The sequence below is a fragment of the Rhea pennata genome, chromosome 1 (assembly GCF_028389875.1).
Source record: "Rhea pennata isolate bPtePen1 chromosome 1, bPtePen1.pri, whole genome shotgun sequence".
NCBI lineage: Eukaryota > Metazoa > Chordata > Aves > Rheiformes > Rheidae > Rhea > Rhea pennata.
In genome coordinates this window covers 40,432,789-41,009,504 of record NC_084663.1, presented here as the reverse complement: position 1 = coordinate 41,009,504, position 576,716 = coordinate 40,432,789, and the positions used below count along the sequence as shown (strand labels likewise).

At 38.0% G+C, this 576,716-nt stretch overlaps 2 protein-coding genes and 1 long non-coding RNA gene across 3 annotated transcripts; 1 reads left to right on the top strand and 2 right to left on the bottom strand.

Annotated features, from left to right (window-relative positions):
* Window positions 1-238,698: 238,698 nt before the first annotated feature.
* Window positions 238,699-453,313, bottom strand: TRHDE (thyrotropin releasing hormone degrading enzyme). Its single transcript, XM_062584629.1, has 19 exons — window positions 452,484-453,313; window positions 447,009-447,282; window positions 409,561-409,687; window positions 363,872-364,026; window positions 358,479-358,592; window positions 346,304-346,441; window positions 328,094-328,159; window positions 315,517-315,582; window positions 313,028-313,212; window positions 295,184-295,272; window positions 283,953-284,086; window positions 283,799-283,854; window positions 267,382-267,529; window positions 265,243-265,340; window positions 264,650-264,757; window positions 250,289-250,456; window positions 249,495-249,635; window positions 244,643-244,724; window positions 238,699-242,419 (listed from the first exon to the last, which is right to left on the bottom strand). The coding sequence occupies exons 1-19, from the start codon at window positions 453,311-453,313 to the stop codon at window positions 242,276-242,278; spliced, it is 3,123 nt and encodes a 1,040-aa protein (XP_062440613.1). The 3' UTR covers window positions 238,699-242,275.
* Window positions 453,314-454,081: 768 nt separating this feature from the next.
* LOC134136112 (uncharacterized) lies at window positions 454,082-479,479 on the top strand. Its single transcript, XR_009957438.1, has 3 exons — window positions 454,082-454,158; window positions 474,774-474,867; window positions 479,296-479,479. It is a non-coding gene; the product is annotated as an uncharacterized LOC134136112 (long non-coding RNA).
* A 44,882-nt stretch (window positions 479,480-524,361) lies between these two features.
* Window positions 524,362-575,147, bottom strand: TPH2 (tryptophan hydroxylase 2). Its single transcript, XM_062567822.1, has 11 exons — window positions 575,052-575,147; window positions 572,783-572,935; window positions 570,038-570,221; window positions 569,834-569,934; window positions 566,415-566,482; window positions 560,004-560,200; window positions 558,087-558,222; window positions 552,497-552,623; window positions 532,066-532,161; window positions 524,676-524,809; window positions 524,362-524,591 (listed from the first exon to the last, which is right to left on the bottom strand). The coding sequence occupies exons 1-11, from the start codon at window positions 575,145-575,147 to the stop codon at window positions 524,417-524,419; spliced, it is 1,467 nt and encodes a 488-aa protein (XP_062423806.1). The 3' UTR covers window positions 524,362-524,416.
* Between the last annotated feature and the right edge of the window lie 1,569 nt (window positions 575,148-576,716).

Genomic DNA, 576,716 nt, shown 5'->3' with positions numbered 1-576,716 from the left:
GTCAAATATAACACTCCAATAACAGTCAGGTGCATGTGGTGGGAAATGCAGAAAATATAATAATTTTTAACTGACTGTTTTATGAGGGAGCCTGTATAATAATACCTGTAACACTAACCCACTAGACTCAGTGATCCTGGATTTCATCCCAGTTCTGTACGCTAAGAAACTCAAACCTCCTAACCATACCCCTGACTTTTTTTCCATCTTTCGGCCCTGCTCCTGTCTTCCCAGAGCTTGCCTGTTTTTCTGGTGATCCCCTGAGACTTTTGGGTTTTTGGCCAACCTAAACTACTAGCTGTTCCACACACAATATTTTCACAGGCAAGACAATAAAGCTTTTCAAGAAAGAGCAATTTACTTAAAACAGAACTTGAAATTGTGTCTATTTTCATAATGGTAACAAGAGAAGTGGATAAAAGAACATAGGGATATTTCTATTTTCTTAATGAGAAAAATTACTGAAATAACTTCTTTGTATTTCAGATCAGGAGGAATTGATGGCTACCAAATCACAAAAATGAGTGTGAAGTCTCATGGTTTGGAATTATCATGGCAATAATTACTTTTGCTGCCTTTCATCTCAGTTTAGGGTTTTTTAGTATGAAAATCAAAGTACTATTACTAAAAAGCTCTCATATTTACTTCTTTAGATAAACTATTTCGTTAATCAGTAAAGCTGGCAGTTCAACATAATCTGCTTGGCTGATTAATGAAATGGTTTATCTATGGATATAAATACGAGAAGCTTTTTAATAAGTGTGCTTTGAATCTGGGAAACATGCAGACCAAACTGGGATAGAATGAAACAAAGTTTAAGTTAAACACACTGGTGATTCTTCCAGCTGATTTCATAAGACCCACTAGTCTCCATTTTTGTTTGGGTGAGCATTTTACTAGTATGCTGCAACAAAATTGAAGACGATTAACTGAAAATGTTCGTATCAAATTATTATATTCTGATATGGATCTGAATTAGGAATAGGAAATTGCCATCTGTGATTGACTTTCCTTTTACTTTTATAGCTGTTTGCAAAAGCACGGACATATTTAGATTTTCCAGAATAAATGATCCTTTCAAAAGGCTTTCCAGTTCCTGAGCCTTTCTTATGTGTCAGTTTAGGGAACTTCTCAAAAGAAAAGGAGGCAGAATTCTCCCCTTTGTTTTATAGAGCATTTCTCTGCATATCTCTCAGAAATAGAGCAAATTGAGAAAGAAGAATGTGTGAATGCAGACAGGGCTTAAAATAGGAAAACTGTGGAAAGCAAATAGTGCTTTTGATTTTACAAGGTTCCCTTTATTAAATCCCAGTTCTGTGAGGCCCCATACCAATGTGTTGCCTTGAGAGATTTGTTCACTTCGAATACACAAACTAACAGTTCTGAAAGTTAAATAATGGATGGCACAGGGCATTTTCTATGAATGACTTTGAAGCCAATGGAAGCAAAAATAAAATCATGTGCTATACATGTGAGAAGAATCTTTGAAATTGCTCTGGATTCTTTTTCTGTTCAGTTTGTATGTTTTCTTTGTTCTACATGCAGTTTTGAATTGAATAGCTATACATAATCCTTATCTAAGATAGCATTTAGAACACTGCTCCTCATTACATAATTATATCTCTAGAGAAAAATACGAATTCCATACTTCCATTTTTAACCTTGACTATAATCTCCTGGCTCATGTGTCTAGTTTTTCATAAACTTCAAGCTGAACTTACTTCATCCTTGAAATCAAGCAGCAGGTAATATACTACCTGAAAAAAATGACCATATTACCTAAGATAAGTGAACAAAGGAAAAAAAGCAGTGAGAAACAAACAAAGACTCTCTTATTTCTTGAGGATTTTGTGAACTAATTCACAAGAAATAATTCTAGGGACATAAGCAGTTATGATATTGTGGTTCTCTGTGTAAAACGTTGATGTATGTGAGAAAAATCATTAAAGGGATCTAATGTATCAGAGGACTTCTGTTTTATTGATTCCAATTCATTGTACATAATCCACTCCAGTTTGAAATAGCAACTTGGACTCTAACATGCACAGGTCAAAGTACTTAAGAACTGTATCCTAGCACAAAAACAACTTCTACAATAGACTTTTAATGAAGGATATGTTCTATACTTTATTTATCTAATTAACTTACATTCCCTTGACCCTGAAGATCATTGGGTGCATAGACTGAACAGGTTTTACTTCTTCTTTAATTCTCACTGCATGGAAAATAGAAGGCAGACAATCTTTTGTTCAGTTTTGCCTGTAAGGCCTTTTTTTTTCCTTTAACCTCCATTACTGCACATTACAAAATCAACAAGAGCACTATTTGAAAAGATATTAAAACAGGACCAGAAAAAGTTGTAATAGAACCACTGTAACTTTCTTTGAGACCAGACCACGCTCCTCATTTGATAGTTCTTTACACACCAGCTCCCTGGCCCAGCAGGCTACTGGGTTCCTCTTCCTCTTCCCATTCTACTCCTGTCAGTTTATCCCAAAAGTCTGCAGTATTAGATGCAACCTGAGCAACAGTCCCATACTGAGCAACCTGTTCAAAGCAGGAACAGGGGCATGAAAATGGTGGAGGAGAAGAGGATGGATGTTATGGTTGGCCTGAAGTCAGGTAAAAGGGGAGTCCAAATGCTATTTGCTTTAATAAATCCTAAGTACAGCAAAAAAATAGTTTGTATTTTAATGAAGTAAATTATACCTTTCCTGTTAAAATACCTTGAAAGGAGTTAACAAAATACTGCACAACAGCAAGTGGGGGGATATGAAATTTTTATCAGGCTTTTAAGAAGTTTTCCATAAAATTCTGGTCAAAGAAATCTGGTTATTGTGACTTACGTTAAAAATTGGTTAGAGAGAAGAAATGGGAATAAATGGCTAATTCTCAGGAAAGAAAATTGTTTATAGGAAGTGCCTTGGGATTAATATTATGTACATTTTACACACGTACACACATATATATATTTTACACACGTACACACATATATATATTAGAACCAGAGTTATATCTATTTAAGGCATTCACATAAGAGATATTGACATATGTGACCTATTCAGTTCAAACCGCAAAGGACTTTGAAATTTGCTTGAGCTCATGCTCTGACTACATTCATGAAATAAATATTGTTTTGATCAGATGCCCTTGCTTTATGAATGAGGTTTGTGAATTTCCTTTAGATTCCAACACACACTTTCAGGTTGCTATTTCCTGGCCATTCCAAGGTCAAGTGTGACATGACCTATCGCCATGAAACAAGAACACATCAAAAGTCATATAACATACGCCTTATATCTCTTTAAACTCTGAAGAATGTCATCATAGTCAAAATCACTTTACCTTTAAAAATAATTTAATTCTACTGAAAATAATTTCCTGCAGGAAACAAGAAATCACGGTGGAGATTTATAATTTTTCCCTTTGTGCTCTGAGACATGATTTGATGGGCAACGGCATCTTGCATTGTTAAAAAAAAAATAGCATTACAATACCCCGAAGGGATAATCCAGAGGGGCAAGCAATAGTGAAGAAAAAAAATACCTAATCCTTTCTCCTCAACAGTAAAAAACAAAAAAACAAAACAAAAAAACAAACAAAAAAAAGTATTAGGAAACACTTTAAAAGCATCTGTTCCATGATGGTACCTATCTCTTAGAATCAAGTAGTAAGACAGGATAGGAATCTGAGCATGGAGACAAAGACTGATCTGGAGAAGAAAACTTAGCTTTCAGATAAAAAAACGAAAGGAGCTCTCTGGAACATAAAGACAGTGACAAGCCGGGATCCACTACATACAACAAGTTGCTGTTGGCAAGCTGCCCTTATCAGGTGAGAAGGAGGTCTGAGAAAAGATTATCTGAGCAGGATCATCCTGTTCAAAGCATGGTCATGAAACTTGCAAATGTTTAAGTGGTGCACGCACACAGAAAGGTAGCAAGAAATATTTTTTTTTCCTGTATCCTAATAATAAAGTGCTCCATACGTACTGTTATTAGACTTTGACTTTCTAGTTAGGATTAGGAGATGATTAGGAATGTACTGATGGAAAAAAATTGATTTTGCATTCATAAATACAATCATTTACAAATTAGGGCTTGCAGTTCATGGATAGCTGGGTAAATGATGACTTGGGTTTGGCATTATATTAAGATATAATAAAATTTGCATTAATGTAATTATTATCACTAATCAGTGGTAAAATGTGCATCTGTAATTTGAATGGCACAGGTGAATTAATTCTAGAGGATTCATGCAGACTTTATGGAAGACTGACATAATTCAGAACCCTGATAGCAGATTAAATTCTTCATAGCTAAAAGAAAATCCATGCATATTCATTGAGAGTGACAAATTAAAATCCTTTAACAATCCTACGTTTGCTGAAGCAGTTGTAAGATCTTGGAAAAATACAGTAAACAACACCTCAGAAAACACAAAGACCTTGTGTAGACCAGTGATAAGAAAGTGAAGATGTTCTTACAGAATATTAAGAAAAATACAAAGCAAAATTGGAAACTTGATGATACAATTATTGATAGAATCCTGCATTTATATACTTCATTTCTTGTCTTAAAGACCTAGCACCTTTTGTTTGTTTATTGTTTTTTCTTCTTTCTCAAAATATCTAATGTTATTGTAGACTAGATAATGCACCTTATCTACAGAATCCAGAATCTGTAAGAGTAGATTCTAATGAGATTATTTTTACTCCTCTTCTAATGAAAGCTGAAATTAGTACCTCTTAGTAAAGGAATAGACTCAAACTGGATTCTGTTGGTATTTCTGCCAATACTGGGAACAGCTCTGTCAAAGTGCACCTCAAGACCATTTCAGTTCAGCCTGCCCACAGTAGACTGAGAGCAGTCAGAAAGAGGAAGTGAGGTAGTAAGAAATTTCAGTTAATTAAATGTCTGCAGTGGCACAGGAGAACTGTCAAAATTACCATGTGAAGAAGACTGTTTTAATTATCTATACCGGCATATGGTAGCTATTTTTTTCCTAAATTGCACTGTGGATAGTTTTCTTCTAGTTTTCCTTGGTGGATACAGAAAGGTGGTGTTTATGGGGAGTAACTATCATTTATTAAGGAAATTAATTCCTTATTTTAAGAGTAACTTAAAAAATCTTAACTGTCAGTTTCAAGAGATTACTATCCGAGTCTGCTTATTTTGCCTTTGATATTATCTGGCAGATAGTTAGCTTTTAAAGCTAGCTGGAATTAACAGTCTTTATTTTGCAGATGCAAGTCAACCAGAAGTTGTGGTCACAAAAATTTCTAATGACTATTTAGATAGACTCATTATGGCAACATATATGCTTCATTGAAATGCCTAACTGTGTAACTCTTGGTGACCAATATCAGATTATAGAGGACATTCACATTGGATGTGAATCAGCAATATTCACATTCCTCAGGGGATGAAGTGCAGTGCCTGTGTATGTGCAGGACGACAAGCAAAAGATATCACTAGAGAACAAATCTCATTTTTCCTCCCAGAGTAGTGCGTAGACCAGAGCAATACAGTACTTCCCCTCTCCTTCACCAGCCTCAATCTAAGCTTCTTATAAAACTATGGAATTTACAGATTTATTTTAATGAAAACTCTATTAATCTTTAAAAGAATGTTATGAAAGGATTTTTATGGTGATTCCAATATGTGGTGATTTCCACCTAAGGTTAGACACAGGTATCCAACTGAGTACCATATATTATGAGTCTGTAATATAAGTCTGTATAATTTATTTAATTTAGTGGGAGAGTTTTTAGTGTAATATTTGACAAAGGATATGTTCAAAGTTTGCCAAAAACTTTTAATCTACTAAGGATGTGCTGCACTCATCTTTGCACCTTTTTCTCTTTATATAAACTAAAATATTGAAGATTAAATTGCTTTGACACCATTGATTTTGAGATTAAAACTCTGCTTCTTTTTCATTACAGAAAAAGGAAAAAAATATAATCAAAGAGATGAAGAGAACTGTTTTATCTTGCTTCTTTAAAAATGCAAGGGTAATATGTCCTAGCTATTGTATTTGCCAAGGGACCATTTCTGACACCCCACAAAATAAAATGAACTCGAACTTTGGTTTAAAGAATACACCCAGACTATAGAGCCAGAGCAGTCTGGTATGTGCTCTGGCACTTGACTAAAGACCTTGTCTGGGCAGGCCAGATTCATTCTCCCATATTGTCAGATTTCCTTCCTATGGAAGATGCCCGAGATCCTACAGTTTTGACAGAGCCAGTATCTGCTTTATTTTTTTATGAAAGAATTTATTCCCAGTACAAACTGTGATCAGATTTTGCCTCAGATGGAATATGAATACCATAAACAGCTGTGACTTTAATTAAGGTTTGAGGATTTAGATTGAAACAACACCTAGGCTTTCTGTGAAACATAAAGTTGAGTTCTGCATATTTATTTGAATCTTTCACATTCAATTATATGTTCTAGAAAAATATGAATTTATGCATGTGTATGTATGAGTTTATACATGTTTATGTTTATACATATGCTTATATATGTACATATATAAACATTGACTAAATTACTTGCTATTATTAAGTATCTCTTAATTAAGACTCTTTCTTTCTCCTTATAAATATTGCTGAATGTTTATTTATGTTCACTGAGAATTTTTGAGTTCACTGCATGGAAACTATAAATGTGTTGCTAAGAGGTAAGACACAGTAAATACGAACCATGGTATAAAGAAAAAGGGGTTGCTCTGGGATCAAAAGAAAAGCATGACAAATTTTCTAGAAGTATTAAGAAATTTTTTGATGAACACTTTTTTGTGGTCAGTATGAGATAATAAAAATTTAACTGGAGAGGACAAAAAAAATACCAGCTTTGCAGCAAGATTTACAGCCTAGATGTTGTTATAGACTCCTTTATCTATTTTAAGACATTCTTATGAGAGATCATGGCTCCTTCTTTACAAGGAGACTACTTAGCCCTGCTCAAGAAAGCAACTATCACCATGCTACGGATTATTCAAAATTAACGACTATTCAATTATTATTAAATACAGATTATTCAGATATCTGCTGCTGAAATGATTCAATTTACTTTTAAACAGCTGTCTTCATTTAAGTTAGATGTCCCAAATGGCTGTCCTAGGTAAGGTTGTAGCCCACTTATTCCCTCTCTCTTTGTAGAAAAAAAAAATGGCATGTTATCATAAAGGGAAGGAAATGACATTCTGTAGACTTGAATTAAACTCATTTACTTTTTCTTTACATTCACTGACCCCTCCCCCTCAAAAAAAACCCAATTATTCAGTCAGCTCTGTTTTCAACAATGGTATAGGTATGTGTGAATGTTCAATAAATAGTAGTTTTGCTTCACTTTTTACGTGTTCAATTAATTGGCAAGTGCTGCCAAGAATTTTAGATTAAGACAAACAACCTGCAGTTACCAAGTCCAAGCAGGCAATATCACTTCTTTGACAACTGGCTTATTATTATGGAGCTTTAGTGACTCCTCACTACATTAGGTTTGTTGTTACGAGGAAACTGAAAACTCTCTATTTCACAGATTCTGAGTCTGAATCTAGCATCCAAATTTAACACGACAACCCCTCCCGGGCCAATTAATTTTTCAAAGTTATTTATTTAAGTGAATATTTACTAAGTTGGCATAAGAAACACTTTAAATGGACATTTTTGTCCACAGAATCTTAGCTATTCCAGATTGTTCTACCTAAAGAACCATAAACTTCAAGTCTCCTCCTTTACACAGGTACACAAGATAATTTAAAAACGAGTTAGCTATTTGTAACAAAAGACTCCTCAGTTATCTAAAAATCAGGTGCTTATATTTGGGTGCCTAGATATATCTTTAAAAACAAGTGCCCAAAATGGGCTAAATCAAGGTTTTGCCAAACTTAGGATTCTTTAAGAAGTATTCAGGTGCCAAAGTAAAAAAGACAATGTGATCCAGAAAAACACTCATCTGACTGCTGCTAAGCTCAAGGTTTACAAACTGTATATAGGTGTATCTGGTTATAGCTAAATGCTCTCAAGATGTCTGGATTTGAAACTTTGTGTAATGCCATCCATCACTGCCTCCGTGCTTAGTTTGCATCTAAGCCTGAACAGGATTTTCTCCACTTTTGAGAGAAGGGGAATGTTGTCTATCTTCACATTATGGGGATGTGACAGTGAGAACATCAAGCTGGGAATGGGAAAATGACTTACATGCCCTGGCATACCTACAGACAATTCTCAAATTTATCCTTTTCAAGAGAATGTCCCACTTACAAGTTTCTCCTTTTGAAGCTATTTTACTTTTCTTTAAACATTTCAGGAGTCACTGAGCTACCTACAGAGTGTGAGAGTGTACTGAAGGTGGCTAAATAGGTACTGAACCTTCAGTTCTTCTGATAGATGGCTTGAGTGTCTGCTTTAGACATTTTGCTCCTACCATAAATGTAAATCTCAAACTCTACTTATTTCAGCAATTAAGACATTCAATTAGGAGCTGAAAGACACGTGTCTTGGCCTCTTTACCCAAAAGTATTTTTAAATTACCATCTAAATATGATAATCCAGCATAAAATCCATAAACAGTCCTAGGGGAACAAGAATCCCGAACCGCATCCTTCCATTAAAACATCTTAGCTGGTAGATTACAGAGTCCTCCTTATTTTTCTCTTTCTCTCAGTATAAAAGATCATTCTTCTGCGCCATGACATAGCAGCTTCACTAGAAGGTGTGGGGTGCACCCCCTGCCTTATACCAACCTGTATCCCAGGGGTGAGGGCCCTTGCTGACTAGGTAGGAAAATGCACAAGCCTTGGTCTATTCGTAGACTGAAACTAGACTTAGATCTCTTTGCTTAAATGTTTTTCCTGGCTATGTATAAAAAAAAATTCTCCTGTGCTCATTTCAGGGAGTAATCTGTATCCATAGGCAGCCAAAATCGATTGAGGTGCTCCCTGCATCCCTGAAAGTAGGGAAGCTTTAACGCATTGCTTTTTGCTCAGTATTTCCAATTGGCTACCTCACTTGGCTGTGAACATGCTGGTTTTACATGCCACTCAGTTTTTTGACTAGTTCTGAATTTCATTTTGAGTTATTTATCCCTCCCTACATACAATGTATACTGCCCAGTTATTCATGTGCCTCTTTCAAAAAAAGTTGGGATTCTACTCAAGAGTATGGAGCAGACACCTAAAAAATATCTAAAAACTTTAGTTCAACTTTGGATCTGACTTTAGCTGTTAATGTCAGGAATATAACTTGTAGCCTGTCCTTTTCCTTTCCTCATTTGCTCTGATTAATGTTAATGGGACCTTAATGACCTTTACAATAGAGATTGTTCTCTCCAGACAAATTCTAATGCCTTTGGTAGTTCCTGACTCCTTTGGATCAGGCACTAAGACTGCAGGCCTACACTGGTGACAAAGAAGTGAAAATTTTGATGGTGTAATAGCTACACTCTTCACTTTTGCTTTTCAATTTCATTTATGCTGAAGGTTGTGGAGGATTTGTTTTACCTACACTTAGAGAAATCTAAGGATGACTATCATGGTATAGAAGTAATCTGTGTTCTGCAGAATCCTTCTGCTTGTAGAAATGGAAAAGATATGCATAGGTAAAAAATTAAACAGAGATGGTGAAGAGGTTTGTTTCAAGTTTTACCCCACCATCTGAACAGTGACATGACCTTTTTACTCTGTTACAAGCTCATTAAACAAGAATATTTCTTGAAAAAATGTACTTTCTCCAGCAAGCTGCTGCTGTACTCTGATGAAAAGTGATAACAAATGAAAAGAAATATTCATTATCTAACACAATAAGAAATTATATGTCTCTGAATAAATTAGTATTCATAAAATATGGCAAATTATTCAGTGAGCAGCTTTTTTTCAGCTTTAGAGTTGTTGGCAGATCATAAAGAACTAAATAACTTATTCAGCAAATAACAGCAATACTAATATAGAATATGACAAATAGTCTAAATGTGACTAACAGAAATTATGGCAATATTAACTGAATAATATATTTAATCAGGTTTTATTGTCTATATTATTCAATTAATTTTGCCATAATTTCCATATTAGCTTTTCTGTATAAGATTTTACAAATTGATATGACTTTGGATTTGTATCTCATCCTCCTGCTTCAGGTAAGATGTGACATAGTGCTTAATTCAAGCCTTCAGCATGCAGATGAGAAGTGACGGTAGTATTCTAAGGGCAAAGGTGGTGGCATTTCTATCGCACTGCCTTCAGGAAGGGTTTTTGTGGGTCTAAACAGACAGCCTATTCAAAGGGCAATAAATACCTCAGTACTAAGGAACTATTCATGCAAAAATTCCCTTTTAGGTTGTGCACACTCAGATTCACTTCATATTTCTTGTAACAAACCTCTTATTTTTCCATAGCTGTAGATACTAATGCTGTGGGGAATCTCAGCTTAATTTGCATGGATAAATGAACACACCTTTAAAGCAATACCAGAATAGAAAATCATTACTAGGTATTTCTGCCCAGACAGATACAAAGAGGTGCAGTTTCCTCCATCTGTGGTTTGAGTCAGCTAGATAGGGTCAGGTGAAACTTTGGCAAAGTCATAGCTACATTAGTAAATCCTCTTGGCTTGGTTGACTTTTCTACGTGTTCTAATATTCCATACTAACTGCTTTGCCCTGAAATTTGGTATCTTCAATAGGAGTGCCTGAAAGGTTTACAGTTCCAAATCTGAGATCATTTAAATAAGCTTCCCCTGATATAAAATTCTCCATATAAATGTCTTAAAAACAATAGATGCTGCAACCTATGTATGAGAATGTGCATAACCATGGGTCAAAATAAAGCTTTGTTCATAGCCCAAAAGCATCTGGAAGGTCTTCACTTCTGCTGGTATCTGAGGCTCCTTTCTTCTGAGAAATGCCGCCTCCAGAAGCCCTTCCTAGGGGAGATTAGCATATTTTCAGGCACTGGCACGCTGGCTAGAAGATAGCATCCACAATGACAAAAACAGCATATTTTTTGTGTCCAGGTTAGCATCTAGTATCCAGAGGAAATGTGTGAAATGAGAAACTGGTTAGAAATGAGTCTCAGGGATAGGATAGTATGTTATAGCAAGACTGTAGCTCAGCAGGGAAGCTCAAAGCTGGAGAGGCCTGGCTGAAGCAAGGCAGCAAATCCCTCTTGCCATGAAAGGAGACAATAAAGGCAGGGTGACTCAGGTCATATAACCAGAATTGGTGCCTAACAGTGCACCTAGCCAGTGTTATATTATATACATTTGAAGCAATAGAGGTTGTCAAACAACAACAAAAATATTTTAACGTGCAAATGACTTTTAAAACACTAACTGATGACTGAAAGCGTGTACAGATAACATTAGCAAGATGGAGGCACAAAAATATTTTGTGATTCCAAGAAGCCAAAAGATGAAATAATGTTCCCACATATATTTCAGGTTACTGTATTCCCTATACAATGCGTCAGGTTTGTTGACGCTATATCTGTGAATTCCTTTGGTAGCCTAATAACTTCAGAAAGCATTCTTTATTTGGCCACAGCAATGTCCCTGCTGAAACCTGCATCAATATTATAATTTAGAAAATATCAGTAACTAATAATACAGTAGAAATATCATTTTAGTGCTGCTCTTGTTCTCCGTAGGACAAAGAGGGACACCAAACTGCTCTGATCATTTTTGTGGCTCTTTCTTTTGGTCACCCATTTGGAGATCTGACAGACAAGATCAGCCCCTAGTTATTCAAGAGCAGTTCATCCTACTGGCTTCAGTTGAAAACCACATCTTTGCAGAGCAGCTCCACTGGATCTCTCCGTCACCCCGACCAGGAATGAGGACCGTATTTCAATCCTTACAAAGAGATCTTGGGTTTGAACAATTTTATAGAAGACAGGTTGGTCTTTTGAAGAAGTGAATTCCACCAGGGAACAATAAGACCATAGTAGAAAGACTCATTGTGCAAATATTTACTGTGGTGATTTTTTTAAACAATAAATGAACTTACTTTAGCTATTTTCCTTCCATTTTGCATAGAGGTTCCACAAAGTCTCTGCTTTATTTGCAGAAAGGTACATCGTAAACAATTTTCAGAATAACACCTCTAAGGAATCACTGAAATCAAGCCTCAGCTTTGCACTTAGAAGTCTTCGTATCATGCTGTGCTAATATAGCACGCACCACCTTGGTTATCAAATGGGAACGTCTGGAGTTACAGGTATGAACCTCAGCAATTTGTGCTGCAGCCATCTGTCTGAATTACAGCACACCCGAGTTCCCTGTACATCAGGTGCCAGCAAGGAAATGTAGCTTTATGGAAAAGTGAACTTGCTTATTAAGGAAAGGAAATGGAATGACCTCGTGTGGCTACTTTGGGGCAAGCAGCACTGCTCAAATTTTCAGAATCATCAATCTACAGAATATAGTGTTTGACGTGTTATTTGTTAAATAAATGTGAGGAAAAAGAGAATGAGCCTATTGACTAGATTATTTGTTGTGATTCATTTATTTACATCTACTGTGCAGTGCCTGAAAAGCAGCTGTCTTGGGGATGATGTATGTTCTTAAGGGTGTTTGCATAGTTACCCTTAAGGTCTGACCAGCTGAGCTTTCCTAAATTAAAGGAAACCAGAGAAATAAAAAAGATTGAAGTAAATATCAATAGAAAAGCAGTTCATAAATAATCTAATATGTCATATAAAATATAGGAAATGAAGAAGATGGCAGAAAATTAATAGATGTGCTAAAAGCAAACTCATAGCCTATTACCTAGTGCTGCAAAATTTACTCTCATACAGATACTATAAATTTGTGACAAAATACTGGAAGGAAAACAAATGGGAGGAAAACCAGCAAAGGCAGTGCTCAAATGCGTGCAATATTGGAAAATATTTCCACTAACCAGACTGCTATGATAGCTGGGAAAATTCTGGTGAATTCTACTGAAGCATATGAACTTGATTTAAGCCCAGCAGAGAAAAATATGTTGACAGATATAGCTATATTTGTACAGATAGATATAATAGCTTTTAAATTTTGGAACTTAAAGACCTAACTGCAATGTATATGATTAATTTTGTTTTAGTTTAAGGTAAAAAAAAACAACCTTCTCCTAGAGACTTAAAGAATTGATTAGGAAAGATACTGAGAATTTCTGTCCATTTGAAAATATAGTAAGGACTCCACGAGTCCTAAGTCCTGGTTATGAATTCATGTAGGTACCAATTTATGGCAAATGCAAGTTAATATTCTATTTCTAGGAGTTGAAATTGGGCGGTTAAATCAAAAACTGTTTCCTTTAGCTCTTAGGAAGATCAGGATGCTCTTCCCATGGGAAATTAAGTTTTTTCTGTCTGTCCATATAAAGGATACACTATTGTGTAATTCTTATTTCTGGCAATACAGAAGTGTAGTTCTGTAGCAAATTTCATGGATAAAATGCAGGACATAGTGTCTCCTGTCACAATGCTACTAGCCCCTACTAGAAAGGGGGGTAAAAGCACTCTATAGTATTAAGTTTATCCACAACTGAGTCCGTTCGGATGCCAGTATGGCATGCCAGTGTCAGGGTGTTGCATATGCACAGATCAGAAAAGAAAAGAGGGATTCCAGAGGATATTGCTCACCAGTGATATTGACCAAAAGAAGAAGTCAAGAAATGGAAGTTTCCCACGCTTTTATCTCCCATGCTACAGTTCTTCTGTGCAGCAGCTCCTTTAGTATTTAAATTATTTCCTCTAACACCTGAAATGCGTAAATAAAAGAATAAATAATATCCCAACAGGTAACAGCAATAAATATGCAGTATTTCCCAACACTGGGAGAAGAGACTTTCCTAATTCTGGAATTTGACTTGTCAGTCATCTTTTTTCCTCACTAAGTGGTAACGACAACAGTTCGTGTCTACTGCCTGTGCTCAGGGGTAGGTTCCATTGTTCGAAATATATGGAAGGTGACAGGTGTGCTCATCACTGTGGTATTAAATTTGTCAGAAAGTAGCTTGACAGCTTAAGAAGAAACTCAGGTGGGATTCAACTCACCTAACTTTAAATCTCTACGATGCAGATTTTGAATTCAGGCGACTCACCTTCTCCTTTTATAATCAGTGGAAATAAAAAAGTGATTCATCTGGCATATTTTAGACACTAACTTTATGCTGAGATCAATCACGCCACACCAGTGCCTGTGTCCCTTCATTAATTATAAAGGAAGCTGAGATTACTGGCTCAGATCAAGACACGTACAGTGAATCTTACCTGAAGTTTCTTCTCTCTTGTTTGAGCATTTCTCCTTGTAGGGAACTCAGAGTCTTGATACATGGTAGAGTTGAGGGAATACATCAGAACAAAAAGGGTTCTTTTATGGCCAGTATTTCCTGTATTGCCTAATCTCTGGGTACTCCATATGGTACTACAGGGTACCATATTGTGGGAATACATCCCTGTGCATCCATCAGATTTGTAAGTGTTGTGTTCTGGTCCAGCAGTCTCTAACACAGATGGTTTAGACTGATTCCTATTCCAGCTTAGATCATCATTCCAGCCCTAAAATGTCTATCGATGAGCTGGAATGCCTGAGTAAATTTCTATGAAACAATCAGGCTGGATAATCACAGTGGCACATGATAGTTTGAAAACTGGAAATCTGTGTGAAAAGGAAAGGCACAAAGTCATTGTCTCCTAGAAGTGAATCTGCTCTGTGACAGTGACTTTTCAGGAGCCTTTACCTCCTTCTATGTGCCTCCTCATATGGGTTTGAGGGGATATTTGTTACGTATATAGATATAACTGAAAGTGTGTTAATCCACCTTGAACCAGCAGCTGTGGGAGTGAAAATGTAAAGGCATTCTTGACTTTCTCAGTGGCTTCTCTTGCCTGAGAAGGAGCTCTGGGATCCACTCTCCACTCTAGCCTGCATAGAAAGATGAGCTGACACATCTTTTCTGGTCCCGTCTAAGAATATAGAGATTCCCTGAATTTGTATTTCTCTGTCTGTAGAATGGTTATAAGCTATCAGCCTCAGAGGAGTTTTCTGAGGTTAATTTATGTTTATAAAACAATAAAAGATATTTTGAAATGAGAAAATTACAGAAAAGACAGGTAAGAAATATTAATGTTTTTTCTTCAATATACGAGAAATTAGAGACAGCAATACATGTAGTTACTACACCTGAAAAAACAAATTTAAAAAAAATTGCTTCTGTATACTGAATGCTTCCCAACCCAGGAAAGAATGTATAAAAACAACAATAAAATGAACCAGCTGAGAGTAGTTAGAGCAGGTAAGCTGTACAAAGTAAAATTACTTCGAATTTCACACCTATGTGAGCATACTTCAACCATTTTAATCACAATGAATTGCTGTCTGACTGTGTATATGTCCTCATAAATTTCCCAATCTCCCTCTCACAAAAGGAATATGTGACACTTACACTTTAAGGTGCTCCTTGTAAAAGCAGTACAAGAAGGGGATCAAAATAAGAAACCTCCACTGATTTAAATGTCACAGTCTTGGAGCAGGTTAAACACTCATAAAAATTTACAGTCAAGTTGAAGAGATGAGACTTCAGAGAGTATCCAAGAAAATGACCTGTTGGTACTTAAGAATGTGAACTAGCTCATAAATGGGATAATACCCATTTCTGGAGCAGTGGATTTTCTCACCCAATAAATGAGTCTTTTGGTTCTATATGATTTTTATTTTTTTTGTCGTTGTCATTTTTATCTCTGTTTGACTCTCTGTAAGCCTGAACTGAGAGAAGAAAAACACTTTATATATATATATATATAGAGAGAGAGAGAGAGAGAGAGAGATAGTAGCTATAGTATATATATAGAGAGAGATATAATAGATAAGTACAAGGAATGCAAATAAAACTGATGTATGTCAACTAGGGTGTGGTTTGTAGCAGTAGCCTTTAGGGAAGTCCAAGGAATCTTTTAGAACAATAATATTTTCAGATTTGTGAACAACTAGAATCCTAGAACTAGAATTTACTGAAGAATTTATCTGCTTGGAGTAGAGAAACAGTTCTTTTGATAAGAGTATCTTCTCATCACCTTTTGTTCTTTGATTTTTATGAGTCAAAGACAAGTCTCTTCTTCACACACTAACCTGGTGGTCAACAGGAACACTGATTATCATCAGGTATTAAAAACTGTAAGAAATGTAGCAAACTGAGATACTACGACTTTCTTGGATCAGATTCTATCTAGCTACTTACTTGTCTCATGTATATTGATGCAAATTCCAGAGTTGTTTAGAATAAGAATTTTAAAAAAGGAAATTTAGAAGTTTTCCCTGGTATGAAAATTGGAAAAATAAAAACATTGAGAACAAAATGTTCTAATTTTTAAATAAATGTTTTCAATGGTGAATTTCTGTTATTTTCATATCATCTCTTTATTAAATTTATTTTAAAATTATTAACAGCAGCTATTCTAGTTATAATCAAATAAAAACATCACTTTACATCCTGTTTTCTCCTACTCTAAGTATGCTGATAGGAAGAGTAGTTCTGACAGAGGCTTGCAGATGACTTTGACAGTAGTTCCCCGCCATTGCATGGTAGCATGGAGCTGGGCTAAGTATGCAGATGGTCCTAGGGAAACTTGGAAGCTAACAATGACTTCTGGAGTTACTTTGCTGGCTCAGTTCCTCCTGCAGTAAGGGCTGTAGCATATGCAGCAGTCTGTGCCAGTACAGCCTGCTGCAGTTGCATGATACAATTCCAGTATATTACCCGTATTTCAGCTGCTTCAGAGCCATACAAATTCCATAGCCGCAGATTGGCTACTTCTGCCTTGGACATAGAAGTCAACTGTAATTAAATACACACTATTTCCAAAGGTAAAATTTAGTCCAGAGCAATTATCAAAAACTGCATTTGAATGACTTTTGGCTGAGGCCAGGCAACTGATTTTGACTTTTAGTGCCATTAGCATCACCTCCAAAGACCTTAATCCATAGTATAAGAAAATCAACCTCTAATCTTCCACCTTTTACATCAGTGCAGTGCCTGAAAAACTACACTTAGCTATATGTAAAGCCAGCAGCCTGGATATTATTCTTACTTGTGGGCAAACCATAACATCATTCTGGTCATATCTCTTTTTGTACTGAGTATAATCAATCTTTTTCTGTCTCTGAATATCCATTAAAGTGATAGTATTTACACTGGACAATAGGATAGAAATTGTTTCTTTTCCTAGAACAGCATTCCTGTAGCTCATTCAAGAGACTGGCAACAGATGCTGAAATGTAGTGTGCGCTGCATTTTCGCCTCCCCAAAATATTGATTATGTTCCGTATCTTGAATCTGCACTATAATATATGGTAGTAAGCATAATGCTTCAGTATCCCTGTGTAAATACTTTTTGTTTTGAGAGACGAGCTGCTATGTGTAACAGAATTGCTAGTTATTCACTGAATATTTAATTCTCTGCCTTAGGAAGCAGAGAAGAAGTTAAAAGGAAGTTTTGACAATTTTGGACACATTTCTTTGCCTTTATCCTCTATTTCTGATACCTTATTTTATCAGTATTGATGAAATATTTCATTGAGTTGCTGGTTCTGGCTATCATTTTTATAATGCAGTGACAGAGTAAAGGGGTTTTAAAGTACATGTGAAATGAGAAGGCTGTAAAGAACTTGGAATAAGTAGGTATGATGAGTGTCATTCATCTCACTTTAAAGTCAGTGAGGAGATAAAGGGATATTTAAGGAACCTAATTCATTTTATCCTATGCTATACACCTAAAATAGGCCAGAAGAACTGTGCCCTAAATGTACCTACTTCTTTCCATTGCCTGAAGATGAAAATTTGATGACTAATTCAGATTTTATTGTCTATTCTGTAGGTCTTCAGAGCTACATAAGGCTAGTTCATCTGACTTGACTATCTGGAAAGCAACATGTAACTAACAGGAACAGATATACCAGAATCTGTTTCTGATTAGAACAGGATACTTACGTTCACTTTAGAAATACAGTTCTAATTCTAAGGGGAGAAGGATTTTCACTAGCCTTTAACACATATAAAAGGCTAATTTACATTTTTAGCTGCCTTTCTTGTACTAGTTATTCCACATTTCAGCCATGTGACTCCTTGACGTAGTACTAAGCTTATGTTATTTAAATTGCATATTTGTTTTGATAGATAAGTTTTCTTTTGTAAGAAAATCCACTTCTAATCCTAATAGCAGTCATTTAAAGATGTATTTAATTGCTTAAAACACTTCATGACTTAGCCCTTACTAGTTTATTGTTCTGTCAGCTGAGACAATATAGGCAATGGCAACAACTGCTAGTACTCACATTATCTGGAGGATGAAGGACCTACTGAATTAGACCTGGCTTTCAGGGAATAATTAAGGCTATATCTTGTCTTGAGCCAAACCTAAAAATGTTGTTCTCCTAACCTAAAAATGTTGTTCTCCTAACCTATTTTACTTATTTTCAAGAAGCAAAATTCTCATTCCTGACATGAGGCTGCACAGAGATATCAAATGAACGTAGTTCGTTCTGTTCATAAAATGAACAACACTGAGAGGCTGAGTCTCTTCTGTTTTCACTAAGTCAGTAGACTGTGCTCAGTGAAAAGAGAGTGTGGTACCATGGATGCAAGTGAGGATGTTTTCAGGCACAGAGTTTCCAGGAGAAAAAGACAGTCATTCAGCAGGCCTACTGACACACACAGCTGAACCACATCCGAAGGGAGGAGAATCATGTTTCTCTTTCTCTTGACACGGGATGTTGAGTACCAGGCTGCAGCTCAATGCAACACTGCTGGTAAATGCCCCTGCCCAAGAAAAGCTCAGGGTCAATGCAGGATTGAGGTTGCAGCTCACTGATCCTGGAACAAAATAAGCATTTGGTGGCTAGATCTTGTTTATGTCAGAAGTGAAAAAATTCCTTTGGATGCAGAAAGTTCACTACTAACCGTGGTTAGCATTAAGGAGCAGAAGATTGACTATCATGGTATTAAAAAGTGGTCAGAAAGGAATTGAAGGAAATTCCATGAAAAGGAATTTTACATGGAAATATAAACTTGGAGGCCATAGACTGCCATCCACAACACAAGCTCTTTGAAATATAATGGGAGTAAAATAAGAGTATCTCAGAACAGAGTTGGTTTCAATTGGTTTGGACATCATGTATACTGTTTCAATGGAGACACACTAGAACACATGCAGCATGTTCTAGTGCTTTATTCTGAGGGGAATAAGCACATGTGAAGAAGAAGAAAAATCTGCCACTTAGTCAAATTCCATCTGAAAGGAACTATCTTAAAGAAATGTTTTCTATGATAGTCCTTCACACAAAACAATTTCTCCCTTTTGAAAAACTGCTCCATTCTTAGCAGGGCCAGTCTGGCATGATCAATACCCTGAGCTCAGTTCCTAAAGTTATGCATGAAATTCTGTAGGTCAGCGTAAGAGATATATACCATATGGTCCAGCGTCATACTATATGTTTAAAATGAAGCTTCTCAAATGAGCACTGTACACGACAAGAAAGAATACACACATTTTCCTCTCAGCCTAAGCCACTTGTACTTGCTTCCTTTCTCTATTCAGACACAATCAATGGTGTACATGGAATACATTGCAATCTGTCAACCTTCTATGACTTCTAAGAAAAGTCATATCCAAGTGTCAAGAGAGAACTTGTTAATGTCTTCATTAACTATCTTGGCAACAAAACTTGAGTATGCTCTTGAAATTATTTACTGATAGCATAAAGTCAAGAGGCATCATCAGGACAACAGAGAACCCAGCTATGATGCAGTAAGACATGACTGACATTAGGGACAATACTAATGGAAATGACATGAAATCCGAGAGTGCAGGACTGTGTTCTAATGGACCAAAGAAAGATATCTGCTACAGATTCAGAGATCATTCACTGAAAATGACAAAAAAGGGCAAAGACTTAGGAATCCAATTAGGCCCAAGATAATTATTAGACACGTTATAATAAATGTTTTAAAATAAAACAAAAATAAGCAGAACAGATAATTACAGTGTATGATGTAAATCAATATACTTTCAGTAAACCTAAGAAAATGTTAATGTCATTAGCGCACGGTACTATTATAAGCTCATTTGGAACATCATGTACAATTTCACCTTAGCCAAAGGTGAAAGGTACCTTAAATGACTGGATGATCTGGCATGCCATAGATCTGATGCCTATAAAAAGCTTAGCTTCTTTGGTCTAGCAAAATGAAGTGTGAAAGGCATAATAATTGCTGCTAATGGAAAATGCTAACACAAGACTAAATATTCATGTAAAGGATACCTCAAATCAGAGAGGTGAGCATATGGAACACTTGATTTATTCCAAAAGAAATAAATCAAAGCTAAAAGTAAAACCTGAATGGTTTTAGGATGGAATTTTACCCATTTATCAAAGGTATCCCTGTAGAAGATTGTTACCTCTAAAGTATCCTTCCAATTTTATGCTCCAGCAGAACAGGGGCTGAAACAGGCAAAGCTGTGATCACTTACAAGGCTATGTTGAGTTCTACTTTGAGTTCTTAGAGTGACTTTTTTATTTTTTACTATTTATACTGGACCCTTCTGTTCAGACACATACTAAAAAGACACTCTACCCAGAAGATTTAACAGTCTAAAATAATAACCAATGAACTCAGTTTTATTTCAGTAATGGGGACAGAAAAAAAAATACCTTCCTATCTAGGGCACGCCTACAAAATTTCAGTACTTAGTATTTTGAATAGACACAAAAATAGCTATTATAGAAAAATTACTGCCTTTAAAAATATTTATTTAAAACAATTCTGTATTTTTCTTACTTAATTTAAAAATGTATTTGAGACACTGATGTTAGAGAAGCAATAAGCAATGGATTATGGAATCCACTGTGTAAGTCTGCCTGAAATGCCAATATTGGCCATGTGGTCAACACTGCCATCCTTTATAAATGTGACTTATATTTGCAATCCTAGTATGACATAGCCTGGGATTTTAGCCTGGAGAAGAGAGGACTATGGGGAGATCTCATCAATGTCTATAGGTATCTGAAGGGAGGGTGTCAAGGGGATGGGGATAAACTCTTTTCAGTTGTCCCATGTGACAGGACAAGATGCAATGGGCAGAAATTGAAGCACAGGAAGTTCCACCTGAACGTGAAGGGGAATTTCTTCACTGAGAGAGTGACAGAGCACTGGCATAGGTTGCCCAGAGAGGTTGTGGAGTCTCCTTCTCTGGAGATATTCAAGGCCCGCCTGTATGTAATCCTGTCTAACATGCCTTAGGTGACCCTGCTTGAGCTGGGCGGTTGGACTAGATGATCTTCAGAGGTCCCTTCCAACCTTACCGATTCTAGGATTCTAGGATTCTAGAATTCTAGGATTCTATGACAATATGATTTACAGACTTAGCATTAAACATGCTTGAGGTTTGTTAAACACAAAAATACAATTTCTGATTCAGGAAGTCCCACAGCTTTGGATTGTAGGAAAGCATACTGGATCATTACTGCTACATGCTTGCCCTGTCTTGTTATTTTTTTCTAGGCATTTGTTACTGACCATTCTCAGAGACAGACTTTGAGGTTACACAGACCTTTGGTCTGACCCAGGAGAGATTACAAGAAGCTTACTTCTCATTTCCTCTTTTGCAGGGAAGTTTTCACATTCCATGCTCCGTCAAGCCCAGAAGAGAGACCTGCATTGTGAACTTTCCTTTTATCTGTTGCTTTGCAATAGCTGGGAAGATAAGAATACCAGGAATGACCATATATATCAGTTGTGTTGTTTAGGAAGCTATAGCAGAATTTATGAGAAGAGAAGATATTTGTAAAAAAAGTAATCTAGGAATTGTTAAGGGAGAGCCAATGTACTTCAGATGCATACCATGCAGTTCCGGGGCTGAAATTCTGAGAAACGGATAGATACTGTTTTTCTTACAAATCCTTAAAAATCATATAGTGCCCACATCCTCCAGACCACAGTACTTTACATAATCACTATAGCCTAATTGAAGTATTTAAATCAGTTAGTCTTTTGAAAACACTCTTGATTTTTTCTGAAGAACCATCACTAGCAAATAACAATAAACTACAAACTTTTTCCCCAGGCAGTTGAAATTCAATATTTGCTCATTAAGTTACACAGTCACGAGAATTTTTGATGATATAGTAATCAAAATTCATCATATTTGGTAATGTGAGACAGACCAGTCACAGAACAATACTAATTGTAAATTTGTCTATTTAACTTGTGATGATGTCCAGACAGATTTGTTATGTAACCATATTTGAGCAAATAGCTCACAAATAGCATTGAGATGTCCAGGAAAAGAAAATATTTCAATGTAGCGCTCTTGAGAGTTTCTTTGATATAAAGATAATAGTCCTAGCCACTACGTGCCACTGGAAAGAACTGATAGCAGATTTCTTTCAGCACACTTTTCTGAGAGCTGATAGTCTTAAAAGATTTCCTTATCTTTTTTGGTTTGATGGGGCTTGTAGTTTACCATAAAGCTCCATTAACTTATTTTCTTCTGCTTTTCTTATGGTCTGTGTCAAATAAGATAAGGCTTAGTGTAAACTTCATAACTATTCTTTCCTTTGGCAGACATATTGTTTGATACATATGTATTTGTATGTGCCAAATTATTCTTCTGGAAGTTCTGGAATTCTTACACACATATTGTGCTTAACACCTTAGCTATGAAATAAGGTACATTGCCTTCTACCTATCCTGCAATAAACATAGTTAATAAAAAGAGACAATGCTCGCTTGCTATTTAGCTAAGAACAGTGTTCATCTGAGCAAGAATACGCTGTATGCAAGCCTTTAATGTTATGACAAAAGGCTATTAGTTCAAAATAGAGCCGGAAAAAAAAGCACTCTGCATACAATGAATACTGTGACAGGTAAATACACCTGAGCTACTTTGTACATACAGCTCTAAATGGAAGACAAAGACTTGGGTGCCTTGATCAGACTTCCTATGTTCTTATGTTTGTTTTCAGGGTTCACGATTCAAAAAGACTCATAGAATGATGGAATCGGTAAGGTTGGAAGGGACCTCTGGAGATCATCTAGTCCAACTTCCCCAATCAGCAGGGTCACCTAGAACATGTGAGAGAGGGCTGCATCCAGGCGGGCCTTGAAGATCTTAAGACAAGGAGACTCCACAACCTCTCTGGGCAACCTGTGCCAGTGCTCTGTCACTCTCACAGTCAAGAAATTCTCCCTCACGGTCAGGCAGAACTTCCTGTGCTTCAATTTCTGCCCATTGCGTCTTGTCCTGTCACACGGGACAACTGAAAAGAGTCTGTCCCCGTCCCCTTGACACCTTCCCTTCAGGTACTTGCACACATTGATAAGATCCCCCCTCAGTCTTCTCTTCCCCGGGCTAAACAGACCCAGATCTCGCAGCCTTTCCTCATAGGGCAGATGCTCCAGCCCTCTGACCATCTTTGTAGCCCTACGCTGGACTCTCTTCGGTAGCTCCATGTGTGTCTTGTCCTGGGGAGCCCCGAACTGGACACAGTACTTGAGATGAGGCCTCAGCAGGGCTGAGTGGAGGGGCAGGATCACCTCCCTCGACCTGCTGGCAACAGTCTTGCCAATGCAGCCCAGGAGACCATTGGCCTTCTTGGCCACAAGGGCACATTGCTGGCTCATGGTCAACTTGTCATCCACCATCACTCCCAGGTCTTTCTCTGCAGAGCTGCTCTCCAGCAGGTCAGCCCCTACCTTGTCCTGGTGCCTAGGGTTATTTTTCCCTAGGTGCAGGACTCTGCACTTGCCCTTGTTGAACCTCATGAGGTTCCTCTCCACCCAGCTCTCCAGCCTGGCCAGGTCTCTCTGAATGGCAGCACAGCCCTCAGGTGTGTCAGCCACTCCTCCCAGCTTGGTATCATCAGCAAACTTGCTGAGGATGCACTCTGTCCCCTCATCCAGGTCATTGATGAAGAAATTGAACAGGATGGGACCCAGGACTGAGCCCTGGGGGATGCCAATAGCCACAGGCCTCCAACTAGACTCCACACCACTGATGACAATCCTCTGAGCTCTGCCTTTCAGACAGTTCTCAATCTACCTCACTGTCCACTCGTCTAACCCACACTTCCTGAGCTTGCCTCGGAGGATGTTATGGGAGACAGTGTCAAAAGCCTTGCTGAAGTCAAGGTACATAATGTCCACTGCTCTGCCCTTATCTACCCAGCCAGTCACTCCATCATAGAAGGCTATCAGATTGGTTAAGCATGATTTCCCCTTGGTGAATCCATGCTGGCTACTCCTGATCACCTTCTTTTCCTCCATATGTCTGGAGATGACATCTAGAATGACTCAGCTACACGTAGCCCCAGAAATTCCTAAACTTCATATTGGCTTCATTTTTGACTTTCAAAATACCTTAGTTGCCAAGAAATGCACTTCTGTTGTGCATGCCTAGCTGTACCTCAGTCATGACAAATAACACCAGCTCAATACCTTCATCACACCTACAAGTGATCCAGAAAGTAAAGAGATATAATTTAGTTGACTAAACATAGGTGATGAGCAGCTACCACAATGGGGTGTCATCTAGCATCTCACTGCTGCTCTGGAAGGGCATGGGCCTCCCAGAAGTCCTGTAAGAACCCTGCTGGGGTTAGAGTGAGCCTAATGACATTAGGCACCTACATTTAGACAACTGAATCACATACTATGGATAAATTTTGTTCCAGGTGAAGCTACATACAATTGGGAGCCATTATATAGAATGAGCAATTATACTGAATTATATTCAAGATCAAAAGTACACATCTCCTGGGAGTCAGCTGACTGGGTTTTAAGCCAGGTTGTCTAAACAAAGATGATATCTGAGTCTGTAGAATAGCAGAGGATCAGCATACTGCTGGCAGATGAGAGGCAGGGCCCATCGGAGGCCGTGTCACCCTGGAGTAGCAGTTCAAAGTGAGGTTGGAAACTCTAGGTCAGCTCAAAGAGGATTAAACACATGCAGGAAACTGAATCAAGTCCCAGATATCCACTGACCTTTCTGATTTTCTTTCATATTCTTCCTGACCTCACCACTTGCTCCTGAAAGCCAAGAAATCAAGTTTTGCTTCCTGCTGTGACTGCAACTGAGCTGGATAAAAAGATTAATGCCTCTGTCTGCATGTTACTTCCTCCCATCTGCCTTTGAAATGGCTGTTAAATATCCCCTGTTGGATCTGCCTGTAACTGCCTGTACAGCTGCTCCCTGACCTCTCTCTGCAACGAAGATCAGAGATAGCTCAAATACTGTGTATAAACTACTGTCTAACCTGGATCGTATTGACAATATCTACTACAGTGACAACTAAAGAGACCATTATGCTGGCAGATTTGTGGGGGCATTAACTTCCAGTGGTAAAGAAAAAGAGAGAAAAAGAGGGAAAGGTGGTAATGACCAAACACAAGCCAAAGATAGAGCTGGGACTGCAGGCTCTGCTCCAACTTCCATCTCAAGAACTAGAAAGAGTATTGATCAGTCCTGCTCAGACCCCCAGCTTCTCTTGGACTGATTTTTCACTCAGGTCAGAGTGTTGCTGGCTTTTCTCAAAATTCACTTTATCACACAAAAGTCATGTTTTTATCATACCTTAACTCCTGAAATATGATAAGGTTTTCATCACAATTCCATTAGCTTTAATAAACAGTAAAATATAATTCTTCATATATCTGTAGGGAATCCTGCTAAGAAGAAGAAGAACGAAGTAGGAAGCTGTCTATGGAGAGAAGGGAAGAAGTATACTTGTTGGAACGGTAACTGCTTTAGAGAGATACAGGTTCCCCTTTCCGGAGATATCAGCTTCCATAGCTCACTGGAGAGTGTGCACTTTCTAAGCAGCTCATTTAGAAATCAATGTTAACTGTACATGCTCTTAGCGCTTCTTTTGCTTTTTGCACATGGAAGCCAGTGACTACACTCAATTTCCATTTTCAGTACATGCTCAAAAACTGACTACAGTCTTCTCCCATTTTTCTACAGATGTAAGCCCATGTCTGTTTTCAAATATGTATGTGATCCTCTAAAATGCAATGGATTCTCTTCATGTATCAGCATCAGAATTGATGAATGAGCCCCAAAACCCCAAGATCCACACTTCTGAATCCAATCTGTGCCTCATTTTTGCTATTTAGTTGTTCCAGATTTGATGAAAACATTGTCTTCTCTCTTTGTCATGTCACTACACACCAGTCCCCTGGACCCGTCTTTGACATACATTCTTTGCCATATTAACTGAAAGTCCTGATACTGACCATCAGTCTTCCAGAAGCCCTGTCTTCTGTCTCTCGAACCGTTTACACAGGTTTACTGAATTGATCATATGTAACTCATCCAGCCTCAGCATAACTTTGCTTCCTTTCTCACTGCAGTGCTACTTTGTTAAATTTTTATTTATTATTTCTAAATGTATGTGTGGGTCTGAATAATAGAAGAAGAATAGTGAAGGAAATCTAATTTATACTGCATGCTGTCTTTTAGGATAACCAGGATTAAACAAAGAAAAAAGTAAAAACAACAACATCCCATTTTTTCATTAAAAATTGTTGTGAGCCTTGAAAATGGCATAGCGTAGTAATGATTACCAGCAAAATGATAAATGGTATTAATTTTACCCATCTTCACTCTATAGATTTTAATTGTGTGGTTTCCTCTGCTTTTCAGTGAAGAAAAGAGTCTACAATTCTACATAATTATTTATTAGTACCTGATCCAAATTAATTTCACATAATCATGACATACTAAGAATGAAAATATATCTTTTACAGTTTAAAACACAAACACATATACACATTCAAATACAAAACATTGACACCAGAAGATAATGAGTATTTTTGTACAATTCTTAACATGAGTTCATATTATTCCCACGCTATGTCATCATTATGTCATGATAGAATGAAACATAATACATCAAATTATTTTCTATTATGTTAAATCATGACAAAGCACCAAATGTAGTGCTACAGCAAAGAGTTTGTCAGTTAATGGGTTGTGTCTTGATGTGATCTAGCTGTGCTTTAAACAATTGCTTATCTGTTCAAAAAAAAATCTAAATCTAGCAGTATCTGTTAATTACAGTAATAGTTGTTTTAAACTGGCTGTATTTTATGAAATAGCAAATATTAACAGGGATAGAAGAAGGGAGGACAACTGTACATGTTGTATAGGAGTCATCATTCTTCAGAATAAATCATTTTCCAATGGTTCCACACTAAACTGTTCTGCACATCCACAAACTCTTTGTTTGCATATATTCTAGTATGACTTTTGCCTAAATCATTGAGCATTATACAAATGGATATTTTCCTTAAGCTACTCAGTTTCCTTGTTTCTCAGCACTATAAACCATTTGTAGATATCAATGATCTCTCAAATTCATTGATCTGTTAATCAATAAGGATGCCACCTACATTTTCATCTGAATTTCAGGTGAGCTGATCTGTCACCTCCAATATACCCAATAAGCTCAGAGGTATCATATATATTTTTAAGGTAATTCCAGCTTCTGAGGAGAGACAAGTTCACTAATGAATAATGCTACTGAGGGATTGGAATAAGTACTGGAAACTCTATATATATTGGTGATAGGAATACCTTGTGTTCAAAAGCTAAGTTCTACTGCCTGACTCCAGATCTAGAGTATTCCCTTCCACATCTTGCATTTCCTGGTCAAGATATATCATGCAATGAGATTTGGAGTATTCACAGGAAACTCAGATTCCTACACAAATCCTACAGAGAAGATATCTCATATTTTAAAGTAATGTTTTGATGACATTTAGTTCTCAGCAACAGAAGAACCCACCTTCACTCTATAGGTGCTTTAGAGGCATAGAGTTACTATTTGGAAGAGTGGAGGCTAGCTGTTACACTGGACCTCTGGAAATCTGTTCCTCCTGCACGCTGAAAACTTACAGGCTACCATAAGCTGCTGTGCTAGAAGAAAATAGAGGGGCACAACTCTTGGTTTCAGACAGATGTTTGGGACAAATAACTATGCTGGTTGTGAGTTTCATCATCCTCACTTGTGAATTACCATGTCCCACAATATGAGAGTGGTCAGTGAGGACAGCCTCTTTCAGAGCATGAAGCTCCAATTTTTGCTCTCCATATATGAGCCAGTGATGCTTACACAAATGATTAAGACCTCACTTAGCTTTCAAAAACACAAAATTTGCACAGGTAGATGGGTTTTAACCCTTATTTTACAGCATGGTATCTCACGAACTCTCTGTCCTTAGGTCAAATACTCCATGTTGCTGCAGTTCAGACACCTAGACTTTTATCTACCAGGCAGATGCTCTATAAATGCTACTCAGCTGGCTCTTTGAGAATTTGCTTATACCCTTATGTCTCCATAGCTGCACAAAAGATAGAACAGAAGCATGCTCTGAATTTGGCCCTCCATGAACCTATATCTGTATTTTCTATTTCATTGTTGCTTCATTTTCAGCCTTTCATGAGGATTACAAAATAACTGGGTTAAAGAACTGAACCAGAATAAAATGTTCAATGTATAATTCCCCTCGGAAATGTAAGACAAATCTAAGGTTTGAAGAAAGGTTTCCCTTTTTTTTTCAATTTAGTAAATAAAAAGAAAAAAAAAATCACTACAGAAGAGCTAGCTTATTTCCAGAAGATGTTTTGATGAAGGGGAAGGATTTACACAAAAGTACTTATGACTGTGTACATTTAAAGATATAAGCAGCTACAAAAATAAGGTTAACATTTAACACAGTGCACAATAGTCAGTTGTACTTGCAAATCAGCCAGAAGTTAGAAGCTCTGGTAAGAATTCAGTCTTAAACAATGTTTCTAAGGGGCTTTTAACTTACCTCTTTAAAAAAAAAATCACTCTGATATGAGAGTTGGTATATATAAAGTTCGCAACCTGGGAGCAATTTTTTAAACAAAGTAATACACCTTCATTTTTAAAAATGAAATTGTACAGGCTGTTAACCTATAATCTTAAGTATAGTTATGACATTTTCTCTACATGTATCAAAGGAGTGTTTAATTACACATGGAAAATGTCGAGCTAGTTAGGAAAATGCATATTTCTGAATTTTAAAAGACCAAGAAATGAATTTTATCTGGAAAAGTATGTGAGAAAGTGAGTTGCTTAATTGATATCCAAGTTTAAGTGCCAGACCCAAAAAGGGATTTTTTTTTCTGAGTCCTTTCCCAAGTTCCTAACCTGATGAGCTATATATTCTTTCCTACAGATAGCATTGTAGAAGTAAAAAAAAGTAAAAAGTGTCAGCTGGCTATAGCAAATGATAAATGACATCCTCCAAATTCTTCATAATAGCCTTTACTTGCTCTCCAAAATTAATGAACCCCGTGGAATTACACATACATACTATTAAGTTTTAGCCTGTAGCACCTTTAGGACTTGGGCTACTTCTTTTCTCCTGTTTAGAGCTCTGAAGGCCTAGATGCTCTAACTTGGTTCACTAATAGTGCTACAAAATCACAATAGCATTAAAGTAGTCATTTTACTAGAAACAAAGTTAGAAGGGAATTTATTTCCATCACAGCACCACCAGGATCCAATGTGCCTTCAGCCTTTTTCAAAGGATCGAGAGCTGTGAGATGACCTACATACATTTGTAAAAAATAATTCAACCTCTCTGCATGCTTTTGAAAATCAGTTTATTTGTGCTTCACTTCATCCATTTAGTAGAAATTATTTGGTATAATTGAAGAAGAATTACTGAGTATCTCAGAGAAAAGGGCAAACATGCATTATGTAGCAGAAACCTACAATAGGCAAACTCACCAACATCAGAGAAAAGAGTTGAAACAGGTCTGCCATTGTCGGGCAGCAAAGATGACTTCTTCACCTGCCACTCTATACGTGGGTATCCTGAGGTGAACATTGCATTTCAGTGCAAGCATCTTAGTGGGACAATCACCCTTACCTTGAGGGGCAAGGAGAGTAACAGAATGTCACAGCCAGAGTTTCTGCTTCTCAGAAATATGGCTTACTGTCATCTGCTCTGTTTCCATCACACCAAGCCATTCTGTAGGGGAAAAACATTCTGTAAAGTCCCATTCAGTTACAATAACAACATCCCAAAGGGAGTGATGGTTCAGCCCAACTGCCAGCAGAACTCAAGAATTGTCTGTCTGCAGCACCACAGGGCTGGATAATCTGCTTGCACACATTATCTTGCAAGCTTGTGCTTACATAGTACAACAGAATATCCACCTTTAGAACTGAGGACTGCATGTAGAGATTTTTAGAATTTTTGTGCTTTTACTCAATAGAACTTTAAAGTTTGGCTTTACTGAAACCCAACCGGCTGTTTACACTAGAAAACCTCAGATCTGCCAAGACTCCAGCACATACTCAACTCTGTGGGTAGTGGGTAGTACTATTCAGATCAAATAAACAACCCACAGTGAGCACATTTTTAAGTATGGACACAGATCTTCGCAGACTCAAAGGGGACCTATTCAGTGGCAGAGTCTAACCATAATAAACATTGCTTCAAGTCTCAAGTCTGTTCTTTTAATCAGATTGATGTATTTATTCCTTTTCCTAAACCTGTTTCATCTGTTTGAACTACCCTTTGTTCCTCTGTTTCCTTATTCTGCATTGTTAAGACATTGTTAAATCTCCTTTTGTAGACTGAAATTCATAATACCTCTTGGGCATGTAATTTTTTTTTCTAAAGAACATCATGAAATCTACTCCAAAGAGTTTATGGTAGTTAAAAGTTAGAAAACAGTTTCTGTACCTTCATCAGTGTCTGTTCAGCAGCATTTTTGGTCTCAACGAGTTATTAGTGGGTTATTAGTACTGAAACAGCTTTGCATAAATACCAGCTATCACCACAACAAATGTATGGGATATGGATTAGAGGAAATAGTTTCTTCCAGATAACCACAGCCACAAAAGTTCTGATCATCCTGTTGTCAGCTGATATACTGTGAGAAGTTTTTCAGTTAGTATTTTTATTATTTTTTTGTTTTAAAATAGATTTAGGGATTACAAGCTTCTTTCAATGGATTTGCTATAAAGAGTTAAAAAAATAGGCAAAAATTGTCTAGTATCACCTTATTCTGTCACAATATTCATATAAACAATGAGAAGGAGGACATGAGGTTAAAATCATTCCTTCCATTCATTCTGTAGGTCAGAGATTGTTTTAAATATGTTAAATTCTGACTTTTTTTCATTGGGTAGAATTACTAAAAAAAAAAACTATATTTCTGGATTTTTTTTCTTTCTTTAAACTTGATCTTTCTAATGAAAGCGAGCTTAAAACTGCCCTTCCATCTCCACTCCCTGAACTGTAATATTAACCATAAATCTGGTACAGCCAGTTACAATTAAAAAGTAAAGTGTTCCGGAGAACTGGCTGACAACAAGGTCAGATAAATGGAGACCTTTCAAACACATGACCTACTCATAATTTCAAAGTTCTCTTAAACATTTACCTTCTGTATGTGCAGGTCTGTGGCTTCCTCAGGCTGCTCCATTTTTTTCTAACTAAAATCTCCAAGTGTTTTTTTCCTGATATCGTTGAGATAGTGCTGGTTCTATCCTTGGAAATAATTAATGCATTTTTGTGTGTTTTGGGTCATGTTAGACATGGTGAACACTACAGTCTGTTCTGCTATGTAGGTATAAAAATTTTGATGAATTCAAAAATAATAAAAAAAAGAAATTTATTTTAGATTACATATTTCATCTCAGAGATTCTGCTGAGATCATTGGTCAGGCCCTCATTTGGAAAGTGCTGACCGACTGAGCCTGAAATGTTTCATTCAAAAAAATTTAGGCAAATCTAAAGCTTGGGTTTCTGGCAGGTCTACCTGGAGGCTGGGAACACCAGGAGAGTCCAGCCTGAGGCCAGAGGTCCAGGCTGAGCCATCCCACAGCTGGAAACTTGCAAGTCCCAGGCAGCTGCGCAGGGAAACATCTGGCAAGAGCAACGGCGGACCTGTTTCACTGAGCCGCTTCAGGGCCTAGGGAACTTTTCCTTTGCTGGATATTTCAAGCAAATTCAGGAACCAAATGTAGAATACACTCTCCTGGAAATCCTGGATTTCTGGATTAGAATGAAAAACAGTCTTTTGAGCCTATAGTATCACCTGGAAAGAAGTCACATGTTACTGGAGTTAGAGGAGATGCTGGAGATGAAATCACCTTACAGACAGTTTTTCTCTCTCTTAGAGTAATAAGAAATAATGGCATTTGCTGTAATAAAAAGGCAGGGATGTTATCGAGGATGTCCTGGGTCTGCTGCTGAAAATCACAAAATCTGTGGCTTGAGATAAGGATGAACACAACTTCTAGAAATTAAAAAATAAAGAGGACAATTCCCACAAATATTAAGCAAAAAATCAACTGCTATTTTCCCTTTCTGTCCCTGATAGACTATCCTCTACCAATGCCAGGATATGCTAACCATGTAATATAAATGTCAATTTCATTTATCTTTTTCCTTTCCCTTTATCTCTTTCAGAAGCAGGCTTGCCACAAACTTAAAATGTACATTGTTCGTGATGGAAGGGGTTCTTTTACCTTTCTTTATGATTTAGTCCTTCTTTTGGAAGAGAGAATAATGGACACAGGAATAATAATCTGAATGATGTTATGTACTGAAAATCTGAATTAGCCGGTAGCTTTCTTGCAGTTAAGATATTTCAGAATTCTTCGAATATTTTTTCTCTGTGGTGATGTGCTGATAGTATGACCACAAACATGATGCTACAATTCAGCAATGAAAATAGTCTGGAAGAAAAGTAGGGAGACAAAGGATTGAAAAAGTACTAATAAAATGAATAAGCTACACTACTTGCTTTCTTGAGGAAGAAACCAATAATGCAGCAAAGTCCCCCATAGCCTTCGCTGTTCTTTTTGGAACTAAATCAATTAAAAAAGACGTGCAAGGAATATTATAATCGTTTAGAGGAACATTTGAGGAGAGAAAATTAGATTTACTTGGCATAGAGTTCCCTTGTTAATGTACTATGGAGAACAAAGGACCTCAAGGGGACTGAAAGAATACAGAAATGATCCACCTTTGGCTTTTAAAAAAGATTTTTAAACAGAGGTGGGAATACATTTTAAATAAATGATCTCTGGATTTGATGTTACTCATTAATGATGAAACAAGGAAACCAGTAGTAATAAGCATGTTTCAATTTTCAGTGAAAAGATAGCAGATTAGAAATCTGTGTTGATTCAATTAATAAAATTTTGAGCAAGATCCTCAGAAGAATCAAAAACACGAAATAGTGTCAAAGATTAAAAAGAGGAACACTGGACAGCATCAGAAAACGGGTGTCTGGATTCAGACTTCATTCACAACACCTATTTAGGAGAAGAATGGTCAAAATCATTCAAATGTATCTATAACTAGGCACCTTTAAGAATATGGTAGACAAACATCTATTTAAAAAAAAAAGTCGTGAGGTAGTTTATCTTTTCTTGGAGTGGCTAAATGCGGTATTTACTGAGTGGTAGATCATTTGCAGCTGCTGTTCACTTTGCCTCATTAGAATAAAATAAAAAAGAAATGTTGGAAGGAAGAAGTTATAAATTAAAAAGATCATTTGTTTGAGAATGTAATCACTAGAATTATGTGGTAGCTTGGTTACAAGAACTAACTCAATAAACACCTTTAGATTATGTGTAGATATCCTTTATATATAATTTTGAACTGATAATAAAGAATTACCTTGACTTCACTGAAAAAGTCTGGGTCAATCCTATAATCTGTCTACTTTAATCCTCACAAAATGACTTGTGTGACACAGATTCTCAGCTATGCTGGCAGAATCACAGAATCACAGAATCACAGAATGGTTGAGGCAGGAAGGGACCTCTGGAGATCATCTAGTCCAACCTCCCAGCTCAAGCAGGGTCACCTAGAGCATATTAGACAGGATTTTGTCCAAGTGGGTTTTGAATATCTCCAGAGAAGGAGACTCCACAACCTCTCTGGGCAACCTGTTCCAGTGCTCCATCGCTCTCACAGTCAAGAAATTCTCCCTCACAGTCAGGCAGCACTTCCTGTGCTTCAGTTTTTGCCTGTTGCGTCTTGTCCTGTCACACGGGACAACTGAAAAGAGTTTGTCCCCGTCCCCTTGACACCCTCCCTTCAGGTACTTGTACACATTGATAAGATCCCCCCTCAGTCTTCTCTTCCCCGGGCTAAACAGACCCAGATCTCGCAGCCTTTCCTCATAGGGCAGATGCTCCAGCCCTCTGACCATCTTTGTAGCCCTACGCTGGACTCTCTCCAGTAGCTCCATGTGTGTCTTGGACTGGGGAGCCCAGAACCGGACACAGTACTCGAGATGAGGCCTCAGCAGGGCTGAGTAGAGGGGCAGGATCACCTCCCTCGACCTGCTGGCAACAGTCTTCCCAATGCAGCCCAGGAGACCATTGGCCTTCTTGGCCACAAGGGCACATTGCTGGCTCATGGTCGCCCACCATCACTCCCAGGTCTTTCTCTGCAGAGCTGCTCTCCAGCAGGTCAGCCCCCAGCTTGTTCTGGTGCCTAGGGTTATTTTTCCCTAGGTGCAGGACTCTGCACTTGCCCTTGCGGAACTTCATGATGTTCCTCTCTGTGAAGTTTACCTTTCAGATTAAGCAACTGCAGGTATCTTCAAAGGGATAACGCTTTTCTCATTTGAGACCATCAGTGATGGAGGATGACTTCTAGTCAGCCAACTGACTGACTAATCAATAAACCAAAGTAATAAAAAAGAAACAAAGGAGAAATCAGGAGAAATCTTAGTGAAGAGGATTCAAGAACAAGACACATAAGGATTCACCTCGCCTGATGTTAGGTATCTGTTATTTAATCCAATTTAGCCACTCCCTCATTGGAGAATCAGAAATATCTATACAAGCATTTATAGATGCTTTTCCATCTCTATGTCTCTTTCTACTTTCACTTCTGACAGTGGGAGCTCAGAAAACTAACTTGGATTTGATAAAATTAAATGAAGTTAGTTGAATTTTGAAAGTTTACCTTAATAGCCAGTAGGTCAGAAATACCTTTCTGGAGTCCTATTCAATTCCTAGCAAAAAACACAAGTCCAAATGTTTTTTTTAAAACAACAACAACAACAACAAAAACTTCTGTATTGTAATTTTTGAGATTTCAGCTTCTTTGGTGGTTAAATAATTAATTGCAATTTCATAGTTTTAGTGTTTCTTTGAAGAAATGGAATTACAAAATCTCTTGTGGTTGTTGTCCATTTGTTGCAGTATGTGATTTATGGTTTGAGGGCTTATTTTGTAATGCACTTCTTTCATTTGTTGTATTGCTGCTTTAGAACCCTTTCATTTTAAACAGGTTTAAAAGCACTTCATGTTAAAAGTACTTATTTCTATGTTAGTAAACACTATCTCAAGCATCTTTTTATCTTACGTGTTTCTCTTTTTGAGGTGCTTGTACACTAATGCACACAGCATAGTGAAAAATGTGAGTCTATGCAGTTACTGGGTTACAACCTCATTGGAATTACAGAGATGTGGTGAGACAGTTCACATGTCTGGAGTGTTGTGATGGTTGGATACAGGCTGCTTGTATTGGACAGTGCATGACAGCGAGGAGAGGGAGTTACCCTTTATGTGAGAGAGCAGCAGGAATGCATGAAGGGGATGGGTGAAGTGTTATCTGAGAGTTTATGGGTCAGGATTGGGGTCAGACCTGCATGGGTGAAATTGTAGTGGATGTCTGCTATAGACTACCTGATCAGGAAGAAGGAATAGAAGAGATCTTCAGGCACCTGGAAGAAGCCTTATGTTCGCAGGCCCTGGTCCTCCTGGGGGACTTTAACCACCTCAATATTTCCTGGAAGGACAATGCAGCAGGGCACAAGCAACCCAGGAGGTTTCTGGAGTGCATCAATGACAACTTCCTAACAAAGGTGACTAAGTAGGCGATGAGAAGAGGCATTCTGCTGGACCTCATTCTGACAGACAAGGAAGCTTTGGAAGTTGTTGGACAGCCTTTCTTGCAGTGACTACAGGGTAGCAGAGTTCAGGATCCTGTGGAGAGGAAGAAGAAAAATGACAAGCAGGATCACAACTCCGGACATCAGGAGAGCTTTGGCCTGTTTAGAGACCTACTTGAAGAGGCCCATGGGATAGCATCCCAGAGGAATGAGAAGTGTAAGGGGGATAGAGGATATTAAAGATCCTTCCTCCAAGCTCAGGAATGGTCCATCACAGCAAGCAGGAAATCAAACACAGGTGGCAAGAAGACTGCAGAGTGTGAGAAGGGCAACAAGAAAGGCTTCTACAAGTATATAAGCAGCAAAAAGAAGGCTAGGAAAAATGCAGGCTTTCTACTAAATGGGCCCTTGTGAGGAAGGACACAGAAAAGGCTGAGGTACTGAATGCCTTCTTTGCCTCTTTACTGGTAAGATTTGCCTTCAGGAAAACCAGACCCTGAGATTGGAAGGCAGTCTGGAACAAGGAAGACTTACCCATGGTAAAGGAGGATCAAGTTTTCAAGCTGTAAGATCCAATATCTTTAAAAGACAATTACAATATTTCTATGCCATATGAGGCCTGTGTGTTTTAATCTCTACTCTGCGAAAAAAACTCTGCTGATCATTGTTATGCCTATATCATTTGACTGAGTGTTACAAATTTCTTATTTTCTCTGGCAGTATTTTAAAAGGCCACAGGCTTTAACCAGAGAATCCTGAATATTAAACAAAGCTTGTTTAACTCAGTCCTACAGAGTTGTGCTGACAGCATTTATATCTGTGTGCCACAACAGCTATAAGCCCAGCCCTGGGACATCTGGTGGTTAAGAGCTGCTGACAGAGCCTCTAAAAAGCTTTCAAGTCTGCATTATGTACTTTCTGGAAGAGGTCAAATGAGTTGGCCAGGAGTTCTGATGAGGTAAATCAACGTAGCACCATTGACTTTGGCAGATCTTTTGTCAATTTACAGCACCTGAGGATCTCAGTCATTGCATACAGTTCTTAAAGACAAAAGGACGGCAAGAAGAAAAAGAAAATTAAGACAAACTAAATCTGTAATTCACTGAATTTTCACATTAGCAGAAACACATAGCCTCTAAAATGGTATATATTAAAAAGTCAGAGTTAATATTCCTGGACCATTATTGTCATTTTTTCTCATATAGTGCACGAACATTTTCAATTTACAGATTAGACACTTTCAAATGTAGCAGCAGTCTACATGCTCCACTTTTTTCCTATGAGAAACTGCCAGTAGGGAAACCTACATGATAGAAGCTCAAAAACTGCCAATCAAAACAGAATATGAATGACAGGTTCAAAATTACACCAGCACTACCTCTTCCTCAAAGCTAAATTAGTACATTTCATTCATACTGACCAAATACAGGCAGCAAAACCACTTTTCCTTTTACATCAGTCAGTGTGAAATGACTTCCCCTTCCTTCCTCCTTAGAAATAGGATCAGCGCTGTGTTTTGTTCACTCTCCTGATATAGCTGTGACCTACAAAGAAATCCTAAATAAAACAGCCTCCTAAGCAGCACTCCCCCTAAACAAACCAGTAGGAAAGCAGTTTCTTATCTCAAAGCGCTTAATCAGGTTAAGGAATCAACCAGATCACTGCACTGTGAGCACACACCTGAGAGCGAGTTTAGAAAACGTGCAACGCTTTACGGAAGTTGCAAGGTTTGACAAACACAATGAAATTCAGATTATCCCTGTTAGACAAGGCAGCTGAAACTGTTTCTTTTGGCATTTTAACGGACTTGGGAGAAAAGCAGTGGTGATAAAAAGGGGAAAAATGCAAATGGGTGAACAGTCACTGTGTGTTTGAAAAACTAATCACCAGGAAGCTAAGACCTGAGGTGAATTTTTCGATGCTGTTTGTCTATTGAGGATAAGCTGCAACTGTTGTTCTTTTTGTTCTTCCTATTTATAGAGTGTCCTTGGAATGTGAACCTCCTGCAATGTTTTCTCCTGCAATTCCAGAGACATTAGAGTAACATAAAAATCTTCTAAATACAGTACTTTGATTTTGTGGGCTGCCTCTCCATTGAGAAATTTTGTGCTAGAAGCACCCTGTAGTGACATTAGTAGCTACCTGGAGAAAAAAGAAAAAAAAAAGAAAAAAAAAACTTAGTGTTTAGGATTTCCCAGTTTCTTTTTTGAAACTACTCTAAACTGCTATTTGCAACCCAGCTTTATTTGGATTCTTCCAACTCAGGAAAAGAAAATACCTTGTGACTGAATGCCTTGAAGTTCCTTTTAAATATTATAAAAGCAGAACAGCATGCTTGTTAAAAAATGATGAGTAGTATTCTGCTTAATTGCATGGTCATGATCTTTACTGCAAATGTGGAAAGGCAGTTCTAAGAATGCACACACAGAACATATAACATAGCCTATTGTCATTATAGACATCACCGTCTTTCATCCTACTGTGTCTTCTTTCTAGGCATCTCTTGATTGAAGAGGTTGAGCAATGCACTAAACAGTACTCTCTAAATATAGTTTTATATTTTAGATTACAGGATCTACATTCAGGGTCATGTTCCAAAGAAGAGCAATGTGTGGGGTTACCAGTGACTGCAAATGAATACGAAGACTAGCATTGGGGAACCTGTACCTTTCCTACCTTCCTGACAATTAATTTACCGAAATTTACTATTTTGTGGGTTTGAATATTTGTATCAGGTTAAACTGTAGGGTTGCATGTGTTTGCATCTTTTGAAAGCAACAGTTCTTCAGTTTGTTGATCTCCTGCACCAGGCTCATATTGTATTTGGGAAGTCAAACAAACCATAGTTTCATCTGACTCCTCGCTTTCTCAGATGATGTGTCCTGCACTGTGAAATTTTTTCCATGATTTCAAAATGCATGACTTGCATATGATAAAAACTATTACTTATGCAACGTATATGGAGTTACAGTATCATCTCCCTATGCTGTCTTTCTATAGAGATGGCATGTGACAGCCTAATAATCCTGATTAATACCTTGACATTTCTGGCTCAAATCTATATTTTCTTACCTCTCATCTTTCAGCTTTGTCATTCCAAAATGTTCTTTATTGCTTAATATCCTTCTCCCAGAAACACCTCCCAGGACATGCAGCACCCAAGACACCTTGGGTAAAGTTGGAATCTGCAGCTGCCAAAGAATCAGAGAAGTCATATTTCATGGGATATTTCACTTGAAACCTTTCATATGGGATTCTTTTTTCTCTCCTCAGGATAATAAAAATGACGAATATTTTTTGAATTTCATTCTTGATTGTCATCATTAAAAAGGCAGATCTCCCTTTCATATGACTTCCTTTCCACTCTTCTAATAATGTTCACCATCAAGAAGACATATACCGAATTGTATTATGAAAGGAACCGGCACATCTAATGTGGTTGGCTGGCTAAACTGAGCGTGTGTTGTTACACAAAGTTACACACAGAGGACTCTGCTGTCAGAGCTGCTTTTACTTTTCCTCCCACACACCCAACCCCTGTTTTTGTGGTAATGCTATCTGCACATAAATAATTAAAATAGACTGTCTAATGAATTCTTATAGGTCATTGTTCTCATCTGAGTTATTCAGATCTTTTTGGATCTTCCTGCTAACTTGTTATAGCAGCTTCTCTTGGTGAATACGCCAAGCTCAGTCTGTTTACTATAATGCTGGTATATAGCACTTAAGAAAGTTTAATTTCTATTTTTAGGACATTGCATTCATCACACACTCAGAAATATAATGTGGATTGTGAGCATGCAGAGAATACAAAATCCAATCTCTAGATGGTAGCTCCAAAATCCCTTTCTCTTTTTCTTGGCCAAGTCCTGGAGGCTGGGTTCTACTCCCAGTTACACCTCTGTGATTTGCAGTGGGAGAAAATGAGCAGAGAATGTGACCTTGCAACAGGTTTTCATGCCTGTGTATGCCACAGACACAAAAGCATTTTTAGTCTACCTCAGCTTGGTTAATTTGAGTACCTAGTTTCCAGTGCATAAACTTCAGGCTGAAATTCTGTTTAAAAATTGAAGCTCTTGAATCATGTTTAAGTATCCAGAAGTACATTAGTCATAAGTTTTTGTGTATATGCGTGCACTCCTTGGTGCCAGTAGAACTTTAAAAAAATATACATTTAAGAATAAATACTTCATTTTGTATATATTTTATATATATTTTATATATAGCATAAAGCTCATAGTAACCTTTAAGTTCATAGCATTTCTATCTGTATGAAATGATAAAATACATTTTCAATATGGAATAAATTTTTACATGTGTTGTAAACCCTTGGAAATAGAGACTATCACAGAAATGCTGACACAACTTAAGATGTAGCAGTATTAGTAAGGTACATAAAACAGTAGAATGTTCCAGAATTTAGTCTTTTGGAGACAAGAAAGGTTGTCCTACAGCGTACAACAGACAAAGGGGCACTATATATAATGATATATATATATATATATAAAAAAATCAAAAAAAATTTTAACTTATACTTTCTTTTAATTATTTTCTGTAAACTAATAATATTTATGACGGATTTGGTGATGCATGTTGAAAATATTTTTCAGCAATTTTTAGTTATTCTTTCGATTAAGTTCTATAAGTTCTGTAAGTACCAGGAACACAACTTTTTTTTAAAAAAAATAGCTTTAAATAATATAGATTAAAAATAACTCCATTTATGATAACAGCCAGTTCTTAGTGCTATCCCTAGGCTATCTCACCTTCAAGACTGTTAACAGGATTTTTTCTATAAATTTTTAAAGAAAAATTCTATGTACAGCTTAGTTTTATTTTTTCAAGGCAGGCAGCATTATATACATCTGAGTGCAGTTCATGTTACAACAATTATCCTTTGATTTCTCGAAACAGAGAAAGTGTCCAGGTTTATGTTGTCTCCTTTAATGTACCGTTTAAAGATTTCATTTAGGATTAGCAACTTTAGACTTGCTTTTCCATAGGATTGGACGTCAGCCATTAGGTGTAATCCCAAGAAATCACAGAATAATTTAAAGCAAAACTCTATTACAGGAGGACTCAGATGTCTCTTATTTTCAAATGCTGCTTGTGTAAGGCACCACAACTAGGGTGAAGAACACATGAAAATTGTTGAAAATTCAGCTCTGGGAGCAGGACTCAGATAAAACAGACTTTCCCAGCTGTGCCACGGAGCAGCAGAGTGGTCTTGCACGCACCTCTCTGTCCTTTTTTATCTGTGCTGTGTATTTAGACCTTCAAACATCTTAGAAAAGAAAATGTCTTCACATGCCCCTAGAAGCACAGCGGAAGACCCAACTATGGTTGATAGAATATAAATAAAAACTTTGTCAAACAAGGCTAATGACCAAAATCAAAAATGAATAGCACTTACAAAGATGTGAGTGCAGCACAGCTATCGTGTGTCAAAGCTGAGATCTGATTGATCTTTATATTTATAGCACATGCAGAGCTTGTGAACAGCTTTTACTTTCACCATTTTCCTGATCATTCGGTTTGAAATGTAATGTCACCAAGCAAAATAAATATCGAAAACTAAGAATTCAAAGAGGGACAATGTTCAACATTGATATTTCAATGTACAGTCATGCTTTTTGCAGGAAAATCAGGCAACTAACAGCTGCAAATCTGCATTGTACTGAAAGTATATGTCTACCTGGTATAACCCAGATGGTAAACTGGGGTAGATATTCACATTTAAACATCCACAGGTAGGTATCTACATGTGAGCAAGATGTCTAAACTCTCACAAGTCACTGAAAATCTACAGAACGATCCAGTAGCCAAATGCAGTAGCCTATTTTATCATGAGCTGAGCAGCTCTATAAACTTCATCAATAGATTTCTGGAGAACCAGCCAGACGGCCAGACACCTGAGGCTGGATTCATTTGCCCAAAGAGGAGAATCCTATGCTACCTGAGACACCATAGAGTATCTGAGACATCTGCAATCAACCAGCAGCTCACAGCAGGACTTAGAGAAAACCCATACCTTTTTAGACGTGCAGCTAGAGGCCGAGTAGGATAATTCATAGTCCCTAAAATTACTGTAGATGCCTAAGTTTAGGCAACTGAATCACACTCATAGTGTCTATCTCAAGGCAAACTGAGTATCTTATTGTTTTTTATGACTAGATGCATGACACAGTTGCCCACATGTGGCCACTATGTTAGCTTACCTAGGACATACACCTGGATTCCAGCTGCCATTCCAGAAGGACCTGGGTTTCTTGTAGAACATGTGTTTTCCCTTCTAGGCCATTGTGAAAGTTACAAATACCTTAGTTGTCCTAAATGACACTAGAGACAACAGGCTCCTATGCTGAAGTTCTAGATCTTCATTAAGTATAACGAAGTTTATCATCTAAGAAACAGACAGGGCAATCTGAGTCCTATTGTATTTGTCAGCTCCTAAAATAACTTATGAAATAAGTCAGACCATGGAATTTGGTGCAATTTTTTTGTATGGAAATCAAGCTACTAACTCTTGTAATTGAGAATTGCATCGTTTGCATGGATCTACTCAAAAAAATCTGTATAAATGCCTGTGGGTGGATTTTGGTCAAATATAGGTGTGTCAAACTTAGTTATACATAAATTTTCTTAAAGGTTTGCAGAATAATTTTACAGAGTCCTTTTACTACATTGACAAGTATTGTCTCCACTCAGATGTCTACAGGCAGCTCCTACTGCTATCTCTAGATTATCTCACCTGGCCTTCAGCTGCAAATCCACAAGTGCATGTACCATGGTGTACTACCACATACCTTCCGCTGGCATATCTGTCAGCCCTATGCAGGCCTGATCACTCAGATAGCTCAGGGCATCAGATGGCTAGACACTAGACACCTATGCGTCAGCAGCTAAATCAAGCCCCAGCTCTTCAGTGACTATAAAGAAAGCCTAGGCACCTAGTCTACGTCTAGACATCTAAATTTAGATACCTCAGTCTGGAATTTCATCCCACTCTAGTTTTATTCACTGTTCATAAAATCATCTCAATGTTATTTCTGGGCTGAAATCAAAACGCCAAAATGCCAGAGAAATACTGAATCCAGGTTTTATACGAGATACTTTACCATGGATCTCAAAGACTGAAATTAAGAAGATAACTGGAGAAACTGTTTGTATGAAGAGAAAGTTCTTAGGATAATAGCTTTTCTTAAGAAAGTGGACATCTCTAGTTTTTGTTGATGGCCCTATACAAAAGGCTATTAGAAAAATCCATTTTCCACCACCCCTGTCTGAGGCCATTTTGAATGAAATACCTAGCTGGAGCAATCAGAACAAATAATCAACCTACAACATCATTACACCAGATTTCTGTTTGACCTACAGGGTCAGATTACCGATAATTGTCCTCCTTTGTCAAGGATACAGTTTCCAACACAATTAAATCACAGCCACAGTTGGAATAAGCAGTTTAACTGTAGGTAGGAATGCAACAATTTCTGCTTCAAAGAGGTTTGCTTCTACCAACAGGTAGACCATAGCTGCTTTTCAAACCAATGTGCTATTTTTTAAGTCATGTGTAAGAAAGATGATCTAAGGACTAAGAAGGTAATGTCAGGAAGCCATGAGGGCCAGTGGCTTCCCAGGGCTGGGGGCCAGTGGCAGTAGGGGCTACCAGTGGCAGCAGAGGTGGGTCTCACCATCCCACAATCCCATGAGGGAGCAGAGCAGGCTCATATGTGGTGGCCAGGTGCAACCAAGAGTCCAGACCATCAGAACCTCCTGGATTTCTTTGTCTTGGAAGTCCCTTCCAATTCTCTGGTACTAAGAGTTAAATTGTAGTTACAAATGTTTTATTACATGTGGGTAAATCTGGCTTTACAGACCAAAGTGATATTTCATAAAGAGTTGTAAATATGTTCCCTGCACTGGCAGTCTAACTTTACCTGTTAGCACCACAGACTATAATCGTTGCTACAATTCACCAACTCTGTAAGGGGAAGGGGATTCTCTCTCATCCTGCGTAAGTACTTATCCACCTCTTCTTTTCTGTTGCTGTATTTAAGGGCACAGATGATTCACAGGGAGGAAGGTAAAGATAATTGAGAGATGCAACCACAGTCAGACAGAAGAAATGACACCTTTTTGCATAACAACAGTTTCTTTGGTCTTTCAGACTTGCATATTTCTGAATTATTTTACTTCTAGAGATGTGCACTATGCTATCTACCTTAACGGGAATTGTACTCAAAAGAGTCTCTCTGTAAACTTCAGTAAGTTCTTAAATAGGCAAAACTCCTATTAAAAGCAATAAGAATTTGGCCCCATGGATTGAGCAAGTTCCTTGAAATGGTGTTGCAGATAAAACAAAAGATCTATTTCCTATCCAGACTTTCAAAGGTAGATATTTCACATTAGATATGCAGAATTGCTCCGTATTGTGCTGATTTTCTTATAAAAGTCTTAATAATGATGGTTTTTCATCCATCAAATTCAGCAACAATATGAATTTGAATCGTTATAACGTGACATGAAAATGTTTGTTTCTATCCCTTTTAAAAGAGAACTATTCCTTTCTCAATTTTTATTAATCTAAAGAAAAGAAAAATATATACTTAGAGATTAAATACATAATTTTACACACCATTACAGCTTGAAAGGCTAAAAGTCTAGTTTCATCACTGATGTGTTCTTTAACATAATTTACTGAGTTCAATTAATTAAAGATATCATTTTCTTCAATCAGTGGTAAGGGTGAATTCTCACACATTTGCATAAAGAAATTTGGAGCTTCTTTGACTCACACTAAAAAAATATATATGCAAAAGAAATTCTTAGTATTTCCAAAGGAATGTATTTATATGTACTTTGCTCTATTGAAGGATTTTGCAAAGTGTCTTCACATTAAAATAAGTCTCAAAATCCAAATACTTACGATATAAGGAATTTGGGGGCATTTAAACTAAGCGATAAAAGAAATTCAAACATCAAAGCAAGGAGCTTTTATAAAGTGCTGCTGCTTTATTTTCTTTGTTGTCTTTGTGCGACTATTTTAATTTAATAGTTACGATACATGATCAAAGTTTCAGATAGTCCAAAAAGACATCATGTATGTTCATTTTATAACTAGATTTTATGAAAAACATTTTTACAGCCTGACCTAATATACAAGCCTCTATTTCAATGCAACTGTATCAGAACACAGCTCATTCCCTTGCGTATGAGTTTTCACTAGATTTGCTAGTGGCTTTGCACCTCTCTTGGCTTTTTAAACCTGTTAGGGATGGTTGATCTGGACATGGTTATAACAGAAGTATAGAACAGGAGACATTCTGGAAGAGAAATGAGTCTTTGCTCTCTTCATGGGGATTATTGTACACAAGATCCATGGATATAATAGGCTATGAAAGCAGAGATGTATAATTTCTCTGTAGCAGGAATTATAACATCATCAATAATTAATAATTCTGATGAATAACTTTCCAAGTCCAGAATATGGTGTTCAGGACCAGACTGTTCATCATTACTTGATGTGCAGCACACACCTGTACAGTAAGAGGTGAATATTGCTTCAGTGACCTTCCAGTATACAAGATTATTAAAAAAAAAGAGAGAGAGAGAGAAGAAGGCAGAAATAAAATAAAGCAAATATTCAGCCCCAGCAACCTGCTTAGTAGCATAGCCCTATCCTTCCAGGAGAAGAGCTCTGCATTCCCATTGTCAGATAACGATCTCGTGTCAGTTTTTCTGGTAAGAGATTCTCCTTTGCCATCTCTTTTGTGAGCGTTATGGCACAGGTTTATATTCCCAGATCCACTGTATGAATTTTTCCCAGCTTCCAGCAGTGAAAATGGATAGACACGTCAGGGAATTCATAGTGCTAAAACCCTTTAACCCATTAAGCTTAAACCCATAATAGTATAAAGAGTACAAGAAAGCTTTTATTTGAATTGCAAATTGTGAGTGTTTCTGCCTGTTTGGGAGGCCCTCAATACAAGTATTAGGTAGATGAGAAGCCGAACATAGTTGGAAATGGTTTTTCTCGTTTCTTGGACATTTAGATATTTTTTTTCCTATTCTACCTTGAAATGAAGACAAGTCTCTCTTTTTTCTCTCTCTCTGTCTCATTAAAAAGAAAATAAAAGGTATATTCCCAGACTACAGTCAGTCTTTCTGCTATACTGTAGAGATTTCCCAAACACTATGCTATAAACTCTACCTTGTTGTTTCTGTCTCAATAATAGTTTGTACAAAAATAATTATTTATTATAGGGGGGAATTAAAGAAACACAGCACAGAAAGTTAGGGACTTTTACCTGGAAAATGAGAAACCTGTAGTATAGTGCACATCAAACTGGATGACTCTAAAGGATGTCTCCTTTTCAGCTGGCCTTTTTTCACTCAGAAATCCCATCCTGATTTAAGAAACCACCTCAGTGAGAGCTTTCACAAACATTTTTTTTTCCCAAAGATATTTTAACATTTTGTTGGGTGGCTCTGGCGATAAAATATAGTAAATATGCTTATAGTGCAAAGTGAGGTGCTTAGGTGATTCCTCTATGGGTTTGTAGCTAAAATAACTCTCTTGTTTCACTCTTTCAAGTGAAATACCAGCAAGATATTTAGCTTTTAGCTTTTTAGCATGATGACCTTAACTTGTTTATTTGCATTGCATAGACAAGAACACAACATAAACTTTGCACCTTATTCACAAGTCCTGTGTAAGCTACTGAAGAGGAAGGCTAATAAAAATTTTCATATAAGAACTTTCAACAAATAAACCAGAATAACTTCAGGAAAACAATCAAGGGATGTTTACCTTAAAAAAAAAAAAAAAAAAACATCAATTACATTGACTTTGCTCAGAGTTAGTCTAGATTCAGGCTCCAGATAACAACTTTTATTACATTATAGGATGTAACTACTGCCATAATATTGTTCTCCAGGTAAATATCTGTGGACAATGATCAAGTCACCTATTAGCCTTCTCTGGAATAAAAAAAGGTATACCAAGTTGAGGCATTCATTTTATGACATGTTTCCCAGAACTTCTTGGAAAGTCGTCTTTATCCCATCATACATTTTGAATGTGGGGCACACAGTATAGTAAATGAACTTATTTTTTTTTACTGGATATTCACTTATTTTTACATCTCAATATTTTTAATTTTTTTTATATGCTGTTTTTCAGCTGAGGTTTTCAAACTGTTTTTATAAAAGAAATAAAGAGCTTGTTCTCCCTCTTAACTGTAGAAGTCAGTGTTAAACTAGTTATCCCCCACCACCTTTAGATGCTTTTTAGAACTGCTGAATTTGTTTGACTTCTTACTGCTCCTGAACTGGAAAGCTATTTCAGCCTTCAAACTCAGGAACAAATTGAAAGTAGAAGTATATGTATATATGTATATATATGTTGTTCAAAATCTTCCATTTAATATTTATCAGAAGAAGAATAGAGAGGTAAAATATCATTTGTGTTGTATTTCTTTTACCGCTGATTCTCATATACGGTGCTGACTATTTAAATTTTCTCTTGCCCTGAAGGAAACCAATGACTTTCTTCAAGCAGTATTTTTTAAAAAAACTCAGGCTGCATTGCAAGAAGATTCATAAAGACAGTGTTAAAGAAAGCTAGAGCGTTACCATATCTCAGAAAGTAGATACAGACTGCAGTCCGTTGGCCATGTAGGTCTAGTCTGCATGAAGGGAGGAGTCTGCACCCCGACTGCCACAAGCTGTGCTGGACACCCCAGCTGCGCCTGCCCCCAAGGATGTCCTCGGGAACGGGGGCAGCCGGGGCCACGGGCTGGGCAGCCGTGCCAGCAACAGGGTGACACTCAGGGGACGGTCAGGGATCCAGAGGCCACATCCTTTGCTTGGAGACAGAGAGGAAAAAAAGTACTTAGGGAGGGTGATGTTGGAGCTGCAGTATTACAGCTATGGAGAGTGGTGGTGCGCTAGAAATTCCTCATACAGAAGGATGAAGAAGATACACAGATATGCCTATTATATATCAGAATATACCAGAAAGAAAAAGAAGCCGTGTAGCAGTACTGTAATCTTGAAGCATGCTCTCCTCCAAAACCTATAGGTGAACCTATTTCTAACAACAGTTTAATAGCAATGCTCAGTAATAAATAGATTATTTCTTATGTAATCAATTCTTGCATCTGGCTTTTCTTTCTAAATTTGCTTAACAGGTAGAGCTTTTGGTACTTCTCCACTTCCAGAATAAGATATTCCTTCCCTTCTTCCTCTCCAGCATGGTTTCCCAGTGGAACAATACTAAAGAAATATTAACTCATGGGATATGAGCTAGATGAGCACGGTCAATGTTTTGCCACTCCACTGATTATGCTATTGTGTTACAAAAGTGTATGTGCGGACAAGGTTTTAGGGATAAGTTATTTATTTAAGAGAAAATCATTGCAATTTCTCCTAAAATTACTAACTTAAAATAGCTTTTATGCATTTATCCTTTTTATCATTATTATTTAACCAATCTATTTACAAGATAACAATTGAAAAATACTGTAATTGAAATTTATAGGAGGGGAAAGACAGTAACATTGGTGTATCCAATACAATAGGTGCATGGAAAACAGTCTACTTAAACAGTTTTGTTTGAGTTCCCTGTGGGGTATCCATAGTTTTCTGGTTAGTAGCAGTAATCTACCCTTTCTGGTATTTCTGTCACATAGTTAAAATTTGAAGGCTTGTAGTAATACTGGAAGAGGATTACAAAGTATTTGTAAATGTATTTGTAATTGAAGCATTTTATCTAAAGGGATAAATGAATTATCATAAAATACCTGTTTATTCTACACCTGCCTCTTTTATTTACGTGCTGGCAGTGCTTAAATATAGTTTTTAAAGAACAGAAAAGAAATTGGTGTTATATAACAGTTTATAAAGTAACACCATGGTTATATAGCAACTGCGTAAGCAAATTGGAAACAACTATGCACTCATGTTCTATCTTGGACATGAAAGGTCAACACATTTAATATGGTGTCTAGAACGAATGCCTACAATTTTTGTTCATAGAAATAATATGATTTCTCTTTAACTGGGATATAAATGTCACCTCATGCACAAACTAGAAAATTTCATTATGTTGAAAGTTCTGCCACTTCCTCTGACAAATGATTGCCTGGGCAGAAAGTAGGGAATGCAAATTCAGAAGTCATCTTTCAGGCTCTGAAAGAGAAAAATGTTGGTAAGGGAACAGGCCTTTCTTCTCATTTTTATATGAACATTATGAAAATATTTCCTTCCTCTGGAGAGCTTTCCTGAGGTCAAGAGTTCCTTTGCCCCCTTTAAAACCTATTCTTTCATAAATAACATTTCAGTACTTGGAAGTTAAAATCCGATCTTAACTTCTTAAAATGTTCTGACATTTTCCCATGGGTAAGTAGTAGGAAACTTAATATTTAAGGTATCAAGTATGCCTCAGAGAAATGTGTGGGTAAGGCTGATCAAAATCAATAATATAATAATGACAAGAAAAAATGGGAATGAGCCTCATGCAGGCTCATTCACACTGCAGAAATCACATAAACTTTGATACATATGGACTTGGCTGATAAACATTTCTAATTACAGTAAAGTGTCTCTTGGTGGAGGCTCTGTTACCACCTCTTTTTGGACAAGATTGTCATTCTCTGATGTGAATTATGACCAAGCACTGTACCGTGCCTAATGCTTTGGATAGTCTCCTGTTGAAGGAATACTTTGATCTCTGGTATGCAATGATGTTCTGAATAGTACATACAGTATTTGCTGTGATGCAAGTTTCCCTTATCAAAAGTGAACCCTAGTGGGCACCTGTAAAGATTATGTGGGTAATGACTGCTGGGTGAGATTATTGGACTTAGTGAAAAGTCTACATCTGAGCTAGTCACTTCCTTTCTAATCAGTGGCGATCATCTAGTGAATATAATCAGTGGAGTCAACATATTCACCTCTTCTCAAAGTAATCATCAGAAACGGTTCGGTTGCATCATAAGAGTGCCTTTTTCTCTTCATGAGGTGTGAAAGGAACCTAAATTAATTCAGATACTGGCATCTGCAATAAAGAGGTCCAAAGCAATGTGAGATAAATTCCCCAAAGAAGAGCAAAGTATCAGCAACTTGACTTGCTGAGAAATTCACTCAGCAAAATGGGCAAGGCAGCTCTGAGAAGATTTGTCATGCATGGTGCCTCCTTTCCCCAGTGACCTACTTCATTACCACCACTCTCTTACAGTTTCCTGCTGAATCACAGAATTGGTAAGGTTGGGAGGGACCTCTGGAGATCATCTAGTCCAACCTTCCTGCTCAAGTAGAGTCACCTAAAGCATGTCAGACAGGATTGCACCAAAGATCCACCCTCCCTTTTCTTGTTTCCTGCACCCTCATCAAAAATCATGCAATTGGGTGGTCATGCTTGTGGGCAAAGGGCCTCCTGAGACAGCTCTAGAGGACTGGGAGGGGTGAACAAAGCCGAACTCAGTTTGGTCTTGTCTAAGCCTACAGGAAACAGGTCCCCACGGAAAGTATGCACAGACCCAAACATGTGTTTTACCTCAGAAGACAGCAGAGCCTGAGAGACAGCCAACACCTGTACTATGTGGATAACACACAGGACATTGCATAAATTTATTTTGGGAAGTAAGTTACTTGACAATTTAGGCACACCATTTGTTCACTGACATCAAAGACTCTTTCCTAAGAATACAGGGGAAATCACTCTGGTAACTTTCCTGGTTTTACTACTTTTAGGATTTGATCCAGATACTACTACACCGAATTAGAGATGGCTCTTACCGAAATAATACCAGTCACTGCTTTGTAGAATAGAAAAGCAGCTTTTATTCTCAGATGTCTTTGGAATGTTTCTTTCTTTTTTTTTTCTTTTGTAAGGCAGTAATTCATCCAATATTTATTGGAAGATATAGGTAAGAAGGTGATAGAATAGACAACTAAACAAAAGACAAGACAAACATGATGTCTGAGATGAACAAAGCTGCTAAATGTTGCAACAAAGCATAGATTAACCTTCCTAGAAGGAAAGTGTATTTGCTCTTCTGTAGCAGAGAATCCCATCCTGAGAGTCCCAGCCTTGAAAAAGAATCTCCTTTTTTTCATCTTCTTCTAGATAAAAAGGCCAGAATACAGCATGACAGACTGACACTAATATCTAACTTCTTGTTTTCTCAAGCATTTGCAAGCACTTATGAACTATCAGCCCTTGTACATACTACAAATGAATGATTTGGTGCTTTCTGTTAGCTTAGTCTTAGGATGTGGCATATGACCACTATAAAAGGAAACTAAGGTAAATTTCCGATACATCTTCCTAAATGCTGTGTTACAGTATGAATGCTTTAATTGGACCCATTTCCTGACTGCATCCACAAATGATTTGCAGAAATTGTATTATATCTGTGGATGAATCAGATATATAATATCTTATGACAAAATATGACTAACATTCCTAAAATGTCAGATGCATTCATAGTGAACAGTTGATGCAAATAAATTCTATTACCCTTGTTTTGTCCACAGACAAGTGCATGATTATTTATAAAAATGGAAGATTCATGAGAAAAGTCATCATACACACACAAATAACATTTAATCCACAGATTATAACTGCTTGCTGAAATGATTCATTGTCAAAAAGTCAAGCTGTGTTCTAGATTTCATTGAACATGTAATTCAGATTGCAATGGCTAACAAGGATATGAATAACCCCTGAATTTGGAGAAAACTCAAGTGGCTTGAAGTCACATTTTGCTTCTTCCGTGCTGACTCTAACATAGTTGATTTGCCATTCAAGATCTGGCTCCTAATTTAGATTTTTGCAAATAGCTGTAATTACATTGATAAAGGGAATACCGGTTGTTGTCTACCATTGCCATTTATAGTTCGTTCAAACCTATTAGGTCCTGCTGTACACTGGAGATAAAGTCAAGTCACACTACATGAGTCACTGAATATTGTCTGTGGTTTCATAGGGAGCAAGGAGAGCCCAATTACTTCTGCTCCTCCTTTGGGAGTGCAGGACACCCAAAAGTCCTCACCAGCTGCAGCTACTTTTCATAACAAAGAGATAATAACAGGACACAACGAACATATAGGATGGCCATGCAGACAGTGTTTCTATACTTATTGCCTTCAAAGAACATTACCCCTGCTTAATATTTTCCACATTGCTATGTAAATATTAGCACATTGTGACATTAGCTAGAATATTAGGAACAGTTGCTACTGTGCATGTGGAAATGATATTTCAAATTATTCTAATGTGTGCACTTTATTGTCATGTTTTCAAAAAAAATAAGTGATACACATCAGGAGATTTTATGTAAAATTCAATAAGCAAAGAAGACTGCATATGAATTTGATCCCAAAATTGAAATCAAAACTGTTACCCTCCCCACAGAAAGCTTGAAAAAATGCAATTTGTGAGGAATAGCCAATCTTAAAATGAGTTTATATTGTATGTTTTTCCAACACACACACTTACTCTCTCCCAAAACAGCTTAATAGTTTCTGCCTAAAAATTCATTGGCAATGTCTCCACATCGAAAAGTATGAGGCCACGCATAGAAAATATTAGCCAAAAAGAGATTTGGGACATTTTTAGAACATAATGAACATAGGAAGACAGATGATAAGAGGAAAACCCTTGTCCAGCTTATAAAACCATTTATATCTTTTTTGGTTTGTATTGGCTGCTATATGAATTGTAATAAAAGTAACAATATCATTAACGATGTTAGAACAAAATTCTAATATTTATAGTAACTGGTGTAACAAGAGCACGGTACTTGCTATCTCTTTGTTAAGTACTTTGGTGAAAAGTTACCTCAGGCAACACCTGTTAAAATGTGAAGCATACATTCATATACCAAGTAATTAAGGCACTTTGTCTTTATGAGAGCTCTAGAGCGTATTTTATCTAATATTAATTTTAAAAATCCATCATCACACACACTGTTTCTCAAGGGCTTCATTCTAGACCCATAAAGAGGAACCAAAAGAGAGAAACGGAAATATCAGCATTGCCCCTTGGAGCAAACTTCAGGTCCCACTACTCCAGACTCTAAAGGTGGCCTGTGATTAGATGTTTCAAAGTGTGAAAACCTCCAGGTAAGCAAATTTGAGGTTAATTTTCTGCCACACAAGCCTCTCCTGATCTTAAATAATTACAAGTGGGCTTCATACCTTAAAAATGGAATTTAATAACACGCTTAATTTTAGTTAGCATTGGGGAGAATAATGGCATATTCTTCCTGTCCACAAACCTGCCAAATCCCTTTTGGAATCTTGTGAATTCCTATCTTCATTTACTTCCTCAGCCATAATTTCTACAGTGTAAATACATGTTATATATGCAAAAGATTCTGACTGATTTTAAAAGAATAGTCTTCCTTGAATTTTCTTGTCTCCTAAGTTCAACAAACACTAGCATCACCTACATCTATATTGTCATTCCTTATTAATCTCTCTAACTGCTCCCTTCATCTCCTCTGTTTATTGGATTAGTAATTCATTCTTAATATCCCTTCATTACTTACTGAAGTAGGCTCCTTCTGGACACATTTCAATCAATTGATAATTCTGTATTGCAAGATGGTTTTTAGCTGTCAACAACTGCTTCATAAGCTATTTAAAATCTCAGTCACCTATTTTGACAGCACAACATGGAAACTTGTTTCTTGTGTATCTCATTTTCTCTCATAGCGTAACTGTAACTTTCAAAGAAGCTAAGATATTAGACATGGTATTCATTATCACATGATAATTACAGGCTAATTATATTGTTTGAATGATTTGTTTCCTTATAATGACATGTTGGAAAATATTGATTGCAGTTTTCCTCAGCATGCAGGGACAGCAGCCTGAAAAAAGTTTTGATCTTCATCACCTAGACATGGCACATAATTGAAAGAAAAGCTCAGTATTGATACTGAGCAGGGGGGTTGGACTAGATGATCTCTAGAAGTCTCTTCCAACCTCAAACATTCTGTGATTCCATGATACCTGTTCTGCATACACATCTTTTTTAATCCTTTTTCTGTTTAATTTTATAGATAGGTGGCTCTGAGATACTAAGCTGACACAAGAAAATCATGAGAATTTCTCAGAGGAAAAAAAATAGCACATTTTATACAGTACCACAAGACAAAAAAAATATTTTTCTCTGATGAATATACATCTGACATACATAGGGAACTATACTGAACTTTTTTGTCCAAAGCTGCAGACTTCCCAGAGCTACAACTTTCTTCTCGTCGTTGGGTAAAGATGAAGACCTTCACTTTTATCGTAGCTTCTCTTCACATTGACTAATCCTGAAATGCTCATAACTGTTCAAACACCAGTGTGTATGAGGCATGACATTGGAAGACTCCTCACCAGGCTTAGCCCATCAGGCAAGGCCAACAGGAGAGCTGCAATTTGTTTAGCCCAAATCCCTTTTTACAGTAACCCTGATGGAACTCGAAGCATACTGTTGAGTTATACTGCTGCTTAAAATACCAATTCCCTTTGTTTTTATAGAAGAGCAGACTGTTACAGCAGTGTCTCTGGATATTCTGCATCAGGTTTTTAGTTCAGACCAAGACTGCTCATTGGAGTGAATCTTTTACTCAATGCCACTTCCCTCCTGCTGGCTTGTCCAATGTTTGGAGGGTCTTATTAATGAGGAAAACTGTTGTAGTCCCAATATTATAATATAATTAAGCTTTGAACAGTGGAGAATTTGAAAGGGGCCCTTTTAGGATCCTCTAGGGTCATTGCAGATTGATTTCAATAGTATCCCTAAAGGGGCAAAGAAGGTAATTCTTTCTTGCTTTTTAATTTCCTTTTTTCTAGACTAACCTTTTGAAATGATTCATTGTGGTCAATCCAGAGCAGGCTGCTAGTTTAATACTGAGTAGATTTGAGAGGCACATTTTCTGATCTTAGTTATAAAATCTATATATACAAAGAGCCATAAGTAAAGATAATGAGGATGGCCTGGTTCATTAGTTTCTCTCTTTCTTCTTTTCTTTTTTCTTTTTTTCCTATATAGCAAAATTAAATTGCTAAAGAAGATATCTGCTTCGTATTTATCTAATATTTACTTATCAGATGAAATGTCACATTTTGTATTTTATCCTCTGCTCCTCACTTGTAATTATCTGGGCTCTAACTCTTGCGTACCGAATTATAATAATGAAATACATTCCAATAGAAAGACCTGAAAAAATCACAGACATAGCTAGCAATAATATCAGCATTAGTTAAATGCTGCAATCTGTTTCCAAGAATTGATATATAATTTTGAAAAATTTACGTTTAATTAATTTGTATTAAATGAAGGATAAATGAGTTAAGTGTACATGACTAACTGGAGCAATGCGGGAACACTTCCTGAAGGTGTTAATAACACTGTCTAAAAGCGTGTATTTCCATTATTTATGCCAAAGTATGTCTACCTCTTCGATGAATTAGCTAAAGGAAGTTGTTTCTGGTACTGTTTGCAGTGTTATTTATAATTTAATCCTCTAAAAAAGGTTCCTGGTGAACAGAATAATAACAGTAGTCAAATTTCCCTATATTCACAAATGAGAGGTCAATAGAAAAACTCTTTTAAAATTTTTTTCTTGGCCACCACATACCACGTGAAGCAAAATATTGCTAGTTTAGTTTTGAAAAAAAGTATAAAAGAAGTCTTTGTTTTTTAAGCACAGACCTAGAGTATAACATTCATTGTGCAAAATAAAATTAAACCAGAGAGCAGTAGAAAACCCCTATCCTCCCTGTCACTCCTTTAGTTCTTTATATCTTTTGTCATTGCATATACAAGTGTGTGGTAAAGACAATCCTGTATTTTCACAAAATAAAAAAAAATGTCTAAAACTGAGGATCAAAAGAGGAAGTGCTGGAACAAATTGCAAAATTAAATGCTGACTAGTCACTAGGACTGGAAAATTTTAAATTAAGAGTTCTGAAGAAATTTAAGAATGAAATGGATGAGCTGCTGGCAAAAGTGTAAAATCTCCCAAAGTCCACTACTGTATGTAATGTCTGCAAGTTAACAGATACTTTGCCCAGCTTTAATACAGCTAGGACAGTTGTATTTGGCATTTGCTATCTCCACAACCAAGCTTCAGTTCCAGAGAGAAAACTGTGTGAAATAAAAATAAAATACACACTTAAGAAATGCCTAAAGGAGTAAAAAAATATACAGATGACTGCAGTGGCTTCTGTGAGGAAGAAAAAAGCTGGTGCTTCACTGATCTATTAACATTTTTGAGTGTGTCAACAATTTCAATGATGAAGGAGAAACAATTAATATGGTTTGCTAGGATATTCTAAAAGCTTTTGACAGATTCTCTCAAAAGATACTATTAAGGAAATCAAGCTGCAAAGTACTGTCAAGGATCAAAAATGGCTAAGACAATACTAAACATTTACAAATAAATGATCGTTTTCAAATTAACAATCTCTGAGACAGCTGGAATAGCTTGGGCTATATTTGTAAAGATCTGGAAAATGGCTGAACAATAAATGGCACATGATCTGCAATATTTCGGTTCGTTTAAAATGGAATTCATGTAGTTTTCAAGCATTATACGGGATTTACTTGAATTAGCAGAATATTTCTTCAGCTTCTTTTTCCTCCCTGTTTTCTTCCTTGAGTCACCTCCTCACAGGCATTAGGGTGTAAGGTGGAACATGCCAGAGCCCTGCCATGTGCTGGTACACTTCCATTATTTTGCTTCATTGCTTGACAGAATTTAATCCAGAGTGAGACTAATCCAAATATATAAAATACCATATAGGAAACTTAGGGGCTAATCCAAAACTGCTGGAGAACAAGGGAAAGCAAAAAGTCAAAACTTTTTCGCAAATTGCTAGGTAAATGTTCAGATGCCATAAGAAAATTCATGCATATGATAATTCATTTCTAAGAATATTGATCCATGTTTAAATCTATCAGAGCTAAAAGTTCTAACTACAGCTAGTATATATGACTGCATGTTCCCTTTTCTGACATCCATCTCTTCTTTCCATGTTTTTTAGTTACCTCTACTTGCTAAAAGCCTATTCTTGATTTAAACTTAGTCTTGCATATTCGTGTTCAACAGGAAACTTCATTTTCCATGTGGCTATGCTTGGCAGAGGGTTTGATTTCAATAAAATTCAGTCTGTAAGTTCTCTGTAGCAGTCTCTCTCTTATCATAGGTTTATAAAGTAACTAGAGCAATAGAAATTACTGTGGTATATGTACAATGTGCATAAAGGAAAATATACTCTTTAATTGTAATCTAAAAAGAAAAGCTTCTACTAGTCACTTTCTATAATTATTCACATTGCAATATCTTTTTTTTTTTGCCTTTGACTATGCCATTGTGAAGCTGCAAGTACAGTACTTTGCACCTTTGGCAAAGGAGCTAAAATTCAAGGGCTAGCGCTGGATTTACATTTCTGCTCCTGGAGCTGAATAGCACTGCTACCATTGCCACAAAGAATTCAGTCTCACATAGAGCACTTTCAAGAATGCATGGACTGTTTTACAGTAACTGCTATAATATGCTTTGCCAGAATTGGTAAGCAAGTTCGGGGCGGGGGGGAGGTTATTTTTATTTTTATTTTTCATTTTTACTTAGTGGGCTTCTAAGATCCAAATATCTTTCTGGCACTCCTTTAATACTAAGAACTGAGCCAAAGATATTAACTGTTCTTTGTGACAGACAAAGCAAGTTGGATGAAGCTCTTCCAGTGATAACATCACTATGCTTTAGCTCTTATGTTTTTTCCCTTTAAGGTACCTTTTCCTAATTTTCCTCATGTTTTTCTTACATTTTACTTTTCCTCATTTTTTTCCTCACTTTTTACTTTACTTTATTTACTTTTTCTTTACTTTTCTGACTTTACTTTTTTTCCCTCATAAATAAAGGGTTCAGGTGTTCATATTTCTTAAAATACTCTTATAGAAACAGAACAAATACTTAAAGCATAGAACAAAGGTTGTATCCAAACACTAAAACTCCCCCAAAACAGTCTGGACATCTACCTTCTATTTAGGTGTCTAATTTGTAACTTCAAACCTCATGCTTGACTTTTCAATGAGCACAGAAATGTTTCCAGAACATTGCAGCTTATACCAGATGCTTACACCTACGCTACAGCAGGGTTGCCCACGAGGCGAGGTGCTCGGTATCCTAATCACCATGCTTGATATCATCACTCTTTTGTTGTTTCATTTAATCCTTAAGTAGCTGATTCAGGGAGAAATAGAGTCAACTACACTCTGCCCACCTCTCTGAAATGTTCTGTAAAGGAATTCTTAGAGTATTCTCCTGGAAAACTAGATGTCTGAATTAAAACTCCTACTCAAAATGAGTGTGAATCTTCTCCCACTTCTTTTCTCTAACTTCGTGCATTCCTCCTTTGCGCAAGTTTCCTGCCTACCACCAGTAAACGGTATACATCTGTGAATTTTAAGCAAAGTCCTGGGAGTTAGAAATCTTAAGCCTCACAGAGTCTCCTGAATCCCTTCAGTATTTCTTTTCCGTGTCAATGCATTTGGTACTCCAGTGTGAGGTGCCCAGCTCTTGATATGTAATGGTTGGGTATGGAGTTGCTTAACTCCAGGCCATGGAGTCTCTTAAAACCCCCTCATAGGACACAGTCAGGTTTAGGGGAGGTGGTTACGCTAAATCTGCAGGGCTATACTTGCTACCGCCTTTCCAGCTGGCCAAATCCAGCTGTCTACCCGGGCTGCCTGGGGCTGCTTTCTATCTGGCCCACTCCTGCCTGTGAGCACAAGCAGACCACTGCACGTGTGCACCCCAGGTTCATCCCCCGTCAGGGGGCTGCCAGGGTGTGAGCTTGGCACTGGGACCTAAACGATGCTCCTGCGTCCCACATCACAGACATACTCTACAATGCTAAGACCCATCACCTTTCTACTTAAGCTTCTCCCACCAATTCCCATCACCTTTCTACTTAAGCTTCTCATTTTTGCAGCATCATATTTTTTCCCTATAATTTAGCAACAACTTAAAACATGTCCTTCGTTGACTCTGCCTGGATTTTATTTAACTCTCACTGATAGGAAATCTTAGTAGCTGGATTGTCAGACTGACAAAACTGCTCTGAAGCCAGGAAAAATCATTCAATTTTCACCTGCAGAGGAAGTGACTTTTGATCTGTAGTCCCTCCATTGCCCATGAGAATACAAGGTAAGGTAGTTATGCATTTTGTGCCTAACAGCTCCATGTTATTTATAACAAGGTTTTCCAAGAAGAAAAAAAAATCCATCTTTCATAACTCTGGGAAGCTCTGCTCAGTGTTGGAGTGGGAAAGCCTATTTCATTTTCTCTCTCTGGCCTAATTTTATGTATTTTACTAATCCTTCTTAATTTAAATTTTATTCAGTCTAACAAAGGAAATTTTGTTAATTTGCTTTTTTAGTTGCATGTTCATCTGCTTTTCTTTTTTGTATTTCATTTTTCACAGACATCTTAAAAAACACTTCTCTTAAAGGACGCTTCAGATGCTAGAATAAATTCACATAAGAACTGAGGGTCTCAGTTCAAATCTGTATTACACACACCCTTTCTGCATGATTTAGTATAGATGGCAAATTAAATATCACGAATGCAGTAGGATTTTTGAATACACGGAGACTCTACAGCTGGGGTGGTGATGACTGTGGACTAATTCCCTATAGTTAATTCACTCTCTAGTGAATTAACCCTTTCCTTGCACTCACAGAGATGTTCACACGAGCCTTTTAAAATATATACACAATCCCTCTTTTTATCCTTCTAATGTTAGAGCATGCCATGAACAGGCTAGGGACAAATAGCAGGAGTGACAGGTGAGTAAAATGAACAAGGATGTTTCTTTGTATAGCAGGGACAAAGGTGTGGATGTCCAAAGCATCTGAGGCAGGTTTTGTGTATATGTTAAAGACAGTATAGAAGAAAAATATATACAGACAAAAGGAAGGTTGTAAAGAAATTGTGCAACGAAAAATGAGAGGAGCAGGAGTAGGGTGAATGTCCCAACTCTCGTATTTTACTGCAGCTCTGTAAATCCTCACTGAGGCAATAGATGAAAACAGTTGGTGTTTTCCATTCCCTAACAATGAATTCTTCACCCCCTGCTCCTAAGGGATGGCACCCTACCGGTGTAGGAGATGTAATTTTTACCAACAGAGGTAAATTGGTCCCTGCAGCATGTCCTTTATATACTATATGTGATTTAGTTAGGTTTTATTAACTAGAATAGCAGTTATTACAGCTTGATAATGTTCACTGCCAAAAACAGACCATCTCACAGCAGTGGAGCAGTTGAAACACAGATCTACAATCATTTCATCTCTTAAACTTTTACTCTACTGTTAATATTTGAACAAGAGAGACTATTTCTCTAAAATCTGGAGAAGGGCTGATGGACACAGTAATCAAACTACAATGGTGTGTGAAGCAACAAAGTAGGTACTTTTTCCCTGTGATTTCTAGGCTGCAGGTGGCATTGTACATTTCGAAAGACAACCAGGAATTGATATTTTTCACAAAGTTCATTTCTATTCCAATCTGTGCCACCCTAACTCCACAGTTTTAATTGGCTTTCCATCTGCAGAATATAGACTTTTCTTCCCATCCTGCCAAGCCTGGACTTTGAACAACCTCCTTCATTAACGTCAGTTGCCATTCAGGGCTACGGGGGACATTGATTAATTGTCTAATTAGTTTAATTATCAGGAAGGAAAGATGTGCAAGGCAACAAATGTATCAGGAATGTTTAATATAAAGTAGTCATCTAACCAAATAAGAACTTAAAAGAGTTTTTCAAACCAATAATAGCCGAGAAGATGTTATTTTTTTCCTTTACTGCTCTTGACTCAGAAACTACAAGAGGTCACCAAAGATCTCTGAAGCCACTTCTTCAGAAGAGTTTTGATAAGAATGGTAAGTATTGATCATTGTGAGAAATCTCATCACAACAAAACAAGGAGTATCTTTCAAATTTATTTTGAAGTTAAAAGCTGTCATGGAGATATCTAATTTTGGTGCCTTCATAATTTTTTTCTCTGAATTTCAATGATCTTTTATATTCTTTAAAAGATTGTGATGTTTCTTTAGTAACACTGCAGGAAATAAAGAATCTGTGATTTTCTCTGTTTTGTTGATAATTATAAACAGGAGGTAGTCACAGCTCAGATACTTGTTTGTGTCTTGTGCTAGATATTTTTTTAAACTTTGATGGAAAAAGCAAAGCTATTATCCATGGTAAGAAAATGCCACCTAAGATAAATCTAAAATTCTTCCAATTAACTCAAGTAATTACAAATTGGAAAATCTCCAGTGAACTTCTTATATTCAGTCTAAACTGAAAAAATAAGCACAGAAGCCAGTGGGGCTCAGAAAGGTGTAAAGAAACAGAACAGACATTGCTCAGTGAAGATGAGATCATACAGATGTGTACCTGGCAGTACTGCTAAGTAGAGAAGAGAGTTCTACACAGCCCCATATGGCACTGTAATAACTCCAGAACCATATGTTTACACTGCTAAATACTCAACACACCATGTTTTTAAAGCAACACACTGTGCGCATCATCAGAGTTCAGCCTGGTGTAACTTATGCATATCACACTGCTCAATGGTGAATACAAAATAATAATCACATGGGCAGTGCTGCATGCAAGGGTTTGTACAGGACAAACTTCTGGCAGCTGCAGTGAGCATGGACGTGGACGAGCTGTTAAAAGGGCAGCTAAGCCTCACTTCAGGTCAAGACCATACTGATGGGTGATTTCACAGTACTTAGCACCCACATCAGAAGTCCACTTCTTCCTGAAGTTCAGTTGAGGGGCACCAGGTGATTTACTGACCTTGTCTAGAGTAAAGAACAAATCTCTAAACAAGCACATCAACCTGACCTCAGAGTCAGAAAAAGTAACTATTTCCCACTGAGGCATCCTGCTTTTATTCGATCTGAATCAGTATCAGAACAGAATCCATACCAGAACTGCTTCTGATAGCACCAAGGAGCCAGGCTCTCACCCGTGGACTTCAGCGGCATTGGCTCTAATCCCCAAGTTATGTTTCCACTCTCCCTACGGATATCTGTGTAGAGCTCAGTCCTGTGCAATGCAAACTGTCCCTCTCCCTGAGACTTCTGGGGCTCAACAAGCTCAGCACTTCCAAGGATATGTTACTAAAAGAGTTATATTGCCCAGCTGCTGCGCTTGTAACTATAAAATATATGGGCTGTGCTTAAAATCAGCACAGTCACAGTGACAAATTATTTAACAGGAAGAGTCTGAAATTGTTTGAATGTACTAAGTTTACCTTAGAATGAGTAAAGTGGCTAGTGAAATAATTGGAGAGAGAATTGCTTGTCTTTCGAATATGCTGTCCATTTGATTCAAAACTATTAAAATTGCAAATAAAATGATGTATTGAATATGGAAGAGTAACATTAAAACAGTAACAATAAAATAGAAAAGGAAGTATACGAAAGAACTGAGAAGATTCACTGCTCTTTCCATGATCTTGTATTGTTTTTATGTAGGCTTTGTAAGTCTTTGTATCAGATTTAAAAATCAAAAATATATTTTGACATATAATTGAGTCTTCAGTATATTTGTTTATTTTGTTTCTACATATTCACCCAGAATACTTAAATGTATTTGTTTCTGGAAAAGGTTGTTCAAAACATTATCTAATTCTCTTTGTAGACACAGAAGTGTTATATCAGGTTCAAAATAGCCATTGTAGAATGATATTTGATCATAACCATAACTATTCCCATAGAATATTTTTATGCCAAAAAAGCTTTTTTTGCTAAGATTCATAAGCATCTGAGATTAAATTTCCTAAAATCTGAATGTTTGATAAGTCTATTTATCTTAAAAATGCAATCTTACATACAAACATAAGGTATTTGTTGGACATACAGATTCTCAATAAAAAAACTTAGATATCCAAGAATGGGACTCAAAAATTCACCTGTGGGTTTGGTGCTTTGAGACTGTACACACTTGAATATATATGAAATTCTGCCTGTAAATCACCTTATTCTAGAATAAAAAGAAGAGCTTTTCTTGTATTCACAGGCTTCAATCTTCTTAAGTACGTAGGTTCTTCTGTTCTTTCATATAATGATTTGGGCAGAGTCTACTTTTTTCTTTAAAATATCAATGCTGGAAGTTGACATGATAGTAGACTTGTCCCTTTTATATCATAACCTGTTTAGTATGCTATTTTTCCACCTCTGCCAGAAGATGATGAAGCACATCTTTCTGAAAAGTATCCAGTCCCTGAGCTGTAGACCAAATTTGGGGTAGACCAATTTTATTACTGTACTGGAAATTATGTCAAAGTGACAAGAAACTCAAAAATCACTGGGCTGGTGGGAAGGAGGAAGACAGACATGACTGTTTAGTGATAAGGCCATCACACAAAGGAAACGAGGTTTCTTTGATCTTGGATTTCAGATGCCTTTTTCCAGGTGATGTTCCAGGATCTTGGTCAGCAGTGACGTAAGCACAGGGAAGGGTAACAAATTTATTCCACTCACTAGCTAAATTTTATTTTAAGACACTGCACAAAATAAAAGCAAGCATAAACAGGTCAAGTCAGAGCTTCTGGGAGACACAATGCCTCTAGGCAAGAGTCTAGTAATGGTAACGACCAGCACCTATTCCATAGTCATTTACATCAATAAAAATACTTTAAATACTAAAACATGGAGTCTGAGAAGCCAGGTAGATTATACCTGTGTATCTACATGCATATGTATATGTATACACACATACATACATATACATATATATATGTATGTATATATGTACATATATATGTATATATACACACATGCATGCATACACACACAAACACATGCAGAGAAAAATAGATAAACATACACATATATGTTTGGAAGTAAATTCAAAACAGGTCACATGCTCAGAGGCATACAGAGTAGTTTAATGTGGGGCAGAAATGGTCTCCATGTTTTAAGAGAACTTTCATTAAATAACGTTTTGGGGAAATCACTCCAAGATTTACATATTTTAAGCAGTGCTTTTAAAGTTCTATTCTACACAGGCAAACCAATTATGAAAACTCAAACATCAAGCGAAATGATCTTACGTGCCCTTTCTGTCCTTATATATTGCACTTCAATCCTAATTATAAGAAAATATTACTAAATATAGTATACTAGAACCTAACGGAAATATTTAAGTAAAGATCGGATATATCTATAGATGGACATTGTGTTATAGTCCATTGCACCTAGCCAGTCACAGAAATAAGAGAAGAACCTAATTTAGCATCCCAGCCAAATATATCCTGCAGAAAAAAATAAGATATTTAAAGTGAAGAGGAGTGATCCTGCACCATATGTCAATCCTTTCTGCCCATTCCCATATACTCTCCAAATACAAGGTAGAATTGCCTCAGGGAGGAAAAAGCAGAATAAAATAGCTAGAACTAATGAGGAGAGAAGGTGACAGAAGCCATAAACGAAAATGAAATTATGTAAGTGTTGTATCTAGATCACCTAGTAACTGAGACAATACCACTGCTTAACAGCAGTACCGGAATAATGTAGCTGCAGTGCTCAGACTGTCCCTCCAGAAATGTTCACGCAACACAATTTCCCAGAACTGAATAATTAGAACTTAGAAAACATGTAACGACAGCCAAGCGACATTGGTTCATCTTTACCTTTCAGTGCCTGGGATTAAGATGGAGATAAAGATCAGGAACACAGGAGGTTATCAGGTATGCTGACAGGAAAAAAAGCAGCAGCTTTTACCATTCTTTCTTTTTTCTTTCTGAATCTCTGGCCATCCAGAAGTTAAAATTGCTCTCTATTCCAGACTAGGTTTGAGAGGGAAGGAGAAAAAAAACCACCTGTCCCTATAGCTTTTCACACATCTTAAAACTCTCTATTCTCTATCCTTTCCAGAAACCTGGCTGTACATGGCCATGTACATGTATTTTTACTAGTGACCTATGAAGCAAATAAACAAATATGAAATCCTCCTGCTAAAGTTCCCAGATGGTAAGGGTTGGGGGGAGACATGGTCAATAGTGATCAGGCAAAATCACTTTGAGTTGATTTACTTGAAAGATCTCTGGTTAACAGTAAGTGCCCATGCAGTGACTAGAAATTTGATAGTTGAGGTCTTTAGATGAAGCAAACAAAGGAATACAATAATCCTCTAGGTGAATGTTAAAATCAGATGAAATCAGACCGAAATGGTAGCATATTCTAATTTCCAGCATTATGAGACAAAGAAAGTGTGTGTCGCATAAGCGGCCGGTGGAAGCGATCACAGCAGTCTCCTCTGGCCAGTCTGGATTTCTGATGGGCCTCTCCTCAGCATGCGGAGCAAATATAGCACTTCAGTCAATGAAAGATAAAGCCTCCTGTCATGAATCCACAGAGGAACTTCACAGTGTGCAATTAAAAGCATGCAAATTAAAAATAGCTCTTAGAGTTCGTTAAAAATCACTTATATTAACATCTAAGCCTGAATGTGGTCAAATATCCTCTGACTTCTAAGCTGTTTAAAACTAACTGACTTTGTTCTCAGCTTCCTTACTTGTAATGTTTTGTAAAGCTTGATAAGAAGTGTGAGGATCAGCTTTCTGTCACTTCACCTCCGAGTCCTCGTGCCAGGCTGTTGCAGTGGGCGCCTGATAAAATACTGTTCCCACCAGTTGTCAGGTTGTCTGCTCCACACACCATACAATCAATTTACTCCGTTGTAGCATTGTTGCAGCTAACTCATTTAGCAGCTGCAGTGCTTCTATACTACACTGCTGCAGTGAGTAATACAGAAACTTTCTGTTTGTTAGAGCTCTCTAAAGAACTATATGAATTGTAGGCAGTTTGTTACCTTTATACTTGTTGGCTGACATTTTGCTTTTAGTTATTCCTTGGGGTAATGTGCTTGATTAAATACAGGCTGAGATCCTCAAATGCTTTAAATCAGTGGTGCTAAAGTGATGCAGTTCAGGATTTCTGGCCAGAAAACCCAGTCCCTAAGTTGTACTTGTTCAGATGTATTACACTGATGTAGCCACTGACTTCAGTTACCTCTTGTCTATAGAAATGTAAGACCAGAATTTTCTCTATTATTTACAAAAATGTTTCATAATGTCCAGGCCCATAAGTGAGGAAATGCTCGTTTTTCATCTAAGGGAAAACAAAAGACAAGTAAAGAATACTTGCATGGAAGAAATGTAGCTGAATGCAATATACTAGCTATTAAAAAAGCTTTTCAGTTGGTCAATGAATTCTACTATTAACTAATTAAATAGAAAAAAGAATAAATACACTGCAAGGACATATTCTTAATAAATATAATCTCTATAATGTAAATAATTTGGAATGATAATGGATTTCATGCAATGTTGGGTTTTTTTCCAGTGTGTTAATGAACTCCTTGAATTATTACCTTTTGCTTTTCCACCAGCCTTTAAGTACACTGAGTCATTAATGAATCAGAACTATCATGTTAATAGAAAATTCACATATTTTAAACAAACCAGATACTAAACAAATGTAAATGTTGCCACGCTTGAAGCTGATATTCCTCCAATAAGAAAACACCACACAGTTTTCACCTGAGGCACTGAAAGTATTGCAGGCTATAGCTGTTCCTGACAGCCATAACTGTCAAATATCTCCATCATTGCCACATGTTCGAGATGCCTGAGGAAAGCTGGCATCTTCAGCCTGGTGATGAGGTCCCACCGCTCTGAGGAAGGACACCTGACCTCCAACACCTACTCTTGTCACAGCAGGAGCTAACATGAAAGAGCCTCTGGGCTTCCAATCTTATTCATGAGACTCTACTTTTCTGCCCAAATATTTCCTGTCCCATTTGAGAATCCTAAATCAGCCCCAAAAAATCTGTAGTCTTGCATTTCTAGGTGGTCTGTGGTTCAACTTCAATTTAAATGTAATCCAGCCATCATTCCCCTGGACCCACAGCCCAGCCTGTACCAGCCAGTGAGACACAGGGGCATATTCTTCCTCAAGGTGAGAAGTCCTCCTAGGCTGTTAGGCAAACAGCATGTTACCACCTCCTCAATTTGAGCAGGAGTGAGATTTTCCCTGCATCCTCAAAGGGATGATTTCTTACAACAAGAAAGTGTTCCTCTTTTTCTCTCTGTCAACTCCAGGGATCAAAGTGACGTCTCAGAGGTGTGAATTCTCCTTCTAAGCCAGCCAGCTAATACTAGGTTGCTAGGTATGAAGAGACATCAAATAGCATCATGCCTTTGTAGATGTGGGTCTAAGAGAAGCACAATGTTTTGGCATTCAGCTCCTATTAAATATCTGCTATGTGTAGCTGATGAGAGTGGAAATAAGATGCATTATGACTTCTGAAATAACTGCTTACATACTTGACTGTAAAACCTACAGTTATCTGCCTCCATTACTGCATTCCCATTTTTTATCACCTACCATATATGCCAGTCTGCCTCTTCTGTTATGAAAACTGCCCCTTGCTTATAAAAACAGGTTACATTGGTGAAACAGTCAGAATTTTTAACAACAATGACTTCTGGGTATAAAATTTAAGTTCTTCAGAAAGCTACCTTCTGACATACTATTTTTACCTGGCCTATGTTCTGGCCAATATATTGCAGATTGGTGTAGCTACTTAATGTCAAAACTGAGTTGATGCTTGAGCTACGACCAGGAAAAACAAAAAAAGGATCTGATGAGAATAAGAATTGGAATAAAACTCTATTGTTTCCACTTAAGCTAAACTCAATTTGCTGTGAGAAGTAGTCAGTTTTTTGTACATAGAGAAGAAAGAAAATGAAAAAGCTCTGGGGAAGATTTTGAGAGAACTTCACCATAAGTGAAGTTTGTCTGATTCTGATTTCTTTGAAGGAAGCATTCAAACACGAAATGGCAGCTGACTCAGAATCGATCTCTCTAAGAATAGAAAACTGTGTGCAATATTAGTTCTGAGTAAGAGGTATGAGGTATTTGTTGAGAGATAGCATTTAAAATTAATAACCAGAAGTGATTATTTTTCTTAATTGAAAAAGTGCTGTGAAGCTTATTACTACCAAATGGTACAAGATTAACTGATCCAAATAATCTAGAGGTAATCACACAGAAGATAAGTGACATATAAGAATATAATTTTAATTGTGGTCTGCTCTTCTTGAGTTAGCTAATAGTAAATGAAGATTTGATATGTTCATTTTGTGTACATTTTCCAAATTTTCTTATGTACCTTTTCCAAATTTTCTCTCATTGGGTGTTGGTGCCTACTGGTCTAAATTTTTTTTTCATTACTTCTCCAAAGAATATAATTGATGAACAAAATCTTTCATGTTATTTAGTCAAAATAGGAAGACAGTATTTAAAGATATATCTTAAAAACTCATTTAGCCTGAACTTCCATCATTCCTTCCATCACTTTCCTATCTACATTCCCATTACTGCACATTCCCATTTTTTATCACCTACCGTATATGACAGTCTGCCTGGTATGAAAGATTTTTTCCTGCTATTTTCCTCATTTCCAAGTCTCAATGACAGATAATACAATTGTAAGACAATATTCTGCTTTAGTAGTTTGTTTTGTAAACCATGATCTTCAGCTCCAGGTCAGCTAAAACCAACCAGCTGTGGATGCTGAGCTCAGGTGAGAATAATAACAAGAATAACAGCCTCTTCATAACATCCCAAGGATTAGGCAAAAAATATGAGCACACCAGAGTCCTGCCCTCATATGCCACAGATTGGGCTTCGTGGTGACTCCATCACCTTGGGTCAAGTCAGGACAGCACTGGCAGAAGGGGAACCAAATCTATGTTTGCTCACCTCTAATATCTTCAGTGCCCACTGCAACTATTGCAGGAGAGCTGGGCATGTTCCCTTAGCCAAGAATTTAATGTAAGATATAGACAGTTTGGATTCTCCTCAGCATATTTACCCTGCAAGTAAATATCTTTGCTCCAAGCTGTGCTGATGCAGTTCCACCATAAGAGCAGCAAGTGCACAAGCTACAGCCCTGGAGAAGGGCAAATGTCACCTTGCATCTTGGGTTTCCTTTACACTACTGTGAATCAGGCATGAATTTCAACATTTATGCAAATGTTACTATAACATTAACAGGCTGCACTGACTTCAATCTGGAGTAGTGATGCTGTAAATGAGCACGAATAGACAAGAAAATACAGATACTAGTTCAGGATTATTGAAGGGAGGGGGCCAGGACAAGCAAAAGAAGCAGGAAAAAATGGGGGAAAAACCTTATTCAGCTCTGTTGAGTCTGAGCTGTCAGACTCAACAGACTACTGGAAATAGCCACATAAACATCAAAGACGTATAAGATTTGTAGTCTTACTCAATCAATATCTCACAATTACAAGGTTTAGTCTAACTAGCTAGGCTGCCTGAATGTTAGTTATGATTTATTTTGCTTACGTTAAGTTACTTTGATTTCCTTTCCAGTTTCCATTACTTGTGTCAAACAAACTCTGTTTCATTTAATCTAATTGCAATTGGTGTCTGTTATTAGGCAGAATGATGACGGGCAGAATGTGCTTGAGAGAGGAAAGCTGCACCTCGGGCTCGTGCAAAGGCCGGCTGTAGAAGCCAGGTAGCTGGCAGCCAGGCACAGCTTTGTGCCCCATTCCCATGGCTGTGCAGTCAGGGAGCCGGGATTGATGAGGAGGGAGAAAGGAAAACCGTAGGGATCAGGAAAACACGCAGATCTGACTGACTCCAATTAGAGGCAGACCCTGACACAAACCACGAACAGAAGCAAACATACCTTTGACATTGCATAAAAAAAGGAACTGAATTTACTCACCTGCTTTGAGTACTCCCTCTCAAGCGAAATGTAGAAATGGCTCACATGATGCTGTTGCTCTTAGGTCTGCAGCAAACTGTTACTAAGATATTAGACAGATGAAAAAGAAGCACAGGCATTACAGGCATTGATTACAGGCATTATGTCCTGTGCTTTCCCAGAACAAGGGTTTTGAAAAGTGTTTCGCTTAAACACTGATTTTGCAGCATATTTCTTCTTCTCTCATTTTACTCATCTGTTCTGGAGTGGCTTTACAATCATCAAGAATGTAGCAGTAGAACCTTACAGAAATAGGAGCCCTTGTTCCAGATTTAGGCTTCAGCGTGCTTCACTGAGTAAATGAGGCCCTGACCGTATTAATTACTTTCACTGGGAAGCTCAACATGCTACCAGTGTCTCTGTAAATATTCAGTATGCTGAGTGTTATCATAGCAGCCATGTGGATCCATTATCATTTTGCTCCTCTAAATGCTGCTGATCTAACGGTTAGCATAGCTGCAACTCAGGCTCCCAAGGAATAAGAGAAATAATAGAGTTTAATTCCTTGTCTCTTTTTCAATTTTTCATGCTCCTTATCCATAGGCTGTTTCTCTCATAATCATTTACTAGCTTCTGCATGAGTCTCCATGCCTAAGTTAATTCTTATGGTTTGTACATGATGTGTATAAAAAGTTAAAACCCCATATATAGGAAAAAGACAGCCAAATTGCTTTGCAAATATCACTTCTTTGCAAAAAGATCTCCTCCATTTGTGAATCATTTGCAAAGTAGTCCTAATATTAATTCAGTGGTTTAAAGAGATTCTACAGTGAGGCAGAGAAACAAACCCAGACAAAGGGAAACAAGGCAGGGAGAAAAAAAGGTTGGGCAGAAATATTTAATATATGGATACCTTGCTCATTTTGTTTCCTCCTTGTTCACAATGCTTGATTAGTCCCCTGATTCACATGATTTAGTCTCAGTTACTGACAGCTGCAATGACTGACATTTCTCTACCAGGAGATTAATGAATAGCAAAAAAATGAATACTCTTTTGCATGTTATGGTCATCCTTGTTAGCATGCTTGTAGCAGGACCTAAACAAAAGTCACACATCCCAGGAATATTAAAGCAAAATCAAAAATTTACCTGTCTAAGTGTTCAAAAATAAGTGAATAACAATCAAACATAAAAGTTAAAGTAATCGGTGTGTTCACAAATGTTGCTTTGCAGTATTCAAGCAATTCTGTTCAGAATCAATTGCTTTGCCCAAAATCACTGTGTAGCTGCATTTTTAATGTGAGTTTTATGCGTGATTTTTTTTTCAGTGTTTCAGTTGATTTTACTAGTTACTCTAAGAAGTAATTTAAAATGATTCCCGCCCAATCATATCATCATATAAACACCAAAGACATAAATCCAAAACCTGTTTGCTCTAATATTAAATTGCCTGCATAGATTTGCCCAAAAAATCCCTTTTATCACTCACTAGTAAGACACAACTACAAAAATAATCAGAACTAAGAATTAATGATGGTCCTCCTTTCCACTTGATTAAAGATTTTGTAGTTTGAGGGCCAAATTTTCTGCTGATGAAAACAGATGCAAATCATTGATTTGACTTTGATGATTACTGTCAAACTAAATTATCCAGTTCCAGCAGCTAAAATACCAAAATACACAAAAATAAAGTCACTCATATATAAAACTGCAAGGAGAAGTGATCTTTTCATTGAAATTCTAATTTTTATTTGTGAAATCCAATGAGGCTATACATAGTGCTATACATATACAGAAAGAGTGAATATACAGGTATTACAATGTACCTTCTATCTGCACTTGCATTCTTCCCTTATTTTGTAAAAATTAACTTTTTTTTTTATTTTTCCCAGTAATGTTTTTCAAAAAAAAAAAAAAAAAATAAAAAAACAGTTATTTTTTGAATTAAAATTACAGAGAATTAAGATGCACTTAAGAAATTAATAGCACAAGTAAATTTATATTAAAAATATCATTCTTGACTGGCAGCTATTTCATACTTGCCATTCTTCATACTTAAGAGTTGATTTGTAACTAGCTTTTCTTTTAAGGTAACAACACAGTAGTTAAGTAGCCTCACTGCAGAAAGCATTTTTCTTCTTCTGTCTTGAGAAATACTGAAAAAGAAACCTCAATAGGACATTCATCCTATTCATCCTATCATCATCTGTCTTATTTTATACATAATTATGTGATGAACCTCATAGATCAGATCTAATTCTGGTAGTACTGTGAGTACAATATTTCCAGTTTTAATTAAAGCTCAGCTAAGCCTCCTGCCTGGAGAATACATGATACTTAAAGCATTGCTAATTTTATTGTCTCTTTGGGAATATTGAGTTTTAAGGCCACTAACCATTTCACTTCAACCCAGAATCTTCATAGCCTGTTTTTCTACCAGGTAAATTATGTTGAAGATATTTTAATTTCTGCCAGAAATCCAAATTTTGTATGTATATATATACATATATATATATATACAAATGCATATATTTACATGCTTATACAAGCACTCACAAGCGCACGCACACACACATACACACACACACACTATAATATGTTTATTTATCCTGTCTTTAAAGGCAATTAACTACACAGATTTTGGAATTAAAGAAAAATTACAATGAATACACAAAAGAAATCTTTAGAAACGACCTCATAATTTTTTTTCCAGATACAGTACTTTGATTAGAGCCTGAAAATAAGGAAGGAAGAATTCCCAAAGTTTCTCTCTCTATAACTTGATTCAACTTCCTTGATTCAACTCTGTGATTCACTTTGACTTCCTAGAAGTTGTATGAAACTTCTAAGTTGCCTATGACTAGTCCTGAAAGGTTGTAAAATATTAGTCTGCTACTAGTCCTGCACTTCTTACTACCTGTCTTAGGATCTAAGCCATCAAAATTAGGGGAGAGGGAAATTTTATTACTCAGAGAAAGATAAAGCAGTAATTCTTTGTGAATCCTGATGCTTTCTGACTATTTGTTCACATTTCTTTTGTGCATTTAAGAATTTCACGGGTCTGTAACACAAAGAGCAGTCCCACTGCCCTCAGAGCAGAATATTGTTTTCTTGTGTTCAGAAGAAATTTCCTGTGTTTCAATTTTCAACTGTGTGTCCATTGCCCCTTGTCCTGCCACTGGCCACTGCTGAGAAACCCTCCCATCAGATATTTATAAACACTGCTAAGAACCCCCCGAGCCTTGATTTCCTGCTCATTGGGATAGATCATTCTTGAGTTTTGAGGAGGTGATCCTTGAAAATCAGGCAGCTGTCCTGGACCCCTCTTCCCTCCAAGACCATATCCTATGGGATTCTACCAATACCCCAAAACACCAAATTCAACTCTCCTGAAGCCTAGTATTGTGATCAGCTAATCCTGGATACCATTTCCAGACATGTGAAAAACAAAAAGGTAATCAAGTGGAGCCAGCATTACAAAGATGAAATCCTGCTTAACCAATCTGATAGCCTTCCATGATAAGATGACTGGCTCAGTGAATGAGGAGAAAGCAGTGGATGTTGTTTATTTCTACTTTAGTAAGGCTTTTGACATTATCTCTCACAACATCTTCATAAACGAGCTGATGCAGTACAACCTAGATAAGCAATCAGTGAGGTGGACTGAAAACTGGCTAAACTGCTGGGATCAGAAGGCTGTGATCAGTAGCACAAAGTCTAGTTGGAGGCCAGTCACTAGAGGGGTTGGGGTACCCCAGGGATTGATACTGGGTCCAATACTATTCAACATCTTCATTAATGACCTGGATGATGAATCAGAATGTGCCCTAAGCAAGTTTTCTGAAAAAAGCAAAATGGGGAGGATTGGCTGATACAGCAGGTGGTTGCACTGCCAGTCGGAGAGACCTTGACAGGGTGGAGAAATGGGCAAAGAGCAACCTCATGAAGTTCAACAAAAGGAATTGCAAAGTCCTGCACATGTAGAAATATAACCCCATGCACCAGCAGACATGGGAGCTACCCAGCTGGAAAGCATTATTGCTGAAAAGGACTTGGGGATCTGGGTGGACAGATAGTTAGACATGAACCTGTAATGTGCCCTCATGGCAGAGGCGGCCACTGGGCTGCATCCTGTACTGCACTAGGAAGAGCATTGCCAGCAGGTCAGGGGAGGTATTTCTCTCTCTTGGGAGGGCTGTGTCAAATTCTGGGCTCCCCATTACAAGAGAGACATGGACATATAGGAGTGAGTCCAGTGAAGGATCACAAAGATGAATAAGAGATTGGAGTATCTGACTTATGAGGAGAGGCAGCAAGAGCTAGGATTGTTTAGCATGGAGAAGAGAGGGCTCAGGAGGGATCTTACCAATGTTTGTAAATACCTGATGATTTTTAAATATCTGATGTTTGTAAAACACTTGATGGGAGGAGATAAAGACCACTCTTTTCAGTGGTGCCCAGTGAAAGGACAAGAGGCAATGGGCAGAAACTGAAGCACGGGAGATTGCATCTGAACATAATAAAGAACTTTTTCGTTCTGAAGTTGGTCAGACTCTGGAACAGGTTGTCCAGGGAGGTTGTGGAGTATTCATCCTTGGACACATTCAAAACCCAGCTGGACATGGTCCAGAGCAACAAACAGTTGACCCTGTGCTGAGCAGGAGGGTTGGGCTGGATGATCTCCAGCCTGAACTATGTGTCGTTCTGTGGGTTGCTGTCCCTCTGCACAAGTAATGGGGAAATTGTCTGTGTATCTGTTATCTGTGTCTAGCAAAATCATCTAGGCTCATTCAATCTTGTGTTTACTGAATGTCTTTTTCATTCAGACCTGGACTCTGACAGCATGGGTAATGGTAAAGAGCTAGAGGCAGTAAACTCAGTCCAGCTGTTCACAAAATAAACACTTGCTAGCAGTTTAAATGTCAAAGGGAAGAAAACCTACTTGAACAGGAGATGATTGGAGCTGCTAGAGAGTCACTTGTCTTTCTCCAGTAATACTGCAGAGGAACTAAGATACTTCAGGGGTGCTTAACCAAATGGAGTGGAAATCAGAAGGCTAGCAGAATGAACTGCATTAAGCAAGCAAGTTGATTCTAACTTTATGCAGCATCCCAAAATCATATTATAATTATACTATAGGGAATAATCCTGTTTTTAGAGAGAGATGAGCTTTATGATCTGACAGGACTTTTTCCATCATTAGCTTTCTTGATTCTTGGTTAGATGATGCACTGATTGTACAAAACTAGTCAAGACTGGTCAGGCAAAAATGTAGAAAACAATGCATTTGCATTTTCAAATGCTGTCTTTGAGCTTTATTAAAAGTAAATAAATAAATATCTTAAAATATCTTTTTGAGCAAAGCCTGTATGACACATTTGCCTCAGGCTATGTTTATCTGATAGTGGCTAAATTGCCTTCTTTCTCATTTAGGTGGTACAAAAATAAGAGCAGAAATGATTATTCAATACAAAAGTAGAAGAAGCAGTGATTTAAACATGCTTCAGCACACCTCATGCCCAATTTCTACAGATGTGCAAGTGGTCTTGAACTGATGAGAAAGAACATGACTGCTACATTAATCATTTGGAGACATACACTAATTTATAAATGTTTCTCTCCCCTTCAGCTTTCTGCCGAGTTTTGGTTTTGCAAATAGAATGCAAAATGGAACTAAGTGTAACGAGCAGCTACAGGGGATGTTTTTATTAAATGAATTTTAAAAGAAATATTCCCACACCATAGCTTTTCTTTTACACTTCTTCTGTCTTTTTTCTTATATTTTTAAAAGTGTATTTTAAAAATTATTTGTCATCTTGGTAGTTAAGCTTCTTTCCTTTCAATGCCCTCTTACTTGTCACTAAAACTTACAGTCTTGATGATATTTTCTGCAGATGGATCAGAGATCAGACAGTTTCTTTCTTTTCCTCATTCAGTTTCTTTCTTTTCCTGATATCATCTCAGAAACAGGGAAATAAGGGCAAGGGCTGCTCCTCCTTTTCACTGTTCCATGATCTTTTACATCCAGGTAGATGTGAGATTAGAAAGCTATTGGTTCATTACATCAACTTTATGAGTTGAGATAGAAAGGTATAGTTGAGATGTTCTTCATGCATTTATGTATTTCTTTAATAGCAACCATGGTGACTGGCATAAATGCACTGAAAGTGTCCTAGAGTCATAGACCAGAATCACATAAGTGTATTCTTGACACCTCCATATTGATCCACCTGGAGACTGGACTTCTAATTTAGTGTCCTGTTTTCCCCCTTGCTGAAGGTGGGTCCACATTACAGTGTCTCCACTGTGTCAGACTGTCTGCTGACATTGCGTTCACACTGTGCAGCTTTGCTGTTTTTAGTTGAATCTCTCGACTCACAACAATCCCTGTGAGATCACATTGTGAAATTTTATCTTAACCCCCAGTAGTCAAAAGAGAAAAAATACATGTCATTTGCACAATGAATTTGTACCCTGATTCCCAGGAAAGAGGCTAGCAGTTTAGCTACAAAAGTCTTACAGAATTGTGAGGCAGAAATTTGGAAGCTTTGAAGGAGAAAGAGAGAAAAAAAGCCATAGAGAGATATGAAGAGATATAAAGGGAATATATATATATAAAGGGAAGGAAATTTCAATCCTTTCAAGATGTCCAGAAGAGAGGAAGTGCTGAAAGCACCTTTATATGTTTTGAAGAATTGTCTATTACCTTGTTTTTCCTTTGTCTCTTTTCTTTCTAAGAAGACAACAGTCCATAGTGAATACCACATAGAATTCCTTTGATCCTCTTCAGTCTCTTAAACTAAAGAAGGATTTTTCTGTCAAAATATTTCACATATTTTTAGGTAAGTTTGAAGTTTCATCGAAGAACTTAAAGAAAATGCCAGAATATGGGGGAGTCTGAGTTCAATCACCTTGCATTGGTAGCAGTCAAGAAACTTCAGTGAAATTAGTGGAGTTAGAACCGTGCAAGCAGAGTCCTACTAAAATATCTAAAGGACTACAGCAGTTTTTGAGGTTAAATAAAGTTCTCAGTCCAGAGTCCTGACTCTAAATAAATTTTACTGACCACAGAAGAATGAGTTTTGATTTATTCTGAAAGAGAAGAAAAAAAAAGGAGAGGAGAGGAGAGGAGAGGAGAGGAGAGGAGAGGAGAGGAGAGGAGAGGAGAGGAGAGGAGAGGAGAGGAGAGGAGAGGAGAGGAGAGGAGAGGAGAGGAGAGGGGAGGGGAGGGGAAGGGAGGGGAGGGGAGGGGAGGGGAGGGGAAAGGGGGGGAGGAGAGGGGAGGGGGGGAGGGGAGGGGAGGGGAGAGGGGGGGGAAAGGGGGGGAGGAGAGGGGAGGGGGGGGAGGGGAGGGGAGGGGAGAGGGGGGGAGGAGGGGGGGGGAAGGAAAGACTTTCCAAAATCCATACTGTGTCTCCACTCTGAACTGCACTTTAGTTCTGAATGTTCCCATATGGTTTCAACAATTGCCTTGGAGCCAAAGCCCGGTGTATTGCAAATTCCCCATGTGACTGGTTGCATGATTTCCCACCTAGGAATGTCATTTGTTGATGTACAATGTCATTAACAGGAGGAGTGGCATGAATCAACACTATTATAATGAACCTTGTGAGCTGAGCTCCAGAGAGGCTTGTTTCTCAGAAGCAAAATTCCCCAAAAAAAATCACTGACTGAATCTCTAGTACATATCAATCAGTACAAAGATAAGAATAATAAAGAAATGTTTGGATATTTTAAGTTTAGTAGAACCACATTAAAAATACATTGAATAGAGCTATTTATTCTAAAAAGCAAGTGATAGATGGCATCAGGTTTTCTCATTTACATTCATTTTTATGGAAAATGTTAGCAATTTTCCTGTTGCATAGTGTTTCTATTATTAAGTCAAAGAGCCATGATTGGCTTATTACTGTGGGAAAAGCCAGCATTTGTCTGTATGATTGCAGTTACACTGAGATATGTCAAAGATGTATGAACATAATACTACCACTTACTAATGTCCAGCTCAGACATTCATTGTGTGACTGCAATTTCTTTCATCTTGTAGTTCTTGAAATTACAAGTGTGAAAACCACCAAGTAAATCAAATAAGAAGGAACAATAACTGTGAAAATCAGTTTGTTGATTTAGCTATCCTTTTGCAGCAGATACTGGAAATGGAAAAATCTGTAGTGTAAGTGCTATATAAGTCTCAACTACAAGAAACATAAAATTACCAAAATCTTTTTTTGGTGGGAGGAGGGCTTTTTTTAGATTATGTTTGTAGCTACATTGCTAATGTAGAACATTAGCAATCATTTCTGCAAATCCTACTTGTGATTTTGGTCATGTATCATACTGGCAACGCTCAGACATATGTAGTATTTGGTACATTTTGCATTAAGCACTTCATATTTTTAAGTCATTCATGTGATAAGCATGCTGTAACCTAATCTCCTTAACTCAATTTCTTTTCTTAGATTTTTCTTTAATTTAGTGTTTGCGTAGCGCCTCAGAGGGAGCAACAATGAAATCCAGTAATACTCGCGTGCAGAACCATAGTGCAGGCTAGATATAGGGACAGCAAGGTAGATTGAGAACAGGCTGAAAGGTAGAGCTCAGAAGGTTGTGATCAGTGGCGGAAAGCATAGTTGGAGGCCTGTAGCCAGCAGTGTCTCCCAGAAGTCAGTACTGGGTCCAGTATTGTTCAAGTTAGTCATCAGTGGCCTGGATGAAGGGGCAGAGAGCATTCTCAGCAAGTTTGCTGATGATACCAAGCTGGGAGGAGTGGCTGATAGACCAGAAGGCTGTGCTGCCATTCAGAGAAACCTGGACAGGCTGGAGACATGGGCAGAGGGGAACTCAGGAAGCTCAACAAAGGGAAGTACAGAGTCCTGCATGTAGGGAGGAATAACCCCATGCACTGCTACAGGCTGGGGGCCGACCTGCTGGAAAGCAGCTCTGCAGAGAAGGACCTGGAGTGACAACGAGTTGACCTCAAGACAGCAATGTGCCCTTGTGGCCAAGAAGGCCAATGGTCTCCTGCAGGGGGTGCATTAGGAAGACTGTTGCCAGCAGGTCGAGGGAGGCAATCCTCCCCCTCTACTCAGCACTAGGGAGGCCTCATCTCGAGTATTGTGTCCAGTTCTGGGCTCCTCAGCACAACAGAGAAATGGAGCTACTGGAGGGAGTCCAGCATAGGGCTACAAAGATGATGAAGGGACAGGAGAATCTCTTCTGTGAGGAAAGGCTACGAGAGATGGGACTCTTCAGCCTAGAGAAGAGAAGACTGAGGGGAGATCTTATCAGCGTGCATAAGTATATGAAGAGAGGGTGCCAAGAGGATGGAACTAGACTTTTTTCACCGACGCCCAGCAACAGGACAAGAGACAACAGACACAGACTGAAAAATAGTTCTTCATGAGGAAGAATTTCTTTCCTGTGAGAGTGACAGAGCACTGAAACAGGTTGCCCAGAGAGGATGTGGAGTCTCCATCCTTGGAGATATTCGAAAGCTTTCCAGATGGGGTCCTGGGCAACATGTTCTAGATGACCCTGCTTGAACAGGGAGGCTGGAGTAGGTCCATTCCAACCTCAACCATTCTGTATAGACAGTATCACTCTTATAACAACATTTGGCTTTAACTTCTGTTCCCCCTCCTTTGAAGTCCATACTCACCTGCATCCCAGGACAATGAGGTGAGGACTACCATGACTGCTACAGTCCTGCAGGTGATCACTGCAAGAGAGTATTGACTATAGTCTCAAGACCACGTATATACATGTTTTACATCACAAAATGCCAAGGAACAGTCATCGTTGTTTTAACTCTAATCAAGAAACACTAGTGTATTTCCATAATTTGACACAGTGCAACTTCTTTTCAAAATATTCCAATTTCCAGTGCTGTTTGAATCTCCTGTGCTGACAGACTAATACTTAATATGGCAGATTTCTTTGTTTATTTGTTTTACACTCTTATGCACATCTTAAAATGTCTCCCATTAGTTTTGTATTTGTTGGGAAGTTATGGTGCCATTTTAATGCATTTTGCATCCCTGCTTTTTTGTTGATATATTTACTCAGATTAATATAGTTGGTGTTTCCTTTGTTTTCACGTGCTTAATATTCTAAGTACAGATATCAGTGGTGGAATCTGTGCTGATTAAGCATTGCAGTGGGGAATATAGACAGATGCCAGTCATTTATATTGAGTTTTTATCTATAAAATACTCTCCTTGATATCAGATATTTAGAATGAATTTGGAGAGAAACAAGTGAAGAACATAAATGGAACAGATACCCCAAAAATTGAAAACAGAAATACTAACTTAAGGTTAAGGATTTAAATGATGAAAGATAAGTTGTGAGGTTAAAAAAATAGAAAAAAAGAAGACCATATGTGTCTGTATATCCACCTATGTTTCTTTTACACATATGCATATATATGACATTAAAAAGGAGAGAATAATATTCCTGGATTACACAGAAAAGTTTATATTTCTGCATAAAAACAAAGTGGAATAAAAACATCACTATATCTGGATGGGTTAGACTCTATTGCTGAAATGCAGGTAGGCTTAAGAACAACACTATTGATACAGGCAATGTATTTTATGTTGTAGTCTGGTTACTTCAGAGACTGCTTCCTATAGTGGTTATTAATTGAAAGAAAGATAAAGATTCCTGTTTTTTAAATGTTTTGGTGAAAAAAAGGATTCCAGCTTTACTGAAGAAAGTGCCAAATTCTGCAAGAAACGGTGAGAGAAAACTTCCTTTTCAATAGAAATTACTCAGATTTTGGAGAGGAAGAGAAAGCATGGAGCTACTGGAGAGAGTTCAGTGCAGGGCTACAAGGATGATCAGAGGGCTGGAGCATCTGCTTTCTGGATATGTCTTCCATAGTCAGTTCCTAGTCCGCACAGAAAAACAAAAGATTAAGCTTTCCAAAGCAGCTGTTTGCCTTAAATCTGCATTGGTTTGGGAGGATCCACAAAAATAAAGTGATCTCCATGCCTCTTTCCTATCTCCCTCCCTCCTGGTGAAAACACCAAAAGCAAAATTCAATAGATCTAGTTATCAGATACTTCTCAGCCCAGCTACAAGAAGAACACTATATTAAAGATAGCTCTTGCAGTGAGAATTCAGTGGTAAATTTCCACTATGGGGCTGAGTTGTTTGGCCTTTTCATTATATTTCTGCTCTGCCCTTCTCACATACTCATCTCTGAACCCAGAAAGCACTTTCTACAGGACTAAAAGCAGAGAGGGATGCAAGCTGAAGAGCCACATGCAGATCTGTGGGCAGATCAATGCCACAAGATCAGGGATAAGCTTAAGTAAACCACTTCCAGGAAAGAAATCTTTGGGGGTCTGTCTCCAGTTCATGTTATTTAAAGCAAAGCTGGCTTATTCGAAAGCCTTAATTGTAAGAACAAGTGAAAAGAGCAGTAGATGAATCAATACAAACCCTACTCTGTATTCCATGCAAAAATTGTCTTTTATTAGTTTGAGGAGTATGGAAGGAAGCAGTCTTCAGCCAGTAAGTAATTATTGTGACAGCTCTTGTTTACTATTTTCATTTCTCAACTTTTTATTCAAACTCATTTTATAGCCATATAAAGTTTGATAAAACTGTATTTGGTGCTTTATCTAAATATTGATCAGCATGTTTATGGGGAAATTACTATGCCTTCAGCTTGAACAGCAAGAAGTAATAAATTAAGCATTAAAGAAAACTTTACGTGGTGAAAGTCCCATTTTATTTCATAATCCATAATCCATTACTTTTCTACAATTAAATTGCCTAAATGGGCCCAATATTTTTATCATTTATCTACAATTCTTCTAGTGTTTGATTCCAGTTATACATATTTTAGTGAATAGGCAAAATAACAGTAGCAATTACTATATATTGGTCAGATTGGAAACAGAAATGAGGAGAGTTCTGCCTAGTGAGGTGAAATTCAAGCCTGATATAACTCAGAAAAATGCGACTCGATGTTTTTAGTCTAGTAACTAATGTCAAGATTGACTTCATTTTGTCACTGTCTTATTCCTGTTAATCTCTGTTCCACAGCTTTGTTCTTAGATTCTTATTCGTGACTGAGGTTCATTAAGAAAAAAACATTCATCTACAAAAATATTTGAGAACTGTTGACCTAGACATGTTTTCTGGCTTCCTTAACAAGATATGAGTGAGAAATGGTATTCAGGATCATTGGAATGACATCAGTGCTTTTTCACCGAGTATATGTGGCTTAATTGTACACTATGCGATGTTGCTGCAGTTGCCCCGTAGTTGAATAAGCTTCTTTCACAAATCTGAGTAAGAGAGGGTTTGGACTCTTCAATACAAACAAATAAATTTAACCAATATTTTCTTCAGTTGAAGCAGTTTTTCAATTTTGGCTTTTATTAGAAACTCCAAAGAAGAAATGTGTGAATTACTCATCTGCAACATGACTGCTGCATATAGAAGTCCCTGGAGAATTCCATGTGTAGCTCTGAGTAACCTTTTTCTCGTTACTTTTGTGCATCCTTTAATTCTGAACTTTTAGTGTAAATATACACCACTGGAAAGGTCAGTGCTTTATTAAATAGTTCAGTGACGTGATTTGGGCTTTCACACGATCCAAGGCTAACTGTGTGAAGAATGTGGTAAGATCTCCTCTGCACATAAATTGGACTTTTGAAACATCCGTGATATCGATTGCTTGAAGCCATAAGCCAGCACTCATATAAGTACCAAGAGCAGTGGACAGGAAGGAGTCTCCTGGAAGATTTCAACTCCAGATTTGTTTAAACATAAAAATAAAAAATCCTCTTAGGGAGGCTGATGCAAACTGTCCTACTAACCTGACTGTAAACCATTTCAATTTAGGATTTGATTACACTTCTAGGTCTTTTCTTTCATATATAAAAATCATATCAGTTGGTTCATTTGCACTTTACAAAGCTTCCTCCACTCTAGTAATAGATGCTGTAGATAATTTAGAGCAACAACTGGTGTTTTGGCTTGTTCTGTGTTTTCCCCATTGAGACTAATAAGCTGTTTTTCTTATTTTACTCTCTCCTCATTGCAGATATGTTGGTTATATTATGCAGCCAATATTCCATCTCAAAATCAGAAAGAAAGTTACCCAGCAATTTTAAATATGTAAGCAAAACTGCAGGGTCTATCATTTGTCTTTCCATCCATGGATTGGACAAATCATTTAAATGGATCTAGCATCTTCATCTCTGAAGTCCTCATAACATTGTTACGCAAGTGCCAAATTTTTGAAGACTCATAATGCTAGGAGGGATCAGAGGAAATTTGGACTGATTTCTTACATACTAGTAGTCATTACATTCTAGTGGAGTCTAGTAAGGCATGGCCTGTGCTTGGTAACACATATAATTCTGAGCAGCATTTTTGTCTTGATACCACAAGACAGCAGCTCTTCATCTCTCCTTCACTTTGTCACACTAGTAACTGGTAACTGTTATGGCCTCACTGCTAAAAATGTGTAGCTTGTTTCTAATATGAATTTGTCTTTTAACTACTGGCCATCATTTCTTATGTCTACCTTTCTCTACTAGATTGAAGAGTCCTTTTACATATTATTCCACTGAAGGGACCCATAGCTTTGTTGTCTCTTGGTTTTCTTCTCAGTTATTAACGAAGCAGACTGAGTTCTCCTAGGCATCATCTCTAATTTCTGAGCTATTCTTCTGACTTGCTCCTACATGTCTTGAATTTTTCAGGAAACTCAGAAAAGTATTTTCCTGTGTGGATTTAATTCAGTAAAGCAGAAAGTGGTCATCAAACCAAAAGATAGTCTTCAATCCCAAAGACCTTCTGTCCTAATATCATCCAAGAGAGGGATGCAGAGACAGAGAGGACACCTGAGCCAGCATGGTAAGCAGTTATCTCAGTATACCCACAGATTAACTGTTGACAAGCTTTTTGTAGGCATCGTGGCAAATGCTAATGATGTAGCTTCACATATGTTTACAGGGAGCTTTGCACAAACATAAATAATTAGCCTTCATAATATTTACTATCTTTGATAGGAATTAAAGGGTATCTGAGTGAGCTAGCTTGGACATCCCTGGCAGTAGACAGACAGCAGTGTGATAGTGTACTACAGCAAACATGCCCAGCTTCTACAAACAGTTAATAAGCCAAGTTAAACTATCACATTATACTGTTTCCCATACTTGACAATGTTATTTGGAGGTAGCTGAGCTACCTCTCCCTACAGCACTGCACTGGTGCTGTGTGGACATTCCCTGAATGCCTGTAGGTTACAGATAGTGAAATACAGTAGGATCATTTTATTTATTTTCCTCTGCATCCAAAGTTTCTTCATAATACATTGCCTTTTCTGGGTCATATTTAAGAATGGGAAATAGCATATTGATTTTGGCATGCCAGTGAAGAAATGTGAACCTGTCAAAATCTATGCTCACTCCATCCAGCAGGCTGATCCTCCATCTCTCTGGCAACCATAATGTGCTGAAAAAATAGTTTCGTTGGAGGGACAAAAAAAAATGTCTTGGACAATTAATCAACATTTTGTCTGACTGTAACTGTTCAACAGTATATAGTAAAATTACTTTTCCTTTTTATAATAGATACTCCTTTCTATTCAGAAATTAAACCATTTTGGCAGCAAGCTCTAAGTAGCTACATAGCCACAATTAGTTCAAGCCAGTATCAATATCTTAACCAGACATGACTTTAAATTATCTTGTGGGAATTTCATTTTGGAAGAAATGTTCTGCATTTTGGATATGACCTGTTTGTATCCAGTCTATGTTTTTAGGTCCAGATGTCATGGTTCATCACTGTTTCTGTCTGCTGATTGTGAACTATATCAAAATTTAGCCACTACAAACCACAGACATTCAGCAAATTTCACATAAAGGTACAGATCTCTTGCTGCAGCTTGGTGCCATCTGTGATTTAAGCATAGGAATATGGTATTTCAAAAATGTCTGTTGTCCTTGCTGTGTTTGAATAGCATTTTCAAGACACTGAGCTATCACTGTCAACAAGAAGAGAGCTGAGGTTTTAACCCTAGGGAGTTACTCTTTGTATTCATATTACCGTCAAATCAGAGCTCAGAGTCTCCTGAAAGCTTCTCAGTCTTGTTACCCCAAAAATAAAGGGCTGAGCCTAAGTCCACACTAGGAAGAGAAGAGGGAAGACTCCTACAAAGTCTCGTATGCTGCGTTTGTGCCGCAAAGAACAATGGAGAAATATGATCTGAAAATGTTGCTTCTTAGATATGCCTTTCCTTCCCTTGCAGCTGTAGGGCTATTTCTGACAATATCTGCAAGACATATCATTTCCAGGGATCCAGCATGAGTGATCAAGAAATAGGCTATGGGCATGCTGCTATTCCCATGCAGGATATAGGCTGACTGTCCTGGGCAGACAGTTACCTGTTCTGCTTACACCTACAACCAGGCCAGCCTACATTTATAGGGTATGAGAATACCATATTTTACTGCACCACTGAATCCTTTATCAGGGCCAAATCTTAATGTGGTACGAGAGACGGAAATATCAGCAGTCCCATATGTGAAAGAAACATTCACTATTAAGCCTAAAGTGGAGTTAAGAATTATTGGAAATCAAGAACTGAACTGTCAGAAGGCGTCTTCCATAATTTTGCAGTTATAGATTTATGGAATTAAGAATTATGGAATTATGGATAGGATTTCCCTCTAGCCTTAAGTCCTTGGTCTGCTCACTCAGAAAGAACACCTTGCCTTTTACTGAATATTTTTGACTCTTGGACCTCTTCAGCCTATACAACTTTTGTGTGATGGTGAACTCTAACCAACACAGGCAGCAAAAGGCAACCACACACAGCTTTTTGAAGAGAACAGTGGCATAGACCAGTGAACTACTCCAGTCTTAATACAAATAGTTTTAAAGCAAGACTGACACTTTGAACTTAGGAACAAAGAAGAGAAATGATTTTACCCAACTTAACTTTTCTAGCTATGAAGATTAGAGGCTTTCTTTTTGACTATATCCTCCCCCCTTAGTCAGAAATAACCACTGTAACACATTATTCTGTCCTTATCTTCTGAGATGCAGAGACTGATAGGAAATAATGTAAATAATCTAACTGGCCAAGGCATAGTCTGAATTCTCTTAGAATAATTAGAGCAAGATTTTAAAATATAAAGAATAGTAATCATTAATAAGGATGATACAGTAATAGTCTGTCTCTCTGCATGACTGTGATACTAATCTAATCACAGATTGATTTTTAGGGGAAAAAACCACCCCTTTGCAATATCTTAGGCCATCAGCTGCTTCTAACTTATATTTTGCCCTTGGGGAGTGTCTTCTTGTGTGGTATTGCTTAATTACCCTTCAAATTTTTGCCTTTTAGCTGATTGTTGCCTATTTAAATCGAAATCTATTGTCTGTTAAAATCAAAGGTCATTTTGCCATCTTTGCTGGTAGAAGGAAGCAATAAGAAAAAGCTCTGAATTCCCCCCCTAAACTAACAAAGAGACTCAAGAGGATTCACTTAGAATGTGGCTTTAATCAGTCGAACCTCAGCCCAACTGACACAAAACTGCCTTTTTTTTCAGTGTGAATACTGCTGATTAAGGGGAGAATCTGTCTACCAATCCATTTAATAACTTCCAGATCCTATCCTCTGTCCCTTAATCCATCATTTTTTTGAAGTGACAACACTATTCACCGTTTCATCCATTACACATAGTACCAATTGGAACTTCCCACAAATCAGATTGATCTTGAAGAACATGGATATTGATGAAACGAAAATATATAGAAAAGTCTCAAACTGAGAGCTGAGCTAGTGAATTGTAACTCACTAGTTTTAACCAGCTCAGAGGTCTGCTTTCTTTCACTTACTTTTTAAAAGCATTTAACATTGCCTTCTACTTTGTTTTCCAGCTGTCAGATCTAGGAACAAATCTAGTTTATCCCTATGTTTTTCTACTTTTATTCAAAACCACTTTATATTAGACATTTTTAAATCTAAAACATTTTTTTTTTAACATTCAAACTGAATTTGGAAAGCTGAATGAAAACATTACAATGCGTTCTGTCTATGCAAAGTTAATTGACTACAAATATATAAACTGTAATAAGTTTTAAAAAATCTTTTTCTAAATCAAATTCACTTTCCTCAAAAGTGTATTTGAAAATGAAAGCAAAATGCCTATTCCTTGACACTTTAAATTGTGCTGGTCTGATCAACCAGTTATGACTTTCTCTGAAGTAAAAGTCCCAGTTTACACTGAATGTAATACTTCAGATTTCTGAACCTCTGATACTAGCACGAATTGAAGAGTAAAGTAGGCAGGAATTGTTTCCATTCTGGAGATTAACTTGCAAGAAGAGTTTTGCCATGCACCCTCTTTCTGCTGCACCAAGAGGAGGGAGCCTTCTTCAGGTCTATTTTTCCTCAAGAAACAAAGATCCTTGAAATTCCAAGTAAGGAAAATGAAGGTAACAAGAGACAAAAAAGTCAGAATAGAGTAGGAAAGCTGTGTTTTAATTTTCTACATCATTCCTCCAGGAAACAAAAGCAAACAATAGTGAAGCCTTATGCTTTACTACCTTTCACAGAAGATTAAGTCCAAACAGTAAGATTACTTTTCCTGTGATCAGTTCCCTAATTTTCATAGACAGTCAGGCTGGGGTGTAATCTAAATCACTTGGAGGAAATGCAAGTAACTACAGCTAAAATCTAATTTCCCCCAATGGAGAATCTCCGTTTCCCTGCAGAGAATATCTTGTTTGTTAAGCAGATGATGATGGCACTGCAGAGTTTGTGTGCTGACCTCCTCCTAGTTCTTCTCAAGAGAAGAAGGGTTAGAATTGCTACTAGCACTCCTAATTTATGTAACATTACAAAGCTTTTTCTTGGCTGGGTTATTTCGGAAGGATATAATTTGAGCAAATGTTATAAAGAGATGGAACTTTACAAACTTATATTCACAAAAACACAGTCCTAATGTCCTCTCTGGTGTAGGCTTGTATGAGGAATAGAATTGTCCTATTTAATTTGGAGATGGAAAAAATCTATTAATTCATTTAGTTCTTCCATACAACACTTAAAATTGTTGCCTGCAGTAAGGACAAATTTAATTTTTAAATGTAGTACATGCTCCCTAGAGAAAAAATTGCACAGCCTAATAGAGCTTACTCTATTCAGTTCTCATATTTTTATTTCTATATCAGTAAGACAATACGTATATATTTTGTTGTTTCCTAATGTGGCAGGACTGGCTTGTTATTTTAGAGTTCTTTCCACTTATATTTCAAAACTTTCAGAAGATGAATTCTTAATAAAAATATTTTTAAAAGCCAATATAAAAGTTCTGCTTAAGTTTTCAAAAGCCATTTTTACCCTTCAAGATTATTATATAATTTTCTACTTTTCAAAAATATATATTATTTTGTATTTTATATGCTGGCAGTTCACTAACTATATAAATTTGTGAGGTAACTGTAGAATAAATTGCATGCAATATCACTCTAGATTCTGTATAGGCATCTGTGGCTAAAATTTACATAATTACATACCCATAAATGTTTAGTTATCTACTAGTTATAGCATAATTGTTACACCTTTTCTCATGAAACTGATTTTTGGAAGAAATGTTTGTTATTTTCAGCACCAGGAATCTGGCTATATGTGAATTATCTTTGTTTGGAAATTTTGAATTCAAAAAGATGACAGTCATTTAACCCACATTGATCATTTGTTTTAAAATTATTCCTAACATTCAAATTGAAATGTAAAAATAGATTCTTTTTAAGCACATAGTTGAAAAGACTTAGCTCCAAAGCAGGATGTAAAAGGATAAAAGTTTTCGTTTAGAGTCGTTTTTATCAGACTGAATTTGTTCCAAAGAATAGAAAAATATTTGTAGAACCACTCCCACTGAAGACCAGTTGCCTGGTCAACATGAACAAGAACTTCTTATCATAAGAGGCTGCAAATATCCAATTCCTCCTATTGTTCCTTTTTTGTTGATATCTTTTTCTGCTAATGTTACTAGGTGTATTGAATATGTCCTGTATCATCAGTTTGTTTTGATATTAGCCCACAGAGTGTATGTATGTTTGCAAAGAAAGGCGACTATGATTTTTGCCATCTTTCTAACTGTACTCCAAACTGCTCTGTTACTATGATTCTGAGGCAAAAATAATGTAGCTGCTCTTGTCAGCATTCTCCTCAGAATCAGAAGACTAAAGTCTAAAATCCTCAGATGAGGAAGTGATTGAAACAAAGTCTCCGCAGAGCTGGGTGGCTGCTTTTCCCAGTGGTCTTAAACGGAGTTTGATTAAAGGGAGGTAGCTGTACCACTGCCTGCAGATACGACGTTAAAAGAAAATGATGAGACGTATTATCAGCTCCAATCAATTTACTGTAACTGCATTAGACATTTATTCGATTTGGTTAGTAAATAGTATAAATAATTTTAAGAGGTTGTGGCAAAACTATAAAATTTATTCTGGTTTATTAAATCAGGTCTCAGTCCTGGGGAAATCTTTGGTAGTTTTGGGACACTTGATATTTGACCCAAATCCATGAAATATAATGATTACATTAGAAACTCATCGGAGAACGATTTCTGAGACAGAGTTCTCTCCAGCCACTGTCTATAATTACAGTACAATAAAAAGAGTGAAGGTAGAAAAAGAAGAGTGAGTTGAGAAACAGTGGAATAGAAGAGGAATAATTGGACAAGTGAAACATGAATTTAAAAATCTAAAAAGGCCAGAGCTCTCTGGAGTACAGCAGATGACTGAAAAGGTTCAGGCAAGATAATTATATCATTGTGAAGCCAAGGAGAAATTCTGAAAAGTAAAACATTAAAAAAAAAAGAGAGAGAGAGAGAGAGAGAGAGAGAAGCAGATTTCCTTATTTTAATACTGCAGAGTATGAGATTAATTTAATAAACTACAGTTAAAGGAGAGAAAGCAAGCTAGTTAATAGATTGTGTTACTGAAGTTTAACAAGCACTGCCATCCAAGAAGTGAATTAATTCAGTACATATTTGAGTATAGAGACAAGCATGCTGTTTCAGATCCTTTCACAAATCTTTAACCTGAGATCAGATTGTAATGCGTATCAGAAATCTGTGAGAACCCCGTATGAAATCCACATTAGATTTACATCCTGAATTAGACTTAGCATAATTAGCTTAGAAAAAGCATATGAAGGTGCCAAGTTGCATAAAAAACAGACTAGACTGTGATGTTGGAGGTAGAAAATATCTTGCAGGTGTTCCTCAGATCCTTAGAAATGGCCAGAACAGGACAGAAAAATAAAAGGATGACAGAGCAAAACCTAATCAGAGTAAGATAGTAGGAAGGATCATAAATGAAAATACAGAGTTTAGTAGTGCTCAGCCTTTCAGCAGAGCCACCATATTCATGGGAAGCTAAACTGTTCTGCAATATTTAATAGCAAAAGATTGAAATTACCTAAGAAAGTTAAAAACAAAAGAACTATTTGTGAGAATAATTCGTGGTTCAGCAACTCCCTTTGGTTATTTTGAACAGTAAAGAATTTCTCATTTCATATACATCCATTGCTTATGGGCAAATTCATGTGAAATCTAAAAACACACAAAGGAGTTTAAAGGTAAAATGGTCTTATTTATAGCTGTAAATAGGTAATGTTCAGATAATTCACAAGAGGAATTCCTTCTATTGAGGGAATATAAGGTAAAACAAAATTTTGAAAAGATTAAGCTTGAATTGTTGCAGGAAAGGGAGCACATACTATAGGGCTGAGAACGTATCAGACCCCAAATCTCATTGAGAGGGGTTATAATGTAGAGATAGATGGCTGAGAAGACAGAAAGTAAAAACGACCTGAAAAACTTAGGACTAAGTGAAACAACAGAAAAGCAAAGATGTCACAGTGGAATTTAGGTGTAGGGTAGCCACAAGAAGAGAGCCACACTGCTCAGTGATATAAATTCAAAATTTATTAATTAACCTGGAGGGGCTTAGCAGGTGGATAGCAATTCCTATTCCACAACACACACACACACCAGCATGCACACGTGCAGTACGGGTACACTCACAGCAGCCAAAGCCTTCAGTCCAGCTGTGACCAGCACTGTGGCCTCAGAGCAGCAGGACACACGCTCCAGCTGGTCAAAGTACCCACGTTCTGGCTGGTGGACCAGCTTTTGCACATCGCGTTTTCGGTTTAGTCTCAGTCATGTGCAACATGTTCAGCATGTGTGGATGTGTTCCTACCAAGGAGCTATCACTTTCACTATTTGTTGCGTACTTAGATGGTTGGCATAAGCTGCCAATATTCTCACTGGTCACATCACCACAGGCCAAATATCTTTGACTTTCTCTATATTTAAAACCAACTAACTGTTTCTGCCTGGGTTACTGTCATCTTCTGGTGTCTACCCTAAATGTGTTACAAGGATGTACAGTTGTTAAGACTGCCTCTGTGTTTCTTTGTCTTTCCACCTGTACCTAAATCAGTAAAGAAAGGCAGATATAGTTCAGAGATTCTGGTAAGGCTCCTCTGTGACATTTGTCTGTGCTTGATTTGTTTTCTCAGCACATAATCATCTGATGAGTTAGAGCTGGGAAATGTAGTCACGGTCTCACTTACCTAATCTGTGTTTTCAGGCAAGCTTCAACCATGACTTGAAGAGAAAACCAAACCCCTAACAAGTCAACAAACGATACGAATAAAATGCTATCATAAAAAGTATTTCCACTATTTAAGAAGAGACAATCAATCACATCAGATTGACAATCAAAATTGTTATACGTATTGTATATATGAACAAGGAAACTTTATAAATGGTCCACAATTCACTTAGATGTATTTGTATGTGCTAGACAATACATATTGATTTTGGATTATGATTGCCACTTAGTAGAAGGATCAAGAATAGAAAATACAACCATTACAAATTTGATTTCATGTACAAATCAATATTTGTAAGACACAACACATAAGCTGTGATAAGGACATAAACAACAAGTTTTAATATTTTGCAAAGGTTTATTATTTTAGATGTATTTCTTTAGAACCAAGATAGACACAGTCAAATGGGAAAAAACTACCCAAATTATTTAAAGAGTTCTTAACAACTTGCTGTACTAGCTCACATCTGCACTCAGCCCCGTTAAGTTTCAGGACAGTATCTTTCGAGTCTAGATTCTCGCTTGCTCCCTGTTATTCAAAAAAGGAAAGGAAAAATTTTGACCAGACCTTGTTATACAACCAGTTTTGTTAAAAGTAGGATTATTGTGACTTCCTTTCAAATATAATGAAAACAACAAAGAGAATGATCATATAAGTTAGATGTGTCAAGACACAGCCATCTGAAAATGTGCATAAATATAGCTAAAACATGGATTTTTCCCCCCATGAGGCCTCCCATTTTTTTAAATGATTAATAATCAGTGCCTGATCTATCAGCAAAACAGGAAGAAGTGAAGAAGTTCAGGCAGCAGAGCAGCAACTGGACTTAGTGTTAGAGAGGGAGAGGTCTAGGCAGCACAATGAAGGACTGAGCACAGCTCTGTGGAGACTCAAGTCCATGCAGCAAGCCTGACAGGTTGGGACAACATGATCTCTCCTTATCTCACAAAGGTTACTCTCACTTATATGTAAATTTACTTATCAAAACTGTAAGCTTGGACTTAGAGATCTCAGTTATCATCCCCTGAGAATCTTATTCTGACCCCATCATTTTCTTATGTGATGTTGGTTATAGTAATGTATAGTTTGATGATGTCCTGATGGGTGATATGACCTTGTGCAGAACTTCTAATCTGCATCTTCTTTGTTCACCATATCAGAAACAGGAAGATCAGATTTATGCCTCTGAACAGAGAGCAGAACTGCTTTTTATTTTCTTCCTAAATTCCTGTCTCTTAAAAGATATTTACATGAAAATTATTTTTGTAAAAATAAAACAACATAGAAATCTAATAATTTTTTTTGGAACTATCTGCAAATTAGGCATTTTTAATGACAAATATAAAATTAAAAAGACCTTAAAAATGAATTATAATTATTTTATTGTAAGTGTAGTAAAAAATTGAAGAGACTTGAAAAATATGTGAACTTTACATGAAGTAGAAATGAAGATCCTTGACATAATTCATACAATCATTGAATGGTAAGGTTGGAAGGGAGCTCTGGAGATCATCTAGTCCAACCCTCAGTGCAGCCCATACAGGGACTGAACCCATGACCTTCGCATTAGCAGAACCACGCTCTAACCAACTGAGCTAAACCTGCCCCACTGATCGTCAGGCTACATCAAAATAGAACTGGAGGGATGCATTAAAAGTATAAAATCATGCCAACACCTGATGACAAGCAACAGACATTCCCAAGAATTTCATGTTCACAGTACACCATCTCCTGCAAATGAGGGCGAGGTGTGAGCAGAAAAAAGGCAACATTCAAATAAACATTCTTCAGCTCCTTCTTGGTTGCAAAACTCAAAATGACTTGTGTTAGCACACAAGTAAATATAAATCTGAGTCAGGAGAGTGAATGGAGAAGAGGGAAAGAAAGGCTGCCAGAGGAGCAAATGTGAATTTTTTTTATTTACTCAGTCACTGTGGCCAAAGTCCTGCACTTTTAACTCTAAGCACTTAGTTTGGACCTTCTGCTAATGCTTGTTAACTTCGGTATTTAAAGTCACTCTCCAGAGAAGCCTGTCTTTCCCCAGCATATATAGAAGGTGCTGTAGACTGAAGTTTCTAAAGCTAAAAGTTAAGCACAGAGTAAACCGTGCATCATGCCCTTGCCTACTGAATTATTTCTGAGTAGTATTGAACTCAGAGTTCAAGAGGTCAAGGTTTAGGAAGCTCCAAGTAACTTAAATTTTGTGCTGACAAGCTCAGTTTTATTAAAAGTGCTAGCAAGGGTACGATATATAACTCAATAGCTGTGCTGGGTCTTCAACTTTTATATATGGCATAATTTTCTGAAAGTCAGAACCATTCAAAAATACGTATACAATGTGGAGATTTTTAATCTTTTAAAAAGTTCCATTGTTAGACCTAAAATTGTTCAGAAATGTTTTTCTTTTAAGCAAGTTCTAATGGCTGTCAGTATGATTTAAAGCCTTCTACAGAATCTCTCACATAAGGTATGGCTGCCTAAATTGCTTTGGACCTAATTTTAGATAAACTGCTATAGCAAGCGTTGAATAAATGCATGAGTAAGCAAAGAAAAGCAAAACAGATATTTAACATTTGTGACTGGTGTTATCTTTCCAGAGTATTTGAGTAGAACTAGTTTAGGTTTGTTAATTAGGTTCCAGACAAAAAATTCATGTTCAAAGACACTATATTACATTCATCATCTCTCTAAAAGGCTTGTCATTGCATTACCACTGGCTAAAAAACAACTTAACATAGATCAATGCCAGATGCATTTCTCCATAAGACACCTCCTCGTCCCTTGGCACTATAATGGTAAGAATGAGGTGAGCTCTCAGGATGAACATGCATTCAAGCCAAGAGTATTTTGCTGAAAAGAAAGAAATTAAGCACTCTGGCATAAAAAGTGCTGTCTTAGTAAAATTGGATTATTCTATAGTGATATATATTGAAATCATACCTGTGAATTATTCTTCTGTGCTGGCCTTTTTGTTAATAAAACTAGTTGTACTGACATCTGGATGTCTTAGCTTGTTCTATTAACTTTAATAGCAATATAATGCAGCAATAATAAAATATTCTGGTTTTTAAATTCTTGATTTGAGAAAGGAGAGGGAGAATCAAGTGAGTTCAATGAAGCATTGAACTCTGAGGGCACACTTGCAGGTTCCCTGAACTGTCATCCCGAGCTAGGGTATCAGGCACTCAGCTTAAGGCTCCTGCTGCATAATAAATTATGTGCCTAGGTCAAACATATATATCATAACACGTGACTATAAAGAGTTTTATGTTCAGTCACAGAATCACAGATAGATATTTTTACGCCTAGTGTTATTGTCAGTTTAATTTTACCCTTTATTTTATCCAGTCAGAATCAAAAGAATCAAATCATTTGTACTGGAAATCACACAACATCCAACTTTATCCAACTTTCACCAAGCACTGAAAATTGTTTATTAGAGCTGTCATTCTGCATGGTGAAATTCTTTGGAAATCAATGGAATTTTGAGAGCAGAATGACTGACAGATTGGACGCCTAATCAACAGGGAGGGCAAATTTTGAATACAGGTTAAAGGTACAAATGTCAAAAGTCACAAGATGAATGGTATTAAATTCTCTGCTTTACATCAGGCTTTGTTTTCTTGCACTAAGTGTACCTAAAAATCAATTAAAAGGAAAATCTGTCTTCTACAAATAAGCAACAGCTGGATTTACAGTCTAGCTAGTCTCTCGTTTGGCTGAACTGTGCACATCACACAAACATGGATGGGTTACTGGAGTGAAACATACCTCCCCTTGTAACTCCTTGTCATGAACCAGTTTCTGCTAGTTATCAGTTTAAGCTTAGCAATAGCCAATGCAGAACTCACAAGGAGAATGCCATGCCCCAAAACCCACTTGTGGATATCTTAGGACTATTAGAATCATACCCAAACTCACCAGACCCTAGTCAAGGGTCATCTGAGGTGAACGGCCTTCTGGAGTCTCTCAGCTTGAAAGCCTACCACTGTTTTTGCGTATATTGTCCGGTGATCCCACCAGAGATGCTAATGATGTGTATCCATAATGTCATAGCCTTCAGAGGTGTGGACGCAGAGGCAGTACCCCCTCTCATTCAGCCAAGCCCTGGGAATTTCGAAGAGCACCTCATCTCACACTGCAGTTGATGCATCAACAGGCACCACATAGGCAAGCGTGGGACTGCAGATAGTGCAGCCCATAGAAGATGAGTTTGCTCTGGGGTGCTCCCCAAGAGTTAACAAACTCCAGGAGCACTATGGCCAAGGACTGCCACATTGTGAGGTTGCTCTAGCCTGAGGGCATACCTGCTAACAACCCCGTGATTGACAAGTCCAGATAAAGGAGAAATAACACTGGAGACCCAAACCATACACATCTTGGCCCTGTGAAGCCATTCCCCACAGAATGACTTGTTAACGGGCACAGTGCTACCCACTGAGCAGGGCCATGGGTTGAGCACAAGGTCGCCTGCTGATATGAGCACTGTTATTCACTAGAGATATGCAGCCTTGGTATGGCAGTACACTGACGTTCTGGCTGGGTGTAGAAGGGAGTAAGCCACATACACCCGTGTGGACTTGGATTCATGATCAGCTGGCCTTAGACTCAAAAACTGACCAGTCAGCAGGGACATCACTGATGTCAGCAGCACGATGAGGAGAAACCAGAGAAAACTCTACCAGAGCAGTAGCCCATGAGGGGTGAGAGTGGTTGCTGTACCGTGCACTAATTGCTGGAGAATCTGGGGAAAACTATACAGGAGGGATGGCCCTTGAAGAAAGAGCAAGAGCGGACATTGTACCATGCACTCATGACTGAACTGTAGAGCTCTGATATGTATATATATATGTGTGTGTGTGTGTGTGTGTATTTCCAGTTCTACTATATTTCTAGCTTTGTTATAACCTCCTAGGTCTAGCAAATTCTCACACGTGACAAATGACAGTTTCTCAAGTTCAGTACAATTAACCCTGGAATCTGAAAGAATCCTGGACACCCCTTTAGTGGCATGTCCCATGCATCTCCTCCAGCTCAGCCCTCAGGCGGAAGCCAGTCATCTGGTATTTTCACTTTGCCTGAGTTTTGGAGTATAGAAGCAGTGGAGACAGGTGGCAGATCCCTTGTATGGAGTGGTATGGTAGGTATACACAAGGACTGCATGTGGAATTTACAAGCAGGGTGAAAGATAAGTGCTGTGGAAAGGCTTGTGGTTAGGAGACATCCTTGAGGGTACTGCTACAATTCGACACGACTTAAGCTTCTCAGAAGCAAACTGGTATTCTGCAAGGTTGGGGAATTTCCACATACGGGGCACTCAGAGAGGAAGCCTAGAGGGATGGCATAGCACAGCACTGTTGATGGGGCCAGTTCCACCTGCAGGAGAGCGATACTCCAATAGATTAAGCTGCTTTATGATCACAGTGTACTGGTGTCACAGAACAATTCACTCTCAGCATCTCCAAGGAAAGATGCCATATTGAGTGCTGATATACAGAAAGACTTTCCCTAACAAGCTGATCAGAACCCCCTAGGGTGGTCGGGGCCTGATTCATCACTCTGTTGCTCTACCTTTGTACCAGAGTAGCTTTAATTTAAAACAATTTAATTCCACACAGAAAACCAGTGCAATGTAGAAATAAATCAAGTTCTCTGTATTTACATAAAAACCAATATCCTCAGCCTGGGAAAACTGGAGTGGTTCCACTGAAGTCAATGAAGTTGTACTGATTTACACTAGCTGAAGCCCTACTCTAATATTTTAGAAATAATAGACCAAAACCTCAAATAACGTATGCCAGAACAACTTTGTCAAATTCATTCATTAACTTAGGATCTGACCTATTATTGATATGAGTATGCTAGGATTTTCCTTTGGTTTGTTTAAAACATTGAAAACAGCAATCAAGTAGCTGACTGGTATGCTACTAACCTAGATGCAAAATAATTCAGAAGCTGCATGCTATGTGGCTGTAGTTTGTACTCAGCAACACCGTAGAAGTATTTCAGAGAAGTCATTGAATAGGTAGTAAGTTAGTCTGCCCTATGGCCATCCTTCACCATGCATCTCTCACTCTGCCAAATTTCAGAGTAAATCTTGCATATGGATTTCGCCCTCCAGAGAATGAGGTCCCACTTTTTTCTTGAGGTTTTTTTTTTTTTTTTTTTTTTTTTTTTTTTTTTTTTTAGCCTCAATAAGTATTTCTTACGGCTCAGGTGCTTAACAAGAGAGAGGGAAAAAGAAATGTGCAAATATGAAATTGAAGGTTCAGTGAATTTCAGAAGGTTTTGGCCTTTTGGGATGTTCCTTGGTTTAGCTTAGTTTCTGAGGAGATGATACTTTAAGTAATCAACAGATGTACATGCACTTTTGTAAACTCTTAGGTGAGCTGCATTTGCACAAAGACAGGAAAACTAAATATCAACTATCCAGATCATTTTTTCTCCACTCTGTACTCCTTAAATCTCTATACATTATGATGATTGTTATTACTGCATCCTCTTTCTGCATAATACAGAATACATTGCATTAGACACTTTACAGAAATTAGAGCCACACTCAGAAATAACATACAGTCTCAGGCATACTGCCTGCAAATACTCGTGTATGAGGATAAATTCAGATGGCTGAGTTCAGTTCCACTGACCTCAATGGAATTACTTGTGTGAGTAAATTAACTCATAAATTAGAGATGTTTGCAATGTTAAATTTTAAGTTTAATAATAAAAGGGAAATACTGATCTCTTAAAGCAAAAGAACAGATTTTTTTTAATTGATTTTGGTGGTGATTTTACCTAAGGAAGGATGGATGGGCAGGTTCAGGTAACAGAAATCTTAAAAAGAGTAAATGAAGACAACAAGACAGTAAGTTCAGTTGTTCAGCTGTGACATAATTTTCATGATGATCTGGTTAACATAAGTTAAATGTTGCTTTCTTTTTTGTTACTTTTTTATTCTTTAGAGAGCATAGATTGCTGTGACATATTGGGAGATGATAAAGAAGTCAAAAAGAGTTCATTGTGGGCACCAGGTAATGTAGGGATTTCTAAGAGCAACTGCAATAAGTGAGAAGTCAATGTCAATCAAACTAGCACAGGGAAGCTTTTCTAGGGATAAGGAGGCATCACCACAACAGCATTATCGTGAGTTTGATGAGTTACATCAATGATGTTGCACAAATATATCAGGGAAATCTGAGTCACTCTACCGACTTCACTCAAATGGTACTGATTAACTACCGAAAGATTAACTTCAATAGGTGAAAAACATTCAATTTGTTCATGTATTTATGCAATATATTTGAATGATTTCTTTGCATAGCTAAAAACTTCCATGATTTTGAAACCTGAGTAGGTAAAACAGAGCAGGAAGATGTTTTTTGAAGAATTAGTAGCATTGACTATATTTTGATCCCATAAAATTTGAGAAGCTTAAAAATCAGACCTAGTAACTTCTTTTGTTCTCGGGAGAAGAAATAATGAGGCATTAAAATATTTGAAACTGGCAAATGTCTCTGTTGTTTCTCACCATCAGACTCAACTTGGCATATCTACAATTCATGCTCGAGTGAAAACTGTTAGAAATTTTATCTATATTGTACTTGTATAATGTAAAATTATGACCGTTGTAAGTTGCACTCGAATTTACCTTGATTCCATAAGACACAATATACAACCGTATTATACATTATTATACATTAGCCGGTGAAAAGTGATACTGCTGGGAAGGTACATTGCATGGAAAATGTCTGCCCTCACAGAGATCAAGTTTGCCACAAACCATATCAAATCGCTTATGCCTGATGTTTTAACATGCTGATGGATTCTCGTAGCAGCTTGGAATCTATCTACTAATCAAGGCATAATAGCACCAAGAGGTGTTTGTAATAGGCTCTGCTGGGTACTAGAGAGGGTCACAAAAGCAGGAATAAAAAGAGAAGAGGCATCTTCAGAAAGACGAGCTAGGACCAGCCAACAAAGCTGCTGTGATATGCACATTTTTGTTTAATTCCATTCTCTTTGCCTTTTTTTTTTTGTCATGTAAGTGTTTGTGTCTTTGTTTTTCTTTCTGCTCTTTCTCTGATTGCTGTCACACAGTTTTAATCTGATTGTTTCTCTCCGACCCTTGCAGCTCTCCCAAAAAGAATGTAAATCAAAAGAAGTCCATGATGAACTATTTAACTGTTTAAACCTACTAGACACTAAATACAGGTCTGAAATTACGTATTCTTTGGGATAGTCCAATCTTGAGTCCAGTCCTGCTCTGACTACTTTTGTCAGCAAAAATTTATTATTAAGAACAGAAGTATACTCCTAAAGGCATTCTGGGAGCATGCTGTTGACACCAGTGGGTCCACGATCTAGAGAGATTATTCCAAAGCATTTCCTAAGCATCGATGGAAGGCTTGATCCTGAAAGAATATGATTATTCCCTAGTTAAACAGCTACAAGAGACAGTCCTGTGAGCCGTGCCTTAACATAGCTGTACTTTGCTGTCGGGCCTTGTGCTGTGGGCAGGTTATAGATGGGGGAAAAATACTATTCTTCCTCCTGCCGCCTCAAATAAAAAGCAATGAATAAACTAATCCTGAGCAAAACCTGCAGTTCTAATGAAGGAAGGAAGGAAAACAGAAGAAAAAAAAAGTCAATCAATAAACTGAAATCAAAAAGTAAACAGCTCCCTTTGCTCTCTGTTCTGTGGGTGCGGGTGTACCTATTAGAAGATAATCCCCAGTTGTTCTCTTCTTTGACAGGCTGTTATGTGGGAGGATTTAGACTGTACAGAATGAAAATGTCACACACACCTTTAGGCTTTTTCTGTAGAGCAGAGTTTGATCTGATTTGATGGCTCGCAAGGCTGGTTTAGAATTACCGTAGTCATGTTCGATACCCAACCTTCCCAGGACTTACTGGCGGCCAAAAAGCACAAAGCATTCTGCATGTTCTCTCTAGTGCTGTCATCTGTCACCTTGGCACTTGTGGAAAAAGAATACTTGAAGACATTTAAAAAAATACTTTTGCATATGATTTTGATAGGATATTTATAAACTACCAACAAGCACTTAAAAACAAAAGAATTAGAACTTATTTTAGCAAGTAAAAAAAAAAAAAAAAGCAAATGTCTTATTGATGCTCAGTCTAGATGGCTGGTTTATATCGGTATGCAGATTTATGGTAAATTTTTGTTCTTTATGAGCATGGCCTGCAATTAACTTCAAGTTAGGAAAATATTCTTCCTAAGACAAAAAATAAATAAATAAATAAATAAAAAGAATGATCATTGCTTATTTCCCAGTTCCAGTTTACTAGACTCTAAAAATGCCTCACACATTTGGCTAGTAGAAAAATATATCCTTAAACCTTAATAAACCGTTGCTTTGTATTTGAGTGCAATTATAGTTGGCCAGATTTTGAATCTTATTCATATCATGCCTCTAGCAAAATCAGAGCCCCAGTTCTGCAAACATATGCCCATGCCTCACTTTACATAACTTCACATATGTCTAAATTTATGCAACCAATCTGTGTCACTAGGATTCTGAGAAAAAAAAATAAACATATTCATCAGTATTTGGGAGACCAGGGATTACCAAGAATCTGTCCAAGAATGATTTCTAAAGCAAATGTAAAAAGTAGAATGGTCTTTTTAGAGAAAACATGCCTTAACTATTGTGCAAAAGGCAGGCTCAGAGAATGTTATCTCACAAAGCACTGCTGACAAAGATCATCCAACAACATTCGGTGGAAGAGTCTGCAGGGATAAAGTGCTGTGATTACAAAAAGAAGAAGAGAGAGGAAAAAAGAAGATGGGACAAATCAAATGTGTTATGTTTGGCAAATTGTTTGGAAGCAAGCCATCTTTTTCTTACTGTCACCACCAGAATAAATGCAAGATGCTTTCGTCTGTAACGGTGTTTTCAAGTCTGCAAAAAAACATTTCCCCATACTGTTGCCAAAATTATTACTTACGAAGGAAATTGAGGGAACAGCAATAACACAATTATAACTGCTCACTCCGCACTGACAAATAACAGCTACGTCATTGCCATCACTGAATTTGAGCAGAGCAGAGGCTTTTAAACAAAGAGGATCAGCTTTGCCACTGGTGAATGCTGGCCTTGAAAGCCTCCTTGCCACTCCTCAGTCCTCTCCCTAGGGCCATAGCCAGATGATATATTTATGTACAGCTTGTTTGCACAATTGCAGATGCTAAGTTGTGAAAAATTACATATAAACATTTTGGTGTTTAAATAAGAGACAGCTCCTCTAAGGTACCTTAGACATAGTGAACTTCACAAAAGTGATTTTCAATGCTACTGAGCTTCTGCAGAAAGTTCAGGGTAGCTGGGCACTTTCTTCCTATTTTTGCTTTCAAATTTTTTCCTGTCTGGGACAATATGTACCTGGAATGACATGTCCTTCTCCAAATTTTTTATCTCCCCTTAGGTAATCAGTCTCCAAATGTTTTTAGCATCCAATGGTTATTTGGAGATTAGTATGAAGCAATTCTACATTTCTGATCATATCCTAAGTAACAGTTATTCACAAAATAAAAGTCAACATTTCTGAATATTCTTTAAGAGCTGATGTATACACCTCACTAAAAAAAAAAAAAAAAAAAAAAAAAGAAAAATCTGCCTTTTCCAGTACTTATTGTACTGCTATGGTCATTGCTTTCAAGTACTCCCACCTTTACAAAATAAAAGGTAAAGAAATGTGCTAAATATCTCTCAGTCATTCTGAGAGAAAATAGTAAAATATTTTTGTGGACTGGTTCTCATCTAATCACTTCTAGTCATTACATGTTTTAGAGTCTATTCATAATCTCTGATTTCTTTTTCATTCAAGTTGAGAAGTGATTCTGAGAATTCTTCGAAAAATTAATGTTAACTAAAATGCTTGAAATTTCCTCAGGAAGAACATAAAAGTTCATGATGTCTATGGGGTAACTTTGATATGAATACTTACTCATGAATCAGGTCATTAAGTTAGAGGTATTTGTCTTTAAATGGGACTTGGATTCCATTTATTTTGACAGTAGTCACTTTTCCCTCTGTATTCTCTTAGATCATGCGATGTTTCACACTGAACAGTGAAAATTGTACTGCACAGCACATTAAGTTGCTTATTTTCTGTTATGTTGTAATGCTTCCCTTTCAGCTATAAAACGTTACACATTGTTTCTTCACATGGACCGATCAGATGCAACTGGGAAGAAAATACTGACTTTCACTGCAAAAATATCTCAAAATACTGTCTTTGACATGCATATAAATGACCTAAATTAATGTTTCTGAATGAGAAATTAGTAGCTATAGTCTCAATGGTGCAAATATTTACTAAAAGGAGAAGTTTTACATCAAAGAACACATGAACATGATATGCACTATAAAATGGTTGCAAAACTGGGCCTAAAAGCTTATGAGGTTGGAAAGATTGTGCTGAATATCTACCATTACTCATGTTCTTCCAACATTGTGCATAAGGGTAAGAATAGGCAAATTTATAGGTAGTTTGCTAAAATACTGAGGAAAGTCTCATGAGAAAGCCATGAGAAAGAAACTACTTTACTACTGGATGTAGTGTGACTTGTATGGCTAAGTAGAAAAAAAATCCACAGCCAATAGTTTAACATATTTCCTGGAAATTAAATCTGATGGTACTAAACTAATTCAGTCCTTAGTTTTTTAAACATGTCAGTCAGAAGTAGTACCAGAAAGAAATCATACTTACGGCTGTTGCTTCCTACCTGATTGTGTAATACCACAACTGGAAGTAGTAGACTTCGGGAATGTAATCAAAATTTGGTCTTGCCAAGTATCTGCAGTCTGTTTGGCATCTCTGAAATACCTGGTGGCCTCTACATGGCTTGAATAAGACAATCTGCACCAATGACTGGTATTAAAATAGTGCCACTCTAATCACCTTCCTGATTCTGATACTTTTTTTTAACCTAACGATTTATGTAAAAATGATTTCTTGTGGAAACTGCTGAGCATTAGCTTCTACAAGTTATTTCAAATATCCTGTGAAGACTGGCACTAAATGTAAAAGACAATTACTAGAAATTCTGACTTAATAATAACCTGTCTGTAAAGTAGAAACAAAGCAGGATTTGTATGGGTGGTTCTCTCTTACAATTATTTACACTGACAATTTTTTGATATATTTACATGGAGCAATGAAAATACAACTTGACTTGCTGCAATGTTCAATTTTGATTAAAGAGCTGGTGATTGTCATGAAATAGGAGTAACCTCAAATTAGAGTAACCCTTTCAATAAACTATGACTCTTCAGATAAAGACAGTTTTTGTTTGCAGCGGTACATTTCTCTCTAAATCTGAATAGTTATTGCTGGTCTACATAAAGATGCCTCTTTTGAGTAAAGCAATGCCCATAATTACTTATGGAAGGTTTGTAATCATGGAGCTTTTTCACAGATTCTTTTTTCAATAGTAGGACAGACTAGAAAATGAAAATTCCATTTCACAACAGATTTTGAGGTTTTGACACTTGTTTTCTTTCCAGATGCTAATAAAAATTGGTGCTACAAACACCATCAGAAAAATTGAATTATTCACTGTCATCTTGACTCAGTGCTTGAAAGTCCTCTGTTTCTTTTTCTCTAGCCTTTTACCTTGAATAAAAATCCTATAAAATCTTCAGATAAAATCCTCCTTAAAATAACTCTGCAACACCATATTACAATTCTTCCTCCATAGCCAACTCTAAGGAAAAGTTTAAGTGCTAGCCAGAATTTTTGGATGAAGTGTTTAATTCTGGTAAAATGCTGAGTACTAAATACCAAACTTTTGACGTGGAGCAAGATAGAAATTCTTTTGTATAATCTCACAGCATTTTATGAGACAAATCCCAGTATATAGGTCAATTTAATTGAAGATTCTCCAGTTTTTAAGTTGATTTTCTTTCCATAAAATGTATCCCAGGTGTTGGTACTAGGGCCAGTATTGTTTAACATCTTCATTAATAACTTGAGGGACAGGTGGGACAGAACCAACCCTCAGTAAGTTTTCAGACAATAAAACTGGGAGGACACACCAGATGGCTGTACTGCCAGCCAGAGGGATGTCAAAAGTCTGTAGAAATGGATAAGCAGCAATTTCCTGAAGTTCAATGAAAGGGAAATGCAAAATCCTGCACCTGGAGTGGTATAATCCCATGAACCAGAATGTGCTGGGGCCTAAACAGCTGCAGGATAGCCTTTCAGAAAAGAATCTGAGGGTCCTAGTGGAAAATAAATTGACCTCAAGCCAGCAGTATGCCCACATGACAAAAAAGACCAACAGCATCCTGGGTTGCATTAGGAAGAATGTTGCCAGTGAGTGGAAGGAGATGATCCTTCCCCTTTACTCAGCCCTAGTGAGGCCACAGCAGAAGGATTGTGTCCAGTTCTGGGCTCTCCAGTACAAGAGAGACATGGACTTACTGGAGTGAGTCCAGTGTAGGGCCATAAAGACAGTTAAGAGACTAGAGCATCTGACACAAGAGAAGAGGCAGAAAGAGCTCGGACTGTTCAGCCTGGGCAAGAGAAGGCTTGAGGGGATCCTACCAATGTATATAAGCAGGACGTAAACAGGATGGGGCCAGACTGTTCTCAGTGATGCCCAATGAAAGGACAAGAGTCAATGGGCACGTGTTGAAACACAGGAAATTCCACTTGAACACAAGAAAACATTTATTTTGGGGGTGGTTGAACACTGGAGCAGATTGCCCAAAGAGAAACTGTGGAGTCTCCATCCTTGGAGCTACTTAGTACCCAACTGGACAAGGTCCTGAGCAATCTATTCTAATTGACTTTGATCAGAGGGTTTGGCTAGATGGTTTGCAGAGCTCCTTTCCAATCTCGGTGATTCTGTAATTCAGTGGAAATGAACCAGCTTGTGTGTCAAATGCAAATTCAATTCACTCCTGTGCAAATGTCTCCTAAAAATAGTAAAGCATGCAAAAACAATACCTCTTTATTTTAATGTGTGACTTTATCTTTATTTCCCTGGCTAATCTTCAGAATTGTATTCTTTATTGGAGATTCAGTCCATGAGTGTGACCTTACTGTGAATTAAGAGGATGTGCTTTCCAACAGTGACAGGCTTTTATTTAGACTTTCTCAGTTAGCTGACCAGTTGCTTCTAACTCCGCAATATCTGCAAATGGAGAAAATTTAGAGAGTAGGCAAGGGGCAGGAAGCTAGACCTTTTGATTATCTCAGTTGTAGGCAATCAGTTCACCCAGGACCTCTCATGTGAAGTCAATCCACTGGCTTTGCAAAATGCATGCAATCTTAGAATTGTTTCCCCAGAGGATGTTGCATCTAGCAAACAAATTGGAATGAAGCTTGTTCACCTGTGGGCCATTATAACAACAGGGGTAGCTCAGTAGGGCAAGAAACATACATCCAATTTAATCTGCAACTAACAAGCAAAATATGTTTGGCATGGGAGAGAAAGAAAGAAAGAAAGAAAAATCCAAGAGCTAAGGATTAAAGACAGAAGGTCTCATAGGAAATGCTTTTTTCCTCTCTCTCTCTCTCTCTAGAACAGGGCCCATTTTTGTCTGTTTTTTTTTTTTTCTCCCCTCAAGTGGTTTTGCTTCTTTGCCCCAGCATGCTTGCTAAAATGATTTCCTGTGTAAAAGCAAAGGCTGAAGAGCATGAACAGTCCTTCTTTATTTGCAGCAAGTCAAGGTGCATGCACATTCCCTCCAGGCTACCTGCAGGGAAAAGGCAGTGGCCTGTGCAATAAGCAGACATCCACAGAAACACCTTAGGCCCTCATGATCCTCATGGGAGGAAGAAAAGCTTCAGGCTTCTGCAGCCTGGAAGAAGAGCAGAGGTAGATAGATTTAAGCCTCAGTAGCTCTCCGCTAAATTCCACATTGGAAGGGAGATGCTCTGAGAAGTGCAGAAGGAAAAACATTGGAAAGAAGAAAAATCAGTAGGAGAACTGCTATTAACTATTGTAATCATATGGCTAGAGATGATAAAATGTTCTTTACCTTCTGATGAAAAAATCTAGACTGACATCTAGCAGTTCTGTGACCAGCATACCTGTAACCAACACCTTCCCCTTTTCAGATGTTAATTGCTTTCATCACATCCTTCAAGGATGGATAAACGAAATATGTTCTAACCCATTTTAAAGATGAGAAGAAGAACACCATGTGATCTGCTATTACACATTTTTCACCTTTTTGCAAAGGAATGACCCCTCTATAATCTCTCATCCATCTGCTAAGACAGGAATTTTTATTTTATTTTATGTTCCATGACTGTCCTTGAACGTACGTATGACAAAATAGAGCATGATATGCATTACTGAATTCTCATTGCTTTACTGACATTCCCTGTCTCATACCAACATCAAAGATTGAACATAGCTACTGTGGGAGACCCAGTGGGAGCTTGATACAGAACAAATCGATCCTAACAGGAGGAGAAATCATGGAAAGCATGCTTGGAGTTAAATCACTCCCTCAGAGACTGATATATGGAAGCCTATAATGAGAAGGGCATGGTTACAGGTGACATTTCTATTTAAGTGGCTCCTAATTGTTTCTGTGCACTCTGGACTACAGCTTTCAAAGTTTTTATTTCCTCTGTGCTTCTTTTCACTGAAGAGGACAAAATGAAACGTCCTGTGATGCATCTCCGTACTATTTCCATTTAAGAAAAAGAGATCACTCTGGAGTGACATAAGACTTCTCCATTTCCATTCCTTCTATCTCTACTTTCTAACGAATTGAACACGTCTCCTCTGAGACTCTGTATGATGTTTTAGGATACAAAATTTAAGGCTTCTCGAAAGCAGATGGTCTCACCTGCATTATCAGCTATTTCTGCCATTTTCCTGTGATTTGCTTTATTCTTCACCGGCTTTGATTTCTTGTAGTATTTCAAAAAGAATTCCAATATTTGTCATATTGAATAACAGCTGTCTTTACTATAACCATTGTGAATTTCTCTCTTTTTCTCTTTTACACTACATTTTTTTATAACCTAGATGTAGCCTGTTTGGGGAATGTTAAGGGAAATATATTTAATTATTCTTTTTTTAGATTCAATTTTGTATCTTGAAAATTGTATCCCAGAGCTCTGGCTAGATAAGTTGATGATATTTTCCTGTGGCAACATGCTTGTATTATGCCTTTTTGTGCTTCTGGAATCTTTTGTGGAAATATTAATGACATAGGAGTGAATCCTTTAAGTTTTAATAGTAAAGGAGTCTCCTGCAAGTCATACTAAATATCTACTCAGTTATGTTCCTCAAAAACTATTGACAGTTTTAAATCAAAAAAAATAATTTAGAAGAAAGGTTGTGCCCGATAATAACAATTCGGAAAATACATAGCTTCTTTTTCACCAATAGATATAAATTACTCATCATTCTCAGCCCGATATTAGTACTAATATTGGTATCACACTACTGAGATGAACTCCCTGCTGATGAAGTGTTATCATGGCAGAAATCTGGCAGATTGGTTGTTAACTTCTAACACAAATGATATGCCTTTTATTATTACAGTATTCTGTTTCAACAAAAGAGTGCCCATCTCCCAGCGACAAACCATTTTAATGATCTTATGCAGCTAATGAAAAATAATGACAAGGGACTTCTGAATTCAGTTCTTCACTCTCCATTCCAGCAGTACTCATTATAGTATCACAGAATTAGGTGTTATGAAAATCACATGCAGGTACACTTCAGTCTCTGTTTCAGGCTTCCTATAAGCAAGAAAAATTCTGCCAATATCAGCAGAATGTCCTACAATGCTCGGACTGTCCAGGAAATAGAAGCATTAGAATTTATTCTTCGTATTATGTTTGGCATATGCATTACCTGAAGTTTAGTCTTTCCTAGTTACTGTTCTGTCTTGATTTGAGCACGTAAATGAGGAAATGAGAGCTCTAACTTAGCCTAAATTTCAAAACCAAACTAATACTACTTCTAGGTTGAGACAATATGCATAAAATACCAGAAATACTACTGAAACCTCTTATTATCACTGTCACTCTATTATATTTCTTTCTTAAGCATCAGCATGTGACAATTCTCAAAAACATAGAGGGAAATATAGTAACACAGGAATTTTCATGCTTGATCAGCTCAGTGGTCTATTTGGCGCAGTATCCTCTCTTTATTAGTAGTCAATGACAGATGTTTCCGAAGACAGTATAAGAATGCTATGATTCTGTAAACTTTTTACCATTTTTCCTTATGTTTTTTCAATTAAAGTGTTGAAATAGATGCTGAAATGTGAATGTTTGTGTCCCTTTTCTATCCTACCATATCTGTCCTACCAAACCCATTCTATCCTACCAAATCCATTCCTGGATTTCAGTCAGGCTTAAGCATAGATGGGCTCATGCATGGTCTGAGTTTGGGCATTCCTACCTGTGCTGAGGTCAGAAAAGCAGAGGAGATCTGAAATCACCATCTGAATTAGTTTACCTGAAAGTACAATCTGAAAAACTCCCGATCAGCAGCAAAATGGGAAGCATTGATTGCAAAAACAAACAAACAAATAAATAAATAAATAAATAAAGTTTTAGGCCTTAGCAAAACCTGAGATGATAACAGACAATGCCTTAAAATTTAAATGTTGAGCACTGACTTACGGTCTTCTTTCTTTAAACTACTTCAGGGCTATACTTTATCTCTTATTATTTAATATAAATATGTTAAATAATAACACCAGTTCATTTCATAGCAGTCACACATACAACTGCAGCACATAGAGGCATACCTGAATATGATTTAATCTAGCAGTAGTAGCCTATGGGAAAACACTGGAATGGCTTTGTGACAATGTGCATCAGTCTGACACTTGCAGGGTAGGTCACCTTAATTTTTCTTAATATCCTTAATGTGTTGAGAGATTTTAAATGCCCAGTTTGTCTTCAATAAATGTATTGACAATCTCAAATAAACAGATTCTCAGATTCATCAGTTTATTTATGGAAGTGCTCCAATTTGAGTCTGCAGGAAAAAGCACTGACTGATTTTTGTTCTATCGGTATCATGTTTTTTCAGCAGGTGGCTGTTAATTAGTCTTTTTTCAGCCAGCTTAACTGATTCCAAAGTGTAATTCGGTGACCTGCTCTATCCTGAATGGCATCCATAGGATTTCAAGATACAGAGACATTTACTGCTTTCCAATTCCATATGATGGTAGCTGATTTTAATGAGCATTTTAAACATTTTCATTATTAGACCAATATTTAGTCCATAGCTTTTTCTAAACCCTGCAGAGTACTCTTGGGAGTGTCCTGGGACACTTGCAACTTACTTTATCAATTTATTCCAGCATCTTCCCCTAGAGACCCTGCAGAACTCTAAACACTGAACAGGGGGGAGAGGGAAAGTGTCTTGCATGATGATAAAGTCCAGCACTTTACTGAATGGGCTTGTAAAAGCAATAAAACCTGAAACAAAGTACTGCTGGAAAATATGCAATTTGTCTGTGCTCTAGGAAGCATGCAATACAGTCTAAGAACAGTGCAAGTGGCTACTGAACTGAAATAATCTAAGAACCTTGGAGCAGTTTGGGGAAGTAGGGATGAAAAAAATATGTTATGAGAGTCTTGAAGGACTCAAAAAGCAAACTGTAGAAAGCCTCATTCACGCAAAAAGGACGGCGCTGAAAAGGACTGAAAATGGCAGTGGAAGAAAGTCAGAAGGAGCAGCTGTGTAAAAGGCTTTGACTGAATGTGTAAAAGGTTTTGACTGAATGGAAATGAAAGTTACCCAGGAGAATTTCCTCCTGGGGCTGAGCCCTGGAACTGCAGATTGCAAACCATGCATGGTCTCAGCTACGACGGTGGTCTCGAGTGGGGTAGCACGCGTAGGGGGAAAAGGGGCCACGCTCCTGCTCCCACACGCACATTCTCTGTGGGAGAGCTCGGAGAAAGGGGGGCCAGTAAAACACAATCCTCACCGAGCTACACAAGGTTCAAGGAGGAGGTTGTAAGAAATTAGTAAAGTAGGAAATGAACAGGAAATAGAACAGGAGAAAAATCTAGTGAAGAATAAAGAGGAATCACAGTGAAGTCTCCTTTGTAAGACACTATATATGGAATACTGATTTGCGGGGCTAGGGAGCTTTTCTTGATTTGGGGTGGCGATCAGCTTGTAAATGTAATTTTTTGACATGTACAGTGCCAAATGCAATTTTATTTAATAGATGACCCCTAAGCAAATATAGGTGTTTTCTTTGTGGAAAGATAATCATAGATTGCTTATTTTCATGTTGGCACTGAACAAATCATCATCTATGTTAAACTCAGTTTTAATAATGCCTTAAGTGTCATTTGATTCTATCAGCAGCAGCAAGAAATCTGTGCTGAAAAATATTAAATCAATTATTTTTCCTTTACTTTGTCAAATTAATTGACAGAATTCTATTTTGAATAATGCAACAATTAGAGTTTAGTTGAGATTTTAATCTAAGGTACAGGGCCACATTAGCATCAAGGCAGTTTTTTGTGCTTGCTGTGACAGAACATAGGACCAACAAAATGAAAGTGTGTACTAAATGCCATCCATTATTCTTTTAATACCTTTGCCCTATTCTGCTGACTAGCAAGTCCACTAACACCAGATCTTAAATCATACGTAAGCTGAAGCAAATACCCTGAAGTCTAACCCATAGCAGCTATATACAATAAATTCTATTAACCTATATCATGTTTCTCTGAGGATAAATATCACTACCATATGAATCTTTTACTAAATAGACATTTCAAAATTGCTAGGAAGGAATCAACATTCTGAATCAGTCAGGACCACATTAGGAATTGTGATACAGTTCATTACTTGTGCGATGTTACACAGCATTAGAGACTTACAGAGGTTTAATTTGACATGAAGCCATCCAACTGAGTAAAATAAATTATAAGAAAACAAACTTCAAATACATTTACCTTCCAAACAGATCTGAATTTTTCACACATATTTTCTTCCTGAGGCTTCAAAGGTGGACTGTGATGGCAGATGGATGTGTTAATACAGCAGAAAGCAATATCAGCGTTAACCCTTATTTCTTCTTTGTCAATTAATTTGCAATTAAATGTGAAGAAAAGAAACACCCCAAAATTTTTAGTATAGCACTTATTGCTACTGAAAAATACCAGCACTCTCAAATCTTTTATTTCTATGACAAGCTTTATACTAAAACAGCATAAATAATGTCCTACAATTTATTTAGACAATTTTATCTTATCTGTTGTCAATAAACTTCCGGTAGTATCATTCACCATTCAGGATATTTCAGTCTTTATGTGAATATATTTTAGCTTTGAATTGCTTGTAAGTTGTGCTTGTGTTTGAAGCATTTTGTCCATTCAAGTCTTCATTCAAGGTTTATTTTCTGAGAATCTTAAAGTGTTAGCGATCCTCTCACTCTGTAGAAAACCACCTTAAAGGAAGTTTTCTAGCTCAAAACATCACATCTTTTTTGATTCCCAAATAAAATTTTTTTAAAAAAAGTGTTGTCTTCAGTATTCACTGAAGACCAAAAGACGAATATGGGTCATATAGGTAGATAAATGCCAGAATCATACTCTGAGGTAGCTCTTTGTAATCTATGAAAAGAGATACAAAGCAGCAAATAAAGCCTGAATTTGACCTAACACCTCAAGCTGGACACAGTTACCATCTCTATGTGTCAAAGTGAGTAAATACTGCTGCTGAACTGCAACAGAAAGGCCACAGACATGTAAAGGAAGCTCTAGTTGTTAACATCTAAAAGGCTGTCGTTATAGAACAAGACATCTGTCCAATTTGTTATCCATAAAATCTTATCAATTCTTTAATGATTGAGTCCTTGTTCTTGTGCCTTGTACTTCTTTCCTTTGTTTTAGGAAACATAAGTGTTATGAACATTTTTGTTCATACCTCTGGTTTGCAAACAAAAACTTACAAAACCTTGTTGAGCGTTGAACATTGTCAGGAGTCTCAGCCACTGCAGAGGTCTCTGCTCCCAGAGGTAAAATACATTTTTGATCTTCACAAGCCTGAAACCGTAAACTCATATAATCTGAGGCAGCAGCTTCATTTATGCTTCAGTCTGAGCATTACCAAACCAAACAAAAAAATAACAAATAATAGTATATGACATCATTTTCAAATGCAACTAGTTTAGATCAAGTTTGTGAGAGATATGTACTTCTGTTGCTAAAGATCAGAAATCCTAAAAGTAGATATGCCTGCCTGTTGGGTTTGCTTAATCGGACGAAATGTGTCTGCTGTCTGTAACACATAGAAGCTGTACGGAGGAGGACAGTTTTGGAGGTCAGCAGAGTCAGGACAGGGCACAGGGCTACTGGCAGCACAGCTCAGGCAACCTGGTTCTGCTGAAACCTACTGCAAATCTCCCTCTGCTTCCAGCAGGCCTAAGATTTCACCTCATAAGTTAAAGGGAATAGAATGAAAAAAACGTGTCCTGACAGGATCCTCCACTCCTTTCTGCACATCTGACTTGCTGTAGTCTGGAAATGAATTAAAGGGGACAATATTTTGAGAGTGTCTGAGAACTACATATCATTCTCAGGTGGAATTATTTGCACATGATTTCTAGCTTCTATTTTTGATGTCATTTGAAGAAAAAAGGACTTATGAAGATGGTCTTCCTATATTTATTAATTCCTCCTTTTTCTTTTCTCCAAGACAGTACTCCTTTAGAATAAAGAGGACCTGCTAGGAAAGACTATTTCTGATAATATTTCTGATTTTACTATATCAAAGGTTATATAGTCTTATTTAATGGAAAAGATAATACCTCTCCTCTTCATGTTCTATGTGCAGTACAGTCGATTAGGCTTCTCTGTGTTCACATGCTGGACTTTCAGAAGGAGAATGCACTGTTCCACCAACAGAATGAGGGGATTTTCCTTGACTTTGTTCCAGGACAGAACAAACCAGGCCAGAATATGGCTTTTCTGTGTAATTTTAGGTGGCAGGCACAATCAGTCTGTGTTGGATGAAGTGAGATTTTGTATTTATGAGTTTTGTGTATGCAGCCCTCTTTCTCTGGACCAGGGACAGCTGCACTTGAAAAGTATGATTCGAGTCCTTAATTTCACACCTAACATTCTGTCAATAATATGAAATTTATTACTTAAAGCAGCTCTTGGGCTAACCATCAAGCACACAGCCTACACCATCTCTACATACTTTAAACTCTTCCTTTCTCTTCCATTCTGCACTAAGCAACTCTGTCAGATTGTTACACTTTATCCATGTTGCAACATTCTGCAAGAAGGAAAAAAGACAGCATTTCTCATTTCTGCTCTCCATTCTATAGTTTTCTAGTAACTCATCACAGCACTGGTGGATAACAGGAATAGATGTATAAATGACATGAAGAAATGAAATGAAAGTCAAGTGTAAGGAGATGCACAAAGTCCATGCTTAGGAAGAACAATCAACCTTGTAAATGCAAGAGTATGAAAAATTGCTAAAGTAGCTGTTCTGCAGAAAAGGATCTGGGTTACTCTGTGAACATTACAGTCAACAGCATCGTGTTGTTGCAAAAAGGTAACAGTCAATCTGTGACACAAGAACAAGAGTATACTCTATACAAAGTGAACTTTCTCTTTCAGTTAGCATTAGATGAACTGTAGCTGAAATCATATTTGGGGCACCATTCCTCCAGGCAGACATGCATTAATTTGAGAGAAGATCCAAGGCAGATCAAGAAGAATGAGTAGTGGTCCAAAAATGCAACTTTTAAAGAAAGTTGAAGGAACTTTTATTATTTTTTCTACAAGAGATAATTGAGAGGACATAAAATGACTTTCATCAAATATGTGAGAATCTGTGGCAAGTAGGGAGTAGTCTGCTCTTTATATCTGTGAGAAAAGAAAAAGTAGTAATTGATGGCAAGAAAGATTTAGATTAGTTTTTAGAAAGATTTTCTACTCAAAAGACAGATTCCCCAAGGAGTTTGTATACTTTCCACTGATGACAGTTTTCAAGAACAAATAACAGGCAGGTGTCCAGCACACCATGACAACAATAGGTGACTTGTTTTGGAAAAAAAAAAAATCAGATTCGATTCCAGCTTTATTTTCTAACAATACTATAAACCTTGAATAAATATTATTAATGAAAAAGTCATAGACTGAAGCCATAGGTCAGCAGAACGGCTTTAAGAAAGCATTTATACTTCCCTTAGTAAAATGCTAAAGTGTTAAGCAGACCTGTATTTGACAAAAGCAGGGCAAAATTAAAGTCAAGTAGTGATAATGCTGCAGCTGAAGGATCAGAAAACAAATATGAACAGCAGTTTTGTTTATGTTATATCAGCAATTACTCAATTATAGTCTTATTACTATCCTTGAATAAATTATTTGTGGAGAACAGAGCCAGAGATAATAATAGGGATCATTGTGTGCGGAGGTGCAGTGCAGCAGTAATTAGGATTCTGTGTTTACTATTTTGTGTTTTGTCTACAGTATTCCATTCCAAATACACTTACAAAGTATTTGGTTCTATATTGCATTTACTATATCATTTTCCTCACAAACAAAATGTTTCTTACTTATACTGAAATGTGGAGACAATGTCATCTTCACTTTGCATTTGAAGAAAATATATCTAGAAGATGTATTCATTGACTTGTGATCAGGAGTAGTTAGCATGGATTCACCAAGGGGAAATCCTGCTTAACCAACCTGATAGCCTTCTCTGCTGGAAGGACTGGCTGGGTAGATGAGGGGAGAGCAGTGGATGTTGTCTACCTTGACTTCAGCAAGGCTTTTGACACTGTCTCCCATAGCATCCTCCTAGGCAAGCTCAGGAAGTGTGGGTTAGACGAGTGGACAGTGAGGTGGATTGAGAACTGGCTGAAAGGTAGAGCTCAGAGGGTCGTCATCAGTGGTGTGGAGTCTAGTTGGAGGCCTGTGGCTATTGGCATCCCCCAGGGCTCAGTCCTGGGTCCCATCCTGTTCAACTTCTTCATCAATGACCTGGATGAGGGGACAGAGTGCCTCCTCAGCAAGTGTGCAGATGATACCAAGCTGGGAGGAGTGGCTGACACACCTGAGGGCTGTGCTGCCATTCAGAGAGACCTGGCCAGGCTGGAGAGCTGGGTGGAGAGGAACCTCATGAGGTTCAACAAGGGAAGTGCAGGATCCTGCACCTAGGGAGGAATAACCCTAGGCACCAGGACAAGGTAGGGGATGACCTGCTGGAGAGCAGCTCTGCAGAGAAGGACCTGGGAGTGCTGGTGGATGACAGGTTGACCATGAGCCAGCAATGTGCCCTTGTGGCCAAAAAGGCCAATGGTCTCCTGGGGTGCATTAGGAAGACTGTTGCCAGCAGGTGGAGGGAGGTGATCCTGCCCCTCTACTCAGCCCTGGCAACGCCTCATCTCAAGTACTGTGTCCAGTTCTGGGCTCCCCAGGACAAGACACACATGGAGCTACTGGAGAGAGTCCAACGTAGGGCTACAAAGATGATCAGAGGGCTGGAGCACCTGCCCTATGAGGAAAGGCTGCGAGAGCTGGGCCTCTTCAGCCTGGGGAAGAGAAGACTGAGGGGGGATCTTATCAGTGTGTACAAGTACCTGAAGGGAGGGTGTCAAGGGGATGGGGACAAACTCTTTTCAGTTGTCCCATGTGACAGGGCAAGAGGCAATGGGCAGAAACTGAAGCACAGGAAGTTCCAGCTGAGCGTGAGGGGGAATTTCTTCACTGTGAGAGTGACAGAGCACTGGAACAGGTTGCCCAGAGAGGTTGCAGAGTCTCCTTCTCTGGAGATCTTCAAGGCCCACCTGGATGTAACCCTGTCTAACATGCTCTAGGTGACGCTGCTGAGCAGGGAGGTTGGACTAGATGATCTTCAGAGGTCCCTTCCAAACTCAACTGTTCTGTGATTTTTTTTAAGACTCCTACAAGCATCTTCTTTAATTTTTAAAGTTTATTTTTGCAAGCAAACTAAAATTGTATAAAAGATACTAATAAAGAGCAACATTGCTTAATGATTATGATAGCTTAGAAATTAGGAAACTTTTTGCAATTATAGTTCAGGCATAAAAACTCTTTGAAGAACCCCAGACATTTTGTATAATTCAATCATTGATGTCTATCACAAATATAAAATCTCTCAAGCCATTTAGTACATTTAATTTTGTCTTGCAAACTGGAAACAAGTTTGAAACACCAGATTTGCAGTCTTTTATCATCATGAGAAAGTCTCTTAGTTTGAAACACCATTGTGAGTTCCTTTGCAAAAATGTAGATTTAAAGTTTGAAAAAGTTTAGAAGCAGCTGAAGATTTATACCTCATAGTTGAGGCTCACCAAATACTGACAGCCGTTTAATAAGAGATAGAAGTAATTCTGCACTAGATAATAGGGATTCCCATTATCCATGTGTTGTGGGATTAATCTGAAAATAAATTAAATTGATAAAAAAATCAAAACAAATAGTATATTAATTCATATACTTTTCTAAAGATCCTATCATGGAATTCTTTCTTTACAATTTTTAATGCAAAGAAGTCCAAAATTCTCAGGATTAACCCACATTATCATCTAATGTATTACTAATAGGATGCTAATGTGCTCTTACCTTTCATTTTCATCTCAATCATTGCAATTTGCATATAATTTAGATAATAATTGGTATAACAATTCGCATTAGAATAATTAATGTGAAAAGGCATAAATAAGTATTTTTGTTTTTTTTTTTTTTTTATTTTGGTAATGATAGGTACTTTGAAGCATTGGGCATATAATGCACATTCTTTTTACTTAATGCTTGATCAAATACATGAAGGTATAGGGTCTGGAAAGGACAGACAGAAATAGTTTTGTATTCAAAATATTCAGCTTGGGAAAAAATGTTTCTTCAGGTGATATTTTTCTTTTTTATCATAGGGAAAAATGGCTCATCTGTGCCCATCAGCTGAAACTCACCATTTGCAGAAATGTTACACCTCTATACCAGAAAAAAATGATTTTGGGGAGGTTTAAAAAAAGAGGCAAAACAAGATATTTTTTGTCTCAGACTCACTGCAGCAGTGGAGTTCCCAAATGTGTGAAGTGTGATACCATGACCAGCTCAAATTATAAAACGTATTTTTGAATGAAGCAAGAGGACTTTTGCCCAGAAGAGCCCATCTTCTGGAATGGTACTGAAGCCAGAAAGAATATTCTGGACTGAGTAACTGTAATCAAGTGCTTTTACCACTACGTACCTAACGCGTACTTGTTCTGCTCTAATAACATAGACAAGAGAGAAAGCATTGATCTTATCTATAGCATAAGCGAAGCAAGGTCAGGCCTCTAGTGCTCCACCCTGGGCTGGAAAGCTAAAAAGGAATTCTCATGCTCTAGTGCCTGGTGTTGTTTTAGATTTTATTCTGTTCAATGTATTTTATGATATATTTAACTTGTGGGCAGACTAAGAAAAGCTATTAAAGGATATAGCCGGAAAGCAGGATTTCTGCTTATACTGTGCAATAGCTCCTGGAGAGTGGAGCAAGGAGCTTGCTCCACAAGCCCAGATGAGCACCTCAGTGCGGAGAAGTTGCCCCAACAAGTGTGGGAGCGCAGCACCCGCAGCAGGCACTGGAGAGCCCCTCTGGCATCAGGAGCAACACACACACCATGGCAAAGAGGAGGAGGAGTTTCTGGAGAAAAAACTGTGAAGAGTATTTGTTTAACGTGTCATCTGACAGATCTGATTTTTCTCTGTTCATAGCACCATTTTATTTTGGGTTATTATTTGTACTGTGACAAAACAGAGCTTAAGAACCATTTTTGGTGCCTTTTTGCAATTCCCATCAAGAAAACATGGGTAACTTCAGCTCAAATGTCTGTGTCAACAGCAGTTTCAGCCATGGCTTGGCTTTCCTGGGAATCCTTCTAATCTCAGCAAAACCTGCCACCTCTCCTGTACTAAAGGAGAGGAGTGCCAGTCCTAAACACTAAAAATCATGAGGCAGTTCCTCAAATTAATAGAACATTTCATGAATCATGCAGTTTAAAAAGAAAAACACTTCTCATTCCCCACCTCCAACCTGAAGTCCCATGGAGTGCACTTATGTTATATTTTTCTGTTTTTCTGTTCAAGTTGAGGAGTGTCAATTTTCTTTTTTAAGACAGCCAACATTATCTTGCATATGCTTTGTTTCAGCAGCTAGGTCTTCAAGAAATATCACAAAGTACACATTAAAATCAACTTGTGAGCATCAGCCCTGGCTAACTGGTTCCAACTGCTCAGGACTCAAAACTCCTCTTAGAGAAATTTTATTCCTTGTGCAAAATAACCACAGGACTTACCAAATGCTGTTTTTTGCCCACTGGGTATTTTAAAGAACAATTCTACTCTAAACAGAATAAAACAACATGTGTTCTCCCCATGTTCATACCAAGTCACTTCACTATTCAGTGAACTAGTCACTGCTCTATTCAGTGAATAAAATAATTGTCTAACACATTTTATTCCTACTAACCCAGTAGAATTAACCCTTCTCAAACAGCTGATGTGTAGCCTGTTACTACCTGGGAAATCAAAAACTATTTCCCTAGTTTTTATTAAGTGACCAAGCAGTCATATGAATATAATTTTATCAAGATAGACAAAAGATTTGAACAAAAAGATACAATCATTCTTTGTGGCTTTTGTTGGGGAAAAGTAATGTTATCTGACTTGACTTTTGACATCAGATTGACTTTGCAGGACTAAAAGCTGAGAAAAAGTATTGTTTTTCTCCCTGTTAAAATGAGCAGTCAATCTGGAACCTATTCAAAGACGATAAATGCAGAACATTATGATGCTATTTCTACAGAGCTGCTTTTCAAGACTGGAACTACACTTTGAAGTCAAATTTGTCAAAATATATCAAGAAAGTGATGAAGTACCAGCAAAGTCAGAAACTGAGACAAGCCACATCCTCCTGTGAAGCCACCCTCAACAGTCACAAGCTCTCCCCTGCTCAGAGTGTGGCAAGAGAGCACTGAGGTCCAGCACTGACAACCTCCTCACCTAGGGAAGCTTCACCTCCCTAGCTTAGTTTATCTTGACCTCCTGCTCAGGAATGCAAACAGTAAAGTGAGAAAAGCCCATGCATGCTGTTCCTCTGACTATGGTAATGTGAAAGGAAAAAGCCATATTTATTACACCATACCATTGATACTATTAAGTATACAAAATGGCCCTTGATTGCATACTTGTTTAGGTTGTTTTTCTGCTATTTCCTAACAAGGTCTGAAGGTCTGTTATAAATAGGTAATGTTCTTGTTGAAATTTTGGGCTCAGGTACAAAATATTACAACTATGATTGGAAAACACTTATTTCTGTTGTAGTGGAAGAATATTGATGTGTTGTGTTAAAGCTAGACTAAACTAGTTTAAAATTCACCACAGGTACGACCAAGAACTACTTAAACAGCTAAGACCGTTTTGTATTTTAAGTAGTCTTTGAAATACACAAAACCATGCATAAGAGATATCCAGCAAAGCTTAGAAATAATAGTTGCTCATTTGAATAAGAAGAAAACTTGTGATGTGATTTTTTTTTTAGTAAAATCCACGGGAGTTTTGTTTTGGTTTTATGAGAACATAACTGAATTGACCTGAATAATGTAGTATTTAATAATTTCTAAGCTTCCTTTGCTCGCTTGTGACAAATCAGAGCTAAAATAAGTCCTATTTACACTTCAGATAGCATGAATCCTACTTTTAGAACAACTGAAAAAAAGGAGAAACCAAATCTAAATATTAGATTCAATATGATTTCTGGAGAGAAGCACACAATGGACCTGTATGACTAAGCTTCATAGAAAAATATGCAAGAAAAGAGTTTTTATTTAAGGCAAGCTTCATAAATATTTACTGCATGTATATGTGAGCTGACTTCTATTTTTTGATATATTCTGGGCATTACTTGAAATAATAAATACTATAGTTTGCTGTAATAGTCACAGCTAGTTATGGGTCACCTCTTCTTTTTCTTTTCGGTAGCAAGAAAAGAAGTGATTTAAAGAGAAGGTAAAGCACTACCCTTCCAATCTTTAGCATTAATAGACAGTCCTAAATCAGTCATCATAACCTCTTGACAAAAGACAGACATGAAAAAGTGAGAGAAGAGGATGAATCCTCTTTCTGGATTCCAAGTTTAGGCAAGGATGGAGAGGCTTTTCTGCAGAAACCCACTGCTTGTATGGAAGCAGCAGGAGGCTGCCCTCCTCACTGCAGCCCACAAAGAGTCATGGAGGTGAGGACAACCCTAGGGGATCCCTGATCTTCCCTGGCTTCTGGCTTCAGTGGGTATCCAGAACCACCTGCAAGGCCCTCAACGGTTCCTTGTTCCCTCCTACTGGCTAAGAAGAGAGAAGGCAACCTGCAGTGGGAGTAAGAAAACCTTCTCTTACACAAACCAGGACCCTGGGTTTAAAAACTCTGTCCTGGAGCTGTTCTTGCCACATTTGTACTGCAGCTGCAAGCAGAGGATGTGCTGCATGTTCTTCCTCCTGCCAAGAGGTCTGCCTTCTGGCCAGCCCGGAGATCACCACTGGCCAAGCACCCTTCCTCGCCAGATTGTCTTGGGTCTGCAAGGCCTGCATTTCTATTCTTCAAGGGAAGGGAGCTCCAGCAACAGTGGAGCCATATGTAGAAGTCTGGAAAACAGAAGGCACAGAAGTCTAGTCTGAAGGACAGTCTTCAGACCACTGCTTTACAGATATTGTAGAGGTAATCATTTATTCCTGGATCCATATCCCATCTACCTCATCCTGCCTTCTTTAAGGGAAGGAGAGCTACATAAATTTGTATTTATTTAAAAATCAAAACCTTGGACAGCTATTACAATATACTAATACTCTACTAACATTGTTTACACAGACATTCAACACTGGATCAGAAAAGAAAGTGTAAAAGATCTGCCAATGCTATTTGTAGGAACAGATTACTGTAGGCAAATATTCATGACTGCTGTTCAGATTTCCTGCACGTAGAGCACTTAAAGAGTGCCTAAAGTGAAATGTTCTTGTTGGACAGCTTCACAGGTGTGGGGGAAAATGAATAACAATACTAATTATTTAAATGGTATATATTTTGAGAAGGTCATCCTAACTGTTATTTTGATTTTTATCCATTGAAATCGAAATTGTTTCAAACATTTCCGTGAGGATAGGAAATGATTATAACATCCCAGAAAAAGTTTATCTATTCTGATTCCTCCCAGACCCAGAATTTCTGGTTATAAACAGAAAAATACTGTTATCATGAGTTTTAAGAAAGATTTTATTTGCTTGAATCAGTCAATTCTTGCTGCCAATTCTATTTAGCAGATGGGATATATATTATGTATTTTGAAGGAAGCTATTTCCAGTTTACTATACTCTGCTTTGGACCTATGATCTTGAAAAACAATTTACAAATTTTAATATCATCTCACCTCATTCTGCACTTGTCTTTGAAGTTATCACACTGTGCAGCTCATACAATTAGCTAGAAGATACTGTACAAGTACGCAAATTTAAATACAAGGTACATCTTACATTACAGCGTATCTAGTTTGAAGGGAAGTTGGAAAGCAAGGGAAAAAATGTGAAGTCTCAGATACTGACTGAATCACATCTGAATACAAAAACATGACACCTCTCTAATATATATGTCATTGTATAGCAAGATGTCCTATCAGTACCCTTTCGTTGTTTGTGATAATAGAAATCATTGCACCTCTTTTATTATTTAAGACTATAACAAAGTTAAAACTTGGGAAAATGCAGTGAGAAAGGGTCTTCTGTATTTGTCAAATTTTAACTCTTTTACAAAATAGCTCAATCACATATCCAAAATAAACTAATTGTCAGTACAACAGAACAGATTTTTAATTTAACCCAGATTTGTAATTGACAAACAGTAAGTGTCTGAGATAAAAAAAAAAAAATACTGAATTATGTTAATAAATGGATCTGAATGAAAATAGAATATTTCTGGTTTTTGAATACATGTCAAAGATAAAATACATGAGAATAAGCATAGGAAATACATGACTGGTTATGCTATCTCAATTTATTTATCATTGCATAAACTGGCAGTTGTGTTTGTGAATATAGCATCATGCATGCAACCATTGCTGTCTGCATCTTTCTGGCTTCAATCAGAGAACAAAGCAGGCTGTGGTCCTACTGGAATAAAGGAAGTAATCCCAAGTACTTCCATAGGGTCATAACCTGCCAACCTTCAGAATGATTTGCTTTGAGCGAGTCTGCTACATTTACATTTCAAACAGGTGTTTCTCGTGGACAGAAAATGAGAGGCAAATATAAGGTTCTGGACTTTGCTCTCAGGCTTTCTTATCCAACAGAAATTTAATGTAAGTGTCTTATCATGCCAGGGAGCTAGATATGAAAGCTCAATTACTACTCTTCCAAGCTCTAAAGCCTTTAAGAGAGGGTTCCTAACTGTCTCCCTCGCTGCAAGGGCACGATTGCATAGGGGCTATGGCTCAAGCAGGGGGGCTCTCAGCTGACCTGCTGGCACTCTTGGGTTGTGAAAAGTGGGTGCTTCCTCTGCTTTGGTGCAATCAAGCTGTAGGTCTGTTTCTTTCCCAAGGACTATCTGAACTATCATAACATTATGCAAAGGTAGGTAGTGCCAACAGAATATGTAGTCTTTGTAAATGCTAGAAGACTGCACCAACAGTTGTTGTCTGTCTGTCTAAATTTACCTCAGAGATGAGTTTTCATGGAGACTCTTGGTAATTCTCCCGGAACAGGCGCTTCAGAAGAAAAATGGATATCTAATACTAGTTACAGAAAAACTTGCAGATGAAGAAAGGAAATATCAATCGAAAATAGGCATTAAAGGGCTTAGTATTTTTGAACATAGTATCTTTCTGAGATATGGGAGGACCTTAAACAGTCTGATTCCCAATATTTCTGAATTTCCAATTTGAAATAATGATACTCATAAAACAAAGTATTGGTTATGCTAACAGGTATCATCTACTTATAATTTGCACTACATCATAATTAAGATTTCTCCCTAAAACATTTTAAAACTTATATAAAGATACCCACAGTGATGGCATTTGATACATACAAGAGTAAACTTTCTGTGGTGTGGGCTTCATGCGATCACTTTCCTAGAAAATACGTGTGAGGCTCAGTTACTGGAATTGGATTTTTGTTAGAAATAAGAAATAAAGATAAGAAATTTGAAAAGACTTATTTCAAATGAAATAAGGATAACAGTTTAAACAGATACATATATCTAAAAGAAATATGCACCGAAATGATTGGCTTTTCCATACTAAATCTTCATATATTGGTTTCTTTCAAACCATTATTCAAATTCTAATGCTGAAAAAAAGTAGAATATGTATGCATTTTCATCTCACGCCCATGAGAATCACCTACCGAAGAGAACTTTTAGTCCTAAAGAGAGATGCATGGAGCCTAATACCCAAATAACAAAGAAATCTTGATGTTGTCTCCTTAATTTATTGAAACATTTCTCTATATAAAGGCAAAACTCCATTAAAAAAACAGTAAAACTCCAATAAAAGGTTATCAAGATCCACTGAAAATTGTAAACTAGATGTGTACTTGTTAATATTCATGCAGTTTCATTGAAAGAAAAGAAATAAATGTACTTCTTCCATGAGTAAGAGATATAATTGTGAGAGATCTGTTGTGTATTTTTCTTTTCCTCTAATAGATTCTGAAAAAAAAGAACCTGATAAGTGCAAAAAGCAAAAAGCATTTGATGGAAACAAATAGCTCCATAAGTGTTAGAACTGACTATGCTGAACTGACTATCCCGAAGCTGTTGCTGGTTACTACCAATATTGCTAGCTCACACTGGAGCCTTAAACTCAAGGAGGTCACTAATGCAAGCCTCATTCCTCCCTCTTCAGATGCATGTTTTTCAGAAACTAAGAATTTTTTCTCTATTTCTCTATAAAATTTTTTTGCAATTGGTCAAGATATTGAAAAATAATATGGATTGGAAGTTACCGTAAAGGCAAACACTACATTCATGTGCTTTATGTCCTTTGGAAGTTAGGCAAAAAATTAAAAGTGATCCATTGCACAAACTTCTGATTTCCTCAGCTGCCTATATTAAATATTACTTTTTGATCAATTTAATAATTTTATAGCAGTCTACTTTCAAAGTTCGTCCTTTAGAAAAGGGCAACAGAAAATTTATGGAAAATAAAGACATGCTGAGTTCAGTTTTCTTTTACCGCAGAGGAATTATTAGTCTTCTATAATATAAATTATAACTAGACTGAGTGTTTAATTAAAAAAAAATGGAAATGGAAAAGGACTCATATTGCTCTGCTCCAGAGATCTTTTGATATAAAGTTTAAAAGATAAAGAAAATTCAATAAAAATCATAACCTTTGACCTGTTTCCACCAAAGGTTTCATTTTTATTACAGTTTTGTTATGCTCTCTGAGTTTGTTTGGTTTTAGCAGTAACAAACAGAACACATTAACCACATGGAAACTTTCATCTCTTTGATGAACTAAACATATTCTCTTTGTTTCCCTTTCTCGCATCATTAACAACAGGCTTTTGTGTCCAACTGTGATAATGTCCTGTGTTCAGAACATACACTTCTCTGTATGAATCTAACAACAGGCAATTGACATCTTGATGCCTTTCTTGTCCTCCATAAGGGGATAAACAAACACATGCGTATGCAGCCCATGCTTAACTAGAGAGAAAAACTTGTTCTGACTAGCAGGGCTTTAATACACCTGTTACATTTAATGCATATGTCAGGCACCATCTGTTAAAAAGATTCTTTTTTTCCTTTCTTGTGCTTTAAACAAGATAGACGAATATAATTCTAAGAGGTTCAACTATTTCAGAGGTAAAGAAACTTGTTCTAATGGATACCCATCAAGGCCTGGGGTTTTAATATAAAAACCCCATTAGAACAGAATGAGATCTAAATCAATGGATTGTTCTGTTTCACAGTTGCTCACATTGTTCATACAAAACTGCAATGAATTTACATTACTTTATTTGTGGTGACCTACAAGTTATGTGACAAAGCACTAATTACTTTTAAAATATTGTGATTAAATATTCAGTTGGGAATTACTGTTGAAATTAACATTTGTTTTAAGGAAGTCTTTGTCCTCATATCTTTTTGATCTCTTGATTGATATGTAGTTATCCTTTAATTGCGGGTAATTTTGTGAGCTATTTTCCTATATTTAAACATTCCTTTTATATTTGTTCAACTACCTTGGTGATTAGATAACCTAAAAAAATGAATGACAATTTTTAAATCTAATAGTCACGGAATTTCTTGCTAGAGTGTAACTTCTTGCAAATGAATCTATTGTGTTCAGGTTTTTTATACTTCGTTTCTTACTGGGAATAAATCTAAATGAATTAAACCCTGATGGTCTTTATCTGAAAAGTATTGTGCTATGTCTAGAGAATATTTTGATAGGGTTTTCTTCACTGCCATCTGATCAGTAAAGCAATCATAAAGATTAACTCTGCGTTTATACACAGCTACTTGATCATGTAGCATTTCCTTTAAGTCACTTTCAGAATTTGGGAATGCTCTATGTAGCAGATCTCAGTTGACTTTCTTACTATGAGATAGGGAGATTTCCAGTTTCCATCTGAGGAAGGTGTGATAGATAGTTCTCATGACATCCTTATCTCTCCCAAGGATCCACTCCCAAGGACTGAGGTTAATGTCAAGAGATTGCCTGAAAGAAGCCTCTATGGAAGGAATCAGAAAGCTGATTCAGACAAGGTTTCAACTGACTCTGTTAATGTATGAAGGTTTCAATGGACTCTTAATGTATAGAGGTATGAAAAGTATTGTGAGACCTGATTTAGTAAAGTATATGAAGAATCATTTTGTCCTAATATAATCTTTCCTGCACTTAAACCTAGACAAAGATGAAACAATTATTCTTTTTAAAGTATTTTCTCTTTATCTCTGGTGTGCTGAGTGGCACGAATGCACCCGCTGATATGCCAAAAGTGATGATACACTCAGCAATATCACTATGCAGAGTTAAGGTCTTCCTGACTGCAAGTGGGTAGAAACATTGGGCTAAAACTTACTCATGGCATATTTCCATTCCTACTAACTAATAACAGGATAATACTTAAAATATAGAAAATTGTTTTATATGCCTTTATGTGATAGAGAATTGACCAAGTAGCATGTTAAATACTTATTTGCTCTAACAGTTGGAAGTAGACAAAACTTTTGAAAGATCAGAACACTCCCTTTTGGCACCTAAAGACTGAGTGTGTGGAGATTAAGCTTTACACATCTATCTTTAGAAGTGTTAGCTCTCCACATCAGCTCCCTGTGCTTCATTGTCCTCTCTAATATAGGTGAGCCTAAGATCCACCTTGATTCCTGGTAGAGACCATCCTTTCTACTTCCAACCTCCGCGAAAATTTTCTGGGCTGCTATGTACAGTACGAAATATCAATTCAAGGATAATACATACTGTATTGTCATCCCCGCTTAGAGCTTTGTTGTGTTTTTACTGCAGGTGGACAACTACCAAGGCTGCTCTGCATGAGCCTGCAGAGTTATGTGAAGTCTAGAGCGCAGTCAACTTCAATGCCTCTTCCATTACTGCACATCCCAGTGAAGTGGTAGACCTTTATTCTGGGCAAACTCAGGCTAGAACAGTTTCGACCCACATTATAGGTCCAGAGCCCTGCACCACAAAGTAATTCAGAATGACTTCTGACATTTTCTGTTGATGCAGACCCATTCTACTGCCAGGAAAGTGAAATTCATGGGACCAAAGAGGTAGCAATAAACAACCTGACTCCACTATAGTGATTGAGTGATGTCCTACACTTCTGGGCTCTGCTCCCAGGACTGTTTCTGTACCATTATTTCTTCTAAAATGTCAAAGACAGCTGTGTTAGTGCTGCATAAAAATGACCTCACAAGACAGCATAGAGAACTTTCTGTTTCTTAAGCAAATACCGAGATCACAAGATTGTTTCGAATGCTGCCACAAGCTTTTTTTGCTTAAAAACAGCAGCCATGTTTAGGCCCTTAGAAACAGATATGTGGGAGGCCCAGATCCTGAAAGGAAGCAGATGTCTAGCATTTCCTGCACAGGTAAACGAGAGCTGACCCTCTGGTTTAGATGTATCAAGTTGACTTCTGGAGGTTTTCTTATGTGCCTTTCCACTGACATTTATTTTAGGAATTTTGCATCTTTCCAGTATTAGGTGACCAAATCTAGACATACTTGTGTCTGAATCATTAAAACTAACACATAATATTGTATAACTATCTAGGTGAAGATTTTCAGGTGAACTAAAACAGGAAGTTGGATTTCTTTTTCTGTGAGGTCTATTTAATACTGTCACTGTGTGAATTTGCTTTTGAATGTAACTGAAAATTGAGTAATGAACTCTACTTCTCAGCAAGTTGCCAATGAAGGCATAAACAATCTTTTTTGCATGAATTCTTTTTGCCTTAGCCAAGCTGAACCTTCAAATCATCTGTGGCAAGCTCTGCATCTAGAACCACATAATTAGAATCACTTAATGCTTTTTTGGGGACCGTATCTCTTGCTTTGCCCTTTTTGTTTGTTTGTTTGTTTGTTTGTTTGTTTGTTAATAGAAGAAGGGCGTGACATCCATTTTTTGGTTATCTCTACAAAACTCTAAACTTCCTAACCTGTAAAACTCCTTCTATTACCTTTCTAACCTTTAAAACTTCTTCTATTAAGTAATAGGCGCAAGCCAAGTATATATGAATATTGACCACACATATATCTAGACATTCAGGCTAGAATGTATCAGTACACAGATACTGTTACTGTTTAGCTTTAAAAGAAGAGTAGATTTATTCAAGGAGCACCACAAAATAAGCCAGTGTGGCGCCAAATAATAAAGCCCTGCTTCTCCCTTGAAAAGAAGTTTCCAGTGGTTTGTATTTAACTATTTATATACTATTTATAACTATTTTGTCTCCTTGCTTGAGACAAAATATCTTTTGAGGATGCAGTTTAAAATGGTTACAGTTAAATATGTCGTGTGTTTGTATGTGCTTAGTTTAATCGGGTGAAACTTGGCGATTACTTTTCTGTTACTACAAGGCTCTAGTTTTAGGTCTAATGAAAATGAGTTTGTATAAAAATGAAAATCATTCTTAGCAGAATGAAAATCATTTATTTCCAACTCCTTGCTTTCTGGCAGTAAGATCATTTCAATGTTGCAAAATCTCTCCAACATCTGATACTCATGCCTCCCTTCTGACTTCTTTCTTAACAAGTATTTTGACAAATATTTTGATTCTAAGAATATTAAAAGTTAAAATTCATTCATCTGAGAACTTAGATATGTATCTTCACAGAAGTGTTTCCTAGGGGTAATCTAAGTGTCCTTTGTATTTTATGAATGCTTAAAACATTATACTGTGTTTTCAAATGTTCAAAAGAGTGAACTTGTATTCTAAAGTTATTACTAAATCTTAAATACATGCTAATTATATATAGTTTTGGTTTGGTTTTGAAGGGGAAAATGGAAGTTGTAAATGACAAATATTTGATACTCATGTTAGCACAGTGATTGAAGACAGCAGTATTTAATTTTGGAATGATTCCTGTCTACACATTCGATCTCTTACTTTAACATGGAGACATCTAGCATCTATGACAAGCTAAATATAGCTTTAGATAAACTAAAGCCTAAACAGATTAGCAATCTCAGAATGAGAAAAGCATTACTTTGACTGAGGCCTGAGCGCTGAATGCAGTGACAGGGAGTCTCTCCATGTTTGTCCCCTATTTGGTTCTTTTGGACTGAAAATGGCCCGCCTATACTGGTTTATAACTTAAGTACCATATTGCTGAAGGCTAGCCTCTGAATGACCTAATTTTGAAGTCATAACTGAATAAGTTAATTTTTGAGCATAGGAAGAGGGCCCACATGTGAAAGGATATATAAACAATTTTAGAGTGGAGAAAGAAAAGCTTGAACTAAAGGCCCAGAGGAATAATGGTGGGATCAGTAAAGGTGGAACAGATAAATAATAAATGAAGACCGTCTCTGCTATCATTCAAGACATATTCCTTACAGATCAAAAGTATCAGTGTCTCCTTAATTCTGTTACTGTAAGAGAGAATTGTCCTGTGCCAGCTTTTCATTCAGTATTGTTTTTTCTGCTACACTTTTCTTGTTCTTCTGCAAGATTTCAAACAAAATGGGAAAGTACCCTCCCCAGTAAATATGAAGTTGTATCACACACTGCTGTTTGTGTGCAATTACAAATGAACAATTTAAGAGAGATACAACCTCCAGTCTTAAGGGTTTCTGTGGCATAAGCATGTTTAACACACTGGCACCATCACTGAGTACCTCTGAGGTAGCCTGGATATTAGAATTACTAGAACATCTCATGCTTTTGCAAAGACTGGACAATCAGTCTGACAGCGAGTGTCCCTCCACAGCTAAAAAGTTACAAAAATATGTCTAGTCTGTCTGTCTGTTGCAAGCTTCTACTTCAGCAAACTTATTAGATGAGGCAGAAATCTGACCCTTCTTAGAGGAAGATGCAAAGGAAACTTTCTTTCTAAGTAATTAAGTACACTGGGAGATCTACTTAGCTAAAAAGCTAAAAGTCAGCTTTTTGCAGGAAAATCATACTGGTCCTTCTTCTAGCTCACTATTCTACTCTAGCCAGTAGTTTGCCCCCAACTACAAGTGACAGAAGTCAATGACACAGAAATACTAAAAAGCAGGGAGCAGCCATGATTTTTTTTCCAGCAAAAGATCTTTGCATAGTTCAGATTTTCAAGTAGCACTATAGCTTCAATTAAACCAAAAGTCATAATTAAACATCTTCCTCTAATTTTTTATTGACTCTCTTATCTATAATCCTATAAAATCTAATCAATATATGAAATTAAGCAGGTACTCTAGGTTTTGCAAAAGAATATAATATATTTATGTCACTAAATATGTGTGCTTGTGCATGTGCATGTCCATGTGTATGTCTATTACTTCCCAGTACTGTTATCAAAAACCACCTGGCAGATCACCATCCTAGGAACAGATACTGAATGACTTACACGGGACAAGCCAAGGAGATAAAGATTAAACCTCTTACTTTTTCTGAAACAGAAATTAATACTGATTTTTTTCTTTTTTTTTTCTTGAGTAGAAAAATAATGCTTCATTCAAATGTTTTCAGATAATACTCCACAGAGGATGTGAGAAAGACAACTAGAGGCTGGAAGAAATGTGAAGGTCCAGAACATCAAGGAAAAACAGTGAAAATGAATGATGATCTGTCACAGAAGGACCTTCTCAGCATATTGAACTGTCTCTAAGAACTGCTGATGGAGGATTATCAGAAACAGTTGCTGAGATAAATGAAGATGGAGATGATAAAGGTGATTGTGTGCTATAATTGTTCTTCCTGGAGAAAACATTAACTGTAAATGACAAAACATGAATAAAGAGAGATGTTCTGGTTAATACTTGACATGATAGTCAGCAGAGAGAAAGAAAAAAAAAAGGAGCAAATATAGAAAGCATCTCTTTCTCAGTGCATTATTTTCCGCAGGCTACCCTTCAAAGTATTACCTTTTGCAGCAATTGCATAGTTTTGGGTGAGCAATAATGCTTGCCAGTAAGGCGCATGGGCAGTCCACAGGTTTCTTCTAAGTGAATTTGGATGGTCAGTTGCAGCTAATGTGACATTATAGTTCCTGAGTTGGCTTTTTATTTACTTGACACATTAGTGCTCATTTTATTTGCTGCCTGTATTGTGATTTATTTGCATCTTCTTAACATTTTACTTGGATCTCCAGCATTGTTGATTTTTCATAAATAATTTTTCAGCTAAATTCCCTGGTGTATGAATACTTGGGCAATAAAGAGAGATAGTAACTTCAAAGCAGAGATTTTAATTGTAAATGAATACATAAAATTGATTATCTCAAGGGGTTATTGATATAGTGCTTTAATGTTGTGCGCCCGTTATCTTACCACCTAAGATCTGAATCACTCTCTGGAGGTGCCTATCTCCCTTGTAAATAAAGGATGCCTGGGGCAAGTAGCCTACAAATGTGAGCCTTTCAGTTGCATACCTAACATTAAACAAACTGAATCCAGGCCTCAGAGTTTCTCTCTTACATCAGAATGACATATCTTTTTCAGATGAGTTATTTTGTCTTCACATAATCTTTGTCCTCTTATCTGTATAATCCATGGGTCAGCTACCTAGGGCTCATATGTCAGTTCATAAAGTTATGATGGATCTGTCTTGGTTCTTGTCCTCATCTACAAAGAAAGAAATTCTCTGAGAATAAAAGATTATCAGAATTCACTAGTAGGAATAACTTTAAAAACTAGTTGATTTTTTTCTTAGTTGCTGTCTGAAATTGATAGGCAGAGTTAATGTAACCATCTCCTGTTAATTCTGTAAGTAGATATGAAAATAGACACAATGTTATCAGGTTCAAGAGAAAAAACTCATTGTATTTTCTACTTTTATAAACTCAAATTAACTGAACTATCACCTCTGAGTTTTTGATAAAAAAATGAAAGTAACAATATAATAAATTTCATAACGGCTTTACTAAGCATTCATTCCAACATGTAGTCCTGATTCTTAAGCTTCATCAGAGAAATCAGTGACAGTAATGGTGGTATTCTCGTTTCAAGACTGATAAAATAAAATATTAGTTATGCTGGGAAATTAGCATAACTGTCTCTGTAGAGAAATGCTTTTGCAGCTCCTATTGATGCAAAGCAATGATATCTGATCATAATTTCATGAAAAGAGATCAAATTAAATTACTAATGTATTTATTAATATAACTGCAACTTTATGCTATAATGTTTTCTAGGTATATGTGATCCAACTAAATCTGGGTCACATACCCAGGAAAGTCTGAGAAAGAACTTTCAAAGAAAAGAACATTCTTTCCTGAAATATTTCTTGGAAAGATTCTTTGCAAGAATCCAAGAAAGAGAATTTGATCCCTCCAAATAAAAAATCTTCATCAGCAAATGGAAAATTATGATTAAACTTTCCACTATTTAAAGGAGTCCTTGTGCGACATCTAGATTTGAGTTCTAAACTAGCATACAGAATATTTCTAATTTACTAGAAAAAGTTCTTACATTTGAGATTATGCCACTAAATGTTTCCAATTAAATCATGGGGCAGTCCTCCTAGATGAGAGTGGCACAGATTCACACATATTAAACTGAGTAGTTTATAGATTTTACAAATTTACAAATTATAAATTTATAAATTTTACAGATTTATGCAAATAGTATAGGTCATAGTGTAGTAAATTTGAGATTCGCAAGTATAAGGATACATTCACTCTTTGGGAATTCTGAATTTGCTGTTAATAAGCAGGAATTAGTCATCTACCGATGAAAGTAACTCTGAACTCAAATGCACAAAGTTTTCCTGAGTCACACACAGCACAGATGCTGTCAGAAGTAGATCAGGCTTTTCATGGTATAATCATAAGAATTCCAAAAGCTTTAAAAAGAAGTGTTCATATCAAAAGTTGAAATTTCTTCATCAGCATAATCCTGAAACAACATTAGATTATTATAGAAAAATTATTTAGGACTCTTTGCAGAGCCTTAATTGTATATTCCTAATTTTAATAAAACATTTGCTGCTGCTGTGTTTCTTCATTAAAAAAAAAATCTGCATTTAAATACTTTTTCCAGCAATGATTTTCTTCTCTCTTCTATTGTTACTCTAACTCGGAGAAATATTTCATAACGACTATTCTGTCAATAAAAGTTTTAATTCATATCTGTCTACTTATAAATATCCCTATTATTTGGATATGTCATGAACATTAGTGAACTTATACAAAAACTACAACTACAGAAGAAAGGAAGCATTATTATCTCAGTTTTCTGCTCCTGGATCTGAGTAAGAATATATGAGAGACCTACCAAATATTATACCAGAGAGGTAAGGTTCAGTGCAACCCAAAGTTAGAAGCCTATACGTAAGTGACTAAACATGCAGCAGGTAGCTCTGGTTATTTATTGTCAATGCAGATCTTGAGCACTGTTCATTTGTTTACATGTCACACCTTGCATCTTTTAAGATGCCCTGTGTATGACCCTGTGTGACCATTTGGTGGATCATGAGTTTCTTATAGTTTGAGTGTTGCACTGGCAGCCCTACGCAAGGTGTCTTGGGGCATCTGAAATAGCATTAAACACCTGTGTTTTTACATGCCTGACTTCAGGTTTCTATTTCAGAGTGAAATGAATCATTCTTTAGGCTCTAGTCTGTGTCAATGGGAGCAGAGTCACTCCTTGAAAGTGGAGCTCAGAGCATGATCCAGTTTGCTCTGAAGGAGAGCACTAAACACAGGTACCTAAACACAGGCATCTAGTGTCAGCCCCAAGCACCCTGGAGTATGTGAGACACACTAGCTTATATGACAGGGAACATGTGGGAGATCAGTACTCTTCTGGAGGGACAGCTGGAGACTTGGCAATATGTGCTTGGCACTGTAGCTCCATGTGTGGACAACTGACCTGAGCTATAGGAGTTCAAAGAGGAGTCTTGAATTGAACCCAGGCTTACTGAATCTCCAGGTCTTCACTTTGCAGTGTTCTGCCATCGCTGTTTTCATTGTAGTGGTGTGAAATGGTCACAAAATGATACCAAATCAGTATGATCATGTTATACCAACACAGACTCATCAGACAAGGGAGGTGCTCAATCTCCTTTTGGCAGTGTCTAATGAGATACTCCCTCCAAGTAACATGATAAGGAAATGAAAACAGCACTATATGACCCTTCCAATAGCACAGCTCCAATGGGATCTACATTCCTGCTTTGTCCTCCTTTGATCACTATATAATGGTGTACAGTATGGGATAATCTGGTCCCCAGTTTAACGTTTCAACTACTCTCACTCTTGATACAATCATCTACTACAGACTCTTTTCAAAGCTTAGAAAAGAGAAGGCTATGCTGTAACACTGACTTACTCAAGAAAACTCGAAACAGCGTAGTGATACGTGCATAGTTGCAGACATCTAATAAAATAAAAGGCATCTAGTAAAGCAAAATCAGACATCCTAGAGTCTTTTTTAGGTATTTCTGTGTTGTCTTTGGCATGCAGGCATGGGCTTGTTTGTCCAGGGTCTGAGTGCGTAAGAAACACCAAAGGGAATATCCATAGTCACGGTTTGCACAGTGTTGTTCTGGCACTAATAAGATCTACTGCACAGGCTTCTGGTTTGGTTTGTCAAGGTTTATATAGCCACACTCTAAAGGTTCTACATGTTGAAAATAAAATCACATGCAAAACCAAGCTCCATGAAGATTTAGTGTCTTGAGAAGTGTTACATTTGATTGAGTTACTTCTAAGAAGAGATGTTGCTGGAATTTGTTTGGCTCATCACAACTAATTGCACAGATTTCACAGAATCACAGAATAAAGAGGGCTGGAATGGACCTCAGGATATCATCTGGTCCAACCCCTCCTGCTCAAGCAGAGTCACCTACAGCAGGATGCCCACAAACATGTCCAGTCATGTTCTGAATATCTTCAAGGAGAGAGATATTCTTCAAGAGACTCCACAACCTCTCTGGGCAGCCTGTTCCAAAGCTCTGTTACTCTCACAGTAAAGAAGCTTTTCCTTATGATCAGATGGAATTTCGTGTGTTTCAATTTGTGCCTGTTACCTCTCGTCCTATCACTGGGCACTATTGAGAAGAGTATTACTCCATCTTTCAAGAAAATATGCTAAAAGTGGAAAACTAACACTTTCAAAACTCGACTCCTGGTTGGTTGTACCCTTTAGGTAGTGAGGAAAAAGGTGGAAATACGTATTTGCAACTATTATAGCTTCTTTCTTACTGGAAGGTAACACTTACAAACTTTGCTGTGAAATTAGTTTATTGAAATAGCTAGTGTTTATTAAGATAAAAAAATATTCACTCTCTTTTCTTAAAAGGCATTAATTCAATAAAGGAAGGACAACTGTAATAGCTGGTTTGAAAGTAGATATTGGAATTTGAAATAACTCTACCACTGAAATCCAATGTCTCTCTCTGGCCTTGGACACAAAATTTAATCTCTATAGCTCAGCTTTTCATTTGTAAAATTAGGGCAGTAATATTTAACTACTTTCCTCAGTGGGGACAGTATAAGGATTCATTAGTTAATAATTGTACGGTACTTTGATTATATAAAATGCTATGTAAATGTCAAGTAGTATTAATATTTTTAATAATAAAAAAGTTTCTATGTATATATATTGTCTTCCACATCTTCAAATAAGTGGGAAAGTATTATACATGGAAAACATACAATATAATTTCACAATGAAATTGAGTGAAGTCCAAAAAGAAAACAAGTAGCATAAATTATGAGAAGTAAATGAGTGTGTTAAGTGGAATAGAATTATCTTAGACTTATTTTATCTATACATATCATCCTAGACAAGACAAGTTGATTGTACAAGCTTACCAACAGTCTGTGTTTTGTGATCTGTTTTCTAACTTCAGGAAGATATATTTAATTTTGGAGAAATCAGCTGAAACTGAAACTAGTTTTCAGCACTGAGCCAAAAAGTTTTGCATTTAGCTAAACTCTTTTTTTAAAAAAAAAAAAAGTGGAATTTTCAAAATATTCAAAATTCAGTATTCAAAATGTTCCAATTCCGTCCATTATAAAATTCCCACTAACTTCAACAGAGGCAAAATTATTGAATAACATTGAGCACATCTGAAAATGTACCCTGTCATATCACTGTATAATAGATTTCCTTCTGTGTTGTCATTTATGCTCTAGCATCTTTGAAATTAGTATAATTGGTTTCTCATAGGGGTTTACATCAATAATCTCCTTCAATATACTGTCTAATGCTGAAGGTGAATAAATATACTTTGTAAGTAATGTGTGCCTCGAGGAGGCTAATGCCAGTCTACTTAGGGCTTTATGGAAAGTAGTCTATACATTGCATGTCTCTAAAGAAAAGGAAGCTCTTAAAGAAATTGAAGCACCAAGGTCATCTGCTTATATCTGTTTAACAAGTAAAACACTGTGTTGTGCATTAACAAAAGATTCTGAACTATCTCTAAGGAAAGACCTGTGCAGACTATGTTACTGTAGATTAACCTGAAGTTAACAACAGCATGTAACAATGTGCATTAGAAAGGAAAACATCACCCTGCAAACCAACTTACCCCAGTTATCTGAAGATCAAAGTTAATAGATCCAGTAAAACTCTGAGCTGTTAAGACATCCAAAGCAATTGCCTCTCCCTACAATCTCCTTACAATAAATGTAATATCAATCAAAGTCCACATCCATCCTTCCAGTATAGTCAAGTAATCCCTATAATAAAAAAATTCTGCATATTTACAGGAAGGCAAAGACAGCTAGCTGACATTCAGCATGCTATCTCAGCTGAGGAAGAAAGGGTAATATCATATCTCTACTTCGGAGACAGGAATCCATAAACCTGTGCATCATAACTATGCAGGTGATATCACAACCACAGAATAGCTCAGGCTTTCTTACCAGCTTATATTTTATTTATACATAGGGACACATATACACACACAAATATTTGGCAGTTGGTTAGAACAGATGGAGTCCTATAGATCTCCAGGGGAAGAGCCTGTGGAAACACATACAAAATACATATTACCATCCTTAAAATCCTCTATGAAAGAAATAAACCACTGAAGAGAACTCATACGCATGTGTCCAAAGTGAGTCATAGCTCCCAAAGAAGCCACCTGTCCCTTAGGGTCAGATAAAGAACAGTGTGGTCATTTAACATGCATTCAGATGCATAGCTAAAAGTGTTACTGTAGCAGAAGAAAGGATATTCCGGAAACTGAAGAGATTGAGATTATTTTTGCACTGGTGCTTTACAAATAGATTCTTAAGCTTTCCTTTGTAAGAGAGGTTTTTATGCAGAATGGGAGCAAAGTATAACACACTCATTTTTTCTCTCATCCAGGAGAAAAAAAAATCTAGCACCTTCCAGAAGGATTGATACTTAGTCAACAGAAATTCATACTAGAAACATTGACATTGCTAATTTTTACTATCCACTTAATTCTTTCCATTCAGTCTTAAAAATTGTATCTCACAGCTTTTTTTCTTTTGCAACTGTATCTCTGTGAATCAAAATTAAAGTGGCTTTAGAGTTCAAGGAAGCCACCAATGTGGATTATAATTTCTGCACAGAAATATTCATTTGCATAACAAAGCACCTATTTTACTATAATCCTGGTTAAGAAGAATTTTTTTTTCTTGTAAGATGGCTCAGAAAGTTATACTTTCAAAATGCAATCAGAGTTTGATTCCTTTTTTCAAGTTTAGAGACTGCCAAGCAAATAGATTTCAGAGAAATTTCCCAGTTGAACAAAAGGCAGTATCACCATGGAAAGACAATCTATAGTAGAGATATAGATCATAGCTTCTAGAAGACTAACTAATGCTAAAGTAAATAGCTTCAAGCTGTCGCTAAATGTACCTTGGAGGATTCTAAAGGATTCTAAAAGGTTTTAAAGACTAGGTATCATAAGTAATTTCTCCCTTTTGTCATTTAGAAAGCGCTATTTATCGATGCCTATTTGTCTACTTTATATAAACCTCTCTTCCAGTTTCTTCTGAGAGATTACATTAGATATGTACATTGGGAACAAGTCGTTTTGTTGGTTTTGTTCAGTTTACTCCAATCTTGAACATTGTTTCAAGTAATTCAATCAAATATTTAATTCTGTGGTCCATTTGCCATATTTAAATATTTTTATGATTGCTTTTTAAACATACAGGACTTGATTCAATTGCTTGCCCAGAGGTCTGTAGTGCCATCTGACTTAACCTGAGGATATCCAGTATCTCTGCACAGAAATGACAAAGGTAACAGGACTTACAGGACACTTGTTCCCTCTGGAATCGCAGCAGCGGGTTGAGCAGGATACTACTGTATCTTGTCCAAACATACCAGGTGAGCATGTGTGGGCAAAGATGTAAATGTGCAGTTATATCAGACATGCCCAGCTCCTTTCATACTCCTCTAATTCAGTCCCTGAACTGGAAATACAGGTTTAATTTCTCTTTCTGTCTACAAAAAATTTCTTGCATGAGCTTGAAAGAAGTTCCTTCCTCCCACTCTTCCTGAATTCCTCATGGGGACAGCAGGGACAAGCTGTGTTTCTTTCTCCTCTGTGCCACATCCACAAAAGCATTTATGCATGAACTCTCCATATATTTCAGTGGGAGGTTAAGTGTCTCAGGAGAAATTAAGCACATGAAATCAGTACTTAGGGCAGCACTGATGATAATGTAGAGAACTGCATACTAACACCAACAGTCCTGTGAATTTACCCTGCACATACACCATGTGGCCTGCTAGTCACAAAAGCAAGAAAAGGCTTCTTCGCTCACTTTTGTACTCCTTTTTCTCCCAGAAATCCATCTTTGCTGATCCAGGCCAGTGTATTTACGTAGTGGCCTTGATCTTGACCAGGGCCCCTGTACACAATGAAAATATAAATCATATTAATTAAGGCTACCTTGCAGCCATAACCTCATGAATTCATTAAATGAGGTTATGAACCTAGCAGAAAGCAAACTGAATGTAGACTTATGCTCAAAAGAGCTCTTTTGGTCTGTCAATTCAGAGCAGCAGAGCTTTTGTATAAAGGATGCAGTCATTAAAGCTTATTGGAAATATTGCTTGTTTTGTGAAGCCAGGGACAGGAAACGTGCACTTTTTGGCTCAGATAGCCCTCACTTATTCTTAGTAAAGCTCCTCCAAGCTGCTGTCTAAATAGTCATCCAAGATAAGTAGGATGCATTATTCCCTAGAGGAGCCCACCCTACTTTGTAAATCCTATAAAGGGAGCCCAGACGACTAGTATAGGCTATACACCTAACATTTTATTGTCTACCTAAAGAAAATATGCATGATTTTTCCATATGATTGCTTTGAAACCTATGGCTTTCTGTCTGGGTTTGAACCATACAGATGCTGTGCCTCAGACAGTAATTCAGATAGTGCTTTTGTCTTCCCAGTATTCTAGTGTTGAATGGTTATGTATCAAAGAATGCATTTTCAATATGTTTGAAACCTGATTTTAAAAACCAATTTAATTAGCCATCTCTCCAATAACAAAGCACAAACACTTGAAAGCAATGAAATGAATAGATATGATTACAAACTGTCCACTGCTATCTCAGAAATTAGTGCATATATTTCATCAAGTGTAATGAAATGTGTATTTCATTACAATACAGTAACCTTAGCATTGACCATGGAAAGGTGGCTATTATTATCTTGATTTCAGTAGTAGAATATTTTCTTTAAAGGTATGTTGCTACATGTGCAATATTAGCAGGTAATTATCTGTTTACAGCAAAATGCCATATTAAGGTACTTGTACTCTGGATATTCTCAAGAAAGGGCAGAAGAAAGGTTCCATTTCACCCAAGATTTATGGCTAGATTCTGCCTTCTGGCTTTAATTGTTTTACAGAGATGCCACAATCAATACCTGAAATTTCCATGCATGGTCCTAGCAACGTGACTCTGATTACCTAAATTAGCTGCCTATTGTGCCTGAACTCCGTGTACAGCCCATGGAAATAAATTAAAAGAGTAGGAAGCCCCAAAGAAAGAATCATAGTGGAATCATCTATTTTCTATTGAAATCAAACTCTGACCAACTAAACTCTGCATTTTGCACAGTTGCCTCCAGCTGGTCCACTAAAGAGATGAGCTGTCACTCATTTTGTTAGCTCTGAGTGAGCTCACAAATTCTTGGTCCAAGGTGGGTCCCCAAAACCCTCCTTTATGGAGGCACCTGGGGTGATCCTAGCAAGCTCTCTCCTCCTCCACCTTCAGGAGAAAAGCTGGAATCAGTTTTATTATTTCTAAGATGTTACCACTTGTATAAGTGATAACTGGGGAGCTGGCAGGTCTAGTTTGGAACATTTATGTAAGACCACGTGAAAATCTTGGGCATCTCCACAGGGCAAATAATGTTGGAAGTGGTAAGAACTAAACTTCTTGAAGCACAAGTACTGTAACATACTATGTATATAATTATGTTTTACATTTTTTGTAAGGCTATGCTGTATTTATAAGATCTATATGTTAAACATAATTTATATTTTACATATGGAATTCATTTTAGTTTACAATTCGAGTGCTGCTTTGCAACTGCCTTTACTCTTGCTAAAAGTAATACAGCTGCATTGTAGCTGGTATAAATACCCGTAGCTTTACTATATTTGTTAATATTGTATCAGTTTACACACACAGAGGACCAGCTCAAATGTGTTTGTTTATTCTTTAGCCAGTACTAATTTTAGATTTTTCCTAACTATTTTTTTATTTACTTTCATTTGCTTTGGATTTCAAAACACATGACAGCTGCTGACATCACTATTTTGCCTAGTAACATCAAGGTACAAAAATGAAGAATTTGTTCTCATAAATTCAAAAGAATATGACAATATCACAATACTTAATCAAATGACAGTACTCTCTCTTTGAACGTGATTTAACAAAGGCCTCACACCTTGCCTGGCATTTAGCCTGAGCATAAATCTCATTAAACTCAAGCACGTACTTAAGGCCTTAAAATGGGCTCTTTTGGCAACAGACGTCTGTAGCTAGTTAGAAACACTTAACCATCCATAACTATCTTTCTGCACTGTGCTCCTGCCTCTGTTGCTGCATTATCAATCTTCATTCCTGTCTCTTTGTGCCTAGACAGAAATTGCTTTGATACTTGAAAATCTAACTCAGTCACATTTATTCTTATCCGCTTTTCTCCTTTCTATATATGCAGAAAGCCTTCCCCTTCTGTTAGCAAACCTCATTGAAAAGCAAACCAAATGTACATCCTCTGTGTGTCACAGTGACTTCTGCTCAGACTTTTGTAACTTTTTGCCCTAGAAATTCTGTGTACCCCTTGTGGGATGTATGGATAGTGCATCATTTTCACCTTTACAATCTCAGGTTATGCAGCAAGATATTCTATGCATCCTCTTAATGACTTAAAACTCCGCAGTACAAGCACTCAAACCATGACATACTTTTGAAACCATGACATACTTTTGAAAATACTTGGACTGCAATACAGTTTTTAGCCTCTGTTTTTGCTGGATTGCTTCCTATCGTAGTCAGTCTGTTTCTCAAATGTTTTATAACCTCTTGGGTAATGTTCTCTCCTTACCAGAATTTTCTTGTAAAGCCTCAAGCTCTGTTTTGTTTCTTTTTTTTTTCTTAAGGTTCGCTGGTTCTCTCAGTAAATTTTATACCAGATCTAGTATCTCAATGCTATCTCCAAAGGGGTTAACTAACAATACTAATTCAGTTTTGCCTTAATCCGTATGAACGATCTAAAATCTATTTACACTAAAGCTACTGATGTATTTTCAATTACCTTTTCTGTTGGAAACATTCCCTCATTTTCTATCACCATCCATAAATGAATTTATGTTAACACACATGTGAATTTCAAGACAGGCACTGTTTACTGCTGGCTTTGTTTTGCTGATTTTCAAAAGGTGACTGACAAGCTGGTTTTGATGAAGAACAGGAGCAAGGCCCAGGAGATGGAGGCATTGGTTCAAGCCTAATGCAACAATTCAATGCCATTGTTTCTTCTCAGATCCTTGAAATTATTTAGCATCCTACCTTTCAGTCAAAAATCAGTGAAATCACTCTATGAAAGCAATGATGTTAGACTTGTAAATACCCTTTAATTCTGGACCCTTGATCTTTTGGAGGACTTTATAATGGCCTTCAGAAATCAGTGAAACTAATGAAAAAAATAACATCAGCCATACTTGAATGAGGCCTGAAACAGAGAACCTACCTTAGTCAAAGAGTTCTTCAGATTTCTGAGTTGCATGAAGCTCAGAAACAAGTGAAATCTTTTCATCTAAATATAGCTTTCCCTCCACCATCTTCATATGTAAAATTCAGAAGCTTAATTCTACCAGTGGTATCACTGAGATCCTCTTCCCAAGCCACTTTCAGAAAAAGCTATCAGAAATTGTTGCTAAGTGTCATTTTCAGTATCAGCATTGCAGCTTCTGTCCACTGAAGATTAAAAGTCTCTTTCAAGCACAACTTTGAATTAAGTAAATCACAGCTACTCCAGCTACCCCATAATCTCTACTGCAACACTTTCCTGGAATATTTAGACTACAAATGTATTCCTGTCAGCACCATGGAAGTCAGGAAACTGTGAAACCTCTTTACTACAACACGACTCCTGAGCAGAATAAAAGGTTTTAATTTTTAGCAATCCCTTTATGATATACAGTACTACTGTGGCACGAATATTTTTCTTTTAGGGCTAGACAAATCCAAGATGGTAATAAAACAAACTTTTATTTATTGTATTATATGTTTGCAATTATTCAGTATTATTTAAAAATCTCTTCCCTGTAGAATATGTTGTTCAAAATGCCTGAAATAGTAATTATTATAATTAATATCATTACAGTATTTCAGTGTACATATCAGTGAAGGAAGAATTGTCCATTATTAGCCATGTCATGTATTAAAAAACAGAAACAGTTTAAGCTGAATTTAGCATATTTCATTGGTTAACATCTATTGGTTTTGCATTCACAACTGTAGAAAATAATTTGCATGGCCTCTTTAATACCTATTTTACTCAGAATTTAATGATACAAATGCTCTATCTAAACTTCAAAGTAGGCACTGCTGCGAAGACATATACACATACAGAAAAGATCAAATGTTATGGCCAGGATTCATGCCTTCCAAGTTCAGGCTGTTACCTTTACTGTTTGATACGCTAAATTCAGGGAATGAAGCAACACATGGAAGATTCATATCTTTGGCAGACTGTGTCACCCTCTGCAGGTGACTAACTTTCTCCATGGGGCAGTTTTATACAGATATTTAATCATTTAAGCCTACATCCTAACAGGCATTTTAGCACCTGCCTTCCATTGCAATAAATTTAACAAAGGCACCTTCATCAGTCAGGCAATGTCTAACAAGGTTTTCAAAAGCACCTGGGTATCTAGGTAGGATTATGCTCAGGTAACTTCAGGTGTCTCCGGTATAGGCATCCAGAGGTGAGCTGGGCATGCAGATTCTGTAGCATCTGTAGCAAACAGATGTCTAATCTGCAAACTCAGTGACAATTACTGTGCGATTCCTCTGATCAAATATAGGCTGGTGTCTACAGCAATGTGTAAGCACCTACAGAGGCAACACTACTAGTCAGGCAGGGCTGAACCCACACCCTCAATTTGCATCAAAGTTCACAGAGAATTTAGCTTCCAATTAGTCAATACTCTACTAGGTGCCTTCTCAGGCATCTGAATACCATCAAGAAATTGGTCCTAGCAATCCAGTCATACTCTCGATGGAAAACCTCTTTACTTTTAGTGAAAGTTGAATCAGATCCTGAACAAACTAAATAGTTATAAGTATCAGTCTGTATGCCTACGCTCACCCGTCATGTAAACCAGGTCATTCATGCATGGCACGTAACATTTGAGGGAAAACTAAGTTAGATCTTAGATGCATTCTCAGATGCAAGGCAGTAAAATAATCTCCGCTTTGGTCTTACTTCTGCTTCTAGACAGGAGTGACTTTATGGCTACCTAGCAGCATTCTCATTAATGCAGACTAGAGTTTCTACATATTACTTGTCTTCTGCATCAATTTTTCATTTGCACTTTATTCACAGAACTCCCTACCTGTGCCCTTGAAGTGTTATCTTCCTCAAATGACTAAACTGACTGCATTACATTAAGTACATCAATAAAATATTTTGGGGAAGTGAAACAACACTTCCATCTTACTCTTTTCAAACTAGTCCTGTTATGCATAATTCTAGATCCTTCAGTGGACAGAAATTCAGTGTGTTAAAAGTATGCTTATGGTCCTGGATATCCCTTTGAAAAAGATATACATCATGAAACATTATGAAAATGGTTAATTGTAGTCAAAATCAGGCCTGCAATACAATATCTACTTTTTACTAGAATTTAATTAACCAGCCCTTCAATTGGGAATACTACAGATTCTGTATCTTTTCAAATTCTTTATTATGAAAATGGCTATCTTTCTTAAAGCTGTGCACTGCTGTGTAAAGAAGTTACAGTCTTGATGTAAAACTGTCTTGGTAAAATTATGTCTTGCATTACGGAAATCAGACTATACGGCCACTGTGGTCCCTTCTGCCCTTATCATCTGAAGCTTTCTCTGATTTAGAACTTGAACCAAAGCCCACTGAATTTGGTTGGAAACTTTCCTTTGATTTCAAAGGAAGCCTCCCTACAAAACAGTCATAATATTCAAACAAACTTTTCAGGATTCTTGGTGGGTGGGACAGAAACACAAGGTTCCTTTTACCCTTCAAAATAGGGTTTACTTAGTGGAACAGAGGCATTCTGTCTGCATTGGCATGAATTTCACACAGACAGCTTTCAGGATTGCTCCCTGTTACACTGAGTAATACAGTACAATGTAGGTTGCATAGTGGGAAATGTGCAAAATAGTGAAGTAAATGCCACAGCAAGACATTTGATTTCTTTATATTCTAGAGTTCTACCCTTAAAGTTAAATGAGTAGGGGCACGTATAGTATGCAATCATGTATGAGGACTAATTCCCTTTTGTCTTAAACCCAGAAATCAGCTTATTGAAGATATGAAGACTACCTTAGAAAAACAAGCAGGATTTGGCCTTTAAATTACTTTGGGTTTATTATTTGGGAGAGAAAGTACAGATGTAGCTAATTATGATTGATTCTCATTATATCACTCATTCAAAATCACTCTTTCCCAAGCTCAGACATCCATTTTGTTGGGAAAGGTCTTACACTGTATTTATATATGAAACATGTTGGTGCATCATTTCAATGTAGTGCACATGGCATTCCTCAAATTTTATTTGCCATATGACCTTCCTTGGTACGTTGAAGATTAATAGGACATTGTCTTTCTGTTAAAAAGCTTTTTAAGAATATACATTTAGTTATTATGAATTATTACATGAATTAATATCATCTGACCTTTTTATTAATAAAGTTAACTAACTGATGTCTGTTTTACTCTGAAATAAGGTCCCAGGACTGGAAAATTTTATATACCTTGTTCTTATAATGATGGAAAGTCAGACCACAGACAGAAGAGCCAAAATTTCAGACAAAAGTCCTCCATTTGGGGGAGCACAATGTACATACATTTATGCATTTGCAACTGAGTTAAGAGCAGTATACAAGAGGCACAAATGCTACTCTGTTTGTAGGCATAGCACTTGCCCACTTAAATGGAGGTGTCGAACTATAGCCTTGCAAATGCTCAGAAAAATACATGTGATTTCTCTGGGCAACCTTCAGAGTTCCCACAAGCAGCTTTCTGTTTTCTCTGAATACAAATGGCCAGGTTCAACTCGCACACAATCAAATGGAGTGTTATTGTGGACAGTCTCTTCAATTTTAATGAGATTAGTCTCCAAGTTAGGTGCTGTTCCATGAAAGTAAAAGTGGCCATATCTGTTCCAAATATATTGCTATAGGCTGCTCCACTATGTTACTCCGCATCAGATTTTCTAACTTTTATGACCTGGGTTTGGATTTTTTTTTTATTTTATTTTACAAGTTTTTTTATATGCAATAGGGTCAGAGGGAATATTTTTACCTTATCTGAAGACACTCAGATTCTCAAAGGCATTGTATTTCCTTCTCTTCTTCTAATTATTACTGGGACAAAGATAATGCTTGCATTTTACTACCAGCTCTAGGATAGATAATATTTGGGGCATACAGTCTTTTTAATTTCATTTCTTTGGGTCTTCTCCTGCTCCTACTGCCACTCGTAACACTGTTATTATTTGTCTCAGTGAAAGCCAGATCTGGTTCAATCTCTGAGTAGATTCCAAAGTATATACAGAATATAGAGTATCAGGTATATTGATATAAATAAAACATACATTTTTCATGTTTATTTTTATTGATACATCTAATAGGGTTTTACTCTGAAGATTAAATGACTTAGCTGTTGTCCGGATGGAATACTTTGAAACTGCACTTGTCGAGGCTAACACAATTTCTGTTTCTTGCTAACATTTCAGTTTGCTCTTTAGTTACTATGCTCCAAAGCGCAGCTACCTAACTACAGGCTGAAATAGCTAGAGTGAAGATTTTCACATAAAGTTCTCTGTGACACCACAAAGTACTTCATAGAAGATGGGTATACAACCAAAGGCACTCACCTGTGCAATCATAGTAATAGACCAATGCTCGATCTCCACTCCATCCAGAAAATACCAACAAGGAGGTCTTATATGTGAATTTTATGTAGCCAAGCCATCATTCAGCACTACAAAAGACCTCTAAAGACTTGGATGCAATAGCACTGTAATCAAGAAACTTGAAGAGACGTAGAACTTTAAAATCTACAATATGTGATGCCTAAGATGTTACATTTGCCACACTTAAATATCTGATACACTGCTAATCACATATCTGTTCCCTATCTATTATATCTTTGTGCTCCTTGGATATCCTTTCCCTCTTCCCTGCATATTACTTTCTCATTTTCCATGCCCTTAACCCAGCGATTTACTTCTCTTTCTATCTTAACATTAACTGTAGTTCTGGTCTCTGAGTAATAGCGTGGTAGTAAAAACAAAACAAAGGCTGACAAGACACAAGCTTTGCTTACGTATCATCCATAAGCATTATCGTGTCGAAATCAGTTTTGTCATTCCAAGCCTCTCCACCTTGAGCACAGCTACAGCGCCAGTTAAATAGCAGGTCTGCAGGTGACAACAGGAGATGTAGGGGTCCTTACCCACACAATACCAAGCTGTTAAGGCACTGTTAACATCAACAGATAATAGAGAATTCATTAGCAATGAATTCTAAGGGGTCTAAATCATTTAGTTTTTAACAGTCTTCTTACCTCTGCCTTTCTGACTACCTTTAAGGCTGTCAGCGCACTGCCTTGGCAGGCAGACATACTAAGAATTACAATAATCCAATCTGAGGAGGTCATGAGAACATGAATCTAATGAATCTAGGCTAATAATTACAGCTCATTTAATTACCTCTGAGATAAAGCAGGAGCTGTAATTTTTTTATAATTGATGTTGCTGACATCTTTGTACCTTTTAAGTTGTATTAGCTGTAAAATCTGTCATGTTAATGTTGAAGTTGATAAAAATGTCACAAAGTAAAGCAAAGATAATGTAACAGGAGAGTCTCTAAATGTCAAATAGGTATAAAGGTATTGATAGATAGATACTTTACTGCCTTTATGCTGCATATGAGCTCTACAATAAATGTACAACATGTGCAAGGAAAGAAATTAGGAACTACTGGCTGAAACAGTGCCAAGATTTTGTTTGGTCAGATTTTCTAAATGTAATTTTAATTTTTTATACTTGCCTTAGGCCATTATCATGAAAGCAGGTGCATTAGATTGGACACTTGATGGAGGAAACCTTATTATTATACAGAAGTCCACATTAAAGTATTGGCTGGCTTCAGGCCCCAAACCTGATAAACTGTATAATTACAAGGCAACTTAATTCACCTAAACTACCTTATTGAAGTTTTGTATCTACCACACAGGAAATTTCAGAAACAGTCCCTTTAACAATTGAAAAAAAAACTCACTCAATACTGTACTTTTTGTCATATAGAACATTGATTATTCTTTCTCCATGGACTGATCCTGCACCACTGCAGCCAATGAGCATTTTACAATCAATGAGTGTTTAACTTCAGCGGGAACAGGAGTAGGTCTTTTGTGCCTAATGGACCTTGAAATTAACACAACTTCTTTATATTTTTGCTTTTGCTCTGGCATCTCCTGTGCCAGCATAGATTTAGAAGTCATGTTTCCAGCTTATTCATTCTCCTCTTACTGGATCTTGAACAGCATGCCACAGAAGTTAATGTAGGTCCTACATAAGGGGAAGAGCTTTTCGTATGTGTTTGGTTCATTGGTTTTTGAAAGTAGTGTTTGCTTTAGTCACTAATTTAGGATTCTGTATTTCCTTAAATCTTAGGTAATACCTCTGTGGTCAGGGATTTGGCCCTCAGCTCCAAAAGACACTGTTTTATAGCCTAGGAGAACTCAGATTTCAGCTCACTGGGGACAGTGGCAGTGGCCTGAGCAGTGTTACGGCTTCTTTTCCGATGTGTGGCATTGAGCTTAGGCCTCATTGAGAAGAAGGACAGAGGGCTCCAGTCCTCTTTGTTCCCTGCTGCCCAGGTCCTCTTCCCCTGATGGAGCTGGCCGAAGACCAGGGAAGGAAGCAAGGCATCATGACAGGCAGAAAATCATGATTCTCTAGAGCTACCCTGAAAAAGTTTTATAGGTCTGTTCACCTGTGGAAGGCAGGTAAGATTGTGTACTTTTTCTGTTTTAATTTATGTTAAAAAAATTCTTTGAAATTATCTCTGTCTATATAAGCTCACCATATAGCACTACCACATTTTTGTGGCCATTTCTAACTGTACTTAGTGATGGCCTGTTATAAAATCAACAAATTACGAATACTTATTATTTGTGGCATCATGTGGCAGGTGATAACTACAGTGAATCACCCTACTTCACTTTTCACCAAAACACAGAACTATACACACACTATCCAATACAAAAATACCCACTCAAAATCAAACCTGATCATATTTTTTCTTAGTAGGACAAAAAATTTTTTTTGTTTGAAACCATTTTAAAATTATAGTATTTGTTTAGAATTCTGAATTCATTGTACTGTTTTTTCTTGAACTCTTTTTTGAATTGCGTTCGTTGTATAAATTTAATTCTTTTGTCAAGAGAAAAGATGAAATTTTTCAGTGTTTATGGTCCAACAGGCAGCTGTTAGTCATTCAGGCTTTTGTAGTTTCACACAAGATTTGCTGCAATGTTCTCTTTACCTAAGCAAAACAAGAAGAACATAGATCCAGAAATTAATGTGGAAATGTAACAACAAAAAGTGAGTAAACAGTATCCTCTGGTATCGCCTCCAGAAAAGCCCTTTTTGAAAACCACAGTAGCCCAAGAGAAAAGAAGCAATAAACTGTTTGCCTTCTACCCCTTTAATCTTGGATTACATAGAAGACAACAATCAATCATGGAAAAAAAAAAAAAAAAGATCATCCTTCAGGGAAAAAACATAAAAAGTAAGAGGACTGTATACCTTCACCCTTCTTAGCAGACCTGTGTAACACTGCATTTTCTGACAATAATAATAGAAAGAAAGAAACCATCCAAATGCCTCAACATACTTTAATAATCTCATGTAACTGATATAAGAAGTGACATTTTAAGTGTTGTTTAGATGCTGCCAGCTAGCTGGTTGCAATATAACACTTTAAAAGATTTTTTATTTTATTATATTGATAAACTAGAGTTACTGTAAGTTCATTTATGGTAATATGATTCCAAAAAAGCAGAGGACTGATAGTTCCCATAAGGCCTTGAACCAAAGCAGCAATAAAGTTCGTCGCTCCTATATGACATCATGATTTTATCTGTATTTCTTTTTTAGAGTTTGCAGTGTGTTAGTTGTCTTTTAACTCCATGCAACAGATCTGATTATTATTACTAATTTAAGACATTTTTAAGCAAAAAAAAACCAGCTACAAAACAAACACATAAACAAGCTTTCCACTTGCATGTGGTTTGTCCCCAAATGTTTGAACACTTCAGCCGGTTCAAATATATCTCAGACCCTGCAAAGTGAACTGATACTAGGACTAGGCAATTCATCACAAAAAGTTAGGAGCATCTTCATAATGTTTCTTAGAAAAGAAAGGAAAATCAAATTAGAGCAGGTTGAGAAAGGAGGTGACTAGGGAGTATGGATGAAATAATCCAAAAGCAGAAGGTAACAGTAATGCTGTGGGCATATTGACAGTGTTGGTCTCTCAAGTCCAGGCTTATCTACTGTCTACACAGTTCAACTGCAGGTGCAGACTTACACTGGTTCCAGAACACATCTAAGTTGGAAAGTTATAAGAGCTCACCTAACTGCAAAGTATGCTTCACCAGCCAGAAAGGTTGGACCTACAGCCCAGTCTGCCAGCAGAGACATCATTCTTGCCAGTTCTTCCTGGTGGGTGACGTATATCTTATTGAGCTCTGGACACCTACAGTGTAGACATCATCTGAGCTAATCACTCTAGTACATGGAGAGGAAAAGGTGCTTTACAAGCATGAATTATCTGACCTAGTTTACACGACCATTTTAGGAGTAAATGAATCATATGCAGGAAACACACCTTTCTCTACATTGGCTTTAGAAGAAAACCTCTAGAGGGAAACCTTTAGAGGGCTTGCAACCTTCTTGTGGGCATCTGCACTGTGCATATCTGCATCTGGTCAAATGAATCCATCCAAGGTATGCACCTGAATCTAAGGTATAACCTGGCCTCTGACCATGGAGACAGAAAATTCATGGTTCAGTGTGTTTAAAATGCTCCCAGTTTGCTCCTCAGTTACTTTCACAAATGTCACATTATGCAGAAAGTGGCCAAGGACTAGCAGCGGGCCATGGACAGTTGGAGTTAACCGTCCAAATGTCCAGCTATGAGATATTTAAGCTTATAATTAATTGAGTATAGAGCTAATGTGAAAAAAAGTAAGTTACTTTACTACTCCTGGAAGCAGCAGGAGGAGAATGGTTGCCTCATACCTAGCAATTGAGCTATTGAGATAGACAGAGGACACAGTAAGGTCAGGACAAGAGCGAACAATTTGGAGACAGACATTAAACGAGGAAGGAAATGTGCCCAAGCCAGGCCTGCTGCAGCAATCTAGAATAGTTTGTACCAAACTATTGCTCTGCTGCTTCACATTCCAGCAGCACCTGGGAAGTGTGAAGAATGTGCACAAGCATATTGTGGAAAAGCTCTTCTTTTCATAATTTCTACAGTTGTTATCTTGATTTAGAAGGCCAAGACTTGGTCTGTCTTCTTTAGTCTATTCAATATTTTTGACACATGCATCATTTCCACTCTTTGATCTTAGCCTAGCAAGGCTGATCTTATCCTAATCTAGATATCTAAAATAGAGTGTTTCAGTCTATTTCCCTTCTGTTATCAAAATGAGTCAAGAATGATACCTCAGATTTTAGGGCCTACTTTGTAAATATATAAAGAAGGGTGGAATGAAGACCAATGAATTTTAACCCTGATTTTTTCAATATAGGAAGAAAATCTTTCCTACCTTAACTTTAACAATTTTAAATGGTTAGTACGATTTAAAGGGAAAATTTTTAAAATATGAGATATTTAACCATTCTATCTCTGTGCCCCTGTATTTATCTTGCTGTCTACAAATGCTTGAAGATAATTAAGTGCACGTTTTCCTGCATAGGAATGCTTTCCTGAATCATGGCCTTAGAAATTGTAAAGTTGAGACCTGCCTATGAGGAGCATTTTGAGGTTTAGTGAAAATATGGCAGCTCTAAAATGGAGAATACAGTAATTCAGCAGGAAGACATCATTATCTAATAGTTCATGGCTGAAGGTGCATAACTTCTTACTCAGATGAAGTTCTGAGAGGCAATTTGAGGTAGATACAACATAGTTTTCTGATATAGAATTTAACAGCTGTACTTGCTTTGCATTTTGATTTGCTTTTATTTCTCTCCCAAAGTGAACAAAATGTGTTGAAAATCCTACACATTAGTGCCACAGAAATGTATTTTTCTTGACATTCCATATCCTGTGTTTTGCCTTCTTTCTTTCCCAAGTTTGCTGTTCTCAGCTTCCCAAACACAGCAATCCCCCAGCTGCATCTGATAATTCTCATCTCAAAAAAAGAGAAAAAAGAAAAACCCTCTGCAAAAATAATATACTCATTTTCATGCCAAATTTAAAAGAAAAATAAGTAAATGAACAGCTGGACTACAGTAAATGGTTTTTGACTAGTTTAAGGAAATTTGGTATACAATCTTCACTAAGTATTTCCTCCACACCTGCAACAACCCCTTTCTCCTCCATCTTCTCTTCCATTCTGACTGAGGATGATGATAACATGGAATCCTGATTCATCAGTTAATCTGGAAAAAATCCTACTATGCAAAAAACACAGTTAATTCTACCTTTTTATTCGCCATCCTCCTCTTCCTTTCTCTGTAAAACAACCTAAGTCTGTAGTGAATCATTATATCAAAATAATCAAGAATTTTGGCATAGGGAAATGGTTTGTTCTTCAAGAGCTCTACAAAACCAACCTTTATTGTAAATTGGGTTATTTTCATTGATTTTAATGGAACTCTGGAAGTTCTTTCCTACATAGAAGTCAAAGATAAGAGGAAGGGTGATCTGTGTAATGAAAATGTGAAATGAAATATAAAGAAGCATTTTTTGAATATTTAAAAGATCAGCCACATGTATGACATTATTTCAGCATATGCATGACTGTGTAGTTCTTATTATTCTTATTAAGAGCTGCAGAATATATTCTGTATCTAAGCCCATTGTTGGATTAAGACACAACATCCACTCTAGTTTTAGAATGAATATTCTAAGGGATAGACAAAAAATGAATCCAGGTCCTTACCTTGTAGGACCAAACAATATTTTTCAAAGAATAGACCAGAACCAGCAGAGGTGTCCTTATCTTCAATGCTGTTTGACTGACTGCACTTCTTCAGGCTTCATTAGTCATGTTTCAGGAAATAAATAAGTGAGTCTTACAGCTATTTTGTTAATTTACTCTAGAGGTCATGAACTAACACTGCCTTCTGGAATATTATAGCAAAGTTTGTATTAGATGATGGTGAAAACCCTCCCCTCTGTTCAGTCTGTAACACTCCAGACACTTCAATTTCTACCATATTTTCCTATTATTTCATAAGATAGAAATTTACTGCAGTATGATAGATATGCAAGTGCATATAAATGTCTATATCATATACCTACATCTTTCACCACATTTTCAGACTTGTCAGGACTGGTGGGATGATTGACAGCAGAACATCTCATGCAGACCTTGCTAAATTCACTGGGTTTATCAAGTGTGCTTGTTTTTAAGGAGGTTCTGCATAACCAGCACCTTGGGCTGTGAAATGTCTGAAAATGGTTGGAAGGCTTAACCATCTTAAGCAGAGGGTGAGAAATTACTGCTGACATCAGTAATCTACTGCCAAGAGTGGAAGTGCTGGTAGTTATATTTAACAGATCAGATGTTCTCGTCTTTGGTTTAGTCATTACTCTTTTGTTTCATCCTCTGTAGCTTTCTTTGCAGGAGAAAGAAGAAAGGGATTCAGCTGCTTTGCATATGAAAGAGGATGGCTGTGGAGGGAGCCATGCAATTCTCTGAGTTGTCTTGTGTTAAAAAGGGCTGCAGGAACTGAGTGGCAGGATTCCCACATATTTCAATGGGTCTGGGGTCCAGCCTGCTCAAAGACAGCCCAGGTTGCTCACAGTTTCTAGCAAATGCTGTTGAAACATGGCTTGAACGCTGCTGAAAACCTGGCAAGTCCTGAAAGGGCCTCCTGACAGTAGCTCAGCACTTGATTTTGTTTACTTCTTTGTTTTCTCAAGGTGTTTTCCAGGACCAGTTTTTTTGTTTCCTCACTTTTGTCCATTGTGGCTTCTTCTATTTGTTTGCCTTATCTTTTGACAGTTTGCTTTTGGAAACAGAGAAATTGCTTTTGGAAAATGGAGGAGGGACTAGAGCTGAAAAGTGCGTTTGAGAGGGGAGAAATCATCTTTTTGTGATGATTCTCTTTCTTTTTTTTCCATGCATATGTTTCCCCGCATCCTTTGGCATGGGCAGGACAGCAACCAGCACTGTTTCCTCTCACCAGTTTTTGTAAATTGTTCTGACTCACAAATGATCTTAGAGAAGGAGTATTGTTTTGGAAAACACTTGAATTTTACAAACTTGAAAAGATACTAGATTTGATTAAATATATGAAAATGTCAATACCATCATTGTTTGTCATCAGAATGAAAGCAAGGCAGGGTTGTTGGGTATTTTTTCCCAGAACACGAGAAATCGTAAAAGATGAAGTTCATCTTGCCATGACTTCAGCCTTTTATTTGAATTATCATTGTATTACTATCAAGTTCTAGCTTTATCCACTACCTGCTGAATCAATTACCTTTCCTACTAAAACAATTTTCCAGTGTTGCAGGTTTCAAAATATGTTTCAAGGCAACAGTCCCTGACTTCATAGCAAGACCATTCTTTGTGTTTGTTTATAAATTACTATACATCCCCCTCGCCTTGTCTATAAAGAAGTGTAATTTAGTACAAATGAGTTTGTTAAATTAAAGTAGTAGGTGCATCAGACACTGGCAGGATTCTTTAAATGCTGTGTTATGAATCAGAGCAAGTGAATGCATAGTGGAGAATTGACTTTAAATTAGGGATAATATAAGCATACAACATGATAATGTTCACTCCATAAGGAAAATTATGATCTGCTTTTCCTAAAAATGTTTCTTTTCCAGTGAAAACAAAGTTTATCTTGCAATACTTAATCAAACTATTTTAATCAGAATAGGGAAACTTAGGTTTATTTTTTAAAAGATTCTTTGTACCTGACATCTCTCCCTCCTATACTCTTCCAAAGTTGAGATTAGAGAGCATTGACAATAATAAGTAACACTAAAAAAAAAGTTTGTAACTGACTTTAATTCTGTCCTAGGATCTTCCCTCTTTCTGTACTCTGTACATACACTTAAACTCCTCTTTCCATTAGCCACTACTTCTGCTTGATGGCCGGGAAAGCAGAATGCCTTTCACATTAGTTCCCTTTTTTAATGCTCTGCAATAATAAGATGCTTCCAACTCTGTGCCTAAGGTCAGCTGCTGTCTGCATGTTCATTTTTTGCAGCTTTCAGATTCAATCTTTCCTAAAGATTATGTTTTATCTTCTATTAGGTAAGAATTTTTCAATACGGTTTCACAGAAAGTCCAGGAACGAAGATGTTCTGGACTTCTGTTTGCCTTCCTTTAGAATATCAAAAAAGGAGCCTAGACCAATTCTTGTAAAATGGACTCTTGTTATGTTAAAAAGGCTTGTTAGAAAAGATTAAGATATTACTAGAGGCAATGGTCATAAAATGATATCAGAAGAGGTTCAGACTGAATATAAGGAGAAACTTCTTCACCATGAGGACAGTCAAGAAGTGGAGCAGGGGCCCAGAGCAGTTGTGCAGTCTCCATCGATGGAGCTTTTCAAGACCACAGTGTGGATACAGCCTGAACAGCCTGGTCTGACCTCACAGCTGATCCTGCCTTGAGAAGGTCATAGTAGAGACCTCCTGAAGTTCCTTCTAGCTCAGATTATTCTATAATTGTATGAGTCTATTGCCTACATTTTTCTCAGATAAGGTTAATTTTTCTAGGATATTAGTGGCTTTCTAAAGAAGATGATAGTCCATCACTTAAAAAATTTTCTTCAGGCAGTTCACAGGTGTTCACCTCACACTCTCACACACTCAAGGTTGAAGATAACTCTTATTTTTAACTGTGCGTGTTATCATAGAGGCTCAGGTTATGCATAACTACACCGTCTAACACAAGAGTCTCCATATCCTTAGCATGCAGATGTAGGAAGCGTAGATAAGGCTTATTCTTCTTGTGAAACCAACAGGAAGTTATGACAGATACAGCCAGGACTCAGTGAAGCTTTAAGCAAAAAGATCATTTGGACCCTATTTGCTTTTTTCCTTTTTGCCACAGCAGATTATTTCCCCTCTTGTCAAAGCGGTTTTCAAATACACTTGAAGATGTTCTTCTATTAGTGTTTTGGTATCCAGGATAATTGAAATAGTGAGAAAATAACCCAGTTTTTCACTGAAAAGTAGATCCCTGATACCTGATGACAACAGAAATTCCGAGACTGTCTAAAGTAGCCCTGCGAGAGATGGGCACCCTGTTGTCCTGCTTGGGGTAGGACACTTCACCAAAGTGAAGTAAAAATAATGTTCACATTCCCATATCTCCTATCACTTCCTGAGCAGGTCTTTTCAGCAAGGCAGAGACTACTCCCTCTGCCAGGCTTGTTACACACGCAGTGAGATCCCTTTTACTTCTCCCCAAATGACATTGCTCTCAGGACATGAGTCAAAGTGACACTGCATACAGCTGGTAGAGAAGTAGCCCCATTTCACTTTTTGGTTCTGTCTGCATTCTCAGGGTTTGTACAGGCAGCCAAAGATTAGTCAAATAGTTATTCAGAATCAGAAGCCATTAAAACAGGGGAAACCTTTGAATCTGTTTGCAAAGTGACTATTCTCTGCATTTGTCTGAGTAGTATGTTGGCAGCCAGCAATGAAATGATACTAGTTTACACCATCAGAAGTGCTGGCTTTGACAGTGTTTTGTCAGCCACTTCATCCCTGAGTGTCAAACCTTGTATCAGAAACAGAGGCACCAAGGAAATAGCTGATGTCTCTATTCCTTTTGCCAACCAGCGATTGCAATGTCAGATGCAACACTTGTTTAATCTCAGGTCTGGAAATATTTTTGACGTCTGCAAAAGAATCTCTAACATACTAGATTTCAAGATGATGTCACTACCCTGTTTCCTCTATATGCTATAATATAAATTGAGATTTGGACTCTGTTGAGAAACAGAGATGTGCTTCCAGTTCAGACAACAACAGATACTGAATCCACAGTGTCTGGATTGGTAATCTGTGTTCAAACAAATCCAGAATATTTTCTTCATTAAATATAATATTCTTTTACTATTTCTTCTCCATGAGACAAATATTACCTAGGTATCTATCTCACTTGAGCACCTACCATCAACATTTTAATCTCAAAAACTATTTTCTACTGCTATGTGAAGGTGTCCAAAGGTCTGTAGGAACTTAGATTTCTGACATAAAACTTTCCCAAGACCTAATTTCTGCTTCCATAGGGTAGATGATAGAGAAAAAAAGATAACTGTTAGCAGTCTCCAATCTGACAAGGCCCAATTTCACTGGGCAGTTTTAGATTCTGGGGAGCTATTTGATGCTAGAAACATTTGTTTCAATATTTTCAAAAATGAGTATTCTCAGAACTTTCAGTCATGAAGGGACAGAGGAAGAAGAAATAGAAGAAGAAGTTACAGTTTAATTTGGGTTGAACCCCGTTTTTCTTGTTTCTTTCTAAGCAGCTTTCTCTGTTTTCTCCCTCTTGGTCATTCTGACATGCCGTAAAGGAAAGCTCAGTAGGCAGAGACATCATTGAACTGAGAGCCATGATGCTTATAAAGCCCACAATCCACTCCAAGGAAAGGTAGGTCAGCTCTCTGAGGAATTTACTAATGCTTGGACAAAATACCAGCCCCAGACAATATTTGGAGTCCCAGGGTGGTTTTCCTGTATCACTAGATAACCTGAGCAAAATAAGCCATCTGGGCGCTCTGTCCTCTGCCACATATAATCTCCATCCAATGCCTAGCCTGCATCTGTACACAATAATCTGTCCACTGAACAAGGAAATGTGCTCTTAACTCATTGAGATCTATCCAATTTAGGTGACAAATACATTCCTTAAATAAAAATATGGTACTCACATCTGAAGTCCACCTCTTCACTATAAATGCAGCTTAGAATAGTTGATTTGCACAAGAACAAAAACCCTCCTTTTGTTGCCAGTCCCCTGCTGTGAACAAACAAAAAATTTATCTAAAATTGTAATGTACTCTGTTCACTGCTAGGAGTCACTCAACTTGGACATTTCCAATTTCATTTCTAATAAGGGCATTTGATTCTCTTTATTTTAGACCTCTGACTCCAGCAGCAGTCACCAGCAATCACTTTCCAGGTAAGTGATATAAGGAAAGGTATTAGTGGGATTTGCACCCAAAACTTTTGCTTATATCATTTTTTTTTACATGATACTATGTAGCATCAGAGGAGTACTCCTTTTGCATTGATCTTAGAGCAACAGGATTTCAGGGTGCACCTATCTTAGCAGTTCAGTTCACAACAGGGAGGTATTTGTAAAGCAAAACTGCTGATCATCTCCGCTTGCTTGCTCACGTGGCAGAGCAGTCTCACAGAATGCAATCCAGCATGAACTGGAAGATACGCTCCTGAAGGAACTTAGCAGCTAATGGGCATCCAGTTTAGGGGACTAGACTAGAGCCTATCAAAATATTGCCCCTGCCTTGTCCCTATTTCCCCAAAAGATGTACAGTGCAGACGTCATGTCCTCAGCACCACGATGTTTTGCTGTAAAGGTCTGTTCTATTGGTCTGTATTACTTACTAAGAGAGATACAGCCCTAGTCAATTTGCCTTTAACATCTGGCAAATGGGAAGATAAGCAAACAAAATAGTGATAAAGTCACCAAAATGCTGTAAAGTAGATTGAAAAGTGAGAAAATGTCATCTCCAAAGTGTCATTTACTATGCTGTTTTTTTCTTTTTTTTCTCTGCATCAGAAGTAGTTTTGCAATTGAGGCATATGCCTTTCTCAGACAATTATACTGGGTGTAGTAAAAATCATTATTGTTGTTGTTGTTGTTAATAATAATTATTGTTCGGGTTGTTGTTAAACTCTTTGAACTGTCTGACAAGCCTATTGGGAAAAAAACTTACAGGCATCCTGAAGGCACTGTTCCTTTGAACTGATCTCTGGAGCTTTGATTCGGTGGTGAACATACCCTCCCATCTGAACTTACTGAAAAATAAGCTCTATTCTGTGCAAAGCATGCTCTTAATGCATAAAGATGCTTACTTTACTGTATCAGTGACCCAGAACAACAACGGACAAGCAAATTAGATGGTCTCATCATGTTTATTGGTCTCACCACATGCTTTATTGGACATGAAAATTTAAGTCTCTGAGGAATCATGAAATTTTACAGCACTTTTACTGTATGTGAAAAAACCCACATACAATTTATGCTTTAACATTGCCAAAAGCGTGTCACATATGTACATAATGTGTCAGTGTAGGGCTTTACTGTAACAGTCATCACTGTTAATTAGGGCTATATTTTTTTTACCAATAAATGAAATATGCATGTGAATGTTTCCCGCCACTGAGGCCAACCAGCATAGAACAGGCTGTATCTATGCCTGTAAGTTCACTTAGATTTAAACCAAGGTGGCTATGTGTGAGTGGCCTACCAGAAATGGCTCCAGAAGCCATTCTGACTCCTAAGCCAGGCCAAGGAAGTGTTTGAGAACAAGTTAACCAGTATAGGCCAAAAGCAGGCCAGGGATGGCAGGATGCATAGCCACATTGCAATACCCAGGATCTGTCCCAAATGCTGTTTAATTTACCAGCATAGACAAAACTAAGAATCCAGTTACCTCTTTGATTAAACCAAAAACTATCTATTGTCTTACAGATTTTACTATATGTGAAGTCCTAAGGGAAAGGCATGAAAAGACATAAGGATGTGAATATACTGGATATATAGAATTTACTGGAGTGGTCAAATCCCAGATTCCAAAGATGTCTAAGAATCATAGAATCACAGAATCAGTAAGGTTGGAAGGGACCTCTGGAGATCATTCTAGGCCAACATCCCTGCTCAAGCAGGGTCACCTGGAGCATGTTACACAGGATTGCATCCAGGCGGGTTTTGAATATCTCCAGAGAAGAAGACTCCACAGCCTTTCTGGGCAACCTGTTCCAGTGCTCTGTCACTCTCACAGTGAAGAAATTCCTCCTCATATTCAGGCAGAACTTCTTGTGGTTCAGTGTTTGCCCATTGCCTCTTGAGAAAACCCCACAGAGGTGCTCAGGAGCCTAACTTAAGCCTGATGGGATCTGGAGGTCTAAATATCTCATGGTTCTCAACCTTATCTCCTGAGTCAGTCGTAAATATGTTTTAAGATCCTTGCCAAAGCATCTACTTAACACAGAGTATGGAATGTGGAATGACAGGCACTAACTGTCTATACGTGTGTAGGTCCCAACATGTATTTAAAAACGTGACCCCCAGTGATGGGAGGACTCATACCTGAAGGCGTGCATTTCTCTATCTACTCTAATGCTATTGTTAAGATCAGGGATGACCCTTTAGCTGGATTCAAGGGGACAGAGCTGGCCTTCTGTGATGATGCTAAGCTCCCAAACCTGCTTCATGCTACAGCCAGAAACAGTCATGATTTCCCAAATGTCAGCTATGTTTATCGAATAGGTGGAGGTTGGTTTCTGATGAGAAAGTAAATTGCTAGGTAAAACCCAGCGTTGCATCCTAGAAGGTGTTTGTTTCATTTAATGCTGTAATTTTTGTCAATAGCTTCTAAATACTTAGATTTATGCCTTCTTTTTACACTCTGTAATAATCCAAAGAAAATAAATCCATAACTAATTAATAGTATATATTTGGCCCTATTTGCCCTATTATTTATGTAGGAAGAAATGGATTTCTGAAGTTTGATTAAAGGTATTGTGAGCTGAATTTCCTAAAACACATGAAGAGAGATTTTTCAGCAAGAAAGAGCTTTAACAGATTAACTTCTTAGGTCTTGAACCAGGATCTTGGCCCCGTGAAAGTGTTACATGCTGATTTGATACTATAAGGAAGGCTCGACTGGTGCAACCAGTCAGCCGTTTCTCTTCTCTACTTACAGCTGGTCTCACATGGTATAACAAAAAACATAATGTAGAAGAAAATGTATTGGTGGAGTATTTCTACTCCCTAGAGATTCCCAGCTTTCTGACCTTGCTGGTGAGGCCATAGGGCACATCTGCAACAAGTCACAACACAGTGCTGAGTCCCCAGGTGGCATGGGGAGGCCTGGGACATCTGTGGGGAGACAGTGTGAGCCCATGCCGAGGTACCAGGGTGGGATCCTCAGCTGGAGCAGCTGCTCAATGCCCTGGGCACAATGCCAGATAGGTCAGCTGCCTCTGGCACTGCCAGCCCAGGGTCTCTGCAGCACCTCCTCACATGGTGAATCTTCCCATACATATGTGTTAGAGAGAAGTAATCACAGTGCTGAAGTTGCTCTAATTTACATCTGAAGTTTGCAAGGTCCGGGAGAATGTCATTGTAAATGATGTCGATATCCTAGACAGCTAGCAGCCTGAGGAATTAACCTGAAAAAGATCCAACATCATTTCTGAGAAATTGTAACTGTTGGATCCTCAGAAAAAGGCAAATAAGATTGAAATGACACCATGTCTCCACAGGTCTTAAGCACGATGAAGTTTGTGGAAAAGCGTGGCCTTAAAGACAAGAACATAAGCCAGATCCTCCTTCAGTATAAATTATTATCTACTGCAACGGAACAATGTTGATTTACTGATTGTATAAAGATAACATTTTCAAATATGGTTGTGAGGTCATATTTTTGATAGAACTGATAGCTGCATGAGAAATAGGCCAAGCCATGCAAACCAGACAAAACATATTTTGAGGAATATAACAGAGGGCCTCGCCTTAGAGATTTGTTTTGAAACTGAGAGCTGTTCTGAATATTTCTGTGAGAAACTATCTGTGAGACTATGTCAGCTTCCACACAAAAAAGAAAAATGCTTCAGCAACAAAAACGCTGCAGTGCTTGATCAGGCTGCTCTTCAGTCCCTGACTGGGGCAAAAAGCTTCAGGAAAAGAAGAGCCAGCCTTATCTGATTCAGTCTCTTCTGAAAAGCTGCTGCTGCTGCTGTTTCAGATGATGAGTCAGTGTCTATGCCTGCTGGTGACAGTGAAGGTGAATGAGGAAGGGCTAAAAATATGAATACCCATGGGAAACATGTTGAGCACTTATTCTACCCATCCCTCCAGGGAAGCTAAAATCAGTACTAATTGATCCAAAAGCTCAGGCTGAAACTGAGTGCCAGCAAGAGCGGGACAGAGCTAGTCAAAAGGCTTGGCCAGATTCTGATGAAAACACCCAGATCTTTTTTTAGGAGGTAAGATATAGATCCAGGTTGAACACAAGAATTGTAATAGAAGTGGAAATATGGGTTGACAAGACAGGAAAGAGGAGTGAAAGGAAGGCTGCAGGCATGGTTCCTCACCAACTAAACCAAGGGACTGTCTCACGGACACAAAGACCCTGCAGCCAGAATGTACACCCAGGAGACCATCATTCATATAGTGATTTCTCCTTCTTGGAGGGTGGGGAGGAGATGTGAGAGTTTCCCTCTCACGGGAGAGGAAGAAGAGACACAGTGTCCTCCCGGGATCCCTCCATAGACTCAAGTGCCCAGCAAAACAAACAGTATGAAAAAGGAGTAGATCTGAAGCAGCATTTCCAGATGAGAGTTGCTAGACCTTAGCCCCCTTACTGAGGAATTATTACAATATAGTTATATAATATACCTCTGCCCCCATCATTGTCACAGAAAATAAACTTGGGACTCCCATCCCAAGATAGGATCATGGCACTCATAACAGATGCTTAACTCCTTTTTAAAAACCTTCACAGAAGGAGATTTCATTTACCTGCACATTCCAATTTCTCACTACATTTAGAGTATATCAGACTTTTCTAATGTCTAATCTGAATCTCTTAACTACTGTTTAAGCCTAGGACTTATCACCCATAAGCAGGAAATAGATTTCTGAATATTTCTTAATAAAATAGATCCCTCCATTCTTCTTTGAAGCGGTCTCTTCCATATTTAGAGTACAGCTGCCTTTGACATGGATTGCAGCACTGATGACTTTGAAAGCCCAGATGGAATATCTTTCATGTAGATATACACAAGAAAAAAAAAAAAAAAAGCAAAAAGAATACATCATTAGAAAGAATGCATGTGATATCTAAATGTACAGTCATCTACTCTCTCTTCCTGGATCTGTTGAAGGGTCAACCTCTAGATATTAAAAAAGCACAGGGCCACTGACTAAGTCCAGTGGAAGATATGTAGAAAACTGCAAAGACTTGATTGAGGTAAGGAGAAAGTGACATAAGCATAGTGTTTGCCACAAAGTCAATCAGCAGGGACATAGCCCACCGGTTTCATCAGGCAGCCAATATTTATATTATTCAGAGTACAGCAATGGAAAAGCTGTAGCCACCCAACCAATTCCAGTGCAGATGGAGGCTTTAGGAACTGAAATTGCCTAACTTTGCGTGCAACTGTGTCTACTGCCTTATTGCAGAATTACAATTTGCTCAAACAAACCTGGTTCAACGTAAGTTCTTACTCTGTGTCAGTATATCCTAGAGTCTCCAAACAACAATGGAAAACAGGTGGAAGACTGTAACTTTCTAAGAGAATGAATAAACCATGGAGTGCTGATACAACAGAAATTCAAGCTGACTGACCCACAGATTTGAGAAATACATCATAGGCAACTGACACTTCTCAGGTGCTTCCAAGACACTGTTGCTTGAAAGGTTTTTCTGAGTCAATGAATTCAAAACTTGTTTTAGAAATAGGTTGTTTTTCCAGCACAGAAATTCATTTTGGGGAAGGGTAGAGGAAAAAAAACCCACAAACTATATTCCATAAAGCAATATAAAATTGAGATGCAGCTGCGTAAGTAATGCATAGAAGATGAATTAGCATCTAATAAATTCCACTGATAAATTCTTCAGGCATCTCATTATAAGATAAGACAGAGCTCTCTGCATATCATTAATGGTGGTCAAAACTTCAAATCAGAGGCTGGCTTCATCAAAGGCATAAAAGGTAGATAGATTTCCATATAATGAATGCATTTCTACTCTTTAAATTCTGTGAGTAGAGAAATAATGAGTAGTGGAAGCACTCATTATCAGATACTGATATTTATAGAAAATCACCACATTGTGAGAAAATAATATAACGCAAATCAATATGTATGAAGGACTGTTTTCCTATAAATAGACAAAAACTTTGCTTTTTTTTATCATGAGTTCTTTGTTTAATTATCCAGTTTTGCATTTTAATCAACACAAATGCACTTATGTTTGTTAGCAGCTAAGAAACAAAACTGCTCTCCTCATTATTCAGTTGAGGAATGCACTCTCTTGCTGGATAACTGTAGTTTCCAGTACAGCACATATACATTCTGTATTGTATTTACTTTTTGCTTTGATGTTCATGAAAATGCTTTTTAGTTCATCCAAAAGAAAGCAATTGTGACATTAATAAGTGGAGCCTAGAGAGAATTATTTTCAGTGAGAAAAAAAGGCTTCACCAGATCGGGCTTGAACTTTATACTCTTCTTGGAAAAAATATGATTGAAAGTGACCTTAAGGTAACTATGATCATGCAAAGTGAAAACAAGATTATTCAATTAATACTTTACCCAGTACAAAAATGTTGGGCCATATCATGGGATTTAAAAGCTTATATTCAATACACACAGATTTTATGTTCATGCAAGTAAATCCTGTGGGTGCAGAGTAAAACATAAACCGTAGTATTTAATGAGATTCCCTATCCGAAAAATGTGGTTATGGCTAAACTGCCTCTCCTTTACAAGAAATCTAATATTTGATTTAGGTTAATGATGCCTTTTCTCAAATTAATCTTGTGTCTTTAATTATTCAAATCTTCAGCATTGCTGAAACCATTCTAATTATTCCCATTGCTCACTGGTATTAGCAAAAATTATGCGTAAATTTAAAATCACTTTAATGGGGGCTATATTATTCTCACACTCATTTGACTATTTAAGATTTCACCTCTGAGACAAAAAAGGTTGACTGCAGCCAACATCTCCATTATTAAAATTATCTTCTTTGAATTTTTACTAGTAACTTAATAAGAAGGAAAGCAGACAACTCAGATTATCTCCCCACTTTTCAACTAGTAAATCCCACCCCTTGTATTATCTCCTCATTTATGCTTTTTAAAGTTTTATGATACTAATACTCTTTTATGATCCGCTAGGTTTATCAGCTGTAAAACAAGGTTTTATGTACCTTTTCCACTGAATTGCCATTGAGAAATGAAGATTACTGTTTATTTCAGGTAAATATAATATCATGTCAAACTGCAGTGTTGGATGATATTCATTTCCACTGTTGTTTGGAGACATGAGGATATACTGCATAAGCATAGGTTCTAAATGCAGTAGAAGGAGCCTTAGAAACAGAAAATAGGTGAATATTTTAGAAAAGTTCCTGCTACTTTATATTTAATGTATTCATTTTTATTGTTTGAAGAGTGCTTGGATTTTAAGATGTGGAATCTGCTTTTAGCATGTTTCATTTTATTTACTATTTTTGTCTCATTTGGAGACCTACTGCTGTTTTCAAAAGTCAGAAGTGCCATTTTGATTTCTTTTGTATTTTGCAAGTTGTAAGTAAGAACTCACAGCACTGAGTCATCCAAGACTTGATTCCGGTTACAATCAGATTGAAGATCTTCCTATGTAGAAGATGACTGCCGGCACTGTGACACTATTCTGTGACTCTGGTGTGAGCACCCATATCCCTACAATTTACCTGCTGAGATAAGGAAGGACTAAACTGTTATACATAAAATATTTTTCAGTAAAATTAAAAAAAAAAAAAAAAAGTGGTTTCTTCATGGGAGCGAAAGGTAAAATACAAGGTCCTCTTCACCAGCACAGAGGTCCAAAATTTCCACTCAAGGTGACAGACTCAAAAGCCAAGCAGGTTTACTGTGGTCAGTCTGGGCTTGCCTACAGATATGATATAGCTTATGTATTACCTATGCTTCTGAGGATATGATACATTAATATGCATTGTTTTAAATATAGGCATGCACGTCTGACCCCTCAGGACACTAGTTAGATATCATCATGGTGGGTATCCGTAAACTAACGTTCTTTCTAATACCTATCCACTGCAAAGCAAGAGTTGGAAAAGGATTATGTCTATGGGTAGGCCATTATTCAGCCGCAGATCCCATTCCACTTTCTCTCCTTCCCATTTCCCCACTGATGGTTCCTTCGACAACATCCATCTTCGGTCTCCCACATACTTAACCAAAGGTCTGAGAAATGTCAGTGAAACCATTTTTAACCCCTCTAATTGTGTGTCCTATTAATGTTAACCTAAATTAAGTTGAACAGAAGGAACACGGAGTTTTCCTTCCCCCGGGGTTACTCCCCAGAGAGGAGCCCTAGTGGGAGTATCAGTTGGCCTCATTATGATTTGATTTTCTGTAATTGCATCATTATGTGCCTTTCCACAGTGTCTGGTGTTCTTCAAATGAATTAGAAACACATCAAGGTTCAACAAAAGGAGCAATACTCTCCTCTACTTGTCTCATTATAGCTTCCTTCTTAACCAGATCAAATCAAGATAATAACTTTCTTGGGGGGCATTGCCTAGAATAATCAGATTCCTTAAGGGAAGATACTGATAATTAAATGTATCAGGACAGGAGCTCTATCTGACCTTCACAGATACCAGTTCTGTAGCTGAATTCCACTGGAACCTGGGTGATTCAGGAGGTTTATCAGCTATATCAATTTATTAAAAAAAAAATATTTCATTTATTTGGACTTTTCTGGGGAGCTGTTTGGTTTTATATTGTTTGTTTGTTGGTTGGTTTTAAAGATAAAACATACTGTGTTGACAAGGAAAAGTTGCCAGGACTGAAGTCCTGTTTACTGATCACACATTAAATAACACCTGGTATTAAAGTGCTTAGAAAACATGTAATTCTGATGAGAATGAGAATAGAGCAGTGGTCAGAGCCCACTCTGGGATATCAAAAAAAAAAAAAAAAAAAAAAAAAAGGAACACCTCAGTACAGTTGAAATAGCAGTGGTACCATAATGTTAGTCATATCAGCTGAGAGCCCCGAGTGTTTGGAAGAATCTGAAAAAACAGGCGGTGGGTGCAGTTCTGGACCCTGGAGCCCTAACAGCTGGCTACAACCTCACTTATTGATCCTCAAAGCTCTAACAACACGGTCATGCCTGAGTTGATACATATTTAAAACTACCTTTCATATGGTACTTAAACATGGATTATTGATTTGATAGACTGTAATAACAGCCCTCCCTGTCTTGTCAATGCATATGTATGGGCTCTTGGGAGTATTATCGATCCCTTAAACTCTAATAGATCTTGCATGCTTATGAACTCTTTCAAATGTACATTATTGACCTATGTGTCTACACTTTGTATATGTGAATTATTCTCAGGAAACCTTTAAAATATAAATTATTGACAGCTGAATACATCACTGTAGAACCTCTGGAGATCTCACAGCCTCTTTTGTCAGAACAGCTGCCTTGAATGCACATCGAGAGGCTCTCGTTTAGGTCTCCTGTTTCAATTTTTCAGCAGAAATCTCAAGTAAAGGTCATCTCCTGTCTACTCAAGATTTGTGTTCTCTCAATATTTTAACGCAATGTCATGTATTTACTGCTCAGTGGAACTCAGCACACTAAAAATATCTTAAATATCGTCACAGGGAATCATACATTACAAGCTTTTTCTTTCCATACTAATAATTAATTTGAATTAAAGATAAAAAAGCGCACAAGTATACTGTTATTGCAGTGTAATAACAGGAGGAAATGACTGTGGCCAGTTATCTATGCACATGAGTTAACAACTGGTTTTCAAACCTACAGTTCTGCTCCCCTAGTAGGGATGTTCAGGTAAGACTTATCTTTTTAGGGCTTCATATGGCCTGGGGTATGTAAGCTGCCTTGGATGCTTATCCTTATAGTTGGTACAACTAGGCCAGCATTTGCAAAATCATTCACCAAAAACACAGGTTTGGGTGCAGAAGGTTTAAAAAAGAGACAATTCTCAAAAAAGTATATTTATGAAAATTACTATTATTTTATAGATTGGAAATATTATATCTTGTTGCCTCTGGTGTTTTCATGCCTTTTGTCCAAACTTTCTTCAACTGAACACAAGTCAACTCACTTCAGCAGCAACCTGCAAACCTATTCTTTATGCATTATTTTTTACATATCCAAATCCAATGTCAGGTTAAAGAAGACTCAGCACTTGACACAAGACCTCTAAGCATTAGGTTCCATTAGAATTCCATTGTCAAATAGATTTTCAATGAAAAGAAAAATGCAGCCTTCCCTGGAATTGGCACATTTTGAAAAAATGTCAAACAAAGCAGCATTTTGTTTAAGGAAAAAAAATCAAAGTAAAACCTTTCAATAATGTCTACATTGGTTAAATGAAATGTTTCACTTTTTGTTTCAAAATGGTTCTGGAAAATTGAATTGTTTCATATAAAAGAACATTAAAATACTAGTGAAGCTGTATGATTAACTTTCAAATTAAACAGTTTTCATTTTTTCTGAAATTTATTGTGTTAAGCCAAAAATTTTTGCAATCTTATTTCACAGGAAAATTAAAATTTGTTTTGTTCTCTTTTTGGGGACATTTGCACTTTCTAATGAAACAGAAATGCTAGCTCTTACTGGCATTTTCATTAAAGACAACATAAATCCATTTAGCAATTTGCAAAATACCCTTTATCCAATGAAGCATACTATAGAAGGGATAGGCCATGCATTTTTCCTCTCAGGCTCACATTCACAAATAGGCTTTTGTTCCCTAATTTTTGCACACGTGATTTTGCATTACAGATTCCCCCTTCATAAATAAGGCCCCTCCATCCACCTGCATGAGTAGAGAGGAATAGTTACATCAGAACAGGATCCCTAAACAGAGCAGGTGAAAAGGAAGTGCAAGTCTGTTTTGAGAGCCTAACTACCTTACGCATAAAAAGAAATCCTCTTTTCTAGGACCTACTCAGCTATACTCTCTGTGCTCATTGCTCAGTCATACCCAGGGGCAAATCCCTGGAATTGTGTGCACTGCCCTGAACTCTCCTTGAGGGCAAAGGACGAAGTTCTTCCCTTCAAAATTTAGCTTTGTGCAAGACATATTGCAAAAGGTAGCAGAGCTCTCTTTGCATAAAGTAGCTGTCAGTGCCCTCACTGACATATGACAGCCCTGTGCTCAGTTCATTTTTCTGCCTGAAGAACTGCAAAGTCTCTGGAGAGAAGGTTGCAAACACCATGCTAACACAGCCTCAGCATTTCTTCAGGGAAGGCCCTGGTCCCTCACAGTTTCCTCCAGCAGCTCCTTCACCTTGCACTGCCCTCAGAAATTCACCAAGTAACCTGTGGTAAGACCTCTCCTTTGGGAGGACTCGTGCCTTCACTCTAGCTAATATTTATTTGCTGAAAACTGCTGTTTTTGGAGCAGGGACTGAAGTCAGGCCCCGTAAGAGATGCCTACTCATTATGCTACTTCAGTAGCTTTGCCTCCTGGTTCAGTGACTCTCTAGGTATCTTGATCCCCCCAAAGTGGACAGACAGACTAGATGTATGTGATCATCTCTAAGTAGTCAGTGAGGTATCCTCCACTGCCAGTTAGCACGCACCCTGGAGAAGTCTACATCCTGTGAGGAGTAGGAACAACTGCCCCTTCTCTCCTAAAACTCTTTGATCTTAGGGAACACACTTAGTATTGTATGAAACACGCTTGTTCTGTATAAAATGGCCTTGCTTTGAAAGAAAGGATTTCATATAGGTTTGAATTTAGAAAGTATATCCTCCATCTGATACGTGTGGGAGACCGTGCTCTCTTGCCTAGATACATGTAAAAACCTTAATGTCAAAAACTAAGGCTTCAGGTGTCTCCATGGCAAGGTAATATTCAAGCAGAACACTTAGGATCACAGTTTTAGGGGCATCCTAATCTCCTCTCTATCCTATTTCAGTTCCTCAGAGTTTGGTATATGCATACCTTTGTTCTCAAAGAAAAAGTCCACATAAGAGAAAAACAGCATAAATAGTTGGGCCCACATTCGTTCTTTACACTGCGAATTTAAGCCACAAATTAATTGTATTCAGTCTTTTGAGACTGGTAACTCCTGTTGTATATGCAAATAATGTAGCAGTTCTTCCTTCCTGTCTAAAGACTTTTAAATTAGTTTCACTTAAAAAAAATCTTACCCTTTTTATCTCTTATTAAATACGGGAGAGCTGAGCTATTTTAGATCTCCCCAGCAAACAGAATCCATTTTGGCTGAATGCCGAAACAATATTATCTTTTAACTATTTGTTGTTATTACATCGTACACATGCACAGTGTGTTATATGGAAAGAGTAAAGAAAAAATCTGAAGTCTAAGAATGTTATTCTCCAGATCTGGTAGGCAGGTGCAATGCCTACCACAATTGGCAGTCTAATATTTATCTCAGATAGTAGGCACCTCTGAGGATGTGCTAATACTGTGGTACAACTAAACGAAGGATGGGTGCCCCCTAGCACTGCGCTGTGCTCTCTCCCAGCTTTTCTGTCCTGTGTGCTCTCACGTGAATAGCCCTTACTGGGATCAAATCGACCTCAGGGAAGAGCAGAAATGAACAGCACAAAATAAAGTTACTTATAGCTGAGAAGCCTTCTTTTCTGTTTGGATATTTTTAATCATTTCTGATTTGGCACTGAATTCCCTTCTGGGTTCTGCAAATAGGGAGCAGGCCCTCTGGAACCGTCTCTAACGCAGAGAATCAAACGGAGGAATTTGTACTGAAAAATTTCCCCAGGCATCTCCTAACTTCCCACCCCTTGTGCAACTGGAAGCATGCCTGAGGCAGGCTCGAGGGCCCCCCTCCCACCTATTATTATAGCACCTGAAGTTTAGATACAAGGAAATGAAATACTGCCTTCTCTTGTGTTTCTAATGCTGGGCACTGAAGGGCTGGGAAGGCACCATGCACCACTGCAAGGGCCAAGCCACCCCTCAAAGAACACATCCCCCCAGGCATGCTGTAACTGCAGCTTTGTGACTCTGCACCGTCCCTTCTGTAGGTGAACTCCTTGTGAGAGCCACAACCCCAAGCACCGAACGCTGCTCAGGAAAAAATGAGGAGTCTAGGTGAGAATTGTCAGAAGGCAGCTCTCTCTAGCAATGCTCTTGCCAGGCCATTCCACAGTATATTCTTATATACTGCTATACCAAGACCTCCCTTTCCTCCTTTATTACACCTTCATCTCACCTCATAGTGTGGAGAAAGTGTCATAGCAAATTTCTGTGCTGGATGGTGTCTCCAAAAGGGATGAAGAGAAGTCAGTCTGTGTTAGAGCCCTTTGTTTGTAACTGGTAGGTGGAGAGGCAAAGCACAAAACCTTTTCTGGAGCACAGGTATTTTTCCCCCACAGAGGAAAAAAAAAGTCTGAGAGAAAGATTCCTGAGGGAAACAGGGCACTTAAAGCTCAGGCACATGGCAGTGCAGCGCTACCCACAGCAGTAGCAAGCTGGTGCCAGCAGCAGCACTGGGGAATCCTGCAGGCAAGTCTAGCCCAATGCACTGGGGACTTGCAGACTCATGGGAAAGAAAAGAGTTATTTTTTCTCTAATCATCCCCACAGGGAATGACATCTGGAAAGAGTTCGATGGGAAAGAGCATGGAGGAAAGGGAAAGCAAGTAGAAACTGAAGAGAGCTTGTAGGAGTCTCCCGCATCGTGTTCACAAAGCACTGAGCAGACATTTACATGTCTTTGTACATGAGATCCCAAGTCTCTAATACAGTTAACTTGCATTTTTTACTCAAATGCTTCAGAACTCCTACTATTTCCTTGTTATTTTTCAGCAGACAGTAGCATACAGAAAAGTCCCTAACTGCATATGTAAGTAATAGCTATCTATCTGTAGGGCATTTCCTGGGGATTAATGGCCAGCTGGAAGAATCTGATGGCCTGGGGTGCAGCCAGAGGCTCTTAAACATACTTGATCGTTTAACCACTTGAATGCTGCTGAATGAATCATGTCCATGGGGTTGCATGTATTATCAGATGCTTCCCTCTGTACTGGACAAATCAGTCGGAGTTAACAGAGAGCTGGGACTGGTACTTCAAAGAAATGCTGCTGCATTTCCCACAGCTGCACTGAAGCTGTGACAGAGCACAATAAAGATCCATTGAAGATGCCCTCCCTGTGCCATAGTCATTACTGCTGTTATAAAATTAAAATGCTGGGTAGGGGAATAGGTATAGAAGGCCACACTCATATTGCAGTAAATTGGGAATAACACTTTAAAGACAATATAGTTACACTATCTGAGATCAGAATCATGCACTGTTGATTTGCTTGGGTGATACTATATATTTGCAATTTGTAGTGTATGTGTTGCCTAAACGTCACAGTCGAAGGCTCTGTAGTTGTGGGATTTTGCATAGAATAAAAACACAATCCTTGCCCCAAAGTTTACAGTACAGTTTGAGCACTCCTTTGCCGAATATCTCTAAATAATTAATTCATTATAATCTATATTAGACATTTCAGGTTACCTGAATTACATGCTATCACTCCACCCAGCTGTTAATCAGCATTAACTTTTAGAGCAAAATGCAGCCAGCAGTAAGGTTGCTTCATGGAGCTTTGAATAGTTAGAATGTTAATGAGTTTATTAAAGAACAAATTGCTAACAGAAAATTGTATTCTTCTCTATTGCCTATCTTCAGAAAAAAACTGACAAAACAGAAATACATAAAAAGGGAAGATTTACTTCCCTGAACTTAGGAAAAAAAAGTCATATGATAAAACTTTTAACATTGCTACTGGAATATTTAGAACTGAAGTTAGAATGCAAGACAACAAGCTAAATTTTGATCTCAACTGACATCAGTTTAAATCTTCAGCATCTCCACTGAAGTCAGAGTAATCACTCTGAATTTACACAGGTAGTAATTGGGTCATAATCTGATCCCTATATGACATTTCAAAAAGCTTATGAAAGCTTTTACTTGGAAAGATTAAAAGTGCCAGGGATACCCCTATTTCACAACCCGTAGCCCAGATTGTTTCTGGACTCAGAAGTTATTTGGCATAAGTTCAGCATTGGAATAAATACCTACAGCCACATTATGAAATTTTATAAATGACAGGGGGGTTAAGGGTGGATTGTGTTGTTGCCATTACAAGCTAAAAGAAGGGCTCTGCTATGGAACTATTTTGATCATTTTTCAAAAAGATACTGCTTTTAACTCCTTACTTTTTAAATTTTAGCACCTATATCTTACAAACAGGTAATAGTTGATTCTAATTTTGTCATTTTTGAGCCTCAGTAGAATTATTATCAATTTTAGGGTCAGGTCTGCCATAACAATTCTGTGTTCATACATCCAGAGGTAAAGTTCCTACCATTTGTAACAGTGCATCCACAGATCCCAGCTCCTTTAATTTCAGCTAGTGATCAAGCTCATAATTGTGAGGGGCTCACCACAGCTGGATGCTTTATAGCTGTCTACAGACCTGTCTACAGCTGTGGCCTGTGATTGCAAATAAGTATGAAAAGGTCAGAAGGGAGGAAAATATGTTTGCATTCTCCCATGTTCCACCCAGGCAGGGACCTGTCAGGTCCATGAATGTTGCTTCACCTCCCCTCTAGCCACGTATGCTGGCCCATGGTGAAGATATACCCATCTCTGCCCTCATCATCTGCATCAGCCAAATGACAGTCCCTCTCTGAAAGACAACAGAGGTCCTGTCATGCAGCAAATATCCTCGGACATCCTGGTTACAGCAGAGTGTCTGCAGCGAAGCAAACTCTCTATGCTGTGTCCACAATACCAGCTATGCCCTATTTGTCGTAGTAAAGCCATTCATTTCCTTGATGTGGGAAAAATAATTCAGTTAGTTGTACAGGAGAAATAAATAAGGCATTACTAATAAACAAGCAACTCCTCTTTCACTAATTGGGATGAATCTATGCCCTCAGAATGGTTCATGTCAGCCATATAAAACACAAAGCAGTGTTATGCCTTGCTTCTACACATAAGGTTAAAAGTAACCCAGTCACCTCTTGCATCTGACCAGCAATTGGAACACATGTACTTTTTAAAGGAAGCTGTGATTTGCAGTGCAATAGATGCATCCACCTGAGCTTCAGTCCAGGTACCCCAAGTAAAGTCATAGTAACAGCTTAATGTCATGGACTTCAGCACAGACTGTGCTAGTGTCATGAGTCGTCTCGTATATTCCTGAGATACTGTTGTGTGTGAGCATCCATGCCATTAGGCTAGGTCTACTAGCTCTCTGTGCTAGAGGGCTTTACTGAGGTGCAGGGATGCTAACAAAGGTTAAGTACACTTCACGTCGTTAGCTGTGCAGCTCAAGATCCTAGTAGCTCAACGCACATGTAAGACTACATGGCCACTTAACTCCTTTAAAATAAGTTTAAAGTAGTCCCTCAAGTTAAGTCAAGCACTCTGAGAGAACTTGCTTTACGGTTGCACACAAACATACTGGGGCTATGGAGTAGATAATATAGCTTTTGATCTTTAGGTCTGTTGATTGGCCTCTTTCATGACATCATAGCACTACTTTTATTATTTCTAAAAATTTATTTAAAATCATATTTAAATTTATTTAAAATTCTAAAGCATAAACCATTAACTTTATAAAAGCTTATAGTGCTATGGAATCTGCAGAACAACTTACTGCAGGACAAGTGCTAACCACAGATTGGCTTTTGGTTTGACTGTGGATGTTCTTATAACCCCGCTGTTTCTTTTATCTCTTTTGGGAGATGTAATAATGCCAATGTATTATTCAATTTCTTTTACTACAAGAGTATCATTTTTATATTTGGGATAAGCTGACGATGATGAGAGACCTATCTTTGACTCTGTGACCTGGTGTCTTTGTTTGATTAGAGTTTTTGTATTCTCAGTCTCTCCTAATGATTTTATCCTATATGCTTCATAAGGTTACTGTTAAAACTTACAAAAATGCAATGGCACTGAAGTGCAATGGAACTGAAAGAGTCAGTAGTCTGTAAAATGGAGGGCAGTTATCTCACCCAAAAAAGAAAGAGAAATATGATGTGGCTTCATTTTGTCAGTTTGTTTTCGGTCTGTCCGTTTTTTTCTTTTTACTTTTCCTAATGAATCTACATCAGCTTTCTGAATACTACAGAGACTCAAATAAATTTGCAATTTCCCTACTATGTAGTGACCTGATACTGTGTTTTAAGTCTAATCAGTGTGAGAAATGGTAATTGAAATCACTATAAATTAATTGCTCTCTTTTCAAGCAATACAGAGAAAAATTAGTATTGGGTATAACAGAATGCAGAACAACCCATGAAAAAGATGCAGATATAGTTACTAAGTGACCTCTTTCTTTCTCTTTTGTTAAAAAAAAATATTCATTAGTGGAGAAAATTTATATTCATAATCAGTGCTCATGGTTATGTTGTGTTTCACCAGCCACCATAGACACAGATTCTGATCTCACAGATACTTACACATATGCTTAGTTTTACTCATGAGAGTTATTCCAAGTGACTTTAATGGAGCCATTCTGGACATATACTTTTTCCATGGAAGAGTATACAACAGCACATCAGAGCTTGCCAGACTGGGTCCACATTTATAATCAGTGACTGAAGCAGAGAAAGCAGGTTCAGTTTACATTGCCTTACCTAGATAACTCCTAATCACCAAAGACGCTTACAGAGGGAAATCATGTGTTGTTTCTATTGCTACCCTCCATATGACTTAAGAACACACAACAAACTTAAATTCTGAGGAAAGTATTCATGAAGAACAAGTATTTGAAGTCCCTTTTTCTGACCCACCACGCATACTCCAGGGTCCGGACTTGCCCGTCTGTTACCTCCTCACCCTCTGCCCCAGGTTCCTCTGGAAGAAAGATGTTCCTATTTTTACTTTCTCAATCTTCTGCTGGTAGATACTACAAACTCGGAGATCTGCCCTGTGATTTCTTCCAATAAAAGTCAGTAGAAATGCAAGATGAATTCAGACACAGAAGTAAGCTACATGTATAAATTGACTTGATTCATCATAATAAGGCTGACAGAGAATTGCTGAAATTGGCCTTCTCAAACCAGCAATTAAAGATTTATTCTGTATGCAAACACATTTACTAATGTATTATGTAAAGTATCCACAATTTCCTGATTATCATGATAGATTATATTACAAATGTTTAGGGTAAAACACCCACCATAGACAGAAAGACTGGATTAGTTAATCATATTGCTGCACTATATAGATTAATCTCCTGCCATGGTTTCATTTGGAATTGAAAGTCTACATTTCCACATAAAAAATTTAATTTCCCAAAGCACAACAATTAGCTTTGACATTTGGACTGCAATCAGATCCCTCACTTTTTCTTTGTTCCATTTTTTTTTCACATTTGTATATGTACAAGGAAGCACATAAATAAGTTAAACCCTTCATCCATTCAGGATAAATCTGTATATTTTCATCAGAAATATTAAATAGATTGGGACAAAAGCTTTAATTAGATGAGATCTGAAATAGGAGATTTCAGATCAAGAGGAAATTGTGAATAAATAAATGGTTGAATGATTCTTAATAATGGAGAGGAGGAAGAAGGAAGAAATTAAATACAAGCGAAAAAGAGGGGGTAGTGTAAAAGATAATCCGTGCTGCAACCATGACTTCACCATCATAAAGGAAATCTCTCTACCTCATACCCAGGACAGCTGGACCGTAGTTATTTTTTATTGGTTTCCCTTCCTGGGACAGTACATGTGGTCCTCCAGGATGGGGACCACTGTGGAGGGGTTGTTACTCTCTTACTGTTCTTCTCACAAACTATCAGAAACTAGTGGATTGTCAATACCATAAGTAAGTGTATCGAATTGTTGGACTGGGCATTTAAAAAAATATGCTTATTTTGCATCCTCTCCAACTACTTCTTCCATTTGTGCTGTTTGGGATGCATAGGAGGAAGCTGCTCTTCCTCATGCCTCGGGCAGCTGAAGAGCTGCAGGGCGATCCTGAAGCCCTCCATACACAATGAGACCTGAAACTATACGTAGAATGGCTAAAGTTAAAAAAAACTCGCATTTTAAATATTCTTGATGCGAAAGTAGTCAAGTGTTTGTTAGGCTGTGTACAAATACGTATATTTGAGTTCAGCTGAATAATACCTCTGGGAGTCTTGGATCTGACTGTGAATGGTGTTTTCTTAGCTTGTGGTCCATCTATTCAACATTTTGTTGTATTTCCTCTGAAATGCCAACAATTAATACCCAGTTGTTGGTGGTTTCTTATTGCTAGCACTTATGGACCTGCAAAATAAATGTAATATGAGCCATGAATTCAGTCAACAAAGGAGAAATGAATGCTGTTTGTTGTTTTATTTAGCACAGGAATCACTTATTAGGATTTAACACAACTGATAATTTGAGGTTACATTTCTTAAGGCAGTAACATTTACACTACAATTTTCAAGCACTTTTTCTGGGAATCTTTCCTTAAAATAGACACTGTGTACATATGCAACAGGGAAAGCTGTTTGTGTCTATATTCTCTCAGATTAACCTTTCTTCTTTAATAGATTTTGCTTTTCCTTCATTGTTGCTTTTACAGCTGCTACTTTCAAGAGTAATAGAGTTCTTATACTTGAATTTTGGCTAGGGCGGAGGGGAGGTTTGCTCCATTTCTAACAGAACATCATTTCTTCCCTGGACAGAAAAAGGTGTGGAGGTTAAAAGGGCTCATTCTGCAGCTTGCAGGTACAAGTCAGTAATTAAAGCATACTTGCTTTAAAGGAGTGTAAATCTGTGAGAGGTAAACACATAAAATAGGAGGGAGAAGACAGGTCTTCCGAAAGAGTTGCACCCCTTTAGGTTCCAAATAAGGGAGAAGATTTGCAGAAAAGGAAACAAAATTGATTCAAATTTCTTCTGAAGACTGTGCCAGAAAAAAATTTTCATGCAGGTTCTTTATTTTTTTTAGAATCAACAAAGCATATGTTGATTTTAGAGTTGTATTTGTTAATATTTCTATTTCATTTGCTGCTAATTAAAAACTATACTCTATATTAAATTTATACTAATAGCATATGGAATAACAATAAAAAGTAACTAAATTTCATCAAGGAAAAAAATGAAAATTTCCACACACTGTATCATATCACAACTTCCAAATTTTACTTTGTATAGATTAAGGAAAACGTTGTTTTGTTTGGTTTTGAAACAGTTGGAGGGTTTTTTTTTTCAAAATGGGCTGATTTCCCCTTGAAATTGAAATTACTTTCAAATTAGCTTACATTTCAGTAGAGTTATATCTTCCGCTGAAAAGCATTTCATACTTTGTACTTTGCAAATCTCTGCTCAAGAGGTTGACACTCAGATGTTACATCTAAAGCCAACCAGCAAGAGACACAGTAAAAAAAATATTGAGTCCCGATGCATGTTCTGAGTTTGTCAGCATGGTTAATTTGCTCAACTGGCAGGTGAACTCGGTCTACATACCCACTAACCCAGCCAAGTGCAAGCCAAGTCTGTCCCAAAAGCTGAGTGTCCACGTTAGTAGAATGCTCTGCTCAAACGAATATGCTCTGCCATGGATCTATGGCCTCAGCACAAAATGGCAGCTAAGTCTATGGGCATCTTGTGATAGATTTATGGTGCTACTAAAATTCAGAAATTTATTATAAAATGAAATAGGAATGATTCATACTACTGTTCAGGGCCTCTATCCCTTCATCAGATTGGTACTTTAGCTTAAAAAGTGCCTAATGAAGGAAAAGATTTGGGAGCTGGTGGGTCATTCCTCCTGCTGTACTGGATAGAGCCTCAGTAAAGAGAAATGCCCTTCGCTGTGCCTTAATAAAGCAAGAGGGTAACAATTTTCAATCTTTCTAAAGCTACTAAGAATATATGTTGGTACTTATATCATTTTTATAGATTTAGCAACACCTAGTGACATTAAAGGTCAGAAGCCAAATGCACTCTGCACTGTAACAAATACAGCATAGGAGAGAGTCGTTTCCTCAAGCAGCAATTTAAGTAGCCTAGGCTAAAAGGGGAAAAGGGAAAAGCAAACCGTTGAAGAGACTCATCCAAGCTCAAAGAAATTATGCAGTTCACAGCAAAGCCAAGAACAGCTCACGTCTCCAGGCCACGAATACTGTACTTCTTTTGAATTCTTCAAATACTGTTTTACGTATTTGTTATAGCCTTGCAGGTTTGCCGCAAGCTTTATAGAAAAAGCCCAGCGAGTAACAGTTAAAACTGACAGAGTCCCACTGTACACTTGGCTCCATCAGCTTCTGCTGTTTCCATGGCCACGTTAGTTAACTTGACTTTTTCTTGACATCAGTCAAGACATCTGTCTTATTAGAAGGTTATTTCAGAGGAAACAAGAATGGGGGTGGAGAGAAAAGTTGATATAAGAGAAGTAGAAGATTCTGTGAAATCCAGAGGAGACTATTAATGTATGGGGTATTTATGGTGATAGATGGCTCCCATGAAAAAGATAGAGTTTTCTTTAGTAGTTCTGAATATTTTCATCATTTACCTTTTATCTTTGTTTTATTCTTTCAAAGTATTTGATATAGCATCTGAGCTCTTAATCAGCTATGCAAAATGAGAGCTTATCTTGTTATCTCATTTTTAATTCCTTTTGAGTCTCTTAATTGCAAGGCAGAAGAAATAGTACCTGAAATAAGCTCCTGGCAGTGGCTACAGCCTTTTATGGCACCTGTTCATGACTACCCAGCCTCTGATTTTTCACTGTCATCATTTACTGCATCAAAGAGACAGTTTGCTCTCTTCTGCTCTGTTAAAAATATCAAAGCAAGTTCATTAAATTATATATTAATGTACTTGACAGGTTGTTTTAGATATCTTACTTTAACACCCATTGGAAAGTGGCTTGCTTTGGTATAATTAGAGCTTATCATGTTCCAAAAAAATGAACAGATATATTTTTATAAAGTTATATTTTGCATCTCAGACTGAATTGTCTTGATCCCCAGAGAAGTAAAGATGTGAACCCTTCATATCACTTTACAAAACAATTAAAGTCACACTAATACCAATTTCATTCCTATGCGACACGAGATGCTTTGTGAAACTCTCAATGAATAGCCTTCCAAATCTCACCATTCACTGGACTACTTTCCAGAGCCTTCAGGACTGAGGGGGAAGTACGTGAACAGTATCCACAGTTAGAAATAAATGGATGTACATTTGCTGAAGGCAAAACAATGCTAAGAGCTCTTACTGAGAGTTTAGCATGAAATGAGTTAAGTAGGTAAAATCTCAGTCTCAGGAAAAACTACAGTCCTGATCCCCATAGGCCTCATGCAAATATAGAAGATGAAAACATGACTCAAGATGTAAATGTCAGACGTTATTCTTTATAGGAAAGTAGGTTGTACCACAGCCACGAACCTGAGCATCTGAACTGAGCTACTTTGATAGTCTATGCTTTAAAATGGACTTCTCCTTATTAAATTACAAATATTCTGGCAAATATGAGCATTCATTCTGATTTCAATGCATATCTGATTTTAAACATTTTGGAAAAAGTAATAATTTACTATTAAATATTATAAAAGGAATATTTCAGATCCTATTACCTTAGCTCTGCAAAGAAATAATTCATGTCCTTGTAGTGGCATCGTAAATGCCTAGCATTTTGCCATCTGGTTTCAAATTTAAAATGACACCTCAGAAAGATTCATCTCTTAGATAAAGTTACTTTTTTCAAGAAGAAAAATACTTACATAAAATTCAGTCTCGAAAATAATTGTCCTAGCACATTAAGATCAGAGATTTTTGATACATTCATATGTTAAGAATATAACAATCATGACATCTGAATTATTTTATGTATTGTAATTTTTTTCTGCTTGGCTGAGGCTTTTCCTTCCTTTATTCTCTCTCAGCCATCCACCACCTGCTGGTATCACCTGCCCATAATATTTGATTCTCATGGCAGTATAAGGCAAAACTTTCAGGGATTCAACCCGACTAGGGCCAGATTTAGCTGCTCACAGGGAAAGAAGAAAGTAAAAGACAAGGATTAGGTTTTGAATATGTGTCTAAGAACCAGGTCAGCTCAGAAATCTAAGAGCATTGGGATTTTATGTATGAATGTCCAAACACCCCAACCTGGAAAAAAAGGAAAAGTATAATAGGAAGTCTAAACTCAATGTATTAAAAAAAGGCTCTAGGAATAAATGATAGGGACTTTTTTGTTATAAAGGTAGATTGCAAGAGGCTGAAGCACTAAATCTTGTGTTAACTAACTGTTTAACATGTGATTTTTTAAGTACTTGAAAATCTACATTCTGATTTACATCATTTTCAGAAATGCTGTGCCTTGTAAGAGACTCAGAGAGGGTTAATGATCCAAACTGAAAGCCTTGAACAGTTTACTCTCAAGGTAGACTCTAAAAAAACTAACTTATTCCAGGCCTCCAGCTGGCAATGCATATCTCATAGCCTATTGATTACTCTGCTCCCTCTCCACTACCCTCCTAATTTCTCTCCATTCATTCTGGCCACGAATTCACATTCTAGTGAACTAAACAGGTCAGGGCATAGTCTCAATCCTTGTCCTGCAATCATTCATGTCATTCAGCAGCTAAGCACACTCCTCGGCACAGCTTTGCCCTACACTTTCAACACTTTTATCCAAACAAACAGTTTGGATGCGGTCACCCCACTTCAGGGGAACAGAAAGAGTTTAACAGTGTGATACTGATTATGTCGATTGCCTTTGTGGCCCAAGAAAAGGTCCTCGACCAATTTATTCAGTTCTTTTCTCAAAGGCCAGAAAGGATGGAGCTGATGATCCTGCATAGTGAGATAAGTGCATCCTGAGCGATGTCTGCGGGCTCCATCCTTTCCCCAAAGACACCCGCTCTCTCTGTTGACTCTTTTCCAAAACCAAGGATGATCACAATACAAAAACTTAGCTTGACCTGTCAAAACAGGCAATGTTTTACAGTATTAGTAGCTGCTGTGCTTCTACTTTATGCATTCATCTGGAATATCATTTGGGTTTTTATCCACCCTGCCTTCCCCTCAGCTCTGTCTCCACAGGTGGATTAGGCTATTTACTCTTCTCCTTGAACAATCTAGGGAATATGAGTCAGTAACCTGTTATTATATTGTTATGTGAGCAGCAGTGAGTTGTTGCAAGCAATCCTGCCGTCCGCCAGCACAGCGGGGGGACAGGAAAGGTAATGCTAGAGGGTATTCCCTTACTGTATTTTTTTGTGTTCAGAGACTTAGGATAGGTCTCAGATGTTTTGGAAAAGCATTCAAAATGCTGAAAGGTTCAGCTCTTCATCAGTCTTAACTCTGATTTAAGACACCTTTAAGGCAATGCATCCCTGCACTGTTCAGGGCTGCAGGGCTCAAGGTCCGTAGCAATGAGTATCTTGATGCCACCACCTCATCAAGCAGTCAACAACAAGGAAGCTCAAGTCTTAACTTTGCTGGGAATCACAGCTGTTGAGACAGGAAAGTTCAGGCAGTGAGATGAGAGGCACTGAGTCAATGAACAAGCACAAAGACACACCAGGTTGGTCACCGCTTCAGCCCCCTCCTTCCTCACACACATGGTTTGGGCACCACTATAGCTCACTCCTCCTAGCACAGAGTTTACACGCAAATGAAGAATGCCTCAGCAGGCTGTGAGCTCTGGGGACCTTGGATAATTAGGATATCCTAAGAAAGCAAGGCAGCTCAATAATTACATGACTCAGCGGAATACTGGCCAAGAAGTATTGACTTTGACTGTTTTTAACACATGTTCAGCTAATCTAGAAACTGTTTCTCAGTGTAGAATGAAACCACGTCTATTTGTCTTGACTGTATAAATATTTGTCAGCAGAAATTTTAAAATGGGTTAAAAGCTCTATTTCATCTCTCTCGTACATTTTTCCCTGAGTCATATCAGCTCAAATACAACATTAAAATCTGAAACAACAAAGAATATGAACAGATACATATGTAAGAGGTTTTGTCTTTTAGTAAATTAGATTGTTTATACTCTTCACATTTTATTACTGGAACTCATTACTAGTAGGAATATTGTCATTTAACAGTGTTGTGTTTAAATAACAGTGGGAACAGTTCTTAAAAAAAGTTGTTTTTTTTCTTTTTCCCAGTTGCTCACTACTGCAGCCACAGTTATTTCACATAATCAATATTGGCCTGTTAAGGAAAAGATTTATTGCATGGTAAATTAACATCCTGAGCACAGTAATAGTATTTTGCCTAGTTACAAAATGCCTTATATCCTTTGGGAAACAGCATTTTATAAATTTACTGTACCTGTTGAATATAGATCAATAAACATTTCAGTAATGTATATGATAGTTGATTGTGACTGATATCATTTTAACCACTGTGATAAATATGAAATATATATAGTCACCATAAGAATAATGAAAATGTAATGAAAGGCAGGCAGACTTGTAATAGATGAAGGGTAGTAAAATGCCAGAAGAGTATTTCTATTAGATGTCAAAAATAGTGTCATATAAAAAAGACAAAGTTAAATGCTTTAGCATTACTGTAATTTCAGTTCAGAAAATGAGATGAGTTTGCTAATGGCAGGTACTGCTGGAGGAGAGAGGACAGTTAATTAATTTAAGCTCACTAACAGTGAGCTCTGAAGTTCACCTGGGGTGCAGGCTTTTTCCCACTGAGGCCAGTGACAGAAAGATCAAGCTTTTGCAAGGTTTCTGATATCGTCATGATGTTTTTTCAGCATTCAGTTCTAAGAAATCAAGTTGTCAAAGCTAGTGAAATGTTAGCAATCTCCACAATCTCCAAAGCCTGTGTTTTACAGCTAGCTAGTCTGATTATGTCTAGTCTAATTATTCACATTACTACATTGTTAGTTACTGCTATGTAAGAAACATTTCCATGAAAACTATATAGTTACTGTAAATTGTTTTTTGACTAATTGAGTTTTCCACAGATAGCACTTTTTCCCTGGAAATGCATTTCTTTAAAACAAAAACCTAGAAGCAGAAAAGCTTTCTCTAACACCCCTTCCTGTCCCAATTCGCTACCAGTCACAGCTTTTGTAGTGCACAATGCAGCTAACCAGCCTCTGGGAAAAGCAGCGTAGAGACCAGCCTGAGTAATAGGCACCTGAGCCACTGGCTCGTTAGTTCCCGGGAGACACTGTAGTGTCATTGACAAAACAAAATCAGTTTTACTTTATTTTCCATTACTTTGCTTTTTTTTGCCCAAAGTATTAATATTTTCTGCAGAAACACAGATCAGAAGGAAAACAAAACAATTTTGTAGTTTTGGCTACAGTATTCCAATTCCTTTTAGTGGAGTATTTATCTAAGGCCATAGCGTAGGTGAATTTGGAGTCTCAGTCACAGGCTTGGGGCCTATGCTATCTCAGGGACCCAGCAAGAAACCCCTCATAATTCAATTAAGCACATTATTAAAAACAGCTATCAACAATCTTCTATTGGAAGACCAACCAGAATGTCTTCTGAATGTGTTCCAAGTGTTAGAACACTTAGGTTATTCTCATTTCCAACTTAAATGTATTAAAAATGATTTGTTCCTATTTTCAAACAGCTTTTCCCCTTCCCTGCTGTTTGCCTTCATCCTAAAGTAATTATAACAGTAACATCCTTTGCTTTTTGGAGTAAATGCACCAAAATCTTTTAGTCTCCTGCTGCAAAGGCTTCTCCATTCCTCTGATCATTCTAGTAGATGTTCTCTGTATTTATCCCATTTTGAGCTTATTCCTTGTATACATTTCCCAGGCAGGACAACGCTAAAAGTTCAATACGTTACTAATTCATAGTTATCTTGAGATCAACTCCCTTTGTTCCTTCTTCTCCTAAGCTTTCTTTGCAACTGATAAGCTTTCTGCTAACTGCCCAGGATTTCCCGTTATGCTCTTGGCAAGAAAACTTGCATTCTTTATATGCGGGTATCATTTCATTCCTGCTAATTCATATGTCATAGTCATTAAGTTCTTCCTATGTGAGATTCCTCTCCTTCTCTGTATGAAAGATGTCTCTGAACTTCCCACGATCCACAAATTTTATCAGCACATTGACACTTCTGGTGGCAAGGGCATTTCTGAGAATATTAAAACTCAGTCCAGCACCAAACTTTTGAACGATTCCATTGGTAATCTCTTATGAACTTGATGTTTATTTCTGCCAATATAGATTGTTCTCATCTTCTTTCAGCCAGTTCATTTAACACATTACAGTTTTCCTACCAGCCTCCATCTTTTCCCTCTTAACCAATAATAATTTCTCATGTGTCATTATGTCAAGTTTTCTTAAAGTCTAAAGAAGATGAGATCTACTGTTTTCTTTGTCTAGACAATCAGCTGTCACGCTAGAAAAATCAAACAAGAAAATCAGGTATATCCTCTCTTTGGTAAACTGCAATCACATCTTTTTCATTTGCAACTATACTTTTTATTCTTTTTCACTTCAAAATGTTTCTGAAAGACTTACTTATCCTTGAGACTAATGAGCCCAGAGTTGCCTAGATTACTTCTTCCTATTTTTTAAATATACATACATTTGTTATCTTCAGTGATACACTCCACCTGCCCTTATTGGACAGCTTTACTAAAAATACTTGATAGAAAATCTGCAAGTTGATTGAAATTTATTATCGAATATTTTCCCACTATCTTTTAGGAATAGATTCAGCCTTTTTTTCCTTTTCCTGTTGAGTTTTTGGGGGAGAACAAGGTAAATCCATTAGTGTGACTTTAGTCAAGATTTTTCTCCTGCAGCAGCTCAACCTTTAATTCTCATTCAATACATATTCAAGAAAGAATTGTTACAAGACTCTGCTAGACAAATTAAAAAAAAAAGTCATATTAAAATGATCTACTTCTGGATCTAATGTAGAACTGGGGTTAAAACTTGGGACTATTTCAGCTGAAATTGAGTGATTTACAAATTCGGATGGGGGAAAAGGTCAAAATTCAGTCTGTTTTTCAGGAGGCTTGCCACTGTGAGATTGCAATTCCTGAAAATATTCCTTGTTTAGATCCATGCCGCTACTCCTCAAGATGATTTCTATCACCTCCTTCAGCAGAATGTCTGGCTTAGTGTAAGATAAGCAGTTGTTCTGAGTAGAGACTTAATGCTGGTATTGGGTGATCTCTATTTTAGAAAAGCGTCATGATTCCTGACAGGTTCAAAAGGTCCCTGGGGCCGTTAGCAGTGCTTCTCTTCTCTGCTCTTTCAGAGGGTTGTTTAGCACGCCTGCCTTTGCTGAGCACGTGAACTCCACAAGTCTGGCCTCTCCACTTTTTGGAGCAGGACTACCAGAAGTAAAGCTGTTTTATAAATTTTGACAATTTGAGTTAGCTAGCTGCAGGTACTTCTGCTGGGAAATACAGATTCAGTCTCTTCACTTTCTGGAAAGAAGAACTGAAATCTGCACCACACTCAGCTCTGCCACTGAAAAGCTGGAGGGCATTTTGCTGTTGTTGTTGAATATATTTTCCCTGTGATATGCATGGCTTTTGTTGTCTGAGATTCTCTTTTTGTAGGTCAGTCTTCAGTCCCAAAAATATGATGGCTTCTTAGGTTGTGGTAACATGTTTTCATCATCTGTGTGAAAACTCATGATTCTGAGTTGATAAAGTGGATCAAAGATGGTCTTTGTAGGGACCATCTCTCCAGAGAAGTAGAATGCTTTCAAAATCCTCCATCCTAAAGCACTAGAGAGATCTGATAAATTTTGTCAGAAATCATTAATTCTGATTTTGTTTTTTTTTTTTTTTTTTTTTTTTTTTTTTTTTGAATCGTTAGCTTTGTGATGCAATAGACCTTTTGCTTGGTATTTCTGCACTGGTTCCTATTTCTGTAGCATTTCATGACACCTTACTCTACATATATTTTCCTCCAGCAACTTTCTTTCTCTTTCTCTGGTACAAACATATTTTCTCCCCTTATATCATAGGCCAGTTTACCAACGAATACATTTTGCTAGAGCCATCTGAAAAGTAAAAACAGACATTTTCAAAATCTCTAAATTCCACTTTCCTTAATGTTTTTGTAATCTAGCTCCTTTACTTTATTTATGGACTCTGTTACCTTTAAGATTAAGATATTGAATTTTAGGCCAATTTCTCAGAAATGAGTAGGTTTATTGTTGAAGCTGTTACTCGCCTTTTTCAGAGTAAGGTCCTCAGCAGTTAGATTTTTAGATGCTGGGCTGAATAGGCACTGTTTCAATGAGCAGAAATAAGAGAATTTGGACCAGCAATTCATGCAGTTGCAAAAAGAAATATTTTTCTAATCTCCAAATTGCTTTTGTCATTAAATACTTTTGAAAAATGAGATCAAAAAAACTGAATAGGCCCAATAACTGACAATACTATTCAAAAGGCATATTCCCTACCATTTCAGAACTGGTGGTGTACTACTGCAGGTAAAATTTCACCAGCCGAGAATTTACTGCTTCTTCATTCCCAAGCAACTTTCTCGAGCACTTTTTTATAGTTCATAATGACTAAGCCCAGCAAATGAGACTTAGACCAGCACTCTTTTTATCTCCACATTATCTGGCCCATGCTCACAGTAAATAAAATTCATTTTCAACTAAATAGAAGTGTGATGATATTATACATATTCCTTCTATTTACACAGAATGTGAAAGAGAGGACAGGCCACTTGGGAGAATTATAGGAACGCAGTCAGAGTACGTAGAGATGCGGCAAGGAAGGCTAAGGCCCAGCTGGAATTGAGTCTGGCAAGGGATGTCAAGGACAACAGGAAGGGCTTCTTCAAATACATCAGCAGTCAGAGGAGGACTAGGGAAAATGTGGGCCCACTGCTGAATGGGGCAGGGGCCCTGGTGACAAGGGATACAGGGAAGGCAGAATTACTGAATGCCTTCTTTGCTTCAGTCTTCACTGCTAAGGGCAGCCCTCATGAATTCTGCAGCCTGGACATGAGGGAGAAAGTCTGGAGAAGGGAAGACTTTCCTTTGGTTGAGGAGGATAGGATTAGAGACCTTCTGGGCGGGCCAGACATCCACAAATCCGTGGGCCCGGATGGGATGCACCCACAGGTACTGGCGAGTGCTGTTGCCAGGCCGGTCTCCATCATCTTTGAAAGGTCCTGGAGAACTGGAGAGGTGCCTGAGGACTGGAAGAAAGTCAATGTCACTCCAGTCTTCAAGAAGGAGGACCTAGGCAACTATAGGCCAGTCAGACTCACCTCCATCCCTGGAAAGGTGATGGAACAGCTCATTCTGGATGTCACCTCCAGACACATGGAGGAGAAGAAGGTGATCAGGAGCAGCCAGCATGGATTCAGCAAGGGGAAATCATGCTTAACCAACCTGATAGCCTTCTCTGATGGAATGACTGGCTGGGTAGATGAGGGCAGAGCAGTGGACGTTGTGTACCTTGACTTCAGCAAGGCTTTTGATGCTGTCCCCCGTAACATCCTCCTAGAGAAGCTCAGGAAGCGTGGGTTAGATGAGTGGACAGTGAAGTGGATTGAGAACTGTCTGAAAGGCAGAGCTCAGAGGGTCGTCCTCAGTGGCGTGGAGTCCAGTTGGAGGCCTGTGGCTATTGGCATCCCCCAGGGCTCAGTACTGGGTCCCATTCTGTTCAACTTCTTCATCAATGACCTGGATGAGGGGACAGAGTGCCTCCTCAGCAAGTGTGCAGATGATACCAAGCTGGGAGGAGTGGCTGACACACCTGAGGGCTGTGCTGCCATTCAAAGAGACCTGGCCAGGCTGGAGAGTTGGGTGGAGAGGAACCTCATGAGGTTCAACAAGGGCAAGTGCAGGGTCCTGCACCTAGGGAAAAATAACCCTAGGCACCAGTACAAGCTGGGGGCTGACCTGCTGGAGAGCAGCCCTGCAGAGAAGGACCTGGGAGTGTTGGTGGATGACAGCTTGACCATCAGCCAGCAATATGCCCCTGTGGCCAAGAAAGCCAATGGTCTCCTGGGCTGCATTGGGAAGACTGTTGTCAGCAGGTGGAGGGAGGTGATCCTGCCCCTCCACTCAGCCCTGGGGAGGCCTCATCTCAAGTACTGTCTCCAGTTCTGGGCTCCCCAGGACAAGACACACATGGAGCTACTGGAGAGAGTCCAGCATAGGGCTACAAAGATGATCAGAGGGGTGGAGCACCTACCCTATGAGGAACGGCTGCGAGAGCTGGGCCTCTTCAGCCTGGGGCTGAGGGGGTGGATCTTATCAATGTGTATAAGTACCTGAAGGGAGGGTGTCAAGGGGATGGGGACAAACTCTTTTCAGTTGACCCATGTGACAGGACAAGAGGCAATGGGCAGAAATTGAAGCACAGGAAGTTCCGCCTGAATATGAGGAGGAATTTCTTCACTGTGAGAGTGACAGAGCACTGGAACAGGTTGCCCAGAGAGGTTGTGGAGTCTCCTTCTCTGGAGATCTTCAAGGCCTGCCTGGATGCAACCCTGTCTAACATGCTCTAGGTGACCCTGCTTGAGCAGGTTTGGGGTTGGACTAGATGATCTCCAGAGGTCCCTTCCAACCTTACTGATTCTATGATTCTATGATTCTTACTAGAAAGGCATTAATTTCACTGAAGTTGGTTCCACAGATCTGTATGAATTGTCATTCCTATTGTGTCCTAACACAGAAATCAAGTGAAGATTTCTACAAAATTGAAGATAAGATTTAGTAATAATTATACCTCTTTGCACAAATGACCGCCCAAAACTAAAGACAATGGTTTTAATACTGAGTACTAGGATTGTAACATAGCAGCAGGAGTACATGGGGTATTTGTCCTATATGTTTTCTGATTTTTAGAGGAAGTTAACTTGTTGATTACTAATTAAAAAGTATGTTTGGAAGCAAAAGTTTAGATGTGTCTACACCCCCCTTCCCAGAAATTTGTGCAGACTAAAGGAACAAGGAAGTTTATTTTGAAATTGTTTCCAAGAAAAATAGGTCAGTATTAGTTCAAAAACCCTAAGGATCTCGATGGTCAGATTGATTTTAGATAGCTTTGCTTTGGTCATACTTGAAAAGGACAGTATAAATATTTAGGAAGAATATTTTAGATGCACTATACAGAGAGCCACTACTTGAGCCAGAAGAAACAAAACAAAACAAAACAAAACAAAACAAGAAGGCAGTCTCCGTCCCTGACATGTTCTGGGAGATAGATGAAACACACTGGATGGATGCACCAAAAATCAATGACTCTTAGCTGTGTCAAAATGAAGTTCAGGAAAACTTCTCAAATACCTCAGATAACATTCTTTTCACATTTAGACCATAGACTGTTATTCTGAATGCTTTTATTGACCAAGATATCAGATAGGAAGCCAAGTTCCTAGTCATTTAGTACTTCACAAGTCAAAAGCACTGTAATAGACAGAATACATAGCTTTAAGCACTGAGATTAGCACAGAATAAGGTAAGATTAAGGATGTCCTATTTTCAATGTTACTGAAAAATTGCTAAGACATATAAATCAAATGGAAATGAGAAGAATATACTGCACATACTCAGTTAGTGAATTCAGTGAACCAGTGATGACACTGATTTCACAATTTCTGCACAACATCCCTCATGAATTACCGTTAATTCTCTTCATACCTTGTCCTATATTTGCATTCTATGATACCTGAAGGAATTATTCAAGGATTTTGCAATAAATCTTAAAGGATGACAAAAATAACTGACATGCTACCTATGAAGGGTGTCACAATGGTAGAAGTTACCAACTTTCTCCGACCTGCAGCAGATAGATGCTGGAGTATTTTATCAAAGAGTATCTCAATAAATAAATATACTTGCAATAAAGATTCTGATAAAGAACGACCATTAAACAAAAAAAGAACATACAAAATACTTTTCGTATATTTTCATATATAATAATATTTGTATTTCCATAAATTCATTTACTATTCATATTTATTGAGTGTATCTCACGGGAGGCAGCCAACCATTCCAGCAGCCATATGCAACCAAAAAAAAGAAAATACTGAGAGAAAAGTAAAAAATATATATGAGCTTACAAAATGACAAGCAGCTTGAAGCATGTCACTATCTAGCAGCTGCCAGCTCACAGCAGGTACATTGCAAAAGTACAGCTCTCACATCTCTATAAAAGGACAACCAGAACTGCATGAGGTTAATTTACAAAACTCACAAATAAGGTCTGTATGAGGCTGATTTACAAACGCAGTGAGAGCTGTGTATTCCAGCACAGTTTCCGTCTATGTCAAGATTTTGAAGTGGTAACATCACTTTAAAACTAAAGTTATTCTCACCCTTCCTCCATGGAGTAAGTCAACCTGATTCATGAAATCAGACTAAAAATATTTTATAAAAATTTCTCCATGCGATCCTTGTCTGGGAACACAGTGATGCCTAGTGTAGAGAGCTACCAACGAAGGCTCCACACTAGAAATCCTTTATTTATGTTTAGAAATCCCTCACAAATTACTGTGTTAATCCCATGACTTGAAATTGCATTTCTTGAATCTCTTCTGGACTTGTTAAAAGCTGAACAACTATAACTAAATGAAATCAGAAGTCAAGCTACCCCCTGACAAATCCTGACAAACATACGAGATATTTTTGTATACTTACTCAAGTTGTGGATTTATGCATTTTACTTCTTGATAAAATATCAAAAAGCAATATTCGGATGTAAAATGATGCTGTAACATCATATGACATTCACTTTTTTAAGTTAGACTCTCAGGCCATGATCTTCCACAATGCACAATGTTTTCTTCCTTCTCCATGTAGAAAGGAGATGCATGAAGCGTGCCTTCAACTCACATACATGTTTGATTGCTTGTTTGATGGGTGTCCAGACCACATAAAGAATGAAAACACAGCTAGTGGAATGTTACATTTTATCAAAAAGCCACGATTTCTCTTTCCAAAAGACAAACAGTCCCTCATGTTAAGTCCCAAACTGGGTTCTATATGGGAAATCTTATAGGTAACTTGATTTCAGCTGCGTATGTGTAATCTACAGTCAAACGCTTTCTAAACATCCTGAGGAGAAATAATTTCTGTTCTTCTAATTTATTATGGCCAAAGAGAAGTAACTTTCTGTCATATGACCATATGAATCACGTAGCTTTGCCTTTTTATTATAGACATCCTCAGACATCCACGAATTATTACAACACAAATTATGTTTTTGATTTTGGCAGCAGAAGTACAGGAAATGCTTTCAAAAACCATGCACAAAACAGGGTAGTTCGGGGAGGGGGGAGGGGAGAGAAATATTTATTTTTGTGTTTGTTATTGAAACCAACAGACTGTTTCAAGTATGAAATAAATCAAAAAAAAAAACAAAAATCAAACAAGAAGAAGGAAATGAGGTGAATATTAAGAGTGAAGTTGGAGGAAAATTATGGATACTGCAGTAAACGGGTTGAAAGAAATGATATTACAGTTACATGTGATTACCTCCGACTACATACATTAAATTACAATTTTTTTCTTACCGTTATGAATCAAGATTTATTATTATGAATTTTAATTATACACTTACACACCTTTAGCTACATATAGATTGTGTATTTCCATTGTACAGATCATCATGATAGATTTTCTATGTGAAGTAGTTTATTGGTCATGAACAAAATAGAAAATAAAAAATAAATCCCTTCTCAATACATCATTCTGCCTCATAATTGGTATTTACAAGGTAGTGATTATTCTCTTACAGTCTAACAAAAGATAACGACAAACATCAGATATTTCATAATTTGTATACACTGCTCCTTACCAATGTATTCTTCTCTAGGACAAAATTTAGAGTCTGAACTGGGTGGCTGATGGTTCAGATTATTTTCCAGTACCTTTTTTTCATAAGCTTTTCTTCTTCAGTCACAAAAAAACTTTTGAATGTATTTCCCCCGTTTAAACAAGTATTAACTTGTCAACTTCAACATAAATTTAACCAAACTTTTTTCTGCTACACCTAATTTTAAAGAAAAGCTTTGATGATTAAAATGTGTCTCCTGGAAAATGAATATTACAAACATAGTGTAATGCATTCCAGCAGTGAATAATGAATAGCTAATGAAAGATATGAAACAAGAAGGATGTCAAAGATGTATTTTAGCTATCAGAAAAAGATCATGCTGTCTTCCCTTCTTCTGTTACATATAGTAGCCTACAGCCAACAGCAAAACTTGATAATAACATCTTTAGACATAAAGAGATTCTGCTATCAATTCCATCTAACACAATAATGAAATCTTAATGCATACTAAAGGTTTCTTTGAGTGGTAGAGTAATAATCTAATGTATCTGTGATTAAAAATAACTTATTCTGTGTTTGCTCGGAGAAGGGAAAAGATTCTGTCTCAAATAAACAATTGTTTTATACATGTATATTGTATATTCCAGGCACCTAAGACTGTTACAGATTGTGAAAGTAGAAAATGGTACCTAGAATATCAAAACTGATCAGTCATAGCAATACAATGTTCATATGTCTTGTTTTTCAGAAGGACAGTGCTATTGAAAGAAATTTTAACTGAGCTCCTGTGCGCTTCCCTTTGGAATGACACTGCCCACATCACTGTGACCTTTTGCACATGCAAAGTTTTGGTTTTCAGTGCCCAATAAAGAGTGTCAAGGGTACACCTTGTATTGCCACGAAAAAGCTCATGAAAGCCAGCATACAGAAGAACTGATGTTACCTTGTTTACTTGCTGGCTCAGAAAACAGTGGTACACTATATAAAGTGTTTTCAGCTTGTCAGAAACTACACTGGATTCATCTCACAGGTTTAGGACTGAGCATTCATCTCTATCAACAGTGTTTCAAAGATATCTGTCAACCTACTAATAATTCAGCTATGTTTTATGAGGGACACTACAGTTGAAGGACTAATTATGGATGCATGCTTTATACCATGACACCATTGTTAGAGCATCCATTGAGATGCAGGGGAACTTGGGCAAAGTTCCCTTCGTCGCCTGATGGGACATAAATCTGTATCTCCAGGAGATATCATAAGCACTGGAATATCAGCTATTCTGAATGAGTTATTGGTACGCTCAGGACTGCCAGACGAAGCTGATCCATTTTGCATGGTGAACATGAAGATTTATTAGGTCAAAGCGAGACACACACAGAGAGAGAACTTTAAAAACATCCCCAAGATTCACCTATTTTTCAAAGTTCGTAAGTATTCATCCAGAGAAGCCAATTAGCTTTTCTGATAGCTTATTGGGACCTTCCTGAGGGTTAGTGTTAAGCCACATTCCCTGTTCTTGTACAGACATCCTTCCAGAAACTACTGTTCGTAAAACTTTGTCTCGAGAGCTACTGCTGCTCTTTCCTACCCTCATTCTTTTTTGAGTCAGAACTTCCCCACTCCACAACCAGCTCCATCTGGGAAGGTCCAGGCTCTTATGATGCCTTAGCTCAGGATTTCTTTGCCACTTGATACAGTGCAGGAAACATTACCAATAATACTAAAGCTAACAATTACTTGTTTCAGTTTGCCGTGCATTTTACAGCTATGAGTTTTAATGAAACTTATAAATAATTAATACTACAGACAAAATAACAGAAATAATTTTAATAAATATTTATACTCCACACCTTTGAATAATTTCAGATACCCTTATTATCATAACAAAGCTGTCAAATTCTTTGACACTTGTAAAAATGCAAGGGAAGGAGTCCTGTGTAAGAACTATAGATTGAGGTCATGCTTTTCAGCTGAACCAAAGCAAATGTACAAATTAGGCCTGTGAATCTTTCATCTTTTTACTTGTTACATAAACATGTTAAAAATCATATAGGAATTACATTTTTACATGGCAGAAACACTGAGGACTGTCTCAGCAATGAAGACCACCACAGCCTCTTTCATTCACATGTGGTTTCATACATCAAACAAACTCCATGATCATTAATGTTTCAGAAGACCAACGAAACTTTAATTCAGCTTGAGATAACTTGTCCATGATTTCTCACACTTACTTCTGACACATCTGGAACTCCTGAAGCATCAAGAAAACATCTTTGACCAATTTTGATATAGTTTTTGAACCTCGGGGAAGCATTTTGTTATTGCACCTCCAGGGCCACAGTAGAGCATCCTCAGAAGCAAAGCTCATGTTCTTTCTGGTTTGTCATTCTGATAAGACCATAATCTAGGGATGAAAATAAGGAAGTCTTCTGCAGATTACCTGTAATTATCATACAAAGATAGAAACTATTGAGAATAATAAGTTAGAATAATTTTTTACAGATCTGGCAGTTTTTGAACATGTATGAAAACTTTGATGTTTGTAACTTGAAAGTTTTCAGAGAGATCTCACTCAAGAAATTTTAATCAAATGTATATATAATTTAAGTTATAACTTTGAAGCTGCCATATCTGCTGAAGTCATTTTAGGATGGGAGTATTTATGAGACAATTGAATTATTCTTACAATGCAAATGGACAACATGAAAACAAGGGAAAAGGTAAAATAGAGGAAGAAGGGAAGGGAATAACCTGATAAATGAGAGTAAAGAGAGTAGTTAGGATATAAAGAATAAAGATAGGTTATTATTTTTATTTAGCATATAATATATATTATGCGTTTGCATCAATATATTAATGTATTGATGTGATAATTTTCTGAGTATAACAACTTATGTAAGAATGTTTTACTGTCACTTTGGTGCTGTTTTCTTATTCCCCATATTTTTATCACTCTGTCTATCTGTTGTAATTTTGCATGATCCCGGTCTTCACATTATCTGAAGCAAAGACTGTCTTTATTCCTTTATTGGGGCTCTGAATAGGAATTCTAAAAAAAATCAATACAGATAGCTCACAGTTAACTAATTAGGGTAGAGATCAGTTAACAAGATTTTGTACAGTACAAAGCTGTAAATATTCTAATAGAGAATCTGATCTGTTGTTCAAAGGTGGCTAACAAAGTAAAAAGAAGAGTTGTAAGTTAACAGCTACTCAAATGAGAAAGTCGAAATAAGAGTATTTTCTGCTGTCCGCCTACAATTACATCAAAGATCAGAAACTAGAAATGAGCAAACAGTGTAGAAAATTGAACATTTTTTTATCTAAACTCAGTTCAAGCTAGTTCACATCGAACATTTTTCTCAAGACAATTAAAATCTCCCTTGTCAAAAAGATCACAAAAAGAGAAAAAATTAAAGTGGTATGAAAGTCATATAATGAAGGGAAATGATGTAAAGGAAACCCATTTTCACTCCGGTGACTACTGGAACGTAGATGTCTGGTAACCAATAATTACCTGAAAATAACTGATGGATTGAATATGTGTTCTGAATATGCAACACCCAGTGGATAAGTCAAGGAAAGAATACTAATTTTTTTTCCAAAGCTGCAGTAGACTGCACAGTCCAATGAATAAAAATATATTCTCCTTGTATTGCGCTTACAGAAGTTCCTTCCTAGAAAAATGTTTCAGTCTTAATTACCAATAGTGTTGCAAAGTACAGCTTACAAACAGCTCAGTTATTTATACAAAAACAGCATCTGCACAGTTTTTCTTTTCTAGCTTTCATTGTTTGATAGCAATATTTTGAGCCGATACAAACTCATCTCCCGTAGTGGAAGAGACATAAAAAACCTTCCTTTGTCTCCTGTTGCACCCCGGAACAGGACTGCTCCCAAGCCAGCTCTATCTGTTGCATTACCATGAGAGTAAAGGAGATCTCTACTTTTACCTAACAGCTGCATGAGATGATAGGAAGCATGGAGAGAATGAAATACTCCCTTGCACCTGTCCACACCATTCATATAGAGAGGAGCATCACAGAGGAAATATTCAGTTAGTCGGGGTGACGAGAAAGAGTTTTTTCATCCTGCAGAGATTTTTGCGATTTCAATATTTCTTCTGTTTCACATTACAAATGCAGTCACCAGTTATTGCAAAGCAGTGAGATTTGCCTACCCCAGAAGACCTGAAACAGCACTCACTTAAGATAGGAAAGAGCCTAAGCTGAGACCCTGGGTTATATCACACAGAACACTGTGTGTGATAAACTGCTTTCATCCATTGCAGTTGAGTCCGTTCATCACCAGGCTATGCAAAAAGGGTTTGCCTAACATGGAAGTCTCAGCCATAGAAGAGATTTTTTTTTGGCAAAAATGTCACTGAAAGCAGTCCATGCTTCTAAAAATTTAGCTATCTATGGGGGATATATTTAATTCTCAGTCAGCTCTACTGGACCAGTAGTCATTCTGTGCCAGAACAGTAACTTAGTGAGGATTTTTAAAGCACTGCGCCAGTGTTTTATACAATTGTGTTTGGAAAAAAAAATAAAATAAAAAAAATAAAGAGGGCTTGCCAAGTATAGCTTGTTTTATTGGAAGAAATGATAGAAATTATAGCACAGAACTTTCCTTTGCTGGCATAAGCTCTTTTTACACAAAGAGCATTTGCAACTGGAACTGTACAAGTTTAACTACATCACCAAACTTACTGTAACATATAGAATCATAGAACGGCAAGGTTGGAAGGGACCTCTGGAGATCATCTAGTCCAGTCCTCAGCGGAGCCCATACAGGGACTGAACGCATGACCTTGGCATTAGCAGCACCGCACTCTAACCAGCTGAGCTAAACCTGTCACAATCATTCTAAGAGCTGCTTCTCCTGCAAAAGTTACCTTCAAGTCGTTAAATTTGAAGTACATTCCTGATTTAATTGCAATTCAGTATTTGTAAAGCATTGTAGTGTGTGGCGCAGATACAGCAGGCTAAATAGGTTAAAAAGTAGTCACATTGTTACAAAATATACAGTAGGTGAATAAAGTAAGTAATCCAGAAATGTGCCATTTTCATTAATATTCTTGTTAAAATTACTGTTGATGCTTGTTACTCCTTTGCTGGCCTTGGCACCTAATTCAGGTTCTGAATATTTCTTCCTCTTCCCCTGCCCATGAAATTTCACCATTTAATCTGCCTACAGATGAAAAGGAATTAGATATTCCACTGGTTTTCTTTTTTCCCTTCAAAGAAAAATCCTAGAAGATCTAATGAAGATTAATAATGAAAATGTAGAGTCTCAGGTATATTCATAACCAAATGGGTTGACTTCATTTCATTGGCAAATGTGATATGAGTGTCATGCAGATCATTAAGTATTCTCTGGTATATGACTAGATATATTTTTTAAGTTTTCATGAAAATGCTTTCAAACAATAAATAAAGGCAGCCAGAGTTATTCATTGCTGTCTACTGATCCTTCTCTATTTATACCTTCTATTTAAAAAGCTATCAGCCAGCAAGTGAGTGGAAACAAAATCAACTGGACTGAGGTGACAAATCATATACCATGAGTAATGAATAGTCAAAATGAACTGCATCTCTTGCTGAAATTATTTAGAGAGTGATTAAGAACTACAAGCCACAAGAAGACGTTGTGTTCTCAAAATCCTGAAGCTGTTCAGGGTCAGTGTGCTCTCCACAAGTAAGACAGAGCAGCCAGTTTTAGTACAGCTTGCTCCTTGGCTGCATATATGTAAATATTTATGGCCAGATCTAATCTGCCTCAGTCAAGACTGGAGTACTGAAATCTGTTTTCATAAAGACCTGCAAAAGACCCAGACTTGCTTATGTCTTCAGAACTTCTCTGATGCACCCAGCTGTGCCCAGAAATGTCTATGATGAAATCATAGTAATTGAAGTTTAGTGCAGTAATCATGGTTGAAGTAATTCAAACTCTGTTTTAAATTTTGTATAATGTTTAAATGTTTAAACATTTTGGGGCTAAACTCAGAATATTAGCTATGGCCCTGAATTACCATCTAGGAGTTGTAACTTCTGCTGGCTTCCCACTGTAGGAAGAAGTGTGAGACTATCTCAGATGTGATATAGATAGGGTCACAATAGCAGCAGCTCTTCTCCCTTAACCATGTTGATATACTATCTCTATGCCTTCCCGAAATATTCTTACTCACTTTTGTGAGACAAACTATCATGATTGTACCATAAAGTGTCAGAATGCACCCCTCAAAATCATTTTGTGAGCCATTAAAAAAAATAAAATCACTAAGACAGTAAATGTAGAGAGATTATATATGAATAAATATATCACAATGCTCTAAATAATCCTCCTCTTCTAAAAACACACTTAGGATTTTTTAATTACGTAAATTATAGCAAAGTATCAAATAAAAGAACTGTTGATGAAAGGTAAATGCTGCCTTAAGTCATAATCTTTAGAGACAATGTCAAAAGTAATAACTGAGCTCAGACACATGACCCTGCACTTAAGGCCAGCTCTATTATCTGTATTGTCTGAGTGTTTCTTTTCCTTCTCTAAAAATTCATGATTCATATCTACATAAACATGCATTTTAGAGAAAAGGAAGAGTATTTCTCTTGTCAGTGTGTCAGATACTGCTCAAGTTTAAATCAAATTGAGTCCACTAAAGCCACAAGAGCAATGTGGATTTATGTTGGCTGAGAACAGGGTCCATACTATTTATTTTGTTATCTAAAGAAAATTGGGAAATGGCTTTAAACAAACATTGAGACTTTCAAGGTTTTAACTGAACCACCAGCTTCAGTGAAAGAAGGAAATGAATGATTTTTACTTGAAAGTTTTCTTTCTTTTTTCTTTGAGAGGGGTCAGAGCTAGTCTATAAGAATGTTGTGAATGGTTCTCTTTGTAATTCGGTATCTACATCTTGAGCTCCTACACTTCAAAGGCTTAGAGAGGAGATGCCTACCATCTTACACTGAGACTCTTGCTCACTGAAGAGACACTGGATGTTTTACAGCAGGAAGAATTCACAAACTTCCATTAGTCAAGTTTAAAACAAAAAAGCAGGAAAAAATCCTTACAATGTTTGAGATGTACCAGTCTGGAGAGGACAGTTTCTCCTCTGCTTTTTAAAAACTTGTATAAGAAAAGTGAAAATGTGGTTGCAAACAAGGCTAAATAATACACCAGTATAAATTAAATCATTCAATAGGTATAGTATCTGGAGGAAAATAAGACTTATTCATCAGTTATTGCTGTGCTTGAGCCTGAAAAATTTCTACAAAACGCACTGAATATCCCAGGTTCTTTTTCCCTTTTAAACATACTTTACTCCTGGCGAAAGCGCAACATAAACCTACCAGCCTGGAGGTAACTCTCCTTATAAAGGTCACTAGAACATAGCGGGGTTAGGAAAACCCTCTGATAACAGAAGAACATAATGTAGCAGTTTCTAGTGAACTGCAGTTATTTAAACTCCAGGGTGAAACCAAAGGCTAAAGCTACAAAAGGATTTCCTATAAGCACTTGAGAAGCTGATGTTGGTATACATACATGTCTGTCTAGTAACTGTTTTCTGTAAAGGATACTGAAAGATGTGGAAAAGGTTCAGAAACGAACTATAGAACTGGTCTCAGGTCTGGAATAAACATACCTTATGCTGACAGAGCACTCGATTTGTTTATTCTGTCAAAAGAAACTGGAGCTGAAATCTGACTATAGCATGAAACTGCCTTGACAAGAGTAAAATAGGTTACAAATGCCTTTATAATCTATAGGAAAAACATGCCAATAAGCAATGTTTAGAGGATTAAGCTAAACAAATTAACATTTAACAATTCAGCACACATTTTTGTTTAGCTTCCAACAGGAATTGTGTTGTGCTCATCTTGTCCATCTGCTTGTCTCTACTTTCTCTTGCTTGAGCCTGCTGGCAAATATCAGCCACATTTGCCACAGAAGTAAATTTATTATCTCAGAAAGACTGTCTCAGAAATAACAGGTTGCCATAAAATAAGCAACTATAAGCTCTAGTTATAAGAAAGGTTTCAACTACAGCAACTACAGCTCATATCTACAAGACATTGGAGAATCCCACTTCAATACTTAAGTCCATAAGAAATCAAGACATTATTTCCACTACTTGAAGAACTAACAGCTAAAAAGTGATTAACCTCTGGAGTGAAATAAGAAGGGAAGCAATGTTGAGAAGAAATGCCTTGGTTTATTGCTATTTCCAGCTAGGACTGGGTAACTTTAGTCTGGGTACTCACACATGCTAAGGGATAGTCTTTCTCCTGGACAGTTTCACACTTATATAAAATAGAATATAAGAACAGGTTTTTGACGGCAGGTTTAGCTCAGTTGGTTAGAGCGTAGTGCTATAATGCCAAGATCATCAGTTCCATCCCCATATGGGCTATGCTGAGGGTTGGACTAGATGATCTTCAGAGGTCCCTTCCAACCTTACCATTCTATGATTCTATGAACAAAAGAAAGAATTGTCATAACTGCCAATCATTATGTCATTAAGAAGGTAGAGTTGTGCTTCTTTGAAAGAGGCCAGGAGGAATGGGACAATAGGCTCATCTCAGTGACAAAGGACATAGCCTGAAAGCCATGAATGCTGTGCTGGTTATATACACCTCAAGGCTGTGGTCAAGCTAAGGCTGCACCATAGCCTCAGCACCCACACATGAACACTTCAGAGGTGTAAGTTTAGGCTGCATTCCTGGGAAAGTGCCAGGGGAGGGCTTTGAGTCTTAACAGCACCACAGTGTAAGCCCTAGCTCCTCCTCAGGGAGTCTCAGTTATCCCACCCCACCAATGACTATCTCAAACTTGACTTTTCCTAAAAACAGTGAAGACATAATGAGCATAATCCACCTGCAAACAATCAAGACAAGGACAGCAAGTGTGAGGCAAAGAAAGCTTGCTTTACTCTGAGGCTTGAGATTTAGCTAGAAATAAAGACAGAGAAAGAAAAGTTACCTCATATACAACTAATAGGTCAGTGACAACAGCTCTCACCTGGAAGGTAAAGGACATATTCCTAAATCTCCACTTTTCCTAATTTAGAACAAAGATCTTTAATCAGCTTTTAACATCCCAAGCAACTGCTCTAGCCAGTAGGTTTTAAACGTAGATTCACACTTCTCTTCTCCTATCTCAGTCCCAAATTATATTCAATTAGTTTAAGCTCCTGAAATAGTGTCATCCAAAAAAAAAAAAAATGCCACTTAGACCAAGTCCTTGGAAATGAGAGATCTGGTCTCCAATCAAGTCTCCTGCTGCTAAGCTAAGTACTCCAGCTACTAGGTTAAATAGGCTACTTGACATAGTGTCCCTCATGCCAAGTCTGATCCAGTTCCAAGATGGCACTTCACACTGCAGTGTGACAGGTGTCTTCAGTAATACAGTGGTGCCTAAACCTCAGACATGGGCCAAGAAGCCCATAGCTGCTGCTGAAGTTATGAATCACATGGCTCCTCCTCACTTTATATATCTCAAGTCATTCCTCAGTTTTTCACTTCATCACTGAAATTGCATGTCGAGTTCAGTCTTCACTTGGAATATTTCAATCGTTTTTGAGACGTGGCATTCCTAGAGGCAGTCTCCCGCTCTGCACTCGTAGATGTGATGTTTAACTTACTTAATATTTGCCTACTCTGAAATGCATCCCACATGAATGAGCCAAATTTACTAAGTAATCCAAGTTGCCTTGGGCAAGCACACCATCCTCATCATTATCTGCCTTTAATGTGTCTCATCTATGCACTTTATCAACTCTGATCAGAAATGTATTTCAAGATCATGGAGGAAAATGTTGAAGAGCATCCAGCCTCAACTGAATCCCATCAGCACCCCTTGAAATCCTTGAGTCCATAATTCCGTCTGATAGTTGCTTTGAGGGATTTTCTAGATAGCTGGTTCTTAATCTATTTAATATGTGCTTGAGTGACAGTGTAAAGTGACCATTTTAATCAACTATCATGCTGTGCTAAGTTAAGGGCCTTATAAAAGTCTCTTACAACTAAACACTACCTCTACCAACCAAACTTACAATTTTCTCAGAGAATGAACTCATCATCCTCATATTCTCAGGCTTTCCAGAGGTGCATTATTCAATATAATCAGAAAGAAATTTTAAACATTATTTTTGGGCAAAGGTGAATTGATCTGGAATGTCTCAAGTGGCTAATAGTCTTCATTCCAAATGCCTACTTGTAGCAAGAGAAAAAGAGGTTTTCATACCTGCTAATCATCAACACTGATGTTTTCTTTACAGTCTACTTTGTTTATCTGTCAGAATGTTTCCCTTGCAGTTTAGCAGGTCATTCACTCACTCACACATCCACACACTAGGGGTATTAGTATTGGAGGAATGTGCATTGCTGGAGTAATAAATCTATGCTCCTATGAGGACATGCACATTTTAAAGTCTAAAGTGTTTTCTGATTTGAAGTACAGCTCATTTAGCATTAATCACTGGCCATTTTCTTGTTGCCCAATATTTTAACAAGCTCCTTTTACAAAGCAGTAGGCTACTAATTGTAAGTTTTCCACCCCTTCTGAAATGTAAAGTGAAAAGAACAAAAGGAATATGCATTTGATGTATTGGGAGGGCTTGAAACAGGTCACTGTAGCAAAGAAGAATCAAGTAAAGAGTCAAGAAGGTTGCCAGTGTGAATTCTTTTACTCTGCTCACCCAGGGACCGACAGTGCCCTCCAGCAAAACTCTTGTTCCACCCAGCGAGGGAGCTGCCTGACAGATGCTATAGGGTGCACTGTTAACTAGTTAGGCTCTAAAGGCTGGAGCCACTCACGGAGGCTCTCATTCTAGCAGAACATAATGGGGATTACCATTAAAACTGAGGAGGCAGTACAGAAAGAAGAAAAGATGGAAATGAAAAGCCCCAGTTAGCAAATATGTATTTTTAGTGTTTTTTTTTTCCAGAAGCTTTCCCAAATTAAGCTACTTGGTTCTCTAAAACAAACTTTTCAAAGCATCAGCTGATGTTAAAACATCAGCACTTTCTGTTCCCCGTTACTAAAGATGTCCAACAAATAATTCCACCGGTATTTCCACAGTCAGCAGCCCCAATCAGAAGCTTCTTGATGAAGCTTTAAGGTATTCACAGAAAGGAAATCAGAAACTATTGTGCAGCATTCACCAGAGGCCAGCAAATCTGAAGCTATTTGGAAAGATCTGATGAGAGTTAGTATTAGACCAGGTCCTACTTGTCACTATGGTGTAACAAAATTCCAACCACAAATTTTGCCACAATCCTTATATAAATGACAGCAGCAATCTAATTCTACCCAGATTTGTATCAAAATTGCAGCCAAAAAAGAGAGAAGGTTTGGGAGTTTCTTCCTCCTCTGACTGGGAAATGACTGTTTGCTTTCACAACCTACTGATTTCTCCACAACAGTAGTTCCTATCTCTTTTCAAAAAGTTGCACCTTCCTCAGCCAGGAACAAAATCAAACACAAAAGGAAATAACACTCAAGGACTGTCTATGTGAATATTTCTCTCTATTTTTTTACCATAACAATGAAGAACTGCAGAATAAATGGTTTCATGCTTTCAGTTTGACATAATATAAACCAAGTGGTTATGAAAGAAATATAGTATTATCTATCCAAGCATGCATTCATCCTAGCATATGCACTCATGTGTACTGGAAAAACACACTTCACAAATGCAAACACAAGTGTTTGAAAATTGGCACTATCTCATGTACACGGATGGGCAATAACATGGAAAAAAGTACATTCAAGGATTCGTTCAGCATTCCTTGCTTCACTCCTCTCTTCAATACTGCCTTCACAGATGTTTATGACCCTCTTAAGCAACTGACGCAAATACTCATAGGAGACGCACTGACTGCAAAAATATTCAAAGAAAGGAGAGTCCTGGTATGCAGCAGTGTGCATCAGACCTTCCAGCTTACAGAAGCATGAATGTAGTGACAGAGACCAAAAGAGAAGGACAAAGAAAATACTTGGGTAGGGAAATTAAGATGCTGTGAGTTTTGTTCTCTGAATGTAAACAGTTTCTCCAATCTCACTTTCGTAACTCTTTATTGAGCATGAAAATTAGCTTCATAGATATAGACGAAGTAATGTTAAATTTATGCTAGAAGGGAGATAGCTTCAGAATGGAAATGGGAGCCAATGGAGAATATCTGTTTATAAGTTTTCTTATGAGCATTTTCTGAGAAATTATTAAAGCTGCTCCTGGATTTGGGAATTGTTCATTCAGGAAAAAGAAACAGCTCACTCCTATTTCTTATTCTTAGTATGTGACAATATTGCAAAAACTCAAATGTCATTGAGCAATAACTGCTAAATAACAATATTCTCATGCATACATCTTCCCCTCCTTCATACAGAAAGTGTCAAATACTTCTGCCATGTCTTGTGGCTTCAGTGTTCATCAAAAGGCAGAGCCAAAGATGGTAGCAAGAGGACTGGCCTGAAGTCACACAAAATTGCTCCCACTCTGCCTCCCTGGAAATTTTCCAGTGGTATAATATTTTGTATTGTCCACCCTAAATATGGCCAAAACTAAAGGCATCCCTGGAAACTTTGTTCCTGCAAGTGGCCAGAAGGTGCCAGAATACAGGCTGATGGTAAGGAACAAGCATTTCTGTCATTGCTTTCCACTGATAAACCTGGAGATCTGCCAAACTTGTTGGCTGCAGAATTCCACAAAATGCTTCTTTTTCCTCCCCTCCTCAGCAGGAAAGACACAAGGAACTATCCTAGGAAAACCTCCTCTTCTTATGGAAAGATATGAGTAGTGATAAAGAATACTTGGCAAGGGTTCTGTGAAAATGTCAGAAACTACTGATAGGAGAATTTTGCACTGTCTTTGCAGGCAATGGCAATAAGTGCAAAGCAATGAAGAATCAGGGCTATTAAATCTGGTGTGGTTGCCTGTTCACATGACTCTCCCTATGGGGCTAGATTTGTGAAGGATTTCTTTTTCTATTTCGGTCTGATGATGTTGATTATCATCTGATGATGTCAATTGTTACCATTGACAAAAATGTTCTAATGGTTTTGTAATTTTTTCAAAATAACAATTTTGACAGTGGTTGCTATTTTTGAAGTTTTCAGAGGAAGAGATATGTTTTGGCAAAACTTAATATTTTTCCCATTGCCTTTCTGCTGGTAGTCAGATAGATAGAGCTGTCTTAGATATTACCCTTCTAGTAAAATTTCTATTAACCTGTGAAGTCATAGTAGAATGCATTATAGACAAGTCTTGCTTGGTTAATTATACTGAAGATAACTGACTCTCTTATGTGATTAAAAAATAAATATTCAGGCACCTTATTCCCAGGATATGTAACTATATTATTAATAGCTCTTGTTTGGTACCTGACCTTATGAAAAGATAGTTGATTTTGTTGTTTCAAATAAGTATAAATAATTCAAGAAAGTGTTCTTCTAAGCAAGTTATTACCTATAAAGATGTAGCTTTTAAGACATCCTTTAGTATAAAATATGTATAACTGCCACATATATTATTAACAGCCACCCAAAATTGTTAGCACAGTACCTTATTACCAGGAAAACGAATTAGAATCGTGATAGGGAATTCTATATCAGAAGAGATGTTTGAAAGTAGACTTTTTTTTTCTTAAGTGTAATCGCTTTTTCCTTCATGGGAAACAAACCTCAGTGTCTGAGGTTCGTGAGGTTTTCTCTTAGTATTATAAGTTTAGAGACAGTAGGAAAAAATAAGAGCTTGTCTCACAGAAAGGGAAAATAAAAGCTTGTCTGACTAGAAGGGAAAATAAACATATTTGCTGTCGAGAGGACAATCTGCTATTTCATTCCTTTGATGCAGTTCATAATATGATGGTCGCAATGTCAGGATTAATTAGACCAGAGGGTGGTGTAAATGCCAAACGAAAAAGTTGCGGTACATCTGTTCTAATTTATCTCATGGATGTTCCTTCAGCGAGTAAGTGAAGAATGTGGCTTGGGCCATCTGTGACCCAGATAAAGAGAACAGGCCGGTATGTTGTCTGGCGGGTGCCAGGACAGGAGTTGTGACAAGAAGGTCAAAGGATCCTCTGGAAAGTGCTGGGGAATTTCCACTCGTATGCAGACCTCTGACTGGAGCGAGGTAGAGGAGGCTCTCAGGTGACTTGAGTGACCTTGAAAGGGAAATGAAAAGCTGGATCCTCTCAGGCAATCCTCTCTGGATAATCCTCCAAGTGTGAACAAAGGCACAGGCAAACTAGTCAGTGTCCATTTGTTGATGCAGAGATAATGTAGGGAAGAAGCAAAGTAGAGTATTGGTGGCAGGAGGAAAATGTTTCCTGTTATATGAGCTTTAAACTGGGCTTAAGAGATTGCAAAAGAGAGAAAGAAAGGTGGCAGGAGATTAATCTTCTTTAGGATTCAACAAAAATTTTATATTGACTTGTACTTTCAATATAAATTTTCAAAAAATAAAACAGGGATGTCTTACAATATGACATAATGAACAATGAGCAAATGCCATGTGTACTTGGCTACCTATAAATTAGAAAGAGCAGGGCAGATAACATGAGCTAGGAGAAATGTCACATACAGTTTTCAAATGTATCGGTCATACAGAATAACTGTGGTGATATACAGAACTTGTGGAAGTGTAGTTAACAGTAAAATTAGAGTTAAGCTGAAAATGTTAAATATATTTTTCATGAGAAGCTGTCTTAAAGGTACCATAATAAGTGAAATGGGACCAGTAAGAATCTGTTTTTTCATGTGGTAATAGTTAATAAAAATACAGACGGTCAACACAACAGAGATTTGGAAAGCAATGAGGTAAAAAAAATGAAAAAATTATTTGAGAGCTGAGAAGGTGCTATATAAACAGCCAACTGGAGATGAGTTTGTAATAAACCATAATGGCCATTAGGAAGTCAGTGCAATTTTGTGTTGAATAAGCTAAGGGATCACATCCTGGGGTTTAGTTCTCCTCCACGTACTAGGAAGGAATTTAGAGAGCTGTAATTAACAATCATGTTTCTATAGGGATTAGCTGAAGAGAAAAAATGGTAACAGGGAGCGAAAGGAATTAGCTGGCAGTGCTGTAATGCCAGAAGAAGCAAGCCTGGTACTCAGCTTTGCCAATCAAGAAAGAGAGGATTTTAATAAGGTATAAATATGAATGGATATGACTATGAAGGAGCAATATTCAAAAATCTGAAAGATTATTAATAAATTGAGGAAAAGAAGAAACTATATGAAGCAGCAGGAAATTTAAGGGTAAGTGTGCAAGAAAGCGTCCCACAAGTGGAGCCTATGGAAGCGAAGAACAGCCTCTTCAGAAACTGCTGAACCATGTTTCTATAAAAAGCTCCAGAGAAAACATTAAAAAGACAGTCTAATGGAATTAACAAGCTTTCATTACAGGTAACTGAGCTAAATAATACATACCTAGAGGTCATTTCCACCCCTAATTTTCTATAGCACTTCAGTTAATTGAATTAATGAAATTTGGAACTTTTATACAACAGCACATTGAAACTGATAGACTTAAAATTGGCCCAGGAAGGTTTTACTTAACTATTAATTTGCTTTACTAATACTATTCTGAGCAAAAGGATTAAGACAAGGTCTCACTCAAAGACAGAATTAGGAATAACCTCTTGGATCTTTAAACAGAGCTGGAAGTACAAAAAAATCCTGACTTTATTTTTCATGAAGCTTCCCCATTCACTTGAACCTCAGTCATTCTGAATTACTATGTTATTGTTTTCTTCCTAATATCTGCTATACATCAATAGTTATAATGGAGAGAGATTGATAGAAAGCTGAGATTTAGTAGTAACCCAGCAATTAAATTGCTCTACTAGTCTTTGTTCTACTGTTCCCTGGTGGATACAGTCCTGTTCATTAATCTGCATGTTGATTATAGCCCTTCTGTAATATTGATCTGTGTTTCACAGTCTTGTGACTGCAAGAACATGCAGTTGCCACAGGCGTCTACAGTGCATCATACACTCTGAATTAATGCTAAAATATTTAAAGCAAAAAAAAAAATCTACTTGCCTTTAAACCATTTTGAGCTTATGTACTTTTGCCACAGCAATGTTTTATTTTTCCTTCCAGTCACTATTACTATAAAGGCAAATTAAACAAATTTAGAAAAATGATAATAACTATTTTAAATTGTGTTTGACTCATAGAATTTCACAAACAGTATTATGTAACTGTTGAATGACTTTTAAGCCTTTACCGTAATTTTTTTGCTCATTTATGCACATACTGCATGCACAAGTACAAGAAAGCCCATTATGTGTCATTTATTCTCTAAGCCATAATAAATGTACTTCTCCTACTCTTAAGCCCTAGTTCCATATTCCAAACCTTCTGTATTTTTATTTGCATTTGCTCTAACTTAAGAAGTGTTTTGTTTATTCTTTGTTTGTTTAAAGAAAGCACACTCAGACGGAATACTCCATCTGTGGATTCATCCATGCTTGAATTGGGTAATTATCCTGTCGGCTGCCTTCTCGTGTATCTACACCACCAGATACAAGGCCAAAGGTAAAAGCTCCTGTCTGGAGGAGGCCCTCACATCCTGCCTAGAGGAAAATTCAAGGTGTGGTAAAGGGGCAAATGTGAAGAAGGGACATTGGTTTTATATATCACTGTAGAAAGTGACAGAGAAGATGGAAGATATGCAAGGGGAAGATGAATCTTAACACTAGAGTTGCCTAGGGGGGAAAAAAAAAAAGAAAAGCATATAAAGTAACAGGAAAAGAAAAGAAAGGCTGGTATAGTCAGATAGGACATGAACCTCAGGAGTCCAAACCAGATCCATGGAGAGATGACCAACTGTGTCACCAGCTGTCCTCTATTGAAGCAGATAAAACACTCCTGAACTATTTTTCTTCCAGATTTCTCTTCTGATGAAAAACATAGTCACTGGAAAGAAGAAATAAATGTTGCTAAGAGAAGAACAGAAAGAGAACATGCTGGGACAGAAGAAAGGCACTGACAGAAAGAAAGAGAAAGGTGAAATGAATAGGATAAGTAAAGTACAAAAAGCAAAGGAGGGAAAAGGGAAAGTAACATCAATCAGAAAATGGATTTTTTTTCTGCAATATCCATCTTTAAGAAAAAAGATGCATAAAATTACAAAATCAATTTGATTATCAGTAGCAAGGCCATCTATAACAAGATACTATTCCAATCATGAGACATTCATGCTTTCACATCCTACGGATTTTTTTTGTGGTTTCAAACAATTTTTTTATTTCATCTTTGCAAAACACCAGTAATACTGGAACAGCCCATAACGACAAATTTACAGTACAGATGTGAAAAAGTTGGGTCTAGGTTCTCGGTCTTACTGGTCCGACGCAGAGACTTGTACTTGACTGTCATATACTAATGTAAGTACCCTACAGAATCTCTGTCAGGATGACTACTTGGAAAGATTATTTGGTATCTACCATTGGTAGATACTGTTCCATTTTATACAGATTTAAATGATTTAAAATAGGCACTGGGTCAAGAACTATGTGGAAGCTCTGAGTTGCTTTCAGTGAAACTAATCACTGCAGTGGTGCAGACCATCTTAGTCTTTGCTTAACTCTACACTCCACCAGGCAATATAAACCAGGCTTGATTAAAGTGAACTCATACCTCAGCCACTGGAGCTCAAAGCTTGATATCTTAATACAAATCCATCTTTATCAGGGGGATTACGTGAAGGACTGTGAAGTGAAGCATACAGTATGTTTGCTTCGTGCTCCTTGCCAGTAGATAGCAGGAGCCATGGGCAGTAGCAACTTAAATTGCTGGATCCATCAGAAATTTTCTGCCAGAGTGTTCATTCTCAAGCACAGTGGCTATGGCATTCAGCTGAGAAGTGACAATTCCAAATCACTTCAATTTCAGAGCCAGGCAGAAAAAATATTTACCCCCTGGATTGCTTAGAAAAGTATCCTGGGTACTACAGCATCTCATTCTAGTTTTTTCACCAGAAGTTCCTGTGGACCATTAGAAATTTTCCCAGAGAGCAGTTTGTCAAAATGGATAAACATCTTTGGTGTGCTTATGCTTTAATGAAGCGGTGCAGCTCATTTTCTGCTTCCTAACCAGCTCCCAAAGCACACAGACACCTTGAGCGCAACAACAGACAGTTCTAAATGAGCCTGAGATTTTCTCTGACAATATTTTTGTTATCAAATGTCTGGCTGCACTTATTTTTCATTCACTGACTGCTTGATTCATTGCCAGTGGTTCTCTGCCAGTGGAAACATTCACCCCAGCGGATGGCTAACAGCAGCATGGCTTTAAACTCCAGCCAGATTTCACAGAGCTCAGCCAGCAGGAACTGCCTGGAAAATGCAGGCAGTCGTACGTCTCCTGGCCAGCCTGGTCTGAGGGCAGTGGATGCAAGCACCGTGCTGTTCAGACCTTGTGAGTGCTCCCTGGTGCAAGGAGCTGCCAGGGCTTCCACCCACCATTAATCAGTATCTTAAATATATGCCCAGTTTTAGATCTCTCCTAAAAACTAACGTATTTTCCTCTATTTCTAGATATGGTTGTTTATATGCCTGAGTTTTCTGCTTCTGTTCTGTGATAGATATAGCCAATTCTTTTTCCTTCTGTTAAATTTCCTCTTTTTATTTTGTCTGTTCAACTTTTTCCTCAGTGGTCATTTCTTCCTAATGTTTTATTTTCTGGCATTCTAATTTGCTGACCTGCTATTTATTTTATGATCCTCTGTTTGTTTTCTTGGCTTTGTCAATTTTGTTGCTATTACCTCTTTCATATGGGCCCACAGATTTTGATTGTTTTTGCCTTTTCCATCAGTCTGACCTTACTCTTTGGATTGCACTCCCTCCCTAGAGCAACACTTCCTCCTGGCTTTGATCCCAAATTACCTCTTTCATGTTAGACTCATTCAAATGGCTCCGAGAACTCAGATTTCTTGAGCTTGATATTGCAAGGCCCAGAGTAGTTCTTAAGAAAGAGAAAGGGCCAACCTCATTTCATTAAAGTCAAAACAGTTGGACAAGCTTTCTGCAAGCCCTCCATTGCTGGATGGATCAGCCCTTCATAGCTGCCTGTGATCCCCCAATTTGGCAGATGTGTCCTGCCATCTCGCTCCTGTTGACAAGCCTCTGATGCAAACTTCCCATGGTTACCTGCAAATTAATATCACACTTGATGTCAGGAAGGAATCTGGCCTTCTATACGCATGAATGTGTGATTTTTTTAACTTGTCTCTTTCCATGCTTCTAACAGATGCAGCATCCACTTCCCTGTATTTAATCTTAGCCATGCTCTGTGCTTTCTTTTGCTTATACAGTCTCTCTGTGATGATGCACTTTATCTTCCCTTTTATTTATTATTTTAAATCCTTTCCAAAAAGCCCAGCCAGCCTTCTGGTTCACTCGCCATCTGTTTAAAATAGAAAACATCAGGGTAAATAAAATTTGTGTAAGGAAGCTCTGAGTATACAGATAGGGCAAATCCTTCAAAAATGCTGGAGGTGACAGAGCATCTTAATCATCTAGTTTTCCATGTATTGAATAATGCTGTTTGCTTTGAAAGTTTTGTCAGTCCTTAATTTTGAACTCTTTCTTTGCTCTCAGTTCTGGCTGTAGCACTAGTGAGAAATGACTGAGAAACTTGAGGATGAGGGAAGGAGAGGTAATGAGTTGAAAGCAGAGACTTTGCATAAAACTTACATATTTTTCCACATCAGAACACAAAAAAATGGGCACTGAAATGACCTAAATATCTTTTTACAAATAGGTGCCTTAGGGCTAGTGGATTTTAATCTCGGATGCACACTGCACATGGTTGTCTATCTCTGAAAATCTGATGCTCTTAATGCTTGCACATGTGAATGGCTAAATATTTTATGCATTTTTACAGGGTACTGAAGTGCCTGGAGATTTGAATCTAGACCTTAATTTGCAGAGTAAAGAAGCCAAATCTTGTTCTACACAGAACCACCTTTTACTTGTTTACATTTTAAAGGGTATTTCAGCCCTAGAATTTAGAAGATTGAGTTCATCCGTCTATTATTGCAAGTGACAGGAATTTATCTTCCAGTTTCTAACATATTGAAAATTATGCAATTTACTTGAGAATTTTAAAAAAAGAAATCAATATGTTCCCATGATAAACATACTATCTATCCTTCCTCACACTAGAGAAGCCAGTCAGGGGAAGTTAATTGCCTAGACCCAGCAGTGCAGGGAACAGCATTAATAAATGGGGTGTGCTGGCTTGTATAAAGGACAGATGTGAGTTTTCTGCTCCACTGTATGATGAATTAATTCTCTCTCTTCTCCACTTTTTCTCAATTTATATATTGCAGTGACCACTGAAGAACAGTGTTTACAGCTGCTTTGGCAAAGTATTCCTGGAGCCGAATCCTGGCCACATCTCATGCTGTATGGCAGTTCTTATAGTCCTGGTTCCTGAGTCAAATCAGTTAGGAAACATGATCAAGCCTGAGATGTAACTGAAGTCTAATTTGCACATGGGAATATCTGCAATGTCTGCAATGATGGGAGAGTCTCGCCGGTGAGATCCTCTCTCAGTCTCCCTGTGCCCACCTGCTGCCATCTAGAGATACTTTCCCCTCCTCTCATCTCTGCACAGCAGTACATGTAACCTGTTCCCAGGGATTACAATTTCCAAATTCTGTTGAGCCCTCACCATAAAAAAGTGCTGCAGTAAAACACAAAAATGGTCAGAATGGTATTTAGCAAGTTGGGTGGTGCTTTGGGCAGGCCAACTTCTGATGATTAGATCACATCATGGTTGGCGGTGCCTGCCAGCAAACTCTGAACTGTTCAGCTCTCCAGGATTTCCACTTGGTGCAGAAAAAGCTGTAAGGCACAAATGACTCTATGGACGCCCTGGTTTCTGCCCACCAGAGCCTGCACTGTCGCTTGTGAGATCAAAATAGGGCAATTGAGCCCTATGTTGGAGGGAGCTGGCATCCCTAACACATTGCAACTACAACTGCAATTGCCACTGCAGAGCAAGGCTGCTGCTGTGGAAAGAGCCAGCAAAGGCATCTCCAGGGACAGCCCTGACTATCCATACAACTTCAGAGAGCTCTCGTCCTTTTAGATGCACCACAGGCCAAGAAAGATGCAAGTTATTGTGAATAAGAAAGGTGTGAACTTGCAACATGCTTGTTATTCTATGCGAATTTTCTGAGTGCCTGCTGTTGGCCAAAGGGGAGTATGAAAGACGGTAAACTTTATCACACTGACCGAGGGAAGCTTATACACAAGGAGTGCCTGTGGAATAGCTATGTCACACTTTCATCCCTTAGATTACTTCACAGTAGCCTCTTTTATGCCCACAGCCAAAGCCATTATCCATTTCAATACCATTTTAGGCTTTTAACTTCTTTTAGAACTTTTTATCATTTTAAAAGAAATGGCTCTGAAATATTACCTTTTCCCTGTTTGTGTCACTGATCTGTGCTTCCTAGCTTCCATGGGAAGTAGTCAGACACTTAAAAATATGCTGTTTCATTAAAATATATTTTTGTCAGAGAAAGAATTTCTCTTAAATTTTAAGAACTCCATCTAAATCTGATGTATAGAGAATTTATGCAGGCTTGGGATTTTCATAAGAGTAAATCATGTATCATGAAAGTCATATATATATATATATATATATATATATATATATATATATACACACACACACATACACACGTACAAATACTCAGAATATATATATAATAAATCTAAAATATATACTTAACTATATACTCCGTAGTTTTTTTTTTTAAAGTCACTTACTTTTTTAAACACTTGCTTTCAACATTTTGACTCAGTGGGGACAAGGTGTACCATTCAGGAGATAATTTCACATTGATTTATTCCTTCTGCTACTCCAATATAGTTTTTCTCACACTTCTGCCTGTGTGATCCTGTGGTACATCTGCAGGCTAGATAAGCAGTATAGAATATGGATTGAGGCATTCACACTGGAGCACTGTTTTGACTTCACTCAGGATCTAATCTGAAGTCCAGCAAAATCACTGGGAATCTTGCCTGTGATTTCAAAGGGGTCTGAATCAGGCAGTTTGTACAGAGATGCCTTAGAAAACACATTTACAAAGAAATTACTGATGAGATCCCTGATAGTCTTTCAAGCAAAAGAAGTGAAAGTATAAAAAGTTATCTGCTTGACAACGTATTTTTTTCCAGAGAAGGAGATGTTGAGTGTTTTGTCTTGCAGGCAGATGATAGACCAGAAATATTTCAGCATATATGGAATATATACAGAATAAATCAGCTATAGAGCTGAAAGTCAATATAATTTTCAGTGAGAGTAAATACTATAAATAAAATGCTTATGCAAAAAGGCGAAATCAATCACATGCAGTGTTGGGTTTTTTTCCATTTAAAATGAGATGGGTTTCATTTTTCTTTTAGCACTTTTACACTCTAGGCCACTTCCCTGATGTACAAACATACACACATACATATACAAGGAGAGAGAAATCAGCTCTGCTATATATTCGTAGAAAATGAGTAAGTATTGACATTATAGCAATTCCCAATGTCCTCAGTGAGGACTGACAAGCTGTTGTGATATGCACTGTACAGAAAAGAAAATTTAATTGCATTATACAGAAAAGAAACAATAGAGCGATCCTCCATCCCCAGACAATATGTGTATTATAACCGGGCAAACAAATCAGTGGGCTGTTTCAGGTTCACTGGCGCACACACATCCCATATTCTTAAAATGTAAACAATTATGGTGCATGTAATCCTCAATATGGTATAAAAAATAGAATAACAAGCACCTCTTGTCAAAACCTGCAGATATGGCAGTCTTCCCCAGAATAAGCAGATGGAGTCTTCATAAAATGAATTTGGATAAGTCTAATGTTATAGAAAAGATCCTGCCTTCTTACTGTGTCATCCTGCTCCTCCCCCCTCAACCAAAAATCCCATTTATCTTACCCTGATGATATTTATTTTGTCATTACTGTTTCTGTTTTATTTCTGAGCCATCTATTTCAATTGTTTTCATAATTATCAGCTTTTTGGTGCATTTTCCCCCTGTGTGGCCTTTTCTGTGTGTACTGTCAGATAATTTAGCTTCCCAATTCATTCCCAGGTCCTGGTCCCTTGACCATACCATACCTATATGTATTAGTTCACTCTTCAGCTCTCTTTGGAAGGACAGCAATGCCAGGATGGGTGCCAGGTTGTTCCACCACCTTCCCTTTGTGAGACCAATCAGGCTTGGATCCCTCAGCCCTCCCATGCCAAAAGGTCATATACCCACAAACTCCTTCACAACTCCTTTTAGAGCATGCAACACACATCCTTGCACCATGACAGAAAAGAAAATGAGAGCCACCTAGCAAGCTATAACACAGCCCACACATTATTCCAGATGCTTTCTCTGAACAGAAGAAAATACACACACAAAAAAAGAGCAATTATTTCTTAGAGTCATATGCATGCAACACAGAGTCCAAAGAAGACGTGAATCAAGTTTACAAGCATGAGCAAAAAGGAACCAACCTTAAGCAATGTGAACAAATACGAAAATGAGTTATGACTTGGCCTGGGAACTAGAGAAGGTTCCCTGGAGCAGATGCCTTTTAGTAGAGCAGATGTAGCCTGTGGGGGAAATACGTCTGTACTGAATCATCCAAGACATGAAGGCTCCTTTGAAACTTAGCTGGGGTCCAGGTTGAACTGTCGCCTGAGTTATGTATCACACTGTTTAAGACGTATCATATCTTAAAACAGCCACAGAGGATTTTTCTGCTGTGATAAAAGCTGGAGATACTCTGCAAGACACTTGCAGATCAGCAGCTTCGGAAACTGAGTCATCAACCTCAGAGATGACACACGTGGAAAACAAAATGGCTAAATGGCTGTTGTGGAAATGCCACATCAGAGCTTGATGTCACTTATTTCTTCACGAATTCTTTGCTGAGACACCTGCAGAAGCTCTGAAGCAGATCAAGGCCTCTTCTCCTTTGTGCTCTTGCCTAGGGAAGTACCAGTCACTGGAGAAGGCACCTAACAGTGAGCAAGACCACCTTTTGGGCCTACAGTGAGTAAAGGAGCTATTGACAGAGTAGATTCTGGAGAGAAATCTGTAATAGCTGCCTTACTTCAGGAAAATACACCTATTTAGATTTTGAGTCACCAATAAATTCACAATGCAGCAGGGAAAGACTGGGGTCTATGTGCTCTGCGGCAAGCAGCACCAGGCTCCTCCTTCCTAAAAACAGAGTACATTTGGGGATCTGTAATAACGCAGGTAAATGAACACATAAATACGTGCAGTGCGGTACACAATTCCCCACACAGTTGCTATCTCATCTCCACCACATAATCAGAACTGATAGTTCATTGCTCTAAAGATTAGAAAGAAACAGCTTTATGAGAGATGATCATCAATAACACTCCCCAGCATGACTGTGCTGGTTAGCCCCTACCAATCAGTGGTTGTGCATGGTACGAGATTGACAGCAGACCACTTGCAAGGGCTGAATCTTCATCTGGTAGGTGCTGGGTGGGTGAGCATCAGGAGGAGATGACACCACTGCCCACAACAAAACAACAGTCTGGCTAGAGGGCACGGAGGAACGATAGGAGAACAAGCAGAGGCATAAAGACTTTAGTGTATTTGAATGAAACATCCACTTCATTAGTGCAAAAAAGCAAGACAGAAGTGGGGTTTCTCACCCTGATTCAGTGATCTATCCTATGGTGGATGCAGTTTTCAAAGAGATTATAGCTTAAATGAGTAAATGTATTATATTAAGGTTAGTGGTTCACAGATGTGCCTTGTGTTACTGAAGAAAGTAAGGTTGCCATGGTAAGTACACACACTTTTACTGTACAATAAACAAACTTCAAGTAATTTTTTGTGCGTACATCAGCGGGTTTTTTTAAAGATTCAGGAACAGAACCAACCTTATCCTTAACTTTTTAAAAATAAAAATGAACAGTAATTATGTTAATACCTGAAATGACCAAAAGTTACCTTCACATTTTTTGTGTGTTGTATCTCATTCCAGGTGCTTACCTGAGAGAAAATGGAGAAATGGGGCATATGGCTTAATTTCAAAACCATGAGTAATTAAGAATTCTGAGTAATTAAATTAACATTAGTTAGGTAATCAACAACACTGCAGTAGTTTAAACATAAGCCCTGCACATTTACTTCATATTGGTTTGATACAACAATTTTGAAAGAGTTTGTGTATACAAACTGCAGCATAGACAGGAAAAGAATGTAGTCCATTATATTTGCATCAAGTAATAGCTATGTAAGACCTATTTATGATGCACAGAGGTAGGATTCAGTAACAATACCTTGTACATTTTAGATGTTAGGATTGACATTCACCCCATCTCACCTGTGGTGAAGAACACATCTGTTCTGCATCCTTCCAGTTATCCAGCCTCTTTAAATTGGCAATGCATGTAATCTAGTACCTGACCACCTGACCTATTTTAGATATTCATGTTACGATGAGATGAACAACACTGTGTTTCCACCCATTAACTATGAAAAGACTGAATGACTAATTAATACACTTTTCTTATTTGTTTCTATTTGTGTAATGGACTCTAAATGCCACAGATAACCTTATAATGCACAGTCAGTTGTAACAAAAATTCAAATCTAAGACACAAGGTTAGGTAGTTAGATTCATATTTAGATTACATTAAAATAATATCAATTTTAAGATTGTTATATGATTGACAGTTTTAGCTTTTTTATGTGATTATCATATGCAGATGTAGGTCTTCACATTTAAAGGGATCTTTAATTTGAATTACTCTTGTTTTACATAAGTATGAATATTATCAGTGTAAGCTAAAACAATAGCTAATTCCTATATGCTTTATAGGACTTTAAATTTTGAAAATATTTTTATCTACAATTAGCCTGAGAGGAAAAAACTTGAAATGATACTCTTGCACCACAAGTGAAAAAAAAGGATAGTTATGTCACAGTGGGAGCCTCTACATCAGTGTTTTAGTTCAGGTCAGGAGCATACTTTTAACAAACATCTCCCATCATTCCCCCAAAACTTACTGCAGTTTGATTCACATCACTGTTGTATACTGGAGAGCTTGCGGTGGTTTCCTCCTGCAGGAAATCAGGACAGCAGATGCAGTCCAGCCACTAACAGGCATGTAATTCATGGGAGGAAACCTGAGATAGTATGAAATAAAAATCCCTGAAAAGTGCATAGGTTGGGCATTGAGTCCTCAACATCAACTGCTTCTCTGTACAGACCTTCCCCTAATATGCACACTACTTGCCAATGTAATCTTAACTGGTGGCTCGTTGTATTACGTTTAACACTATACACATCAGGTGACACAACTCTGAACCTTCCTTCTTCTAGACATATTTATGAGTTCAGCAATTCCTTGTTGATACCTAAAGAGATGGCACTGCAGTATGCATTCACCTTACCATAGGTAATTTTCTACAATGTGGAAGGAACAAAAGACTGCAGCAGCAATTCTTTAATCAGCCAAGATGCCTGGATTCAACCTTTTTTCTCCTTTGATTCAAGTGCTTTGTACTTCTTGCATGCCTAAGTCAGTCATTTCATTATGAAAAAGGGATGATAAATAATTGCAATAGATTCACATTTGTATCTGAATTTCTGAAAAAACTCTGCCTTCTCTCTCTCTCTCTCTCTTTCTATTTTCCTATCAATAATATGATATACTACTACCAATACTTTGCTGCTCTATGCATATACGTGTTCTCTCTATTAGACTCAGATCACTCAAAATGTGACACACTGCAGCACAAGTTCTATAACTCCTTAGAATATTTGACCCCTAAAATCTAATTCTGCCAGCTCACACCTTTTTTTTTCCATGATGTATGTAGTTGATGTATAGTAGATGGAAAATGTGTAGTGCTATATTTTGAAAATATGTAGCTACATTTGTTCTCCAAGTGCCTTCCTTTGACATTCCAGGCTGTAATCTAAGCTCATTTGCTTTCTTCTGCATCAAGTGATGGAAAATATAAAATTTGGTTCTTGAGTTTCAGCATGGTAGCATTTGCAGTTGCAGATAAGCCTGATAAAGGCTTTGTTGTTACTTTTAGCTTAATTAGACTACTACAATGACTTGTGTGCAGTATTTCAATAACTCTTTAATTTGCCTTGTTCTTTTCTTCAATTGATTAAATCTCTTATAGTCAAAAATGTTATATTGTGGGCCTACCGATTATTTTGACTACACTTCACTGTTAGGAGTGATCACTGAATAAATATCGATTGAGCAAGCTGCTCAAAATTCACCAAGTCTAATGTATAAAAATGTACTTGGATGGAAGCAACTTTGCATAATTTTGTTCCCAGAGAATAAATACAAATTTATAGTTAATCTCAGGGGGAAAGAGTTAGGAAGATGCCCACTAAGATCTTTTGAAAATCATGATTGTCTTGTCCATCAGAATACAAACTGAGAAAAAAAAAACTTGGAAAATGGTACTTTTATAGTCCCAGAGTCATATGGCCAAATTAAAAATAGAGAATACTGGATCAAGTGGAAAGCGCTCTGTGGGATGAGCTGGCAATATATAATAGAAATGTGTCCATAGGCTCTGTGAGATCGACATGTTTAATTATACTAATAATAGGAAGTAAGAATATAATGATGAAGTGCTCCAAGGCTCAAGATTTGTTTTCATAAAGGTCCTTCTCCATGGAAGAAGAATCTAATTAAAAACCCTAGTTTTTACAGAAAGTATGGAGATCTAAAGAAAAACAGATGTTTGTAGGAAAGTCATTAGTCTTGATCAAAGTTGTTTGATAGAAAATGACAGCCTTCCTTTGCTAAATGTGTGTGCTTACAAAGTAAGAAAAATGACTATATTAAATTTTACTTTGCCTTTTTTGCCTAAAGGACAATTGTTGTGTGTGTTGTTCATGATTATATATTTTAATATATTTTTTTCAGATAGATAACATTTTTTGGTGAATATCATAATGCCAATTACTGGAAATATTTTAGTGATGGCAGTCCTATACCACCATTATTTAAAGATACAATAAATTATCAGCCATGATTACAACTACTGGCCTTTGGAGGGTTTGAGCTTGATCCCATGGTATTGACTAGATGTTGGCTCAGGCTGTAAACCTCCACTGAGTTCAGTTCATCTGCCAGAAGGAAAATATGGACCAGGGCATTTCTTTATTTCACAAAAAGTATGAATATCTCTTAGCCCCAGGCAAAATATACCTTTCAACCCATCCTGGTGCAGAAATGACACGGATGGAAATGATGACATCTGCATCTGAGGTGGTCGTGAGGAGAGTTGGTTGTTTGTGATTCTTCCCTGGAGGCTCAGGAACAAGAAAGATTCAGCTAAAAACTTGAAAATGACCACAGTATGAAGTTACACTATATTAGACTAGAAGTATTAGCTAAAGATTGTAAACATCAGGTGAGAATTCCCTGTGATCAGTGTGTAAAGCCTTTTGGCTCAGATGGCAGAGGGAGTATGCAGTAAAGTATCAATTTTGTCCTGCTATGAAAGCTACGTTAGCTTAAAGGTACTATAATGACACTTGTGTGGCTGCAGTGCAGGCATACACTTTGATACAAAGCCAGAAAGAGTTTTTAAATGAAGGAATTATGATAATTTTGATAGTGCTTTGAAGTGTTTCTCTGATCAGGCAGTGCTGCTCTTCCCATGAGATCACTAACCACTAAAATTATTGCTGCTTGGTAAAGACTCTCCAACTTGAAGCAGAGCACCGAAAGTTTGGAAGAGGTGCTTTGGAATTGGATTTTTTGGGCCTCAACTTTCTCAAGCAAAAATATGTGCAAAGATTTGGCAGGAATCTTTCCAAATTACTCTGGTCTCTCTCAGACTGGTGTAGGGGCCCAACAATTCCTGGCAATCAGCAGTTCCAAGAAGCAGCTGAGTGCTTCTCAGCTGAGGCTCTCTCCCCCACCCCTGGGTGGTGGGACAGACCCTTGCTCCATTATCCCGCTCAGCTCCCCACTCCCCTTTCATTGAGGAGCAACCAGCCCTCACTGCTCCCTGACCATAGTCTCCCAGTGCATGCCCTAAAATATGCTTGTGAAAATGTTGTCAAGAAAGGTAAGGGCGCACTCAGTCTGATCTGCATTCACAGAGTCTGACAGTTTTCTCCTGCCTCTTAGAAGGTGCTGTTTGGGAGCTCCTCCGCACACACAGCCTCTTTGTAGGCTACAGCCTCCCTCTCCAGCCCTCAGCTAGCAGGAGGGAATCACAGCCACAGTGTTTATTCCTTCCTAGACCACTTTGACTCTTCCGGAGACATTTCTCAGGGTCCTCACCATCTCCTCTGTAAAGCATAACCAAAATCCTTCACTTCAGAAGGTACCCGAGAAGGCTGGCCATCCAAGTTAATTAAACAGCACCACAGTCAGAGTAGTTACACATAGATTTTGTATGTTCCTTTTTTTGCTATACATGCTCAAAGACCAGCAAGTCTACTAGTGATCAAGCATCTAAATTCGTTTCATTTTCTCTAGCGATTTCTTTTGCCTGTTTTCAGAAAATATACTACTCTCATTACAAGCTCTGGTTAGAATGCTATAGATCACAGCTCTTTTATGACAATATTTTGGGATGTTGATGCTAAATACTGAATTATTATAAAAATAAAGATGGAAAATGTAATTACAAACACATTCAGTATCTTGTTGAATTCACTCACCACACACTAGTCAGTCAAAACTCCATCAAGAATAAGAAATCTTCAGGGTATCAGTTTTTCATCTATCCACCAATTTTCACACCGTCTTTTAGCTTTTGAGTTAGAAACAGCAGTACTAGCATCAACTGATAAAGACATCATGACGGTGATGGATGGAGTTCCAGAAACATATGCTGGGGATATGACTGATGTCAGAGATTTGCATAAATTAAGTGAAGAGGTTGTATTCAGTCTGGTGGAGCCAGTGTCTTGATCTCCATCACCAAAGTAATCTCACTAAGCTATGCAGTCATTTATCAGATGATATGGTAATTAAAGTAGTGTCAGCAAGGCATCTTGGCAGTCTCCTCTGAGTATACAGTTCATAAATTTTCGCAGAGCTACTGCTGTTGTAGCCAGGATTGTATGGATGAAGCCAGTACAAAGTTAGTATGCATAGATATATCTTTCATTCAACCTATTAATAGAGTTGGAAAAAATCCCTAAGATTTCAGGCACAGAAGTCCTTTTTTAGTTTTGAAACAGAACAACAATCTACAAATAAGTTCAGACTGCTGTTTAACTTAATTATGTTAACCAGAGTGCTTGGGAGAACAAGGAGTTTGCATCTGTGGAAGAGAAAGGAGTATCAGCAGTTCAGTTGCGTTTGAACAGTGCAGCCCTTAAGCCCTCAGGCTTGATAAAAGGGAAAGTAGTAAAGGCAACTACTCCTGTTCAGGCGGTGAGCTGGACCACAGGGACTACAGTTTGCTCTGTTTTGGGTAGATGTGCTCAGGGTGTCTTGAAAGTCTGTGGGTCCCATGAAAAGCTCCAAGCTCTGTCCCTGATGCACTGTAACTCCATGTTCCTTTTGTAGAGCAACATTAAGAGAAATAGAACAATAATAAAAGAAATAGCTTGGGGAGAAGTTAACCCGCTGTTCCAAGATCAGTATTAATGATAGATTCATAACAACAGCCTCCAGTGACAGTCTTACCATGACACATGCAAATCCTTTAGCAATAGGAGCAGGAAACAAGCTTTAAAAATGATAACTAGAAAGTCACCATCTTTCTGCCCATTATAGCATATAAAAACAAGACAACCTTTTATTCATGGAACAATGTCCACTGAAGGATCTCCCCACTTTTTCCCAGCTTTCAATATTTAGACCACCCCACACCCTGTGGGGAGAAAGTGCTATTATGCAAAGGCTAAATAACTTGCAGTTCCTCTAAGGATGAATGATTTGCCTACAGACACAGAGCAAGTCATTGGCTTTGATTTATAGCTCTGATCTTGCCTGACTATAGGAGCAGACTTTTCTGGAGTCTCATGGACCCTCACTGAAGCATCTAGCACCCACTGGAGAGAGACCTAGTGCCAGGTCAAGGCTGGTAAGATCCAGTGTTCGGAGTCTCAGTTCTCAGTCAAAGAGAACGCATACGCCTTCTCTTCCTTGCCTAAGGAACAGTTTTCAAAGTAATGTCTGTAATGTCTTTGCATTATGCATTTGACAGAAAAAAAATAGAATAGAATAAGAATACTATAATGTGATAATGTATGTTTATATGCATTGCCACTCTTCTTAAAATTGTGTTTGAGCAATCTAGCTCTAATATTTCTTGTTTCTATAGAACTCTTTGCTAGCTAATTTTGTAAGTGTGTCTGATCAGGCTCATTTAATTCATCATTTTTGTTTGACTCATTAATCTCTGCCTCTCCTTTGAAAGATAATCTGCATTTAATGGCTATGTTATGTAATATGCAGCAAGCCAAGAATATCTTGCACACTTTCAGAGGGCAATATTGTAATGTGTCGCTAGATTTATCTATGCATCAAAATCTCATTTTTAAGATGCCCAAAGTGCTTTCAATTACCATTGGAGTGAGTTTCTGAGAGCTGCTATAATTCGGTTCTGGGAGCGTCTGAGGATTAGAAATCAGAGTTGTGTAAGATTTTTTCAAGGTATAGCCATAATCACACAAAAAGAACTAAGATGGGAATAAATTAAACTTAAAGGATACACTTTGTGTTTTCTTATCAATAATTACTTACCTCCAAGCTATCTTTTCTGACAATCGCTATGCTAAGATTTGTCATGGATGAATGTATGATCCAGACCCCAGCAGGTGGGAGGAGGATGCTCCAGTGAGCCCAAACCCTCATGGATGCCCCATGCTCCTTGCAGCTCACTGTAAGTAAAGACAGCAAGGTCTTTGCAGCTCTGCTATCAGCAGGTAGCTATAATCCATTTCCAGTGGCAGATGTCAATCTACACACCTATTAGCTAGTGAGTGAAGGTGTTCAGTGTTCTTCAATATCTTTTAAAGACACAAACTGACAGCATATGGAGAAATTTAAAGACATGTCAGGGCAGTAAATCTGGCCCACTGCTGATTTGGATTCCTTCTTCATAATATGTTTTCCAGACTCGAGCGTCGCAGGCTCAGCTAGTGGAAACACTGGCAGGGCACTTGCAGAGCTGGCTGCTGACCTGGTTCTGACTTTCCAACAACTGATGGCACCCTTGTGAGGATTACTATTCCTGTAACTGTACTATCCAAAATGTACTGTCATTGCCCTCAGAGCCATGTGGCCAGCTAAACAGGAAGGAGGTTGGCTAAAAATACTACAGAAGCTTTGAATCATCATGTAGCATCCCTCTCTTTCCCCACTCCTCAGTATGATAAGAAAAATAAAACCATTTTGAAATTAATTTGAAAATTAATTGCAAATTTGAAAATCTGAAAACTCAGTCGACTGATCTGCCAACATTTCTCTTTTCAAGCTGGTTCCCATTCCAGTATGTTTTATGGCTAGGAAGTTCGGTTTCTGTTTTTTCCCTGATGCTCACTTTACATATCGTTTTCCCATTACTGTTATTGGAGATTTTGTACCATCCATCCCTGGAAACTTGAGATATCTAAGCTGTAGTGCCTCTTCCTTCCCCATTCCTATTTCCCCTGGTGGCATATATTTCCACTGTTGACATAAGGATCCAAATATTAAACACATAAACAATCCGAAGTACTTGATAGATATCTGAATAACCCCAAGCTGACATAAATATGCTTCTTATATGTATTGTAACTCATTCTCTTTCTTCCTGTAATTATAAAGATTGTCTCTCCTTTACTGAGTTTAGATTCCTCAAATACTCTCTTAGTCACCGATCTTCTAAGATTTTTCTCAATTATCTTATATCTATTTGGTACACGTATAAATACATGGATACTTTATTTTCATTATCTCTTTGCTAAGGACTTCATTTTATTGGAAAATTAAGACATCTAAGTCGAGCAATCAGATATCATCTCCCAAGTCCTGTTTGTGTGTCTCTTCTTGAATTCTTTCCAGTTTTTTAAATTCTATCTGAGAGTGGCAAACTGAATGTATTGTTGCAGTCAAACCAGAACTGGTCCAAAAAGATTATAACTCTTTTCTTGGTGACATTGCGCATTAGAGTGTGATCCCAAAATGGTGCTAGTTCATTTTGCAACTATAACTCATTGCAAGCTTGTACTTGCTTTCCTCTACCAAGTTGCCTAGATTGTTGGTACTGTTCAAGTTTCTCCATGCTATGCAGAAACTGAGTTAGTGAATGATTTTCCCCAGGAGAACTAGCCTGCATTTAGAGGAGAATCTTATTTTATTTTCTACCCGTTATTCAATTCTCTAGGCTCTTGTAAATTTTCCCCATCTTTGTTGTTGTTAACATGTTCCTCACACTGTAAATTTCATTAATAGCCTCATTTTTCCTTCCTTTCGGAGAAATCATTAATGAAGACATTAAAACTTGAGTAAACTCAGACATTCATCCAGACCATATGAATTGCCACTTCTCATTATCTTCTGTTAACAGTTCTTCAACCGACTTCAGTCCATGTGAACGTTTGTTCCCTAGATAATTTGTATTAATTTTGAAAGCTGCTGTCAGATGCTTTATTACAATCCAAATAGATGATAGCTACTTCTCTAAATTCATCCAATAATTTTGCAATTCTATCAAAAAAGCAATCAAGTTTGTTTCACAAGATCTGTACTTTGTAAATTCACACTACTTATTGCTATTGCTTTCATTATCCTCCAGAAGTTGAGATGCCTTTTCCCCCAACACTTCTTCCTTAGCATGCTAATGATCAAAGTTAGACTTAATAGATGGCAATACCCTGGTTGCCTAACTACACATAATCATTGTGCCTGGCCACCTTCAATTTTCTGAAGCCCAGTAGTAGATAATGATTGTTTTAATCTATTCTTCCATTGCAATAAATTTGCATGCTATGTTTCAAATAGTAGTTTGAAATGTGTTTGTCTGTACTATGAAGCCTAAAGTTGCTCCTTCCTTTGTCAAAGGAAATACTTTGCCTTTACTTATAATTTCCAGGTTATTGACTCTGTACTGCACCATTTCGATTCCATACTTCTCCCTCAACATCTTCCTTCTCTAAGTATTGAGTTGTCTGGTGCACTTTTCCATTCCCAGATTAAAGTGGCATGTTAATCCACTTATATTTCAATGCCTTTACTCAAGACGGCAAGGGCTTTTCTTTTTCATTTTATATTCCTGTAATCTACTTATTTTTTTTTGGTATAGTAAACTTGTTCATAAATCTTACAGCAATTGCCTTCACTATGAACAAAATTATTGCACCACCTTCTGTTTACCACTACATAGTGCTCAGATGCTATTTCTGTTTTTATAATCACAGAATGACAGAATCAAAGAATGGTTGAGGTTGGAAGGGACCTCTGCAGATCATCTAGTCCAACACCCCTGCTCAAGCAGTGTCATCTAGAGGACATTGAACAGACTCACGTCTAGACAGATTTTGGATATCTCCAGAGAAGGAGACTCCACAACCTCTCTTGACAACCTGTTCCAGTGCTCTGTCACTCTCACAGTAAAGAGTTTTTTCCTCACGTTCAGACAGAACTGCCTGTGTTTCAGTTTGTGCCCGTTGCCTCTTGTCCTGTCACTTGGTACCACTGAGAAGAGTCCAGCCCCATCCTCTTGACACCCTCGTTTAAGGTATTGTATATATTGATAAGATCCCCTCTCAACCTTCTCTTCTCCAGGCTAAACAGGCCCAGCTCTCACAGCTTCTCATCATAGGAGAGATGCTCCAGTTCTCTGATCATCTTTGTAGCCCTAAACTGGACTCTCCAGTAGCTTCATGTCTCTCTCGTACTGGGGAGCCCAGTACTCCAGATGTGGCCTCACCAGGGCTGAGTAGAGGCTTGGCAACACTCTTCCTAATGCACCCCAGGATACCATTGGCCTTCTTGGCCACAAAGGCACATTGCTTGATCATGGTTAAGTTGTTATCCACTAGAACTCCCAAATCCTACTCCACAGAGTTGCTTTCCAACATGTCAACCCCCAGTCTGTACAGGTGCGTGGGGTTATTCCTCCCTAGATACAGGACTCTGACCTTGTCTGTTGAACCTCATGAGGTTCTCCTCTGCCCAACTCTCCAGTTTGTCCAGGTCTCCCTGAATGGCAGCACAGTCTTCTGAGGTATCAGCCACTCCTCCCAGTTTGGTATCATCAGCAAAATTGCTGAAGAGGCACTCTGTCCCTCCATTCAGGTCATTGATGAATAAGTTGAACAAGACTGCACCCAGTACTGACCTGGAGGGGAATACCGCTAGCTACAGGCCTCCAGCTGAATAGTGCTGCTGGTCACAATTGTCTGAGCTCCGTCATTCAGCCAGTTTTCAGTCCACCTCACTGTCCACTCGTCTAACCCACACTTCCTGAGCTTATTGTTCCTATGAGGATGTTATGGGAGACAGTGTCAAAAGCCTTGCTGAAGTCAAGGGAGACAACATCCACTGCTCTCCCCTCATCTACCCAGCCAGTCATGCCATCATAGAAGGCTATTGGGTTGGTTAAGTAGGATTTCTCCTTGGTAAATCCATGATGACTACTCCTGATCACCTTTTCTTCCATATGCTTGGAGATGCCATCCAGGAGGATCTGTTTCATCACCTTTCCAGGGATGGAGGTAAGGCTGACTGGCCTGTAATTTCCTGGGTCCTCCTTCTGGTTCTTTTTGAAGACTGGAGTGACACTGGCTTTCTTCCAGTCCTCAGGCACCTCTCCTGTTCTCCATGACATTTCAAAGATGATGGAGAGTGGCCCAGCAATAACATCTGCCAGCTCCCTCAATACTCATGGGTGCATTCTATCGGGGTGCAGGTGTCAGGTTTCCCTAAATGTTCCCTAACCTGATCCTCTTTGACCAAGGGAAAGATTTCCTTTCTCCAGACTTTCTCTCTTGTCTCCAGGCTCTGGGATTCCTGAGGGCTGCCCTTAGCAGTAAAGACTGAAGCAAGGAAGGCATTCAGTAACACTGCCTTCTCACTATCCTTTATCACCAGGGTGCCCACTCTGCTCAGCAGCAGGCCCGCATTTTCCCTAGTCTTCCTTTGGCTACTGGTGCATTTGAGGAAGCCTTTCTTGTTGTCCTTGACATCCCTTGCCAGATTTAATTCCAAATGGGCTTTAGCCCATTTATAACTGTCTTAATGTAAGAAAGACAGTTACACTTTGAATAGACCTGGACAATGTAAAGAATCTTCTATATCAGTCAAGATCTTACCTACTGTGGCATCAAAGAGTAAGGGAGAATGATATTACTCATGAATCAAACAAACCAGAGCCTTGTTGAGACCATGACTCTACTCCTCGCTGTCCTACGAATGCCTCAGGAACTACTCTGGTTTAAGCATATAGAAAAGAATCAACTTATCAGCTTGCAGCACTGATGGACAATCATCTAATATCAGAGTACAAACAGTGTATATCTATTTTCCTTGTTCTGGATATCCTTGCTATGTCTAGACCAAAAGATATTGCCTCTTCTAACAGAAGGAATAGAGGCCTATGATAGTGCACTGCAATGATGTAGGTCTTTTGAGGGAGGCATGGATCAGGCCTATATCCACAGAAAATAACTCTAGCATTTCATTCTCCAATGCTGAAGACTGACATTTTCAAAACTTATTTTCCATAGTTCTTTTTAAGCCATAAGACGAAAAAGTAACAGGGCCAAGACTTAATATGTAGATTACGTGTTCTGCTGCCATTAAAAATGTTCCTAAGATGCCCTACTGTTTGTAGGGAAAAGCAACTCATTGAAACTGTCTCTCAGCAATGGAACGATGGTTCTTCAGGGCAGAAAAAAGTATGTGGACTAAGGAAGCCTCAGTAACAAGTTCAGACATAAACAACTACCTTGTAGACACCTAAACTTAGCAAGGCTGACACACTGTAGGAAATAGGCTATTTGGAAGAAGTGTATTGCACTGTTTTGTCTCTTTTATTCGAATCTCTCTAGCTCTGCTAAAATAGGACTAGATAGTATATTAACTGAACCATTACTATCGGGGCCAGGGGATACAGTTCATCCATCAGCAATTTTGATACAAATTAGAAGTTGCTAGCACAATGTGTAGAAATTGGGTATATTCACTTGTTAAGAAGACAAATGCTATCTGGCCCAGCTGAAACTGAGTCAACTGTTTATTGGAGTCTGCTCACAGGTATATAGGTACCTCCTGCTACCCTGTTGAAGTCTGTAGAGTTAGTTCTCATGTATGTTTCCCTTAATCCCTTGGTTGTAGTAAATCTCTTTTCTCATTATTTACCTCAGTTTTTCAAATGTAATACGATTAGTATTTTGTACCTTTATGCCCTGTCAGGTTTGTATCTGATCAGCAGAAGTAGCAAGCATAATGTACGCAGGAAGGAAGTAGTAGACTTCTGTCCTTTTATAGTCTAAACAAATCACTTAGACACTTAAAATGTGTAGCACCATTTTACATCCAATTACAAAGCACAATTGCTGAACACAAGTGAAACGCTTTTAAAAATGTAATTGCAGTTGCACACCTAATTTTAAATCTTTGACCTTCATTTTCCCTTTTTTATTGCACATGTGATTTTGAATATTTAGCCTCCACAGAAGAGCCATGCAGCTATATCAATTAAATATATGCCCATTTTAATTTAATGTCAAATATTGTGCACTCAAAAATAGTAAAATGCAAAACATATTGCATGCACTTGAAATCTCATTGCTTGCTGGGTAAGGTCACAGAAGAATCAATTATGTAAAGACAGACGTATAGATAATTTTTATGAACATGATCCTGATATTTTTTCTTTAGTTTTTTGTTCATCTGACTATTTTTGCCAGGCTGAAATATGAGTTAACTGAAAAAATACTCTCAATGATAAGAAGATTTAGACAGAACTAAAAAAATTCCTGAGTCAACCAATTATGAATTCTGTTGATTAATCTTAGTTCAAGTAAGAACTTCCCTAAGCAGTTCATTTTTTTTTAGTATGGTACAAACACTCTCTCTATATAGTACAGCTTCTGGCTTACACTTTTTTAAAAATAAAGGGAAAAGTGTGCAGAATGCACAACAAATATGATGAAATCCTAACCAAGATTCACAGCCTACAAGTCTAGACCAATCAGTAAGGCCCTATTTAAATCATCATATACTGCATCTCAAACCCATCAAATTTAGTGATAACCATCATCCTTTGTTTATCTTAGCCAGATATTAGCTTGTCTAACAGCTACTGGCAACTGAAGGAAGAATATCTTTTAAAACGTGTGTGTGGCCTTAATCATAAAACATTGACCTGTGAAGACTTTTTAATGTAAAAGCGCTCTGCTGTTACAGTTGTTCCACTGGACATTATTATAACTACTTTGCATTAACTAAAATTAATGTGAAACAACCCTTGGTATACATCCTTTCCAGTCGTGTAAGCCTGCATTTAGCCCCAAAACTCCTCTCCATAAGCTTTTCTCAGAGCTACTGTCTCAGCCGGTGGCTCTGAGACACAATGCTTGCTTGTGTCCCTAGCTTTCTTTTCACTTGCTCCAGCTTCTTCTGCTTCTTCTTTACAACTGCATAAAGCTTCAGAAAATGATCATGTAAGAAACACCACTTCCCATATGTGACTCTGCTTTCTATGTTGCCATATGCTCCTTCTTTGGAGCTACTTACTGGCCTTGCTTCTTTGCTTGGCTTTACTTTCTTTGGTAGAGTATGACAAACCAGATCATCAACCATTCAAAACCTTATAGACTTACTGAGAAGGACAGAGTTGCTCTGATTAATTGCATTTGAGGTATCAGTATCCCATTTCAGATATCATTCAGATAGCAGTTATTCCATTTATTCATATGATAAGATGTACTGATTTTGTGCGAAGGCTTCTATTAAGACACAATTACTCTAACCTCCACAGGAATGTATTTGAAACGTGTCAATCTGCTAAACTGAGTGGGGGGGGAAATGAATGGTTTCCACAGGTGATTGTGGAGTGAAAGCAGTTTACAAAAATGCTATTTTTGGTATTAACTACACATAATTTATAGATCTAAACATACATCTCTCAAAATATGAGATGTAATCTCTCATTTATTAGAATCATATTTGTGAGTTATTTCATCTTCTTAAGGGACTGTTTCACATTTGTGCTTGTGCTTACCGCAACCTTTTGACAGTTTTATTGTTGAAAAGTTCAAGGTACATCTCATAATTGCACTAGGAACATGCATTTATCACTGGCAAGAGTTCTTTGCCACATGAAATGAATTGCTGTAATAGACATGTCATGTAATAGCATCTCATTATCCTCCCCCTCTTCCTCCTCTTTCTTTTTCTTAACCTTCTGCAACAAGCAGGTCAAAGATATGGTAAGTGTAACAGGCAAAAAGTGATTTCTGAGCAAATTCAAGAAAAAAAAAGATATTTGTATAAAAGTAACACAGTAAGAGTACAGTGAGTAATTAACATCACGTTCAATATACTGCAAGATGAAAGCATAATGGCAAGGCTGGAGCTCTAAATCTGGTTCTTATGACTTTGAAGTTTAGCAGATAGCAAGGCACATTGGTGGATCAGGGCAGGATGTGTCACACCATGCAATATCAATAAGCCTCTGATTTTTACAGAGACACAAGGCAATACAAAGGCCAAAACCATGCAAAATAAAGCCAGACTCCGCCTGTTGCTTCTAGAGTTGCTGTGGCCTGAGAAGAGCAGTGCAACGATGGTATAAAGGGGAGGAGGTGATATGGGAAATACATCTGAGGATGAAGCCTTCCTGATACAGTTCTCCTCCAGCCTTGCAGGATTACTCCATATTCCAAAAGCCAGTTTACCACAAGCTGACCTAAAAAAAAGTTTCCTTAATTAGATTTTGGACCCAGCGTAAGTGCTGCTAACTCCAAGACTAAACTTCAATGTAATGAGGCTTTAATTTCACAAGCATATACCCATTATGTCACACCCCACATCAATAAAGTTCATTACATCTTTTTGACAAACCTCTTTGTGCTCAGCTTCTCATCGTCTCCAAGAGTCAGCTTCTCTTATCAAAATATGTCTTTCTGAATACTGTTTCTCTAAAATGCTTCTTTTGCACTTCATTCTCAGAAAAGCCAGGATTATCCTTGAATGGTTTGTTTGCTCTCCCAAGGCCTTGGTCCTGAAGAGTTCCAACATATGTGAGTCAGAGTCCCTCTAATAGCAGAGAGATGCTGCACAGTGGCTTCTATCCACAAGGTGCAGCTTAACGAAACTAAGATAATTATTACTATGAATAGGAGAAAGCAGGGAATTACTCATCAAAAACTCACTTTCCATTATTAAAATAGGTCTGAATAAACAAATACTCCTAAGTCAATATGCAAACCAAAGGCTCTAACTACCCTCTCTTCTACTCCCTCCAACTAAGCTGCTGAGCTTTCAAAGCAAGTGAGAACCTTTAAAGTTCTGCTTTTACTGAAGACACTGAGCTGAGAGCAAATAAACAGCTCTTCATTTGGTACTGTATGCAAATGTTCAACTTGAAAGCAGCTCAGCCACCAACAGAAGTGCTGCTGATTGCAGTGGCCACACTGGGGAAGAAATAAGCACGCTCTTTTTGATGTTTGATTAGGAGACACACTGCCATCAGGATTTCAGAGAGAAGTGCCATTTCTTGTTCCGCAAATTCTGTCTCCTCTCCCAGTGATGCTTCCAATGTGGCTGTGCAGTTTATCATCTCCACTGTTTTAATGCTCCCAGAGCATGCTAAAGTACATCCCAGCCTTTCAGAGTTCATACTAGGGTCACCTCTTAATGTGAAACCTCTCTACTGGCTCTGAAGCCACCTCCTCAGGCTTCCTGAATTCCTGCTTCAGACCTGACCACAGGAAGAAGAGGTCTGATGGATTTGTCTCCATATTCCAGTGACAAATGCAAAAATTATATATACACAATTTTGCATATTGTCATAATTCTGCCCCCAAAAGAACACAGTGAACTGCTTAACAGGTAGGACATTATCAACATATTAATTTAGGCCTTAGTTCAGCTTATCTGTGCTCAAATCATCAATGTTCCCTATCATACTTTGAAGAATGTGAATCTGAAAAATCCTCTTCAGTTTTTCATCTGATGAAGATATCCAGTACAGGAGAAATCATCTTCATTGTTTAAAAAAAAAAAGAAGACATTCTGGCATTGAAAGGTATATTTTGAAAAAGACATTGGCTGTTTTACTCCCAGTGATGTCAATGTCAAAGCTCCAACTGACTTCCATGGGAACACGATTGTATCCAAAGGGTAAATAATTACCCATATTTCACATCTCAAAGTTACTGAAAATTATTCTTCAAAAAAAGGGAAATAATAGCCTGAATTCAAGGACTCTATTAAAAAGTTATTTGAACTGCATTCCAGTTGAAATCCTTTTTACCAATGAACAGATCTTTTTACCTATTCAAAATTTACATAATTAGAAAAGCATAAAAGACATACTTTGCTCTCTATCCCAGTCTCAGTGTCCTGTTAGCCATGGAGTGCTTAAGAATATTTCCAAGTCTAAATTTTGATTTTTCTCAGGATCTCTGCTTTGTACTAGTCCCAGCATTTTAATGTGTTTTGAAAAATTCCTCATGTCAAAAAATATTTTTTCTTACATGTTTTTCTCTTTTATAAAACCTCAGTGTTTCTATTCAGCACTATTAAACTGTTATCTCAAATGAAAATGGGAACATCATCAAAGGCTGAGGGTATTATTTATCTTAGCCATGTCTCCACATGTCAGAAAATTAAGACAGTGATGAATTACACATTACTGTACAAAATTTTATTATCAGAGACAAAATTCAAATTTGTTCTGCTTAAAATACAGAAGATAAAGTTTCTCATTTAAAAAAATCCATTTAGTCAGTCTTTAGTTAGATTGGAATAAAAATTTTATGTTGAACATATACTGGTCCCATATTTATGGAATTTTTTTAAAGGTATATCATAGAAAACATTTTTCTGGTAAATTGTAACATAAATTCATATATTTTACTTGATTAATGGTTTCAGTTGGTTAGTAATGTTGTATTTTGTTATTTTGTCATTAATTAACACTACACAAATAGTTCTATTCTTATTTCCAAGTCCTAGAACACTTCAAACCAAAATGAAAAACTTTGTTAAATTTGACATTTTTAAATTTACTGAGAATCAATATCTCCCCTTTATATCCCAAATACATGCTTTTCTATAAAAAAATAAAAGATAGAAGAGCATTCGGCCCAATATAAAGTAATTATGATTTTAAATTCAGCAAAAACGCATCATAGCATTCTGCACTTGAAACAGTTGTCTAAATGTTTCACTTTTGAGAAAAATCTATTTCAGCCAGATAATTAATTTGATACATAATTTAAAGCAGGTGGTTAGACTCACAGAAATCATTTGGACTGCTTACATGCCTAAATATGTGGCTGAGTCCCAGCCAACACAGCCACACATCCAGCATTTGTCTAACTACTTTGCCGAGCTAAAAGCAAATGACCAATGGAAGTTTTGTCAAAGTAAATGGTCCAGAATTACAAGCTATACATGCATGTATATATAGCACATATAAAGAGAACTCTGGTACTACATGATAATTTATATTTCCATTAAGTTAAAATGGCATTCTGTTCTTACAAGCACTAGCTCACATGCAAAACCATTAGTGAACTGTATCTAAACTGAGCCAATTCCACCTCTTACTTGACAACTGAATTCAAGAAGACTACAGATTTTAGAACAGATGGAAAAGTATGCTCACTTAATTACAGTATTTAGGATTAATCTAAGGATGAGACAGAATTAATAGAGGAACTCATCCATTATAACCAGCACTAATAGCTGTAGGACTTTTTCTTTCTTTCTGTGGTGTCGTAAGATGTTATATGTAGAGTCTTTTGGGAAAATAATGCAATTTATTATTAAGCCTTTATTTCAATATCATGATCCATTTATGTCATTGATGTGTATGTAGTGGAACAGATCATTAGTTTTCAGAAAATTTGTTTATGGTATACGTTTATCTTCTGCAAAGCAGAGCAACCAAACACCTTTCAACAAAACATCAGACAGAGAGCTACAATCTCTGTTTTTATAAGGCTATATGTCTCATTCACCAAAGCCAATGTCCCTCAAACATAAAAACAACATAGCAAAATTACATTTACACATATAATAAAGCTGTCTTTGTACAGGGTAGTTATACAGTAATTACAATGATGTTTCCATTAGAAACCTCTCAGAATATTTCTTTCATTAAATTTCTAAGTCCAGGGTACTCAGTCGTAGCTGAAATCTACTATTTGCAGTAAAAAGAGAGGGTAGTAGCCACACACTTCACAGTACAGTATTCTGCAGTTCTCCAAATATATTATAAATCTTTATCACACTGGAGCCTGTTACAAAGTATTATTCTAACAGAAAGCATAAGGAAAGCAACAAACATTTGTCATCAAGTATGTGCTACAGAAGCTTACATAGAAATACACCAAACTTTCTATACACCAGTCTAGCTGTCACCCTAGGTGGGTATTTTGAAAGCAGTGGGCTAGATCCTCAGCTGCAATTCACACCATTCACTTCAACAGATCTACCTCACTGCACGCCAGCTGAGGGTCTGTGGCCATGCACGTCATTGGTTTGGCTACAGCTTACTTTTGGAAATAACAGAAATCGATAAATTACATGGACTGAAAGGTATTGCAGAGAACTGAGAACGCTTCTTGGCTCGTGGCCTTGTCCACATCAATGATACCAGTCTGAGGCAAATCCAAGCAGAGCTGTCAAGGAAATGTCGGGCATTTGAGCTAAAGCATTCTGGCTCATGACTCTGCTGCAGCACAGTCTGCTCAACGCTTACAACGCTGCTGATCTGTATGTCCTCTACCAACATTGCTTTAACATCCTTCGGAAATAGTGCACATCATAAAGTAAACAGAGCATTCAGAAATACTACGTGGCAATTTCGCACTACTTTACTGATTATGAATCAAATACACACGTTGTTTTTTGAGGGAGGACCATGGGCCTGACCCCAAGCACTTGCTCATGTGGGTGATCTTGTTCAACACAAATTCTCATTGAAACCAGCTCCACTATTAAGTAAGTGTTCCATAAAATCCCACCTCAACTGTGTTACAATGTAGGGGCATGCAGAGGCCAAGCTGCCCTCCAGTGTCAGCATGACGAGACAAGACAGAGCTAAGTTCAGACTGCCAACTAGCTTTCTTCAAAGTACATTGGATTTTAAAATCACTTTCCACCTTGACATGTGGTCTTACTTCGGTGAAAAATCTTTACACACACCAGTCCCTTTCTCCTCTTCCTTCTCATCTGAAACTAAATTACTCATGTAAGCAAGGACTACCTGATCAAGACAACGTTTTTTATAGATTTCAGTATTTCTTTTAAGATAGGCAGAAGCTGCCACAGTCACTTAAGAAACAAAGTGGTTAATTTTTTACAATTTTGTATACAAAAAGGGAATTACATGGACAGTAGTGCTATACAGGTTTGCTTGGACATCTGAGATTTTGTTGGTGTTATTATTACAGCAAGTACGACTACCACCATCGTCACACAGCTCTTTAAGATGCTGGTGCCTCCTGACACCCTAACATTCAGTACATGTAATTTACACTCTTTTATATTGGCAAATTCTATGTGAGAAAAATGTCGGAGAAACTCATGGTATATTTTCAACAAAAACAAAAAAACATAAAGGAAATGACTCTCTCCAGGCTTACACAGACTTCAAAATTCAAAATATGTCTGGACATATGAAATGACTTCTGAAAAACAACCATGACAAAATTCTAGGTCTTTACAAGGATTTCTGTCCACATTTTCCATTTTGGGTGACTGCAATGCAAGAAATTAGATTTTTCTGTACAAAGCAGGCTCAGCAGTTAAGACCTTTATTTCCTACGAGCACAAGGCAATGACAGTAACCTCTGAACATCATCCACAGCCTGTAACCAGTAAAGGGACTTTCAGTCCCTCTTGTCTAATTGCAAGAACTTTGGGGTCTCTCTACACTTCAGTAGCTCCCAGCTGCCTTCCTGACCCAGTCAGGCTGATGGTATCGCTGGATGATACAGCCAGCAGTTTTCAGACTGCAATGCTGGAACAGGCAGCTCAGAAGCAGGAAGACTGTCCATTTACTCCCTCAGGCTAATCCTGATACTGTGGCTATAAACTTTGCTTCAGGACAGGCAGCCCAATATGCTGAGTGCTCATTACAGTACATGTATATAATATAAATTTGTGATTTATATTTTCAGAGCTACATCCCTTTTCCTCAAAGAAAGAACTCTAAAATTGACTCTAAGTCTCTTTTAATTGACTTTAATATTGTTAATGACACCTGGGAAACCAAATCCTTATTATGTAGGTAGCTAAATAAGGCACCCTTGTCTGCAAATATTGGCTTCACCTTAATATTACGGCATTCAAATGATCAGATATACTGATATTCTAATGAAAAATTATCTCTACAGAGTGCTTTTCAAAAGAGGACTTAATTGTACGGTTCAGGATCTTTGCAGTGAAAGCACCCCTCTGCATCAGTAGAGACATTTCCTTTGACATTCTAAAGCTCAATGAAATAGCCACAATAGCCTAAAAACTATACAAAATTTATCTTCAGTTTCCAATATAGTAAAGGAATTCTTGCTGTATTCACTGAGAAGATCATCAGAAGTCACATATTTGGATATCCTTAATGATAAATGAAGGTTTTTCATCAAAATCACTCAAAATTGATGTTCAAATATTCTCAATAACAGCAGAAGTGACATTTCATTTCAGAAAAATGTTTTCATATTGTTCTGCTCTAGTCATAGTTAGTAGCTATCATCATTTTAATAGCTATTAATATTGGATATGAGAACAATTCCACCAGCTGCAAAGTAATAGGTTGAGATTTTTTATCGTGGATATTACAAAAATACAATAGGTTACCATTTTGTCATGCTGGTATTGATGTGCATCTTATTCATACGTCTTCCAATATGACTTAGTACGCAATAAGATTTAGTTACAGTAAAGGATCCCAAGCCATACAAAGGCTAATTATAGGCCTTATCAAATCTCTATACTATGACTTGTGGAGTTTGGGTGAGGTCCATCTCCTCCACTAAAAAAGACAAAACTAAATCTCTGTATTTGAAAACGGTGAAAAATTGCAGTACTTGGCCTCTCAATCACAGCCCAAATTATAAAAATGGGGTCTGTCTTTAGATAAGGACAAAGGAAGAAAAAGATTGGCAAAGAGAATAAAAATCAATAAAATAAATAGATTTTTCTAAGCGGACTGTATTAGAGTTTTTCATGAGGTATCACAGCTATGTGGCACTTAAAAAAAATATAAAGACATGTAACTAAATGCAGGGCTTTTCAATATTATAGAAAATAGTCATAGCTTTCTTGGATTTCAGCCATTTAAATTTAATCCTGACTTCATGTGAAACAGAAACATACAAAATATAAAAAATAATAAAAAAAAAAAGTTAATTACAATGGAAAGGTCAACTCAACCTCAACTATAGCAGTAATATCAACATTTTTATAATACAGTTATTATAGCCAATACATCAGCAGGCATGTATAACAGATGCAGCTAGGGCTTGATGTTCATGATAGACCAGTCGCTCAAGGCCACTAAACATTTACATCCATCAGCTAAATGTGCAAAAACTTCAGTTCATACGAGTAACAGTGGAAATATCTGCACACTGTGTAGAATACATAGGCTGAACCAAACCATCAACTTTGGAACACAGTATTCATCTGCCCTTCATCTGTAAAGACTAGAAATTTCTATGCACAGTCTGAAGATTTATGGTTTAATATGCAGGGGGGGGAAAAAGGAACCATCAAAGAGAATCTTGACAGTATTTGAAATGGACAGACCTTTATGTACATTACTTTTCTCTGAAATTCCCAAAGCAATCATGTTGAGGGCTTGGGTTTCTGCCAGCATTGCATAACATAAGTTTGGGCTTCATTAAAGGATAGAGGCTCTCTTAAAGAATATTTGGCTTGCTTTTTATTATAACAAATCTGCATGTGATCTTGTCCAGAAGAAATCAAAAATGTGTACTGGCATTGAGTTTGAGTTTGGTCAATCAAATAACATAATACTTTGCATTTTAAAATGCCTTTCATCAGAGGATATTCAATCATCAGAGGATATTCAAGTGCTTTGCTAACGTTATCAAGTCTCCTAACACCCCTGTGAGGTAGGCAAAATACATAGGAGGAGGAGTTCACTGAGCATGTTCATGTTAATATCTCTGGGTGGAAAGGGTAAGTTCACTAGCATTGCAATCTAATACAGATATTTAGAGCTTACTAAGGCAAAGAGTATAAAGTACAGTAACAAAGCATTCTCTCTTCTTCTGGCTATATGTGGTCAAACTATTATGCACTGCTGCACGCCACCAAGAAGTGGAGAAAATGCCCTCACAAGGATTTCATGCCCCCAACCCACAAAACAGCATCCTCTGTATGGTAGAAGACACAAAATGAGATGTTCAATATGGATGCTTTAGCCCATGATAATGGTAGTTTATTTATAGGATATGTCTATTGGTTCTTGAAGAACAGGGTACCATGGAAATGAGAGGCTAGAAAACAATACACTCTCCATGTTACTCTGATAGTACTTGAAGATGCCAAGTTTTGGTTCTTTTTACACTAACACTTCCACTCTTGAACAACTTACTGGAGATAAGCAACTGCTACTGTGAAGCATTTTCATAATTTCCATGCCCTGTGATGGATGCAACCAAACAAAATGACTATGCTCTGCTTTTGCTGGCCACATGCTCCCTACTGACAGGCGATGTTGTGGTTACGATGGGCTGGTAAATGTATGTTGCAGTACATCTACTTTCCTCACTGAGCTGCTGCAAAGTGCTTCCTGTAAAGTCTCTGTAGTTTTTCCTTCTCCAAGGTGCAGACATGGGAGAGTATTCGGCCCTAAGATAAATCAGTTTTGAAATGTTCAACATAGAGCACCAATGGTGCAGATGATTATTGTACAATAACAGTTCCACTATTGCCAGTCTCTGAGATTGAGGGTTGTGAAAAAATGAACACATAATTTAGAAAAGTATCACTTCCTTAGAAGAATGTACGTGAAATACAATAAAACAGAAAGAAAACAGTTTTCTCAATATTAAGCAACACAAATACAAACACATACATACTCCTTTTTCTCCATATTTCACTTTTCTAAGTTGACATCAGTGGTACATCCCATATTTGCAAAAATATTGTCCACACGGAAAATCTGACTTGTCTATCAGAATAAATCGTTACAGAGGCTGGTCAATCACATGCAAGACAGCTCTCTTGGTTAATTCTATGCATGTATGCATGTAAGACATCCTCCTCTTTTGCTAATTTCCATCTGAATCTGAGGTTTATTTATAATACTTGTGCATTATCAGCTGCATTACTAATTACTGCACAGGTTGGGTGACCCCTCATTAATACCACTTCCTTGTAAAATTGCTCAGAAGAGGTGGTTCATGGATTCTCTCCAATCAACTATGCAAAGTTCTTCTAACAAATGCTGCATATGCTCATGATCAAAACTATATTGTTGCACTGATCAGCAGCAAATAAATCTATATAATTATAGTACATGAATGATATCCCTTTCTCTTACATTCATTTTCTCTCTCTCTTGCTCTCTCTTTCTACATATATGTAGTTTATTTAAACATGGGAATATGGAGACTGCAGCTATAGCAACTGGCAACTCAAAAATGAGCTGACATCTTTATAATCATTAAGAGACAATCTGAGTGCTGGAGGAGCTGGCAGCTAGCAGGGACAGCTGATTTTACATGTCATACTGGCCCTAGTTAGAAGCCATTTCATTCTCCTTCTTTCCTTCCTTTTGATCCTTGCAACACTGATTGTCAGAAATAGTCTTTGTGCTTTGTATAATGCCCACTTTTGATGTAACAGGAATTCACATACAAAATGTGGCTGTTATACTTAAGCATGCTAGAATACAGGCAGGGACAGTACAAGCATGCACAAAACAGTCTTTCAAGGGTTTTTGTTTGTTTTTTCTCTTCAAACTGACAGCAACGTTTACATGCACCACTAAATATCATGTTTGGTTGTGTACACCGAGGAGTGGATTTCACGAGCATTCATGACCTCTTCTGCAAAATTTCTTGACAACTTTGCAAAAGCCCATTGTAAAAGAAGTCCACAATTAAAGAAAAAAGAAAACTCCTCCCTGCAATCTGATTTTGTCTTCATGAGTTTAATGTCAAACATCCCTTAAAATTTCTCCTTCTCCTCTTGCAGAACTTCATGTCCAAAGGTCAGCCGGAAAGACAGATTAGCTTGTCAAAGATTTTCTTAGCCACTGGAATAGTTCTTCCTTATAAAGCCTTTGCCACCGCACATTGGCTTCCACTGTTTCCACAGCCCGAGAGAAAGAGGCAGCAGCTCCCTCTTCGTAAGACTTCAGAAAGTTCTTTAGCTGGAAATACAATTTAATAGGTTAAATTTACAGAAATTGAAGAAAGTAAATATTTCCAGTGCACATAAGAAGCTAGGCATTTAGGACAAACCTCCACAATCACTGTTGAAGTAAATGTAATATCATACAGAGAGATTTAATACAAAATGTAATAAGACAGCAGACTCTGTCAATTATATGTGATGCAATTGCTTCAAATTGCACTTGAAGATATAGACATGTCAGTGCCAGATCACATTATTATCATTTCCTCCTTCTCTACTATCGCCCAGCTGCTACACTTTGCAAACAACTAGGCTGCTCTTAACTTTTCATTTCTATTTAAGAAACTAAACTGGGGGCATTGGAAATTCTCCCAATTCAAGTTTATATGCAAATGTCAGCAGAATGTAGCCCTGATGCCCTTTGGTGTAATCAAAGATCATACCAAAGTTATTTAATTTTGATTTGCAGAACCCTTTTGTTTAGAAAAGGAAGGAATGGATGGTTACAGTGTGAAGAGAATGGCAAGAATAGCAAATGAGCATACACTTGATTTCTGAACTCTTGAAATAGGTTCTTTCCCTTATGAGAAAAGTTGGATCTTTTTTCAGCAAACTGAAAAGGCCTTTGCTCTGCTCTTGTGTCTACTCAAATTATAGCACTATAATTTTGATTATTATAGCTTATGGCCCTGGTGTTTTGAATTACTGTCCACTTTAAGTGAAGAGAACAGCAAGGATGATCTGCAAACTAGGTTGTTTGTTATGTTGACTTGTACAAAATGAGTTGGTTTTAGGTACACTTATTGATGACTAGTAAACTCTTATTTCCTAGTGATACCATATCACCTTGTGCATTTAAACACGACTTCCAACAACTCCTTTTTGTGCACAGACTCAAAACTGAACAGCTAGCCCTGCAACTATTTCATTTCCATCACAGTTAAAAAGGTAGAAGGGACCTATCAAAATCAGACTTGGCCTGATCCCTGTACTTTTTGTACTGAAATGCTTACATGGCCAGGTTCTTTTGGAGGAAGTATAAACACGCAACCTGCCAGCATTTCTACAGAGGCGGAAACTGAGAGTATAGTGGGCCTCCTCCTGTGGCTATGATACTCAAAGCTGGCCAACACTGTCCTTCCCAGCTGGGTAGCCTTCAGGAAACCAGCTGTGGCTCTTCCCTAAGTTCCTGAGTCCATTAGACTTGAGTGCAGAAAAATGGTCAGGCACAAACATGAGACTGCAATCAGTTCAATTAATGGTGATTACCTTCTTCTGTGTAAGAACTACTTGATACATGTGGGGTTATATAGAACAGCTGCTATGCAGGACATAACACAACCTCACAATGCCCTCAGCTGGGGTAGGTGTTAAGCTGAAATGATTCTGGCAATCTAGGTAAGAAGTACTCAGCAATTAAAAAATTATTGTGATGTCAATTGGCCAGAATATCAGAGTTAACAGCTTTTGTTGTCCTGAAATACTGCAGGTAAGAGAAGAACAGAAGAAGCACTGGCAGCTTCTCCTACTTTTACAACAGAGGTTTCTTAGGGCTGTTTATTTTCTCTGCAACATAAACTAACATAAGTAGAAAGAGCTCATGTTTCACTTCTCAGCTAACGGAGTCAGGAGACAGGACTAAGCCTACCTACATATCCAGCCCGGGCCTTTACTCTAGGTTGACCGTAAGACTTGTAACCAGGAGTTTTTGTTCAACATCAGAACACTTAAAAATTAGATTCCTAAGTAAAATACATCATATTTAAGACAATTCCAAAACCCTGTTTCAGGCTGAAAGTTCAATTCATCTTACTGGATGAAAAAGAGAAGAAAGATCCACAGTAGTAAGATCCGGTAAGAAGAGAAAAAGAAATGCAAAATTTTAAAGCACTGAGGGAATTCTTGTACTATCCACCTCCTAATACCCCTTGTATCCACGCAGGTATTTTCACAATCAGCTCCTCATCCTTGTACTGCATAGCTGCAGGGTGGCCCTGTGACTCCAGCTGAGCAAACTATAGTTCTCCAACAACCAGCTGTTGCCAGTCCTTTAGTGCTGCTTCAGATCAAGCATAGAGGAACCCTAAGTGACTTATTGTCCCTCTGGACCTGCTGTCATTCTACAGAGAAATTTTTTTAGCTTCCCTGACCTTAGCAGCTGCTGACATCTTTTGATCCTGCCCTGCTCCATGCTTACAACAAAACCAGCTTCATGTACTGAAAATCATTTAAGAATTACCTCCAATAGTTCTTCTTCAGTATTAAGGAATTCCGTGACCCCACTGATAAGCTTGGAATTCATGAACAATGCTTCTCCATACCTTTAAGAGCAAAAGAAAATACATAGAAAGTTAGTGCAAGAGTGAGGTCATCTGAAGATGAGAAAATACTCTCCTATAAGCAAGCAAGAAGACCTGGGATTGGTTCTGGGCATCCAAGAGAATAGCACTGGAATCAGACAATGTTTCATACTGAAAACCTGGACTGAGGTATTTTTTTAGATCTAAGTATTTGTAATTAACTTTTAGTGGGAACCTAGTAAGCAGAATGAGCTTAACTGCAGTCACAGATGAGAGCTCTAATAAAGGAGAGGACCAAACCACATAAATGTCTTACGTTTACAAAATAGCTTTCCATGTAAGGACACCAAGCAGCTCAAAATACAAGCAGCAAAGAAGGAAAGGAGCAACAACTATAGAGAAGTGTTCTGAGGAACCCTTCTAGCTGCATCACTAAAATAAACTTTCTGAAGTCCTGCGCTCTTCTCTGCATTCTGGACACATCCTTCTCATCTACATTACTAATAGCCCTTAGATAAGTGAACTAAATCAAATTCTCTTGTTCCAGTACCTGATAATTAAAATAGGTAATATTGATAAAAGTAATAGTACTAAAAAAAATTCCCTGGGCTGATATAGCATCTTTAAAGAATCAACCTGTCAACGAAGATGTGAAAGCTTGGGCACAGAATACTTAAAGGCAAATATATAGCTGGATAGGATATTCAGCTGACAGCAGCAGTAACATTCTGCAAATACTTGCTTTGAAACTATTCGTTAAAGTCCTGCCATTCCACTTGCTTGTCCAGCAAAGCATCTACACTTCTCACAAAATAGACCAGACTACCCCTGAGTTTTTGTATTTGTTACATGTTGGAATGAGGCACCTGACAAATAGTTATCCTTACATTTGCACATAAATCTGAAATAGTATCTAGCTAATTCTGAACATGAATGTGTTAAAGATAGAGAATCCAGCTCCCTTGTCAGACTTGCATAAGTAATGTCAATAGACTTCACTGAACTTAGGCTTGTCCATCGGAAGAATTCAGTTTGCAAATTGCTTTTATAACCTGATTTAGAGGATGAATTCAAAATTAAAATAGAAATGAACTAGCACATCTATTGCTTTCTGTTCTGCTTCTTTTAGTCTAGTATTAAGTTAATTACCCTTAAATGCTTAGGTACTGTAAGCCAGACAGTCCTTTAGAAAGAGAAAGGGAAAGAAAGTGAAAGAGAAGAGAAAGAGAAGGGAGGAGAGGGAGATGAAGTGGGAGAGAAAAAAGAAGGATGGTAAGTGCTGTTTTTTGAAAAGTTTCTGTTTTAGGGGAAATGTATACTATGCTGCTTGCTAGCTGGAGGTTTTCTGCACGGAACCACTGCTAGAAGCATTGCAAATCCTTCTCCTTGACCACTAATAACTGAATTATTCATGGGTATTTCAGCAAACACATCTCTTTTTCCAAAACTTCAGCCACACTGACATATACAGACTTCCAGAGGCAAATGCCTCCTATGGGAAGTATGTATTTCATGGTCTTTTAAGCACGTTTAGGCTTTCTAACAAAGTCCTTTACTGTTACATTCTCAGCTTAGCCTCATAATTGACCGCTTGGAAAATTGGAAGCTCCTCTTGATGGGGTCTTTTGAGAAGGTTATCAATCCACTTTATAGAAGCGACCCTATGAAAACCATTGCAAGGATTTTATTTTTCTTGCAGCCTATACCGTATCCACAGTGTGAACAAGAAATAGAAAAATTCTTTCCACTGAAAACTGTGCCTTCATGAATACTTGTGCTGGTTACTACCCATTACACTTATATGGTAAAAAACTAGCCACTAATAGCAATTTCTACATGGGCTCTACTGGTAAAAATTCTGGTAAAGCTATCTCACAAAATGGTATTTTGCAAGGGCTGAAATATAAATAGACACCTGTGAGAAAGTGTCTGCTCTTGCAAATATCAATCTTCCCACTCTTCATAGAAAAGACAACGGCATTGTAGAAACAAACTCTTAAATGCTTTGGCTCCCTGGAAACTTCCTAAAAGTCATGGACTCAGCACTTGCTCCTTCTGTTCTGGCAATCTAAACTAACTTCCAGTGTCTCACGTTGCCAAAGGCTTTGCACTTGTGTGAAGTAAATGAGTAAATCTGGCAGCATATGAGAAGGGAGGAATTCTTACTGGCACCTGCCAATTATACACACACACATGCAGGAGCACACACAATCAGAATGATTTAGGAGCCCAAGTCCTGCATGCTCAGGTAACAGGAATTCAAATATAGCATTTTCCTTTTTTTTTTTTTTTTTTTTTTTTTTCAGGATTTCTTAAATGTTAGCAGTCGTAGTCCCACTGATTTCTAATGAAAAATTTGTTAGACACCTTAGTTTCTAAGTCATTTTTTAAATATGCTGATATGGATATAAGTGATTTTGAAGATTTTATAATTATCCATATCTGCTGAGCACACTGTAATACTGTAAAGTGCTAACAGTATTTTATTGTCATTGCTCTAACTTTTCGACATGCAATATTTTCAAGTAAGAGGAAATAACATTAAAATTTTAATTACTCTCAGCTATTTTGCATTACTGTCTCAAATACCAACATCCTTCAAAATTTTACAAAATATTACATTTTAAACAAAATTAAATGATGATGTATAATTGTAGAAAAAATATACTTGAACCATAATTCTGCAATAAAGTTAGTATTTTAAAAATGTACTAGTGTGACAAGTTTAACAGTGTGACAGAAGCTTAATTTTGTATTCTATCATGTCAGTGTTTCACTGAATATTTTAAGGGGAAATGCATTAGACTAATTGCACCCTCTAACACAGTCCCTCTAACAAGTTTTAATCTGTAATTACAAAAATGAAGTTATTTTCAATATACATCAGTTATCTAAATCTAGTATTAATAAATTCATTCTATTGCATTGAATCTATTGATGATCACTAGGACTCTCCTGGATGTTCCTTTCAAAAAAATACATAAGATAAATACCAACTGCTATAATCCTTTTGATGTCTCTGACTTGTATTGGACAAGGTATAGACAGTATAAATCTTGTGTTGGGTGAAAAGACAGTAATGTTACTATTTTCCCTTAAAAAAAGACAGTAACAGGTACCCCATTTCCATGAAGCCTTGCTGATCATTAGGAAATCAGATAACACAGTGATGTATATGAAGTGAATAAAATAACACCCAAATTTTAAGTGAAGTTAACCCATTTTAAAATAAAACATGCAAAAAAAAAAAGGGATATGATGCAGTTTTCTAAATCTTACTCATTTTTTTACACTGCCTAAACTTGTCCACATCTAAAATCACAGGTGTCATCTAGGTGGTCAGGCACACATACATGTTGAGAAGATAGGACAGTATCTTTTGTGCATGCACCTGTAGCAATACAGATTTTGATGGATTTATACCTAAATTCTGTACAAATCCCCTAAGGAACCTGAAAAATTGCCTGCTATCCTGAACGCAACTGATTTCATTGGGTTGGGTAATGGGTCTGCCAACTACTTTCTGAACAGAAGTCCAGTTCTTAAGATGATCATACCAGAAGCAGAGGATTTTTGGTTTTTAAACTTTTCAGAACTCTTACAGCTTTTTGGAAATTGCTTTTGAAAAGTATGCTCCTGCAATATAAACTTCCAAAACTAAATTTCAGCTCAAACCTATTTTCCTAGCTGAACTTCTTCTAAAACCTAGTAAGCTATAAAGTATTATCCACAGCAGGAATAACAAACTTTTTCAATTTTTAGGGACATTGTGCAGACAGATGCTGAGCTTCCTTGGTTCTTCTTTTGAAGTGGTGACACCAATAGTAAGTTTGTACTTCTGACATGAGGATTTAGTTACTTAGATCTGGCATATTAAATATACTGTTTTAAACATTCTGTGGTATCCTACACAGCCTCCTGTGAATCCAGAAGCGAAGGGATCTCTGATATGTTCTCTGGCATATCTGCCAATGCCGTGAGGGTAGCTTGGCTTCGCTGAGGTGTCCAAAGCTCTTGAACACCAGTGTTTAAGAACCTGAATCTCACCTGAGTCATGGTCCCTTCTCATCTCTCACTATCAGATGACTTGCTGTAAAATCTCTCATACCCTCAGGCTGTCCCTAAAGAACTAAAAAGCTTATCATTCATTGAATTAAAATCAAAATCTTCATCAAAAAGGATTTTAAAAGTGTTCAGTGGGCTTCTCAATACAAGCATGTAACATATTCTAAGAGGACACAGGTAGATATACGAACAACACAATCTCCTTCATGCTCATCTGTATTTGATTCAAAACACTGCCCCTCTGTTATCTGAAACTCAGAAGGAAAAAAGATGACACTATATGAGCACGAGAAATCCTTTTGAAAACTGAGATATTTCAAAAAGTGTTTTTTTAACAGTTCAACTAACATGCTTATAAAGAAGTTTTTTTCTCTCAGATCTATAATTAGCAAAATTCCTTTGGGAACTGCCTTTTTTTTTTTTTAGTTTATGTAAAAGTAGGATTGCAACAATTGACTTGTAGACAGAATTCATTATCCCAAATGCAAACACAATATAATAATACATATACAAATAGATGATGACCAGGAGATAGATGTTTCTATGTATGTATGTATGTGGGAATCTATGAATAAATGTATTTATGATTCATATTTATGTATTTCATGTTTAGAGATGTATCCCTATCTACGGATGAAAAGAATATCCCTTGATGAGATTCAGGAACTGCTGTATAAAATACTTACGAGAACAACATCAAACAAAATTTTTAATTTTTATCATTACCTGGCATTTAATATTTTCCATTTTTCTCTGAAAAACTTCCAAGCAAGATCCCTTCCATGTGGATTTCGAGCTACGTGGATTATCACATCAATTGCATCCTGATCCAGGACCACTTCTGAGTTGAGAGATAAATTCAAAAGCCTGGTGGGAAAACAAGGGCAAAGTATTTATTTTCTCCTGCTTCATCACATACTCTAACAATAGCACATCTAAAGACTCTCAGAAAAAAAAAAAAAAAAAAAAAAAAAAGGAAAGAAAAGAAAATATTGTCAAATGGTGTAAGTCTCTAAGAGAATTTACGGTTTACTTCTATGATTCCTAAGATCAGACCAATTTCCAAATCAGAAGTCTTGAGTTTTGCTATTGAATTCTGGTATTTTTAGAAGACAGTCAGCACAACTGAAGGGATGTAAAAGCTTTTCAATAAAAGCCAGATTGAGACTTCTATGTACATTTTAAAAAATCAATAACAAGACTGGTCTGTTCAATATGTTTATATAAAGGGTATATTAATACAAACAAGTAACAGCAATTATTTAAGGTTTCAAACAAGTAACAGCAATTAAGATTTCAAACATTTCCAATGAACATAGGACAATTAGGAAGTGAAATGACATGAAAATGTGTTCATTTTCATATGTCTTAATGCAAAAATATAAGATAGTTTAAATAGAAAGCAAAGTTGTGTTTTAAAATCAAAATTCTTTCATATAGACCAAAGATTAATCAATAATCTGTAAAAACTGACCTGATTATCAGTAACTGTCATACATAAATAAATAATATTTTTCTACCTGTTAAGCAAATTTCTGTCATCACTGCAAGTTAAGGCTTCTAATAATATTTTCTTCTCAGATACTGCTGTGATAGAATGAAACTTCATCCAAATGAACTCCCATACATCTTCATCCATCAATGAAACTCCTGTACAGTAGACAATGTCTCTCACATTAAGTGGGATTCTAAAAAAGAAATCAGCAGGAACAAGCATTGCATTAAATAAGCATCCTCTTGATACTGGAAATGAAGGAGAAACATCATTACTTTTAGGAGATTACAAAACTAAAGGCAGTGGTAACCACTTTTGGCTGAAATACACTTCAATATATTACCTCTTTACTTGCACCTTCCCAGCCCTCCTGATGGATTTTCTGATAGCATAATACATGTCTGGCATTTCTTTCATAACCCCGTCACAGTGAGTGTCAGAAGAGTGTAAACTGTGGTCTATTTCATCAATACAGAATGTACCACATAACCTGCAGGACACTTTCACAAACTCTCCAAATTAGCATGGGATCCTATCACTCTCCTTCTGGGCTCTAAGCCAAATCTCCTCCTCCTGTCCTTAGTATTGAGGTCTTAGAATGGGAGCTGAACAGCCAGAACTCCTCCTCGCCTGCATTATAAAGCACTATCTTCATACAGTAACCTGCAGGTAAGGAAGAATGTGCTCAGAAAATACTACTTAAAATCAGTATGTTCAGGACTTAGATCTGTTCACTTATTCGACATACAAGTATAAAGTCAGAGATAACTATCGGATTGTTTTGGATGAGGAGCTCAAACAATATAAACTCAGATTACAAATAAATGAACCTCTTGAAGCTGAATTTAGACCTGGTATAGGATATGCATTCCTTTATGAAGAGATCTGAGTTGGGCTTTCAATTTTCTATCCTACTTACATTTCTAATACAAATACTACAAGCTGAAACATCTTCCAGTGAAGAATATTTCTACTGTTAAGCCTAGACATTTCTCAGAGAGAAATATGTTTCTGACTTGCAAAAAAAAAAAAAAAATCCTCCTTTTTGCCAGTAAAAATTGCAGCAAAACAGTTATGAACAGCTGGGTGGAAACACCTCACTTCAAATACAAGATCTGTTTAAAAAATCTGTAAATAGATTCGGCTATTGTCAGTGTCTGGTCAGTAATACAGTGGGACAAAGAATAAAATTGCCTCTAAAATTGAGTATCAAATCTTACACTATACAAAATGAAAAAGTTGCACCAAGATTTTCATTCTAAGACTTCCACCAAAGTCCTATACAAGAGACCAGATTACACCAGTCAAGAACCAAAAAGGCTCTTTTGCGCTCATCTGTTTGCCTTTCACTGAAACATTTTTCTTCCCCTGAAACATTTTTGTTGTTGTTCTCTATTCAGCGGTGAGTGTTTTTGTAAAAAACTTCAGCTGATCCCTTTGGCCATTTTTCAGTCCCTGGGAAATGAAACCAGTATGGCTTTTTAGCATTTCAAAGATTTGGTAATTCATCAGTACTTCAGGAGGAAGCAGGCAAGACAGGAAACTACATATTGATAACTGTGAAGGGATAAAAACTGTTGTTGCCTCTAAGGGGTCCCAACAGCTGTGATGTTTTTATGAGGTGAAGCATAAAAAGCAATTTTCGTAGCTAAACAAAAGCAAAACTGTAAGAAAAAAAATCACCCCTCCTCCTCCTCCTCCTGGCCAAAGACCTTTGGAGGATTCACACCTACTACTTTTTTGTTATACTTTTTCTGAGTACTGAAGTACTAAAATAGTCCTGAGGTTACCTTTATTCATATTCCCTGGCTAGTGTAGTCATCAACTCACAGGTTGTATCTGCAGGTTAGTTGCAGCCACAAGAAATACCTCTGCTTCCTGAAAAATTTACAGCACAGGCCTGTGCTAACCGAACCACACAGGGCAGTCCTGATTTGTGCTGGGATATCTTGCATTTGATGCAGGAAAACACGAACATTTATTCAGGAGTAAACTCTCCAAAGTAGAAATGAAAGGGTAGGCAAGAAACCTATAACCCATTCTGAAACTAGTAGGAACATAAAACTTTTAACAACGCTCAGCCCACACCAGCAATACTGTCTTCGGAAGCAACGCTGTACGTGCAGTGCCACAAACTGCTACCATCTAGCCAGGCTAGACTGGTGCGTGCGATGCAAATCCTAGACTGGTTCAAGATCTTGCTGTTCCTCTCCTCCCAGCACCGAATCACTGTGTGAGCACACCCCCGTCCCTAGCTATGGTACGCAATCAGCTATCACCACAATCACACAACGTATGCAACTTCTACATGTCACTGCCATGTAGCCGCAACCTCCAAAAAGTGCTGGTTCAACACTTCTTTCCTCTTGATTCTTTTTTTCCATTTTCCTGGACTTTTTCCCTTTGATGTTCTGATGTCCTAATAAATTTGGCTTGCACTGAAAGAAGTTAGTAAGTCTCCTAAGACTTATCCAGGAACAACTGGTCTTGGCCTTTGTCTGGTCTATGCAGCTGCTTCTGCGGTCCCTACAAAACAGTTATGCTACGACCAAGGAATCTGGAAAATTCTTAAAGCTGACCAGATTAAAAGAAATTATGTTTAAACATATACAGGTAGTGAAGAAGTAATCACTTTCACCAACCCTTCCAGACTACTGTGTTTTGATTCCCAAAATGTGAGTTATCATTAGTGAAATCTGAAGTTGGGTGACATTTTCAGAACTATCCAAGTGAGTTAGGTGCTGAATTTCCATTTCACCGTAACAGGATTTTCACCTGTTTTTCAAAAAGTGCATGCAAAAGGAAATTGCATACAAGTGAGTCTACTAGAGAAAATTAAGATTACATTTTTAAACACAAGAATTCAAGAAATACTAAAATTGATGGAGCAGATACTTAGCTGTTATGTTTGTGCTGGCATTTATTAGTTGAGAATGAGGCTCTCAGTTTTCTAAATAGCTGCAACTTTATCAAAACCTTGGGTTAGCAGTCTCAGTAATATGCATGTGCAGCCGTACACACATATATTGCATGCAACACAGAAGTGATATTAATTATCATTGTTTCTTGATTTACACTCTCTTGTTTATTTGTTCTTAAAGCACAACTTCTAGGCTGGCTCTACGCAGCTTCTTTGCCGTTTGTTCGCTTTAATTTTGGATTTAATAAACCGACAACGACCATAAGGACGCACACCAAATTACAAGAGGGTAGGGGATACTATCCTGACCATGGGACCAAATGACTGGTTGTCCCAAATCTATTTTATCCTATGATATTTGGGTATGTAGAAGAACTGAACCCATTCAAGCCTTATTTCTGTGACAGAAAGACTCTGTATCGTGACACACAAATACTAAATCATTTTTAAAAGTATATGTAGTTCTTGCTGAGCTTTGCTGGCAGAAATAATTTCTTTGGTTTACTGCAAGAGATGCAACTCAGCCAATAGACACTTCAAGCAACCATAAGGCACCTGGAAAAGGTAATCCTCTGTTGTCTCATTAATTCAAGTAGGAATTGTCTGCTGGAAGGATTGTCACTCCGTGTTTGGGTACAGCAAACAACACAGGTAAACTTGAGGTGTATATCCAATCTCAGCAGAAGACAATATTCCTCACTTGTGAGATAAACATTTTGGAAAGCTACAGTAAAATACATTAATTGAATAGGCTTTCCCAGCTACTCCACCATTTACATTCTGCGTGCCAACACTAGTGGTTTTAGCAGCAGTGCAGTCAGTAATTGCAGGATCATCTGCACACTCTGTGAAGGAAGGAGGACTTAAGAGACTGATGGCATTGATCACATGCCCACAGCCTAGATGTCACTATGCTTTTTGCTAATGAAACTCTATTGCTACCCAATCTGTAACAGTACACTCGCAGTGCTGCAGCAGATCTATTCAAAATCATCCAATCAAGCGCTCTAGGGAAGATTTTAGATCTCTATGTATAAGCTAAGTCATTAGGATAACATGGGGGGGGGGGAATCCACAAACAAAAACATCAAATCAAATATGGACTTTAAAAGCCTTTGCTTCAGAAACTACAAAACCTACGGCTATGAAAAGCTACAAATTACTCCTATGAGAGGCTTGTAATCAGGACTGTAGACACGGGGTTCCTTATTGTGGAAATTAAAATTGTTTATGAAAATGTGAATATCCCCAAAGTCATTTCTCTTTAACTACCGCCTCAACAGAGAACCTTCTAATTGAGTTTTCTCCCTTTGTGGAGATTTTTGCTTTCTCTCCTCTTCAGTTATTATGGACCTGTATTTCATCGTTATCTAAACACGGGAAACCTCTGGTCTATAGATTTTTTAGTTTTACAGCTTCATGGAAAATGTTCTATAACTGTAGTTACATGGCACTAGATCAGCATGTGCAATGTTCACCTCCTACATTAATTGAATCAGGTGGACAAAATTAAGTATTGTTTTCTGTGCTGCTTAGGTAGTAACACTATAGAATGTATTCCCTTGTTACACAAAACCTCATCTGGGCTTCAAGGCTGCTCTTATTTCTAAACTACTAATATGATTGATGGATACTTCAGAAGAATATAGACAAAAATTAACTTTTCAAAGCATCACTTTAAATAGCTTTTATTTGAATACTTATATAATTTATTTAACTTTTTTTTTGCTTAAGAGATATGATGGTGAGGATGAAATATGTGGCCAGCATAGATCATGTTTAAAAATTAAACACTTTGGAAAAAAAGTTAAAAATTAAACAGCTAGAAAAAAATAATTAAAATCATGCTGTGCCTTTACAGAGTTTTTTTTTCCAGCGTGAATAATAAAGCGCTACAATGAGCTAAGAATAATCTTCTAAGTTATAATTAATTGGTACATACTTGCTCCTATTTAAAGTATGTTCTAACAATTGGAGATACATTTATAAAATTGGACCATAATTATTTATCTTCTGGGCAAATTGCGTTCTAATTTTTTTCAGTGTAATTGCACACAGTTTTTTGAGTAAGTGACAAATCTCAATAGCATTTAGGGCAATATTTGACAAATAAAATTAATCAGAAATATTATTCTTTACTTTTGCAACTATTTAATACATAGCTTAGGCCTGTTTTTCTTGATAACTATATTTATATCCTTGTTTAGTAGGTTGCAAAGCTCAGGTAAGAAATAACAATTAAATACTGACTCACGTGGATCAATGAATTGGCATTTTGTTGGCAGATATGTAGTGCAGAGTCTGTTATGAGTAACAGCAAAGCACAGCTTATTTTCTAAGGCAGCAACCCCAAAGCCTGTACTTCCATCTGCATTACAAAATCAAGGAGCTGCACTGCCTGCTCCACTGCTCACACACCACAGGGGAATGTCCTCTCCCACAGAACATGCGTGGCCAGAAGACAGAAAAGTAAAGCAAAGAGCTGTGATGGGCTTGATTATTTAGGTGCCTGTCACCCATTTAATTCATGGGACACTAAGTGAGGATCTGGCTACCCAGAATGTCTGCAACAGGGCTCTGTACAGAACCCACGTCTCCTGATTCCCAGTCCCGTGGTTCGGAGCAGGTATCTTAGGGATCTGACTGAGGCAGATGATAGAGAACGTATCATCCCTCAACTGATGGTTACTGCTCCTGTCCCCCCCTGCAGCAGATATGCTATAACTGAGCATGCAGCTACTCCTAGCACATTGCAGTTCAAACTAAAATAGTTTAAGCCTTTCGCAGCTTAGGTTTTACTTGGCTCTGGAGTAGAAGGCAGCTACCTTCACAAGAAAACACCAACCCATACTTTTTTTAAACTATGTTTGACTCCCTCAAAATAAATTTCCTGCTGAACATTGCTAGCTATTCAACACTGACTTCAGTGTCTCAACAGTGAGTTAAACACTTCTTTGTGAGACTTATCTTTGAGTAGATACTTCTTTTTTTGTCCTTTCTGGAAACTTTTTGCAATAAAAATATGGTCCTCTCTATCCAGTTGTCTGAAAAGTTGTGGAGAGCTTTGCAGAAGCTGAAGAGGAAAAATTGGAGAAGAACCTAGCAAACTTCTAAAGATTTCAAATTAATTACTGTTAAATCTTAGTTGCTAGATATAGGGTCATTTTATCACGATCACTGATAAAAGTCAGAAGGTAAAATGCTACCTTGAACAGTCATCCATAAAGCCCTGCTTTGTTTTTCAGTTACAGGATGAAATCCTCTCTCTTTCAGACATACTTCCCAGATCCTTCTCAGAGCACTAACTCCTTGATTAACTCATGCACTCAATGGTCCTTTCTTTCTCCTTAAACAGTTTTATTGACTTGAGTGCAAGATTCTACTCAAATGTTGTAACAACCTATTAATTAGTTAAATCACTTCAGCAACATTGGCTGACTCTAGCTGGCAAAACTCCAGTAACATTCCAAAACAGATGAATAGCTATGCCTGAATATTTTTCTTTTCAGTAATTAAAACCTATAGGGGCTGAGAACACAGAAGAAGGGATCCATTTGATTGTTTTACATTTACCACACATTCATGTTTGAAAAAAAAATAAAAATAACTCATTTTTTCATGTTTGCTGCTAATACTGCTATTTCCAAAAATAGCTGGTGGGCAAAAACCTCACCAAACAAAACTAGCAAATAACAACAATAATTAACCTGTTGGCCACATTCCCACAAATACTTACGTAGGTGGTTAAACATAAATGCATTTATAAGGTGCTGCAAGACTGTAGCACTAGCGTGCACATGTGAAACAAAACAGCAAAATTTCACAAATCAACAGAGAGAGAGAGAAAAAAAAGGAGAAGGAAAAGGAAAAGAAACCACTTTGTTTGGAAAAGTGTTTGATATTTTATAACTTAAGGCAGACTTAATTGAAATGTATATCAATTAATGACCGGTAACGTGTGTTCTTTACCATTCCCTCAGACCTATGGATAGTTTCATTTATAGACATGTAACAGCCACTCCTGCAGCACAACTTATTCTTCTGGTGGCATTTCCACTGAGTAGTTAAAGGTCTAGCCAAGAATACACACTGACAATTTAGGCAGGTGAAGTAACATGAATCCTTTGTCCCTTGAAGAGTAAATAGTTTTTCTGCACAGCAAGTGTGGGAATTTAATATTCTCAGATTAGGCTTGTTGGTTACTGCTGTCTTTGTTCAAATTACCTGATGGAAGCCTTTTGTCTTCATCGCTTACACCACTCTTATGACTGAAAAAGAATTAACCAGTGTGCCTAGAAGTCACAGCAATGTTTAAAAAAAGCCACTGGAAATGCCCATACCTCCATAATTACACTTAAAAAGATATCAAATGAGATAAGTAAGTCGTAAGATGCTATCTTCCAAGATCTACACTTCAGTTTTTTTAATAATCAAAAGTGCTTCATCTGTAATGCAAAAAGACACACAGATGTGTTCTGACTTGAAACTCACAGATAGAAGAGGCAAATTCAAGGCATATTCTCCTTTCAAAGATCTCTGGCCCCATTTCAGCACTCCAACTGAGCAACTCTAATGACTGGAGACCAGAACAGATTCAAAACATCAGGATTTGCATTCAGGATTGGTTGACAGTCTCACTCACAAAGAGAGAAAAATGCAAACTTCCTCAATGCTCAGGCTACAGTCCATTGCAGTGCTGCAATCTGCACCACACTTTAAACATCATCTACCCTTCTGAACCTTGCTTTGATTGGCAAAGCAAAAAAGAAAGCCCATGCCTTTCTCTCTGTTGGTTCTCGAATGCACTCGGAAAGTGGGCACTGAAAGTACACTCAGAATTGCAAAGCAGAAAAAAAATATTAAATAGAGGCTGAGTACTGAACTCTCCTGTCAAGCAGCAGGGTAAGCTCAGCTCTGTTTATAAAGATTATCAGACTGTTCCCAAAGAGTAGCAGACTGTTACTAACAAAAAAGAAAATGTTACTTCAAAGAGAGTCAGTGTAGCAGACGCAAGGAAAAGAGATTTTCAGGCATGGGAATGAACCCAGAATTTATCCATGTTTATTGTTATAAAATATTGGATCCTCTTGCTTGTCTCCTTCAGAGATAATTGCAACATATTTTAAATAAATGAGACTAACCAGAGCTCTCATGACAGACAAACAATAGTGTAAACAGTAAAATCTACACTAAATCCCTGGTGATGCAAAGCCCAGATCAATCACATGCCTTTACTAGAAGTTTTCTAGGGGTATTAAGGGAATTCCAGGCAATTAATTAAAGTTATCTCTTTATACTTAAAAGACAGCAACCAATAAATAGGCAAGGTTTCCCTTCTAAAAAAGACAAAATAGGAGTGAACTGTAGTGGCTATGAATAGCTAAGGGCCTTCCAACGGGTTCAGTAGCATCTTAGAGAAACATCAACATGTAATCATGCCTGATGCGGTACCATCATTTCCCACTGCTCATTAATGCCCATTAAGTGAAGAATAGCATCAGTGCAGCACTACTAACACAACTAGCATACAAACACTTCTTCATCTGCTGAAGGCAAAATCAGCAGCTCAGCTCAAAACAGTGCTCTCACATGCTCACACAAACCTGTATAACCTTGCCATCAGAAATATGTGGCAACCTGTAGCTGATGGATGGTAACGATAGCTAGAAGAAAATCACACCTGCAACACGCAGAGTACTTTGTAAAACATGCTCGTTGTGTCCATGGCACAAGTTATGCTTTGAGCCATCACAGTGCACATTGACATGTCCATACATTGTTACGACAGCTCATGTCAGGAGTTTCCAGATTGCAGCTCTCCATACATTCAGAACTGAACCTTAGGAATGCACATTTACTCTGCCTATCCAAAGTAAAAACTCTGAAAATGCTAATCCTCTTAAAAATGTGTTCTTCTTTCAGAATAGATACACAGTGAAGGTTAAAGGGGTTAACAAGGCTGATTCTCAAGCTCACGAAGGCATTGTATGGTAATTATGTTAATTTTTTAGGCTGAACCACAATGCTGCTATATCTAAGGAGCGTGAATAATATATTTCTTCACACATGAAAGAGCTTCACAGGGATGAGCCCAGTTAAATGAAGGTAGAAGCAAACATCTTTATTTTCCGCCAACTGTAGCTTCTCTTGTACAGCATTCTGCTGTAGATGAATACCAGTAACTTTATATTTTCAGTTTACAAGGGAAATTTCAATGGGGTTATATGTTATATATTTGTATTCTTCTAAACATAAGCATGGAAGTTTCAAGGGTTTCCACTGCTCCAATACAAAAGTGACAGGTCTCCCAATTTAACAGAGCAAGGAAGTTTGCCTTGATACCAAGTCATAGGTTGAAGCAGACTTCGAAGTAAACTGTGGTTCAACCACTTAAAAACACCAAAATGATTTAAATTCCATGATTAAAAACATAGTAAGCCCTACCTTGAAGGCTGTTTTCAGACTGTCAGTTGAGAGAAATAATATCTATTTTTTTAATAATTACAAGGATTAAAATATGATACCAACTCCTAGACCAGAACAATCAGATGTTTCCTATTCCTAGAACTCATTAGGTGATGTTACTTGTTTGTTTTGTGCCTCATAGACCAAAACTTCTTTTCCAGAGTTATGTTCCTTGTTTTAGTACCATGTTCTGCCCTGAAAAGCAGCAGTGAGCAATATTGCCTTAAAGCCCTTTACATACTAAGTAATCTTGATATTTCAGGCACACATGAAGCTGAAATCTCCCCCTTACCAAGGTAACTTTTCTATGAAATGTCACTTTGCAAAAAAGTGTGAGGGAGAGGAAGACAGAAAGTGACTCTCTGTACCCTGGAGATGAATACAGTCAACTGAACACAGGAGATGGAGGTTTAAAGCCATGCCTCAAGGGTTAATTACGTACATTAGAGAATCATTAAATAAAAACCACAGGCAATCTTAGAAACCAGGGTTTGCACTCAAGCCTCCCTCTCTCAGATGAATGCTCTCATCTTTGAGTTAGACAGTCGTATTCTTTCTCTTGCTAATAAAATAAATCCTAGTGGCAGAGCTTCAAGGAGAGGAGGAAAGTGTATTGCATTGTCTTAATGCTGTCCCAAACATCTTACAGATAGATGGTCAAGGTGGTCTTCTCTGAGATGCCAGATGTGAAGCTGAAGAATTAGACTGAAGATCTAACAGTCTCAGTTACTGCATCAATCACAGAACTATTGTTTAAAAGGGGGTTGAGCAGCAGCTTCACTGCCAGCTGTTTTTCAAAAGAAAAGGAGCAAGCCTTTTTCTGCTTTACTGACACTTTTGAAAGGCATCTTTTGAAAAGACCCCTATCTCTAAGATTGCCATTCATATATTTGCGTGACACAGGTGTCTTCCTAGGTACAGTGCTGGCCAGAATAAACGTCTCACCCTCACTGTCTCCTGTTCAGAGGCCCTTCGCTCAGCTTGCTGGCTGCTCACAGACTCCCAGATCTCCTTGTAGGAAGCCTAACTCCACGCATCTGACTCTGCTCTGTAAGCCAGGCATCTAAAAATGAGGCATTGCAACGTCTAAGTCGCTTTAGAGATTCAAGCCTTTGAGCCTCTTGGGAAAAATAAAAACTTTCCGCTTTACTGCATGAAGGGTAATTTTGCAGATCTGTGTATGTTTCTTTACTAATCTTTACTAATCCCATAAGAAAATCTACGATGATACAGTTGGAAATCTAATGGGATTTTTCAAATACTGCTGGAAAAACAAAGAGGACCTCTGGCTTTGTGCTATGAATGACCACTATTTTGCTTGGTGAGCAGTGGCAAATTATTTGCACAGTAAAGAACATGTAATTACAAAGTACAAACAGTAACTGATTATTATGATTATTTCAATCCCCTGGAGTGAAGAATACATAGTAATTAATTTTTGGACCTATCATACTAAATATAATTACTAGGAACCACAGCAACTGTAGGCATATGCTGGTAAAACAGGGGAGATGTTACTGCATTTGTTTATTATCTAACACTTCATCTCCAATTAAATGCTACAAGTAAAGTACAAAAATAATTCAAAAGAACTTCTAAGGATCCACAGACTTACTAAAAACATGGTTAAAAGTGATGAATTTTAGCATTCCTACAGTATTATTAATTGGCCATTTTGCGCTATGTTCTTTCTAACTTTGAATGCATTAATTGCCAGGGAATCAACAGCCTCCTTTCTATGAGTTACTGCCTGTGCATTTATGTGGTATTATTTTACTAAAATCCTAATTTTGTATTGATTTGGATCTTGGGGCACAAGTCCAACTCCAAAGCCTCATTTTGGTCTCTACTGCTTTGAAGAATTCGTCAGCCTCCCAAAACACACTGTTTATGAATTAGTTCATTGCATGAACCACCTCATCTTCCAGAAAAAAAAGCTTTCTGGGAAAGAGGGGTGGGAAGGTTACAAGTTTGTCTTTATTTTTACTCTCATAGTCAAACTCAAATTGTGCCTGTTTGCAAAAAATATATCATGAACTTGAAAATAGCCTAAGCTTCCTTTTCGCACAAAACTTCACTGAATTTTCTCATCAGAGGCAGTAACACCTAATTCCCAGGAAGAACACTAAGAAGATCATCCACAAACATTGCAGATCTCAGCTATTTCCTGAAGGACTAGAATCACATAAGCAGAGATACTCCTTTTCCTTTGACTGTCTCTGCGTTCTGTGGAACTCTATCTTAATTCTGACTGCTTGAGCCCATCAACCTCAGGCTTTCTGGGACACCCTAGGCAACACCTTTGGTCTGTTTCATAAGAAGGCAAGGCATCTATGAGCACTTTCATGGGTAATTTTCAGCAGCTACAACTTGACTCGTTGACAAGAAGTGGAAGAGTCACAGACACATATATTTTCTGCAACTGTCACCAGCTTTTTCCTCAGCAAGTGTTGTCAGAGAAGGCTGGAAAAAGACCAACAACATGAGTTTTCCCTTGTGATGAAACAAGCATTGAGGGATTCCTGAGGATTCTGTGGTGTTAGTTTGCAGCAAATTCAAGAAAAGCTGTTAAGGGCACCAAACTGAGAAAAAACCCTCTTACTGCTCGATAAGAGTGCAGAGTGGCACCAGTTGGATGTGTTCTCTGCTACCTTGCACTAATCTGCTTGTCCTTTGCACTTGAGTTAGTTATTGTCTCTGAAGTGCTAAATGAGGGAGAAGCAGGGTTCAAACATCAAGTTAATTAAATTCTAATTATAGAATCATCATCGTCATTTTCTTGGTAGAAAAGAAAGGAAAATAGATCCAGCTTTATTTTCAGGTTTCAATGTGAGTTGGTTTAAACTGACTGAAGGCAATACAGGATCCCTTTGACTTAGCAGGAATCTGAAGTTTCATAAATGAGCAAACTGATGGACCCCTGCAATTGCTGCTACTGTGAAACATAGGCTGATTTTATGTCTTCCAAGCTGCTAGAACATTTCTCTGCTATTATTAGTAGCCTTTGCAATATCTTTTCCATACAAGTAGATATGAAGTCAGACTGCTACTATTTTAGTTGCATTCAATATATGAGACTGCTCTGAGAACAGCAATTGGTAATTTCTGGGGTGGAGAACAGAACTAATCCTATAATCTTACAAAATAAATAAAAACACAGCTCTGGCTTCTTTGGAAGCTGTACCCTTATTTATCAGCTTACTGTCAATCTGAACTCTGTAATTACACTATTTGTTGTGGCTATTTTTCAGATCTGTGCAGTTCCTTTGGAGAAATGCACTGCTTTAACTTAGTAGCTGTTCTCTTCCTCTGCCCTGCTGTGAGGCCTTTATCATAATACTCATCATATGCGGCAGCCACAATCTCATGCTCCCTAGAATGGCCCCATAGAAAGGCTAAGATGAATCTTCAGATGGCTCCTTAAATTTATTCCTTCCCTCTCTTGCTATTGTTAGTAAAGTAATAATTTTTTTTTTCCTGATGCCGCCTTCTTCAGTCCTGTCAGAAGGGATGAAGACAAAGGATAGGAGAAAGCTTTGCAGTGACAGCTTTTTAACATTGAATAATCTACCGCTGTGCATGTTAATAGATGATACTAGGTTTGATTAACTAATTTTGCAAATGAATATCTAAGTAAATTACTTTTGCTGATTGTTTCCAACGATTCTTTCTCTGTAATTTCCTCTTTGGATAGTTATATACTGATTGTTGCAGCTGACAATAACAATTCATAAAGAATCATGGGGTGTATATTTACATAGTAAATATATCTGGCATTACTTTACACAGAAAAGCCCCCTCCACCTCCTCCTTTCCCATTTAAAGTCACAGTTTCAGGATTTTTTTTCTTTTTAAGCGACAAAGTCACAGAGGTCTGTAATTTTCAGTGTCATTTCATAGCTGGTTTTGAAAGATAGACGGGTACTCAGTAAGTGAGTTTGTCTTTAAGGGATTTTCAAAGTTTGCAAAGTCAGACATATACTTTAATTGCTACAAAAGCACCTGATTGGCTGACGTATCTTTGAAAAATCCTAAAGTATCTGAACATCTGTAAAGATCTGACACTCTTGCAGACCTAATAAAGAATTGGGCCTAAAAACTTCAATCTTCTCCTCTTTTTTTGTTTTTATGGAAGTCAAATATTTTCCTTTAAACTAAAATATTGGGCGATGTATTTATGCAAATACTTCTATGCTGCCTTCCACAATGATCAGAAGGCACATCATTCTTCTCAAGAGGTTGTGGTCTTAACCTGTAGCGTGTACCTATCATCTACAGACAACTACATACTAAAGTACTTGTATATTTAATAATTTAATTCTTAGTTACCTGCAGTTAGAATTTAAGCTTCATTCACTATCCATAGCCTTTGTTCCTTTGCCTCAATCAAATAACCCTGTGTTTGGACAACTTACTTAACTTATATATCTGGTGTCAAATCACTGCAGTGCCCGCAGTGGTCAACATGTTAGTTACTGCCTTCTCTGAAAGACTATGTTAAATTTCTGAGTCTTCCTGAATCACGTTTTAATTCCAAGGCTTTACCTTCAAGTACTAATAAAATATCCTCCAACTACATTATTTGGTCTCCTTTCTTGCTTCTCAATCCTTCTCTCTCTCTAATCTTTTACTTCTTTTACCATTTAGCACCGTCTGCTGTCTTGCTGAGATGAAGGTTCTGCATTTGTCTACAAATGCAGTGTTTTTTTCTTTTCTTCTTTCTTTTTTAACAGCCCTCTCTAAAACCCAGCTTCATTCCCTTTAGCATATAATTATTTTTCTTCAGTGTGGGCAGAGGCTACATTAGTTTCCCCTCTATCCCCTCATACACACAAACTCAAATAATTAATTCTGAAACTCCACAAACGTTTTTAGAGAGGAGCTGGTAACCTCCGCCATTCTGCAAAACTGGGCTCTAGGAGAGGTGAAGAGGGAAGAGCACTCCAACTCTGTTACCTTTGAGTTGGAGAAAAAAGAAGTGTCCATTATTTTTTCACTTACCGATTTCTATTGCTAGAAATCCAATCCGAGATTAATGTCGCAGCCTGCTGGTGACAGTGTTTGTTACCAAAGCTGCAGGCCAACATGATGACTTCACGACGCAATTCTCTGCCCAAATTAAAGACAGCAATAAGGCTGCATTAATAAATGTGTTTGAATGTTTACAAAAGCCATTTCTTAGAAGATAATGGGAGCAGCTTATAGTTAGACAACGTACATCACAAATAATTCAGCTATATGGATTTCAATGTCAACTAAGTGCCTTCAGCAGCTGCAACATCTCAAAACAAGTCATGGGCCAAAATCAGCCCTCATTTACATTTATGCACACTTCCTGCTTCTGCAGTCACATGCATGCAAGCTCTTAAATATCTAGTGCAGTCAAACATTAAATTAAGGCTTAATAAATCATTTCTTGTTTGTAAAATTCAAGAAAGAGGTCACAGCATCTTGCTGCTTTCGCTCACGCCCAGTCAGGAAAAACAAAAGGAAGACAGCATTGTATCACATGCTGAAGATCACACCAAATTTTAGAAGAATGCTTTATTATAACTAGATCATGCAAAAAAAAAAAGGATGAAATATAACAGTACTCATGTTGGTAGGATGCTTGAACAAGTGATTTGTTTAAATTATTCGTTGGCCATCCAAGCTTCAGATACATTGATGCAACTTGTCTTAAAATATATTCCTGAGGGGGGGAAGAAAAATATATTCAGTGATAATATTAATTTTTGGGTTCTGACTCAAAGTTGAAATAGTATGGACTACTCAGTTTCTTCTTCTTTTCTTCCCCTGAAATAATGTCCCATTTTCCAAAGGTTTTGATTTGCAGTTAGGACAATAATGTGACCATACACAATCCATCCTAATGTACAGTGAGAAGTAGTCCACAGAACAGCTACTTGATTTGACGCCTCGTGTTAGCCAGTTTATTGCTATAAAATCCAGCAAAGAAAAGAAGATTGTTAAGTGCTATTTTGAACTCACTACACATGGTTGAAAACTTTGCTGGAGTGTCAACAGATTAATGTCTACTCTGTGGCAGTCTCAAGTACATTGTGCATGTTCATTGTTAAAAGAATATTGTTTTAATATCCATAGCTATAGCAAACATGTTACGTAAGCACAGTCAATTGATTTAGAAATACTGAACAATGTGGGTTGCAAATGACATTTGGATATGTAATGACACTATATTTCAAGTGTAGGTTCCTGGTATGCTTAAATAACAAAGCCAGCACAAAAATATGTTTTAGCATACTTTTTACTTTCTACATAGTAGACATATTTAAATACTCTGCCAGTTGTGAAGAAAACTGTCACTGTTTCCAGCATAATCTTCTGCCAGTGGAATTCAGAAATTTGAAAATGAGAACTGAAATATTAATGATTTTAAACAAGAACATCTATTTTATTCTTACGGATGCATGGGCAAATGTATGATGCCAGGACAAAAGGAGATTCATAGTGCAGCTTTCTCTAGTAGATACGGTATTCTGTGACTAAAAAGACTTTTTATTTCCTCTACTATCATCTCTGCTTTCAAAGCTCACATCAGTAGTGATAAAACACAATCCAGCCATGAATTTTACTGTTTTTATTTATTAAAATTGCATTTTCTTTATTTCTTTACATAGACATGTTTAAAAGTGAAATAGCAATGCCAGACTCAAATAATTTTTCTCTGCAGTTAACGACAGACTAAAAACGCAAATTATTTCAATGTCATTTTATATTGTCTAGTTTGCACGTACACCTAGACTATTAGTTTATGAAGAAAGAATTTCAATATGTCTATATTAATCCATAACTTATGTGCTACAAAATTAATTTCCTGTGTTAGCAGGTAGCTCTGCGTTTGGAGAGAGAGAAAGATGCATACATACACACATATGCATACACTCACACACCCATTCACACCTAGATCCCTGTTTTGTGGTGGGTGCATATCTGTGCATGCATGTGCACATACATATGTATTTTTAAGAACAACAAAAGATCTTTAAGCATTGCAGGCTTTGGAGAGTTCCTTCATTTCAATGGCTGTATAAAATTATACGTTATGTCGGCCATTCAACATGTGTAGACCACATAAAATTCACTATGAGTAAAAAAGTCAAATCTTGTGTCTTTCATCAGACATGCTCCAACCTAGTTAGGATACGTTTTTTTTTATTTCAGGTAAATGTTAAAATGTTTGCCATGTCTATCTTAATTATCTTCTGTCAGCTGCTATTGCTGTCCCTTTGGACCCAAATATGAATGGGCATTTGATTCAATAGTGATCTAATCGTTGTTAATTAAGGTAACTGCATTGATTTTTTGGGGGATGAAAATAACAACTAGAAATCTTTAATTTGGTTGCAGCATCCTGTTGTACCTGCATTTGGTGTCCTTGATGATTTGGGGGCCTCAATCTAAATACAGCAATTGGGTTCCTCAAAGGAGAAAACTTTCAAACAGATTACTTTTGCTCTTTTAAGTGAAATAGTTTATTTGTCATAATATTTTCTACTAATTATAAATGCCTCAAGCAACAGTTATCACTATTCAAATGCAAATGAACCAAAGCTTGACAAAAGCTATGTTTAAATAAAGAATAATTAGAAAGAAAGTTAATATCCTAGGTCAGTTTCAGTATCTAACTGAGATAGTTCATCTCTTGATGAAAGAAAGAAAGAAAAAAACGAGAGAAAAAGAGAAATAGAGAGAGAATATATATCTCTTACATTGAAGATGTTGTAGTTTTCTGTGCGGTCCAGTAATTTGTCTAGTGGGTAAAGAGCTTGGCTGGCAGCATGCCAAGGCAAAAAATCCTTCTCCTCTGAAAGGTATCTGATGATTTCCAAAGGAATATTCTGAGGCAAATAACCAGCTCTGCTCAAAAAAAGAAGTTAATATTAATTAGAATTTGCAGAAGATACATGATGATGCAAAAATGACTTCTTTATTTCCAAATGAAATGATAAGGCAGAAAGTATGATAAACTCATCACGCTGTAATGACATAAAAGTCCACCTGACAAAAACCACTAACAGTCTCTTGCAACAGGCACACACATGCAACTATACATACTAGAATGAAAGAAGGTATGAACACACATGAAAGAAAAGCACACAAGATATCCCTATTTTTTGGATTCTAGTGGCTATAAAAACCATGAATAATGAACCAACTACATTCATATAAAAAGCAAAAGGGAAGTACAGAATATTTCTGCTGGTCATGGGTAATCGGTAACAATTAATTGTGAAGAAGTATCCTTTAGTTTCACAGTTCTCCTCACCTCCTTCCCTCTTTCAGAACTGCCTTGTTTTGTATCCTTTGTAAGCCATTTTGGAATTATTTTATTAAACTGAAATAGCATACAATACCTATGCTTTGTTTAAGTAGGTTTCAGCACCTTCCTTACAAACTCTATCTTTTTAAGGATTTTAAAAATAATTAATCAGTTAAACATTTTCCCCATTCTTTCACCAACATAAAAGACATCTCCCTGCAAGGGAAACCTTTAGCAAGGTTTCAAGAAGGCTGTTTAAATGAATAGCTATACAAGTAAAGTACAATAAAGATTCAAGCATTTGAAAGCTGCTTTTTAAAATTCAGTACTGGAAACATCAAGCGTTAGGATTTGTACTCATTTTCTTTTTCAGAACAGCATTATTTCTTAACTATCCAGACCACAGAAACAAAGTGTAACCCTGTAGGTGCAAACTTGCCAGAAACACACAAGCCTATTCTTCTCCTGATGCATGTGTTTAACTCCCATGGCAGCTCTGTATGTGCTTAAAGAGGAGATAACGATTTTGTTTTCATTAAACACTTTAAGTCAGGAAGCATCAATTTAACATAGGCTACAGTTTGATATATCCTCATAGACTACCTTTTCTCCTTCTTGAATATAAATGTTCCCTTTAATTTCCATCACTGTCCAGGGAAAAGATGCATACATACACTAAACATACATACAGAAAAATACAGAGATTGTTATGGAAATGAACCAGTATATATACTTGGAGATAAATTCTGGTCCCAGCTGCAACACCATAAATGAAGAACAATTCTACTAAAATCTTTGGAACAGACTGTTCTTTTTGGTACAGTCCAAAACCTGTTTCTTGTAAGCAGCACCATATCCATGTAAGTCACTGGGTGTCACATTCCCTCCTGGAAGAATTCTACTCTGTTTCCTTAATGTTATTGGGAAAGAAGCGAGTTTATGTATCCATCTCCAGAAGGCTCTACCCCATGTCCTTATCATGACCCACTCTCCAGTCTGCTTCATGCCCGCTTTGTCTATAGTTTGTCAGCAAGACTCTGCGCTCTGCTCCTTTTACAGCATATGCTCAAACAAGGAAAATAAGAACACTTAGGGACTGAACAGTTCACTGAGTCACTCAGGAACTGAACAGATGTGAAATTTGAATGGGGCTCCTACAGCAGGGTAGAGGAGAGAATGCAATGCATCTGAAGACACACAAAATAAGGTAACTAGAATTAATTCATTTCTGTAGGTCTTTCTTATTCCAGAAGCAGTAGGATACCACAAAGGTATGTTCTAGAATGTAATATTTTATAAAGATGCAGAACCAGAAGCACGTGGATTAACTGTGGAGTTAAACATCTTGAAGATAATGTTAGCAAAGAGTTAAACTTGTTTGAAATTGCATATGCATAATTGGTTCCTAATGGGGTTTGTGATTATTGTTACTGATAATTTGATTGACATAAGAAAATGTGGCACAAAGAAGAAGAGCAATGGCTCTAGGAAACATGCTGCTTAAGGAATAAACAGATGAATGGTTATTACAGCTGCACTAATGGACATTTAAGATCATGCTCCTGAAATTAAGTCTCTCTATGATAAGTACAAAAGAAATCACCACTGCAAAACAAACAGATTATTTCTTTTTAAGCTTAACTTCTCTAGAAAGAATCATAAGAAGTGAATTCAAAGAGATCATAGAATCATAGAATTAGTAAAGTTGGAAGGGACCTCTGGAGATCATCTACTCCAATCTCCCTGCTCAGCAGGGTCACCTAGAGCATGTTAGACAGGGTTGCATCCAGGCAGGCCTTGAATGTCTCCAGACAAGGAGACTCCACAACCTCTCTGGACAACCTGTGCCATTGCTCTGTCACTCTCACAGGGAAGAAATTACCCCTCACGTTCAGGCAGAACTTCCCATGGTTCAGTTTCTGCCCACCGCCTCCCCTTTATGGGTCTGATTCTTGAAGAGCTTAGGCATAGTACCATCAAAATCAGCTCTCCAGATCCACAGGATCAATCTCAAGAGCAAAGCTTGGGTGAGGACAAGTCCTTATGGACCACATTATTACGTAAGTGCCAAAACATTCATCACCTTAAACCATGATTTTGAAGAAAGTGACTATTGCAGCTAAGATCAATGTCAGATTGTGTCAGCATACGTTTTACCTACTTAAAGCATATGCTTTAAGTACAGCTACTAGGCTTGATCTCTGAAAGAAACTGAGCAGAGATATAGCTCAAATCTGCTTATGATGGCACATAAGATAGGAGTGTTTCCCTGGAAAAAATAGAAGTTCTTCCGGAGCTTTCATCTGACAATGTTCTTTATGTTCTATAAAATTTTATTGTATAGATGCCTATAGAAAGCTATTACAATCCTGTTCTTACACCCTCAGTCACTAATCTGTGTTTATGGGTCTCTTTTTTCCAAGAACACTATCATCTCCCAAACTGTTTGCAGTTAAATAGCCTCCATCAAGAGCTACAGATAAATACATTTTATTTTACTTTTTTGTGTAAAATGTGGCATATAAAGTATATGTTGTAAAATATTAAACACATATAAAAGTTCAAACAGTCTGAAAAGATTTTCATTCACAAAAAAAAGGAAAGAGCTGTTAATGGTCAGGCCAAATTCTAAGGCTACTTATTTGCTGCATTCATAGTAGAGATAACAGGGTGTAAGGAGAAAGTCTCACTCTACACCAGAAAAACATAAATCATGAAAAGCACATATGAATAAGAAGTTTTAAGGACATATCTAAAATCTGGATCACAGGTATGGGTGCTATATGATTGGGAGTTTTCAGGACTACCATGGCAAACAGCTCAGCAAAACACAGAAACCAGCCAAATAAGAGTGGCTACATGGTGCACTATGTTCTAGTACTCTGTACCTTCACCAGACACAGTACCTGATTTTTTAAGCTTCATATTTTAGTAAATAGCATTTTTTCATATTAGTGCTAAAAGTAATTTTAAAAATGCCCTTCTCCTGAAAATACTGAATCCAGCAAGATATATTGGCTCACCTGAACAATGACAAACTCACCTAGCAGCCAAGGGCTCCTGAAAAGCTCATAAGGTTCTCTTTCTCTACCCTGCAAGAACAATGGCAGAATTTGAAGCACAGGAAGTTCTGCCTGAATGTGAGGGGGAATTTCTTCCCTGTGAGAGTGATGGAGCACTGGAACAGGTTGCCCAGAGAGGTTGTGGAGTCTCCTTGTCTGGAGATATTCAAGGTCTGCCTGGATGCAACCCTGTCTAACATGCTCTAGGCGACCCTGCTGAGCAGGAAGGCTGGACTAGATGATCTCCAGAGGTCCCTTCCAACCTTACTGATTCTATGATTCTATGAAGAACTGGTCAATAAAAGCAAAACTTTTTGCATGCAGCAAAGTAGGTCAAAGACTCAGGAGTTCCACTGGTCCTGTGACTAGCAGACACCACCAAGCTGCCTAAGAACCTCTGTTTGAAACCACTCATTGCATTCATGGAGCAGGAAAATATCCAGGATGAGGAAGGAAGGCAGAATAAAGAATTTAGAATGGGTCTGTTCTTGATATCTCTGTAAATTCTGATGGAACAACATAGAGCAGTAGAAATGTTGAAGAGAAATACTGTTCATTACAATAGTAATGAAAGTAGCATTGGCAACTTTCCCATCAATGGAAAAAATGTAAAATTTCCCTGTCATATAATTTTCTGGTAATAGCATTCAAAGGTATTACAGGTACTACAGAATGTCACATGAGTTCTGTACACACTCTACATGTGCAGCTTGATTTATCACTGTCCTTTCCAAAAATGTCACTGGAAGCTCAGTGACAGAAATCTTTATTTTTCTTGTGTCTTTTCAGCCATCAGTCATATTGCTATCCTTAAAGTCCAGCAAAAGTACCATCAGATCATGCCTGCCAAAGTCCAAATGGGCTTTTCCAGCTTAGTCATCTCAGAGGAAAATTGAAACAGTGTCTGTCACTCAGGAAACAACCATTTCTGAGCTATACTAAAAATCGCTAATAAACATAAACACAGCAGAAACACTGTGATGTCCACTGGGAGAACAGGTCTGAAATAGCCACATTGTTTCTGCAGAAATGTCTCCAGCAGCTATTGGAGATATTAGCAATTATGTATCTACAACCCCCAAAAAAACAAAGTCTGCAGAGGAATCTGGGAGAGTAATGACAAGTATTAACCAACCACTGTTGATTTACAAATAGTGGCTGAATGCAAACTAATATTCACATTAAGTATTTCTCAAGTATAGGTTAAACAAAACTTCACATACAGAATCTAGAATGAAAAGGCTGGAAGGGACCTCATCTAGTCCCTACTCTAAACTATCCAAGACAAATTCATACCAATGTTATTCCTGAGAGAAATTTGCCTAATTTGTTTCTACAGGCCTCCAGTGATGGAGATCATAAAATTTCACTGCTCCTCTTGCCAGAAGCATGATAAGAAAAATATTCTAATTTTTGTCTTTCACTCAGTAAATATTTACAGAAGACGGCCAGGAGATCCATGTGCGTGTCCTAAAATTAAATATTATTTATGTAACTTTAGTATAAATGAAAAAAAAAGCAGGGCTCCCTCTTTATTGTCTTCTGCATTAGAGGTTTTTGTTTGGCATCACTGATCACATAGAAAGGAGTCCAAACTTAGAAAAGAGCTTCTGTAAATCTCTTCTAAGCCAGCCATCCCCATACTTAGTCATTAAAAAAATATGGCTGTAAAAACAAAATCTAACCAACAGGATCACATTTGTGTCCTTTGGTTGTTTTGTAAGTTTTATAAAATTCTCCTTATCCACGGTTTATTAGCATGTCAATCATTCTGTAGCCACTGTTTTGCACAAAGAGAACTTCAGCATGTGCTAGAAACACAGCACAAAATGAGGTCCTCATCATCTGTGTTGTTGAGCTTCACAATTGCCTGCAGAACTGAAGTGGAGAACACGAATACAGATTAGCAGAGAGATTTGATGCAGTTATTAGACAAAATATCTGTAAGTAAACATCCTGGACCAGCAGGTTTTTCATGCCTAAAGAGCCTGCCATTCACTGTAGCGAAAAGGTGATACCCCATTTTTATAAGAGCAGAGGTAGATAAAGATCCTTCTGAAGTGATATATCTAAGCGGCTTATGACATTGTGTAACATCACAAGCACCAACTCCTTAACAAGCTGCAACCCTGCTTACACTGAAGAAATTACTAGGGTGGCTATTACTCATTGCTTGAAAGAGGCAATGAATAGGAGGAGAAAGTACTGAACACTGTAATGAAATATCCTTCACGAAGAATTCCCACTAAAAACCTCATACTGGGCAAAATTAATCTTTAAATTACATGAGCTTTTAATGAGTCATATAAAAGCAAGAGATCTAGATTCTACTATGAAACATCAGCTGCATTCTGACCTTGATTTGTTCTTTACACTGAGCCACTGAACTTATGGGCAGATCCCAGGCCATTCATTTTCCCCTTAGGGACGAAGTACCAAATGGTAGTGTAATTGCCGAAGAAAAATTATTACTCTGTTCTGAATTATTTCTATCATAAATCCAGTACCAGTCAAACAGACTCTGTCACAAAAATGACAGGGTTGCTGTACAGTGATGAGAGTTCCACATACGAGTGTACCATAAATCCCTGAGACCCACCACCCAACAAAGTCATTTTAAGTCATGTGTTTAAATCAAAATTAGAAAACCCAAACTGGCACTAAACTGGTTGACACTGTTGAAACGATGGAAATGAGGTGATTTACTTGCCACTAGTTTAAAACTCACCCTCCATCATTTGTTTCATATGAAATGTGTAAAGCATGACTAGCTTTTTGTTTGGATAATGCTGAAGAGAAAAATCTCACCTCTTTGAAACATAGATGAGCAACCCAGATTAAATTCAGTTCCATTTCTGCACATGGGCAATATGTTAAACATTGGACTATATCCATTAATCCATAACAGGATGATTTAAGTTAAGTTAGAATTCTTGTTCATTGACTCACTCTTTTATCTTTAAAGTCTACAGTGTGGATTAGAATAAATTACAGAGAAAGCTGGTGTCACTGTACATGTATGTTTAATTGCATTTGTCTCTTTCTAACACTATATATTTCTTCTGAACATCAAAGACTGTGCCCCTACTGAAGTATTCAGGGAATGTTTTCCCACAGCGCTCCAACAGCAATTCTGTGGTAGATGGGTAGAGAAAGGTATGTTGGACCCAGACATGGAAAAACACTTTGAGTAAGGTGACCAATGCAGTAAGAATTTAAACTCCTATAGTCACAGCCATCACATTCATCTCCTGCAAGCCTGTGTAGCCAAAGATTAAAAACTTAAGATGCTGGGCAACCATATTCAGGAAGGGAAGCTATAAAGGGAATGTTTCCTCATAGAACACTAATGTGCAATCTGTAAAAAAATCTCTGTGATTCTGAGTATCAAATGATCTACCTCATCTTCTACTCCCAGTGTTGGGCTGACCTAAGTATAAATAAGGACCTTGATTTTCTAAGGGAAGAAAGTGACTTAATGTAGGTATTACCATTTATACCAGCTGCAGACTTCTATGTGACCTGAGTACATGAGTGCACATCTGCTCTTTCACAAACATAACAGTACCATTTGGCTTGTAAGCCACCTGCAGAAATTTAATCTATATTCAATTTCTCCAACATCAAAACATTCAGAGAGTATGACAGTTATAAGTGAGGCATGCTTATTATTATGTTTTCTTACATGCAAAGTATTTGAGGACTCTTTAAGTGATGTTCAGCTCCATACAAGAGCATCTGAAGCATCCTACATGGAACAGTTCAAATCCAATGCAATTATCAGAATATCACATGGCTTAAACTATCTTGAATAGATTTAGAGTTGCCACATAAGCAAAGGCTAATGTTAGTTGGAATTAATCACCTTTGCTGAAAACTATAAAGAAAAAAAAAACTTTTAAAAACCCAACACAAAAAATACAACAGAAAATTCCCTCGAATTGGAGTTTGGTATCTCTCCTTTCTTCTCCTTCCCACATAAGAAAAAGAATTGAAAAAGAGGAGTGTAAGATGAAAAGGAATCATCTTGCTGCTGAAAATTAAGACTATGCAGTAAGCTAGGTAATGTCATGTTTTTCATTATCACAAAAGCTTTTTTTTTTATGAGAAGTATGTTACTCATACATTTAAATTAACTGAAAAAATTTGAAGGTATTTCAGGGGCTAATAGAGGTCAATTTCAGATGACTCAATTATTAAAAGTGCTGTTTATTTTATTTCTTGGCAATATTTTGGGAGAGGTAGAATGGAATAGTCCTTGTATCCCTTAAATTGTCAATGGGCAATATCTGTGAGAATATGTTCAAGCAAATTCAAAATTAAGAATTAGTTTGTTATTATGCACAACTCATCTCTCCCTCTTCTTTTCTATTCTAATGTTCATAATTTGCATATCTACCAGCCAGAGTTAAATACGTTTCATACAGAGAGTACAGAAGCTTGATCATGAAAATATACATTTTCATTTAATTTTTATACGCCAAAATATCTACAGAATTAGATATTTTTGGAAAGGCAACTCTATAAACATATTTATAACAGCAGACTCCCTGAAACTCTCATCACCCCCCACTTTTTCTCTTATCTCCATTTTACACACAGAAAACTGAGACGCAAACAGGTTACAAGACTTGACCAAAATCCTAGAGGATCTGCTACAGACCTAGGATGTCTATAGCAGAAACATCATTTAAAGTCTTTCTAGTCCCTGCCCAGTGCATTACGCTTAACACAGTCCTTCCTATTTATTGTTTAATCTCTGGGTAAAGGAAAATACACTTCTAGAATACTAAAATCCAAGTAGGAAGAAGCCAAACTGACATAGTGTTGATTCAAAAGTCTAATCTTAAATATAATCAAGCTAAGGGACTTTCCTATTTTATTCCCAGTAAGCCACAGATATATCTTGACATATGTTTTCACAAACGGCATTATAAACTCACCAAATGAAGACTGAAGAACTTGAAAGTAAAATGTGCACTCGCAGTTCAGAAGTTCATCCTGGCAGCTGGGCAGAGTATTCTCTGCCAAACGAGCCCAGCATACACTGACAAAGATCAGACCTCTTCTAGACACCAATCCGGGCACACAGCAATCAGAAGAGCCCAGAGGCAGGATCACTTCCGAGAAGTCTCGGGTATAGCCAGCTCGAAATAGCAGGCAAAGCAATCGGCAGCCTAAGGTGATACACTAGTCTGTTTATGTTGATGAGGTATCAGCTACTAGGGGGTGTATAGAGTGACTCCTCCAGCCCCATGGGGCAGCTCATTCCTGCAGCAGCTGTTGCTGTCCTACCTCACCTCTGGGAACAACAGGGTCTCCTGCTCTCTGCTCCAGTCCTGCTCAGACAGAAAAGCAGTGGGGTGCTGGGAGAAGGAAAGGGAGAAATTAAGCTGCTTCTTGTGAGAGAAGAGGTAAGGGAGGGGAGGAGAAGAGCTGAATAGGCAGCTGTGGGGAGGCAGAAGGGGTTTGCAGATCACAGGAAAGCGCAGATCCAGGTATGTCTTAGGGATCTGACCTCTGCAGAAAGGTGCATGTTGCGATGATGGACAAAGACTCCCCACTGGCTCTAGCACCTACAGATTTCCAAGGTCACATTTGCACCACTGAATCACCTTCCACCACCCAAAATTGCTCAGAAGCCTTCAGCAAGTTCCACTTATGCTGCCTCTCCTTCTCTCATTCAACTTCAAACACCAAGAGTTGTCTTGATGAGTAACTCAGATCTGTTTTGATTAATGATCCTGAGGCAAATTCCACAGACTGTTCCCCTGCCCTGTCACTACACAGCAGTTCATGGCAGCTGCACTGCAACATGGATACATTCATCCCAAGACACCTTCAAAGACAAGCTTTGACTATAAAAGGCCATGACTGTAGCTAACAACAGTTAGCCAACAATAATGCTTTTGCTCCCTTGAAACCATAGTCATGTTTTCCTGCTAGAATTCATACCAGCCTTTTGCTAAGAATAGAGTTGATGTAGGTTATACGATTAAACAGTTTCAGCTATAATAACTCAGAAGTCCAAGAATGTATTTTGTGGGGGATGTGGATTAACAATAATACCGCTTTCAGAGGATGTATGTGCCCTATGTCAAGATGTATCCACTGCACTAAACACTCTGCAGAGAACTGTTTCTCCTTTGTACACACTGTACATACAGTCTTATCTAAATTCTTCCCTGGCTCTTAGTAGCTTTTTCTACTGACCAGCACGCTCTCCTGGTACAATGCTGACCTGAAATGTATTGTACAATATGTTTCACTGCCCTTAGTCACGTAACAGGACCAGCTACACAAATGATATGTAACTACAATAGTAAAATTGATTTCTGGGTGCTTATTGTCAAGTATCTTTGATTCTTCTTGTATGAACATATGTAAATGAAATGCATAACTCCAAGCAAAGCAGGTATCAAGGCTACGATGTGTCATAGAACATAGGGACTAACATGCAGCATATGGAATGAATGAGGACTACCTTAAAATATTTGTAGCTTCTTATTTTCTCTAGAAAAATGCAGCTGCTATGGCCCAGTGAGAGAACATTTATGTCAAAGAGAAACAAACAACAGCTCTTGTCGAAAGCCATATCTGAATCAATTGGCTTATGCATTTAATGGTCACCAAAATCTGCATGGCTGTGAAAGAGAGCTGCTACGGCATCTGCTGCAATAATTTAGATGAGTCCTCATTTATTAAAATAGTAAATCTATATCACTATCAATCAAGCATGATATAAATTATCAATCTAATACTCACTCCCTTAGCTGGTACTCAGATGCACTAATTAGGAACTTACTTAACATATCTGTTGTTTGCCTTTGTGTTGAATTATCAGCAGATGCTATCAGGAGTAGTAATGAAGGCTGGGGTTAAACTGCACAGTTAAATGGATGTTATGTGACTGTTCATGAACGACCCAAGCAAAACAAGGCCCACAACCCTGGATGTGGCTGTTGAAATTTGGAAAGATTTTGAAGTTCATTAATTGGCTGGATGAGAATTTCTACCATTGTGAAACACTTTATTATCCTCTTAATTCACAGCCCTGTAATATTAAATGGGCCCTCAAATGCCTTGGCTTTTCATGACATTATATTGAACAGAACTTTTAAGTAACAGTCAAGAATAATGTGAAACTAATTACATTAAATATGTTGGAAGACTTCAAATGCTGGAATAAATGCAGTCTTGATCTCTGGAGGAAAAGTGCAATGAAGACAACTTCAGCTCCAGAGTTTAATTTTGTTATGCACATATTTCTAAAAGATAGTTTAAGAAAATATATTTCAAATTTATCAGTAATAATTTTGGATTTTACATAGAAGGGTATAAACTAGAAGCTTAGTTACAGTGACTGCTATAGTCAGGAGTTCCATTGCCCAGCATTTATTTCAGAGTTAATGTTGGTGACATTGTGCTGCTTTTTTGGCACTAGTTTGGTGAAAGGTTCAAATGCAGTTATGATCACCACTACGATCATTTTGCTTCTCAGTATCCAGAAATCAGATCAACAAAAAAGGTGCTGCCTCAGATAGCTGAGTGGACTGATGTTTTTGCCTGAGTGACAATATTTTACAATTGGGAAATTACTTAAGGAATAAAGGGACAGTTGCTTTTGGTTTGTTGCTTTTCTTTTCCTCCCTAAAGTTATAGTTTTCTGGATACCAAAGGCCAAGTGAATGAAGCTCTGCAAGAGAACTTTCAGAAAGGCCGTAAGAAGGAAAGTTCATTAGTTCACAGACAGTTCTGGAGGTATGGCTTATTGTGGTTGCTCATTTCTGACACAGTTCTCTATATTAGTTGAAGTCTACAGAGGCAGGTTCTGCTGGCCTAGAAAATTAGTCCAGAGAGATTATAGCTCCTTGTCCCGCTAATCTGTGAAAGGAAATGGACAGTGCTCCGATATGGCCAGATTGTTACCTATGACATTAGTGTGAACAGTCTTCCCTCGAGGTTTCCTAATTTTTCCATCCACTTCTTCTAACACTGTCACCCTTTGTATTATCCCACATTCATACACACACTAGAGTATTTTTTCCACTGCTCAGATTAAGATGATGACAGATGCAGACTTCCTCCCCTACTTTCTGATGTCCCAAGGAGGCTCACAGAATTGAATGGTAGGAAGAAGCAAAAGAGACTTCTGTGGAACACACAAGCATTCCTGGAGCAGAATAATTATCTAACAGAAACCTTTCATGCTTTATCATGATTAAAAGGAAGTAATTCCATATATCAGTACTAACACCCAGAATCAAGTTAAGGAAAAAATCCTGATAAGCATTGAAGACATGCTGCTGAGAAATATGCCAAAAGTATTCTTAAATTTTATATTTGGATATTAGATGCATACTAGGTTTCAAGAGACAAAACAAATGCATTCTTCCAGAATGGGAAGGAATAAACTATTTTAGAGGAGCAGAGCATGAAAACCTATCCACAGCCACATCTGATAGAACACTATACTATTAACATTGAATGTGAACTAGACATATTTCTTTGATTTAATATTGGATTAAATCAACCAATTTAATGAGGGGAAGTTTCTTTGAAGATTAGAGATCAGCAACAAGAACTAGGGGTGACCAAGGCTCCTGACATCAGAAGGGTAATTTATTCTATGTTAAGGAGCTTCAAAGGGTCACATTTTTCTCCATTAACTGTGAATGGGCCACCAGGTGACCAGCTCAGATATACATGTCAACGTCTGGCATGTCTAAAATAAGGTGAGGGGCATCCCACCTCACATGTTAGCTATCTGATCCTCTCTTTACCCTGAGGAAACAGTTAGAAAGACAAGGAGAGCTGACAACATTATTCACACTCTCAAGAAACAGTACTTATTTCCTATAACAGTACTTATTAGAGCTATCTGAATTACCTTCTGCTCAGTTTAAGCTTACAGAAGGTATACAATTCTATTTGTCTTTTTCTTTCTTTGTATTTTTCTCAGTCTACCTTCAATCCATCAGTTTTACTACAATCCACATCGTTTCAGTTTGTTTTGAAAGTTCATAGTGAACATTCCCCCAAAATAGAGCATCTTCAAGAAGAAGGAAAGAAAGAGCATCTAGGTTCTATTCTTGCTCAAGATTTTGGAAATGTTTTTCAATAAGCTGTGTTACTGTCAAGGCCACAGTTCTCTACAATCTCAGGACACACAAAGGTATTACAGAACAGAATTATGTTTAAAAATCTGAGAAACAAACAAGCTTTTGAAAAGTCAGACTCAAAGTGTGCAAGCTGTAGCTCCCTTTTATTGTTATTAGTCAATTTAGTGCTGCTTGATTAATTTTATGGACCAAAATACACCAAGAAGAAAGAAGGAATATATCTATATGCAAAATGGACAAAATATTAGGAGATTAAAGAGCTTAAAATATTCCTTGGAGTTATCAATTCATTTATGTTGTTTATTTTTGAGAAATCATTAATGCTGGACAGAAACTAAAAGAATAATGAACATTTTGGAGGAATGAAATACATACATTCCCCTTGTGCATTTTGGAGCGTTCCAAAATAAATTAGAGGAGTAATTTTTTCCAGCTTTCTCCAAATCTAAAAGTTATTGAATCATACTAACAATAAGACCTATACCTGTTCCATAAATAAAATCAGTAAGTATTAATAACCTAAAGAAATTTTGTATTAGGGTATTGGAAAAAATTGAGTCAAACCTCTCTGCTGTGAAATGGACATTATCTGTATCAACTTCAACATCAGACTAGGGAATACTTCAGCAGTTTCTAAGAATGATGGAATATTTTGAAGAAACAGTCTCTTTAGTACAGTAAAAAGAACCATTAATGTTGGAAATTCTTTTAGAAAGGAAAATCATGAATTTAAGTAGTTATGCTTGCTTTTACATACTATTTTATCTCTAAAATAATAGATGGGAATTAAAAATAAAAGCATTTATTCCAGTTTTCTGCTATCTTTAAAAATATGCATGTGTATAGTTGATGACAAGACAACATGGCATCAGTGCACCCAGGGACCACAACTGAGGACAGAATTACCTTTAAAAATAGACAGCCTTCTGAGAAGTCAGGTCTAAACTACTGCTATGCCTGATCAATAAGGTTACTCATCTTTTCTCACTCCACATTCAGAGACAATGTGTGGGTTTAATCTCTGCATCACGTAACATCATACAGGCAAAAAGAAACACCCAAACTATGGTACCGCTCAGACAGAAAGTAAGCAGCACACTGCACTATGGCTTGCACTCAAGAAAGGAAAGCTAAGCTGTTTTTAGGTTGACTACGGCTTTCTGAACATGGACTTTTTCAGGAAATTGAAAGGGTCTGTGTGATTTTTATAGCTGTGAGAGCTTGTTTTAGGAACACTGCTGTGTCACATAGGAGCACACAACATAGCAGGTAGCACCGCACTCTACAGCTGCACTAGGGTACAGCTCCACATGCACCAGCTAATCCCTCTGTTTAGTTTTCCAGTAAAGCCATGTGCTTTATTACTCCGAGAATTTCAGGTGCTCTGCAATCAACGCCTGCCCCCAACATACTCCTCTTTCAACAGCCTCTCAGTGCCTCTCTAGTCCTACTCAGCATAAAGGGAATAGACCACAGATTGGGTCTATCTCGGGTCCTTATTTGTCTGAGAAAGATGAAATAAAAACAAATAATACCAAAGAACACAATCTTCTTACAAAGGAGCTATAAAGTTAGCTGGCCAATTAGAATTAAAAAAAAATCATTATAATGATACTTTTTAAAGAAGGATGACAGATCAATGAAGTAAAAGGTTAATAAACTGTATAGACTGCTGAAGAAATATGGCAAGTTTAGTCAAGTCCACCTATCTTACTACTACTCTTTGAATATAGAGTAAAAATCTATTGTTTCCAAATATGCAGACTTCTCCTCCAACCCATTGTATTGCACCCATGCTGGCTTGTAAGGCACATATTAGAGCTAATACTACTGTCAGGAGTCTGTGCAGAGGTTTAAAAGAAAGAGGATTCTATCTATGAATCTTTATTGGAAGAGGATTTCTGAGCAAGCAGTGTCTATGCATCCACATGTGTATGCACTGCAAATATTTAGCTCATCTACTTTTATCCATGCCACACAAATATGACATGCAGCAGCAGCTCACTGCAGCTTATCATTAACAAAAGGAACTCATGTTTTTACTTGCATTCTTGTGACAGAATTCATAGTGCTCTAGTATAGTTACTCTAGAAAAAGCAACAGGACCCAGTATGATCGTAATACAGCTCTGGAAAGCAAGTGAGGAATGCATTACTCATCTAATGTCTAGGCAGTTTTAGGTAGACAAAATGCAATAATTAAAACTTGCAGGTTGGGCCTCTAAATATGAGCAGTCAGGTCCTTGCCTTCATAGCTCATGAATAAGATACCTAAGAGCACTGACTCAGAAGAAAAAACATCCACCTATAAGAATCGAGTTAAGAAACAGCATTTTTCAGTGCCTAGATTTTCAGTGAGGTCTAGGCTCACAATTGCAGAACACTGCGCAATGTTCTGCAGGCCAGCAAGTGCACAACTTGTGGTCCACTGAAGTCTGAAGCGATGACCTACATTCAATCCTGCACTGCTGTCAACGGGAAGAGGCCACAAGGCACAAATGAACGGCAGCACAAAGAGCAAAATCAGACTCCTCCTCCTCTGCATATCATGCCTTCTTCCCCACTATCCTTCTCGACTGTTAAGTAAGGGCTAATCATTAGTTCATGTCATATATTCAGTCTAGTATTGGCAGCAGGAACAGAGTTGTAGGGCACACAACTGTGTTTTATTGCAGTGATGCCGGAACATCACTGAGCCGTAATTTGTGTGTGACATTCTGCCTGAATCTCAAACATTTCTGGCGATCATTTCTAGTGAAATGTACCTCTGTACTGCCAATTCTTACAAGCCACATCTCAAATATGGCTATAAATACACAAGCAAACAGAACAGCCAGTAATATCAGGAATTCTTTTCACACAGCCTTTGACATCACAGTGTTTTACTGACACAATGCTCTTGAAGACTTGAAGAATCTCAAAGTTTTAAAAGTTCCACTACTTTCTTCTCATTTTATACTTTGACTATCGAAGTATTAGATGCCCTGATTTCAAATTAGGAAAAATTCCATTGCCTCAATTTGTAAAGAAGACATTACTTAACCAGCATTTTATATATATATATATGTATATATATATATTTATATATATATACACACACACACACACATATATATATATAAAAATTATATAACTATGATCACAGTAAAACACAAAATGCTATATAAATTCCAGAACTGCTGAACAGAACTCTGATTTTCCATTCTATGTAAAAAGTATCACATACACTTACAAGAGAAAGAAGATACAGGAAAAATGATATGACAGTACAAGTTTGTGCAAAAAAAATTCCTGAAGCTTGAAGGTGTCTTTCAAACACTACATAAGGGTTATATAGGAAAAAAACGAAGGAGGGGGGAGTATCAGGGAAAGAGAAAAGAAAAAAAGAAAAACTTCTTCATTAGAGAAGGAAAGAGATTATTTATCTTCAAAGTGTTAAATTGAACTTGCCGCAAAATTGATCAGACCTCTCCAGACTCGGAAATACCCTAAAGCAATTATTGATCAAAAGCAGTGAATGTGCTACAGACTATACTTATGCACCATATCAAAAAGAAAAGGAAAAGAACTAAACTGTGTTTAAAACATATTTAACTTCAAAACACACTCAACCACTGAGTTAATGACTGCATGAACTGTTGGAGGAAAGTATATGAGGATAGATTATCTTCAGGAAAACATACCTGGCTAGATTGAATGCATCATCGATCAAGCCTGCTCGATTACTGACAGAGATAACCTGTGAGGGGCAACCAGAAAAATGGAACCATTTAGGATGATAAAAGAGTGAAGGTTCACATATCAAAGCAGATTTTAGGGATAAGAAGAGGAGCTTACCTCATGGTTCCTTGTTAGCTGATTAATTAACAGCCTCCAATTCCTAATATCATAATTAACTCTAAAATAGCCAGTCTGGTTGATGTTTGCCAGTAACCAACTTGCTTCTTCTAAAGCAGGAATTCTGTGGTGTTCTGGAAACAAAGAACAATATGGGAAGGGGATTTGGTTTTAAATTTAAAAATTCTAAATAAAATTGTTACTTCTTTCCTTCTTCAAAATATCCAGGAAGATAGTGAAATTCATTCAAAGACTAACAAAAATATTATTAATAATGTGGCTGCTTAATAATTTTCTTTATCTGCTTTAATATAAAGAAACACTAGCTGACATTCCTATGGAGACCTTCTAGCCACATGCAACTCCAAGGGTGTCTTTTTTCTGGCTAATAGTAATTATAACAGAGGTATCCATTTAAGTTTGGCACTCTGATTCTGTTCATGCAAAAATACCTTGATACAACTATAATTCTGATATCTTTAATGAATCTGCTACAAAGAGAAGACTGAAATCTTGATTCAATAAACAAACAAACAAACAAAAAGCTTCTTAAGTGTTTTTGCATATGGTTGATGAAGCTTTTGTTACTGGATTTTAAGGTAAAGTATTTCCAGTTATAGACTGTCTAGCTACTAATTGCTGAGAGGCTCTCTTTCAGAGCTAGGCCAATTAAACTTATATCAGCTCACATGTTCTTCCTCTTTCTCTTCTTTTAAAATAATCACTTAGAGGCCAAAATTATAAATTTATTCTGATATTTGTACGAGCTAGGAGTCAGCCACTGCATAACCAAATGCAGGACTAGGGATTCCAACAACAAAATACCTTGAACTCACATCACATGCTTCTCTCACTATAGAAAAAATCACCATGGAATAAAGTGTCAGGTTTCAATGTCTTGTGTAGAATCCTTCAACTTAGTAGATTATTCTGACATAACTGAGAACCAGAATTCACTAAAAATCAGCAACGCTTCTTTCTATTGTAATAGAATTTGTATACTCTTGCAAAAAGGAATAGCCTTCTCTTATATTTTAAGATTTTAAGAATAAAAATCAATAAGCAAAATTTGTTTTAAACATAATTCCAACAGGAAATTGATTAATCTACTTGATTTACCTAAAAGTAATAAAGAAAAAAAAAGTTAACATATATGGTCTTCACAATTCATATATGCCATCTAGTAGTTAAACATACTAAAGAAATTGATTTGTTTACAGCTTTTCTTGTAAAAAAGTAATTTCTGAGGAAAACAGATGACTAGATCTACAGAAAGAAGTTATGCTGTTCTCTTGACTAAATATCTCTAGCAAACACACTAATAAGCATGATTTTGAGTTGCAAAAATAAAAAGAGCCCAATCCTAAAACCACATAATTATGTCTTTAATTTTATGGAGTTCTGTTATGCACATGAATTCAGATAGAGCTGTAGGATTAAAAAAAAAAAAAAAAAAAAAAAAGGCCTTCTGTCAGTTAGGTAGTTCAGAGATCATTAAAATTACCTAAAAATACAATTCTTAGGAATATTAAGTCTGGAAAAATTCAGTTGTTGCCTATTCAATTAAACTCTGTTGCTGCTCTTTGAGGATTTGTCTAACTGATTTGCACCAACTCAGTTTAATTATTTTATATAAACTGTTGAGAAAAAACAGATTGACCTCTGTATTTAGTTAAAATATTAGTTTGCTTTGATAAAGTGCCAAGTAGACACATCCTTTGTGTGCAAACATATCCTGTAGAAATAATACTACAATGAAAAAAGAGAATTCGGTCCTACAACTCTGTGGGATTCCTGGCCTTGAGAAAGGCATGAAAACAATTAGGTGGAGAGAAATAGGTAATTAAGACTGGAATGTACAGTGCTAACAAACTGCATGAAGACCTGCACCAGCTCATTAATAGCAAATGCCAAACTATGGGGTATGGCCAACCCAGTCTTTCAAAAGTAACCAGGCAGCTAAATCCAGTCTGGACAAAGATGGCTCTCCAACTCAGTATTTATTACCTGTGAACCACCTTGGTGGCCTTCCCCACAGACTCCTATCATCCAGTATTCCTACTGTCCAAGCATCTGAGTTGCTTTTTATACAATCTTACTTGGAACAAGATTTTAAGACCTGGTGTCCTTACTCCCACAAAGGTTTGTTAAGCATTGGGCTATAGCTGTAGCTCAGTCCTAAACAAGCTCTGTGACCGTTCTGCTGAAGTTACTATTCTCTTTAAATACTTTCTTCACCAGATCTGAAGTCAGAATCATCCTGTCACTTGTATCCAGCACACTTACAGAAGATTTGAATTCTGGTTCCTATGTATATTTAATTATTTTATACAAACAAAAGTATTAACTAGAGATGCTGTAAAAGATCACCAAGACAACTTCTAGCATAGTCATAAAGGTACTTTCTTAGAAGAGCTTTGGTTCAAATGCCAGACATAAAACGGAGAAGAGAAGGAAACTGAATCTGGATCTAACACATCGTACATAGTTTACCCAGCCTGGTGCTGTGACCAACCTGTCACCACTAAATCTCAGCGATATTCTGTATCAGCCTAGTGGACTTGTTAAAAGCAACAGTAAAAAAGGGGGGGTGGGGGGGGGGGAGGGAACACTACTTTTAGAATTTCCCTGGGTCTTCAGCGCTATATTGCCTTGGGAGGTCAGAGATAGAGTGCTCATATGGGGCAGAAATTCCTACCGTGTTAATTTAGTACTGTGTTCTCCTTGTGTTTTTCTATTAGAAACTACCCTTCAAAATACCACCATAGCTGAAAATAGCTACCTGTAACTGGTTAATACCTCTATAATACCCCAAAATCCATCAAATGGACTATGAGCACATATTAATCATTAGTTAGGTAAATAAATACATTAAATAGAAATTTTCAAGATTAGATGTTATAAAAGAAATACATACGTTTTTCTTGTTGAAGTATTTTCATTTAATTTTGATCTCTGAAGTGAAGAAATTCCTTACTTTCTATAATACAATACTGAACGATACTTGCCTGTCACATATGACAACTTCAAAATAACCTATTCCATAAATAACAGCTATGGAACACCTCAAACGCCTATTGCTCTAATGGAGAACAGTATCTTTTCAAAGCCTGATGGAATTATTGCTGTTTTGATCAGTTTTAAATGCAGTCATAACCCCTTGCTATTATTTTTCGATAAGGACACTCATGTGTTGGTCTTTTCCTGAAATACAGGACAGGAATCTTTCATGCTTTTCGAGCTCATACAAGCAGGTGGTTATTTTAAGGGACTGTCTGACGCATGTGTTTCACATAGTTCTATATAATTTACTGGAATTCAGTGTTTGAGTCTGTCAATTTTAATGCCTTCCTATGAAAGAAATTCTTTCTTCTGGTAAAGACAGCACTGGAAATTTCTATACACATGGGCAATTTCTCCACTTATCACAAACACTTTTATTAGTTTCCTGTTAAAAGTACCATTGTTAGGAAGAAGGCAGTCATTCAGTGTTAAACCTTATATTAAACCATTCATGACTTTCAAAAACAAAAACAAAAATTTCATTTGGGAAGAAATCTATCGTTGATGGTTTTAGCTCACCTTTTAAAAAATCAATCTAAACTATACATACAGTTATACTTGATATTAGAGAGAATTTCTTTAATCTTGTTCGATCAGAAAGTATTTTTCAGTGGTTATGTTTTGCCTGGATCCCTCAGAAAATAACACTGCTCTGAAAGTTCCAGTTTTGCTGCATACACATAGGAGACCTTTAGGAGGAAACAATTAATTTTTACAACATTTGTTTTGAAGTTAGAAAATCAATTAGGGTCTCATTCCTGTTTTCAGTGCTCCGGAAGTGTGAATCAGTCCTCCAAGCTGGTGTTAATAGTACACTGCTTAAAGGCCGGAGCTATCACCCAGGGCTCTGAGCAGCTTCAACTCTCATCAAAACCAGCAAGAACTCTGGAAGCCTGGTCCTCTGCACAGCACCATGAGCATCATGTGATGGTCTGTGTAAATGGTATCTCTCTGGAAGAAACAACTCTAATGTTAAGAAGAGTCTGGGCTACACACAGTTCTTCTACTAGTTCAAATGTCTGGACTGCTACTTTTTTTTTTAATTCTTCATGTTATAAAACCCATAGTATACTAGGAATTTAATTCATAATGGTAAAATTCTTAATGGTAAAAAATACTGTATTTTCCTGTAAAAATAAATGCATAGGTATAACATATTTCATATTAACAAGCGTAAGTAAAAATTTTCTGAAGAAAAAAAAATGTTCCAAAAGGAATTTCATAGTAATCACAATATTTTAAGGAAATATACTAGCTTTAACTAAATGCTCCAAAACATTTTGCAAGAACTTTTCATACTTGGAAAAGAAAAATCATAATGAAAAGTTCTTTCTTCATCTCACTTGCCACATTGCTTTAATTCCATGTTGAAAAAATACTTTGCGATAGGGAACACTATAGTAAATAGAACATATCAGTAAATACGATTATGCTTTGTATTACATGCTCTTCCCTTGCAATATCCTGCTGTTAACAATCCTAGCCCACAGAACTGTTAATATCTAAGGTGATGTTAGACAGTGTAGGAAGCAGTTTTCTTTTAGGATCTTGGCTCAAATGTGGGGATAAAGGGGCAGTGGTTCTGCTTCACTCAGTTAAAATGGTACCAGGATTGTAGGTGCTGTATCCCTGGTCTTCACTATGGCTGGCTAAAGCTGTAAAGCAGGATCTATTAATTTATTTTACTTCACAGTGCTTCCCTTCCTCCCCCTTTTGAAAGATGAAAGAGGCTAGTGTGAAAGCAACTCATATCAGGCTCAGCAGCTGTCTGATTCTCAGAATGGGGGAAAAAAAAGAGGTATTTTTCTAATACTGCACTAACACCACTCCCCAGTGGAGAGCGAGCAAGCCCCAGCCCAGAAGCAGTTGTCTTCTACAAAACACTTCAGGGAGGAGAATCGAACTGTCAAGGGACTTACAGCTAAAATAGATCAATCATCTATTAGGAAGTGCCATAATATAGTAAATTAGGACTTTTTATCTGGAGCCAGTTGCCCTGCTGAACTTTCTTGCCTCCATCTCATGGTAATCCTGGGGAGGTATTGAGAGGAAGAGTCCAAGTGATCCACTCTACTAGAGGCAGGGAGGTCCATCAGATGAATACTTGCCTGGTACACAACAAATCAGTCTAGGTAAAAGGGACGATGATGGAAATGACAGTGAGGCAGACTGTAAAGCTGATTCAGTCATTTCAGTACCACTTCCTGAACCACACGAAGATGTCTCTTTCCTGGAGCCTGCACTGCAAAACAGTCACATCCAGTATGCCTTTCTCCAAAGCTTTATTATTTGAAATGAGTGCTAGCTACAACTCCTGATTTAAGGTTAAGGTCACTGACTCTACTTCTGCTGGATTTGCAGAAACATGACAAGTAAACTTTCAGCAGCAATCAGCAGCATCTTCCTGTAAGCCCTGCTAAGCAGCTGTCTTGCAAGGACTGACCGAGTTCAAAGTTGATCCCAGGGACAATATCTGTACTTGTCACATGCTACACATTTTGAGCTGATCCCAAAACACTGCGGAAATTATGTATGTATACCATTACAGAGACCTCATAAGAAACAAACTAATCTGCGAGAAACAGAAACACGCCCTGGATCTGTTACAGAGCAGAAGTGCACTAATGATTTCCACCATCTCAGTGGAAAACTTCATTTAGCAAACCAGCAAGACTGTAGCACAAATAGCACTGCAGCCATCTTGGTGTGATGTCTCTGACCTCAGTATGCATAGGAAGGCTAATCATGAGATGATTCCTTTCTTCCTTGTGACTTATTTAGTTTCCAGAGGCCATTCATTCCACCTCCGAGGCCACTCACAGGCTGTCGTTCTCTGAGACAGAATAGCCTTAGTGATGGCTACTGGGAGGTGGACAAGGAAGAAGGTGTGGTGACATACCTGTGCAGTGCTGTGAGAGCGAAAGGGATGGCTCCAGTGCAACACGTCCAGACACACTGAGCCAGTAAAAGGGTCATCTGATCACTGCCATATAAATTGATGAGTAGAAAAAATGGTTATGTGGATGTTACGGCTCACTGAATAAGAAAGACTGGCAGAAGCATCTGCAAAATGAAAACCTTCCAAAGCTAACACAATATACTTCCTGCAAGCAGGTGCAAAAAGCCACATTAAATATGAAATACCTTGAAGATGATGCACTCTGTCAGGCAAGTTGCTAGAGCCCACTGTCCTCCCTATGGAATTTGTTGCAAAAGGCAATGAATTATATCTCAAAAAGAGCATAGTTGTAATTTCCAGTGTGTCCCATTGCCTTACCGTTGTGAAGACTAGATAAAATGAGCTCTCTTGCCAGCAGTTAGGATGATCTGCCATTATATCAACTAATCCTGCTCAGCCTACTGTAGAGCTAGAGATTTCCATGCTACATTGTCTCTAGTATACAACCAGATATTCCCAGACTGAGCATACTGCAACAACTCAACTTCCCTAAATTTAGTAGTTCTCACGAGAGTGGACAGCAACCTTTCATGTGCAGGTCATGAAGACATCAATCTTACAATACTTTCATGAGGTTCCAGACATGGTATCAAAGAGGATGCAGAAATCAGCTAAGTTATTCCCTCATTCCTCCTTCCATATGCACATGGAGAGATTCTTCCATCAGCAGAAACCCAGCCCTCATGAACTCTGGTTCAAGTTGGGGAGTTTATTCCCCCAGAAAATTATTTAAACTATCATGAAGAAGGAATATTTGTTGTTGGCAATGAATGCAACCATTTCAAAAATTCCATGGTTTCATTCCTCTCAGGTAACATACAGACAAGGTTAATTTACTTGAAAAATTACCCAGGGCAGAGAGAGGGGACATTGTGGTTGAAGTCTCTGGCTGTGGCCTTCCAAGACATAAGCAGCACCAAGCTGACTACCAGGTGGCAAGACTATATGAGATACTGCAGCCAGGAATTCCACCACAGATTATCAGTGGAGGAGGCTATTCCCACAGCGCAGACAACCTGAAAGGCAATGACTTTCTCCGTATTTCCTTTTCTCTTTAAGAGGAGTGTGAAGTTGCAGTCCAGAAGACATTTAACAGATAAGCCAAGATATCATAATGGCAGTCATTAATTTGGAATCTTTTCAATATTGGCAGCTGAAGAAAGATATGTGATCAGTATTACAGCTGTCCATCATCTCCTATTCACTTTCCAGGTTACACTGAATGCTTCTTTAGCAAAGCGGCTGCTTTAGCCAGCAATAAGGAAACATCCCCCTGCTTCCTAAAGAGAACGTCAAAGGCCATCCTCATGAATACCATTGCCTTCTCTAGAAATGCAGATCAGTGAAGGATTCCAGAGCAAGTCAGTGACAAATCGTGAGACCACAGCTGAGAAAGATGAATATCTGAGAGGATTTTCTCATGCTATGTTCCTGTAGTGCCTGCCAACTCCTGACATGTCCCTTTTCAAATGCTGCAAGTGACACCCCTTTGTGAGCGTGGAGACAAAATAAAACTTACAACCAAACGCCAGTGCCTGCTCTATCATGTGGACTGAGTGCATCATTTATTTAAGGCATAGAAAGACTGTAGAGAGCAGGACAGACCAGCCTGTCAGCTGTGTACTTCTAGTAGCATGAAAAGAAACAGTAAAATACCTTGGCACGCTGTGGTCATGCAGGATCCAGTGCCTTCCTGTCACTCCCTCCTCAACATAACCTTGTCAGCACAATGTTGACGTACAGCACTCACAGCTCTAGGATGTTCTCCCCAGGACATTTAGTTAATTCCATGATAGGAAAACCCAAACTCTTTCCCCCAGGAAGCCTCTTACCATTTGTCCAGGAGACCTCTTATCATCATGGTTGCAAGCAGCTACATAAGGTCATCCTGCCATGACCAAAACAGACAACGCAGTCTGCTCCCAGACTGCCAAGGATGGACTGGCTGCCTCCTCCACACTCCCATCATTTCCGTTGTCTTTCTCTGATTTCCCACCATACACCTAATTTCATTTCTCTTTATTTTACTCTATATGCCACTTCACTGCTCTCTTCTTGGCCTGGCACTGAGACTTCCCAGTCTATCTCAAAGAAAACTGAAATCCAGACAGCTCTGGACACATATGTTGTCTTTTTCTAGGTCAGTAAGTTGAATTCATTCATTTAGAAAGTGGCACTTCAGCATTTCCAAACAGAAGTGGTTTAGAGTATTTTTTCTCCCAGTTATTTTGACATGTTGGTAATTCTTCTTAATTGTAGAAGAAAAAAAAAACCACCCAAATACTGACTTTTCTGTTAGGACAGCAAATTAATTCCCCAAGCATCTGCACAGCCACTTCTGTGATATCTTTTTAGTTATAGCGGTATATTTTTGTGTACAGGTAAGATATAAAAGATTGCCTGTGCTTTGCCTTAACTTAGATCCTCAAAATAGTTCTTTTCCCTTTACCTCTCTCCTCTGAAGCATGCTTCAGATGATATCATAAAAGATATGTCTCTTCTCTGAAGAACGCTTCAGAGTGTTACCAGAAAAATGGTAAAAGGATTAGCAAGGATAGGAACCTTAACTTGACTTCTAGCTTTCTATCACATTACGTTGGGGAATGACACTTGTAGCGTAACTCCTTTGACCAAATTTAGACAACTTTTATCTAGATAGACTGTAGGCAAAAGAGCATTCACTTCTCATTCTAAAACACCTTCTGTTAAAAGTCAGATGGACTGATGGACAGTGGAAAGATGGACTATGCCCTGGAAACACCTACTCCTATCCATACTTTAGATATTCAAGTATAGCTTTCTATGCTATAGACATCTAAGCTAAGTATGTTACATCTTCAACCTTCTGTACCTTTTATCCCTGTTAAAAATTAGAATCTTGAAGAGAGTCCAATAAATTTGATTTGCGTGTCTGCATTCAAATACAGTGACTTGAAGAGCAGTGTGACTGACCCTAGCCTTCCAAATATCCTCTGAAACAATCTGTTTCATCTCCAGCTTGCAGAATTGTTTTCAGACTACTCTCTAAGACAACACTGAAACATGTCTTCTGCACGGTGGAAACTCTTTGGGACTCTTCCCTCTCACAAAAAGTGATCCTGGAAGCTGCCCCTTCCAGTCTCAGAATGCCTTCCAGATCCCCAGAAAATAAACATACCAGCTGAAAAAAACCCTCCAAGAATATCACAGAATCATCAATAGCAGCCCCAGTACATAACAGTACATATAATGAATCATACATTGAGCACATCCAGGGATATTCTGATCACATCCAGGCATGTTCTCATTGATTTTGTATATTGAGCTAGCTCACCTTCAAGTGAGCTAGAAAACAATAAGTAGAAGCAAGACGACATCCTCACTGTACTCATAAGTTTAGAGTTTCTAAATTTTTAATGAGATGCAGCAAGTGAGTGACTGAGTGAAAAAGAAATGAGGAAGGACAAGGATAAAGAAAACAGATCATAGTGGCATTGATTAGCTACACAGGAAACTAATGACTCAGATCACTGTGAAAGGTTCATCTTTAATTTCTATAGAACAACCACCTCAAAATCATTGCTCAAATTGGCCATCCTTGATTTGTTAATTCCTTGAAGGCATTATGGTAGGAGTAGTTAGCTATCCTAGAAGTGGTTTCATGGACTTGTTCCTCCACAGCAAGTAAAAAGCAATGAGGAAGCAACTCTGAAGATAATGTGAGAGAAAGTGATGTTCTGAACTTTCAAGGCAGAAGTGAAGGGAAGGAGGCATGCATGTACAATCTAACGAGATGAGATGAGATGAGATGAGATCCAGATGAGATGAGATGAGATGAGATGAGATGAGATGATCAACTCTTCCCGAAGTCAATGGGAATCTCACTATTAACTTCAATGAGTTCAATCAAGCCCTAAAACACAAGAGCAGACCAGGTCATTAAGGCAGATTGTGAAAGTGCAAAGAGGTTTTGAAGTACTCCTGAAGTGTTAATATTAAAAAGTATGGCCAGTGCAAAGCTTCTGCAAACCAAGGCAGCACCTGTATACTCTGACTAGAGTGTGTTTTCCAGGCACGAAATATGCCCTGGTCTCAGGCACATTTCTAGACCAGTGCCCAGAATTGCATTTTATCACGAGAGCAGTGTAAAAAATGTTAGAATCTGATAGGCTGCAAATAATCAGAATGAAGAAACGTATACCTTAGACCATTAGAAAGTTGGGATGCTCAGTTTTCCCCTGACTGCATTCACCATCCACTTCTAGTCCTGTTGGCTGCTAAGCTCTATGTGAATACTATCCTTTAGTGACTTAGAGTGAAAAAAAGGGAAAACACAGGCACATACAGGTCTGATTCATTCCCCTTTCTCTATATCCTTTTTACACCACAAGAAGGGGTCAGTTCTCCCTCTACAGTTCATGTGTTGTAGGGCTGCATGTGTCAAGGGGATGAATGGCTCCTTATTTTCCATTCCTTAGAATCATTTTATTCAAGTCTCCACATTTCTTTCCTCATCCACTTCAATTTCAGCCCCAAACTGTCAGCTGATGTAGCAAGGAAACAGAGAAATATTTTATAAAATTTCTATGATGGGCTCCTTTCAGGTGATAGAAGAAAACTGGCAACCAGCCCTAGCTGTTCTCATGACAGTTGCTACCATGACCTTGTAGGAACTGAGGAGGGAGAAAACAAGTGGCAATCAGAATAATGCAGTTTCAAGGTCCAGTATCTATTTATCTAGCAGGGATAACAAATACTTTGTTAGATCATTATGGAGACTTTTTAAAGACAGCAAACATTTCTTAGCCCTGGTTCAGCCTATAGATTAGAATTACAAAATGTCAGAATTCTAAATATTTTGCATTTATTAAGTCAAACTCATCAGATGTTTTGCTAAGAAAGTATTATATTTAACTTTCACCAATCAATAAAGGTAACTGCATTCACCAATAATTTGATACATGTTGCTAAATATAAAATATTTGGTACTTAGGTACACATTTCTTTGTAAAAGCTTTTCATTATACGCCCTAGCTTCTGTGAAAATTACTAATCTTCCTACTTGATGTTTATCCTTCCTTCCTCCTCCCTCCCTCCCCAATTCATTCCAAGAAGCTAAGACTGGGTGCAGAGCAACTGAACAATTATCTAGGATCAATTCCAAAGAAACATTTGAGGAAAACACAAGTATGCGTTATGAGATTCCACGGGGAGGAAAGTTTGTTTTTACCTGATTTGTTAGACACCCATATAATTGCCTCTGATGAGATGTGGCTCGTGTTTCCTACTGCAATTGTTAATGGAATCTGCCACAAGTAGCTGCAAGACAAAGGAGGGGGAATCTAAGAACAAAAATACTGAACTGATTCTTCTCACAGCAATCAGGGATCATGTCAAAGAAATCAAAACATAATTTCAGTAGCAGAGTAAAGATGTGGATTCTAACATGTTACTTTGATTTTGAAATGCATTTGCTATTAGTAATAAAACAATGAAAAAGTCATTCATCTTAAAAAGATACTAAATTATATTTTACAATTTTCATACACTATCATCATGAGGCCTTTTTTTTTTCACAAGCCTTTCCTAATTTAACAAGAGAGGAAATAATGATTTCCCATAGAAAGAACACTTTTCACATTCACTCAGGGAAAAAGAACCTCCAAGTAAAAACATACTTTAGTTTATAAGGACTGCCAAGTTTAAAAAAACCCTGCCACTTTAGCAACATCTTAAAAAGTTATGATGATCTTTCATAACTGCTTGTTTATAAAATAAAATGAATGTGATGGACTGTCTACTTTGCATCACTTGTGATCACTTATATGCATGCAAACTGGACATAAGATGCTACACATGAATTTGGAGATATGCTGGTGCAATCAGACTCCAGCTGCCTTAATAGAGTATCACAAATTGCTTCTCCTTTGAGATATATGTTATAAATCACGTAAGATTTTTATAACCTTCTATCTCAATAAACAGAAACTACCACCTGCAGTCTGGCTTTTGGGGAAGAAGGAAAGGATGGATTCTTGCATGTCCTCATCATTGTCTCTATTCCTAACATCCCCAAAACATCAGCATCTCAACATCTACTGAAAGAACAGACATTTCCCTCGCAGGCCTGCCATGTTATTTTGTATACTGGTCTGAAAGCACTGCATGATGGTGCAAGCGGTGGCTTTATCTAGGGAGTACGTGTGAAACGAGCAAGGCAGCGTGGCATGAGCATGGACCCTAACTCGGGTATCACTGTGCACTCAGGCTGGCTTCTCATTCAAAGATACCAAATAACTGCATCATTTTCGATTGATTCAGTTCAAACAGTGCAAGTATGAGGGTGGGCACGTTCCAATGTCGACATCAGCTCTTATTCTGCTAGTACACTGTATTACAAAATCAGCCTGCGGTGCCAAAAAGCAGCCACTCCTGTAGATTTGCTCAGGTAAAACACAGGTTTCCTTGTAATGGACATCTCCAGAAATCCGTTTTTTTCTACTTGTACTGCTGCTCCTTTCTGTATGTTTATCTGCTTTCTTCTTCCAGCTTTCTTCATTTTAGTGAAATTTTTACATCTACTGCAGCAGAAGCCCCCCCCCTTTTTTTTTTAAAAAAAAAAAAAAAAAAAACTATTATCCTTATGTGGCAGGATGCATCTGTCTCACCTTTCAAGATTATTATTTGGGATGACTTCTCCTACACACCATCTCTGAATGATCTAGTCAGACTGTGCTTTCTAGGTGTGAACAGGAAGAGGCAAACCTTTTTGTCTCCTCTTCTATTGCACTCTTCTATTTAAACATAAAACAGGAAGAGGATTTGCTTCCCTTTTTTCCTCCTGCTTTATTTAGGAGCTGGGCACACCACTTTTATATGCTGGGAGCACTGCTAGTGTACTCTCTGTACACTGTCTGGTTGGGGATAAAAAGAATACTGTCCCATCTGGCTATGCGCTGCCTGCTCAACAAACCAGTTCCAGTAAAAATATGAATTTGATCTTGAAGGCCCAGCGACTAGGACATCAGGACTTAACCCTTTTTGTCCTCCTACCTCCAAGAATATATCTGCAGGAATACAATGCCTGTTAAAGTAGCTCAGCCCCCAGGGTGAAACAGAGCATAATAGCTATCAGACTACGTGTCCTATTGACATATGAAATGAAGTTGATCATCAGACAGGGAATTCAATGCAGACTATTTTAATGCGAGGAATCTCAGAGCTCTTCATGGAATGCAGAGAATCACTTCCGAGGATGAGGAAGAGAGACATGTAAGATTGTGTATGAACTGCACTGTACATAATACTGTTCAGTCATAAACATCTTGAAGAGATGTAGGAAAGGGAGAAGTTGTTAAAAGGTCGTACAAATAAGCCTTCTACTGTTGGTTTGCCAGTGAGAAATTGTTAACTTAAAATGGTTAAATTTAGGTTGCCAGGATAACATTAAAGGGAACACGTTGGTGTGGTTTGGGGGATTTTTTTGTAGCATCACAACAATGCATAAAATCAAAGTACATCAGTATCTCCATTCAGATGACAGAGTAATTCAGAGGGACTTGTTTGATATAGTAATACAATTTTGCAGTTCCTGAGGTGTGTATAATGCCAGAAGCTAGCTAATTATGCCTTGCTTGGATTATTTTTTTTGTCTTGAGCATTACATTATGACTACATAGCCAGTATCAGTGTACTTTATCTCACTCAGAAAATGATAATGTTTATTGTGAGTACTTGCTTATCCCTTGACTTTCAACAAATAAGAACCGAGATCCCTTGGTGGGCAAATTCATAGGCCATAAACTATTAAGCAAACATGATGCTTCACACTTCTCTCTGTGATGAATAGCAATGTTCCAGTAACATTGGATTTTCAATGGAACAATTAGTTGGCTTCTTTGTAAAGAGCTGCACAAAGCCAAAAAAGGGCAGTAGTTTATTTCCTCTGCTGACAAAACAAACATCTTGGGTCATTAAAAAAGAAAAGGCAAGGTTCCTGGAGCTTCAGATTTTGCACACCTCTTCAACTACTTTTGCACATTAATGAATATTTTTGCTGAGGTGTAAATCCATATGTTTTCAACATTCACCTTCCCAGCAACCATAATACACCAAGCTTCCACCCACAGTCTGTAGTGAAAACTGCATTTTTCCAGTGACATTTCTCCTTCCTCTCCTGGATTCAAAACTAATCAAGTAAGTTCACTTATTCCTTGTTACTGCATACAGTACAGTGAAGATATCTGCTCAGTATTCAGAAACATGGTATCCTTGTCTGCATTATAAAGAGCATATAAGTAATATAATCACATCTAGTAGCATATCTATACCTGAAGTACTGCATTAAAACTTAGCTAACCTACCTTTTGAATGGAAGAGAAAGTGAACAACCATATCCCTCTCTTCATCCTTGTCAGACCTGTCTCTGGGTCCTACCTCTGTATTTTTCAAAAACCTCCTAAATTATTTTCAAGATGAGAAAGCGAGACATGCCCTCAGTTTTGAATGCAGGTCTATCACAGATTAAGAATAGTATAATTCTTTTCTACACTATTTGTACTTTTTTACACTTCTTTCTTAATAATTCCCACTGTTCTATTTACTTGACTGCATTTGCATACTGAGCTGACGTTTTCCAAAATTACCTACCAAAACTCCTTGATCTCTTTTCTGAGAGAGAAGAGTTACTTCAGAACCTATCATTGAGCATCTAAGCTAACTTAGCTGTTTCTCCTCAAGTGCATTATCTTTGTGTCTATCAACATTAAGCTTCATCTGTCATTTTATCACCATGTTAAACAGAGTTGAGAGGTCCTTCTGTAAATCTTGGTAACTAACTTTAGTTTTTACTGCACTCACAAAACCCTGTCACCTCACTTTCAATGCCCTTTATCAGAGTACCAAGTAGCACCAATTTTAGCATTGATTTCTCAAGGATTTAATGAGTGACCACCCTCCACTGAGAAATCTAACTATTTGATTTCTTACTCTTTGCTTTTATTTCTTCATAGAGATCTTCTCTATTATCCCAGTTCAGATTACTTTCTTTAAGAATCTTTAGTAAGGGAGCTGGACCTCCTAAACGACAGTTAAAATGACAAGAGACTACGTAAGTTTAGATATATAGGACATCTACTAATAATCTATTACTACTTTACTTAATTAAGAAAATAAAGTAGAAGAACTCTGACAAGACAAAAGAACAGAACAACGTATATATTTCATGGAAAAATTGCTATTTTAGCATGTTTAATAACAGAAGAAGGGACAAAATTAAAATAATATGCACAAAAGGGAACTATATGATACTCTTAACAGAATGTAAGAAGCATAGTTATTTTAAAGAGTAGTGGTAATCACAGCAAGTAAATTCAAAATGTAGACTATTATAAACTGAAAAGTATCTGAAGAGCAATCCTCTGCTCAAATGCACCAACAATAGGAAAGCATGGTTTCAGCGTATCTAGAAGATGAGATCAGAGGAGGATACACAGGCTGCATTTTCAACTGTATCATACAAAGTTAGTAAGATCCAATTTTTCACATGTGGTAAAAAATAAGCCATCTTCTTTCTTTCCCAATCCCTCCTAGTGCAAAATATCTATAGAGTAAGTTTCAAAAAAGCTGTACAGATCTTCAGACAGCTTACTTTACAGAAATTCTGAGTGGTCCAAATTATTCTGGGTTGGAAAAACAGAAATAATTTATCTTATATCAACTGGCACTGATGAAATCTCAGTCATCCCCTTTCTATGCCACAGTTTCTTTAAGATAAAGTCAATTGTGCAAATATTGATGATTACTGTCAGATGAACTGCCACGAGGTACTTGAGACATCTGCCAAGAGCTATTAGATTCTGGCATATAGAAGCATCCATGGAAGTTCCTGCCCACGTAGTGGCAGCAGAAAGTCCAGCAAGATACTCAATGGTGCTAGTCACCTCTATGAGAGCAACTCTATCTGTTCAATGTTGATAACAATACCTACCATAATTAATTTTTAGTTTCCCAAGGAAACTTTTTTATTTGTAATGGAAAAAGGCAAATGTTCAAAAACGAATCTTTCATGAGAAAGAGAAGGTTTCAGCATAGATTTTCAACTATAATGCTTAAAATACACATTGCTGAAACATTTTATATCTACATTTTAAATAAAAACTTCCAGTTCGCTGATTCAAAATAAATTTTGGCTTAAATACAAGTTATTAAAGAGAGAATTTAAAATGTACAAAACTGAAATGAACGGTACTGAAATTACTGAATTGAAATGAATGTTCTAAGTCAATTTTTCCCCAATTTTTGCTTTGATTTTTGTCCTGATTTAGTACGGAGAAATGTTTTGATATGTTGCAAATTTCTGTGGGATGGGAATCCATTTCTTGCTCAACTACAACACTTGCTAATCTTTGTAAAGCATTTTGAGAACATAGCAATCTAAGACTTACTTAATATCACTGAAGGATATGATTAAAGCTATTTAACATAGTGAGAAGTGAGACAAAAATAAGTTAAGAATAAAAGGGATAAAAAGAAAATACAAGAGTAAAACTCAGTGGTTAGGACTTCTGCCACCTTGTTTTAACTACTAGATCTTAACATCCAAAATGCTAACTCTGTCTGTTCAGCTGAAAATAAAAATCTCATATGTCCAGAGTGGTAGAAGCTGAGAAACAGTGATGGAGAATACCCAGATTTTTTTTTTTTTTTTTTTTTTTTTTTTGAAAAGATGTATGCTTGGGTAAGCAGTCTGACTCTGAGGAGCAGACAACTTCTCACTGTGGCTGCCTTTGACAACAGTCATGGTTTCTTGATTAATTATGATGCTGACAGGGTCATTTCTTACGGTGGGAATACCTTGCTATGAGCAGTTTCCATGAACTTACACTGTGGGGATTTCGAAGATAAAAGAACACAAAACCAAAGTAATGAACATACATGAGCTCCTGGAAAGCAAGTAAGGCTTACAAAACTTATAAATGAAAACTAAGAACTAAAGGTTTGTATCTTTATTCCTGTTGCATAGTTGGCTGATCTGCAGAGATACGTTCAGTGGACACTAAAAGAAGAATTTAACTGCACAATTGGAAAAGCTTATGACTTATGAATCAAATATCTTAGAGCCTATTATAAAATAAAGGGCATAGAAAGTTGATAATTCGTGAACTAACTAGTGTAACATTTGGACCTTGAAAGAGTAGAGCAAAAAGAGAGTAGAGATCTCCCATTTGTTCGCCTTGCCAAGATTACTGCAATTACTCTGTTAGTAAGGTAAAAGACCTTAGTTTTTAGTGAATTCAGAAGACTAGAATAATGGAAGGTTCAATGATAAACTGTTTATGGAAAACCTGAAAGTATATTCAACTGTTCTACAATGTTGCAAGCCCTGTTGCTGTGACAGCTGGAGGCTTGTATTCCTAGGCTGAGAGCACAAGTACATGAAGTAGAACTTCTCAGCAGTACCAGGGTAAAATTTCGCAACCCCCACTTTATCCAGAGAGCTAGCATTGGGAAAGGCAATTTAAAAGCATCATTGATATTTTCCTAGGTTACTAACTAGCACAGTATCTCATTCAATAGAGTATTTCAGGTTCCAGGGGAAGCTCATGCTAGTACCACAAGAAATCACATACTTTTATTAAGTGTGATTCTACAGAGTGTTAGTTCTATTTAAAGGATAAGGAGCAGAGGAGATATTTGTGTTGTGAATATCATTCTCACAAGACTGAAGAACAGAGCGATTTCATTAGATTTAATATGTTCCAGTAAAATGATTGTAGGCTGTGCCCAGAGGCACAACACAGTAGACAAAGATTTTATTCCCACTCACCCAAGTATTACACCTCCTACACAAGCCAGAGTGTCAAGGGATTTCAAGTATTTTGTCAGCACAGATGATGGCAGATAAGAAGGAAAAAATTTCACTAACTTTGTAGGAAAGACAAATACAGGGTAAAAAATGGAAAGTACTGGGACTAACTGGGTACAGGTCGGGGTGTATTCACTGGTCATCTAGATACATCCAGTATGATCTTAATCTCTTGTTTCCAGATTGAAAACAGTAAGTTTATTGCAAGCAACAATAAGAAACAGGTAAAAAATACTGGCAAGGTAACCAATTAAGTTGGATTCCCCTACAACTGGCATGAAAAGCCAGGCAACCAATACTGCAGATTCGTTAATCCAAAAGGAAGTTGCCAATAGCCAACCTGAATACCAAAAGGAGAGGACTGGTGCTTTATTCACTGGAGAAGGCCTGCCACTGTCTGAATCAGACAGGACTTTTCACAATTCAAAGGGTCGGCCACTTTCTGTCTTCAGCACTCTCTTCAGGGAGGGGAATGAGGGGAGTAGGACCTGACAAGTGGGCCACATCGCATTAATATCAAGAGTTTGATGAACTTGAGCAAAATGAGGAAAACAAATGGTGCTAACGAGGGGATTTTGGCGTCCAAGATGTTCTGCCCTCACACAACAAATCTGTCAGTAAGAAAAACGTAAATTAAGGCAAAAAGAGGGACCAAAAAAGAGTTAAATCAGGGGCATTAATGACTACATGATCAACTAGATAAAGTCTGCAAGTACTTATGAAGACATTTACTCCAAGATTATCCTGGGCTACACTGGGCAGAGGCATTTCCAACCCCTTGCAAAAGCAAGAGAAGAATTTGGATTTAGGAGATCTCTGTGAATTAAAGACTGAGTTATAGTACAGTCGTTAGGGAGCTCAGATTGACTGAAAGACAGACTAGTTTTTTCATCCACAAGCTCAGACAAAATGGAGTTAGGGTACCATTTTGTATGCACGCAGTATTGTCAAAGAAGATAGCACAACTGCAACCAAGGCACGTGTTATTTGTGTGGTCACCATCTAAACCCGACTGCATCAAAATCTAAGTGAGCTTTTCATAACAGTTTCTTCTTTCTCACTGATGCCTCACCTATGGAGGAATTAAACTTTTTTTTGGCTGAAGAAACCTACCAACCAAAACAAGTGAAAGGCTTTCAGCTCTTGACAGTTTGCTGCAAAGGCAGAGGGTCACTGAACAAGGGAAGGAGCTTATGTGTATATCTGAGAGGCAATCAAACGGACATCGTGTCCATAAAGTCTTTGCATTGATTAGATGATACACAGTGCAGGCTGCAGAGCTCTCTAGACATTTGTAAGCTCTAATCCAAACTCAGGGAACATGGAAAAGTGACTTCTGGCCAGGACTTTCAGCAACTGACTGTTTCCTTGAGAATGCTGTTGAATTTCAAAAGCATGAAACTACTTTTGTGGTGTGAGAAAACGGGACTGAATCACAGATGGAATGACTAAAATCGATGTCTTTTGATATTCTTCTTCAGGATATCAATACAATTAATTACAAGCTTCACAGACTCACCTGAGTTATCCCCATAGCCAACTGACAATTTGAGTTTGTCTGACAACAGACAGTTAAGTAAGTAATGGCTCAGTGCTAAAGTCAAAAGCCAGAACCAGCAAAATTTGATGATGATAGGCAGCCTCCTCTGATGTATTTATAGGACACAAGAAAATGCAAACACAGCAGCTTCTGCTGCATTTACAGGACCCAAATAACCCCTGGTGGATCTGAATGGGCTCCAGCAATATTTGAGCTCAGAAGCATTACAAATCTTAGTTTTTGGAGAATACTACAGGTTTTCAGTTTTAAAAGACATGGACTTAATAGATGCCTCTCAGATCAACAGTAATCAGTTGTTAAAACTATCATCTTGTCTATTAAAAGAGAAATTCCCAAAAGCCTAATTTATCTAACATTCATTAGTCTATTTTCTCTGACCTTTTCAAAGGTTCTCATTAGACATGCAGTAGGATTTACCTAATACATATTTCTGAAAGAAGCAAAACTTTGGGCTTTGGAAGGTCTTTGGAATTGTGGGCCCATTGCCACTTTGTATATGAACTATACTTAGCTACATAACTGGAGAAAAATCACAGATGATCAGTATAGTTTGGAGAAATATTTAGAATTGCATGACAGGGTGAATAGGAAGTTTCTATTTTGGTTTTGAAAGATGCTAGCACTTCTGATGGTAAGCCTCTTCATTTGCAGTTCTGCCTCAATACAGCTGCTTATTTTCTCACTACTGATTTTATATGTTCTTTTATTATGTATGATTTCATTTAGTAAATTCATATTAAAAGAGATAATCAGATTGGTACATTATAAAATAAGACCTGATTGGTTTTTCTACGAAAGACTGTTTCTAGCATCATGGATTGTTTTTTGTTTTCTTGTTTTTTTGTTTTTTTCTGTATCAGGATCTAAATACAAAGGGAAAAGGATTTTCAATGCCAGCACAGTATTACTGGCAGCAGAGAAGAGAGAGCTATGTATTTTGTACTATCATTGACATAACTAATCTGCAGCCAGTGATTAGCATGTTTAATAGTAAGCTATCATCAGAGATGAGGATTTTGTGGTTTTCCTTTACTCCGCCATAGTGCTAATTCTCTTGGATTTTACAAGAATCTTCAGACTAATTTTTAGCAAAACTTAAGTACTTGAGCTGAAATAGGGAAAACAGTTTCTTCTTCATGCAGGACAGCTGAACCCTATCCTTGTCTGAATATACATTAATTAGAAGAGACATTCTACCTCTTTGCATTTAAGTGCTATCTGTCTACCTCCCTCAAAATGCTCGTAGCTAAATTGACAGAGAGGGGGTTTATTTTTATTTTGATTTCAGCTAGTATGATGCAATAATGTAATTATGTAACAGAAAGTGCCCTCTTTTGCCAGCTGAAGGAATACTACCAGCTTCCTGCATAGAGCTTTTTCTTCAGCATGTTCAGACAATGAGAGTAGTCGCTTCTAATCTGGAAGAGTGCTCACGTTCTTAAGGAAATTTTTGGAAAATCTTAATAATATTGAACTGCAGTAGTGACTGTCTAATGCACCCACCTCTGAAAACACAGTTTCTATTACATACAGTGGTAGCTACTCACTTGTGAACCTTACAGGCAAAGGAGTATATAATGGGGACACAGTCAAGAGAAAGTAGCTCTGGTTGACAGTATTGTGATCCTTTCACCCTGCTCTTCTAAAACTTCAGATTTCAAAAATCTTCATGGTCAGACCCACAAACGACTGACATTTTAACTTCTACAGATGCCAGAAGACAATTCATACACCTCCAAAAAGGAAGAAAAACATGCTTGTTTTGTATAGTCTCTTTGTGACAAAGCTGCTGTTTGGCCTGAAGCTGTAGTCCAAGTATTCAGTTGCTAACAATTATTGAAAAAATAAGTTCTGTGAATTGGCAACCGGTTCCCTTGATATCAGAAGGACTATTCACTTTTCAGACAGAAGAGACAGGTAGTGTAAAGTATATTTGACTCTCAGTTACGGTTAATGCTGTCAAGTTCCCACTCGAAAACAAGGACAGAGATAGACAGCATGTGTGCTGCATTTTCAGTTTTCCTGGATGCTATGTGGAGTTTTCTGCCAAATACGATCCCTTACCAATGCAATGAAATGCAATGCATAGAAGAAAGTAGTGGAACTTTTAAAACTTTGAGATTCTTCAAGTCTTCAAGAGCATTGTGTCAGTTAAACACTGTGATGTCAAAGGCTGTGTGAAAAGAATTCCTGATATTACTGGCTGTTCTGTTTGCTTGTGTATTTATAGCCATACTTGAGTGGTGGCTTGTAAGAATTGGCAGTACAGAGGTACATTTCACACTATGATGAAAAAAATTTGCGCACATCACGAACTGAGGGGCTGTCCTGTGATGACAGCATGCCCATTCTATTAGAAAACTGCAGTATGTCTTTGGCCATCCCATATAAGACCTCCCTTCTTTAACCTGATTGCTTTTTTAAGGGTAGACTCAAGGTAATTTAAATGAATTCTTTTAAATTAAGTGACCTGATTTAAAAAGAAAAAAAACATTGTATAAATCTGACTACTAAACCTGATACTCAATACAAATATTCTATGCAATTTTAGCTTACTATTTCAAACCAAAATAAATGATAAATGAGGTGGTTATAAATATTTTGGGGCTCTTCAAAACTGACTCATTTCAATGTCAGTGCTAGCAGAGTATCTTACTGAATTTAGAAACAAGTTGTGGGCAAAGAACAAACACTACAAATTCTTTCTCAGTACATGTCTTTTTTTCCCTACCTACCTTTTCTTTTTTACATTTAAATACAAAAGGCTTCGCTTTCAGAAGTGACAAGCAATTTTGGATGCTGAGTCAGAGACAGGTAGAAAGAAGTTGGTTATAAGCAGCATCAAGTGTCTATTCCAACAGCTGCCTCGTTATTCTCCAGTAACGGTCTTTAATCTCTCAGGCATTCTGTGTTCTGTCTTGCACCAGTGCAAAATGTCCTTGCAGGATTGCACACAAGGTGCTGACCTTGCAAATCCCTGTCTCCATGAGTGCTCTACCCATGAGCAGAGTCCCTTGACTACAGAGTGTAGACCTGAGGTATCTTTGAGCCAAATTAGTCAGGAATGGAGGAATGTGTTATGGGCTGAGGAGGGACTAGTGCTCCCTGTGACCCCATTGGTCACATGTAGGAATAAGAAAGCAATTTAGCTATCCCTACAACTCTCCAGTACATTCTCAAAAACTTACAGCAATGCATTTTGCAGTGTGTTCTATTATTCATTTTTTTTCCTCAGAATATTATGAATTTAACCAAGATTAAAATATAATTCCTATGATAGTTTCTACTTTGTCAGTGAATTTCCCTAAGAGTCCCCCACTACAATATCTTCTCTATAAATTTTGAGATTCTACTACTGACCCTGAAAGCTCAAAAGGAGATAAGGAAAAAAAAATCATTGTTAGAAGCTTAAGTCTGCAAAAGGAGGAAGAATATATAGGCAATTTCATCTTCTGATATATAATTTCTATTGCAAAGCCAATAAAACATGACATTTATCCACCTTCAGCCCTACCATCACCTCTGAAATCTCTGCCAAATGTTGTTTGTTCTTTCCCCAGTTCTGCTCTCCACTTTCACTGAAGCTCCCATCTTGACCACCCCCTCTATCTCCCTGGTCCTCCTCATTTGCCTGTTACAGATGCACAATTTTAATGACCATGTCTGCACCCTGCCACACTCCATTGCCTTCTCCTCTTGCATGTTAGGCAGCTCCTCACTAGCACTGTCACCCTGATTCTCCACTTAGCCTCCACACCTCACTCAAAATCAAAACATATTGCTGTTCTCAAGTACATGCTCCTTCCCTCACCATGAATACATTTTAATTAATGTGAGTTAATTAACTGATTTTGGTATGTGGCAAATTCCAGGAGTTAATACAAGCAAATAACACGAGGAAAATGGTATAGTCTATAGTGATAATAAAATATAGCAGCAGCACTGTCAGCCTAACTTCTGTCAGGATATGAGAGTGCTGCTACCACACAGGAAGCAATGAGACAATACACAAATTCTATCTTCTTTAGCCCTCTGTACATTGTAAGACTGAAAGTTACCAATATCCTGCACACCAGAGCATCCTTGAAGTTTGCCTAGTCAGAAGACTCTCTCACAAACAGAAGCTGTGAAATAGTTTGGGAAATAAAGTGTTAAAACTGGCATTTCTGAGATCTGTGCTAGCAGCAACAATCTTGCTGGAGAGATATCAGCACAGAAATTTGCAGGAACAATTTTTAAGAGCATTTCCTATTCTGATTTGATAATAATACAACAATCAAAAAAGCCTCTAAAAAAGGTGAGACAAAAGACTGAGGATTCTTCAGTGGCACTCACACCAAAAGACATCTTATTGTATCAGGTAGAATGTGCAAGGAATGGGCTAGTAGCATCACCACTCAAGAGCAAAGCTAATCTACCTGCACATGCCTGAGACAGGCTGGTTTCCTGCAGGTCACTCCAAGCTGCAGATCTTCTGTCTGCTAGTTTGCACGAGAAGCACCATGCACAGCACCATCCTCTACCATACAGCTGAAGCTAAGGATTGCCCTGGTACATATTGGAGGACAAGATGTATTGGCGTTATAGAGTGATCTTCTACTCAACATCAGCGTACAAGAAAAGAGAAGGTGCTCCCCACATTTTCTCCGTCTTCTGCAAGAACAAGTAGTTTCAAGTCGCTAGTTGACCAGCGAAGGACCTGCTTAAATCAGTGTCTGGCTTTGTTCACAGATAGCTCTGCTCTTTACTAAGGACTCTTGATTTTTTCATCTTATTCTTGCTAATTCCTTTTCCTTTGTGTCTCATGCACTAGTACCTTCCTCTCTTAAAGCCCATTCCCTTCACCTTTAGTATAGCCAATATAGTTAGACATGGTTAGGTCAGTCAAGATGAACCAGAGTACTGCATCTACTCCCTAGGTAACAGCACAAAAGTTGTTTCTAGTAGAAATGCTGATATAAACTTGATCATTCAGGTATAGTAAAGATGAAAGACAAAATAAGAAAACAGTTTTAAGCTTCACTCAAAGGACATGAGAAAATAGAAGATTAGATGTTTTTTCCCAGAGATAGGAAGGTCCATCTACTCAGACATAATATTTGGTAAACTAATACTGCATTTTTCTGTTTATATTTTGTTAGCCCTATTTCCTCAACTCAAAGATACTAAAGATACTTATTAGCACTCCCCTTTTGCTCCTAACAGTTTATGTTTAACCAGTCCATCAGCTGGTGAGTTCCCCATCTTTGCTCAGGTGATAGCACCATACAAACAAGTAAGAATAAACGTGGCAATATCCAAACATGGCTATGCTTTTCCTAGTCAAATAATTATCAGCAGAGAGACAAGCACAGCCCTTTTTTTGTGCAAAGTCTGAATAAATGTGCTTTGTGTAGGGAATTCAAAAAGATTTGAAGGGAAATAAATTCTGTTAGTAATCATTCAGCTTGAAGTGGAGTGAATGCAGAGCAGCTCTGCTGCCAGCTGTACATCCTTTCAGCTGTAGTGATTACTACATGGTATTAGACTCATGAATCTCTATAGCTCTAGCTTTGTTGGTCGTGTCCTTGCCTTGCAGCATTTCACTAAATTTTCCCTAGTCCAGCCACACAGAGAAAGACACTATGGACTATGGACTATAGCATGTACAAATACACTGTCTATCTCCCAATTTACACCCTTCTCCTTTTTCTTCTTCCTCACAGCTAACTGTCTTCAATGCCTAGCAAGGTATTTCCCTTGAAGGTATTATCACGAAATAGTATACCTTAACTAGTGAAACTGTGTGTATGATAAAAATACTGTACAAGTGAAAAAATACTGCTTCAGCAACATGAACTTCATTACTTCGAAACATTAGAAAAGTTATTTATTTTTGAAGAGATTGGTTCTATATATTTTTAAAAGGCGAAACTTGTATCTATAGCCTGAAAACTTTGGTCTGTTCTTCAATATAGTATATAAATGGTTTAAAGATTTCATCAAAACTGATTAGTTTATTTTCTATACCACAGATTATTTTTCATAAAATTTTTTGTCAAATCTGTGACCCATTCTTGTAATGATGGATGAGTCTAGTGCCTTAAAATCACAATTTTCTCAGTCAGTAGGGAAACCACTGAACCCTGTCAGATGGAATATCACCTCATCCCCTGTAGCCTTATGTTGTAAGAGTATAATGTATCCTCAGACAGGTACACATGAGTCTAGTGCATATGAATGGAATTAAAGGATTGTTACTCAGAAGAAAACTATGAATAATAGAGTATGTGATAGGAGTTACAAATTTTTACTTGGATAATCTCAGCTTGCTGAAACATTATCCCAATCACAGGCTTATAGATCTGAATGGAAACCCAATGATTCTGTCCTTTTCTAGGAATTCCATTCCTCAGAAAGGTGTCTGTCATTGCTAGTTTTGTTCTCTCATAAAATCCATGTTCAATTTGCACAGAAGCATTCTATAATTTTATTCCAAACGTTAGAGCTTAGAATGCCATACAGTCAATGCACACAATGTATATCTGTGGCCCTTGAAACACATCTTTCTACATTTTACTTAGGGAGAGGGAGGTCAGTGTTATACAAGGTAGGAGAAACAACTATATATGCTTGTTATCTTCTGCAGGAAAATTAAAGACACTTATATTTATGGTTTAGACAGAACTAGGAGTAAACTCCTGTCAAAAATATCGACAACTTTTATGGTTTGCCACTTAGAAAAATCTGCTTGTTGCTTATATATTCCTCTATATGATTTTGAAGAAAAATTAAATGCACTTCACATTTCATTTCTAACAGTTAATTGCTGCATAAATATGCAGCATAAAGAGAAGCACAGACATTCTGTAAAACTAAAATGATTGTAAAATATTCATTTGCCTCTTTATTTACAGTTTTTATACAGATACATCTGAAAGACCTACCCTAAATTGTATCTTCCTAAAGGAAAGCAAAGTTAAATTTGCCTAAAGAGGGCCTGAACCAGAAGTTTTAACTTTCCATCACATTGAAGGTAATAGAACTGACATTTATTGCTGTGCCACGTTGAACTAAAGCCCCACCTCTGGATAACTATTAGATATAAATAACTGGATAACTGGGTAACTAAAGACTATTCAGCAGGCGTATGCTTTAGGAACCATCTATTGAGTCTTCTAGTGCATATTATGTCATCTGTTTAGATGATGAACTCCTGGAAAGGCTTGGACTAGCATGTTTTTCTGTGTTTTGTGCAGCTATATTATTTACAATGTTTAAAATGATAATCGTGATTAATCCATAAACTGTACTAAGGAAGCCAATATCATTTGCTCTGCAAGAGTAGTGCCTCGAATGTGGCATAAATACAATTTGTTCCCCACTATTTACAGTACCTATTATGGTTCCCCAGGGAGCCATGCATCCAAGGCTTAATTCACGAGTCGCTCAGAAGAGATGAGCGCTGATTTTATTGGACTGTGAATTAGGCCACTGATACACAACACCCCTAAGCCTGCAGGCTGATGTTACATATGCCTCTGTGCTGCCCACAGTATCTACCTATGCTATCAGGCCCCACTGAACTGGTCAGCAAACCCTTGCAACTTCCTGACCACAATGATCTGCAGAATCAATCAGAGCGCTGCACTTCTCAATAGGACTGAACGTCCATTAACATGTTTTTTTTTAATTCCAGTTGTTGCTCCCATGTGTACTTGCAGAAAAAACTGGCCCCTTATGTCATGTCATGCAAACTCTGGGTCATGTAATATTGCAAATCAACATGGAATAACGTACTATGTATTATCAAATGTTATGACATTAATGCATTTTTCCCAGTCTACAGCTTTCATAAGAATCCACCACTGAAACAATGGTGACATTTTTATTAAAAAAAGAAAAAGATCTAAATCATATAACATTTCTGACACAAATATTAAACTTACTTTCAGAATGTTAATCTTGTTTTTATACCAAATTTGATGATATAAAAGGACTTCTGACAACGCAAAGTCTTTGTTTCAATCAGGGTATGTGTGTCTTTAGGCAGTGCACTAATAAATTATATGATCATTGCTGTAATACTGCAGACACTAATTTATAACAAAGCCTTAAAACTTCAAAATAATCTGGGAGATTATTTTTGAAAGGTGATTGGCATAGGTAAGTGTCATCTTTTGCTAAATATATATGGCTCCTGTTTGGAATTTATACTCACGCAATATGTTTTTCAAATGCTTTTAATGGGAAAGTGGCAAATTCGCTCCACCATTTAACCGTTTAGTGTAAACATTCCATCTGTAAAGCCTTCCCTGGGTAATGAGCTTCCTCCCCATGTGTTCTTAAAAAGATATGCAAGCACAGAGAAAAGCTAATCTGAAGGGAGACAAGAAGGGGAAGGAAGCTTGCCAAGGAGATGCACATAATACACACTATATTGTCTATTTAGACAGTAAACTCTCAGCAGGCCAAAGCTGTTACCTTTTTCTATGCTCTGTAGAGCTCCACTGGTTGTTTCAATGTTTTAGAAATTATAATTGCAATAAAGTTTGTAGATAAAATCTCCTAAGAAATTCAACATAATTTGCTCTGGTGGAGCAGGACACATATCTCAAGATATGGATTAAATTCTGAACATAGGAAAATAAAATTATTAAGAGTCTAATTCTCACCCCTAAGATTCCAGCTGACAAAATATTACATACACAGTAGTCTTTACTCATGAATTATAGAGTAGCATAGTTATTAAAACAGATGCTGAGTAACTGACAAATCTATCTAAGAGAGCCTCCAAAATGCTTAAGGCTTAATATAGCTATATTTACAGATGGAAGGCTTTACAGATGGAATGCTTACACTAAACAGTTAAATGGTGGAGTGAGTTTGCCACTTTTAAGCAATCAAAAAACTAATAAAGTTGTTTATTTATATATATATATATATATATATATACACACACATATATATATACACACACACGTGTATATGCAGCTTTATGTAACAAGATAAGGATTCCCAAGCACCATCCAGCAATGTTAACTTGTCTTTGGGATGAAGGAAGTGTGTGGAGTCAGCTGGGAGCATAAAGAAGACAATCTAGGAGGTGGGTAAAAGATATGAGTTGATTTCAGCCATTATAACAGTCTCTATGGGACCAGTTAACTGGCTTTAAAACTGAAGCACCTTGCCTTGTATAGGGCTCCAGCTCAGCTCTTGGCTGCTTCCCAGGTTAAATCAAATATATATCTGATACATGGTCACATCTGCCAGTCTACTACTTAAATATGAGCATGGAAAGGTCTGGTCTGAGGAATTACTTTATATATATATACATATATATGCACACCAGATCCTTCAATCATGTTCCAGCTTACTTCATGGAGTGTGACAAAAACAAAAGGAGAGGAAACAGATGCATAACATAAGACTGCATAAAAGCCAGAGAGATGCAAATAAGCACATTAAAAGCTTTATCTTGCTGTTCTATTATTCTAATGATTTTGTTCAACTCTATTAACTAGCTTAATCTTTAATAAAATTCAAATGGAAGGACTATCACATGCTCTTGATTCCAGGCAAAGTTCAGAGATTTCTACATAAAATCACACATATGAAGCACTTAACTATAATTTCTTGAATGAATATTCATTGAGAAATGTAAGTACCTGTTGTCTCCAAAGTCAGGATCAGGTTTAGCATCACTGCCATATACAAAACGCTCTTGGGAAATTGTTATGATATTCTCTGTAGTTTCATTTCCCAAGATAGTAATAACAGGATAACCCATCTGCAATGTCCACTGATCCATTACTTCTTGGATATTTACGAATTTTCCAACCTTTTTTAAAGCCTACAAGAAAAAAAAGAACAGTTTTAATATGCTGAAACAATACCACCATCCAATTTGTAAACTTTGTTGTTGTTGTTGCAGAAGATCATCATTAGTTTTAGAGGTTTAAATAACCACTGTGCACACATACACACATCTTTACAATCAGTATCTACACACACTATGTAATCACACCAGTAGTCTTCATATATCATAAAGCACAATATATAGCACAATCAGAAAGTCATATTTTCCATATGATTCAGGCATTTTTGGCATAACAGAAGAAACAACCTGGTTTACAGGTTGTTTGCAAGAGCCACAGAAATATGAGGTTGCTGCTTCCAAAAGGCATTCTTGACCAACAAAGGTTAAAGAAAGGACACATTTTGAACTGTTAATTGTTGTAGGGTACTTAGAACAAGGCATATTCAAAGGGCCTGATTTCTAAAAGTACAGAGTATCTCTGGTCTGAAAATCAAATGTACTTATTTGAAAATACTGTCTATCAAGTCCAGAGTGAGGCCATTTTTACAAGGACATCCCCACCTCCTTCATGCACCTTTCATATCTTATGCAGGATTAATATGTTCATAGTTCATACACTGTCTCAATAAAAATGCTATTATTATAGCATTCATTTCAACTCAGAGATACTACTGCATAATGGGAGAAGAGACTGAGTATGAGGAGAATGACAGACACTGTTTCCTCTTCAGTGAAGGAAATGCCTCTGGCTGCCAAGCAGGCCTGGAAGACAGACTGAACCATCCAATAGATCTGAATACACGGTACAGCCTTGTTGGTTATAGCCCAGAATAGTCTCATTCTTGTGCCTTTATACAATGCTGTGGGTTTTGCTGTTCTCTGAAAAGTATGTTAATCTCTCTGACCTGTAATCACTGAGAACGGTCTCAAATGCTTTACCAGAGGAAGACATCACGTAAGAAGCAAGAAAAATTTTTGCAGTGGCATTCAACTTCCAGTTAAGACTTTTAAGAGCCTCAATGTATGTCACATGCCTAAGCTCTAATTAACAGCACAGACCAAAGGCTCAGTTCAGCTGCCCATACATAGATGGCTAATGTCATTTGACCATGATCTGCCATTCCAGAAAGCACAGATTTCCCCACAAATCTTGTGTCACATCCACTAGCCCTACCTGAATGTCCTGGTCATCCTATAGTGCCTACACTGGCACTAGTTGCCTATATTTGAGCAACTGTCTCAAGTTCCTTATCAAGAGCCAGTGGTTCAGGTCAATCTTCAGGCAATCACCTAGTGGCTAGTGAACTGAATTGCTTTCAATGATCTGCTGACGATATTGAATAGATTTATGGGACTGTAGTTGTTCCTGTTCATCTAGTGTAAACAGAGATGTCCCACAATATTTACCACATCCTCCACTGGTGGAGCTACTGCAGTCATGTGCTTATCTGCAGTGGCAACTGGAAGCCAGGTGGTATAACTTAAGGCAAATGTTAGCTGCCTATTAATGGACAACCGAATCCAGCCCTCATTAACAATAATCAGAGCTTAGATGACTAGCTTATAGGGAAATATCTACACATCTAGATAAATGCAGGTACCTTAACTTCCAGCTGAACCCCAGCTTTGGTGTCAACTAAATCTAATTGGTTAAAACTAGATTCCCATGTTTGCTCATGGCTTGAGTTTGTACTCATGCCTGGACTCCTTGAGTGTCTCCTGTATTGATTTGTACTCTGAGTGTGCACACTAGCTCTCTAGCTCTCTTACGAAAATTAGCTCTGTCCTTACACACCCCTGGACCTGGGACTAGAACCTCAAGTCTGACTTGGTGATAGCAATGGGACCACAGTCATAGCAACTGTGATTCTCTGCAGCATGCCAAGTGTTACAGTAAATAGTTACTTGTTTACACCAAACTTTAAAGCTTTACCAGTTTTGCCCTTCATACAAATTGTAACTCCATATGCAATGACAAACGCACCTGATGCAAATGCATCAGCACAACGCTTTCACACGCTTTACAGCTTCTGGGCCTCAGTCTGCTGCCACTAAAGTCAATGACAGCAGATTCCATGAAATATCTTTTATTGCAGAGTAGTGACATAGTACAAACAAGGAAATATATTCTAACATAGCACAGAATAGAAATACTAAGAAAACATACTTTAATATTGTCACTCTCTAAACTCAAATGGAATTTCTTTGCATCAATTTTTAAATTTGCTCTAGGACCTATGATTTCAATATGCACTATTCACCCCTGACCTCACCAAGAAAAATATCACAGTAAAAAATCCTGCATCTCCCTCAGTACAACAGATTAAAGCACTTTACCTTTGACAATGTGTTCCAGAGATCATTTCTGGCTGCATTGCTATACTTGTGAATGGTTAAATAGTCCTACAGAAATAAAATAAAAACACAAATCAGTATTACTATACACAAGCCAAGTAACTAGAGCTGTGACTCACTGGTATTATAAGTTAAATCACATTAACGTTTGCATTTGTCAGAAATCTAGAAATATACAATATGTTCATCCTAAGGGAGCAAATAAACAGCTTCTTAAGCTAGTCTACAATGCAAAAAATGTTGCTAGGAATTTCATTTAGAGCATTCAGTGTTCTTCCTTTTCTGTGTAAGGCACTCAATAAGCTAAATATTTTGAGCCTGCTTTTAAAATATTTGTGTAATCTCAAAAAGGTTTCCTAGATAATTCTTGAAAATGAAAGGAGATACTTCTGATACCTAGTACTAGTCGCTATTGTAACAGGTCATTCTGTGTCTAGTGTCAAAAATTCGCTTACTTTGATAGCTATATTTGTTACAAAATATTTAACTGAGATATATTAACCTGCTATTGCCTGAACCATAAACACCTATTCAGCTTACATGTCAAAATATGTAATACTGGCAACTCAGGCCATAGCAGATTATCAGAAAGGCTCTCCTCTACAGGAAGCAATGGAATATGCATACAAGAAAATGGGGTGACTGGAACAGGTCTCTGTGCTTTTGCACAAGTACATACATGCGTAGTGTCACTGTATATATGACTCAGGACTGAGAGAGTTATAAAATGAATGCTTTTACTTATTCAGCTACCATTTCAGTGACTGAGTGTTCATTCTTCTCGTACAGAAAGCAGAAAGATAATGCCTGATAAGCTACCATCATATTAAATTAACTTCCCAAATTAATAGTTTAAGCGTATCACCCAGTTAGGTGTGGACCTTCCAGGCACAAAATGCTCTTACTTTTTGATGTCATCTGGTGAGACAAGACTATTAAATTCCTACCTTCCTACGTCCCTCATTCAATTATGGAACTGAAATTCAGCAACAACTATTTGAATAACATACATTTGCAGCATTTTGATTGGAAGAATTAAATAAAAAAAAATCAGAGGTTGTAAATCAATGAGTTCCCCTGTATTTGAATTTCCATCATCTTCACTTTACACAATGGTAGCAGACAAACTCTAATTTACAGCACAATACTGAAATCTGGGACAAATTTGCTGAGTATGTTATCTGTGCTTTGTGTGAAGTAGGATACTTTGGGAATAATTAGTATTTGGAAAGCAAATTTTCTGATATACAAATTGTAGCACCTGCGACAGATTTAGCTTTTTTTCAGTCGACTCATAGTACAACAGGCAGCAACTCCCATTTAATCACAGGCTAGGAAGGCTAAATGAGAACTGTGACTCCGTTAACTGCAGTGCCTAGTCTTAACAATGTCATGAAAATAACTTAGATAAAAGACAACATTAAATAGGCTTCACCTATACTATACTGTGCTTCCATTTTGTCTAAAAATACAGAATCATCTGAGGTACAGTGAAATATTCAATAGCTTTCAAAGCTACAGAAGTTGCATTGCAAATTAAGAAGTTAAAATACGGACAAACAAAAGTAGGACAAGGTAACAAATAACAACAAATATACATATACATATTCTAAGCGGTCCTCGAAAATGATGCATATTAAGTTCTTCTGAGAGTTGTTTTCAGAATCATTGTGAACCATAATAAAAAGAGTGGAAAATTTAAGGATTTACTCCAGACAAGCAATAATCCTGTTTACCAGTCTACCACTATACAACAATTTTGGCTTTTACATTTTAAATTCAGAAAGACTGCAAAGAGATGAAATGCCTCTCTTCTTTTATTTTGATTTTTATCTCCCAATACACAGGTTGGTAGGCTTAATGTGGCTCTTCATTCACAATTAAAAATTTATTACTTTCCAATCTAGCATGTTTATCATATGACAGAAAACAAACAAAAAAAAACATAGCATTTATAAGGAAATAAGAAAATACAGTGATAAAAACAACATAAAAGTACAGTCATGGTACCATACAATTCTATCACACTTTTTCATTATCTCAAAGCTGCTTTGAGACCATAAACACAGCCTCAAGCGAGGAGTGTTACCTCATATATGCTACCCTAAAAGCAGTCCTGAATGACAGTATGAATGAGAACACACTTCCAGTGGTAAATCTATATTGCAATGCAAAATCTGAGTGCAGTTTATACAGGCACAAGAACATAACGTTGCTGTACCAGGTGCCATCAGAAGTCCACATATACCAGTATCCTGTTTTCAACGTAACCATTAACAAACTCCTTGAGAGAGCATAAAACAGGGCAAACATACAATGATACTTCTCCATTATACTCTCCCAGCATCTGGCATTTCATGGCACAAGGAATCCTGAGCAGGTTAGTATCTTGTATTTAATAGTTATCTCTGAATTTGGCCAGTCGGTTTCTGAACTCATTTAAGTGCTTAACCTTTGCAACCCCTTACAGCAAAGCACTCCACACTTCAGCGATCCATTGCGTGAAGATGCCTTTATTTGTTTCAACCGTCTGTCAGTCTACTGGTGTCATCTGCTGCACCTTAGTTTTGACTTTAGAAGAGACAGGGAACTATTGTTCCCTACTCCACTCTCTCCAGGCCCATGCATGCTGTTACGCGTCTCTATTACAGATGCCCTCATATCAGAGCATGCTTTTAGGCTGAGGATACCAATAGGCCTAACCACTCCTCCTTAAGCTACATTTTGTTACCAATATTGCAACTCAGGTAGCCTATTTTGCACTGTTTTTCATGGGCTGGTCCTCTACTTAAAAAAGGAGGAAAGGCTTGTTCATATCAGCATCAAATACAACCTAAGGAGTATTAAAACAGGAGCCAAAGAGCTATTCATAATCCATTTGTCAGTTCTAAGGATGGAACAAGCAGGAACATAATACGTTTTCCCTCCTGAAGACCCACATCTAAATCTAAGCAGCTTGCAAAGGGGCAGAAGAGAAGTTCTTGTTCACTGTTATTCTGCTAGGTCATTACACCAGCCACCCTTTTGGTTTTACACTGAACAGAAAAGAACAAAAGCAAAGAGAAAAGAGAAATAAGCTGCAGAACACAAAAGGAGATGACATGGAAAACACATCTGTCTGGATTTAAGCTGCACTCAGCTCAGCTCCAAAGGAGCTGAAGTGACTTAAAGCAGCTTTCTCATAAATACGTTTGCCTAGAACCATCTGGCTGCAAGGCTGTCTCCCATTATAAAGTTACAAGTCTATCACCCATAAAAGTTGTCCCATCAACTGGAGTATGCTGGTGCATCGAGATATGCCTCAGCCACTTCCCTAACTTTCAGCTATAACCCTGTGATAAGCATTAGGAGTAGAGGCAAAGATGGCATGAAAATCTTTTTAACAGGCTAAGATTCAGGAGGGCTCTTCTACAATTTCCTCTTTCTCTCCTTCATTGTAATGTTGTCTTTAAGCTTGTTTTTTGCCATGGGAACAGTAAGAAAAAAGCTCACAGACTCTGGGCCAAAGTGTTACTCAACATGAAAATTAATGAAACACACAAAAATTATGATCACATGGTTTTAGGTTTTCAGGAAGCCTCTTCCTGTAATTATTCTTCCTAACATCTTGGCATCACAACAGGAAGCCACTCTTTGGCAAAAAGAATAACAGAAAGTGATCTTTTCACCTCTATCAGTAATAAAATGTAATCAGGTAAAGCGTTTTCGTGATATTTGTTTCAATACTGTCTAATAGCAAATACTGAAAAGAAATTTAAAATCCATCATGCCATGAAAATGAAGCCCATTATTGCATGAAAAAACCCTAAGATCTTGAAAAAAAAATGCCCACAGATAGAGACTATAATATAAAGCTTTGTCAAATAATAATCTCAATCTCTGAAGAAAATTAAAAGCCTTAATTCTTTGAATTTGAACTTTATTACTTATTTGAACTTTATTACTTTATTTGAACTTTATTACTTGAATATGGAAGCAGATAGCTTGAACAGTAGTAGAAATAGGAGCATACACAGTGAAAAAGTTCTAAAAGATTTTGAAAGATGTTTTTACTAATACTGTATTGATTAAGCTTGCAGGCCCTTTATTGCACTAGACTTTTTTAAGAAAAGAAGATTACTTATAAAGAAGTCTTTTATCCCATTGCAATCTTAGTTCTCTCAGTACTGCTAGGGATTGAGCCTATTGGTTCTGAAAAATGAACTATTCCGCCATCCAAACGTGATAACATTCATAACTGATAAAAGGTAGTGACTGATAAAAGCAGGGAGGTTAAAAAGTGTAAAGGGGGGGGAAGTCTCCAAATACGTATCTTACTTGGAAGGAAAACTTCAAATCTATAACTAGGAACTGAAATAGCAGTGCTAGGATGAAATTCCTTTCTTAGTTTATCTGTAAAGAGTTGATTGTTTGACTGAAGGAATGGCTCCCAACTTACACGAGTGGTGCTGAGACCAAAATCTGATCAACAGTTTAATAACTTCACTTTCTCTGCTAAAGATAACTGGGAAATTCTGTTACATAAGACGACGGAGAAAAAAGTAGCAAAATATTTCAGCATCGAACTCTGATGGCAACGTTCCTGTGATGCATACCTCTCAGTTCTCAGAGCTCACAGGAACAGCAGTCTTGCCTCTGCCTCACTCTTTTGTCTTTTTCATTCCTAGTCCTTCATATCCTCCTCCCGTCAGCCCAGAATATGTTCATGTCAAACAGTTTTATATGACTGCTGTGTCTGACTGGAGATTTAGAGCAGCCAATAAAAACATTCAAATCAGGTGGAAATCAGGCTCTAGGGCTCCAGCTATTAAACCCAGCAGGTTCATTCTCCCATAAATTTGTATACTTAAGCTTTCACACCGGATACAGTCTAATAGATGCTGATTATAACACGCCAACCTTTTTTTCCCGTTCCCTTCACACTGCCAGCATCAAAGTTGCTATCTTGTATTATCTTGACACCAACTAGCATTCAATTAAAAAACCTGGACAAGAGTCAGAGGGAGAAAGATGCTCTCAAAATGCTTTTGATAGTGAGTGACAATCAAGAGGGAGAGAGAAACAGCGGTAAAGCATTACCAGCAAGGAAATAAGTAAAAATTCTTGTGAGAGGAGGTCAAGACCACTGAAGAGCTGGAATAATCAACTGGGCTTGTAATATTTTTAAATTGTACAAGAGACTAACCCTTGAGAAAGAGTCTGAAGGAAGAGAAGTGATCGTCTTCGTAACAGGGCAGTCAGACAAGCAGCAGAGTACAAAAAAAACCTCAGTAAATTCACCTGCTTGCTCATGGTAAACTTTATTTCAGTAAGTGGATAGCAGTTAACTCTGTGTCAGAACTAATCTCTACCAGTGAGTCAGGCTGCAGAGGTACCGAATTGAAAGAACAGCCGTGATCAGATCACTTATCAAATACTGCAATACTGCAAAGCCAGCAAAGAGAAATCGGGAAAATGTTCTTCCAGGCCCAGCAATCCAAAAAACTTCTTCAACTTTTACATCAGTTTAACTAGGAGCGCCCAAAGCTGTTTGCAGGCACTCTTGTCAGAAACTGACAGTCCTCAGATTACACTGAAGTTATGGAATATATTTTAACTTTCATGAGTGAGTTCTACCCAAGGATTAAAAATGTTGATATCCTTCCTGTATTTTAATCAAGTATTACATTAAAATATTCCTCCAACAAAAAATGAAGTTACTGGTTAGCCACCAAGCCAAAGAGAATCAAACTAATAAACAAAAGTATTTCCACCTATAGTAACAAAAAAATCAGCATCAAAACGATACTGAAATGGCAGGCACATAACAAGTAAATGGCCATAGCTGCAGTTTAAACAGTGCCCAGGATATGAGCTAGGACTGAAACTGTCCCAGACATTTTATATACAGGAATATCATCAACCATGTTCCTGTATCATTTTTGAGCTATAATTTGAAAATACTTTGGTGGTACAGCCAGATTAAATACCACAATTCACTGCTCCTCCTTGTTCAAATTCCCCTATCTGTGAGGCTACTTTGTAAACTAGATCTTTGAAATGATCCAAATAGAAAGTAACATTATCATTCTGCACCAATGGTGCTTTTCTTCCTGTATCCAATTTACCCAAGAGACTACAAAGTCTTCTGCTAGTATCAGCGAAGGGGCACTGGATGGCAATGTGCAGATGGAGGTTGCACTGAGGAAAATACAGAGGGAAACCTTCTTAAGCCAGCATCTTACGAAGCTGTGCGCTGAGTACTGTGGAAGAGACATGACCAAAAGAAACACTTCTGGAAGACAGTTAAGAGAAAGATGATCAATGTATCACAATTGAGGAAGAGAAAAAAATATTCTGAAGTCAGTGCATTTCTCTAAAGAAAATGCTGAAATGCTGTTTTCATTCTAATAGTTGTATGGTACCATCCCTCATCAATAAATTAATTTCTACAATTAAAGTTACCAGTTTCTATAGTTAAACTACATTAAACACTATGAATGGACACTTATTCAGAACTGAGGCAGACTAAACTCAGTGTCTTCTTTCATGCAAAATGTTACAAATTAAAATAAATGAAATAAAGGTAACTTCAGTTTTGAATGTGTGATCACGTGGGGCTATAATATGCTTAAACATTCCAATTATAATTCACACTGTTGGTTAATTTGAATGAACTTTCTTATGCCCCTGTATAGATACAGCCTAAACTTCATTTGATTAGCATTAAAAACAAAACTTGGAATTAACATTTTACAAAACTTTGAATGTGTGGAATATATAGCTGCTACAGATAATTATGGTTTTTCTCCTTATTTCTAATAATTCTACACATATCAGTGGAGTTACCCGTTGAATCTCTTCCAAATAGAAATTTATTTTGCTAACATATTTAAAAATTTGCAGTAATTCTAGCTGTCTCCTTACTTCTTGAAAGTGGCGTACCTATAAGAAATGTGGGCTTGGCACACAGGACTGCTTTGGGTTTTTTTTTTAATCTTCTCCAAATCTTTTTTGTCTTTTTCTTTAAATAATGAAACCAAAGAATTATCTCATCTTTCTTTTCTTTCTACAATCACAGTTTCTCAGCTACTACTTTGTCCAGGTCTGTACTTTTACAGTCAGTTGCACTAAATTAAAAACACTTAACAGCTAGTAATTTCAATGCTCCCAATAATTCAACAGGGCAACCACATGACAGACATTTAAATGTCCAATATACCAGTAATTTCCTAGTAAGCTTATAGATTCAGAAGTACAAAAAGGCAAGAAAAGATTAAACATAGCCTGAGAGGTATGCAACATACTTCAGATGTACCATACAAATATTCACTGCAGCAGCATTTTGCCTTCTCTTTGGACCAGCACTTCAGTAAAAACGTAAGGTCCTAGTGATGGAAGTCAGTGGAATCCCATCAATGTACACTGGCTAAAAATCTAGCCCTTTATTTTCAAAATGTATATTTAGTATTTTTTCACAAACAAGTGTTAAAATGCTCACAATGATAAGCAATTGGAAAGTACTCACTGTTCACATGTCCTATCTGCAGTTAAAACATTATATGCAAACAGCAAGCTGTAACTAGTAATCAGGAAGAGTGATACTCGAACCACATACGGAAATAAATCTTAATTTTCTCTAGAGCCAATGATGCTGAATAGCAATCTGTATATTAGCAATATTACAGTATTTTGCATTGTCCTTTTTCCTTTGTAACGTAAAATATTCCCACGTACCATGGCAATAATAAGATCAGCCATACTGCTATTTTGGCTTTATATGGATCAATGGTATTTTTAGTATTGATTTCAGCGGGAGAATTATTATGGCAATGTTGAGAGTTTTTGAATATCTCATCTATGGTGTTGAAAGTGTAACGCTCAGGTAAAGGATGCAGATAGGACCTGAGCCCTGTTCTACAAAAGAACTTAGCAAGAGAAAGGACAAGGAGAGAAAGAGTAATCATTAAGTCAGTGGGACTGCTTGCTTCACTCTACACACTTCTTGTTCATAAGGAAAAAGAACAGTATTGTAAATCAGAGTAAATCAAATGAGATCAACATGGTCTTGTCATTTTCATTCCAATGTGAGGAAAGAATCAAACCTCTAAACACAGCAAAATATTCATTTTTGCCATTGATACATCTCTCTGAATTGCAACTAAGTAAATCCAATGTGAATGGGACACTTTTAAATAAAATAGATTCAAAATTGGTACTCAGGCAAATCTGCAGTGTCATATATGCTACTTTAAAATACATCCAGCTTTGCTGGGAACTCTTATTAAAAATCAGAATTATTAAATACAGAGTCTTATTTCCCTTATAAAATTCAGCTTCACTATCAGCCACCAATCTGAAGAGAAAGGAGGTTCCATTTTGAAATATGGCAACAGCAAATTGCAGGGAGGTGGCAAAACAATTTGCATTGGAAGTCTACAGGGAACTGTTAGAATTGCAGAGTTACTGGTCATTGCCTAGCAGAGTCTGATGGTGTCTGCTCTGCAGTGAGACATCTGCTAGTATATTAAGCTCTTCTTTAAGGAAAAATGTATTTGATGTATTATTTGGTAGTGACAATAAACTACTGAATTAAGATCAAACCTTACAGAGGTAAAGTACTGCTTGAAATTGAACTGCATGTATTTGACTGAATTTGTGCATTCATTTTAGTTCTGCTTTGTTTGGTTCTATATAATATACTTGAACCTGAACACAGATATTGCTCAAAAAATGTATTTTTAATGCACAGAAAAAAATTATGATTTTTTTTTCCAGAGAGATTTGGATGGCACTTGCTAATTATGACAGGTTGGCTGCTCATTCTTGTGCATTAACTTGCACTATGTCCATGGATTGCTAAGCATGCAAAAAAATCTCTGCTGTACTTTTCTACAATAAATTTTCAACAGAAACCTCAGAATAAGAAACACTGTTTTCATGCTACTTAGTATGAGGAAGTCACTAGGAATCTCTTGAGAAAACTTATTTAAAACATGATTTGCATGTCACTGTTTCTGGATCATAATATTCTGCAACTTTTTACAGTAACAATGAATAGTAGGCAGGAAAAGTTGTAACAGTGAAGCTTCAACTTTGCTTATAAATTATTCGTTTTCTGTGTCAATCTGGCAAATGCTTATTCCTGGAGTAGAAGACCTTCATAAAACAAAGTGACTAAAGCTGCATTTGATACTGCAAAATGTAGCCCCCAAATCAAACTTTCTCATTTACAGTTGTCTGTACTCTACTGCATATACCTAATGCTATTTGTTTTTTTTTTTTTTTTTTTTTTTTTTACTTTTAAAATCAATATATCATTCAATCCACTGGGAATTCTACATTGTTTTAATAGAGGAAAATATAGCAAATATTACTATTGAATTTTATGTCTATGTTTGGTCCTAATAAGATAGTTAAAAGATTTGTCTGTAGATGGAAATCTGTCCAAGGTCCTTCTAAGCCTCAGGGGGGGACCTAAATCCCCATCTCTGCCTCCCAGACAATACTGTAATAGATTCTTCACGCTGCAGGTACAAATTCAAAACACCTTGAAGCTGGAAAGACAGCCAACACAGCGACATTTGATGCTGAAACCTTTCACTTAGGACATGGAGCTGCGAATGAAGACAGCAAGGTTCCAGCCTCTGCTATTCAGATTATCTTGGCTTTTTATTTATAGACTGATCAAATGCAAAATGCAACATATAACAATAAGCTCTTGCAAGAGGATGTATGTAAGCACAGGATAGTACAGGAAATAAAGTGAAGGCATTGAGCAGGCTTCAGACATGGTTTTGAGGTATGTCCTTCATAAATTGCTTTCATTGGCCTGAATGTGGAAATCCCACCTGCAAATCTTCCCTAGAGCCTTCTGTATGTAGCAAAGGAAGTATGATTGCCTAATTGACTATTGAATATATTCAGAGAGAGTTCAAATGACAGTTCAAATGACAGCCTGTTTTATCCAGTAGGGATTCAGCATTTTTCTGAATGTCCTCCACTGGGCTGAACAAAAGTAGCTTTATTTATTTAATTTCTTATATGTATTAAGCATTAACTAGGAGTTCAATCTTGCAGTCTTTGTGCTGGAAATATCCATTGACTTCTAAACAGCTAATGGAAATTTTGATTGCACAAGGATGGCAGAATCACATATAAAATATGTACTTTCCCATGCTGTGTAAATTCCATTGTGCTGCTTCATAGCAACAGAGACAAGGTTGCTACTAAGCTCATATCAAGAAAACAGTATAATTCTATTCAGCAAGAAAACATTTTCTTAAATAGCCGCTCAGCCCACTGACGTTATCTGAGAATGCATACCTATAATTCTTCCTCTTAATAATTCTCATAATAAAAATGAAGGAGAAAATAATCGTAACTGAATTTCACATGCAACAGAACAAGAGGCAAAGGTCACTGAAAGCCCATCAAGTGACTACATATGCATTATATGTAATACAGTTGATTGTAACATTTTCATAAAGAGTGATAATGCTCTGAGAAAAAAAACTTAAGTAAAGTTGTAAGTTTATTAATTCCTTTTCTTTTTGAAAGAAGCTTTAGCATGGAAGAAAATTTTTTAGGCTGACTGAATGACAGCATCACTTCCTCTTAATGAATATTGACTGTAACCTTGCTCTCAAAGTCAGCACTGGGAACATCACCTGCTACTGAGGTTTAGCAGTGCCTTCTGCTACAACTCTCCCTGTTGTTACTTGCCATTTGGCCAAAATGTAATTGTTTGAGGTGAAATCTTTTCTTCAAAATGTGCATCTCACACTGAATGCTTCTCTAAAATTCCAGTCAACACAAGAATGAAAATATGGAAAAATATCTCATTTTACCTATTCTTGGCACTCTTCAAAAAGTTCTACTATCTCCAAGGACTGGAGCAGAGATTTGAAGGTTGGAAGAAAAGTAACCTTGTTTTAGGAACATGCTTTCTTCTAGAACTAGTCATCTTCAGATGATCTAGCAGCTAGACAGACAGTCTCTCTCTCTGTGATGATGGCTCACAGCTGTTTAAGCTCAGGGTGAGGGTAGCATCTAAACAGAAAGTGCAGAGCACTGAGCAACCCTACTGAGAGAAGGCACCCCAACAGCCTGAGAAGAATGCTGTCTGATCCAAATGTCAGGGGACAAAAAGTAACATCAAAGGAGAGAGAGGAGTCCAGAGTGATTTAAAGGAGAAGGATGAGAAACACTGGTGGGATAAAGAAGGCAGAAAATGCTATAGAACTCTTACGACAAGTATTGCACAAAAGTTTCTGGTTGAAATATGGAGTTTGCTGGACTAACAACGGAAGTCTCACTGACTTGCACGAGATGAGGAATTCATCTCTGACTTACACAAGATTGCATGAAAGAAAATTTCAGTGGTAAGAAGAGTAAGTCACTGATCTGACTTGATGTTACACCTAACCAAAAGAGCCAATGGAGTCCCATGAATAAGCTATCCTTAAAAACTTGAATGTCCCATTAGCTCTCCAAAAAGTTGTATTTCCCCATCAGGATTCCTTTCATTGACTATTGCATTGAACATACCTTTCTAGGACATAACTAGTATATTTCCTTAACTTTCATTTTATATTTTATCTTCCAATTCATTTTGGGTAGAGATAGAATTGTTGTGTTAAAATATGACCTGATCCCAGATGTAGTTTATTTAAATTTCAAAATGAAAAGCTTACAAAGAACAGATAAGATTGATTGCTCTTTCCATCTTAGCATAATTGTATTTCAGGTGAACATCAATTTAGTTTAAAGGACACTTCTAAGTAGCAGACTGCATCATACATAATTCATCAATCACAGCTGCCTGTAACATGATTTACTCAAGCGGATTTCAATGGAATCGAGAGTCACATTGTTTTTTATACTTTGGTTTGTTTGTTTTTCAATAGTTTACGAAACATTCATTTGCCCTGAATTATTGCTGAAAAGAACTCAGCCTTGGCAATCAGCATGTTGAACTTTTTTCTCTTCCTACAGAAATGTTACCTCTTCAAATTTCTTTTAAAAGGCAAAATGAGCTTTCAAAACATCATTAAGGCAGAGAGCCCTCCATGCTCATCAAAGGTAAAATAAAGCTCAAGGATTTTAATAGGAGTGAAGGGAAGGTAAAAATATTTATCTGAGGAACCTTACTAGCTTTAGAGCTGTGTATTTTCTAGTTGATTGAGATTTATTATTATTTTCACATCTGCAGGTAAATGTAATTGAAAAGAAGTATCTCTTTCCCCAGCTAGACCTTTCACACAGGCTGCACATGGTTAAAAATGGCTTCTACATTGCAAGGTGCACAAAAAGGAAATAAAACTGCGTGGCACTTAAAGTGCAATCACTGAGAACGATAGATGGAACTTTCATTTATGGACACAATGTTTGTGTTTTACGTTGCTCAGCAATTTCTATCACATTCGGCTTCAGAGACATGCTAGTGTCTCAGATGGTCCTGAAGTCAAGAAACATTCCCACAAATACATGTAAACATTTTTTTTTTTCAATAAGAGAACAAAAGAAAGAGATTATTAGGGATACACACTTACACAAGGACAGAAATGTCCTCACTTACTTGTAAGCCCATTTGAAAAACGGAGTGACCCATAAAATTAGCCAACATTCTAATTAAAGCTGCACCCTGTGGGAAAAAATACAGAAAAAAAGAAGTTACTTGTTTTACGTATCAATATTATACAGTAATAACAATCTGCAGTATGTAATTCCATCCAACATTATCATCTTAGAAACTTACATTTTCTTTAAAAATAAATTTTAGATAAGTAAAAGTTATTAATATGTGAGTGATTAATATAATCTTTAGCTGTGTTGGAAGAAAAAAGAGAGAGAAGATAATTCTCATAATTCCTATATGAAAAACTGATCAGTAAGTAGACTGATATTGTTAATACCTTGCATTATATACTGAATAAGGTGCAAGTCATAAAACATACTCTCCACTGTCAAAGCACAGATACGTCAGCTCCACAGTGGGTTGCCGCTGGCCATTCTATGCACTCAGCAGTAATGCAGAGTTTTAAATGAGGGCAAAAAATAATGTCTATGCTAAGCAGGGCTATAAATTCTACCACAGTGATTATTCACAATATTTTTATTTTAATTATACTACTGTAAAACAGGATGTAGTGATATTACATTCCTTTGCAAAAGCCCTCAAGATCTAATGATCTTGAAGTGGCTCATTTTCTTAAGAATTTTATAAGACATGCATATCAATATTCAACATATTAACAGTCAGCTTATCTTTCACACTGTCATGCAAAGCAGAAAGTACTTGTGTAATATACTTTCTCTACTTGTTTTTTTATCCTTTGTCCCTTCAAGCAGAACAGAGATTTTAAAATTTCTCTTGTTTCACAGGTGATTCTAATTTGCAGTACTCACACCAAGAAACAGATATATACTTGCCAGACTAGCTTACTTTAAGGCACTCCTGTGTTTTTTCTCTCCCTCTCAGTAGGACCACAATTGCTGTGTATTTTCCCTTTGCACAGATGCTTTATTTCAAGCACACATATCTGATTTGATAACTTGGCTACAATATCTCACCTCGCAGTTCAATTTCAGGAAACCTAGATTTCCAATCCCATTACTCAAATATTATACTTAGTACTACTGATCATTGTAGTAGAGGCAGGACATTTTTGATTTAAAAAGAGTGAATCAAAGGACATGAGAAACCAGGATATTAGATTTCAACAGCAATACAGGCTAATGCTCAATTAGAAAAAAAAAAATACAGATTCCAAAATTCACAGGTACTAAAGCCAAAATGACTATTACAATAATGTAATACGACTTCCTGCATTAATAGAGGTCAAACAGTAACTTAGGCAAAAACCCTTGTTTATCTTTATACAAGAGCATCTTTTTTAGATGCTTTCATAGTTAAAATGTACAACCTTTTACTAATTTGAATTTCTCTAGCTTCAGCTTTCAAAACAAGATTTTATTATGTCTTTTTCCTGCTAGACTAAAGTTCAAATTAGTTTGGAGAGTCAACAGTTCTCCAATTTTTAGCCTGTTTAACACACGCTCCACTGATTTTTGTACATTGCCTATTTTCAAAAATTTGAATAATGAAATAATCAAAAAGACTGATTAGTAAAACATTGGTAAATCATAATAAAACATGACAAGTTCTTCATAGAGGTGGTAACAACAAATAATATACAATTAGCAAAATAACTGAAGCAAAGAAAAAAAAAAGGAATGAATTCAGGAGATGTAATTGCTTGTAAGAATTGAACAGTGGATAAACTAAAAGATGGTGTTTGCATTACTAACACTATGCTATGTTTTTTATGGTGGTACCTAATCTTACTGGGAGACCAGACATCTCTGGTATACACAGAGAAGCATAGAAAATAATCTCTGGCCCAAACAGGTTATTATCTGAAACGACAAGACCATAGGTCAGGAAGCATTATTACCTTCATTTTACCAGAGGAACAGAACAACTGAAGTCCTTAGAGATGTTTAAGTATATAAATAGACTATATATAGCTAAAAATATTTCAGGATCTCATAAGTAATGAGGCCAACCCAAAACCAAACCAAAGCATAGCCAAAATGAGACCTACATATAAAAGCTACTGTTCCAAACCTCTACCAGCAAATCCATGTTTCCACTCCTTGCACATCCTTTTTTTCCATTCGCATTAGTGTTCCAGGGTTTCCTCATTTTTGCAGAATCACAACTGACACATATTTATATGTGTATGTTACTCTACTGATTTCCGGGAGAAGCAAGCAAGCAGATACCTTCGTAAGATCTTACCTATAAACTCTGTTTCTATATAGAGACCAGAAAGATTTAGACAGACATAAAATAACTACAAAATTGCTCTCATAGCTAACATTTAGCCACATCTTGAATAGAACTATAGCTGACCTTTATTCAGCAAAGAAAATAAAAAAGCAAATAAAGACTGAATAAGGAATCTAATGCACAAAGTAAGGACTACCCTCTTAGGACCACTCCTTTTCACAGCTACTTTTGAAATACTCTCTACCAATTAATTACTTTCAGGAAATTCATAAATCCTATTAACAGCTTCCAGAACAACAATATGCTTGTCCTAGCTTCGCTATCTTCTCCACACAGTTTACCTGTCTGGATGACTCACCTGCTGGGGGACAATATGAGAAACAAGAAACAGAGAGGGAAGGGAAAGGGGCAAAATAGAAAATGAGAGATGCCTGAGGAGTAAAGTCTTGGGGAGAAGGGAGGAGAAAATGGGAAGCAAATGCAGCCCTTGATGTAGAGGGAAGAAAGGGATACATAACATGAGGGGAAGAAATGGGAGAATACCACTTATTTCATCTTTCTTGCACCTTGATAGCAGAGAGAACAGAGAATAGTGACTCTGCTAAGAAGAGCATAGGCAATCAATACATTCTCATATTTTGGAAGGAAAGAGAAAAACGGGAAACAGTGTAGCTCTGATTAGAGATTAAGAGGAATAGGTTTGCAGGGAGAAGGATTAGAAAGCAAAGGTAGCAGAAAGCAACTGTCATAAGGAAGCGGCACTTACTAAATAGAGCATCTTGGAGGATGACCCTAAATAGAAGGCCCTGGGAGGAAAAGAAGCTGTGTGGAGTAAGTTCAAACAGAGGAATGGAATACATAGCCTTGGGGTTATCTGAATGGCCCAATATCCTAACATTTTCACTGTATCTAGAAAGCAGTGAACCAGACAGAGTCCAGATGACCCACGTTTCCATACCCTCTGAAAACTTCTCCGACCTAGACCTAAACCTGCATACAACAAAAATCACAAATTTGTCCTACTGCAGAGAAAACCCCTTCGAAACTGTCAGCATCATTCCCTGAATGTCCTGACTCACAGCTATCAAGGCGTTCAGGAAATGCTCCCCCACTTCACTTTCAGGGCCACTTCTTCTCTGCAAACCTTTGTCCAGCTGAAGAAGACATGTACAGTCTTGAGAAGTGAAACTAGCTCACTTAGAGGGCAAAATGGTCTTTTATTGATGATTTAAATGTTTCCCTCCAAGCACTGGATGACTCAGTACCCTGCTAAGATGAGAAGTACATTAGTTTAACAGATCTAGTGGAAAGCAATCTTTTCCTGTTCACAAAACATATCTATGTTCTTGACAGTATAAAATCTGAGGAAAAGTACTTGTCCCATTTTGAAAAAAAACTGTTCAGAAAAATATACTAGACATTTAGTCAATGATTAATAGCACTGTCTGGCTACAGTGAAGCACTTTTCACCAGCAAATCTCAAAGTGTGTTGATACCAGCAAGAGGTTGATATCAGTATCCCACATATTACCTAAAAGGAAACTGAGGCTCATAATAGTGAAATGATTTGCAGATCACCCAGCATGCTCATCAAATAGCTTGTGACAAATTCCAAACTTCCTCAGCCTTGGCACTGTGATTCCACTGCTGTAGGAATTGAAGCTAGAACATGAACCAAGAGCCTGTTATCTACTCCATGGAAATTAACTATACACACATTCCTTTTTCTGCAAAGTGCTCTTGGAAAAAACCATGTGTGAGCCAATTAGCTAACAGTGGCTGAAGTACTGTAAATTTGCTATCTTTCTTGCCCTGAAGAAACTTGCTTACACATCCACACCATGGTAAAGAGCATCCATAATTAAAATTAGGAGCAAAATTCCTTTATGTGTGTGCTCAATTTGTCTTTGAAAAGCTAGAAAATGCAGTCACAGTTAACGCATTCAGTCTAATTCTCTCCCTGGCAACATAAAACAACATGACTGCAACCTTGATCCCAGGTTAAACGAAAGAGATTTTTAAAGATTTAGTCCTATGTTTTGTGATCCTGTGGCATCAATACAGGCCACAATTAAACTAAGGTAATTTAATTCTCTGACTTATTAAATGACTCAATTTTACTACATTTGAATTCTTCAACTGATGAATTTTTTCACTTGCAACTTCTTGGAAATGCATTCTGTAATCATTTCTGATACAAAAGAAAGTACTAAATGGAATTGTCTTTAACAGGAAAAAGCTGATCTAACATGAAACTACAAAAGCATGACTCTTGCAAACTACATAGTATAGTTAGACAGTCACACACAGGATGGGATACATCAGACTAAATGTAGATACCTACAGTTTCTATGAGGGAAAAGCAGTGGACATTGAGTACCTTCACTTCAGCAAAGCTTTTGACACTGTCTTCCAGAACATCCTCTTAAAGAAGCTCTGGAGGTGTGGGTTAGACAAGTGGACAGTGAGGTGGATTGAGAACTGGCTGAAAGGCAGAGCTCAGAGGGTCATCATCAGTGGTGTGGAGGCTAGCTGGAGGCCTGTGGCTAGTGGCATCCCCCAGGGCTCAGTCCTGGGTCCCATCCTGTTCAACTTCTTCATCAATGACCTGGATGAGGGGACAGAGTGCCTCCTCAGTAAGTTTGCAGATGATACCAAGCTGGGAGGAGAGGCTGACACACCTGAGGGCTGTACTGCCATTCAGAGAGACCTGGCCAGGCTGGAGAGTTGGGCGGAGAGGAACCTCCTGAGGTTCAACAAGGACAAGTGCAGAGCCCTGCACCTAGGGAAAAATAACCCTAGGCACCAGTACAAGCTGGGGGATGACCTGCTGGAGAGCAGCCCTGCACAGAAGGACCTGGAAGTGCTGGTGGATGACAAATTGACCATGAGCGAGCAAGGTGCCCCTGTGGCCAAGAAGGCCAATGGTCTCCTGGGCCGCCTTGGGAAGAGTGTTGCCAGCAGGTGGAGGGAGGTGATCCTGCCCCTCTACTTAGCCCTGGGGAGGCCTCATCTTGTGTACTGTCTCCAGTTCTGGGCTCCCCCAGGACAAGACACACATGGAGCTACTGGAGAGAATCCAGCGTAGGGCTACAAAGATGATCAGAGGGCTGGAGCACCCGCCCTATGCGGAACGGCTGTGAGAGCTGGGCCTCTTCAGCCTGGGGAAGAGAAGACTGAGGGGGGATCTTATCAATGTGTATAAGTACCTGAAGGGAGGGTGTCAAGGGGATGGGGACAAACTCTTTTCAGTTGACCCGTGTGACAGGACAAGAGGCAATGGGCAGAAATTGAACCACAGGAAGTTCCACCTGAACGTGAGGGGGAATTTCTTCCCTGTGAGAGAGCCAGAGCACTGGAACAGGTTGCCCAGAGAGGTTGCGGAGTCTCCTTCTCTGGAGATCTTCAACGCCCGCCTGGATGCAACCCTGTCTAACATGCTCTAGGTGACCCTGCTGAGCAGGGAGGTTGGACTACATGATCTCCAGAGGTCCCTTCCAACCTTACCAATTCTATGATTCTATGAATTGATTGAGTTGTCTAGACTCCCTTTACAGTCAATGGACAGAAGTAGTCACTTCTAGGTGCACTTTGTCTCATCTTAAAGTAGACATCAAAATAGATCAGATGAATTGCACCATAAAAGCACCTATTTCTTTTAATTCACTAGAAAGAGAGCCTAGGAAGACTAACTCAGATGTAAGTATCTGCACTGCAGACTTCGAGAGTTAGGTGAGATTTATTCAACTGCATTGTTCAAAAAGGCCCTACAGACATTGATTCTCCACTCTTACAAGGGTTCTGTTCTACTAGGAAGCTCTCAAGAATTTCTGTAGTGTTACAATACAAAACTGATGTGACATCATCCTTTTATATATGTACAGACATATAACATAAATCATATCTCAGTTTATCCTGTAAGTGTACTGTCATAATTTCATATAAGAAAAAAAAAAAAAAAAAAAAAAAAAAAGACAGGTTTCTAAGAGAGACCCCTAAAGAGAGGGCAGTGGATTTGTTAGCTGAAAGAGAATTTTCTGTACAGAGCAGAGAGCAAAGAAAAGCACTTTAATTAATTAACTGGTGAAGCAGTTGTAGTGACTAAGACAATGTGTAGAGTGATGAGGATCAGCAAACCAGGATACAGAATTATGCAGAAGCTACAAAGCAAGGTCAGGAGGCCATGTATGAAGAGACACTGATGAGCTGTAAGTAATAATGCATTCAGCATTATTCTTTAAAGGACCAAAAATTCTGTCAGTGTTCCAAAAAGTGGCCATGAGAGAAAAATGTCACCAATACAGAACAGATACCATAAGCTACAGTTGACTCTTGCAAAGGTGAACTACTCTACCATTCTGCAAATGAGCTTGAGTGGGCGGCAGTAAAGAGATGATAAAAGGCCGACAAAAAAAAAAAAAGGCATTAAAAAAGCATATCTTTTTCATCTTCCTTCGCACCAAAAGCTGTCATTTTTTTCCTAAAGCACCAACTTCTTTCCTCTTTTTGCTTCTGCTTCTGCCTTTTGTTTTTTATTTATTGTTTTTAACCATAAAGTTGAAATTCATCTGAATAAATGCAGATGCCTACATTATACATATTTGAAGCTAACTCAGTCGTGTACAGCTGAACCAGCTGCCTAGACTCCCTTTAAAGGCAATGGAGAGAGAAATAAGCACTTTAGATCATCCTGACTCATCTCATCCAAAAAAACGCAACTAAAATAGACCAGATGAATTTCACCCTAAAAGTGCTTGTTTACCTCCACTGATTATACAGGTTGCTTAGAGGACCCATTAATTGCACAAGTCTACACAGTGAACATGCCTTGTTAGGCGACATGAATCCTTCTGAAGATATTTCATTTTATTTTATGACTTTGGGAGAAACCTTGGAAAATGTAACAGTACAAACAGTGCAAAAACATCTGCCTGGCTTTGCAGTCTGAGACAGCATCATGTAGGCTGACCTACACACTCAAGTAAATCCAATTATCGCTAATAATAATTACACAGATCTCAACATATCCTTTCTTCAATGAATGTCCACCTATTCCTGGCTCAGGAATGAAAGCTATTTAGCTTTAGTTCGAAACAATTCCTTTAGTCACATCAAAACTAAACCCAAGAAGCACAGTGCTATAGAAAACACCACCACAATACCACAGGATGTAAATGAGGAATGAGATAGTACGGAGAGAAGTATTAGACTATTAACAGAAATTTCGTAATTGAATTTCTAAATAAATACATCAATTTTCCACAAAACCTCCACACGTAGTAAGAACAAACATTAACAAGGTTATTTTACATTATGCAACCGTGTCTCTGTCTGTTCATATCAGTTACTTTATATGCATAGTTCAGTTACTATATATGCACTCTGAACATCAATGAAAAGAGAGAACCAAGAAAAGTTGCAAAAGCAACAACAGCTCCCTTTTCCGTTCTTTAAAATGTCTGACCACCCTTCCACTTTGCTTTTTATTCTCATCTTTTAAAAAACATTGAAATGCAGGAGATTTATTAACATTCCTCTATTGCACAGTAGTTAGTTCAAAATCAGTCTTGATTAATATGTAATAACACCAGTTCTCTTTTAAATACAATGGAAAAATAAAAGGAGGCCTACATTTTTTATTTTTTTGGGGGGGGTCTTTATGCTGGTATCTCTGTAATTCAAAATTAGGGTCAGTTTCTCTCTATCTAAGGAAAATGTGATTTACATTATCCTCTTATCTCAATTACCCTTGATTTTATTCATATTATTAGAGTTATTATTATCAATAATAATTTATTACAATTACTTCATCTTCATTGTTTATAACAAGGTTTAGACCACATACAGTCACCCACAAAGGTACAACTCTTTCCTAAGATTTAAGATGAGAATCAATATATGGGGTTGGAGGGCTACTAATTAATATATACTAGCCTGCTTTTTTAATGAATCAGAGATGCTAAATGCACATAAATACTTCCCTCCTTATACTCTTTGCTCTGTGCTATGAAAAAGGTTTGAGAACAGAGATTTGAAGGAAGAGTGTGCAAAGGCCCACTACATTTTGAAGAAAGTGTCCTGTGGGCAAGCAGACGGGGAGACAAACAGGTCATAAACCATATGGGTTTGGTACCATTTACTCAGTGGATTTCTAGCCTGTAAGAGGACCTTTGCCCCAGTCCTGTGGCAACATTAGTTGCTCTAAAACTCCCAGTAGGACAGTTAAAAGCCTTTTAAGAGATGCCTTGTCAAAGACTTTTTGAAAATCCAGTGTCTACTGACAACCTCCCCGAACTCCAGCTGATTCATGGAATAGAATTTCCCTTTGCAGAAGCCATGTCAAATCATGAGCAACATACTCTACTTATCCATGTGCTCAATTATCCTACCCTTTATTACAGAGGCCCCGCTTGCTGCAGAAGGACGTTGGACTCAACACTTTGTAGTTCCCAGGACCCCTAAGGTTTCCTCTAGAACTCTTCAGACATACAAGTGAGCAGGAAATTAACTATTTGGCTGAATTAAGGTTACACAGAGCAAATTTCCTGGTACTCAGAAATAAATTATTGCAAAAAAAGGGACATTCATACCTCTAAAAAAGGACAAACACTAACTCCATTTAATAGGAAGGAATTTTAAGGGAATTTTTTTAAGGAAAAAAAAGCTCCACAATTTTATTTACCTGCTTCATTTTTTAAAAAAATACATAATTTCCAACAGATATTTATCAATTGGTACTCTCTCAAGAATAAAACCAAAGTATAGCTTAACACACTAATTTTAACCTACAAATATATTATATTTAAAAGTTTACTTACAGTCTGGTTAAGTCATTAGTTTAAAAATCAACAAATAACCCTGTAAGCTGTAATGTATTGTGCTAAATCATCAAAGACGTATAAACGCATCTTATGTTGTTTTTATAATTTGTAAGGTCATTTATCTGATGCCAAACATTCACTGGAAAAAGTAGTACTATATGCAAGGAGAACTTTTTACAGAGAAATCATTTTCTATTCTGATAAACACAGATATTCTAGGAGTGGATAATACCAAAACAGTCAAATGGTAAGACGAGCTTTGGTGAAATGTTTGTCTTAGACATTAATTCTATTTTGAATTTTAGGAACATGTCATAGTGAACAAAATTCAGTGTTAAATGACCATAAATAAGCATGTTCTTCAGGTGGTCACTGTAGCATCATTTTCCTCAAATAATAAAATGAGTTAGTCACCTAGACAAAATGCTGCTGGCACTCAGTTCTCAGACTTACTTACAACAGTAGTTTTATTTAGTTTTGCCACCAAAATCTCTCTTACATGTTCTGACACCACACCACAAAAGCATGTTATACTTTTTCTTTAAGTGTTTGTATGAGGAAATCTTCAAGTATGGACAAACACATGAGGCTGACAACATTATTTACACAGATGGGCCACCACAGAATTCAAATCAGCAGTATATAAACCATTGAATCTTAAACACCACCATATTAAGAATACATTCTAATAACATAACTGGCTCCCCAACTCCATATTTTCTATTAGAAATAAAGGACAAAGATATTCCCTGTGTAATGGAACACTTACAGAAGTAAGCGTTTAACAGTCACAGATACTTCAATTTAAACAGGAAATACATCATCATTTTACCAACCAGAGAATCCAAAAACAAATTAAATAAAATAAAATTTGGTATTGCTGCAGACAAAGACTTTCCTTTCATATTACAGTAACAGGGAACAGAACACATCACAACATCAGACCTTTTCCTCTCTTAATTTCTATGAATCTAAATTCAGAGGCTGTTAACTAAGTTTGCAGGACTCATCAAAAGAGGGGTGCATCAATACCTTTCCATTGTCACTGTGATTTAATAAAAAGTCATTATTCTTGTTTGCTACTCAAGTCTTTTCTTAAAATAATAAATTTGTGAAAAAACAGCTGTTGGCCATTTCTCTAGTTGGGAGAGACAGGCTACCATCAGTTTAAATACTACAGTCTCAGACCATCAGATTAAATGTTTTCAAATGCTCATTGCGTTCCCAGGAACAGACATCCGCAAGACCTAGCATTTCATTTTATCGCAATAACATAAAGTATAAATGCATTTCAACTCTGGAAAAAAATCAGGAAAATGACACATACTTTTCTTAAAAGGCATGTCTGTGAAAAGCAAGTCCATTTATGATATTCAAAGTTGCCCAAGGTAGTGGCTATAATCAAAATAATTATTTCTATTTTGTCTCTTGGTTCAAATGAACAATGTGTACTTCACTTTAATTCAACAGTAACATACTGAATGATGAGGCACACGTAGTATACAACCTAGTACCTAACTCTCCAAGAAGAAGGATATTAAAACCTTGATTCTGAGAAATGCTTACACATATGCTTCATTTGAAGAGTAGGCAGAGGTCCTTTCATCAGCTGAGAGACCTTCAATGTGGAAGGGATTCATAGGGTGGAACCTCATATACCACAGGCCATTAAATCTCACATGATTATTCAGCTCAGTAGCTTAAACATGTCTAAGTATGATGTGGGTTTTAGCTAAACATATTTCCTAGTGCTTGTATAATTTCTATTGGTTTACAACAGGGGAGGGACTACACACTGTTTTTCTCTCTAATAGTTCTTTCCAGGAATTATCAACCCTTATTGTTACATCTAGCGGCTTATCTCTAAATTGAACACACTTTGTTACAACTTCTAACCTTATTTCTTAAAATGGCCTTCCCACTAGACTGAAGAACCCTTTTCACACATAGGTACCCAGATACTTTGGCAAGTTAGTAGCCGTTCTTTTTAAACAAGCAAACGAACTGAGCTTTTTCAGTCTGCCATTTCAAGGCATTGTCTCCAGCATAAATAATACGCTTCCAAAGGTTTCCAGTATCTCTTTTAAAATGCAGACAGCAAAACTGTACACAGCTTCAGAGCTGAAATGTGGGCGATATGTCATACAGCACACATGTAGCAAGTCTGATACAGTTTGTGTGGGTTACACTAGCTGCACATGAATGTTGATGGTCCAGCACACGTGCACCGGTTCTGCTGTGTCCAGCATGTGTCAGCCCTACCACCTTCAAACTGCAGAGGGTGACAAAACACACAGCCACCCAAGGATTCACCCAGCACAGGCTTTTCAGCTGCTCAGTTACTGTTGTCCCTGACTTCAGGACATCTGTCAGTGCTGTCAGAGCAAGAGTTCCAGCTGGGCTGATGGAAGATGCAAACAAATGACCGAGCTCTTTCCCTGACAGAATGCCCAAGTGTAAAAAGAGGACAAGTACAGGGAAGTAGTGACATGTAGTAGCTCTAAATACAACTAACGGACTATACAATATGAAAACTCTTTTGTATTATTTGCTTCCTCCTGTTTATCCAAACATAACACTGGAGAGCTTGTTGCACAGCATCTTACGGGGCATTCGTGGGCTTCCTGCTTACTATCATGACTTCTGAACCCATTTCTGACTTGACTCATTTCCAGAATACAGTTTCTCATTTTGTAAATATGGCCTGCATTTCTGGTCATTAAATATCACAGAGCTGTCCTCAATATTATTTATAACTTAGCCAGTCTGTCAATCACATATTTTATCAGAAATGATATTCCATTTATCTCCAAAGCACCGATGAAATTCTTGAATAGCTTTGGGTACAGAACCAATCCCTGTGGAAATCCTAACAAGAATAAAAAATTCATAATGATTCCCCATTCATTATTAACTTTGGGACTGGTATGGTCTGATAGTTATCTATTAATCCATTCAAAGTGTTCTGTAGTGATACTGCACAGCACTGTTTTTTTTAACTAGAATATTATGCCATAGTAAAACAAAGATTTTAAAAGTCTAAGTATCTACACAATTTATCTTTACCAGCCACACATTTAATCTCATCAAAGACTAAAATCAGGTCTGTTTGACCAGGTTCGTTTCCACAAAACATGAATATTAATATTCTTTTATTTTCTTAGTTAATTGAATACCATCTAAGCATCTCAAATCATTTGCCTAAAGACTGATTTTCAGCTAACTAAAATTAAGGATGCCTTTCTGTTTGCACTCTTTTAATATCTTTTAAGTTTCAGAATTTATCCAGTATTTCAACACTACTTTAAAAAAACCTCAACAACAACAACAAAACTTCAGCCAGTTCCTTCCTAAATAAAAGGCCTCTAGGCTTCTTAAATGTATAGCAGGCTGAAACTTTGCTGATCATGTTTTTTATATCATTTTTTTTATTTTTACACCAATTCTTTACCTCCAACTTATTTGCCATCCCCTATTCTTATCATTTCTTATAGGTTACTTTTACATTTGTAACTGCTGTTCTTGTTTCCTTACTCTGAACCAGAATGGGTTTCAACAAAAGTTATCTCATCTTTATTATGGAATTGTTGCTTTTTGGCCTCCTTTAGGGAAAAGTCAGAAATGACCTGGAAAGGTTTAAGATATTAACATAATCAGCTTTCTGTTCTTCCTCTTTGCCGAAAATTACCACCACAAAGTACAGCTGGAGAAACCGAGCATATATGTGCATTTCAGGAACTCCAGTGCATAGGCTGGAGTTCAAACCCACCTTTGTCAACATTTTATTTTAAGCTGTGGAAACATCTGATATATGGACACACACCCTTCTGCTCTCTAGACTCCCTGCAGGGGTGAGAAATACAACAAATCATTGCAGGGCATAATGCCCTGAGTCACTGGTGCCATTTCTGCTTCGATCATCCACTCCAAGTCTTAGATTGCCCTTGTGTCTTAAGGAGGAACAGGTAGAAAACTGTCTTTTACTACAAGAGGTTGTGTTTTAATGATTGCTCTTTCTTTTGTTAGTCTCAGTAAGAAATCTTGTCTAATCAGCTCTTCTTTAAAACAGTGTTTTTATTAGTATTTTTGCTCTGTTTTTATTATTTCCACTCAAATCCGTACATATTTTTCCTCAACTTGAGGGAAGTAACTCTCCTGAAGCACTGTAGATGTGTAGCTGTTTATATAGGGCGCACAGTGTTTGCTATGTTTCTTATTTAGAAAATGCTATGTCAGTATATGCTAAGCAGTGTAATAGGCTTACAACGATTTGTTTCCAGTCAGGCAGGTGCTCAAGTACCTTAGTAAGACAGGCATTTTTAATATTTTAAAGTACCTGTCTAATTTTAAGCACTGGCACCCCACCAGCTGGAATGGGATAGTCTCCATACTTGAAGTCAGGCATCCTTGGGATGGCTCTGAACTTGAACTTAAAGGTTTCACTGCCTCCAAGTTTAGATGGCTTTCATACTGGACACAGGAAAGACCTACAATCTTTTTATCTAAATAGAATGAAATTGTTTTCATTACAAGATACTTCCTCTGTTACAATGTATTATGAATAAATAAATGGCTTTTTAAATCACTCTCTGTAATCTGGGCACTGACCTACTGTGCTAGGTAGTCATGGAATAGATACCACCATCATTCAAATGCACACAAAGAATTTAATGGTTTTCACAAATGACATCACTGCTAAATTAGTCAGGAAGAACAAAACGTTCTCCATTTAGACTATGTTAAAAGAACAGGTTGCACAGCCACCCGATTGTATCACAGGACTTTTAAAATAGCTACCTGTCATCTTATCTTACTGATTTAGTTATGCAAATAATAAAAAATAAAATCTGCTTTACTATATTTTACCATGTACTTATTTCTTTTTACCACTAATGAGCTGCTCTCACTATTTTGTATTTCATAGATGCACATCATATACATTTTATTAGACAAAATCACAATTTCATAGCACTCATGAACTGAGTGGATTTCACTCCAATATTAATCATGGTTTTGTTGGGCAGAATAGATGTTTTGTATTATTTTGTTATCCCACTGCCAATATGCTCTGCAGCGCCTAGGGAACATAAGTAAAAAGCACCACATTTTTAAAGAGTCTTTCTACTGACTACACTACTGCTACTACTGCTACTGATTTCCTAACACGGACCATTGCCTTTGAGGGGAGGCAGGGAGGACGGTCACCCTTTACTGCTATTACGAATATACCTTCCTTTCATCATTTTGATGCAGAAAGGGGGAAAAGCACTTTTAAAGAAATGGCAGAGTTGCCTGAAGGAAAAGTAAACTATGCATATAAAGGTTTAGGAAATAACAAATTACTTGGACTGCAAAGCGTGGGCCAGTAACTGATCTCACTCTTGAGGTCATTTGAACTTACAGGGAAGTAAAAAAGGAAAATTCTTCCCTGTTTCAGCCATCCTCCTTGTTTTGGTCATTGTTTGTCACTTGCCCAGATATATTCTATCGAAGATACTTTTACAGTTACACTCCATCCTCTTGGTCTTGCTAGCTCTGATTGCTGCCAGAATCTTAAGCTGGTAACATCAAAACACCTCACATTCATGAGGCTGATGCAAACTACTTCAAATATTACCTGGCTCTCCATAAGGTACTTGGTGTCCTGTCACCCCTTCTATCATCTGGCTGAAACTACTCATCTAGGGCTACGACTTCTTCAGGTCCATCCGGGATACATCTATCTCACGCTGGTTGGTTCTGGCTGTTCCCTTTGTGATGCAGCTGTCTTGTTTTACCACTCTATCACAGCTGGTTGTTCCTTGCTGATTGTTGTTCCTCATGTTATTCTGGCTGCACACTTTCCTCCTCTGTTGATGCAGCTCTCCAGGGCTATCATTCCTGCTGTCAGTTATTTCTGGTGTGGAAAGGCTGTCACGCTTTTTGCTTTGTTTCAACAATTCTCAGATCCACTCTTGTGTTCAACAGGCTATATTTCTTGTTGCACTTGGCATATAACCACTTCTCTCATCATTGTGGGAGGATGCTATCTTACTTCAAGCTGCACTACAAAGACAGATCCACTCTCTCATGTAACTTGAGAGTTTGGAATCTTCTGTCAATACTATTAATTAATGAACTATCAAGACTATTGCTTTTCTCTGCATATTTGTGGCCTTAGTGGAGGACGACATGCTCCTATCTTAAGAATGATTAGTATAACACCTTCGAAGGAGACAAATATCAACAGTTCAAATGGAAACACTATATTCTGGAGGGCTGCAGTATCTTTTTCACTCTGCTTGTGGGATTAAGTGAATATAATTCTTCAGGACTCTATGGCACCAGACATCTTAGTATGTACAATCACTGAGGACAAACAAGTAGAAATGAAAATGATAATCAGCTCTAAGGCACAGTTTCAATTATTATCTCCAAGGTGAAAGAGAAAGAAGAAGAGGCAAATCTTCAAAATGACAGCCGATAATATCTACTAGAGATGGACATTTTAATGGTGCCTAATTGACTTATCCCATATTGATAAAAGAAACTGACGACATTCAATGACTGTAATTTTACTGAAGAAAAATCAGATGAAAGAAAGTTTCATCATTTCGATTTCACACGGAAAATCATAAACAGAGAAAAGAGAACATTTGACAAACCAAGGATCCCATGGAGCAAAAGGCAAAAACTTTTTAAAACAAAGGGAATGCAAAAAAAAATCCATATCAAAATATAGGTGAAAGATACTGCATGTAAGACTAGACCTATTAAAAATAAACATTTTAAGATAGTAGCAAAGTCCTCATTTGATGGTCCTTGTAACAAGGACCATGAAGCACCTGAATATATTTGAGTACACCTCTCACCAGGTAAAAGCTTTACCTATAAAACACATCAAAAAAAAAAAAAGAAAGATGAATAGCAATACCAGTGATAAGAAAGACAGTGCTTTTGGGGTAATTTTACAATCCAGATTCTTTCGATGTACAATTCATCATGGTATTTATATTGGCTGACACCAGAGAGTGAGAAGGATACGCAGAAGTTTTATCAAGAAATGAGTTTGTTTCATTGACAAGCTAGTTGATTTGATGTGCATGCTATGCATATACATATATGTATATAAAGTTATGTAGGAATGAAGAAAGAATGCAGGATCTACAAAATGTTAAATTTACTCTATCAATTTATCCTCAGAAGGAAACAATGTCAGGTGCTTAGAAGAAGGTAGAGAAACTGTAAACAAAAGACCTATGAAGTCAATGGTGAAAGTTTCTTCCTGTTATATTGGATATTATTTGTACTTAAAAGAATGGGATAGATGGACAGAAAAGCAGAGAGACAGACCAACAGATAGCCAAAGGGAGACCATGGGAGGAGGAGCGTGTCTTTTAATCTCCCCTAATAAAGTGTGTAAGCAAATTCATCTATCCAAGTGATTTGAGAGATCTAGTAACTGGATTCCAAATTTTACAGGATCAGGCCCTGATGCGAACACACACAAAGTCATTTACAGTTAAGGGAGAGCTGAGAGGCCATCACAGAAGCTTAGTGGAGAGGCTACAATATCCACTGGGCATAGCAATTGTTACACTAAAAAGGAACCTTTAAATGAACAGACAGATACAATATTGTGCTTTAACATAGTGCTTTAATCCGCACAGAAAACAGAATGATCCTATTGACCTGCATAAAATAGCTAGCAGTATACAGATGTGTCCTAATGTCCTAGTTGTCATTTCAGTGTAAATGAAAATTACTTAATGTTTGTAAAGTATTCATATGATGAAAAGATAAGTGATAAATATTACGCTAATATTACTATTATCATATTAATTAGAAAAAATAATTAGCTTGAAATATTAAGATACTGATCTGAGATAAACCTCTGAACCGACCAATCTTGAGCTATCACCAGCACATACATGATTGAAACATTTAAACAATAAGAATACTTCAGTAGGCTGAAAGCTGCTCGTTATTACAGCTTAATTGACCAAGAGTAATGCTTGCAAAGCCAGCTAAGGGATTTTTGAAAATGTTGCTCTTGAGCAATTCCAGCATTTTAAAATATTGCCCTATGTATTTTTTGTCCGCATATTACATCCTATACCTATTACACACACACACACACACACACACACACACACACACACACAGAAAAGAACCTACTTGAATTTGTTGCTGAATGGGAATAGCTGATAACTGAAAGGGAGGATATACCTCTTTTTAGCCCAGAGTGAGTACAGGACAAACAGACAGTATCATCTACACACAGTCACTCCACATATCTGGAGGCTCAGTAGGCAAGTTACAGCTACGTGCTGCTGCGCTGTTACAATCTGATGTTACACAACTAACGATGCAGAGGGAAAGTATTACCAAACGCAAGGGTGGCAGTCAAAAGACTCTTACTGTTGAATCAACAGAGAGCTCCTATACAGCAGCACGCAGCACGCTCTGCGTCACACAGCAAGCACGCTCAGTCGTGATGTTAAGGTATTTTGTATACTGCAGCATGCAGCAGAAAATATTCATGTGACCTAATGGAAACCACCAGCTTCTGGGTGATTTGTTAAAAGCAAGTTCAGTCATATGATCAAGAAGGTGGAAACGTGCAGCCCTCACTCCTCCACTGAAGCTAGTGTAACAGTCCCAAAGCTGGACAAAAGGTTTCCTATCATTGACATACAATTTGAAATTGCCCGAATTTAATATATATTCCTTCATCACCCATAGGTGTTAGTTTCCCTGGTAAGCAACAACTTGAGAGTTCACTAGCTGGAAGAATAAAAAAAACCATCAGGCATAGGAAAAGCAGAGAAACTATTACATTTAATTTTAGTACCTGACAATTTTTCTACAGAGTTTCTCTAGGAGAAAGACAACCTATTCTACTGCATTTTAAAGCATCTAATACGATTCAGACACAAAATGAATAATAATAAAAAAATCAAATCGTCTTACTGACAGCCTCACATCTTTGTTTATATCCTTCAATAACACTGGAAGTGCTGAACATAATTGGATAAAATCACTGTAATATATTCCAAATTAAAGTCTCCCAACCAATAAGCACTGTGGTGTATGTATTTTTACAATGGTATTTGTTTTACAGGGGGAACATTTTTCGCTAGTAATTACTGACATAACAAAACAAATATAGATAGAGTTTAATCAATCCCACCTTCTTATAGGCGATCCAGTCAAACACCCTGTCAATGTCTGTGGCTTGCTGCACCTCCTGGGATACTGGGTGTGAACTGGCCAAACCATCCAGCAACATCACTTCATGTAGGACATCTGTCAGAAACCTCTGTTTTTCCTGAAATACAGTACGTGCAGTAATATCACAGACAGTAACAATAACAATCCAGAAATGATACAGTTATCAGAGACAGCCTCTGATTAAAATCAGACCTCCTGGTTTGAATGTAACCCACAATGACCTCCTAAAATCTTGAACAGGTTATGAAACAGAGAGAAATTAGTTCTAGTATGAGGGATCCTCCTGATTTGAGAATTTTGCTGGAATGAAAACAAGTTGACTGAAATTAAATTAAAAACCATTAAAAGAATTAAAATCTATTTGAAAGTGCAGATTGCAAATCTGATCACAATTATCCACTTACAGTTATCAGGACTGGGGAGAGAGGAGATGGAATAGTTTTCAATTATAAAAATATAGGATGCTACAGATTAGCACTTGTAGAGTTCATTGTATAAACAGGTACAAACATATTTGACAGAGGTGGATAAATACAATTATTACTGCTTTACAGTGTAAACCTTGAGGCATGGTGAGGTTTAAGTCCCTTGTCTCTTAGTGCCAAGTTCACGAGGTAGGTCAGTGTGGGATCAAAAAAACGAATAGAAGCCATAGCAGTCTCATAGCAAATGGCCACATTACCTTTCCTAATTCAGATAGAGAAACCCTTTCTTCTCAAGAATTTGTGTGCTATATAGACTTCATCTCCTCCATCTGCATAACCTCCATCTGAAGAAAACTATTATCTCTCTTCACAAGTGAGAAAATAGCTGCACACATAAGCTAAATGATATAGCCAAAGCCATGTCTATGTCAGAGGCAGATGCAAAGCCAAACAATATCCAATATACTAATTTGTTTCTACACCGTCTATAAACATGGATTGCAGAGATATGTCAAAACCACTGCATATTTACTCTGGCAGCAACATTAATTAAATGTTCATGCCTACTCTATCAACTGCAGTGCAACTATGGTTATAACTAGACAGATGCCTCTATTCCAAAACATTTTGTCAAAAAAAAGAGGATTTTCATTTGCTTGATTTTTTTTAAGTCACAAGTAATTGCAAAGAATGAATTAAAAATTACGAAAGGTTTAAATAATTTTTTCGTGAAATTATATATCTCAAACTTTAACTAAATTACAACAGATCCTGAACTAATGATAACCTAGTGGTATAATACAAGGAAACTCTCAGGAATGCTGCATTTTTTTCAGAAGCCACCTTGATGTCCACAGATAAAATAACCACACAAATATGTAATAAATTCTATGTTTAATTTCTTGGGTGGCAAGACTTTGGTATCAGTGTGTTAATTTAAATTATATTTATAAGACAGCTGAAAAGCTGTTCCAGTGCTGATCCATCTGGAAATAAACCTTTATGCTAAAATTCATTAGAGCACAAGAAATGTACCTTGAACTGATTGTATATTCAGGCAATTAAAAACACAGGATGCAAGAAAGCCAATTACCCAACACACTCTTAGTGTTCTCAGCTGGCTGCATGAGGTAAGGTTTGTGAAGGGAAAAATAATGTCTTGTTCACATTATTGTTCATTTCTGAATTTTCTCAGGCATACACAGTTAGTAACTGCCCTTTTTATGGAAAACTAAAGGAGTAGGAAAACAATTATTATGACAGTCCCACTCAAGGGAAAACTGCTGAGGTGTAAAGGATTGTAGATGTTTTGGTTACACCTTACTCACATTTTCTGTTAATCAGAAATGGAGCACCAATCTCCTCAAAAGTATGATATGTAACACATGCAGGCACAGACCTATCTTCAAATTCAAGTTTGGGTATCACAATTACCAAATAACTGAAGTCGATTGTTACTATTTGAAATTAATTCATTAAAAGCGGCATGTGATAATTACACAGGAAAACTTAGAACCTCAAATCAAGGAAATGAGCATGTAGGAGATAAAGTGAAGCTGAAAGAAGATAAATACAAAAGACATAAAAAGGACAGGATGCATTTTGGTTTTCTGTTTGCTTCTTAGGTTATGTCTTGGAAGAGAGAAAACATACACTTTAGATTCACGAGAGCTCTTTCAAGTTACCATAGCTGAAAAGTCTTCCTTAAAATTTATGGCACGGCATAACACTGGGATACAACTAGAACAGCTAGGGTGCCTCCAAATATGTCCACCCGCATTTTAGTGAGAATTAAGAAGGTTTCTGACCCCTAAAGCTAAATTTATCGAACTAAAGATTGCCAAAGCATACTACGTTTTCCTTTCAATACAGAGCCTTCGAGAGCGGATTGCAAAAGCAGACTTAAACATATGTAGAATTCACAGGGAGAGAGAAGAGGAGTTTGCTTGTTGACAGGGGAATTGCAGCTCAAAGAGGCAACGGAAAACTGAAATGCAGAAAAAGGTAGAAACTAAAACTACCTTAATTATTATGTTGAAGAAACACTACCTCAGCTATTAAAGTCAAATCAGCACATTAAGGTGAAAAGCCCAACATATATGATCAAATTGCTTATACTGATGGAAAAGGGGCTTTCTATTCTCTAGTTATTACACCCTATGCATTGGGTAGAATTGATTTGTTGTAACATGGTACCTACTGGACTAAGGAAACACCTAGCACAGAACTATGGGGAAAAATCAATCTTGGAATGCATTTAATGAGGTCAGTGAGCTGTGAGCATGGTAGGTGACAAGTTTGCAGCTAGACATGAAACAATTACAAAATGTTGTTCAAGATTTCTCTCCTCCAAGGGAGTTCAGCTGCAACACAAAAACAAAAGACGCACTTTGATCTGCCTGTACAGGGATAGATTGACACACACTGCCAGATCTCAGGAGTTTCACCCATGTTCCTCAATTTTGAAGGACAACATGGCTTCAGGCGAGTCTTTGCATCTTTGCCTGGAAAGTGTCAGTAGCTACATGCAAGTGCAAGACACTGCATAGGGCCAGGGCTCTGAGCAAGGGTATGACAACAGCAGAAGCTTATCCTGAAATAAAGACAGAGCTAGTTCCACTCAAATTTGTGCCTTTCTTTAAAGGCAAACAGGAATGACTGGGTGCTTCTCTGTTCTTTATTTTCCTACTACCTATTTGGCATCCTGAGAGCTTGCCTTGAACTGTACATGGTGAAAATCAGGAAGATCAGGCCCTTTTGTGTTGAGAAAGAAAAAGCTTGATAATATTTCTAGTTGTTTTCCTTCTTACTCTTGCTTCAGCGTGCTTCCAGAGGAGGGACTGAAGTGCCATTATGGAGATGAATACACCCCTCAAAGATTTACATACTGATATTCTTGCACTAACACCTGTGGTCACTGACTTCAAGTAACTGTCTCTTCGTAGGAATTAATTCTTTTACTTCTTGTCAATAAGATCTTCTCTGTTTGGTACAAGGTTGTCCTGAAGGCTTTACCTTTTCTCTGTGCTCTCCCCTCCTTAGCCAACCTTTCAACATTATGAAAATTCAAATTTCACTACTTTGGGTAAAAGCAGCATATCTAGATGTAACAAATACTGTGGATAATACGGTATAAAACTTTTCACCTATAGCAATTCTTCCACATAAGGGACATACCTGGAGATCACTAAATACAGATCTACAGCATAAATATTTTTCCATAGCAACAGGAATCAAGAGTAAGAAACTGGCTAATCATAGGAAAGCTATCTGGAATAAGAAACCGGCTAACCATAGAAAAGCTGTCTGGTTCTGGTTTGTTTTCTAGGGAGGAAAGTTTATGGAAAGAACGTGGTGACTCTTTGTATATTACTCTTCAGCAGGATTACCACTATTCAAGCATTTTACTCCTAAACGGACAGAAAGCAAATGTGAAATAATATTTTTTGGCAGAAAGGACTGTGCCTTCAAAAGCAGTATAAAAAACTATTGTGCATAACAGGAAAAGGATGATCTAATGGAAGGGGAATGCTGCTAGTGATTTGATAACATCATATAGAGATATAATGTAAGAGCACAGGTGCTCATGTAAGAGCATGATAACTATGTAAAGCTTAAATTATTCGCATAAAAATAATTTCTAAAAATTAATAGGAAATAGCAGGGAAAAGAATTAAAACGAAAAAAATGGAATACATCCAACAGTGGAACAAAAGGAATGGCAAGCACAATGAAAGCCTAAACTGATAATTATTACTCATAAGAGATCAAAGGCCTCAGCATTAAAGGTACTGCCTTTGTTCTGGGAGAGCCATTCAGTTTAGGACAGCTATCCAAATCTGTAAATTATTTTCCTGACTAACTTGCTGGAAATATCTTCTCCAAAATACAGAGCTTTACTAGTCATTAGGAGTACAAAAGAGATGCGTGATCTCTCATGCCTGACTAAACAAGTGTTTGCAAAAAATTACACTTGGGTTGATAGGGAAAGTATATACCCTCAAGAGAAAGAAATAGGAGCAAATTCTGAAAGCAATCAAAGGACGCTAGCATATACGATGCCAGAATGTTGCGGTTCTAATACAACAGATTTCAGAGTGAAGCTTAACTAACTACAAAGGAATATGAGGAAACATCTATGAGGAACCCAAGGCTAAAAAAAATAACTCAAGGACAGAAAAGATCTGCAGAGGGACAAAAGCAAGTTCTTTCTGTCTATGTATTTACAAATACTGCATTGTCACAGTGCAGGGTATTTCCTGAGTACTTACAAATAAAAGCAATACTTCTCTCCCTCTCTCTTCACAGGTGTGTTTTTTTTTTTTTTTTTTTTTTTTTGTTTGTTTTGTTTTGTTTTTTTTGGAAATGCAGGTTGAACAACTCAGAACTCTTTTAAAATTTATTTCTCTGTCTCTGTGCCTCAATTATGTGCATAGTTTGTTGAAGGAAAATTGCAATACATTCTGTGTTTACAAACTGTCAAGCATCTCTGTCTATTTTCATAACCTTCTTCTCTGTATTTTTGATCAAAGTTCCTGTGGTGTTTCTGTCCCTGTGTTTGAGAAATGTTCACACTGGATGATAATTTTTGTTGTAATAAAGTGACACAGAAGTTCCAAGAGCTCACAATTAAGGAAGATAGGGACTTAAAGATTTTAATATAAGGAAAGAGAATTTGAAACGTATTCTCTTTTCAACTGAGTGCCAAACCAGACATTCATGAGCCCCTAGATGATGTGCTTGTACTACTCAAGTTGCCAAGAAAACGGGTACTTGTTTGAGAATTTTTGTGCAATCTTGCCAGCTACTGCAATTAGTGTTTCTGCATACCACTCTGTTTTTCACATATAGCTTTGATTGCACAGTAGACCCATTTTGCCAAGTGTGGGCTTGCAGAATGGAAGGATGTAGCATAAAGCAGAGCACTTTCAAAAAAATTAAAAAGTCATATTCACTAGTAATGCTTAAAAAGAAGGGTGGTTCCTTCTTTTTAGTTCTTTGAAAACAGCATCTTCAAGATGCTTGTATGCAGCTGTCTTCACATAGACACTATTCTATCCACATAGAATAGACTCATTATAAGTAAGCAGATGAACATAAATATACCATCTCCTCATACATTTGTTCCCTGAGCAACTTAAAATATTTGGCAACACAGTGCAAAGTTCATCCTTCAATGTAAGCATGATAGGGAGAATCTGCAGAGGAAATCTACCCCCCTTCAATAAATGGTAAATATTAAAAATAGCTTTGAGATGTGTTTAGTTTACTATGGGAATCTCCTGCAATAGCTGCCAGAATATTTTTCAGGTGCTCTATCATTTGCTGGATGGATTTTCTACACCTAGACCTTCTATATCCTGAAAATGATGACATTCAGTAAGCGTAAGTTTTGAAGAAACCAAAAATACTTTGCAGGCACAGCCAAAATTACTGATCAGTAGGTGATCCAAGTAATTGCATACAATTTTAAAATAAAGAGTGGCAGCATGGTAGGACACTTGAAAATCTGAAAAGAAGCATTGTTCAACAAGGACGCCCTCAAATAAATGACTACTTCCTTTTCCACTGAACTTCCCATCTCAAATATAATTCCTAATAACATAGATATTCTTGCTTCAGTAGGGCAGCCCCTACAATGACAAGAAGTTCTTGCCTCAATCTTCTTCCCATGGGGAAAGGCAAAAGTTGCCAAAAAGCTTCTTTCTCATCTTTACTGAAGACACTGTATTTACTAATTCAAAATTATGTGAAATTCAGCAAGTTCATTAGTTTTTTTATGAAACTAAAACTTCACCTCAAGTTCATCATCTGAACTCAGGAGATTTGAACTCACATGATCCAAAAGCTCTCATAATAATGGCATTTTAACTGCTTTCTCAAGATGAGCAGATAATGACAGAAAGAAAGTAGAGACAATGACATTCTCCAAACCTGTACTCAATCTTTTAAATAAATCTTTCACTTAAATGTTGATAACCATTTTTGTTTGACCTCTAAATGTCCAGAGTTTACCTATTTGAAGTTAGGAAACCTACACGTTAACTCTTCTTGCCAAAGCAGAAGGAAAGAAACTATATTAAGAAGGACAATTTGGAGATGGAAATTTATTTTCTTAGTTGTGAGATGATCTAGTTAAAAGGGACTACTAATTAGCAACCAGAAGATCTTGCAGCTTACCCTTCTTTACATGTCTCTTTTTTTCCTACCAAAGTCAATTATGCATAAGATTGTAGTTAATTTTACATAGAAAGCTTCCCCCTTAGCTGAGTTAAAACAGAAAATCATACAAGGATTAACTTTGGTGAACAGTTACTGGGGAGAAAAAACACTCCATGTAGTATTAATTAAAGGCTTACTTCTTACAGGCATTGGGAGTTTTTAACCAAAAAAGGAAAGATGAAAGTAGTTATAAAAAAGGAGAGGCTGAATCTCTCTCAGTGCTGAGCCAGCATGATATTTATGTTGGGTTAGAGGATCAAGCAGGCTACAGCTCAGGTCTGAAATGCCAAAATAATAATGAAATAAATCAAAAAGCCCCATGTCTTAATTCTACTTCAAAACTTCCACTTCAAAAAAAAAAAAAAAAAAAAAAGATTTCCTGTTTTTTCTGAGAGTCAGACAAAGCCTAAAAATTCTTTATAGACAGAGATAAATGATTTAGGAGACAATCTGAGTCAAAACACGTTAAAGAGATGCGTATGTCTAATGGCAGTATTCACTTTTATTATTTATCCTGCCAATGAGAAAGATAGGCAATTAAGATCATTTATCAAGGATTTTGATAGCCTGATGCATAATGGTCAAAATACATAACGTAACAAAGTTTAGCTTAATGATTCTCTATTAAGTTTTTTATGCACAAGTAATTTTTTGCAGCACATTTTTAAAACAGAAATGTTGATCTGCAACCTCATTATTATTTTCAGCTATAATAATGTAAAGATCATCTAGCCTGTTGATCCTGGTAGTGTGAAGGAAGCACAGTTTACTTCAAAAAAGGTAAAAGATGCCCTTCCATGAAGACACAGAAGTTTTATTCCAAATACTTTAATTACAATTATTTAATATTAACAATATCATCCCTCCCTATAAAAGTAGTAAGCACAGAAGAAAGTGGGAGACCTCGTCCCAGAATTTCAATCAATAGTGAAGACAGAAGATTCAAAGCTATCACTGACATACTACACCTTGACTTATCCAATAAAGTTGTCACCAAAGCCAACTTCTATAAAATAAAGAAGGGGGAGAAGGCAGCTGGGCTTTGTGAAATGCTTTCTCAGCATCAAGTAGAGTACTGACTGCTAAAGAATTTGACATTCCTTTGATGGATGAAAGGGAAAATTACATGCCAGTAATTCCTGCTGTCAGTCCTCAACACCTATCCCAATAACAGAGACATTCAAGGACAAACATGATGACTCCTCCAACCAGAAAAAACAAACAAACAAAAAAAAAAGGCAGAAGATCAGTCAACAAATTCATGGATCCGTAAGTCTCAGTTGAATTCCTTCCTTTACAGAGCCAAATACCAAGTGCTTTGAGATAATGAGACAAACAAGCGGAAAGGAAAATGGAATATATATCGGCAAACCTGCCTCTGAAAGGAGATGATGAATCAGATGAGAAAATACAGGACTATGAGAAGAAAGTAACCAGCATACCATTTTCCGTTGTCATATGTTTCTTTTTTCTGATCCTAAAAAAAGCAGTCACCTTCCAAATAGGTGAGATTACCTTGTTATGCCAGTCATAAGATGTTACAGCTAAAGAACTCACATCCAGATGCTGTTGCTTTTGAGGGCATAGACAGAAAACCGAGTGTATCTATCTGGTATGTTATGTGGTATTCTAATATAGAAACCTCATCTCTTTCTCATCATAAAATAGGCAACAGCCAGGACATTCACATGCAAATGGTTTAGCTCAGTCGGTTAGAGCGTGGTGCTAATAATGCCAAAGTCACGGGTTCGATCCCTTTATTGGTCACTCATTTGAGGGTTGGACTAGATGATCTCCAGAGGTCCCTTCCAACCTTACAAATTCTATGATTCTATATGACTCCTCCGAGTACACACGATGAAGCAATATTCTCTGATCTCTGGTGGGAACAGTTTGCAGTCCAGCTTTCCTCTCAACACAGTCTTGACAACACAGAAATAGTTACTAAAACTTCCAAGACCTTGAGGAATGAGATTTAAGAATAGGAATTTGTGACATTTCAGAATAACAATTTTAATGACCACTTAAATCTGAGGGTCAGTGAAGGCTAGAGAAAATGAAAGGAATGGTGGATTCACTCTATTCATTCTGTTCCTCACTGTTCACTAAAAACTACAACGTAAGGACATAAGGAGGGAAGACTTTATTAAAAGACTGGATTTCCTTTGTCATAAAGGCTATGCAAGCCTGAGAACTACGTGAATGTCTTGTGCACAAGATAAGAAATTCTAGACCTGATGGAACCTCAATAAAACATTACAGCCTGTGCTCCATGGCAGTTCAATCACACTGTCTATCCATGTTTCCTGTAATAAAAGAAGAGCTTATGAAAAGATTGAAGAAGAACGGACAAAATCAAGTCTCTCAGAAGAGAATGAAATGCTTAAGCAAGTTAAATAACCTAGAAAAGAAGGCAAAGCTGACAAATAGGTTTCAAATAAAACCCATATTTACAAGTTTACCAAGTGCGACTTGGAGAAGCCTTGCTGACCAGGCAATCTCCACAAAGAAGCAAAAGGAAGATGCTTGGTCCTAGATCTGGGAAGACCAATTCCCTGAAAAAAGACGTACTACAAAAAGCATAGTCTGAGTTGAGAACAAAACTTGAAAATGTCACACTGAAAAAACAACAGAAATGGGAACATAAAGACCTGGGACTTCTGGATGATTCCGTGCTTTAGCAAGAAGGAAATCACGTGGCTGTATCTACCACAGCCCCCGGATGTAACGAGGGAACAGAGCTCTTCTTAACGAAAGTGGGTATGTCTGCGCAGAGCTCAGTGCTGTTGGTCTGCATTGCTATGGTGTTACATGCCTAATGGACAGTTCTCCTCAAGCGTCTCAGGTTTAGCAACACGAAGTCTGTGAATCCCAAATACGACAGACACTGAAATGCTGAGCTCTGATAAGAGAGTAGTATCTTTAGCCATGAAGAAGCAACACTTTAGATGGCTGCATATCTTTAATGGTGAAAGCTTATGTGCATGTTGCCTATATGCATCCAACAAGTTAAGAAGTTGTAGAAAGATAAAACTGACTATCAGTCTTCCGCTTCTACACTTTTCCAAAATAAAATGTGAAAAAAAATAACCTTTAACAAGCTAAAAAGAACCTGAATTTGAATTTTAATCCATGGCCTTCTTGAGGAAAATTACAAAGATAATGTTTTAAAACTAAAAGAGAAAGAAGTTAACTGTCTAACTTCCCTCATTCTTTATAAAGAACTAGGATTTTGGCATATTAGTCTTGGTTTTCTTGATGCAAAGAGACATGTGATCATATACCAAAGCATCATTTATTTTTATTTCACAGGTATGAACTGCTGCTGACAAAGCACCATCCAAAAGACTGGAATGTCACTCTGTTTAATCATCATTATATAAAATAAGGCTTTTAGTTCTTGTTCTTGCAACTGATTCATGAAGCCTGTACTGTATCCTTCACATCTGAAAAAAATAAGCCGTTTGGAACAGCTTTTCTTTTTTATAAATGCTCGCTTTTTATTTGTTTAAGTTTACAAATGTCAGTTTGATCTAAACTGCAAATGCAATTTATACCATTAACAAAAATATCCAGCCAGCCAAATTCCAATAACTGTAGCTTTTGCCTCCTCTTCTTACAATCTGTATAATGAGATTTAAACATTAGTCTTGATTCCTACTGTAATCTGTAAAATATAGCATCATGGTCAAATGCTTAACTTGTCAACTGTTCCGTCTTGCCACCAGTTTTCTAGCTATTGAAGTATGTCAGTGTATTTATTTTGATATCAAAGGCCAGTGATGTCCAAACCCTCATGAAAAGTTTATGTCTACCTCCTTTATAATTTTAAAAATTTGACATATTAATATTTTTTCAGACACAGCAATATTACTGTTGTTAATTGTATCTTATTTCTATGTTTAACTGCCAAACTTTGTTCAACTCCTTTGTTTTGCCTGTATTCTGTTACGATGGCAGGACTTCAGGTGATGGGCATGTCATTTGCTTAACAGTGAACATTATGTTCATTTCCCAGAAATCTAAAGAAATCCAATCTAACATTCTATATTGCAAATGACTTCTACAGCAAAGTTATTCTGGATTTGTTAAACTGATTATGTGGAGAACAACTGACTATGATGATTTGAAGATAAAATTCAGTGTATGAACGTTGTCATCTATGACATTTCACTCTGCTAAAATCATAAAGGGCTGCCAGATTTCATTGCATTTATAATTAGAATGATTACATTGTAATTCAGGATGTGTTTTTCATAAAGATGAAAAGATTTGAGTTTTATTACAGCTAAAGCTAGGTGAACCCAACAAGCCTACCTATACTAGGCAGATGTCAGTTCAGATAAAGATTTATCTTCCTTTTTAACAATGCAATTATAAATGAATAGTTGAAAGAAAAAAGTAAATTATACAGAGAAATCAACTTCAAAATAAGCACACTTTAAAGCAAGTGTACCTGTATACACCTATCTAAAAATTTCTAATTTTAAGTCATTTAACAGTACATAAAAATTAATGGCATAAGAATACTAAATAAATCCCCAAGAACTGACAAAACTATTTCAGAAGTCAGTGTGCAAGAGCACAAAACATCCAAGCCACAACAAATCTTTATCAGACAGTCTGTAGTTACAATAAATATTTTCTCATGTAATTAAACCTGCATAAACACAAAAGGACAGTGAACAGAAAATTTCTGTGAAGGACTATAAAAGCTATATAGCTAGCTTCAACAAGGTCTCATACATTACTTCCTTATCCATTTTTCCAGTGAGCATCATATTCATAGACTACAGCTTTTCATACCTAAAAGTAATCTGAGACATGATTGGAAATGACACAGGGAGTAGATCATGACCGCAGAAAAACTCCAAACGAGTGTCCTCCAAAAGAGTGTCCTCCAAAAGAATTTGCATACAAGGCTCATAAAGCATGCCCAATTGTATGCCCTAAGCAATGACCCTGCAACCTAGATTCTCAGTACATTTAACCCATATTAACTAAGTTTGTACTGCTAGATGGCAAAATAGGAGCAGTAAGATAAAATGAGTACACTTAAGGGAAGGAGAACAAAATATTGTAAGTAAAAATATGTTCAATTTCACAGTATGTTTTAATCAAATACTCCTTTCTTATTTGGGTTGTGTTTATAAATTAAATTCAATATTCCAACCATTTGCAAAAATGGTCCATGTTATATCATAACTGCTTTAATCCAAAATGTTTTTGAGCAGAGAGGCAGCAGTTATTTTAACACCAGGTTATGATAGGCATGACCTTATTTCTTTTGTAATAAATCGCAGATTACACTTTTGGAATGCTGTCAAATTATTTCACACCTAGTGATTTTGCTTTATTGGACATCTGATACATGCATGCATCATTTGATATTTTTCAGTAGTTCCTGTCTATAATAGAAGCAGTAGCGTAATGGGAAAGCACGCTTTCTGAGGAGTTTCCCAATTAAACAAAATAACAAAAGCTTACCATGTTCCATCCTGGGTAGAGGTAGTCAGTCCCAACAAATTCAAAATAGTGAGCAAAACCTTCTTTCAACCACACATCCTCCCACCAAACTGGAGTCACAAGGTCACCAAACCACTGCAAAGAAGGTTCAGATAAACAGCATTTAAGAAAACATGTACACATACATCTCATTTATATGGAAAATATTATTCAAAAGTTTTAGTAAGAACGATATTTTATACCACCTATTTAAAATTCATAAACTATCATATGTTCCTGCTTTACAGGATCTGCATGAGTTACTTACGGAAAATAGCAAAGAACAAGCCGGGGAGGAGAAGCATTGAGAAGAGCATTCATAGTGTCATCTAGGGTAGAAGCTCACCTAGACTGAAAGGACTAACAGAGGCAATAGAGAGACACAGGCTTCTAATTTGGGCAATCGAAGTCACCATTTGGAAACTTCACTGCGTATAATGGGAATCCTGGCAAAACTGGAAACACAGCCTCCATATCTCAGACCTCAATTTTAGCTTTTCTTCCTCTACAAAGTGTGCCCCATATGATTTACAGTATTTCTGACAGATCACTCATTGCCTGTTTTCCTCAGGAAAGCAGTTTTATGCCGTCACGCCATCTCTCTACAGGCAGGATTCAGCTGCCTAGAAGAAGATAGTTGGTGCCACATAGATTGTTCCAGGGCATCTGAGATATCCACACGGGCCTGGAAAATTTAACACAGGACATACAGGGAATCTGCAGCCTTCAGAATAGCAACTGGAGGCACAGGGTATCTAAAATGACACTAGCCATGTTTATGCAAAAGAATCCCATCCTAGCTGACCGTCAGTCCCATTCCCCCTTGTACCTGTTCAGCTTCCTGACTGACTTCAACGAAATTTAGAAAGGACAGACATCTCCAAGATAATTAAGCTATTACAAAACTACACGAAGATTAGTAGCTTAAAAGAGAAGGATCTAAAGCTGACGGCAAGGCAGTAACTCAGCCATTATATATGCTGCTCAGTAGCAGTCAACAGGTCCAGCCATGTAGCTGCAAACCTGCCATGGTACGAGACCTGTGGGTGTCATAGGGATTTTAGAGAAAGATGGGATTGTCATTGGAAAGGGGATGAAGGACAAAAATTCATTGGAAATCAAGCATCATCAACTCCACTGCTCATGGACCCGCTTTGAATTATTAGAATAGCCCTGGGCAGTCTGGATTATTTTAACAGGAAAGGCAAGAATAAAAGAAACAGAAAATATTTTGAAAACATACTTCACAGTCTATATAGCACCTTTTTTTCCTGAACAAATACCAAAACTCTTTTTCAGTAAAATTCTCTGCCAGTTTTTTTTTCTTAAAATGACTATGAAAGAGATTAATTTATCATCGACTGAGAAAATTTTGAGCTTTCACGGAGTCATAAGCTATAAAAATAAACAGAAAAGGAGCAGCAAGCAAGTATTCCAGAGGGAGAGACTCATGTCAGAGCACAAAAGCTGCTGCTGCTGCTGTAAACAGAGTGGGAGTGTATTTGAATGAAAGTAGAGCTGGCCAGGGAGCAAGTTGCAAGCTTGCTTTCATGACTGTCTGTGCATTTGAAAGCTTTGTCCAGGACCTGAATGAAAGGTCTTGCTTCTGCGTGTATCCTTCTGGAGTGAGAAGAGTGCCAAGGAAGGATTAATGCTATGACTAAAGATCCTGAGTCAAGTAAACACAGAAGGTCCAAAAAATACACTAGAAAAACTCTGATTATCAGATTGCCACACAATGCGCAGTAAATAGAATTTGAGTGAAAAATATGAAGTAAAATATTATCAGGTGACTATAAATTTAAGAATTTTTGGAGAAAAGATGGGGTTAACAAAAGTTATAGTCGCTGTAATTTTATGTTAAGTGAAACTGAACTTAATGGATACTCAGAAATCATAATCTACTTGAATGCTATCAGTAAATTCAACTCTCTACAGGATCAATACCAGACAGATCCTGTTCTAAAGAGCATTTACCTGAAAAGACAAATAAACACTAAAAATGCATTTATATACATTATGCACTTTTGAGAACTTGAAAAGTTAGAGTAGTATGTTATAAGAGGTGTATATATACTAGAATGAGTTGATTATATGATTTGTAATGACAAAAAGATTAAACAGAATACCACAAAGATTTTTTCTTAAATTATAAGAAGACTGCTGAACAAATATAAAACCTGTAACATCTGGTATACTATGACTATTCAGAGAGAGGTTTAAAAAATAAAGGATAAAGTTCATCACACACCCTCTTGCAACTCAGAAGTATTAACAAAATTATCTGTTAAAATGAAACAGTGAATTATGTTAAAGTTAGATAAAAGTACATTTGACTTGAGCAAGAACACAGCTGTGACTCCTTAGCAGAAAAGTGGAAATGTTTATTTTAATGCTTTCAGAATTTATGAAGTCTCAAAGGAGCATTTCCTAAGCAGTAATACTACTCTTGGGAATTTTCCATGTTTATTTAGTAACAATAAAAAGTACTCATTTAATTGTTTAACTAAAGGAAGAAACATTTCTACAGGTATTAAAACAGCATATGATACCAATATGAATATGAAGGGAATTGCCTAACTATTCTTGAATTGAACAAACGTCAGAGAAAAAGAAGTCACGGAGGTTGCAATTAGTGAAGCCAAATTTTCAAGCAGAAAGGTGCTACTACCTTCCTATGTCTGAAAAGACAACATTAAGTACAACACTTTGTTTGTGTATCTGAATATGGACACTATTTGGATTGAGTGAAGATCACTATTTCTTTTCATTTTCAAGGAAAAGAGGAATATGTATTGATTGCATAAACTGCTCGTTTCCCACAGATACTATGATCATCCTGACAGCGAGAAAGCACTTATTTTCATTTTAGACACACTGAAAGGACACTCTTTTCTATATACCTTCTTTACAGGTTTTAAAAAGATAGAGGTTTAGGAATTTTTAGTTTTCCTTCCTGCCCATTTAATTCATTCTATCATATCAAGTTTTGCACTCAGGTGGATCATCTATCACAAAAAATCATGGTGCTTAAGTTCAAATGACTTTTTATTCAAATGTTGTGGGTAGGGCTGATCTGTGATATGCAAATGAAATGGATTACTACTTTAACAGAATTGCTTTAATAAATTATGATAATTATCTGGAGTTACCAACTTAAGATGCTACTTATGTGTGCACAGACTAATATCTCATTTGTGCTTTGGAGCTTTTACATTAGTGTTGGAGGAGAAGATTTTATGCTGAAACATTCCTTATTCTTCCACTTATTAAATTTTTTATTAAATACATAAAATGTTCTAAAAGAATGCTCTAGCTGAAATAGCAAGCACTGACAACATGCAAAAGGACAAAACTAAACCTACTCAGGTAAATGAAATACGCCATTCCTAACACATATCTAAAATAATAAAGTTGTCTGTGGAAAACTCAGGCATAAAATTATTTCTTATATGCTTTGCACCTATATTTTGACAAACAGAGAATGTCCTTCTACTGCTGCAATGCTGTCGCTCATTTTCTGTCTACACCTGAACACTGTAGACCACCACCACAAGCACTCAAGCATTAATGCACAGGGGGCTTGTGAATTCAGACACTAAACAGTTACCTCTTAAAGGTAACCATCCCAATTCTTAACTTCTTCCTATTTTTCTTATGTTGGGTATACCATTAGCAAAGTGTTTGCTACATTAGCCTACGTGACAGGACTGTCTACTACTGTAGTCAGATTTGTTCTGTAAGTCTCAAAGTTATGAGATTAAAATTGGAGAGAGAACTCTATGATGAAAGAAGACAAGGAATTGGAAAGATACATTTTTTTGAAAAAGAAAACAAATATATTTTAGGGGAGTGCCCTTTCCAATTACTTGAAATTTTACAAAATTGATAAATAAAGATTAAAACTAAATATAAGACATGTGGATTCTACTTTTGGCTTCACTAGAAGTGATTTTGGTTAATCTCTATCATTCTAAGTGCAAATGTTAAAAGGCTTGTTTCAATAAGACTCAAGCAAATAAACTTGGCAAGCTATTGATGTAATAATTGCCCACATCAGAAGTATAAATTGCTTTGGAAGGAGAAGAAATTATTAAAACTGTTCAAAGAATAACTGGAAGTAATGGAATGACTTCAGAAAAAGGAAGACTTAAGCTGAACACAAGGGAAAAAGTCACTGACCATGAGATTTAATCAACTATAGGGAAGGTTCTAAGGGAAGCAGTGGAAACCCTGTAATTAGGAACACTGAACTCAGCATGAGAAAAATGCACTAAATGGAAGAATCTAACACCAATAGGAGCAGGGATTTGATGACCTAAATATGTGTTTTCCATACCTGATTCCTATGGCATTGTGATTTTTCCAGTTGAATAGTGTGCTACTCTATTGTACTGTACAATAAAGAGCATATTACAAAATAAGATGATCATACTGAGAACAAACCAGCAATAACTTTCAATAAAATTTTCTGCTTTAGTTGAGGAGTTAATATTCATCTACAGATTTAATGTGAAACATGAATCTGAACTAAACACTATTATTTGCAGATTCAGCTACCAGTACAACATTACAAAGGCTCCCCTTTATATGGTACTTTTTATTTGCAGGAAGTGTTAAGAATCTGCATTGCTTTTTAAAGGATCCTGTGTAAAGTCACAGATGTAAGCCATGCTAATTACACAGTAGGATTTCATTCATTTTAACCTGAAGGCTATGATTATGCCTGTTTTCTAGTGCAAAAAAAGTTTCCTGCCCCCGTAGCACATTTCTTCAACAACATTTACATTCACTTCAGTATTACTAAACACTCATAATGTGCTGTTTGAGATAAGATGGAAGATGGGTGAAACAAATTGTAATACGGGTTTATTACAAAGTTTTCTTACTGATACAAAAGTTTCTGTACACATAAAGACTCAGTTATCCAACCCTACTGAACAGAGGGTCAACACCACATTAAAAAAAAAAAAAAGTGTGTATGTATGTGGTGGAAGAAGAACAGGACTACTAAAACAATTTCAGCCAAAGCAAATTTTGACACAAACATGAAACGCAACATTCATCTGCTGTAGTTCTGCAATAAATCAGTTTCTACAGTTATCAGTGTGCTTATTCTACACACAAATACAGGGAATCAAATCATATAGAAGACAGGCAAGCTGTTCATCACTGCTAATTTTCCTCTACTCCCATTTTGATTTCTCCTATTTTCTTCATTGCAATGAAGATCTTACAGATCTCCACATTATTTTGACTACAGTTAGAATGAAAGTTGCAACCATTTGTGTGAAAATGCAAACATTCATTTTCAGCTTTGATAAGGAATGCTTGATTTCTGAGATTGACACCAAATATCCAAACACCTTTAATACCTGATGACATAGTTCATGCACAATGACCATGGTGACATCCAGGAGGTATGATATGGAAGAAATGCTTGGATCTAGCAGTATCCTTTGTTCCACAAAAACACTCAGTCCCCAGTTCTCCATAGCAGCGTACGGATGTTTAGGCACAGCTAACAGATCTAGAAACAGAACAAAATATATGTTAACTGCTTGTGGGAGCTACTATGCTAAAGAGCTACTTGAAAGTAAAAGTCATAAGCCATCATTAATATGTTTAGTATTTCAAATGTCCTTAAAACAAAACTGTTATTTTCAGCTCTCTAGCAGTAACATCTAGAAAACATTAATGAAATAGCCATTTTTGTTCTTACATCTCTGTTAACACATATTTCATTATTATCACCCTACTGTTTACTGTTGTAAAACTTATTATTCTAACTAAAGAAGTTTCATACAGAACGCAGCTTGTTTTAAAATACCTTATTGTTCAGTGGTGCCATATTCAGCTTCAGGGATATTACTTCAGTTCAGTTTGCAATAAGTGACAAAATATTAGGAAAAATTCAGGAAGGTCTCTTAGCATATAAAAAAGAGTGTGGGGGGGAATTGCTATCAGTGGTACGAGGTTCAACAAGATAGTCTTTCAACATCCATTCAAGTGTTAGAGAGATCTTCCTGCAGAAGGCCGAGAAGGAACTATAATTGACCAGCAAGTTGGACATAAATCTAGACTCACAGTAAAATGACAGAGGGAATAAACCAATACACAGTTGTGCTCCATGACAAAACTATTAGAAAAAGCCCAGAACAACTTGTGTGTCTACAAGAAGCCCAGTGCAACTAGTGCAGAAATCAACTAGAAATTTGGAAGCTATACTGTCACATCAGCATGGTGCTCCAGTTGAACTAATTAACCTGGCTTCTTAATTAATTAGCCTGGCTGTCATATGCCACTCTTGGCTAAATAACCTCTGGTTCCAAAGCTAGTTCCTTTGCAATTAACAGTAGTATGTCTAGGTGGTGCTTCGCTACATGGGATAAACGGTCTCTGGTTTGACTTCTTAACCTGAAGAAGAAAAATTCTTATCTGCTTATAAATAGCAATTCTACCTAAGCTGGTCTGTTTTGTCTTGCTGATACATGCGGTAGAATTGGCTTAGAGAACAACGTGACAGCACGAGCCCTACTTTGGGATTCACAGGAAGTTGCCACTGAAATATTTGGTTGCCCCAAGAAGGGCTTGTTGCAAGATGCAAAAAATCATAAAAATCAAGTGGGAGCACAACCAGAGCCTAGTAGCCACTTCCACAAGCTAACCAAAAATATCCAAATTACAAAAAGAGACATTTTACAAACAGTAGCAAATAATTACTTTATATAAAGCCAGACACTAGAACAATAACCTAATTAGAGAAAATAAAGCAAAAATCAAAACCATGGAATTCAAGAGCAGACATGCCAGTAAATTCAAAATTACATGCTTTGCTTTTGTTCTTTAGTCAGGGCTTAAAATACAGTCATCTTTTGGAATAATGCAGTTTGCTATTACTGACATGCAAAATGAAATATTCCTGTCTGTTATATAAAGAAGGGAAAAGGATTAAAAGGGGGGGGCAGAGGGAGGGAGACAACAAAGACTACTGGATAAAATCTTTGAAGTTTATGGCATGAATCTGGGATTTCTCCCATTGTCAACTCTATAAAAAAAGCTGTAACTTTTCCTACAGCAATTAAACTTTCCTCCAGAACATATCTCCAAAAGAAGAATAGATTCAGTCTTAACTTACACTGATTAAGTTTTCAGCAATCCCCCTTAAATCAGCAGAGCAACACCAGAATAAAACTAACATAAAAGAAAACTAGTTCCATACTTTTATCTGATCCTTTCTTTTACTTCCTCTCTTTAAGGTTTATTTGTAGCTTTTGGTCTTTCTCATCAGTCATAATGGACAGCTTTTGTTAGTGTTGGTCAGTAATAAAATGGAATAACACTGTGGAACCAGCAAACTAAGGTGAAGCCTCATAACAGTCAGGAATGGAGTTCTCCCCATCTGAACACCTTTATAGGCTAATTAAAGGCTGCCTTTCAGTATTTACTTCATTGGTATTGGTCTGCTGGTTTAGAGGGATACTCTATACACCTCACATACCAATAAAACCCTGGTCTGATGGAAAGCTGACTGCATTGCCAGTAGATAACAGCAGAGAAATATTCTTCATCACTGTGATCCAACACAGCCCCAATGCTCCGCAAGCCTTGAAACTGCTCTCATGCATAGGTTAATGCTTAAATGCTTTTTTGAACTGACAAAACAGAAAGCAATAGATAACTGTTGGTTTCCAGAATGTTAATCCCCATAGGTGCCATGAGCACACCAACAAAATGCTGAATGAGTTAAGAAGCACGCTACAAGCACACTCTTAACTCTTCCTAACTGAGGGTCAGATGCATTGCACACTGGTGTCAAAGAAGAGACCTCCTTAATCTTTAGGGACTGGTGGATTAAACTCTGCAGGTATTCATTATTTCAGAATCAGAACTCTCTTTCTCGTCATTGTCTACGTCTAAACCTCAGAAATGACATTCTTTAGTGGTTGATCTTGGCTGTGTAGGTATTGCTTTTGCTCCCCAAAAGTCTAAAACCTTTACACAAAATTCCAAACATGTCTAGTTCTTGTGGTAAAAGGCACATGAATCTGTATCTTTATCTGTGGAGTTGTAAATGTTGGATTTCAGGGGCACAATGTTTCTGATTCAGGTCTCAATAGAGTAATTTGTACTTCCCTCTGCTTATCAGACCATTAGAGAACTGAGGAAGGTATCCTGTGTTCCTGGAGCTGACATCCATTAAGACCACAATGTATTTTTTAAGAAGCAAGGTACAAAAGCAGGGGCAATGATGCAAGTTTCATAGAAATATCATTCACACATTGTACTGCTCAGAAGCATTCTGCACTAACTGCAAAAATGTGAACGGCTGAATATATAATAGCTGGTGTGCATGCCACATCCAGTTACTCTGCGTGCACACTATTTAATTAAATTCTTTGTAAAACATTTGTGAATGTTTGCTTATGTGGATATTGCTGGGGAAACAGAAGTGCTTGTTATTACTCACGGAGAATTATATCCTCATACATCATAAAACTGTTACTTGAGATTTCCTGATACAGCAGTGCAGAGAGTCCTATATACCACTGGAATAATAGCGGGCTTCCACCTCTTGGCCTTCACACAGACTAAATTCATGACTGAGAAGTAAAAGCTATACAGCTAAAATAAAATCACCAGAAAAGCTGTAAAGGCAAAAAGATGTTGGAACTTCACACTATCATACTAAACCAGAAAATGCTGAAAGTGCAATTATTCAAATATAGGGATAGCATTCGGACATTTCTGAAATCCATTTATGTGAATCTCATGAAAACATTTCAAGCTACAGAAATTGTACGCAGCAGCCTCTTTTATTTCCAAACATTTAATTAAGGCGACATAATTACATGAGCTCACATCAAAATATAATTGTCTCACATTATAGCAATTATTATCATACTGCAAAATAAAAATCATCAATTTAACACCTAAATTGGTCGTAGAGAGAATCTGCATTCAACCGGATTTTTAACTTTATCTATGAACTTCATATCTGTATAATCAGAACAAATAATACTTTTTTCACCTTCTCCATTCAAGTATAATATTTTCTAGATATTCTTAGAAAATACTAAATTTCCAAATCTACATTACTAGGAACCCTAAATTTAGTACCTTGAATTTGGAGTTCGTTCCCCCCTCCTTTCCCACTTCACAAGCAGTGAAAGAACCTTTTCAACCACTATCACTCTGCCATGTTTCACCATCTCGATTTCAATCCAGTTTACAGTCTGATGAGGATACTAGTATAACAGAAATATGAATATGAGCGCATGTATAAAACATAGACAAACACCCGCACACATTTACTAGTATATATACTGCAATTTTGTTTGCTTTAGTTGCTGGTTAAAATGTGGCCAAGGGATAGATCCTGCAGAATATATGACAGTATTTAATTCCTAATATTCCAAAGGAGGAAAGTAAAAAGCACCTGCTGGAAAAATAAAGAACGAACAACTAAACGTGTGAATAATTTCTGCAAATTTTCTCTGATACACCAAGTCTCCCAAATAAATCTGGGAACACTGAAACACTGCAACTTGTGAAAGAGAATATACAGTGAGAAACAAGAATTTTCTGTCAACCACCTTTACACAAATATTTTCCTTAATAAAATCAGGAGGTATGCAGAGATAAATCGTTCACTCTGTGAACAGTTCATTCATTCTGCGAATGCTCTAAATCACACAGTCATTTTTAGTATTAATCATGTGTCTTTATTCTGCATGTTTTTCCCTTATAATCCATATTTTATTACAAAAATGGCATCACAAAAATACCTTCAACTTATCTACATGCCTTTCATGGCATTATTCTCATTCATTTCTGCAGAGAGTCTTTCTTCAAGACTTTAGGCACAGACAGACTTCTTGATACTAGGTATTTTCACTTTTTTGATAGTGATTTTGAATAACTAAGAGAAAAGATGTCTAACAACAGTTTACTTTTATCTTGACAGATGAAAACCCAAAGAATGGTTTTGCCCCTTCTCAATGTTGCACAATGCAATCAATAACTTGATTGCTGTAGCTCAGGCTCTCCAGAAGTCTTGTGTAATACCCTAAATGAATATTGTTATACAAAAACAGGAACTATTTATCAAAGGGGTTTACATTTCTGCCACTCGAATTCCTTAATCAAAGCATTTTCTTTTATTGATAATTAGTAGAAGATGCTTTCCTGTAACAGAACACCATTTAAAGATTCATGCAAACTTTAAGGAACAAGACAACAAGAAAAAGTGACAGCTCCATTAAAAACCATTATGCCAAACAGTAGTTATTATAAGAAATATATAAACTGGCTGCTAATAAAGAACTACTGATAGCATTAGTTATCAGTAGTTAGATAGATTAAAAATCTAAACTGGTTCCTGAAAAACTTTATTTTCTGTTCTGCTTATTTGGTGTATGACAGAGGAGATTGTGCAGGAAAATCATGTTTTCCTTGTATATAGTTTCATCCCTTTCTTTGAAAGTTCTTCCGAACATCGCAGGCCTAGGTGAAAGCTCACTGAAGTCAATGGATGCTTTCCAACTGCATTCAGTATTAAAACAAAACACCACTAGCAGACCGGAACGGGTACCTTCAGACACTTTGAAAAGCCTGATCTTCAGAAAACACTAAACATACATCTTCCGAAAACTCTGTCACATACAGATATCTCACTCTTGGCAATTAGGAACTAGGTACCCTAATTGTCTATCTTTTTAATTATTATGTTTATTATTATTTACACTACCTTTACAGTATTCTCATATCTTCTCTTGCTATAGGGGAATTATTTAAATACACTAACAGTCACAAAAAAACAGGAGGACAGTCACACCACCAAGAAACTCTTGACTAACATTGCCGTTTACTCAAATGCTTATGCCGGTACCCATCAGTTTTTATCTGTGGGAATACACTGAAAATATCCTGCTATAAGCTTGACACTTACCAACCTACATGGACGTTATTCTGCAGAGTTAATGCAAAGGTCTAAAACTGCTTGCCATTATTTCAGTCAAATCAAATGGCTTGTTGCAGACCCTGAGGAGAAATCACTGACACACAGCAGTTTACTGCTGTTTTTTTTTTTTTTTTATTGCTTCTTATTGCAGTGAAAAGTATTACTTAACACTAACTGACATAAAGAGTGGCTGGATTTCCAGAGTGTTTGATATGAACAGCAGAGGCTTAATGCAATGCAAATATTAAAGGTTCCAAGAGGGAAAAAATGTGGGAGAGAAAGCTATTAGGAAGGGGGGGAAAGAGGGAAGAATAAGCACTAATATAAAAGGAAAAACTTTGCTATTTTTTCAAGCAACTGAGCCTTTTGTTGTTGGCTAGTTTATTGTTTAATAAAACGAAACAAGCTGATGATTTGGACATGTATATTATTAAATTGCTTTCAATCTTCATAACCCCAACCTATAAATCATTGCTTTGTTATTTCAAAGTGTATCAAATGATTCAATGTTGAACTAAAAAATGAACGTAATGCCCCACAGAGGTTGAATTATGTATCACTTTGGTTGTATTGATCATGGCATGAACAATGCCTTTCCTTTAAATAACACCTGCACGGATCATTATGAATCACTGCGTAGTAACAAGCAAAGGAAAAGATCTCTCATGAAGTTTCTAGTAAGTAAAAACATAATACCGGTCTTGCATAAAACTTTTTTCCCACTCCTGAGTCTAATGTTATGTTCTAAAATATCCTTAGCACACTACGTCAAAAAGATACATGGAACAAACCGAGGCACAGGCTGAAACGAAATTAAGTTTCTGCTATGCCAAGGTACAGTGCCAGCACACAATGCGCTTCTCTTACAGAATGTACACCACATATCAACAGAGTAAACACACTCCTTTTCTCAATACTGACATATTTGGAGAGCAGAAAAATGAGAAAGATTTCTGTAGCCTTCATAAGTACTGTTTCTAACGTAAATACTAAAAGCACTGACGTGATGGAGAATTGCCAGCAGCCATTTTCCTAACACGATAGTTAATAGAGCATGAGGACATAGCTGAAAACAACATGCCACTGATTACTGAACACTTCCAGTATGAATAGTGATGTAAAGAAAATGAGCAAGTGCCACTGCCATATTCCTCTTTTTCATTGCAAAACCACAGTGCAGGTAAGCAGAAAACTCCCCAAATCCATTCTATTTATTGTAATAATGTGGTAAAACAAATCTATTCATCTGCCATATATAATACAAAACTGCTTTGCATTACAGTAATAAAGACATCAATGTTTTTGTTAGTAAAACACTATATACTTGAATTTACCTCCTTTGTTTCCTTTGAAGGAAGATTGTATTCACAGGCAATGGGCACATTTAAGAACAGAAAGTACAAACAGGAATTTTGGGAACATGAGCCTGCTCATTACTAATACCAATGTCCCAAAGATACACATCAGAATATCCCACTTGAAGATAAAATTACAATATAGCTAGATATACACATGCACTACATCTGAAGACAATGTTTCTGTGGAGACTATCTAAGTTTTTAGCATCACTTCTCCTCTCTCTTCCAGTGTAAGATGAAGAAATATGAATGGACTATCTTGAAACAAAAAATCATTTAATATCAAGGCATCTCTTGAGATGCCATTTTTAGGTCTTGCTGTTTATTCTAACTCCTAAAGTAAAGTTTCTCTTATATTCTTATGCAAATTCTTTCGATAATATTACATCAGGATAAATTCCTACTATCTTAGTAAAAATATTTGCTCTCTTTGTGCTTATTTTGTTAATTTAAATAAAATAAATTATTAATACTTTGCCAGCAAAAAGCCAACAAAAGCCAGCATGTACCTTTTCACCAGTTCATTTCATACCAAAAGAATCAATAACTTTCTGTAACATATCACATGATACAGCACAGAAAAATTTTATATCCAATTCTAAAGAAACAGATGGCTCAACCATTACATTCTCATTCAGGCGCATACTCACTTGCGCCTACGGATGTAGCCACTTAAATTAAGCCTTGTTACAGAATCCACATTCACCCTTACAAGAGGCTCCCAGGAATACCCAGATGGACCAGTTGGACCAAAAGGTAAAAGTCAAAGTTGAAGTTCTTGGGATATTTAGATATCCTAGAGGGATTTAACTAAGTGAATTTGCTCCTTCACTCGTTCCAGATCAGCATGGATACAGGCTGCCAGCAGTGTACTGTGAACAGTTATCTGTTGCAGGTGAAAAAACACAATGAAAAGCAGGAGTTCATGAATCCGACAGAAGAATCAACCTTCTCTGCATAGTATTCTGGATTTCCCATAGTCTTTGCGGTATCAGGACCCGAACCTTTAAGAAGTTTAGCTCTGCAGACACAGGAAGGTTGAGCAAAGGGCTCCACAGAAGCTCACGTTCTGTTTTGCAGAGGCAAATAGTATTATGTCATTGTATAAAGAGTATTTTTTTTCCTAAGCATCTTGGGCTCAGTTATTACTGAACTCCATATAGCTATCAGCAGGAAAACAAAAAAAAGGGGGGCAAAAAGAAAAGAAATAAGCTTAACAGAAAAGTAGACTAGCTGAAAGCTCCACTAGAGTTGAAATACTCTGGAAGCACAGAAAACTACAGGAAGAGATTTAGATAGTACTTCATTCTGCATCTGAAAGCAATAGGTATTAGTGAAGAGAAAGATAGTAATTAGAGAGTAGCCTTATTTCTGACAGTTGTGGTTTCAGATACACTTGATGTGTTGAATAGTTTCAATTAACTCAGAGAGTAAAACCCAAATACGAAAAGGTATTATAGAAACGGAAGAATACTGCAGTTCACATAAAAATGAAACTCTAGAAAGAAATGTTTTTCCTCTGAAGGTACAAAAGAAGTGAGACACTATAGAGAAGGTGGTAACTGATACAAACTAAACCACATTACTGGAGTTTGTCAAGGAGCTAGTAAGAGCTGAGAGTAGAGCACATTGTGAAAGAACCTGGGAAAATATTTCCAAGTAGACTACTGGAAGATTCAGAATTAAGGAAGAATAAAGTCTAGCAAGCAACAGGAGTCATCCAGTCCAGAATAATGTTTACAGAGATTAGACATTTCTCTGACACATCAAGTAAAACTGATAATCCAATAATCCAGCAGAAAAGAAACCTGAAACAGAAAATCATGCAGAGCTCAAAGTACACATGGGGCTGTACATACAGGGACCATCCAGTGTGTGAGAAGAAATACTGGAATGGTGATGGATTAAACCTTCTTGCTTCATTGATGGAGTGTGCATATGCTGTTGACAGCAACACCAATTCAGATTAGCTGTTGCTGGATACTGTTATGATATACAAATGCCCTACAATATAGAATTGACATGCTTTTGCATAAAATAAGCCTTATAGTTTGCTTAAATCATATTTAAGCCAAGTTTGGGTCAAAATTAGATAGAAGGATTTACAAGTAACTTTCAAAACAGACAACACTGTAACGAATGCTTCTCAAAGTTCCCACCAAATAAAAGGGAGGAAAAAAGCTATGCTTAATATATTTACACTGATATCACATCCCTGTTCAGCTGGCTCTCACAAGGGGGCAATCAGGGTTTTGGTCCTTGTGCATACCTTTTGTTTCAGGTTATCTCTATCATTGAAAAACTATTCAGAAGTTCTTGCCACAGAATTCATCCAAAGGAGAGAACTTCTTCACAGAGCACTTTCAGGTGTGCTCCTCCACTCACTCTTAGATCTTCCCATTCCTGGATGTCCCTTGGTTAAAGCACCACAGATTTTAACCAATCTCACTTTTGAAGTGTTCCTGGGATCTAAACAGACTTAATCTTTCATCCTGACTCATTCTGTTTCCTCTTTATCCCAGAGACAGTCTGGCCATTCTTCTTAATAGTGCCTGTTTACCTCCTTAGATATGCAAATATCTGTTTGTTAGACTAGAAATTATCTTCCATATTAAAATGGCTGATAAACAGTTTCTTATTTCAATGACTTCAATGCGAGGATAAAAAAATATCCCCCTCTGTTTGGTAATTCATTTGCATTTTTCACTGTTATCTGACTTCTACTAAAGCTTGCATTCTGTATCAATCTGTACTACATTATACAAAATCTAAATAAAATACACATGCATCTCATTACTGGCTCGTAACTGAGACTATACACAACATTAATTAACCACTTTGGGATGGCAGTGGGCTTGCAATGACTCATCCCAAACCTTCTTCTCTTAAACACACTGTAAAAGTCTCATTGTTTTAGAAATCAGAGGATCTAACAATTCTGAGCAACGAAGTTAAAAAAGGCACCTCTGCATCAACAAGAACCAATGTAAAATTGAAATATTTTTTATTGCCTACAAGGGGAGATATTTCGAGAGACAATTAATGTCAAAAATGTCTATGTTAGATGAAGAGGCAAAATTCTGGTAGATGCTATTTGGAACAGTTAAACATTTATCTTACAACGGCACAGGTAAGATATTAAGTTTTACATACACAACACTTCATCTAGGAAAAAACAGGAATAGAGAGGCTGATGAGGTTTTGATCAACTTTGGAACAATCATAAAATGCCAAGCTAAAGCTAAACAAAAAAGCATAAAAGACACTCAGTGGAAGTACTGTACAGGAATAGCTGCACAGACAGCAGCTAATGCACAAAGCAGCACAAGTAAACCACAATGAGCTTGTCAGCATTATCATCATACCTAGCCTACAAGGAAGATACTGAGATTCCTTGGAACGATAGATTATGCAACCAAATTTGTGCCAAATGTAGTTTTTTAGATCAGCAACTACTGTGCTACTGTGAGAACCCATTTAAGAACATGAGGAAAAGTTCTTGAAAAGGCAACAAAAAATTTTAAGAGTTAAATAAAGAGATCTCCCACACCATTTCAAAAACAGTATGACAGGAAATACAAAACTAATTGCTGTGTAACTTTAAGGTAGTATCAGTGAAAGCTCCAACCAGCACAGGGTTAAAACTAGAGACCAATGTCATGGGCGCTAACAAAAACTTCGAAGTCAATACTCAAGCAGATAAGGGACTTTAAATTTAGTCCATAGGGTAACATAGACAACCTGCTTCAGAGAGACCCTTTTTTGGTTAAAAAAGGTCACCAGACCTCCCTTTTTCTCCAGAGGATACAGAGACTGTTGCTACAAATGTATGAACTTCAGTTGAAACCTTTGTAGTTTCAGCAAATCAGACAAGCGCTCTGGATTATTTGACAGATACACAGAGAACAAAATCCAGAGCTACACACTGTCCATACCAGTAACAAAAAGGTTGTCAGAGAAAATATGGCCTGTGTTTGCCAGACAACAGAAGCCTTTCAGAAACTGATCAATGCTGTTAGGATAGGATGGCCGAGGCAGCATATTGCTGTCACACTAGATAAATATTTACTGGGGATAAAGAGGCAATACTTTCTCTACTTTCCAAAAAGAATTAAGAAATGAGGAAAATAACTAGGCAACAATTGAAACAAACTTAAGCAATCACTCTTGAGACAACACAAAGAATTAATCACCACTCACAGGTACAATACAAGTATAAATTTATAGTAGACTCATAAATCTGAATAAATCAGAGATTAATTGTACATTGTTCCTAAATTTGGTTAGAGAGTGAGTTTGGTTAATAAACTGTTAAATGACTGGTGAATTTCTGTCATATCAGTGCCAAATTTTAATTGTAAGGGGGTTTTGCTTTCCAGAAAAATTATCACAGGGAGGGCTCTGTCAAAGTCCCTGTTCTGCTCAGAAGTTGTAGAAACATCAGTGAGGAGAAGGCACTTTGGACTTAAGGTGATGAACACAGTATGTATTTCCAACTTAGATCTGTGGGCTAATTGCAGCCTCCAAGGCACTTTTTTGGCTCATCAGTACTGAAAGGCAAAGTATAATGTTCGTCTGGAGGTTATGTGCCTTCTAATTTAAAGCTTACCCATTGAGGAACCACATACTAGCCAGCTAGGAGACTCACATTTTAAACGGCCAGCTCTTTCCACCTCCTCATTCTCCTAAGTGAAACATTTTTTTCGTAATTTTAATCCCTTTGATCTTTAAAAAGGGACGGGGACAAAGGCATGACTGGAGTCAGGAGATTTATCTGACAGATGAAGGAGGAACTGAAGGCAGAGGACATGCAAGTGCCCACATCTTTTTGAAAGCTTCTCTAGACAAATGCATCCCCAGAGCATTAGTTGTTTTAGCTAGCCAGGAGTATATATTAGGAATATATTTAACATACAAAGATATACTGGAGGGACTAAAAGATTGACCCTTGTGTCCATTATCATCACATGGTCAAGTGTGTATATTTTCATGTTTCATTAAGGGGTCATGGAGTACAGGTTACAGAGTCAGGGCTGTTATCTATCCTTAACAATTCCATAGCTTAACATCTACACAGAACACTTTTTTTTTAACACTTAATTACATAAGAAATACTGAATGACATTCCTGATTTACTGGATGACTCACTTTCAATTCTTTTATTTGTGTTTTGCATCAAGTTGCCTTCGAACGGAAATGGGAATTAATCTAAAAATGCAGGGCAACAGTATTTTTTAAATGAGTTTAATAAAACAATGTGGAGTATGCTATAGAGATGAGAAAAATATAATCCTGTGTTCATTTAAAATGAACCGACTGATTATCTAAAGTACTATCAATTAGAGACATGTGATGACATCTCAAAATTCCACCCTACTGATACTTAAAAAAGGATCACAGTTCTGTGAAATCCTTTGGGGAAGCAGACAAGGAGTTTTAAGCAGGCTATGAGTGAAGACAAGGATTTTGTTCTGTTCTGCTCTCTAAATTCTTTCTTCTCAGCAACCACATTTTCCTAGACATGACCCACAGAAACTCTACCGCATGCTAGCAACTTCAGTGCAAGTTGCCCCACAGTCTGCAGATGGGTTTCTCTCCTCAGAACCTCTCTCTTCCAGCACAGTCAACATTCCCACCGGGAAATGACTCCAGACATACAAAAATGGTACTGGTCAGCTCTTGACAGAGAAACAGGCTTGGAGAGAGGTCAAGCCAGGCAGGATAATAAAGACATAACTACAAGACTATTGTGAAAGATAAAGCAATAACAGCAATAACTTCAACATCTAATAATCTGTAATACAGAATTATCTATATCTGGAGTTACAATAAAGCCATTCTGTTGATGTATCACCCATCACTGTTACCTATAGGGTATGAATTAAACAGATTGCTTCAGTCAGTATTTCCTTTATGATTTTTGAAGTAGTAAACCTCAGTCTCTCGTATTTAGTTTTGGATCTAAATTGAAAAAGAACAGTCAGCTTTCTTGTTTTTTCAACTCCATGTTGAACAAGCCATGGAACTGAAGAGAATAAATCAACATTACTTTAAAAACTTAAATCTTCCAACAGCATGAAAAGCTATACCTACCCAAAACTGATAAAGCACTTCAACAATCTCTGTTTTCTGGGGCTTAGCAAATTACATTTCCAGGTTTAATAGTGTGACATTCTTTGAAACTTCAACAGTAATTGTAAACTGTTTGAATATTATTAATTTAAATTGCCATTAAAGAACACAGATCAGTTAGGCCGCAAAAACCCGCTATAACGTGGAATTCAAATTTCAAAAGAGGGTATTTTACATTTAAAAATCTCTAAAATTAAAAAAAAAATGTTAAAATAAACATGGAACCTCTGTAATGTCCAAATGATTTTTTTCTGTATTCAACAAGCATAACAAGTGCAGATAAACAAAAGGGCTATTCCTACCTTCTCTCCAGATATTTTGTGTTTCACAAATTTCAAAACAATAAACAAATAGCTGAGAAGTTAGCATGGAACACCAGAAAAACACAAAAACGAGCTAAAAAAGACTCAATTACTGCTGAGGAAACTAAGATTCACTCCTGAAGGAACTAAAAGGTACTATCTCAGAGTACCAATAAACGTGGCAGGAAAAGCTGAAGGGTATTGCCAGAAGGCTTGAGAGACATGGTTGAAGTGGATGAGAAAAACAGAAAGGCAACCTGAGACACAAGACAAAGAAATGAAAAATTTGGTTGGGACTGTTGATAAGTAATGCCTTAGAAGCTGAGGAAATGTTGTCAAAGAGACTATGAACACAAATGAGGGGATGAAGAAAAGAGAGAGCAAGCGACTGTAGAAAGTGAATATGAGATTAATTTTGAGTACATGATTTAATTACATTTATTTCAAGACACCTTGTTAGGACACACTTGCAACTCTTCAGATTCATTCCAGTAAAGGTTTGGATATCTTCAATGTGTATGATAAAAGGAAACATAAATCCCTTGAAAAATCCCACTATTTCCACTGCTCAAGTACAAAGAGTTGAAGTAACAATGAAAGTGCATGATGAGTTGAAATAACTTACTTTAACAACTTTTGGTTATTAACTAGCGATGTCAACACTACAGACATTCTTGTATTCTACCCCTTTGTAGGACTTTACATGACCAAAAGAGTTGCAGAGTTGTTCTCAGGGACTCTAGAAATCAATATAAGCTTGGGAGAACAGTAGCTTGAGGATTACTGAAGGAAAAGCTTTACAGGGTAAGCAGTATTTGAGAGACAATTATATACAAAAGGGAGTGACAAAGAGAATTCAATGTCTACACAAGCATCAAAGACGTGGAAAGAAAAAAATAGCAGTGAAATAAGCTGGACTAGCAACAGAGACCATATAAAGGAAATGATTGAGCAAAGGTAAAGTGAAGGTAAAATAGACAGAAATTTAGTGCAACCAGTCACACGTACCATGTAACAGAAGTTGAGAATATCCCGACCAGCCCTTTTATTAGCAACAAGAAAGAGAATAGAACAGACATGATATTTTCTTCTCCTTAAAGAACACTGCTTGTCCCCATACTATCTTGTCCATCTTCCATGTTACACTATGGCATTGAGAAGACAAGGAGATAAGTGCCCTCAGACTAGCCCACTGAATACAACTTTTCTAATTACATAGAATCCTTTCCTTGGAATAGAATTCCATTCCCTCCATCATAGATTTAAAAATTAAGCTTAAATTAAAGTTATATTAAAGAATCATAACAGAGTTAGGTTTACAAACTTCATCTAAACTTGATAACCTATGAATAATTTACATTAAAATAATATAGCTTTCATTTTCAAGTGCTGCCTTTGTGAAGATTTTTTTCTTTTAGAATCATAATTTCTCCATATTATCTTGCTTCACTATTACTCACAGAAAAAGCAGTTTTCTATCTTTAAAATAAAAGATTCCAATAAAAGTTTTTGCTGCATCAATCATGTTTGAATTTAGAGTTTGATAGCGTACATGTGCATTCCCTTTAGAAAATGTAAGGAAAACTTGCACAAAATAACTATCACAAAGTCAATCTGAAAACAGAGAATAGTATGCTAGATCTTTGTCAAAATCACGTTAAACAGGTCATTCCTTGCTCATACAGATACTCTAAGTTCTTACATAAGAGTCATAGAGGCAAGTGTTTGAACACAGTATCTGTAATTTGGTATAATCCCTTAGAGGCCATATGCCTTCCTATACAGCCTTTATATTATATAAATATGTAGTGGCAATTTATCCAAATAATATACTGAGCATGGTATGAAGATTACTGCTAAGGCTCTTCTAAAATTACAAGCTTGCCTGTCAGCACAGCAGCAGTCCATTCTGACATAAGATATACAATGTAAGAGTTAAAAAAGCAAAACATAGGAAAATATGCTATTAATAGAAGCCACCGTAGATACGTGAATGAAGTTTATGAATTTTATAAACAAGAGCTAGAGATATTTTTTCTTCCTACCTTACTTGAAGCTACCAGCATATTGACACTACTACTCAAGGATGCTGGTGGGGAGAAATAAGGGAAGCCTGACAGAAGAAGCCAATGTTATTCCTCACCCAGCTCATTAGTTCAAAAACTGAGAATCTCAAAGACATAAAAGAAAGACAAGAAGGCAAATTGAGACGACAGATGTAGGAAAAAGACTCCAACTCACAAGTCTGCTATCATACAGTTTCCTAATCATATTTTCCCATTTTATTCCTACTGTTTCACAAATGCCTGAACACACAGGACTTTCGGCAAACTGATTCTTCAGCAAAGTGTTAGAGATTAATCCAAGAGGTAACTTGGATAACTTTATACCTACAATCTAAATTTGATAAGGACACAAATTCATGGCATAATGACTACAGGAAAGAGTAAAGTATCACATACTCAAGAAACTGATGGCTAATGGTTTGTTTCATATGATGGAAAAATAATTTCAATAATTGATTTTGAATTAAAAAGAGGACAAGGCACAAAACAACAACCAATATAGGATCAGGATTTAATATTCCTTGAATATAAAAACTCTTCTTGTTTTGGCTCCTATGAACACCGTTCAGATTGCACAACTCAATATGCACCATGAAAGAGTTCCTAAAGACTTTAATAATAACAGGTAGAGTACTCTCACAGTCCTGTAGTACAGTTAGTCAGCCACTACCCCAAGTCATCAAATCATCTGCAGTGAAAGTATGTGATATTCATGCTGAGGTCTAGGAACCAAGTTCTCCTTTACGCTGAAAACATCATCTCCTCCTCCCTGAAAATCCTCTATAAAACAGCCTTAATGAAACAGTAGTTTAAATTTGTGTGTGTGTTTCCTAGGCCCTGGAACAATGTATAACAGTGTTGATTCAAATATGAATCAGATCTAATAGGACTAATGACTTGCTTAAAGCAAATGATTAAGTACTTGGCAGATCAAAGCCTAACACTTCACTGTCATCTGAGAATGCAAATGACATACACAGAAAAGGATGAAGAAAAGCAAAAAAGAATTGGGGGATTCTTTCATAGCATAAGCATTAGAAATCTACTGGTTTAAATGAAATAATGATAATGGTATCATTGGAGGAGCCATTCCCATACCTCATGGCTTTACTTGATGAGGGGCACACTACAGTACTTATATAGGAACATGGCTTAGTTTGGTTTGGTTTCCATGCTATTATCTTGGTACCCCCCAAGAAGGTATTTTACTTTTAAGAACAATTTTTTTTCTCTCCCATTTAGCAAACATTTATTTCCTGTCTGCATTTGAAATAGAGCTAAAACAAGCAGGGTTGTTTTTGTTTAACACCTTCAAAGGTGCTGAACCTCCTCTGGCTATCTGGAATAGAAACACAAAGCTGTGACTAGTTCTTTATGGATATTCCAATATTAATTTTAGTTTTCTTCAAGGCTTCAATCACTGTTTAGAAGTACAATGCATCTTTCTTCAAAGATGACAGATAAGGTACTGCACTCGCATTAGCATATGTGATCTCAGCACATTCCTTGCACTCTGCTCTACTTGGGAGTTCAGTTTGATGTCAGCTGGCAAGTATTAACAGTGATGACCAAAGATAGTCATCCCTAAACACAAATTACTAGGGACTTCAAGAAAACCAGCTAGCCTGCCAGCATGATGGAATGAAACACAAATTTATCAAAAGGCAGTTTTGTGTCTTGCCATAGTTATCTGCTATATAATGAATTGCTATTTCATTTACGAGTGGATATTCAATGTTGTAGTGACAAAACAAATTTAAGTGAATGGAGTAATTTGCCTGACAGTGTTGAAGAAACAAGATTATAACTTACCATTTGAAACCTTCCAGCACTTGAAGTAACCAATGAAAAATTTCTAAAGCATCCCATCTCTTTAAGATCCTGAGGAGCACATTAATTCATTTGATATTCAATGTGCTACATACCCTCCTTTTTCCATAGATATTTTCCCTACATTATGTATTAGTTATTGTCTAATAAATATATGGGTTAGCTTCATTTGAAAATGAATATCCGAACACAATGAATCAATTATACACATTTTATAATCCAGAGAAATGCATGGATTATAAAAATACATTCTAGCAATTATTGAAGAAAGGCAAGGAACCTTCTTGATACCCAGTTATCATGATTTGCTACTCGGGCCACACACAAGAAAACCCTCTGACAATGGCGAACGCTGTCATTCCTAGAAATTCCACCTCTCAAAGTGCTTTTTTGGGAATCAAAGAAATGTCTCAGCTTGTGTCAGGATGCATTCTGATCAGAATAATACAGCTGAAATCGTAGTTAAGGGAGTATCTTCAGGAGCCTAGATCTCTCTAATGACTTCTCTCCTTGGCCTGCAGAAAATCCAAGTTTCTCCAGACATTTTGGCCTCACAAGATCTCTGCTGAAACAGATCTTCCCGGTCACCAACAAAGGCTGTCATCTAAGAGGTAGCACTGTACATTCCAGCATCTCTTCCAATTCATCTTACTGTGTGAGTCCTTCTGTTTCCTAGCACTTTAATTATAATTTCTCCCTTGATCAAACCTTTTTATTCCCTTTTTGCTCTTATCAGACTATTGGCTTTCACATCCTTCAGGGTATTTTGCACCGCCTCAATTTATTATGCTTAGATCCTGAAAGGGACTAAACAGAGAGCTAAACAGAGAAATGAACCTTGTGTGCTTCCACAAGGAGGAAGCAGTGGTGTCATCATTCCTCACAAGGTTTTCTCCCAACCAGGTAGGACTTACACCACTTTTTTGTGTTGCCCTGAATCCCTGTCACCTCTTAGATGACAGCTTTTGTTGTTAAGGGAGAGATCTCTTTCAGCAGATATCTGCTCATGAAGTTTTCCCAAATACAAAGGATTATTTTGTAACAAAACACTATGGTATTGTTTCAGTGCACTTGGCATCAATGATGATATAGGATGCATACACTCAGGAATGACTGTTCAGCCTAACCATATATGTGGAGGAGTTTCCCACATGAAAGCTTTATCAGCCTTTCTTGCAGAGCATCCACAACTGCACTCTTTTGCTGCCTTGTTAATATATCATCCTGACATACCAGGAACTCTCGCCTAGGTCACACTGGCACAGCTCACTAATATTTTCCTGATTTAGCTTATAGGAAGAGCTATGATCAGTTTACCAGGTTCACCTGGGAAATTCTGTCTAATACATTCCCAGGTACAATGAAGATTTAGACATCTTGGTGCTTCCCTGCTTTCTTCCCATACATCATACTTCTGAGGCTTTCATTTTTTTCTACTAAGCAAAATAGTACACTATAAGCAGTTGGAAAATATTTTGTGGTTTCTTCCAGATTAAAGGACTACTAAATAGTCATCTGTGACTAAGAGAGACTAGATTCAGTCACTGAGTTCATTTCTTATAGCTCTGATAACTTGCTATGCCTCTCTCTTCTTCCAGCACAGGATATCAGAAAGCTACATAAATCTATGTGGTCAGACTTGAGGTTGAAGGTTACACACTGATGTCAACATAAAACTATAATAACCTGCCACTTCCTTGACTTCATATTCTGTGAAGATCTGCTTTTTTTCAGCATGGTCCTGAATTTGCAGGAGTCTGTGTGATACTGAATAGTTTGAAGCAGGATCACCAATTATTTCTTCCTCCTTGTGACAAAGGGCATAAGGTGTCTAAAAGAGTGGCCTAGTTGCAATGTGCTTTTCCTGTCTCTTTCATGCCAAGATTCTGTATCAGAACGTGCACAAAGCTAGTGCTAGTGAAGCAGAAGGGATTAAGTCAGGGAGCTCAGAAAGACCCCAACTTAGCAATATTTGAAGCAGCATTCGCCTGCTCGGTTCCATGTTACATCAATCTTCCTTTGGCAGTGAAACCACCAGAAGTAGAGCTGCATCTGCTGGCCCACACAGGAAATATGCTGGAAGTGACTGAGTGACTCACCCAAATACACTGAATTGGCAGGCACTGACATCTCATTGCAATTTTGCATCCATAAATCAAAAGTTAAAATGGACATAATGTGAGGTGACTTGAAGTGATTGCCATTAATTACGTCCTATCACTACCACAACAGAATCTTCAATAAAAACTAATCCTAATTATGTTTTGACAAGTTTCCCAAATTACGCTTATAATTTATCTTTTAGCATTACACTTTTGAAAACGGTTGGAGCTGTTCATTTCCTTTTAATATCAAGAAGAAGTATATCCAGATATAAACAAATACATGGTAAGCATCATTTGAACCTACAGTAACTAGCAAAACTAGTGTCACAAGACACTAGCTATCATGAAAATGTTAAAAATTAAATTTTTAGCAACTATGTTCTCAGTTTCTGAAACTAATAAAAAGGATGCAGCATCCTTCTAACCTCATATTGGAGAAATTAATGAAAAATTCTCTTCCATAGCTGAGCTTTGCCCTCTATAACAACCCAACCACAACACAAATACTTCTCAGTGGAAATTTCATTTAGTCTCAAATCTAAAATTTTACTTTACCCTTGGTTATAGTATTTGAGACCTTTTAATAATTCCTTGCCATAAGTACTCCAGGATTCCAGGTTTTCTGATGCAAATTTGCAAGAAATTAATTTTTAATTTTTTAAAAAATAATATCACAAACAAAGCTGATTTTGTATATGAGCTACTTACTACAGTAGCATGATTTTGGTTCTGTTTCCAGAGAAAGAATCAACCAACCTAGACAGACTTGTTGACTGTATGGCTGCAAAAATCACAGTTTCTGGCAGTTTCTACAAGGAAACAAACACAGAACTGTGCAACTCAGTATCAAATAATTATAAACCTCTGTATTAAATAAAGCTTTCACTCCCCATCATTCTGGGCCAGTCACAAACAGTACAAGTACAAATTTTGTTTGAAGCACAGTATGTTCAAGTTTGCTTTGGAATACATAATTAAAAAGGGTGTATATGTATCCCAAGCATACCATAGTTATTATTACATTGCTATTTATTGAGTTAAGGGCCTAATAACACAGATGACCTGGGCCCTACGCTCAAACAACTCACAATTTCATTGTTAATTTTCCTACTTTCACATAATGCTATTTCAGTTTTAGCACTCAAAGCCAACAAACACTTCCTGAAAGGAAGGAGGAAAACACCAATACTAATTTCCTTTGATACAGTGTCAAAGAAGAAAGAAGAAAAGAGATCTATGACTGATAGTGTCTGAAGAGTTCTGTGTAAGAACACAGCTAGAGAAAAAGACAGCATAGAAGTAAGTGAAATGACCTATTGGGCATTTCAGCCCAGTATGCTGCTTCTGACAGTGGCAATAAAGGACACTTTTCAGGGAGATCATGGCAGCCTTGTCACTGCCTGTGTCCATCTCCCTGTTATTACTCCAGCATCTACAATGAACCGATCAGGCATGCTGCAAGGAACATCCCTTTCTAGGTGCATTAGTATCTGTTTCTGGACCCACTGTCAACAGCCTGCTGTGGCAACATAATCCAACAAAATTCACTAGCCACTCTGTAGAAAAGTAGATTGTTTTAAACTAATCTCCTATTACTTTCACTGACTGCCCCAAGTCCTAGCTTGTAGGATTTGATGAATAGTAGTTCTAAATTAACTCATTTACCCTTTTATTTTTTCCCCTTAAAAAACTCCCTTTGAAAAGTCATGTTGATAAAACAGTTTGTACTCTCAGGGTCAAAACAGTTTCTGGATAAAATTAGGAGAGACTTGAAAGAAGACAGAAAGAGAATTAAGGATATTGTCTTAAATTCTATCTTGTAGATATTGCACTTCAGCGGTGCAACATACACTTTCCTTCTTTGTTAGCCATCTTTTCTCCTGAAAACAGGGGAATCTGAAAGGACGTTTGTTTTTATATGTTTAATGTTTTTTATATGGAGATGTTTAGGATGAAATGTTACAATAGGAAAAAAAAATCAGTATTCACTACTGAAAGGTACAGCCATACTTGGAGAGCTCTGCTAATGTAACATAGCTTTATAAACTCTAATAATATGTCTACTAGCTTTCTAAGCTCTTCGAAACAGCATGAGAACCTTCACTCTTCAGAGTAGTTTTCCAGCAAAAAGGCTGTCAGAATGAAATCAAGCCCCTAGATTCATATGTTACAAGAGGAATTTCATAATTACACTTCAAATTCATGAGCATGTAGCTAATGACAGAAGCATCCCACCTCTCACACTCTCTGGTCACCCACACCTGGCACTATTCCTGGGAAAGGCGGAATCCTTGAATTGTTTCACACCTGCTTGCTTGCTGCTTTGCTCTCAGCTGTAGTAAAAAATGGTTCAATAATTGAAGAGGAAAGATTAAATATTCTCTCTGTGTTCAGTCTGAAGTACATGCCACCATTTTCTACATAGTTTCATCTTTAGCCTGATATTAGCCTTACTGTACCATATACTGGAAAAATATTATATAGAGCTAGCTGCCTAAGTTTAACCCTAAGCCTGATTCCTGAGAGGTACGAGCTTCAGAGAACACTAATGCTCTTAATGTCTTGTAAGGAGGTTGCAAGAATTTTGCAGGATCGGGCTTCTTTTTTTTCAGTAAGCTGCTCATACTTGTGCAAAGGCTCTGAGTGACATTCCCTGCTTTGCTGGCGTTGTTCCTCTGCTGCTGCTACCTGATTTGAGGTATTGTAGAGAAGGTCAATTACAGAGCTCTCAGACTCCTGCAAAATTTGCTGAGAAGTTCTTGAGGGATTTCACTCCCAGCACAAGAAGGCTGGCACACCTTGTGATCCACAGTGAAGCAACAGATGGGAAGGAGGGGAGAAGAAACAGAATCAAAGCTGTTCCACGCTGTTTGCTCAGAGGCTGCCAGAACAGGCATTGACAGCAAGTAGCCACAGGGAACTGAGGATAGGTTAAGTTCTACGTTCTCAGCAGGTGCAAATCATGGAAGTAGAATTTAAAAACAGCCTTCTAGAAAACCCTCTGGTTTTCCTCCTCCTTTCTTTTTTCTTCCTTGTTTTTTTCTTAAATAGTTTCATCCCCTAATAAACAAAATTGCCAGTGGCTTTCAACTTACAGCAGTAACCTGGAGACAACTCATTCATACCTTGTCAACAAACCTAATTTATAAGCCTAAGAAAAAGGATTTCTGTTTATAGTTTTAAAAATTACTTATTTTCTTCATGAAACAAGTCTAGAAAATATAAACTGATACAATCAGGTTTCTAAGGCCAATGAGAACTTAAGAGTTCAATTTCTGTTCCAGCACTAAAGATCTTTTTTTATCTTGCTCTCTCCTGCTCTCCTAGATGTAAACTTTTTTATTATATGTCACTTATGCTCAGTAGGTATCTCACAAAATCACAGACAGTGACCGTAACCCCTGGAGTGCAGACATCCCTTTAACACACACTTTAACATATAGCAAATTTTTCCCAGTTATTACTGGTCACTGATGAACACTCCTCCCACATATTGATCAATGAATCACGAACTGAATCAATGAATCAAGAACTACCCAAGCAAATTAATAGGAGAAACATCTTTAGGATGCCCTTGAATTAGGAGCTGGATACTTTATTGAGAGTGTGGTGCAGTACCCCATTATTAAGAATAGTTACAGCAATGAATGACTTGAATGAACCCTCAACATATTATTAACTATGTGGCGTAACACTCCTTCCACTGGAACAAGAACCATTCTAGATTCATAGCTTGACCCTGTGATTCAAAGAAACATGTTAACCCATCACATTTTATAGATACACATGGGATGTGCGTGACCCACACAAAAGGCAACTCTGCCTTCTGATGGAGACCAATTATGATGGTAACAAGTCTCTTGGGGATGATAAGTTTGAGATGAACTGATCTTATTCCTTTCTGTATGATACCCTAAGAAATACAAGCTGACTTTGCACCCAGAACTAGAAACTGCAACCCCTTATCACCTCAGCTGTCTATCTAACTCTCACATCTTGCTTTACCCAGATGCCTCAGCAAGTAGCACCACTGGGAATGAACAGTCATAAAAGACCCACAGCAAAAGCTTCTCCCTTTTTTTTCACTTGCTAGCTCACTTTCCTCTGCCCTTCCATCTCCATCAATCAGTAGCTGGATTATGTGCTGAAGCAGGAGGGTTTCTATCTCTTATGAAGTCTCAGGTAAATGAATGCTTTCATTCATCTGACTCTCTCTACCTTTTCACAATGCCTGCAAGGTTCTGGTCCTGAGGACAACTGGAAGCACTAGGTTTTACAAATGACTCTGCCTCCCACCCACAGTGTGGATTTTCTAAGACCCAGCTCTGAGAAAGAACTGCCTGTAGTAAAACAGGCCATGGCCCATATCAGTATATAAAGAAGAAAGAAACTGAGTGGATTTGGAAAAGATGTGGAACTGACATAGTTTGAAAAGGAGGAAGAATATGGTATCTAGGGAATATACATTTAAAATCTATACTCTAGTTATCCCACAAAATGGAAAAACATCACAGATAGAGTTATTATTGCTTCTAGACCTGAACTGCAAAATCTAATATAATTGCCAGAAATAGAGCATCTGGATTTTGTCTTTAGTGTTTTCTAAATGACTAGAGAGTCTAGGAGGAAATAGGTTGCAGGGCAAGACATAATTGCCAGACTTTCCCTTGATTACCAAGGGCCCTTTTTCCCTCATCCGTTTCTTCTTTCTGTTCCAGGTCTAAAGTATGACAATAAGAAAAAATTTCCAACTAATAACTGAATGCATAAGCTCTATGTTCAGTCTTTTTTATTCTTACACTTTCCTTCCTTCTTACTCCTTAGAGACCAGTATCAGCAATCAGTTCCAAATATTTAATTGTGCTTTGTTCATATACAGTTCACCTATTCCTTTATCAAGTCGTGATACATTTTTTGTGCGGGGGAAAAAAAAAACAAATTGTATAGACAGTGTTTATATAGGATATTTTAAAATAGTTTTTTTAATTTTCCTCAAAAAAGTAATGCTATATTAAAAATTCAAGACCTCGATGAACTTTGAGAAACTACACGTAAAGAAACCTATTAGTGAGTGTGAACAGAATTCAGATACCACAAGATTAATTTCTGATAAGCAATTCTGAATCCATAATATTTTTTGGTAGAATTATCAAAAGCTGAAAACTCTAGTTGTATTTAAAGTGGAGCCTGGTGAATTGTCGAAATATATCTTGTAGTCAATACAAAAACAGGACTGGACTCAACAACCCAGACCGTGTTCCTACATATATTATGCATTGTACCAACCCAGCCCTATCAATCGCTGTACTTTTTCCCATTCAAGGTAGTCCTGCAACAAGGGGGACCATTTCTACTGCTTTAGAAATAAGCCTATTTATTTATACCAGATACGTAAGTTATCCTTCTGGAGTTGCTACCTAACAGCACCACAGAAGAAATCTCAATTTTGGGAAAGAAAAAAGCTAGTGGTACTCAGAGATAAATCTACTTCTGTTTTCCAGTGCTTGCTTCTTGGGTACTGATGTGATGGATGCCAATACCACACACATCTATCTCAAAAAGAATTAACTAAAGTCATTCTTAGCCCCTTGCAAAAACTGGCACCAAAAGAACAGTTCTACATTTTTTGTTTAACATAGAGTACAAAACAGCTTTGATTCTCAAGATTCTGATCTACACATCAACAAGCATACCTAAGTTAGCCACATGTATGCTACAGAAGCATACATGGAAATATTGTCAATAAAACTGTTCCTATATTTGACATTGCACACAATTAAAATGTGGGACATTGTCTCTCATCTTTGACAGATGTCATCTGAGATGCTTACGCAGGCATTGCAGAAGTAAACTCTCTTTTTGTCTTTTTCAATTCCTTTGTTTCTTTAACGCTTTCTAAAAGGACACAAGCCTGAAAGGAGTATGCTCCTTGGGTTCAAAATAAAGGGATAAATGTGAGGAAGCCCTCACTCACTCGGCATTTCCCCAAATAACATAACCACATAACCTCTGACAGAAGAATCTACTTCTGGAAATGCTGATTCACTAGTGAGTAGAATGATAATTTAGCAGCAGCAGCAGCGACATTGACTTTGTCTCCATTGTTTCAAGGGACACAAAGTCACCTAGGGTGCAGGCTGCAGCACGGTAATGTGATCCTTGTCCTTGTTTCCCCAGAGGAAACAGTTCCTGCAGCCAGAACATGTGGGTGCTGTTGTGAAACAGAAAGAATTGGTGCTGATCTATCAGAAACCATAGGAAGCCTTGCTGGGAGACTCCTACAGAATGCCAGGTGCAAAATTCAGCTCCCTTCCCTTGTAGCAGGGAGAACACTCTTACCTGTGTGGCCTGCAACAACCTGACACCGGCACCCGATCAGTAAACAGTCTGTCCTGCAGAAAGATTTCTAGGTATGTACTTTTCAATTCTGCATTCTGTGTCAAAATTTACCAGTGGTTTCTCCAGTCCGGAAGGGAATTCAATGCTATCATGCAAATACTTAAAGCTGGAGTCAGATTTGCAGTAAGATGGGATTCAGTGAACCCTGAAGAGGTTTTTTGTCACATGCCACCTACCTCTCCGTGTCCCAAGATTCTGAGTCTGTCAGTATATAGAAGTACAGTATTGGTCTCTCTCTCATCAGGCCTATCACACACCTCTCTTATTCACTAAAATTCACTAGTTTCATCAGCTGTATTTAATTTGAAGGGTCTAATCAGTTTAGGAGGCCTGGCTGACAGAAGCCCAGAGGTCACCTGCTCACACAGCAGGCTGCATTTTCAGACATTGCGTAGAGGTTCTTCTGGCTTAAGAATCTTGTTCCTTGGTCTAACACAAGAACAATCAATAATATATACAGAGATGGCTTCTTCCTAGGAATTTTTGTAGTGTTTCCCTGCAATGGAAGTTTTCTCCTAGGAAGAGCATACTTCTAGCCATAGAAGAAACCAGGAAAAGTTAGACCACATTCTTTGGTACTGAGCCTAGTATTAAGAGATGAATTAGAGCTTGTGAAGAAATTCTGAATTTAAAAAACTGCTTACCAGAAGCAGACTGTAGCTTTTATCACACACAACTGTTGTAAGAAATCAGTTTGTTTTGTTTGCCAGCTCAAAGCGTTGTGTCAATGGCTGTGGACACCATTTCATTTTTTTTTTCCCTTTACTCCAGTTGGTATAGCATAGATACAGCTTGTATACACAAGCTCTACAGCTCTAATTATCTTGATGTACCTGCAGATTATCCCTTGGGCTTTACTCTGCAATTGTTTACTCCGATTACATTTATTATACCCTAGAAATCATTTAACAAAATAATGTAAATCAGTCACAACACTCTAGAAAAGACAACTTGCTTTCTCAACCAGTAAGAAGTCAATGGCAAATGATTTCTCTTTTTTTACATGGTTTACTTTGCATATAGCACCTTTGATGTGAAAGGGGGAATAGAGTAGTTCTTCAAAGGGGAGCATACCCTTCTCAGCAACCTCTCTGTTACCTTGTCAGCACAAGCTTGAAGAAAGATGTTGCAGACAGTTGAGAGGAGAATCATAGAGAAAGAATATTTCTCTGCTGATCAACAGCTTTGTAGCAACAATCACCATCTGCCTCTTTCCTTCCCTGCTACCTTAATCTAGACACAGCAGAAAGGGGTGACAAGGCTCTGAACACTCCTCCTAGAGCTGACCTATTCTCTCAGAGTAAGAGTAAAGCTGATCAATAAAGACTTCTTTAAGACTTTAGGGACAAAGGGAAACAGCAACTTCAATTACTTATGTTTGTGTATAGAAAATGGCAACTGTCCATGGCAAAAAAGTAAAGCTACTAAAATATCATATGTTGGGGGAGAAAGCAAAAAAAAATCACAGGAAAAATCTGCCTAGCTCTCATTATAACCAATTTTTAGAAAAGGGACTGTCAAAGAACCATACAATCTTTATAAATTTGTTTTACAGAAAGGCTGACATGAGCCCACTGCTTTGGGATTTTAAATAAGTGATTCCAGACATTCCTTTATGAGATATTGCCCCATGTCAATATGGAATATATTGGGGAGTTTAATTACTTGCTGTGAGGCATTTTTTCATCATTTATCTTTAAAAAAGTGATCACATAAGCTTATTTAAAAAAAAAAATCAGAATACCCAAGGGAATCTTTCTTGGCAGGTTGTTTTTTACCTGTGTTTCAGTAAGCTGATTTATAGCAATTTCCAACAAACAGTTTTAATGACCTCTGCATGGGAGTAGCAGAAACAGGCAGTAATGGGCAGAAGAGCTTCTTAAGATAGATTCACTTCTGAAATCTGTATGGTCTGTATGGTACAATCACACCCCAGAATAAAGTCTGAAAGGATCCAATAGGGAAAATTTCCTGAACTGGCAGTCAAAAAGAGATTGTGGATTCAAAACCCCAACTGAAATCCCTCTTAGCCTGGAAACTTAACTGATTTTTAATCAACTTGAATATACGTTTGAGGAACCTAATATTTGATCCTTATGCCAGTAATTTCAATGAAATACAAGTGGTGATGTAAAGACTTACTTGTCTGTTACTTCTGCTGACAAAATCTGTATTTCTATGATGGAAAAAACCATCACAGAGAAAGTGTCATACAGAATTCTGATGTGCAGAAGAAATGCTGTCAAAAAGAGATGAAGCTTCCTCAGGTAGACATTGGCTTAGGAGACATTTTTAGTACATACGACTTAGTGATAAGATTTTCCTTTCATAACCTGTGCTTTATATTCAATAGACAGTATAAGGAATAAATCCTGAACATCCAACAATATAATTTCATTGAAAAGAAAAAAAGGTAAAAATTAAGTTCCGTGTGGACTATACAATTTAGAGTGGTAACAGTGAGTGAGGAAGGATTTTATGGCAACTCACTGCTGACTTACTTCTTTTATTATGTTGAAGCCATTTTGGATTAGTGGCATTTTAGATGTTGAGAATTCATTTGCATACCAGCTCAATTTATATTATGTTGGAATTTGAACAAGATGTAAGCGTTCTTATTTGTTCCTCTCAAGTACACAACTCTTTTAATGAATGATGTGGTGAAGGACTTCCTTGCTTTGTATTTCATTCAATAGCAATAGAGAAATTAAGTTGATCTGAAGCAAAAGCATCACCTATTGAATTAAAACATCATTTTACCAATAGGGCAGCCTCCACATAAACATTTATAAGGCCTCGCCATGTTTGGTAGCTGATAGGATGATAGCCTAATTGAGGCACACCATAATACAAAAATGTGCTATTAGTTGCCATGGTACATTAATCAATGGTGATGACTGGAAAAAAAATTCTAATCTCAATATGTTATGTTTTTGCTTTATTTTATTGCACAGAAATAGGAAATTGAAGCACAAACCCATGTGCATTGATCATACACTACATCTTAAGTGCACATTCAGCAATGCCATTTTTCAGAATGCTGATTCAAAAAGCTCTGTCTGCATATATGAATACTCCCCAATCTCATCTTCCAAAATTGCACATTTTGCCTTCAGATAGCAAATAAAAGAGCATAATAAGAAACTAACTTCTGTTAATTACATCAAGATTTAAAAGAAACATATAGGAAGTGAGTAAAGTTTGATCAAATTCAATAAAAAGTCTTAACTGAAAACATTCTAAATCAGATTTATGATAATTCCAAGGCTTAAATAGGACACATCACCTTTTTAAGATCAAGCAGACAGAACATCATTTTCATGTCAGGGATCATCTTTTTTAAAGTGTACGTTTTGCTGCCTTCCCATTTAAAACATATACAAGATATGCCTACTGAAGACCAAGGACAATCACTGGTATCCACAAGTAAAGTCAGAAAGTTCATAAACGATGCTCAAATCTGCAATTCATCCCAGTTCCTGGCAGCCCTCCAACTATGTGCTGAATTTCTAGTCTAACAGCACCTAGTATTCACAAACTCCACTGCTCATCATAATCTGATAAAAACATGTAGGGAAGTTGTCAAGTTGCTGTAATAGAAAAGACCCTCATATTGAAGTTTAAAGATGCATTCACTGTAAGAACAAGTCCAGTGGACATAAAAGTAACACTGAGAGCAGAAAACATAAACAAAAGGTTATTTACGTGCTGCTGAGTTTTACAGCTTCTACAGCTATACTGCCTTCATAACCGTGTTTGCAGGGATGTGATACCTAACACAGTAAATTAGGGAAATATTTGAAGCTAGTATTATCCACAAAGCCTGCTGTTCAACCTTCACATCAAACTAAATGTTCAAGGTAAGATTCAAGTAAGTCCACAATCCCAAATATCAAAAGGTGGTCTATCAGGTTGGATTAAAAAAGGAGACAAAAAAAAAAAAAAAAAAAACCTTTTCCAGTCTGAGAAAAAAGTCCTTTTTACAGAATACTCATAGTCTTCAGCTAAAACCGATCAAAATTTTATTACATTTTTAGTACATATGAATTTTAAACCTCAAGTAAACCTTAAATCATAGTTTTAACCAGGAACAGGATTCAGCTTCAGTTTGCTGTTTATAGAGTCTGAAAACCATAGCATACCACAGAAAAGTACCATGTACAGACAAGAAAACTGCTTAACTCGGAGCTAGTTACCACACCAAGACAGACCAGAGCAAAAAGACAGAGGCAATTAGCTCTATAACTGACACTCTGCAACCAGTTTATACATCCAATTCTTCGCAGGAAAGCAGAGAAAATAAGTCAAAGAGGACATTCTGAAGTAAAATTCAGTGACCAACATAAAGAGAAAGCTAAGCTGAGGGCCTAATATATGTTTATTATAAAACACAATCCTGTGCATCTGCCATTTGTTTTTCACTATCTCTGCGAAAGAGAGAATTTTTCCAACTTTTCAACATAGATGATATAAAAAACACAATCAATTCACTCTGAGAGATATGCAGCACACTGTATTCATTTTAGAATGTGTCTCTTGTAACTGATGTGCAAGAGGATGAAGAGGATGCCCTTCCTTTATTGGGGTACTCCCCAATAAAGTGGGGCCAAAAAAACTCTAGAGAAGTGTCAGTTATCATGAGACCAGATGGAAATGCATCTGAAATAAATACACAGTGCAAGGTCTCCATCAGAGCAGGAGATAGGAAGCTATGGCAGAACAATTCAAAACTTACATATTGCAAAAATAACACCATGGAATCAAAACTCGCTACCTTTCTATGGCACATACATTTCAATAGTACACTTAATGTAAGGAATAACATAGTGCTAGAGTATTAGGACAGAAAAAAAAACATGATGGAAGAGACTATCTTTGCAATATACTCTGTGTCTTTATCTAAATCCTATGTTTTATAAAGGCTATGTCAGAGATGAGGTTTCAGCAACTTGAAGTATCATCTTTTATAAGTGATGCTAGATGGCTATATATAACCATCCAAAAAGCTTTTAAATATACCTCCATGAGTGGTTCTGTATTTTAATCCCCTGAACCAATTCAGATAGTATCAGGAATTTTCCATCTTCATATAAAGAAAGAGCAACATTGTGCCTCCTGTTCACAATCCTCAGGTAAAAATGTCTTGATCTTGCATGTGCAGTGAAGGCAAATTCCTAGCCAGGAATAGTAAAATGAATTTAAGTGGAACCTCACCAGTCTTACAGATCAAAGAATATGCTGAGAATATAAGAATATAAGCAAGTCTGCTTCTGCATGGAATTACCCTCCAAAGTATAAAATAGCTTTGTTGTCCTGTCGAAAGTTTTAATATGGAGAGAGACATTTATATTATCTCTGGTCCCATTATCTCCCTGTAGGAACACTAATCCTAAACACGATTATTGAAGTGAAACAATTTTATAACTTCTGTTTATGTACACTTGCACTTAATGACTACTGAAATAATGGTACAGCTGGTAGCATGAGACAGTTCTTTCTTTCTAGATAAGCTGATTCTTCTATCTTTAATTTGCTAACAGGCAAAGACCAGAAAGTTTCTGATGCTGAGGTCCCCTGACTTTTATAGCATAGATACAGCACATACTAGATTTTTTACATATATGAATCTTAGAAGTTATTTTGACATTACACTTATATTCTTAGTGTTGCACCATCTAGCCTTCCTAGGGCTATAGTTTTATGAATGCTGGCTTAGGTAGTAAAGCTGTCTTAAAAACTTCTGGATTTCGCTCATATATCAGCCACCAGTTCCCATCTCCACATTACAGTTCACTGCTGCTCAGCTATGCACTGAGAATCTGGCACCGGCAACTGTGGGATCATCCTGAAGATAAGATCTCTGGAAAGAGTTAGTTAAAATAACCACTCAAAAATAAAAGGAAAGGAGATGACTTCACCACTGAAGTTGATGTCTTATGAAACTACACCTAGAATAGAGTCTGCTTGCCTCATCTTTCTTGGATCTGAGGAGACAGTATGTGCCAAGAGAATCTGTAAGTGGAAGAGGCAACTAAGAGAATGGGACCCTCAGATATGGGCCTGAAAGCCAGTGCATGTCCTACAGCCCCACTTCTTTAATCATCCACAGACTCAAACTCATCTCATGATTCCCTGCACATGATACAACCGCTGCCTGGTTGTGTGATAAAACTGGGCCCCATTACATTTAGTTTTGATCATGTGACAGCAAAAAGTTGAGAACTATGACCTGGGAGATTTTCAGTAAAAATCCATGTCACCTGCCGCTTGTGAGTTTTATCTTTATAACTATACATTTACATACTCTTAATTAATAGAATTACAGTGACATGTACATACAAATACAGCCAGCATAATGAATACATACACTTGTGCATGTCTACATATGTGTACGTATGTATGGCTGGTTGGCTGGAAAGATTAACGTTAAAAGAGCACATGCAGGCAAATACATGTACTGTTCTGAGAAGTTAGAACCACTTGCAGAAAGATTTGCTTTTATTGTTTAAAACTGTATTAAGTTCACCTGCATTGTTTCATTTCTCCACTTTACTATTGCAACACTAAATTAGCCTTCAGCTAAGCACCTGAATGTGACCATTTTATATTTCCATACTCAGATATATCAGGGTTGCCACACGGGTATGGTATTTTGAGTGCAACAATACAGACTTTTATTTTTTTTATTTTTTTTTTTTTAAGAATTAGACTGGTAAAGATAAAACAGTAAATTCTACTGGGGCTGTACTTTCATTGAGCTGTCCCAAATACAATACAAGCGTAAGAGAAAGCTGTCTGTTCATTGTTACTCTGAATGACTTACAACAATTTCTGAATATCCTTCGGTGTCATCTGACAACTTTCTTATCTTTGGAAGGTTTTATTAAGAGCCATATTACATCATTCTGTTATCAATCACAGCTTATACAATTCAGATGCTTTTAATCACTTGGAAACTGTTGTACATTTTCTACAAAAATATCTGGAGACATGGCATGCAGCGTAAAACATGATTTCTAGTGTACCTGTTTGTTACTGATTAAGAGCCATGTTTCTTCATAAAATTCAATTGTCCATGATTTCCGTAAGACAGAAAAAAACAACTAAAAACATTTCAAGAGTATAGAGAAGAGATGCCTACGAAATCATTTGACATTAACAGTGAAAATAAATAATATGCAGTTTCTCTATGTGTCTAAGTTAGGGTTCCAATAATCTGGTGAGGCTTTATGTATTTCCGCTCCGGAGAATTAGCACCTAGAAACAGGAACTGTCAGACTAATTTTAAAGTAGGAAATACTGGAGCCATGTAGATGTCCCTCACATGAAACTGAATAATCAATACTTAATCATGAAAGGGTGTACGTTCCAACTGTGTTCTATTTCTTTTGCTTCAATAGATTCTTAAATCTCATCTGACAACTGAATTTTGAAAAGGTGTGATGAACTAAACATCCAAGTGCCTTTGCCTCTAAGCACTCTTCCAGCTATGCCTCTAAATAGTACAACAGAACAATGGTATTTCTCCATATGCAGGATGCATTATGTTGAAGCTGCCATCAGCGATTATGAAACGCTTAGGTGCTATGATGACTATAGAAATATCCCACGCAATCTCATATGCAGAATTCAACTCATGACTTTTGTTACTGGCTCAGATGTCAAATCATAAATGTAGCCATGTATAATTAATGTTCTGTTAAAACACCTGTGCTTTAATATCATGATTCTCAAAGGAAATCTGTCTGTAGTTAATGTCACGTTAGCGACAGACCAAACCACCTGCTGTATAAGATACCTATATGAGTTCTCTTCCTATTATCTGTTCCAGCTAACAAGTTCCCTACTGTTAACAGAGTTGAGAGCTCAGGAACAAAGCCAGACTGAGGGGCTATTCTGAGAAAGTTTCAAATAGTTCATCTAAGCTGTCCAGAGAGACAGTAATAGTCGCAGAAATCTATGACCAGGATCTCCAGAATACATTTTAAGTTATTTTCTTACATATGTCTTTCTATATTTTTCCCCTTGCCTTGACCTTGTTTTGATCCTCCTCCCACCTGCTCAAGGGTTCTCTACCCAGTCAAGAAAAAAAAGGAGTCATTCCAAAGCTGAACATGCTATGAGAAAAACTGACTTGATTTCTCTAATCTAAAATATTTTCTGAATTTAATTTCAGTGGGGAGTAGCATATGACAAGGAACATATTTTTGAGTGGAACAGTGGGAGTTGATTTAGCTTGATGCACTTTCTGAAGTATACTATCGCTATGATAAATATATACCTTCTTGAGGACAACTTTTTTAAAAAAGTGTTACTGATAAGAAATCAGAGGGAGTGAAGGAAAATGCAGTATTTATAGAACTGATCCTGAATCTGGAAATATTTTATTTAAAATACACAAGCAGATGGCATTTAAATAAATTAGATGCAAAGAAAAGGAAAATTTATACACAGAAAAGGCGAACAGAGAAAGTAAGTTTAGCAGCATCTGCCCATGATCTTCATTGTGTTTTCATAAAGTGATTGTTTTAATGTCCATATAACATTTTAAGTAGCTTACCAGATGCAGAAAGAAAAACATATTTAGAGTGACAGTTCATTTTTTTAAATGAAAGTTGTTCACCTTTCTTAATATTTTCATTTTTACACTGGAAATCAATGGTTTCTTTAATGCAAAAATGAAGTTGCTTCAGGCAAGGTGCTGCAAATGCAGCATAATTCAATATGTTAGGAGATCTCTTCAGTTACAATATCCTTAGCAAAAGCAATAAAAGATGAGTACATATATCCCTTTGAATTTCAGTAGCTTACAGAAACTAACTAGCATAGATGGAAGTTTTATAACTAAGCCAACAGAATCTACGCAGTAGCAAAAGGTTTCTTCAGTACTGTAGTTACACATTTCTTCACATCTTTTGTATAGGTAGAATTCTCTGGCCTATTTAAGTCTCACTTTAATGTGCTATAATCTTTTTCAAGACTCTGCTATAACCTCTTGAAAGGAACTCCTCAGCTCTTTGATGATATATGAAAATGCATCTGCTTTATATCAGTATCCTTTTTTTACAGTACTGTATTTTTTACAGCACAGAAGAAAGATGTGAAATTTCATTTTATACATCCACACACAGATTCTAACTGTTTCTGATATTCAGGACATCATCAGTATGTGGTTACTTGTTTGTAGCTCTCAACACATCATTAACACAGAACTCTGTTTTAGACAAATTAGGAAATAAAATAAAAATACTATGGTGGAGAGGGTATCCATACTTTCCTTACCTATTTTCCATCAGACACAGAAGATCCTAACTGAAGAAAAAGTGATTTTTTTGGTGAGACTGTTAAGGAGTGGTGCTGCAGTTACAGTATGCATGAGGTCAAAGATTTTAAATACAGACCAAATTTCATGTAAAACATAAGAAATAAACAAAAGCAAATGCAAGTCGATTAAAATGAGTCAGTAGGCAAAGTGCTTTCTCATCACTTTTGCCTAGTAATTCTGTTTCTCAAAGTAATGTATTTGATGGCTTAAAATCAGCATCTAATGGAAAATAAAACTTTGTCACAGCACCATCTGGACAGCATAATGGACTATCCCAAAGAAGCATAGTCCTTCTAAAACTAAAAATGTAGAGAGTTAACAGAAACACTTCTCCAGTGGCTGCAGCTAAGAGCTAAGACTTGTATTCTATCCTTAGTTAAGGTTAATGGTGATACTGACGTAAAAAAATGGTTGAAAATGCACATTTTTAGAAGTCCTACTCAGCATAAAAATTATAGCAATGTTTTCAAAAATGCTGTGAAACTAATTATTAACTCTGAAAAAAGAACAATACAAGTATTGTTGAAATCACCTCTTGCTCTTGTCTTTCAGTCCTTCTGCACAAAAATTGTCCTTGCAGCCATTCAGAGATTCTGAACACGCAGTAGTATCTTCAAGACTATAGGCAAGCACCCTGAAATATGCACCTCAAAACTGTTCAAATATCAGACCTACCTCAGAGGAGGAAGGCAGGAAGCTAGGCAAAACCTAGCAGATCTGAGTGCCTGCAGCAGGGGAAGGAGCTGCAAGCCTTCTAAGACTCTCTAACTTGCTTGAATCAAGCAACCAAGCCTTTACTGGTGTTTCTTCTCGAGTTTGACACTAAATAAAATCATGCTCCTAAGACAAGTTCTGAATAGACTTTGGTATGGCATTTGTTCTTCCAGGGTTGGACAGGCAACAACCTACAGAGTTCAGCAAGCATAAAGCTAGGCAGACTTAGAACTGATGCAGAAGGTATGGTTGACAAGACTGGAAGAAAGAGTCCATCACAATCATTTACAGCTCCTGTTAAATTCATTTGAATCTGTTTCTGAATCTACTCTGAAACTCAGTCTTGTTCACTTTTTAGCTGAAATGCAGGAGGCCCAATCATCTTTACCACAACACTGAACACAAAGACAATACTACAGAAACGTATCACAGCTCCAAAAGATAAAACTACTTGTTTCAATTTATTTATAACAAAAATTCTTAGTAGTCCTGCACTCCAACAGCAGATATAAAAAATGTCTGACTGATCTATATGGGTGTTTGATAAGGAGCAGCATGAACGATTCTGCCCTACATTCTTATGTATTTTTTTTTATTCTGATCAGCACAACACTGCGATACTGCTGGGCTTCATTCATAAGGCAGGGACAGGGCAGCAAAATATGTCAAGGCAACAGTCTGCCAGAAATCAGCACAGTACTTTTGTTTTCTCCCCTACTTAGCACCGTTGGGCTAGATGCAAACTGAGATTTTCCTGATTTGAACTTGAAATTGTCCCTACATAAGACTTATTGTATATTTACGAATATGAACCAGCTACACTCAAAATTAGAGAAAGTGAAATCCCCCAAGCTTCCATATTCACTCAAATAGTGTCATTATGAACATATTACTGTTACGTCGTTGTGTCTAACAATCCACAGCTATCTTAATGATGTTGTGAAAACTGCTGTAGAAGATCACATAAGTAGATCATATGTTTTCTTAGGTCAACAGTGGTCATTTCCTTTTTTTCATTATGAGAAGATATATTCAAATAGATTTTATGTTACTTCTACACTGTGTTCCACATGAAGGGTGTCATGTCTCTCCCTCACCTAATTCTGGGAAGAAATACCACTACATTCTTCTCAGTGCAATTAAAGTGAAATTTTCCTTTAAAATTTTTCCTTAAGATATTTTCCCTTTAAAAATCATATCTATATTATTTATAATTTGAATGAAAACAGGTAACGTGGTTGGTCTAAATCAATTAACTAGTGCACTATTTTAAGGAAAAATTTTCCTAGTTTAGCACTTTCTTTTGCAATCCAGTGTTCCTATGTGTTGAGCAAGGATCACACACACCTCTTCATGAATGCCATTTATTTCTATCACAGCATTCTCAGTAATGCAATTTGCTCTTCTTTTCCGAACACTCCTATACTTGTTTTTTTCCATGCAGCTTTTGTTTCAATGTTCTCTAACTTTCCAGTCTCTGATTTTCACGGCGCTGTGCTATGCACAAGAAGTAGTTCGCCCATATGTACTATGACATGTAGCTTAAAATCATAACAAAGTGATGGTTCCCAGTGCCTATACACACGTGGAGTTCATTGTGGGGCCAAGGCCAAAGCTTTTGCCTTTTTTTTTTTTTTTTTAACAGATGCTTCTTTAAGACAAAGCTAAAGCTAATACTGAAAAAGGTTTTAGCTCTGATGAACTCTCCCAACTCTCACCTCTAACAGATTATTAACAGTCTTTAGGTGCCTCCTTTAAAAATGTCCCTGAGTTCAGAAGTAAGACCTGGTCAAGAGGGTTGCTGTTTCAGCAATATTATTTTATGGCAAAAATCACTACTACCCTTCAAAATCTGACATTCATAAGTGAACGATTCTGGTCAAGAACAGTATCATTAAGCTAACAAAAAGACAATCACTAGCAGCCTCAAAGAAGATAACAATCAGGGATGAGAGCTCTGCCAGAGCAAAGTGAAAAGAGCTATAATGGAACTTTACACTACTTTAGCCATGGATTCACATGCTTTTAGGCATTTAACCCTCTCTTGCCAGGTAAAAGTTCACATATTTTCCTAGTGATTCTTAAAATTTCTGCAGTCTTTGCATCTGTCAAAAGACTTCCCCCATTTTATAACTGCAGAGGGATTCTCTTCACCTTTTAGCCATTTAAAAATCAGGCATCACATCTAACCTAGTCAGTTCAGCTTACTGTATCTGCAGTTAGCAGAGGGACCTCACAGGCACCTCCTAATTTATGAAAAAATGAGTCATTTTCTAGAGGGACCTATGTTTCAGACTAGGTAAGAAACTTAAGGAACTAGCTTGGACTAGACACAGCTTTGACATGGCTAAAATTCAGTGAATCCCACTTCTGTGTTAGTCCTAACTGCTTGTATGACTTTACTTAGGAGCAACTTAGCAAAAAAGTCATTCTATTCATATGAAAGATTGCACATGAGGCATTCTCATGGCTCAAAAAGCATTCGCATTTCCACAGAGTCTCCTACAATCCCACATCCTGGTATACTGCCATAAGAACATTTCCCTCTTTTAATTTTTCTTTAATTAAGCATTCAAAAGCCTACTGATCTCATAAGCTGAGTAGCCAATATGGATACAGTCAGATTTGGTCACCTTCCCTTCACTATGGACTGACTGAGCTACTACTGGTAATAATGCTACTATCTGAACTCCTTATTCAGGAGGTTTGGACACTGTTCATGTCATAATTAAGATAGGAGGACAATAGCTGCATAATGAAAACATTTCACTCAAAAGAAGATTATTTCTACCAGGGCTGATTTATCTTGTTCCCTATAAAGCTGCTTTATTCCTATATGCAACTTTTCTTGCCTCCTGCAAACAGTATTAGACTCAACCTTGCACTGCACTAACTCACCAGAGATCAACTTCCCCTTAATTTCCAAAATCAATTACAATGCCCATTCTGAACTATATTATAGGAATTACTGGAATGAATTAGCTTACCATTTAACATAGTTTAGAACAATACAGTAAGATAAAGACTTAAGTGGAGATTATTTTTCCTTTCTTTCTTTTACTCATACCATGGACTGAAATACCTATTCATTATTTGTTTCAGTTTAATAACTCTCTGTTCTTTTACATATTTCAAAGCACTGTTTAGAGAGAAAACAATGCTTTCTCCTATGGCTAGAGATGGAATTTTTACCTCTGGAGCCCTGACCAGTTGCTGTTTTGAAGTGCTCACAGTTTAAAAATGTTTTAAAGAAAAAAAAAAGAAAAAGAAAACCTTCAAAGCAAAGCTTCAAAGGTCATGGTGCAAGTGAAATAGTTCATTCTGTGTATGAATCCTCTGTATCAGCCAAGACAGTCACATGTGCAAAGTCACTAGACTTGTTTTGAGCAGCTGGTCTCAGAAAATAAAAGATTTCAATTCTGCTGCCTAAACACAGGTAACTGCCTCATTTGAGATGCTCAGTGTATTCCAAGCACCCATGTGGAGCTGACAAGGATGACACAGACTAACAGGACCTCATCTGGAGGCCAGCAGAACCAGCAGTTAGGGGTCTTCAGAATACTCCAAGACATTTTAAACATTATCAGTTTAGGCATATGAATCAAGCCCTTATGCCTCCCCTCTCACCCCTCCTCTTTCCAGGAGTCATGTGTCCCACTCCCAGGACATCTCCCTTCCTATGCCTCTTTCTTCTCTATTCTGAACACTACACAACTACTAACTCATCTAGATTTAATAAACTTAATAAACTTTTACTTTCCTTTCCTCTCTCCTACAGGGTTGTGATGGATTCTCTCTCAGTAGAATCTATACATCTTTCACCATGACTGTATATAACTCAAACAGAAGCTACAGCTTTGATGCCAAAAGAACCCAATGAAACTCGAAGTGCCTTGGCATGTTATAGATCAGACCAGATCAGTATTTCTCAGATCTTCAGGTTGGCAATCTCTTGGTCAGGACAAAATAAAACAAACAATTGACAATCATTTTCAACTATTGCTAAAACAAGGCTAAAAAAGCATTATTGTTTTCATTTTATACATAGAGAAAGAAAAAATGAAATATCTTTCTTGACGTAATACAGCAATTCCAGCTCAGAGTTTGGGCAGGTGACAGGAAGAGGCCACTTTGTTGGGAACAAAGACAAAGTATAAGTTTCACAAGAAGCTGTGAAACTTTCAGCGGAACGAAAGCAGAGAAAGCAGGCATGAATCCGGAACTAGATCCATACTAAAAAGAGTAACAGAGACAGGAGGAAGGACAAACAAAGGGAAAGTAAGAAAGGAGTAAAAAAAGACAGAGTGTGGATGAAGATGATGAAAACCAAGCAGAGCAGAAGACAATATTGCAGTGAACAGGGCAGGAACCCGTCGAAGAGTCAAGCTAACAGTAAAGCAACTAAATCTAAATGAATAATTAATCACTAGCGCTCACAGTAAATCTTTTGGCCATCCTATAGAAGCATCGCAACAATTTTATTCCATGCCTCCAACACCTCCCACAGTAACAAGTAACAGCACTATCCTTCATCAAAATATTCACTGTCAACAAGCAAAGAACAGCAGATGTCCAAGAGTTTCCTTCAAAAGTCAAAACAATTCCCATTTGAATTTTAATTCTTTATATGGTTGAGCAATTTTTTACATCACAGGAAACAAACACCTTTAATTCTTCAATGACTCACTCTAAAAACTGAATCCTGCTCTCCAGAAATACTCAAAGAGCAAATGTTAATGGTCCAATCTTGTCTTCCATTGTGCACATATCACTGAATTCCTTGGAAAAATCACTTTCTGTGCTTGCATTCATGACTTTAAACAGTGTTCTGTGCTGCATAATGAAGACAAGAATGTATCATCTTGGCACTAACAAGTATGTGAGGTAATTAGTACCTTAAATATTCTTGTACGAAAAAGATATAAAATATATCAGACGTAACTCCAAAGTTTGCTGTACAGCAATTCTACATAAAAGAGACTTTTCAAAGTCTGGAAAAAAAACATTTTTTTCATTTTTTTCAAGATTTTTTTTTTTAGAATTTTTTTTATGTGCTCACATATATTGTAATATTTATAAATGAAATATTGATTCATCTCCAATGTCCTCAAAACAAAACAGCAAGGAGATTTGTATTCATCCTTCTGTAACATGTGCAGCCATGTCTGAAAGTGGATTCACCAACTGTTCATATTACCACCTTTCAGAACACTGTCAATGAAAACGAAAAAAGCCTAATCGAAGCCTAAACTAGAAGAGCCCAAGCCTAAGCCTAGGTTCTGCTCAACCCCGTTCCCAGCTCCCCACCACAGCAGAAGGTAGGGCTGAGAACCCTTCCTAGGTTAACCATATTATGGAAGCTTAATATTGTAACTGTCACTTCTAGCTCCTGTGTCAGTAAGACATTCTTTCTTCTACCTAGGCAGCTCCAGAGGGAGATTCTGCCCACATAAGACTCAAACCATCCTCAGGCAGAGTTTCTCTCCATTGATGACATGGCACTAAGAACCTATGGCAACCAGCTTGTTAATTTAGACATCCCAGTTGAGAGCATAAGGATTGGATCAATCTGAGCAAACCGCCTTTGAGCTAGGCACTGTGTGTCTAAACTTTGGGACACTTATGTTCCTTTGTTCAGGAAAAATGAGACCCAGAAACTAAAAAACCTTCACGCAGATAACCCATTTATGTACACACACAAAAATCTGATAGAGTGTCATAACTTACAGAAGTTTCCCAGTTTCAGTACAGAGTATTCTTGAAAAGATATTCCATGGTCCTTTAATAGAAACACTGTAGAAACTGGAAGACCGTGAATGTAAGAATAGCCCAATCAGTTCAGACAAAAGGACCTCTAGCTCAGTATCCTGGTATCCAGCAGTGGTCACAGGCAGTTGTTCAGCAAAGAGTAAGAACTAGGAAGAACGTATATTATTCTCTCAAGTATTTTCCAGCCTCTATTTTTAGACTAAGGAGTTTCCCTCAGTGAAGCTCTTCTCCAAGTATTTGTCCATATCGCCACCCAAACCTATGGAAATCTTTCACACTTAGAATGTCTTTTGACTAGGAGTTTCACAGATTTACCATCTGTTCTAGGAAGACTGATATCTTTTTGTTTTCGCTGAACCTGCCTCCTGCTAACCTCACGGGATGGCCCTTTATTCTTGGCTGCAAGAGACAGTCAGTCCCTCCACTTCATACCATTCACAGCTTAGAGTCACAACTTTTTGAGTGTGAGGAGTTCTAGTGTACTTAATCATTCCCCAGAAGGAAACTTTCATGGTCTTGATGATCCTTATAAGAAAAAGCTCCATAGATACAAAGAAAGTGTTTTGTGTATTGTAAAATGGATTAAAATTAAGTATTGCTACAAATACAAAATTTTATTTTGTATTCACCAGCCACAGAAACACAATTAAAAACCCTGCTGCATACCTTTTCAGAATTAAAGCCCTGTGCCTTACCCTCCCCTGATTTTTAACTAGAGTTTATAATGATTTTATGGACTTAGAGGAATAATCTGCCTTTTCAAAGGCCTGAATTTTTTAGAAAGGGAATTCATACAAGAAATGTTAATTTAAAACCCCACACAAGCACCTTCCAATTCAGAATATGATATGGAAAAAAGTACATGTCTACAAGCCAAATAGAACTTTCAAGTGTGGAAATTGGCTATTCAAATAAGAAAATTCCCAATTCACATTCATAGCTAGAATTTACAGCACTTGGCAGCCAAATGTACTCCTCCAGTATATTCAGAAGCATGGGCCATGTAAGTCCCCCCGAAAGTAGTCACTGTATGGCAAACAGTTCCCTCAGATTCTCCACTCCTCCTAATAGTCACAAAGGCTACCGAGAAGCCAGAGGAGCCCACAGTAGACAACAGCAACTGCAAATATCTGAATGTGTACATGTAAGGGAAAAAAAGCCTGGTCAAAAACAGTCTAATACTCAAGAGTGTCAGGATAAAGTGGCTCCTATAAAGAACCCTACCTAATTTATAACAATCTCAGATGACCTGCACTAGTTTCAGTTGCCAACTCTCTATTGAAATGGACCTCAATGACACAACAAGTGAACACATGAACACAAATCCCTCTCATAAAGCAACACATTGGCAGCCTAAATGTCCTCAGATATGCCCCATACTCAGTTAGAAGGGATGACCATGCAGACAGTAGCAGCTCTTCATGAAGAGCTACAGGTTGGTCCCTTACCAAACAGCCTAACCCTCACAGCACAGCAGCAACGTTCACAGAAATCCACCAAATAGAAATAGCTCAGTTGACTACCACATCCCCACTAAAGCAAAAAGCCTAAGAGCCTAAGAAGTTTAACTACCTCAGGAATGTGAAGATAGTACAGAACACTGTGCCACACAAACACAGTCAGTGATGGAACAAAAGAACGAGCAGCAGCATACAGCATTGACACTAACAACATATCAGTCATTAATTTACACAGTGTCTGCACACAAAGCTGGTCAGTATTTCTGCAACAAGATTCTTTTGAAAAAATAAGTGTGGTTTTCAACCAAAATAATTACATTTGTGAAGGTTTCCTCTCGTCCGAACTGGATGATATATGAAAAATATGTAAAATTTTTCCTATTTTTATTTTAAAACATCTGTGCTTAAAATAGAACACTTCCTATAAAACTGACTTTTGTCATTAAAAAACTTTTTACAGGATAGCCTTTAATTTTCATTCCCACTAGAAGATACTTCCCATTTCCTTTATAAAGAAAAAATTCTAAAATATCCCACAAAAATCATCTGATTTTGTTAAAACCTTAACGTATAAAATTCTCTGGAGTGATGACAACAACAACATATCAGGTGACAGTCCAAAGATAAACTTGTTCTTTGCTTTGGATAGCCCAAGTATGTTTTCTCTACCAACAGAGTATCTTGAAGCACATTTCTTCCACAGCTGTAGCTAATGCTGCTTTGCCTCTTTTTCTGCCCCTCAGATGGATATCTGGAAAATTCTTTAACACTGCTACAAAACTACTACAGCAGAAAGACCACTGTGTATTTGTTTTCAGTACTTCTATTCACCTGCTAGAGTATTGTGCCTAACCTTCCATTTCCCATGCCAAAGAATATTTTTTCAACATTCCTTCAGGTTACAGACACTACCATATGTTTAAACTTGGTGGTGTTAGTGTTCTGTTGAACAGAAGCCAAAGATCTCAAGATTCTAGGTACGTGAAATTTTTAAAAATATTTATGTTACTGAAACAGTTTTTAATTTAATAAATCTTATTATATTTACATTAAATATAATGTTCTTTTAAGTCCTACCTAACGTACACAGTAAACTGAAAACTCTGTTCAGTCACGTAAGGTTAACTCTATTATAGAATAAGAAACTTGGCAATATTTCCTACAGTATCACCATAGGATAAATAATAGTTTTCAAATTTTATAAATGAAATAGTATTTCATATTAACATAACAATTTTGTTATAAATAGTTTATGAAAAAGTAGAGTTTGACTTGTGGCTATTCCTCCCCTCTTAGTCCCAACAAAACCAAACTAGAACATACTCTTCTCCTAAGAGGTATTTTTAAAAGATATCTTACAGTGTAATGATAACCCATAAAGCAGGTGGAGCTAAAAGGCTATATGTTGCCATTGTAAAAGATATTCTGAAACAGATACACTCACTATCGCCTGCTGTTTCCTGGCATGCACAGTATACTACCTGAAGTAACGACTGGAGTCCCATTGCTCATCCTTTTTCAGATTCAGAAAGATTTTGATTATTTTTTTCCTTTTTAAATTTTTCGGAATCGGTGAATCTATAGTTTGCAGTATGAAATCATCACTACATACCTGAAGCAAGGTATGGAACAACATGCAAAGTCTGATGTGCATGTCATGTTCAAATCCTTCTGCTATGTCTCCAGGAGAACACTGCTTGTAACTCATCATTTAAAGAGGACATGTAACAAATGCCACGTATTCTTATAAAAAATTCATTCACCCTCATCAAGCAACATCAATTACTTTATCTATCTCCTACACTGTTAGTTGTAAGACTAATAAAGCTACTCAGCAGGCAAGGAATTTAATGAAAAAGGCCCTGAGTTCCAGGGAGGACCACCTGTGGTTCCATCTCTAACACTTCTGACCAAATACAAATGACCAAATACCCTGCTGCTGAGCAATAGGCTTTTATGGATCTTGATCAAACATGCTCCTAAGGAGGGAGAGTGTAATAATATGGTATGAAATAATCCAGTGTGTTGGAGAGTAGATGACTGTGGTGAAAGGAGTAGAGGAAACTATTTAAAAAAATAGCAGAAATTGAAAGCTCTTATGTTTGGGTCATTTGAGCAGCAAGATACGTTTGTGGCCATTCTCCTCCACAAGCAACAATATAATCAAGCACATATTAATCATAATTAATAAACTACACAAACCAGCATAACAAATATTGCCTTACAACATGACAGGTTCTCAGTTCCCACAGACATTTTTAATTCTGTTCTCCATCTAAAGCTGAGCCATCCAGATGTAAGTACTGCAAAACAAACATATTCCAGCAGCTAGCTAATGAAAGCAAGGCCCAAAATAAACAACATCAAAAAACTAATCAATCAAAGTACTTTTCTTAGTGTCCCACTGCCTAATAAATTTAAGTACTGTCTGCTTGCTGCTCCTTTCAGTGAAAGGTTGAAGAAGGAATAATTTGGCTTCCCTTCCTCTGCAGGACATCTGAAAAAATCCTTGCTTACTGATCCTTCTAAAATAACCAAAACATTTCTTCCTTTGAAAACTTCCCAGTCTTCAGTTTTCTTAAAAAGGGTAGCTTAATTTCCCATTTTCTGGGTAAGCTTCATGTTTTAGGAAAAACCTTACCTAATTTTGGCAGGGAATAGGGCACTTTAAAATAATCTTCATAAAATTCAATGAGTCTCCTTGTAATATTTAGAGCATAGTCCCCTGATCCTCTTCGGATTGCATCAGGCCTTGCGTATAATCGTACCTGTCAAAAAACACAGAGAAAGATGGATCATTTTAGTTTCTCCATTTTAAACCTACCCTAACTGTAGAGCTGAACTACTCTAAGGTGGTTGTGAGGTGGCAGAGATATTCTGAAAGCCAAATGAGACTGCTGTACATTTGTCAAAACACGCTGTAGCGGAACAAAAAAAAATAACTTACACAATTAAGGTTACAAAGTTGAGAAAGTTTAAATCTCCTATTTGTTTCTGTTGCCAAATAAAAGACTTAACACTCTTTTCATCAAAATAAATATTCAAAGTAATCACTTACATGTGTTTGCTAGAGATATGATGGTAGAGTGGATTAGTATAATGGTTCTCTGCCTATTCTGAATGTAGGCAGGGTGCAATGGCTCAGTAGGAGAGAAGTTCACGGTTTGTTAAAGGCACATTATATTGAGCCCTGAAAGTATTAGTAGATTGCGAAGAAGAAAAAAAAAATCATTCTCCCTTCTCTTTTCTGGCAGTGACACAGTTAGCCTCGATGAGCAATACAAGACTGCAAAAACAACCATTTATAAGCTGATTCCTGTACACAAACAATTAACATTCCTGAAACCCTCTATGACTGCTCCAGGCCTCCGTTTTCAAAAAGCAGTAAGTTAAAGCTGTTTATACAAGTCACATACTGATGTGTTCGGTATAAAACAACTCACACATCCAACTTGCAGGAAGCACCAAGGCAAACAGAACTGAACTTCATAACTCACTACTCAAATGCGACCAGCTCCTGTTCAGATGAACAAGGTAGTGGAAAGCACCACAAGATTATTTCTTCGTTATTCCCCACCCTGACATCCTTTAACTTCTCCATACTGCAAAGATGACATAAGCTAATGACGCTTCTTAACCAAGAAAGGGATTGAAAGGAGGCAACTTTTCATACTGAAGTGTGAGTTAGACGAGTGGACAGTGAGGTGGATTGAGAACTGGCTGAAAGGCAGAGCTCAGAGGATTGTCATCAGCGGTGTGGAGTCTAGTTGGAGGCTTGTGGATATTGGCATCCCCCAGGGCTCAGTACTGGGTCCCATCCTGTTCAACTTCTTCATCAATGATCTGGATGAGGGGACAGAGTGCCTCCTCAGCAAGTTTGCAGATGATACCAAGCTGGGAGGAGAGGCTGACACACCTGAGGGCTGTGCTGCCATACAGAGAGGCTTGGACAGGCTGGAGAGTTGGGCAGAGGGGAACCTCCTGAGGTTCAACAAGGACAAGTCCTAGGGAAAAATAACCCTAGGCACCAGTACAAGCTGGGGGATGACCTGCTGGAAAGCAGCCCTGCAGAGAAGGACCTGGAAGTGCTGGTGGATGACAAATTGACCATGAGCCAGCAAGGTGCCCCTGTGGCCAAGAAGGCCAATGGTCTCCTGGGCCGCCTTGGGAAGAGTGTTGCCAGCAGGTGGAGGGAGGTGATCCTGCCCCTCTACTTAGCCCTGGGGAGGCCTCATCTTGTGTACTGTCTCCAGTTCTGGGCTCCCCAGGACAAGACACACATGGAGCTACTGGAGAGAATCCAGCGTAGGGCTACAAAGATGATCAGAGGGCTGGAGCACCTGCCCTATGCGGAACGGCTGCGAGAGCTGGGCCTCTTCAGCCTGGGGAAGAGAAGACTGAGGGGGGATCTTATCAGTGTGTACAAGTACCTGAAGGGAGGGTGTCAAGGGGATGGGGACAAACTCTTTTCAGTTGACCCATGTGACAGGACAAGAGGCAATGGGCAGAAATTGAACCACAGGAAGTTCCGCCTGAACGTGAGGGGGAATTTCTTCCCTGTGAGAGAGCCAGAGCACTGGAACAGGTTGCCCAGAGAGGTTGTGGAGTCTCCTTCTCTGGAGATATTCAATGCCTGCCTGGATGCAACCCTGTCTAACATGCTCTAGGTGACCCTGCTGAGCAGGGAGGTTGGACTACATGATCTCCAGAGGTCCCTTCCAACCTTATCGATTCTATGATTCTGTATAGTCTGATGGTAGCAACCAACATGGAAGAAGTCCCTGCTGAATCTCTAATGGTTGTGGTGGAGGGTCTGTTCCTGCTCCCTGAAATGCATAATGACCTACTTGATACAAACAGTACTCTGCAAAATGTCAGTCCTAATATTAATATCCGAGTCTTTCTACCACTTTCTGTGGTGGAATTAAATCCCACTCAGGATTCTGAGAAAAGCAGTAGGGCAGAAACCTGAAAATGTCAAAGCAAATATGAAGCACAAATATCAATTCTGAAATGCTTTTAAATGCTCTATTCCGGACTAAAAATGCCAATGCGATTTTTGGTTTCACTGAAATCATTATCAAAGGTTGCTTTATTGCTCATTTCCTGAACCAGTTCAGTTACCCAAGTAGAAACCACATATCAAACCTTAATACACTTTACTTGACAGCTCTGTTTTAACCCACTATCTCTTTAATATGGGTATACAGACACATTATTTTTCCTTGTATATTTTTTATCATTGTATCTTACTACAGACTCAGTACACAGTCATATAGAGTTATCATTTCTAATGTAAAACAGATAACACAATGTAACCTAGTGAGACAGGTAATAAAGCAGAGTTCACAAACACTACCTGAAAGCATATAAACCATTACCTAGACTCCTCCAAATCACTATTTCTAGTTGTTGCTTCCTTCCAAACAGTGACATATATGAACAGTATCCCATCTGTTAAACTAATACATTTTTTAATAAAATAAAACCACAGAGATCCCAATTCAACCATCTTGAAACATTTAGTTTATGGAACGATGGAAGAATCACAATTAGTATTGTGATGAACTCTGTTTTGTATCATTAAACCTTCATACACAATTTTGCGTAATTGCTTTCCTGGCACAGTAGACTGTATCTGCAAAGTAGGGAGGGAGGAGGAGGAGGAAATAAAGAGAGCCAGTCAGGTATGCAAAAAAATCATTCTATTTGACAGTGGCCAAATGTGTCCCTACTAAGGGATAGGACAATAAAAGGGAGAGAAAACGCTGATTCAATAGATACATACAAGAAAAATCTAGGTTCAACTTACCACATTACAATGCGGACCTTTTGGCAAATGCAAAAAGGGTATTTAAAGTGCACCAGAGATGGAGCACGGGTATCAAAACCCCAAAACCACAACAATGCAAATTTTCATTTGCCATCTGCCTAATGTTGAAGATGGTTTTATTTTGTCCGTAAAGTTTCCCTGCATGCCTCTCTGCTTGTCTAGAATCAACAGGGCTGCACAGCTCAATGCTAAGATCACCCCTAAGCTTGAACACAATTAGAAAACTAACTGTGCCTTTGCCCAAGTCTCTCAAGTGCTTTGATGTGGCAGGCATTCCCAAAGCATGCCAGCCATCTTCTTCTGCTCTTTCACAGAATAGTCTGTTATTAGTTCACTTGCCCAAAACACAGGAGACCTGATTTAGTTTCTTCTACTCTCTGAAAAAATTAGAGCTTTCATGTCCCAAGAGAATACCCTAAACACCTCATCACACGCTCTTCTGAACAGAAGAGGCAGCAGGCAGCTGTATCCTTCATACTGAGTGGGTGCCACTTTTCACAAAAGAACTGAAAATTCTCTATGGAAAGAATATGAAAGGAAATGAAGAGTGAAAGGTAACCAGGCAGTGGAGGCACTCATTAAGGAAGACAGACCCCTAGGAGCTGAGGGTGCTTCTGTATCTCAACAACATTTTAATTTACAATCCATGAAGGAACCTTAGTGGTACCATCTCAGGACCATACTGGCCTCAGGAAATACTCTCTTGGTTATCAGAGGTCTATTGCATGGGACTCTCTGTGACATTCTGATCACCTTGCCAGCTGTTTTGGATGACACATTCTGAGTGTACCCCTCATTTACTACATAAAGAATCTGGTCAAGAGTTCAATCTGAGGCCTAGCACATAAAAGGTTGAAACTGAAGCCCCTAACTTTCATGCACTGATGGTCTTTAATGGAAATGATCTTATTTTGCTCATGTTTTACTTCCAAATTCATAAAATGGAAATATTATTTCTTTAGCTTACAGGAATATTCTGAGGTAAGTAGCAAAGACTGCAAAGTTTTCAGATGCTGCTCTAACGAGGAGCTTAAGCAAATAAAATAAAATGAAGATTAAGACATGAGATTTGTGTGTTTAGCGTAAAATATTTCTTTTTGTTTACTAGTTTCATTTCAAAATGCAGATAGGTTGTGTTGCTTTACCACTAAGTAGGCTGGACTGAAAAATAATGCATAATTATTATATCGTTTCCCCACAAGCTGTTTGATCACTACACTAAGAACTTGATTTTACATAAATTTAAATAAGAGGAAGAACAGAAGATTTTCTGTAGGGTCAGACCTGCAGAAATAAAAGTAATGTGTGTTCTGCAATGAAAGATAAATAGGATTTTAGCTTAGGTGCATAATTCATCATTGACTGCAATGGCACTACTAAGGAGCTATTCACAAGGAAAAGGTTTGCAGTAATAACAACCACTTTGAAATAGCATTATTTTCTAATTTCTTCAGCTCTCATAGGTACTTCTGCTTCCTTAACCAGATCTCACATACATGCTAACATAAATAAATCCTAATACGTTTTAAGACTTGATACAAAGAGAAAGTCCAGGCTATTTTACACAGGCACTAACTTAAGCTTGTGTTTCAGGTGCATACTCAGTCTTTCCTGCTAAAGTGCTTATGTTTCCTCCACAATGAGTACAGAAAGATGCCTTGCAGAGCTTGCAGAGGAAAATCTCTTCAGCATAAGCGCTGGCACCAAAATTAAACCAGTAGAATCTCTCCCTGAAAGAGATATATCTATCCATTCAAAGGAATCTGTTTATCTTGCTAATCAGTACTAGGAATTAAGACACCTCCTTCAGGAAGACCACTTAAGTAGGCACCTAAAACTTAGATAAAAGTTAGGTTCCTACATTAAATGGAGTGGATTCCATTTCAGGATCTTGTCTTCTACAGAAATCAATGAGAATTAGTTGCTTAGATTCATGCCTGTATTGTTATGAACATCTGCACTGTCCTATAAGATCAGTGCTTTAGTGTCTCTAGAGCAAGGAGCTCATATAGCTATGGGCAATATTAGGAATAACTCTTCAAGCCCTTAATAACTACAAAAAACATTTTTTAAAAGCTACTGTTATAAAGTTAAGAATTCAGAAGTTAAGAAAAGATATTTATATTAAGGCAACTCACAATTTTACTAATTTCCTCTTGCATACCTGTATTGGAATATAGTCTTGATTATATAACCATATGCTATCTTTTTTCTGCCAGTCTTCTTCCTCTTTCAAAATGGATAGTTTTTAATTTATTCTTATTGTTATTATCCTCCTTATTTGGTGTTTGGCTCTATGTTTTATTTACCACTCACCAAATTAAAAAAAAAAATCCTCTGGGTTATTCATATGGTGATCTTACAGTATGCTACTGCCTACAGACCTTAATGAAGTTCTTTTTCACAGTCTTAGCAAGATTAAGTGATATTATTATTTTCATGCAAGAAAATGGAGAAAAGAGAGAGACTGAGACTACTGCTCAGTGCCTACCTGAACACCTTCATCAAGTATACTTAACATTTTTATGTTGTACACTTAAAGCACAGGTCCCATTAATTATTTTTGGAGTGATGAATGGTCAGTCTGGTCACAGGTGTCTTAGTTTGGATATTAAGAAAATTAGTAACACACGATTAGTAACTAAATGAGACTGTGTCAGTTTGTGATTTGCTCAGCATCACACAGAAACGCTGGTGGCAGAGGCAGGGAGAGAATTCAAAGACGACACTCAGCCTCACACAGCCATCTCTTGTCTCCCTAACAGTTTGAATCACAGAATGCTTATGTTTGGAAGGGACCTCTGGAAATCATCCAGTCCAACCTCTTTGCTCAAGCAGACAGCTTTTGAAGATATCCAAGGATGGAAACTCCACAACCTCTCTGGGGAGCCCGTTCCAGTGCTCTATCACCCTCACAGGAAAAAGCTTTTTCCTCATGTTCAAATGGAGGAAAAATTCCTGTGTTTCAACTTGTGCCCATTGCCTCTCATTCTATTGCTGGGCACCACTGAAAAGAATCTAGCCCCATCCTCTTGACCCTCCCTTCAGACATCTGAATATCCTGATAAGATCCCGCCTCAGTCTTCTCCAGGCTGAAAAGTCCCTGCTCTCTCAGCTTCTCCTCATATGACAGATGCTCCAGTCCCTTTATGATCTTAGAGGCCCTTTGCAGGACTCACTCCAGCAGCTCCATATCTCTCCTACACTGAGGAGCCCATAACTGAACCCAGCGCTCTAGCTGTGGGCCTCACCAGGGCTGAGTCGAGGAGGAGAATTACTTCCTTCAACCTGCTGACTTTATTTCTGACCTGCTGTCTTTATGATGCACCCTAGGATAGCACTGGTCTTCCTGGCAACAAAGGCTCATTGCTGGCTCATGGTCAATTTGTCCACCAGCACTTCCAGGTCCTTCTCTACAGAGCTGCTTTCCAGGTGGTCAGCTCCCAGCCTGTACTGGTGCATAGGATTATTCCTCCCTAGGTGCAGGACTCTGCCCTTACTTTTATTGAACTCCATTAGGTTCCTCTCTGCCCATCTCTCTAGCCTGTTGAGGTCCCTCTGAATGGCAGCACAGCCTTCTGGTACATAAAATACTCCCAGTTTTGTATCATCAGCAAACTTGCACTTTGTCCCTTCATCCAGATCTTTGATGAATAAGTTGAACAGGACAGGACCATTACACCATTAGCTACAGGGCTCCAGCTAGACTTTGCATCACTGATCACAACCCTCTGAGCTCTACCATTCAGCCCATTCTCAGTCCACCTCACTGTCTGTTCATCTAGCCCATACTTCATCAGCTTCCCTATGAGGACGTTAGGGAGATAGTGTCAAAAGCCCTACTGAAGTTAAGCTAGGTAACATCAACTCCTCTCCCCTCATCTACCCAGCCAGTCATTTCATCACAGAAGGCCATCATGTTGGTTAAGCAGCAAGATATCCCCTTTGTGAATCCATGTTGACTACTCCTGATCACTTCCTTATCCTTCATATGCTTAGAAATAGTATTCAGGATTAGCTGCTCCACTATCTTCGATGAACAAGGTAAGGCTGACTGGCCCGCAGTTCCCAGGCTGCACTATTTTACAAAATCTGTAAGGTAGGGACTCTTGAGATAACGTATATTCACTACTCAGTTGTGCTGCCCTGATGTAGCACAGTTCCTCACGTGCCTGAATGAGGCAGATATAGGAAAAATAGTATTATGTGGGATCATTTAAGTAATGATACTGTCGTGATACCTACAAATATGCAGATAAGTTTGCATGTTCAACATAAATCTTGGCTTTTCTTAACTCCTCTGCACCTGTATTTGCAAACATACTATTCTTTTAACAGAACTTTTAACCAGTAAGGTCTTAACTCCTCTGCACCTGTATTTGCAAACATACTATTCTTTTAACAGAACTTTTAACCAGTAAGGTTCCCATTAAGGGGGAAAAAAGGCAAACATCTCATTAATCTTTTAAATGGAACCAGACTGACGTCCCCCTTCCTATCGACACTTTGAACAATAAGCTTTACATCTTCAGATCTACAACCCAGACATCCACTTTTGACACTTAGAATATGCTGCTGTATATGGCATAGACACTGGGGGGGTTATGGGATACACTTTAGCAGGAATTGTATTCTCTTTTGTTAAGAGCAAAGAATGAAAGTATTAAATAAAGACAATGCAGTAGTCATAATCAGATACCACCTTGGAAAACTCATTCTGAAGTAATATTAGTAACCAAATCAGATTTTTAGAATGGAAAGGTTTTGGCAGCATTATCAGCTCCACCTAAAATAATCCTGAGACTTGTATGGTAAATACCATGTAATAGTTATTAATGATCAACAGTCTACTCCTCTATAGTTAGTCAAAAGTATTTGGTGTACAAAAAGTAACTTTCACAATTTTTTTATATATATATATGCTGCAACACTTTCTGTAGTTTACTTTAATATTTCAGCATTTATTACATAAAATAAGTCAAAGTAATCCAAAAATACCTGTAATACCAGGTCATCAGAACAGATGAATGTGATTGTAAAACGAGAGCTGTCTCCCATAATGAGGGATGGTTGTGATATATGCTAAAAAAATGTGTAAGAGATTTAGAACAAATCACATCTAATCAAAGCCAGATTATTAACTACAGTGTATGAGAAAAATATCCCTGTGTACAGTAGGTAAAAATTATTCATCAAAAAAGTTAATATTTAAGAAAAAGATTCATATTATTATTGCAGAGAGTTAGAAAAAAATGTGAATTAGTAGTTATATACAAGGTTAGAGTTATACAAGGTACAATGGAGTAGTCAGCATGAATTCACAATGGAGAAATCATGCTCAACCAACATGATGGCCTCCTATGACAAAATGAATGGCTGAGTAGATGAAGAGAGAGGAGTGGATGTTTTCTATCTTGACTTCAGTAAGGCTCTCACAAGTATGAATTGAAAACAGCAGTTGATGTGTTTATTTCAAATGAGTATTAAGTTCACTAAAAATCTCTCCAGTGGACTGAAGATTGGTGAAAATTCCAACACATAAACAGAGGAAGGGGTTCAGAAAAAGTGAAAAAGTCTATTCTGACATTTTAAAAACAAACTTCCTCTAATTTTTGTATTAAAACTGAAGTACATGAAAAAGGAGAGGGATGAAAACTATGAAGGATTGTAAGGAAAAACCTGCAGTTTTCTTTCTCCCATCCTCTAAAATAGCTCAGGTCAAACTGAGGGCTTTCTTCAGTTAGGGTTTACTTTGAAGATAAGAGGAATATGGAATAGGTTCATCATTTTGGCCACAGAAGTAACAAGTCAAAATCTATTATTTATACATGTCTAATTGCAAAGAGATTGTTGTTCAACCTCCTCCCTCTGCAGGAAATCACCAAAGATGAATGGAAATCAGAGTGAAGTAAAGTATGTTTTCCCCTAGGCACTACAGGAAAACACTAATAGCCTTTGCTAGAAGTGCAACAAGCCTGCCAGTCTGCTTCCCCAGAAAATTAAGGAAGCTCAGGATTTGGCAGAAATCAGGATGTTGCAGAAAGAGGCTTGCAGGCAGTGATCCCTACAGGTCTGAAGAGTGCCAAACACTACAGCTCACCTCTTAAAAATTAAAATATCCACATTTAAATCTCAAGCCTTCTCTTGAGGACAATATTCATTATTTGACCTTCTTTATTGGTGTATCCCATTTGACAAACTTTCACCCTTACATCAATGTTATCTTTTTAAAGCCATTTTACCCTGTTTGACATCAAGATATATTTTTATTCTTTCAGTTATTCCAATAGTAAGATTTACTGATCATGGTAATCTCATAAAACAGTTACTCCAACAGCTACTAGATTCAACTTTCTAAGTTTTGAAGATCTACCTACATTAATTCTGCAAGTCTTCTTTCCTTTAAAATTTTAATGACGTTTTCCATTTTTTAAGACCTCTCCAACTGAAGTCACTGCCTTCAGTGATGCCTGGGGGAACCACAGCTCACTGGCTGAGAAATACTGCTCCAAGGGAATTAAATATACCACTGCCTTTTTGCAAGAAAAGGGTTGTGTGAACAGATGGCTCACTGGGCTCTAATAACATAACACAACACCCGCTGAACAGAATGATTCCTGTTAACTACAAGGGCTTTAAATCAGGCTGCTGGAGGAGACAAGATTCAACATGACCCTTGGGCTAGGGACTCTTTTGGTAAAGCAACCTTCACCAAGAGCATCTGATGTAATGTCTACAACCCACATTTTTAGACCACTCACCTGAGTAGTCCTTGTTAGGCAGCACATAGAAAAAGAACAAAAGTACTCCTTTAAATGGCAGTACTCTGGCCATGACCACTGATGGTTTAGATCATGAGAAACATGATCATTGCCTGAATCTAGTATTTATAGCCCATATGCTATAAGGAGAATAGCTCTCAGCTTCTTGTAAGCATCCTGACATAGAATTTATGCAGTAACAACCATTTGCTGTATCTCTGCTACAGTGTCAGTTACAAGAAGGCCAGCTTTGCTGCTGACAAGATGATAAGAGGTGTCTATAATTGCAGCCCCCAATTAACACCATCTGATATCATTCCCACACATATGACTACATAGACCACTCCCTCACAAACCTCCATGCACAGAGAGCCTGTATTTAGCCCTGAATGCTGTTGCATCACGTAGGGTTATGAGACTACAAAAAGTCTGAATCTTCTCTCTTAGCTTAGCACTATTACAGTCATAGCATCTTTTCAAGAAGACATGGCTCATATTCCAATGATGGCATCTCTTATGCTACCATGTAGATTTTCCTTCTCCCTTTTTTCTGTCTTTGCTCTGTTTTGCTACTTGTTGTACTGAAATTTGAATAGACTGGAATAAGTGGGAATTGAGATAAAGATTGATGATGATCTTAAAACTTTTTGTTTTTTCAGCCAAACATGGATTAGATAACTTGCTATCAACATAGGAATCTACTTCACAATTAAATATAGCTTCTCCTCCTACCTACTTCAAATAGAATTAAAAGCAACTTTGTCAGGTGTTCTAGTGCAGCTGAAAGTGCTTTCCCATTACAAAACAGATGTTTCTGCACATCAGCTGGTGTCAGCAATACCACCCTGGGAATAATGTTTGTTCTTTAATCCATTCTTCAAAGCCAGCAGACAACACACAAAGCATTGTTCTGCGGAGGCCCCTCCAAATTCGTTTGAGGCTCCAATCCTCTGATTGATTTAAGATCTAAGTTCTAAGATCTAATAGCTCAGTTCAGAAAAGTACTTAGGCATATGTTTTATTTTAAATAAATCGTTAACCTTATATGGATACCTAAGTGTTTCAACAGATTAACATTTCAGTAGAGCAGCAGAGTATAAATTTTATAAAGGGTGAAGAAATAGTCTTATAGTTTTTATTTCAAGATTCATGATACTTTTGCAGCCAGTGACTTTCAGCTGAAAAATATCTGCAATGCCTTCTATATTTAAAAGCTTTGATTTACTTGCTAATTTGAGATCTACTTTATCTTAATTTTGTTCACTGACTGTATTTAAGGTATAAGTATTGTTTTTATTATTGCTACAGAGACAAATGTTCATGTTTACACATTTAAAGATTTCTGTATGCTATGTCTCTGTCTGCCACTGCCCAGATCACTTCTGCAAACAAGGCACTGCATCTTAAATGAGCATTTAAATCTGAGATATTTAAAGGAAATACTTTGATGTAGTCTTCACTGTTTAAGTGAATAACCTAGTTACACTAGGAAAGAGTGTGAGTTTTTTCACATGTGTGCCTAACTCTGCAAGTTTTATGGTGTTCAAATGAAATAAATTTTACAACTAAGTGCATTTTGGAAAAGGACTGGGGAGGAGAATGAGAAGATACACTGACGAGTGAAGGAGAGAAAGAGAGAGGCAGCTACAGTGAAACATCAAGTCTGCTGTAGTGAACGTCATTAAACCTGGTAATGGGAAGAAATGACGAAAACCGCCTCGTTTCAATCTCCTATTCATTATTCATCAGGGACAACAGCCAAAAGAGACTGTATGGTAATTAAAGGTATTCACTGAACACCAAAGGGACAACTCATATGGAGACCTCCCTCCTCCGCATTCGGAGCATTCACACACAGTAGTGCACTAGAGTCATTTTGGATAAAATTATAGCCACCAAAAATTTATTAGATTTATGATTTTTTAAAAAACTAGCCGGAAACCACAAAAGTTCAATGACCTGATAACCTCTAATGAAAAACACTGTTTTACTGGCGATTGGATAGAATTTTGTTGAAATAAATAAAATATTTGCATCCTCATTCTACATCGATTTAGTTGGTTTAATAACCCATTTAAAATAACAGAGATGATCACTAAAAATACAGTTTATATGAAAGAAATGGTCACGACTGGAGTTATATTGGTAGAGAGGTTTCACTGGAGACTAAATACAAACATAGGGGTGCCTAAATATTGTTGCAGGGCAAGGGAAGTTGGCTTTGAACAAATGCAGCAGATGTTCCAGGATAAAAGCTTGTCGCATGACCCTGAAGGAGAACAAAATGAAATAAACTCCTGGGGTTCCAGCTGACGGTGGGAAAATGAGGAAAATAAAGCAATGAAATTGCAGTATATTTTCAGCACTGTCAAAAAAGGAGAGTTTTGTGAATCTCCTTCCTAAATAAACATGACTGTATGTAAGAAACATCTACTTGCATCACCAATTTCTTACCTGAACAAAAACTGCAAATGTTGGCTGACTGCTTGAGCGAAAGGTGCAACTATATATTCCACTAGGAGGTAAAGCTGTCGTGCAGACACGCTACGATTTCTAACATGACAAGAGATCATAAATTACTCTAGAAAGTTAATGAGCTGCACTCACATATAAATCCAACCAATGCTCAGCTGGCATGAAATAAAATACTGACTATGCCACTAACTATAGCGTCATATTAATTTGGAGCACTATGGTTCTGTATGATCTTGTTGAAATGGCTCAGAGACAGAAAATGAACATATAACAACAAATGTGTAGCAAATGTAATTAAGAATGCCATTTCATGGCCACTTAAGGCAACTAAGATTGCCATGGTCCCACCACTAAACACTCAGTCATACCATCCTGACTCTTTCTTTGCTTCACCACTAAGCATTCACCTGATCACACAGTGAGTTTTCAATCAGATGAGTGGGCTAATTCTGCCCACCAAATGGGTGGTGTCCAGGCAGCCCAGCCTCCTGACCCAGCCACCCACACTGTCTGGCAAGTGCCAGAGCCAACGTGACAAAGCATCTGTAGAGAGAAGAGAGGACCATGACAGATTGCATATAGATAAATCCAAGTTACTACAAAATTTCAAAGTAAGAGGAAGAACTTTGCTATAGATGGGAATTCAGCACCTAAATTGCTCAGATTCTCAAGGTAAATGCTCTTTCCAATTCTCTGAAGGTGGAAAGCAATACAGAAACTTAAAACTTAAAACAGAAACTTTAAGAAACTAAGCATAAATATTTACATTATTTATATATTACGTACAAAAATTCTGTATCACAACACTGATGGTAAGATGATATGAGAACATTTTTTTTTTCCCTAGGAAAAGAATGTCATTATGCCAAAGGTTTAGGCCGGTTTCAATTTCCTTTGGTTTGACTGGGATTGGATTAGAATTTACAAGAATTGCTTTATGCAGAGTATTTTTCACCAGCTATTTTATAGTCGAAGCATTCACATCACATATCATCCAGTAATAATATTCCACCTACTCTTGGATAAAAACAGTTACAGAAGTACATATGTTTAAAGACTATGCTAACAAATGACCTATGACATTCAGTAGCTATACAGTACAACTGATTTCACCCAGCTCTGTTACGAGTATACTGAAGTTACCTTAGAGTGATATCATTTGAAATGATAAGCTGTAACTATTAGAACTGCTGATTTATATTTTGTCAGTGTCTAGTGACTGTCAATGTGATAACAAGGCTCCACTGTGTTAAGCAGCGAACATGAATAGGGGCAATGGTTGACCATTACCCTCAAAGCTTTATGATCTAAAAAGAAACAGGGAAAACTATGGGAAAATGAACTGTCATTTCCTCCACTTCAAAAAAGAAGGAAACAGAAGAATGGGCTTAATATCAGTAAGAAAGTCTGAAAAAGAGATGGAAATAGAACATAAATTCTCTCGCTCCCCTAAGTTGAAAATTCTTTTCATTGTAAATCATCAAATTACTATTCCTGAAACATGTCTTCAGGAAAACTGCTCTTTTTAAATAATTTTTTTTAATCCTATTTTCAGGTCCCTCAATCACAACATGTTTTTAAAAGAAGACCTAGACTGTATCCCAAACTGTAGACTTAGATTCCTGAAATTGTTCTTCTTCAGAAGATATTCTGAAATTGAGATTTGCCATTTTCAGTCATATCTCAGAGTAACCATCCCATATCCACATATCTTTTGTCCAACCAACTATTCTTCTGGGGCAATTCAGCTTTGTTTTTGTTTTATATTTTATTATTCACTTGAAATAAATTATTTTAAGAGATTACAACAAAAAAGTCCCCCACAGAATATCTAATAAGTAAAGCAATGTACTTGTTGAGACCCTAACATAAAGAGGGGAAGGAGACAGAGGCAGATTGTACAGGGCAATCCGAAGACTATGACTGCAGGGGCATGTTAGTATTTTCATGTTTTGCATAAAAACAACACAACTACAGTGGAAAGGCTGGTGGAGATCCATATTCACTATATTCATCACGTTTGCAACAGAAGATCTTGATCCATAAAAAGGATCAAGAAAAGGAAAAAAGTCCTAGGAAAAGTGGAGCATAGCGCCACTTTTCAGTAAGCTCAACTGAATTTACTCAATGCCTATCTTGTAATTGCAGAGATAAGCAGGAAAGGAAAGTGCCTTATGAGCAATAAGACGACTTGATATAAACATTGTTTGTAAGACAAACTGATTAATACCTTTGGGTGCTCAGCACCCTTTTAAACCTTTTAGCACTTTGTAGTGAAGGAAGGAAGCTCAGCACTTTGTACACAAGTCTTTGTATTGTGCTGGATACAACAATAGTTTTTGAAAAATTGTACCTAGCCCTTAGGAGGGAGAAAAATAGGCAAATTTTGTTGGAAATTTTGTGCTCTGACTTGCACATAGTAAAAACAATACTGGGCTACATCAATAAGAGCAGCAACCATATTAGCAGGCCAGAGTGCAAGTTGCTTCAGGCTAAAAACTTGTCAGAACAAAAAGAAACACAATTTGGCCAGTAAATGCAAAAATCCATAAACCATGAAATAGGGAAACAAGAAATCAAATTTTTCATATGGACATTCACTGAAATCCATTTAAAAACCTTCTCTACAAGCTCTGTTTCTAACTCTGAAGAAATATTTTAAAAGGTGTGTTTTAAATACTCTAAAGAACCCTCCAAATCCATAGAACAATATAAAACAAAAAGGCAAATGTGCTAGTATCCAAACAGTTTTGCACAGCTAGCCTTCGACAAAACCATGGGCAGAATGAATGTATCCAAATCACTTCTGGAAACATTCCATTCCCATGAAGGGCACAACAACCTGAGTGTAAAACATGAAGAGAATTAGGAAAGAAAATTATAAAGGCAAATGACAATTATAAATAGAGAAAGAAAAATAGGACTAAATCTATTACAGCATTATTCCTATCTCAGAACTCCCATCTGAGAAAGATCAAGGCCACAACCAGGGATCAAAGTGATTAACTGCCTAACCAGCAGCCAGCAGAGATACAAATGAGATCATACATACATAAAGAACCTAAACTGGCAAGCAGAGGCTTTTTGCTGCCTAAGAGAGAAGAAGCTACAAAATCTAAGTATTCTGACATACACAGACTTCGACAAATATGATAAGTAAGACTGAGACATGCTAGTTTTAATCTACAGAACACAAATTAATATAAGATGTGAATTGTTTAAATTAAAATGAAAATACTATAAAATGTTTAACTGCAGGGTTATTAATCAAATCACTTCCCATATATGAAATGCTCACACGCTTGATTGTGAAAATTAATTTTTGCACATTTTATCATTTAAATTACATCCCCCATCTTTAAGTCTCCACTACCTGGGATACAGTTCTTATTAGAAAGACATTAATTATTTGGTAATGTCCCCTGCATATCTAATGGAAGGCTGAGTACCGATCTGCTAACACTTTCTGATGAGCCACAATTCAAATACCACATCTGGTTTATGTCTGGAGAGCTATCCAATCAGTCAGATAACTAGCTGAAACTGAACTAGGACTTCATCACCATCACACTAATTTCCCAGAGATAAAGAAAGAAATTTAATGAGAGCTGATCTGTTTATTCATACTGACTTCCTGGTTAGCATCAGATTAATAGTTTGTTTATAATGGGATAACATCTCAAGGGAGAAAACAAGATTAGAACCCTTTCTTACAAAAAAGCCAAAGTAGTTCCTTCTCCAGGAAACTCACTCACAAAATGCAACAACTAGGTCCAACAGATTGTGGGAAGGTGGATATGAGAGACCTATTTCTAAAACCTACACTTTACAAACTTTCAAATGCTGCAAGAATGGAATTTACACCACTGGCAAAACTCAATTTGCACTAAAGCCTTAGGTTTTAAACAGCCAAGCAGCCAAATAGGAAGTCAAAAGTTCTGCAGAATTTTTGCCACAATCATTTCTTCAATTCCTAGAACAACAAAACATAGACTGCATAGATGTATTTCTTCACCGACACCAGGGGAGAATATCCTTGTTTGAACTAGGGGAGAATATCCTTGTTTGGTCTTCCTACCCTTTCCTCAACTGATGAAGAAAGATACTTCCTTCCTTAGCTTCCCAGCTGACATTCATGTCAATAGAATGGCTTCATTAGTCTCTTTCTAACACTTTAAGAGTCTAAGATAACATTCTCTCTCCTGAAACATACACCGAATACATCATATGAGGCAAACCTTTAAAAGGGCAGACTTTATTTGCTCTCATCGCATCTGTGTCCACAGAATAAATTGTGTCTACAACCTGAGGATTCGCACCTCCAGGCACCCAGGCTAACAACTGTAAATCCAATTATTAAGGGAAGAATCAACAGCATACGGAGAGCAAGCAAGAGCATTTGTTCACTTTAGCAAGAATTGACATGAACAAATGCAAAAGCTTTCAGAAGCTTTAATGGGATATAAACACTGTAAAAGATAAAGTGGGACTTTATAAAGACGCTTTTCTAGGTTCAGTATATTTCAGAACAGGATCTCTAGCATCTTTTTCTGCTCAAGTTTCTGGTATTAGTCTCTATCATTAGTAGGACAGTGGAAGAGAAGGACTGGAAGAACCAGAAGGACCAACTAATTATTTGCAACAAAGTGTCAGTGAGGAGTAGCTGGAGTAGCTGCCCCTGTTTTTTGAAAATTTGACTTCTGTAAGAAGAAAACACAACTAATACCATGGGGATGTGGGAAGCTTATTAAAAAGAAAAGGAGTGTTGAAGGAGCTAGACAGAGGAAAGTATAGCTAATACTCAATTGAGAGTCTTCAGATCAGCCTGTGAAATGAAGAAAACCGTTACCAGAAGCTTCCAAGAAAAATATTTGTATAACTATTGCTAATATTCTGCTGCCAGTTTTGCCTAAAACTCCTAAGTAGCTTGTTGTGACTGCCTCTAAAATATCTACTGTGTTTTTCCCATGAAGGTCTTCAAAGCTACAGTTTCCTATTAGACAGAGAACAAGCACAAAAAACTGTGGGGAAACAAGAAAGAAATCCCAGAGAGAAACAGCACTGTTGGATTCTGCTGCTGCCAGTACCAATTCATTCCTTCTTAAATGAAAGGCAAAAGTTGAAAGTGTTCCCTGGTTCAACCACCAGTCAATCTCTTCATCCCAATGGATTAAGCCTATGGGAAAGCTGCATTACAGTCAGCATCTAGCTGACATATTTCAGGGACTTCCAAACATTGCACAACTAGCCGTTGTTCCCAAGTGCCTCCATGTACTCCACTTAGGAATTCAAATAACTCATTCAACTTTTACAGCTACATTTAATCTTTGCCAAGTCGGTTTGCTTATGGAAATATAAAAGGTTAGTAGGTCATATATAATGTTAAACAATTACTGGGGTACTTCACCTCTGTTTTCATTTCCAGCAAAATGAAAATGCCTTATCACTGGGGGAAAAAAGAAAAAAAAAAAAGCTATCCACAAGTTAGTGGATAGCTCAGTCTCATAAAACAGTCAGCTTTTCAAGGAGAGGGCACATGGAAACACGAGCAACCTCAGTAGCAGCCCAGATCGTGAGGACAGAACTCTCCTATGCAGCAGAGTGCAGTGCAGAGGAGCTAACGTCCTGGCATCATTGCCTGTTACAACCCAGCACTGCACAGAGACACGTACAGCAGAGGCAGAGCTGTGTCTGAGCTAATAAGCCTTGACCCTCAGCACAGTAAACGACCTGGGACATCACGCTCTGCTGACATTGCTATCCTACTCTCACTTCCAGGGACAGCTAAATCGGTGCCAATTAAGGGATCACCGCACTGTACTCTGCTGTGGATTACTCATCTGCCCCCAAAAGAACAGATGTGCTTCATTCATTTTATGCCACTGTAGAAATGGGGTCAAATACGATAAGCGTAAGCTCAACAGCCATCATTCTCTTCATTCTTCCCCATCATTTTCTATATCTGGGCACCCTACCACAGACACTTAAGCAGCAGCACAGGCTGCTCCACTGGCCTTCTGGGAAACAAGCTCCACAGGCACACTCTGCAAAACACATTTGCTCAAGACCCTGAGAAGCAACTCATCTTTGAATGCTGATTTCTACTTTGTCATTACTGCTGAGACTGTTAATGGGTTTTTCAGACTCTTGAGCATAAAGCAATGGGCTCTCTGAAAGCCCTAGGACGATATCAAATGCAAAAATAACAAAGTTTAACAGTCAGTCTTCAAGCTCAGGAAAACTGAAATATCCTTATATGTTAGAAAGAGCAAGTATTTTGGAAGCAACTCCAAATCTTAGGTCATTCAGGGCTCAGGAATTACAGAAATGTATTGACTTGTTAGCTCAACTCACATGAACAAGCCAGTAAGCATAGCAAGGAAAAACTGGTATCCTTCACTCCCATTTGGTCCTGCAGATTATAAAGAAAAATGACTCCAGAAAACAAATACAAGACTAAGGGTTTGTCTACGCTGAACACTGCAATGTTTAGGGCACCCACACTACCTGAAGTGTCAAAGAGAGTATTAAAAAGGGAAAGGTAATTTAATTTTTATGTACATGCATTTATATCTATACATATACATAGGTAGGGAAGAATAAAATGGCACTTGGTTCCTCTGTTAACATTGATCTGGGATGTGTTTACTCCCATGTCATACAATATAGTCATAACTATATAGTCTCTCCATTTAAATTAGGGGTGCTGCTGCACCTGTTCTTAGTGGGTAAGTTAGCTATCCTTGCTAGTTCACATATTGTTAGCTTTCCTGTCTGTACATTGCACTGCATTCACAGAGATGTATTCAAGGACTTAAATCAGAAATAATCCATATCAATGTGAACATTTAAAAGTACAGATATGGTATGGACTGAAGAGGATGATCCTGTCGGCAATGCTGCCTCATTTATCTCCCATGAGTGAGTGAGTTAGAAGTATCCTAAGTTCCTTCTGTGACCACTGCTTCTGACAGTCTTGTATATTTAGTCTGCATCCGAATAGAGAAAGAGCTCTGGTGCACAAGTTTATTGCATACTTGTGGATTCATTTATTACAATGAAGAAATTAGAAGGGAAGAGCCCAGAAAATGAGCGTATTTTCAGCTGTACGTGGAGGCCACTTGCAGTCATCTGTGAGTCATGATAAACTGCCAATAGCACATTACACTACTATGAAATACTGTCCCAAATGCTGAGTTTTAACTGGGAGGGAATGGATTTTATTATTGCTATTATTAAGATTATATTATTACTATTATTATTATTATATTGCAAACAGGTACTGTGGAGACACAGTATGAGTGATTATAGAGATTGTGATTCCACATTCAGCTATTCAAAAGGAATATTCCAGCTTGCAAACAGTTTGCAGATGTTCAAGACCAAGTTCATTAAAGGTATACTGTCAGATCCAATCTAGAACAAAATGCAAGTTTGCAAAAGTCTTTCAAAGCTGCTGTTGATTCCTTTTTGTGTTTTGATTCTAGCATAAGCACATTCTAAAATGAATTATGCTTCCATTGCGTATTTCACAAACAGTACAGCACTATGCTAATGCATAACAACTAGAAATGTGAAAATCATTTGAAAATCACGTAGGAAAGGTGTATTTTTATTACTTCTTTTGATAAAATGAAATTGGTAAGTCTGTTAAAATTAATTTCTAATACTACTTTCAATTAGAAATATAATTTGGTCATGCGAATACTCCCATTATGGCTTATCACCCTCTCTGTAACCTCTGCTGTAAGCTTCTCCCACCCAGCAGTTTAGCTGCCTGCATACCAAAGTCTAACTCTGTTTAACTGCTGAATAAGAGCAGTTAAGAACTCCATAGGAAGATAAAAAGGTAAAAATTACAGAGGGGTAGGATTGTCAAGACAAGATTAACAGTAGCTAAGAGATTCAAGAGGAAAACACTAACATGGCAAGGTGTAAAACCATAAAGAGGAAAAGAGGAGGAATGAAAGGAAAAGAAAGCAGAAAGAAAAGAGAGAGAGACAGATTAGTCAGCCCTATCAGGAATCATCAACTCCAGTATAATTAATGTCAGAGCTGGTAGAAGACAGCAGCTCAGCAACACTGAGGGTCTGTCTGTTCAAGGGGCAATACAGGACCATCTTTCCCCTCCTGACTATTGCCTGACAGGCCAGCAAAGACTCTGGGTGCCCAAACAGCGAGTACACTAACGCTGAGCCTACTAATTCATTAAGAGTCAGCTATGTTGAGTGTGTGTGTCAGACACTAAATATATTTTTTATGCTTTTAAGGTAACTATATCTTGCTTGTAGAATCTTTTTATATCCATACCTGAACAAACCAAAGAGAAACCTTACCTTCACAACAACAAAATGCTATTATTGACAAAGCCAATAACTGAGCAGACACTGAACACACAAGTCACACATATTATGCCTTTACAGAATCAAGGCCTCTATTTCCATTGCAATCAACTCATAACAAAGTCACATATCTTTATATGAATACAAAAATAAAATATAAAATATATATATTTTACTTAAAACAGTCTGGGGCTGGCTATACTGGGCAATTGTGCATTGCCAAGCACTGATTTGGTTTTCATTATACTGCACTGACAGCAAAATCACTCATCTTTTTTCAGCTCTCAGTCTCCTTTTATCTATTTTCTTGTATTTCTGTATTTCTCCTCTGCCCTGCAGTGTTGCTGAATGCTGATGAGCAGAAAATGGTACAAAATCACATACAGTCTCTTTTAGGTGAAAAGTTCAGGTAGGGAATACTCAGTTTTTTTCCATTTTGGAGTTCCCACAAAAGCTGTGTATGTGGCATTGTCCAGGTATATAGAGACCAGTTAAAGACTTCACTACCTCTCCTCTCCTCTAGGCAGAATTTTCAAACAATGATAGGATGTTTCTTTCATGGTTCTCATTTGCCTTCTGTTAAGGAGAGAAATAATCTTTCTGTCACTTGGTTATAAACAAAAGCACACACACACATATATACACACACACACAAAAAAACAATTTATACATATCAGAACCACAATTTTTTTTAGAATGCCTTCTTCTTATTAAACTTGATTAATTTGTAGATTACACACATTCCAGAAAAAACAGGAAAACAGGAAACATAAATAAAAAAAATCTTCCCAATGTCCTAGTACTGAAAATGTGTTTGCATCCCAGGAGGGATGCGGAAACAACTGACCTTTTCAGTTCACCAGCCAAACTTAACATTCTTAATTGCTTAGCACTGAATCAAATTTCGTATAATGCTTTTTCCCACCCAAAACCAAAATATTTTATATCATAACAGACAATACATGCCTCTTGAAATAAACAGAGTATTTCACTTGCTAATATTGGTTCAAAAAGCAAAGGAAATGGAGAATTACAGTCACTAGACTATAGGCTGTGGCTACAGCAATGCTTCACAAAGTAAATGCCTCAGATGGCCTTCACGTCCTAACTAAAGGTGCCTGTAATGTAAGCATCTGCACATGAGATGGTGTCAAGGCTACCACTATAAATCAACAGAAGTCTGGTCCACAGTCAATAGAGTCTAAAGATTCCAATTATTCTAAATCCGATGTCTACAAGATTACCTTGTGCTACAGTGGAAGTCTGGACACCTCTGACATGCCTAGACTTTCATTTAGACTTGCTAACTAGAGGTAGGGGGAACAAAACTGAGAATTCAGTTCTCTCCTGCAACAAACCTTTAAAAAGGGTACTCTCAATTCCTCCTATTGGCATCATTCTTGATAAGAAAAAAAAAATGGAACAAGGACTATGACAAACGTATCCCATTTCTCAACGATATAAAGTTTCTCCCTAGCACTACTTGTAAAATATTTAATTAAAAGTTGAAAAGAAATTTAAGAAGTCAGAAAAAAATGGACGGCATCCTGTTGGGTATGTACAATACCAACATACCAGCACTTCCAAGAAAACAGCAAGAGCAGGCTTGAATGTCCTTAGACTAAGGAGAGTTTACAGCTCAAATCTCCTGTGTCCCAGTCGAGTATTCAATCCTACTGAGTTATTAGATAAAAAAGAGTATGCTTTATCCACTGGCAATTTGGTGATTCTCGATCTCCCTCCTGGCTCTATTTCAGGCAAAACTATTCAACATATTCAACCAAAATTTACTATTCACTGAAAAGACTGTTCCTACCTCTGCTTCAGTGTTGTGCTGTTTTCTACTATAAATCTGAATAATTTGAAAAAGTATACAATTTGCATGCCAGTCCAGCCAGTTTGGACCATTTGGCCAGAGTGATGCAAAATTTTTATAAAACTCTAAATCAAAAGACAACATTTTAAAAGTATAATTCATGCTACTGTATAAAAAAAGAAAAAAAGAACAGTTTGAGTGTGAGTGGCCATTACCATCTAAATCTTAGGCAAAGTCTTAGTTTGTGAACACACCAAAAAAAAAAAAAAAAAAAAAGGCAGATGAACTCAAATGTTTTAGATGCTTTGAAACAAGAAAAAATATACAGTATCTGTTCTGAGATTTTTAATTCTTTCTGTCCAAATTCTCTCTTGAATGCCATTTCCACTTTTAAACCCATATTAAGAGTGGTGTAAAAGTATAAAGTAATTATATATTCAAATGATTGGGGGTTTTTTAATTGCTTTATATTGTTTTCATTTCTCCTTCTTTCCTCTCTCTCAATTCGATATTCAATGGGTATTTCACTTGTGTCAAGATTACAAGAGTAACTTTTAAATATTACTTAGGTTATAATGCCTAAAATATTTTCGCAGCACATTTATAATGTTGGTGAACTTCAGCAATGACAAACTGTCTTGCAATAACTAATATTACTAAACTTCTCACACAGCAGTGACCTGAACCATACTAACCCAAGCCTTCTAGTAACAAGCTTTATATTCTCTATTCACCTGTTTAGGCTCACATTATCTGAATCTTTTTCAGCAAGAGAATTCAGTGAAGTTGTTTGAAAGTTTCCTGTCACAAAATGGAATATGCCGCTGCCATTTTCTTGCTAGTTACAAACTCTTCTGCCACACCAACAGACATAAGCAGTAAGGAATGTGTCCAGAATTGACACAGACAGAGTTGGAAAAAGGTGTAGACTGCACAAGATAGTCACATGTAAAAATGCTGCAAGCGGATCTCATAACACTAAGTTGCTAGCTGATAAAATGGCACATGACATTCAACACTGGTAAGTGCAAAGTAATGCAAACGGGAAAAAAAAAACCAACAACCATAACTATACATACGCTATGACGGAGTCCAAATTAGCTACAACTACTTAGGGAAGAACTCTTCGAGTCATTGTGGGCAGCTCTCTGAAAACCGCAGCTCAGCACTCAGCAGACATTCAATAGGCAAACAGAATGTTACAACTGATTAAGGAAAAAACAAAGAACAAAAAAGAAGACATTACACCACAGTATACAGCCCGCGATGAGCACTGCAGATAGTTGTGGCACTCTCTTTCCCATTCACCATTTCAAAAAAAGACACTGCAGAACTTCAAGGCACAGAGTGGGTTGATAAGAATAAAAAGAGATAGGAAATGAATCCCATACAGGGAGAGATTAAGTACTTTGAACTCTGAAAAAGGACAGCTAAATGGTCTAGAAAATTAGGGTTAGTGCACAGGAAGTGAATAAAGAACAACCAATCACTGTTCCTCACAATGAAAGGAGAGGGTAACAAACAAAATATGTGGAATAAATGCATTAAGACATAAGGGAAAAAAAAAAAACTTTTTCCAGAAGACATGTAAGTAAAATATCAATCTTGTTGCCATTGATTATTATGGAGAGTAAAATGCAACAGCTTCCAAAATTAATAACATGCAATCATGGAGAGGAGGTCCTTCAGTGGCAATTGAAGCAGTACTCCATGTGCAGAGTTACCTGTGGTGGAACCTAGGAATAACATCTGGTCATCTTCTCTAAACTGGTCTCCATACCGTACAGGGATAAATAGTATTATCCAGTTTGGCTGCTCCTATAGTAAGTAAGCTTTTGAAAAGACTGAAAAAATACTTCAGTATAATCTAGCACAAGACCTGAAGGCAAGCTGTGGCTGTGGGTCCCTCTTACACTGCCTCTTACTAATAGCGAATGCAGTTTTCCCACTACAAATAGTGACCAAAGCAACTGGAATTCAATTGACAGCAGATCCCTATTAAACATAAAAATGAGGTACAGAAAGAAAAAGAATGGTAAAACTAGAAACACCACATTCTTTAAGGGCCTCACTTGTAATAAACACATATTAGGCACCTGGCATTAATTTGTTCACGTGAGTAATAGTGATAGCAGCTTGGATGTGATAGAGCGACACTTCCCTGAGACAAAGTTTTGTAAAATACTTCCATAGGTAGTTCTATGTTGCACTTATTCCAAAGATACATTGGCATGTCACTAAAAAGGGCAGCCATGCATTTCATCCTCCTCCCAAGTGGACCCATGGACTATGCATACATTGGGTAAGACAACATTACATTACAGTGAAAATATTACATTTTTTGGTTAGTCTTCCTCTGGATCATGTCACTGAAAGAACTCACTGGTTAGCCACTAGATCTGATAGAAATGATACAGCAGAAGTGTGCAGGGAAAGGTAAGGAGAACAACTCTTTTCAGTAGCAGCTCTCAGTTGTACCAACATGAAAGGGCAACCTAAGATTTAGCAAAATTATTTGAACCTGCTCCACTGAATGAAAAACAGAAGTCCTTCAACTTGAAAGGTGGCATGTCTGAACTAACAATATGCTTCAAGGAAGCCACAGAAGAAAAAAGACAAAGATATCTCAGGGTAAAGGAGTGGGGAGTCCTAAGTTTAGGTGACAGAGCTCAATAAATATCGATAAGCACTTCAACTTGCAAATGTTACCATAACCATTATTGTTATTCACCTTTATGAAGACAGTCCAACACCTGTAAATCTCCTCTGAATTTGACAGCAAGCATCTTTCAGAGCAGATGGATTCTGTAGGAAGATAGTTTTTGGACTTCCTCATGCAGGTACTGAAAGGTATCATTCTAGTGACTTCGTTGAGGAATAGACTGAATAATTAAATACATTTAAATACTTCAAATACTGTTAAAGAACGTAAGTACATACCAAACACTATTCAGAATATTTCTTTTTATCCATCAATCTATGAATAACAAAACTATGACACTCAACTCTACATTACCAGCTGCACTATGACTCACTGATCCTTTTTATCCTCCCAATACTTTATGGTAGTATAATCATTCCTAGTCCTATGTGACTCAAAGTATTTTGTAGTAAAGACAAATGTTATAATATACCCTATTGTAACCATGCAAATTACACATCTTCATTTCCATACGTAAATTATGCCTTGTCTGAACATTTTCTGCTGCTCAGGCAGCTCACACATACAACTAGTTAGGCGTTTCAAAGTTGGTTAATAGCAAGCAGTCCCAGGCTTTCTGGAAGTTGTCCATCGCTCTTCGCTTCTTCTAGCTTGTTCATGTTTCTGCACGTTTTGAAAACGTTCACACTACCTCCTTAACTCTAAGCTACCACCATATCTCTTTCATATGCCTCACATGTTTCTTGCAACCAGAAGATGACATAACTTCACCTGGCAGACAAATTATACAGCACTTTCCTTGGCAGCTCTGAATGATCAATCCTCTGTGGTCCAGCACAAGCCAGTCCTGAGCACTGGAATAAGTTGTGGAGTCTCCATCCCTGGAGGTATTCAAAAGCCATCTAGATATGGTCTTGGCAATCAGCTCTAGGTGATCCTGCTTGAGTGGTGGGGAGGAGGTGGACTAGATGATCTCCAAAGGCCCATTCTGACCACAACCATTTTGTGATTTTGCAATGTGATACAAGGAATTTTTCAAACTTTCTACATCAAGATATCACACTCCCAGGGAAGTTACTTTTCTACTATCTTGGGGCCTATTCATTTTAATATACTTATTGCTATCCCCATCCACAATAGATGTAATGTTTTGAATAGAAAACTTAATGGATTCTATTCTATTTCTTAATCTTTTGCATATTATTTTTTTTAAAAAAAATGATCATCAGGGTCAAAGGATGACTGCTATGTAATTTTAGATCATCTGCTTATATTAACTGCCTAAATTTCCAGTTCAGCTGAATTGCCCTTAGCTCAACAATAAATTCTGAACAGCTCCCAGTAAATTCTGAACAGCTCCCAGCACAGTAACGTATAGCACTGCCCCCCCCCCTTATTTTTTTAAAAAAACAGATAAAGTAAATACCAGTTCACTTTTCATGGGTTTAGAAATCATAGCACCACAGAAAACTAACTAAACCTCAGGCTGAGAAAAGAAGATCTTTCAGTCTCAGGTTCCAGAAGAAGTCCCTGCTTCTTCAAAAGGAAGCATAGGACTAGAAAAATAACATACACTTCTTTTCCCACCAGCAACCAGCATAGCAAGAGTTTTTAAAACATGCAAGGGCAGACATAGAATTTGTATCCATCACAGATGCATACTGTCTGTGCAGGTAGATGGACAAAGGTTTGTATGAATACAATTTTCACACAACTTGATCACAAGAAGGTTTCCAAATGCAAGCAGAATGCTACTATTATCTCTGCTGATGCTTACCTCCGAAAAGTGATTTACTAATAATATCATGGACTGAAATAGATCAATATTCCCTAGATCAGTCCATTCTCTTGCTGCAGAGCTGTACATTTAACACATTTTAAACATACAGAGATGCTAAGGAATAAAAGGCAAGGGTTAATTAAGACAGGAAAAATAAGCCTGGGCATCACTCAAACAATTTCCATCGCCTGAAACTAGTTTACAAAACTGCATTAAAAGGAGGGGAATTACTTCCTTCTGCAGTCTGGGAGGAAAAGGAAAAAGAAAGAGGGAGGAAAAAAAAAAAACACCCACAACTTATGTCCTCTCTGACACAGAGGTAACCAAAAATCTAAGTTTCTATTTTACGAATGCATATACATTCACACATATGATTGTAGATGAAACAGTGCATGTTATCACTCACTAACACTGACACATACACGTTTGGGCTTGCATCTGAATTACTCAGGTCAGACAAAAAACTATTAAACTTTTTCACAGGTATATATCAGTCTCCCCTTTTTCCCTGCTAATTAAAGAGAAACAATGAATTTATTCCAAAACAACACTATAAAGTTTTAAACATATAGGAACACTTCGTAGCAAAATGAAATACAGCATGGTCTACTGTTGGGCAACCACGGACTGTGATCTAATTAGCCACAGGACTGGAGAACTACAGGAAATACATAGGTGGTGTGGGAAGTGATTCTGTAGGTATACTTCTTTCTTTGAAACTAATCCATAGAAATCCACATCTCTTCTTCCTCCATCTTTTATTACCTTCTTTTTACCTTTATTAACCAAGGTACTGGTGCTGTCCTGAGGATATGAATTCTAATTGAGGTTCCAAGCTGCTCTGACTACCAAACCATCCGCTGCACTCTGAGGGGGAAAGGAAAATGTGTGAACCCCCCAGAGATGCCTCCAATGAATGCTAAAAATTACATTTTGCTTCTTATTCCTTCCCCCATTGTAGTCATTTCAAATAAATAAAGTACTAGTCTTCATATTCCATCCTAAACTGCCACATAGCACTGCTGCATGCTGTTAAACAAAACATGTTACTAAATATTTTTCAGAATAATCCACTGCAGAGTAACTTTTTTATTACACTTTAGGTCATTTACCCTTCAAAGAGAAACATAATCTGCTTTCAAATTATGCTGTTCCAAATAAGAAGATAACGGGCTCAGTTCTCATCTCTGGCTGCTTTTACTATGCCTCAACAGCACACAGCAGCCAGAAAGCTGCCAGAAAGGAGCAGCTGAGGATTTCCTAAGGGTACTGTTCAGTGAAACCAAGCCAACACAGCTAGTGCCCCACCACCTCTCCCTACCCTGCTGCATTAGAGGGATGACAGGGGACAAGTACACAGTGCATGCTGCTCGAGCAGTCAGGTACCCACACCAGCCACTACTACATGGAATAAGCTCAACAACAAAACAGCCAGCTACAAGCCAACTTAAGAGTCACCACAGCTAATTCCTACCGCTGCAGAGTTTACACTGTGCAAATGACACTCTTTAACAGCAGAGGGGTCAAAATGGGAAGAATGTGTGAACAACTGCAGCCAGACTCTTCCAGCCTGGACACTGAAAAAGTGCATTTATGCTAATAAACTGTGCCATTCTGGCTCATAAAACTCTTCAGAAAAGGTACCTAAACTGTGAAAGAACTCAGCCGGAAGAATGAGCCTTGTTAACCCTATGGACACATCTATAGAAAAGAAAACAGACTGATCCTCTGCTAGTGCTAATGAGCGTAACACCACTAACCTCAGAGCACCACTCTTACTCAAGGCAGCAAAAAATACTAGGACAAAGACAAAAATAGGATAGCCTTTGCTTAAGTTTTCCAACAAAAAAAATTTCAGGTAGAAGCCAAGCCTAAAAGGTGAACGTTACAGAGACCTGTCAAACTGAAGGGGTTGGATTCAACAGTTACGAATCCCTAACATGAGTGGTTTCTTTTCCCTCGTCGGCTATAACAACCGCGAACAAACAGGCTCATTTTTTTTATTCTGCATGAAAAAATATGATTTAAAATTTATTTAAACCTTGGAGAAGAGGTTTTTTAAATAAATAAAAGTACATATCACTCTCCTGCCTCACAAGTACTGTATCTGTCACTCAAACATATGTCAGCTAAGACACCTGCCTCACTAATCCATTTTCACTCTGTAGTGTGTAGTTACTTTGGTAGGTGTACAGGATAACACTAGTTTGAATGACATGTTCAGGCTGGTGCAGGAATAGTTCACTTTTTTGTTGTCTTGGGGTGAGACATCTCCTACAGATTACTTGACACTTAATTTTTTGCTTTTATAGAAACAGCATGACTCTTACGGAAACATGTTAGTAAGAGTCTTGCTGCCTTCGGAAGCAGAATCCATACTGGTATAACAGAGAGAGAGACCTTAACAAGTAAGTTAATTAAGTCAAATACGTCAGTAGCACATAAGAGACCTAAGGAAACATAAAAGAACATTGTATAGGAAGCAGACCACAAATAGAGCGTTCATGCTTTGAGTTATATTGTCACAGTACTTACTACCAGATATAATCTCGTTAGTACCTGAAAGCAAAAGCAGTGTCTTTCCTCCACCATCTCCCTGTTTCCACTGCTCACAAGGTGGGAGCTGTGAGGAATTGCAGGGGCTTTACACTACTTGTGTGAGCTAACGGCAGGGAGGAATAGAGGAGTTCTAAGAGCCCTGGATCTTTCTTGCTTTTCATGAACCAGAACAGGCTCTGTGTGAAGCAGGGAAAGAATTTCTATCGAGACTGTGGTCTGATGCTTGTGGCAACAACTGTATGTGCCACCTGTCTCTCCACTCCCTGTTATTCCAAGTAAGCCATAAACTTAGAATTTTGCCATGAATTAAGAAACTGATTTGTACCTTTTGAAAAAAATCTTCTTGCTACTGCACACAAAGTACAAAAATACCACTAGATACTTACAGTTGATCTTCCCAGCCAAAAAACAAGACAAGACATTCCCAATCTCAAGTCTTTCAATTCAAGGCCATTCATTTCAGAGTGCAGCTGAGAGTTTATGTTAATAAATTTCACATTTAAATATTGCATGTACTACAACTGCTGACCGAGAAGATTTTTTTAAAAGGAGTAAGCATAATGTATGTACAGTATTTTCCTAGTGTATTTGACTTGCAAACTCAACCAGAAATCAATAACAATGGATTGCAAGTTTGCAGTTTTATGGGTTTTTAACAGATACCCTGGCATATTCAGTTTAGCACGGCTGCTGATCACATAGATTTTTGTTTGTTTGTGGCATATTTTTAATCTATGTATTATTTAAAAATTAATAGACTAAAAGTCATTTTCACTATACAAACCTGAAACAGAATGAGTAAACGCACATTGATGTGGTGAATCCAAAAGCTTCTTTGAAAATGAAAATTACAGCTTCTTTGGATTAATAATGTTAGGCCTTCCCAATTAATTAATTATTCACAATAGTAAATACTTAACTGGCTAGAAAGTATGTGTAGACTCAACTTTTACTCTTGTTATTACAGAGAAAAATTAATACAAGTAAAAGAAAACAAACACCTGTCCATGTTCATGTTTGTTTGTGCTTTTCTAGTTCAGTACAACTGCCCAACTCCCATGGAGTCTAATCACACGCTTGGTAATGTGTGTGGGTTTAAATGTTTGATGAAAGCTGTTTGGGAGCGCAAACGTGGACAAACATAGTGAAGACCAAAAATGAATGGGTATCATCATAACACAACCATAGCAGCATTCCACAACATATAAAAATCAAATGCTAAAGTCAACAAAGTACCAGCTTTCAGAAATATACCTGGTGCTTCTCTGCATTAGCTGGCTATCTGTTTATCAGATACATGTGTGGCCTCCCAGTGGTAAGTGATGAGCTAACAAAAGTTACTTTTCATTTATAGATGTATTTAAAAAGTAGAGCTCAACTCTGGAACTAAGAAAAATTCAGGTTGCAGAGGAAAAAAATGGATTTTAATTCAGGACTAATCCTACTTTTGATAGCTAAATTTTTCTGCTATAACCAATTTTTTCACACACAAAGAATTATCTGGTGTATAATTGCTTCAATACCAATTAATAAATAATAACCAATAGAGAAAGCATTTGCTGGCAGTTAATAACTAGCAGCTGGAGCAATGGCCGAAGGCAGAGCCTCAGGCCTTTAACCTAGGTAATCATTAACTGACAGAAAAAATGCCTGGTTTTGAGGTCATTGCTATTACATTTTTCAAATACAGAATAATTTTTATTTTATGCTCTGAAAAGCTACGGGCTGAACTGCACAATGAATATGGTGTTATTTCAGACAGAACCAATGCTTTTTTTTTAGCAACTAATAGCTAGGGAAGAAAGTTATTTTGAATAGTTGTTTCTAGTCTGAAATTCTGGGGGCGGGGGAGCTTGGGCTTTGGTTTTGTTTTGTTGTTGTTTGATTTTTTTAAAAATAGTGAAAGTCACCTCTCCAGTCTCCTCAGGTTGATCATCCAGGCTACAAGCAAACTGCACTGTAGATGAAGGCATGCTGAGTCTCACTCTCCAGTATTCCATGAACGGCTACATTATTTCCAGTCATCTTTTCTTAGGAACAAGCATAAAGCCATGTTCACATGGTGCTGCTAAACTTAATAAGAGCTATTTGACGTGAGATGATTCTGACCTAAGTCTGCTTATATGACTCTGTTCACCATCCAAGGCAAAAAGGATTTTTCACACGTGCAGAATCAAGTGACACCAAGCCAAATTGAGTGAACATCCCCCAAAACATCAGCTGAAGAGAACTCAGTGCAAGGAGAACTATGCACACCCTCTGCAAGCTAGTTAGCACTATGGAAACAGTAATTAACTTATTTTTATATAGATTATTAAAGGCCCTCCTCATTAGCCAGGATAAAAGTTAACTGTAAGAAAGTATTTCAATAAGATCTTTACTAAGCAACAAGTTCATGATCTCTAATTATGTTAGAGGTAAAAGTAGTAAAACAATATAGCAGCACAATAAAGGTTGGCCTTACTTTGTTATGCCTCATCTCATAAGGTCTTCTCAGCCTCAAGGACTTTCTCTGCACCATGACAAACTACTCATCACTGATGACTACAGTAATGTACAACTGAAAACTAATACCAAGACCTATCCTATCATAGAGGTCTCTTCAAAATGTCACAAGTATGGATTCAGACTCCCAGTGGCTATCCTAGCTTGTGCAGCTGGCCAAGCTTTGATCAGGCCCAAACACTGCCAGTTCTGCAACACAGGGTTCAACCATTTTGGAATAGTAGTGGAAGAAGCAAAAGTGAAGCCACATCCAATTCTTTTCAGCGCTCACTTCCATCAACATTCTTCATCCATTCATCATCACCCAGCCAGAGTGCCACTTCCTTTTACTGCTACTCACTCTTGATTTGCTTCAGTCCTGCCTGCACTTGCTAGTTTAACCCTTTTGCCCAGAATTCCTTCTGATTCTGCTCCTTTCTACACACAGCTCATTTTTTAAGCAGATATTCCACCTGAGAATAGCCTATCACTTTAAAGCTGCAGCTTGTCAGTTCATTTTCATACTTATCTCTGCACCCTATCTGCAGCAAAACAAAAAGGAAAGGTGGTAGAAGACAAATCTCCCTGAAACATTTCTTTCCTGTGGTATGTCTGCCTCTACTGATATCCCTTGTTTTGTTGTTGATTGCTCACTCTTTCCACTTACTGAAAGAGAAAGAGAATTAGCAGAATAAAAAGCCAGGAAGAAAAATAACCTGAGACAGTGAGAAAACATGCAGGAGGTTGTGATTTTCCATACCTATCTGACTAAGGAACAATGAGAAACAGAGGGTCTGGAGAGTAGGAGCACAGCTAAACCTCAAGCAGACTAAAAATAAATCCAGAACACAGGGAAAAACACAGTAACAAGAGAAGGAAAAGACTTGATGAGCTGAAAGGACAGATAAAGACAATAATGAAGGAAAGACTTACAGAGATGATGTGGCAGACATTATGTAGCCAGTAATATTTTACTTTTTAGAATTATTGACAAACATTCATATAAGGTATGCTCAGAGAACACACCACAAGAGTAAAAGCAAGCAAGCATGTGAAGGTTAAGAGGGGTTTTCTAGATTACTGTACTGTGCACAGGTGACAGTACACATATCCCATGATTTTCACTGACTACAGCTGGCACATCCGCAGTGCAGTACAGAGCCAGAGATTAGCTAAGCTTGGTGATAAGGACATTCTTGCTGCCTCAACATAACATATTACCTCAGGAAACACCCTGGTAGAATGATACTCCTTCCTGGCCCACAGCACCACAGATGACTGCACCACAGCCCTTTACACAAGTATCAACCCCTTACTGAAAGGCAGTTCCAGTGATTTCTGAATTATTCCCTGCAATCTCAGATGAATATGAGCAACATATTATATATCTCTAACGCATATAAAAAGGCAACTCTGCTTTTAAATTACCTGCTCTGGAAGAGATTCTGATCAGTCCCATATGGACTGAAGAGTTATGCTAATGATTCGCATGCACTCAGCCATGCTCGTAGAAAGCACTGCTTGTCTTAATTCCCCTTTCCAGATTAATTTTAGAGTATGAAATACCTAATATCTTCCTCTGCACAAGAATAATATATTGCTAGTTCTATTGGCTACCTAAGCTTCCCAAAAGTCAGTTTCTTTTTATAACTTGATTTGTATTTGAATCTCACACTTGAGTTAAAATTAATTTTGAGGTCAATGTCACTCTTTGCAAGAAAACTCAGTAGTTAACACTTAACCATTTTTGAGGAACAAACCTACTTTAAATTCACTGTTTCTTTTATTCCTCAGGGAGTTCAACTATCCTTGACCACGGCAGTTTAACTGGTCAACTGGAAAAGAGGTGAGATTGTAACCATTAGAATTCTGTCGAAATCTGAAAGGACATAATTCTTTTTTTCCAAATGTTGTGAACTGAAACCAAGTTCACAAAATTACCAAAAGCAACAGCATATGCAAGCTAAAGTCTTTTAAGTGTTTAAAGAAGAAATATAATATACAGTACCCTAATTGAAAGATTCCTCAGTGTAAGGAGCTGCTCATCAGAATGTTTCAATACCAGGGTTAAGTGAATTCTCCTTAACATTCATTTTAAAGTAAATTTACTTTGGTCACACATTTGCATTCACTTGCCATGGATACTAGAGTAACCACATTTTAGTGACACAATGGTTTCAGAGCAAAACAATGAGTTTAGGATTGCACGTGCCAGGTTTCAGAGGAAACCAAGTTTAAATTCACCTATATAATGCCCATGAAATTCTGGAATGGCAATACAGAAACTACAACAGATGGCTTACCTCAGCAACTTACCTGAATGAACACAGCTCTAATCTAGAGTGTCTGCTATTAGTTCATATTGTAAAAGGTACACTTTCAACAAATTTGAACAACTTTTAAAGATGAACAGGTCACAAATGAACTGAAAAAGCAGCAAAATATATTTCACATAAGCTATTTCAGTCTTCCTAGGCATTAACATACTGCTATGATAGGGGCACAATAACTAACAAATGAGAGAGAAAACTCTGAAATGATGGAATATTCTTTAGGAGTAAGAGAATAATCTCAATTATATAGGCTTTTGGTCTTTAACTCTTTGGAGAGACTGCCAATAATTATAAAAATCAGTAGGTAAAATTTTGTACTAGTCAAGCTGGTAGAATGTGAATATATATAATGTCCTATATCTGCCGAACCAACAGACTTGCTGCATCTCCTTTTACAACCAGAAGCCCCAGTTGGCACAAATTCCTTACAGATTATTAGCTGGATGTTCTGTTTAGATTACTGTTAAACCTAAAGCCTTGAGAACAGTTTTGCCTAATATGAGAAATGACAGAAAGTAATCAAGTATTGTCTCCAATCAAAAAGCCTCCTGCTTTCAGGGTATCAAACATATAAGCATCAAAAACCTGCAGGATATGAGCTCTAAATAACACTATAAGAAATTCTCTATAATATAGAAATATTTAGAATATATAGAAATTCACTGTAAGAAATTCTCATTGAACTAAAGGGGTAATAGCCTGTATTTTTCAAAGTGATGGTCTTGAGGTCTGTCCTCTAGGCTGCATTGTATTTGATTACACTGATGTTGGAAGCTGAATTGCTTGCAGCTGGTCTCTCTCTCTCTTTTTTTTTTTTTTTAATATATGAACCTAAGATGTTTCAAAGCAAGATAATACTGTAGTATTATGAATGACTAACTTGCAAGTGTTGCATTATATTCCACAAGGAACATGAGACCTACTAGAGTATACACAAAAAACGTTCATCTTATTAGAGCTAAAGGAGAACCTTGAGTAACCAGTGTTTTCTAGAGTAGAAAAATACAACTGCTTTCTTATCTTAAGACCAAATCCTTCAGCAGGTGCCATACACTATAACAAACATCCCCAACTGCTACCCAGATAAAAGTCTGTTTCAGTACTAATTGATATGTAGTAAGAACTGGCCTGAAATCCCAGCTTGTTTTGCTTAGGCCAGTAAACACAGTCTGATTATTAATGTTTTCAGTAACCACTCAACTGGGCTGAAGTGAAACAACCAACCAGAGGTGACTAATTCCTCATCCCAAGAGCAATCCTTCTTGTCAAAATAATCAATCTGCAAGTAGTGACACAAAGAACTAGGCATCTAGTTCCACCATTCTCCCTCCCTACTTATTGGCACTGGCAGTTATAGGATCCTTTTCTAAACTCACTGAGCTGAAAGAGAAACCTGGTAAAAACAGAAAGGTTTTCGGTTTTCAAGATTCCGAGCAAAGTTAGCTCAGCAAACAGTCCAGTTAGCACCAGATCTGCTGCACTAGAAGGATCATTATGACCCAGCCAGGAGCACAAATAGGAGCTACTCCCCATCAGTTATGGTGAGCCATGAAGTCAGCTCAGCTTTGCAGGTAACTGTTCTTCACAGTGGGACTGCAAGCTTGCCCTCGGCAGCTGCCATCTCTTTATGCTCGTACAGCAAAACATCTCAGAGAATCACTTTCTAGCCATGTTTTCTGACCACTTTTAGTGGGGCCAGAGGACAGTGTCATAGCCATTACATGAAGGGGCTGTAGCAGAGTCAAAGGCCTACCAATGTCCTACTCAGCTATTCTAGTAATAAAAAGCAAGGCTCTCAAATTTCCTTATCACTTCAGTCTTGGCTACATGAAGGCTGCCACAGCAAAGGGCTGCCCTGGGTCCATCCTCCTCCATCTTTAGTGCAGCCTTGAATCCACAATAGTGTTCAGGCAGTCACACAATGAGCTGGATCATGGAATTGATTTTGCCAAAAGCTTCCACCATTTTAATTTATTTTTCAGGTTAATCTTCAGCCCAATCATGTGGCTCTACAGAGCTGAGCACTGGCTCAAAAGAGGAAAAGAAAACACTTGGCTCACTAAGGTGGATCTCCTCCCTATGTAGCGGCTCAATGCTTAGGCTAGCTTGAAGTGATTATGGAGACTTATTTCCTGTCTTGATCAACCATGGAACCGAGGTCTGCAGTCCTTCCGTATGCCCACAGCCGACAGAACAAAGTTACAGAGTCTTTGCAGAAGCCTAAGGTGTCTTTGCTCAGGTGCACAGCTTAAACTCCAACCTAGCCCTGCTTCCACAGCTAGCTCTGTTTCGTTGTTCAGAGAAACTAAGAAAGAAGGATTTCTCAGTATGTTCACCTGAAAAATCAAGATGACAGCACTGTGAAATAGTCTATTAAGCTGACAGCATTTCTCATGTACATTTTGGCTTGTTATACAGTTCTGTGCTTGATATTTGTAAACAAAAACAAAAGTGACATAAATAAAGGATTTCTCTTTTTTGTGGCATAACTCCTGGAACCATTTCATATTTAGAAACAACAGCTCCAGAACGTTATTTTTTCTATGAACCCAAAAGTCTCCCAGAAGTTGGCAGTATGTAGTCACAATCCTAAGCAAGAGCTCTAAGATATGAAGTACTTTACCAGCCTCCTGAGCTAATGGGCAACCTACCAAGGGGCTGAAGGAAGGAGGCTGAAAACCCTGCCAGTATTTTTGTTTTAATAGAGCATTGTTATTGAAAAAGTTATATGAAAAATAAAGAGAACATTTTAGAAGAAAATAAAATCAAAGTGAAGTGAAATGGCATATTTAAAAGCTTAAAATTTCATCAGGGAACTATATTTACCAAGCTAAACAATTGCAAAAAGTATCAGACAAACCAAAAATCTTAAATATCCTTAAAAAAACCCACCAAAACAATGACCATTATCATGAAACAAACTTGCAAGTTTTAGGAACACTAATCAAAAAAAGGCTCTAAGCTCTTGAAGTCATGCTTTCCTACAAAAAGCAAGGGTTTTCAAAATAACGAAATGCTTTTAATCCAATGTTAAAAATACTTACAACAACTCCACTCTTGGTGACAGTTTCCCGGTATGTAAAATTGCACACTGCCCAAGCTAGGTAATATGTGGACATGAGAGGGGTCTGTGAAAAGTGGTCTGTAACCCATCCATCCTCTTCAAAAACAGAGGTTTCCACTGGCATGTTGGACAAAGATAGGTAGGTTGCTTGATGCCTGATGCTGATTTTGAAAGTAGCCTTGTAGATAGGTTCATCAAAGCACGGAAAGGCTTTTCTGGCATGAGTTGGAGAAAACTGTGTAACACCTAGAAACCTGGAAGAGAAGTGAATAATAAAAAAAAAAAAAAAAGGCAAAAATCGTTACTACTTGCATGCAGCAGTTGGTTCACAGACACATCAAGCAAGACAATCTTTGACTATTCTTGTTTAGGAAAAAGAACATTAAAGTAAGTAAGGTATAACACTACTTTATCACTGTGGTCCTTCTTAGTGTGAATTCTTACTGCCTGAACTGCAAGGCAATCAATATAAAGTCTACAAATTTGTAACAGATTTGCAGATACCATGCCGATGTTAAAAAAATAATCCCTTGCCTTGTATCAAAATTCAGGTTAGCAGTAGAGTCTTGTTCATCAATACGTGAAAAGAGTTAGCCAGTATCAGTAATATAATGTAAAACAAACAAGCACAGTCCTCAGTTAAAATCAGGATTTAATGACCTGCAGGGAGTTTACTCCGCGCCAAGACACAGACAGCACATTTTGCCTTTCTTTGGACATTAGAACTTATCTTCATAGAGTGTACTCAAGAGGGTCATTATTTTCCACTGCTGATTATTTGTGTATTGGCTGCATGTAGGTCTGAGTCATACTACACTACAGCACTATTGTTACTGTAGACGTCCAGTGAAAAACATTCTGCGGGCTTTGCGAAATTACTACTATGAGCAACTGATTAAACATCTACAGAGGAGCTTTTCTTTTTTCTACACATGCTTTTCTTCCCTAATGAATTTTATGGAGGACTAATCAATGCTCTCAGTTAATGGGTCAAATTACGAAAAGATCTCTGAGGGAGGAAAAAGGCATTTATTATGTCATTATATTGAATGGGAAGGCCTTATTTTGGCAATTTTTACTGTGTAATTGTTTTCTTTGGAACTAAACAGACTTTAATCCAGATAAAGTAGATGGACCTTTGTAGGTAGAGACTTGTATTTACACATTTGGAGAAAACCCATCTGTGGCAATCTCTTCATAGGAAGAAGTTACACTTTAAAGGTAGAATTATGATATAGATGAGAATATTTTCCAGAAGCACACAAGATGAGAAAACATCTATGATCTGATTATGTAACTATAAAAGTAGCATATATGTAGGTTCTTTCAGTAGTTTGAGGTGTAATGTTAATTCAGGTTTCAATTGTAAAGGTTCTATCAGTGGTAATACCCAGGTAATTTCACATACTAGGTAAACATTTTCCAGAATTTTAGAAGTTGACTAATCACGTGTTTTTCTTCTATGGGAAGAGGAGAAAAGGGAGAAACATAGATATCAAATATCTGTATTTGATATAATGAATATGACGGCACCCCTTATAAATCCCTCCATAAGTGTTATTCAGCAATATGATGCTCTGTAATGCTGAGGAAGGAGGAAAGGGGGAGGTTGGGGGGTGGAAGTAACCTGTACAGAAAACAAATATATTTTTTTTGATTTTATGACTATTTTACAGCAATATTTTACAAAAGCAATGAAGAAATAAACTTTTGGAAATGTTACAACACTTTCATCTTACTAGAAGGCTTCCATGCCTGACAGAATTAAATATATGTCTCCTAGTGAAATTATGACCTGTTTCATAAGGCTAGTCTTTTAAAAACTTGAAAACATATACACCACTGAAGCTTTTACCATTGGTCTTTCATCTAAAGAAAACAAAGCTTTAATTGGCTGGTAATTATTTAAGGAATTCAGTATATTGAGTTTTTCTTGTCTAATAAAACATGGATTAGTAAAATCACAGGGATGCTAAATATACAGGAAAATGTTGCTCTCAGGTATTCCAGCATTAACCCAACAAAATGACATTATTATCAGTGGATTTGTGCTTCTGCAACAAGGCTGAATTGGCCTATTAAATGGAACAAGGCATCTTAATTTATATGCAAAGTGGGCCTGATTCTGCATTCTACACACACTCAAAATAGTTACAGACATCAAGAGTGGCTTCAAGCTAGCAAGGAAAACTGTACTGGCCTGTTATTAATAAAGTAAGAATGATGAACTTGCTTCTGCAATTAGCAATTTTAATAAGCTCAAACACACATGTAAATGCACACTGAGGGGAATACTGTATACACCTTGACAGCCTAAATAAGGAAGCTTTGTTTTTCACTTCTTAGAGATCCTATCACTATTCTTTTAATATTTGTTATGTGTTAGACAATTGAAACAATCTCTTCACTAAACTAATAAAAACTGACAAACTCTGCATTCCTCCGTATACACAGAGATACAGGTATACACCCACATACACGTAACAACTGGGCAAACACTAAGCAGTCAATATTTCATACTAAAAATACATCAAACTACCAATAACAGTGATATTTATAAGTTCCACCTTACTATCAAGCATTAATTGGCTTGTTGCACCTTAAGAAAAAAAAAGTCAAAATATGCTGCCCAAATACTAAACTGCTATACACATTTAAAAAAAACAAAAGAAAAAAAAGTGTATGCTTATCCATTTCTCTCTGGTTTAGAGAGGGAGGGAAGGAAAAGCAAAATTTCTATACCATGCCAAAACTGAAGAGCAGGTTTGAGTATTTCATCCATCTCTCTACATTTCTCTCTGGGCACTGACATTTTTATCTCCATTTCCCAAAAATATCACCATAAGAAGTTGTACTTCTGGGAATGACAGAATTGCAGCCTGTCTTTTCAGCATACCCACGGCAGTAATTTGCAGGTATTTTAATTCCATCTCATCTATTAAAGGGAGGCATGTGTTTCCTCAACAACTTGTCTATTTTGACATCTTAGTTGTTAAGATGGAAAAATCCGTCTGTTTGTTTTGCCAAAATGATGTAAGAATTTTTTCCTTTTCATTTATGCCAAAGTTTGATGCTCATTTAAATTATGCATGGATATTATGGCACTCTACAAAAGCTCTGTATTAAATGCTGTTGGTAAATTCTAGCAGGTAACACAAAATAAGTTTGTAGTGTATCACTTGCATTTTACCTTTCTATAAAAGGTGTAAAGATTTCAGTAAGAAAATAAATACCTTCATGTCACTACAAACATTTCAGCTTGATATATAGCTTTCACCTATGAAGACCACAGAAAATGGACTAACATTTCAGTTTATGGGGAAAAAAATTATAAACTGAAGGCATTATAATGTTTGTGAAGCCTCACTGTTAACCAGAGTTCTTCACTTCCCAGGTACAACAAAAGTGAAAAATGATGTTTAAGATCTTTTTATAGCAACCACTACTCCAATGATGTAGCTATATTTTAATCGAATATAAAGATGTCAAAAAGCTAAAGTAAAGTTGTACTGGAACATCAAGGTCCCTCAGAGCATGCAGGAAACCATTCTATCTATCATAATAGAAACTAGCCATGTTTAAGGACTACAAATGGTTATCCACATTACACTAAAAATGGGTTATTAATCAAAATGCAAATTGCTACACTGCAGGAACACACTCTGAACAAAGAGGTTCTGTGGTTTAGAATGTGTATTATTTATTTTATATTACAGTTAGTCATTAAATTTCAGACGGTTCAAAAGAAAAAGCAATCCTTCTTTTAAATACCTGAAACTACAAACACACACTGGCTAATTTTAAAAACAGTGTTTTATCGAAAGGATTTTAAGTGAGCTAAACCCTTTGCTGGTGTAAAGAGGAAATTCCACTGATTTCAATGTAGCAATGCTACCTTACCCATGGTGAGCATCTCACCCAATAAAACCATATTTAAGTAGCGCATTAAAAACTGAGAGTGACCTGTAGCTGAAAAGTTACACAAGAAGTATTGGATAACATATTTTACTGTTGCCTCCACCTTGTGTTTTAAGCTATCTTGATGTTTCTAAAAGTGAACAGACTGTGAAGTTTTTATCGTAATTGGAGCATCAGTATTGAGGTGCAGTACAGTAACTTTGGAGAAATGTCACTGATGCACCTGAGTTGAATTATTATGATATAAAGTTCAAATATACAAGAATGGTAACCTCTTGAATAATTTCTTGATGTTTTTGTAGAGTGAATTATACCCTCTGCTATTATCAATGCTTTAGCTGCTGAGAGACGTATACGCAAATGGATGGATCAGAACTCTCGATTACCCCATCATGCAGCCCTCAGTGATAAAAGGCATTTTAATCTGAACCTTTTCCTACAACTAGGCTCTTCAAAATCTCCATTTGATTTCACTATGATGACAAATTATATAAACTGAATATTAATCCTGCTTGTGATTCTCGTATCAGTCTGTTTAAAGTACTCAGTAGCAACAAAAACATCTTTTAATATGAAGACTGTTGATTTAATTGATTTGGGGGGGTGTTCTTTTTCAGTCTGACTTACTTCTTTTGGCTTATTCTTCCAGTTACAAACGCTTAGCTTCATATGAAGCATAACACAGTAAGACTGACAAAGACTGAACCTGTAAGTGCATGGACGCTTCAAAAAGGGCAGCTTAAACTAAAATAATGAACACTAACAGGAGCATGCAGAAGCCTGTCCCATCTCACCTCTGTTTTACAGAGCCTGAATGTGGTTAAAAGGAAAACTTTTAAAAATACCTGTGTAACTCGCTTTCTACAACGGGGGTGTCACCCGTGACCGAAAAGCTACAGAAATAATAAAAAAAGATCGAGTCCTGTTCTGAATATAGAATGAAAATTGAGCCACTTTTGTCAGGGAGTGCAAATATGCAGCGATTCTGCTGCAGCAAACGAAGAGCATCTACTTGGTGCGCAAACACATCTCAACTTTTTTTTATATATATATATATATATAATCGGGTAATAAAAAACAGCAGAAAAGTCCCACTACCCTAAACACTATCACTTTTAACCTAACAAGGTTCTGTCGCGTAGCGACACGCTGCAGCTGGACGCGGGAGTATTTAACCGACGGAGCTTTAAACGGGGCAGAGCCTGCGGGGCGTCTCGCTCCGGCAGCGCCTGCGAGTTTACTCGTCGGCACGGCCCGCGCCGCGCCATGCCCCGCTCCCGCAGCGCCCGGCCGCACCGCGCCTCCCCTCCGCCGCCTCCCGCCGGCGCCCAGCAGCGGCGGGCGGCTCGAACCGCCCGCACGACCGTTGGGCCGCGGCCACCCCGCCCCCTCCGCGGCGCGCGCCCCTCACCGCGCCGCGGCCCGCCGGGTCCTAGCGCCGCCCGCGAGGCGAGGCCGGTGCCCGCGAGGCGAGGCCGGTGCCCGCGAGGCGAGGCCGGTGCCCGCGAGGCGAGGCCGGTGCCCGCGGCGTCGGTACCTCCGCTCGCCGTGGAGCACGTAGGAGCTGCGGAAGAAGCCGAGCAGCTCGTTCTCGATGAGGGCGTTGTAGATGATCTTGAGGTTGTAACTTCGCTGCACCTCCAGGCTGCGGTTGAGGACGACGACGAAGACCTGGGTGGGCGGGTGGAGGAAGAAGTTGGCCACGCGCACGGCGCCGGCGAGCTTGTCCTCGGCCACCCGCACGGCCTCGATGTGCATGCGGTGGGCGTGCAGCACGATGTAGCGGCTGGCGTTGCGCACCTCCAGCTGCACGTTCACCTCCCCGCAGAAGGTGAAGTTCTCCATGAAGGCGCTCAGCATCAGGTTGTAGTGCAGCGGCCGCAGGTGCCGCGGCAGCCGCGGCCGGGCCCAGGGCGGCGGCTCCCGGCGCCGCTGCCACTCCTCCTCCTCCTCCTCCGCCGCCGCCTCCTCCCCGCCCCGCGCCGCCGCCGCCTCCTCCGCCGCCCGGCCGGGGGGCTGCCCCGCGCCCGGCGGCGGCGGCCGGGCGGCCCCCGGCAGGCTCCCGTTGCCGCCGGCCCGCGCCGGGCCGTCGGCGGCGGCGCTGCACTCCTCGAAGCGCACGCTGAGCAGCACGGCCACCATGGTCACGGCCAGCAGCGCCAGGATGGACACGGCGAAGCCCAGCACCAGCCGCCGGTGCACCGCGATGTGCCGCTCCGTGGTGCGCGGCCGCGGCGCCGCCGCCGCCGCCGCGTCCGCCCAGGGGCCCGGCGGCGGCCGGCGGCTGCCGTTCCGCAAGGCGGCGTCCTCCTCGATCATCATGGGGGTGAAGGATGAGCGCTTCTCCCGCGCCTCCGCCAGGGCCATCACGGCGGCGCCGCCCCCGCCCCCCGCGGGGCCGCCGCCCCCCGCGGGGCTCCCGGAGGCATGGGAGGCCCCCGCCGCGGGGCCCGCGGCCGAGGGGACGCGCCCGCCGCGCCGCGCCGCGCCGCGCCGCCCCTCACGCCCCGCGGAGCCGCATGGCGCTGCCCGCCCCAGCGGCCCGGCCCGGCCCGGCAACTTCAGCGCGCGCCGCCCGGGGGGAGGGCCGCGCCGCCGCCGTCCCCCCCGCGCCCGCGGGGAGCTCGCCGCCGCCGCCCGCCGCCGCCGCCGCCGCGGGGCTCGGGGTCCGCGCCCGGCCCCGGCGGCGCCCCCGCCATGCGCGCCCGGCCGGGCACCTGGGGCGGCGGCGGCGGGGCCCCTCCGCCGCCGGCGCCGGAAAGTCACTCCCTCACTCCGCGCGTCTCCTTCTTTTATTCCTTCTTTTCTTTCTGCTGCAGGTACAGAGCGCTCCCCGGCTGGCTCGGGCAGCGGCAGCTATATATAGGCACCGGGGAGCGGAGCGGGAAGGGAAGGGAGGAAGGGGGCGAGGCGGGCGGGCGGGCGAGCGAGCCCCGCCGCCCCGCGGCTGCTGCCGGCGGCGCCCCGGGGGAGCGGGCGGAGGCGGCGGCGCGGCTCGGCTCGGCTCGGCGCTGTCCCGGGGGCCGCGCGTGTGCCTGCCTCGCTGCCTGCCCTCGGCTTGCCGGGGCTGGCGGCCGCGGGAGCGTGCCCGCCGGTGCGCGCTCCGCACCGGCCCTGTGCCGCCTTTGCGGAGACTTCGTTAGCAAGGAGCGGCTCGGCTGCGCGTTTGGGGGACCGTCGTGCTAACGTGGGGATGGAGCCGCCGAAGAAGGGTGAGTTCTGCTGCAGAAACCGATGGGATCCGCACACTGGGATAAATCACTCTGTAAATGTTGGCTGGGACCTCCAGAAACCACCGTGCTGCTCAGAGCAGCCTTCCCTCTCCCGCTCACCGTGCAGCCGGTGCTGAGCCCCGCTCCTCAGCCAGAGGGATCGAGGGATGTGCTAAATGCTGTCCAGGGTCCTCGCCCTACACGTGGCTTAAGTACGCCTAGGAGGGAACCCCCAGCTGCCCAGCTGAGTTACTGAATCTGAGAACTTCTCCAACCTGCCCCCCACCAGCACCATCCCGCTGCCAAAACGCGTGCCTGTAGGGACTGCGGAGATGCAGAATCAATCAGCGCAGCAGGGATCTAGATCAATGTCTCAAAGCATCCCTGTTCCTCTTACTTTGCTTACATACTTCAAAAACTATCTCCGTTCATTTTCTTTTTTGAAGCTCTTTAGTTTCAGTCTTGTAAACAGCTACAGATGTGCTTATCCACAGCGTTTAGTCCTACAGAGTCTGTGGGAATATGTGCTGTACGTCAAGCACGTACATAATGATTTGCAGGATCAGGCCTTACTTTTCACAGAGAGGAAAATAAAAAAACAACAGAAAAGTCCTACCGTTCTTTCAAAGCAAAGCAAATCTGCACAGATTCATGAAATAGGATGTACTGGCCATTTTATTTTCTGAAGGAATACCTGGTTTCTATTTCCCCTGGATCTACTACAACTTTTAGAAATGTTATCTGACTTTGCATGCTGTTGCAGAATATGATCACTTACTGACACTAAAACCAGTGTAAGTCAGGAATAGGTATAGATCTGCCCTCCCCGGAATGATCTGAGCTTTGTTTTAGTCTTGCAGCACAGTTTAAGAAAAGCTTCTAATCTGAAGCAGTCTCAAGCACAGGTACGTGACACTTGCTAATCATGCTTGTATGTCCTAGAAGGAGTAAGACTGCTCCATAACCAGCGTTCCCACGTATTTACTGCAGTGTTATTTGGCTACCCATCTGTTATAATAGGGCAAAGAACAGAAACATTTTATTATCTGAAAATAGCCTTCATTATTTGTTGACTGAAGTTTGAGGCAGAAAGGTAGAAAACTATTGCTATGTCATTTGGAAAAAAAAGAAACAAACTGACACTACAAAATAACATCCAAAGCTACAGGTTTAAAAATGTCAGTTTCTATATGTTTCATTAAACCCCTTAAAAGTGGGCACAAAAGAAGTGCCTGAGTGCTTTTAAGATTTTGTACACAGGCTGTCATTACCAGGTATTAGCAGAAAAGGCAGTGTTTCCCTCTCTCTCTTTCTGTAGTGGTTTTTAAGTTTATGTTTGTTCCCATCAGCAGCCCTGGAAGACATTCAGGTGAGGATGCGCTTCAAGAATAGAAATAGACAGTAATAAAACAGAATAGTTTGACTGTCATTTATAAACATTTTTACTAAGTCATAGTAATATTTTTCATTAAATACACTGAGTTCAAGGAAGCAGTTGCAAGTTTTACAGATGAAGCCTTTTGTGAAGCCTTCTCAGAAAAGTGGAGAGTTTTGTCAGGCAATTGAGCCGTGCTTGGTAGCTAACCAATTCTGGTCCTCTTGCTATTCAAATAACAAATACATGACTCTTTGGGCTGAGATCTTCCAAAGCCAACTGATGGAGGCAGTCACAAAACTCAGCTTTGGCAATATTCATCTATAAATCAAAGGACCAGTATTGGACAGGATATGTAAAAGATTTAAAGTGCATGCTAGTAAGCAGCTATGAGGCTAATTCCATCTAAGCCAGGTTAAAATAGCATAAACAGCCAAAATACCAGAGCAGGGCACAAGTGAAGGGAGTTAAGGTTGTTTATATTTGCCTCCAACATTGGCCTCATTCAAGAGGCTTGAAGAAGGCCCCCTTGGGATTCTTGTTAATCTGAAAATTTATGATAGGAAGGTGCTGCTAAATCCTGTGTTAAACTCATGTGCCCAGACTCGGCTGTCCTCCTAAAACTGCACGTTGCTTGATTAAACTCCTCTTCATATTAGTAATGATGTATTTCTAAAATGTAGCTTGACCAGATACAGATCAAAGAAGGTATTAACTTCTCAGTTTGTTCTCAAATGCTGTTCTCTGAAAGTAGTCCTCTGTACAGATTGGTGTATATATAGCTATTTTGAAGAGAAACTACATAAGATCACGAAGACATGAGGCCTCCAAGAAAATCTGTGGGCAAATTTTGATAAAAAATCTTGGCTGTTCATTTGTTCACGGTTGTAAGTGTACACAGGGATATCACAGGTAGTGCCTCTGAAGCTTGCAATTCCTTTGGTCTTTCTGCAAACACTGTTGGAAAAGACATCAAATCATGGATCATTTTTGCAACAAAATCCTGATAATGACTCCCAGTTGTTCCAAACTTCCCTTAGGCCATCAACATCTTGTTTGCAATCACATTTTATGATCTTATAGGATAAGATTTCAATTGTACAAAATAAAAGAGCATGTCTCACCTTCACTGAATTGCTACAGAGATGGCCCTCCCTAGACAAGTACCAGAAGAAACATGGATAAACTTCAGAGAATAGTTTCCAATTCTGTACCAGCTGATACTGCAGCCAGCAATGAGCTGATGAGGGACCCCAGTAAAGCTGTGGGTTTATGTTATGTTAAGATTGCACACAAACACCACTCAGTAGTCACACTGGTGCTTTACAGTCTTGGCACAACAGCTCTGTAAATGAGCAACCTTATTGTATTATCATGCAGCTGGGTAGAGTTCATCCAAACAGAGGATCAGCACATTACGGTTTTCAGAGGCTACCTGCCTTTTTCTGCTTTTTGACCTGATTGATCCATCCTTCATTCATCTGGGTATATCAAAGAGTTACTGATAGACTTTTTCTTACTGACCTCACGCAAAAAAAAAAAAAAAAAAAAAAAAAAAAGCAGTAAATGGCTCAGAAAATGTCCTTCTGTGCAAAGGCCAGGAACAACTACATCCATGGAATTTTTACAAGGAGGAATTACAGGGGAAAAAGAGCTAGTGAGCCCACATCAGCCAGCCCCCATTAGTCAGCTCTGCAGACCCTTTGCTTCCATGGTACAGCCACAATCAGGCATTTTTGTGGTCTTAGCTGGATTCGCCTTGCGTACTTCAGTCGGTGATACCCATAGCTCTTAATTCCATCTGCTTAAGTGCTAAAAGAGAGCACACAGTTTACTAACATTTTGGTAAAAAAAAACACAATAAGTTTTTTTTGGGGGGGGGGGGAGGATAAATGGCAAGCAGATTCTGATAACCCCCCTCCCAGAAAGACTCCCCAAAGTATCATAAGATACTCACTTCCCACAAACCCAGCTTTCAGGCTCTGTGACTTGCAACTGTCCTTGGGACCAAGGGGTAGCTAGGGAATGACTGTTTCCAAGCTACAACAAGTTCTTGCATTCAGCAAAGCAAAGAGAAAATCTGTAGTCTATTGGCTTTGTAATTTTTTACTAATTCCTCAAAAAAGGGCCACTGCCTAACAGCAACCATTTTCTCCCCTTGAGGCTTGCAAGTAGGCCAAAGGGAGTGGATTAGGACAGTGAGCCTACCCATTATTTATTTACTTTTTTTCAGAACACATTTTCAGTAACATGTCAGGTTTAACATATGGCACTGGTGAATACACCTTCTGTTAAGTTTAAAAATTGCTGCTTAAAAAAAAAAAAAAAAAAAAAAAAAAGCTAAGAGAAAGACTTTCCAATTATAAGCCTAAATAGCCAAAACACTGAATTGTAAAACAGGCTGACACACAGTGATTTGTGCTAACTTAAATATACCAAGAAATGGAAATAGAGCTTCCCTTCCATAGTTCTCCACTGCTCCTTCACAGTTACAACCTAAGCCTCCTCCTGCTGCCTCCATAAATAACCTTCCTTCCTACTTGAGTCCAGTGGCATTAATCAGTATTTATATGTTTAGTTTCTAATTAGAGATGGCAATGGCCAGATGACTAGATACAGCTACATCCTGGACAAGTTTCATTTTCCCATTTATAAAAGAACAGATGTAAGAGGAAAAGGCCTGGTGCTGCATTATGCTGCAGATAAAGTCCTATATAACGAAAGGCTGGAAGTTCACCACAGGACAGACCAGATCCCTAGTACTATGGATCTTTCTCTTCTCCTCCTCCCTTCTTTTTCTGTTATTTTCACCTCTTGCTTTTCAGTTGCCTCTAGAGCTGGAAGAAATATCTGAGAAGGCACCTATAGGGTGTTGCCTACTTACCACACAGGCACCCAGGCTGGGTCACACTGACTGCCTGTTGTTTCTCGTTGCCCCTGTTCTTTGAAATAGTACCATCACTATCCTTTGCTCTCTCTCTTTTTTTTTTTATTTCAATCCTTTTAATTCTATTCAACACTATCCTAATAAATTATAACACTTTTTTTTTTAACTTAAAGCCAATCTGAGGTTTTAGGATTCAAAATATTCTCATTTATATATCAGAAGGCAATAGTATTTTACATTTCCAAATTAGATGCCAGAAATGTGTTATTTTCCTCAGATGTTCTGTTTTCATATTTATCCATGTTTACAGCCTCACAAAACTGATATGTCTTTTTTCTTCTATTTATTCCTTTCTTCCCATTTAAGCTGCAATTTAAGAAGGAAAACAAATGTATTTATTCTCCATCAGCAAGTTTTAGTTAAAGTATATTTGGATTCCTTTACAAAGTTTTTTTTCCCCTTACAGTATTTTTAAATATATCCTTTTGAAGGATTTTTTTCCCCCAACCATGAACCATTTCAATTCCACAAGTTCAATAATGACATGCTGTAGGTAGAGAGATGCAGAGCATAGGTATATTGCTGTTTGTTTCTTTCACTGAAGAATTACACTTTAAACTAGTTAACTGGAATCAATTCATGATAAGAAATTAGAATTGAGGGTAGAGGAAGACAAGCGTTTGTGCAAATTTCAGATTATATTAGGAGCCAACGTCTCTACACTAGATCACGTCTTTTCTAGTAGTTCAGCACCTTTTCTCTGAAAAACATAAGAAACACATTAGTGGGCAAGCCACATTACAGTTTAGTTTAAAATACAATTTTTTTAAAAAACACGCATATAATCCTATTATTCATTAAAATCTGTAATCCATTTTCAAATTTATGCGTACTAGATGCCAATGCAGGTGGAGTTCCCTCATAGTCCTCCTCCTGCAGCTAAGCTGAAGAGCCCTTCCTTACACCAGAGCACTTGTCACGCTTTACTGTCACCCGCCTCAGGTCCCTTTTTGTGTCCTCTGAGCACGTGGATGTGTTCACACGCTCAGTTCCACCACGGCCAGTTCTACCCTTTTATGGACCCTCCCTTCGGTTACTGCAAGGATGTTGCTGCTGAGTATTGGACATTGGTCCTGGATAAGTATAGAGTAGACAGTTTTTGAAGAAATGTGGCCAGAAATTGAACAATGAAAGGAAATGCCTCCTCCTAGCCTACAGCAGTCCTCAGAGAAGATAAAAGACAGACCTCTGAACAGGATCAGTGTGAACGTCCTCAGTCACAACTCTGATCGATCCCAACCTTTCTGAGTAAAGACTGCAAGGAAGCAGGTCAGCATGTGCTTACCATTGGCATGTTTTTTTTTTTTTATTGTTGATTCCAAAAAAGCACTTTGGTATATGCTTAAATATAGCTTCCTTCTGGCCAGTGTTTACAACTGAGCAAGTGCTGAAGCGAAGTCCTACACAGGGGTTCTGAAGTGCATGTGGGAAGAGGATTTTGGCTACATGGGCACTAGCGCTTGCCTCAGTGCTCACCCGAGCCAGAATTTGCCTGGGTTTGCTTTTAATGGGGTCCTGAGGAAAAAACATTTTTATTTCCTCATGCAGTGGATAATGCAAACCACTTGAGCTTGAATGTAGCATATCCATTACCAAAAATTCCTATCATCAAAAAAAAAGAATGTTTCCACCAATAAAACTATTCCAAATGCAATTAATGTACTTAGACTTTAACTGATGTTTAAAGCATATGAAAGAATCCTCCCTTGTAATTCTAGATTTCAGTCTTTCCAGCTACACCTGGGTCATTCCTGATTACCAGGGTTATTGTATATTCTCCAAAATTTGATTAAGCATCAAAATACATTTTGATACATTAGATGGGTCCCAGAGCACATTATCAGATGTTCTATGATACTACTCACCTCGCAGAAAAATATTTTAGAACTATTTTTAAGGATTTTTTTCCTCAATGCATTGATGCTATTTTAAATATGTCTCGGCCAGTAAAGCCTATCATGCTTAATAGTACTGATCCCATTGGCACACAGTGCAGAAGGAATAAAAGCATTATAGCTAGTCAAGTTTAGAAAGGTCCATAAATTGCCTACGTATCATTTAATGATGTTGTAAGCTGCAGGGGAGCAGTGTTGAGGACAGCTGCAGCTAGAGGTGGCTCCTACAGTCTGTGAGAAAAGTATTAACCTACTCGCTCACTTCCAACCCTGAGCTCAGGAGTTACATGACTGAGATGTCTTGGGTGAAAATCCCAATTCATTATTAAAGTGACAAGATTTCAGCCCTGTTGGTCTAAGATTCTGATTACAGAACCGCATTTTTTAACATAACTTGTTCATAAAATAAGCCCAGAGCACTGGACAACAAAGGTGTAAAAATTAAACCATGAGAACATTACAATAAAAAACTCATTCGTACAGCAGACGATAAATAATTCCTGAAGTAGTATCCCTTACCAACATGACCAATGACTCAGGAGAAGATTTCAGCTTTTAGTTCATTTGAATTCCTTAGAGAAGAATTATTCCTTAGAGAAGAAAATTAATTAACCACATTTTGATCACAATTATCCTCCCTGAGATTCTGGAACTGCAAGAAGTAGATGACCTACGTCTCGTTCATTCTCTTTAAAACTTAACTTTTGATGTGGGATGGGGGCAATGAACCATTTTTGCTGCTATATAGCTGTAAGGCTTTTCACAAAATAAAATTTAACTGACAATAAAGGAAGCATGCTCCTAATTAAAATAATATTGATTCAGCATATGGTATTTTGCCTTTGGTTCTCACTTTTTATTAGCGAATTTGTCACTTTTCTCTTTAGTGCCACCTTGTGGGTCAGCCAGTTATAAAAATATACCAATCTCCGGCTGAACTAAAAATAGGATCTGGCGTTCAGAAAGCCAGGGGAGGGGGGGGAGAGAGAGAAAGGAAAAACAAAAACAAAAAAATTACAATAATGAACAGAAAATATTTGCTATACATTTATAATAAGTATGCAAGAAGACAGAACAATCTTTGGGATTGAAAGTGATGGCATCTACACACACACACACAAAAAAAACCTCATTTACAGGAAAATCCTCAAACTTATCTTGGAAAATGTAAGTGGCAAGCTCTGACTTGTTTGATTTTTTGCTGGAAGAAAAATGCTCCTGCATCTTAGTGCCATTAGTTTGCAATAGCCTTCCATGAGAATTGAAGCTAGGATAACTGTAAACTTCCACTAATCGCACTTGCAGAAAAGATGAATGATCAGATTCAGCATCACAGGACACTTACTCATGAAAGTCAGGCTGGATTTCCACAGAGCAGCTTGGGATTCTGCTGAAGATAAAGCACAGACAGTCAAAAATATATATAAAAAAAATTAAAAGCATTTGGGGGGGTATATGTACTGCAAAGAACGTGCAAATCGAGACTTGGCTGGAGTAGCGTCACGAGACTTGTTCTCTAACACAGCACTATAATTCAGCTGTCGCCTAACCCTACAGAGCCGAACAAGCATGTCCTCATACGTTCCTGGGAGGAGCTGTGGACAGTGGCATTACATTCAGTTTGTCTTTCAGAAAAGAGTAGGAAGAGTGCTTCTGAAATTTCTGATTTTTTTAACATTTATCTCTTTTTGTTACTTTTATCAATGCCAGCAACTTAGGAGGCTGCAAGAAAGCAATTCTGGGTATATTACACCCTCCCCCCCCAACAACGTAACATCATCTTTATTTCATTCCACATAAGTATTGAAAGCAACAAGCCATGCTAAGCTTAAACATTCCGTTTTAGCTAGCTAGCTTCCTTGGGTTATCATCTCTTATTAAATACAGATTTTTAGATGAAAATAAGTCATTCCTGAAAGTCCCTTAAGCTAAGTCAAGGAGTCCAGTGTCAGATAGTCTTGCTGGTAAGGAGAGGGGTCATTTTAAATGGTAGCTCTTGGGTTTTACTAAAATTGGACCTCATCCTTAAGACATATAATCAGAGTGTGGGAGAGAGAATATAAAATGGAAGAAAATAACGTGGTTTGTCATGGTCAGATCTAGCTATTACTTAGATGGAAGGAGACAAGGGAGCTGCACAGGATCATGTGCAACACCAGACATTGAAGTTCAGTGAAATTTCCCATAGATGAGCAGCCTGGTAAACTCCCCTGCATTTTCACACTGCTACCAAGCCCAGTTTGTCTGGGTCTTGGTTAAGTTTGAACAGAATAAGTTTGGCTCAAGCAAACAGAATAAATATAGCAGGAAGGATGGTTCGATGGCAGCTCTTAAGTCTGGCCTGCAAACAACGCTGCTGCTGACTCCCCAGCATTGCCACAGCCTTCTCCTGTAACCTCATTATTCCCATTCCCCACAGCCTTCTCCTGTAACCTCACTATTCTCCTTCCCCATTTGTTAGTTTTATCCCTCCCAACAGCGATGTCTTTGAGGAAAAGAGCTGTTAGGGTGTTCAGATGCTGCAGTATAAAATTACTGAAATAGCAACAGCTGGTCACACTCATAAGCTTTGCTTTGAGCTGACTGCCCACTCCAAAGCAAGGATGAACAAACTCTTCTCTCCTGAAAAGACCAGAGGTGAAAAAGTGGCTGCAATCAGGTTGAGGGAAGAAAGACACACAAATAGGAAAGCTTGAACCCTGTATCTGTATCTCAGCAGCTGCTGAATTCAACTATAGCAGCATTAGAGTAGGAAACACTATTGCAGAGGTAAACCCTAGACCTGCAGAGGTACCTGAACTGGCTGGTACCAAAACTTAGTAAAGATACATCAGCCATGAGAAGGTCAGAACCAAACAGTTTGCTGAGAGACAGCCATCTCTGCATGGCGCCGTCATGCGGCAGTTATCCTTGTCACGCTTTCCCCACGTTTCCCACCCAAACCTCCATGCAGTCCATGCTACGTGCATGTTTCCTAGCCTCACAATACATGCACTAGCAGTCTGCCCCTCTGAAAGTTGTAGTTATGCTACCAAACAGCTGCCTTGTTCTTTAAAAGTCTTTTTTTGAACCCGTAAGTAAAATCCTGAAACACTGCAAAACATCAACTACGGTTTGAGTGGGGAAAATAACACCAAGGACAAAAAGCAACATACTCAAGACTGTAACACTTGTTTGTACAGTAAGTCCTCGTGCTGTTTTTTTCTGAAATAATTAACAGAAGAGGGTCCCAGTTTCTGCCAGGGATTTTCAGCCTCTGCTGCTTTAGGAATAAAGTACATGTACCAAAAGCTGTGCTTCTGCTAGACCTATCAACTCACCCAGCTGCACCAGCCTCAGCCCTCGCTGGCCGGCAGCCTGGGCAGCTATGGGCATGGCTACCGGCTCCCTAAACTTGGCTGGCAGCTGGGGGCAGAACTGTCGACTTTCCACGTTCCCAGGTTTGCAGGAACCCGACCCTCCTGCCTGCCCCACTTCGCAGAGAGACGTTTCCTGAAGTACCTGCCTGCCTGGAGGAATTACCTAGTTTGCTTTTGAAAATGTACACCCCTAAGTAATATTACATGTCCAGGTTTTTGTTCCCACTTGACATGGAAACTCTCCAGAGCACAGAAAATTCCAATTTTAACACTAAAGTTTCCCAGACTGCAATATAGAGAAGATGGGCAGTGTCACCCCGCTTCAACAAACAGCAGAGCCTTTCCTTTGCAATGCTTTTAGTTACACCGCGTGGTAAATAGCTGTACACCTACAGAGCATAGCACCACCTGCAAGAGCTGTGATCCAGCTGGGCTGAAGGGGATTAGCTGCTTTAAATGCCATGCTGTTCAGGCTGCTCCAGCCTGTTTTTCAGTAAAATCATCTGTATGAGGCCGAGCGCCACGCAGGTGCTGCACCGTGCTGCCATCAGCGCTCGCCTCAGGGTCCCCGCGCAGCACCGAGCGGCGCTGCACCGGCGAACCCCGCTGAGCTAGTTTTCCGCGAAAGCCCACTGCACAAAGTCTTCACGTCAAGCATCCCTGCCCGCCTTGGGAGGCCCAGTCCCCAGGTTGTCCTCCCCGCCTGCTTTTCGCCCGGCTCCTGCCCACCCGCGCGGCCGCGGCCTCTTCCCGGCAGCCCGCGGCCGCAGCACCAGCTGCCCCGGCGGCGGCTCTGGCAGCAGCTGGCTCTGCCGCTCGGTGTCGGTCTCGGCGAGGTGGGTAACCAAAGCCGCACGTCAACCCCCCCGGCGCCGCGGACGGGCACGGTGTGTTCGCTGCACCCCTCCAAGGAAGAGCAGAGCAGCACTAGGGCATCGTCCCACACGCGGGCCGGCACTAGGAAGGACACGTCTTCACTAACAGTGTGTGTGTCGGGGGGAGGTTTCGGACAGAGTTTGCCCCTTTTTTTTATGAATATCCTTTTGTGCTGCCCTCCTCCCCAAACCTGCCGCTTTCTGCTCCAACCACTTCATCCCGCTTTAACTCCCCTGTCAGCCCCCGGGCCCCTCACCTCGGTTTCGGTCTCTGCTCCTCAGGCTCCTCGTCACAGCACCAGTCTCCTGGAACACTTCCCTGCCGAAAATCACGGTGTGACACTTACAAATAAGAGTTTTATATGAGATTTCCAATAAGGTCTTGGAGCTCACTATGTACAAGTAAATCTTTGTACAAGTAAAATTTTGCAAAATGAAGATTGTTTTTGTAGTTTTGATTCCGGAATGCATCACAGCAGAGAACGGTTTAAAAATAGGCAGAAAATACCACTCAGTTGTGAAGCCTCTCAGAATTAACTTTCTCTAAAAAATATTTTTAAGGCTGACAAATCATGCACAAGGCCTTTTCCCAAAGGAGAATTTTTCTTGGATTCATTTAGCAGTTGAAGGTTGTGTCATATGTCACTGGAAAGGTAATTTTTCCTACTTTATGAAAAATGCCTTGAATTTGACTTTGCTGTCACAAGGGAATAATGATATCCATACAGGTAATAAACTGGCTCACAGAGATTGTTGTTGGTAGCTTTGCAAGAAGTATTCGGCTTAATAAAGGATGATAGTAAGTAACAGGGTGAATTAATATCAAATATGCAATTTATTTATACAGTGCCTACCTGCCTTAGGTTTCCAGCACTTTTAATATTCTTTCAAAAATTAATAGTTAAGGCATAGCGAACACAAGCTCATTTGTTAGGAGCTAATGTACAGCTCTGTAAACACAGTAAGCAATGGCAATTAATGTTCTCTTTTGTCTTCCAGACAGAAAGTCAAAGCTATTTAAATTAAAGGATGTGTATAAAATCAATGTATGTTGATAAGGTGTACACATTAATGATAATGTTTGCAAACATTCTTTGTAACTTGTGTATATAATCTTCTCTTTCTGCGCAGATGGCCACATTAGCTGGGATTGTGTGAGGAGTTCCTTAAATCACATTTTTTCCTTTATTTTCTTTAACTTATTAATTTTTAAGCCTGCATAGCAGAAGTAGGACAGGCAGTAGCTGTGCAGGTGCTACGGCAGTGAAACCACGTGTGTGATTAGACGGGCAGGACGTACCTACACAGCGCGTTTGGTGCGGGCTGAGGCCAGGAAACCTCCCGGCTCGCGGTGACGTGTCCGAGTTGGGACGCGGGTGGGCAGGCGCTGCCGTGGGGCTGCCGCAGGCCGGGTGCTCGCTGTGCGGAAACACAGCCCAAATACACAGCGTAGGCTTAACTCTAGCTTAGGAGCCGACTATCAAAAACCTATATAATGTACTGCCTGTGTCACCTTGGTTAATGACAGCTATATTAGAGATTTAACAATCTAAAAAGAAGGAAGAAAAAAAATGGTGATTTTTTTTTAATATCACTCTGTTAAGCGTGTCTACATTTGCACCCACATAGTCTATTTAAAGCTAGTTAGAGGATAACCATGCAACCACTATTATTTTCATGTGGAGCTGTACAGCTAAGCATTGTAGTAGGCTTTAGAAGCCTCAGTATTTATCATATTTAGCTGTGGTCTGGGCTCTATCCCGATGTAAAACTTCCCACACTCCGACTTGCAACCAAGTCACTTGGTGGAGGCCAAGTTACTCTACCTACTGTAGAGTAACTGTCCCCAGGCCCCTCTATTGACCTGGAAGGGATGAAGTAAAGTGAGGAGGCCTCCTGCCGGTGGGCAAGTCATCAGGTCAGAGGGAACGTCGCATGTCCTGAGTGTCTGTCCTGAGAAATCCCCTTGACAGATTCAAAAGAAAGGACACACAAGGTTAATGGCTCAAGAAATTGAGCTTTGTTGGCTCCTGGGAGTGACCCTATAGCACGTAATTACCAGGGCTACACACAGACCAGTGAAAGAGTTGTAGTTCTCCAGAGCATCCCAGCATGTTTCAGCGAGGGCTTCAGCCACCACATTTTGAAGCTAAACAGGTCACGTTACTTTTATTTACATTTAAAAACTGATTTTTCAGCCTCTGCATGCGGAGAGACCCCTTTTACTACAAAGAAAATGCTTCCCAAATAAAAGCTATCAGAATGGATCTACTGGAAAGCCTTTTTCATATGAATAATTCCACCTTAAGGAAACCACAAAAGGTCTGTTTATCTGTGGTCTTACATAGGCAACCATTGCTGGAAATACCTGAAATGCAGGATGGATTTTTCTGTGCGATATTCAGAAACAAAGAGCTGTGTTCAATGTCATCAAAAAAGCTTGAGAATTTTATTCCTGGGATAACCAAGAACTTCAAGCTAGATTCACCAGCAAAATGCTGGATCTTAACTTGAAAAGGTACCACTTTAAAAGATACAGTTTGACAGGAAAGTTGAATCGGCCTTTCTTTTTTTTGGCAAGGCGCCTAATGAGGTATGTACAGGACACACCTGTTTAGAAACCAGCTGAGCCAAAAGACTTTCTGCAGAAATAGAAGGAGATGCTCAATAAGAACGAGAACTTGAATCTTTATTGTCAGGAACTTGACTGCATGCCAGGAACTGGGGCACGACGGGAAAGTCACAGCTGCATAAGCAATGCCAGAGCTAATGCATACCACAGACCGCGGTTTATTTTATTGTTATGTTCTCCTATTATCTCCAAAAACTGAAGATAAACATAATAGTCATAATCTAAAAGAGTATTTTACCTGGTGCCAACTACTGAAAATAATTTCTTGTAAATGATTTCTTGCTCAATAACAATTAATTAAGGAAATTGCGCAAAAAGACATCTTCTCAGGCAGAACATGATCAACACAATGAAAACCAAGCATCCTTTCAGAGGCATCCTGTCGACAGTAATCCACAGCTTACTGTGTAAGACCTGTCATTTACACAAAAGTCACTGTATTAAGTTGCAGATTTGTCCATCATGTGTTAATATGTATCCCTATGGCAGACTTAAAAGTTCAAAATCAGTTTGAGCTGTATCACTGACTTCAAAAGGAGCAGAGTCATGCACAGAGCTTTATACACATATAGATAATGACATATAAGGTGGGCACAGATGCACCCATCACACATATACTTTAAACATTTTTAATAAAAAAGAATTAAGCAAAAATATTAACCATTTTGTCCATTTTCGCAAGACTGCAGAGAACAGTTTAAAGCAAAAAAAAATTATTATGTGTCTTTCTTCACAAACTAGGACATGATTAACATTATACAACATCATAAAACTCTCTCGATGGGCAAAGCAAATGCATAAAACTGTTGTAATGATAATTGTATCTAGCATTCAATTACAATTTGTGTGCTTCTTATTCTGAGTACAAAGTGTAAATGGATTTTCTGGGGAGGAGGAAGAGGAAGGGAGACTCACACTGTGTCAGATTTAATATATATATAAGGCATTTAATATAAAGTGATTCCAGTCTTGACTGGGACATGTGCTATGCATATAAGTTAATAATGCTAAGGAAAAAAAGAAGCAAACCAGTAGTATCATTCACTTCTCTCTTCATGAATTGAAGTATTTCCTCTCCTGCACCTTTGTATTTGGTCCTTCATACATTTTTCTGACTGAGTGGATTATTTGTTTCCATTAATTTTCTAATTTTATCTGTCAAATATACTCTCCGATTTCCTTAACTTTCTAATAAGACAATCTGCATGAAAATACATCTCACTGGAAATCACTTCTGGAGGATGCTGTAATAAATGCTCGCCAGGCATATTACATGAAAACGACTGTGTTTATTTCTCAGTGTGAATCGACACAATTAGGGTATTGCAAATTAGAAAGTAATTCATGTCCTGTGCTGAGTTCCTCCAAAGGAGCTCTTACCCACCTCTGTGTAACTCTTTAGTTCCCCTAAACAGCAGTTGTCATTTTTTCCTGAAGTAAGTTATTATATAATGACCACAGAAAAATATTTTACATCACAAGCATTTCCTCCCCAACAGGGCTAAACTTCATTAATCTTTGCTGATGGTCTTCTCAAAAGGATAAGGAACATGAGAGCATCAGCTGCTCCAAGGACACTGGACAACAGCTTTGATATCTAACCAAATTGCACAAGGTACCTTCTACCTCTACGAGCAAGTTTCTTTCTACCTCCACGAGCAGGTTTCCCATCACTGCTTTTTGCATTAGCTGTCGGAATCCCAGACATGTCAGGCAGCCATCAAAGAGCCTCTGGAAAGGGCTATTTGAAGAGTTCAGGATGGGCAACTTCTGAACTGAGCTGGTTTGGAAATCCAAAAGAAGGATTACACAGCTCATACAGGGTGCAGCCGTAATGAGCCACAAAGTGCCAGAAGCTGGGCTGAGCCACCCTCGAGTGCTAGAAGGGGCAAGTGACACCAGCCAAGGCTTTCTGTAGAGCTAGCTGATCCAAACTTTCTTGGGTTATAAGAAACATAAGTGGATTGCTGTGATGTTCCACTGGGAATTAGTTTTGTAGGTTTGGTCTTCATTACAGGAGGGGAAGGGTATGAAGTGAACCAGGTCAGAGGGACAAGGAAGCCGCCTGGCTCGGTGTTTAGTCTCGTCAATAAGGAGTAAAGAACAAAACTGTCCTCAGCGAGATTGACTCCCAGGGCAAGTGTTTGCAAAAGGAACAACATCCTCTGGAGAGCGAATACTGCCCAGCAGAGCAGTCTGCCAAAGTTTCATGACACCAACAAAACACATGGACTTTGCTTTACTTCTGTGACTCCAACCCAGTGAGCTGGGGGGAAAAAAATGATAGTTTTCCTCCCTTGGAGAATTTTCAGAAGAAAAGTCCAGCTATCTTGGCATCCTTTAAAAACAATACTTTGGTGTTATAAATTACTTCAGGAATCTGAAGATTTGAGCCAAATTCAATATTATGAAGACTTTTACAACACCCACGCCCACCTACCTTTTTCTCTGCTTGATACAGTGACTGCAAAGCAGTGTAGGAAGATAGAAACAACTGCTATTTATTTTGCTTACTCTTAATTGAATGATTTTTTTCTTTTTTTTCTCTCTCTGTCTTTCAAATAAGTCTGTGAGATTCTGAGTTACGATAAACTACTTCTACACTTTAAATCAACTTACTAGTTCATTTTTTCCCCTTGGTAATACATATTACACAAGTAATGTGCATCACAGAATATCAGGCAATTCTATGTTTCTTTCCTAGGTTAAAGAATGATATACATTTTCATTTTTTTTTCAATGAATGTTACAAAATGACAGCTATATTTGTTTTTTACCATGCAAAGTGAATGATAATGGTTCAGCAGCTGATTTATATCTTACTGCTCTATTCACACTATGCTATTTTAGTTGTAAAATAGTGGTATTGAGAAACCAACTGTTTTAGCTTTAAAGAACTATACTTTTCTATAACAAATCCTTTGCCTTTGAAATTTTAAAATATATAAATAAATAATGATAACATCTGAGAAGAGGCAATTTTTACAAGGGGCTTAAATCAATGCACGGTTATCCTAACTATTCCTTACAAAGCCCCAGGAGTGACATTACAGAGAAGGGGATGCTCTGCAGGGCTGACAGGATTACAAAGTAGTTGCTCATCATTCTGTGCATAAGTAAAGATGATTAAAAGGAGCTAAATACGTTTCTTTTACTTTTAAGAAATATTTTAAAAATGCCCACAGTTCTCTGTCATTGCCTTAATTTCAGTCAAAATGGTCTAAAAGGTTGCAGACATTACAGAAGAAAAATCTAAAAAGCAATTTAAGCCAACTATACTAATATCCTGTGGGGTAAGAAAGAGGATGTGACAAGACTGAGGAGGGACATTGCAATTACTTGCCAAAAACTCTTCCTGCATAAACAGCTGTGTTTCTGCTTTTCGTATCACAAGACCACAAGTTACTTTCCTTCAGCAGTTCCTTCAGAAGAGGCTTTGATGTCAAAGAAGGTAAAATAACTTGGACTAAGGTCAAAATCATAGATTTGTCATGATACTGTTACTGTCAGCTTAGCAATATTATTGTCTCTGTGGCAATAGCTCTCTGGTCTGGATAGGAATTTAGGTGAAGCCTAAGTGCTTAAACTCAAATCTGTGATGCTAAAAGCCTGGCTGTCACAGGTATCTTCCTGAAGAATATTTAAATCTTGATCTCCTAAAATAAATCATAAGATAGCACTCTCTCCTTGAATATGGAGATGTGGCTTTGAATTCCCCAGAAAGCGAAGAGGATTGAATCTATGTTTCTCATATCTTGGCTGAAGGCTCAAGTGTGAAATGCAGGACAGTCCTTCCGTTTTTTTAAGAAAAAAAAAATGATTGAAAGAAAGGTGTAATACAAGATATATACCATTTGGACTCCAAATTTCTTTAGTAGCTAGCTCCACATTCTGACCTATTTCTTATGTTCTCTCTTGTATATTTGGAAGTATTACACTTTTGTGTGTGTGTGTGATATAGGAGCCTGAGTATTTATCCAAAACATTTGTGTACATTGACATTTGTAAAGGTGGAGAGATTAGCTGTTAAATATTAGGTTCATAGTAACTCCCAGTCCAATGATGGTATTTTTTTTCCTTTCCTGTTTACTACTTAGCGCAAAGCAGTTATGCATAAATTTATGCCAATTCTTTAGCACTTACATGAATTAAAATCTTGTCAACAGTGCTGATCCCTTTTTTACTAGCAAAGTTTTCATTAGTCTTCCCAGCTGACAATAGTTCAGCTTTAAAAAGTGAAGAGGGCTCTATGTTCAGTACTAAATATAAAGGCTAGTCTGAATAACAAACTCAGACCTGGATTTCTCAAATATTTAATTTCAGACTCAAATGGAAATTCCAGTTAAATAAATAAATAAAAGCACAGGCATTACTCTGTAAATCTGATGTCATGGCAATAGTCTTTAAGTGATGGTGTAAACATAAGAAGTCGTGTATTAACATATAAAAAGTATACTATTAGAAGTAAGATCTGATCTGAAAAATATACCTGTCACTGAAACATCAGGTTTTATTGTTTAAAATATGGTTTCTAGCCCATAAAGTAACCTTTTAGAACTTCTATCATAAAGGTTCCACATTCATATTTCATGTGTTGACAACTGTCCGATCAGATCTGCTTAAGTCATGAAGAAAACTTATCTTTTGCTAATGAGCAATCCTGCAAAATCAGTCTGGAAACAAAACATTGGCTTCTTCCGACTTCATGCATCAGCAACAGTAACAGCGCTGCAGCGTGAACTCGGGCAGCTTTTCTGCTGAGAAAGCATGAATCAGAGCAACTCTCGCTCACACTTGGTTGTTGGCGCTTCTTCATAGGTAACGGAATGAAAAAGTAATAAATATGTATTTTAGTCAGGAGTCATCATTTACGACTGAATACACAAGGGGGGAAGGTCAGCAACTTACATTATTCCCTTTGTTCAAAGTGACCTTTCACAACATAGACAAATGTTTAAAGATTTGCTAGAGCACTCACATAGCTCTAAGCCTGCTTATTCAGTTAAGGACTTCTGCTGGAAATGCCAGATCTGCCTGCACCATGGAGGGCAGGACTGCAGAGAGAAGGGACAGAGCACAGGCACAGCCCTGGGCTATCTGACACAGGTCAACAACTACCACTGGATGTCTCCACATCCTACCTCCCCAATGCCAGCTTATAGGAGCTTCCCCATCTGAATGTCTTCTCTTCTTCTGTAAGTCTTAGTAATTCATTTAGGGCAGCTGAGGCTTTGGAAACAGGCTTCATGTAGGTCCTATGATGTGCAGGGACTGGCCAACACAGCTGGCATCCAAGAAGATGCATCCTGGCAGATGTTGAAAACTTGTTAGGATAACACAGTGAAAACCACCAGCTCTTTCTGTTGTGGTGCAAAAGGCAAGATTTGTCTGTCAGAGAGCAAACTCCATAGGTTTCAGCTTCCACTGCAGTAGTTTTCTTCAATCAAATAACTAATTTCAACCAAGAGCAGATCTGAGATAGACAAGAGCTGATTCTCAGAGTCTGATTCTCATAAATGTTTAAGACACTTTGTACCACTCTGTCAGTGTAAATAGACCTTGGTAGATTTGGTAAACTATTTCTGCACCCACTGTAATGCTTCTGATATTACTTATGTGGTGCAAAGCAGCATTCATGTAAATAAGAATCCCTAAAAAATCTTTCAAAATACTGAAAATTCCTATAGAGAACAAACACAAGTACTTAACAATGATACCCCCCCACAAAATAATTCTGCAGCTATGCAATTACCTTATCACTCGCTATAAAAAATAGTACCATAGTGGTATCAGTTATTAGTAAGTCTGAGTAAACTATATTAGACCAAACAGTCATCAGTATGCGTGTCTTGGGCAAACGTTGGCCTGAGTTTGGTGAAGCAGGAGAATGGGTTTCATCTTCAATCAATTTAAAGATTATGGGGTTTTTGTCTACTTTAATTCTTAAGTAAGAAACAGTGAACAATGGTGAAAGCAGTAAAGTTAACTACACACTGAGAGAAGCACATCTCTAGTAACAATCTTATTTTATGCTTCCAGCTTTCTAGGACATGTTCTCTGCATGGGGGGCACAGAGTTTGTTTGTTTGTTTGTTTGTTTTTTTGCTGAGGAACAGCAGGAAAACTTCCGTCAGCAATTATCAACAGTAAAGCCTACACTATGGCTTGACGGGTAGGATTCTTGTGGAAATACTGGCTATCAGTCAAGAAATATGTGCCTTTGCTACCTTTGCTAGCAAAAACAGTTTTTCATAGTCATAGGCTGGATTCCAGTTTCCCCAGGGACATGCACAAAGAGGGTATGAAGTGGGATATGCAAAGGGCCAGATTCTCAGTCACCCCGAGGGCACTTTTTACCTTACCAGAGTAGCAAAGGGCATTAAAAGGAGTGCAAATTTGGCACTTATCCCATTCGAGTCTCCTTTATGTTCCCAAAGCAGAGCAAGAAGTACTTAAGGGAGTATTCCCCAGAGCCAGAGCTGCTCTGCGTCCACAGCCTCCGCAGAGCATGCAGGGGTTGCCCCAAAGCCCAGCTCCTGCTCCGGGCTGCCGGAGGGAGCAGCCTGCTTCTGCCGTGGACAGCGAGCAGGGACTCGGCAAGATCAGCTGTGGCAGGCAGGAGCTCACGTCTGCGAGCCCCCTTAATGCGAACAGATGGACCTGAAACCACAGAATTAAGAGACCGGAGAATCAGATCCAAGATTAAATTCCAATCATGCTCCCAGCTCAAATTAACCATAGCAGCAACCACACACATGTAATAATTGAAGAAGAGGCTGCAAAATATAAAGGTGTGTGATTTTTATATTTGCCATTTTAAAAGCCGGTGATAGTCACACACTGAGGAAAATGCTGCATTTTAGGAGTCATCAGCTCCCTTTATGAGATACATTTTGGACTATATATCTCTGTTTTGCGAGGGAATGTATTTCAGTAAGATTAATTAGCTAATGTTTGCAAAACATTTTGAAACTGGGAAGCACCATATAAAAGTGAACTATTATTATTGTTATTTATTATAAGGGAGATGCAAATCCTCTCTAAATGTTGACTAAAGCCTTGCAATTTTTATGGTCACAACTTTGTCAAAAAGATTTTTATCTTCCTAGCAGCAATGTGCTACCAAAGATGTTGAGCCTTAAATCAACAGCTGTTATACCTCAAGCAAGTTATGAATTTTCCTTGATTTACAGCAGTTGGGGTTTTTTATTTCTCTTCTTAGGGGAATTCGGGGGAGAAGTGTGTGTTCATGCAGAGAAGTAACATAAGGCCAAGGGTTTTCAAAAAAAAAAAAAAAAGCCACACCAACTCATACTGAGGCTGCTCAGTCCACTTTTTAGGCACTCAGTGACTGACCTGGTTTTCATCACACAGAGGAGCCAGCAATTCCCACTGAGCACACCATGAGCTGCTCGAGCAACATGCACCCCCCACACACTAATTAGTCACTAATTTACTTGTCTAATTTTGGGTGGAGGATCCTCCCTTCAGAGACCCATTAGCTCATTTTTGTTTGGTTTTGTCTTTCCCTAGCTACCTGTTTGTTTGCTTTAGATCCGCGCCCATCATCCAGTGAGAACTGTGCAAATACTGAGAGAGTCTCGGGTTATTCAGTTGAGTCCTGAAGGTAAGCGGGATCTCCCTCCAGGTGTCCCTGGCGCCTGACAATTATCCAACAGCATAAGAACCCCTCACATCTTTGCAAATCTGGGGGACTTGCCAGTAGCATTTTTATACCTTCTTAATGTGATGCAAACAATGACACAACATAAAAGGTGAGGAGGAATCTAACCCCACAGGTATGTTACCTCGGACTTGAACACGAACATGATTAGGACCCTCCTTCTTGCAGATTCTTCCTTGTAGTGCTATCATGGGTGATGTGTTGGCTGGAAACGGAGGCCGCTTGTGTGAGCGAAAGCTTTTCTCTTCAGGAGTGCAATGGGAAATGCACCTGGAAAAAAACAGAGGATGAAATCTGTGGTATTCATCCATTAAGGTCACATGGAGAGGCCTTCTGGGAAATGCTGACTCTCTTGTAGGGGAGTTTTGTAAATTTTCCACATGCACGCATGCAGACTATCCCTGCGAATATGCACCAAGGAATATATACACTTAAATTAGGGAAGTTTGAAAACACTGGCTTTTTATGTATCTGCAATGTGGCATTGTTTTCAAGGGAACTACCACACATTCTTTTCTATTCTGGTTGATTTTCTATATAACAAACATTTCTGGCCAGCAGTTCACTTTAAGGACGTCAGCGGAGATCTCATCCAGATCATCACCATAAAAGGTTTTCTCATTGAGAGTACCACATCTGTTCCGAAAGCCAGCCAATTCCACCGTCTTATCAGACAGTGAAATATGTATTTTCTCCTTTTAGGACATCCAGTGTTGGGAGGTTGTATACAGCCCTCCCTTCCTCTGCCTGCCTTCCCAACACATGGGCCCATCGGGTCCCAGCAGGGAGCACAGCCCTGCACCGGAGAGCATTTATCCTTCACAGACTCATGCTTCCCTAGATCCCACCCCAAAGCCCAGTGAGTCCTAATAACGCCTCCACCCTGATCAAATGCAGAAGAGGTTTGGAAACCTTCTGGAGTGTCAGTAAGGCTCCACGATGACCTGCAGCAACCCGTCATCCTTCACAAGGGAAGAGCAAGTGGCAGTGATAGACACTGCAATCTGGTGGGCATCCTGCTTGCTTCAACTTCTGCACAGTACAAACATCTTACTCACAGAGATCCCTTCTACAGATTCCCCAGTTTGGCCCTTAAACAAGCTTCAAAGTATACACACAGAAAATGTGTACTTCAAAACTGTATTCCCATACATACTTCATCTGCATATCATAGCACTTGTATTTCAGGACAGATATATTATTTTTGCTTAAAATAAGCACCTTTTAATTACATCTTGCAGCAAGTAATGATATTCATGCTCCATGGTTGTCAAATATTTAATTAAAATCAAACCAAAATAAATACTTTTTTAAAAAATGTTGTATTTTTTCTGAGTTTCCATTTAAGTCCACAGCCATACAGAAAGTCAAGAATATTTCTCTCTGACACATATTTGGCTGAGAGGGTAATATTTTTCTCTGAGTATTTCCCACTAAACACTGTGACAAAGTTAAGTTGATGCTGCACTGCAACTGGATGTTTAAACTGAAATTTAAAAACTGCTTGAACATGCATATCTTTATGATTCACTAGATTGTGCCATGAAAGCTTCTCTATCTTAGTTAGTATTCTGTTGAATTCACAGCTACCTTAAATTTGTAGACACTCTATCCTAGCAGGAGAATCACCCATTAAATTGAAATGATTGAGGAACTATTTCTGGGTTTAACAGAGATTAACAAGACTTTACTTCTCACTACTGGAAATGCTTCTGCAACATGCTGTGCATCGACAACTGAATAACAGATTGACAGACACAAGAAATTGCCATGTCCCATCAGATGTTCATTGGATTTTTACAAGTAAACGATCTCTCAGGAAGCTGCTGGGTTATGCTGTATTGAAGTAGTTACTGTGAGCACCAGAAAAGTGTGTTAACTAAGCAATCTGTGTGTACACAGAGTATTGGTTCTGGGAGCTCTAAGGGAACGCAGCCACTCCAAAATGTGTTAAGAGCCAGAGCATGCAGTTTCCACCCTGAAAATCCAGTTGTGCAGGGTACTGTCAGGTCACAGCTTCCTTTCCTCTATATTCCCAGCACCCCATTCAAGTTTATAGTAGTTTAAACGATAGGAATGAGTTTGCTAGACTCAAAACCTAGTCTCTGAAGCCAGACTCTTATCTTACATCGTCAGATATTCCATATTTAACACGACTGTCATGTGGGGATTGGAAGCAAGGTTTGCTACACAGGACAGGCATACACGGTTAATTGATCTGTGAAGACAGTCTCTCTCGCTGAATCCAGCCTTGTCGGATCCGTTCTGAGCAAGACCTTAGACCATCAGTACAGATCTCTCTGCTTGCTACATGCTTAATGCATCTCAGCAGGGCCTGTAGGAGGAAGAATACAAGCAAAAAATCACACTAACATCTTTGACAACATTCTTTAAATAATTATAAAAATACCTGTGCTGTACATAAGTGGTACCTACACATGATGTGTAGTGTGGTTGGGATTCTTGATCTGTATCTGCTGCAGAGAAGTCTTACACTGAAGGCACCAGCTTTTACAGAGAGCTTGTGGGACTCTGAGCAGAGACTCTGGCCTATATCAAGATGATCCCGGCACATTCTTCTCTCTAATCAGATCACTTTCCATTAACGCTGGGCTTGAAGTTTGGTTTATTGCACTCACATACATGGGTCCCAGCAGCCTCTTAGATTCACATCTGCCTGTGTCGTTCCTTTCCTCCACCTTGCTCCTGACCTCCAGCATCAGCACCAATACCTGATTTGAGCATAGAGAAAAGTCCCTGCGCTTCGCTTCACTGTTCCTCCTGGACCTTGGAGGGGTCAGAAGTACATTATGTACAAGAAGAAGATGAGAGAGAGCAGGATTTATTCAGCCTTAAGAACAGACTGCTAAACATGGATCTTCTTTCTGTCTTCATCTATCTAATAGAGAGTATATAGAGAGGACAGAGACAGACTCTTCCCAGGCAAAGGATGAGAAGTAAAAGGGACAAGTGGCAACACAGAAAATGTCAATTAGAAATTAGGACAAAAATTTTCACCATAAGGGCAGTCAAGCATTGGACCAGGTTGCCCAGAGAGGTTATAGCATAGGTGCTCAAAAGTTATACTGTCAATAGGGCTACTCAAAACTTAACCAGACAAGGTCCTGGGCAATCTGATTTCACTGGACCTACTTTGAACTAGAGTTTGGACCAAATTGTCTCTGGAAGTCCCTTCCTCACCTCACAAATCTACAGTTCTATTATTGGAGGTGACTAAGCTGCAGTAAACAGCAGTTTCTTTAGTGTCTTGGTCTTACTTCAACTCGGAAGTAAGCCTAATCCCCCGGTTCAACTCTGACCCTCAAGGGCACTGAGGTAAGGAGTTGTGTTGCATATGGTGAGAAGCATGAATGATTTAAAGAGATTTAAACAGCCTCAAATTGGAATTCTGACCTGAGTTTAATATCCGATGAGGATGTGCCTCACCAAGCACGCTGAGCTTGTGCTGATAAAGGTTTGCATGCATTTATGCTATAGCTATCTATCTATCAAAAGAGTTATGTGGCAATTTAATGCTTTATGGCAAGTGGCTGATAGCAAATGAAGCAATCAAAAAATCCCAAATATTCTGCTAGGCAGTAGCAGGGAAGAGTTACAAGGGTCTTGTGTATCATTATCCTTTCACTGATTCTTTGGGGGTTCTTTCTACCATTTCTGTCTACATAGCACAAACACGCTCATCTTTCTACTATTTACTCCTCTAGATTCCATTGCACTGTCACAGCTCTTGACTTTAACAAAATTAGAAAAGCAGCCTTGTTCCTACGAATGACACAACACTAGTACAACCTCCTTCAGCTGAGAAAACTGACCTTACTTCCTCTTCTTGTGATCTGAAACTCAGCAAAGCATGCAGAGACAAGTCATTGCTTCCTTTCAACAGCACAGCACTGGAACAAAAGACCAAGCATTCATTACTCATAATAGCAAATGCACCTATCCATGATGAAATAAACAGCAATTTACTCAATAAATTGCACAGATTAATGAAAAACCTCAAAACAAATGTAACTGGTCTTGGTGGGGAGACAAAAATCTAAAGAACATATTGCCTTTGGCTACTTTATATCAATCAGAATCAGCTGAAAAACATATGCAAATATCACTTAAGTAAATCCATCCTTCTCCACTAAAGTCTGTCAGTCACAAAAACAATGAACATGACTGGTCGACTAAATTTTGAATTCTGAGTACATTTTGTACTAATTACAGTATTTTATTATGTCATCAAGTGAAGGAAAACTGTCAGTGTTCTCAGTAATTGTGTACACAATAAATGCCTTGGAGACTGTTGCCATGAGTATTATCTGTCAAGCAAATAACAGTGCCTCAATTATTGTTTTCTTTCAGCAAATATAGAATCAACCCACAAAGAGTGACAGTGAAACAACACTGGCACCCTTATAACTCTGTAACACTGCCAAGGAATTATATAGCCAAATACCCAGATGGTGTGAATCAACATAGCTCCATTGACTTCTTCAGAATTAACCCGTTTTAGACCATCTGAAGACCTGGCCCACGGAAATTATCAGTAGCTCTTCGAGTCAACGCACCGAAGTAAGGGTGTCCGCTGCAGTTTCAGCACTCCAGCCTCTCCCAGCCTTAGCACAGGTCTCCCTCCATCTGATGTTTTCCACGCCAGCACAAACCGTAATGTGCTGAACAGACTCTCGGCTGCCGTGTGGGAAAAAAATAGTCAGTTCCTAGACTAGAGAAAAGCTTAATACTAAAAATACCCAAAAGCTATGAAACCTGAAAGTGAATAAAATGATTTTTTTTTGTTAAAACTAGTATCTCTTAATTTCTAAACGACATCATGATTTTTTGAATATGAAACAGCTCTGCTACTGTGTTTTATTCAATTGAGATTTAAAGAGAAAAAAATTTTGTGGCTTTCATGTTTTCTGCAAGAAAGCTACATGCATTTTAAACCACTTCATGCTATGGGATGCTTTTTATGACACTCTGTCTCAGTTTTCTTCTTCAGAATTTTTCTCCTTTAAGTATCCGGGAAAGCAATTTCAGATTTCAGCCACTTAATATTATCTAGTTTGGGGATTCTAGTTCAGAAGTTGATTGCTGTACATTTATTGCAAGAAATGGACCAAGAAAGGAATAGAATTCAAGAAAAAAGAGCAACTTCCTGAATTCTGCACATCTAAAAAATCCTTTGTCCGTATAGACATGTAATTTTTTCTTTATTTATAAAGACTGCTGGTAGTCCTGATGTGGCTTTAAATTCTATCCATTTTTAGAATCTTTTTGGCCATCTTACATGCACAATGACTTTTCTCATAAAGTATTCATTTTTGATCAAGTTGTACTTGCAAAAATAGACGTGTCTTTTAAAAGCAGGATCCTCTTTTTGTAGTAAATTCCACTATCCTCTGTGTATGTAATTATTGTGAAATAAGTTAGTCCTAACATGGTGAATCCCTACTGAAATATGTTAATAAAGGAGAGTGCTGTCTCCTTTCCTGCTGCAAGCTCTAATAGGATTTTATGAACACCTGGTGAATCTGTTGCCTATACATTAGACAAATTTTTGAGATACCTTTGAAATATTCTGGGTAACTATCAGTGTTTTAAAAGAACTACTATTGTCTATTTCTGTAGCTTTATGTCATGTTATAATTAATGAATTTTTGTGCTGATTATTTTTTTCTGTATTCATTAAAATGATAAAATTAAGTCATTTGGGCCAAACACTTAATAATATTTTTTCAATAGGGAATACGGTCTTTAATTTTCTTGCTACTGAATAATTACAGGAAAAAAGGCCAAATAAGAGGTGGTTTACTTAGAAAATTACCTGTAATAGCTATTATTTCATTTGAAATTTATATCCTTCCTTAATCCTAAATAACTAAATAATAATAAAGTCTTAATTTAGGGAGGAAGTAAACAATTGAATTATGCCTATCTAATTTTGTTTGTATGTAGGACCTGTTTGGATATATTTTGGATCTCTATGGATGTATTTTAATTTCTGGCCTTGAATGATTTCAGACGAACCAGCAGCAACACATCAGGGATGGACAGCTGGAGACCAGCCCTGGGTATCCTGGTGGGTAGCGAGTTCAGCATGAGCCAGCAGCAACCTCGCCATGGTAAAGCCCAACAGTGTCCTGGGCTGCATGAACAGGAGCACAGCAAGTAGACTGAGGGACAAAATTATTCCTTTTGTTCAGCGCTTGTTAGACCATATTAGAGTACTGTGTCTGGTTTGTGGCCCTCCTAGTACAGGAAAGCCACCCACAAGCCACAGCAAGTTCAGCAGAGGGCCACCACAACGGTTGGTGCTGGAGCACTTGCGCTGTGAGGAGAGGCTGAGGGAGCTGGGCTTGTTTGCCCTAAGGAAAGGAAAGCTTCAGGGGGGACTTAACTGCCCAGTATCTACAAGGAGGTTGTCAGGGAGTTGGAGCCAGTCTTTTTGCAGTGGTGGATGCAGGTCCTTTGCAGGAGGATGAGACGATGGGCATAAGCTGAGACAAGAGAGGTTCAGAGTAGTTATAAGAAACCTTTTCCCCATGAGGACAGCCATGCAGGTTGCCCAGAGCAGTTGTGCAGTCTCCGTCTTTGGAAGTTTTGAAGACCACACTGTGAATACAGCCCTGAGCAACCTGGTCAGATTTCACAGCTGACACTGCTCTGAGCAGGAGGTTGGGCTAGACACCTCGTGAGGTACCTTCCAGCCTGAATTGTCCTGTAATCCTATATATATCAGCAAGGAAATACACTATATAATGTAATTCCTTTATGACTGCGGCAATATTAAGTCAATGCTGTCCTTCTGCTCTGTAAGACACATATTGTTGTTTCAACTCTTACAGGCATATCATAAAGCATACTTAGATAGATCTTGGAAATAAACTGAAAAATTCTTCATTGTTTGATTCTAATAGTTACAAAACAAGAGCCCAGTATTTCTGAGAAAGATGGAAATACTACTAAAAGCACAATAATCTACAGCAGTATTTAGTCAGATAGTTTAGGAAGAAGTAAATCCACGCTACTAAGCTAAATATAAAGAGACAAAGCAACTGAGTGTAACTCATCAGGGTTTTGATTACACCACTTGAGAAATAAATGGAATACAAAAATATTTTTGATTTTTAGTACCACAAACCTAATGTATTGCTGGCCTGAAAATGGGATTAGAAATTGCAGAACATAAGAATTTTGCCAGAGTAAGAGTTTGGCTGTGGAGGAACCTCACAGAATTTCATACATGATTTCACTTAATGGTCTGTCTACAGCTAAATGCCTGATTCAAACCATATAGAACAAAGAGAAATACAGCGAAGATTGAATTAAGTACGGCTGTCTTGGATATTTAGACTGTAAATTTCAGATACAGAAATAAGATCATTGTTTTTTGATTACATTTTGAATAATTATCATCAAACATTAATTATCAGTAGTATTATTAGCATTGTGCAATATTGCTATTAATTATTACTAGCGGATCTGAATCTGAACTTTTCAGCTGTCCCTTACCAGAACCATAAGAAAAACCTTGAACCTCAACATCACCAGCTAAAGAGAAGATATGGAATCAGATCTATGTAACTGTAGTATGAGACCATCTCATCACTCTTCCTACAAAATCATGATGTATGAGCTATTGGAAGTCAAGTTCCTTCATGTTAGCTAACATTAGCAGGCTCATTTCTCAGCAAAAAGTTTGAAAAATATGTTAAAATGCCTTATCCTGAAGTGACAGAAAAAAAGAAAAATCTGTAACAAAAACTAGTCTTCTCAGGCTCTGGACACGTCAGAATTGGTGAAGTGCTCAGCTCTGCCAGCCCTAAATGCTAATGGCATAAATGTAAAACTACTTTGTTGATTAATTAACTTATCCATGCTTTTCAAAATTAAGAAATCAAATAAAGATAAACATGTAATTTTCTTTTCTTCCATGCTTCAGTTCCCAAAACTGCTAAAAGCAGGTATTCTACAAACAGCCTCAAATGATACAAAAAGTGCAGTGGATAAACACAGCCAGATACAGAAAGATACCATTTAAATACTGTTTTATATTTGTTCAAAAAAAAAAAAAAAAAAAAAAAAAAAAAACGGGGAAATGTGAATGCAGTGGTATAAAACAGAAGGTGAATAGGACTTTGTCCCCAAGATGCGTGACCACAGAAATCTCACTGAAATTATTTCTGTACGGATAAGGAGCAAAGTACTGGTGGCACTCTCCAGAGCCCACTTACTCACTTGCAAACGGTGTTTCCTCTGCCATTCACTTCCAGCAAAAACATACAAAGTCACCTGCCTCCCCAAATCCCGATGGTCTTAGACCTTCCTTGCCCTGAAGAGACTCCAGCCAACAACTGCTGCAGGAGTCTTAATCAGCGAGTCGGCAGGGATGTGGGTAAAGCAATAGGGGAACTGAGCCACCCTCAGCCAAAAAGGGAGAATTGTGGTACTAAGTAGGAGAGGTAAGCATTTCACTTCAGCATCTGGGAACCAGAAACTTGAAAAGCAGCAATGTGGCACCTAACTTTTAAGTATCTAAGTCCCTGAGTAGTCATGCCCACTAATGACAAGTAATTCATATCCTACCACTTATATTTTGTACCTAAATCCTAGAGATCCTAATTTGGCACATGGGAGTTCAAATGAAGTATTGCATTTTCTGAGGGATCAGAAAGGAAGGGGACTTATGGGAACAAAGTATCTGATTATGAACAGATACTCAAACAGAATTGGTTTAAATGTGAAAATCTAGCCGAAGGAAGGAAATCTTAACCCACTTAATTTGGACAGGATGTTGATAAGTTTTGTCAGTTTATTCTACAGGGATCCATAGGCCATTTCTTCTGTTCCCCAGAAGCCTCCATTAACTAGTGGTGGTCCTCAAAGCATCTCCCTATCTTAGGGAGATCCCATTGTTATTAAAGGCATCTTCCTGTCTAATGTGCAGAGGAAAAATCTGAGGCATGGTTTTGTTTGCCTAACGCTGAGACTGTCTTTTTTTTCAGGGTAATAAAGATATAACTATTTCACATCAGCAGTCACTATAGTGAAATTACTTCAGATTCCTTTAGGAATTGTCTAAACTTAAGCCCATCAGCCCAGCAAGGTATTTGGACATCCTAGCTTAAAGCATATGAGCAACCCTAGGATTTCATGTGGTTTATAAAGTTAGGTAACTTTAGATGACCTATGGAATCAGGTTAGCCTAAAATACTTACCTCTTTCCTCGCTCTGACATCTCTGTGTGGACAGTACTCAGTCTGTTTCAGAACTAGGTACAGAAGTGAAACAACATTTGTGATTTCCAAAGAAATGGCACTAAAATGATGCTCAGAAACAGTTTTACCTCTTCCCACATATAAAAGGTAACATACAATTATTGGATTAATACCTAATATGAAATTGTACATGCATTACCTATTTGTAAAAGAAATCAGGTCCTACAGCTATTTCATTAGGGGCCACATCAAAAGATCTACCACCCAGTATAAATTGACTCCCAAAAGCTATCTATGGAGGCAGCTTCAATCTATGGCTGAAATAACACTCTCACACCCCAGTGTCTTGGTAGATCGCTTAGTCCAGAGCCTTGTTACCATTTTTCTTTGCTTTTTCATAATAATCCTGTTCCAAGACTTCACTGTGCTGGTACCCACAAGTGCAGAAGTGCAACAAAAAAGCACTGTAGAGGATGACAGAAAGCTGGATGCAGACAGGACAGCAGAACGAAACCAATCTGATAGGTGCAGAATCAGCGTGCCAGTGGCCCAGTCACAGTTTGTGCAGGTATGGCATGCCCTGGGCATGAGGCTGACACCTGAAAGGCGAGTGATGCTGCTGCCTGGGAGATTTCTGACTCTCCACCTTGTCTGGTTGTGAGACAGGCCACACTGGGGCCTTGCTAGGTCTGGAGAGGGGCAGGATTGCAGGTACCAACAGGGAAATGCCCAATGAGCAAAGGGGCAGCTGAACGGAGATCTGGGGATGGAAGGCGAGGGAGGTCCCAGATGAGCACTAGCTTTAGGCATCTGTTTCTGCACAAGTCTTTTTTTGGCGGTAGCATGTGCCTGCCTGAGTGAGTGATCTGTAGCACATTCTTGATGTCATTAATGATTAGACACTTGGACCAAGCTAATGCACTTGTCAGCCACTCGGTACTACTGCTTTCCTAGAAAGCTGGAAGAAATGCAAACATCCTCCATGTATGATGTTTTTATATTATGTTTAGTACAGCATTATCATAATAGCAGTAATAATACTAAGAAAAATAAGGAAGAATCTTAGTACATCTGCCCAATTTCTGTTTGTGCATCATAAGAACAATATTCCTGAAATGGAAAACAGTCACCAACAAGTACATCTCTTGTAGGAGGCAGCAACTTCAAATCCATGTGGATAGTTGTTACGCCACAACAACGACAGGTGGGCCAAGACCTTACAGTCCTTGACTGGCCATATGGTATTCACTCATGGGCTCAGTTCAGAAAATGGCATGATCAAGTCCTACAGAAATCATCTCCAAGTCACCCTTACCAACCATCCTTCTTCACCCACTTCTTCACAGAAAGATGGTCACTCCGTAAGTCAACCGACACCTCTTCTCTGTCCCTCAATAAACAAAACATACAGGCAGAATTCCACATAGATACCATGCTTCATGCCATTCCCTTAATCAGGGCAGACCATTTAATTTGGAAAGTTTAAAGGATCATGTAATAGAAGTGAGTTTATCAAAGCAAAGGCACAGAAATTTCAGTTAATGATAGTTGGCATCATAAAAATTGCTCCTTTATACAGGCTAAAAAGTATCTTCAAACAAATTATTAGATAGTTTCATTTTATACATTTCTGTAATTACAGCCCCCTAGACTTATCGCTCAACCTCCTTTATTTCCATTCACAAAAAAGGGGTTGTAGCCTCAGTTTTTGTATGGGGAGAGGAAGGAAGTTCCATTTCCTAAACAGCAGCAATTATAAACCATACAAATACATTGATTCTGGAGACATCATGTAATGTACATCTTACTTGTCAGATACATGTCAGTGCCTGCTTCTTCATGCATATGTAAATCCTAAAAGGTTCACTTTTAGCAAAAGAAAATAATCTTGCTTACAGAGCAGGTGGGCTGTGGTAGTCTAAAGTAATCTGCAAAGCAGAAAGCGTCTAATATTAAGTCTTTCCATGCATGTGCATGGTTTACAATATGTACTAACCGCAGAAATATTTACAATAGTTTTATAACTGCACTTTTAGTATTTGGTTAACAGATATGGGGTTTAGACACTTTCCCCATTTCTCAGTATTGCATTTAATAAAATGTACGCTTGAGTACAATACTGAGCTCAAATAATGCTGAACGATCTGAGATGTTCAGACACTTGCGTCTGGCTCTCTGTACGCTACACAGAATTGCCGGAGTGTATTTACAAGACAGAAAGAGAACATCTCAGAGGAACTACTCTCACATTTTCTAACAACACTGCAGATTTGTTACAAGCTGAAATCTTCTATGCATGATACTTTTTGAAGAATTGTAAAAATAAGCAAACAAGTTTAATAATGACAAATGTTGCCTTCCAAATTCCAATCGTATCTATTCCTAGTTACAGCGATTCTACAAAAAAACAAACAAACAAACAAACAAACCTTTTGGAGTTATTTAGACACCTATCATTTTTAAGACTTAGAAATAAAGACTGGAATAAAGCCAGCCACTTGAATTGTGGAGATGTCAATTCCAAGTATATCTTTTATTGTGATCACTGCTGACTTATCATCAAGATCTATTGGCCTTCTCTAGTTTCTTTACTGTTGAAAAATAATTTTATTTTTCTATACTTATCCTGATCCTTTCATAAGCTTTCTGCTTTTGTTCACAGTATTATTTAACTTTTTTTCTTAAATAAATTTAGAGGAACCTTAGCCTTGAAATTACAATAACAATTTTATACGTTTTATCATTCTTTCAGCTGAAATATATGCTTTCAGACCCAGTGAGTCAAATTCCCAAGTTTCCTGTGACACATTGAACTATTAAGTTCCTAATGAATTTCTTTACTGGCAAGTAAAAAAAAAAATTCAATGTACTCTGTCTGGTATGTATTCAGAGAATAGCGAGTGTGTGCGCTTACTCAACTCAGAATGAGTCTAAAAAGGGAACCTGAAACACATTAAGCAGTTTCCAATCTTTATATCTGAGTCAGACGGCTCATGATTAATGACCAGTTGCAAAAAGGCCTCTGCTTTTGCACTTGCAAAATGACAGTGAGTAGGTAGGTGTCTAAGCATCTGACTGCTGCTGCAGTAGAAGGAACGACTGCTTTCAAATGCAAGTTCTAAATCACTAAACAGTTAAGTCCTGAAAACATTCAGTGAACGAAAAAAAGCATGATAAAATGGCAAGGAGACACTGTGACAGAGCATTGATGCAGACTGTGACTCCTGCAATGTGGATTCCATTTGGATGATTAAAAATGGGAGATTTCAAATTTGTTGTAAAACAAATCTGTGCTTGGAAATTGCTGCTTGCCAAATACAAAGAATAGTCATATACTTTCAGCCTCTGCCTAGGTTTTCTTTAAATTAATGGAATACATTAAGAAAAAAAAAGAAATAAATTCTTAGAGGCATAAAATAGTGCATCCAGAATGCTCTTAAAATTTAAAAATAACATACAAAAATAAAATCTTAGAAACTGTAGCAGGGCAAGCAAGAGACAACAGTAGAAACTCACAAATCAGAAAAAATTATCAAACATGGTATCTGCTTCCACATAAATGTATCTGCAACTCCTGAGAGGTGTCCTGTGTCATTAATCTGCACCACCTTGTTCAGCAGTTATCAGTGAAGAAGCCATCCTCTTTGACAAGGCAGCTGCACTCTTGACAACACTGTATCAATGAATGTAATTTCCTCGGTCTGCTTTAAACATTTTTATATCCATGTTTAAATTTAGGCACTGCACAGAAATGCAAATGAATGATTCCTCTGTGGGGAGGTGCTGACACTTGCATACATCAGCTTGTAGGTCCGGAAGAGCATACTGGAGGCAGCACTCACAGATCTCCTGCCAGACCTTCCAGCAAACTGTGTCAGGTGTGCACGGTCAGATTTTGCACTGGAGGTTTCAAAAACTGAAAATGCAGGAGTTTAAATATATACAACAGAATATTTAAATAAGCGGTGATTAGTGTTGGGAGGGCAAAGGGTGGACACTTATATTGATGAAATTTTATAGTATTACTGCATTTTGTTCCACACTCCAACAGCCACTGATTATATTGGAGGGCTCTGGGTATGAAGTAGCAACAGACAAAAAGCATTTTACCTTTGACACATTCGTTAAACAAGATCTGCTTGGGATGTTGTCCACAATGCAGAAAAATCTTCAAAGATTTCTAAAGAGCAAATGCAGACACTCTGGATGTTGTAAGGTCCTTTAGGCCAGAAAGGAAGTGCAACCTGGAGCATGATAGTGGAGCCCAGTGATTAGATGGAAGGAACTTCTTGGGTTTCATGGGCTGCTTATACTTTTAACTCCTCATGCTTCCTCAAATGTAGAACTAGTTCTACAATTAAATAAATATAAGAGGAATGCAGCATGTGGCATATTGCCACAAAACTGTATTTAAAGACAACAAATAATCACAGAAATCATCCTTTCCCTTTGAAATAAATACTATTTTCTCAATCATTTTCAACACAGCAAAGATCTAGTATGCTTTTTTATTTAACATGAATAAGGAATAGCCACACAATGTGATCTGCCTATGTTAACTATGCTTTTAAACAACATATGGTTTTAGAGGGCATTTTCATCCCTTCCTTCTCTCCCGTATTCTTTAACAGTCATGTTTAAGACTAGCACCAACTTTACTTCAGTAATAGGCAGATACCTCTACTTACCACACAGGCAAGTAATGAGAGTTCCACTGAGTGGTAGGAAATTGATGTGAAATACCATCTGACATGTTTATAGCAGCATTTAATTATTTAATCAATTTAATAACAGAATATTTAAACCAGCACCACAGAAATCACTGGGCATAACCAATTCAGTCTATAAATCAGACATTTTGCTCTTCTATTTTCATTCTTCAATTACATTCTGAGAACTAATCGGCAACACTTGATGAGAACGTAGGATGTAGACAGACTATAATATGTGAAGCAATCAGATCTTCACAAGAAAATTAATTTATACAGCCAGTGCTACTCTTAACCCACATATTCAGATTTGCACACACAACCAAGCAAATAGCCCTAAGAGTATTACTAATTGTGATTATGGCCAAATGTCAGAAAACTTCACAAAAATCAAGGTAGTAATATCTGTGTTCATTCTCTTAGGCTTTTTTTTTTTTTTTTTCATGTTCTTTGGCATCAAATCTTCAGGTAGACTTCTGTTTGCTTTTCTTCTTGAAATATGCACAAAATAATTGTCATGTATCCAGTATTCAGGTTTATTTGAACTTTGTTCAAACCACCCTGTTAATCTTTTAATTGAATAGAAAGCACATTGAAAGGACTAGTCGGGATTCTCATGAGACACACTGAGACACTTCAGTGCAAAAAGTAATAATAATAAAAGGTTGAAAGAATATTCTACCAAGACTAAATTTCTTCCATTATATATCCTCACTTCAACACGCCAGAACTCCTTCTTTCAGAAAAGCCAGCCATTCTGGCACTGGAAGACCCTGTTTCATGTTACTATCACCTCTCGGTGTTTATTGGGTGTTGCCTTTCTGAAGCCTCCAGATGCTTTCTCATGCTCATGGTAGGTGCTCCTCGCTGCCCACTTTGTCACCAGTGGGAGCTGGGGACTCTCACGGATGGACTGGACCTCCGTGAGCAGAAATCAAAGTCTGGCAGACACCGGTTGGGAAACTGGGGTTGGGAGAGTTCAAGCAACTTAGAAGAAATCCTTTTTCAAAAAGGGAAACTGTAACTGAAACTTTTTCTCAGAGAGCTGTTAAAATTGGCATATGACAGACAGTATTGCATGCAAGGTAGCCTATACTGCGCTTGGCACTGCAGGACCCACGTTGAATGAGCTGAATTAGGAGTTGAAGGATTGTCTGGATTACTTAAACTTTAGCGAGAACTTTAGGAGCAGAGTGCTTAGTTGGAGTACCTTGAGTAACTGCTTTGGGCTCCCTCTCTGAGAAATTTAATATGAGGAGCTGCAGAACAGTTGTTCAGTGGGAAATTAGGCAGGAATACTTAAATCCCTGTATCCTAAACAAGAACTACATTTCTTCTTTGTACAGTCTAGCTACATTGAAGCAGGGAGGGGGCGCTCACAGCAGTATAAACTCACTCCAGCACATCAGATACTGCTGGACGGAAGTGTTCACAGCACACCTGAATATAAAAGGGCTAAAGCTGGGAGCAGACATTTGCACACCTGAATCAGACATCCGCTGCTCCAGGTAAAAAGAGAGAACAGTTATACCAGGAAGGATGTTGCATCAACCGTTCAGACCCTCTCTGCTTTACCAGCACAGGTAAGAGCAGAGTCCAGGCTCGGGTCTCCTCAGACATGCCCACAGGCAGAGGAGGAGGGCAACCTCGGGGCAGGGGAAAGTGCAACCTTCTGTTGTGTCTACAGCGGTGCTTGAGTGTTCGCTCTCAGTGCAAAGACTGAATGTAAAAGGTCCTCAGAGGAAATAATAGCTATAACTTGCAAGGCTACAGCCCATACGGGGACTCTGGGAAAGCAGGACTCAGGGCGTTTCGGGTGCCCCTGAGACAAGATCTCCACATGCTTCTTTTGAGTACTGGCCTAGTTCCCTGGCTTTCCGAAAAGCATCTTGTCTTCAATTTATCATCGCTGCACAAAAGTGAAGGAAGCATTTACCTTCCAATCGGCTGATTGAAAAACAAAAAGACATATCATTCATCAATTTTGTATTTTGTATTCCAGTATAGCTTGAATTGCAAGAAATCCAATTACCCAGACACTTCTGTAGCTGTCTATTGGAATACATCTCTCTGACTTCCTATTTGCCATTAAGAAAATGGAGGGACACACTAATATTCTGTGCGTACAAGGAAAAAGGGTAAGAAACAGAAAGTTACTAGTATTCCTGTGAAGCAACAAGTGGAGTAACAAATTGTTCCCACCAGATGTGAGAAAAATACAGCTCCTTTCCATAAATATGTGTCTATACAAGTTACATACAATAGAGGGGGAAGGAGGATGAATGAATAGATGTGTTGCCAGAAGAGTTGTGTAAAGAGGTATATTTTCTACCTGACTGAAAGCTGTGCTGGCAGGCGCTGGTAAATGACATTCAGCAGCACAATCACTATTACCAGAGCTCAGCAAGATGCCCTGCCTTCTGTGCTCACGCGCCTCGCATTTTGGCAGATATTACTGACATTTCCAAAGCAGTCAGAGGTATAGATGAAGCCTGGCTACTAGACAGGTTCAGTTCCAAGAAATACCTGCTTTGCTGAGCATTTTCTCCCAGTGAGCATTTCCAGCTGGGCCTTCTCGGCATTGAACGCTGCTCTCCCATCATTTGGTGGTCAATAGTTCATTGCGCTCCACAGCACAACTCAAGGCCCCTCTTGTTCACCGTCAGAGGAAAAGTGACAGCAGTCACTTGTAATACCAGCCAGATCACATCTATCCTTGTGGCTGTGTTGTAATACATGTAGATTATTTGTTAAGAGGTAATCTGTTTTTATAACCACATTTATAACAAGTGTTGAAGCACCTACAGCAGAGAATCAAGACTGCTTTTTTCATTTTACGAGTGTGCAAATGAAAAGGAATACATTTGGAATTTGAATTTACAACCTCTGCAATAAAGTTATTTTGGTTTTAGTTTCGACTAAGCTCAAAAGAGGATGCAGCACAGCCAACCTAACTTACTAAAAAACTTTTCTACTTAATTAACGACAAGCAGAATGGCTGCAAGTGATAAATCATCCAAAGCAGGAATTCAAGCTAGAGTCTGACATGGTGTTTCTGCTTCACACCATTAAGTTTTTTGTCACAGCTTTGGGGGTTAGAGGTAGAGCATCAGTCTTAGCTTTAAAACAGGAAAGATGTCTCATCCTTAGCATTGTTTCAGTTTAGCCTTTATATTTAATTGTAGATTACCCTTCTTATGCAGAAAGTTTATTACAGTTTTCATTTTCTCTTGTTTACATTTTCATATCAATTTTTTCCTAACAATCTGCAATTTAGAGGCTGCTCAATGACACTAATGTTAATGGCATATATTACGCGTCTGTTCCACAACAGTGTGTGTTTTTTAAAAATACAAAGTGCCCATTTTGCAGATGCTCTGACAATCTCATAGTCTTATCCCTGCCTCCACTCTGCAGTAATATGAAACCCTGATTTATCCAAACGGGATGTCAACAGACCAAAAATATCTAGATGATTTCCACCCAAAGTCTTCTGTCACTATCTTACAGCTTAGATGAGAGGTGGTTATTCACAGCCTTATCGATGCAAGCAAATAGCATCCAAAGAGCTAAACAAAACAAAACTGCCGAACGTGGAATGTCGCCAAGAGGAATTATTCCCCAATTTATCGTTAGGGAACTGTCCAGTACCATGATGTGATTAGACATCGCAGCTGGATTGTAAAGGGGGTAAGCTGCAGAGAGCATATCTATCTTGGCAGCTTAACATTCAAGCAAGACCAGGTGGGGAGTGGTGCCATATTTTCAAGAATAAAGAGATTCATATCTTCCACATGCAACCTGAGTTGAGTGCTTTTCTTAAACGGACCACTGAAAACACATAGCTGGCAATATCACTGCCTTTCATGGATTTTTTTTTTTAATCTCCACATGAAGCCAACACAAAGGGTCTACAAAGGGTACTTGCTACAGACAACAGTGAGACCAAACACTGCTCTATCAAGCTAGTAATCATAGAATCATAGAATCAGTAAGGTTGGAAGGGACCTCTGGAGATCATCTAGTCCAACCCCAAACCTGCTCAAGCAGGGTTACCTAGAGCATGTTAAGACAGGGTTGCATCCAGGCGGGCCTTGAATATCTCCAGAAAAGGAGACTCCATAACCTCTCTGGGCAAGCTGTACCAGTGCTAATAACTCCTGCTAATAACAGGAGAGTTTTTGTTGTTCTTACTGCAGACCTACAAGATTGGATCTGGTCATTCTGAGGAAGTCTTCAGAGCCTGTTCCCCCCAAAAAATGGAGGTTCATCTTTACTGCTCCTTATCTGGAAAAGTAACTTCTTGCCTTCTCAAATAGGAGTGGTCAAAACTTCTTGTCAAGCTTTTTGTTCCTTCACAGAAACTTTAATTTCCAAAAAGCACAGGGCAGGGAGACATTGAGGACTGTAATAGAGAAGCACATCAATAGCTTTGTAAGAAGTTTTTTAATTAGAAATTTAAACTCATAAACATTGAAATATTTTCTATAAAATCATTAAAATAAAAAAAAAATCCATCCTTCTGCCCACCCCTTTCACTTTCTTTTTTGTCATATCTTTTCAATACAGGCTACATAGATCCCTCCCCTTCTTCCCTCCTGATGCTCATCAGGATTAGCAGGTGCAGCCTGATTCTAGTCTATACTAGACTCTAGTCTTTCAGACTAGAGACAGATTCGTCCCTTGGGAGAACAGGTGGGATTCAGTTTTCCTACTTCTGAATCTGAGAAACAAAAAGTTTGCCTTACGCCATTTGCACGTGTCAGAACTAACACAGGGGTAATTTGGATAATACCAGCAATTTAGTCTCTTAGAAACACGAAAAATTTCTTTCCTCGTGAGGAAAATCAGTGGAATCCATCAGTGGGCCAGTCTGGGACATATAATAACACTATGGGGAAAGTGGTACAAGGTACACACACTGACCAAAGGCTTGGTGTCATCTCTCAGGAGTGAAAATACAAGACTATGGATGTGCCAGCACTGACCAAGTCAGGCAGGAAAAATACTGTTTCCTGGTTTAATGTTTTGCTTGCAGATCTTTTGAGCTTTATGAGGCCCATTACAGCAAATAATTAAGAGGATCCTATTTTAAGGTTATTCTGGGTATAAGTAACCAGCAGATTTTTATCTCTTTCTAAATACAACTCAATTCCTCCCCCCCATTTTTACAGTGGTAAAAATTTTTATTGCCTTGCATTTTTTCAACTCTCCATTTTTTTTCTTACAAGACTGGCAAAAGCAAAGACAGGAAAGTGATATAATCTGGTCCACCCACTACAGCAAGATATAAACACTTGATCGTGTCCTACAGTCAGGGCTATTTTAAACTTTAATTGTATGAGTTGTCCTTGCTCATTAGCCATATACTACTGAAGTGCAACAAAAGTAAGTAAGTGATTCATTGCTGACACACGGCATTTCATGAGCAGTCATTAATTAGGAAAGTAGCACTTGGATATAAATTGGTGAAGAGCATCAGCAAATGGAACTTTAATCAGGGTCTCCTTTAACCCTTCTCTTCTTACCAACCTCAAGAGCTTTCCAAGCAGTTCCCACTGAAATGCAGCACTTCCCCACAACAGTAGAGCATTCTCTGCCAGCCTCTCGGGGCAGGGGGGAAAGCAGAACTACTCCAGCATTGAACCTAGAGCTATGCTGATTTACACCAACTAGAGAGGCAAAACCTGTCAGGGGAAAAATACCATCCAGGAATTTATTTCCTGAAACCAAGAACAGAAGAGGAAATTTGTTCCTAGTCAGATACCCTGCAAAAAGCCTTTGAATCACTTTTAGGTTTGCACACTGTAAGTGTTGCCCTGTGTTAGCATGCTGTTCCTCCCAAATACATCTGAGTATAACACTTTTCTTCCACAGCACTTAGTGTATTTGCAATTTTGACATAAAGTACATTCAGTTCCATCAGAGGCAATAAGCAGAAGGCTTCATAATCTACTACTTCAGGTTTGGTTCAAGACATAAAACTGAAAGCACAAGAAGAGGACTTTCCATGCCATTGCATGTAACCTCTTTTGCTAATAGAAACGGATTTCAGTATGATAAATTTCACTGCTGTGAGTGTCACTGGAATTAATGATTTGTCAATTCTGACACAAGTCCAGGACAAATCTATATTTTATTTTTCAATCCTAAGAATTGGAAAATCAAACTTTTACAACAACAAAGCTTTGTAGTCCTCTCCTGGCTGGTAAATTACGCATTTTTCCACATGACAGACTACAGCACTAAAGAATATCATTTATTTGAAAGCACTACCCTTTATAGGTATATTTTCAGAAAACTTCATAAATTCATGCAATGATTTCAATGTATTGCTGTAGTGCAACTACCCTTCTTAGGCTTTTAGGTAACTCCTGTAAATACGTCTCCTAAGCTGCTTTCCGCATAGGCTGATTACATATTCAGGATACATTTGTGGCTATCAAGCACTGCTGGCTATTAAACCAAAGGGGTATAAAAATCAAATTCTCTTTTGAAAGTTACTGTTATTTTTCTCAGCTGGAGCACCAATTTAGCATTTCAGGGGAACTGCTTTCTTTTTAAAGTGAAGCTGTGAAGAGAAATTTCACTGGTAGGTGACTGAGAGCCATTTATTCATCATGCAGCAGCTATGCTAAGTTCTAACATAGACAGAGTTATTAGACAGCAGATCCAGACTACCCTCTTCCTCAAATGGCCCTACAGACTCTGCAGGAACACATCTGAAATATTATACCTAGATCACTTGTTAAGATATTTTAGAGAAACTTACACTATAGAAAGTCTCAGGGAGATTGTCACGTGAGGAGGTGGCATTCCTTTGAAAGAGACTAGAAGCTCCACTAAAACAATAACAGAAAACAGGAGAGAGCTTCTAACTTGAGTAGAGACTTCTAATAATTTCCACCCTATATGTACTACAGTATATATAGCCTATCGATATACACTACAATATTATTCTACATTCACAGGTGAAAGCAGTAAATCTCTACAGATGTCACAAATATGTATGAGATCCACAGGGAAAGAAAGTCTATATTTGTTATTTAAGATATGGCAATTGCAAATGCAACCCCATATGACAAGATATGTATATATACAGGAACACTCAAAAAGGGATACGTAACAAACAACAGCTAAGAGGTTATGGCAGCAGGAGCCCGCGTACAGTTCAGAGGAGAAGGCCAAGTCTAGCCTGACAAGGACTGCAAGGTAGGGTTGGAAGTGGTGAGGTTTAGCACCATTAGCTAAACCAATTGAGATGCAAAGCAAAGCTTAGCATTCAGCATGCCATGTGGGTATTTTTTTAATTAAGTGGACCTGCCTGCAGGTCTCCGGGGTTTAATAAGGAAGTACAAAACCTTTACCCTCAGGGAACCAGTTAAATCCTTGTCCCCAACATTGCCATCAAGTGACTGCATGAAGCCCTTCATAGGCTTCTCGGTTGAGGGGAAGGTAGTTTCAAGGCAGTTTCACAAGGACAACTGCTAACAGCACAGTTGCAGGCATTGATCTGCAGTCTCATGGCTGAGGCCAACAATTTAATAAACACAAAGAAAAATACTTCACCTTTAATGGTGGATCAACTGAGAATAAAGTTGAAGTTTTTTTACACTGCTGGGCATGGATTCAAATTGGACTTTCTGGCACTGTTATTCCTCTTTCTCAAATTGCATTGCAACGCAGCTGTTCTTCCATGGATCAAGAGAACAAACAAGCCTCCACTACTAATTCATCAGGATCCCTTGTAAAAGACAAGATTAATTAATTAACTAACTAATTAATTCCACATTAAATAAAATTATTTAATTAATTCCACACTAAATAAAACAAGTGCATTGCCATTTGATATAGTCCAAGAGGCATTTAAGGCATTAATAAAGGAAGATATCATTTGTCTTACTGCTGAAAAAAGACAAAAGGTATCATCAGGTCACTAACTATTTTGACATAATAATAAACAATATAGAATTCAGTAAATATCATAACAGATCCATTCTGAAGTTTGCACTGAGATTTTAACTAACAGCTAAGTTTAAACCACTGTGTTTCCTGCAAAGGACACAGTGCAGCCTTTTCAAATTAACAGCAATTACATTGTATACTGAGTAAACTTTCATGCATGTACATCACAAAGTCCATTAGTTTATGAATGCATCATTTAAAATCATCCTTAGAACAGCTCTAAAAATATTTATACCATTCAGATAAGCAAGTCAATTATACACTTTTCAGACGTAACACTCGACTTGCGTCTAGTTTGTATGGACTTCTTATATATGGGTTACCTCTAAATCATACTGGTAGATAGTATTTGCATTTTGTTCTATTTTATCTATTTCTGTGGCTTGAGAAGAAGACATTTTATAAAATAGAGACCAGACAAATTCAGTACTGTTCACTGCTGATTTTTTTCCACAAAAAGTGTGATGAACCTGCGATTAAGGCTAAGCATAGATCACAGTTCAAAAGGTATTTTTCTGTGAGTATGTAAGGATGTTTTGCTGAACATACATACGGAGAAGATGTCAAATATCCTGCCATAAGGTTATGTCAATCTCTATTTGAGACTCAGATGAGATGTCATGTAGGAGCCAAGTCTCACACCTGTTTACTGCAGAATTTCTATGCCTTCTTTTGAAGAATTAGCTGCAATTCAACATAGGAGACCAGAGACAGGACTATATGACTGTCAAGTCTGCTCCAGTACTTTTATGGCCCTGTGAAAATCCTTAATGAAAAGCTTCTGTAAGCACATCAGATTATCATGTCATAAACTAGTCTTCAAACATATGCACACACTAAACCCCAAACATCCTTATATTCCTCCCTGGTCGCTTGCTAGCCTGTTCTGGCAAAGGCATGGAAGAATAGTCTTGTATTTAATGACCTATCAATCAGAGAACTTCAGCTCTGTTCCTGTTTCAGTTGCAAACACCTCATGCGACCTTAGGGAACTCATTTATTCTGTCTGTGCTTCCATTCCATATCTCTGAGACTGGAACACAACATCCTACACCAACATCTGGAGACTACAGCCATTTAAATACGGCATGTATATGAATATAAACAAGAAACAGGGAATGTGTAGATTTCAGTATGAGTTTGTATGAGGTTTCAGTTAACAGTGAATTATCCATTGCTTTAAAAATATGGTATGTTTTAATAAAACACAAGAAGTGTAAGATTTAGGTAAAGTAGGATATGTGAATATGATCACCTTTTTCCCTTGTTCTTCTTGTATGGTAAATTTATCTCTTTAAGATTTAATCATCAGTATGTGGTTGTAAAGCTAAGCATTATAACATTATTTTTCCTTCTTGACTTATGCTCAGTGATAGTACTGCTGCATTAAAAGTTAGTATGTTGAAAAGGCCATTAGTGTGATGGTATGACTGAGCTGGAACAGCAGTGTGCTAACGCTTGGAGGTGATTCTAGCAAGAGGCCTGAATGCTGACTTGATTTAGGATTTCTTTGCATTTTGGGGTTGTGTTTTTGTCACAAAATATACTTGGCAGTCTTTTCTCTCTGGTAAATGTGCACGCTCTGTGTGTCTGTCTGCAGCAGTTAGATCATAGCTGAGTAGGTCACTAGTGATCTAGCTCTCTGTCAGAAGTCCTACTGAAGGCACTAACTCACGGGGAGTCTGCTTCTCAGAAGATCAAGCAAAAGTAAGAGAAAAGCTGCCTATATCTAAACATGGCACATATCGAAACACATAAGCCATTACAGCCACACTCCTGAAGTTTGCTGATAATAAATAAAAACAGACAGATAGATAAGTGTCTCTGGAACAGTCACACTCTGATTTTGAGAAAAACAGTTGTAAAAGACAATTCTTTTACAAAACACAATGCTTTGAAAGGTATCATGCACATCTGTGCTGAAAATCCATACCAACCTTTTTGCATTTCTTGATGACATGGCTCCCACCATGCTGGGGGGTAAAACTATGCATTAGCTCTGCATTCAGCCCTGTCTCATGGCGAGCTACGCAGTAACTCAAGTCAGAAGTTAGAGCATGCAGGCAAGAAGATTGAAAATATGAAATAGGATGAAATCCCAGCATGGGAAAAATTGTGCAAAGACTTCTGTCTCTGGAATGTTCCTAATAGTTACATCTTAGCTAAGGATGGTGAATTTTAAAGGGAAAAGCACAATTACTATGTAATCAAATCAGAGTAAACCCAGAAGAAAGGGTTATTATAGATATACATATTTTATTCCTCCGATGGAAAGCTGGAGTCTCTCAGTGCATAAAGTATTTTTTTAACTCTCCTAGAGACAACTGATTTTGATTATACAGAGATCTCCTGGGCATATGTATTGTTTCTCTTCTTTATTTTTTATGTTCATATCCTTATTTTAATCTATGGTATAGGAACTAATGTTCTGAGGAGCCAGACTTGCCACTCAAAGCCATATATTTACTGGCCATATCCCAAGAAACTAGCATATATTCCCTAAGTCTCATACTTAAGAGTGATTGAGTATGTGTTGTAATTCATTTGTCCATTTTGGTTCTTTCTTGTTTCCTTATTTTTATGGCATTGTTTTGTTAAAAGAAAAAAAGGAAACCACACACTTTCAGCACTAAATTATCTGCTATCCATTTACATCTACATCTTATAGCTGCATATACGTCTTCCTCTTCCTTTTGGGTTTCAGATTTTATCTTCACATAACATCTGTACATTCTGAATTCAAGACATAACATGACCTTTATTTTCCAAGTCTGCTATCACCTCTGGGATGGAACCAATAAGCTTTTGTTCATGAAGGCAAATTTTGATGCTAATAGGCCTGGATACACCAACTGGATGACTCACGTAAGTCAAGTGAAAAGAAGTAGCGCTCAATCAGGCTCATTTTATGAGTTTGCAAAGAAAAAGCTATGAAAAATGACACATCATCTATTCTTAAAACCAGAGATGCCCTAATGCAAATGAGCACAATCAACAGAATAGATTCCATGTTTCAGGAAATGTCCAAATCCGTAACACATGGTAGTCTGCAAAATTAACAAACCCACAAGCAGATCCACTGACAAGCACTGACCACTGTCCCATAAAAAAAGTAACAGATGTTCATCAGAACATTTACAAAATTTATTGGCTAATCCTTGCAATTTCAAAACAGATGCTAAATCCTTACCCAACACTCTGAATTCCATAATCCAGGACATTATAAATCTGTATCAGCTGCGTATTTTAAAGGGTATTATAAAGGGTAACAATGGTATGTCAACATGTTATTTGCCCAGTGATAAAGAGAATAAAAAAATAAAACAGCAGGATAAACGGCTTGCGTGGGAAAAAGATGTAACACATCATAGCTAGCCGCCCTATCAACTAAAAATGAAGGGCAACAAATTTAAAGCGGAGGTATCAGAAAAAACATTGTAAGGGATTTAAATGGCACAGTTCAGAAGCCATTTCATTAATGGTTTTGAATTTTCCACATTTCCTTTTGCCAAAGGTTACGACTTTAAAAAAATCAAAATCATTCATGAAGCCATTATTAAAGTATTTCACTTCTTGAAAACTGCTTTTCCTTGGTATCTTCTTTTTTTTATTAGGCCGTAAATATGCCAATACAATTTCATTAAAGGCATAATGAAAGACATTACCAGCAACAGTGGGAAATTGATTCATTTGAAAATTTGCAAAATGAGAACTGTCAGTATTCTTCTGGCTTTCCTGATACCACTTCAGGCTTTGGACTAGCTTCTCAAGGGAAAAAGCAGATTAAATGAATAAATGGGTTCCCTCCTAGCAATATGGTAAGTTTATTAAACGGCTCCATGACTGCTTTCTAGGAATAAACAAGGCACGCGGCAAAGCTGAAGGCACCTACCTCTTCTGATTTAAACTGAGTAGAATTGAGGTCCAAAAAAAAAAAAGGCTCCAATTCTGGCCAGCCTCTTGGTACCTGCCTCCTCCCTGCTCTTCAAGGGATGCTTAACAGAGGCACTTCTCTGAAGGCAAGGAGCGTGACGAGGTAGGATTCTGGGCTGGCAAGGGAAAGGGAGGTTAATGTGGGACAATGGACTTGAAACACTGCTTGGTGCCTGGGGACATTATTGTTCTGCTCGCTGGAGAGCACATGAAATCCCTGCACTACCTGCTGCACCCTTGGATGCTCTTCGGGTCCACTCTGTGCCTGGCCTGTTTCTCCTACTCTCTCCCTGAGGATCCACTGCTGGCCATGAGCAGAAACAAGATATTTGGCCTTTCTTAATTTCTTAATCTCTGGAGGGTAGACTTTATTTTTTCTGCCTCTGAATCTGGAATCCACAGTGTCCATTCCAGGTAGCACAGAATTGTAACTCCAGGGAACATGTTTAAAATCACCTCTATGGAATCTATCAGATTTCAGAGATCTGACTTTGATCAAAATAGTCTTTAATTCTTGACAAACTACCTCCTTCTCTGAATATACTCCTTCTCTTTACTTCTGCAAAGTCCTAAGGAGGAACCACTCTAAGCTTTTCAACCATGTTGAATAAAACTACAGTAGGGATACATTTGTTATTACCAACAGAAGCAAATGAGAGGAGAAGAATGGAACACATATTAGTTCACTATTCCCTTAGGAAAAATAGCTCCACCCTCACTCTCTCCCATATAGATTGTTACCTCAAGGATCGTCTTAATTAAAGAATACTCCAAGTGCAAACAAGGAAGCCTATATTTCTTCAACACTGAAAAACACATTTTGTCTGTGCTCTTCAGAAAGGTTTAGCTAAATTCTTCATCTGAAGCCCACCTGCAACCTAAAGAAAACCAAGCAAGAAAGAAAACAGCAGACAAACGAGTAAAATGTCTTTCTAATACCTTTCACGTTACACTTCTAATTTTTCACTCACTAGATTTTTAAAACCTACTGTATGATTATGCACCACAAAAAGACACACAGAACTAAAATTTTGCAACACTAGAGATACACAGCTCCAAAAAAAAGACTCACAAAGGAAAATGTTTTTACAGCCTTGTCTGAAAATCCACATAATTGGATAGCCTCTGCAGCAGGGCTGCATCTTTCCCTGCTGGGACCGCACAGACCTCTTCCAGCAAGGAATTACTTAGTGCCTGGCAGTGGGACCAGCAATATTCTCTCCCTGTGTCATCATTATGACTGAGATTGGACACAGCACTCATGTTGACACGTCTCAGATTTGAACTCCTGCAGACTGCAGGCAGGCAGTTTTTGTGTTTGAAGTCATTCATGGAAAGTGCACTTTGGGATGGTTTAGGGTTTCCTTTATGAAAGTCCTCTACTACCACTTACCATGAAATATACAGGAACTGCCTCAGTGCCAGCCAGCCTGTTAAAGAACTGACTGTGCTGCTTCTTCAGTCTTAAAAGTGGACCTATTTTCCAGAGCTTTTCTGGTCACATGCAGGTGGGCTATTAAATGAAACTGGAGTGTCTATGTGCAAGAGTGTCTATCTGTCTAGAGCACGCAAGGAGAGAAATTGTGCCCTTAGACTGCGGGAATTCTTGAAAGGGACTTCAGAATTGTTAGAAAATGGTATTGAAACAGAGATTCGTCAAAAAATACCACCTTGTTAAGCCTGAAATGCATTGCTCAGTGCATCTCAAGCCTCTGTGTAATGCAATACAGCCCTCTGAGATTGGTATTCCTGATTCTGGCACATCTGCCCCAGGCTGCAGATGCTAGAAGCTATGTGGTCCCTAGCCCTGAGCCTGTCTGCTGGTAGATCCACCCCAGAGTCCTATTTGGTGAAAGTTGCCAGCAGCTGCTCAGAGAAATTGGCATTCCTGTCCATTTTCACCAGAGGTAGCAGCAACAGTGACAAGAACATCAGTCTCACTGAACTGAAATGCCCTGTCCTGGGAATTTCTCATTTGCCAGAAATTTCAAAAAAACAGAAAAATGCTTCCACCCCAAATAACACTGAAATCAAACCTGAAAGGGGGGGAGAGGGGGAATGAGGGATTAATTCATATTATGGAAGTTTTTCTGTTAGGCCAGCTCTTCTCCAGGGTGACAAATGACTCCACAGTACCTGTGGTTCGACAACGTGCCCTTGTCCTGGCCCAGAAACTGCCACATTTCAGTTCCACCTTGCTTCCTTCCTTCAGGGACCTGATTGCCTCACAAGTTTCCAGCATGTCATAAAATCAGTCTTAGCTATTCTGAATTAGTTTGGACATAATGCATTTCAATTAAAGAAGGCTTCAAATAATGTATTTCAAACTGTTGCCATCGAACACTGCAATGAGTAAAAATGGCTGGGGGGGATGATGGAAATCTATTTGGGGAATTTCTCCTGCAAGGGAAATAAACAGAAGGAAGGTCATTAGATACTTTTACACTGCCTAATCAGTTAGCACTGCTAGTATCCCCTGATGATGGCAGGCATTTAGTGAGATCATTCCTCATCACCTGTAACAGCTTCAACAGCCTCTTGCCAGCACCAGGTTCCTGTAACCCAAGGGGAACAGAGTGGACACAAGGGGAAGAACAGCAGCAGATTATGAAACCACAGTGCGTAAAGCTCCTTCCCTCTTCCCAGGGTCTAGAGCCAAGTAAGAGCTCCCTCACCACAACCAGAAGCAGTTAATCATCTCCAAGTCCCTGCCCCACTGACGAGAGGGCTCTCTTGGAAATGGGGACTCGAACCCTAATGCCAATTTAAGGATCATCTATGGATTTTAGATGAGACAACCATTGGGTAAAACACAACAATAGTCGCAGGGGGAAACAACCAGGCGACGCTAGCAGCAAATCTCCAGCTGGCCTCTCCCTTCCTGACACATCTCCCTCCCGCACTGCAGCATAACAAGATACCCCTCTGCTGCGTGCTCCTTATTTCAATGCCAGCTTTCAGACCCTATGTCCCCAAGGCTTCTCCTCGGTGGCATCCCCCAGAGGGTCTCTCCTGCTCTCACCTCTTGCTCCTGGTTTCTCTGGGAGCAGAAGAGCCACTCACAATGGACATATGCACCCTGTGACCTGTGTCCTACCCTGTAGGACAACTATCTGCACGCTACCGCACAGCCTGAGATTTCAAAGCAGAAGTTTTTTCTGTATGAGAGGTGAAGTAAAGCTTTGGAGGCTTTTTGTGGTGCAAGATCCTCCATTAAAGGGAAAGTATGAGATGGTGGGAGCTAGGACCAAGTCTTTCACTAAGATAAGGCAAAACAAAACCTCTGTCAAAATATTTCAGGTCAATGATGTCATCTATACATATTTGAAAACTTCTCACACTTGTGAGTAGTCTCTTCCCATGTGTCTTTTACAACAAAGACTTTCCTTCTTCCACATCAATACATTTTACTTCATCAGTGTTCTGTTGTAAGGATATTGCTTAAAGCTGTTATGAAACACATTGGTAAAACATATGTCCCATACATAAACATACATACATACATACATAAACATACATAAATACAGTCGGACTAAAAGCTGCCCCGTTATATTAATTCTGTTGAAAATACGCATCTATCTATATATATATAGATTTGTGTGTTGTCTGTGTAGCTGATACACCTAGCGTACGGGCACAACCCAGGTTGCTGCTGTCCCTTGCTGCAAAGCTCCCTCTAGATTCAACTCACACAGAACTTCATTTTTTATATAATAAACAGATTTATAGCTATTCTAGCTGACATTTTGAAGGCCACCAAGAGAAATTAGCATCCAAATTCTGTATGCAAATTCAAAAGTCTTTGCTTTGGTTTTGCAAATGCATGTGTATGTGTGTGTCAGCTGCATTAATTAGTTGTCATATACAACTGCAGCTGGCTACCAATTTGTCATTTATTAGCATGTACACATTTGTATAAACCTTACTTATTAAGATATTTTCCCAAGAAGATCATCACCGAGTGCAAATGCACAACTCCTGTTCTGACACTTTAGCCCTCATCTTGTTATACCTGTTATATATTCCCTCAATAAATAAATAAATAAATAAATAAATAAGGCCTTTTCCCAGACTTCCCCTGGAGCAATATCCAAAATACACTGTTGGTTTTATCCCTCGTGAAATCTTGAAATAAAACAAGCAAACCCTTCAGATGAACTCTCCAGCCCTGAACGGATTTAGCTGAATTTGCCACGGTCTTTTGTGGAGCTGCTGTTACAGGGAAAGCAGCAGGTTTTGATCTTGGGTTCTAACAGATGGCCCCAACAATCTGACAGTAATCGCATCTGACATGTGTTGTTTCAATGATCGCTCTAACTCTCGGAGAAGTATGCAAGCATTACATACCGTGTGCTGCTTCAGATTGTTATTTTTGGCACACTTCTGATGGCATATGTTATGATGAACCATTCACAACATCTTACATTTTCATCATAAAATAAAGGCAAAAAAAAAAAAAAAAGAGTAAGTCCAGATCATCATTTAACCTTGTTCCCAAGGTAGCGTGCCCTTCACATACGAGCCGGTTCCACAAAAATAAAAACCCAAACTGTATTCTGAGCTGTATTTCAGGAAGTAGAGTCTTGGGGATGGTGGAGAGAGACAAGCTGATGGAAATATTTATGGCCTGGCTCTCAGAGTGCTTCACTGTGACACATAATCAGAGTTTTCCACAATACACATTAAATGGTGACAATCTACCATCTGAAAGGCACCTGGTGATTAGGTACAGCAGCTAGCTGTGACATGTGGAATCAGAAGGGGCTAAGTGTTTCCTTAAGGAGGAGCTTTCCCACTAATTGCAGAGGTAATGAGCAGTTCCCCTCTCAACCCTAGAGGACATTTTTTTTTAAGGAACTTGTGATTTTACCCATTGTCAGGTTTAACAAAATAGGATTTCAAGCAGTGCAATGCTTTCAACTGCAAGAAGCAAAATCTAGTTAAAGCAGAAACATCAATGATTTTCACTGAGTGCAAGTCATAGAAATGTCTTAGCATCATAAACTAGCGTTGATTGCTTTTTTCACAAACAAGCTGCTGCCAAATAGAGGACAGAAGGCAAGAGGGAAACCCATCTCAGCTGCTTTCCTCCTCAATTTGCAGTTAAACCCCCTCCCATTTTTCCCCTTAAAAGCGTATCTAGTTCCTCATAAAATTATTTATTGTTATTGCTATGCTGGGTTGTTTATTCAGTCAATGAAGGACAGACTCCAATAGCACTCACTCCCCTACCCTGCAGGCCCTCCTTACCTCTGCTTGACTTCAACTATGCTGCCTTTTCCTCCAGCTTCTTGCCCAGAGACAAGAGAAGCCAGTGCTCTCACATATCCGCCATCGCCCCTTCAGTATTTCTCTGTCTTTTTAACCACCTCTTCTCCCAAGAAGCAGGGCCTCTATTTAGTGAATCTAAGGGGGCCCTTAAGCAGCAAGGTGTGAAAAAGCTACAGCGCTGAAAGACATGAAAAAAAATCATACTTTGGGGTTACGTTTAAAAAAAGAAAACCAAACATTTTGCAGCAAACTTTTGAATTTTTTTCTACAATATGCAAAGGAACCTTGGTTCATTGGTTTGTTACAAAGTTATCTAAGCTTGAACACACGAAACTACAGTATTCACACCCAAAAAATCAAAGAAAATACACTTCAGGAGTAAGAGCTGCCAGAACCGGCCACTTTTCTTTCACTCTGACCACAGTCCTTGAGAGAGGCTTAGAAAAACCTGAAACTGAGAATAGACTGTCCCACCCATGTGATGAGAAGAAGAGTGGCTGACAACAACATCTTGAAAACCTGCTGGGGAAAGGCAGGGGGAAAACAGGGGAGAGCGGAGCAGACGAGGTCTTCTGCAAAAGCACCTGAGTGGGGAAGGACCCACTGTGATGGCACTGAAGCAAACTTTTGATATAGGGCAGACAGCACAACACTTGAACCTTTACCTCCACCCCACTGTGATACATGTAGAGAGAGATAAAGTCAATGCCTATGCCAACATCTCCACTTAGCAGTGCCCAGGATACTTATACATATTCACTCACACTTCTGAGACAGCTCAGATTACTAAAGCAGGACAAGAGGCAACCAGCCTACTCTGGAGGAAAGAATATTTCAGCTTCATCAGCAGTGGGACATGTGAAGGGGCTGCCTTCGGGGAGGTTGCTAAGGACATATTGGGCAGATCTCCAGTGTCTGCTGGTAGGGAGCTGAATTCAAAAAGCCTTGGAAGAGCCCCAAATCCCCAGGCAGCACCACCACCACTGCCCCAGGCAGTGCCTGCAGGGGTGCTTCCAGGTACCGCCAGCAACCAACCGTGCACCTGAGTGTGACCAGCCTTCAGGAATGGGCTAGAGCCGTTCTTCAGTCCCTTGAGGAGCCCAATCCCCTAGACCACATGCAGAGGAGAGCTAATGCAAAGTGACAGGCTTAGTCCCCTCATTGCAGTGCAGCAGGGCAGCAGCAGCCAGCCTCAGGGACACTGGCCACTGCCTAGCTGGCAAAATATGAAGAGGGGCAGCATCAAAATTATAGAGAGGTGGCAGAGCTCCTCTAGGCACTGTTTTCCTCAAGGGATTTAGCAGTCTCCCTTCCTGTGCGCCTGGTCTTAGGCCATATCTGTCCTGACTCCCCACTACTGCTGGGGCAATGGAAGGGGAGTTGCACATGCCCTCCTGTGTTCCTGGTGTTGTACCTCACTGGTGCCTTGTCTTGAGTTTGAGCACTGTAAGAAAGTGATTTTTCGACTGCGGCGTCTCCCCTGGCTAGAACTGAAGTGCAGTTAGCTACCTCTTCCCATCTCTGCTTTGTCTGTCAGAGGTCTAGGCAATTTTCCTAGATCTTATGTGTATTCCTATCTATGTAGAAAAGGGTATATTCATTCCTTGTGCCTTTCACATCTTTACACTCTTTTTATAGTCCTTTTTGCATTTATCGTTTGGCAACCCTCATTTGCCTGTTTCCAGGAATTTGCCCCTTCCTCTCAAAACACACGCAGCGCCTCTGCCATAAATTTCAAATAATCTAAGAGTATGTTTTTCAAAATCTACATCCAATCTCAGTCACTAATGAGGTAAAAGAAGCCATATTTTGCAAAGTATTCATTTTGCAGTGCAAAATAAAACTCAGTGGAAAAGGCCAAAATCTACCTGTAATTCCAATTCATAGAGTAAGAAGATGAGGGCACTTAGGACAGTCTCTTGAACTACACAGCCACTATCTTATCTATGGCAATTGTGCACTGTTTGCAGTTCAGAGATGTCCTTTGTGGAGCAACTCAGCTTTCAGGTTTCATTTGTTAAGTGCTTTATTATCACAGTAAGCATTCTTAAGAGAAAACATTCTCATCTTCAGGACCAGTGTAGTTTGTTATCCCTCTTCTTCCTTCTTTTTCTTTTCTTTCTACAGCATGTCTCTTCTTTTCTTTGCCTTTCCGTCCCTGCATGTCCCAGCACACCAAGCCCTTCCAAACCTTCAGATAAAACATTCAGCAATAAAACAAGTAGCACTGACACTGAGTGAAACCAAGGAGTGTGAAGTTGGCACTTCATTGAGATGAATGCGGTGGAAAGGTTCATGCTTTTCTGTGAAGGTTGTCTGCAGACTCAGACAGACATTAAGCTAATTACACCGTGAGAAGATTTTCTTGTTTTTAAAAAAAAAAAAAAAAAAAAAGGCAGAAATTCACTTGTTTTAACAAAAGCTTAAATTTGGTACTCTATGACTCAGTCATGCCAGTTTTGTTAATTCATCAAATAGCCTGAATTTTGGACATGGGGAAGATATTCTACACACCATTACAGAGAAAAACTGCAATTTCTAAATTAAATGAACTATTCCACATAACTCCTATCTATGTTCTCATCTTTACCATTTAGTATTCATTTAAGAGCAGTTCTAGTCAGAGAATTATCGCTGCAAAAAATAGCATGGTCAGAATCTACAGTTACAATTTCTCCATAGACTCCCAGATCAACTCACTGCAGTTTAGAAGTAAGTAAAAAAAATTTTTTTTCCCATACTGCTTGTCTTGCAAATTCATCCTGGAATCTAAAATTTAAAAGGGCTATTTTAGCATTGGTTTTCCACTATCTCAGGAATCGTAACTGTTAAGGATCTAAAATGTATTCAGGAGTTTTAACTGTCTTAGTCATTTTTGCGGTGCCCCCTGCATATGAGGGAAGACAATAGCCAACTTGTAATCTAGGTCCTTTCTCTAGGGTTCTGTCTGTAGAAATGGTACCCTGCTGTTACTGAGGCTGCCTGCTGCCACCCCAGCATTTGCAAATGTGATGACTGGCTGAAGGGGCACTATGGATCTTGCCATGTTGACAACCATGTTCTTCTCCGAGCCACAAAAAAAAAAGGATTATCCCTTTCTCCTTCATGTCTGGCTGCTCAAAAGGTGGGCTCATCCAGCTGTCAAATGAATATCTCCATGAAACTATTCAAGGAATTTACTCTTTTTTTAAAAAAAAAAAAAAAAAAAAAAAAAAAAAAACAGGAGAAGATAGTACTGATGCTGACTTGGATACTCACTGTATCTCTGGGGAATACTCACTCAAAGTAGTCATAGCTAAGCTAAGAAAAAAAAGTAAAACCAAACTGTGTTCCTCCTAACAGTGATGCCTCCTGTTTATGCCTCCTCCAGTTTATGATGCACCGAGACGTAAGTTTGGGGAAAGATGGTGCCTTTCCTCACCACAGAGTGGTGACTGGAAAACCTCCAGAAGATGCTGGGCTCCATTCTCAGGCAGGAGACAGCACTTATCTAAATTCTCTTACACCTTTTGTGAGTTCTGCACCCAGCTACCTACTGTATTTTGGGGCAAGCAGGAGGAGACTTTCCCTGTCTGTATTTTAAAAGCAAAAGATCACACGTGCCTAACTTTCTGAAATTAGTCCTCCTGGTTCCAACAGAGAACACCAACTCGATCATAACTTTCAGGAGACTTGCTCAGGGAAATGCATAATTAGAAATCAGAGTCCGACTACTACTAACAATGGCATCTCTGGGTTTTTACAGAGACCTAGGCTCTTGGAAATGCCAGAATCAAACCCTGCAGCACTTTAGGAGTTTAAATATCTCCAGGGGGCAAGCACGAAAAGAGCTGGCATTTTCCATATTTTTGGACTTAGGTGTCTACACTTTGCCCAAATTACACTTTCAGTCCCTATCTGTATCTTGGTACTGACCCTTGGATTTGGGGAAAGATTTGATGAAGACATGGATCCTACTCTCTCGCTACCACTTCAACCAATTCTTGCAAGAACAGGATATTGACAGCCTGACATCATGTCTGATGTGGATACAGGAGACATAAGGTCTACAGTAAGTACATCTCCATCCCATAATGAGACTAATATTTTACCCAGTGCCTGGTGAAGGCTAGCAAACAGGCAAGATGAGGCTGGTAAAAATGAAAATGTTACTGGAAGAAGCAATCAAGGAACATTAAAAACAACCTTTGGATAGAAGGAGCATTACTTTGGTTTGCAAACTGAAGATCTGGCTTGATACCCAGCCAGCACCTGACAATCACATAGTTGCATTAGCTAGCATGGGGTCTCTCAACTCCAGCTGGTCAAGAGCTTGCAAAAGACTGTCCATGGCATTTATTACCTCCTGATTATTCTATTTACAACACGGTCTACCCAGGGAGTCCCCTGGAGTCCCCTGTATGAGCTGGGACTGAATGCAGCAATTTGTTCTGTGCTGGCTCCTACTGTGAGCATAAGCCCTCAGTGCTCAAGGACCTGCATGGGCAAGCTGTTAGTTTTCACCTATAATTACCAAAATGGCTTGGGATCTGCCTGTCTGAGAGACACTTGTCTCCCCAGGTGATCAGACTGTCACAGTGGCACTCAGGGGATGAGCACAAGCTGTCACCTTGCCACTTTAAGGAACAGAAGGAGCTGCTTGCAATGATTTTGCTGAAGGTTCTAACTTTTGAGATATTTACGTTTAACAGAGAGGTAAAAACCTCTGGAACTTCTTGACTTTTCCAAGTGTCCCATAAAAATCTAACAAAGCTTTTGCATTGATGATAGCAGGGGTAAAGAAAAGGTATGCAATCAGTATTTGAGAACAGGACAGATTACTGTTTGTCCGCATTTCACTGTTCTTCACTTCTGTCTATATACAAAAAGGATACCCCTCAATTATGCACCCAACTCATCAAAAATGAGGGGCTGTATCTTTTGGAAAATTTTAAGGAAAAGAGAGGGGAGGAAGGGAACGTAGGTCACCAATAGAAACAAATCAAATGAATATCAAGATTTGCATTGGCAACAAAGGGAGTTTACATTTCAGACTGGGTCGTAGGAGCCTCTCGCATTTTCAATTAACAAAAGAACTAATGATCTGCTATTTCCACACAACCTGCCTACACTATTCAGATCAAACACCCAAACTATTAACACTCTGAGAACAAAAAATTTAGCCTGAGTTTAGTTCATTTGGTTCATTTTTCCTTTGGAAAGCATCACATCATCTTAGTTTGAGATTCCTTTTGTTGAACTCTCTACCTGATTTACATTCACATGCCACTGTAACTGCTATCAAATTTGCTCACGCCATCTCCTTGTAGGCCCTGAGAGCTGAGCATAGCAAGTTAATGTTGGTAGTTTAATGTCTTGAGAAAGAGAATTAAAAGCTGTTCTCTTGGCACCAAATTAACCCCTAGTTTGTTTGAATATAAAATACATAGCAAGAAGTGAGTCCCTCCAGCCTTATCGGATGTGTGAAATACTGCCCAAATATACAGAGACTGAGATAACCAGGCATTTACATAAAAATGTGTGAATATACAACAAGACAGAAAACGGGCTGTTCCCTTGTACACAAGGGAACGCAAGTGTACCCACCACCTATGGGCAATTACTATTCAACAGGAATGGTTGGTCGCACTTGTCCTGTGTAATGGATGAACAGCAGATTAACTGACCACGTTTTGAAACTGATTTGGGAACAGATCCTTGAAATTAGCTGAAGTCTGCATAATGGGGTCAAAGAGACTGAGAATATGAGCTTATCTGCTCCAGATAATTTTCTCAAGTTGTACTTCAACCATAAAGCCAGCACCCTCAGACCAGCCCAAAGTAACTTGGTCTCTGGATTTTGGGATTTTACAGCCAAAGAGCAGAGAAAATTCTTCTGATGCTTGTCCACAGCAGGAGAATCCGCACAGGATTTCTTTGCTGAGCTGTAGGGGCTATTAGACTGACTCAGTCTGCAGAGCCTGAGCACCTCAGAAATTTTAGATTCTGATAGGAAGAAGCCAGAAATAGGCTTACTGCAGTAACTTAAATGAGCTACAAGTTGCTGCCTTCTTTTTCAAAATTGTATTCCTCCATGCATAAGTTTGTTTCAATGCTTTAGTCCATTTATGGGAGATTAGAAGATAACTCTGAGTTACGAACAACGCTCAGTGATTAATGCCTCAAATGTAATTAAGCAATAGCATGCATGTTCATACAAGAATACATTAGGCAGACACAGTTATGGGTCCTACAACAAAAATTAGATGTGATCTGCAATATTATCCACATCTAGCTTAGAAGGAGCTTCTGACAGCATTATTATTACAACAAATTAACAACACTTGCAAAATATACTGATCATAGAACCACAGAATGGTTGAGTTTGGAAACCATCTCCAGAAATCTCTCAGAGATCTCTCAAAGCTGGGTCAACTAGAACAGGTTGCCTAGGACTATCTCCTTTCAGATTTTGAGTATCTCCAAGGATGGAGCTGCTCTTTCCATCCAGCTGCTGCATCATAGCTCTTACCTATGCAGGGTGAGCAAGCGCTGTGCTAAAGTCTGAGGGAGTCCACATGAGAGGGGAGCCCCAGTGCTGCCCTCTGCTATGGTATCTAACATATATGTAAAACTCTGCCTCTCTTCCCCCCTTCTGCCTAACCAGACTAGATGGAGTGCTAAAACTACACTCATTCTTCATGCAGATATTGCTGCACCTGATGGTTTCAGGATACCAAAATTGGAAGAGCTTCAATCATTCTGATAGGAAGGTAAAGGACCCAGCTTTAAAGTGCTGAATTTCTGCTGCAGGCTACCTGAGCATCTCACAGACTGCAGCCAGCCTGTAGCAGTGCATCTTCCCACTCCGTAACTGATGTGCAGAGCAGTTTCTGCCCTAATGTGTCAGTGAGGCAAATCTTCCTGGCCTTGCCCGGAGAGAATGACTCACCTCCTGGGACTCTTACCATGAGAGACCCTATGTGTGCAGTAAATGATTAAAACTGCTTATTATTGTCAGTGGTTTCCTTGGGTTAATAAGTACACCTTTAATAGGGCAGATGTAATTTTTTATACATTATATAAATAATGTCTGTCTACTTATCTATTGAAGTTCCTATCTCACCCCTCATCGCCATCCTTTCTGTGCTGTAATTATAACATTATTAATGGTTAGCTATCCTCTGTGAAGTAAAGTAATCTTGACTACACTAGTTAATCAATACTTGGACAAATGAACTGAGCTTTTCCCTGGGCTAGAACAAGTAATTGTAATTATGAGATGCGATCAACTAGTGAAGTACAATTACTAATAGGTGCATCTGGAAAAGAAGTGAAGTTTTAAAGATCTATCAAAAAAACTATTTTTTCACAGAGATAGTATTTCTTTAAGTCTAGTTAAGCACTTGTCTAAAACCATCAGCTTTAGTTAACCAGTTATCGTCCTTCTGAGGAATGACAAGTGAGAGTCTAATGGACTGAATATGGAGAACCCTTGCTGGCACCATTGTCCATCTGTCCATGTGAGCACTGAGCAGAAGGCAGTGAATTTGTAACAAGGTCACAGCATATCAAAGGGAAAACCTCAGAAGGCAGAGTGGATAAGGAGCTAAGAAAACACTATCAGATTGTAATTTACTACAAGTCTTGAACGTTTTGAGGCATCTGGTAGTCAATATGGGTTAGTTACATAACGTTTGCTCTGCTTTCTGCCTGAGAACCTCATATGCAACTTTATAGAACCTTGGGCAACAATTAGATATAGGAGACCACAGAAAAACCTGCCTGGAAAATAATCTGGCCTCTTTTTAATTTACACATACATATATATACATACTGAAAAATAAAATTCCAATAGTATTATTGCCTAACTGAGGAGCTAAGCACATGATTAATTATAGCAAACAGTAATTTAAACACAGAAGGGAAGGAAAGCAACAAGGTATCTGCTTGCTTGTTTATTTTAATCTTCTTTAAAAACCTAGGAGATGTTAAGGCTTGTTTTGGGTATTACAGATCCCAGTGTTGGGAAATACAAGAGACTGGAGGACATGGGCAGGCTGAACGCACTTAGTCAAATACATAAAAGTAGATGTACTGTCTGTCATCTTACCACAAAACATTTTTCAGAAAACAGCAAGAAATAAAGTTACTTTCTGTAGTAGCAAATACAAAGCTATCTTCCAAAAGGGAAACATGAGTTACCTTTCATTACATTACGTTGTAGTGCCCTAGGCAACTGAAAATATAGATTCAATAGAGAATCACTGGGAATAAATGCTATCCAAGAGGGTGAGCGAGGGAGTGCCAGGGAAACTAGACCTGAAGCAGTCACTCTCTAGAATGCAGTGGGGCTGGAAAGGGAATATTTCTACTAGCGCCACTTGCTTACAAACAGAGAGGAAACATTTTTTTTCCAGTTTGGTTTCCTTTAAATTCCTGAGGTTCTACTTCCTACCAAGCTTAAGAGAAAGCAAGCATAGAGAAACCAGCTGTTGGTGGCTTACAACAATGGCTACAAATTCTGCCCTAGACTTATTTTAAGACAGTGCCAGGGCCACTATGATCTACACTTGTTAGCTTAAAGAGTTACTGAACTGCTGAGGATCATCACAGCATGGTCATTCTTTTGGCAGATTCCTCCTGCTCCTGCATACACTATTTATTTCAGGACCACTCAAAATGGCAGGCTTCACAGACCACAGTCAAGGTTTGCCTGAAGCTTGCTAAGGTCAGAAGGATATGGCGCAAGACCCATCGACCAAATGGCGACATCTTTAATGGAGGCAGCTACACCTGCTAACTACCCAGAGCTAACTTTCCTGAGAGAACTATTCGTGAGTTACACTTTGTTTCATACAAAAGTAAACATCCAATAGGTCAAATTTGTCCCTAATGTCCTGTATTTAATTCTGTATTCCCAAGGAAATGTTGTATTTCCCTGTTCTACAGACCTCTCAAGCAGCAGCTTAACTGTACCATCACAAATCCCAGTCAGGAACATGGTATACCTGGCTTGCCCAGCAAACCCAGCCAGTCTACTGCTTCCAGAAAGGGCACCAGTGAATTCAGAGACCTCAGCAGAAATTTCATTGAGCAACTTCCTTTGTATCAGCATCTTTGAGAAGGTAGTATGAAACTGGCTCTCTTTTCTGTTACACGTCAAGGGTTCTTCTCCTGTGAACAGGGAGAAGTAGTGATAGCTTTGGATTTATAAGTAGCTAACAGGAAAGGTATCTTTCATGTTAGTCTCCTACATATGCTGTCACTGGGTCACTCCAACTCTTCTCTTACTGATGCTCCTCCTAAAATTCCCTCTTTTATCAAAGTACTGTAGGCTGGTTTTTGTCTACCCTTCTGTCCCTTTTTTATTATACCCTCTTAGAAAAAAAGGAAAAAAAATCCTCTCTCTGCAGAGTCACAGAGCCTTTGTGTCAACAGGAACTGTGGGCATGCAGAAGGCAGAAAGTGGCCATTAGGTGCTATGAAATTCATGCTGTGTTTTTGTTCTATAGCCACAGATGGGTCCCACCAAGACAGGCCTCTTCCCTCGCCCACCTTGCGTTCTGAACATCTTATACTTCAGCATCCGCATTGACTGCTGTTGCTGCCATCAGTTTAAATGGTTCTCAGACTGAAAGTGATTTTAGCACTAACTTTATACTTGTCATTTATGGTGAGCATAATAGGTAGACTCAGATTCTTCCATGAACAGACAGTCCCATCACAATGTAGTAGAGGTTGTCGCAACAGGTAATTGCTGCTGCCGATTTCTAATTTTTATGTATTCCACCTATATAATTTGAAGTAAGACTCCTAAATCCTCAACTACGCAAGCTCCTGCCCTTATTAATGCATTCCATTTTAGCCATCTCCTTCTTCCACCCAACCCACTTCCCCTCACTGGATTTTAAAAATTCTATTAAATCCATAGAGTATATAGTTTGGGACAGGGACTACCCTTTTACAACATATTTGTCTAGAACCTCCTACCAAGTGGTCTTGATAAGCTCTAATGTATATCACAGTCAATATTAACGAGTGATTAATTGCACTCTTCTGGAAGGACATTCCCGGTTTTCCTCATTCAAGCACTGTGATCCCATTAGCAAATGCGTATGCAGCCAGGGCAGGCTCACAAATATTTCCCGATTTAAAACTGGAACTCCTTGTAGTCCAAGTGATTCCTGTGCTCCATAAAACTGGGGTTAAATGCAGAGAAATGTCATCCTGTCTTGTAAAGCAGCTTAGCACATTTACCAAATGCCTCTGGGAAAAGCATCCCATTTTCACCAGAGCTTTATGTGGCCAGTTCAGCTACTTTATTACTGAAAATTTGACAAGGGAATTCAAATAGGAAATGTTTTCTGAATTCTCTTCATAAACCTGGAGGGGGAAAACATTAAATAGAAACTGAAAACTGAGTTCCATTGGCATTTTTTCCTACGTATTTATTTTCCCAGGAAATTTAACTTCATTTTTAGAGGGGTGTTCTCCTTTCAGCCTTAAACAGCTAAGATTTATACAGTTATTTTTATTCTTTTCAGATACTTCAGCCTTGCCTGTTTATAAAATGTAAGAGGTAGACAGATAATTGTACTATTTCACTAGTAAACAGGGAGCTGAATATGAAACTGAGCTCAGAATTGGAAACCCTGTCAGAGTGTTGGTGAATCATTGTATGAAACAAATTGTTCACTTTCTGTTCAGTCCATTAGCTACAAGGATGGAAAGAACTGCTCTCACAACGCATAATGCTGCAATTTCCTATATTCACTTAGCACTTCCCCTTTCCCTTCTGCAAATCAGAGGCATTACATCCAAGATTTAATTCGCTCCCTCTAACCAAGTTCTCATTTCCAACTCAGACAAACCCAAGCTATTGCTCTGTGAAAACGCAACAGCTTTTACATAGCATTCATGAATACAGCACTCTCTCTCTCTCTCCTTTGGAAATAAGGTAATGGCAGGAAAACACAGAATTATATAGAGCCCTCTGTGCCTATTCAGCTGAAAACAGCCCCCATTTTGATTCTCCTGAGTTTTTTGAGAGATTATGTATCAAAGCTGAATTCACATGAATCCCATCTCATTAGTATGTCTAATTGTGTGCTCAGGCTGCAATGAGAAAATCAATACTTGCCTTCAGTTACCACACAGTTGCCCATGCCCTTTCCTCATGCTTTTAAGAGGTCTCTGTGATCCATTGACATTTTTAATAGTCTCCAAGTACTAGGCCTCCTAAGCAAGCTATTTAAAGCAATTCTGTCTCTGAAATATGGCAAGGAATAGTTTTTTATTACAATCGAGAGCCCTAACTATCCTGAAGCACTTCAGCAACAAGACAGGGCATATTATCTCAGAAAGAACTGTGTGTAACTACAGTATTTGCCTCATGAGACTGCCACTAGACTGCCTCTCTCTGCATGGCAAGTCCTGGGTGGAAATAGCCCTGGTGTGTGCAACAGTGAGAGCTCAAACATCAGTCTTGATTCACTGTTTGCTATCAGTGAGAGAAATCTCAGAGAAGGGAGACTGCCACACTGGACAGCTCAGAATGACCAGCTCCACAGTTCCTGCAGGATGACTGCAATGCGAGTGAGGTCCAGAAAAGACGGCCCAACCATCTATGCATGGTACTTACAGGAACAGTGCTGGTGGACCTCTGATGTACTTTTTTTTCAAGCAGAAGCCAGGTATAAGAAGGAGAGGTATGAAAGGAGAGCTATGAAATAAAAACCTTGGCACTTTCCTACCTCTCTTTACTTCCTTTCCTGCATACCGGCCAGCATATACAATTAATCCAGCTACACAAAGAACAGACAAATCCTGAGAAGCTGCTCTGCAAAAAGCAAGCCACACAAGTGAGACAAATAGAGGCTATACGAGGCTACAGAGATGCTAGGAGTGACAGTTCTCCTCTGGGACCATGGTGACTTCTTAACTTCTGCCCTGTCTGACCCGTGGGTCAAAAGATTCTTCCTTTGGCTCATTAACTGTGTTGACCAACACTGTGAGCAAGCAATGAGATCCCAGAAAAGATCAGACTTTGTTGTCTTGGCATCTTCCTTTGTGCTCTGCACTCTTATTCTAGAGATAACATTGAAAAATAGGCTTTTAAAAAATGTCTGCAAATGAAAAAGAAACATACTTTGCAGGTCAGACTAACAGCTATAGCTTCTGCTCTAGCAGACATGGTTCTGTTTCAGAAAACAGTCTGGGCTGAGATCTGGAGGCAAAATGTAGCCCGTTAGTCCAGCAACTATGAAATCTATTCTGAGCTAGTTTTAATTGAACTGACGGGCACTGGTGGTCAAACGTCTCCTGGAACATGTGCTGGTTTTGCAGCAGCTGAGGTTTTTGACTCAGTACTCCTCTGATGCAAGAAGCTTGCTCCTTCATAACTTGACCTGTAATACGAACCAAGTGTTATCATCAGAAGGGAATTCAGCCAAATTGATCCTTCCAAATAAATTCTGCTAGAGTACCAAATCCACTGTGTGCATAACCTTAAACTCATTTACCCATAATTAGCCTCATTAACGTCTCTGAATTAGCAGTTTGCCACAAGGCAGGATGGAGCAAAAGGATAGCATTTCAGGTGTATTCCTCAGTTGCCAAGCCCTAGGAAAAGACAGTGTCACTTTTTCAGAATTCCTCTGATTCCCTGCAAAGTAGCCAGAGTGGGTAGAGTGTGTAGAGGCAACAAGAAAAGCTTGAGGCAAAAAGCTGCTAGAACATCAACCATTCCATAATTAACAATTCTCATTATAACCCTTATGGAAAAATAAAAATAAAATAGTAACACAATTCAAACGGTATTTTGCAAAAGAAATAGAAAACAAATGTGATTTAATATGGAATAAAATTGACTTGATTTATGCCATGCTGGTCTCAAGTCAACTACTTTGTCTCCTGTTGGGGACCAGTGCTGTTTGGCTCTGGAGTGCTTTATTGTTGTTCTGTTGTCAGGATCCTATTCATGCCGGATCTCCCGCAGAAGTCAGTGATGTGGGCGTATTTGGTTTGTGTTTCAGGCCATGTGCCAGTTGAACAGGGACTGAAATCCACCTCCTGCAGCTTTGCAAACTTAATTGTTTTCTCCTAAGTTGGACTGTGGCAACAGCTGCTTTTCCCCTATTATTTTTTCTGAACATTTGAAACTTATGACTACATTAAAAAAGTCCATCTGAATATCCATCACCACTTGCACTTCAAAGCACATGACTATGCAACCAATTTCACATTATTCTACCTGAACTGTCCACTCCAGGCCAAATCTCAAGAAGATGTCACCACTTATTTTTAGTTTCATCATAATATATTAGCTGCTGCTAAAAAAAATATGAAATCTTATTGTAAGGTGTTGGAAGACCTTTTAAAGTCAAGATAGTTGTTGTGAAACGCTCTGAATAGGCATTATTGAATTTTGATCGTTTTGTATTTACCTATCATTTCTCCAAGTACCAGATACAAAACAAAACAATGTAAAAATCATGGAGTATTTCAATCTGGGAAGACATGATTTAATCTCCAAGCTCAGTTAATTTATAGGAAATTGCCAGTGAGGATGCCAAGAACATCTCTACAGCCCTCACTGTATCAACTAGACGCATTCTTTATTAATAAATATTTGCAAGTATAACCAAAACAACTCTCTCCACTCCTTGTCTCAAATGTACTTGAAAGCTCAGAAGAGGAATCTGTCACTGTTGACCTATTGTTTACTGAGAAGGCAGGAATTTGTGAAATATCTCCAGAGATTAACTGATTGATACCACAGAGCACATCCATTACATAACACCACCAGCATTACTCCCCTTTGGCAAATCAACCTCTTAATAGGAGGGATAAAACAAAGTCAAACAAAGGGAACTGGAGAGCAGCTCCTGAAACAAAATCAAATTATTTGGAAATACGATAATGATTTCGACAGAGACTGAAGGGAATCTGCTGTATTTCTTAAAAGGTATAGACTTTTTCCTGCTGAAACAAGAAGAAAAGTGACCAAGCATTGCATCAATCCTTCTCTGGCACTTGAAATGATAGCTCAATGGGACAGCAGCTATGGTTCCCAATATCCCTGGCCAGCTATATTGGGGATCTGAACTAAAGCTCCCTTCTGGACCATAAAAGAGGGTTCCTTTCCCTTGGAATCAGAGGGAGCTACGGAGAACAGATTGCTCTGTGCCTGGATGTCACCAAGATGTGAGGCTGACGTGTGGCTGGAGCACTCACTCAGGTTCATGAGTACTGGCTGAAGCACTCACTCAGGTTCTGGAGCTTGAAAGAGCTCCAGGTTCTCCAGACTGTAGAAGGGAGCACAGTTTTCCCAAAGGCCGAAACACCAACTCAGACAGGATGAAATATATTGAAATATAGGATGTCAACTTTGCTGTTTATACTGTTGAGCAGCTTTAAACCTTGTTTATAAAAAGGAGAAATGTTGGTTGCTCACTGTCAGTCTTCAGCTTCTGGGTAGCTGTAACAAACAGGTGTGCTGCACATAGGGTTCTCTCAGACACAAATGGCCTAGGAACTTAAAGCTCAACCTAAAATAGAACAGTGTGGTCAACATTTAAGGCTACATTCAGACTACGGATTCTTTTCATTTCCTAAGGGGAGATAGAAAAATGAAGAGCCACTCTTTAGGGCTTGTCAAAGATTAAAAGAATAGGTGGAGGTATAGGTGCTGCAGGAAGGCTCCACTGCAATGCCTGATCACAAGCACTGCTTTTAAAAGTTGGCTTGAGCCCATGCTAAATCCTTTTTTGGCAGCTGGTGTAAGGGACTTCAAGATGTTGTATAGCCTGTTCCCTGGTCTCAAGACAGTACTGACTGGGCTAACACCATTCTGGAGAGAGATTTGTCTAAACTGTTCTCTAAAAAGCGACAGTCTCTACTGTCTCCCAAGGCAATCTACTCCCCAGTTTCACTGTCCTCACTGTTACATAACTTAAACCTCCTTTCCTGCAATTTTAGTCCATTACTTCTTGAGGCTGGAGAACAGTTTGTTCTTTCAGTTTTGCTGCTATTTCTAGGTGTTTGAAATAGTCATCATGTCTCCCCTCAGCCTTCTCTTCTCCATACAAAGCAATCCTAGCATCAGACAGAAGCCAAGCTGCTGCTGGCTGATGATAGCTTTCAGTAACTGCTGACCAGGCTGGATTTATACCAGCAGCTCTACACACGAAAGCTACCACCAGCTTTAGCTCTCTGGAACCAGGCTCTCCTTTCAAAGATGTGAAAATTTTTCTGTGGTCCATCATAGTACATCATATCATAACTAGAAGAAAGAAAAAGACACTATTTCTTGAAAGTGCATTGAGGGCCTAAACTTAAGGACACATTTCTAAACAGGTCTCAAGGAGTAGAGAGAGAAAACACAATATATTGTGTTAACACCATCCCCATTCCATCCTCTACTGAATAAATGAAATGAAATGTATGAACCATGTCTTGGTTCGCAAATGAAACTTAGTATTTGTATTTGCTGCAATGTTTCAGAGTGCTGTTTTTCATTTTAGACTTTGCATGGTAGTAAACATTGCAATGCCTTACATTCATTAAGCTTGGGCCCATTTACTCTGTGCAGGCAAAGCAAGGGCATATATCTCAGACCCATAAAACATCAGTTTAGAATTACACAGGAAATAAATGAGCCTAAGCCAGAAGTCCAATTTCCAGAGTCCAGCTCACTAAAGCTAAACAAGCACCTTAGATAAATATGGTCCGTTTTAAATGAAACGTTAGTGTAATTTGATAACTGTCAATAATTCCCTCATTATGCCTAAATGAGCTTGTCATCCAAGGAGATTGCTGCATGGCTGATCTTAATTTGCTAATAAAAACTGCAGAGAAGAATTTCAGTAAGTTGGAACTATTTGATTCATAAAAGTGCAGCAGTGCACTTTTTAAAGCATTCTTTCTGAGCCTTGGCTCCCGACTGGCTGAAGCCCAAAACAAGTTTGCTCTGTAAGCCTGTAAGAACGCGGCTTTACTATTTAAGAACAATGAGCAACTGTCTCTCTAAATCACTATTATATTTATATATAGCCCATTATATTTATTTTTAATCATGCTGTATAATAGAAATAAAATCATTGGATTAAGCATATATCTAGCAGTGGGAGCCCATTATCCTTTGACAATGTTCTGTTTCATTGACATTATATCTTCACTGTAGACAGTTTCCTTGCCATCATTAGTCCTAAAATGACTATTGGACTTCAAGGGTTTCTCCCTAATCCATAATAAGATTTACTTGTTAACAGTACAAAACAAAACAAAGATATGCTTCTATTGTTTTATTGCTGTGAAATCCTTATTTCAAGCTATTCAGAAAAAGAGAATAAATCCAGATAATATAAGTATTAAAAGTTTTCCTGTGTAATTCTGATTCAAGGGAAAGCCTCAGTAATTTTATAAGTTTTGTATCTTTGTTTCTCTTTGTGACTTTATTTTACTTAAGTAAGCAATAGTACTCCATCGGTTCTTGAACCAAGTAAGATCTACTATTCTTTATGCAGTGTTTTTTCAGACCAGATAGCGCAAATCTTAGTAAAGTCCATTTTCTCCAGAAGGAGCTACAAGAGGTTTATTTAGACTCCATGAGAAGAAAGAGGAAAAAACTTCTATATCAAGGTTGCTAGCAATTCTTCTGTGATAAGTGTTAGTTAATGGAGTCAACACTAAAATCAGAAAATTAAAAAAAAACTCTTTCAGCACGGTAATCCCCATGGGATAATTCAATAGCTCTTCATTTGTACCAGTGGCAGTCACAGTCAAGTCTAAAACTAGATTTTCCACATCATATTAAGAGCAGCATTAGAATGCAGCACGGACCATATATGCAGAAAAGCGCGTTTCCTGTTATCTCATAGTTACCTTTGAAGAGGTGGCAGATTTTGCTATGAAAATTACCCTTACAGATTCCCTCTTATTTAAAGATGTGCTGATACTATCAGGTGGTGCTCTTTTTATGTTGAAACTGCTAGCAACACTTTGGAGTATCTGCATAACTATTTCAGCTGGGAGAACAGCTTCAATAGATATCTATTTTCCATACATGTAGACAAGCTATGACATTTTCACCCATACTGACACAATCTGCATAAGTCATGTGGGTTCCATTAACAAGGGTCCCTACAATATAGTCAACTCTCTATTATCTGGACTAATAGGAGAACGGAATAACCCAGATAAAGGAAAGACATGCATAATTACTGCTTCCAGATAAGAGCTGGTTCAAATATTTCTGCAGTATGCTCCCCAGACAGAGCTCGTACTTCTGTCAGAGCTTGCTAACTCAGAGTTTATTAACACAGATATTACCTGCATCCATCTGGTACAAGCTAGGCATTTTGGTTGTCTCCATGATTTAATCACCCCACAAGTAATCTACTGACTGATAATCATCTTTGCAATAACAACATCCATATTCAACCTTTTATATGTGCTGATACTGATATAGTGTAGACCCAGTCATGCATGTCCATGTCAAGGTTGAACATGGTATAATGAAGAAAGGCAAATTATGCATGAAATGCAAGAGGAGTACCCTCAAAAGACAAGTGATTGCAGAAGGCATACAATGATGTAGAGGGGCTTTATACTGACATCTAACAATCTGGAGTAACAAAAGCACTTCCAGTCTTATTCCCAGATAAATGCTGCAGAGGAGGCATACTCAGGATTATCATAGGTCAGAGGTACTATATGTATGAATTAGAACTACCCTTTCTGCATGAATTGCCAGAGGTTTTGTATTGTTTTGCAACTACTCATCCACTTTGAATATTTATCAGTTGTGAGTCTCTCAATCTGTAATTTCCTTAGACTTTTTAATGCCAATATGCCTTCCTGATCTTAGGACTGGTATACAAATTGTATTGTTCAGTCACAAGAGACTCTCAATTCTGTCACATATGTATGGCAAAACATTGCCTTTACCACTGCATAAAGGAATACAGATTCTCTAACAAAGAAAATGGAAAATTTTGCAAATATTTTTTTCTGGACTCTTATAGGAAGAAAGGATTTACAAAGAAATAAACTCAGACTCTTAATGAACAGCAACATTATTTCTTATACATTACGTTGAAGCGAATCATCTCCTAAGGAAACAAAACCATTGCCAGGCAAGTTTTAAATCGTGTACTTGTACATGACACTATGTTGAGGAATTGCTGGTTATATACTGTTACATTCCATGCTGCATTTACGAATTAGCATTGCCTTGTTTTTTTCTGCACATTACAATTAGATAGAGCTACATAATGATGCAAGCCACAGACCAAGCTGTAAAGGGAAAACTGATGCATTTGGAAAGACAGCCATACCATGTGATGTTACTAGACCGGCTACAGAAAGAGCAGCAGACAGCAAGTCACAGTACCACAAATGTCAAATTCCTAAATATCTGTTCATTTTGCTTAAAGCATCACATACAGTGTTTAGATCACTCCGGAGATCCTGGACGACATTTTCTATACTCCTGGTATCTTTCAGAATCTCAATGCTCTGTGTGTACGGATTGAAATACACAGAAAAGGGACGATTGATTGATTTGGCAAAGTCCCTGAAAGAAAAAAGGAAATTAACACCACTTTTTTTCTACTACTAAAGAAGAGAAAATTAGATTTTGGAGTCAAGGTAAATTTACCTCATTTTTTCTTTCGCTTCTTCAAAACTTTCTGAAACAAAGTAAGCTTCTTGAAAAGTGGTGATAAGGCATTCTTGCAAACAGGTTGTCTTTGGATCAAAAGTTTTCACATTGGCCTTGTCAGAGAGAGCATGCTGCAAAATACATTACAGTATCTTTTAAACTGTATTTTGATACCCCTTACTACCTATGCAATTATATACATTTTTGTTCTGTTGTGCTGTTTGTTTGCCATTAGTTGGTAGCCTCATTTGTTTAGCACACAGTGATCTTTCAGTGTGAATTGAATAAAACACTTGTTACTCAAGAAATCTTTTTTAAGATGCTGTCATTTTTTCCCTGAATTATTATTAAAAAATCAAGAGCAAATTAGAAAGGTACCTGCCATGCAGGCATCTAGATCTAAATCTTAAGATGGATAAAAGTCATAAAATAACCATTTCTGAAAAATGATCTATACAACTATAAATATGTATGTGCCCAAAATATCATTTAACTGGCAGAACTGAGTGTGACCAAACCACTGGTATAAGAACTGAGTGTGACCAAACCATTCACATAATCTGTGCATCACATTTTCAGGCCACATTCAAATACTATTTTCCTAACATCGAGTTTAAGAGTGAAACTGCATTCCAAAATCCATTAAATAATGTCTATGGATTATGTGCTGATGAAATGCATTACCCTTCTACCACATACACCTGAGCAATAACACTCCATATAATACAATAAGGAAAAAAAAAACAAAAACAAACAAACAAACAGGCATAGATATGTACAGAGCAGATTTTAGGCAGATAAGTAATCTAAGCATTGTTACCCAGAGAAGAGATTTTGGATTAGTCTTACTCTTTATGTAACTGGTATAAGCCACTAAAAAGGACAAGAGGTCTCAAAGCTGAAAACTAAGTACTGAGACATTTTACAACAAAATCTTTTTCTAGCTCCCCCTTTCCACTCAGAGTTTACGATACTTGTATTAGTTTTTGGAACTACCTTAACCTTTAGAGCACAAGCATCTTCATTTGCAGTGCTCTGACGGAAGTGCCAGCATGGAAAGTGAGCATATTTAAGTCCACTTCCTTTAGTCCCCTAATAGCTATCCACAGTGAAGGTGTGTGTGTAAAGCATAGAGAAATGACATGGAGGGAGTAGATCCCTGAGACACAAAGGTGTCTCTTATTTCATTTTCTGTGTGTGTGGACATTCTTTGGAACAGAGCAGCAGTTAAGACAACTGCCACATCTTTTATCTGAGTTATTCATTCCTAAATCCCTACGAAAGGCTCTGAAAATATCACACTGGCTCTCAACCCACAGTCTCCAAATAACAGGACATAAAATTGGAACAAGAATCTCTTCTTCCCACTTTATCTCTCTCCAAAAATAAATATATGATAAATTAATACATAGAAACTTAAAATGTTGAAGAATTAACTTCCTTCAGTACATGTAACTGTTTCTTTTTGCCAAGTTTATTCTTTCTAGATACCTATCAGTTAAACAAATTTAAAAACAAGACATTCCCCTCGAAAAGGGCCTATCTTAACCAGCATCCTCTCGTAAATGGTCTGAAAAACAGCTCACCTGGTTTGGCTCCTGTCTGTATCTTTGTTGCCATCAACTCCTTGCAGAGCCCTGATGTGCCTGAGTGCCTGTAAATTTAGGCATTTACCTCCTTCCATTGAGCTGAATTTGTTTCTCTTGACTGGGAATTTTAATAGGTTTCCTGGGAGGTTAACCATGGATAAAAACATCTGCTTTTAAGGTGACTTTATACTTTCAGGTAGGGCCTGATGCCTCAAGTGTCTAAAACAGTACATTTTAAAACTCTGAATGGATTCAGTGAAGCTCTGTGCAGGGAATCAACAGCTGACGAAGCTTTCTGCGGAATTGAATCAGTAGCTTACAAGTCTGGTTCATGAATTCTTTTCTGTATTGTGACAGCTTCAAAAGAAAGAGTGAGGTTGCTCCCCTCTCCTCTTCTCCTCCACTTATAAATGGCCGCTGGTGGTACAAGCCCACTCCTTGGACAGAAGGAGGGGATTAAAGGCTAGAAAGTTTAGAAGAGGATTCAGTCTGTGGCTCCCACACCATGAACAAGTACTGTAATCACTGAGCCCATTCATAAAAGAGGAGAGTTTAAAGGTAAGTAAAAAGATAATTCTTTGTTATATCACACAGGACGTGCTCTGAAAAAGCAGCTGTAGTTATTCTTCTCAGATTCTCAGTTTAGTTTACACCTGAGCAGAGCTGCTGCCTCGTAGCAACTCTGCAGAGAATGGGATGTACAGAAAACAGGCAAAAGCATGCCTTCATGACACCCGATCAGTTACTCTTAGTGTCACAGTTTGGGATTGAAGTGCCTAAATTCTGCTGAACTCCCACATGAGATGCCTATATCCCTTCTTGGATATGGCTTTTAGGCTTAGATCAATTAGTAATTACAATGGTAACCATCACAATGCTAAATATTTTTGCAAGATGGAGGTTTGAAATTCTGCAGCCTGGCATCCATAAAGTGCACTACTGAGTTGATATGCTGACACCAGCAATGCCAGAGTTCAGCATCGAGGCTGTAGCCAAATATTCAAGGAGACCATAAACTCTCTAGTGTGAGCTAGGCTGGTCAGGACACCGATCTCAAAGCAGAACTAACTGTTTTTTAGAAACATCATAGTGCTATGAAATGTTAGTGCCTGGGTACTGTAGGGGCATTGTGAAGTAAAGAATCTCAAAGAAAAGTTTTGTCTTATCAGTCCAAAAGCTGCTAAGTTCAGATCTGATAAACACTATTCACTTACGTTCTGTTTGGACGTGTACCTTCACTGAACTCAAATGTGTAAATACCTAACATGGATTTCTCCCTCCTAAACTTCTTTACCTACCCACCTTCACAAAATGTCAAGGCTAATGTTCATACGGATCACAGCTTTCAGGCAAACAGAACATCTCACCATCTTGTGGACTTAGGATAACAATTGTTTTTAATAGCCCATTATTCACATAAGTTATAATGCTTATGCTAACACAGTTTAAGCAAGAAGAGTGCAGAGTGAAACTTCCAAATTGATCTTCACTGATTCCCAGGAAAAATAACAATATTAGAAAATGCAACAGCTCAAGAAAAGGATAATTTCCATGTTGGGAATAAGCATAATACTAGTGAAAAACCTCCAATCCAGTCAGATCAGAATTTAAGAGGTGATTCAGGTACCTAGACACCTATTCAGGTGTCTAGTGCCTAGGATGTCTGAGGCATCTGTACTGGGATGAAAGATACAGCACAAAACCTAAAGGAGACTTATGTCCTCCTGGGGTGCAGCTGGAGAGCAGGTCAGATTATACTAGGGCACCTCAAATGGTATTTACAATGAGTAACCATGAACCATTTCCTAAGTGACAACTATCAAACACACGAAGAAAGAGTTTTGTCCTACAATTTCTCCTTTGAGGATAAAAAATGTGGTGAAATAATGTAACTCAGACCTTTTCAGTTTCACAAAAAATAAAATAAAATATTTTTTTAAAAAGCAAAATATTCAGCTAGTGGGGGGAAACCTGAGATGAGTTACAAATACTGCACTCTTTGCGGAGTACAAGGCAGGCAGAATAAGAAGGTGAGAAGTTGCCTGTATGCCAGTAGTGATTTTATTGCCTTGCTGTTCTGTGGGAAAATTCAAAGGAGTCTTCAAAACTACACTCTTAAGTGGCTTTCTGCTTATCTCTAACATAGGACATTTCCAGATTTCCAGAAATTTTGTATGTAATGATATGAATTTTATATATTTTTTAGAAGAATAGGAAGAGACTCTCCAGTTAAAAAGAGCAGCAAAATGAGCATCTAGCATCAGGAGTTGTTTTCTGCATCATCTTTACTCTCTTCAGAGAGCACAAACTTGTATTTGAATCCACTGCTTTATCTTTTTAGTTATAAAGAGGGATAGGATAATCTTGCTTATTCTTAACATCAAACACCATTAAAAAAAGTCATGACTGGATATTGTAATTGACTTTAAAAGGAATACAGGAAATTTTGAAGTCTGTCTCTCTGCTAAATATAGAAGCATATAACAGTGACATATGATTTGATCTACAGCCACCTGAAGTCAATAGGAAGACTTCTTTAATGAAAGGGTTCAAGAGAGCATTGTATTAATGAATTAAAGTTTCTAAAGACATTTGGACTGTCTTTTAGAAATAGTTTTAATAATTGAAATGTACGTTATTTCTGCTTTATCTCTAAGTCCCACATACATACAGTGTAATAGCATTAGCTAGAGTTAACCTGACTTCGTAGGGAGAACATTTTATAACTACTTACTATATTATTCCTTTCACTCCAGGCTTTATTTTTAATCTTATCCTTCTCCTTATTTTGTTGTGCTTACTGCATTTTCTGTTTGATCCTTTCACAGCATGCACATCAGGATTTGTACCTTTCAGTATCTGAAATTCTAACTCTAAATACTGAGTGCGGGAAAAAAAAACTTCAAGGAACTCCCATTCTGATAGGCTGGTGCCTTTATTTCCCTAGCTTTTAGTTCTCTATTGCTAAAGCTGTCGGACAGATTTGAAGAGTGGAGTAGTGTAATATAAAAATAGGGATAATTCACTCGTCTAAAAGATCCAAATACTGCTGGCTACTTGCATCCTGCAAATAATGTCACTTAGTTACTTCCAGGTATTATAGGTAAAATTGGCCACTGTTCTGTTTCCTGTGCATACTGGGACACTGAAAAGAGAACTGATGGGGAGGGCAATCGGAGAAAGGGCTTTTCTTCTTGCTGACAAAAGCTTAATAATATCAAATGTCTGTAAAGCCAAGGCAAAAAAAATCAAAATTGAAACAAGATCTGCCTTGCTAGTGTCAAGGATAAATAAATATTTGAATAGTTTCATAGAGGGGACTGTGGGCCCACCATCACTGTTTTCTTAAGAATGGCAGTAGTTATTTCTGAAAGGACTTCTTCCCTCTGTCTTCCATGAGAATTCTGGAGGGGTCACATATACAGGTCAGACTTCGTAGTTAAGCAATCTCGAGTCCCCTAATTCATCCCTGTTCTTCACAGAAATAGCTAGTATTGTTCTCATAATGTTCAGAGCAATTGCTGCTTTCCATTAGCATCTCTATTACAATCAGGATATTGATATCATCAGGATCTCAACTACAGTCTATTACATTAGCACTATTTTTCGGACACCTGCAGGTCAAGGAAGGAATTTTCCCTCCCAATGAGGGCTAGGAGATAACGGCAGAAGTAAGAGAGGTTGCTTTCCTGTAAAACATCGGAGACTGGCAATGGCTAGACACAAGATAGGAGGCACTGTGCACCAGTGTTATGAGGTGCCCAGATGCACCCAGCTCATGTATCTTGTTTCCATGAAGCACACTGACTGCCAGATTTGTGGTCTAGAAAGAGCTTCTACTTGATCAGTAATTTTGGCAGAGGAGGTTTCCTTATCTTCTTTTCTACTCTGGAGCACAGAGCTCCCACAGAGACTGGTGGCCATTTTTCACCTTATCAGTTCCTTCACAGAGACCATGTGTACTTGTAGTATGGTGATGTTCTATGCCTGCAGCACACAAGTGCTTAGTCTCTCAAGAACTGAAATGTTTTAGTCTAACTTAAGGCCCTGTGCTCATTATATGCAAGGTCTGGGTGAAATTTAATAGTCTCTGATATACAAGAGGTGAAACTAGACAATATAATAGTCTCTTCTGGCTCAACACCTATGAAATATATATGTAACGAATTAGAAATATACAATATTATTGATTTTTGGCAAAATTATTATGATATATAGTCTTACCTTTGAAGCAGATCAATATAGCACATTAGTGTGCACATTATATAATTTGCTTTTTAAAAGGATTATGCTTTGTCTTTTCTTCACTCAGCAATAATCCCAGAGTATAATCAGACTTGGGATCACAACTAAGATTGCTGTGTGGAAACAAAATATGCATACTTGATAAAAAAAATAATGTGTTTGTTTATAACTTGGATGGTATAAGATTTATTATGTTCTTGAGTATTCATTTCCTTGCTTTCCATGCCTTTAGATTTTTTTAAATGATATGATAGGCATTTTCAGAGTCTTTGCTTAACGACTGTAACTGTTAGTTCAGACGAAAGGCCTGGGTCCCTGCTGAACCTTGCACAGACTTAGGGGCTCAGCACTGAATGTTGTTGGGACAGAGAAAAACAAGTGAGACATGTCCAGGTTGTTGTGTTTAACCATTTTTGAACTTTGAGGACAAAATATTGCCAGGTTGTTAAAGCAAAAATGCTTCTGTTGCTGAAGTAGGTACTCAGTTGAGAAAAATTGTAATGCAATCAAAGAAAAAAATATCTGAGAAAGTTCTTTTCTGTGACCTTTTTCTCACTATTTCTTTCAATTTCCTTCTGCAAGCTTACTAATAAAAGTATAGCAATTTGACTAATGAGCTTCAGCCTGAACATTCTCAATTAAAGGTGAAACAAACAACAAAAAGAGCCTGAGACATTACTGTTAGCAGAGCTGGTTAAACATAAATAAACAGCAGATCTATTGCAAAACAGTTTGTAAATACTGTTCTGTATACGCTTTCCAAACCCAAATGTTTAAATGAAAAGCCACCAAGAGTTCATTTGGGTCCCAGAAAAAACATAGTATTCCTTCATCTCCTTCCCCTTCCCTTCCATCTTGCCACAGATATGCATTACTTCTCAAAATATTACACTTACGGCAAAATATCTTTGCTTGTTTCTTATATTCTTCAGGCAAAACAAGAGGCACAGAATGATCCCCTACAACTACTAACTCAATGTACTTTTGCCTCTTTAAGAATAGGGCTCTATGTGCTTCACATAAACTAAAGGTTGGCATGAGCTTAGATGCATGCCTGAATTTTAAATATGATTAATATACTGACTCAGGATCTTAATAAGCACTGTTTTATAATTAATCCACTGAAATACATTGGATTATCCACAACAAAATCATTCCATATATTCAGAATAAATGTTTTTCTTCTAAGCAAAGTATTCAGAACCCAGGAAATCAAAAGCACCTCACCTATTAGAATCTATGAGTTTTAGGATTAAGAAGCCTCCATTCACAAAAAATGAAAATGTCTCATAGCACACTTACTTCTCAAAATTCAAATAAGTTTAGTAATTTATAGCTGCTGTGGTGTTTCAGTCCTTACAAATCCATTTCATGCTTCAGCTGCCAGCTGATTTTTCAAATACAGTTCTCAGGTCAGTATATGTTAAAAGTAAGGTTTTTATCTTGAGAACTTTTAACAGTTATTCAAAAATCAAAGTATTTACATCCAACTACTATTTTGTTATGATTAATCGTAAGCTGTTTCTGCTTAAAGGACATATCAACTCACATACCTTTAGTTCTCCAATAGAAGATAGAAGTCCTGCCCCATAAGCACGTAGCTGTCCTTCTTGCTTGCAAAGGCCAAATTCAATAGTAAAAAAATAGCACTGTAAAATATATAGATATATAGTTACATACGTTGCAGTTGCAATCAAGCATTTCAGCAATGACAGTTGCTACCATATTCACTTTACTTCTTCAGAATTTCATGTTTTTTAAATAAATTCAGATGAAGGATGTTACTACTGCTAAGTATTTTAAATGACATTTTCTTCAGTAAAAGAGTGTTGCGCAAAAAAATGTGAGATTCTGCCTTTTGTTTGGCACTGGCGCAGTTCAGAACAGCCAACTATATAGGAACAGACAAGCAAGGACATTTAGGTGTCCAGGGTGCAGACAGTAATCTGAAGAGATTTTTGAAGTCTTCTGAAATAGATGATATGCCTGAAAAGAAAATCCTACACAGTCTTTGTCTGCCTCTGAACCTCTGAAGATCTCTGAGACTCAGTTCAGAACACTCAACTGTAAGCACATGTTGATGTAGCTTTGAGTTTGGCAATAAAGCATAACAGTACTGCATCAAACTTTGCTGTATCTGCTTAATGAAGTTAAATGTTAGGGACTGAGGAGCAGAGTTACTCCAGTATCTACTAAATGCAAAAGCAAATAAGACAGTCACTTCTGTTCTTATGTTACTCAACATTTGTTATGACACATTAAGATTCTATTTGTTAGAGCAAACAGATCAGATTAAGCTACTAACCATTTGTACACATTAAGCTTTTAGGAAGCTAATTTCTGACTTCTACAAAAATACCACATATATATTTATGTTTATTATGTTATTACATTGTCTGACAATATCAGTATTTGTGCAAAGGCATAACTCCACTGAAATTAACAGCTACATATCTTCACATGAAATACGAATTTAGACTCCATTTCAATTAAGCATGAAATAGCTACTGCAGGTGAAGCTTATATGTGCTTTTAGAATAAACAACATAGAATTTGATGCTTAATCTGAAGTTTTTCTGAGTATCTGAAGAATTTTATTTTGTTTTTGCTATTTCTGCTTTCTCCTACAACTTCCGCTCTTCTAAGCTGAGTATCAGACTAAACGCAAAAAAGCAGAAATCTGCAGCTTTTTTAAGTTCAACAAATGTTTAGAAATTGAGAACTAATTCATTTTTCTTTCTCATATAAAAGTTCCTGCAGGGTCACTGATTAATGTAGCATGGTAGTATGTTGAAAAGTGTAATAAAAAAAAAAAAAGAATGAAAACATGAATCTTGTGTCTAATCCAAATTTGCTGAATTAACTGGGAATAAGGAAAGGTTCTAGTGACTTTAGAGGTTTTAAGTCAGGTTTTACCATAGGAGTCAAAGGCACAGATATTCATAGGAGGAGGTAAAAGCACAGGATCTTCAAATTATAACTTGAAGTTCTATCTCCGATTTTGCCATTGAGTTGTGTAAGTCAAGCTGGGATAACTTTTTTGTTAGGTGCAAGCAGCTGATGTCACCAACTAGAGGAAAGCCGAAACAACTGGTTTCCAAAAAAGCTGTCTCAGGAACTTAGCCAGATATGCAAATGACAAGAAATCTGACATCAGACTTGAGTGTAGGTGAGACATCTACCACTAAGGAGAATACAAACTTAGCTTCCCTGTCTAAACATTTTGCCAGAAAAACCTTTAAAGGAGTTTCTGGTTCTGTACATGCCCCTACCGTCAACAAAAAAACAGCTCAGCTTTATGCCTAAATCCTACTATTCATTTTGAACTAGCCTCCTCCCTCTCAGCTCTCTTAGAAGAACACAGCTAGCAGGTATGCTCTGATCACGAACAACCTGACAGGCATACAACAGGACTGGGCTCCTCATAAAGCTCAGCAATCGCAGTTATTTTCATTCTAAAAGGGAGTCATATTTATAAGCCTAGACTTGCTGATGAGAATCTATCTTTAACGATCAAGTCTTGGTAAAGACTTGCATTTTCAGTATAACTAATTTAAATAAAATACATAGAAAATGACCAGATGGTAAAACATGTGTCTGCCTATTACTAATGTGTAGTATTAAAAACTACAGTATTCAGAAAGCCCTTCAAATGAAAAGCTGATTTTTTAATAAATTTGCCATATGCAACAACTACAATATCTGTATTTTAAGAGAGCTCTATTTAGCTAAGAAAATGAGATAACTCGCCCAATGCTGCCATCTTCAGATCATTAGTCAGTAATGCATTATTTCCCCCTCACCCATACACATACATATACGCATGCACAGAAGGTCTGGTGCATTATGAGGCTCAGCAGACTGTGGAAAGCTATTCTCTCAAGTCTACACACACTGAAGCATATTGATAAGGAAGTTAAGTACTAACTATATAGAGCCACATTTTATAGACCAGACGCGTAAATGCCTGTTACATGTCTCTGTATGTGGCAAATTACAGTAATTGTGGTATTCTATGTATAGATATATAGGATAAATGCCACTGCAGTTGGAATGACTGAATGAAGACATGGCTGTTCAGATGAAAAAAAACTAAAAGTCTTTTCTGAAAGTAAATAGCTGATTATTACATGTAGAATGGTGAATACAGGCACAAAGGGAGATATGCAGGCTCTCACGTTCTGATTTTCAATCTTTGACCTGTCTTTGGCTACTAGGTAGCCTAGAGCCATCTGCTCCTATTTACCACATCTTAATATGCAATGTAAAGAAATGTAAATACATTAGAAACACACAGATGACCATTAAGAAGCTCCAGAACTATGCTAAATACAATAATGTTGTCAGCTTTTTTCACAGTATACTCTTTCAAGAACTCCTCTGTTTTCCCTTCTTTTCAGCTCTTTTCTCATCTTTCAAAAAAAATATGATTATATAGGGGAACAAATAAAGTCTTGATGCCTCATTCACAAGACTCGCTGTATATATTTACAAGCAACGAGAACAGTACTGTTGAATGTTCCACAGTAGCTCTCAGCTAGCAAAAGGATGGATATTCTTAAGTAATTGATGTGGTCTAGTTCCCACTGAAATCAACATGAACAATAATATTCAAATCCACAGACAGTGAATCAAATTGTAAAATTTGGACATTGAAATTGAAAATTAGGACAGAGAAAAAGAGTTTAAAATCTTAAAACATGGAGATAGCAGCTTCCTGTGGAAACGACTATTGCAAATAGTAAGCTATGGGAACAGCAGGATGATGCAAAGAAGAAGGAAAGGTATCTTTCCACATTGTATTAATTTAGTTTGGTTCTTGAAAAATCTTCCACTAAAACAGCTTTTTGTTACCCAAATCAGCAAAATAAGAAGAGATAAAGGGCTAAAATTAAAGGATTTAAAATAATTTTTAAGCCAAGAGACACTGGTGTAATGAGCAAGACTGTGTTAGGAGCAGAAGACAATGTGGGATATGATTTTAGTATATTTCTCTTATTTAGCTAAAGTACATGAAGATAATTTACAGACATTCTCATGAAACATTGTCTACATGGGTTCAAAAACGATTAAATAGATAGATTCATGGACGAAAAACCCATTAAGGGCTGTAACAAATAAACATGGGAGGTCCGTCTCCGAAGTCCCCTAGCCACTGATTGCTAAAGCAGTCTACTAGGAAATATCACCACCCTATAGTTTTAGTCTACACTGTCCTCCAGAAATCTGCAATTTGCCATTCTCAGAAAGAAGATTCTGGTGTACTTGGTCTAATTCAGTATACATGCTATTATAAGAGTCAAAACACTGATCAAGCCCTGGCAAATCCAATCCTGTACTCCAGGGTAAACAAGATGTCCTTTCTTCCTGCTCAGGCACTGTCCTGCATTATAAACTGTACTATTAAAAAAAAAAAAGTATTCAAATGTATTTAAAAATTTTTAAATTTTTCGAAGACATGAAAACAGCCTAATGAATAAAATTCTCTTCATCCAATTGGTTTCTATGTCTCTGAACTTCAATTCACTCCTAATATCATTTTGCAATTGGTCCCCTCTTGGGACCTATGCAAAGAGCTCATTCAAGGTGCTGGGTGATAACTCCACAGACTCAATACTTCAAAAAGGGTCTGTAAAAGTCTGTAAAAAAGGGTTTTCATCCCATTCTCTTTCACAGAGTTTACTGACGGCACTGATATTTGTGTTCACTTAGCAATTTTCAGCATGACGTATAACACGAGATTTCATCTGCTCTCTATAACTACCTTATAAAGACATTTTGAGGCTGAGTCTTGAAAACACTGAGCATAACAAAGCTGATTCACTCGCACTCTCTGTCAGAAGGGAGAAGGAGGAGGTATTGGGCAGCTGATTAACCACAACCATATCATGTGGACAGGAATATTCACCAGAAACCACTAGTGGGATGGCACTACAGCCCCAAGCTGACATACTACAGTAGCAGGAACAATCACTTTATGAATGAATAAATAAATACAATTAGTTCCAATAAAGACAATACAATTACTGGTGTATGTAAATACTTGCAAGACCAGGGCCAAAGAAATATCCTTAAAAAAAATCTTTAAATTCTTTCTATTGGATTTTTTCCAAGAATATTTGAATGGACTGTTCCTAACTCAGATGTGTGCAACATGTTCAAAAATATGAAAAGATTAATTCCTTTTATTTTAGAAGAGGAGGAGAGCTTTGATATTTTAGCTTTAAAATTACTAACCTAGAGATTAAATCTCCCATACAGCTGAAATTGTTTTGTAACAAGATAGTTACAAACAACAAAAAGACTTCTAAAAAACCTTTTGCTATGATTTCATTCTAAGAATTAGTAAAATACATGTGGTCTTTCCCCTGTAAAGTTATTCAAATTCCAAACAAACATTGCCGCAAAGATATCTGTGATTTTCTGCTTTCTTTCTTATGCAGACCTGGCAAAAATAAACTTATGAATAATTGGGCATTGTTTTCAACCTCAAAGATATCAACAGCCACCAAAAAACCTACTAGCATTTATATTTGACTGAATTATTCAAAATTCACAGTCTGTTGAGTAGTATCAGGAATCACCCTCTACAAGAAACAGATACAACACAGGTTATCCAGGCAACTAGCCAATACAGCCCAGTGTTGGGAGCCCAAACATCAAGCCATGCCAGCAATTTGACAGCTATTCATGCAGGAACCCTATTGCATAGACATGCAGGGAGATTTTTGAACAACAAATAAATCTCATGGTGAGCTTGTGAATACTTCAAAGGCAGAAAAGAAGTAAAATTCAATGGATAAGTCTTTCATTATAGATGATTCACCTGCCTCCAGCAAGGGAGTGACCCTATTCACAGCCAACAACATTTCTAAACAAGAGTAAGTTTATTTAAGACAGTTTTTAAAATAAATTTAAGTAAACTTATTTTTAAAATAAGTTTAAGAGTTGCCTTCTTTAAGTATTTTGTTTAGTTTATCACTTTGAAACGTATTTTGACTTCCGAAATTAGATTTCCTTCAGAGATTTCAAATTAAATATCCTTAACAATGTTCTCCCTCTTCCCCTCATCTGACTGTTTGGCATTCAGACCTTTCACTAAAGGTGAATGTTTGGAACAAAATCTTTTTATAAGCAGAAGCATGAGTAGATGTGGTGCTGCTTGTTAGAGCACTATGAGACAGAAGCACACCAGCCTTCACATTTCTGTTGACAGTTGCAGCACACAGTGTCACCACATGCAAATTCCCCTAATGCAGAGGCTTGACGTGTTCAGAGAAAGCATGCACTTCAGTAAGCACAGTGGGGCTTCACCTCTTGTGAGTACTTTGAAATGGTATGTTTCTTTTTTTTTCAGGAGTTTCTGGAGAAAAATCTCAGAAACATAACCAAAGTAAATTTATCATCCTGAGTTTGCAAAGAAGCAGAAACCATAGCTTCTTTAAAACAACACAGACTGAACAGCACTATCAATAAGGAATTAATTCTACTACAGGAGAGCCTATCCAACACAAAACAGTGTGTTTCACAGCTGTCTATCTTGCAAATGCAATCCATCTTCTAGAATAGGAGCTGGAGGTCTCTTCTACTACTACCTGTCTCTCTCTTGAGGGACTGTGTCCTGCTGTCCATTCTCACATAAAGAAGGCCCTTCTCACACTCTGAGCAATGGGCAGAAAGGAAGATGGAGCTCTTCCGGGATCTTCTTGCTACTGACTCTCCAAAAGAAGTTAGAGCCCAAAGAATTGGAGACACGCATGAATTCTTTCTGGATAATCTTAAATCAGGTTTGCTCTGCACAAAGATGACGTCTATTCATCCCTCTCACTCCATCTCTGTTGTAAAGCTTGAAGATCGTTATTGTGCAATTGTGTCCAGTTGCAAAATCAGGAATCTCAACACTTAAACAGGAAGTCTTTCTATGTAGCAGGCTGCTGTTTTCTATCAAGGCAACAATTCCCCACCTTCAAAACTAAATGGTCACAGAGAGGGTAGCAAAGGTTACTCTCCCATAACAGCATGTGTACTCATCTATATTCTTTACCCTTCCTATTGCGCTTCCTTGTCATTTGACTCTTATCTTGAACAACTTCTAAAACCTGGGATTTTAAGGTTTATTAATTTCATATGGAGTTATTAAGAACAAATGACGTGCAATAATGAACCATTCCTTTTCCAATTTATTTGATAATGTGCAACATGAATTCATGTTCAGTGCTCCCTATAGTAGCTGGAGAGAACCTTTTCTCATTTCTTTTTCAAGCTATTGCTTCAAATTTCAGCTGTCTAGAGCCTTCACACAGTTAACTCAGGAGGCAGAGTTGGGTCTTTTGATGTGTTTGCTAAGATTCCAAGAGATGGGGTGCTCTGAATGTCAAGCTAACAAGAAAAAAAAGCAGCTGGGTAAACATATGTCATGCTATCCGCCCACACTCTTCAGTCTGTGCTGCCTCATGCGACCCACCATTATCCTTCACAATTCATAGCCTGTAAGTAGGGAATGTCTTTAGGGTGCTGCCATTCCCAAGTATTTGGGCTGCTAGTGCTTCGAGGACTTTGTTATAACAAAACTTATCAAAGCGAGAACATTCCTGATCATATGTGGGCATGGGCTGGCACCTCAGAGTACTCTCCCACCATCCTGACTTACACTAAAATTTGGACATTACAAATCCTTTGGCAGAAATCAGGGACCCAAACACTGAACAGTTAGCATGGCCCAAGTGAGAGCAGAATTTGGAATATATGATGGGAAGTCACTGACCCTGGGATTGCTGCCCAGTTCAGAATGGCACTGCTTAGAACAGCTAGAGAGAATGGACAAGAGCAACCTAAGACACTTTTCTTCCTATAACATTCAGAGCCAATGTCTCCACAAAGCCTAGACCAGTCCCCAGGTCCTGTTTCCCACATTTACCTGTAGACCAGGAGTACACGATCTGCAGCATAAGTCCTAATTTATCTGCTAATGAGGAGAAAGCACATCCTCACAAAGGGGAGTAGCCTTTAGGGAGTGGAAAAATTTCACAATGGCTTTGAGACCGTGTGGACAAAAACAGACTGAGGATATGGTGTTACACTACACCTGGCAAAGGTGCTCTTTACCAGCTCAAGAAAAAAACAGGCAGTCACATCCATTTAAATACTTATTTTTAGGAAGCAAAAAGGGGAGAATTTAATTCCAAGAACAGCATCCAGACTAATTTTCTGAACATCAAAAAATATTAACTTCTTGCATCTGTTTATTGAAAACTGATGTAATAACTGGATAGTTAAGACTTATTTTCAACTGCATTTAAACATAATGCTATTTTAATCATATGAGGATTCCCAAAACCTTTTGTGGCTCTTGACACATTTACTTAACCTGTCTTAAAAAAAAAAAAATAGTAGGTACCAGCACAAAAGTGTAATTTGTATTCATTTCAAGCTGAAGGATAGATCCAAGCAGAAAAGTAGATCAGAGAATTTTAGATATCTGTTAATTGTAATACTAAAAATATATCCAAACTGAAGATATTTTTCACAGCCTCAAACAAAATTTTTGAAGCATAGTTGAGCACCTCCTTGTATCTCAATGATTTTCAGCAGTGAGAATATGTAAAAAGAATCTATCATACACACACATTAGCCTTGTGAGTCAGCACTGGGTTACCTTCCAGAGGTCTGTAATCACACTGAAAATGATACAAATATGTACTCAGCAACTTCCTCATTGTATAGACAAAAATTCAGGCAATTTGTAAGTGACTGTGATCTAGAAGTGACTTACCAAATGCAAAAGTCACTCTGAAATGATCATTAATGAACAAGCACCCGCTAAAACGTAACATATCTGTCCTCAAATATGGCCTAGTAACGTGTTCATAAGTAATAAATTTCTAATAAATAACAACTTTCTTCGAAGTTGAACAATTAACCCTATAAACGTCTTTACATTCTAAAAATGCAAAATGTCTCATTGAACTATAATTTTAGCCATTTCTATATAGTCAAATTATATATTTGTAACCATTATGGCTTATTGACTCAAGGTAGTGCAGAAAAAGCTTTAAAATAATAATACCTTTTATTGGAAAAAAAGGATAATCTGAGAGTACCCACTCCTTTCCTCACGTCTTTAAAAAGCTCTGAGATAAAACTGTGTTATCTAGCAATATTAGTAGATATGGTATTTATCAGTCCTACAGTGATGGTCTGCTGATAGCTTTCTACAATACGTAAAATATAAAGCTAACACTCACAAATTGAAACAAGGCTATCTTGTCAAAACTAATTATTTCTCTGATGCAAAAACCAAAATCCTAACCCAAGTCTGAACCTAAAGAACAGATTGATTTTTTTTCCCCCAGACTATGCCTGAAATTGAGCCATCATTTTGATGATCTGTTGACTTTGCACAACAACAGTTGCGGTCACAGCTGGAATCAAACCAAAGAGAACCAAAATTATCTGATGCAAGGCCCTTCCCCATAAAGTTTTCTTGGCTTCAACGATGCATTCAGATTTAGAGGAAAGATTGCTGTGGTCCAATTGGCAACATTTGCTTTAATTTTCCAAAATCATAACAAATCAAAAAAAAAACTTTATATAATAGCATCAGAAGATCTGCCAGCTCTAAGAAGTAGCTAATAGAACTTGTCACATGCTGCATCATGTGAGCTTGGTTGGAAAGGCAGAGAGACAGAGATGCTTGCAAAATCATGTGCGTTCCCTGATCTTTTCCCTGCAGAAACCCATATTCCCAAATAACAGTTTTTGGCAAGTAAAGGATTAACATTAATTTTGCAGCAACAAATTTATCTTCATTTACATGTGTATAACTGTACTGACTTTAAGGAGATTGAATATATGGAAATAAAGGCAGAATTTAGCCCACAGACCTAAAATCATTGAAAGCAATGGCAAACCTCCCCTTAGCTTTCTGTGGTGTCAGGATTGGCCCTATAAGTATATAATTAAGCTGTGTGTACAAATTTACAATGGCAGATACCCAAAAATATGCCAATTAAAAATTTGTGAGAGTATATTCCATCCAGCACTTTGATGCCATCTAATACAAAGACAACAACAGACACAAGAATCACTTCAAAAGCTGTAGCACTAAGTAATTAAGCCCTAGGCATAGTTAGCTCTTTATGGACATCAGCCATATCTTGTCTCACTTCCATACTTTTATCTATGCATACAAAGAAGATACCCAGAAACATGCTGGGTGAGAGAATCACACTGAACCTATGTGACATGTTTAGTCCACAAGACAATATTTAAAGCAATTCAGATTAATGCACTGCTGTGAATATTAAGTTAGGATATTTTCAGCTGTGCATAAACATGAATTTTTAGACTCCTTCCATAAAATGATGATTTGGGGCATATGCATATCAGATAGAAGTATGATTGTTCTTTCTGGAAACAAAATTACTTACTGAAATAATGCAGACTAGAAAAAGATGAGCATATGGTTTCAGAACTTCTCTCATTACACATAATTAGTCTGGTTTCTGCTTGAAAACAGAATATACCGGAATTCTTCTCAAGATGGACCCACCATTCCCAGAAAGGAGGACTGGGTGTACAAGGCTGCAGATACAGATGCACTGTGTAGTGCTGTAGGGTGCAAATATTCCTGAGTTAAGGGAATATGGAGCTTCACGCATCCTAACCAGGGAACGAGGTAGCTGTATTCAGGCAGGGCTGTGCCCGAGTTGAACCCTGCCAAGAGAGCTCATTGTGGTCTACTCCATATGTAGTCCCTGAAGCTCTCTTTTCACAGCACTCCTCAGGCTGCTCTGGCTCCACAGAGAGCATGGATGCCACTAACCCCTTCTCTCTGCACTTACAACACAGACATTTTCTCATTCCTATGTGACGATGAGACATCAGTGAAATGAGTTGCCATGTGCCAAATTCCTTCACTTCCCCATGTACCTGTGTGGTGCTACTGGAAGATCTCCCATCAGCTGCACAAATGACTTAACGACCACTTTATGCCACAGAATCTTACAGATTTATGTAAACAAGTATAATATAAAAAGCAAGGACACTGCATTATAAAATTTACTTCGCAAGTTTGCTTTGACAGCTATATACGCCTTTGAAAATACTTCTTAATGTAACATTGGATGTACTGTAGCATACAAATACAGTCTTGGTAGCATGACCTCCACAGCCCTGAGCTGTACATCCATATACTTTACAAGCAAGTTTTACATTACGTGCTACAACCAAAGCAAAACTTAGAAGTGTAGCAATGTCACCATGAATCATATCTACACAGAACCTAGGATTATCTCCCTCCTTCAACATATATAAGGGCACAAGGGGAATCAAGAAGAGCAACATCAATATACTCAGAACCTTTCTCTGCTGCTCTTCCCCATTTTCTTAATTTAAACCTTTATTTCTATAACTTGTGTGCTTTTTTGTAGGTATTACCTGAAGCATCTATGAACATCCATGCAATTGTTTTTCATTGGATGCTTTTCCTGAGTCCCTTTTTGTAACAGCTATATATGGCCTATAAAAGAGAATGTTTAAGCCTTTCATTAGTGTATCTCCTAGTCAAAAGAAAAAATAAATATGCCAAAAATCCCTATATTCCACAGATTCCCTCTATCTATTCTTCAACTTATCTAAGCTGGACCCAAGACTGAAATGGTAGATGCTTGTTACTTGTGTGAATTCCTGTATTCTACAAATTCTTCCTGGGCTATATTTTGAGGATCATTTTTCTTACTGGTGTGGCAGAGTAAACATTCAGAATGCAAGCTATTGAGCTACTAGCAAAGATTACTACTGTAAAATCTGCTATTTCTTAATGAAAATGGAGTTGCTTCTGAAAATAAACAAATGTAATTAACCCACTAGTACTGTATGAAACTCGCACTGTTCTCGTTAACCTGTATGTCAAAATATATTACTTGCATGCATGCATATTTGCATATGCAGTACAATAACTTCCTGGATTATGAATTAACCACTTTTGGAAACATAACACTTAAGAAATAGAAATAATTCCAGTTTCTAGTTGTAATTTTTCATTAGAATTTTTTCAACATTTCTAACTACTGTGGGCTTGATTTTCATAAACTGAATACTATTTAAAAGGAGATAAATTATTTCTATGGTGATATTTCTAATTCACTCCCTGCTTACAATTAAGTCAAATTAACCCCTCTTGCATCTGCCTTCCTCTTCACACAGGTCCAAATACACAAACATATAAACATGTTCCAAGATATCATTGTTTCTAGTTACTTGTGGGTGCAAATTTTGCCTGGAAGGGCAACCTGAGAGTCCTCAAAAAGTAAGTCACTGATCTGAGCTACTGCTAGAATGCAGCACTGAGAGTCCTATTGTGCATCCTCGTAACAACAGATGAACCTTTGCTCATGCTCTTAACTTTGAGTGGCATAGTAAGAAGTGCGAGTATCTCCAGATGTAGCAAAAGTCCTATGCTGACCTTAAGAAACCAGTTAGGAAGTTGGTCTTTAAAAATATTTTGCAAACCAGTTTTTTATATCACCTGTCTACAAATAATAGAAGTCAATTGCAACAGCAGTGGTCTAGCTCCCCACCTTTGTTCTAATGACTGACTGACACAAGATTTCTCCACTAAGTTATTTCTCTTCCCCTCACATAATGTGCAGAAGCAGAATCACCCTTTTGTGCCTTCTGCTGATCAGAAGCTGCAGAAAATCATATCCTTGAACAGCAATGTTTATCGATAAAGATGAACCGTTCTCCCTAGCTGCTTCTGCATACAACCCATTTCCCCCATCCCTAAGCAGCAAACTGTGGCAGCTCTTTAACATCAGGTCCACTTCTTCCATACAAACGTGAGAAGAGTTTAGCCTTTAAGAGAGATACACTCCCACTATTATTACAAACACACTCAAAATAGGCTGCAATCTTCAGTGCTGCTCTTAACCAAAAGTCACATTTGGGGTTGGAACAGCTTGTTTACCCCACTCCCTGCCTGCTGATTTGGACACTCATTCTTTTCTCTTCCAGTTCTAATTCGAAGTGGAAAAGGTTCAGAGAAGAAATAGCATGATCAAAGTTACAGAGCATCTTCTGTATGAGGAACAACCAGATAAACTAGTGCTTTTCAAACCAAAAAATGAGATAACGGGGGGGGGGGGGGGGGGCAGGGAACGAGCCAATTTCTAAAGTCATGATGGAACAGAAAAGTGTATAGAGATGAAATGTTCATTCTCTCTTTAAATAAAAACTATGGGGTATCAAAAAAAAGCTAGCAGGAATCAAGTTCAAAACAAAAAAAAGGAGAACACTTCTCCCACAGTGAATTGTTGAGCCATGGAGCTCTTTGCCAAAGAATACTGCAGGTACTAAAAATTTACATGTCTTTGAAGATAAACAACTTTCACTGAAGAGAAATCCATTCAGGGTTACTAAGTACATTGTAAATACTAAGTACCACATTAAGAAAGAATCAGATATGCTTACCCTGTTCTTACATGCTTCCTAAGCAGGTACTCATGACCACCACTGGAAACAAGGTAGTACTTGTTTGGTCTGACCTGTACAGCAGCTCATATGTAACCCAAATTTAGAAATAGACTGTTCTCATCCAGAACAAAGGCCTCAGCAAACTGTCACATTTCCCATGCAAATATCGAGTAATCGCTCCCATCTCATCAGCAGAAGCCTTCAAATTCTCCTTGTACTAACCATGGAGTGCTAGCTTATTTTGAAATAGTGCAGGAGTTGCTCATTTTTGAGCAACAGAACTAGTTAGGCATTGCTGCTACCATTCTGCTCTTGAGCTATGCATCTCTGACATGATGACCATGATGTGACTGTGTGACTTGGTAATGATTAAGAAAATCATGTGGTTTCATCACCACTTTCTTCTGTTTCTAGTATTACTTTTATATTTTGCTTTTGGCTGATTTCTAAATATATCCACATATAGGGGCTTTGCCTGCCAAATTTAGGAACACAAATATAGCCTGGACCATATTCTTACACTCCTCAACAGATGAACATGGATCACAGTACTTCTAGCCTTGTGCTGTGTGGTAGGACAATGCTTGGCTATAGTTTTCTATCAAATCTAATTTCAGCTGTGCAGTCCTAACCAGCTTTTACACTGGGAATTGGTTCATCTTCCTATAGGTGACAAGCAGCCTGAATCAGAGTCATTTCATATGTTACCTGTAAGTTTGTCACAATTCACTCAAGCAGATTTTAAATCATATCCACTCTTAGCTCTTCAGGCCACAGGTTCATTACTTATTAACTAGAGGTGCAGTGGGAAGCAACTCCTTTGCAAGAAGCTCCATCATGTCACTGCTGGACTTGGGGTATTCACTTTGCTCCCTCCTGGCACTCAACTGGTATACAGAATATAAAGACTGAGCAGAGATTTGAATGCTACCCTTCAATATGCTCAGGGAATGCCAGATCTCCAGGGTGGTAATATCTGTTATCTGTTGGCCAATAAATAATTATTTTTATACAGCAGAGTATCTTCAGTAGATGAGCAGATCAGAGACTTACCACAGTGGCTAGTGCACTGCCTATGGCTTTACAAGTACAAATAAGAAACATTCAAGAAGTCTTGTTTTTTCAGATGCATAGTGGGAATATTTGAAATTTCAAATATTTTCATAGTTCTTTTCTTAGCTCCATTTACTGATTTACAGAGGAAGACAGTAATGCAGTTCACAAGCTATGCTTATACCCTAGCACATCAATAACCTTCTGGAAAATCTAATCCAACATTTGTGACAATGATAGACTGCAACAGTTCTGCTTTGTCTAGTCAGAGCATGAAAGCTGCATCTACCCGAAGTTACTAGATGCAACTCAAGCTATCTGCAGTGCACCCGTTTCTACCATCCTGGTTATCTCCTTAGCGAACAAAATGCGTATTGTCCTGAATCATATTCCAGTTCTTCAGTGTGGGGAGAAGAACTGGAATAAAACCAATACAACTAGATAATGTAGATCCTCAGAGAGGAAAGGCAAGTAAGCTCATATGAATTACCACCATCTTCTCCCAGACAGAGGGTTCTGAATACAATTTTTTCTCCAGCATATATTTATAAAATATTTTGTTTCCAATACATACACAGACAAACCGTGGTCAGCTTTAGAAATATATCACTGGCCTCAACCATTATCAGGCAAGGTAAAACGTTTAAACTCATAACAAACCTGAAATGCATTTAGAAAACCTCATAACATACAATTCCTCCAAATTCAGAAGCAATTGACTATGATAGTTTCCTGCATACAGGCTAGCAAAAGTAAGAGAAATTGCTTGATTTCTACTGCCCCACACTATTAAAATACCAGAATAAACATTACCAAGAGAGAGGAAAAAGTGACAATTCTTCACATCTGGAAAACTAGAGTCTTAAATGTACCTTTCAGTATGAAATAATTTGAAAATATTTAGTGCAAGTAACTAGTCCCTAACAGTCAAATACCTACGTGGAGAGATTTGGTGATAAACTGCATACAAACCAGACACTGTCCTAACCTCCTCTTTTCAGAGCCATCAACAACTAATTTGTCCCATTGAATTTTATATATGGATCCTATACTATGCCTCACGAAGGGGCAACCTAAGCAGCTCTGAAAGAAATTAGCAGAGGCTGGGGAGCAGATTCCTGCCATGAGCAAGAGAGACAGGATCCCACTTATCAACTTGTAGCCCTATAAATACCACTGCTCTCTGGCTCTCAAGCCCACAAATTACAAGGTGATATTGAAATATAAACTAAGGTACTTTTGGACAGTTTTCCTGACAAAATTTTACCTTTTGTGCTGTTCAGTGTGGTTTAAATCACATATTACATAAATTAGTTGAAGGACCTTGTGTCAAGTCATCCTCACAGCTCATAGTTTGACAGGCAGTCAGAAAAGCATTTTTATTTTAGTATTAGGTGAAAGTAGAAAAAACAGGCACACTCAAGGAAAAAAAAAGAAAAAAAAACTCAAAGCATTTTTAGAAAATCAGAGTAGCACAAGACATCATGATCATGATAATGATTACCACCCTAGACATCAAAGCCCAATTTATTTCTTCAATTAATAACTGTGTTGTACCATAATACAAGCAATAAAATAGATTGTGTAATTATTTTGTCTTGTTCCAGTAATTTATATCTCAGTCGCTTCTTTTCTGTCTTCTCCCTTTCTTGAGAAGGTCCCTCAAACATTGTAAAGGGAAAAGCATCTCTCAAAAAAACTGTAAAAACAGTCTTTTTTCAATATTCCATTTCTCACAGAAAGAATGGCAATGTCAAGGAGGAAAAAAGAAGACATTTTCTTCCCCTTACTCCACAGTCTGACTACTGGATTCGAACACCAAAATGAGGTGAGCTCATCTCCTCCTTTTCACTCCCATCTCCCCCTGCACCTCTCCTTTCCCCTCCTGTCTGGCTAGCACCAGGGTCTTTGCAATCTGGGCCCCCAGTGGAGTTGTGCACAAATGACTAGTGGCAACTTAGCAAACAAATCTAGTCTGCCCAGGGGCTGGGCTCCAGCTTGCTCTCCATCCACTCTGTCAAGTCTATAGAGACAAAAGTATCAGCAGGTTTCCTTTGCAGCTCAGGACTGAATGCACAAAAAGAGCAGATCTATTGAGGCAGATACACTGTAGCTTTTGAAAGCAGAATCAAGCAAAAGATTAGGAAAACATCTGTAATAATTCTTTCCCTTCTGGTCTGAATTCCTACAAGGCATTTTCCTCTCTTCCTAAAACCATTGTCCTCCCTGTAATGGCTCAGCTGTTAATGTCACTATCTTTTTAAACAGGTCATGCTAATGGGATGCTTGTTCGGGGCATACTGCTGCAAGCTCATTAATATGCATGTTCTCTCAGTTCATTTTTTTCTATATTTACTTTTAAGTTGCCTAGCTGGAAGCTGCATTGGTTTTCTTTGTTAGACTCTTGGCTGGCATTTTTCAGCTTACTGTGTCTCCGTGCTTTTTTTGTCTAGGTGGAAATGCAACAGAATCCTGCAAAAGCCAGTTATTAGCAACTCAGGTACCATTTGATGCCCAACTGATTGAATTGCTTGGCCTCCTCAGCCTCACTGCTGAGACATTTGTTCCACCTGCCCTCAAGTTGGTTTTGCTGACACTACAATTTTTAGGGCAAGTAACATCTCTGTATTTGTCAAGTACCTGCCTCAGGGGAGTCTACCCCTCATTGTGCCTCTGTGCAAAACAACATCTGGATTACTGTGAGGCACTCTCTAAATGCCTCTTCCACCTGAAAGAGCTATTTCCAGCATGGGAGGAGAAATCAAATTTGACTCAGATATTAGATTCTCAGTGTGATAAGGGAAAGTGATTCAGCCGTCTTGTTTTATTTTTGGCTTTGTGATTCAGGAACAGTTCATCGTTCAGATGACACAGTCAGTCATAACTGGACATTTTTGTGAAGTGGTGGTGGTAGTGGTGAAAGTATTTATATAATGTTCAGCAGTACTTTACATTAACATCTCTTCCCAAACAGATCAATCCCAACATTATCCTTTGCAAGAGATTCATGTCATTTAAGAATATTTTGGAGCAAAAGACTTGGACATACTGTTTTCCTCAAAATACCTGCAGTAATAGTCTATTAGCTAATTCTTCTGTGGAGGCTGCAGGTCCTGTCAAGGTAGGTCTGCTTCCTACCAAGTCCCTTCCTAGCAAATATGCAAACAGACACAACAGCTTTCATGATTCTGGCACAGGAATAACAGTTTCCTTTCAGTAAACAGCCATTAGAAACGAAGTAACACATACTGAAGCAGGTGAGGGGAAGTGGCCATGAACAAGACATCAAGCCTGTGTAATTAAGTGAAGTCTGTTTTATCAAATGAATTGGTGGGTTCTTCTGGAGGGCTACATGGAAAAAAATAAAGAAATAAACGAAAAGGTACTGAGCAGAGAAGAACTCATTCTTCAGCATATGGGACTCTAACTCACCGCTAAGCAACTGCATCAATACTATGACAGTTTAGGAATGCAGTCAGAGTATGCAGAGATGCTGCAAGGAAGGCTAAGGCCCAGTTGGAATCGAGTCTGGCAAGGGATGTTAAGGACAACAGGAAGTGCTTCTTCAAATACATCAGCAGCAAGAGGAGGACTAAGGAAAAAGGTGGGCCCAATACTGAATGGGGTGGGGGCCCTGGTGACAAGGGATACAGAGAAGGCAGAATTACTGAATGCCTTCTTTGCTTCAGTCTTCACTGCTAAGGCCAGTCCTCAGGCATCCCAGAGCCTGGACATGAGGGAGAAAGTCCGGAGAAGGGAAGACTTTCCTTTGGTTGAGGAGGATAGGATTAGAGACCTTCTGGGCAGGCCAGACATCCACAAATCCATGGGCCTGGATGGGATGCACCCATGGGTACTGAGGGAGCTGGCAGATGTTGTGGCCAGGCCACTCTCCATCATCTTTGAGAGGTCTTGGAGAACTGAAGAGGTGCCTGAGGACAGGAAGAAAGCCAGTGTCACTCCAGTCTTCAAAAAGGGCAAGGAGGAGGACCCAGGCAACCATAGGCCGGTCAGCCTCACCTTCATCCCTGGAAAGGTGATGGAACAGCTCATTCTGGATGTCACCTCCAGACACATGGAGGAAAAGAAGGTGATCAGGAGTAGCCAGCATGGATTCAGCAAGGGGAAATCATGCTTAATCAACCTGATAGCCTTCTAGGATGGAATGACTGGCTGGGTAGATGAGGGGTGAGCAGCATGCCTTGCCTTCAGCAAGGCTTTTGACACTGTCTCCCATAATATCCTCCTAGACAAGCTCAGGAAGCGTGGGTTAGACGAGTGGACTGTGAGGTGGATTGAGAACTGGCTGAAAGGCAGAGCTCAGAGGGTCATCACCAGTGGCATGGAGTCTAGCTGGAGGCCTGTGGTTAGTGGCATCCCCCAGGGCTCAGTACTGGGTCCAATCCTGTTCAACTTCTTCATCAATGATCTGGATGAGGGGACAGAGTGCCTCCTCAGCAAGTTTTCTGATGATACCAAGCTGGGAGGAGTGGCTGACACACCTGAAGGCTGTGCTGCCATTCAGAGAGACTTAGACAGACCAGAGAGTTGGGCGGAGAGGAACCTCCTGAGGTTCAACAAGGACAAGTGCAGAGTCCTGCACCTAGGCAGGAATAACCCCCTGCAGCAGGACAAGGTGAGGGTTGACCTTCTGGAGAGCAGCTCTGCAGAGAAGGACCTGGGAGTGATGGTGGATGACAGGTTGACCATGAGCCAGCAATGTGCCTTTGTAGCCAAGAAGGCAAATGGTCTCCTGGGCTGCATTAGGAAGAGTGTTGCCAGCAGGTGGAGGGAGGTGATCCTGCCCCTCTACTCAGCCCTGGTGAGGCCTCATCTGTGGCCTCACCTGAACTCACCAGAACTGTGTCCAGTTCTGGACTCCCCAGTACAAGAGAGACATGCAGCTACTGGAGAGAGTCCAGCACAGGGCTACAAAGATGATTAGAGGGCTGGAGCATCTGCCCTATGAGAGAACTGTGAGAGTCGGGCCTGTTTAGCCTGGGGAAGAGAAGACTGAGGCGGGGATCTTATCAATGTGTACAAGTACCTGAAGGGAGGGTGTCAAGGGGATGAGGACAAACTCTTTTCAGTTGTCCCATGTGACAGGACAAGAGGCAATGGGCAGAAATTGAACCACAGGAAGTTCCGCCTGAACGTGAGGGGGAATTTCTTCACTGTGAGAGTGACAGAGCACTGGAACAGGTTGCCCAAAGAGGCTGTGGAATCTCCTTCTCTGGAGATCTTCAAGGCCCGCCTGGACGCAACCTTGTCTAACATGCTCTAGGTGACCCTGCTGAGCAGGGAGGTTGGACTAGATGATCTCCAGAGGTCCCTTCCAACCTTACTGATTCTATGATTCCAGTGGATCTTGTTTTGAATTTGCCTTCAATACTGGGAAAAAGTTATCTGCATCCCTTAAAATTACCACTGCAGTTCTCATATGTAGGAAAGGAATAGTATCCTGGTACCCAATTCTTCTGATGAATCTAGCAGAATTTTTCATCAGTGTAAATATTTAAATATTAAACTGCTTTTTAAATATAATCTTGTATATAATATTCTTTGCAGTATTAGTTTTAACAGAATACACAAAATGAAGCATACTGTAAGTTAAAACAAAACAATGGAACAGAGCAAGTAGTATAGATCAGAGGTCACCAATCTATGTCAGGGTGCAAAGGACAGATGATGAGCTGTGTGGAAACGGCAGTACAGCAGGGCTGACAGGTGGCCAGAAGCTGGGAGTCCTGGCAACTTGACAGGTCCATCAGTGGAACCTGAGAGTCCCTGACACAACAGGCAAGAAATTTCCAGTCAGATGGTTAGCATCTAACATATTTGATAGACAGTTTTATCCTGTTCTCACTGACTTTTTATTCCCCTATGTCTCGTTTGATGAAAGACAAAATCCAGCTCACAACCATTGGCTAAGGTACATGATCTAGATCTAGATTTATTGCTGCACAGCCTTGTTTTATATATCCTCCAACAGAAGCAAGATCAAGGGTGCAACATCTCAAAATCCAGCACACACTACAATACAGTGAACATCTGCAAAGCAGATTAGTGAGTACTGAAATAGCAGTGCTAAGAGCCAAAGTGTCCTCCTGTGGAGGAGTTTACAGTGTAGAGCTGAGAGCACACACCAAAGATAGGGTTTTTTTTCTCTTCCAAAAGTACTTGGTTACTTGTTTTCTGCATCCTGAGGTAGACAAAATCCATCTCAACAACTCTAGGGAACTGGATGGCTACTGCACATAAATAGTTAAACTGACTACCTAAAGACTCTCTTACTAACAACAATGAAGAAATTCCTAAAGCTCTGTGGCTGTCACATCACAGTCATCTGCAACCTGAAAATTAAGTCAGATCTGGTAAGACAATGCATGTCACTTCATTAACGGAAGAGAAAGACAAGAATAAAAGAAAGTATGCCAAAAAAGATTTTTGACTCACAGTAGCCAGCTTCTGAACATCTTCATCAGATGCTCCCAGTGAAGCAAGTCCTATCTCTTGTGAAAACTGAGCGAATTTCGGATCAGCAAGTAGAGGTACGTGTCCCAAGAGTTCATGGCAAGTATCCCTAGAGGAATGGAAATAAAGATCATCATCATTATGGAAATAAATCTAAACATTCTGTAAGCAATTTAACACAGAATATTTTACATGGGTTTGACCATACTTTAAAAGTCTTACGTCTTTTTGCAGTACAACTGTTCTTCCTTGTATACAATTCCATAGCAACACACAGGTTCGCTTCTATTAAATGGGTTATATGTCACTTAACCCCACCTCTTCCATGACTTTCCCATTATTTCCCGATCGACTGGAAAGGCCTGATCACTGCTGTCTTCCAGGCTTTGTCCATGAAAACTGAACTGCCCAAAGGGGAAGTCAGCTGTCTCACAAGTACAATTTTCAGCAATTCTCTCCACATGAACCAAGTTCAAAATCCACCATACACACTCTTCCTCTTCTCTATTCCCCACTCTGCACTTGGATACAGCTCCATAACCATACATTTTGCTATCTGCATCATCTGCATATCAGAAATTTAGGGCAATACTTAACAGGTATACATGTGCTTCATTTCTAGTTTAGTCCCAACTTCCTACTGTAATTATTAGTTACTTTCATCATGCAGTCCAGTTTTCACCAAGCAGATTTCAGAAAAAGCAAAGAACCTAGATCATTTCAGAAAGAAGTGCCTGATATTTTAGTAATGAAAACTATCTACTCTCCACAGCTGTGAGTGCATTATTAGTCACAACAAAGTGCAAAAAAAAAAGTGCACATGCATCATCCTAAAAAAAAGCAGCTCTGAAACAATTCTGAAAGTTTCCCTGTATTTGTTCACAGAAAATAATGGACTTGGTAGTAAAAAGTCTGATCTTGCATTTCCTTTGCTTTTGTCTTTCCAAATACATTTCTCTCTCTCTATCTCCTTTTTGTTTTTTAAGCTGTAAACAAATGTTTTAAAGGCAGGGAAAAAACATCAAGTCTACCCAGAATCATCCAATTTGTCTTTTATAAAGTATTTTTGTTCTAAAAGACACAGAATCTGACACTTCAGATAAATCATGAACAGAAAAACAATCCTCTATATAATGTACTATTTCCTATTCTCACCCAGTATTTTTCACCAAGAAATCTGTGCCAACTGTCTCTAGGAAGACAGTAATTCCTGACTGCAGGCAAAAGAACATTAGCATTTTTGGCAATCCTAATTTGCCTCACCAAAAGTTTATCAAGTATAGTTGCAGTATTGTATAGTTACATATAACCCTCTCTTCTCAGCCCAGATGGCCTCACCGAGGAAAGCTTACCAACATTTGCTCGTATTATATTCACACTTCTCAGTGAGACAGGCACAGCTCCGAAGTTGTGCACGGTATGCTTAAATTAAGCACACGTATAACTAATACACTCTGTAGTAGAAAGGAATTACCCAATCTTGTTTTTCTTGTGTTTATGTAGCAGTATTTTCTGGATGTACGCACTCCCCAAAGCTGCTGACACAGTACACAGGGACTTCTGTGTCACACGATGAAACAAACATGTCTCGGGAGTTTGACTTGAGACCCAGCTGTAGCAACATAGACAATGTACTCAAATTCACCGTGCACCAGTATCTTTAGTCAACATCTATGAAACATGTTTGATATTTACAGCTGGCCAGAAACAATGGATATTATAGTTACATTAGGAAAAGAGTTTGTATGTGTTTTCCACTGTTAAAGCTTGTCCCTCTTCCTCAAGGTATGATCTTCCCTCCCTTGTTCCTGTATCACTGCATGGTCCTTCAGAGCATGGGAACTGCCTGAACTCTTCTTTTCTGCCTTTCTTCAAAAACAGCTGACAATAAGTCTTTTATGGTCTCTACATCCCTTTGCTCAATGATGCTTAGTCTAGCAAGATGATCAAAGTTCCCTATCAGAGGACTCATAGCTTAGTGCTTCCTGGAGCTCAGGTGTGAAAAATTGGCTTGCTCTGCATCTACCTCTTTATTCAGGAGATGGTTTGCACCACTCAAGTGGATAATAATCAAAGGTTAATGACTCTTCTTTATTAATCCTGCTCCAGTCAAAACAATTTCTTTCATTACCTCCTGCAAGACTTAGCTCACTAACAACACAAAAGACAGCTGGGAAATTGAGTTTGCAGTCTGATAGATAGGCCCAGAAAACTCCCAGTCCCAAACAGAATTCACCAGACGAACCAAATTCCCCTGACCATCACTTTCCAACACAGAAATGGGCCACAAAGCCACCTAGTGCAGAGCATTAACTCCACTGCCCAGCTTCACTGGAGAAATCAACACTGATTGCTGTCTGAATGCTTTACCTATGCCACACTGCAACAACACAGATGTATTTAAGGTAACTTCATATCAGTACTCCAGATAATGAGCATAAAGCAGATACATGAAGCCAGGAACTTGAAGTCAGCCCCACTGTAAATATACTCAACTTCAGGCAGGCTTCTGCAGCTACATCACTACTATTGATATCTGGGATAATCTCTACATCTGTATCTACTTGTGCTGCAGCTGTAACTCCCAGGAACACATACAGCAAAGATGGGGTATTCCTAGTTTGGCACCAGGACACAGACTCTTGGTATCACTTCCATCCATGCACACAATAATGAAAACAGACAAAGGCTAGTCCTACTAATTTGTCTATCTTGGCGCGGGGGGGGGGGGGGGGGGGAGTAGTGTGAGGAGGCAGAAGATATTTCTCTTCTGTCTTTAGCTTACTGATTTTTCTACAAAAACTATAAATAGTAATATTTGAAAGGCGTTATAGAGAGGCAAGTTTGAAATAGAAAGTAAACAAACAACAAAAAAAACTTCCAGACAGAACCAGGAACCAGCATTAGAGATTGTCACAGGAGTCTTAGATTTCTCTGCCAGTCTGGCCCTTTATAGATAGCCTAAACAATGTAATTCTTTGCTTAACTACCAGGCTTGATTCTTTTGTTTAGCTTTATTCAGAAAATAATTAAGTTCCTTTAATTTATTCACACACATTGCTCAAAGAAAAGAAGATTTTTGTAATGTACTTTTCACAGTAAAAGATTTTTCTTGGAGTAAATCAATAGAACAGAGGAAATCTATATAGTCCTGTGAATGTAGTGAAACATAATGAAACTCAGAAAGAAATGTTTTCAGATGCATATAGTAGTGATAGAGTTCAAGCAAAGTGAACTCCCTAATCGTATTTAGCTCTATAGTCTGGGTGTTGGGTGTGATGGAAAGCCCATTGAAGTCAATGGGAGTCTTTTTATCAGGTTTATATCACTGAAATGATAGCATTCACAGATCCAGGATCTGCAAAAAAAAAACTCACCATATATTAACTAACAGATCCCAAGACATTGCAGCTACTACAGAGAATGAAGAAATGCCCCCACTCAAGTCAGTGGTAGTTTTGCCACTGACTACAACAAAGCCAGGATTTCATTATGCATTTCTGGTTCTGGTAAGGTTTATTATATGCCATACATTATGAAAAGTCACACACAATTTAAAAGGGCTTTCAAAAATTTCCTATGAAGCTCATTGTAGTGAGCATGCATTATTTCATTTACTTAATTTTTGAACAAGTTGGTCTGTAGGAAGAGAGCAACATTATTAGAGACTGACAATGTAATTTCTCCTATCAGTCGTATTTAGAGCTGTTAAGGTCATAACTTGTATTTTTAAGTTCCATCCAAATAAGCAACAAGAATATTCATTCTAATCCAATTACAATTACTATACTATGACTTGTAATACACCACGACCAAAAAAGTTATTAAAAAAGAAGCAGCATCTACTACTAAACATCACTTATGGTACACTGCATAATTCTGAGTATAAGCAGTATCCTGACAAATAGAGGCCACAAATACACAAATCAACAAACCAGACAACATCAGCAAAAACAAACACACTTGATTGTTTCCTGGAACATACTCCTTCCTTTGTTTCTGTTGGTGTTATGTACCTAAATCCCTTATCAATCGATGGAAATATAGTCCTCATTTACATTGATAAAGTCATCACCCCTATGCTGAGCATTAGCAGGTGTTGCAAACTGAGACAGTGGCTTCCCACTGGAGAGGAAATCATTAGTGCAAAGCCTGGTACTTCCTAAGTATAATTTCTTCACCTAAAATATCTACAGATCTCTTTAGATAGACCAGAAAAAGGTCCAACATCACACTTTCAATCCCTTTTTTCAAGATTTGACACTTTAGCAATTTTGCCTAATAATTTCTGAGATTAAAGTTCCAATTATAGAGATGACAGAAGTGAGTGAATTCCTTCAGTGATTGCCACCAGTTTCCCCACAGAAACATGCATCACAAAAACATCCTCACAATACTTTTATCGAAGACTTTACCCTGCTCACACGCTGAAGAAAAAAAGCAGATACGTGTATAACAGCACCACCTGGCGACTCTTGCTAGAATATGTTAAAGCATTGTTGGAAACAGCTTAACAGTTTCATTAATTCTTTCATATCCAAAAACGTAATTGCATATTTTCAACAGTCTGTTTACAAAATCAAAGTAAGACTTGTGTCCAAATGTTTACAGGACTGAAGCTCAATATATATGTATATATATGCGTGTGTGTGTGTGTGTGTACACATGTATATGCATATAAAACATATAAACCCTTTTTGTAAATTTTGGCAAAAATAAAACACATCGAAATAGTGCTAGCTGAATAAACAACATCTACCATTTCATGCTAATGGTCTGATGATTGATTCACTGCGTAAACACTAGTATTGTTGTTTATAAGATCAGCAGATGCCTTCGGTGAAAATACCTCCATACTACCTGACTGTCATGTATTGTTCTGTTATTACCACACAGAGTGCCTCGCATATAATAAAAAGCAAAAAATATTTTTCTACTTTCCATCAAGAGCCCAAACATCGAAATATTTAATCCAAAACTTGAAATATTCTGTTCTGGAGAAGCTTCAGTGCAGTCCCATGAAAGTCATAGTTAAATGTCTCTTATTTCCATTATGTTCTGTATCACAAGGCTTCCTATCTAACATCCTCTCTGGGCAAGAGAGCTGTGCTTCATGACTTGCTTGTGACGTATCATGGGAAAAAAGTAAAGTTCAGCTGGGGAATGTGGCCCAAAAGAGATATGGGGACTTAAGATGACCAAATTATAATTCTGAAAGCAATTTTTTAAGGAATTTGGGTTTCCTTTTTATTTCCCCCATCAGAAATTAAGATTGTAGATCCTTTTTCAAGATGTTTATTGCAGAATGAGGGAAACTCCATTTTCCACTGAAAAACAACTCAGAATTTTTGGACCCATCATATAAACAACAATCATTTAAGTATAAAGTTTAAGAAAATGCTTTTGGATTAAATTCTGGCCCCAAAGTGAAGAGTTTTGTCACTGACTTCAGTGTAACTAGATTTCTACCTTTTTTGGAAGGCTCCTTTTCTCAATCTTAGCATATACAATTGGGTCTTTTAAGAATCCAGTGAGCATATTTTTTAATGCTAAAGCTAATGTAGACACTTACGGTTCTGGCGTGTAGAGAGGATCTGAGCCATGTCGTATATACTGAGTACAGTGAAAAACTCTATATGCTAATCCAGCTAAAAAGTCTCGGGGAGACAGGTATCCAGCAACTGGTCTCACTGTGAAGCCAGACCTTTCTGAAGTGAAGGAGATAATGAAAGACCATATTAAGTATCTCTATATCAATTTCTGAGGACAGGTAATGATCTGTAGTTAATTATTCAATCAGAAGCATGACACCAAAAATCTTGGCTGAAGATCACTATATGTAATTTTCATCTACTATGTAGAAGAACTGTTTTGCATTGCTAGCATATGTTTAATAAAAACAGCCTGAGGTAATTAAAAGTTTAGTAACTTTAGAAAAGAATGTAAAGGTATGCATAAATGATGCTCTCAAATCAGCAACTATCTACTTTCTTATCTGCTACCAAACAGGAGATAGGTTTCCAAAACAAGATGACTTCTGTAAAAATATTGCAAACTAACAGAACAGATTATGATTAAATCAAATACATCTTAAGTTTTACAGATAATATACTGTCTTGTGACAGTAAAATACTGACTTTCATATTTGAGATCCTCAATATTTAACAAAGTATTTCTTTGTCAGATTAGTCCCAGTAGTGAATTATTTCAGACTCAGTGACTTTGAAAAGGACATTTCTCTCCCGAATTCATTCTTTACTCTTTCAGGTGTTCAGGAAAATGCTCCAAGTTTATCTTCCACAGACTCTTGTATTTAGTCTGAAAACATTTCTGAAAGAATTATGATTTTTTTTTTTAGTTTCTAGTTAGGTAAAAAATAATCTACATATTTTGGCATCATTCCTTGGAGACCAGAATATAACATATAAGGGACCCAGAAGGCACAATCAAACTCCAAGAGTGATAAGTAAAAGCAGGTGATCATAAACAAGAATTAAGGATAAAGCAAGGAAATGGGAAAGTAAACTTTTCATTACCACCTTTGTGAGGTTTAGTTTAAAATTTTCTATTTGCATCTGGGACCAAAAAAAAAAAAAGCAATATTTTTCATAACACTAGGAGTATATCTTTTTTTCCTACAAAAACGTATTGATAATATTTTAGTTCTGAGCTTGTGGAATTTTTCCAAGAGGAGTAACGCAGAAGTGCATGCATTGGAAAGGACCCTAGGAGAAAATCTGAATGCTGACAGCTTGCCTCTTCAGGGTTAAAACCAGAAGGCTGATGTCTGCCACTTCTCCTTCCTTATGAAACAGATTTTGACTATGTACGAAAAAGAAGGGCAACTTTGCATTTTCTAAACAGGTAATAATATCCTGATCCCTTAAAAATGACACAAAAGAAAAGTGCCAGATCAACTATGGGATGCCACTGAGATTTTTTTCCAATATAAAAATACAATTAATAGCTTCATGATGTTTGGGGCACTTAGAAAAACCTCAGGTTTAGTAAGAGTACACTTCATGTACAAAAATGTGCCCAACTTGCTCTCTTTTTAAAATTGTTATCTATAATTTTATTCTTCTTTTTAATTGCCTAGATATTTGTTATCCAGACATTTATTCCCCCTTTTAACTGTCTAGATATTTGGGAGACGCACACTGTGCTAATCAGAAGAGCAGAGTTAATTTGGCTCTTTCATTTGATCATACTGAAAGACTTTCCTCCCTGTGCAGAATAGCATCATGTGGTATGTGATTGGCTGCATAATTCCTCTCACCTTCATACTACATACATTCAACTATCTATCTTGACTGAAAAAATTCTCTCCCATTGAGAACGTGAAAAATACATACACACACACACTTTGGTCTAAACCAAAGCCCCTGGCAATATTGGGAGTCCTTTTCTTCTATGCATTTTGTATTTCATACTAATAGGAAAGAGTGTTTTCATGAAACCATTATGTGGTGATGAACCAATGTCTTACCTTTAAGAAAAACAGAAACATCTTCCAGTTGAGGCACATTATCCTCTCTATATCCACAGTACTTGGTCAGCAGCGGAAAGTTTTTTAAATATTCACGACAAGCATGAGTGGGATAGAGTTTACTGAGTTCCCTAAATACCACTCCCCAAGTTTTAATTTCTTCAGCTGTGTACTCCACTCTAGGAATAGGTTGACCACTGTAAAATATAAAATAATACAAAAATATGTTTGAACACAATCAGATTCTAGACTGACCTTGGATATCAGAATATCTGTAAAAAGTGTTATTTAAATAAAGACAGATGACCTGCTAAAACTGATTATTAAAAACAGCTACATGCTTTTTTCCTAGAATTTCCTCTTGATGATCTCTATATTGTAGAGTTATATTTATTTCTTAAGAATTTCATGCATTTCTTACTAAAAACAATATTATTTCTTAATTTTTGTGCATATCATAGTAAGAATATGGACTTCTCATACCATACAATGCTTTTATATCAGAGCAGTATTTCTCTGTTTGTTACCACTGGTGCCTTTGTAAATAAGTGGTCTGAGATGCATATTCAGTAAAGACATCTGTAGTCCTACGCATTCTTTAAAATACAAACATTATGCACAGAGCACCATTACCTAGCATTTTACAAAGTGAACATTAGGTAATTACATAGATGTTTACAATGTGCAGATCCAACTAAAAATACATGTTTATTGTTCAGACTCTTGTTTAAATTTGAAGATTCGTTTAGAACCCCAGATCTACTCTGTCAAGACTACATCATGAGGAAGTTCATCTCACAGGCAACAGTCTATCCAATGCAAAACTAAGCCTCTGAATCCATCTATTTTTTATTCTCTACAATTCTTCTTCCTTACACATATGCATAGAAACTGCAAAGCAGGAGACTCCCAGGGTGCCTCCTTGCCTACTAATCTGCCTCTGACATTCAAGATTTTCCCTGAGTGGTAACAGTTAACTTAAAACTGACTGACTGTGTGAAGAGTGTGAAGGGGTCCTTCCAATTTGCACTGCCTTGCATTTATCTGTATGGAATATCCCATGCCATGCTTTTAAGCCATCATCTCACACAATTAATTGCCCCTAGAAACTTTATAATCTTCCTCTAGATCTAATGTTCGTAACCTGTTGCACATAACCTGTGAAACCTGCATTCTCCTCAGGAAACCTTCACCTTTCCCAGACCTTAACTAAGTACAGATTAACAAATGGATTAACAGGATTCTCTTCCACTCCTCTCCTGCTCTGCTGCCGCAGGGCTGGCAACTCTGACGCTCCCAGCTCAGTGCTACAGTTTCTTCCCTGAGCTGCCGGACTCAGTCAGCTGGGCTGCTGAGCAGGGGTACTGGCCCCAGGGGGAGCTTAGAGCAGCAGAAGAGCTGCAGTCTGTCACTGAGGGAAGGTCTCCTTCCCAGGTATTGCCCAGCTCATTATCCTATCTCCATCACTCCACCATACAATGCAAAGAGAACGAGCTCTCACGTCCCATGTAATTACAGTCTCTTCAGGCACGTGGGAAGAGCCTCTGCCCTACCTTAATCTGTAGTTGTCCCCTTGTCTTTACCGAAAATTGACTATTTAAACCCCTTGACTTTCACTATATCAACGTATTTTGATCCATGGCAGTATCTGACAGTCAAAGGCTACTTTGTATGAAGTACTCATGCTTGTTAAATACTCATTGAACATTCAATACATTAAATAATCTTGTTCCTTTTTAGCCACTCTTTTATAGACCTAGTAAGAACTGCAACACATAAGTGAAGCATGGCTCACCAACAGAAGCTGTACTGGGTCTAGTCACATTGCGCAGTGGGAGTTAAACCTTCATATCTTGTATCTGTCTTCACCTTTACACTCTATCACCCTTAAGCTGCCTATCTGCTTGTGGAAAGCCTAAAAAAGCTATTTTAAATGTATTATACATGAGTGAACACCAGGTAGCTGTCCCACCCACATGGGGCTCCCAAAATACTGTGCGGTAGCCACATCCCTTTTCCTTAGACCTGACCTCTACTATGCATATTGCCAGCACAGGTCAGCAGAGGCCCAGCAAAGCTGAAGAAATCAGTGAACCAGTGGGAAAATTCAACCCACTATTTAGCTTGTGACTAGAGAGGTATAAACAAGAGCAAGTATCTGAGCTTGTTCACAGTTCACCAGCAGGTTTATAACTTATTGTTTCAATCAATTCACCTGGTACTGAAATAAGGTTTAACAGACATGTATTCCATAATAGAATTTATGCCTAGAAAAGCTGGTCTTATTTCCAGCCCATCATGATATTGCTGTCTTTACCTAGACAGTCAAGAGAGTCAGACTTGAGGGAGGACCCACACAATTCTCACTCAGTTCTGAAAACTCCATTTCCTGCTACTTAAAGTTAGGCTCATCTTGCACTCAAGCATCCAGTAATTCACAAGAATCAGCAGCCCGCAAACCCAGTTTTCTTTTGGCTTAGTAAAATGACTCTCCAGGCTAACCTAACTTGAATTTTTATTTCTATGTATTAAAATAAGATCTTTCCATTTTGCTATAGTCATGAGTTACCAAGTCATATGATAAATTCCCTCTATAAACCTTGTATTTCTCCTCCTGCTTTAATATTCACAACACTTCTGCAATCCCTAATCAGTCTCAAAGGACTAATTAGCAAGATTAACACATTTTCACTAATTTAAGATAAAAGCTAAGTAAAGCAGGGAAGAACATTTATTTTTTGGTTCGCTTATTCCATATAGCTGATTTTCATTGCGGTGCTTCATTAACATCTCTTTCCCTTTAACATCTAGCACTAGCAAATCCCTGATTCTCCAGGTCCACTTTTCTCAGTGTTTTTTTCTCTCACTCCCTCTTCTCCTACTAAGGTCTCTTTATGTTCAACCAAAGCAGAACGTCTACTGCTATAGAACATCAGGAATTCATAACGGAAACACCAATCACGGATTTTTCTACTCAAATTCTGACAATACTAATTCTTTGTATGCAAATTTCTTCATTATTGCTTTAAGGAACTAACATTTTTTTTAACACTGGAAAAATGAAAAGGAGAAACATATCAAACCTCAGCTAATGATGAGGCACTTACCTAGGATGTGAGAAAACAGAGGTTGAAGAGAGTGCTGTAAATTTGGTCTCCAAGGGAAGTAGTCTTTATGACATAAAATTTTTAGCTATACTGGGGTGAAACACTCTCAACATTTCCTGCCAAAGCTGCTCTTTTTTGTATAAATGAGTAAATAGCCATTAGACCAGAGAAGAGTTGAATCCAATAAGACTACAGTGTGGTGCCAGGACACGCAAATTAATTCTGAATTCACCATCATGAGTGGCAGAAACAGTTCAGCTGAAGCAGCACACAGTCCTCCATGAGCTAGTTTACCTTTACTCTGTGCAGCTTAGACTGAACTCCAGGTTGATGAAGGTGAAGGACTCCCTGGGCTGCCTCCACAGAGCAGACAGACAGAGACCAACTGCCCAGCAGATACGGCACTCCAGTGCAGTTAAGATAACTAGGTTCTAACTTCAGTAGACCTGAAGAGTGAGATGCTGCCACATCTAGGTAACTCCTATAGTTACTGGCCTATCAGCTGTTTTGTGGTCCCTGACCAGAAAAGCATTTAAAGCATCTTGATTTCACTCTTCTGATAAAAAGGGGAAAAGTTCAAAATCTTTTAAATGTTTGAAAGCATTCAGTGGGACAAGAGGATATTCTCTAAGCAGCCTTACCGAAGTACAAGATTTGGCCACCAAATAACTCCTCTTTTGGTTTCTTTGGTTTTTGTAATTTGCCTGCCAAAATGGTTGTTGATTCTCCAAAATCTGAAGTAGCAAAGGAATTTTTACTTCCTTTTGTTGTATCTGTTTTTTCTGTGAATATACAGTATTACTCTAAGTGACTTTGTGACAAGAGGTTTCTACCTAGCTCCTGGGGGGGAATCTCTGTGGCAGAAGACCAGCAACTGTTTAGTGAACCAGCAGCATGATCTTTCCAGTAGTTAGGCAGCTTAGTGGGGGAAAAGGGAAGAAGATATTTTCAACAACTCAGCAGCTGTGAAACATATGGCACTACTGTTGCTGTAATGGGTAAATGGATTACAATCTGAGTTTACTGAAGGAGCTCTAGAAGTGCACACTGTCTGCCCTCATCCACAGGTATCTGCTTGACATTTTATACTACAGAAAAAGCTAGTCAAGAAGAACTAACTCAATCAGTTGAAAACAAAAACAAACAAACAAAAAATTGTCTCTGGGCATTTTTCAAATACAAGTGAATTTAGGACTTACCCAGTCAGCATTGGGAGCAAACTGCAGAGCCTAGGAAGTTTCTCGAACAACCACCAACCTGCCCTCAGCAGGCAGAAACCGTGTGCTGGATGAATGTCAGCAGCACCCAGCTAAACAAATGCCATCACGGGGCAAAAGAAAGGGGAACCTATGCTAGCACTTAGTAATCCATTAGATTGGTAATAGTTTAATGATATGAACAGATAACAGTAAAGGAAGGAAAAAAAAAATCAGAATAATACGGTCACAATGCACAGTTCATCTTCCCGCCCCCCAGCCTTCCACAGCCCATGTATTAGCTTCATAATAAAGAACAAAAAAGCAGAACCAAATAACCTTTAAAAAACTGGTTTTGAGTTGCTTCCTGCCAAGACGTGCCTTTTATGAAAGGTAAAAAAAAAAGTTGTCTTTTATATTTTTTAAACAACATAGGTAGAAATCTCAAACAAGAAAAATGAAAAACCTGAAATAGTACAGCAAGATTGAAAAGAACATGAAATTACTGTGTTTTTTCCTTTGAGAATAAAAGCTTAGACCTGTTACAAATAAAATTAAGAGTATGACTAGAGTTAGTTGAATGCTTATGTGACAAGAAAATTACAAACACAGTAGATATTTGCAAGCAGCTCAGAAAGCTTTCTAACTTCCATGGATGGTAACAAATTGGAAATACTGGCTTGGTCTGGAAAGATAAAATTCAGTGAGAAAGTATGTGTGTTATATTTGTGCTCAGACATCAGCACCAGTAACTACAGAGAAATCCACTGACTAAATTCCAAGAAGTTTAGAGCTGTATTGGCAAAATTAATAAAAGGTATTTTGCAACATACAGTGTATTAATAAAATGAAAAGAAAATAATAATTCCCTTCTGTACTGAGTTTGTCTAACTACAGCTTTCCTAGTTTTCGATCAAATCCTGGAATCCTATGAATTCTTTCTTAAAGTCAGTGACACTTCTCATTAAAGAATGAACAAAAATCAAATTAGAATTTCAGCCTGAAAGTTGAGATCCTGAAAGTCTACTGGGTCTGTGGAAACTACCTCGGTGCGGGAAAACAAAAACAAAAAAAAAAAAAAAACCCACAGATTTATATATGCCATGAGGACAGTTAATTCTCCCAGGCCCTTTGGAATAAAAAAAAAATCTTTAAACCACAATTGTTCTTTGATACAAACTCAAGGATTTTTCACAAAACACCACATATACAGTGTTCTAGGTTTCCAGACTCTTTCAGGGAGCACAGCACACCCTAACGCTAAAGAAATTCCTTTAGTCATGGTCCATATTGAGGTTAGGACTGTATGGATCATCTGCTCTCTCCAGTAACCCAAAGTCATCCCAGTAGTAAAATTAGTAGTAGTAAATCATCTTTGTCATAGATTCAAGTCCTCTTCCTTATCTTGTGTGGCCTGTACAGCAGATTTTCTTCCCTTCTCCCTTGTTTCTCTGTATTATGTATGTCACATATGTAGTATCCTGCGCAACAGCATGTTGTTGCTCCTACCCCAAGAAGTTCATCCTTAGTCAATAGGCAGTTTCTCGGGCTCTAAACATCCTCAGGACTAGACTCACATCCCAGTCTAACTTTGGCAGGTAGAAATTTAATAATTGTGACAAATGTGAGGTTAGTGACAAATGTGAAGCACTCTGTGCACAACACTTCTTCTGTGTGCCTTTCCAGATATGTACAACAGCTCTCCTCACAATAGGCACAATTTTCTTTGCCTCAAGAAGCAAGTAACAGTTTGGTGTTCTGTGACCAGATTCTAGTCCATGTAGTGACACTGGATATGTATGATTCTGTGGTATATCAATTTGTCATTAAGAAACTGCGTTTTGCATTTGCAAAACAGTTTAAGTTTAATGAGCTATGAAAAAAAGTGCTTAAAGGTAGCACTTACCTTCCAAACTCTTTACTTGCCTGTATCTGTATTGAATTTGTAAGAGGACTGCAAGCATCAAGTTTGTCAATTATAGTCTACACTACACTGGTCAAAGCTTAAAGGTTCATTTTGTCTACTGCAAAACTTCATCCTACAGAATTAAACACAGCATAAATTCTAGCTAGTCACCAGCACAGGGAAAAATTTTGACAGTACTTACTATTTATAGCTCATGGCAACATCCACAAAGTATTTTCTTCTCTGTCGATAGACATTGTCTTTAAATCCCTTAAGCAAGAAAGAAGAGATTAATTTATAATAAAGACAGAAAACTAACTGTGAGAACTATAAAATAAATCATTAAAGTGCTTATTTAGTGCCTAATTATATTGTATTCTGATTAACATCATCTACTGGACTGTAAGACAAAATAAGTTAGTGCTTTTTTCCATCACGGGAATATTTTCAAGACTGGCTTAGCACAGGTAGTCAGTCATCCAAAAATGCTGAAAAACAGACATTTTTTTCTTGCCATTCATCTCACTCAGATTTTCCTTGACCTGAATGGAGAACTACATGCAGTCAACAAAGTAGAATAACTGACTTATCCTTAATACATTTTTCATTACTAGAAAAATCAAGTGCCCATAGTTCAGGAACATCTCATTTTGAAGATGTTACTTTGGCAGTTGCCATCTTAACGAACACATCAGGGACTGAACCATCAGCTTCTGGCAGTAACTATGCACATTGCTCCAACTCGAGTTACAGAGGCAAGGCTCTACCTCATGGGCTGAAGCAGGCTCATATCCTTTGTATATTAAGTACAAAGGAGCTGTATAATATACACACACCAGTCACAGCCATGTCAGCTATTCAAAACTGAAAGATCTCTTCTATACCTATAAGAGATTTAGACACCAGGTTTGAGGCTGCAAAAGAGGTATCTATTTTCAAGACAGGACTGCCAACCTCCTGAAGATGAAAAAGGATAGACAGTTAAGTAAGTTCCACACTTAATAACCCAGAAAGTGCACTTAAGTTTCCCTTAGTCACAAATGGAAAGAAAACACATTTTCCTCTTACAACTCACATGCACAAACACAAACTACTGCACACTGCTGGGAGTGAAGAGATAATGGCTTTTGATTCAAAACGTTTGCATAAACTTTATCAAATTCTGAGAGGTATTGTAACTGCCCTATAACAAAAGTTGTGCTGCTGGGGCAGACTAAAGGAGAATATAAAAAGGACTGCAGAAAATCTTCAAGTTTCCACTCTCTAACAGGGCAGCAGACAACTTTAAAACAACAACCTTCGGATATTAAATGACCTTTTTCCTTCCTTTGCCATCTGGTTATGGACTTGCTGTCCATACCTATAAAGAGATCAGCTGCTTCATAATCCACAGTTTCCTCAAACATTTGCTTTATCTGACCCTGCATTTTTGTGGTCTGCTTTCAATGAAGCATAGCACTTCCCCTGTGAAACACTAGAGAATAGACCAGAACGACAATGACAAATTACAATGAATGCTACCTACATATAAAAGCTTTTTGACAGGCAAAAAGTTCCTGAAATTTGGGGAGGTCTCCCTGTCTGCTTAATACCTTTTGACGTAAGTACTGAATTACTTAGCTGCAAACCATTCACTAGACCAAAATGGATGGGACACAGCACAGGTGATTTAAAAGTCTGTCATATGTAATGAAATTGAGTCTAGTACCATTAACCAGTATAGAGTGAGATAGAAGCTAAGGTGGTGCTATGCTGGTTTTGTAATAAGATAATTCTTTGGCCCTCTGGTATTTATACACAACCACTAAGAACAGAGCATGCACCAGAACTGGGCTCTGGAAAGCCAATCACAGTTTTTTTTAGTTTTTCCTTATCTTCAATATCTAGTATGCTGCATAGGATAACAAATGGCGTGTAAATTATGTTTATAAGAGGTCCCCAAAGTGTAAAATACATATTCACATAATGCAAATGTCTTTTTTCATTGTCTGTAAAATTGAAAGCAGATTTTCAGCAGAGCACTCAAGTATTTAATGAAGGCACCAAATCAGAACACAAAACTATCAAATTGCCTGTTACAATCATCAACTCAAGGCTAAAATGAGTTGCTATTAAGACTGAAATGCCATTGTTTGAACCAAATTACTGTTAATAGCTGAGGGTAATCAACAGTTTTCCTTTCTGAAAAAGCGCTAGGTAAATCCTAGTTTGTCATCAAGACGTACACGTCAGAAATCAGAATCCAGGCATGTGCTCCCCTATCTGTAGGCCCACACTGTGGGAAGGGCTCACATAGCCTAGAGATGGCTGGGAACGAAGCACAGCACCTATGCTTTCCAGGGCCAATACGGCAGACGGATTTGAGAGGGACAGGGAAGTGGGGCTCTCAGGAGATATCACGATGGCCAGCATAAGATGTCAGTTTGCCTGTGTGTGCACAAGCGAGTGCCTATGCATGAGCCCTTGCCATGGCAGCTGCAGAAGCTGTGGAGTGGCAAGGACAGAAAGCAACAGTTTGGCTGCTATTTCTGCACTGCACATAGAGCCCTAAACATAGGAGTACTTGCCACTCCTCAGCCAAGGGAGTCACCAGGAAAGAGTCTGCATAGGCATTGTCATAGCATGGTACAACATGGATGCATCACTGCAGAGTCTCTTATACTGAAATGATCTTCCTGGAGTCAGTTACAATCTCTTCAGGGCCACTTTTCACTGTCTTGGACAATACCAAAAAGAAAAAAAAAGTAACAGAGGAGACTACAGCCTACAGCTGCAGTTCAATCTTTTTCTATTACAAGATAGTCCTCTTGTCAGGCATCTTAGTTCACTGCTGACTACTTTCTTTTGGAAGTTTCCTACACTAACAGTTTAGCCCAACTTCTTTTTCTTGGAGTAGGAGTGAATACAATTAGTTATCATCAGTAATTTTCAGCCAAGGGGTCCAAAAGTGGAAACTTCAATTTGTAAGAAGCAAAAATTTTCTAACACAAATTCTTGCAATCATCTGCCATCTCAGGATTCAAAGGTTAGGCATTAACAGAGATAAGCCAAGTGAAAGCAAGAAAGAATCTTCTTTTTTTCTGCCTTTTGCATTGAGTACATCAGCACTACTATGGTATGTGGCTTGTATGAAATGCAGACTTGCGTCCTGTCACTGAAGTCAGGAAACAGTGTGAAATATCTTGCCATCTGCTGCATTCATGCAGAAACAGGAACATAATCACAGCGCTTTATTTTGTGATTTTCTCCCAAGTGCTCAGAAAGTCTTCCCTCACTTTTTCTTCTCTGACACTTATATTGATACCAGTTCTTATCTCTACTTGTGACAGAACCTAAGGCTAAATTCTTCAGTCTGAAACCAGCAAATTAAAAACAAATAAGTGAAAGCAGCACAAAAAGGAACAAAGTTGCTTAAGAATAGGTTTTGCAGAGGATCTCCATTTTTGTGCACCATTACAGGAAAAAAAAGAATTCACTGAAAACATTAGAGAACTTTAAAAGTTTGCATCTTCTGAAAACAATGTACTCAAAAAAATACTCAAAATCACTAGTCAACAGACTTATTGACTGATTATTTAATCTGAACAGATTATCTACAATATAGTTTTATGTTACACTTACAGGGTGATCTGCATCCAGTTCAGATCCATACATCAAAACCCTCTGTGAGCATTTATCTAATTCAGATATCTTCCGGGGGAACCAAGGCACACAGTCGAGATCTGCAGAAGACAGAATGTGAGTTGAATGTACCGGAGAATACCTGATATACCTACACACAACATTTGCCAGCGTCTAAACTGAGTGATATAAAAGCAGCCTTGCCTTCCTCATCAGTCCAGATGTTTTCTGGTGGATTAAGAGATACGATGTTAGTTTGAAACTTGAGCAGCTGGATTAGTTCATTGAATTCTTTCTTACTGCAGTCACAGTCCACAAAAATTTCTACCTCTGAGTTCCTTCGCTTGGATTTTCTTGATTCAATATGAACCATACTCACATGTTTCTCCTGTGGAAAGATGAAACAATGGATGAAATCTAGACATTTCATCTAGAACAGTAATACTGATGGCATGTTCCTCAAGAAAGTTTTCCCTAGTTATTAAAATAAGTTTTCAGTAAAAGTACTTGTATATACCTACTCAGTTAGTGTTGTTTAATAAATATTAAAGACAAAAAATCCTATATACTGGATGTAAAATAACTTTCTTCATTAAGTAAATCTAAAAGCATTAACTGACGATTTAATTTTATTTGCCAAAGCAAAAGACAACATTATATTCTAATCATTAAAGATATAAAAAATTGCTTTGCTATATATATGAAACAGTTTTATTAGGAAATGCACATGATCATAATGTAAGTTTCAGTTAAATTTAATGTGTTTAAGTAAATAGACACTATTAAAAACGTATTACTTTAGTATCTTTTGCAAACACTTGAGGGAGAAAATATTTCTGTGAGAATAATTATATTTCAGTCCTCATCTACCTTTCACTAATTCTGAATGACCAGAAGTGCTAATAGTAATAAAATGAATATCTAGTTTAATTTATTATATTTACCCCATCAGAACTAAGTTACACAAAAAACATGGATGTGAAAATAGTTTTATCATGAAAACTTTCCTATGGAGTATCTCTCCCATCACAACTACTGGTCTCTTTTTAAGAGTGTCATACAAGAGACAACCATAGCGTGTTAAAGCTAACCTGATCTAGTGTTGTAAGCTCTGCTTTAAACAGTAGGTTGGATTAGATGATTGTTTTCAACCAACATTTCTACTGATTCTTTGATCTAACCTTTTCTCATCCCAGCCACAAATCTTCTGTTACTTTTGACAATTTATCCCTCCACCTACTCAGCAATGCCAATAAAATCTTTTCTGACTTCCCAAATGGGGAGAAGCCTATGCTTCTATTTCCACTTGCCTGTCATACTTTGTATAAACGTCTGTTCCAGTTGAAAGTCCCTCTGGCACAGCCAACTCTGCTTTCACACATCTGGATCTAGGTAGTACACAGTTCTTTCACTGGCTGCCTCCGTAAGGTATGTATATGGTAAATAATCTTAGCTAACCCATATACATAACAAATTCCCTACGTTGCCCCAAAGTGGGGGAAAACCCTCCACTTTGTACAAGCTATTTGTAGAATAGCAGATTAAAAAAACAAGTAGAATCATTTTGATGACCTACTCCTGAACAACGTAGGCCAAGCATGCCCCTACAAGTTCTCTGCCAGTGAAGAGCTAATGATCTTTACATTCTTCTGGAAAGCAGGAAAAGTGGGTTTGATCTCCCACAGATTGAGTACAGTATAAAAATCTGCTCTCTCCTTCACAGCACTCGAACTGCTAAGTTAATATATGAATGAAGGTGATAGTTCTGCAACATCCTCCAGCCACATTTAAAAGACCAGAGTGAATTATGCACTTGTTCCCAAAAAGGGAGGGTTGATATGTAAGGCCAGAATTTCAAGGGTGAATCCATTTGGGTATTTAAGCCAGAGATGCAGTTAGACACTTAACCCTTGGAGAGAAGCAGCACTGCAAACATGCCTCTTTCTGCAATTCCTATCAGCTCATTTAGGCTTCCCCCTGTTTCTGTCAAACACACTAGTTTTTGGCAATTTTCCTCCAGACAGTCTAAGGGGTGACGCTTTTCCATGGCTAGGTATCCATATCAGCCTTCGGATGTGGAGCCCTGCACCAACTCATGGAAGCAGGAATGGTAACAGCCAGTGCCTCTACCCTTTGGGTGTTTGGCATTACAGGTAGAACCCAAACCACCTCCTAACTTTCTCCTTACTATGCTGCACAGACTGAAAGTCTAAGACTTTCATCATATTACATACTTTAATTGTCCTTAGGCATGCCTCTCAGCTCTCTCCAATTTATTAGTAAGATCCTCCAGTTCACATTCAATGATTGTTGAGTGCATATCTGACTGCATTTATAGGAATTACTATCTTTCACCCCAACAGTATATCCAATGGCACAAAAAATCCCCTGCCCTGCAACTAATAGCAGATAAGCAGTCTACAGCACTAGCAGCCTGACTGAAAACTACCGACTGCATAGGGACCTACATGCGAGTAACACTTCACAATTTATGTTCTAGTTAAACATATAAAACTCTGACCCAGCAAAGCATTTACAGATGAGTTTAACTTTACGATCAAGTACTGTCTTCGGGCAAGGCTGCCATCATGATCTGATTCTGAGCATCTAACTTTGATATTCTGAAATGCTCTTTGAAAATGCCTCCTCCAACTGTGGTTGTACAGAGAACTTCAGCTCTGATTTAAGGTGTTGAGAATCACACTTTGGAAAACTAAACTGAACAGTACGAACATCAACACCACTGTTAAATTTGATTCCAGAGAACTCCTCCTGAAACCAAAAAGCTCTGTTAAGTGGTCCATAACATTGGAATTTACAGTCTACAGAAATGAATAAAAATAATTGCACTCCATTCCTTTGATCAAGATCCGTTACTTTAGACCAGCAAACCATCTGATCTCAGTCTCCTCCCTCAGTCCAGTCAGTGTAATAATTTGTAAGGTTTACCTGGAAGAGTCGGAGAGCTTTCACCAATCCACCAACTTCATTCTTCAAGGAAAACACCACAGCTGTCTTTCCACCTTCAGAAATAGATTCACTTTTCCCATTTCCCTTATTCCCTTTCTTTTCCTCATTTTTCCCAGAATTTGATCTATTTAGCTACAAGTAGACAAAAAAAAGCATTATTTCAGATGTGAATGTGCATTTCTCAAAATAAAGTCACTTTACACAAGGTGATTTTTGTCAGAAAATAGCTGAACAGAACTCTTTCAGACTTTAAAAGGTAGTTCATTTACTTCAAATCAGTATCATAGGCCAAATGAAGCTGTTAGAGGTGGTTGTGTCAGAGATCAATCCATTAAAAAAGCATAAGGAAATACAATATGAATGTATGGGACATAAATATAATGACATTATTAATGCTATGGTATTATTAGGAATAAACTTGGAGATGGCCTGAATTACTGCAAAATCACTAATTGAAGTAGTGCTATTCTCATTTATATTGGCCAATTTACAATGATTTATATTGGTCTATATCTTTGTATTATTTATTAAATTTAAAACATTAACTGTAGCACAATAGAGAACATAAACTTTATGTTGCCATGCAATGTCATTTTTTCTGAGGAAATAAAACCTCTGTTGCTTACACAAATTAGGACAGAAATAAAAGCTTACACTTCATCTCCCTTAGGAGATGAGCTGGCTGATGAACTCAAAAAATCCCCCAAAAAACGAACAAAAAACCCACCCATCTCTGGCAAATCCTACAACCATCTCTCAATTTGGGGTATGCAGACTTTGCTTTATGCCAAATTTCAGGTAGGTCGTATTTTCAAAAAAAAAAAAAAAAGTATGCATTTTTATCAGCTTAAGTCTTGATCTGGCAACACTGACCAAGATTCTCCCCCCCCCCCCCAAAAAAAAAAAAAAAAAAAAAAGTTGGTATTTTCCAATACTCAGGTTGAGAGTCCTGGAGAAGGAAAATCTCCAGTGAGGCTACTGGGTTTTTTTTTTTTTGGAAAAAATATAAGGGCGCTAAAAAAATTTTTTGAAAATAGAAATCAAGAGTCACATACAACCGCTTCACATGGATTAAACTGTTCTTCGGCAAGCTGTAAAGGAATAAAGGGGAAAAGAAACCCACCAAGAACAGGCTGAGTTTTCAACCGCCACACCACATCTCACAACATCTGAGGAGAGCCAAGTCAAATCTCATAGGCTCATAGAAGTAAATCTAGAGTAAATCTCTAGGCTCGTTTTTCCGTTAGGGACAGCGGTGCCAAGGCAGGTTATCCCACCCGCATGATGTCTGGGGGCCTGGGACAATCCACGTCAGCATGGTGCCTCCCAGCGCTTCCAGAAGAGATTGTAGAAGATCTCACCAAGTACTCCATCACTTTGCAAAAAAATAAGTCTTTACCCTGATTCCTTTTCAAAATGGATCATCTCAGACTGTTTTAAACACGTGTCTGCGGATGGGCGTATGAAGCGTGTCGAGCGCTTTTGGTCATTAGTAACTGGGCTTACGTGACTGTGCTTGGGAGGAGGTTTGCTTAGGGACGGGTTCGGGAAAGACGGCTTCCGATAGCTTTAACTTCAGTAATGCGTGGGACTTAGTAAGTTTGCGCACAGATCAAGGCGGCAACCTCCACACGAAGCGAGCTCTCAGAGCAGCTGCGACAGCGGTGGTTTTTCACGGCGCGCTGCTCTCCGGAAGCCGCGCGGCGGCGACGGAGCCGCTGACGGGGCGCCCGAGCGCCTCGACGCTCGCCGACTCCGGCGGCGAAGGCGCTGCCGCGCCGCTTCCCCACTCCCGTCTGTCCCGCGGCGCCTCGAGCGACGGCAGAGAGCCGCTCGCCGGCCAGCGAGAACTGGAGCGGCTGTTAGGAGCCCCGCAGCGGTATCGCAGGCATTCAAAGGTTATCTCGGCTAGTGCGCTCTGCGATCAAGTAACGATTAGCAGGTGGACTTTCCTAGCGATAACGGATTACCTGGAGCGCGCACCTGCGCCCGGGAGAGCTCAGTGAAGTAACTCAAACCACGCGGCTCGGCGCCCGGCTGCGCCCCCGCCCGAAAAACTCGGCGCGGGGCCGAAACCGGCGCGACCCGGCCGCCGGGAGGCAGCGGGGAGGGCAGGAGGCGATGTCCTGGTGACGGGGCCGCGTTTGGGGGCACTTTCGGGGCAGGGGCGCCGCTGTCCCGCCTCGTCCCGCCCCACGGCCGCGGAGCCGCCGCAGCGAGGCACCCCCCACCCCCCCCGCCGACTTACGGCGAGGCCGCGGTGCTCCTCAGGCGGCGCCGAGTCCAGCGAGAAGCCCCTGCGCGCCCAGTACTTGCTGGCGAACATCATCATGGCGGGCTGCATGGGGGCGGGCGGGCGGGCGAGAAGACGGCGGGGCCGGGCAGCGCTCTGCCAGCGGCGCCGGCTCCTTTTATACGCCCCGGCGGGGACTGATGGAAACATGATTAGCGGGGGCGGGGTGGGGGGATCGTCTGGGGCTGACGAGAGCTGCGGTCACCGCTTACCTCAGCCGCCATCTGCGGGCCGGGCCTTACCCCCTCCCCCCACCCCGCCACACACACCCACACCTTGGTGGGCAGCGCGACGACGCCATTGCCCGGCGGCAGCCGAGGGCTTTGGGCGCCCAACGCGGCGCCCCGCACCGAGACCGGGGCCACGGTCATGCAGAAACTCGCCTTCTGTTTTGTGAAGAGTTCTTCTGTGAAGAACGTGGAAGTATTAAGGGATAGGGAACACACCTTGTACCGAAAAACTTGATGGAGCTCATCCATTAAAGGGTGCTAGTACTCCACTGAAAGAGGCTCCTTAATTAGCAAAAGCTCTTTAATCAGCACTGCCTGTGATAGATGAGGGCCAGACTCTAGTCTTAATACACTTCTAACCAACAACATCAGTAAAGCAATTAATCTTCTATGAATGCAAAACAGACCGTAGGGGTCTTTCCTATTTATATAGGACAACTTCACTTGTGATCACAAGAGTCATGTCTCTGAAGTAAAGATTTTTTTTTTTTTAATCCTACTAGCACAGACAAGCTTATTACTTATTTTCAGACTATTACAAGCTTGGAAATCTTAAGTGAGCAGAAGGTAGTTGCTCAGACAACAGTTTGACTGCAGTGTTAAGGTAGTGTCTGTCTCAAAAATCTGCTTGTGAAATTATTTTAGGATTTCTTAATTTCTTTCATACTACCAAAGAGACATTTTTCACTTACTGTCGTCACTTTCTCCTCCTATTATTTTCTTCCCTGCTTCTCACAGTTTCCGAGGCAATTTTTTTTTATTCCTATAACAAAAATCCTTCGAGTGAGTGAGTTACTTCATACAGTATAGAACTGAACAGTACAATTGAACTGGTAGCATTGTTGCACTACGTTTCATTCAAATGCGCCTATATTTTTCTGTTCCAAGACACCAAGCAGGGAAACAGGCACTGCTTCCCCTTCCAAATCACCAGTGATGCTTTCTCTGCGGCCTCCCTGGACAGGAACAACCTAGCTGAGTGTGGTAGCTGACATCAAAGCCTTAACTGGTGCACGTACAGATCATGTAGTCTGAGAGGAAACTTAACATCAGATCAACAGAAGCTAGAACACTGAGCATGGAGCTGCACAAGGCAAGTAGCAGGACATAGCACTTACAGTTCTAAATCTCACGTCATATGTCTGACTCTGAACTGCAGATCACCTTCACTCACAACTTCAATGCCTCTAGCCTTTCTAGATTCAGCATCTTATAATCAGTAATGACATCTGCCTCATCACAGAGTTCTTCAAGAGATCAACACAGAAGCACAATGAAAGATTTTGGATTGTTTCATAACTCCCATTAACAGCATTAAGAAATGTTAATCATTTATCACAACTAGCAAAAAACAAAAGCCTATAGTCTAAACCTGTCCTTGTCCATCAGG

Bases quoted from the DNA above. Each gene is read 5' to 3' on its own strand.
- TRHDE (XM_062584629.1), bottom strand. From the start codon at position 453,313: ATGGCCCTGGCGGAGGCGCGGGAGAAGCGCTCATCCTTCACCCCCATG. The intron at 447,283-452,483 runs GTACCGACGCCG...CTTCTCTTCCAG, and splicing joins GTGCTCCACGGCGAGCGGAG to GTTTCTAGGTGTTACACAGT. The intron at 284,087-295,183 runs GTAAAAACAAAC...CTTTGTTTCCAG, and splicing joins ATGGGTGTCTAACAAATCAG to AACACCACAGAATTCCTGCT.
- TPH2 (XM_062567822.1), bottom strand. From the start codon at position 575,147: ATGCAGCCCGCCATGATGATGTTCGCCAGCAAGTACTGGGCGCGCAGG. The intron at 569,935-570,037 runs GCAAGGCTGCTT...TGTCTTCTGCAG, and splicing joins CATCTGGACTGATGAGGAAG to ATCTCGACTGTGTGCCTTGG. The intron at 566,483-569,833 runs GTAAGTGTAACA...TTCTTGCTTAAG, and splicing joins AACTGGATGCAGATCACCCT to GGATTTAAAGACAATGTCTA.